The 477,474-nt window shown below is 42.5% G+C and overlaps 5 protein-coding genes across 12 annotated transcripts; 2 read left to right on the top strand and 3 right to left on the bottom strand.

The window, feature by feature from the left end:
* Nucleotides 1-8,968: 8,968 nt before the first annotated feature.
* On the bottom strand, nt 8,969-315,962 carry LOC129819426 (roundabout homolog 3-like). 3 transcript variants are annotated; one of them, XM_055875763.1, is made up of 27 exons: nt 315,332-315,962; nt 125,661-125,987; nt 86,365-86,522; nt 78,347-78,467; nt 77,932-78,070; nt 77,658-77,785; nt 55,944-56,068; nt 51,896-52,067; nt 38,668-38,870; nt 33,133-33,214; nt 32,295-32,463; nt 27,780-27,946; nt 27,395-27,516; nt 26,958-27,174; nt 22,990-23,114; nt 22,390-22,567; nt 21,552-21,776; nt 20,813-20,852; nt 20,538-20,677; nt 19,670-19,957; nt 18,172-18,322; nt 16,233-16,457; nt 15,704-15,900; nt 15,011-15,127; nt 12,729-12,914; nt 12,178-12,332; nt 8,969-9,728 (listed from the first exon to the last, which is right to left on the bottom strand). In XM_055875763.1, the coding sequence occupies exons 1-27, from the start codon at nt 315,492-315,494 to the stop codon at nt 9,720-9,722; spliced, it is 4,329 nt and encodes a 1,442-aa protein (XP_055731738.1). In that variant the 5' UTR covers nt 315,495-315,962; the 3' UTR covers nt 8,969-9,719. The 3 variants fall into 3 exon arrangements, with proteins under 3 accessions (XP_055731738.1, XP_055731739.1, XP_055731743.1); XM_055875764.1 differs by having other exon boundaries at nt 19,670-19,954; XM_055875768.1 differs by lacking the exon at nt 315,332-315,962 and adding an exon at nt 151,997-152,659.
* A 33,816-nt stretch (nt 315,963-349,778) lies between these two features.
* LOC129819400 (myb/SANT-like DNA-binding domain-containing protein 2) lies at nt 349,779-356,582 on the top strand. Of its 2 annotated transcripts, none has more exons than XM_055875761.1 (4): nt 349,779-350,445; nt 354,004-354,259; nt 354,549-354,615; nt 354,857-356,582. In XM_055875761.1, exons 1-4 carry the CDS (start codon nt 349,990-349,992, stop codon nt 355,803-355,805), a joined length of 1,728 nt encoding a protein of 575 aa, XP_055731736.1. In that variant the 5' UTR covers nt 349,779-349,989; the 3' UTR covers nt 355,806-356,582. The 2 variants fall into 2 exon arrangements, with proteins under 2 accessions (XP_055731736.1, XP_055731737.1); XM_055875762.1 differs by having other exon boundaries at nt 349,786-350,430.
* Nucleotides 356,583-363,644: 7,062 nt separating this feature from the next.
* Nucleotides 363,645-424,624, top strand: LOC129819364 (endothelial cell-selective adhesion molecule-like). Of its 3 annotated transcripts, XM_055875757.1 has the most exons (9): nt 363,645-364,489; nt 398,739-399,796; nt 401,300-401,484; nt 414,154-414,299; nt 415,776-415,977; nt 419,460-419,615; nt 420,561-420,683; nt 421,464-421,593; nt 421,727-424,624. In XM_055875757.1, exons 3-9 carry the CDS (start codon nt 401,379-401,381, stop codon nt 422,253-422,255), a joined length of 1,392 nt encoding a protein of 463 aa, XP_055731732.1. In that variant the 5' UTR covers nt 363,645-364,489; nt 398,739-399,796; nt 401,300-401,378; the 3' UTR covers nt 422,256-424,624. The 3 variants fall into 3 exon arrangements, with proteins under 3 accessions (XP_055731732.1, XP_055731735.1, XP_055731734.1); XM_055875760.1 differs by lacking the exon at nt 401,300-401,484 and having other exon boundaries at nt 363,650-364,489; XM_055875759.1 differs by lacking the exons at nt 398,739-399,796; nt 401,300-401,484 and having other exon boundaries at nt 363,650-364,489.
* Nucleotides 424,625-427,807: 3,183 nt separating this feature from the next.
* LOC129819338 (fasciculation and elongation protein zeta-1-like) lies at nt 427,808-452,947 on the bottom strand. Of its 2 annotated transcripts, none has more exons than XM_055875756.1 (10): nt 452,594-452,947; nt 443,988-444,364; nt 440,548-440,599; nt 439,328-439,414; nt 436,046-436,214; nt 431,213-431,538; nt 430,290-430,370; nt 430,094-430,169; nt 429,712-429,777; nt 427,808-428,807 (listed from the first exon to the last, which is right to left on the bottom strand). In XM_055875756.1, the coding sequence occupies exons 2-10, from the start codon at nt 444,323-444,325 to the stop codon at nt 428,791-428,793; spliced, it is 1,212 nt and encodes a 403-aa protein (XP_055731731.1). In that variant the 5' UTR covers nt 444,326-444,364; nt 452,594-452,947; the 3' UTR covers nt 427,808-428,790. The 2 variants fall into 2 exon arrangements, with proteins under 2 accessions (XP_055731731.1, XP_055731730.1); XM_055875755.1 differs by having other exon boundaries at nt 440,548-440,647; nt 452,594-452,946.
* A 10,085-nt stretch (nt 452,948-463,032) lies between these two features.
* Nucleotides 463,033-476,417, bottom strand: LOC129819311 (vacuolar protein sorting-associated protein 26B-like). 2 transcript variants are annotated; one of them, XM_055875754.1, is made up of 7 exons: nt 475,612-476,417; nt 470,464-470,620; nt 468,019-468,183; nt 467,401-467,576; nt 466,975-467,117; nt 466,317-466,491; nt 463,033-465,828 (listed from the first exon to the last, which is right to left on the bottom strand). In XM_055875754.1, exons 1-6 carry the CDS (start codon nt 475,832-475,834, stop codon nt 466,357-466,359), a joined length of 999 nt encoding a protein of 332 aa, XP_055731729.1. In that variant the 5' UTR covers nt 475,835-476,417; the 3' UTR covers nt 463,033-465,828; nt 466,317-466,356. The 2 variants fall into 2 exon arrangements, with proteins under 2 accessions (XP_055731729.1, XP_055731728.1); XM_055875753.1 differs by having other exon boundaries at nt 463,033-466,491.
* Nucleotides 476,418-477,474: the final 1,057 nt, after the last annotated feature.

Below are 477,474 nucleotides of genomic sequence, written 5' to 3'. Positions count from 1 at the left end.
TTCTTTAGTTTACACACTCCCAGGAATGTCATACATGGATCATTAGCTTCCCTACAGAAAATACACAAACCTTCACACATCTGGATGGCCAGGCGGGGTGGGTGTGGAGCCAGAGACAGCGGTGGGATCAAACTGTAGAACCCAGTTCTGTCACGCCCTGACCTTAGATATCTTTTATGTCTCTATTTTGGTTTGGTCAGGGCGTGAGTTAGGGTGGGCATTCTATGTCGCATCAGGACGATCGTTACAAGTTCCTACATTTGAGTTGAAAAAAGGATTTTATCAAACAAAACTATACTACATTTTATCTCTGGGATCCTCAGGATGACAAATCAGAGAAAGATTACTGAATGTACGTACATTATTTACCTTCAGAGGTGAATGTATCAAACCAGTTGTAACGATGTACGCTGAGCATCGGGAAGCAAGTTCAGGGAGTGAATACATTAAATAAATGAACAAAACAAAAAACACAAACAACGCACCAAAATGAAACAGCAACAATGGCAACTGGGGAAGAAACCAAAAGGAGTGACATATATACAGTATATAGGGCAGGTAATCAAGGAGGTGATGGAGTCCAGGTGAGTGTCATTATGCGCGTAACAGGTGTGCACCCTAACGAGCAGCCTGGTGACCTAGAGGCCGGAGAGGGAGCACACGTGACACCAGTTGTCATGATGAAAGTGTTTTGTTGTTGTGCACTATCCTCAAACAATAGCATGGTATATTTTTTCTGTAATAGCTACTGTAAATTGGACAGTGCAGTTAGATTAACAAGAATTTAAGCTTTTTGCCCATATAAGACATGTCTATGTCCCGGAAAGTTGGCTGTTGTTTACAATGTCATTCTAGTCAAATTATCGCATATTGAGCAACAATTGTCCCGTTTAGGTACACCGATCCCATAGAGGTTACATGATTTGGAAAGGCACACACCTGTCTATATAAGCTCCCACAGTTGATAGTGCATGTCAGAGCAAAAACCAAGCTATGAGGTCGAAGGAATTGTCTGTTGAGCTCCAAGACAGGATTGTGTCGAGGCACAGATCTGGGGAAGGGTACCAAAAATGTTCTGCAGCATTGAAGGTCCCCAAGAACACAGTGGCCTCCATCATTCTTAAAAGGAAGAAGTTTGGAACCAACACAATACTTTTCCTAGAGCTGGCTGCCCAGCCAAACTGAACAATCAGAAGGGCCTTGGTCAGGGAGGGGACCAAGAACCCGATGGTCATTCTGACAGTGCTCCAGAGTTCATCTGTGGAGATGGGAGAACCTTCCAGAAAGACAACCATGTTTGCAGCACTCCACCAATCAGGCCTTTATGGTAGAGTGGCCAGACTGAAGCCATGACATAAAAAGCACATGACAGCCTGCTTGGAGTTTGTCAAAAGTCACCTAAAGGACCCTAAGACCATGAGAAACAAGATTCTCTGGTCTGATCAAACCAAGATTGAAATCTTTGGCCTGAATGCCAAGCGTCATGTCTGGATGAAACCTGGCACCATCCCTACGAGGAAGCATGGTGACAGCTAGGGCTGTGGTGGTCATGAAATTTCATCAGCCAGTGATTATCAAGCAAATAACTTTCGGACTCACGGTAATTGGGCTCACGAGTGGCTCAGCGGTCTAAGGCACTGCATTTCAGTGCAAGAGGTGTCACTGCAGTCCCTGGTTTGAATCTAGGATGCATCACATCCTGCTGTGATTGGGAGTCCCATAGTCAATAAATAAATCCATGAACAATTGGCCCAGCATCGCCGGGGTAGGCTGTCATTGTAAATAAGGATTTGTTCTTAACTGACTTGCCTTGTTAAATAAAGGTAACATTAAAAAACAAAAACATTTAGCATCTCTTGGCTTCCACACAGGTCACTGATGCTGACCTTTGGAACATCTACATTTTAAAAAGTCTAATAAATCCATGTAAAATAGCCTCCACCACAATAAATCCATGATTTATTTCAGACAGGCCTAAAGAAGCATGATATGAAGAAAGAACAGAATAGCATACTCTGAGTTGTCCTTGGCTGTGGACTACACAAGTTCAATTAGCAGAGAAGATTTGCTTACAATTCTGTGGCATTGTTTAATATTATTTTACAGTTTGAAGAATACATTTGAACAAAGCTGAAAAAAATAGAAAGGATATTTTCTCCAAATGACTTGAGGGAGTGCGCACATGCAGCTATTCTGTGTTGAGTGGTTAACAAAGAAATAGGATATTCTATATGCTTAATTTAGAGTTATTCATGTAAATTTAGTTGTTCTACAAACGTTAGGCTATATGTTTAGATTTTTAATACATTGTAAGGCTGCATGATGCAACTCTAATGATGATTTGAGAAAAGCCACTTGAAAGGCATGAGCTCTGCTTAGTTTTTTTGTGTGCTGGCTGTACACACTTCGTCAGTCTCTCATTCACAATTTGAGAAGCACTTGATAATAAATCTATGCTTTTTGCAGCCTTTCTCCCTAAATGCTGCCTGCACCTCTCACCTCTCTCACACAGCTCTCCATCACCTGATCGGGTCTTTCTCACAGGCTACAAGTGAAGACAGACACATCAGGGACGCAACTGTACGTGTCCTTATCTAATTCTGATGTGCATATTGAACATTTTGGAAGAACTGTCCACATTTACTTTTCGTCAGCCAACAAGATTAGTAGGCCTAACAAACAGCAAAATCACTAGCTTATGTGAATCTACTATCCCCCATAGTACAAAAGTTTACCTATTCTATTCTGTGCGAGAAATAAATATTCCAAACATAGTCTGGGACAGTTGTGGGATGCGATAGATCCCAAATTAATACAACCATTAGGATCAAAAACATTTTTTACGCAATGAGGCTGAGGCAACAGATCAGACTGTTTAGCTTAAAATGTTGATAAACTATTAGACTATTTCTTCACATTATAAGCGCAGCAATGCCCACACGGCAGTAGGCTATAAGCGCAAATGTTCCATTAGCGAGAAAACACCATTATCCAAAGTGACCACAAAAGCGATTATGCATGTAATGCTTTTATTATAAAGGTACATTTTTATGGTGAAAATGATCTTCCCCAAACTTGAAACTCACATGCTGCTTATGTGTGCCAGTTAGGCTCTACACCCCTTGTAAAGCGGATTCATGTGCATTTGGCCACTTTAGTTGTGATACAAACCTTATTAAAACATATAGGCCTATGGGCTAGGCTACATGAGGTGTGTGAATATGATTTGAAAAAGTTGGGAGAAAAAGAGGCATTGTTTCTTATGCTGGGCATCATTCACAAGTGATAATATATAATTCACAAGTAATAGGCTAATATTGTCACCCATCAAACTATACTTGATTTCATCTTGTCTTTACATATACTAAGTAATATATGTGTGAAATTTGTTTTGATTTAGAATGAACCATTATCATGCACCTGTATCGGAACAGGGGCAGCCGGAAAAAATACATGTCATCTATGCACTTAAATAGCAAATGGAGGACGCTTTTCCCCATGTTTTTTTCTCATGCCAGCCAGGTAAGCTATACTCCTGTTGTAAATATAAGCAATGTGCTTAATATTAGGAAAGTTTAAAAATAAATATAGTAGGCCTAGCTGATCCTCCTCTTTTCAGTAGAGGCCATAACTCTGTTTTCTCGCACAATTGCATAGCCTATTGAAATGTTGAGCAACATGAGCTCATGAGCTCTCATGAAGTGTTTGATTAGGATTAGAGGGACAATAGAGTGTTGAGTACCAGACAGTTAGCAAGTTTGGTAGGCTACTAATGACCATCAGCAGCATCAGAGCTTGGAGAAGCCTAATTACCACGACTAAATGGTGACGTGGAATTTGACTGTCTTCATGACTCATGACCGCCAGTGTGGCGATAATACAGTCACCGTAACAGCCCTAGTGGTAGCAGCATCATGCTGTGGGGATGTTTTTTAGCGGCAGGGACTGGGAGACTAGTCAGGATCGAGGGAAAAATGAACGAAGCAAGGTACAGAGAGATCCTTGATGAAAACCTGCTCCAGAGCACTCAGGACCTCAGACTGGGTCGACCGTTCACCTTCCAACAGGAAAACAACCCTAAGCACACAGCCAAGACAACACAGGAGTGGCTTCGGGACAAGTCTCTGAATGTCCTTGAGTGACTCAGCCAGAACCAGGCCTTGAACCCGATTTAACATTTCTGGAAAGACCTGAAAATAGCTGTGCACCCCATCCAACCTGACAGAGCTTGAGAGGATCTGCAGAGAAAATGGGAGACACTACCCAAATACAGGTGTGCCAAGCGTGTAGCATAATACCCAAGAAGATTCAAGGCTGTAATTGCTGCCAATGGTGCTGCAACAGAGTAATGGGTCTGAATACTTATGTAAATGTGATATTTCAGTTTCTAACAATCTGTTTTTGCTTCGTCATTATTGGGCATTGTGTATAGATTGATGAGGGATTAAAAAAAAAATCTATTTTAGAATAAGGCTGTAAGGTAACAAAATGTGGGAAAAGTCAAGGGGTCTGAATACTTTCCGAATGCACTGTACACACATATGATTTCAGTTTGGGCGTGTGATATAACGGTTGGAGCAGTTTATTTCAACAATATAAAGACAAACGTGTATTAACAATGGCAACTGCCATGTTGAGTTGAGCCTTGCTGTTGGGAAACCACCTTAGTGTCTGACTTTCGGCTGTCAAAGATGCACCTCCCCCGACTTCACTCTTTGACTTTCCTCTACAGTCGGTTGCTTTCCCCTTACTATTCAAACACCCTCAGTCTCGCTCTCACTCTCTCTCATTCACTCACACATTTTCTCTGTCACTCACATACACTCTCTCTCTATCTAGACACATGCACATTTGTGGCCTGCTGGAGGTTATTTTGCAGGGCTCTGGCAGTGCTCCTCCTTGCACAAAGGCGGCTGTAGCGATCCTGCTGCTGAGTTGTTGCCCTCCTACGGCCTCCTCCACGTCTCCTGATGTACTGGCCTGTCTCCTGGTAGCGCCTCCATGCTCTGAACATTACGCTGACAGACACAGCAAACCTTCTTGCCACAGCTCGCATTGATGTGCCATCCTGGATGAGCTGCACTACCTGAGCCACTTGTGTGGGTTGTAGACTCCGTCTCATGCTACCACTAGAGTGAAAGCACCGCCAGCATTCAAAAGTGACCAAAACATCTGCCAGGAAGCATAGGAACTGAGAAGTGGTCTGTGGTCACCACCTGCAGAACCACTCCTTTATTGGGGGAGTCTTGCTAATTGCCTATAATTTCCACATTTTGTCTATTCCATTTTGCATAACAGCATGTGACATTTATTGTCAATCAGTGTTGCTTCCTAAGTGGACAGATTGATTTCACAGAAGTGTGATTGACTTGGAGTTACATTGTGTTGTTTAAGTGTTCCCTTTATTTTTTTGAGCAGTGTATATATATATATATCACTCACATACTCACTCAATTCAATTCAAGGGGCTTTATTGGCATGGGAAACATATGTTAACATTGCCAAAGCAAGTGAGATAGATAATATACAACTCTCTCTCTTACTCACACACATACTCTCAGTGCTGTGTACTGGTGTCATATTGGATGTGTTTGGCCTTGGTTGGTAGTGTTTCCTATGCATTGTGTGGTCAGAGCCTATAGTGGATTGGTCAGACCCCCCATCAGAGCCTGCCTTCTGTTGGCCCTCTGTGACCCAGATCTGGTCTGGACCAGATTAGACAGAAGGGTCCCTCCACCCTCCACCTTCCTAATTTTCTCTTCTCTTCTCATTTTCTCTTCTCATCTCTTCTTGTTTACATTCATACATACGTACAGTTTTCATATGCTATGTTTTGACTTAACACCTTGCCACATTCTCAGTTTTCAAAGACAGTCAAACCTACCCATCTCTATTAAAGGTCGAGTTTGGGCAAAAACACAAAAATCACGTTATAACTGATCAGTGCACCATCATATCAGGCCATTTAATGTTTAAAAGAAAATGGATGATTACGATATTTGGCTACAAAAGTGCAATTTCTTACCGATCGCTACAGCTTCCGTCCAAAAACAAATCCTGTGAAATTATGTCAACACATACTGGAGGAGTTACTGGCTATCTATTGTGACAAACTTAGGAAATGAACTAGCTTCGTTGGTTGCGGCGCGCATTACCAGAATGGTAAAAATTGAGAAAGAGGCACATTTGGACCGTTTTTCATTCACAAAGTTGACCTTTAACTCTGCTCAAATATCCTCTTGACTGCATACGGCTTTGTTTGCGACCCCTTTTGCATATAAAACGTCTTCCCAAAAGACAAAAGCGTAAATCTCTTCTCGGCTGTGCCATTAACATGGAAATTGGAATGTGACATTTTGGACAGGACAGGGATTTCAATGACCCACTCCACCCCATCCCCAACTCCCCATCCTCCTCCTCATCCCTCCATCTCCCTCTCTTTCTCAGACTATTCCCCCTCTCATTCTTTAGTGGGCGTTTCTAGCCTGACACTGGCCTAATGAATGAGCAGGATGATTTATGGCAAGAGGGGAGAAAGGGAGCGATGGAGGGGGGAGGACTTGGAAGTTTAAGGGAGTAAAGGGTCTTCCAGGATGCCCATGAGGGTGGGAGGTAAGTGGGGTGAGGTTTGAGGGTGTCGAGAGGGTCTGTGAGCTAGTATGTCAGCATATTTGTCCTCGGGGTGGATGCAGTGTTTAGGTGTACATGAACCTCAGTACACTAGTAAGGTAGAAGTACTTTTATATCAGTTGTACATCACAGTTTTGTGTTGTCTCTGTCGAGCGCAGATATAATATGTATATGATTTGGTCTGAATGTGTTCATTCGGGGCATGTGTATAATGTAGTATTTGTGACGTGACTTAGTAGTGCATCCTGATTAACTACAAAGGAATGCATTGGAGCTCCTCATGGAGTAGTCCCATCCCCACTTCCTTATGAATTTTCCTTGATCCAGCTAGACCCAAAACACTGTCAACTCTGCAACATGCCTCGTTGTTCGAGGGCACAACAGTAGGCTACAGTACAGTGCAAAGACAACCCATCGTGTCCTTTTTCAGTTCACTGCTGGGGCACAATTACAGTAGCACTAGCAGGACACTCTTTGGCGTGTGTGTGTGTTTGTGTGTGTGTGCGCACATAAGGCACCTCAGGGTTGTGGGTGATGTCTCAGGTGGACAGAGGAGACTTTATTTTTTTTCACTCTGAACTCTAGGCAAAGGCCTCTCACATTGGCAATGTCATGCTTCTCCGTGCAGAGCCAACCATGTGGAATGTACTGTGAATAGTCAGAGGCTTCAGGATGAAAATAATGAAAACATGACTTCAGCTTTTACACTTTCACTCCACCTGACAGTTCTCCCCCAAACCAAAAGTTTGTCAGATGTTTCCATAGTTGCCTAAAGCTGAGTGTAAATTCTACATAATCTGTTGTGTAGAGCAGAAAGCTATTCTGCAGTTGGAGAAATTGTTCGGTCTTGGTGCCAAATCTAACTAACTATAAATTTGGATCTGTCTCATTTTGTTTTATTATAGTTGTACACTGTAAACATGTATTAGAAGACATTCTTATGAAACACTTTAAAGTTCAACTGCCCCTTAGAACGAACATTTCTGGTTTTATACGGCCTATGTGGCATCAATATAAGTCATAAACATAAATTGTACTGTCAAAATAGACAACAAAGTGTAAATAGGATAATAAGTCAGTCTCATCCAAAACAGTTTTGTGAGTTCGTCACAATTTACTGGAGGGTTGGGATTACGATCATGCCCACTTGCGCAGTGCCCATTAACACAAGAGAAGCAGCTGTGCTGATCAACTGTGCGTGCTCTATTCAATCATAGCAGCAGACAGTGAGACAGACATCCCATTAAGCAGTGCCTCAGACCTCAGATTCCATATGAAACACTGCCAGACAGACACACTCTGGTAATAGATAGTGAGAAAGTTGTAAACAAATAAATGGCACTGAAGCACACACGTCGCCACTCGCCAATGACTTAATAAGTTTATTGTGGACCAGCTGCTCAATGTGCCTGCTAACTACCACTTGCTAGCTTCATTGACAAACACAGAGTTAGCTAACTAGAAAGTGATTTCGGGCACTGATGAACAGCATGTAGCTTGTGCTTTACAGTATTTACGATAGTTTGACAGCTTGCAGATGTAGACATGTTATTGTTCCAAGAAATCAGTCCTAAGCGTGCAGCCAGACTTTCCTGACTGGATAGACTGTATGAAGTTCACTGACACGTTTTTCAGGCAAATATCTTTACTCGGGAATTACTGCACTAAAGACCTTAGCTAGATGTAAAATTGCACGACTTAAACCTCAGCAGAAACGTCTAAATTAATGACAGATTTCCTGATTCATCTTAGATTCATTCTGACTATTTTAATAAAGTGGCTATTTTGTTGTTACAGTGAATCAGAATGGTCAAAGAAAAGTACCTGCCAGGGTACGATATGCAAACATAACCACAGATGATCCATTATACTGACCAAATACTCAAGTGGCTGCTCTAACAATGAAAACAAATGTCTTAAAAAAAATGGAAGGCAGTCGGGAGAAGGCAAGATCAGGTGGGACCAATGAGAGGGCAGATATGGGTGTGAACAACAGGTACAGCTCCGATATGAAGTGTATTTTCTCAAAGTTACGTGTCCTACATATATCAGTACTCGTAACAACCTAAGCACTACGAAACTTCCATTCAGTCAAATAAGCCAGACAAAGCAAATAAGCCATGAATATTTTTGTTAACCAATCTGTTAGAGAAGACAGATTTTGGGAGCAGGTATCCCACTCGCTTCGCCTCGTCCTCTCTGACATAGCACATCCACGTCAAACCACACCCCCAAAGACAAGACTCAAATTGCCTTCAGTCATGGCTGCTAGCAATTCTTAATGTGCAATCTTCAAAACGAGGCCAAATCAGGAAGTGCAGTAAAGTAAAAAAGTGTATTTATTGTTCAACAAATGTATTTTATTGTATTTTTACAAAACAACAAGACTACCAAAAAGTTAGTCGACAGAACAGGTCTTTTTTTAACAGAATACGCAAGTCATCACACAATTGCAGCAACACTCCTTCAAAAGTGACGGTTACAATCTTTTCACAACAAGCTCTCTCTGTAAAAAAAAAAATCTAACGTAGAAAAGAACAACATTCTCATCGGACGACAGGCGATAGGGATCCAAAGACGACAGAGAAGACAGGCAGAGGCGTCCTGAGAGGACGACGAACCCCTGCAGTTTTATCTGTCCGGCCGGCTGCCTGACAACACACATTGTGCTCCATATTTTTTGTTGTTTCTCCGCCACAACAAGTGCAATAGCCTTTATGCTTCTCGAAACGGTATGCATTTCTACAAAAAGAGGTTGGCACATTCAAGACATTAACTGTTTATAATAATGGACCTTTTTTTCATTATAAATACAATATACTTTTTCTATCCCTGTATCCAGAACCCACGTAAAAACAGTACAGAGATGGCTATTTACAAATGAATGCGGGATGAGCCCAAGAGTCATAAATAATCATAATAATAGCAAAAAAAAGGGATGAAAGTCCGTTCTTCTTGCATTGTTCCTTAGAATGTGATCATATTCTTTATTTTGTAGCTGTTTGTGTCGATGGGAAAAAAGGGAAAATGGGAGGCATCAAAGGAACGTGTTTTGTTTCTACGTGAGAATGTTCCTGTCTCCACTTATCTCATTTCCTGAAAAAGACAGACAAACGTGTCAGAAAACATGTGAAAAAAGGAACAAAAAGCAGAAAGCCAAGGCTTGTTTATTATCTGGACATAACAGGTAGGAGCTCTAACAAAGCATGTATTGAGGATGATTCTCATAAATCACAAAGTTCGTCTACATCGCTTGATTTAAATACAACAAAATATATTTGATTTGTCAATTCATTTTCAAAACGGAAACCAGCTATACAACTAAATCAGAGGAGCTTAACAACCCAGGTGGCTAAATAATAAACGATAAAATGTTGGAATAAAACACAAATTTGGACTAATAACCATAGAATGTTTCTAAAAACCCTCTTCAGCTCTATCTCACTGTAACCCCAAACGCTGGTCAACCGCCCTATGGGAACAGCTCTTGTTCGTCCTTCATAGACTACTTGACTCAGTAATCATTTGAGGGATTGGCTATTAAACAAGGAAGTCAAGATCTGAGGGAGTCACACAAAACACATCCCCCACTGGGGGGGGTAAAGACCCTCGCCCCTACCCCCCATTCAAACCAAGCCCCCCATTCACCCGCTCTGTCCAAGTGGAAAGATAACGCTCAGCAGCGTGACAGGAGAGGGGTAACACGGAACTGTCTCCCCAGTGAAACACACAGCCCATCTATTGTAAGGCCCTGGCTTTAATGTTCCTGGTGGAGCACGAAGGGAAGTGGAGATGAGGGAGGCATCAGAGTGAGTTCCTGGGTAGTCCACATGTGGGGGAGGGGGGGGATACTGTGAGGCTTTTGTTAGATCTCTAATGCAGGTCAAAGGGGAACGACCTATCATTGGGTCACCGATCGCCTGAGAACCAGCAGATCTGTAGGACAGTGTCTGGAACGACAGAGCCAATTCTGCACCTAATAAACGAGGTCATCTAGTACAAATTGCCTGAAGCTCTACTGAGCATAGCCTAGCTGAATGAATGACAAAGCTAGACGTGGTGATAGGTTGGTAGATGCTGTATATTTTATATTTGGCAAACATTAAGATTCTTAATACTCCAATATTACCAATTTTCTGTTTAGATCGAGGTACAATGGTCGCAACAGTGGCAGTTGAAAGCAAGTTACCACTGGGAATCACCATGGGCACACAGAGCAAATGCAATGTACCAGTAAGTGGTTATACAGTAGTTTGACTACTAAAGTCATTTTTGAAAAGATGTCAAAATGTTGTTGTGGTTGTTTCTTTTCTAGTCTTTTTTAGCCCGGGGGACATACTACACAGCTTGTACCCACTTAAAAGGCCTTCTACCCCCTCACTAGGGTGCCTGCTCAGAGTGCACTTAAAGCAGCGATCCCACAAAGAAGTGTACCGTCAGTGCACTACAGAGGGAGAGTGGGGTGGGGGGGGGGGGCTGAGTTTGACATTATCCCACACTGTGCAGGGGATTTTGTGTTTTGTGTGTGTGCGTGCATGCATATTTTTTTATGGCGAGAGAAATCATTTGTGAGCGTGTGTGTTTTATAGAGAGAAATATAGTATTTGTGAGCAATAGTAGATATCTATACGCTTGACAGTGCTTGTCATTTTGCTCAGTTATCCCTCATGTCAGCATTTCCATGCTAGTGAATGATTATTTACACACGTATGACACTAGCACTGAACCATAGACAATTTAACTGTTATATTATCTATGCCCTGAACTGTGTACAGAAACGGAATACATTTGCTGGATACTGATCTGTACTTTTATTGACAAAGACCAATGCGTGGTAAAGGGGCACGCTTGAATGAATTGATGTATGTATTTTCATAGCACATGGTCTATGAAAGCTGCAACATTTTTGGCCTTGTGAGATACAGTGGCTGCAGGGAAAGATCTTGAGCTGACACTCGTTAACTAGTGAACTTTTTAAAAGAGACCAGTGGACAAAGAGTTGCCTATGGTATGTATAAGCTGGAAGTAGAAGCCTAAGTGTTGTCGTCCATTAATTTACTCCAATTAGGTGAGGGATGATAGATAGGGTTAGGGTAAAATAATAAAGGAAATATATTTTAAAATATATATATGGGGGATTGTAAATGATGCAGACAATTACAATGACAGAAACCACAATCTATTTACAATATTAAAGCTAAAAAAATAAATAAAAAAAAGAGTCCCTGTCTTAGCTAAAACACAAAACATGACATTACCCTAGGTCACCTCATCTGTATTATATCTCTTCTCAGCCCCCAAATAACCCCTGAACACCAGTAGACATTGTAACTCCCAAGAACTAGAACCCACCATGATCCCCTTCTATTACCACTATTACCACAACCATAGTGTCTCTTCTTGCCCCCCTTCCTGATATGAACAGCTCAACAGCTTCCTGATATGAATAGCTCAACAGCTTCCTGATATGAATAGCTCAACTAAATGCCAGAGAGAAGAGAAAACCAGCAGATATTGTGGCTGCCAAGAACCAGAAACCTTGTATCACCTCTCCTCGTTGCGTTTCCTGCCTGGGCAGTGACCCCCTCGTGACCCTGTGGAGCCCCGCGATGAGGAGCTTCCTGTGATGGAGCAGTTGCTGGACATATGACCCCCCCGCCCCGCCAGGTAGCTGGGTTTGCCATATGAGATCAGGTCCTCATCTGTGGAGGAGATGGGATTGGTTGAGAGGGGAGAGTTAGGGTCAGGGATCAGAGATGTACATGTTGGGAATGGAGAGTAAGAGAAGTGGCTATATTCTACTGATAAGAGGATCTTGTAGGATGGAGGGAGTACTACGTCGTGAGTTTTTAATGGATGGATTTGTGAATTGAAATGTATTCATATGTTAGTGTGTGTGAGAGAACGTGTTCATTAGCATGATCGATCTATGTATTATTTATTGTGTGAATTACTATTTTCCCTGTGAATGAGTGACTGTGTTTTGGTGCGAGTGCTAATAGGCTACTGCAAAGGCTCTGGCTGTGCTTGTGTGTGTGTTGTGAATATGAGACTGAGCATGTGTGTGAACACCACACTTCAGTATCTGCACCACTCACCGTCTTGGCGTCGCTGTCCCGATCCCTTCCTGTTGGGAGTGCTCCGCTCTCCTTCTTTCCTCTCCATGGAGGACAAGGTCTCGGGGCCCCCCTCTCTGTCCAGGGACGTGTTGCCACATTCTACAGTCCCTGCTGGGCCCCGAACTGCTCCGTTCTCTGGTGGAGGCTCTGGTGGAGGGGGGAGGTCTGGAGGAGAAGACAGACAAGGACAACAGGGTTAGGGTTACACTGCAATGGAAGAACAGTAAATATAAGCATATAGGCAAACATACATAATGTAGGCTTTACACACACAGAGACATGCTCATGCCCAACACACATTCATTGATTTGTTTGTTAATTCGTCCAAACACGTATGCACGCAGACCCCAACCACGAGATGTTCACTCCCTTACCGTGGGGTAGACGGTATCGGAGCATGAGGTCTGATACCAGACAGTTTTTATCTACAAACCATCAGACTGCTGAACACTAAACTGGACTGACCACTGCACCTTAGCAAACATGCACTCACTCACGCACCCACACACCCACACAGACATACAAACAAACATATATACAGTACCAGTCAAAAGTTTGGACACACCTACTCATTCAAGGGTTTTTCTTTATTTTTACTATTTTCTAATAATAGTGATAATAGTGAAGACATCAAAACTATGAAATAACACATATGGAATCATGTAGCAACCAAAAAAGGGTTAAACAAATCAAAATATATTTTAGATTCTTCAAAGTAGCCACCTTTTGCCTTGATGACAGCTTTGCACACTCTTGGCATTCACTCAACCAGCTTCATGAAGAATGCTTTTCTAACAGTCTTGAAGGAGTTCCCACATATGCTGAGCACTTGTTGGCTGCTTTTCCTTTACTCTGCGGTTCAACTCATCACAAACCATCTTAATTGGGTTGAGGTCGGTGATTGTGGAGGCAAGGTCATCTGATGCAGCCCTCCATCACTCTCCTTGGTCAAATAGCCTTTACACAGCCTGGAGGTGTGTTTTGGGCCATTATGCTGTTGAAAAACAAATGATAGTCCCACTAAGCGCAAACGAGATGGGATGGCGTATCGCTGCAGAATGCTGTGTTAGCCAAGCTGGTTAAGTGCGCCTTGAATTCTAAATAAATCACAGACAGTGTCACCAGCAAAGCACCCCCACACCTCCTCCATGCTTCACGGTGGGAACCACACACGTGGAGATAATCCGTTCACCTATTCTGTGTCTCACAAAGACACAATGGTTGGAACCAAAAATCTCAAATTTGGACTCATCAGACCAAAAGTCAGATTTCCACCGGTCTAATGTCCATTGCTTGTGTTTCTTGGCCCAAACAAGTCTCTTCTTCTTATTGATGTCCTTTAGCAGTGGTTTCTTTGCAGCAATTGAACCATAAAGGCCTGATTCACGCAGGCTCCTCTGAACAGTTGTTGTTGAGATGTGTCTGTTATGTGGCTGCAATCTGAGGTGCAGATAATTCTAATGAACTTATCCTCTGCAGCGGTCTTCATGAGAGCCAGTTTCATCATTGCGCTTGATGATTTTTGCAACTGCACTTGAAACGCTCAAACTGTTTGAAATTTTCCGCATTGACTGACCTTCATGTCTGAAAGTAATGATGGACTGTTTTTTCTTTTTGCTTATTTGTGTTGTTCTTGTCATAATATGGACTTGGTCTTTAACAAATATGGCTCTCTTCTGTATACCACCCCTACCTTGTCACAACACAACTGATTGGCTCAAACACATTAAGAAGGAAATAAATTGACTTTTTGCAAGGCACAGTTGTGAATTTAAATGCATTCCAGGTGACTACCTCATATTGCTGGTTGAGAGAATGCCAAGAGTGTGCAAAGCTGTCATCAAGGCAAAGGTTGGATAATTTGAAGAATCTAAAATCTAAAATCTATTTTGATTTGTTTAACACTTTTTTGGTTACTACATGATTCCATATGTGTTATTTCATAGTTTTGATGTATTCACTATTATTCTATAAAGTAGAAAATAGTAAAAATTAAGAAAAACCCTTGAATGAGTAGGTGTCCAAACTTTTGACCGGTAGTGTACATTCATGCTACACACACATCACAACTGCTGCTACCAGACTCTTATTTTGATTGTTAAACACTCTACAATTTAAACACTTGCCTGCCAATCACCCCTTCCCCAATACATGTGTAAATATTGGACTATAAATTGTGTCTTCCTGTGTTATACTTCTATTCTACTGAGCCATTTATCTTTTATTATTTCTGCATTGTTAATTACACTTGAAACACTAACCTCCTTGATTCAGCACCTCTCTTCTGTAAGCTCCGCCCTTGGAGGTCTTCTTTTTCACTCGCGATTTCTGGCCAGGGGGAGTCTGTGTGTTGTCTGCTGGGGATGGCAGAGCTCTTACTGTAGGTCAGCCAGAGAAGAAAAAAAATTACTATAAGGTAATGGGGTTATGGGTCCTTTGAAGCACTGTACATGGACAACATTGCAAATAACAACATTGCAATGTCTTATGTAATTCCAGCTCTTTGTTTAGGTATTACGAATTACATACCGGACATAAATTAAAATACATTTCTGTTAATGTTGTGTGTGCGTGCAAGTAAGTACAGATACTGTATCTTAATATGACCCAGTGTCTCACGCAGGTAAATAATCCTGCAGCAACAGGAAATGTGAATTATTATGTGGATTATTTAAAAAAATTGTACGGGTTGATACATTTTTCGTTGTGACAAATCAAGTCTGACATTTTAAAGTGGAAATTGCTCAGTTTAGAAGCCTTTTTAAACCTCAAATACACTACAAGTTTGCATTTCCTGCTGTGAAGGAACATTTCTGCAACAACAGATGATTAAATTAGGATGCAGCATCTGTATGGGTTTGTTTGCCCACTGTTCCCTTTCCATGTGTATAAGCACATCTGTGTGTGGAGCATTCACTCGTGTGAGTTTGTGCAGAGTGGTAAGCATCACTGACCAGGTGTGGTGGAGCTGACGTTGTCGGCACTCAGCGTTTCCCCCTCGCTGAAGTCACGGCGATGATTCGAGCCATTGCGGAGCGGTGTGCCCCCCTCGGAGTCCTCACTGTGCTGCTGGGCTGAGAGGTTAGGGTTGGACTGGGTGAGGGGAGGGCTGGGCGCCCGGGGCACTGAGACGGGACCACAAGGTAACCTACTGTATAATGGCAAAGAAAGAGAGGGTGCTTAGCAATAGCAATTACTTACTTTTATTATGTTACACAATTGAACTATTGTTTTGTTCATTTGAGGGAGAGATTTTACTGCAAATATGAGTATTGTGCTATCTGTTGTTAATGACATTGGGCAATTACCATAACAAAGCGTTCATTACTTTATTAATCTGTGTTATTACCCTCTCATTCATCTGAACAAGAGAGTATTCAATGCTATCACCATTAGTATGGCTACAGTGTCTACCTGTACATACATGATGTGACTTTTAGAATTTGACTATGTTTGGTTTTGTTAGGCTGTGTCATGTCATACCGTGCTAGCTGCTGCCCGTCATGGTGGTGAAGGTGTGCTGTGTCGTGGGGTGGATGGTGGCTCTCCTCTCGGGGCGATGGCGTGAGAGTAGCAGTGGACTGGTGACTGTAGGAAGTGGTGGGGGACGAGGCGCCACCCCTGAGGGGAGGGGCGGGACCATCCTCACAACCCTCGGTCAGATAGGTCCTGTCTGGAAGGGGCGGGCACCACTCTTCCTCATCAGACCTGGGAAGGAGGAGAGAGTCACTTTTTCCATGAGTTCACTTTAGACAGAGTAGGATGCCGTGGCCCCTAGGAACACTGATCTATTGTCCGTTTTTGCATTATCCCTTTTAATGGATTGGGGAAGATAAACTGTTCCTAGATCTGTGCCTAAGGGCAACTTCTACCTGGAGCATTATAAAACAGTCACCGCTTGTGCAGTTGGTGCTATGGAGCAGTAGGTAGCTCGATCACAACACATTCACAATTCCCTCTTTAGCTCATAATGCTTACAGCATTGGTCTGTAGCGTATCGATTTCCACTGCTCTACAGCGCCGTTAGACAGCCTTCCCTGTGGGTCTGCTGAGCGCCATGTCTTGCAAGGAGACCAGGGTGTGCATAGAATCACTTAAAGGGTGTTTTCATACATTTGTGTTTGGTAGAGAGGTATGTGTGGAGAGAGGGCTGTGTGCCTGTGCCTGTGTGCCATGTGTGTGTGTCATGTGTGTGTAATGTGTGTGTATGTGTGCATACATGCGTTTGTGTACACCATGGAGGAAATGGGCAAGGCCAGGGAGTTAGCTAGCTGTTATAAGGCCAACGTTCCTCTCAGCTAGCCACAGGGACTAACTCAAAGGTTAACGACATTTTAACTGAGGTTCATCACCAATCTCTGCTAACGGCTAACAGCTGCAGGGGGCTAGGTGGAGGGGTGCATGAGAAAGCTGCTGAATGATTATTTTGTTCTGTTGACCCGGAGAGTAGAACATGAGAATGGGAACGGGCTAAAGTAGACTAATGTTATTAGCTAGTGTTATTAGTTGAGACTTGGGAATAGTGGCTAAATTGCTAAATGCCGGCTAGCGTCTTGGCTAGAGCCAATACAACCTACAGTAGCTGTCAGAAATGGTTAGAGGTAGAAGTTCGTAAGCCTCATGCCTGCTTCAGTTGAGCTGCTAGCCTAGCCTATTCGGGGGGAGTGAATGGCAGGAGCGATAAACTGAATGGTCCCCTTGCCAAACCTCCATGAATACTGACAATATTATCGTTTACAAAGTGTGTGTGTATTCATTTTGCAGTGCGACAGTAATGTGGTTCAGCAGGGAACTGGAAGAAAAGGTGCATTGAGGTCCAGAGCTAGCAGGGTTAACAGAGCGAGAGACCAAAGGGAAGTCTGTCCTGTCCGGTCAGAGAGGCAACGTTAGGCTAACATAAGTGCAGAGACAAGGGCCAGGAGAAAAAGAGGAAGTCAGAGGCTCATACGTCTGTAGGACAGTATAGTAAGTAGCCTTGCACGAGCCTTAATGGCTCATAGGAGCACGAGCTCAAGCTTCTGTAGCATGAGGCAGCTTGATGTACAAGTACACCCTCTGGACAGGAAACTAGTCTTTCGCAGGGCCTTACCCCTAATCTATCTCCTTAATACTGAGTGCCAAGCAGAGACGCATCAGATCCTATAAAGAGTGTCCAGAGGTTATTTAAGAGATCTACTATACCTTAATAAATGAATATTACCTTCATGTTCGCAAGAAGATGGTGTAATCATCGGTGTGTGTTGTGCCAGGCAGCAGCATAGTGTGTGTGTGTGTGTGCATGTGTACACGGTTATGTATATTCGTGTGTGTGTGTGTGTGTGTGTGTGTGTGTGTGTGTGTGTGTGTGTGTGTGTGTGTGTGTGTGTGTGTGTGTGTGTGTGTGTGTGTGTGTGCGTGCGTGCGTGCGTGCGTGCGTGCTCACCCTAGCTCCATGTCCTCATGGTCATCTAGGGGCAAATCCTCCACCACACACTGCTCCAGCTCCCCAAAGGAGGGGGGCGCGGGCAGGACTTCAGTCCAGCTCATAGAGGGGGTCTTCACCGCTTTGCCCATGGACTTCTGCTTGGGTTTACCTGCACATAGACACACAACGAGTTGTTTTCGTTCTGTACAGTGGGAAGATTGGTCCTAAGGTCTCCAAATACACGTTAATACACTTGGAAAGGGTATACATGTATGTCACAAACATAACTCGAGGTCCCTCGTAATTTTCGGAGGCATGAATCAGTGTTCTTGAAAAAGAAAAGGAGAGTCATACACTCAAGGAGTTCAGATGCAATAATTGAATAACAACGTTTCGACAGCCAAGCAGTCTTCATCAGGGTATAATGACAAACACTGCGGGTCACTAGTTTATATAGGGTTTGAAAGCACACACACAGGTGTCTGTAATCATGGCCAGCTGTGGCTTTATTTCATTGGTTGATTTACGGATATAAATAGAACATATAAAAAAGCATGAATGGATTACATGCAATCATAGATACAATTTGGCTACATAGGCATTCTAACATTATATACAATGGATAGCAAAAACATGTGCTCCACTAAGGCAGTTATTTCTATTATAACTTGTCCTTGTGGTAAAATAACTATGTGGGCAAAACGAAGCGCCAACTAAAAGTAAGAATCTCTGCGCATCGTAGCACCATTAGGTGCAAAAACTTTATGTACCCAGTTGCGGCCCACTTTTTGGAAGCAAACCCCTATTTCGTCCCTTCGCTATATCGGCATGGAACACGTCACCCTCCTTAGAAGATGGGGTGACCTTGAAAATGTATTGTGAAAACGAGAGGCTGTCTGGATCTTTAATTTAAAGACCCTTGCTCCCTTTGGTCTCAATGTAAAGTCTGATATGAAGCCATTCTTGTGATTATTGGTTTTGATATCCATTGTACATCATTTGTAAATCAACCAAAGAAATAAAGCCACAGCCGGCCATGATTACAGACACCTGTGTGTGTCCTTTCAAACTCTATATAAACTAGTGACCCGCAGTGTTTGTCATTATACCCTCGCCTTGTTGGTTAAGGGCTTGTAAGTAAGCATTTCCCTGTAAGGTCTACACCTATTGTATTCGGCGCATGTGATAAATACAATTTGATTTGAAGACAGCTTGGCTGTCGAAACATTGTATCTGAGATCCTATAGTGTGCTTTTCTTTTTCAAGTGTTCTACTCCGCTTACCAGGTGTGCGTTTCTTCCGCCTCCAGATGAATCAGTGTTACACCAATTTCCAGTAGGTTAGCTACCGCTACGTCTCTTGTTGCTATCTAGTAGGTACCATAATGCTGTTCTATGGCTCCAAAAATGTCAAAGTGACTCCAGTTATTATATTTAACTTAGTCTTTTTTTGTGAATGTTGCTTGGGGTTCTTGGTGCCCCATCTTGAATCATACCAATCTTAAACGTAGTCTTACCGCTGTCCGTCCTGCAGCGGTCGGGCTGGGCGTACTGGGAGGAGGGTCCGGCGGGCTGGGTGATCCAGTGGCCGCCATCTTGCTCTGTGGGGCTGTGAGACCCCTGGAGTCCCTGGTTGGTGAAGGGCATGATGGGAGTGCTGGCATAGGGTGTGGTGGAGGAGTAGGGGCTGTTAAAGCTGCGGAGGTCCTCGGCAGTGGGGTCGATGGTGCTGTAGATAGGGCCTTCGGTGGAATCGCCCGTGCTGTACTTCTCTGTCTGGTTCAGGTAGTTGGATATGCCCGCTTCTGGTGCCGAGGGGGGTCAGAGGTGAGAGGTCAGATTCTAGTGAGAGGTCATCTTTTATCATTTGATTTATGGTTATAAGAGGATTTCTAGATACTTAACTGCAGAGTTAGTGTCAAAGTTGTTATGTGAGCTACAGTTACCATGACATATGCAGGTTACACTATTTGGTAAGGCAAAATATATTTTATTTAACAATAATTCAACCTGTTGGATTTTCCAGAAGTGCTTGAATTCAGCCCCAAGTCTGCCGTACAAGTTGATTTCACATGAGATGATGAAAACTATACTTTGAGACTTCTTCAAAGACTGAAGGAAGATCTCAATTGCATACTCCTCATGTCCTCTCTCCTCTCGCATTGTTTTCTCAAAACCCATTGGATGAGAAAGCCAGAGGTCCCTCCCCTCTGACCTTCTTCTCCAATGGGTTTTCACAAGGAGGCAAGGAGAGAGAAGAGAGGACGCGAGGAGTATGCAATTGAAATTCTCCCTGAGACTACAAAAAAGGCATTGAAGAGATAATCCCTGGTTGTGTACAAAACAAACTGACCGCTGTGAGCAGGATCATGCTGTGTCTCATACCATTGTAGTATCTCTCTGCAGTGTCATGTTTGGAGGTGCAGCAGTTGACGACCTCTTTGCCACTATGGACCAGGTTGGTGGTGGGCCATGAGTCTGCCAGCCACGGGTAATTGCCCATGTTGCCACCCAGCATGCCAGGCCTAAAACATCATAAAACACACACTATGATCATATCTGATGCCAATCCACAGCTTTGTTCTCATCAATTTACTAAAAGAAGACTAGTAATAAGAATGGGAAAGTCTCCTTGAAATAACAGAAACAGGGATCCTTACCTTCCATTGAGTCCAGATGCCTCTCCATGTGGAAAGCCAACTGCAGAAAAAAGGAAATATGCATTCAGGTCTGAATGGAAAGGTAAAATACAGTAAAGCATGAGTGGTGGCCATAATGTCACAGTTGCACTCTAATATATTGGCACCCTTGCACGTTACTATTTTTTCATTAACAGAGCTTTTGGTGTTCACACGTGTATTGATTTATAACTGCACAGGACCAAGAAACTTCACTTCAAAGTAAAAAATAAATAAAAATGTCCTGTACTAAATTATTCAGAATTCAGAAGAATTCTAATGAATTTGGTTGGAGGCAGGTGATTCTCGTTCACTGTGTGTAATTTATCTCACCTGTAGTAGGTAGCAGGTGCCTACAGGGTAAACATAGCCATTCAACCAGTTTTGAAAAGAGAAAAGAGAACATTCTGCTCCATTGCACTGATACCCATAGAATTCCAGTCATTGGCATTGGCTCGGGAAACTACCTCTAACTTCCTTCATACTGGACACAGAGACATAGAACTGGTATCCAAAAGTTCATCTGACTCTGGGGAAGTAGATAAAGAGCCTCATTGCCAAAATCCTGAAGTATTTTAAGTGAAAATAGCAGCCTATTGTAAAGTGCAGTAGAATACTTGATATGGTAAGGTTGGTTATATTACAACATGCTTCTTTGACAAGTGGTAAAGTAACATTAAGTCTTGTATAAAGAGTGCATAAAATAAGGCGTGTTAAGTACCTGCAGGCGTGTAGTTGAACGATGCGGTATAGTGACTCAGCTCCTTCCTCTTCTTGCGGCGGCAGTAGATCCAGACGCTGAAACTCATGAGGATGACCCAGCAGGCCCCGCCGATCCCAGCGATGAACGCCGGCTGCTTCACCACGTCAGTGATCTGCTCGGCCAGGCTCACGCTGCCTTCATCACTGTCCTCGCTGGGCACCGAAGGTGCCTCCGCTGGCAGCTCTGAGGGAGAGCGCAAGGAAGTAAGGAGATTGGTTGATATTTCGATTTTCAGACAACTTTTGCCATGTAAGTACTGTATTATAACCATCATTTCCCAAGTAATACTGCATGGTTTGAGTACTGTGTATGACAAAATGGTATATGTTATAAACCAAATGACGAATGGCAAAACATTTAATCTTCCACACCTCAGAACTGTATGTAAAGTTAGAATCATGCTTGTTGGCCTCATGGCAACAATACAACATTTGATTCTAAGTTGTACACAGACTCTAAGCATGTTGTACACAGACTCTAAGCATGTTGTACACAGACTCTAAGCATGTTGTACACAGACTCTAAGCATGTTGTACACAGACTCTAAGCATGTTGTACACAGACTCTAAGCATGTTGTACACAGACTCTAAGCATGTTGTACACAGACTCTAAGCATGTTGTACACAGACTCTAAGCATGCTTAACACATGAATATGACGCTGCTGTAACACTTAACGATCATTTCAGTCATTTTTGCTTCCCTTATTACAGTTCCGCTCAGTCTTATACTATATCCTTGATATGCCGGAACTGAAATGTCTAATTCTGTTAGCTTGTGGTTCTGCGGGGACTCACTAATGAGGATGGACACAGGCTGGCTGTGGGTGCCCACTCCGGCGCTGGTCACTGCTGCCACCTCCACCTGGTACAGAATGCCTGGCAGCAGCCCCTTGAGCACAGTGGAGAGGAAGGTGCCATCTACGGTGGTGTTGATGTGGTAGCGGGTCTGGGTGTCGTTGCCTACACACCACACCTGTTATTGTTGGTTGGAGGATGGTGAGTTGGTTTAAGAGATGGAAGATGTCAAATTTACAGTGTCCATATTAGCACTGCCTGTTGTGACTTTGAGGCAGTCCTAATATGGACACGATTTATTTTCCAGTCCTGTTTGAGCTGGTGTTTACATGGTATTTAGTTATTTAGTAAATAAAAACGTATTTGGTAACTATGGGTGCGTTCTGGTACTTGCTTTCAAAAATGTAAAACAATTCATAGCTACTCCTTATTTCCAATGACTTGTTTTAATGAATCCCAAAGAAATCATTGTAATTATGTAACTATTATTATTTCATTTTTTATTTTACCATGTTATATCTAAGTAAATACCACCCATATGGATGGTTGTCATTGGAGTGTTCCAATCATGATATGTCGTCTCTGGTTCAGTCAGCCTACCTTGTACTCCTGGATGATTCCATTCTGCATATCGGCGGGGGGAGGCTCCCAGGAGACACTGATGCTGGAGCTGTTGCTCAGCTTCACTGTAACCACGGTGACTGCTTTGGGAGGGGCACTCGGGACTGCAGGGAAAGAGGGAAGATCAAGTTGTGAAAAAACCCAACTCCATGTTGACATAGAAAATATTAAATAGGGGCATTTGGTAAGATAGCGAAAATATGATTAGATTTTGATGAAAATGGCAGACTCCATGAAATGCCATCAAATGCCATGAAGTGGTTATTGGACTAAACAGTTCTTTGCCTTCATAACAGGATGTGAAGGTCACACAGGTGTTGGGAATTGCAATCCAATTGAGACTGAATTGGTTTTGACTTCTCAGAGATGTGACTGCTAGAGGCTCCTTAACAGCTAGCTATTTTTAAAAAGTCAGACCTCAAACTGTTTCTGCTTTGTGCCCTCCAAGATAAATACTAAAAAGGTTAAATTGACCACTTTTCATTTCACCCTTACTTTGCTGGGTAAATTGACTGAGGGCACATTCTCTTTAAAAGCAACGACTGTGTATGACCAATCAATCGCCACTTTCAAAACCTTTATTTAAACCTGGAACTCCCATCGTAAAAAAAACTATTTTAAAACCTTGTTACTCACCATTCCCTCCATTATGGACATAGGCTATCTTAAGTATACGCTGTCCATATTAGGACAGCCTCTGTCTCAGCAAGGCTTGTGTCAGTCTCATCTGAAGTGGTCTGTCACGTTCCTGACCTATTTATGTTAGTTTTTGTGTGTTAGTTGGTCAGGACGTGAGGTTGGGTGGGCATTCTATGTTATCTGTTTCTATGTTGGTTTAGGGTTGCCTGGTATGGCTCTCAATTGGAGGCAGGTGTTTGGCGTTCCTCTAATTGAGAGTCATATTTAGGTAGGCGGTTCACAGTGTTTGTTTGTGGGTGGTTGTCTCCTGTGTCTGTGTCTATGTTTGCACCATACGGGACTGTATACGGTTTGTTCATTTCGTTCTTCACGTTGTATGTAAGTTCGTCGTTCAGGTCTGTCTACTTTCGTTTTGTTATTTTGTTAGTTTATAGTGAAGTTCGTGTTTTCGTCTTATCTTTAATAAATCATTATGTCTTCACAATCCGCTGCGCCTTGGTTCAATCCCTGCTCCTCCTCTTCTGATGAAGAGGAGGAGGATTATCGTTACAGAACCACCCACCAATCCAGAACCAAGCAGCGGTTTAAACGGAGTAAGGGACAGCACAAGAGGGAGGAATGGACTTGGGACGATGTATTGGACGGTAAAGGTTGCTACACATGGGAGGAGATCCTGGCTGGAAGGGATCGCCTCCCATGGGAACAGGTGGAGGCACTGAGGAGAGCAGAGGCTACTGGAGTGAAGAACCGGAGTTATGAGGGGACGCGTCTTGCACGGAAGCCCGAAAAGCCCGTGAGTAATTCCCAAAAATTTCTTGGGGGGGGGCTAAGGGGTTGTGGGCCAAGGGCAGGTAGGAGACCTGCGCCCACTTCCCAGGCTAACCGTGGAGAGCGGGAGTACGGGCAGACACCGTGTTACGCAGTAGAGCGCACGGTGTCTCCTGTACGTGTGCATAGCCCAGTGCGGGTTATTCCACCTCCCCGCACTGGTAGGGCTAGATTGGGCATTGAGCCAGGTGTCATGAGGCCGGCTCAACGCGTCTGGTCTCCAGTGCGTCTCCTCGGGCCGGCATACATGGCACCTGCCTTACGCATGGTTTCCCCGGTTCGCCTGCATAGCCCAGTGCGGGCTATTCCACCTCGCCGCACTGGCAGGGCGACCGGGAGCATTCAACCAGGTAAGGTTGGGCAGGCTCAATGCTCAAGAGAGCCAGTACGCCTGCACGGTCCGGTATTTCCGGCGCCACCTCCCCGCCCCAGCCTAGTACCTACAGTGCCTACATTACGCACTAGGCTACCAGTACATTTCCAGAGCCCTGTTCCTCCTCCACGCACTCTCCCTGTAGTGCGTGCATCTAGCCCGGTGCCTCCAGTTCCGGTCCCACGCACTAAGCTACCAGTGCGTATCCAGAGCCCTGAACCCACTGTATCTTCTCCCCCTACTAATCCTGATGTGCTTGTCCTCAGCCCGGTGTCACCAGTGCCGGTACCACGCATCAGGAATAGAGTAGGCTTTGAGAATACAGTGTGCCCTGTCCCTGCTCCCCGCACTAGTAGGAAGGTGCTTATCATTAGCACGGTGCCTCCAGTTCCGGCACCACGCACCAGGTCTACAGTGCGCCATATCCGGCCAGAGCCATCCGTCTCCCCAGCGCCATCTGAGCCATCCGTCTCCCCAGCGCCATCTGAGCCATCCGTCTTCCCAGCGCCATCTGAGCCATCTGTCTCCTCAGCGCCATCTGAGCCATCCGTCTCCCCAGCGCCATCTGAGCCATCCGTCTGCCAGGAGCCTGCAAAGCCGCCCGTCTGCCATGAGCCTGCAAAGCCGCCCGTCTGCCATGAGCCTACAGAGCCGTCAGCCAGACAGGAGCCGCTAGAGCCATCAGCCAGACAGGAGCCGCTAGAGCCGTCAGCCAGACAGGATCTGCCAGAGCCGCCAACCAGACAGGATCTGCCAGAGCCGCCAACCAGACAGGATCTGCCAGAGCCGCCAACCAGACAGGATCTGCCAGAGCCGCCAACCAGACAGGATCTGCCAGAGCCGCCAACCAGACAGGATCTGCCAGAGCCGCCAGCGAGCCATGAGCAGCCAGAGCCGTCAGAGCGCCATGAGCAGCCAGAGCCGTCAGTGAGCCATGAGCAGCCAGAGCCGTCAGAGAGCCATGAGCAGCCAGAGCCGTCAGAGCGCCATGAGCGTCGTGAGCCGTCAGCCTGCCATGAGCGTCGAGAGCCGTCAGCCTGCCATGAGCGTCGAGAGCCGTCAGCCTGCCATGAGCGTCGAGAGCCGTCAGCCTGCCATGAGCGTCGAGAGCCGTCAGCCTGCCATGAGCGTCGAGAGCCGTCAGCCTGCCATGAGCGTCGAGAGCTGTCAGCCTGCCATGAGCGTCGAGAGCCGTCAGCCAGCCATGAGCATCGAGAGTCGTCAGTCAGCCATGAGCTGCCCTTCAGCCTGAAAAGGCTGGATACCCAGAACTGCCCATCAGTCCAGAGCTGTCTCTCTGTCCGGAGCTGCCTTTCAGTCCGGAGTTGCCCCTCTATCCTAATCTCCCTCTCTATCTTCATCTATCTCTATAGTCTTATCTATCCCTCTATCTTGATTTATCTCTCTGTCCTGGTGTTATCCTTATTTAATATATTATTAAGAGAATTGTGTGGGGGAAGAAAGAGGGTGGACATTCTATGTTGGAGGAAGTTAGGATGGATTATGGTGGGGTGGGAACCGCGCCCGGAGCCTGAGCCACCACCGTGGTTAGATGCCCACCCAGACCCTCCCCTAGACTTTGTGCTGGTGCGTCCGGAGTTCGCACCTTGTGGGGGGGGTACTGTCACGTTCCTGACCTATTTATGTTAGTTTTTGTGTGTTAGTTGGTCAGGACGTGAGGTTGGGTGGGCATTCTATGTTATCTGTTTCTATGTTGGTTTAGGGTTGCCTGGTATGGCTCTCAATTGGAGGCAGGTGTTTGGCGTTCCTCTAATTGAGAGTCATATTTAGGTAGGCGGTTCACAGTGTTTGTTTGTGGGTGGTTGTCTCCTGTGTCTGTGTCTATGTTTGCACCATACGGGACTGTATACGGTTTGTTCATTTCGTTCTTCACGTTGTATGTAAGTTCGTCGTTCAGGTCTGTCTACTTTCGTTTTGTTATTTTGTTAGTTTATAGTGAAGTTCGTGTTTTCGTCTTATCTTTAATAAATCATTATGTCTTCACAATCCGCTGCGCCTTGGTTCAATCCCTGCTCCTCCTCTTCTGATGAAGAGGAGGAGGATTATCGTTACATGGTCAGTATCAGTAGCTTCTAGCCAGTCTTACCTTCCTCTGGTGTTCTGACCAGAAGCAGCCGGCTGTCCATGCCCTGGAACTCGTCGAAATAGGGCCGGATCTTGATCTCATACTCAGTGCCTTTGAGCAGATCAGCGACCACGGCCAGGCGCTCCGACGGGGCCTTGACATCCTGCAGCTGCCAGGTGCCACCCCTGGGCCGGTAAAGAATCCGGTAGCCCTGGATGTACTGGGACTGACGGTCCACCTGGGCAGGGGAGGGAAAACGTGGGAACGTGGGGAAATAGAGAGAAAGAATGAGGCACAATTAGAGAAAAGGGAGAGATACAAATAGAAAGAAAAGAGATACAGTTCTACTACCCTTGAATATGGGTATACAGTAAAACATCCAATAAAACATTCATAGAGTGTGAGTCCAACCTTTCTCCTGTGAAAGATGATGTAAACACTCAGGTCAGGGTACTCACCATCCATGATACTTGAACACTGGAGGCAGTGAGTGTGACAGGATCCTGAAGCTGAACGGCCACCTCTCCCAGCTCTTTCTGGACCTGCCTGTGGTCCACTCCCTGACCGGTGGGACTCACATCTGCAAATACATCATGAACAAACTTCAAGACACAAAATACACAGTAAAACGATAGTGGATGCTTAACTCACGTACACACTTGATTGACATACCCTAAATTGTTTTATATGAAGCGTGAAGCCTTCAGACCTTCATGCTTTCATGAAGCAAGTTTTCAAAATTAGAGAAATTTAATTTTGACTACCTACACTTGTTTTACACTAACTACCACTCTGTACTTATTGAATTTTTTAAATTATGTTGTGTCCCTCCTAGGTACTGACCTTGTGTGCGGACGGGCTCAGAGATGGGGCTGGGGTCACTCAGGCCATAAGCGTTGACCGCTCGGACGATGAATAGGTAGATGGTGTTGGGGAAGAGACCACTGACCGTGTGTTTCTCCAACTTGACCAGGTCAGCCACCGTTTGCCACGTACTGCCTGCTGATTGGCTAAAGTAAGAGACCACAGACAATGATGTCATGTTATTTGTCATTTCCAATTACCTTAGTAAAGTTACTGTGCATGGCTATTGTTTAATGTTATACTTTACAGCGTATGTTATATTGACAGCTGTTCCTATATTACTCAATAGTGACTATCACTATCTTTTCACAGAGAATCAAACTCAGCGGCAAGTAGCCTAGCGGTTAAGAGCGTTGGTCCAGTAACCGAAAGGTCAGAGGCGTGTGTGAAACAATTGTGGAGGCATGCAGCAGCATTGACATGATATCTCTGCATTTGCATGATTGGTTGACAATAGGTGGCGGCGGTACGTCCGGTAATAAACACAAACTTGACAACTTCCTTTACAATAGCTCTGCTCCGCCAAGGGCAAGAAATATGAAAGCCCTGATGTCTGCGGAGGCTGCTTCACAGTAAATGTTGTACGCCACTTCAGACACAGATTGACCTTTAGGCAGCCCGCAGCAACTCTCTGATTCGGAGGGGTTGGGTTAAATGCGGAAGACACATTTTGGTTGTGCAACTGACTAGGTATACCACTTCGTCAGGTTATTGGCAAAGCATTCCACTAAACATTGTCATGACTCAATAGTGACTACAAACGGTTCCTCAGTCTTTTTACAGAGAATCAGATAGGAGCCACTAGAATAGCAGAGCCCAGGCTGAAGCTGTTTGCTTCGTCATTAAGTGCTGTGTTCAGCGATGCTTCGCTATCCCCCATGCTCATTTGACGCACTGCGTTCCCGAGCCCAGTGACAGATCCAGGAAATGATGACGGAGCTATTTTTAGCCCACTCAGGTTTTTAGCCACGACGCACCATCAGACCATGCCAGAGCATCTGGTAAATAACAACGCCAGCTGTGTGTTTATGACAAGTTTCTTTGTTCGTTTTTTAAAAAAGTTTGTCATCTTAAATATTCGTGTTTTGCCCTCTAATAAATAATGTGATAAATCTTGTGAACAATGCATCTAATAAAGGCAGTTCCGTTTGCATTTTACTCTCCTGCCTGGTCTTCTTTAGATTTGCTGTCACACCTTGTTTATTGTTTACTGGCATAGTTACATGACACCCTCCTCCACCCCTCATCACCCGCTTTTTCTTATCTTTTCCTCAACCCGTTCCTTTTTCATTTCCCCCTCGGGACCAGTGACTGCTGTAGCAGACGAGTGACTTTATAGCCGACCTGCGCAATTAGGCGACAGCGATAAAAGCTGTGTGAACCGTAAATATTCCTCCAGCGGACCGCCCAATAGTGATAAATCCAAGGTCACTTTGTCCGAGGAGAGGCTGAAACTTGGGACACACACAGGAAACACACAAATACACGTAAATATACACTCTCGCCCCACAAACATGGCAATGGGAGAAAAAAACGAGTGTTCCTCACCTCCGTGTCCTATAGAATGGAGAGAGGACAATGATAAATCAGGCCCATCTTCATACAGTAACAACATGTCAGGGTTCTATCTCCACCTTGTCCTGCACGCACGCACACACACACACACTCATCCCCTCTCCCCCTGGCCACACCTACCCTTCAACCCCCAAATGACCCCCAGCACCTCAGACAAGGAAATGTGATTCTAAACTAACCTATTCAGCCCCCACAGCAACTCTATAAACAATCAATTTGGGCCACTCGGCACGGTGCTAACTACTGCCCAGGGGGCAAGGTGAGAGAAGAGTGATGAGGGGGCTAGTGAGTCAGGATGAGATAGTCCCCACCTCAATGAACAAGGAAGGGGAGGGGGGCATTTCCTCGTAACACAGTCTGTCCACGTCTGGACCTGCTTTCTCATCCCTTCCTCCCTCCATCCCTCTGCGTCCTATCAGCCCATTAGACCCTACGGAGCCTTTGTCGTTTACTCGTAACACTGTCTATCTGTGTCTGACCTGCTTTCCCCATCCATTTATTCCTCCATCCCTCTATATTCATCTTTCCATCCCTCCATCCCTCTGCGTCCTATCAGCCCACTGTGAGACCCATAGGAACCTCTCTCTCAGTAAATAGAGCTAGCCCGGCTCCGCTCAGTGTACAATAGCCCAAGGACTCTGTCTATCTGTCTGTGCCGGCCCCATTTGAACACATTACCATTTTAGCGCCACAGAGGTGCACTAAGCTGTGTGTGTGTGTTCGTGTGACGTTTGATGGGGGCTAAAGTCAAAGTGGGGGGCAGCTGGGAGGTTTGGGGAGTGGGTTAGCATGGGCCAGCCTTCAACCTAGCTGAGGTTGATTAGAATGTGAAATGTGTCAGGGTCAGGGTGTCCACAGGGCGTGTGTGTGTGTGTGTGTGTGTGTGTGTGTGTGTGTGTGTGTGTGTGTGTGTGTGTGTGTGTGTGTGTACTGACACCATTAATAAAGGGTGAGGGATGGCTGCCCACAGCAACCTCTGACTAGAAATGGTCCACCCAAACAGACAGTGTGGTGAAGAAGGCGCAATAGTGCCTCTTCAACCTCAGGAGGCTAAAGAAATTTGTTTTGGCCCCTAAGACCCTCACAAACTTTTACAGACACACAATTAAGAGCAGTATCATCGCCTGGTATGGCAACTGCACCGTCCGCAACCGCAGGGCTCTCCAAAGGGTGGTGCGGTCTGCCCAACGCATCACCGGGGGCACACTGGCTGCCCTCCAGGACACGTACAGCACCCAATGTCACAGGAAGGCCAAAAAGATCATCAAGGACATCAACCACCCGAGCCACGGCCTGTTCACCCCGCTATCATCCAGAAGGTGAGGTCAGAACAGCTGTATCAACGCTGGGACCGAGAGCCTGAAAAACAGCTTCTATCTCAAGGCCATCAGACTGTTAAATAGCCATCACTAGCCGGCTACCACCCGGTTACTCAACCCTACACCTCAGAGGCTGCTGCCCCATATACATTGACATGGAACACTAGTCACTTTAATTATGTTTACATACTGCTTTACTCCTTTCATATGTATATACTGTATTCTATTCTACTGTATTTTAGTCAATGGCACTCTGACATTACTTGTCCTAATATTTCTATATTTCTTAATTCCATTATTTTACTTTTAGAGTTGTGTGTATTGTTGTGAATTGTTAGATACTACTGCACTGTTGGAGCTAGGAACACAAGCATTTCGCTACACTGCTAAATATGTGTATGTGACCAATACAATTTGATTTAATTTGATTTGAGAGAGAGAGCTGGGGGCTGGAGGGTAGAACACTGTTCTGCCAGTGGAGGCTCCTCAGAGGAGGAAGGGGAGGACCATCCTACTCAGTGAATTTCATACAAATAAAAAAGAGTTAAGATAAACCTATACTAAATATATTCACATCGCCAAATACCTGATTAAAACACACAGTTTTGCAATGAAGGTATACAGTAGTCTCAACAGCACCCTCTAGGGTAGCACCATGGTGTAGCCAGAGGACAGTCATTTTCCGTCCTTCTCTGGCTACATTGACTTCAATACAAAACCTAGAAGGCTTATGCGCCTCACTCCCTTTCATAGACCTACATGGTAATTAAGACAACTTCCGGGGGACGTACTTCAACCAGTGAAAGCTTTGGCAGTATGAACATGTTGTCAGACAATGATCCTAGTACTTGTGTGATTTTGCATGTGTGATTTTGAAGCTTGGTGAGTTGGGGACATTTTCGGATAGATTGAGATAGTGAATAGTTGAGCATTTCTAGGATATTATTCAATTCAAATTAGTTTCTTCAAACCACAGGAGATGGAGGAGGTAGATTATATATTTCTTTCTTGGTTTTAAAACTTTATTTTTGTGTCAAGTTAGTGACATTTATTAGAAATGTTCCCGCTAACTTCAGTTGCAAGTAGCTAGCTAGCTACCAGAGTGCAGTCGTCTCCGCCAGAATGACTAGCTAACACTAATGACAATGTAGTGGATTTTTTGTTGAAGAACCCCTTTCATTGCCCACATCAGATTGAAGCCTCTGAACGCCTCTGAACACCTCAACTCATGCCTCATACCCTCGTTCAATCACAGCTGTGATTCCTTCCCAACCCTAGACTTCTCATTCCCCATAATATTTTACTGTAAATATATTCCTTAAATGTTTTAGGTTGAAATAATTTGTCTTTGACAACTTTTGAAACACGCTTTGTTGTCTCTGTGCGGCCCGCGCCTATACCGTGGGTCTCCTATCCTTCTAAAATGTTCAAGTCACCAGTATGTGCAAGTGTATCTTTAGATGTTACGTGTTACTTTAACCCCCCCAAAATGTAGCATGAATAGAGCTGACATATCTGTCTTTCTCTCTGTTCCACAGAATGCTCCACGAGGTTGAGCCCTATTGAACGTGGTCTAAGTCCTACTGTCCACTCCACTCACCTGAAGGCCTCGATGATGTATGAGGTGACGGCGGCGCCTCCCTCGTGGGCGTTGGGCTGCCAGGTGAGGGTGACACTGTTGCGGGTCACGTCGGTCACCACAGGCTTCTGGGGCGGTCCTGGCAGCTGGAAAGGTTCTGATGCCTGGGGGACAGACGAACCTCCACTCTCTGAAAATCACAATCAAATCAAACTTTGTATGAAGTGCATTTAAAAAGAAACAGACAGAGGATGAGAGGTTAGCTGGATGGTAGTGGATCTCCTATGTATAGTGGTAGTGCAACCATTCTCGATTTCTAACTGTTGTTGGAAGACTAGCACTAGTCCTTTTGTGAGTTACCAACAAATAATTAATGTTATACGATCAATCACGAATTGAAAAGTGACATTTGTCTTCAATAAGGAATGAATTGGAACCGAGCCCAGCCCTGATCACAGTAACTGACTTTGACAATTCACATCTAAAAATAAGAGTTTAGTTGTGAATTTCTGCTTGGTTGTTTTTAAGATGCATTTGTAGGCACTAAATACCATCGTATCAAGCTTCATCAAACAGCAGCATTTCATAACAGGCATTACTTCTTCCAACTCATCATCCTTCCGCTTCGCCTTGGGCCAAACGACGCCCCTCGGTACGATTACATCCACAATTTCACAAGACCTCTGCCTTATTTCTCCTTTCACTGCCACACCTACGGCTGATAATGATCTTATATGGACATGTAATGTCATAGAGGCAATCTAATAGCCTGTAGGGAGGTGTTTACTACAGTACATTTACCTTTCACCGTGTGTGTGTGCGTGTGTGTACACGTGTGTGTGCATGCGTGTGCATTTACCTTTCACTGTGAGTACTCCGCTCCATGTCGTCTCTCCGCTCGAGCTGGAAGCCACACAGGTGTAGGACCCTGAGTCTGTTTCCTGGCAACAAGAGAGAGGGCTCAGTTAACATGGTGTACATGCACCAAAGCACAATGCCTTTGCCTCTTCATATTCGGTGTTCCAAAGCAAATCTTTCCAGGTAAGTCAACATGAACATCTGCCTAGAACATCTGCCATGTTGACTCCAATGCTTCCCACAGTTCTGTCAAGTTGGCTTGATGTCCTTTGGGTGTTGGACCTTTCTTGTTACACACAGGAAAGTGTTAAGAATGAAAAACCCAGCAGTGTTGCCTGTTCTTGACACAAATCGGTGCGCCTGGCACCAAATACCATAATGATTGAAGTGGATTTAGCAAGTGACATCAATAAGGGATCATAGCGTTCACCTGGATTCACCTGGTCAGTCTAAGTCATGGAAAAAGCAGGTGTTCTTAATGTTTTGTATACTTAGTGTATATATGGCTTTAGATTATATGTTCTCAGAGCATGCACAGAACAGCTGGCAGGCGTATTCACTGTAATTTTTAACCTCTCCTGGTCCCAGTCTGTAATCTCCACATGTTTTAAGATGACCACAATCATTGTTGTTCCTAAAATCTCTAAAGCTTCATGCCACAATGACTACCGCCCTGTAGCTCTCTGTTCTGTAATCATGAAGTGCTTTGAGAGACTGGTTATGGAACACATTAACTCCTCCATCCCAGCCACCCTAGACCCACTCCAATTTGCATACCGCCCCAACAGATCCATAGATGACGCAATCTCAATTGCTCTCACCCACCTAGATAAGAGGAATACCTATGTGAGAATGCTGTAAATTGAATACAGCTCAGCGTTCAAAAGCATTGTTCTCTCCAAGCTCGTCACCAAGCCTAGGACTCTGGGTCTGAACACCTCCCTCTGCAACTGGATCCTGGACTTCCTGACGGGCCGACCCAAGGTGGTGAGGGTAGGCAACATCATCTCCGCCACGCTGACGCTTAACACAGGGGCCCCACAAGGGTGTGTGCTTAGTCCCCTCCTGTACTCCTTGTACACCCACGACTGTGTGGCCACGCACGACTCCAACACAATTATCAAGTTCGCTGACAACGCGATGGTGGTAGGCCTGATCACCGGCAACGATGAGACAGGCTACAGAGAGGAGGTCAGTGACCTGGCACTGTGGTGCCGGAGCAACAACCTCTCCATCAACGTCAGCAAGAACAAGAAGCTGATCGTGGACACGCCCCTATCCACATCGACAGGGCAGCAGTAGAGCAGGTAGACAGCTTCAAGTTCAGGGTAGGAGTCCTCACTATCCATTTAATCGTATTCATGATCTAAAAGGCAAAACTGATCATAGATCAGCACTCCTATCTGAAACCCTTTAAAAATATGGGCCCTGATCCTTTTGAACCAGTGTGGGAGTTTAGAGGAGGAAAAAGGAGAGACCTTTAGTAACCAGAGTGGGTCTGCAAACTTCTGTGGCTCTTACTTTGGTTTATACTGAGCACTCAACAGTAACCAGCAATCTGGGCTGACACTAGCAAGTGTGTGTGTGTGTGTGTGTGTGTGTGTGTATGCGAGCGTGTGTGCATGCGTGTGTATACTCGCACGTGCATATGTGTGTGTGTGTGATTGCGTACGTGCCTACTGGTAATTGTGTGTGAGTGTGTAGGTAGTGCACACGTGTGTGTGTTTAAGACGATAAGTGTGGGTCAGGGAGAACATTGCCTATTAAAATTTCATTGGGAGGCTGAGAGCGAGACAAGGGCTAGAAATTGCTTACAACAGTGGAAGATGTACAAATGTAGGATTTCAATTTGATCACCCTGTTGTTGCAGGAAATGCAATAAGGTTAAAATGCTTCTAAATTCAGATTTGCCCCTAAACATTTTTTAATCAATAATTCACATTTCCTGTTGCTGCAGGATTATCTTCCTGCTGTGAGAAACTGGTCAAATTAAGATCCTACACCTGTAGGGACTTTAACTCGCAGACAATGATCTAATAGTGTTGACAGCTCACCCCCAACCGCCTGCAGGTTAGTGTGCCACACACACACACACACACACACACACACACACACACACACACACACACACACACACACACACACACACACACACACACACACACACACACACACACACACACACACACACACACACACACATTTCAAACTAACGACTAGGCATTCAGCCCTCATGGTTAATGTAAGACTAATCTTATTCAAAACTAAAGCTAATGAATTATACAAAGCACACTACAAAAACACACAGCGAGCCAACACAATGCAATCAAGATAATAGCACTGTTGTTTGTGCTTGGTTGCCATCCACTTCTCTATACCCTTGTGTGTGTGCGTGCGTGCGTGCGTGTGTGGCCAGTTGCAGTGGCGTTGGTATAACTCAAGTCTAAGTTCCCTGTCTAAAAGCCCCAAGAGGGACAGGAGAGGTGACTCCAAGTCCAACAGCACATCACTCTACCTTCTCTCTTCCTATAGGCCAGCTGACCTTGAAAGGACCTGTATGGCAGCCAAGAAAGCCAATGATGTGGATGTTTGGGGCGACAGGTCCCGGGTGGTGACTGGTGATTGGAGGAGAGGATAGGGAAGGGTTAAACGGATGGGCACATGACCATTAATCATGGTTGGCAGCTTTAGGCGCTGCGCTAAACAGATAGTTCAAAATGGTTGAAGGATGAAGGTGGGGAGAGTCAACCGGGAGCCAAATGTCTCAGCTCGTTCCTGGTTGTGGAATGCATTCCTTATTTTCTCCCCTTCCTCAATGTTCTGATATTATCTCAAGTGCACTCTCTCTGTGTTGTAGCATCTTCCTTGACTTCTATTTCTCTCCATCTCATATTTTCATCTCAATATCCTGTCCCTTTCTCTATCGCTTTCTTTCTCCCCACCCCCCGCCATTTCTCTCTGTCCTGTTAGAGGGAGGCTTGGCACTGTGCTGTAGTTGTAGTGTGTGTCTGGCTCTGGTCCCGAGGTAATGGGCATTGCTTCAGTCCCAGAGAGGAACAAACGGACCATCTGTCGGGTGGCCGGCCCTCTCTCCTCCACCCCATCCTCCCCTTCTTCCTGTGCCCCTCTCTGACTTAGTTAAAAGAGGAGCAACCTGATAAAAGTGGGAGAGAGCGATAAAAACAAGGAGGAAGAGTGCCCAAGATTCAAAATTATAGAAATTGACATACAGTGGGGCAAAAAAGTATTTAGTCAGCCACCAATTGTGCAAGTTCTCCTACTTAAAAAGATGAGAGAGGCCTGTAATTTTCATCATAGGTACAGTTCAACTATGACAGACAAAATGAGAAAAAAAATCCAGAAAATCACATTGTAGGATCTTTAATGAATTTATTTGCAAATTATGGTGGAAAATAAGTATTTGGTCACCTACAAACAAGCAAGATTTCTGGCTCTCACAGACCTGTAACTTCTTCTTTAAGAGGCTCCTCTGTCCTCCACTCGTTACCTGTATTAATGGCACCTGTTTGAACTTGTTATCAGTATAAAAGACACCTGTCCACAACCTCAAACAGTCACACTCCAAACTCCACTATGGCCAAGACCAAAGAGCTGTCAAAGGACACCAGAAACAAAATTGTAGACCTGCACCAGGCTGGGAAGACTGAATCTGCAATAGGTAAGCAGCTTGGTTTGAAGAAATCAACTGTGGGAGCAATTATTAGGAAATGTTTTTCTCCAAAGGGACCAGGACGATTGATCCGTGTAAAGGAAAGAATGAATCGGGCCATGTATCGTGAGATTTTGAGTGAAAACCTCCTTCCATCAGCAAGGGCATTGAAGATGAAACGTGGCTGGGTCTTTCAGCATGACAATGATCCCAAACACACTGCCCGGGCAACGAAGGAGTGGCTTCGTAAGAAGCATTTCAAGGTCCTGGAGTGGCCTAGCCCGTCTCCAGATCTCAACCCCATAGAAAATCTTTGGAGGGAGTTGAAAGTCCGTGTTGCCCAGCAACAGCCCCAAAACATCACTGCTCTAGAGGAGATCTGCATGGAGGAATGGGCCAAAATACCAGCAACAGTGTGTGAAAACCTTGTGAAGACTTACAGAAAACGTTTGACCTCTGTTATTGCCAACAAAGGGTATATAACAAAGTATTGAGAAACTTTTGTTATTGACCAAATACTTATTTTCCACCATAATTTGCAAATAAATTCATAAAAACTCCTACAATGTGATTTTCTGGATTTTTTTTCTCATTTTGTCTGTCATAGTTGAAGTGTACCTATGAGGAAAATTACAGGCCTCTCATCTTTTTAAGTGGGAGAACTTGCACAATTGGTGGCTGACTAAATACTTTTTTGCCCCACAGTAAGTACAGTCCATCTAGTCGAGATATGAGAAATTCACAAATGCATTGGGCAGAGGAAGTACTAAAGATTGTTTGCTATATTTTGAGTGTATGCAGTTGAAGTTTTAGCTGAACATTTTTGATGTTGGTGCATTGAGATTCTTAACTTAATCTCTCTCCCTCCCTCTCTCTTTACCTACCCCCTCTCTCCCCCTCTCTCAATTCCCCAACAAGGATTTAATTAAAGTCACAGCAATCGTTAATCACTGTGGGCCCGACAATCAATTAATTAACACGTCAGCCGGCCTGAAGCTCGCCACACACTACGGTGACCCGCAGGTGCAGCCCGCAACCCCAGAGGGCTCTGGGTAGAATGGATTTCATTAGCCGTGCGTACGCCACCACTAACGACTGCTAACGATTGCACCCGCTCATTGCCTTGGCGATTATGCACCACAGACACTCGACAGCCAATTACTAAGTCAATGAGTCACCCATAAACCATAAAAAAGTCACTCCTGCGGTCCAATATTCCAATATTAATATCTTGCTCTTAATTTGATTGAATTACATTGCCGAGATGTGTGTCAGAGAGGACAGCTTGTATGGCCTGTATGCCGCTCACTGTGGCCATATCAATATATCAAGAGGACAGGTTGCCGTAGCATCTGAAAACTGCTATGGCTTTCTATTGCTCTAAATGGCAGTCACTCACAGTAATACAGTGAATTAAACTAAGCTAATTACCATTAAGGATGAGTAGTTACTCATTGTGTATTTATTCCTTGTGTTATTATTTTTCAATTATTTCTCTTTTTGTCTCTCTGCATTGTTGGGAAGGGCCCATAAGTAAACATTTCACTGTTAGTCTCCACTTGGATTTGATTTAGTTGATTGCATTGCTTTGGAAATAACACTCGGGTGTTATTGCATGCGGTTGCTTAGTGTCACTTAGGAGAGTTACCTCAGACGATTGATATGATGAGACTTGGAGTGCGTTGAGATGCAATGTGAGGTGTTTCATTTCATATGCTATTATGCAGGGCGTGAAGGCATTTACAGAGGAGGAGGGAAAGAGAATTGTTTGGAGCATTCTTTCTACATTTATGAGACTCATTGAGAACATTATTTTACGTTCTTAAGAATTATTGGGAACGTTCTTTGTACGTTCCTTCCAGGTACCTGCAGGTTTGTGATCTGGAACGTTCCCTTCTCCATCAGGCTGACACGCTCGTCGCCCAGTATCCTTTGGCCGCCCTTCTCCCATTGGATGCTGGGCAGAGGGTTACCCATCACGTGGCACTGCAATTGAGCGGTGGAGCCTGGTGCCAACGTTTGATTGGCTGGCCCTTGGCGGATGATGGGCGGGACTCGGTCGGAGGGTGCTGTGTGGGGGAGGGAAGGAGGGAGAGACAGAGAGAGGGAAAGAGTGTGCATTAAGAGAGTGTGTACCACTTGGCAAACACTGGTTCAATCAACGTTGTTTCCATGTCATTTCAATTAAATTATGTTGAACCAACGTGGAATAGAATTGACATCTGTGCCCAGTGGGTAGTTGAGTGTATTCCATAAAAACACTATCCTAACCATTTTCAGCATGGAGTTCACCTCGAATTCTGTTGGGACATAACTCTTCATATTAACCAGTGTGAATCACTAACGGCAGGCAAGGCGGTGTAAAAATATGCAGACGTAAAATAACGCAGCTCTCAGCAAACCCCCTGCTCCTGCCCTATTTCACATCCAATCAATGACAGAGATCTCTTTTGCTCGAGCGTGTAGCAATCTAGTTTTTCTCTGTTGCTCTGGAGACGATTTATATGTGAAATAAAACAGCGGTTCAATGAAGTTGTCATTTACTGGTTAGATGTTAAAGGGTTAGTTAAATAAAAACACTACATTTTCAGGGTCTAGTTTAACAAAACTGTGTGGATTGCAGTCACTCCTTGTCCGTCGACTGCTTTCAAGGTATGGAAAGAAATATCTAAATATTCATTTAGCAAAATCTGTCCCTGTCACGTCAACTTTCAGTCAAAAAAGGTCTACCCATGGCAGTTACTCGACTGAACTGTAGTGTTTTGCCAGTCCAGGCCTTTATTTACCATCTTCACTCATATTGCTTTCTCCCACGGTACAGCATTGTTATGGCTTAACACGTCAAAGTAGCGCTGAATAATTTAACATTTGTTTGACTAAACCTGGAAAATTCTTCTTGAATAAGTCATTGACGAGTTAATTACTTTGGCGTTTACCATTCCCTCTCCAGTATGAAACAGTTCTGATGGTAAAACCAAGGACATTAGACTGCTGGGATTGGGTACATGCTGAGATTAGGTTTGCAATATTGGGCTTTGTTCCAAGAGGCCAAGAGGATGCTTATATGAATAAACATCATGGAAAGGAAACATAATCTTTCACAACATACCACCGAGGTTGTGGACTCAATTCCTGCATTAGTCCACATTCTAAGTGGGTTTGGTTACATGTGTGCTAAATAGCCATATGGCGTAAGTGGCTTCACTTAAGATACAGTACATATCGAAATGACCTGCCTTCATAGAAGCTAAAAATGGAATGGAGGAGCAGAGTATGTGTGTGCATTATTGTGTTTGAGTATTTTTGAGTGTGCGCGCGTTTGTGTGAAAAGGGAACAGTGTCCACTGCAGTCAGATATGAAGCATAATTACCTTTTGAAGTGTGTTGACATTTTCTGCATTGACTAGTATCGAGCAATATAGAACATACAGATGTAGGATCTTCATTTTATCACCCTGTTGGTGCAGGACATTTCCTGCACAGCAGGAGATGCAAACTTGTAATGTATTCACATTTTTAAAAGGCTTCTAAAGTTTGTCATTTCCACTTAAAAATGGCAGACTTGATATGTCCTAACACATATTGGACCAACCCCTAGAAAAATGTCATTGAATTATAATCCACACAACAATTCCCATTTCCTGTTCAAATGAAGATCCTACATACAGTATGTAACTAGTACACAGTACATCAATAGTGTACTCCTTGTTTAACCCCTTGGCACTAAATCCCATCCCTCCATAGACTGTTTACCCTGTAGTGAAACACAGGCCCTGGCTATATACTCACTAGACCACCATGCCCTGCAAACAGAGGCCAGCCAATGTACATATATGGATCTGTCTATGCCACCTCTGTATGTCTGTGTGTACACCATCATGTAAACACCACTGTGTGTGTGCTGACATCTTACAGAGTAACATTCATGAACTATGACTATGACAAAGGGAAAATGAAAAACAAATATTAACTGTATATCTGTTAGCATAACGTACAAGTGCATTGTTGTCTGTATGCTAGGCAGGGAAAGGCTAGCTAAGCTACAGTGCTTTGAGGCAGATGCGGAGAACAGATGCATCTAAACAACAGTTTATCCCCTTCCTTACTGGGCGCGGCGCGATGAGGGGAGCATATGTTCCCGGCGAGGTTAATTTGCATAGCGCCATTGCGACTTGTCCTGTTTGATTACGTCTCGCTTTACCTCCTGCTGTTCGCTCATTTGGGGGACTGGGGGGGCGATGATTTTTAATTTGGGGCGGCTTTGAAGAGTTTTTAATTTATTTAGGTTTAAGCAGTTGTGAAGGGAGTGATGGAGGGTGGAGGGACTGGCAGCGGGGGTAGTCCATGGGCCAAACCAGCAGTCCATGAAATATGTCCAAATAAAACATGGTGATAAGGTAGTCGGAAAAAGGATGCTTCCCAATGGCACCCTATTCCCGTTAAAGTGCACTAATTTTGACCTAGGGCTATGGTCAAAAGTAGTGCACTATAAAGTGAAGAGGATGCCATTTGGGATATACACAAAGTGTTAGAAGGTAATGGGATTTGAATGTGGGGTTTGTACGAGGAAGGTGCTGGGTTGGGTTTGGGAGGTAGGTTAATTGAAGCCAGCTGTGTGTGATAGTGAGCCCTAGGGGGTAATCAACTTACTCTAGAGCAGGTATTCCCAAACTGGGGTATGCATACCCCCCTGCCGGCGGGGGCATGGCAAAAAAAAAAATCTTCACATTTTCAAACAGTCCATTTATATTTTCCAACGGGGCTATACATTTGGGAGAGTTTTTTTTTCCTCGCCTGAGTAGCCTCATTTCACTGCCAAAAATAAAATGAAACCATCTAGTGTTCAGCGAAATAACAACACAATGTCAAATACAGGTAGCCTAGTCAAATAACTAACATCCAATCACATTAACCGTTATTCCCTGGCGGGAATTCCACTAACGGCCCATATGTAGCCAAACATAGCTGCTGCTCATTCCGTTTGCTCGAAAATGGATATATGGTTAAAAAAAGTAAGGCCCACGTCCAGCTCTACTGGTAGTACTGCTACTACCAGCAGTACTACACCTGCACCTCTCGACGACACATGTTGTTCTGCTTCCACGAGCACATCCAATGCTTGCATCAGGAATTCTACATTTGTTGTTAGCCCAGCTAGCATGGACACTGACAGTCTGATGGAGCCGAAAAGCTACTGCCCCTTTACCCGGGAAAGCAACGAACAACAGACAGGGACGTTGGACCATCGAAGAGGCGCAAATATGATAAGAACTACATTGATTTGGGGTTCACTTATATTTGGAGTAGTGCCTTCCCTCAGCCACAGTGTGTTATATGTGCAAAAGTACTATCTCACAACTCGATGAAACCTTCACTCTTGCGCAGAGATTCAGAAACAAAACATGCCAAAAATAAGCCACTGAGGTTTTTTTGCGAGAATTAAAACGACTTTCGAGTAGTAAGACATGTATAAGAGCAACAGATACCATTATAAAAAGGGTCGAGAAGGGTTTTATATGGTGAGCTACCGAGTGGCTAGGACAGGCAAGCAACATACTATTGTGGAGGACTTAATTGGGACGGCAGGTAGCCTAGTGGTTAGAGCATTGGACTAATAACTGAAAGGTTGCAAGTTCAAATCCTTGAGCTGACAAGGTAAAAATCTGTCGTTCTGCCCCTGAACAAGGCCCCTGAACCCACTGTTCCTAGGCCTATCATTGAAAATAAGAATTTGTTCTTAACTGACTTGCCTAGTTAAAATACAATTATTCCTGCTGCTGGGAGGAAAGGCCCAAAAAACTATACAGGAAATGCCTTCATCAAACAACACTGTTCCACAATGCATCAGTGACATGGCAGGAGATATTTTGAAACAATTACTGCTTTGTGGCGTGCCTGACATAGCTCCTGGTATATGTCCGTTACGTTTATGGGGGGTCAATTAAGGAAGCTGTCAGACATTCCTCTTCTGCAAACCACTGGAAACCAGGACAACAGGAGAGGATATTTTGAAAGTACTGGACAGCTTTGTGACATCAATTGGACAATGGTGGTCAAGGTGTGTTGGTATCTGTACTGATGGTGCAAAAGCCATGACAGGAAGACATAGTGGAGTGGTAACACGCGTGCAAGCAGTTGTTCCCAAGGCCACTTGCATACATTCACTGCAGCATCCACTGAGAGGCTCTTGCTGCCAATGGAATGTCTGACAGCTTGAAATACGTTTTGGACAATACAGTGAAAACTTAAAGTGTTAAAGCAAGGCCCCTGCACTGAGACTAGGAAACACTGTCACCACTGATAAATCCACAATAATTGAGAATTCCAATAAGCATTTCTCTACGGCTGGCCTGCTTTCCACCATGCTATCCCAACCCTGGCCAACAGCTCTGCACCCCCCGCAGCAACTGGCCCAAGCCCCCACCCCCACTTCTCCTTCACCCAAATTCAGACAGCTTATTTTCTGAACGTGCTGCAAAATCTGGACCCCTACAAATCAGCTGGGCTAGACAATCTGGACCCTCTCTTCTTAAAATTATGTGTTGCTATTGTTTCAACCCCTATCTGTTCAACCTCTATTTTGTATAGTCTGAGATTCCTAAAGATTGGAAAGCGGCCGCTGTCATCCCCCTCTTCAAAGGAGGAGACACTCTGGACCCAAACTGTTACAGACCTATATCAATCCTGCCCTGCCTTTCTAAAGTCTTCGAAAGCCAAGTGGACAAACAGACCACCGACCATCTCCGTTATGCTGTACCTTCTCCGTTATGCAATCTGGTTTCTGAGCTGGTGACGGGTGCACCTCAGCCACACTCAAGGTCCTAAATGATATCATAACCACCATCGATAATTGACAGTACTGTGCAGCTGTCTTAATCGACCTGGCCAAAGCTTTCGACTCTCACCGTATTCTTATCGGCAGACTCAACAGCCTTGGTTTCTCAAATGACTGCCTCGCCTGGTTCACTAACTACTTCTCAGATAGAGATCAGTGTGTCAAATCGGAGGGCCTGTTGTCCGGACCTCTGGCAGTCTCTATGGGGGTGCCACAGGGTTCAATTCTCGGGCCGACACTTTTCTCCGTATATATCAATGATGTCGCTCTTGCTGCGGGTGATTCTTTGATCCACCTCTACGCAGATGACAACATTCTGTATATATCTGGCCCTTCTTTGGACACTGTGTTAACAAACATCAAAACGAGCTTCAACGTCATACAACACTCCTTTCGTGGCCTCCAACTGCTCTTAAATGCTAGTAAAACGAAATGCATGCTCTTCGACTGATCGCTGCCCGCACCTGCACGCCCGACTAGCATCACTACTCTGGATGGTTCTGACTTAAAACATGTGGACAACTATAAATACCTAGGTGTCTGGTTAGACTGTAAACTTTCTTTCCAGACTCTCATTAAGCATCTCCAATCCAAAGTTAAATCTAGAATCAGCCTCCTATTTCGCAACAAAGCCTCCTTCACTCATGCTGCCACACATACCCTCGTAAAACTGACTATCCTACAGATCCTTGACTCCGGCAATGTCATTTACAAAATAATCTCCAACACTCTACTCAGCAAATTGAATGCAGTCTATCACAGTGCTATCAGTTTTGTCACCAAAGCCCCATATACTACCCACCACTCTGACCTGTATGCTCTCGTTGGCTGGTCCTCACTACATATTCAACGCCAAACCCACTGGCTCCAGGTCATCTACAAGACCTTGCTAGGTAAAGCTCCGCCTTATCTCAGCTCACTGGTCACCATAGCAACACCCACCCATAGCTTGCGCTCCAACAGGTATATTTCACTGGTCATCCCCAAACCCAACACCTCTTTGGCTGCCTTTCCTTCCAGTTCTCTGCTGCCAATGACTGGAACGAATTGCAAAAAATAAGTCACTGAAGTTGGAGACTTACAGTTGAAGTCGGAAGTTTACATACACCTTAGCCAAATATATTTAAACTCAGTATTTCACAATTCCTGACATGTAATGCTAGTAAAAATTATTCCCTGTCTTAGGTCAGTTAGGATCACCACATTATTTTGAGAATGTGAAATGTCAGAATAATAGTAGAGAGAATGATTTATTTCAGCTTGTATTTCTTTCATCACATTACCAGTGGGTCAGAAGTTTAATTACACTCAATTAGTATTTGGTAGCTTTGACTTTAAATGGTTTAACTTGGGTCAAACGTTTCAGGTAGCCTTCCACAAGCTTCCCACAATAAGTTGGATTCATTTTGGCCCATTCCTCCTGACAGAGCTGGTGTAAGGGAGGCAGGCATGTAGGCCTCTGTCACGTTCCTGACCTATTTATGTTAGTTTTTGTGTGTTAGTTGGTCAGGACGTGAGGTTGGGTGGGCATTCTATGTTATCTGTTTCTATGTTGGTTTTGGTTTGCCTGGTAGGGCTCTTGATTAGAGGCAGGTGGTTTGCGTTTGTCTCTAATTAAGAGTCATATTTAGGTAGGGCATTCACACTGTTTGTTTGTGGGTGGTTGTCTCCTGTGTCCGTGTCAATGTTTGCACCATACGGGACTGTATACGGTTTGTTCATTTCATGTAGTCTGTTCCTGTTAATTTCGTTCTTCACGTTGTATGTAAGTTCGTCGTTCAGGACTGTCTACTTTCGTTTTGTTATTTTGTATCATTTTCAAGTATAGTTCGTTTTGTCTTATTAAATAAATTCATCATGTCATTTCAACGCGCTGCACCTTGGTTCAATCCCTGCTCCTCCTCTTCTGATGAAGAGGAGGAGGATTATCGTTACAGAACCACCCACCAATCCAGAGCCAAGCAGCGGTTTAAACGGAGTAAGGGACAGCGCAAGAAGGAGGAATGGACTTGGGACGATGTATTGGACGGTAAAGGTTGCTACACATGGGAGGAGATCCTGGCTGGAAGGGATCGCCTCCCATGGGAACAGGTGGAGGCACTGAGGAGAGCAGAGGCTACTGGAGTGAAGAACCGGAGTTATGAGGGGACGCGTCTTGCACGGAAGCCCGAAAAGCCCGTGAGTAATTCCCAAAAATTTCTTGGGGGGGGGGCTAAGGGGTTGTGGGCCAAGGGCAGGTAGGAGACCTGCGCCCATTTCCCAGGCTAACCGTGGAGAGCGGGAGTACGGGCAGACACCGTGTTACGCAGTAGAGCGCACGGTGTCTCCTGTACGTGTGCATAGCCCAGTGCGGGTTATTCCACCTCCCCGCACTGGTAGGGCTAGATTGGGCTTTGAGCCAGGTGTCATGAGGCCGGCTCAACGCGTCTGGTCTCCAGTGCGTCTCCTCGGGCCGGCATACATGGCACCTGCCTTACGCATGGTTTCCCCGGTTCGCCTGCATAGCCCAGTGCGGGCTATTCCACCTCGCCGCACTGGCAGGGCGACCGGGAGCATTCAACCAGGTAAGGTTGGGCAGGCTCAATGCTCAAGAGAGCCAGTACGCCTGCACGGTCCGGTATTTCCGGCGTCACGCACCAGGTCTACAGTGCGCCATATCCGGCCAGAGCCATCCGTCTCCCCAGCGCCATCTGAGCCATCCGTCTCCCCAGCGCCATCTGAGCCATCCGTCTCCCCAGCGCCATCTGAGCCATCCGTCTCCCCAGCGCCATCTGAGCCATCCGTCTCCCCAGCGCCATCTGAGCCATCCGTCTCCCCAGCGCCATCTGAGCCATCCGTCTGCCAGGAGCCTGCAAAGCCGCCCGTCTGCCATGAGCCTGCAAAGCCGCCCGTCTGCCATGAGCCTACAGAGCCGTCAGCCAGACAGGAGCCGCTAGAGCCATCAGCCAGACAGGAGCCGCTAGAGCCGTCAGCCAGACAGGATCTGCCAGAGCCGCCAACCAGACAGGATCTGCCAGAGCCGCCAACCAGACAGGATCTGCCAGAGCCGCTAACCAGACAGGATCTGCCAGAGCCGCCAACCAGACAGGATCTGCCAGAGCCGCCAACCAGACAGGATCTGCCAGAGCCGCCAGCGAGCCATGAGCAGCCAGAGCCGTCAGAGCGCCATGAGCAGCCAGAGCCGTCAGAGAGCCATGAGCAGCCAGAGCCGTCAGAGAGCCATGAGCGTCGTGAGCCGTCAGCCTGCCATGAGCGTCGAGAGCCGTCAGCCTGCCATGAGCGTCGAGAGCCGTCAGCCTGCCATGAGCGTCGAGAGCCGTCAGCCTGCCATGAGCGTCGAGAGCCGTCAGCCTGCCATGAGCGTCGAGAGCCGTCAGCCTGCCATGAGCGTCGAGAGCTGTCAGCCTGCCATGAGCGTCGAGAGCCGTCAGCCAGCCATGAGCATCGAGAGTCGTCAGTCAGCCATGAGCTGCCCTTCAGCCTGAAAAGGCTGGATACCCAGAACTGCCCATCAGTCCAGAGCTGTCTCTCTGTCCGGAGCTGCCTTTCAGTCCGGAGTTGCCCCTCTATCCTAATCTCCCTCTCTATCTTCATCTATCTCTATAGTCTTATCTATCCCTCTATCTTGATTTATCTCTCTGTCCTGGTGTTATCCTTATTTAATATATTATTAAGAGAATTGTGTGGGGGAAGAAAGAGGGTGGACATTCTTTGTGGGAGGAAGTTAGGATGGATTATGGTGGGGTGGGAACCGCGCCCGGAGCCTAAGCCACCACCGTGGTTAGATGCCCACCCAGACCCTCCCCTAGACTTTGTGCTGGTGCGTCCGGAGTTCGCACCTTGTGGGGGGGGTACTGTCACGTTCCTGACCTATTTATGTTAGTTTTTGTGTGTTAGTTGGTCAGGACGTGAGGTTGGGTGGGCATTCTATGTTATCTGTTTCTATGTTGGTTTTGGTTTGCCTGGTAGGGCTCTTGATTAGAGGCAGGTGGTTTGCGTTTGTCTCTAATTAAGAGTCATATTTAGGTAGGGCATTCACACTGTTTGTTTGTGGGTGGTTGTCTCCTGTGTCCGTGTCAATGTTTGCACCATACGGGACTGTATACGGTTTGTTCATTTCATGTAGTCTGTTCCTGTTAATTTCGTTCTTCACGTTGTATGTAAGTTCGTCGTTCAGGACTGTCTACTTTCGTTTTGTTATTTTGTATCATTTTCAAGTATAGTTCGTTTTGTCTTATTAAATAAATTCATCATGTCATTTCAACGCGCTGCACCTTGGTTCAATCCCTGCTCCTCCTCTTCTGATGAAGAGGAGGAGGATTATCGTTACAGCCTCCTTGCTCGCACACGCTTTCTCAGTTCTCCCACAAATTTTCTATAGGATTGAGGTCAGGGCTTTGTGATGGCCACTCCAATACATTTACTTTGTTGTACTTAAGCCATTTTGCCACAACTTTGAAAGTATGCTGGGGTCATTATCCATTTGGAAGACCCATTTGCGACCAAGCTTTAACTTCCTGACTGATGTCTTGAGATGTTGCTTCAATATATCCACATGATGTTCCTCCCTCATGATGCCATCTATTTTGTGAAGTGCACCAGTCCCTCCTGCAGCAAAGCACACCCACAACATGATGCTGCCACCCCCGTACTTCACGGTTGGGATGGTGTTCTTCGGCTTGCAAGCCACCCCCTTTTTCCTCCAAACATAACGATAGTCATTATGGCCAAACAGTTCTATTTTTGTTTCATCAGACCACAGGATATTTCTCAAAAAAGTATGATCTTTGTCCCCATGTGCAGTTGCAAACCGTAGTCTTGCTTTTTTATGGCGGTTTTGGAGCAGTGGCTTCTTCCTTGCATAGTGGCCTTTCAGGTTATGTCTATATAGGACTCGTTTTACTGTGGATATAGATACTTTTGTATCGGTTTCCTCCAGCATCTTCACAAGGTCCTTTGCTGTTGTTCTGGGATTGATTTGCACTTTTCACACCAAAGTACATTTATCTCTAGGACACAGAATGCGTCTCCATCCTGAGCAGTATGAAGGCTGCGTGGTCCCATGGTGTTTATACTTGCATACTATTGTTTGTACAGATGAACATGGTACCTTCAGGCGTTTGGAAATTCCTCCGAAGGATGAACCAAACTTGTGGAGGTCTACAATTATTTTTCTGAGGTCTTGGCTGATTTCTTTTGATTTCCCTATGATGTTAAGCAAAGAGGCACTGAGTTCGAAGGTAGGCCTTGAAATACATCCACAGGTACACCTCCAACTGACTCAAATGATGTCAATTAGCCAATCAGAAGCTTCTAAAGCCATGACATCCTTTAATTTTCTGGAATTTTCCAAGCTGTTTAAGGGCACAGTCAACTTAGTGTATGTAAACTTCTGACCCACTGGAATTGTGATACAGTGAATTATAAGTGAAATAATCTGTCTGTAAACAATTGTTGGGAAAATTACTTGTATCATGCACAAAGTAGATGTCCTAACCGACTTGCCAAAAATATAGTTTGTTAACAAGAAATTTGTGGAGTGGTTGAAAAACGAGTTTTAATGACTCCAACCAAAGTGTATGTAAACTTCCGACTTCAACTGTATTTCTCCCTCACTAACTTTAAGCGTCAGCTGTCAGAGCAGCTTACACAGCACATCTGTAAATAGCCCATCCAACCAACTACCTAACTCATTACCATATTTGTTTTAGTTTTTTTGCTCTTTTGCACACCAGTGTTTCTACCTGCACATCTATCACTCCAGTGTAAATTTCTCAATTGTAATTACTTCGCCACTAATGGTCTATTTATTGCCTTACCTCCTTACTTAATTTGCACACACGGTATACAGATTTTTCTATTGTGTTATTGACGTTGTCATTGTTTATCCCATGTGTAACTCTGTATAGTTTTTGTCACACTACTTTGCTTTATCTTGACCAGGTCGCAGTTGTAAATGAGAACTTGTTCTCAACTGGCCTACCTGGTTAAATAAAGGTGAAATAAAAATACATTTGAAAAAACTCTTGTGTATTTTCTGCACTATGCAATGATTTGGGGAGCGACCATTTAAGGCTTTTACAACATACAGAAGTGCACTGGTTATCAAGGGGCAAAGTATTGACACATTGTTTTTAATTGAGAGACGAACTTAAAGTTTTCTTTACTGACCATAATTTTCACTTGTCTGACCGCTTGCAAGATGACGAGCTTCTCACACGACTGGCCTATCTGGGTGATACTTTTTGACGCCTGAATGATCTGAATCTAGGATTACAGTGTCTCTCCGCAACTATATTCAATGTGCAGGACAAAATTGAGGCTATGATTATGAAGTTGGAGTTCTTCTCTGTCTGCATTAACAAGGACAACACACAGGTCTTTCCATCATTGTATGATTTTTTGTGTGCAAATGAACTCAAGCTTATGGACAATGTCAAATGTGATATAGCGAAGCACCTGAGTGAGTTGGGTGAGCAATTATGCAGGTACTTTCCCGAAACGGATGACACAAACAACTGGATTCGTTACCCCTTTCATGCCCTGCCTCCAGTCCACTTACTGATATCTGAACAAGAGAGCCTCATCGAAATTGCAACAAGTGGTTCTGTGAAAAATGAATTTAATCAGGAGCCACTGCCAGATTTCTGGATTGGGCTGCGCTCAGAGTATCCTGTCTTGGCAAATCGCGCTGTTAAGACACTGATGCCCTTTGTAACCACGTACCTACAGTATGTGAGAGTGGATTCTCAGCCCTCACTAGCATGAAAACTAAATACGGGCACAGACTGTGTATGGAAAATAATTTAAGACTGAGACTCTCTTCAATACAAGGTTTACTGTGTAAGACGGTTAAATAACCGGTTAAATAAGTAAAATGATTGATTATTATTATATTATTTGTGCCCTGGTCCTATAAGGGCACTTTGTCGCTTCCCACGAGCCTGTTTTTTTACAAAAACTCACACTCATTCTTATGTTTAATAAATGTATTGTATAGTGTGTGTGTGGCAGGCTTACAATGATGGCAAAAAATAACATTTGAGAGTGCGCTGACCCTGGTGCTAGGGGGTATGCAGCTGGAGGTTGAATGTTTGAAGGGGTACGTGACTATAAAAAGTTTGGGAACCACTGCTCTTGAGAAACTCATGCTAGGTTTCTGTCGTTAGAGGTTAGTGTGCAATCACACACACGCAAAGGCACACACACGAAAAGGCACACACACGCAAAGGCACACACACGCAAAGACACACAAACTGAAACACACACACAGACACACACACTCATTGAGGCTGTTTTGGATGCTTTGGCATGACTTGTGTTTACGGCACTGTGGGAATCCAATCTTTAACGAGACAGTCAGTACTGTATAGCCTCACATGCACCGAAGCACAATGCCTTTGCCTCTACACATTCTGTGTTCCAAAGCAAATCGTTTGAGGTAAGTCAACATAAACATCTGCCTAGAATCTATGGGCTATCTGTAGATACACTGAGTATACCAAACATTAGGAACACTTTCCTAATATTGAGTTGCACCTTTTCAGATCGCTGCAGCTGGCGACTGGAACGAGCTGCAAAAAAACCCTCATACTGGATAGTTTTATCTCAATCTCTTCATTCAAAGACTCAATCATGGACACTCTTACTGACAGTTGTGGCTGATTTGCGTGATGTACTGTTGTCTACCTTCTTGCCCTTTGTGCTGTTGTCTGTGCCAAATAATATTTGTACCATGTTTTGTGCTGCTACCATGTTGTTGTCATGTTGTGTTGCTACCATGCTGTGTTGTCATGTGTTGCTGCCTTGCTATGTTGTTGTCTTAGGTCTCTTTTCATGTAGTGTTGTGTTGTCTCTCTTGTCGTGATGTGTGTTTTGTCCTATATGTATTTTTTATTTTTATTTATTTAATCCCAGCCCCCGTCCCCGCAGGAGGCCTTTTGGTAGGCCGTCATTGTAAATAAGATTTTGTTCTTAACGGACTTGCCTAGTTAAATAAAGGTTAAATTAATAAAATAAAAATGTATGCTTTGTACACTCAGTGTATGTGCTGTGACTGAGTGTGTGTGTGTCTGTCCCTGACTTGTGTGTATGAGCACCTTGATATACAACAGATATATTTGTGTATCTGCACTTGCATGTTTATGTGCTATCCTTTGTGTGTACATTCATGTGTCCCTGAACACTTTTTCAATATATTTACGACAGATCTGGGAGTGTGTGTGTGTGTGTGTTTGTGTTCCTCCCACAGACACTCACCACTCTCGACCTCCAGCAGGGCCTTGGTGAGGATGCTCCCGGCCACAGAGATGGCCTGACAGATGTAGTATCCCGAGTCCTCACTGAGGACGTCTGTGATGGTCAGCTCCCCGCTCAGAGACACAGAGTATCGGCCGGACTGGGCAGCTTCCTGGATGGGGAACAGCAGGATCTGGGGAGGCAGGAAATTACACAACACCACATAACAGGTAGGCTGAAACCAGTCAGCACAGGGGGGATAAAACATCACAACACCATGTCACACAACTGGTAGGCTGAAACTGGTCCGCAAAGGTAAAGCATATCATTTTTTACTGTAATTTGCTCAGGTCATTGTAAGAATGAGATATTTGTCTTATGTACAAGCTAACTTCTTTTCACTCTGTCATTTAGGTTAGTATTGTGGAGTAACTAAAAAGTTGTTTATCCATCCTCAGTTTTTTTCCTATCACAGCCATTAAACTCTAACTGTTTTAAAGTCACCGTTGGCCTCATGGTGAAATCCCTGAGCGGTTTCCTTCCTCTCCGGCAACTGAGTTAGGAAGAACGCATGTATCTTTGTAGTGACTGGGTGTATTGATACACCATCTAAAGTGTAATTAATAACTTCACCTTGCTCAAAGGGTTATTCAATGTCTGCTTTTTTATTTTTACTGATCCACAAATAAGTGCCCTTCTTTGCGAGGTATTGGAAAACCTCCCTGGTCTTTGTGGTTGAATCTTTGTTTGAAATTCACTGCTTGACTGAGGGACCTTACAGATAATTGTATGTGTGGGGTACAGAGATGACGTAGTCATTCAAAAATCATGTTAAACATTATTATGGCACACAGAGAGAGTCCATGCAAAGTATTATGTGACAAGCAAATGTTTTATACTGAACTCATTTAGTCTTGCCATAACAAAGAGGTTGAATACTTGTTGACTCAAGACATTTCAGCTTTTCATTTTTTATGATTTTGTAAACATTTCTAAAAACATAATTCCATTTTGACATTATGGGTGTGAAGGCCAGTGACACAAAAACTCTAATTAATCAATTTTAAATGCAGACTGTAACACAACAAAATGTGGAAAAAGTCAAGGGGTGTGAATACTTTCTGAAGGCACTGTATGTGTGTGTGTGTGTGTGTGTGTGTGTTTGTTACATGCATGCAGTGTAAATACACTACAGGTCAAAAGTTTGGACACACGTACTCATTCAAGGGTTTTTCTTTATTTTTACTATTTTCTACATTGTAGAATAGTGGGGGGAAAAGTGTTAAACAACTGAAAATATATTTTATATTCTTCAAAGTAGCCACCTTTTGCACGCGCTTGGCATTCTCTCAACCAGATTCACCCGGAATGCTTTTCCAACAGTCTTGAAGGAGTTCCCACATATGCTGAGCACTTTTTGGCTGCTTTTTCTTCACTCTGCGGACCAACTCATCCCAAACCATCTCCATTGGGTTGAGGTCGGGTGATTGTGGAGGCCAGGTCATCTGATGCAGCACTCCATCACTCTCCTTCTTTGTCAAATAGCCCTTGCACAGCTTGGAGGTGTGTTGGGCAATTGTCCTGTAGAAAAACACATGATAGTCCCACTAAGCACAAACCAGATGGGATGGTGTATCGTTGCAGAATGCTGTGGTAGCCATGCTGGTTAAGTGTGCCTTGAATTCTAAATCACCATCACACCTCCTCCTCCATGCTTCACGGTGGGAACTACACATGCGGAGATCATTCATTTACCTACTCTGTCTCGCACAAAGACACAGAAGTAGGAACCAAAAATCTGAAATTAGGACTCAAAAGACCAAACGACAGATTTCCACCGGTTTAATGTCCATTGCTCATGTTTCTTAACCCAAGTAAGTCTCTTCTTGTTATTGGTGTCCTTTAGTAGTGGTTTATTTGCAGGAATTCGACCACAAAGTCCTGACTCAAGCAGTCTCCTCTGAACAGTTGATGTTGAGATGTGTCTGTTACTTGAACTCTGTGTATTTATTTGGGCTGCAATCTCTGAAGCTGGTAACTCTAATGAACGTATCCTCTGCAGCAGAGGTAACTCTGGGTCTTCCTTTCTTGTGCCGGTCTTCATGAGAGCCAGTTTCAGCATCACTCTTGATGGTTTTTGCGACTGCACGTTAAAATTTCCGGATTGACTGACCTTGACTGACCTGAAATTACACAAATTTACTTTTAAACATGCACACCTATTAATTGAAATGCATTCCAGGTGACTACCTCATGAAGCTAGTTGATAGAATGCCAAGAGTGTGCAAAGCTGTCATTAAGGCAAAGGGTGGCTACTTTGAAGAATCTCAGTGTTTAACACTTTTTTGGTTACTGCATGATTCCATATGTGTTATTTCATAGTTATGATGTCTTCACTTATTCTACAATGTAGAACATTTTAAAAATCAAGAAAACCCTTGAATGCGTAGGTGTGTCCAAACTTTTGACTGGTACTATATGTGTGTTTGGTTTTCGTTGCCTCCGATGTGTATTTCGCGGGGTTCCAGGAGTGCGATGCTCTTTGACTCTGTCCTCGAAGAGGCTTAGAGCTGATCGGTGGAGAGCCCATGGTAAGAGGTCAAGGGTGAAGGTATAATTGTGTGTGATGGAGAGAGGCAGAGAAGGAGTGAGAAAGGGAGGGGTCCACAGTGATGCTTAGAGGGAGGGATAGAGGGAGAAGAGGGTCACAGAGGAATAGAGGGAGGGATATAAAGAGGGAGGAGAGGGGCACAGAGGGATAGAGGGAATAATTTCGCTGCCCAGAGACAGTTAGACCAAAGAGAAGCCCTCAGTTCTGCTCTCCATGGGTCTTGTGCTATTTAGAGCCAGGCAGTTTGGTGTTATCTAACACAGCCCTGGCAGGGCTACAAAGGGGGGCGCTCTATCTCTCCCTCCCTCTTTCCCTCTCTCTCTCTGCACCTCCTATACAGTACTCCCACATACAATCCTTCGCTCTTTCCTTCTGCTTTCATCTACTTTTCCCATTCCCTACCCTCTTTCTCATTGACAACTCTCTGTTTCTACATCTCCCACTCTCTAGCTATACCAACCAACCCCTCACTCCCTCTTTCCACCTTCGCCCTCTTCATCTCTCCATCTCTCCCCCTCATCTGTCCCTAAGAGCGGTGCTACAGGCTCCCATGCACACACTCCCACCAGGCCTTTCAGCATGTTGAGGCTTCGCAGAACCCTCTGGATTCTAACAGTGACACACACACACACATACTCTCTCCGATGCCTAAGGAGCCTATATACTCCTGGTGAGAAAGTGTAATATATCAAGGGGATTGCACATTACACCACAGACACTAGAGTTCACCAGTGTGTGTGTGTGTGTGTGTGTGTGTGTGTGTGTGTGTGTGTGTGTGTGTGTGTGTGTGTGTGTGTGTGTGTGTGTGTGTGTGTGCATACGTTTTTAATCAGACATGACGCCATATATGCCATCTTTTGTGGACCCCAGGAAGAGTATAGCTGCTGAGTTAAAATACTATCCAACAATTCATTCAATGTGTGTGTTTCTCAGTGTGACTTGCCCAGGGACTGCGCTCAACCGAGAGAAAGCAGAGCCTGATAGCAACATTCAACGCTAGCAGAGCCAAGAACATGACAGATAGACTAGATAAGGTTCTCCTTAGGATGACCTTTATTTAACTAGGCAAGTCAGTTAAGAACACATTCTTATTTAGAATGACGGCCTACCCCAGCCAAACCCTAACGACGTTGTGAGCCGCCCTATGGGACTCCCAATTACGGACGGTTGTGATACAACCTGGAATCGAACCAGGTTCGTGTTCGCATGGCAATTTTTAAACCATGTTTTAATGATACCAATGAATTGTGTTTATATTGTACCAGTTTTCATAAGGAGGTTTATATTATGTGGTAACTTTATCCACCATGAACTTTTTACTTATCTGTATCCATGGCAGCCATTTTGTGCCAAAACCATGCTGACTGAACACCAGTTTCCACAGTGGAGTGGTCATATTGGTGTATACAGAACAACTGTGACCTGACCTGATACAATATTCCATGGTGTGTGTCTTACCTGGCTGCCTTCTTTCTGCCAGAACACAGCGGGTGGAGGGTTGCCCTTGGTGCCACAGAGGAAGGTTACGGTGCGACCCTGGGCTGTGATCTGGTCCCGGGGTCGAACAACGATCTGAGGGGGCACTGTAGAGAGAGGGAAGAGTATGTTAGAATATCTAAAAAGATGTGCATGTTTTTATTTCTGCTGGACTGTGTGTTAACTCATTTCTCCATGTCAGGATGTGTGTGCACGTATGTGAGTGACCCTTTCTTAATGTGAGTGTGTGTCAGGTCTGCATGCACTGTGTATGTCCACCAAGCTGTCACCACTGACACTGTGCACGTGTGTAATTCTTAGGGGCCCACCAAAACACTGTGTGAGGATAACACACACACACACACACACACACACACACACACACACACACACACACACACACACACACACACACACACACACACACACACACACACACACACACACACACACACACACACACACAATGAGAACGAAGCATTGACGGAAAACAGAGATGCAATGCGGGTGCTTTGTGTGTGTGGATTTCTAGTACACACATTTTCCAGTACACACTTGACAATTTCTTGAACACACTTGTCTTCATTGAGAAACTCCATGTAGGCAGATGCACCACCACATTTAACATTGATAAAGAGCTTTAAAAAAATGAGTACTGTTCGGTGCAGTGATAGAACTGAGCATCACTTTCATGTCGCTACAGCGACGACATTCGACTTGTGCACGGTTTCTTCAATTACAATTTCTTCACATAATTACATCTGTTTTCATGGGCTCGTGTTTTGCAGCTTCCTCATATTATCGTTGCGATGCTGACCCGAGCACGAGCCACTACAGCTAATAAGACTAGGATCGTTTTTTAAAGCTCTACTTACAAGAATGTGACCCAGTGTCATTTGCAGCTAGTTAGCACTGGCTAGTTGAATTCTCATTGGCCTCTGTGTCCTTGCCAAAAGTATAGGATCATTGGAGCCAACTCTTCTATATGCTAATTGGCTACCATATATAGGCTGCTGGAGGAGCATATAGAGGATCCCACTCTGCCTCTCTATCCAACCCAGTCACGTACATCTTAAACTAGGACACAAATCTGGAAGTTGGGGGGGTCACTTCTTGATCAAGGACCTTGTAAAAATTATGTATTTGAAAGACAATAATAATAAAATGGGAAATAGGGGAGAAAACCCCCCATGATATCCTCACAATCTCTCCTCCATGACACCTATCACACCCACGCACGTACCCAAACACACACACATACAGCAACCTCTTGATTGCTATTGATCACACCACGAGCTATTGGCTCATTTTGCACAGAGGGACTGAATGTGTAATGATGTCATCTTTGCCCTTGAGGTGCCTAATTGATTTCTCATCTCCCTGCCTGATCCCCTCTCTTATTTCCCTTTCACTCTCAATTGGAGATTGAGAGACGAGGGGAGGGATAGGGGGGGATAGAAAGAAAGGTATTGAAGGCCAGGGGGTAGAGAGAAAGGAGAGAGGGGGGGTGAGTGAGTGAGAGCTGGTCCTGGGGCTCTGTTCACAAACAGAAACAGACCCCACAGAGCCCCAGGACAGCAACACAATTAGACCCAACCAAAAGATAATTACTTGGCACATTGGAAAGAATTTACAAAAAAACAGCAAACTAGAATGCAATTTGGCCCTAAACAGAGAGTACACAGTGGCAGAATACCTGACCACTGTGACTGACCCACAATTAAGGAAATCTTTGACTATGTACAGAATCAGTGAGCATAGCCTTGCTATTGAGAAAGGCTGCCGAAGGCAGACCTGGCTCTCAAGAGAAGACAGGCTATGTGCACACTGCCCACAAAATGAGGTGGAAACTGAGCTGCACTTCCTAACCTCCTGTCAAAAGTATGACCATATTAGAGACACATATTTCGCTCAGATTACACAGACCCACAAAGAATTTGAAAAGAAATCCAATTTTGATAAACTCCCATATCTGTTGGGTGAAATACCACAGTGTGCAATCACACCAGCAAGATTTGTGACCTGTTGCCACAAGAAAAGGGCAACCAGTGAAGCACAAACACCACTATATTTATGTTTATTTACTTCCCTTTTCATACTTTAACTATTTGCACATCATTACAACACTGTATATAGACATAATATGTGTATTTTCACTTTGTGAGGTGTGTTTAATTCAGGATGGTTGCTCTATTTCCGAAGTGTGTAAACTCTTAGAAAAAAAGATGCTATCTAGAACCTAAAATGGTTCTTCGGCTGTCTCCATGGAGAACCCTTTGAAGAACACTTTTTGATTCCAGGTAGAACCCTTTTGCTTGTTCTAATATAGTTCTACCTGGACCCAAAAGGGTTCTGCTATGGGGACAGCCGAAGAACCCTTTAATAACCTTTTTTTCTAAGTGTACTACAAGCTTTCATCCTCCTCGATCGACCCCTTCTCCCTGCCACCCTCGCTCTTCGCACAGTGGGACATAAATCACTCGCAAAATAGACCCAGGGCAGAGGTCGCGGAGGGTCGTGTCCAGGGGTCAAACGAGACTCCACATGCCAACGCTAAAGGTCAACAAGGTCAAACCTGACATCCCCTGCTGTCTGTCATTTGGGCGTTGGGCTGTGGGGCAGAAGAACGGCTAGCTAGCGAACAAAAGTAAACACCAGCAAAAGGCATAATCTATGTTTCACCATATTCTGTCTCAGTAGCTATATCCGAGGCATGCACTATTATTGATTCAATCCCATTCTCACGGCTGACGCAAGCGCTGAAATAGTGCAGAAACGCAGCGTAATACCCACATCTTATGTAACCTCACCGTAGGCTTGTGCACACACAGACAGAGACACGTACAACAAAAATGCACTATCAATACACGCAAAGCCAACGTACAGTGCCTTCAGAAAGCATTCACAACCCTTGACTTTTTCCATAATTTGTTGTGTTATACAGTCTGAATTTAAAATTGATTAAATAGAGATAGTTTGTTACTGGTCTACACTCTAAAAACAAATGTGCTATCTAGAACCTAAAAGGGTTCTTCGGCTGTCCCCATAGGAGAACCCTTTGAAGAACCCTTTTTGGTTCCAGGTAGAACCCTTTCCACAGAGGGTTCTACATGGAACCCAAAATAATTTCACCTGGAACCAAAAATGGTTCTCCTATGGGGACAGCCAAAGAACCCTTTAGAAACCCTTTTACGAAGTGTACACACAATACCCCATAATGTCAAAGTGGAATTATGCTTTCGAAATTGAAACAAATTAATAAAAAATGTAACGCGGAAATGTTGAGTCAATAGGTATTTAACCCCTTTGTTGTGGCAAACCTAAATGAGTTCAGGAGTAAAAATGTGCTTCAAGTCACATAATAAGGTGCATATATGTACCCAACACATACAATTATCTGTAAGGGCCCTCAATCGAGCAGTACATTTGAAACACAGATTCAACCACAAAGACAAGGGAGGTTTTCCTATGCCTTGCAAAGGCCCCCTATTGATAAAAGCATACATTGAAATAAAAGCAGACATTGAATATCCCTTTGAGCATGTTGACGTCATTAAATACATCCAGTCACAACAAAGATAAAGGCGTCCTTCCTAAATTAGTTACCGGAGACAAAGGATCCGGGAACTCAAGGATTCGCTCACTATGAGGCCAACAGTGATTTTAAAACAGTTAGAGTTGAATGGCTGTGATTGAAAACTGACAATGGATCAACAACATTGTAGTTACTCCACAACACTAACCTAATTGACAGAGTAAAAAGAAGGAAGCCTGTACAGAAGGATGCCAAAACATGCATCCAAGGTACTAAAGTAATACTGTAAAAAATGTGGCAAAGAAATTAACATTTTGTCCTGAATACAAAGTGTTATATTTGTGGTAAATCCAATACAACACATTACTGAATACCACTCTCTTTCAAACATAGTGGTGGCTGCATCATGTTATGTGTATGCTTGTTATCGTTAAGGACTAGGGAGTTTTTCAGGGTAAAAAATAACGTGAATGGAGGTAGGCACAGGCAAAATCCTAGAACAAAACATGGTTCCACCAGACACTGGGAGATGTATTCACCTTTCAGCAGGACAATAACCAAAAAACACAAGGCCAAATCTTCTCTGGAGTTGTTTACCAAGAAGACAGTGAATGTTTCTGAGTGGCCGAGATGCAAATTTTCTCTTAGATCGTCTTGAACATCTATGGCACGACCTGAAAATGGTTGTGCACTGTAGCAACCAATATGACAGAGCTTGAACATTTTGAAAAGAATAATGGGCAAATGTTCAGGAAACCAGGTGTGGAAAGCTCTTAGAGACTTACCCAGAAAGACTCACAGATATAATCCCTGCCAAAGCTGCTCCTACAAAGCATTGACTCAGGGTTGTGAATACTTAGGTTATTTAGATATTACTGTATTTCATTTTCAATAAATGTGAATTTTTTTCAAAAACATGTTTTCACTTTGTCATTATAGGGTATTATGTGTAGATGGGTGAGCGAAAACATATTTTTTTTTATCCATTTTGAATTCAGGCTGTGACTATCATTAAATGTGAAGACTTATTTTATCAAATCAATTCTCTAGGTTTAATTATTACGTGATTAAACTAACCATGTAAACATGAATTAACTAGGAAGTCAGGGCACCACGGAAAGTGTTGCGATTACAAAGTAAAACATTTCCAAATATAACTCTTCAGATATTTGAATATCTGGTCAATTAGTCTTCTATTAATGAATTATTAATTTTTACCTCATTAGTCTCATTCCAAACGTCATAAAATTATTGGTTATCTGCACAAACCCTAGTTTACATAATGAATCAGCAATTTGGCTTAATTATTGGCTTTATTGGCTACAAATTGGCTTATTGGCTACAAATTGGCTTAATTATTTATTTACTAAATAAGCACAGAAATACATAACAAACAAACAGTAGATATTGGTTACTAAAAACAATAGAAAAGTCCCTAGTGGGCTAAGCCGATATGACGGCTTGGTAGACAAAGGAAAGGGGTGGGGACCGAGAAAGAGCGGGAAAGACAAAATGGATTCACTACACACAGTGGATAATTCTAATCATAGAAATGCTAATCCTTTGCACACGGCCGCTCATTCTGAAAGAAACTGAAATGTACATATTTACGCCTGTATGTCGTTGTTGTCTCTCCATTGAAAACACTCAATCATCCTGTATGGTTCATCAGTGTCTCTGGTTAACTTTCCCAGAAGTCATGTCTTTCGTGGTTGTAGGTGGTTAGAATGGATACTTCAGAGTACCATTTGGAAATGTTCTCAGAATAGATGCTTCGGCGGCTGTCGGTATTCTAATTCTAGGTTTACGTAGTTTCTAGCTGCAAACTAGTCATTTGTGTCGTCTAGAATTTGCTCCTTCTTCTGTAGTGAACGATAGTCTCAGAGTTTAACCATTTCCAGCCATGTAGCCAAAACAACAGCTGTATGGTTTCTGTGGCCTATAGAATTGTAGCCATTCCAACGTGGGGACTCTGTCCCAGCGTCCTCTGACTTCTTAATTATTCGAGACGTCCGGCTTACCGTGGGTCTCTTTGGCGTTAAATGTACATTTCGTCACGGGTGGTTTTATACTCTGGAGTAGAAAAGGGCGGTTCCATGACGCCAACGTAATGTCTATGCTCACGTGTGCGTGGCCATTGATTTGGTTAACTTGATATGAAAACCCATACTCTCATTTAGAAGGTTAACATCACATTACATCTTTTCACAAATAGTTTAATGTTTAATCACATACGTTTCACAATATTTAGATGTAAACATGACAGCTGGGAAACGTACACTTTAAGAGATACAGTTATGTGTGTTTCCTGTCCTTCATGAGATCACCAAATGAAACACACTCAACATGACTGTCCCTTAAGTGTCCATGGACCATTCCCATATTCTAAAAAAGAGGCCAAACAATACGACCAACAACATTGGACACTTTATGGAACACAAAGCCTTCACCATCTCATCCTGGAATATCCAAGGCCTGAGGTCATTTGCCTTTGGCCTAAAGAGCAGGAACCTGGACTTCAGCAAAGAAATCGGAAATACAGACATTGTCATCCTACAAGAAACATGGTATAGAGGAGAAGGACCCACTGGTTGCCCTCTAGGTTACAGTGACCTGGTAGTCCCATCCACCAAACTACCAGGTGTGAAACAGGGAAGGGACTCAGGGGGTATGCTAATTTGGTATAGAGCAAACCTAACTCACTCCATTCAATTAATCAAAACAGGAACATTTTACATTTGGCTAGAAATTCAAAAGGAAATTATCTTAACTTCTTGACGCTAGGAGGCAGAATTTTTATGTTTGGAAAAATAACGTTCCCAATATAAACGGCCTATTTCTCAGGCCCAGATGCTAGAATATGCATATAATTGACAGATTAGAATAGAAAACACTCTAAAGTTTCCAAAACTGTCAAAATATTGTCTGTGAGTGTAATAGAACTGATTTTGCAGGCGAAAACCTGAGGAAATCCAACCCGGAAGTGCCTCTTATTTTGAAAAATCCCTGTTCCATTGCCTGCCTATCCTCCATTTAAAGGAATATTAACCAGATTCCTTTTCCAATGGGTTCCACAGGTTGTGAACAGGCTTTAGACATAGTTTCAAGCTTTTATTCTGAAAAATTTGCGAGATTTATCAAATCGCGTCAGTGGATAGTCAGATGTCCTTTGATTAGTTCTTGCGCGCGAAAGTGGTAGCTCAACATTTTCTTTTTCTATTGTATTGAATAGTTTAAATATTTGAAATATTATCGATTATTTATGTTAAAAACAACCTGAGGATTGATTATAAAAACGTTTGACATGTTTCTACAAACTTTACGGATACTATTTGGAATTTTCGTCTGCCCTTCATGACCTGCCTGAGCCTGTGGATTTTTTAACATAACGAGCCAAACAAATGGATTTATCAAATCGCGTCAGTGGATAGTCAGATGTCCTTTGATTAGTTCTTGCGCGCGAAAGTGGTAGCTCAACATTTTCTTTTTCTATTGTATTGAATAGTTTAAATATTTGAAATATTATCGATTATTTATGTTAAAAACAACCTGAGGATTGATTATAAAAACGTTTGACATGTTTCTACAAACTTTACGGATACTATTTGGAACACAGAGCCTGTGGATTTTTGAACATAACGCGCCAAACAAATGGAGGTTTTTTGATATAAAAATAATCTTTATCGAACAAAAGGAACATTTATTGTGTAACTGGGAGTCTCGTGAGTGCAAACATCCGAAGATCATCAAAGGTAAGCAATTCATTTGATTGCTTTTCTGACTTTCGTGACCAATCGACATTGCTGCTAGGTGTTTGTAATGTTTTGTCTAGTGATCGATAAACTCACACAAACGCATGGATTGCTTTCGCTGTAAAGCATATTTTCAAAATCTGACACGACAGGTGGATTAACAACAAGCTAAGCTGTGTTTTGCTATTATGCACTTGTGATTTCATGAAATTAAATATTTTATGTAATTTGTTTTGAATTTGGCGCTCTGCAATTCAGCGGTTGTTGATGAAAATGATCCCGCTAAAGGGATCCGTGCGTCAAGAGGTTTTAACAGAGAAAAATGTCCTCCTGTGTGCTACAGGAGACAACTTCTCTATCCTGAAGACAGCTTCTCTATCCTGGAGGGGGAAATCAATCATTTCCAGGCCCAGAGACATGTACTAGTCTGTGGCAACCTAAACCGGACTAGAACCTGACACCCTCAGCACACAGGGGGACAAACACCTGCCTGGAGGTGACAGCATTCCCTCCCCCATATGCCCCCCTAGGCCCAACTATGACAACATAACCAACAAAAATGGGCCACAACTCCTGCAGCTCTGTTGCACGCTGGGTATGTTTATAGTCAATGGTATGCTTTGAGGGGACTCCTATGGTAGGTACACCTATAGCTCATCTCTTGGCAGTAGTACTGTAGACTACTTTATCACTGACCTCAACCCAGAGCCTCTCAGAGCGTTCACAGTCAGCCCACTGACACCCCTATCAGATCACAGCAAAATCACAGTCTACTTGAACAGAGCAATACGCAATCATTAGGCATCAAAGCCAAAGGAACTGAGTAATATTAAGAAATGCTATAGTTGTAAGGAATGTAGTGTGGAAACCTACCAAAAAACAATTAGGCAACAGCAAATTCAATCCCTTTTAGACAACTTCCTGGACAAAACGTTCCACTGTAATAGTGAAGGTGTAAACTTGGCAGTATAAAATCTTAACATTATATTTGACCTATCAGCTTCCCTATCAAATCAAAAAATGTCAAACAGAAAACCGAAGAAAATGAACAACAATGACAAATGGTTTGATGAAGAATGCAAAAACCTAAGAAAGAAATTGAGAAACCTGTCCAACCAAAAACATAGAGACCCAGAAAACCTGAGTCTACTCGTCACTAAAACAATACAGAAATACACTACGGAAAAAGAAAGAACAGCACATCAGAAATCATCTCAATGTAACTAAAGAATCCATAGACTCTAACCACTTCTGGGAAAATTGGAAAACACTAAACAACACAAAGAATTATCTTTACAAAATGGAGATGTATGGGTAAACCACTTCTCCAATCTTTTTGGCTCTATAACAAAGAAAAAACAGCAAAAACATATACATGATCAAATACAAATCTTAGAATCAAATATTAAAGACTACCAGAACCCACTGGATTCTCCAATTACCTTGAATGAACTACAGGACAAAATAAAAACCCTCCAACCCAAAAAGGCCTGTGGTGTTGATGGTATCCTCAATGAAATGATAAAATATACAGACAAACAAATTCCAATTGGTTATACTAACACTCTAACATCCTCCTTAGCTCTGGCATCTTCCCCAATATTTGGAACCACGGACTGATCACCCAAATCCACAAAAGTGGAAACAAATTTGACCCCAATAATTACCGTGGGATATGCATCAACAGCAACCTTGGGAAAATCCTCAGCATTTTCATTAACAGCAGACTCGTACATTTCCTCAGTGAAAACAATGTACTGAGCAAATGTCAAATTTGTTTTTTACCAAATTATCGTACATCAGACCACGTATTCACCCAGCACACCCTAATTGACAAACAAACAAACCAAAACAAAGGCAAAGTCTTATCATGCTTTGTTGATTTAAAAAAAAGCCTGAGACTCAATTTGGCATGAGGGTCTGCAATACCAATTGATGGAAAGTGGTGTTGTGGCAAAAACATACGACATTATAAAATCCATGTACACAAACAACAAGTGCGTGGTTTAAAATTGGCAAAAAAACACATTTCTTCCGACAGGGCAGTGGGGTGAGAAGGGATGCAGATTAAAATCCACCCTCTTCAACATATATATCAAAGAATTGGTGAGGGCACTAGAACAGTCTGCAGCACCCGGCCTCACCCTAGTAGAATCTGAAGTCAAATGTCTACTGTTGCTGATGATCTGGTGCTTCTGTCACCAACCAAGGAGGGCCTAGATCTTCTGCACAGATTCTGCCAGACCTGGGCCCTGACAGTAAATCTCAGTAAGACCAAAATAATTGTGTTCCAAAAAAGGTCCAGTTGCCAGGACTACAAATACAAATTCCATCTAGACACCGTTGCCCTAGAGCACATAAAAAACTATACATACCTTGGCCTTATCATCAGCGCCACAGGTAACTTCCACAAAGCTGTGAACAATCTGAGAGACAAGGCAAGAAGGGCATTCTATGCCATCAAAAGGAACATAAAAATTGACATACCAATTAGGATCTGGCAAAAAAAATACTTGGATCAGTTATAGAATCCATTGCCCTTTATGGTTGTGAGGTCTGGGGTCCGCCAACCAACCAAGAATTCACTAACTGGAACAAACACCAAATTGAGATCCGCATGCAGAATTCTGCAAAAATATCCTCTGTGTACATAACGTAAAACACCAAAGAATGCATGCAGAGAAGAATTAGGCCGATACCCGCTAATTATCCAAATTTAGAAAAGAGCCTTTAAATTCTACAACCACCTAAAAGGAAGCGATTCCCAAACCTTCCATAACAATGCCATCCCCTACAGAGCGATGAACCTGGAGAAGAGTCCCTTAAGCAAGCTGGTCCTGTGGCTCTGTTCACAAACACAAACAGACCCCACAGAGCCCCAGGACAGCAATACAATTAGACCCAACCAAATCATGAGAAAACAAAAAGATTATTATTACACATTGGAAAGAATTAACAAAAAAAACAGAGCAAACTACAATGCTATTTGGCCCTAAACAGAGAGTACACAGTTGCAGAATACCTGACCACGGTGACTGACCCAAACGTAAGGAAAGCTTTGACTATGTACAGACTCAGTGTCACGCCCTGGCCTTAGTATTCTTTGTTTTCTTTATTATTTTAGTTAGGTCAGGGTGTGACATGGGGAATGTTTGTGTTTTATCGGTTTTGGGTGGTTATATGGTAAAGGGGGTGTTGGGTGTAGTGTATGGGTTTGTGTTGAGTGTATGTGTCTAGCTGTGTCTATGTTGGTGTAGTTGTCTAGGAGAGTCTATGGTTGCCTGAATGGGTTCCCAATTAGAGACAGCTGATTTCTGTTGTCTCTGATTGGGAGCCATATTTAAGGTAACCATAGGCTTTCGTTTGATGTGGGTAATTGTCTATGTTATACGTTTGTAGCCTGTATGTGCACTACGTTCATAGCTTCACGGTCGTTTGTTTGTTTTGTTAGTTTTGTAATAGTGTTTTGTTTTCGGTTCTCCTTCTTCATAATAAAAAGGAAGATGGCTTATTTTCCTAATGCTGCGTTTTGGTCCGTCAATCCTCCACACGATCGTGACACTCAGTGAGCATAGCCTTGCTATTGACAAAGGCCGCCATAGGCAGACCTGGCTCTCAAGAGAAGACAGGCTATGTGCACACTGCCCACAAAAAGAGGTGGAAACTGAGCTGCACTTCCTAACCTCCTACCAAATGTATGACCATATTAGAGACACATATTTCCCTCAGACCCACAAAGAATTTGAAAACAAATCCAATTTTGATAAACTCCCATATCTACTGGGTGAAATACCACAGTGTGTCATCACAGCAGCAAGATTTGTGACCTGTTGCCACAAGAAAAGGGAAACCAGTGAAGAACAAACACCATTGTAAATATAACCCACATTTCTGTTTAGTTATTTTACCTTTTGTACTTCAACCATTTTTTAAATGTAGCCTTTATTTAACTAGACAAGCCAGTTAAGAACAAATTCTTATTTACGATGGCAGTCTAGGAACAGTGGGTTCACTGCCTTGTTCAGGGGCAGGACGACAGATTTTTACCTTGTCAGCTCAGGGATTCGATCTAGCAACCTTTTGGTTACTGGCCCAACGCTGTAACCACTAGGCTACCTACCGCCCCATTTGCACAATGTTACAACACTGTATATATACACATAATATGACATTTGTAATGTCTTTATTACCTTGGAACTTCTGTGAGTGTAATGTTTACTGTTCATTTTATTGTTTATTTCACTTTGTATTTTATCTACTTCACTAGCTTTGGCAATGTTAGCATATGTTTCCCCATGCCAATAAAGCCCCTTGAATTGAATTGGGGGCTATGATCCTCCCCCAAGGGCACGTCATGACAGGCTGTAACACAACCAATGTGGAAATAGTCAAGGGGTATGAATACTTTCTGACGGCACTGTACTTTGATGATATACCGACAATAACAACAAAACAAGCCCTGTTTCCACCACTCCACACTAGACAAGGGGCTTGATTACGACAACGTGACCAGGCGCAAATCCATCTACTTCTATCTTAGAATGATTGGTGGGATTTTCAACTAGGACTTTTCCCCCTCCGAAGCTCCATCTCGAGAATAACAATGGCGATGCTTGATTTGAGGAGGCACACTCTCTTGCACATCGCCTATGGCTACAATAAATAATTAGCCATAATGGGCACAGCACTACACTGCTGAGCTTCAGAGGCAGGGAAAACAGAGAAGCATGAAAGTTCTCACTTGGGATAGCACATTGTGGGAACACACTGTAATGGATATAAAATATACATAACACCAAAATTGAGCGAACGTATCAGACGTGTCACAGGGAAGAACTGAGAAATGGCATCTGCCTACTACACGTTTTGGAAACTTAGTTCTATATTTAAAGCCACAATCCTGAATTTGTTTATCAGTCAAAGGTCATTTGGTTTGGTTTTAAGCTGAGGGATGGGGCTGGAGAAATGTTGGATGGCTCAAAATGGAGTCTTGCATTTATCCACCATGAAATAAAGACAATTGCTTTGAATTTCAAAAAGGGGAGTCCATTGACTTATGTTAAGTGCCTATTGCAACCAAGTACACACATAACTGAGAAAACATGAATAAGAGAGAGTCTATTTTAACCTGTGGGAGTTCAGGACTCTTTCTTTATGATAAGATAAATGAGGGAGGTATGTTAGGAAGGAGAGTGGTGGTCAGAGAGGTAAAGCAGCTGTGAGATGGTGTGTGTGTGTGTGCGTGCATGTGTGTGCGTGCATGTGTGTGCGTGCGTGCGTGCGTGCGTGTGTGTGTGTGTGCGTGTGCGTGTGTGTGCATGAGTTAGTGATTGTGTACATTTGCCTGTGTGTGTGTGTGTGTGTGTTTGTGTGTATAGCACTTTTCAACTGATTCCTCAGCCCCCCACATACTGTGCTTATGCTAGGCCAGATCAGAGTGCAGTTAGTTTCAGTGCTGAAGTTGAATGGAACACAGTAACTCACAGCAGGCCTCTATATCAAACAGCGGCAGACAAAGTGGTTACAACAGACGATCTAAAACAATGCACTAAGAGAAACGGGGCTCACAGTACGTGTGCGCGGGTGTGTGTGCGTGGATAGGCCCTCAAATCCTCTAAAAGTTATACAGCTGTACCATTGAGAGCTTCTTGACTGGCTGTATCATTGCTTGGAATGGCAATAGCACCTCCCTTGATTGCGTTGCGCTACAGCTAACAATAGCTAACAAAATGGCTACACAGACAGAGTTGATCTTATCTTATTTGTATTTTTGCACGCAATGTATTGAGATAAGCATCAATAGGTTGACACTTGTCTTTTACTATTGACTGCAAATGTATTGACATAATCATCAACCCCGTGACACCTATATGTTTCCATAGGATGCAATGTATTGACATAAGTGTCAATTGGTTGACACTTATCTTTCCCCATTGACTGTGATGTATTGACTTAAGTGTCAACCTTGTGACACTCATCTTTTACCATTGAATGCAATGTATTAACAACAGCTTCTATCCCCAAGCCATAAGACTGCTTAAGAGCTAACTAAATAGCTAACAAAATGGCTACACAGACTGAGTTGACCCTTCTGTGTGTATATATAGTATCTGTCAAAAGTTTGGACACCTACTCATTCAAGGCTTTTTCTTTATGTTGACTATTTTCTACATTGTAGAATAATAGTGAAGACATCAAAAATATGAAATAACACATATGGAATCATGTAGTAACCAAAAAAGTGTTAAACAAATCAAAATATATTTCTATTTGAGATTCTTCAAAGTAGCCACCCTTTGCCTTGATGACAACTTTGCACACTCTTGGCATTCTCTCAACCAGTTTCATGAGGTAGTCACCTGGAATGCATTTCAATTAACAGGTGTGCCTTCTTAAAAGTTAATTTGTGGAATTTCTTTCCTTCTTAATACGTTTGAGCCAATCAGTTGTGTTGTGACAAGGAAGGGGTTCAATTCTTGGGATGACTCTTTTCTCTGTATATATCAATGATGTCGCTCTTGCTGCTGGTGATTCTCTGATCCACCGCTATGCAGACAACACCATTCTGTATACATCTGGCCCATCTTTGGACACTGTGCTAACAAACTTCCAAACGAGCTTCAATGCCATACAACACTCCTTCCGTGGCCTCCAACTGCTTTTAAATGCTAGTAAAACTAAGTGCATGCTCTTCAACCGATTGCTGCCCGCACCCTCCCGCCCGACTAGCATCACTACTATGGACGGTTCTGACTTAGAATATGTGGACAACTACAAATACCTAGGTGTCTGGTTAGACTGTAAACGCTCCTTCCAGACTCACATTAAGTATCTCCAATCCAAAATTAAATCTAGAATCGGATCTCCATTTTGCAACAAAGCCTCCTTCACTCATGCTGCCAAACATACCCTCCTAAAACTGACTATCCTACCGATCCTTGACTCCGGCGATGTCATTTACAAAATAGCCTCCAACACTCTACTCAGCAACCTGGATGTAGTCTATCACAGTGCCACCCGTTTTGTCACCAAAGCCCCATATACTACCCAGCACTGCGACCCGTATGTGTCACACCCCGATCTATTTCACTTGTCCTTGTGATTGTCTCCACCCCCTCCAGGTGTCGCTTGTTTTCCCCAGTGTATTTATCCCTGTGTCTCTCTGTGCCAGTTTGTCTTGTATGTCCAAGTCAACCAGCGTGTTTTTCCCCGTGCTCATGCCTTTTCTATTCTCTTTTTGGTAGTCCTCCCGGTTTTGACCCTTGCCTGTTTCTGGACTCTGTACCCGCCTGCCTGACCATTCTGCCTGCCTTGACCTCGAGCCTGCCTTCCACTCTGTACCTCCTGGACTCTGAACTGGTTTTGACCTTTTGCCTGTCCACAACCATTCTCTTGCCTACGCCTTTTTGGATCAATAAACATCTAAGACTCCAACCATCTGCCTCCTGTGTCTGCATCTGGGTCTCGCCTTGTGCCCTGATAGTATGCTCTCGTTGGCTGGCCCTCGCTTCATATTTGTCGCAAAACCCACTGGCTCCAAGTCATCTAATAGTCTTTGCTAGGTAAAGCCCCGCCTTATCTCAGCTCACTGGTCACCATAGCAACACCCACCCGTAGCACGCGCTCCAGCAGGTATATTTCACTGGTCATCCCCAAAGCCAACACTTGCTTTGGCCGGCTTTCCTTCCAGTTCTCTGCTGCCAATGACTGGAACAAACTGCAAAAATCACTGAAGTTGGAGTCTTATATCTCCCTCTCTAACTTTAAGCATCAGCTGTCAGAGCAGCTTACTGTACCTGTACACAGCCAATCTGTAAATAGCACCCCCAACTACCTCATCAACATATTGTTACTTATCCTCTTGCTTTTTTGCACCCCAGAATCTCTACTTGCACATCATCATCTGCACATCTATCACTCCAGTGTTAATGCTAAATTGTAAATATTCTCGCATCTATGGCCTATTTATTGCCTTACCTCCCTACTCTTCTACATTTGCACACACTGTACATAGATTGTTATATTGTGTTATTGACTGTACGTTTGTTTGTGTAACTCTGTGTTGTTTTTGTCGCACTGCTTTGCTTTATCTTGGCCAGGTCGCAGTTGTAAATGAGAACTTGTTCTCAACTGACCTACCTGGTTAAATCAAGATGAAATAAAAAAGGTCTAGGGCAAAAAAGATAGCCCTATTTGGTAAAAGACCATTCCATATTATGGCAAGAACAGCTCAAATAAGCAAAGAGAAACAACAGCCCATCATTACTTTAAGACATGAAGGTCTGTCAATCCGGAAAATGTCAAGAACTTTGAAAGTTTCTTCAATTGCAGTCGCAAAAACCATCAATGAGCTATGATGAAACTGACTCTCATGAGGACTGCCACAGGAAAGGAAGACCCAGAGTTACCTCTGCTGCAGAGGATAAGTTCATTAGAGTTAACTGCACCTCAGATTGTAGCCCAAATAAATGCTTCAGAGTTCAAGTAACAGACACATCTCAACATCAACTGTTCAGAGGAGACAGCGTTTATTTATAAAAATGTATTTAACTAGGCAAGTCAGTTAAGAACTAATTCTTATTTTATAATGACAGCCTACCCCGGCCAAACCCTCCCCTAACCCAGACGACGCTGGCCCAATTGTGCACCGCCCAATGGGACTCCGAATCACAACCAGTTGTGATACAGCCCAGGATTGACACCTCTAGTACTAAGATCCAGTGCCTTAGATCAGTGCTCCACTCAGGAGCCCAAGTTGCTTTTTTAAATTTAACTAGGCAAGTCCGTTAAGAACAAATTCTTATTTACAATGACGGCCTAGGAACAGTGGGTTAACTGCCTTGTTCAGGGGCAGAGCGACAGATTTTTTACTTCTCAGCTCAGGGACCACGATCTAGCAACCTTTCGGTTACTGGCTCAACGCTCTAACCACTAAACTACCCGCCTCCCCTTGCTACCTTGGTGGTCAATCCGGTGGAAATCTGTCCTTTGGTCTGATGAGTCCAAATTTCAGATTATTGATTCCAACTGCCGTGTCTTTGTGAGATCCAGAGTAGGTGAACGGATGATCTCCGCATGTGTGGCTGAGTGAAGGAAAAGCAGCCAACAAGTGCTCAGCATATGTGGAAATCCTTCAAGACTGTTGGAAAAGCCTTCCTTATGAAGCTGGTTGAGAGAATTCCAAGAGTGTGCAAAGCTGTCATCAAGGCAAAATGTGGCTAGAATCTTAAATATAAAATGTATTTTGATTTGTTTGACACTTTTTGGTTACTACATGATTCCATATGTGTTATTTCATAGTTTTGATGTCTTCACTATTATTCTACAATGTAGAAAATAGTGAAAATAAAAGCCCTTGAATGAGTAGGTGTGTCCAAACTTTTCACTGGTACTGTATATACATGTATATACACTTTTCTTTGCAGTCTCTATGCACACTCACAGGGCCCTACACAGTCACACACACACACATTGACTCTCCAACATACAAACAAACACTCACTTCATAATTTGCTCACACACTCACACATACAGTACATTTATACTGATTTCACACACACACACACACACACACACCGACACACACACACAGACACACAACCACACACACACACACACACACACACACACACACACACACACACACACACACACACACACACACACACACTGCTACTCTGTTTATCATAATATTCTGATGCCTATTCACCTTACCCCTATACATATCTCCCTCTATTACTCCAGTGTCCCTGTACATTGTAAATATGGTATTGGAACTGACTGACCCTGTATATATTATGCTTACTTAGTTTCTCGTGTTCTTCTTAGTTTTATTTCTCATGTATTTTTGTTCTACCTTATGTTATTTTAGTATTATTTTGTTATGGATTACTGCATTGTTGGGTTTAGAGCGTGCAAGAAAGACATTTCCCACACACACACACACACACACACACACACACACACACACACACACACACACACACACACACACACACACACACACACACACACACACACACACACACACACACGGTAAGCAACAAAGCACAGCCGTGTCCTCGGAGAGAGCTCCTCAGGGGCTAAGAGTGACAGGCAGCTGTCACAGTCACACAATGATGTCGACAGACAACAGCCACCTACATACGCTCGAGTAGACCCGCTCGCAATTAAAAATGCACCCAAACGCTATTAATACTGCATCAAAAAGACAATGTTTTAAGCTTGAGAGGACTTGCAAAAGACCTGCTAAAGTTAAAGTTACCCCCTGTAGAACAGAATGAACGAGTACAATGTTCTGGGCCTTCAAGTTCTTTCCCTGAAGAAAACAATTGAAAGAGCTTTTTGGTGCTAAAATCCGTGTCTTCATGTAGATCTAATCCATAGTAAATTAGGAAGATTAAAGTGAATTTGTGTGTACTGATATTGCATGCTGATATGTTGCTGATAAACTGGATATCTTAATGTAGTTTTTTTTTTTTCTTCTCTCTCTCTTTCTCTCTCTTTCTCTCTATTTTTCACTTTGTTTCGTTATTTCTCTCACTCTCTCTCTCACGCACGCACACACACACATACATACACCCGCCCTGTCCTCTCTCTATCTCTCACCCACTCTCTCCTCTCTGACCCACTTGCTCAATAATTGGGTTGTTTTCCGCCCCACACAAGACAAACTATTGAACAGGCTTTCAAACATCGCCCCAGTGCCTTTCCAGTCTTTAATCTGTTGTATCTAAATTAGTCTTACACCTTCTTACTTCCTCCTCTATTGTCCCTGTCCTTTATACATGCTAATATGCAGGGCAGTTTAGGAAATTACACGCTGAGATTATGTTATGATTTTATTGCCGCTGCGGGCATGATAAAAAAGATCCTTTGAGATTGCTATCCCGGACGAGCCCCCATTAAGGGACCCACCCGTTTCTTCTCTTATCCCCTCCACTTCTCATTTTGTGCTACATTTCTATTGTCTGATGGGAAGTTTTCTTTTTATACTGTTCTTCAACAAGCCATTGTACAAATTATAAGTGGAGTCTTTCCTCCCTCGGTGGCCTGTGCCCAAAAACTAAATAATTATATATATAAATATATATATATATATATTTACTTACATTTCGTACATTCATAGCTAATTATCTAATGCTCCTGTAGCTACATTTAAATAGATTTTTAAGCATATAGCTTTATTTTCTGCAAAATCCCACTCATCCCACTGTACACAATTGTATAGCCTACTGCTCAAAGAGAGTTGCTTGGCTACCCAGATGCCTTGCCCCGGCCAAATGCTACGCCATGCACATGGACTTTAGTTTCTTCTCCACAATGAGTCTGGATATGAGTACCTCCCTGACCCTACACCAAATGCGAACACATTCGTGGGCATTTGATTGGTCCCGAAACCGATGGGTTGGGCCTGAGTCAGAACACACTTGGGTAAAGCAGCGGTTTGAAAATATGTCATTAGCTTTGATACTCTGATTGGTTCGAGACGATTCAATCGCTGATTTCTTTGTTTTGTACAAAGCCCCTCGTGCCGCTCCTCACCACAAAATACTTCAATGATGGCAGTCTAAAGTATGTAACGAACGACAGAGCAGTGAAAGAATTTAGTGTGAGTCGTCAGGCTACAAAGAGAGGCCGAAGAGGGGTGGGCTGTCAGCTGATCATAGCGAATGTAGATTATGTAAACCAGCTAGTTAGCTAGTTAGCTTGTTAGCTATGCTGTTGAAACAATCTAACTAGTCTTTACCTGTGATTGGAGTTTGTTCTGCTGCTGACATTTTCCTCTTAGGCCTACTAACAAACAGTCTAATTAAAGCCTTCTCTGTTCCTGACTGTGATATGACACATGTAACTGAAAAGGGAGCCACTACTACACTTTCGTTGCGTGCAGGTATCTTACACCTGCAGTGCACACTCGCGTGGGGGCAGAGGAGCGGGTGAGAGGGAATTTTTCACGCAAAAAAAGGTGAAATTATCTAGTTTGATGGGAAATTAATTTAAATAACGAGAGAAAATCGACTAAAAGTGAAATAAATTGTTAATAATTAACCAATCTGAAAGGGCACTTTACTCATAGGAGGACAAAAGGGCAGGGGCTCAGGCACCCTTAGACCTCTACCTGTGCATGTGCCCTGTGGCCTGTATACTGTTCCTTCTTAATCTACCAGTTCCACTTCATTTTCTTTCATTTTGACATGTACACTCTCTGAAGAAATATAGTGCAATATCTTCAGTTTCATGGCAGAACAACGTTTAATTTCATAGCTATGGCTTGCTTTTTTGGTTTTATGAGACAGAAAAGCTTCTGGGTTACTCCAAAAATAACTTTTTGTTAACCTACACTTGACTGCTATCACAAAAAAAATGGCTCTTATTTTCTTTCACAATAATATGCGAGTAGCTGATGGCTTGGCGCTTAATTGATGTTAGCATCTTCGGACTGTGTCCAAAATTAGTCGCACATGGTGCTGTGGGCTAAGTGGTATGTCTAGTGTGGGAGGGATACTAAAATGGAAACAGGTCGCAAAATATTTACATTCTCCTATTAAACCTTTTAAAAAATGGGCCTTTTAAATATGAAACATCTGCAACCAAGTTGGGTTACGCTATAGCATAGGTGTTAGTTAGCCAAACCTTAGACAGGAGGAAACCCCATTTGATCTACCAAGTAGCAAAGAAGGCAGTAAATTGTCCGTAACCATTGACACAGGGTCAGATTTTTTTTCTAACAATAATGGTTAATGCTAGGACTGGGGTTAGCGTAATCTGATCCCAGATCTGTGATTATGGGCAACTTCTACCTCGAGTGCATAGAAGGGTTTGGTAGACCTCCAAATCGCAGTAGCTACCTCAGCCTGCCTGTCACCTTTACTTCTGGGCTAGTATTGATCGCCTTCTCCCCTTCTCCCTCCCTCATATAGCTTCCTTAGGTCATTTGCCAATGTAGGTATAAATCTTAGAGTTCAACCCTGTCCCATTGATCTCTGCTGTAATCGCCATTGACAAGTCAAGGACATGACTGTGGTCCTATCACTAGCCTATTTGAAGCATTGAGCCTTAGTGCGTGCACGCACACACTCACACACACACATCCACCCCCCACACGTACACACACGTGCATGGTATCAGTCGCTGTAGGTGTACAGAAAAGACTAGCTCTCCATGTGTCAATATCACAAGCCAATTTGATCCATAACCTTTTTTGGCATTCCAATGTTAAGGGTTGTTGCTGTAAATATATACATCTATAGTACAGACCATTTTATAGATGAACTCAAAACGGATTGGATTGCTGCTGTTGAGCCATGTCCATATATGGTATTGCAGAGTATGATTTTACAGGGTGGCCAGGGGCATTTAATGCATATTGACTTTTCCCCCCTTCCTCAAGACGCCAATCAGATAAAAGCAAATGGGGGGTTTCTACTATGCCAAATATGGCAACCGCATGGACGAGACCCAATCGCAAGCAATCAGATCAATCCTTGTCCTTCACTCGACACACGCTACATGCAGAGAGATGAGATGAAATGGTGTACTTACTAAATGGACCCACTGGGACGGAGAGATGGAAAAAAATGGACCGGAGAGAAAAAAAGAGAGATGAATGAAAATGAGATGGGTCGAGTTGAGTTGAGACTTGAGGATGATTGAATGAGCAGTGCAGTCCAATGAACCAAGAATTAGTGTATCATGGTTAAATGATGTTTTACTAGTCAAGTCAGGAAGTGAAATTGAAACTTCCTTATAGAAAATCAATGCCACGTTTCAAGTACATTTTCCAACTCTTTCTATTCATCGTCTGAATTGATTGAACTGAAATGGTATTGACCCCAATCCCTGGTATGAATAGGTATTATGACATGTCGGCTATAGGTCAAAACTTAAGGGATGAATGTGTAAAGGGAGAGGTGGAGATTGGAAATGAGAGGGCTCAGACTGAAAGAGATGTGCTCAAACAGAAACCCCTCTGGCTGTCTCCTCTACTCTGAGTGTGTTGTAGACGAAACACGCAGGCACGCACACGCACGCACGCACACACACACACACACACACACACACACCATTAATAATGCAGCTGCACTCTCCAAACTAAATCATCTCCCAACAGCCAATAATCCCCACACAACTCCATGCCATAAGCTCCTATTGGTGTATGTGCCTGTGTCTCCATTTATGTGTGTGTGTGTGTGTGTGTGTGTGTGTGTGTGTGTGTGTGTGTGTGTGTGTGTGTGTGTGTGTGTGTGTGTGTGTGTGTGTGTGTGTGTGTGTGTGTGTGTGTGTGTGTGTGTGTGTGTGTGTGTGCGCGCGCGTGCGTGTGTGTGTGTGTGTGTGTGTCAGTGAGTACCAGTGAGTGTGTTTTGCATGTCATGTGTGTGCATCCCCATGTGTTGTGCCCGGTCTTACCGTGGACCTGCAGGCTGCCCGATGCTTCTGCCTTTCCCACGCTGTTCTCAGACACACAGGTGTAGGTGCCCTCGTCCTCGGCCCGGACCTGAGTCAGACGCAAGCTGTGGTCACTGCGGATCTCTGACCTGCAACAACAACAGCAGCAGCAGAGCAGAGCTGATAGGATGGTACTGTATGCTAACTGGGATCCATTCACCCTCATTGATTTCTGGTGACCCAATGCTAATGTGATGCTGTGTATGTGTGTATCTATCTTTGTGTGTGTCCTCACCTGCCACGGGGCAGCTCTCCCTCCTCTCTCCTCCAGCGGATGGTGGGGGCGGGGTCTCCATGGGCCTCACACAGGAAGTCCACCATGTCATCTGCCAGCACCACCTGGTTCACTGGACGCTTAACAAACATGGGCCGCTCTGACAGACGGACAGAGACAGAGATATGGTCAGAGAGAGAACAAGCTAAGTTAAGAAAGAAAGAGGGAGAAAAAGCAAAACAAGGAGAGAAAGTTGGGGAGAGAAAAGAGGAGGGCAAGATAGGAGAGCGGAAAAAGTAGGGAAAAGATGATGAATTCCCAGCAGAAGATAAAATGTGAGAAACAGAGGAAGAAGAGGAAACACTGAGCATTTGAATGTGTTGAGGAGGAGAGCGAAAACTTAATACGTTAAAAGACATGTTGAAACTCCACTCACCAAACACCACTAGTTCTGCTGGGTCGCTGTCCCTTTCTCCCACCATATTGGTGCCCACACACACAAACATGCCCGCATCGCTCTTCCTCGTGTTTGAAATCATCAGCTTTCCTCCTCGGATCTATAATTAAGGGGAAAGGGATTGGAAAGGAGGGAGAGAGGGGATAAACAAACATGTTAGTCAAAAACACAGGAGGTTGGTGGCACCTTAATGGGGAGGACGGGCTCGTGGTAAAGGCTGGAGCGGAATAGGTATAATGGTATCAAATACATCAAACACATGGTTTAATGCCGTTGCAGCCATTATTTTGAGCCGTCCTCCCCTCAGCAGCAACCAGGTCAAGAACCTGGTCAAGAAGTAAGCCACAGTGTTCCCTTAAAAGCCACCACAGAGGGAAGAGTGAGGATGTTCTTGTCATGTCCCCAAGCCCATTCACCCTGTCATGTTATATATTGAGTAAACAACATTTTAGGCATTTGGTTATTTTAGGCATTTGGTTATTTTAGGCATTTGGTTATTTTAGGCATTTGGTTATTTTAGGCATTTGGTTATCTGTGTCTGATTATGGTTGTCTCCTTCTCTTTCTCTCTCTCTTTCTCCCTCCATCTCTCTTCTATTCTCTCGCTCAATCTCTCTCCACAGCCCTAGCATCACATTGCCTCTCTCAATTTCTATCTCACCCCCCCCCCCCCCCTATATACCAGCCTACTCTCTTTCTGTTTCTGTCTGTCTCTCTCTTTCTCCAACCTCACCTCACCCCACCCCACTCTCTCTATTTCTCTCTCCCAACAAATGTAGAATACATTAAACAAGAGCCTTCCCAGTTAGCACATTTGGTTCCTTGGAAGTTGAGGGAACGTATGTTTTTTGTTTCAGATTGGTTGTGGGAACGAAGCCATACGTTCCCTGACCAGTAAAACAGTACGTTTTTTAAACGTTCTGAGAACAGAAGTGAACATTTTGCCTGTTCTGGGAACGTTTATTTTTAGGTTGCATGGGGGTTCTGAGAATGTTTTACTCTAGTTTCTTGTACGTTTTTATGTGAGGTCTTATTAACACTCTGAGAAAATAAACTATGTTTCAATAAAACTTTTTAGAAAATGACTAGCTTATTTTGGGTTAACTTTTTTGAACTGCAAGCACAAATAGAACATGTGGATATTAATTTCATTAGGCATTAATCATGGAAATACATTTCTTTTTTATTGTGACAAGGCATCAGAAAGATTCAAACCTATAATCTCCTATTCTATATCCATGGAATTAGTCCACTTCACCACCAGTATGGAGCTAGCATGCTATGTTTAATTTTTTACGCATACAAAGCTGTTCATTTTAGTCTATTCAAACAGACCCCATTTCAAAGGAAACAAGCACTCTCTAAGATCAGTTGTAGCCAATTAGTGGGTGCGGCCAATACACCTGAACACACTTAACAAGAGGATAGAGAGTTTTGTTGATGCTGAGAACAGAATGTATATGTTTGTAAATAACATTCTTAGAACGGTCTCTGAACGTTACCAAAGTTTTCTTGTGGTTTTTATGGGAAGTTTTCTTAACGTTCTCGGAACAATTTGAGAACATAACTTAAAATAGAACTATGAGGAAACCTGTAGGAAATGTGCTTGAGTACAGAAATACCCACAGAAGAACATTGTTTCTTAACGTTCTCTGAACTATTTATTAAATTAAATGTAAACGTGGGGTGGCAGGTAGCCTAGTGGTTAGAGTGTTGGGTCAGTAACCAAAAGGTTGCAAGATCAAATCCCCAAGGTAAAAATCTTTCATTCTGCCCCTGTACAAGGACGTTAACCCACTGTTCCTAGGCCATCATTGTAAATAAGAATGTGTTCTTTTAACTGACTTGCCTAGTTAAATAAAACAATGTTTAGGAAAGTTCCTAATGAAATACCAATAATATAATTGTTTTTATTTTGGGAAGTTCCTTAAATGTGCAGAGAATTTTCCAAAGCCAAGCAACTATTGTGCACCACTCCAGGAAAAGTTGTAGGAAGATTGTATGCAAATTAACCATAGGACAACCATGCTCACACCAAGCTCTACGAAACATGTGGCTCTTAGAACGTTATGTGCTAGCTGGGTTCTCTTTAGATAAGTGACTGTGTGTAGTGTATTATATAGTGTATCTGAGTGCTTAAGACCTCAGGGAGAGCAGAGGTGGTGGTGGGTCTGCTTTTGTCATTACACCTTCAAATAGATTCAACTAAATGTGCTGTATAATCTATTCATTTCCGTCATTGCCAATAATCAAAAATCAATGCAATTCCATACACATGCTTGTCCATTATAGCATTGAGCATATAAATGTCATACAGTATTGACCAGTGTTCAGCTGACAAACAAAGGGATACAACCTTAAGGTCTATGGATAAAACACTTAAATGATAGAAAGACGAAACTGAGGCATAGATATAGGTATTCTAGGTTCTACTTGTATATACAGTTGAAGTTGGAGGTTTTATATACACTTAGGTTGGAGTCATTAAAACTTGTTTTTCAACCACTCCACAAATGTCTTGATAACAAACTATAGTTTTGTCAAGTTGGTTAGGACATCTACTTTGTGCATGACACAAGTCATGTTTCCAACAATTGTTTACGGACAGATTCTTTCACTTATAATTCACTGTATCACAATTCCAGTGGGTCAGAAGTTTACAAACACTAAGTTGACTGTGCCTTTAAACAGCTTGGAAAATTACATAAAATGATGTCATGGCTTCAGAAGCTTCTGATAGGCTAATTGACATAATTTGAGTACATTGGAGGTATACCCGTGGATGTATTTCAAGGCCTACATTCAAACTCAGTGCCTCTTTCCTTGACATCATGGTAAAATTAAAACATCTGAAAATAAAATTGTAGACCTCTACAAGTCTGGTTCATCCTTGGGAGCAATTTCCAAACACCGGAAGGTACCACGTTCATCTGTACAAACAATAGTACGCAAGTATAAAAACCATGGGACCACGCAGCCGTCATACCGCTCAGGAAGGAGATAAGTTCTGTCTCCTAGAGATGAATATACTTTGGTGTGAAAAGTGCAAATCAATCCCAGAACAACATCAAAGGACCTTGTGAAGATGCTGGAGGAAACAGGTACAAAAGTATCTATATCCACAGTAAAATGAGTCCTATATCGACATAACCTGAAAGGCCGCTAAGCAAGGAAGAAGCCACTGCTCCAAAACCGCCATAAAAAAGCCAGACTATGGTTTGCAACTGCACATAGGGACAAAGATCGTACTTTTTTGAGAAATATCCTCTGGTCTGATGAAACAAAAATAGAACTGCTTGGCCATAATGACCATCGTTATGTTTAGAAGAAAAAGGGGGAGGCTTGCAAGCCGAAGAACACCTTCCCAAACATGATGCACGGGGGTGGCAGCATCATGTTGTGGGGGTGCTTTGCTGCAGGAGGGACTGGTGCACTTCACAAAATAGATGGCATCATGAGGGAGGAAAATCATTTGGATATATTGAAGCAACATCTTAAGACATCAGTCAGGAAGTTAAATCTTAGTCGCAAATGGGTCTTCCTAACGGACAATGACCACAAGCATACTTCCAAAGTTGTGGCAAAATGGCCCAAGGCCACCAAGACAAACAATTTAAAGGCAATGCTACCAAATACTAATTGAGTATATGTAAACCTCCAACCCACTAGGAAAGTGATGAAAGAAATAAAAGCTGAAATAAATCATTCTCTCTGCTATTATTCTGACATTTCACATTCTTAAAATAAAGTGGTGATCCTAACTGACCTAAGACAGGGAATTTTTACTAGGATTAAATGTCAGGAATTGTGAATGTTTAAATGTATTTGGCTAAGGTGTATGTAAACTTCAGACTTCAACTGTAGTTATACAGTGCCTTCAGAAAGTATTCATACCCTTTGAATTATTCCATACATTGTTGTGTTTCAGCCTGAATTCAAAACTGATAAAAAATAATAATATTTAGTTTGACGGTTCTGTATTTAAGAAGTATATGAATACACAAAAATGCAAGTTGTTTAATTAAAGGAAGCTCTATCCAACGAAAAGACTTTCAACATGTGAGAAGAAAGGAAATTATAAAGTACAGTGTTAAAAGTTCACAACATATAAAGAGATGGGAAAAATTTTCGAAATCAAAAATGGTGTGCTGTGTCCTGATTGACCATATAAAAAAAGTAAGACACAAGGCCACAGCTATCCCATGGTGGTGCATAGGGTTACTTATCTGGCTGCAGTTCTGAAGATTGCACATTCAATCCAATATTTTCTGTAACCGTGTTTCTTTAGAACAAAAATTAAATTGAAGATCAGATATACTCTACAAAGAGAAGATATCTTTAATTTGTCCAGATTTATAAATCCAGTCAGAAATGCAGAATTTAGACTTAATGTAATTGACTGTTCAACTTTAAAAAACACCTCAGATATAAAGCAAAAGTGATCCTAGATCAGCCCTTATAGTCTTGGATACCTTGTAAATATGGGCCCAGAAGTACACAGCATATAAAGAGGATGGGTGAAGTGACGGTGAATAGCTCAGTTACCAGTATTTCCCTGGGTTAGTTACGTCTAAGAAGGCTTAAAAGGAAGCATGGAATTCCTGATTGGCCATACTGCCATGGCTATATACTGAAAAATGATGATGATGAAAGAGGGCTTCCCTGGTGGCACAGAGGATGAAAGTCCTGGTTTGGCAACCAAATATTGTAGGTTCAAACGTTAAATGTCAAACATATGAATTGTTAAACAATATGGTTGTGCTTAAATGATTCAATGTTTTTCAAATGTCCTATGAATGAAATTAAAATGACATGTCTATATCACATACAGTGCTTTCAGAAGCATTCATACCCCTTGACTTATTTCACATTTTGTTGTGTTACAGACTGAATTCAAACTGGATTAATATTTATTTTTCTCATCCATCTACACAAAATACCCCATAATGACAAAGTGAAAACATGTTTTTAGAAATGTTTGGTACTTTATTGAAAAAAAAACACCCCTGGGTCAATACTTTGTAGAAGCACCTTTGGCAGCAATTAAAGCTGTGAGTCTTTCTGGATAAGTCTCTAAGAGCTTTCCACACCTGGATTGTGCAACATTTGCCCAATTGTGTTTTCTTGTGTAGTTATTGCTTGTGATTTATGTATTTATGCACCTATTGGTGATGCTGTGCTGGTGTTTGTTGAGCTGTAAGACATATTTCCTGAAAGGGACACACAATAAATAATGAAATGACTATTATTTTCAAATATTCTTCAAGCTCTGTCAAATTGGATGTTGATCATTGCTAGACAACCATTTTCAGTTCTTCCCATCAATTTTCAAGTAAATTTAAGTCAAAATTGTAACTCGGTCACTGAGGAACATCACTGTCATCTTGGTAAGCAATTACAGAGTAGATTTGGCCTTGTGTTTTAGGCTATTGTTCTGCTGAAAGGTGAATTAATCTCCCAGTGTCTGGTGGAAAGCAAACAAACAGGTTTTCCTCTAGGAGTTTGCCTGTGCTTACCTTCATTTCAATTATTTTTTATCCTGAAAAACTCCCCAGTCCTTAATGATTACAAGCATATCCATAACATGATGCAGCCGCCACTATGCTTGAAAACATGGAGAGTGATACTCAGTAATGTGTTGTATTGGATTTGCCCCAAACATAACACTTTGTATTCAGGACAAAAAGAGAATTGCTTTGCCGCATTTTTTTGCAGTATTACTTTTGTGCCTTGTTGCAAACAGGGTGCATGTTTTGGAATATTTTTATTCTGTACAGGCTTCGTTCTTTTCATTTTGTCAATTAGGTTAGTATTGTGGAGTAACTACAATGTTGTTGATCCATCCTCAGATTTCTCCTATCACAGCCATTAAACTCTGTACGTGTTTTAAAGTCACCATTGGCCTCCCAGAGCAGTTTCTTGCCTCTCCAGCAACTGAGTTAGGAAAGATGACTGTATATTTGTCGTGACTGGGTGTGTTGATACACCATCCAAAGTGTAATTATTAACTTCACCATGCTCAAACGGCTATTCAATGTCTGCTTTTTATTTTATTTTCACCCATCTACCAACAGGTGTACTTCTTTGCAAGGCATTGGAAAACCTCCCTGTTCTTAGTGGTTTTAAATTCACTGCTCGACTGAGGGACCTGACAGATAACTGTATGTGTGGAGAACAGAGATGAGGTAGTCATTCAAAAATTGTGTTAAACACCATTATTGCACACCATGTAACTTATTATTTTATCATTTTTAAATTGAATTTAAACACAACAAAATTAAGAAAAAGTCAAAGGTTGTGAATTCTTTCTGAAGGCACTATATTATAGATATAATAGATAGACAGACATACAGTGCATTGAGAAAGTATTCAGACCCCTTGACTTTTTCCAAATGTTGTTACAGCCTTATTCTAAAATGGATTAAATAAAAAAAAATCCTCATCTATCTACACACAATACCTCATAATGACAAAGCGAAAACAGGTCCCAAGATTTTTTGCAAATTTATTAAAAATACAAACAGAAATACCTTATTTACATAAGTATTCAGACCCTTTGCTATGAGACTCAAAATTGAGCTCAGGTGCATCCTGTTTTCATTGATCATCCTTGAGATGTTTCTACAACTTGATTGGAGTCCACCTGTAGAAAATGAAATTGATTGGACATGATTTGGAAAGGCACACAGCTGTCTATATAAGGTCCCACAGTTGACAGTGCATGTCAGAGCAAAAACTAAGCCATGAGGTCGAAGGAATTGTCCATAGAGCTGCAAGACAGGATTGTGTTGAAGTACAGATCTGGGGAAGGGTATCAAAACATGTCTGCAGCATAGAAGGTCCCCAAGAACACAGTGACCTCCATCATTCTTATACGGAAGAAGTTTGGAACCCCCAAGACTCTTCCTAGAGCTGGCTGGCCGCCCGGCCAAACAGAGCAACTGGGGGGGAAGGGCCATGGTCAGAGAGGTGACCAAGAACCCGATGGTCACTCTGAAAGAGCTCCAGAGTTCCTCTGTGGAGATGGGAGAATCTTCCAGAAGGACAACCATCTCTGCAGCACTTCACCAATTGGGCTTTTATGGTAGAGTGGCCAGACAGAAGCCACTCCTCAGTAAAAAGCACATGACAGCCCGCTTGGAGTTTGCCAAAAGGCAGCTCAAGACTCTCAGACAATGAGAAACAAGATTATCTGGTCTGATGATTGAACTCTCTGGCCTGAATGCCAAGCGTCACGTCTGGAGGAAACCTGGCACCATCCCTACAGTGAAGCATGGTGGTGGCAGCATCATGTTGTGGGGATGTTTTTCAGTGGTACGGACTGAGAGACTAGTTAGGATCATGAGAAATTTGAACGAAGCAAAGTACAGAAAGATCCCTGATGAAAACCTGCTCCAGAGCACTCAGGACCTCACACTGGGGCAAAGGTTCACCTTCCAACAGGACAACAACCCTAAGCACACAGCCAAGACAACACAGGAGTGGCTTCAGGGACAAGTCTCTGAATGTCCTTGAGTGGCCCAGCCAGAGCCTGGACTTGAACCCGATCAAACATCTCTGGAAAGAGCTGAAAATAGCTGTGCAGCGACGTTCCCCATCCAACCTGACAGAGCTTGAGAAGATCTGTAGAGAAGAATGGGAGAAACTCACCAAATACAGGTTTGCCAAACTTGAGTGTCAAACCCAAAAAGACTTGAGGCTGTAATCACTGCCAAAGGTGCTTCAACAAAGTACTGACTAAAGGGTCCGAATACTTATGTTTAAATTTGCTAAAATCTCTAAAAACCAGTTTTTGCTTTGTCATTGTGGGGTATTGTGTGTAGATTGATGAGGGGGGGAAAAATAATTTAATCCATTTTAGAATACGGCTGTAACGTAACAAAATGTGGAAAAAGTCACGGGGTCTGAATTCTTTCCGAATGCACTGTACAATCCTCTTTTTTGGATAGCCACAACAATGATGAAACAGAGGTCTATATACAGATGGATAGGACTCACGGTGATCCTCTCGTCGTGGTCGTTGACCTTCATGTTGTTCCTCTTCCAGGAGATGGTGGGCTCCGGGTGGCCCCGCGGGGGGATGCACTCCATGACCGCCGGCTCCCCTGCCGCCACGACTACGTCACTGGGTGTCTGCCTGAAGTCATCCCTCAAGACTGGTAAGAGAGGGGAGGGAGAGGGGGGTCGATTGTTATACAGCAAACATTCATTATTAGCTTTGGCAATTTTCGTACATATTTATTGCCAATAAAGCACAATTGCAGATTGAATTGAATAGAGAGAGGATGATACAGAGTACTACGCCTACTTCCCAATTCCAAATCAACCCCTAACCCCCTAAGCACTTTGTGTTGATGTAATACAATTGGAGAGGTAATAGCAAGATCATAATAGCTCTGCTTTTCCCTCTGTAAGGGAGAGTCACAAAGATACCTCGAAAGTCCACATCAGAAATCGTAAGTTAGGGTAGTCTACCACATCTTTCACTGTGCAGGGTGGCTGCATGAATGCATTATAATGTAGTCTAAGTTTCATGTGTAAGTACGAACTGTATGCCATAAAGCTTTTTGCTGTCTCCGCTATCAAGTCTTGTTAAAAAAAGGGTGAATGCAAAACAGATGAAATTCAACACGCAAGAGCGGCTCTCAGTGTATGATTTAATTGAATGACCCAAAGCCCCTCAATACTGGGATAATAATGATATGACTTGTGATTCAAAAATTGGTGTGTGTGTTGCCTTCCTATGGTCTTCATTGACTCAGTGTCCTGAGTGTGTGTGTGTGTGTGTGCATGCGCATGTGTGTGTGTGCGTGCGTGTTGCCTCCCTATGGTCTTCATTTACTCAGTGTCCTGTGTGTGTGTGTGTGCGTACGCGTGTGCGTGTGCGTGTGCCTATGGCATAGCGGCTCATCAATAATGGACAGGCTCCTTTCTGACACAAGGTGGATGAATTATTCAATCGGCCTAACACACTCCCCAGACACACACACATCCATATGCATGAGACAGAAATACAAACACTTACAGAACATACAAAAGAGACAAACATGTACACACACTTGCACACAGAGCATAAGACAAAAGCTTATAGAAATATGAACACTCACAAACACACCTACACACATGCAACCACGCACACCAACAACATCAACTCTACCAATAATAACCAACCACCCTCTATCAAACCACACCTACACACATGCAACCACGCACACCAACAACATCAACTCTACCAATAATAACCAACCACCCTCTATCAAATCACACCTACACACATGCAACCACGCACACCAACAACATCAACTCTACCAATAATAACCAACCGCCCTCTATCAAACCACACCTACACACATGCAACCACGCACACCAACGACATCAACTCTACCAATAATAACCAACCACCCTCTATCAAACCACACCTACACACATGCAACCACGCACACCAACAACATCAACTCTACCAATAATAACCAACCGCCCTCTATCAAACCACACCTACACACATGCAACCAAGCACACCAACGACATCAACTCTACCAATAATAACCAACCACCCTCTATCAAACCACACCTACACACATGCAACCACGCACACCAACAACATCAACTCTACCAATAATAACCAACCGCCCTCTATCAAACCACACCTACACACATGCAACCACGCACACCAACGACATCAACTCTACCAATAATAACCAACCGCCCTCTATCAAACCACACCTACACACATGCAACCACGCACACCAACGACATCAACTCTACCAATAATAACCAACCGCCCTCTATCAAACCACACCTACACACATGCAACCACGCACACCAACAACATCAACTCTACCAATAATAACCAACCACCCTCTATCAAACCACACCTACAGGCCAGATGCAATCAACCCTTCTTCCTTCCTCAATCTGTATTCCCATTGAATGACTCTTTATCAGATTCTTCTGCACCTCTTCGCCACTTCTATTAGTGTAGTCTGCTGCTCTCCTTCCGTATCTCTCTGAATTGACCCGCATTCAATCGTTATTTCACTCTGCCACTATCCAATTGGTGCCTGGCTATGCCCTTAAGCTAGCACCAGAGGATAAAGTTTCCGTGAGGATAAAGTTTATGAGGAGAAGGGATATTGCTTTGGACTCGATCCAATATACTGTAATGCCAGGATGCTGATGATATGGATTAAACTGAATGGAGTCTGTTGGAAAATGGCAGTAGCCTGTATCAGTGTGTTAAAAATAACTATGAGGATAGTGGAGTTGGTATTTGTTCGTATTTCACTTAGGCCACAAGTGGCTAGTGATTGGAGACGATTGGACAGAGTTCTAGGTAGTTTCAGTGCTTTGGGTAGAAGTTGCCCTTAATGACAGATCTAGAGTCATCTTATCATCTGTTAGTCACAACTTTAACCATTGGGAGTAAAAACGGGAGTATATGACCTTGGATCAGTGCTTAGGGGTAACTTCAACCCTTAGTGTCAACAATGTGTGAGTGTGTCAGCCAATCACATGAAGAGCTGAATAACCATCTCACTGAGAGGCCTGCGGAGGACAATCATAATTTGGTCTCATGCGAACAACAAAACAAGACACTGTCTTTCATTCAGTGGCAGTGCTTACCCTGTGATAATCTAATAAGAAAAGCTGTTATGAAAAGCTGTTTCATCCTTTTTTATCTGTATTCTTTAAAGTTTTTTTTATGCTCAAAATCTCAAAATGTGCTAAAACTGCATCAAAACGTGTTAGGGTATTCATGCCTTCCTTCCCATCAATTCAAATCCATTCAGAACTTGCGGCATTCGCGGCCGTTCCTGATTCCAGTCACTGTCGATGAACAGCATAGGCCTCGCTGCTTTGCCTAGCCTCATTTGTTGCATTGAGCCAATTTCATATGTTGTGCATGTGTGTTGCGTGTGTGGGTAAGCTCTGTTCATTTGGCCGTGTCTACATAATTTGGCGCCCGCATCCCTTGAAATTATTGAAGCTAGCTAGAAAAAGGCAAATGTACACTGTACTGCACCCCAAACGTTTTCAAGTTGGATTTTCAACAATAACTTGGTATAATTCAAAGAGTGAGACCAACACCTGCACTTCCTGACCATCAGAGGAAGGGACAGAAAATAATCCGATCTAATGTACCATACTCACCCTGACAAAGCAGCCTGGCACACAGCCAATCAGAGATGAGAGGAGAGGAATGTTTTACAGTATTTTGGACATTATCACTGTTCAAATGGAAGTCAGATTTGATCCTTTTAGGGCTCCTGAGTGGCGCAGCGGTCTAATGCACTGCATCGCAGTGCTAGAGGTGTCACTACAGACCCCGGTTTGATCCCGGGCTGTATCACAACTGGCTATGATCGGGAGTACCATAGGGCGGCGCACAATTGGCCCAACGTCATCCAGGTTAGGGTAGAGTTTGGCTGGGGTAGGCCGCATTGTAAAATAATAATTTGTTGTTATCTGACTTAGCCTAGTTATATAAAGGTTAAAAAAAAGTGTCATCCTTGGCCATGAAACGCTGTCACACTGAGAGGTTCAGCCTGAAGGACAGACGAATGGACTTAATTTAAAAGTAAAGGTAGGCCTAATTAATTTCCTTTTCCTTTGCAATTTGCGGGTTAGGCTATTGTTTAAATGAACATGAAAATACACAACATCCCTTTGATGCATTTGATTTATAAAGCTAGAATTTCATTTTGATGAGACACTATTTTGACGTTTTAAACTGAGTTCTCAGTCATTTCGATTGTTGATATGGAAATTATGTTAGAACCTTAATTAGAATATATAGTTGAAATCGGAAGCTTACAAACACTGAGGTTCGAGTCATCAAAACTCGTTTTTCAATCACTTCACAAATTTCTTGTTAACAAACTATAGTTTTGGCAAGTCGGTTAGGACATCTACTTTGTGCACGATACAAGTAATTTTTCTAACAATTGTTTACAGATAGATTATTTCACTTATATCACAATTCCAGTGGGTCAGAAGTTAGATTCACTAAGTTGACTGTGCCTTTTAAACAGCTTGGAAAATTCCAGAAAATGTAGTCATGGCTTTAGAAGCTTCTGATAGGCTAATTGACAAAATTTGAGTGAATTTGAGGTGTACCTGTGGATGTATTTCAAGGCCTACCTTCAAACTCAGTGGTTCTTTGCTTGACATCATGTGAAAATCAAAAGAAATCAGCCAAGACCTCAGGGAAAAAAATGGTAGACCTCCACAAGTCTGGTTCATCCTTGGGAGCAATTTCCAAATGCCTGAAGGTACCACGTTCATCTGTACAAACAATAGTATGCAAGTATAAACACCATGGGACCACGCAGCCGTCATACCGCTCAGGAAGGAGATGCGTTCTGTCTCCGAGAGATGAACGTACTTTGGCGCGAAAAGTGCAAATCAATCCCAGAAAAACATCAAAGGACCTTGTGAAGATGCTGGAGGAAACAGGTACAAAAGTATCTATATCCACAGTAAAATTAGTCCTATATCAACGTAACCTGCACATTGGGGGACAAAGATCGTACTTTTTGAAGAAATGTCCTCTGGTCTGATGAAACAAAAATAGAACTGTTTGGCAATAATGACCATCGTTATGTTTGGAGGAAAAAGGGGGATGCTTGCAAGCCAAAGAACACCTTCCCAACCGTGAAGCACGGGGGTGGCAGCATCATGTTGTGGGGGTGCTTTGCTGCAGGACTGGTGCTCTTCACAAAGTAGTTGGCATTATGAGGAAGGAAAATTAGGTGGATATATAGAAGCAACATCTCAAGACATCAGTCAGGAAGTTAAAGCTTGGTCGCAAATGGGTCTTCCAAATGGATAATGACACCAAGCATACTTCCAAAATTGTGGCAATTTTGGCTTAAGTACAACAAAATCAAGGTATTGGAGCGGCCATCACAAAGCCCTGACATCAATCCTATTGTGGGCAGAACTGTGGGCAACACATTTGTGGGCAGAACTGAAAAAGCATGTGCGTGCAAAGATGCCTACAAACCTGACTCAGTTACCCCAGCTCTGTCAGGAGGAAGGGGCCAAAATTCACCCAGCTTATTGTGGGAAGCTTGTGGAAGGCTACCTGAAACGTTTGACCCAAGTTAAACAATTTAAAGGCAATGCTACCAAATACTATTTGAGTGTATGTAAACTTCTGACCCACTGGGAATGTGATGAACGAAATAAAAGCTGAAATAAATCATTCTCTCTACTATTATTCTGACATTTCACACTCTTAAATTAAAGTGGTGATCCTAAGACAGGGAATTTTTACTAGGATTAAATGTCAGGAATTGTGAAAAACTGAATTGAAATGTATTTGGCTAAGGTGTATGTAAACTTCCGACTTCAACTATATATATTTGTGTGTAATAATATTTCACATAATAATAATATTATTATGTGTGTGTGTGTGTGTGTGTGTGTGTTTGTGCGCGGTGCTTTGGAAGAATTGTAAATGCATTGTGAAAGGCTAAGGTGTTTGCTCTCCAAACTTTTCAAATTAAATGTGTTTATATATTGAACTTTTAGTGCCACCTATTGATTGTATCTTTGGATGCTACATCGGTCTTTGGCTGAGCTGAGTTGAGCTGAGTTGAGTAGTGTGTCATTTTGTCGGTTGATATGAAATATGCCGCTATCGGAGGCTATAGCTTGTGTACCCTGGTTACATTGGTATTTACATTTGGTGATTTTATTATATGTAATTTAGGTTTCTAGCCTATGTCACTCTGGTTGTTGGAGCTATCTATTGTACGGTGAACTTGGGCTTCATCAAGGTTTATTTGAGAGTACATCTGGCATTGATAATCGCCAGTGCCTACTCAGACACCAACCCCACGTCACTGCTCTCTCCCCCTTCCCTCTCTCTCTCTCATGTTCTCTATCCACCTATTAATAATGCATGAATGATCTGCCTGTAAGGTGTCTTCGGTCAGTCACCCCCCCCCCCCCCCCCCCCCCATCCTTCGTTCCCCTCATCCCTCTTTCTCCCCTCATCTCTCTTAAGCCTCCTGCTTGAAGTCGCTACCTGGAGGCATTTTCTTTCTTTCTTTCTTTCTCTCTCTCTCTCTCTCTCTCTCCTTGTTCTTTCTCTACTTCTCTTTTTGAGTCCCTATCAGGTTTCAGGTGCGATCCAGGCTTTTGATGCTCCCAGATGAGATCTTGACATACAGTGGCCTACCTAAAGAGGCCAAAGCCACACTTGCCTTCGAGCTAGCAGCCTGGCCTAAGCCACTCTCGAGATTTGGAGGGGTGGGTGGGTGAGGGGTACCTGAAACTATGAGAGGGATCACTGTCTAACCCCAGGCTCATTTCCTTCTCAAATATCACCCCTTAACCCCCTTTTTGTAAAATGGACCTTGCCAAAAATTTGCTTTCACATCAGCTTCTGTCCCACAGTTAGCTGATGGGAAACTTGTGAAAATAGGGGGTGTCTTCGCCTTCTAAAGTTACTCAGCTTTCAACACAAAATCGCACACTCATCTTTGAAAATATGAGTGAATTTGAGATTGGGACATCAAGGCTGGTAAGATGATTTATTGATGTGTGAGAGAGTCATGGGGGTGAATGTGTTGCATACGTTATGATGACCTGATTAATAATATTCAGAAATGATATCAATGCATAGACGTTCTCACTACGTCCACACTGAACCTTCTCCCATGAGCATGGAAAGTGTGGAGCAGTCAAATCTGCCAGTAAAATGATCAGAGGAAAGATTTCCATCCAAAAAGTGTTCCTCCAAAAAATGGAAGGCAAGTTGGAAGGCATTAATTGCAACAGCGCTCAATTATTATATTGTCTACTATTCAGATTTAAAATCTTAAAGAAACACTCCAAAAAGCATCACTATGAACCGAGAATACGTGTTTTTCCTCCAAACTCACATAGTGTGAGTGAGACTAATTAACACTAGACTAATTGCTGAACACTCCATCAGGGACAGAGGTGGTGACTGTTATTTCTCACTATTAGACGGAGGAAAACACTAATGTTGACTCAGTGTTGAAAACAGCTCACAAGTGTGTCCCATATCAGTACCCGGTGTCATGACGTTGGCCTGTGGGTAAGGTTTATGGGCCCCCCCCCATAAATACCTTTCTCCCTTCCTTCCCTCTCTCTTGACTCTACTGAGGGACTCTTGAATAGCCTTTGTTAAACATAGAGAGTCTGGGAACATTAAACAAGTGGAGGGAAAGGAACCATATTTCGGTAATAGAACCAGTTGAAAATATGTGTTGGTACTTAATGAATATGATGTCAGTTCGGTTGTCATCTGCGACATTATGACTGATGACAGGACGATCTAAACTGTATCTGGGAAAGTCTACACTTTATAGTTATCAGATTCACATGGAATTGTTGTGCAATTCAAATGTTTAAGTATAAAATTATTTGTGAAAAGATTAAATGTAATTTTAGCTTCCAAATGACAGATTTGGGTTTTCATAAGGTTAGGGCTCTGCTCAATCAGTGGCCTGCCCCTGTGAAGAGACATGGGTTATAAACTATGAAACACACCCTTCTCCCTCCACTATATAAGCCCTTGACGAAAATGTAACCTTCTGTTCCGGGTACATTAGGATCACGGTCCGATGTCAGAAGGATTCAGATAATAACTACAGAACGAAGCCAACCTCAGCGAGAGCTTTGGTTGCGAATGGTATGAACTTTGAACTCTTATTCGCTACAGAAGTGATACCTCCTAGCCGTTGAGTTAGCAGCAGCCACTGTAAACGTGGGCTAGGAGAGGACAGACAGAGTATCCCGTCTACCCCACAACGACGACACTACAACGTTTCCAGTTCACCACCAGAGACATTCTTCAAAGGACAAAGGACTCTGTTGGGCAACACGGCCTTCCATCTACCACCAACCTATTGAAGTGCAGCTCAGAGTAAATATTTATTGCATTTTCCTTTTCCAAATGGGAGGTAATTTAGAATGCATAAGATTCTGTATTTACAATAGAGTAGCTGCCTACGGCCCGATAGAGACATAGCTTCTCCCTTTGTTCTTCAGTCTTCCCGCTCTTTCACTCAAACCCAACCCCCTTTTCTTTGTGTAACCAGCTGTCATATCTGTTCCGTCCGCTAGGGACGTTTTCCTTTATGACATAATTTGTAATCAAGGTATGATTCATTCTGTGTATATGTAATTCTGTAATTCTGATTAGTTTGGTATTTAGTAAATAAATAATTAAACCCAATTTTGCATTGCTGATTCAACTTGATAGCCAGTGTTCGTGAAGATAACCAAGAATTTACAACTTTCAGATGAGACTGAAATAAGGTGACAATTAATATTGACTGCTGTTGATGTAAAATATTACTAGGTCTTTAAGAGTTTATTCGGAAGATAACAGCTCTATAAACACTCTTTCGTGGTGCCCCGACTTTCTAGTTAATTACATTTACATGATTAGCTCAATCAGGTAATATTAATTACAGAGAAATAATTTTATAGAATAGCATGTCATATCACTTAATCCGGCATAGCCAGAGACGCGACACCGGCAACTGATTGAATAGAGAGTGATGGTAGATCCCAATTCAGTACCCTACAACTGATTGAATAGAGAGAGATGGTAGGTCCCATTTCAGTACCCTGCAACTGCCTTGTTTTACAGTAATGAATTCCTCTAAAAACTCAATCTACAGATCTTTAAGGGACCAATCTGTGTGTGTGTACTTATACATGCGTGTGAGTGTATGTGCTTACCCTGGGGGGTTGTGCTGGTCATTAACACTGTAATTTAGCCACTAATGTCCCCGCAATGTCACCCCAGCAGGGTGGATCTGAACTTAATCTGATTAATGACAACTCGCTCCTATAATGAAGGATGAGAAAAGCCAACAAAACCTGAGGACATTACCATAACCATCCTTATGGGGACTTATGGGGACACTCCCTATCTATGTCATGGCTAACCCCCCTTATGAGGACACTCTTTATCTATACTGATGATGGGTTACCTCCCTTATGAGGACTCCCTATCTCTGTCAATGGGGCCCTCTCATCGCTTACATTTGTGATCATTTCTCCAAATGTCAAGATAGCGTGGCGTCCCTTCTCGAGTGTGTGTGTGTGCGTGGGTGCGTGCGTGTGTGTCTACATACATCAGCGTATTTTGTTTATAAGCAAGGTAATACCAGATTGGAGTGTCAGATTGAGAGAGAATTGTGGATGTGTTTTATTTCCACCCAACAGTGTCACAGAGATATATGCTAGAAGAGAGGTTTTCTGGGGTCATTAAACGGTGAATTAACTGTTGAGGCTGGTGTTTAACCGCTCACACCACACACACAGCCCCCGACCTTATCCCAACATCATATCAACCTTTACCCAACCATCATTAACCCAGACCAAAACAGTGCGCCACCAAAACTACTTAGGGACCCCTCCATTCACAGCATGTGGTTTGGGGGAACCTATTTAGCTAGCTACTTCCCGGGTCCGGATTGGAGTGCCACAAGGTTAGGGAACGCTTGAGTTGACCTGTCACACCCTATACAAGGGGCTCTTGCTCCTAGGTCCTTGGGTCCCTCTCTTCGCTCTCCTTCCTCGTCTTGGCTTCACTGGATGCATCCCAAATGGCAGACTATTGCCTATTTAGTGCACTACTTTTGACCAGGGCCCATAAACCAGCAGCTTTGTGAGAAGAGTGCTCCACAGAAACTTGATTAAGCACTGACAATTACCCATAAAGCCCCAGTGGGGCAAGATTAAGCAGATGACCCTTGACCCGCCAGTACTGACGCCCCCTTGGGGGAAGCCTCTCAACAAAGCCAGGTATAATCCCTACCGCAGGGCCTGCACGGTCCACTTCAATTAGGAGGGGGAAACACACACACAGGGACACACAGAGCGGGACACACCACACAAGCCGAGACATGCACACACACATAGACACAGATATGCAAAAAAAACACACACAGATACACACAAGCATTGCTTATAAACAAAACACACTAATGGACTGTATGAGAAAGGTAGACCCTAATGAAGGAAACCCCATTCCATCTATCACCATCTATCGCCTTTTCTGTGTTTAAGTGAGCTAGCTCTTTTACAGTCAACAATATACAAGGCACATCTGTTTGAGTTAGCTGTCAACGTGCATCTCTCAGCCAATGTAGCTGTTTGTGTACGCTAATGACAAATACAGTAGTCATACAAAATGACAAATAACAAGTCTAAGTTTACCACTCTGCCATCAACATGCAAACATATCCATTACATTGAATCGAACAAAGAAAATAAGCTGTGCATATAAACAAAATCAACAATATCAACATTGTGTATTTATAATATCAATCTCTTCACCAGTGACCGGCGAATGACTCTCTGCGATGTGTCACACTTAAAATATGCCCCCACTACAACGACTCTATTCAATGTCAGGTCCTTGCTAATATATCAGTGCATTGTTTGTGCTCATGATTTGACGTAAATGCTCGGGGCAGGCAGGCGGCTCACTTTTAATTAAAAATCCACTTTATCGTTATCATCAAATGTTCATCACATTCATCAGATGTTCAGGAAGATGCTTGTGTGTGTTTTTTCCTCCTGACAAGTCATTTTCAGCAGCCCTAGGGCTGGGCGATATGACGATATATATCGTGTGACGATAGAAAAACCTCTAGCGTTTCATATTGTGCTCTATCGTTTATTTAGTTGTGTCGCAAATCACAATCTTTAAGGCAATATTTTTCGTCAATTGGACGACGCTTTGCGTGCCGTGTGGAAGGAAATTTGGAACGCAAACAAACATGGAAGAGAGAGAACGTGACACAGAGCACGGAGACATGGAGCTCGTACCTAAAAGAGGGGCTACTTCGGTTTCATGGACGTGGTTTGGGTATGAAAAGTCTGATACGGACCAGAAAACCGTCCACTGCAAAAGATGCCGCAGGCCGGTCCCAGCAACAGGCTCAAACACCACTAACCTCTTTTACCACCTACGCAAGAATCATGTGAAACAGTACGGAGAGAGTCTATGGATGAGACCCAAACAAGTACAGTCGAGTGCTCAAAACAAACCCCCGACTCAGACGTTGCAAGAGGCTTTTGCCCGCAGCACACCATATGGCAAAGAATCAGGAAGATGGAAGGCCATAACAGCTGCCGTTACAACTTACATCTGCAAAGACATGGCCCCAATTTACACAGTCGAGATACAGGGGTTTCGTGAGTTGGTGCTAACACTCGACCCAAGGTACCAAATGCAAATTGATATGTGGCACGTATTAATGCCAAATTAACATGCCAAAACAGGCAAGCCACCAAAATATATATATATATATATGTTAGGCCTATATTTATTTTGTTTGCAACTATAGGTGAAGTGTTTTCTATTTACCTTTTAAGATTTTGTACATTCATATTTTATATTTTGTTATATGCTTAATTGAAAATTTGCACAGGTTCTCAATAAAATAAATAATCAAATGTGAGTAAGTTCCTTTTTCTTTTATTGAGTATTATTCAAACTGTAATAAGAAATAGGCCTTTACATGTGGTCATTCTATATAAACTATTTTTAAATGGAATTCACAGAAAATGTGCTATATCGTGATATGTATCGTTTATCGGGATATGAAATGACCTATATCGGGATATGAGATTTTGGCCATATCGCCCAGCCCTAGCCCTACTCATGAATAAATATTCAAATAGATGATGGAGAGAGACAGAGATTGAGGGACGGTCTTAGGCTGGTGGGGACCGGGGGGGGGGGGGGGGGGGGGGGGGGGGGTCTGTGAGTGTTCAGGCTCTGTTGTGTGGGGGTTTGAGGCGGTCATCTGACAATCTGTCCTCTTGCATCTCAAGCTGATATGAGGCAATCTGTCACACACACACACACACACACACACACACACACACACACACACACACACACACACACACACACACACACACACACACACACACACACACACACACACACACACACACACACACACACACACACACACGGGAGATGGGTTATTGAGGGCTCCACACACACCAATCACTGCGTTTTATCATCCTCAAGCATTGATCTGATTTGGAACCAGCGAAACATAATATCCTCACACACACTTTAACAAGCCCCCCAGACCCCTGATACGATTCCAAATGGGAGATTCAAATCCTAATACGTTATACAACTCTGGATATACCTAAAGTCATAGTTTATTCATAGCCGTCTAAGCCTCCGTCTCCTGTGCTGTATTGATGGGGTGTGTTTGACATTCAATGAAACAGGCCAGTGCCTATAATGAAAAGGTCAATGTACGCAATCTTTGCCTCATCTCTTATGTGTTGAATTAAATAGGCCTAGGCTCTCCACCCCACCCCACCCCTCAAGAATGTCAGAATGTCATCTTTGACATATTTTTGACATATGAAACTCAGTCTATATGGCCTTATGGTTTGCATGTCTGCTTTCTCTACGAGGGAGATATATGTTTATTTTGTCTCGGAAACCAGATGCATAGGCAGATGTATAGGGGGTGGGGGGATTGAGTGTCTTGGAGGGGTCCCCGAATTGGTGATCAATAAAAGTGATTGTTGGTGGGTGGGTGAGACTGGGGGTGGTGTGCAGATGGTAGGCCTTAGGGGCCTCTCCTTGGGGGCCCCATTGGTTCCTGGCCCCTACACTTTCACTAGGATTAGCCTGTAAATTCACAAGTAAACACAAATACACATGCAGCCACACATACACATATTGAGTGACATTAGATGGCCTCCCGGGTGGCGGGAGGCCATCCCGGGTGGCGCAGTGGTCTAGGGCACTGCATCGCAGTGCTAGCTGCGCCACCAGAGTCTCTGGGTTCGCGCCCAGGCTCTGTCGCAGCCGGCCGCAACCGGGAGGTCCGTGGGGCGACGCACAATTGGCATAGCGTCGTCCGGGTTAGGGAGGGTTTGGCCGGTAGGGATATCCTTGTCTCAGTATGTAAAATGTAATAAAATGTATGCACTCTACTGTAAGTTACTCTGGATAAGAGCGTCTGCTAAATGACTAAAATGTAAATGTAATTAGAGCTCTGCTACCCAATGCGAGCCTGACGGGCCCCGACGTTATACATCGGGTTAGGGTGGGTAGTGCCTGTTTTATCATCAATAACTAGGGTATGGGTAGGGCTCAGGTATCACTAAATTGATCACTAACATTTTGAAGCTGAGCCATTTGTTCATGCTCTGCTGCACAGCACAGCCATATCTGACTAAGATCATAACATGGTTTCAGAAGTGCTTAAACCTCGTAAAATACCATGTTCCTCGAGTTTTGTCGGGTTTTAGAGTGACCTTTAAAGTAACAGCTAACTCCTTTCTCATGTCTCTTCGCTCTTTGAGCAACACCCGGTGCATTCTGGGCAATTCTGTGACAAGGAGAGCTCTCCTTCAAGGAGTGAATGGGAGTCAGTTGGGCACTAGCTCAAAAACCAAACATTAGCATGACTTTTGTCAACAAGAAGTACAACATTACAAATCTTTTTGGAGATGTGAGATAATTAGCTTGCTATCTGTAATATTGTACAGCTTTGTAATTATGACATTACGTACCCTGAATTTGAGAAGGGATTGTGTGATGATAAGCTTAGTTAGCCGCGATACGCAGCGTGACATTGTGAACACGATTGGTCAACAGTCTGTTGAGTGGGGTGTTATACAGTTGTCACGGCCGTCGAAAGAACTGGAACAAAGCGCAGCGTGGTTAGCGTACATATTCCTTTTATTAAGATGACGCCGACAAAAACAATAAACAATACAAAAACGACCGTGACAGAACTCCCCACCACCAAAGAACCAAGCAGGGTGGCGAAAGGGACTCCTGGACATGGGAGGAGATTCTGGACGACAAGGGACCCTGGAGGCAGGCTCCGGAGTATCGCAGTCCAAGAGTGGAACTGGAGGCAGCGAAAGCAGAGTGGCGGCGATATGAGGAGGCAAGTCAGCGAAGCAGGCACAAGAGGCAGCCCCCCCAAACAAATGGGGGGGGGGGGGGGGGGCACACGGGAAGATTGGCGGAGTCAAGTTATAGACCTGAGCCAACTCCCCGTGCTTACTGTGGGGAGAGAGTGACTAGTCAGGCACCAGGTTATGCGGCTCTGCGCCGTGTGTCTCCAGTGCACTCTCATATCCCGGTGCGCTCTCTGCAAGCTCCCCGCAGTTGCAGTGCTAGAGTTGGCATTCAGCCAGGTGGGATTGTGCCGGCTCAGCGCTCCTGGTCTTCGGTGCGTCTCGTCGGCCCGGGTTATCCTGCGCCAGCTCTACGCACGGTATCCCCAGTTCGCCAGGAGAACCCAGTGCGGCCTGTTCCAGCTTCCCGCACGTGCCGGGCTAAAGTGGGCATGCAGCCAAAAGGAGAGGTGCACGTGGTAAGCACCAGATCTCCAGTGCTCCCCCACAGCCCGGTTCGACCTGTGCCTGCGCTCGGGAGGTGCCGGGCTAAAGTGGGCATTCAGCCTGGAAGAGTGGTGCCAAGGCTACGCACCAGATCTCCAGTGCTCCCCTACAGCCCGGTTCATTCTGTGCGTCCTCTAAGGACCAGGCCTCCTGTATGTCTCCCCAGTGATGGGAGGAGACGTATAGACAGCGTGGTGCGTGGGGCTGCCACAGGGCCCACCAGGCTGTCTATACATCTCCTCCCATCAGTGAGGGTCCCCAGTCGGAGTCTCCAGCGACGGTCTCCAGTCCGGAGCCTCCAGCGACGGTGCCCAGTCCGGGGCCCGCAACGAGGGTGCCCAGTCCGGGGCCAGCAACGAGGGTGCCCAGTCCGGGGCCAGCAACGAGGGTGCCCAGTCCGGGGCCCGCAACGAGGGTCCCCAGTCCGGGATCAGGGCGCCACCAGAGTGGGGTGAGCCAGAGGTGGAGCGGGGTCTATGTCCCGCACTAGAGCCGCCACCGCGGATAGATGCCCACCCAGACCCTCCCCTAAAGGTTCGGGTTTTGCAGCCGGAGTCCGCACCTTTGGGGGGGGGGGGGGGGGGGGGGTACTGTCACGCCCTGACCTTAGAGAGCTTTTTATGTCTCTATTTTGGGTTTGGTCAGAGTGTGATTTGGGTGGGCATTCTACTTTCTATTGTTTATGTTTTTGTATTTCTTTGTTTTGGCGGGGTTTGTTCTCAATCAGGGACAGCTGTCTATCGTTGTCTCTGATTGGGAACCATACTTAGGTAGCCATTTTCCCCTCCTTTCAAAGTGGGTAGTTGTCTTTGTTTGTGGCACTAAAGCTTCACGGTTGTGTTTTGTTGGCGACATTTTAAAATAAAAAGTAATGTACGCTTACCACGCTGCACCTTGTTCTTCTTCCAGCATCGGCCGTGACAACAGTGAGCTCCAAAAGTATTGGGACAGTAACACATTTTTATTGTTTTGGCTCTGTATTTCAGCACTTTGGATTTTAAATTATACAATAAAGTGCAGACTGTCAGCTTTAATTTGAGGGTATTTTCATCCATATCAGGTGAAACGTTAAGAAATTACAGCACTTTTTGTACGTAGTCTCCACCTATTTTGGGGGACCAAAAGTATCGGGACAAATTGACTTCTTAGTTAATTATTTGGTCGCATATTCATAGCACACAATAACTACATCAAGCTCGTGGCCCTAAACATTTCTTGGATGCATTTGCAGTTTCCTGAATGAATCGTGAATAAGGTGAGGAAGTTACAGACGCACAAATATCATTCTCTCTCTCTCTCTCTCTCTCTCTCTCTCTCTCTCTCTCTCTCTCTCTCTCTCTCTCTCTCTCTCTCTCTCTCTCTCTCTCTCTCTCTCTCTCTCTCTCTCTCTCTGTCCTCTCTCTCTCTCTCTCTCTCTCCTCCTCTCTCTCTCCTCTCTCTCTCCTCTCTCTCTCTCTCTCTCTCTCTCTCCTCTCTCTCTCTCCTCTCTCTCTCTCTCTCTCTCTCTCTCTCTCTCTCTCTCTCTCTCTCTCTCCTCTCTCTCTCTCTCTCTCTCTCTCTCTCTCTCTCTCTCTCTCTCTCTCTCTCTCTCTCAAGGAAAATCAATGCTGATTTGCACAGTTGAGGGTAATGAGCTGAAAACAGTAAGCAATTGGGGATGTTTTGGGGCGGCAGGTAGCCTAGTGGTTAGAGTGTTGGGCCATTACCTGAAAGGTTGCTAGATCGAATCCCTGAGCTGACAAGGTAAAAATCTGTCGTTCTGCCCCTGAACAAGGCAGTTAACCCATCTGTTCCTAGGCCGTCATTGTAAATAAGAATTTGTTCTTAACTGACTTGCCTAGTAAAATAAAAAGGATTTGGTTCTTGTAAAATTGCCTTATTGGTTCTACAAATCTACACAACATGGCAGATAGTCTAGGTCAACATGGGTTCATAAGGTAGACCAGGTAAAAAATTTGGTAGGCTATACACTGAAATGTCATGCATTGTGCAGAAATAAATTACATTTTTGGAAACTAAATAATCAATGGCATTTGGTATGAAACCTGATAGCTATATGCTGCTCCTGCTTGTAAATTGCAGAAGTGTCTGTCAGACTGTGTGTGTGAGGATATTATGTTTCGCTGGTTCCAAATCAGATCAATGCTTGAGGATGATAAAACGCAGTGATTGGTGTGTGTGGAGCCCTCAATAACCTATCTCCCGTGTGTGTGTGTGTGTGTGTGTGTGTGTGTGTGTGTGTGTGTGTGTGTGTGTGTGTGTGTGTGTGTGTGTGTGTGTGTGTGTGTGTGTGTGTGTGTGTGTGTGTGTGTGTGTGTGTGTGTGTGTGTGTGTGTGTGTGTGTGTGTGTGCGCATGTTTGTGTGTGTGTACCTCCGGGACAGACAATCTCTAGTTACCCCTCATAATGGAGGGGCTATTAGTGTTGGGACGTAGACAGATATCCCTGTCTACTGCTAGGACCACAGCTGTCATGGAGGTTGTGTGTGCATGTGTGTGAGTGTGTGTGTCGGGGGGGATTGGTGGCATGAGCTGTACGGGTGCTTTGATGGGGAGGTGTGCGTGTGTGTGCAGGAGGGGGGGGGGGGGGCTTGTTTGGAGCTTAAAGGCACGTGTGGCTTGGACATCTGTCCCACCCAGAGACCCCTCACACACACACACACACACACACACACACACACACACACACACACACACACACACACACACACACACACACACACACACACACACACACCTCCCTCGACGCTCTCCCCTGGACATTTCATCATCTCCAAACTCCCGACAGGGATAAAAGAAGGACCCACTCTGGATAATGAGACTGGTTGATGGAGGCAGGGAAGGCTGGGGCTGCTATGGTGAGGCAAGCACTGAAGGACCCAGACAGATATTGCCTTGGGGACGATAGGGAAATGAGAAGGGGGAGGAGGGGAAGCTGGGGGGGATCAGTCCAGTCCAGGATGGTCCATCCCCCCAGCCACAGGCCCCTGGTGGTGCATTTACTTCTCTCCTTCCCTCATTTCTCCTCATTTTATCCCCCTCTTTTGTTTGTGGTGCGTGTTTTTCCTTGTCGTGCCACTCATTTAGACGCTGTCTCCCCTGGTTAGGCCCGTCAGCTGAGTCCAGTTAACACACAACAGCTGGGGATTCCTCCCCTTACCCTCACAGACCCCCAAACACCGACCTTTTGGCGGCTGATGGATGAAAGGCAGCTGGCCCCACCGCGGCGGTGACGGGGCATGAAAAATGATTTCCTTTATGACAGAGAAAACGCACAGGACGCACCAGGTTGAGGGGAGTTCTGACACACCGCCATGCATATGATACCTGTTTTTTTTCTGTGTTTTATTTTATTGGACAGAAGATGATCAGACAATGCGTGAAACGTGCTTAATTCATAGACAAACTAACAGTGTTTGCGTGTTTGATAAATACGTGTTTCCATTTGGGTAGCTATACGAGGTAATACTGTTTACAAATCAGGTTTCCCGTCATGTAGCTTTCTATTGTCCAGCCACTACCCATTTTCCAACCACTACTTTTCTCCTTCCCCCTTATGACACCCAGGTGGTGACAGCTAGGACAGCAGAGTCCCTACCCATCTTCCGAAAGCACCTAAAATCCTACCTTTTCAAAGAGTACCTTAAAAAATCCCCCCCACACACAAAAAAAAAACATTCCTGAACCAACACTTGACTCCCCCCTCCCCCCTAGCTCTGACTTTGCTGATAACTACTTTGTTGAGGAAAAGTGTACTGACTATGCCAAGATGAATGCACTAACTGTAAATTGCTCTGGATAAATAACTAAAATGTAAATGTAGAATGGATGCATGACAGAAAGCATACAGTTCTTTACAGCTTCTCAAAACTCATCAGCTTTGGCAGGGGCATCTCATGAGAACACGTCCCATTACCACGAAAAAATAACGTCTCTAACTCAACCTTACATGACATAAAACACGGTGGCTCAGACTGCCACAAACATAGTCGGTGGAGGCCGGCAGAGGCTGGGGAGGGAGAGATGGACGAGGTGAGCTGTCAAGGTGCAACATTTTAGGGCTTTCTAAGTGCTAATAAACGCCCATGCCTCGGCCTCCCAGCAGCCTTTCACACCCGGACCTGTCAGGGCGACAAATTGGAGTTATAAATGAGTGTGTGTCGACTGCTCGGGTCAATGTGGAGGGTGACTGTGACCTGCAGGCCCTCATTATCAGGGGGAGTAAGGCGTTATGGGGGTGGAGAGAGAGAGAGCGAGAGAGAGACAACCTTTCCTTTCTTGCACTAACACTCACACTTGTCTTGTTGTTGCTTATTATAACCGTGATATGTGGTTGGCTGACCTAGCTACCTTAAGATGAAGGAACTGTAATTCGCTCTGGATAAATTACTAAAATGGCTATAATGTAAATGTAGAGAGAGACACAGAGAGAGACACAGAGAGGGAGAGGGAGAGAGAGAAACATTGCCTGTGCATGTGTGTGGACATGTAAAGGTGTGTGCAGGGTTGGGGAGTAACGGATTACAAAAAAACTGTAACTGTAATCCGTTACGTTACCAGCAAAAATATTGTAATCAGATTACCGACACTTTTGAAAAAGTAGATAATTACTTCTAGGATTACTTTCAAATTTAGAAGGGATGTTTACTGAAAATAAATGTCCATGAAACAATTCCCTGTTTTCTTAATTACTTTTCATATTAGCGTCAGTCAACTGAAAAGGTGCTACTTTGATCTTCCCGCCTGAGCAACATACACGGTCACAAAAGAAAAAGGAAGAATGGCGCGCCAACGCAGTGCATTTTTTGGATGGCGTTTCAAAGAACAATTTGTGTTCAAAAAAGAAAAGGGCAGGAATGCTACAGTTCAATGCAAACTATGTTTGCCCACGGTAAAGCTGCTGTCGACATCCAGACACTCCACTTCCAAAATGAAGAAACACTTGGAGGAAAGGATGATGATTGGCAGGTGTGGTGTGTTAGCTTGCTTAGCTAGTCTCTAGAGACATAGGTTGTCTTCACAATGTTACCAATGTTCCAGCATAGGTCAGAGATTTCAGAGAGTACTAGCTAGCTAGTGAGTCAGATTTCTAGCTAGCTAGCCTGTTTAGTTTGCTAATTTGCTTGACAACTCTCCTACACTATGTGGTATGCTGCTCATTTAAGGTTGCTCTGTCGGTTGCTTGCTACCGTAGTTAGAAAGATATCATAACAAGTATGTTATTGGGATAATTTGTTAACAATTTCACGAATTAAATCTATTTTAACTAAGATAAATCAGTTGTAGATAGTTGGGTGAGATTTACTGGGCTACATAGCCTAGCTAGCTAACGTAAGCTAAATCAAAAGTAAAAAATTAAAAATGTTTTGAAAGCTAGTTGCACTCTATAACCCAACATAACAAGATGCTCACTCTCAGGGTTGTTGCTAACTTAGTTAGCTAGCTATGGATTCAGAGTAACATGCTACCCAAATCAATAAAGCCACACTGCAGTTTTCCTGCTGATCAATTGTTTTTTCAACAAATATAAATGCCTGTATTATTCAATCATAACTCAAAGTATAATACTGTATTAGTCCACTGCTTCATTTTTATATTTGAGTATTTCTAGACAAACAATATAAACCACCATAGACATCCTTGCATCCACAGCTTTCTCCAGCACCCACTCGTAGCACGCGCTCCAGCAGGTATATCTCACTGGTCCCCCCCAAAGCCAGTTCCTCCTTTGGTCGTCTTTCCTTCCAGTTCGCTGCTGCCAATGACTGGAACGAATTGCAAAAATCTCTGAAGCTGGAAACACTTATCTCCCTCACTAGCTTTAAGCTCCAGCTGTCAGAGCAGCTCACAGATTACTGCACCTGTACATAGCCTATCTATAATTTTGCCCAAACAACTACCTCTTCCCCTACTGTATTTATTTATTTTGCTCCTTTGCACCCCATTATTTCTATTTCTACTTTGCACATTCTTCCACTGCAAATCTACCATTCCAGTGTTTTACTTGCTATATTGTATTTACCTCGCCACCATGGTCTTTTTTTTGCCTTTACCTCCCTTATCTCACCTCATTTGCTCACATTGTATATATACTTATTTTTCTACTGTATTATTGACTGTATCTTTTGTTTATTCCATTTGTAACTCTGTGTTGTTGTATGTGTCGAATTGCTATGCTTTATCTTGGCCAGGTCGCAGTTGCAAATTAGAACTTGCTCTCAACTAGCCTACCCGGTTAAATAAAGGTGAAATAAAAAAATAAAAAGCATTTTTTTTTTTATGTGTGAGTGGTTACATGTCAAATCAAATTGTATTTGTCACATGCGCCGAATACAACAGGTGTAGACCTTACAGTGAAGGCTTACTTTCAAGCCCTTAACCAACAATGCTTTAAGAAGTTAAGAAAATAAATAAATGTACATGTTCCAACCTCAGCCCTGTGTTTATCAGACAGGGGCAGACTATAGAAAGTGAAACGTGTTTCAAAAGGGTGGACAAAAGTTTTGAAAAGCTACAATCCTTAATGGGAACAATAACAAGGTGTTCACTCCACTGTTATTTTACTTATACTGTAGTGTCATAGTTAAGTAGTTACATTATGCTTTTTCAGAGGATGCATAACAATCAATGGACGACCCTGAGCAGGAAAGTCAGCCAGATGACATGGAGGAGTGCAGAGATGCACAGCCATCTACAGATGGCCAAAAAGGGACATTTTGTACACCATTGAAACAAGCAAAACTACAACCAGGAGGACCACACACCTCACAAAGCCGGGTTAATCACCTGGTATTTGGTTTCATCATAGAGGATGTGCAACCATTTTCACTAGTAGAGGTGCCTTAATTCTGCAAGCTAGTAGAAGTAATCAGTGGTGGGAGAAGGGTCATGTGTAGAAATAATTTAATGCAACGAATTGAAAGGGAATTTGAGTTCTTGAAAGAAGCTCTATCCACCAAACTCCAGACTGTAAAGTCAGTCTGCACCACAGCAGACATCTGGTCTGCCCATAACATAAGCTTCTTCGGCATGACATGCCACTGGATCGAGGAGGACACCTTGGAGAGGAAGTCAGCGGCTTTGGCTTGTGCGAGACTGAGAGGACGTCATACCTACAATGGGATTGCTGCCAAGTTAAAATGCAGTCTTTGAAATTCAGCACAAAGTGAAGGCCACTTGACAGACAATGGAAGCAACTTTGTAAAGACATTCCGGGAGTTCAATGGAAATGAAGAGGAGCAAGATGAGACGGATGATGGAGACTTTGAGGTTTGATGATGTTGTAACGGATCTCCTGTTCGTCCTCTCGTGCAGTGTGGTAAGTGTTCGTCATTTTATTAAACTGAACTGAACACTACAATACAAAGTAAACAAAAAAGAACAACTGAAAACAGTTCCGTCTGGAAAGTAATACTAAGACAGAAAACAATCACCCACAACACACAATGAAAAACAGGACACCAAAATATGGCTCCCAATCAGAGACAACGACTGACACCTGCGTCTGATTGAGAACCATACTAGGCCAAACACATAGAAATATAACATACAGAACAAAACATAGAAAAACAACATAGAATGCCCACCCCAACTCACGCCCTGACCGAACTAAAATAAAGACATAAAAAAGGAACTAAGGTCAGGACGTGACAGTTGTGGGTGCGATTCTTGAAGAGGAGGTTGAGCAATACCTTTTTTCTCCCTTTACATCAACATTGTGTGGCACACACCCTCAACCTCATCGCCACCAATGAGGTGGACAACGCTGCATCCCAAGGTCCATCACAAAAATTGTACAGAAGTGCAATGTCAAAATGTTCCAGCATTTGGAACAAAGCACACAATTCCACATTAGCTTCAGAAGCAATAGAGGACATTGAAAGCAGGAAAGTAACTGTGCCATGTGTGACAAGATGGAGCTCAGAGTACCGTGCCATCTCCAAACTCATAGCCCTCACAGAAGACCAGCTGGGGCAAATCGGTGAAGAACTGGGTGTGAGCAGAAAACTACATCCTTGTGAGATTGCTTTTCTCAAGGAGCCACTCACATTCTCTATTGATCTTCTTCAGGGAGAGAAGAACTGTTTTCTTGGCTTACTTATCCCAACAATCCTAAGCTTGAAGTCTAAGCTCTCAGAGAAAATGCCTCTTGCGACATTCTCATCACTGCGGTCATTGAGGCAACAGACCGTCGGTTTTGACCTATGCTAAGCACCCATGAGGCAAAAATGGCAACTGCTTCCGTGACAAAGTTTTGACTGTGTTGGCTCAACCCTGGAAAGTGAGAGGAGATGCGGAGCACATTAGTTCAAGAAGCAGCTTCTGTGGGGAACACGCAGGTTGATGAGGGAGCTCAGAATGAGTCTGATGAGTCGGACAACAACAACGGCCAGTAGCACTGCAGAGGACGAGGTGAGGAAGTACCTCGAAGACAAAGACAAGTCTTTGGAATCCTTGAAATCGTTCCCCATAGTCCGGGAACTAGTTTCTGAAGTTAAACACTACACTGCCCTCCAGTGCCCCAGTTGAGCGCCTTTTCAGCTATGGTGGAAACCTGTTTACCTGTCAGCGAAACAGGATGTCTGATGCTCATCTAGCGAATGTCCTCTTGCTGCGATAAAACAGCAATTTCTGCCTTCAATCATCTGAGTAGGCTAGCTTCAGAATAGGCCTACTGCAATGCCATGTCTGATATGTGGGTTTATTGCAACTAGCTGCAGATTTTTTGATTAAACTTAAAAAAATACTTTGTGGCCTAGATGTGTGATTACACTGTGCACGTTGTAAAATAAAATCTCATATTTCTATTTCTCATTTTAGTCATTTAGCAGGCGCACTTATCCAGAGCGACTTACAGTAAGTAGTGAGTGCATACATTTTCATACTTTTTTGTACTGGTGTCCGGTGGGATAAGTGTTTCGCAACATCCATGTTGCTGTGTTACTTAAAAACCTTTTCTCAATAGGGGGTGCTGTGCACTTTGTAAAAATTTAGTTCCCAAATTAAACTGCCTCGTACTCAATTCTTTCTTGCTCGTACAATATGCATATTATTATTACTGTTGGATAGAAAACACTCTCTAGTTTCTAAAACCGTTTGAATTATATCTGTGAGTAAAACAGAACTCGAGTTGGAGCAATCTTCCTGTCAGCAAGTGAGAAATCTGAAATCAGCCAGGCTGTTCTGAGGTCAGTTTATTAATTTGCATGTCTTCTATTGGTTGAGATGCACTGCATACGCCTTCCCCTGGATCTCAGCAAATAGTGAGAATTGGAATGGAGTTGCTACGCAGATCTGAGGCCATGGCGTTCTAGAAAGCTCCCGTTATAGCCCTTAGATATATCCGGCTCTGATTTTATTCGATATAGGTGTTAAAGACATCATAATGTTGTTATTTTAAACCGAGTTATATCAGTTTATATCAGTATATTGCGATTTTCGGATATTTATTTGTGCTGCGTTCTAGTGAGTTGGGCACGTCTGGGCCACATGGCTAATGTTTACTGCTAATTCCAAAGTTGAAGGCGACAATCTACAACCGAGCAACGATTCTTTTGGACAAAGGACAACTTGCCCAAGATTCTGATGGGAGCTCAAAAAGCTAAAAAGTAAGAACTATTTATGATGTTAATTCGTTGTTCTGTTGAAAAATGTAAAACTCATATTCAGCCATTAATTTCGGTGCGGTCTCGCTTTAACGCACGCTGTATGTCGTAGTAACGTTAATTTTAAAAATCTAACACAGCGGTTGCATTAAGAACTAATGTATCTTTCATTTGCTGTCCAACCTGTATTTTTTTGTCAAGTTTATGATTAGTTACTGATTAGATTAGGTGCCTCTCCCAAGATTTCTCCCGGCATATTGTTGGCAGCTTGGCTACTATTCTCATTGTATAACCACGATTTGTGCCGCTAAATATGCACATTTTCGAACAAACTCTATATGTATTGTGTAATATGATGTTATAGGACTGTCATCTGAAGAAGTTTGAGAAGGTTAGTGAAGAAATTAATATATTTTGCTGGTTTATTCGTTATCGCTATTGTTGGATTGAATCAATGCTGTTGTGTGGTTGGCTATTGTAGTAAGCTAATATAATGCTATATTGTGTTTTCGCTGTAAAACACTTAAAAAATCTGAAATATTGGCTGGATTCACAAGATCGTTGTCTTTCATTTGCTGTACGCTGTGTATTTTTCATAAATGTTTTATGATGAGTATTTAGGTAATTCACGTTGGTCTCTGTAGTTATTCTAGTTGCTTTGGTGAGAGTTGTGATGGTGGCTGCAATGGTAAACTATGATTTATACCTGAAATATGCACATTTTTCTAACAAAACATATGCTATACAATAAATATGTTATCAGACTGTCATCTGATGAAGTTATTTCTTGGTTAGTGACTATTTACATCTTTATTTGGTCGAAATTGTGATAGCTACCTATGCAGGAAAAAAATGGTGTAAAGAAAAAGTTGTGTCTTTTGCTAACGTGGTTAGCTAATAGATTTACATATTGTGTCTTCCCTGTAAAACATTTTAAAAATCAGAAATGATGGCTGGATTCACAAGATGTGTATCTTTTATCTGGTGTCTTGGACTTGTGATTTAATGATATTTAGATGCTAGTATTTACTTGTGACGCTATGCTAGGCTATGCTAGTCAGCTTTTTTACTGATGGGGGTGCTCCCGGTTTCGGGATTGTGTGCAAGTAGAAGTTAAGGCCTTACTTATACCTGGTTTTAACATGTATCCTTTGTCCTGAACATTGTGTTTGTGCCCACATTTTTAGACAGGTGTACCTGATTAAAAGACGCATTGCGGTCTGACTGTGATCAGATCTTATAGGTGTAAATGGACAAGATCAGGATGAAGGACGCATGTTAGAGGCAGGTATACAGGGATTAAATACATTTTTGTCACAATGTTTTGTGATGTGTTCTAATGTGGCTCTGATTAGTGGCTCAAACATCAATAAATGTTGTTAAATTGATAATAATATTTTATTTCTTGTGTGTTTTACGGGTGAAGTAATCCAAAAGTAACGGAAAGTAATCAGACTACGTTACTGAGTTTAGGTAATCCATAAGTTACATTACTGATTACCCTGGGTGTGTGTATATGTGTAGCCTACAGTTTACAGTTTGTGTGTGCGGAGGACCAATAAGCTCCTTGGTAACAGTGAGTTAGAGGGAGGGAGGAGAGGGTAGTTTATGGGGGTTGGCTTGGCCTCCACCCTCTCCTGCATGCATCTCCTCCCCCCAACAGTCAGCCCCATGCCTCAGGCCTACTAGGCTAGTTTGATTGAAAGAGACATATTTCAAGTCAAGATGGGCTGTATTAAAATACAACTTGGCAACCGAAATGTTCTGACACCCACCCCCTTCTACTCCCCTTCACGCTATCACACATCCCCTCTCCCTTTCTATCTTTCTTCACCCTCTCTCCCCTTCTCCCTAGCCCTCTTCCCCCAAAAGCAGCACTGGTCTGTTTTAGCCTTGGAAAGCAGCCTGTGGACACACACACTTCTTTGGGGTGTTCACATAGTGCCTCGCTTCATGGTCCATTCCCATCTCCTATATTGGTGTTCCTGCTCTGGCTGTGCTCACCCGACCAGGGGTAAGAGGTTAATCCCCAATACACCTTCCATGTTTGTGGTTGGGGGAGGCTGCTATGTGTGTGTGTATATGTGTGTGTAGATATATATTTGGGCTACAGTCCCCCAGGACTGAGCGCCATAATTCAAGAGAGTACGATAGGGCACCATGTCTGCTGCCAGGCAAGAAGCCCTCTCCAACCTCTCTGCCGTCACACTGGGGCATTCTTACTGAAGCCAGTTCCGAAGCAACGTTCCAAATGGGCCTTGGTCAGAAGTACTGCACTATAAGGAAATAGGGTGCCACTTGGGATGCATGCTATGTCTCGTGAACAGCACCAACAAAGGGCTAGCTGTTACCTAAATAACTAGGGGCGGGTGGGTAAGTTGTGCCATGCTTGTTTCTAGGAAACCATACACAAAATGAATAATTTGACCAAATATTTAGGAAGAGGTAATCATTTCATGTAGTCTAAAGGAAAAAAACACATGGAAAAAGTGGTAAGCAATAAAGGGTGCAGCTGTTTGTTCACCCGCCAGCAATTGCTAATAACCCATCGGCAACCGCCCGACTATACAGTGCATTTGGAAAGTATTCAGACCCCTTGACTTTTTCCAAATTTTGTTACGTTACAGCCTTATTCTAAAATTCATGAAATTGTTTTTTTCTCTAATCAATCTACACACAATATCTCATAATGACAAAGCAAAAACAGGTTTTAGAATTATTAATTTTTAAAGCTGAAATTCAGACCCTTTACTCACTACTTTGTTGAAGCAGCCTTGGCAGCGATTAGAGCCTCGAGTCTTCTTGGGTATGACGATACAAGCTTGGCACACCTGTATTTGGGGAGTTTCTCCCATTTTTCTATGCAGATCCTCTCAAGCTCTCAAGATCCTGTCAGGTAAGATGGGGAGTGTTGCTGCACAGCTATTTTCAGGTCTTTCCAGAGATGTTAGATCGTGTTTAAGTTCGGGCTCTGACTGGGCAACTCAAGGACAAGGACTTAGTCGAAGCCACTCCTGAATTGTCTTGGCTGCATGCTTAGGGTTGTTCTCCTGTTGGAAGTTGAACCTTTGCCCCTGTCTAAGGTTCTGAGCACTCTGGAGCAGGTTTGCATCAAGGATCTTTCTGTACTTTGCTCCGTTCATATTTCCATCGATCCTGACGAGTCTCCCAGTCCCTGTAGCTGAAAAACATCCCCATAGCATGATGCTGCTGCCACCACCATGCTTCACCGTAGGGATGGTGCCATGTTTCCTCCAGACGCTTGGCATTCAGGTCAAATAGTTCAATCTTGGTTTCATCAGACCAGAGAATCTTGTTTCTCATGGTCTGAGAGTCTTTAGGTGCCTTTTGGCAAACTCATGTGCCTTTTACAGAGGAGTGGCTTCTGTCTGGCCACTACCACAAAGCCTGATTGGTGGAGTGCTGCAGAGATGGTTGTCCTTCTGGAAGATTCTCCCATCTCTACAGAGGAACTCTGGAGCTCTGTCAGAGTGACCATCGGGATCTTGGTCACCTCCCTGACCAAGGCCCTTTCCCCCGATTGCTCAGTTAGGCCAAGCGGCCAGCTCTAGGAAGAGTCTTGGTGGTTCCAAACTTCTTCCATTTAAGAATGATGGAGGCCACTATGTTCTTGGGGACCTTCAATGCTGCAGACATTTTGGTGTCCTCCTCCAGATCTGTGCCTCGACACAATACTGTGTCGGAGCTCTACGGACAATTCCTTCAACCTCATGGCTTGGTTTTTGTTCTGACATGCACTGTCAACTGTGGGACCTTGTATAGACACGTGTGTGCCTTTCCAAATCATGTCCAATCAATTGAATTTACCACAGGTGGACTCCAAGTTGTAGAAACATCTCAAGGATGATCAATGGAAACAGGATGTACATGAGCTCAATTTCGAGTCTCATAGCAAAGGGTCTGAATACTTATGTAAATAAGGTATTTCTGTTTTGTATTTTAATACATTTGCAAACATTTGTAAAAACCTGTCTTTGCCTCGCCATTTTGGGGTATTGTGTGTTGATTGAGGAAGAAAAATATGTATTTGATACATTTTAGAATAAGGCTGTAAAGTAACAAAATGTGGAAAAAGTAAAAGGGTCTGAATAGTTTCCGAATGCACTGTATGTTATAAAAGGAAAATCTGTGGCACGCACCCGACTCTTACCTGCTAATATAGAAAACACGCTGTAGGCTACAGTCAGACACAGTGGACATTTCTTAGGACAGAGAGTGCAGGATTGTTTTTGTCTGATTAAGATGTTTCTGCTTATAATTTCCGACGTTTGGTAGGCTACTTGTTAGTCAACTTGTCTATAATTACATTCATCAAGTGAAACTTTATTTGTCACTGTGAAATGCTTACTTACAAGCCCTTAACCAACAGTGCAATTCAAGAAGAGTTAAGAAAATACGAAAGTAATAAAATAAAATAACAATAATGAGGCTATATACAGGGGGTACCGGTACCGAGTCAATGTGTGGGGGTACAGGTTGGTTGAGGTAATTTGTACATGTAGGTAGGGTGGCAGTGACTCTGCATAGATAAGATAATAAACAGTGAATTACAAATGGAGGGGGGGGGTTGTCAATGTAAATAGTTTGGTGGCCATTTGGTTAACCCTCCTGTTGTGTTCCGGTCGAATTGGACCGATTTGCAAGTGTTCTCTCTGAAAAATGTAGTTCATTTAATCTGATTGTCATAAGGTTCCTTGACTTTGTCCACACAGGGCATCTGAACACACAAAATACATTTGGATGATTTTCATTACATTTGGGGTGTTTTATTTTGTACACCTGCGGTGTTGCCGGTCAAAAATGACCGATCATTGGAAATTAATGGGTGAGACTACACTTAGTGTATAAAATTGAGTTCAGGCACATGCCCATTCATCAGATGGACACACTTCTTCTCCCAGACCCCCACATGCATGTGTCTGAGCACACACACACACACACACCTCACTCCCCTTCTTGGCTTCCATGGCAACCCCCACGGGAACCTTTCCCCAATCAAATCTTTCCTCCACGGGAACCACACCTGTTGGCATTCTCACAAACAATCACAACATTGTTTCAATAATAATAACTTTCATCGCAGCTATGGTATATAAAGCTTTTTTGAGGCCTTGCTCACAATTCATTCTGTGGCAGCACAATGACCAAACGATATACTGTATGTGAGGCTCTTGATCATATCTTTGAGGTCCCGTGTGGCTCAGTTGGTAGAGCATGGCGCTTGCAACGCCAGGGTTGTGGGTTCATTCCCCACGGGGGGACCAGGATGAATATGTATGAACTTTCCAATTTGTAAGTCGCTCTGGATAAGAGCGTCTGCTAAATGACTTAAATGTAAAAAAATGTAAATCATGACACTGGTGAGGAGGACAGAGGCCAGGAAACTGACAGTGAAGATGCATTAGAGGAGGAAGTGTCAGAAGTTGAAGACAATACAGAATATGATCCAGAACAAAAGACAACCGAGACAATCCAGTGATGAGGAAGAGGGCCCTGCTGAGGTTGTTGTTACATTCCAGTCAAATAATGGGAATTTGTTCTGGTCTTCATCCCCACCTGAGAGGTTGGCTGTCGGCTGAAAATATTATCAGGATGACCCCAGGGTCAAATGAGATACGCCATATCCCGGGTTGATGACATAAAACTATTCCTGACAGAATCAATCGCAACTATAATATATGTAGAATATGTGGACATCTATAAGTACCTAGGTGTCTGGCTAGACTGCAAACTCTCCTTCCAGACTCATATCAAACATCTCCAATCCAAAATCAAATCAAGAATCGGCTTTCTATTCCGCAACAAAGCCTCCTTCACTCACGCCGCCAAACTTACCCTAGTAAAACTGACTATCCTACCGATCCTCGACTTCGGCGATGTCATCTACAAAATAGCTTCCAACACTCTACTCAGCAAACTGGACGCAGTTTATCACAGTGCCATTCGTTTTGTTACTAAAGCACCTTATACGACCCACCACTGCGACCTGTATGCCCTAGTCGGCTGGCCCTCGCTACATGTTCGTCGTCAGACCCACTGGCTCCAGGTCATCTACAAGGCTATGCTAGGTAAAGTGCCGCCTTATCTCAGTTCACTGGTCACGATGGCTACACCCACCCGCAGCACGCGCTCCAGCAGGTGTATCTCACTGATCATCCCTAAAGCTAAAACCTCATTTGGACGCCTTTCCTTCCAGTTCTCTGCTGCCTGCGACTGGAACGAATTGCAAAAATCTCTGAAGTTGGAGACTTTTATCTCCCTCAACAACTTTAAAAATCTGCTATCCGAGCAGCTAACCGATCGCTGCAGCTGTACATAGTCCATCTGTAAACTACCCACCCAATTTACCTACCTCACCCCCCATACTGCTTTTATTTATTTACTTTTCTCGTCTTTTGCACACCAGTATCTCTTCTTGCACATGTTCATCTGATGATTTATCACTCCAGTGTTAATCTGCTAAATTGTAATTATTCGATTTATTGCCTACCTCATGCCTTTTGCACACATTGTATATAGATTCTCTTTTTTCTACCATGTTATTGACTTGTTTATTGTTTACTCCATGTGTAACTCTGTGTTGTCTGTTCACACTGCTATGCTTTATCTTGGCCAGGTCGCAGTTGCAAATGAGAACTTGTTCTCAACTAGCCTACCTGGTTAAATAAAGGTGAAATAAAAAAAATAAATAAAAAATAGTGATAAACATGACCAACTTGGAGGGGAGACGCGTTTACAAAGACAACTGGAAGGAGGTGGACCGGACAGACGTCCAAGCATACGTGGGTCTCTTGATTTTGGCTGGTGTGTACAGAAACTAATCTACCACCAGTTTATGGGATGCGGAGTCTGGTCGGGCAATTTTTCGTACCACTATGTCACTCCAGATATTTCACGTGTTGTCACAGGTGATTCGCTTCAACAACCGTGATACAAGACCAGGCCGCCGTCAACAAGACAAGCTGGCAGCTATCAGAGAGGTTTGGCACAAGTGGGTGGAGCGCCTGCCACTCATCTATAAACCAAGTCCAGGCACATGCAACAACCACCACGTATTGTCCAACGTGCATGAGAACACACAAAATGGAACCACCATTGATTGACAGATTGTGAACATTTAAATGTTTTTGTCATTGATAAAAATACTGTTATTGTTACTGTTGTTCTTTAATATGTTCAGACATTAATTTTGTAATATTATTCATGTGATGATTATTCAATATTTTCATGTGTAGTTCTGGGCTTATGTCCTTTCTTTACTAATAAAATCCTACCGGTCAGTATTGACCGGGAACACAACAGATGTTATTTTGTATCACTATTAAACAATTTGAAATGGTTTCAAAACAAATGTCCTGGTTAAACTTTGACACAAAGTAGTCTGTGATAAATAGAACAATATGTTTCATCTGAGTATTTGTTATAGTAAAAAAAAAAATACATTATGCATTTTTCACTCAAAAATGAGTTGTATGAGCTCAGGTCAATAAGGCCTACAGGCCATAAATAGCAAATGGAAGTGACAAACTTGTAATGTTCACAAGAACTTAAGTTCATATAAAGATCTAACACAACATTAGGTGATAATATAAGTATTATTATGGATTTATAATCAGCTGTAATTGGGTGGTCATTTTGGACCGGGAACACAGAATGAATAAATATGAAACAAACACAACAGGGGTAATTGTTCAGTAATCTTATGGCTTTGGTGTAGAAGCTTTTAAGGAGTCTTTTTGTCCTAGACTTGGCGCTCCGGTACCGCTTGCCGTGCGGTAGTAGAGAAAGCAGTCTATGACTTGGGTGACTGGAGTCTCTGACAATTTTAATGGGCTTTCCTCTGACACCTCCTATTATATAGGTCCTGGATGGCAAGAAGCTTGGCCCCAGTGATGTACTGGGCCGTACGCACTACCCTCTGTAGCGCCTTACGGTCAGATGCCGAGCAGTTGCCATACCAGACGGTGATGCAACTGGTCAGGATGCACTTGATGGTGCAGCTGTAGAACTTTCTGAGGATCTGGGGACCATGCAGCTTCTCTTCTGTTACCATATGTTGTCCTAGAAGACGAAATAAACCCTTGCTCACCAGAATAATGTCATAAATCGATAGAATGTATGCTTCAATCTAGTTGACATCGGTAAAGATGTCTCTGTCATCTCTGCTTCTTTCACGGAGCAAAGACGCTTAGGGACCGGGGAGAAAATGCAATAACTCAACCCCCCAAAAAACTGGGACCTTTTCAAAATGTCTAAACGACATCAGTTTGACCGGTTGTAAGGAAATAGAAAGCTGTGAAAATGACTCATTCAAGACTTTAAATTAATAACAATGATTCATTCTTTTTTTCATTCAATAACTGTAATGTAAATGGCGTACAGTGCAACACAATGGGGCAGTTGTCTAAATGATCAGCAGCCGATTTAAAAAATCAAACTGTCGCATAATAGTGACTAACTTCTGCTAAACTTGAGAGGTGCATCCCAGCCTCCTCTACAGTTGAATACATTAGTCTCACGCTAAGTGACTTTGAAAAGTAAACTTTCTTCCAAAATGCAGTCATTTTAGCTTTGAAGGACACTTCAAACAGACAGACAGAAGTATGTTGCGTCAAAAAACTTGGATGAAAGGCTCCTTGGATAACGTTATTTACCAAAAACAAGCACTTCAGACTGGCAGAGGTTAGAGGAAGAAGGAGCTTCACAGCAGGAGGCCTGTTATTACAAACACTATGTCCACTTGTTATTCAGTGCCTCTGTCATGTCTGTGAAGTGTGTGTGTGTGTATGTAAGAGTCAGCAGTGTGTGTGCGTGTGCGTGCGTGTGCGTGTGTGCGTGTGCGTGTGCGTGTGTGTGTGTGTGTGTGTGTGTGTGTGTGTGTGTGTGTGTGTGTGTGTGTGTGTGTGTGTGTGTGTGTGTGTGTGTGTGTGTGTGTGTGCGTGTGTGAGCAGAGTATACACCCCTTCACCACTGGATAGAAGGACTGACCCAAAACAATTGAATGGCAAAAACAAAGAGAGGGGGCATGGTGAGAGCGCGGAGGGAGGAGGGCGGTGGACCTGCCCCTTTTGCCCCCCAAGCGTAATCCTTTTGAATGCAGATACACCCAACAATAAATCCATTACTGAGGTGGTCTAATCTGTGTGGCCAGCTAATAGAGACATTGTCTGCCCTGGAAGAGGATTACTTTAATCTAGTAATGGTCTGCCTTGGCCTATGTTAGGGGAGCATGGGGCCATGAGGACCCCCTTTGTCCAGTGGGGCAGTTGCCCCCATTCTCCCTAATTCCCCCCACTGCCCTCTCTGCTTTGTCTACTGTACTCAAGCCATCTGGAGAAAACTGAAAACAAAAAAAGTTGCTCCACCACAACAGTAGTCTTCTCACAATCATCAAGGATATGAGAATTGAAGATGAGAATCTCCCCCACCCCCTCCACTGTAGTTCAGTCCGATAATGAAGATCTCTGAATACTAATCAAAGTCTGATAAGTCATTTAAAATGACGATTCAAAAGGTGCTTAAGAGAGGAGGAATCCCAAGTAATATATTTAAGAGTGTTTCATGGCTTAAAAAAATAAAACAACGACAAAAATACATCACCGCCCGGGGAAATGGCGTAAAATAAGTGTAGGGGCACAATGGTTTAGTCGGTGTGATGTTTAGTGTGAGAATGCAGCCCGGAGGCACTGTCGTTGAACAAGGAGTTGATGAGATGCCAAACATATAAAGGTCTCAGCCATTTGCTAAAAGCTGTATGACAATAACATTGCCATAAAATGCACATAAACAAATCATAAAAAGCTTCATTGAACTAAATTATTTAATTTATTTATTAAGTCACTCTTAAATCTTTTCAGAAAATGTGACATCCCACCATGTTTCCCAAAGCCAAAATGGTTGATCTAGTATTTTTGTAGTACCGTATCCAGAAGAGAAACTTGATATTGTTGTGCCTTTACTGTAAAATCTATTCAATTAAATTGGTTATCTCAAGTTGGAAAGCGTGCAAAAAGATCAACTGTGTCATGCAGATTTACTCAAAGAATGTGTGTGGGCTCGGAAGCTTTCTTGGTGCCCACCATTCAATGAGGGACAGCTTGCCAAATACCAAATACCTCCATATCCGCCTTCCCTCAGTAGCCAACGCAGGGTTAAGAAAACGAGTACTGAACATAGTCTGTAGACTGACTCACGCACACACAACAGCAGAGAAACATGACAGAAATGCAGAATCTGGACTGGGACTGGGCAGTGAGAAAGAATGCAAGCTACAGATGTAGGATCTTAATTCGAGCCAGTTTGCTATAGCAGAAAAATAATCCTGGAGCACAGGAAATGTGAATTATTATGTGGATTATAATTAATATAATGTTTTTGTAGGGATTGATCCATTTTCATTGGAGCAAATAAAGTATTTTAAAGTGTAAATTATAAACTTTAGAAGCCTTTTTAAACCTCGACTACACTAGGGAAGATTCCTGCAACAACAGGATGATGAAATTAAGATACGACATCTGTATATTGGGTGCCCACGTTGGTGGTAAGAAACAGGTCGGTTTTCCATAATTGTATGTGTGCTTATTCGCTCCATTGTTGTTAATAGCAGTTTATTTCTCCCAGACAGACCAACCGCCACATCGGGGGATTTGGAATAGACTCTTACGCAAACACAGCCAGGCCAGTGACAATGCCAGACACCGCACTGTTCTAGCATCGAGAAGAATATGCCAACCAATTACACTGTTGGGTCATTGAGACCTTTGTACACTACTGAAATGTTTTATTATTTACAATGGTGGCCTACCCCGGCAAAAACCCGGACGATGCTGGGCCAATTGTGCGCCCGCCCTATGGGACTCCCAATCACAGCCGGATGTGATACAGCCTGGATTCAAACCAGAGACTGTAATGATGCCTCTTGCACTAAGATGCAGTGCCTTAGACCACTGCGCCACTCGCGAGCCCTAATTTGAGGTACATGTCATCACATTTGTGTATTGGATAGAGATAGGATAGGAGGCAGATTAAATAGGAGGCTGTTTGTGTGTGTTCCTACAGATGTGGGATCTTCATTTGATCACTCTCTGCAGGAGAACGTTCCTGTAATGCAGGAAATTAAAAACTAGTAGTGTATTTAAAAAAGCTTCTGAAGTTTGTAATTTCCACTTTGAAATTTCAGACTTGATATTTCCTTTTGAAAAATTGGATCAACCACTACAGGATTATTTTCCTGCTTTAGCAAACTGGATCAAATTAAGATTCTACATCTGTATGCTATTCAATTCCCCTGGGTGATGCCAACTTTCTTAGTTCGCTGTATAAGTTATGCTAGGTGTCAGCAAGCTCTCCTGACTTTGTGCATCATCTAGTTGTTGTTGGTTGCAGCTGAGACAGATGGGCAGGCTAGTCATCTCTGACACTTCAGTCTCATCTCGGAGACGGTCAAGACCACTGCGTCAGTGGATGAGCATCCTGCTGTCTCAGTCCAGTCATGACGTATGGGCACCTTCTGGGCAGCGTGATGGCTTCCAATGAACACTTGGCCCAGGAACAGATGGCAAAGGTGTACTTTCTACTGACCCTCTGCCCACCGCAGTGCCCAGTTCTCATCAAATGTGCTGAGCGGTGTTTACCCTGTGCCCATTAATGTGCCTTGCACATGAAGACTCCCAAACAACTCCCTCTAGCATGGCACAGAAGGGGGGGTGGGGAGTTCAACTACACCCATTTCCCCCACGTCAACAAACTCCAAACCAGATGGATCTGTGACAAATCCATTTAGATCCAGTCGAATGACTTAAGCTCTTCTCTGACCTTTCCAACTCTGGAGCGGTGGTCATCTTAAGGTGAATTTCAGCTCAGAGAATTCATTAAAAAAACATATTGTAGAAATCAATAGAGAGTTTAAACGTCTGTTGGCTCGGTTATTTGCGGAGGGTCAAACGCAGCTAAATCCCCTTGAAATGTGCTTTTAACACAACAGCATACGGTATTGTCCTATCATTAGGCAAAGGCCACATTGAACGCCCAAAGTGTAATGCGTCTGTCAATAAAAAGTTCCCAGAGTCAATTAAGCGGAAACTTGACTTTGAAACGGCCTCTCGGCTGGCAGGCAGCAGGCTCCTGGGGAAGAGGACAACACAACAAAATAAATGGAATAATAAAGCAGCCGTAAGTAGAACTATAAACAGCACCATATTCACCGAGCCTGAACCCACAGGAGTTGCCTTGGGGACAAGAATGGGAGTTGATCTATTTTCGAAACTGCAACTCATTTCCAAACAACATGCTTCTGAGATAACCGAACAAATCGAAGGAATTCTGTAATCACAGTATAACCCGGTTACAGGACTCTGATTCAACACGTAAAAATCGACCTCGCACATCTAGGAAATATATCTTGCCTAATAATCCTACACTTGCATAACAGTTTGGGAACTAACATAATCTGACAGACGGTTGAGGTCAGTAGGAGGGTCTGGTGTATTTAACAGTGTGGTGGAATAGCCCGCGTAGATAGTGATCTGTATCAATGAGAGATAATGGAGCTTGATTAGTCACAACGGTCGGAGTGGGATTTTATTGTTTTATTGTAAACCTGGATGCTTCTGCTGTAACCCAGGACACACAATGGCCCTGCAGATGCCCCAGCATTCATTAGCATGGGGGCAGGGGTAGTGTGTGTGTGGGGTGGGGGGACTGTTCCTCACACCACCTGTTGTCATGTCCTCTTGACCCCCATCCTCTCCAGACACACACACACACACACACCACTGGCCACAGGCCACCAGCACGACCTCAGTCTCATTAGCCCCAGTCTGGTCTTATTAATTCATGATCCTCTGAGGAGGACAGGTTTGGCCGGTGGGCCCAGCTCAATGACCACCAGACGGAAGGGGGACCAGAGGGACCAGCCAGAGGGTCCTGGCCTCACCTTGGCCATCTGACCCCTCCCTTTGTGTTTAGCCCCCCTGGTCATAGTCCTGTCCTCTGCCCTTTCCTCAGCCCCCACGAGCCTGGCAGCAGGCACATTGATTCCATTAGTTAAGCCTGGACACACAGGAGGGCTCAAACAGTCTAAACTCAAAAACAGACCAATTCAGAGAGATCAACTCCTAGACTATCCATCTCAGAGACTAATTAAGAGACATAGCAACTCAGAAACAGACTAGCTCAGAGAGATCTATTCCTGAAGGGCTTCAAAGAGAGAGAAGACCATATCTTCTAGCACAGTACCAGTGGGCACTTTAAGTGGAAACACATTGGCACACAAAGGCATTTGACATAGCTGATCACTGGAGACCAGATACTTGGAGAACTTCCTCAGGTAGTTGACTTTCAGACTGGCAAAGCCAGTTGTAACCGAAAAGCTTTATCGAAACGGATGCTTTCACGATCAAAGTGAAAGAAAACAGGCTATTGCCACTCGTCCAATTACGAGTAAAAAAAAAAAGAAAAGAGATTTCTCAACGATCTCTTGAAGAGGAGTTCAGACAACAGAGAAAATGCATCAATGGTGACAAATTGCTTTGGAACCACTGACTGGTACAACTGGCAAGAAAATATGTCCTAATCTCTGCTGAACTCTACAGGCCCGGGCCTGTATTTCTGTTCTTGGACGTGGGGTTGGAAATTGCTCAGTGTGGAGCGTGAAGCAGTTATGGAGCACCATGGCCCATATTGGCCCTAACCCATCGGATTAATAACAGAGGGCAGCCAGCCTGGAGCTGCCTGAGGAGAGCGTGCCCTGTAGCAGCTTGGCCATTTGAAGAGGGGAGGAGGGCAACTCAGACACCCTTATCTGCCAAGTAACCCCCTTCCTCCCCATTCCTAATCCCTTAAAACCTCAAAATACATTTTCTGGAGGAGTGGTGTGTGTGTGTGTGTGTGTGTGTGTGTGTGTGTGTGTGTGTGTGTGTGTGTGTGTGTGTGTGTGTGTGTGTGTGTGTGTGTGTGTGTGTGTGTGTGTGTGTGTGTGTGTGTGTGTGTGTGTGTGTGTGTGTGTGTGTGTGTGTGCGCACATCTTACTTCCGGAGCATTGGCCCCAGGGCTGTCTCGTGGTTGGGGTCCTCTGAGATGGTTGGGAGTTTAAGGGTGAGCGATATTGGCCAGGGCTGTCTCGTGGTTGGGGTCCTCTGAGATGGTTGGTTTTAGGGTGAGCGATATTGGCCAGGGCTAAGCTCCATAAAAGGAGGGTTGAAAGCATTTGACTTTCACTGCTCCCTCAGTAAAAACGCAGTCTGTCATGGGGCAAAGACAGCCTTCATAATAATTGAACTCTAACAAATATGTGTATATTGCTGTCAATACTGTTTACTGGGGCTCTCCAACCCTGTTCCTGGAGAGCTAGCCTTCTGTAAGTTTTCGCTCCAACCCCAGTTGTAACTAACCTGATTCAGTTTATTAACCAGCTAATTATTAGAATCAGATTGCTAGATTAGGGTTGGAGTGAAAAAAATCCTGGTCAGTAGCTCTCCAGAACAAGGTTGAAGAGCCCTGCTGTATACAAACAGTTTGTTGGATATGCTACTTGCATCATCCTATAACAGAAAGAAAGAGGAGCAAATGGCAGCTCTTGAAAAAGGAATGGGGTAACTGTAGCCACCAGGCTTCGTTCTAAAGCACTGAAAACCCGGCAACCAATACAAACCAAGAAACTATCCTCAACTCATATCAGGGAGAACTATTCATAAAACAGCAAAAAACATACTGAAATATGCAAATTACCCGTTGTGTTATCAAAAGGAATTACATAATGAAATCCTAATGCAATAGCACATCGGCTAATCTAATAGTGAAATCAAATTGGCCGTCCACGTTTTATTTGAGCAGAGCAGATTGCAGCAGTGTCCTGTTGTGAAAAGCTGCCATTCTCACAGGGTTTTCTATAGTGTGTGTGTGTGTGTGTGTGTGTGTGTGTGTGTGTGTGTGTGTGTGTGTGTGTGTGTGTGTGTGTGTGTGTGTGTGTGTGTGTGTGTGTGTGTGTGTGTGTGTGTGCGCGTGCATGCATGCATGCTTGTGTCTGGGTGGCGTGAATGTGTGTGTGTGTGATGATTTCAGGGGCTAACATCTGCTACCTGGAAACAGCCACAGTTGGCTGTTCTATCTTCACTTTCCCTTTCCAGTGACAGTTGTTACATTTTGCTTGAGCTAAGGATTGCCTCTCCTCTCTGCCAATGCTATGCAGTGCTATACTTGATCAGTTTCTGACAACTTGGCTCAAACACACCTCTCTATCCCCAAGAGCCAAAATGGCCAAGGCACTTACTTGCCACTTCCAGTGATGCGTTGCGACTGACGGCCTCGCCTAGATAGTTGCGTGCCACGCACACATAGACCCCCTCGTCGGGTTTGCTCCGTCGACCGTGGACGATACGCAGGAAGAACAGGGAGCCGCTGGGCAGCAGCATACGGTGGGAGCGTGGATCTTCCCTGTCCGTCTCCACTCGTTCGCCATCTTTGTACCACTCCACCATGGGGCTGGGACGCCCCTCTGCCTTGCAGTTGAGGGTGGCCGGCTCGCCCTTGGACACGATCAGGTCAGAGGGGTGCTCCACGATTCGCGGGGGGGCATCCTCCAACCTGGGTCGGGATCCTGGAATAGAGAGAGGGGGTAAATAATTAAGTGTACTCTGTTGTAGAGGTCTTGACAGTTTCAACAGACCCAAAATTCCGAGATCTGACCCGGGTCCTAAATTCAGACTTTTGTCAAGGATCTGTGTCGGGTCTGATATAATTGCCACGGGTCTCGGATATGTGCAATTAAAATGTATTCACCGACTGAACCCAATTGAACCTGTCCTCTGTTAATTTAGTCTTTGTGTAATGAGAACTGCGCAAGTTTGTTATCTGTCAACCAATTACAATTCAATAAAACGTATAGCTTATGTCCAGCTGAAACTGGTTCTGGCTGCTCACCTCACATGCACCTGCTGCTGAGGAGAGAGAGAAGAGAGAGAGTAAAAGGAGCCCTGGCCTAGGCTACTGTTGATTGCGATCATTGAGTAGTTTTTCATTGAAGTAAAACAAAAGTTAGAGGAGAAAGAGTACAGTGAAAAGTAGCTGACAAGGGTAATGCCTTTGGGGACAAATGTTTATATTGTAGTGAACAAAGAGGAGAAAAACATTGCCGCGGCCAAATGGACTATGTGCAACTCGCTATTCAGGTTTGATGCAATTTTCTACCTTTAATTTATTTATTTTCGTATTCATTATCAATTGTTTAGTAATTACTATTATTATTGTAAATTATTATTATAATTATTATTATTGTAGGCCTATGTAATAATATAAACCAGTTATTTAAATATCCTATGCAAAAAGTGTTTTGTTTCATTTTGTTGAGACATTTCATTGACTAAATTAAGTTTAGTCTTTTGCATTTTGTGCTCCATTTAGTTTAAGGTTAAAAGTAGGCCTGATGTAATATAAATAGCATTAGCCTATTGCTGTCATTGGTTGGGTAGGCCTACAGTAGACAATCACCTTTGTTGGTAATAGCTGCAATATAGGCATAGCCTATTCAAAACTTTTTTTAGGTTTCATTGAGCCATTTTTATTGGCCAAATGAAGTTCCAGCTGGAATGTTGTGTTGCCGCAATATAATGCAGTTACCCGAAGGCCTACTATGCTACTCGCACTCAAACCATGAAAAGGAAAAACCAAAGAGGGCAAGATGCAAAACTTAATTTAATGCTGCAATATAACCTGTTGTTATTTTCCCTATAACAATGACTTGACTTGATTTTGATATTTCCCTAAAAGTTAAGCAACTTTAATGAAGGTTTGGTGTGGTATGGCTATTATTAGGCTTAGCTACTGCAGGACTATGAAGGCAATGCAAACTGGCTGAGGAGTATTTTCCTCTGCTCTGCTGAAGGGTATTTTTCTGCACTCATAGTGGAGTAATAAAGGTCTAGTGAAATGTACATATATTTGGGGGATTTATCAGGGGGTGCACCCTAAGCTCCCCTGAGAATTCAGACCCCTTGACTTTTTCCACATCTTGTTACGTTACAGCCTTATTTTACAATTTTATTAAATATTTTTTCCCCTCATCAATCTACACACAATGCCCCATAATGACAAAGCAAAAACTGGTTTTTAGACATTTTTGTAGATTTATTAGGAAAAAAACTGAAATATTACATTTACATAAGTATTCAGACCCTGTACTCAGTACTTTGTTGAAGCACCTTCAGCAGCGATTATAGCCTCAAGTCTTCTTGGGTATGATGCTACAAGCTTGGCCCACCTGTATTTGGGGAGTTGTATTTCGATCAGGTTCAAGTTCAGCTCTGGCTGCGCCACTCAAGGACATTCAGAGACTTGTCCCGATGCCACTCCTGCATTGTCTTGACTGTGTGCTTAGTGTAGTTGTCCTGTTGGAAGGTGAACCTTTGCCCCAGTCTGAGGTCCTGAGCGCTCTGGTGCAGGTTTTCAAGAAAGATCTCTCTGTACTTTGCTTTGTTCATCTTTCCCTCATTCCTAACTAGTCTCCCAGTCCCTGCCACTGAAAATCATCCCCACAGCATGATGGTGCCTCCACCATGCTTCACCGTAGAGATGGTGCCAGGTTTCCTCCAGACGTGACGCTTGGCATTCAGGCCAAAGAGTTCAATCTTGGTTTCATCAGACCAGAGAATCTTGGTTCTCATTGTCTGAGAGTCCTTTAGGTGCCTTTTGGCAAACTCCAAGCGGGCTGTCATGTGCCTTTTACTGTGGAGTGGCTTACATCTGGCCACTCTACCGTAAAGGCCTGATTGGTGGAGTGTTACAGAGATGGTTGTCCTTCTGGAAGGTTCTCCCATCTCCACAGAGGAATACTGGAGCTCTGTCAGAGTGACCATCTGGTTCTTGGTCACCTCCCTGACCATGGCCCTTCCCCCCCAATTGCTCAGTTGGCTGTGCGGCCAGCTCTAGGAAGAGTATTGGTGGTTCCAAACCTCTTCCATTTAAGAAAGATGGAGGCCACTGTGTTCTTGGGGACCTTCAATGCTGCCGAAATGTTTTGGTACCCTTCCTCAGATCTGTGCTTCCACACAATCCTGTTGCCTGTTTATTGGTGGCGCTGGCAAAGCCCAGATGGAGGTTTCTTTCTCTCTCTATTTCTACTCTCGGATTTGGGTCTGTTTTCCACTGGACTTTTCGAAACGGGTCTCACTGTCCTCGGATCCATTTGGAATGGGTCTCGTTTAAAAAAATATACATATTTATGCAGGTAGGAAAGCCACGGATCCATTTCGGAACGGATCCAACTTTTTGGACCAGTAAAGACCTCATCTGACCTAATCTGTTGTATGACTTGACTTGATTCATTTTAGCCCCTAGGGGAGGGATAGGGGGTTAAGTATTACTGTAATAGAGAATGTTGTCAGTAACTAGGCGAAAGCAGGAGAGGGGAAACGGCTTCTTGAGCGTGCACTCGCCTACAGGGGAGGTTGGGAGAGGGTTGGTGCAAATCACTATGTGGTAAAAGGAGAGGGTTGATTTCCCTGTGAGCTCCACCGAGCCCTCGAACATAGCCTCTTTTTACAGTAGAGACACTCCGCACAAGGGCTGGGTGGGCGGCACACAACAGAATAAACAAGTCAACAACACACACATTCAATTTTTGCTCCCCTAACAGTCGACACTCAACCACGTCAACAACATGTGAAAAACACATTTTCATCATTCAAACTGTCAGTTCTGAGAAAACGAAGACAAGTTGAGTAATATTCTCCACATGTGTCACTATTCTGCATTCATATCAACTTGATGGCTGAGAAATTACATGCTCTAAATTCAACTATCAAACAAAATGCATCTCCGGCTCAGAGGGGAGACGCACGAAACGTATCAATAAATTAAATTGTCCTGGGTTTTTAGAAATTCACAGAAAGGAATGAGGAGGGACTGCCAATGGTTTTGTTTTGCATAAGAGAGAGAGAGAGAGGAGAGCGAGAGACAGAGAGGCAGAGAGAGAGCGAGAGAGAGAGAGAGAAAGAGACAGACAGACAGACAGACAGACAGACAGACAGACAGAGAAAAGGTAATTCCATGCAGCAGGTTTTGTTGCTGGAGTGCTTTGCAATTGCTTCCCTCTCTTTCCCCCAATTTGATTGACAGTGTGTTGGCGAGACAATTATGGATGAATAACAACAGCGGCGCAAAGACTAACACTGTGGGGCGAGAAGGAATTTTCCACAGAGAGTCCTTTTAGGGATGACACAGAGAGGTGACTATCTCTCCCTATATTTGTCTGAATAATTACTGAGATGCAGCGATGCCAATTATTACGGTTTTGATGACTTTGTTGTTGTTTTTTATTCCACCACAGTTAAGGACGCCAAAGGTTTTTTGAGTCGTTGAGCTGAGTTTTCTTGTCGGCAATCCAAGATGGAGGATGAGGCTCTCAAGAGATCTCCACAGGGCCAGGTGTGAAAATGTGGGTTCCAACTGTGTCTGATAACAACTGATAAGAGGGCGGCTTAATATCCACTGGGCAAATGCCTTTCCCTCCACGGTCGAATACTCCAGGGTTATAGGATTAACAAGTCAAAGGTAGAAGGCTTTTAGTTGATGGAGGAGATACAGACTATTGTATTGAGTGATGGACCCTCACTCAAACCAATTATCTTGTTATAGAAGGAACGTGTGGACTCTTGATGTAAAGGTAATGGTGGTAGATGGACTTCTGAAGGAATTTCGAGTCAGATGTAAAACATCCATTTTCATGCGATAGCTTGACCTGCAGTGTGTGACTAACATCTCAGGGGATTATGGGCCTTTACTATACAGAATGATAGGCCTTTCAAAGCAAACTCTCGAACTGGCTGCTAAATCTTAACTTGCATACTGCCTCCGTCATTTATTTTGTATTGAACCTTTATTAAACTAGGCAAGTCAGTTAAGAACAAATTCTTATTTACAATGACGGCCTACCAGAAGGCAAAAGGCCTCCTGCGAGGATGGGGGCCTGGCATTAAAAATAAAAAATATGACAAAACACGCAAGAGAACAAGAGAGACACCACAACACTACATAAAGAGAGACCTAAGATGACAAAATAGCATGGCAGCAACACATGACAACACAGCACAACATGGTAGCAGCGCAAAACATGATACAATCATTATAGGGCACAGACAACAGCACAAAGGGCAAGATGTTAGAGATGACAATACATCACGCAAAGCAGCCACAACTGTCAGTAAGAGTGTCCATGATTGACTCTTTGAATGAAGAGACGGAGATAAAACTGTCCAGTTTGAGTGTTTGTTGCAGCTTGTTCCAGTCGCCAGCTGCAGTGATCTGAAAAGACGAGCGACACAGGGATGTGTGCGCTATGAGGACCTTTAACAGAATGTGACTGGCAGAACGGGTGTTGTATGTGGAGGATGAGGGCTGCAGTAGGTATCACAGATAGGGGGGAGTGAGGCCTAAGAGGCTTTTAAAAATAAGCTTCATCCAATGGGTCTTGTTTTATTTATTTATTTTATTTCACCTTTATTTAACCGGGTAGGCTAGTTGAGAACAAGTTCTAATTTGCAACTGCGACCTGGCCAAGATAAAGCATAGCAATTCGACACATACAACAACAAAGAGTTACACATGGAATAAACAAAAGATACAGTCAATAATACAGTAGAAAAATAAGTCTATATACAATGTGAGCAAATGAGGTGAGGTAAGGGAGGTAAAGGCAAAAAAAAGGCCATGGTGGCGAGGTAAATACAATATAGCAAGTAAAACACTGGAATGGTAGATTTGCAGTGGAAGAATGTGCAAAGTAGAAATAGAAATAATGGGGTGCAAAGGAGCAAAATAAATAAATACAGTAGGGGAAGAGGTAGTTGTTTGGGCTAAATTATAGATGGGCTATGTACAGGTGCAGTAATCTGTCATTGTGACGGGTATACAGAGATGACCAGTTTAAAGAGGAGTACAGAGTGCAGTGATGTGTCCTATAAGGAGCATTGGTGGCAAATCGGATGGCTGAATGGTAAAGAACATCTAGCCGCTCGAGAGCACCCTTACCTGCAGATCTATAAATGATGTTTCCTTAATCTAGGATGGGTATGATTGTCATCTAAATCAGGATTAGTTTGGCAGCTGGGGTGAAAGAGGAGTGATTACAATAGAGGAAACCTAGTCTAGATTTAACCTTAGCCTGCAACTTTGATATGTGCTGAGAGAAGGACAGTGTACTGTCTAGCCATACTCACAAGTACTTGCATGAGGTAACTACCTCAAGCTCTAAACCCTCAAAAGGTAGTAATCACACCTGTGGGTAGAGGGACATTCTTCTTACCAAACCACATTACCTTTGTTTTGGAGGTGTTCAGAACTAGGTTAAGGGCAGAGAAAGCTTGTTGGACACTAAGAATGCTGTGTTGTAGAGCGTTTAACACAAAATCTGGGAAGGGGCCAGCTGAGTATAAGACTGTATCATCTGCATATAAATGGATGAGAGAGCTTCCTACTGCATAAGCTATGTTGTTGATGTAAATTGAGAAGAGCGTGGAGCCTAGGATCGAGCCTTTGGGTACTCCCATGGTGACATGCAATGAGGCTGAGACAGCAGATGTTCTGACTTTATACACTGCACTCTTTGAGGGAGGGAGTTAGCAAACCAGGCCAAAGACCTCTCAGAGACAGCAATACTCCCACAAGAATGGAATGGTCTACCGTATCAAAAGCTTTGGCCAAGTCAATAAAAATAGCAGCACAACATTGCTTAGAATCAAGGGCAATGGTGACATCATTGAGGACCTTTAAGGTTGCAGTGACACATCCATAACCTGACCGGAAACCAGATTCCATACCAGATAGAATACTATGGACATCAAGAAAGCCAGTCAGTTGATTATTGATACGTTTTTCAAACACTTTTGATAAACAGGGCAAAATAAAAATGTGCCTATAATCACCTTGATCTCTCCCTTTAAATAAAGGATGCACTGTGGCTGCCTTCCAAAAAACTTGTCAGTGACAACCACATAATCCACATTAAGGGACATGAGCAGCTGTAAGGAGGGGGGTTTATTCTCCAGGTCTTTAACTGTTTTCCAGAACTAGTTGGGGTTAGACCCACAGAGAGACAGAGAGAACCTGCATTCCAACAGAGCTTGGTCTACTCATGCCTATAACCAGGTATAACACAGAATCCGACATAGGCTGCAACAAAAAAAACTCTCCATCTGTGTATGTTCCTTGCTCTCGGAGTGAAAACAGTCGTCACTTCGGAGTGGTTGTCTTCCCTTTAAGCCAGGCTCTGCAGAAGAACAGTATAGGACCACCTGACGCTCAGCTAATATCTTTTAGGATCTAGAAGAGCTGAATAGACCTACGTTGGTGGGGGTTGGTGGGAGGTTGTGGAGGAACCCAGCAGTACAGGGGCTTCAGGAGCTGACACATAAATATTACAGGCCGGGCCAGTCTGAGCAGGGAAAAGGACCGCGGTATGAGACTGACCTAATGTTATGTGGATGTTCTCAAAGCAACTGAGCGACTTAATAGAAATGAAGCTGCAGTTGAAGTCGAAAGTTTACATACACCTTAGCCAAATACATTTAAACTCAGTTTTCTCAATTCCTGACATTTAATCAGAGTAAAAATACCCTGTCTTAGGTCAGTTAGGATCACCACTTTATTTTAAGAATGTGAAATGTCAGAATAATAGTAGAGAGAATTATTTATTTCATTTTTTATTTCTTTCATCACATTTACAGTGGGTCAGAAGTTTACATACACTCAATTAGTATTTGGTAGTATTGCATTTAAATTGTTTAACTTGGGTCAAACTTTTCGGGTAGCCTTCCACAAGCTTCCCACAATAAATTGGGTTAATTTTGGCCCATTCCTCCTGACAGAGCTGGTGTAACCGAGTCAGGTTTGTAGGCCTCCTTGCTCAAACACGCTTTCTCAGTTATGCCCACAAATGTCCTAGTGGGTTGTGTCAGGGCTTTGTGATGGCCACTCCAATACCTTGACTTTGTTGTCCTTAAGCCATTTTGCCACAACTTAATAAGTATGCGTGGGGTCATTGTCCTTTTGGAAGACCCATTTGAGACCAAGCTTTAACTTCCTGACTGATGTCTTGAGATGTCGCTTCAATATATCCACATCATTTTCCATTCTCATGATGCTATCTATTTTGTGAAGTGCACCAGTCCCTCCTGCAGAAAAGCACCCCCACAACATGATGCTGACACCCCCGTGCTTCATGGTTGGGATGGTGTTCTTTGGCTTTCAAGCCTCCCCTTTTTTCCTCCAAACATAACGATGGTCCTTATGGCCAAACAGTTCTATTTTTGTTTCATCAGACCAGACGACATTTCTCCAAAAAGTACGATCTTTGTCCCCACGTGCAGTTGCAAACTGTAGTCTGGCTTTTTTATGGTGGGTTTGGAGCAGTAGCTTCTCCCTTGCTGAGTGGCCTTTCAGGTTATGTCGATATAGGACTCGTTTTACTGTGGATGAAGATAATTTTGTACCTGTTTCCTCCAGCATCTTCACAAGGTCCTTTGCTGTTGTTCTGGGATTGATTTGCACTTCTCGCACCAAAGTACATTCATCTCTATGAGACAGAACTCGTCTACTTCTTGAGCGGTATGACGGCTGCGTGGTCCCATGGTGTTTATACTTCCGTACTATTATTTGTACAGATGAACGTGGTACCTTCATGCGTTTGGAAATTGCTCCCAAGGATGACCCAGACTTGTGGAGGTCAATAATTTTTTTCTGAGGTCTTGGCTGATTTCTTTTGATTTTCCCATGATGTCAAGCAAAGAGACACTGAGTTTGAAGGTATGCCTTGAAATACATCCACAGGTACACCTCCAATTGACTCAAATTATGTCAATTAGCCTATCAGAAGCTTCTAAAGTCATGACATTATTTTCTGGAATTTTCCAAGCTGTTTAAAGGCACAGTCAACTTAGTGTATGTAAACTTCTGACCCACTGGAATTGTGATACAGTGAATTATAAGTTAAATAATCTGTCTGTAAACAATTGTTGGAAGAATTACTTGTGTCATGCACAAAGTAGATGTCCTAACCGACTTGCCAAAACTCTAGTTTCTTAAAAATATATTTGTGGAGTGGTTGAAAAACAAGTTTTAATGACTCCAACCTAAGTGTATGTAAACTTCCGACTTCAACTGTAGATGTTATGCAAAGGTTTTTAAAAGAGAAGATACCATTGCCTGAGATTGAGGTAAATGTCATGCTTGGGTTTGCATAACTAGAAATAGGAAAAATATTAGGCAAATGTTTCGAAATGCAAACTTCTAAAGGCCAAGAGATGAAGTTCAATGTTATTAAAGAGAGGTGTTCAAATGGCAAGGTGACCTCAACATTGTACGACTTCTCCAATTTTAACTTGAAAAATTGGGAGAGGACAGTAGACAATCAGAAAGTAGGCCTATACTTGACTGTCCGGAGAGAGAGTAACTGACATACCTAGGCTTTCTATGGACTTATTACCACCTGGCTGTGGTTTACAGGGACAAGAGAGCATCGGCTTCAAAGCTTAATGTGAGCTCATGAAACCATGGAGCTGAGCTTCTCAGCCTTTAATAGATAGGAATGACAGTGTCTGTAAAAAAGCTGTGAATGCTAGTCTAAATTCCACAAACCTGAACATGTAAATAGGGGGCAACTCAAGACACAAGAGTGTGGTTGTTTTGTGTTGACATGTCTATAGTTACTGGGCATCCTAAATTAACCTGAGCAGAAGCATTTGGGAATTGAATGTACTGTGAGACAGTGATGAGCAGTTTTGTCTTTAACGGATATTATTTTATTTACATTTGAGTCATTTAGCAGACGCTCTTATCCAGAGCGTGCATTCATCTTAAGATAGCTAGGTGGGACAACCACATATCACAGGCATAGAAAGAACATCTTTCCTCAATAACCTAGCTGTCAGTAGAGTCAGAGCTAGAAGGGGTGGGGTGGGGATGGTAAAGTGCAAGTGCTGGTTAAGTGTTTATTTTTTTTTAAAGGTGAGGAGGAGGATTATTTAAGATACTGTTTGAAGAGGTAGGGTTTCAGATGTTTTTGGAAGACGGTCAGGGACTGCTGTCCTAGCTTGAGGGGGAAGCTGTTTCCACCATTGGGGTGCCAGGACAGAGAAGAGCTTTGACTGGGCTGAGCGGGATCTGCCCTCCCGTAGGAGTGGGAGGGCCAAGAGACCTGAGGTGGCAGAACGGAGTGCTCGGGTTGGGGTGTAGGGTTTGAGCATAGCCTGAAGGTAGGGAGGGGAAGTTCCTCTTGCTGTTCCGTAGGTAAGCACCATGGTCTTGTAGTGGATGCGAGCTTCGACTGGAAGCCAGTGGAGTGTGTTGAGGAGCGGGGTGACATGAGAGAACTTGGTTGAAAACCAGGCGGGCTGCTGCGTTCTGGATAAGTTGCATGGGCTTGATGGCACAAGCGGGGAGCGCAGCCAACAGCGAGTTGCAGTAGTGCAGATAGGAGAGGACATGTGCCTGGATTAGGACCCTGCGCCACTTCCTGTGTGAAGTAGGGTCGTACTCTACGGATGTTGTAGAGCATGAACCTGCAGGAGTGGGTCACTGCTCTGATGTTTGCAGTGATGGACAGGGTGTTGTCCAGGGTCACACCAAGGTTCTTTGCACTCTGCGAGTGTGACACTGTGGAGATGTCAACCGTGATGGAGTGGTCTTTGAGTGTATAAAGGAACAGATGTTTATCAAATCATTCCAAAGTCTGCTCTGATATCACACTATGGTTGCTGCAAACACTCAAAAAATATATACAAATAGCCTCATGAGTAGATGCTATACAACATGGTCATGCCCACTAAGAATCCACAGCAAGCTATAGTGACTGATTAGAAGCAAAGGATGAGAGTCAATTTGAGTCTTACATGCTCGTCGAGTCAGCCTTAAAATGACAGGGACAAATGCTAAGCTAAGCGCAAAATGACCCTGATGGGGCACGATCAGCATCAGGATGAGCCCGAAACATCAGGACTGTGTCAATGTTATTAGAGTGAGAGTGTGCTAATGCACACCCAGCAAACCAAAATCCGTTATGTAAAGGTTCCCAGAACATTTGTTAGGCCGCGGCAAATGTGCTCATAACACAAAAAACTGTCCAGTCGCGGTGATGATTACAGAATGCTTGTATAACACATTCGCCTGATGTTGCAAGAACGTCCCTAGAACACATTTCATCTGTTCTTTAAAGGTTCCCAGAATGTTTCATTAGGTTGTGGGAACAGTCTGGTGGGAATATTGTGGGGACAACTGAAAAGATATGTTGTCAAAACACAAAAACTGTCCAGTTGTGCGGATGATGCTACAGTGTTTCTTTTAAGGTGCAAAAAAAACATTGGCCTGATGTTGCAAGAACATTCCCAGAACAGCCTTTCCGAGTTCGTTAAAGGTTCACAGAACATGTAATTAGGTTGTGGGAACAGTGTGGGTGCATTAAAAGAGCTAGTTTCCCAAAACACAAAATATGCTCAGTTGCGATGACATTCATTCAATGAATGGAGGTGCTCAGAAAAATTCAAGAACATATTCTTGATTGGTCATACTGCCATGGCTACTGAAAAAAGGCAATGAAAGAGAGCTTCCCTGGTGGCACAGAGGATGAAAGACCTGGCTTGGTAACCAAGTATTGCAGGTTCAAACCCCAGATGTGCAAACTTTTGAAGTGTAAAAAGAAGATGGTTGTGTTTGTATGATTAAAATGTCATATGAATGAAAATATGCTGTGTGTCTCTATATCCCTTACAACACAGTCCTCAAATGCAATTTTCCATTAAATCTGGTGAGAAACATAATGGGAATGTATTCTAATTGGCATTCTGAGAATGTTTTGGAAAAACTAAAATAGAACATGTTTTTGAAATGTTCTGTGCACCTCCATTCGTTGTATGAATGTCATCACAACTGAGCGTGTTTTGGGAACCTAGCTCTTGTAATGTACCCACTCTGTTCCCACAACCTAATGAAACATTCTTGGAACCATTAAAGAACAGCCAAAATGTGTTACAGGAACAGTCTTGCAACGTCAGGCAAACGTTTTTATATAAAAACACAAACTTTTGGGGGAATGTTCTGTGCCGGTTGTTACAGATGTTGTGCACAACATTGTTGTGAATATTAGAACATTCCCAGGATATTTCATCTAAAAAAAACAGAAAAATATTCTCTGAATGTTTTTGAGATGTTATCATCCTAATGTTAGATTAAAAACCCTAACTAGAACTTCATGGAAATCTTAGCTAATGTTCCGGGAATATTCCGGGTTGCTGGGCAGAGTCTGAAACAGCGTGACTTAATCCCAAATCTCTTAGACTTAGACCTCTTTTAGCTGGGGAGTTGATCTCAGCCTAAGAGAATACTGCTGTGTTGTCTTGCATGGGAGAGTGGGAGAGAGGGAGGGAACATAGTCTTGATCAGATTTCAAATGTCATTCTATAATGGAGAACGAAAAACTGCTGAGGCGTCGCGCTTTCCTCGTCTTCAGGTTAACAAGTGGGTTGGTCTGACCTTGTCGTCTGAAACAAGAGAGTGTGCGCCAGCATCCAGAGTGGATTCTATCTCCCTGCCAACTCCCTCCACTATGTATTTCATCATGTCTATCCGATTGGGCTTTTAGCAGCTAAACAGATTGATCTACTTCTCTGGGGAAGAAAACTTAATCTGCACATCACCCAACTCCCCAAATCACTTAAGTACTCACTTGACCGACATTCTGATGAAAGATGGGCCTAGAGGGAAAAGTAATTTGCATGTAAGGTCACAGGGCTAACGTTGTTCGAGATATAAAAGAGAGGCTAGCAATTTAGCGCAACTTCCCACAAATGGCACAAAGATCATATTCAACCTTGCCTTGATGTGTTCTAAGGAGTTAACTCAAAGAAGTCATGTCATTCAAATATGGCCAAACACTATAGGCCTATAACACCATAAGAAATATTTCTTACTGTAATCTATGTTTTTACTCAGCCCGATTTGTATGTATATAATCCTTATAACCATTATGTACCTCTATGATTTATGACTATTTACTGTGCGCAAAGTTGCCTTTTGTATAACACGGTTTTGAATTGTTTCCACAGCCACCATGCGTCATGTGCGTAATGGTCATGTGAGGTGTATTCTGTGTATATATTTTGGGATGTGACTCTCAGGTCGTTTGACTTGAGGAAGATCCATGTTGGATTGAAACATTGTCCTATAAAGGTGTTCAATTGGGAGCATATACAGTGTGCAGGCCTCTATTCTTTTTCATGTGTCCTTTATTAGCCCAGCACCTACTGTACGTTCTTTTAAGGATGTGCGTCTGACAAATAACTTTTCTAAAGACAATTATTTCCCCACACATTCACTTCAGCAGCAAAGAAATTCTATCATGGTTTGACTTTTTTCCTTTTTAAATCTCCATGACAACAGGTTTGGTCATTTATTAATTGCCTTCTTCATTCAAGCACGTGTGAAAGCCTTGAGATCAACACCCTTCGATCACCAACGTACAGAAGACTAATTGATACAGCTAACTTCCTGACCCTCCCCCACACAACTAGTTTGTTTGCTAACCACCCCTCACACCTCCAAAGTAATCTCATATGGCAGTTATGACATGAGGTACTGTAAAGTATGTGAGAAGACTCTGTTTTCGTCTCCCTGCCAGGCAAACCTGAGCACAAAACACTGATGACATCTTAGCTCAGTCGGAGTCAGCCGTGAAAAAATGCCTTAAAATTCCACCGGAGGAACTTGAGAATAAATCAGGCTTGGGATACCTATCGGAACACAGCACCTCAAATCCTTAACACCCTGTGGGGCTAAAAAGAGAAGATTAATTCATGCATTGGCTTACCATTTGAAAACTCGGCTAAGCTAACCTCCTGCTTTCCACGCAACTTGAATAGAAATTCTGACTTCAAGTGTCCACAGCTGGAAGGAGTCTTTCACATAGGAATTCCAGTACAGCAGCTACTTTAGATGTGAGCGCTTTCTGAGAGCGTAGCCCTTTATACTTGTACATGTATATGGGTTAAAATTGCAGATTTGGGCACTAATAAGCACCTAAATTGGAACATAGTGGCTGTACAGTAACATGCTATATATGACGTCAGAGCTCTGGCTCTGCGCTTCACAGAGCTCTGTGGGTTTTGACTGAGAGCCTTTATGAACTTGAGCACGGTGTGTGACAAGAAGTTGACCCCATCCCTCGCGGAAATTGTTGTCTGAGTGAGGGAAATGCTGTAAATTAAGATGACTGGATGTATTTTGAAAGATGAGATGTTGATAATTATAATAAATACCGCTTTGATGCCATACAAGAAAGCCAAACATCAGTGAGTCCAAATGTGCAGTTTATATCTCCAAATCATAAAACGAATTTCATATACAGTGTCAACGTTTATGATCACTACGTTTGATGTAGTTTCAAGATGACATGTCATCATACCATGGGTTGTTCTGAACAGAATGAGCCTATGTTTGTTTAATGTGAAGAAAGTTTGCCGCGGCACACCCATCTGAATGCACTCGGGCCTTCTATGCACACCAAAATTACAATCTGTTTCTCTGAATTCCCATGTGAAAGCCTAACACTGTAAGTTAATATTTTATAACTTAAGCAAGTCATGTTGGCAATAGAACAAGCCTTCAAATCATGCCAACCTGACCCAGATTGTGATTAATAATGGACTGTTTTTGGATTGCGTAAACAACACCAGTAAATGTGATGGTAGGGATGCAGTGTTTGCATTCCAAACGAAACAACCACAAGTGTGCTTGCTGTAGTTCCTCAACCGCACAGCTAGGAGAGCTCAACGAAGTACCTTATAGTTGAATACTCTTCTTTGTGTCATACAAGTGCATTGAAATTGCTTAGGGACTGTGCACACTTTAGAGAGGTTCGTGGCCTCTTGGAGACACCATTTAGTCCTCTCACTCAAACCCTTTTATTTGTTTTGTCTTATGTTGCAACTACCCTGCATTTTCCAGAAATAGCCTTATCGTGTTACTGAATGTATTCAGAGTATTTTCAGATTTCATTATCAAGAAATGCAGCAAAGAGGCCAGTAAATGTCAATTTCACATAAAATGAACATTGTAATGTTTGGATTCAGTCTTGTGTCAGGTGAACTGTTGTGTACTTACCTTTGGTCTAACAATGTTCAGATCATCTCCAAGCTGTTCCCTTTCAATTGCTACCATGGATATGCATTTCATATTTCTTCTGTAAGAAACATTTCAATTTAGCCCTATCCATATAGGGTTAAAAAAGGTTATCGACCAGAGGAAGTAGGACAAGAGGAGAGGCATGAGGGGAAAGAGAAAGGGAAAACGTTCTTATTTCTTCCTCATCTGCAATTATTTTTACCAGACTGCCCTCCTCTCCCTCTAAACTGAATGTTGATGTTTTACAGCAGCCCCCCCCTCTCCCTCCTCCTCCTCCTCCTCCTCTTCTCTTTTGTCTAAAACTGGGAATTGATTTGTAAATGGTATTCATTTCCTGAAGTTAAATTGGGAGTGGGAGTTGGGCGGGGAGTGAGTGTTTTCTCCCCAACCACCTACTCTTTGAGGTTAAGGATAACAAAAAGAGGCACTTGCATGAGAATAGAAACGGTGGGCCGTAAAGCCATAGCCTTCATAATTGAGCTTCTGTTGGATGCAAAGGACTAAATAGAGCAGGGTTAACTGCTCTGGTGTTTTCGGGTTAACTGCTCTGGTGTCTCCCTCTCTCTGTCTTTGAGAGGGGACTAAGGATGGCTTAGGAAAAGTGAAAAAGCTTCCACATCACGTCAACTCCGAAAGATGGTGCTGACTTACAGTTACACCTTCCAGGGGAGGGAGGTTCAGTGGCTAAAGCAGCTTACATGTTTTCTGGGCTAAATGTTTGGGCTGAAAAATGAGACACCTTGCCATGGAGAGAGGGGCTTTCCCTCCGCCAACTGGAAAAGAAAGTTTAGGGTCATTTTCGTACTCTGAAAGTGTAGTTTCTCCACCAACATGGTTGAGAGGCTTGAAGTCCATTAAACTTTGATTTACTTCAAAGTAAAGAACTCGCTCTGGGGGTCAACATAGTCTTTATACATGGATTTTTTAATGTTTACCTTCAAATGTTCTACATTTCAAATTTCTCACCCATAATGTATACCTCCAGTGGCGGATCTAGCTTGAATGGCTGCCGGGCCGAACCTCCCCTTCACCCCCCCCCCCCCCCCCAAAAAAGCACCATTCTGCACAAACTATAATTTTTATTCAGACATTTGGAAAAACACAAATAAATAATCATAACATTTAAAACTTTATAAATAAAAAAATACATACAAAAATAAGACTGATAAATATCAAAAAGAAGTAACAAAGACAAATAGAAACACATTAGTGTTGATTTGGCACTCGAGCATCAGTACATTACTCATCCCCCAACACTGTCAACCAAGAGTCAGGACTAAACCAATTCACCTTGCTGGTGTGCAGACTGGTTTTATATTATCCTTAAAGATTTCACACAAACCAGAAAAAAATGCAAAAATATGTCTGTGAAACTATATATTCACAGTATTATGAATGAATTGTGGTTTATTTGGTAGCATTTCATAGTGTGACAGATTTTACTAATTGCATTAGAACTGTACAAAGTTAGAAGTGTACTCTTTGATAGATTGCCCTGCCCCAACCTACCCCCGCCCCCCTCCCCATCTCGTACTTCTGAGTGGGTTACCTTCCCAGGCAGTAGCCTGCCAAGCTCACAAACTAGAATCAGGGCGCCCACTCTGACAAGGTTAAATAACCCACAGTCCCACACGGTGACATGATATCATTGACGTGACATGCAAATGAGCGATAGAAAACCGACCGCGCAAATTCACCATTATGTCGCCTATTCCTAAAACCGCTGCTGTATACTCCATTTGTCTTGCCATTTCAGTTAGAAATGTCAATATCACGGTGAACGTATTGCCTACTTGACACTGATGTACAAACAACATTTTATCTAAAGAGTGTGCATCACAGAAGCAATTAGCATCGCAACTCTTATTTCTTTCAAGTGATCCTTACTCTAGACTAAGACAACAGCAAACAAGTGTAACTGGGTTGGTTATGTTTCCACGTGCTACTGCAGAATTTGGTTTTCAATGTTTATATATTACAATTGGTTGGTTCAAGTCAGATGTCAATAAGGTGTTATGTCATTGGCTATGCTTGCAATGTGCAAGTGGAATTCAGCAGGGGAGAACGTTACAGGGTTGGTTATGTTCCCACTTGGAACTGCAGATCTCCCCGTATCTGCAAGCGTAGCCAATGACATAACACCTTATTGACATCTGACTTGAACCAACCAATAGAAATAAATATACAATGAATACATATTACTGCAGCAGCCGGTGGAAACATAACCAACCCTGTTACACAAGCAAACACTCAAAAGTGTTTAAAAGCTTGAACTCAAAATACAGCAGCCCTGCACTCTCAAGCCAATCAAAAATCCTCTAACTGCTGTCTGCTTGGTTTTGGTAGCTTCCAGCAATAACTATTGATTTTCCAAACAAGACTTTGGGGAGAGGCTTGAGAGAACATGAGCAAGTCAGCACTTTCACCTACCAGCCAGACAATTGCTAGACTACTACTACTGTCAGTGTTGTAAGTACTAACACTGTCAAGTGCATGTGAGAGAAAGGGAGAGGAGGGGGGAAATGAGAGCGGAATCAGAAGCGAGATACTGACATTGCATGTGCTGAGCTTTCCAGGGCTTGTCACTTTGCATGTAGGCTATTTTTACTGAGCGTGGGGGCAGGGGAGTAAAAGGGATAATGCTAATAAACTGCAACAGTGGAGTCCCCGCTTGGCAGTATCAAGAGACTGTATCCCAGAGTGTAATCCTGGTTTGGTGGTTCCGCCGAGAACAGCCCACCACCACCACCACCACGGCTAGGGGAGCTGGCATCAGCTTCCTGTCCCACACAGTTTCAACCAGCAGTCTCTGCATTCTTCTGCATTAAAGACCACACTGGACATGAAGACACACACATACAGCTGTGCACACACCAACTGGCCCTAACTCATATCCTGTCTGACCCACAGACCCCACATATCACCACAGAAGACAAAATGGGCCCAATGTGAAAAACTTCCTGGGTATTATCAGGGCAGATATTGAATGGTGTAGTAGGGGGTTGGTGGGAGGGATAACAAATGTCTGGCTACAAAGCTAGTTCCTACACCACTCTGGCATTCTCTAAGTATTTTCTGCTATCCACAGCAGTTCAAGGCGGGCTAACATCCCTATGCTCAGTCAGAGGCCTAGCCTTGATCTCTTTGTACCTTGGATGCTTAGCGCCTGTCTAAAAAATATAAGAGCAAAGGGAACAACAAGGCAAACTATACAACATAGTTTTACACTCACTCAAAATTCACCTTAAGAGATTTCTTCCTTAGAGTTTCTTCTAAACTGGCAATACTGTTTTATAAGGAATGTGTCCTAGTTTGACTGATACAGTGCCTACAAAAGTATTCATCCTCATTGGCGTTTTTCCTATTTTGTTGCATTATAACCTGTAATTGAAATAGATTTTTATTTGGATTTCATGTAATGGACATACACAAAATAGTCCAAATTGGTGAAGTGAAATGAAAAAAATAACACGTTTCAAAAAATTATTTAAAAAAACCCCGGAAAAGTGATGCGTGTAACCCCTCTTTTTACGCTGCTGCTACTTTCTGTTTATCATATATGCATAGTCACTTTAACTATACATTCATGTACATACTACCTCAATTGGGCCGAACACCCAGTGCTCCCGCACATTGGCTAACCGGGCTATCTGCATTGTGTCCCACCCACCAGCCGCCAACCCCTCTTTTACACTACTGCTACTCTCTGTTCATCATATATGCATAGTCACTTTAACCATATCTACATGTACATACTACCTCAATCAGCCTGACTAACCGGTGTCTGTATGTAGCCTCGCTACTGTATATAGCCTGTCTTTTTACTGTTGTTTTATTTCTTTACCTACCTATTGTTCACCTAATACCTTTTTTGCACTATTGGTTAAAGCCTGTAAGTAAGCATTCAACAGCATTGCACCTGTTGTATTCAGCGGACGTGACAAATAAACTTTGATTTGATTTGCATATGTATTCACCCCCTTTGCTATGAAGCCCCTAAATAAGATCTGGTGCAACAAATTATCTCCAGAAGTGACATAATTAGTTAGATTGCACACAGGTGGACTTTATTTAAGTGTCACATGATCTGTCAGATGATATCAGTATATATACACCTGTTCTGAAAGGCCCCAGAGTCCGCAATACCACTAAGCAAGGGGCACCACCATGTAAGCGGCACCATGAAGACCAAGAAGCTCTCCAAACAGATCAGGGACAAAGTTGTAAAGAAGTACAGATCAGGGACAAAGTTGTGAAGAAGTACTGATTAGGGTGGTGTTATAAAAAAAGATCAGAAACTTTGAACACCCCACGGAGCACCATTACATCCATTATTAAAAAATGGAAAGAATATGGCAACACAACAAACCTGCCAAGAGAGGGCCACCCACCAAAACCCAAAGACCAGGCAAGGAGGGCATTAATCAGAGAGGCAACAAGAGAACAAAGATAACCCTGAAGGAGCTGCAAAGCTCCACAGCGGAGATTGGAGTACCTGTCCATAGGACCACTTTAAGCCGTACACTCCACAGAGCTGGGCTTTACAGAAGAGTGGCCAGAAAAAAAGCCATTGCGAAAGAAAAAAATAAGCAAACACATTTGGTGTTCGCCAAAAGGCATGTGGGAGACTCTCCAAACATATGGAAGAAGGTACTCTGGTCATATGAGACTAAAATGTAGCTTTTTGGCCATCAAGGAAAATGCTATATCTGGCGCAAACCTAACACCTCTAATCACCCCGAGAACACCATCCCCACAGTGAAGCATGGTGGTGGCAGCATCATGCTGGGGGGGATGTTTTTCATCGGCAGCGACTGGGAAACTGGTCAGAATTTAAGGAATGATGGAAGGCGCAAAATAGAGGGAAATTCTTGAGCGAAACCTGTTTTGGAGATTTGAGACTGGGACGGACATTCACCTTCCAGCAGTACAATGACAATGACTGTTAAAGCAACACTCGAGTGGTATAAGGGGAAACATTTAAACGTCTTGGAATGGTCTAGTCAAAGCCCAGACCTCAATCCAATTGAGAATCTGTGGTATAACTTAAAGATTGCTGTACACCAGCGGAACCATCCAACTTGAAGGAGCTGGAGCAGTTTTTCCTTGAAGAATGGGCAAAAATCCAAGTGGCTAGATGGGCCAAGCTTATAGAGTCATACCCCAAGAGACTTGCAACTGCAATTGCTGCAAAAGGTGGCTCTACAAAGTATTGACTTTGGGGGGTGAATAGTTATGCACGCTCAAGTTTTCAGTTTTTTTGTCTTATCACTTGTTTGTTTCACAATAAATAAATAAAATTTTGCATCTTCAAAGTGGTAGGCATGTGGTGTAAATCAAATGATACAAACCCCCAAAAAGTCCATTTTAATTCCAGGTTGTAAGGCAACAAAATAGGAAAAATGCCAAGGGGATGAATATTTTCGCAAGCCACTGTAAAGGATAGACACAAAAGGAAATGGCACAAACAGCAAGCTGAGGAATTCTTTGTGGAGAAAGATCTTCTTCCCTTCTCGTCTGTAACTACTTCTCACTACTTATCACATATTGCCTATTTGAGACTAATCTGACAGGAACATTTCCTAATGATGGATGCCAAAGTCAAGGAATCGATGACAGCAGCTGCGAAATTTTCTCCTACTCTGACAGGAAACCAGTCACCTTGAGAAACGATGGAAAAGGACAGTAAATTATGAATGATCAAACAATAGCCTTGCTGAACTTTCGAAGTGCTCAAGTCTGCAAAGTCTAAATGATCCCCCTGCCAATTTGTGGAACCCCTGCCAGATGCTTCAGGTGACAGCTAGACTTACATTTTTTATTACGCATCTCATTTTGGATGTTGACAGACAATTTGAAAAGTGACTGCAATTTTGTGGATCCCCTACCTGCGCTGCTTCAAAGCCGCATGACAGACAGACACATCCTTCGCCGAAGAGACACTTTCTTAGCAGATAAGATCGTCTGTTTGACCTACTGCTGCATCTTACGAAAACCAAGTCTGTTGTCAGGCAGACACTTGAAACACTCCAGTGGAGGGAAATACAGGCTACTGGTGGAGAGAGAACAGATTGATAACTCCATTCTATCCCCAATTCCTCTTTACCATATGCCAGATTGTACGGCGTGGGGGGATACACGTTGTTTGTATAAACAAGGCAACTGAACATTTAGATAATTAAACTTAGTTATTTTTCCATTTGTGCCATACTCATCTGACCTTGACCAGAAACTGCTGAGCAATTATAAATGTCCACTGAATAATATGCTGTGGATGCTATATAATGGGTACTACCACTACTACAGGCGATTGGTTTTGGCAAGTAAGACTGGCTGGGAGTCTATTTCCAAATAGCAGTAGTAGTAGTAGTAGTAGTAGTGAAGGACGGGAGAGTGGCAGTATGAGAAGTGGAGGTGAGGAAGTATGTGTGTGTGTGTGTGTGTGTGTGTGTGTGTGTGTGTGTGTGTGTGTGTGTGTGTGTGTGTGTGTGTGTGTGTGTGTGTGTGTGTGTGTATTCTCAGAGTCATTAGACTGAGAGCTCCTGATGGGAGTGTTCACATGGCAGCGGGCCACTGCTGTTTAATGTGCCCTTCAGAGGAGACCAAGTTGCCCACTAGTTTAATCAGCAGGGAACCATCCAAATATAGCTGCAGACAATGATACTGGGCTGAAGTGGTGCACTACACACACACACACACACAAACACACAAACACACACAAACACACTCGCGCACGCACCAAGTATTGATTTAATACGAAAGCACAATGCCACACGAATGGTACACACACACACTCATGGACAAACACATACAGCGTATACACAGTGCATTCAGACGCATCTACACCAAACAAACAAAAACACAGAGACACTGTCTGCCATTTGACTGCCCTAGACATGCTGCCTCTCTGTGTGACTCCCAGACAAACAGACAGACAGACAGACAGACAGAGACAGACAGACAGAGACAGACAGACAGACAGACAGACAGACAGACAGACAGACAGACAGACAGACAGACAGACAGACAGACAGACACAGGGTCTTGTGAGGCCTGGGCAGGGCAGTGGGGTGGCTGTGTGAATATGATGTCTGAGTGGAGTAGGACAGCTCTTCTGCTGTGCTCCAGTGCCCACGCTGTCTTTATCACCACAGCGCTGCTCGGACTCACAGGTCACTCCCCCTGCGTCTCACATATGCCCTCTCTCTCTCTCTCTCTCTCACACACACGCACGCACGCACGCACGCACACGCACACACACACACACACACACACAACACATAAACCTCACACACTCCATTTATTACAAAAGGGAATTTTCAAAACACTTGGTGGTACATGCTGTAGCAGACAGTGCATTATGGATGTGCCCCATGCTAGGGGGCAACAAGGGAACAGGGAAGTCCTGTGGGGAAGAGTTGTGTTGGTTGTGTGAGCATGTTGTATAAGTTATAGATATGTTACAGACAGACAGGTCCTTTTTTTGTGAGTAAACAAAGGAAAAGTGATCGTCTGTTTTACCAACAGCTCTCTGTTGTTAAACAGACACTTGAAACATGTACACGCTTAGAAAAAAAGGTTCCAAAATGTTTTTCCGGCTGTGCCCATATAAGAACCAATTTTGGTTCCAGGTAGAACCCTTTTGGGTTCCATGTAGAACCCTCTGCGGAAAGGGTTCTAACTTGAACCGAAAATGGTTCTTCAAAGGGTTATCCTATGGGAACAGCCAAAGAAACCTTTTAAGTTCTAAATAGCACCTATTTCTCTAAGAGTGTAGGTAGGTAAGCAGACAGATGGGTAGGTGAATGGACAGTTATGGGTTACAGGAGGACTGCAAATTAACTGTTCTTTTCTGTGCTTGTATGCATGTCTGGGTGGATATGCACAGTGACAGGGCATATTGCGTTCTCATTTTCCGATGTACATTCTTTGCTCCTTTCTTATTCCACAACTGGAATTAGATGCCTTTATACCCTAAAGATCCAACAGATCCTTGTGTGACTAACATTTCAGAGGGAAAATGGCTGCACCCAGTGTGTTTTCACCTTGTTAAATTTGGCTGAACTGGAGGAGGCTTTAAATAAATGAATGTGTACTAATAAACACAGAACAGGGGGGGTCACAGCAATTGCTTTAATTCATTTGTAATTCTATCGTTTCAACCATTTCAAACCGTAATTCTATCGTTTCAACATCTCTGAAATGCAAAACATTTTGAAAGCCTCTGCAGACAAAATGTGGGGGGTGGGACATGCAGTGTTCGAAATGTCTTCTTTCTCAGCCCACATCACGTGTTCTGCATATAATAGTCCTCAAGTAGTAAAAGTAAAAACAAAACAGCTTCAAGTCTCTCTCTCTCTCTCTCTCTCTCTCTCTCTCTCTCTCTCTCTCTCTCTCTCTCTCTCTCTCTCTCTCTCTCTCTCTCTCTCTCTCTCTCTCTCTCTCTCTCTCTCTCTCTCTCTCTCTCTCTCTCTCTCTCTCTCTCTCTCTCTCTCTCTCTCTCTCTCTCTCTCTCTCTCTCTCTCTCTCTCTCTCTCTGTGTGTGTGTGTGTGTGTGACCAGCGCTAGGGGCTCAGCGTCCCCACAACCTTTCATCTTCATCATCCCCACAATGTCCCCATAACCACTGGACTACTGGAACTAATGTCCTCGGCTATTAAGCTGTCTGAAACGTGGGGCCCTGGCCCAGGGGCCCGTCAGATTGATGCCACACTGGTATTGTTGAGGTCCCTGTGGCTCGTTTTCACCTCGGACAGCTGCGGTGGAGCTCTTTGAGGTCTGGAGAGAGGTGCTGTCAGCAGCCACTGCTAAATAGAGTCCCCCTGTGGTTTGGTTGGTTTCTTTTGATGCCTTGGTGAACTGGAAATACCTCAGCCCTGTCTGGTAGTGGCAAAGAGGTTAGGGTGACTCCTTTTAGCCCTTGGAATAACAATGTTTTGTTCAAACAGACTTAACTGAACTCCAATTGACTATTTCTTTCTGTTGATGGGTATTTTAGTGTGAGCTTATGATAACTGACCTTGGCTGATGACAATCAGCAGACATTGAGCAAACTGAGGAATATCGTTATTCTTTTAATAGTTAGAGTGAATGAGGGTTTGACCATGTATTTATGCCTGGTTAGCTGAGTCACACTATGGAAGATGGATCAACTCAACAGCTCATGTCAGCACCTCCCAAGTTATTGACAGCTTGATTGATCTGCTTGATAACAGATGAAAAGAGGAGCGATGAGGGGGACTGGTTGTTTGTGTGTGTGAGGGTTCTGACTGTGACTTGCCTAACTGTCTCCCTCTGTCTTTATCTGTCTGTCTGACTTGGGTGTCTCGCTGACTGTAGATCTTGCTAGATCCTGTCAAAGTGATCATTTTAGACCAGAACCAAGATGATTAAGATGTCTGGTTCCCTCACTTGGGGATGTGGCTGTCTGTCTACTATATGTTTACTGTGCTGGTTGCAGTCACATGTCTCAGACAGTGTTTACAACAGACAAACAGGAAGAGCCTTCATCCCTGTTACCCATCAACATTCTTCGACATTCATGTCACCGTTTAGGTAATGGCTCACTGAGTAATGGCGATGACACAGAGATGCATAGATACCACGGGTGAATTAAGGGACATGTCAGAGGCTGGTGTAACCCAGACACAAATGTAGCAATTAGATGTACACGTATGTCTCTTTACATTTCGCAATAACAGCACTGTAGTTATGCAGTTACCATAATGCTTTCTTTGCTTTCCGCTATCGTTGGTCAACAACGGCTCCATACGTTTCAAATGAGCAGTAAAATGTAAACACAAATCATCCTCAAACACCTATTAATGGCTTTAAAACTATAAAAGCTTAGCTATTGGTTATAGGCTATTCTCCACCGAGATCTCGTCCGAGACGCGTGTGTACTGTAATCAAGATCAAAGTCAAACGGTTATATCCCGTCTTTTTGGCCTCGTTAAAGGCCTGTTTGGGGATGGTCATGAGAAAACTGACAGCTGTTCTGCTGCAATTTCCCAGCGATTTCAAAAGGAGCTGAGCATGGCCCTCTCCCATTCAGTCATTCAAGACGGGCAATAGGGTTGACAGACTAGCGACTGGGTTGACTGAGGGTCACCTTACTGACAAACTGAAGCCAGCGATTGAAACTTGACCCTGGCCCCCTGTTGAAGGCTTTTATCAGGTGTGGAAAGGTGATGGGAGATAGCTGGAGGGACCTTCAGCGCATAGTGAGAATGGTTGGGTGGTGACTTTTTCCTCTCTCGAATGGTGACATGTACAGTGGAAAACAGCTTGCATCGGCACATGGACATGTAGGATATTTGGACTTAGAGAAGAAAAACTGGTATTTTGTTATGGCTAAAATGACATTGATTCAATTTGAGGTTATGGGGACATTGAATTAGGAAGATTTGGCAAAGCTGCAAATGAGTGTGCGTTCAATTTAGCCTTGTGGACCCATAGGAGCATCTGGAATCATTGAAGGAGTGCTGTTCCAGATGTTGTCATGCTCTGGGTTCATAGTCAATGTTTACAGCCTTGTAAAAGCCAGCTCCAGCAGTATCCAGCAGCAGGGCCCGATACACCACGCTGTCAGAGACGGCATCTGCGTACGCCCGGGAATACTGCCAAGTGGCCATACGACATGCAATGGGGATAGCGAGTAATGGTATTATTCGTATTAATCAACAGGGTGAGTTTCTCTTGAGAAGAATCCATTGTCTGTGACAAAACTCAGTGAAACTTCTAAATGATGTTATTAATACATACTGTATTATTATATATTTAGTTAGGCACAACTGCAACATTCTACTGTCGAATTCTGTCCCTCTCTCCTGTCCTTAGATATTCAGGAATACAGATCTTGAAGACACAATCACAAAAGAGGTCAACATGTTGCCAAGGTCCCCTAGCCAGCCATGTTTCCTCTCTCAAACTGAGTTGACATAATTGAAGTGGTGTCCCTCCCAATGGCATCACTGAATAGTTATTCATGTGACTGCTCAGATATTGTCAATGTGGCTTCATAAACATTTCTCCCCTCACTGACGTATTTTCCTCATTTAAAGGTATAACCAATAATCTGCGACGAGCTGAGAAATTGATGGATTAAGGATGAGCATCTACAGACATTCTTTATAATGTGGTAGTAAGCATATCAACCTTTTTGATTTAAAAGTTTTGAGCAAAATACACAAAATTTACATATTTTTATACAAGATCACGCATAAATATGTTTTTTTACTAGGCCTATACCAAGACGAATTAAGGTGAATGAGCGTCTGTCACTGAAGCCTTGTGTGTAAAATAAACCACACATTAATTTCCTTGGCTATTGGACCAAGAGTGCCACAAAAAAACAAAGCATCACACATAATAACTTATTTATAGGAAAAATCATTAAGCATGGCGTATAAGACATATGATAAATGTATCATGAATTGAACTTACCAAAAACGAAACCAATAAGCGCAAAAATAACCGGTAGGGTATCCAACGTGAGGCGAAACTCCATTACCCTCTGGTGTATGATAAAATTGTCTTCAAACAAGAAAAGTTTCTCAGGTATCCCCCCCAAAAAACTCAAAATTATCCAAATGTGGGTAAGGTCTGTCAAGTCTACCACTAGCCGACTCCGACAACTTTGGAAAGTCAGCCCCACACGTTGAGACAATTTCTACGACTTAACCACTTGCAGCATCACAACTGCTTCAGAAAGACTACATACAACATTCGTAAGAAGAAATTCCTTATGGTGTTTTCTTATATCTGAAGGATGGCAAATTTACGCGCCTGGATACGGTCGGGGGTAGAGAGAAGATGCTCTATTTTCTTAGATTTCTCTGCCGCTGTCACCGTATTGTTTGTTGATGGGAATTTTTCATAACGCTGTCCAGATTTACATTCAGTCCACGATGTTAGGCTGTCTACCCCCGAGTCCAGGTTGCTTGGTATTGACTTCCTCGTCAAAAAGCTAACTTCTGTGACAGTATGTGCAGTTTAATTCTTGATAGAGACTTTCATTATTTATCTTCTCCCATTCCATCCTCTCTCTTGAATGAACTGAATTTACAAGTCTCTTTATCGCCAACACGCTCTCGTGGCTAAAGCCCACCCCCTAGCCCCAGTCTATAGTAGTCAAAACAGTGAACACTCTTAAAGAGACAGTGAAGAAATATTTCGCATAACTTTCTTAAGAATTGACAAAATCGTGCAGAAATTACACACACCCTGTTGCGCATTTGTTTACCCGTTACTGCAAACAGATCAATAGAATGTACTGCTCTCAACTCATTCCATAAAAAGAGGTCAGTTTGTGTCAGGATAATATTTTCACATCAAATTGTAGGAATGTCATATGGTCAGTTGAACAATTGTTTTAATTAATAAGGTTGTGGGAGATTTTGTATTGCCACTTACAGAGTTCATGTAAATTTCATTCCGAATGCTAGGCCAATCTATAGTCATCTTTTTCAATCTCCATGGGGCATGTTGATTCACAATATTCACATGAAAATGTATTCACCACTATGTGCATTTAATTTACCTTGGGATAATGGCATCAAAAATGTGATGGTGGAATGAATTCAAATGTAAACATATCATATGTCTTACATATGAAAAGACACACACCAGGAATACCAATCACATTGACTAGGCCTTAGACCTATATGATGTTATTTACCCAAAGCAGGCAATAAAACAGACGTTCTAAAATCTTTCAGGTCCAATGCAGCAGTTTTTATCTAAACATCAAATAATTTCTGGGAAAGAATTAAGTACCTTACTGTGATTGTTTTCAATTGAAATCCTCAGAAAGAAAGAAAAATAGCTTCTGAGCAAATAGCAATGTGTCAAGCAAGAATTGTGCTAGGACTGTGGTTTGAGTGGGGAGGGGAAAACTGAAAAGTAGCTGTTATTGGCAGAGAGGTTTAGAAATCTCTTTCTTATTGGTCTATTAACTAATTTACCATCTGGTGATGTCACCAGGCAGGCCAAAACTCCATACCACCAAAACAGGCCAAAATTTCAGCTGGTCTTTTCAAACAGCTCTTACACTAAAAGGGCATTATCATAATTTTCATAATTTCACAATTTTATTACAATGTCATAGCGTGGAAATATAAATGAAACTCAGAAGAATCTTGTTTTTGACAGCACTGGGCCTTTAACAAACCCCACAGTGCTGAGAAAATTTCACTATCTATCTGAAGGAGAGCCTTGTCTTGAAATGATGGAAGGAAAAAAGGCAATATTACATGTGCTTGGAGATAGGGGCAAACTGCAGAGTATGAGATGTGACAGAGCAGGACATAGCGGGATCCATCAAATCCCACAGTGGGAAATAATACGGAGTGATTGGATAGAGTGCCGCTCGGCCAAATAAATACGACGTATTGCAAAATACCCAAGTAAACACACGGTGCTTGACATTCATAGAAATGCATTGGGAGATGACATTTACTGAGCTGCCTGTGCATATTAATGTGTAAAGACTTCACTACTGTGCATAGGGACTGTGATATTATCATGTTTCATTGATATTCTGGTGCAGGCCACTATTGTAGATTTAACTAATAATGTTTTAGAAATGCATGCATTCTAACACAATCTACAAAAATCTAATCTAATAACACTAACTTGAATACATCCTCCTTCTAAAGCACTACAACACAAAAGTACCCCTGACTGTGAATACCCTTGATATCACCGTCATGGTTCATGCATGTGCATGTTTAACCTAATTACGAAAACTGATTCATTGAGCTCCAGTGCGTAATTGAATAAACATGATGATGCAGTCCCTAAATACATTTCAGCTTGTCTATGACGGATGACGGTAGTTTGGGACCCGCATCAAACATTTGGTCAAGCTGTCAGCGAAATGGTGCAGTCAATGAATTTAGACATTATCCAGCAGTAGATGTCATATTATGGCCAACAGCCTATCAACATGGTTGGATGCTGTGTCTCAACCCCAGAGGTACTTCAGTTTTAGGGGGGTGATCTTTCTATTGCTGTGCCTCTGCTTCATTTGTCACACCTTGCTGTTTGAAGCAAATTATCATCAGGTATTACAAATACTAAATCGGTTGAGCATGGCAATTTTTTAAATATTTGACAAGACGCAGTTGGGGGTTCTCTCTCCCCTCCTTTCTTTTCGTCATTAGCATGATTTTTTTTTTTTTTCACATTTATCTGTGAGTTGTTGTGGGCAGAAGTCCGATAAAACAGTACAAGTAGTAAACAGTAAACAGATGAACAGTTAAAGATGTCTTATCCGGTGTCCTGTGTGAATTTAAGTATGCTCTCTCTAATTCTCTCTTTCTTTCTTTCTTTCTTTCTTTCTTTCTTTCTTTCTTTCTCTCTCTCTCTCGGAGGACCTGAGCCCTAGGACCATGCCTCAGGACTACCTGGCCTGATGACTCCTTGCTCTCCCCAGTCCACTTGGCCGTGCTACTGCTCCAGTTTCAACTGTTCTGCCTGCGGCTATGGAACTCTGACCTGTTCACCAGACGTGCTACCTGTCCCAGACCTGCTGTTTTCAACTCTCTAGAGACAGCAGGAGTGGTAGAGATACTCTGAATGATCGGCTATGAAAAGCCAACTGACATTTACTCCTGAAGTGCTGACCTGTTGCACCCTCGACAACCACTGTGATTATTATTATTTGACCCTGCTGGTCATCTATGAACATTTGAACATCTTGGCCATGTTCTGTTATAATCTCCACCCGGCACAGCCAGAAGAGGACTGGCCACCCCTCATAGCCTGGTTCCTCTCTAGGTTTCTTCCTAGGTTCTGGCCTTTCTCGGGAGTTTTTCCTAGCCACCGTGCTTCTACACCTGCATTGCTTGCTCTTCGGGGGTTTAGGCTGGGTTTCTGTACAGCACTTTGTGACATCAGCTGATGTAAGAAGGGTTTTATAAATACATTTGATTGATTGATTGATTGATTGATTAAAGGACCTAAAGGACCTCTACCTTTTATGTAAATTATCCTAACATTTGTCATTTTAGTACTCCTAACCACCAAGTAAATTCTTCCCATAATTCTCCTTTGTTGTTAGGACAAATCAAATCAAATTTTCTTGTGGGTGTAGCGAAATGCAAATATTCCCAGCTCCAACAGTGAAGTAGTATCTAACAGTGCAGTAGTATCTAAAACAATTCACAACAATACACACAAATATAAAAGTAAAATAATGGAATTAAGAAATATATAAATATCATATAGAGCAATGTCGGAGTGACATTGACTAAAATACAGTAGAATAGATTACAATATATACATATGGGATGAGTAAAGCAGTATGTAAACATTATTTAAGCATTATTAAGGTGACTAGTGTTTTATTATTAAAGTGGCCAGTGATTCCAAGTATGTATATAGGGCAGAAGCCTCTAAGGTGCAGGGTAGCGTAACCTGGTGGATGATGGCTAGTGATGACAATTTAACAGTCTGATGGCCTTGAGATAGAAGCTGTTTTTCAGGTTCTCGGTCACAGCTTTGATACACCTGTACTGACCTCACCTTCTGGATGATAGAAGGGTGAACAGGGCGTGGCTCGGGTGTTTGATGTCCTTAATTATCTTTTTGGCCTTCCTGTGACATTGGGTGCTGTAGGTGTCCTGGAGAGCAGGTAGTTTGCCCCGTTGATGCGTTGGGCTGACCACACTACCCTCTGGAGAGCCCTGTGGTTGTGGGAGGTGCAGTTGCTGTACCAGGCGGTGATACAGCCCGACAGGATGCTCTCAATTGTGCATCTGTAAAAGTTTTAGGGTTTAGGGGCCAAGACAAATTTCTTTAGCCTCCTGAGGTTGAAGAGGTGCTGTTGCGGCTTCTTCCCCACACTGTCTGTGTGGCTGGACCCTTTCAGATCGTCAGTGACGTGTACACCGAGGAACTTGAAGCTTTCCATCTTCTCCACTGCAGTCCTGTCTATGTGAATAGGGGAGTGCTCCCTCTGTTGTTTCTTGAAGTCCACGATCAGCTCCTTTGTTTTGTTGACGATGAGCGAAAGGTTATTTTCCTGGCACCACTTTCCCAGGACCCTCACCTCCTCCCTGTAGGCTGTCTCGTCATTATTGGTTATCAGGCCTACAACTGTTGTGTCGTCTGAAAACGTGATGATTTAGTTGGAGGTGTGCATGGTCACGCAGTTATGGGTGAACAGGGATGACAGGAGGGGGCTGAGCACGCACCCTTGTGGGGCCCCTGTGTTGAGGATCAGCGAGGTGGAGGTGTTGTTTCCTACCTTCAACACCTGGGGGCGGCCCGTCAGGAAGTCCAGGACCCAGTTGCCCAGGGTGGGGTTCAGAGTAGAGATCGATCGATTATGATTTTTCAACGCCAGTACCGATACCAATTATTGGAGGACCCAAAAAAGCCGATACCGATTAATCGGCCGATGTTTTGCAGCGAATTTTTTTTGGTATGACATTTTTTTAATGACATTTACAACAATACTGAATGAACACTTTTATTTTAAGTTAATATAATATATCAATAAAATCTATTTAGCCTCAAATAAATAATGAAACATGTTCAATTTGGTTTAAATATTGCAAAAACAAAGTGTTGGAGAAGAAAGTAAAAGTGCAATATGTGCCATGTAAAAAAGCTAACGTTTAAGTTCCTTGCTCAGAACATGAGAACATATGAAAACTGGTGGTTCCTTTTAACATGAGTCTTCAATATTCCCAGGTAAGAAGTTTTAGGTTGTAGTTATTATAGGAATTATAGGGCTATTTCTCTCTATACCATTTGTATTTCATATACCTTTGACTATTGGATGTTCTTATAGGCACTTTACTATTGCCAGTGTAACAGTATAGATTCCGTCCCTCTCCTCGCCCCTACCTGGGCTCGAACCAGGAACATATCGACAACAGCCACACTCGAAGCATCGTTACCCATCGCTCCACAAAAGCCGCGGCCCTTGCAGTGCAAGGGGTACTACTACTTCAAGGTCTCAGAGCGAGTGGCGTCACCGATTGAAACGCTATTGGCGTGCACCCCGCTAACTAGCTAGCCATTTCACATCGGTTACACCAGCCTAATCTCGGGAGTTGATAGGCTTGAAGTCATAAACAGCTCAATGCTTGAAGCACAGCGAAGAGCTGCTGGCAAACGCACGAAAGTGCTGTTTGAATGAATGCTTACGAGCCTGCTGCTGCCTACCACCGCTCAGTCAGACTGCTGTATCAAATATCAAATCATAGACTTAATTATAACATAATAACACACAGAAATACGAGCCTTGGGTCATTAATATGGTCAAATACGGAAACTATCATTTAGAAAACAAAAAGTTTATTCTTTCAGTGAAATACAGAACTGTTCCGTATTTTATCTAACGGGGGACATCCATAAGTCGAAATATTCCTGTTACATTGCACAACCTTCAATGTTATGTCATAATTACGTAAAATTCTGGCAAATTAGTTCGCAACGAGCCAGGCGGCCCAAACTGTTGCATATACCCTGACTCTGCGTGCAATGAACGCGAGAGAAGTGACACAATTTCCTTAGTTTAATATTGCCTGCTAACCTGGATTTCTTTTAACCTCTACTCAATAGGGGGAGCTGTTAGCACTTTCTTTTCTGGACATTGCCAAATTAAACTGCCCAGTACTCAATTCTTGCTCGTACAATATGCATATTATTATTATTATTGGATAGAAAACACTCTCTAGTTTCTATAGCCGTTGGAATTATGTCTCTGAGTGAAACAGAACTCCTTCTACAGCACTTTTCATGACAGGGAGTGAGATTTCAGAAATCTTGGCCCCTGTTCCCAGGTCAGTTGTAATGTCCCTGTGAATGCTATGGGGATACAAACACTGCCTACGTCTTCCTCTAGATGTCAGTAAGTGGTGACACTTTGAATGGAGTCGATTGCGCAATCAGGGCCTGTATAAAAGACCAATGACCGGAAGTACATTTCTTTTCGTCTCTGCGCCTGACGCACGATGGACGTCGGACTGACCTCCTTCCAAGCTGTTGTTTAGCCAGTAATATATCTCCGGTCATGTTTTTACTCGTTATAGGTGTTAACCTGTTGGGGATGGGGGCGCTGTTTAGACTACTTATGCTAATTTGGCTAATTTTTTAAACGGCTTCCCACAAAATCCTTGATCGTACAATATGCATATTATTATTATTATTGGATAGAAAACAGTCTATAGTTTCTATAGGAGTTGAAATTTTGTCTCTAAGTGGAACAGAGCCCATTCTACAGCAATTTCCCTGACATGGAGTCAGATTTGAGAAATGTTGGCCACTCTTCTGAAGTCATTTAAAAGGGCACTGTCGTTGCTATGACTATACGGACACTTCTTACGTCTTCCCCTGGATGCCTTTACGTGATGACGATTCCAACGGGGTCGATTGCTCGTTCACAGGCCCTACAAATGAAAAAACCCTGAAGCTAGTCATTCTTTGGGAGCTGCGTAACGCGCGTGCTGGACACCGACCCTCTCCTGTTCCAAGCGTTAGTTTAGCCTGTTATATTTCTCCGGTCATCTTTTCACTCGTTATAGGAGTTACAAACATCATAAAGTAGTTAATTTAAAGCGTTTTATAGCAATTTATATCCGTTTAGTGCGATTTTGGGACATTTATTTTTGCAACGATGTGAAAAGCACGCTTTTCAGTTCATCCCGAACGCAGTTGACATTTCCACATGGCAAGAGGACAGCTTTCCACCAAAAGACGATTTCTCCCAAGAAAGGATCCTTTGCCCAAGATACTGATGGAAGAACAGCTCAAGGTAGGACATTTTTATTATGATAAATCGTGTTTCTGTCGAAACATTTTAGTGGCTTAGGACGCCATGTTTTTTGACGTAGCTTCGCTTGGCGCAAACTGTATTGAAAAGTAAGGATAAATTAAAAAATGTAATAACGCAATTGTATTAAGAATTAAATTGTCTATCAATCCCTGTCCACCCTATATTTTTTAGTCACGTTTATGAGTATTTATGTATAAGAGTAGATCACTGTCTAAGTGGCGCAAGGACATTTTCTGACCAGCTGAGTTACATTTCACATTGTCTAACCATGATTTTGGTGGCTAAATATAAACATTTTCGATCAAACTGTATATGCATGTTGTAATGTGATGTTACAGGAGTGTCATCGGAAGAATTCTGAGAAGGTTAGTGAAAAAATTAATATCTTTTGGCGATGTTGACTTTTATCGCTCACTTTGGCTAGAATCAATGCTGGGCTGCTAATTGCTATGTGCTAAGCTAATATAACGATTTATTGTGTTTTCGCTGTAAGACACTTAGAAAATCTGAAATATTGTCTGTATTCACAGGATCTGTGTCTTTCGATTCGTGTATGCTGTGTATTTTTACGAAATGTTTGATGATTAGTAGTTAGGTAAACACGTTGCTCATTGTAATTATTCTAGTCCATTTGTGATGGTGGGTGCAATTGTAAACTATGCCATCTACCTGAAATATGCACTTTTTTCTAACAAAACCTATCCCATACCATAAATATGTTATCAGACTGTCATCTAATGAGTTTTTTTGTTGGTTAGGGGCTATAAATATCTTAGTTTAGCCGAATTGGTGATGGCTACTGGTGTTGGTGGACAAATAAAAGATGGTGGATTATGCTAATGTGTTTTTAGGTAATAGATGTACATCTTTACATATTGTGTCTTCCCTGTAAAACATTTTAAAAATCGGAAATGTTGACTGGATTCACAAGATCTGTGTCTTTCATTAGCTGTATTGGACTTTAATGTGTGAAAGTTAAATATTTTAAAAATATATTTTTTTTGAATTTCGCGGCACTGGTTTTTCAGTGGGGGGGGGGGGGGGTGTGCCGCTAGCGCCACGCTGATCCTAGACAGGTTAAAAACATCATAAGGTAGTTAATTTAAACCGTTTTATAGCAATTTATATCCGTTTAGGGCGATTTTATGGCATTTCTGTGTGACGCACTTCGAGGAGCTGGGCACTTTCTAGTACATGGTGAACGTTAGTGGCCATTTCGACGGGACAAGAGGACATCTTTCGACCAAAAGACGATTAGACCGGAGAAAGGAATTTATTGCCCAAGATTCTGATTGCAGTTCAGGTAATAGTAAGAACTATTTATTATGATAAATCGTTGTTCTGTCGAAAAATGTTAAACGCATATGCCGCCATTTTCTTTGGGGTAGCTTCGCTTTGGCGCAACCTGTATTGAACAGTAAGGATAATTTTAAAAATGTAATTCAGCGATTGCATTAAGAACTAAATTGTCTTTCAATCGCTGTCCACCCTGTATTTTTTAGTCAAGTTTATGAGTATTTATGCATTAGACTAGATCACTGTCCAATATGGCGCCCGACATTTTCTGACCAGCTTGGCTACTTTTCTCATTGTATAACCACGATTTTGGTGGCTAAATATGCACATTTTCGAACAAACTCTATATGTATGTTGTAATATGATGTTGTAGGAGTGTCATCTGAAGAATTCTGATAAGGTTAGTGAAAAAATTAATACATTTTGGTGGTGATAATGCTATCGCTCTTTTTGCCGTGAATCAATGCTGGGGTAATGTTTGCACATGTGGTATGCTAATATAACGATTTATTGTGTTTTCTCTGTAAGACACTTAGAAGATCTGAAATATTGTCTGGATTCACAGGATCTGTGTCTTTCAATTAGTGTACGCTGTGTATTTTTAAGAAATGTTTTATGATTAGTAATTAGGTAATACACGTTGCTCTCTGTATTTATTCTAGTCGAGTTGTGATGGTGGGTGCAATTGTAAACTATGATTTCTACCTGAAATATGCACATTTTTCTAACAAAACCTATCCTATACAATAAATATGTTATCAAACTGTCATCTGATGAGGTTTTTTCTTGGTTAGTGGCTATCAATATCTTTATTTGGCCGAATTGGTGATAGCTACTGGTGGAGAGAAAAAATGGTGGACTAAGAAAAATGGTGTCTTTTGCTAACGTGGTTAGCTAATAGATTTACATATTGTGTCTTCCCTGTAAAACATTTTACAAATCAGAAATGATTGCTGGATTCACAAGAAGTGGATCTTTCATCTGGTATCTTGGACTTGTGATTGAATGATATTTAGATGCTACTATTTACTTGTGACGCTATGCTAGCTATGCTATTCAGCTTTTTTACTGGTGGGGGAGGTGGGGGGTGCTCCCGGATCCGGGTTTCTGAGGCGGTAGAAGTTCTTTTAACTAAATATGCAGGTTTAAAAATATATACTTCTGTGTATTGATTTTAAGACAGGCATTGATGTTTATGTTTAGGTACATTCTTGCACCGATTGTGCTTTTTTGTGCTTTTATGTCATGCTGAATGGAGGCTTAAATGTACATACCAAATCATACAAATTGCCCTGAGACTAGGTTGAAACTTAATACAAGCATTTGAAAGAGTAAGTAGAAAAAGATATTCTCTGAATATAATATTGTGAATTGTGAACTGTGGCAAACTGTGATGCAAATGGATTATCTAACCTTAATTGCTTTGCGCAACACAGTCAGCCATGCATAAGGATTGTTGGAAACACCGACAGCATCAACAACAACTTGGAATCATATACATGAACCATACATGCAACCCCGAGAACATCACACACCATCACATGGCCCGGATGAGAAGTGACAGCCCCTCTGCCTAATATGGCTAATTAATCGATGGACTGTGGACTGGGTTTTTAGCATGTGCCAGTGTAACATGATTTATTGCCCCGGATCAACCACTCACCATTAAAGCTGACAGCTCCAATTGGACTTTGGTCAAGTCTGTCAAGCATATAGCCCTTGGTTGTGGCACTCCAAAGCAAGATCACATGTTATGTGGATTGTGAAACACAGTTTTTGTTGTATCCTCAGTTGTAATGATTGCATGACACAGCATTTTCTGTCAACAAACCATTGCACAATCCATTTTAGCTTAATTTGAGCTGGGGTTTTTTAGCTTGTAAATGTTCACCCTTTCGCAAAGGGCCTCTGCCAAGCCTTGCCATTTCATTACTTCTGCTGCTATCCGACAACACAAATGTCCACACATATTACAAAGAAATCCAACTGTGATTGCCATATGCCATAAATTATGTTAAAGCAATTGAGTTAGCTATATTGTATGTGTGTTATTAAGATAAGATGAGCCGCTCTTCAGTGTTTTCGTTTTACAAATGACCTGCCATTTTATTTTTGTTATTTGGGTTGTCCCATGAAATGAGTGCCTTTTGCATCCCTTTGATACTTAAATTAGAACTTGTGCACCAATATAGCATTTTAAAAGCCTGTTATATTTAATTAAGTGCCCTTTAATATAGACCACATGGAGAATTCAATCAATCAGATTTTATATATTAATGAACACTTGGTAAAGTGCCAAAATGCAGCATTTTGGCATGTCCCTCCATGCACCCTCTGTGACTTCGAGGAAGATTTTACCCCACTTAAACCCAACATTTCTCCAAGTTTTCACCATCATTGTAAAGCCGTGATATTGTATTGCTTTGACAAAGTCATTTCTGAATAGAAAACAGTATATGCATATGAGATGAGTAATGCAAGAACATTATTAAAAAACATGATTAAAAAGCATTATTAAAGTGGCATTATTAAAGTGTAAAAGCAGATGAGATGGTTCTACTCTTTGTGATCATTTGCTGGTGTTTTCTGATGACAAACTGAGCGGGTCGAGCATAACGTCAACCAGATGGACAGGCTAAAAAAATGAACAATTTCAATTATTTTGTGAAGTTTTCATTCAATTGCAACTCCCTGTTGCACACAACAAGCTTCCAGTCCCCTTGTCACAAGAGGATGTATGGGTGATTTTAGATGAAATTGTCTACCCTGCTACGGTCAACACTGTTATTTTATTTGGCACTTAAAGGTGCAATATGCAGAAATCGTTCCTCAATTTCCTGGTTGCTAAAATTATAATAGTTCGCCTAATTTCACTTTATGCAACAAAACAAGCAAGTAAATTGGCGAGAATCATTGCACCATCTGAACCGCAGTGAAATATATTTTCCAAAACCAAAATATTTTATTTTCAGCTGTTTGAAGCTGGTGACCAAAACGAAAAGTAAAAGATGCAAAAATTCAACTTAAGACCGGGAAGCATAGAAATAGCGCACATAGAACAGCTCTACCGCTTCTTAGACTTGCTTTCAATGATAAAAGGAGAAATGCTCACAACACGACAGCAAGTTACGTTTTTAAATATATTTGCAATGTATTGAAAAAAAAAATACAGAAATATCTCATTCACAAAAGCATTAACACGCCCGAGTCAATACTTTGTAGAAGCACCTTTGGCATTACAGCTGTGAGTCTTTCTGTATGTCTCAAAGAGCTTTCCACACCAGGATTGTGCAACATTTCACCATTATTCTTTTCAAAATTCTTCAAGCTCTGTCAAATTGGTTGTTGATCATTGCTAGACCACCATTTTCAGGTCTTGCTATAGATATTCAAGTAGAGTTAAGTCAAACTGTAACTCGGCCACTCAGAAACATTCACTGTTTTCTTGGTAAGCAACTCCAGTGCAGATTTGGCCTTGTGTTTTAGGTTATTGTCTTGTTAAAAGATAAATTAATCTCCCATTGTCTGGCTGAAGGCAGACTGAACCAGGTTTTCCTCTAGGATTTTGCCTGTGCTTAGCTCCATTCCATTTATTTTTTAACCTGAAAAACTTCTGAGGCTTTAATCATTACAAGCATACCCATAACATGATGCAGCCACCACTATGCTTGAAAATATGGAGAGTGGTAGTCAGTAATGTGCTGTATTGTATTTGCCCCGAACATAACACTTTGTAATCAGGACAGAAAGTGAATTGCTTTAGTGAATTGCTTTCAGTATTACTTTAGTGCCTTGTCGCAAACAGGATGGATGTTTTGAAATATTTTTATTCGGTACAGGCTTCCTTCTTTTCATTCTGTCAATTATGTTAGTATCCTATCACAGCCATTAAACTCTGTAACTGTTTTTAAAATCACCATTGACCTCATGGTGAAATCCCTGAGCGGTTTCCTTCCTCTCCAGCCACTGAGTTAGGAAGGATGCCTGTATCTGTGTAGTGACTGTGCATATTGATACACCATCCAAAGTGTAATTAATAACTTCACCATGCTCAAAGGGATATTCAATGTCTTTTACCTCTTGATGCAGAAAACACTTTTGATAGACTAGTACAGTCATATTTCTGGTCTGTCTTGGAACATATGGAAATTGGCACATGTCTGATGAAACATTTTATGACAGGTCTGATGGAAACAGAAAATGTTTTGGTAACTTTCTAAATGTCGACAAAACAAAATACGCTAGACAAGGTGGGATATTTTTGTGCCGGTAAAGTGAATTATGCAAGGAATGTCAGTGGAAGCGGTTTTATGCACAAATATTGATGTAATAAGCATCATAACGAAGTAAACTCGGAGTCACGCGATGACATGTTGTGTGGTCCTCCAACTACGACTTGTCGGGAATGCATGCAGTTTATTACTCTACAGATGAAATACGTTATGATGAACTTCACAGGCTGGTGAGCTTGATGCTCCTTTCCAATAAATACCGAGGGTCTAATTCTGGTGACATGATAATCAATGCTTAGCTGCCATTTGAAAAATAAAATATTTATATAAAAAATATATTTATATAAAAAATATATTAACTCGCTCTTTTGTCCATGATAATCTCATCATGCTATACAGTGACTTTAAAAACACCTGCTCTTTCCATGACATAGACTGACCAGGTAAATCCAGTTGAAAGCTATGATCCATTATTGAAGTCACTTGTTAAATCCACTTCAATCAGTGTAGATGAAGAGGAAGAGACAGGTAAAATAAGGATTTTTAAGCCTTGAGACAACTGAGACATGGATTGTGTATGTATGCAGTCTGTCTTTCAAAGGGTGAATGGGCAAGACAAAACATTTAAGTGCCTTTGGACATTGTATGATAGTAGGTGCCAGGTGCACCAGTTTGTGTCAAGAACTGCAACACTGCTGGGTTTTTCATGCTCTACAGTTTCCTGTGTGTATCAAGAATGGTCCACCACACAAAGGACATCCAGCTAACTTGACACAACTGTGGGAAGCTTTGGAGTCAACATGGGCCAGCATCCCTGTGGAATAATTTTGACACCTTGTAGAAACTTGATTTGGGGAACCCTGGATTGGTTGGTTTTTAGGGGCAGTCACTCTTTAAGGCTCTTATTATAAAGTACCTTTAAACTACTGGCATTTTGGACTGTGATGGAAAGCCTATTATGTGGCTCTTTTAGCCACCGCACCACTCTAACTGACCTACAAGTGCATTGAGGTAACATCAACAACATATAGTACAGTAAGCCTTGACAGTATGTGGCCATTGACTGATCCCAGTCATTTTTCATAAGTGCATTATCTTAGTGACCGGATATGAAAGTCATTAACAAAGAGCACAGTTTTTAGTCAGTATGGGGACTTAACAGGCTGGCTGACCTTGTCAGGGTAAAAAAATATGTAATCTATTTCCGTGTAATAGAGTATATGGAAATTACTTGCAATGAATCCCCTGCAAATCTGTTACTCTCTGTTTCTCTCTCTCTCGCTAATAATAAAGCTCATATCTGCACCTGTTATTGGAGCTGCTGGTCTTCTAAGGGGCTCATTGGATTCTATTATAGATTAATTGATTAAGTGGGTGGCGCTGGAAAATGACAATATCTCAGTGATCTGTCTTTCAATGAGATTGGCTGTTACCCAACCACCCCAAGGGAGGGAGCGAATGAGAGAAAGTGAAGAAAGCTGACCTGGGGACACCCAATTTCCTGTTTCTCCTTGATTTGGTCTCTCTCTTTTTCTCTCTCTCTTTCTCTTTCTTTCTATTTATTTGTATAAATTTTTTTTCTTCTCTCTTTCTCTGTCTCTCGCTCTCTCTCTCTCAATTAAATTTTAAATTTCAATTTAAAGGGGCTTTATTGGCATGGAAAACATATGTTTACATTGCCAAAGCAAGTGAAATAGATAATAAACAAAAGTGAAATAAACAATCAAAAAAATTAACAGTAAACATTACACTCACAAAAGTTCCAAAATAATAAAAATATTTCAAATGTCATATTATGTGCAAATAGTTAAAATAGAAAGTAGAAAATAAATAAACATAAATATGGGTTGCATTTACAATTTATCTCTCTCTCTCTTTCTCTCTCACACTTATGTCTGGGCATTTTGTCTTTGAGCCTTTTTTGTGAGGCCCCCAACGTTAATTGTTGGGCTGTGAAGCGAGAAGGTCCCTCTGTTGTCCTGTGGTTCCAGTGAATGGGATGGGAATTGGTGTGTAGACAGGGGCTGAGACCCCAGCACTCTGTTTGCCACTCAAATTATGATATGGCAGATGACCTGAGAGCCAAAGATGCCATTAACCCTTGATCCAATGGGATTTAACCATTAAAAGGGCAGAATTTAAACTGGATTCATCTGCTAATTGTATAATGAGGAAGGATTAGATCTGGCATGCAAACACAGTGCTGGAAATTAGTTTTAACAGATGTTTGTCAAGGCTTACACTGGAATTAGTGAGTATCTACAGTGGAAATGTGTTTAAGGTGTTATGGTGTAATCATGTTTAGAGCTGCAGTGTGGTTTTGAGTTACTATGTCTTTGAGATAAACCATCTGAGATATTCAGAATCATACAGTTTGTTGACATGTTGTTGGTTAGTTTGTGGTTGTACATGACTGAGGTTAGAGGATGTACATGTGTTGTTGATTATATTGTAGTTGACTATCAATGATGGTTGAGCCTGAATGTCCAGTCCAGTCAATCTCTCTCAAGATGGCTGCCTCGCCTGGCTCCACAGTCACAGAGGGTAGGAGGCCCAAAGAAGGCGACTGCATGCTCTGTAATTTGGCCCCATACTGTGTGCAAGTCCCTGGTTCTAATGACATGCTCCACACCCCCTTTCTCCCTTCCTCAACTTCTGCTGACCAAATTGGAGCTCCCATCATTTTGTTTCCCTGGAGATGAAATGACTCTTCCAATACCCACAGTCTGCGACTGGGCTCCAAAGGGAGAGAGGGCAGCAATTACAGTCTCACACTCCCCTAACAGAGCTGGGTGAAAGCTGCTACCAAGAAGCTGCCCACGTTTTGTCTGACTGCTACACTGATGGCCTGACTTAATTTCGGTTCTCTCCCTGTGTCAACAGGCTGCCCGGGTTTCTCAGGCTTCTGATTATGGGATGTCGGCCATTCAAGATGGTCGGCCCTTTCAACATCTTTAACAGGGCTATAGGAAAGCATGCTGTAGCTGGTGGTATGATTTTTTTAATAACAGTGATATGGGCTTTTCTAACCCACTCTGTCGCTACAAAACATACCGTATGTAATGTGTACATGTGGCACTAATGTCAATGTTCCATAAACATATGTATGAGTATCACCACAGAATGACATTCAACACCTATCTATCTAAAGTCTTATCTAAACGAAAAGGTGCTGTTACGACTAACAGCACCTGAAAGTAAGTCTATTTCAGTTAACCATTTTTTTTTTTTTTTTTTCGTTTTTTGTGGGGGGGGGGGGGGGTTTCCAGGTACAATATTTAAATGTATAAAATGTCATATTCCATATATTTTCAATTTATTATTTCATACATTGTATCTGTGGGTTTCCACTCAGAAGAAGAAAAGAAGAGGAGAAAAGGAGGATAAAAAAACATTACAAAAGGTAAAAAAGAATATAATTGCACTTTTCGCACCAAAGTAACATTCATCTCTAAGAGACAGAATGAGTCTCCTTCCTGAGTGGTCTGACGGCTGCGTGGTCCCATGGTGTTTATACTTGCGTACTATTGTTTGTACAGATGAACTTAGTACCTTCAGGTGTTTGGAAATTTCTTCCAAGGATGAACCAGGCTTGTGGAGGTCTACAATTTTTTTTCTGAGGTCTTGGCTGATTTCTTTTGATTTCCTATGATGTCAAGCAAAGAGGCACTGAGTTTGAAGGTAGGCCTTGAAATACATCCACAGGTACACCTCCAATTGACTCAAATGATGTCAATTAGCCTATCAGAAGCTTCTAAAGCCATGACATCATTTTCTGGAATTTCCCAAGCTGTTTAAATGCACAGTCAACTTAGTGTATGTTAACTTTAGACCCACTGGAATTGTGATACAGTGAGTTATAAGTGAAATAATCTGTCTGTAAACAATTGTTGGAAAAATTACTTGTGTCATGCACAAAGTACATGTCCTTACCGACTTGTGGAGTGGTTGAAAAATGAGTTTTAATGACTCCAACCTAAGTGTATGTAAACTTCAGACACACACACACACACACACACACACACACACACACACACACACACACACACACACACACACACACACACACACACACACACACACACACACACACACACACACACACACACACAGTTGACGTCTAATATATGTGTATATACATATATATTATTCATTCATCCATGTATTCACAGCTTACAAGTCATTCATTCCTTTAAATACGAACAGCATTTAAATACAATCAGTAATTTTTATTATAAAAAAAACTATCAAAGGTGTCCTTGAAAAATTCAACAATAAATAAACCACAACATGTCGGCAAAAGCAATTGAATTCACAAATGCATGCGACTGTTTTTAAATCATGGCTTTATTGAATACTTAAACAGTTTTCCGTTAGAACAGACTGCCTGGGATGGATTGTAATTAGTTTGTAAGTCATTATTGTATTTGTTGTGGTGATTACACTGTTCCAAACGCTCAGAAAAAAGATTGTAATCTAACACCACCTGTTGGACACTCTTAATGTATTAAACACACAGCGCTCGCTCCTCCTACCCTGCTTATTGTTATTATTACAATTATTCGTATTATCATTATAATAATAAGTAATGTCATTATCATTAGTAGGCTTTTTAGACTAGTAGCCTTGTATAACCACCAATGAGCCGTAGGCCTAAAAGTGTGCATTTTAAACATGGCCTACCTAAAACAACCGTTATTCATTTCAAATCCCTAAAAAATGAACTTTTTTTGTCCTACTGAAAGCCCATCAAGAATGGATGGCTTTTTTGTATTCCAATTGATTGAAGGAGTTGGTAAGGCCGCATTACCATTTACACCTGGCCTACAGCTTTGTAGCGTATTTACAGTCACCTTTCACTCTGTTGTTAATGTTGAAAAAAAGAGGGCCCCAAGCTTCCTGTAGGTCGAAATATTATTTATTAACTCTAACATTGAGTGAAGGGCACTCACATCGGCCAGTCACGGTGAGTGCATACATGTCGACCTGTACTCCGCCCAACCCTGATTGTGACCATCTCATCCCTCGCCCTCTTTAACGAGTCATTCTCCGCCTGACTCTCCACCATTACCACCAGATGCTTATTTTTATTGTTGTTACGTATTCAGTAACATTTCAGTCTCACAACAACTTAAATAAATAATTAGGTTACATATAATCATACATATAATCATGAGGCACCTTCTTTTTTCACCTTCTTTCTCGCAGGGTCTTTCTTTGGTTACAGGGTTAAAACAGAAACATCCAAAAGGTTAACAGTTTAGGCATTAATTCCAAGTTGTTAGGGCTAAAGTTTGGGGACGGCTTAAAACAAAAGAATTAAAAACGACACGCTATTACCGTCAGGTATCGTCCGTATTCACGTTATTGTCATGGCTTGCAAGTGCATTGTGAAGTGCATTGTGAAATGGAAGTCTATTTCCAGTGATCAGTCTGCACCCCTACACTCGCTCAGATGACTGACTGCAGCATTCACACCTAGCCAAGCTATTAGGCTATCCTTTTGTAAGTTAAAAGAGGTGTGAATGTTTCTGTGCCTTCTGTGAATGAGTCTTGTGCCTTACCGCCCATTACATAAGACATCTGAGTGATGAATTAACTATTTTTGAATTATTGTTTTAACTTTATTTGTTGGCTAATTCAGGCTTTCACTCAAGTGAGGAATTTTTAGTATCACATCCATGGGCTTATTAACACTAAAGATAACAATTGTATTATTAATAATATATATATATATTTTAAACAATGGCAACTCTCTCTTGGAATTTGAAAGGTCTTAATATAGAGTTGGTCCCTCCTTTGCTGCTATAACAGCCTCCACTCATCTGGGAAGGATTTCTACTAAATGTTGAAACATTTCTGCGGGAACTTGCTTCCATTCAGCCACAAGAGCATTAGTGAGGTCGGGCGCCGATGTTGGCCGATTAGGCCTGGCTCAGTGAGCGTTCCAATTCATCCCAAAGGTATTCGATGGGGTTGAGGTCAGGGCTCTGTGCAGGCCAGTCAAGTTCTTCCAGACTGATCTCGACAAACCATTTCTGTAAGGTCCTCACTTAGTGCACGGGGGCATCTTCCACCAAACTTTACAGTTGGCACTATGCATTGAGGAATGTAGCGTTGTCCTGGCATCCGCCAAACTCAGATTCTTCCGTCGGACTGCCAGGTAGTAGAGTGCTTTATCAATCCAGAGAAAGCGTTTCCACTGCTCCAGAGTCCAATGGCGGCAAGCTTTACACAACTCCAGCAAATTCTTAGCACTGTGCATGGTGATCTTAGGCTTCTGTGCAGCTGCTTGGCCATGGAAACCAATTTCATGAAGCTCCTGACGAGCAGTTATTGTGCTGACGTTGCTTCCAGAGGCAGTTTGGAACTTGGTAGTGAGTGTTGCAACCGAGCACAGATGATTTTTACATGCTATGCACTTCAGCACTCGGTGGTCCCATACTGTGAGCTTGTGTGGCCTACCACTTCACAGCTGAGCCATAATTGCTCCTACACGTTTCCACTTCACAATAACAGCACTCACAGTTGACCGGGGCAGCTTTAGCACTGCAGAAATTTGACGAACTGACTTGTTGGAAAGGTGGCATCCTATAACGGTGCCATGTTGAAAGTCACTAAGCTCTTAAGGGGCATCCCGCACTCTGAACCGCAGTATGACGCAACTACTAAATGAGGACCCACTGTATGTACAAGAAATGCAGTCTCATCTAGATCTTCAAAATAATTCATCATGGGCCAAGTCCTCCTTTAGGCCAAGTCCTCACTGGAAGATAAATTCAATAGTGTAAATGGAAGGGGACAGCCATCAACAGGAAGAATATATATATATATAAGGAATTGTGTGGCAGCCAAAATGGGACTGACCATCTATCCTAAACAGTAGTACAATAGAAATAGTAGGGGAATAGCTTTCAATTTATATTGCCGTATTTAGCCCATATACTCTAGGTATACAATGCCCTGTAGCCCCACAAGGAAGAAGCTTCAGTCTGTATGACACTTCAATATACTGTCCATTGTTCATTAATTGGAGTAGTGTCATAATTGTCTAAATGTCCTGGACTTTTGGCAATATAATAATAACAAAGTCAAATTTTTGGCAATAATAATAATAGTGCTCTTTTTACCCAATTGCGGGGGTGTCCTCATAATGCTGAGGGCAGCATCACAGCCATAGGCTAGACTGCGTGGATAGCATACCTGTACCTGAATATTGATCCAGTCAAATTGGGAGTAGCCTAGATCTGTTGGCTTGTCCACTTGTGTCTTGCTGTGCTTCTCGAAGAAGTCTTGAGCCTCCTTGCCAGTGTATTCTGGAAGGTCAAGATGAGTTTTGCCGGGTGGATGAAGCCGCATGTCAGGTTTAAAGTAAATCTCTGACCATTTTCTCATTGATTCCTCGGAAGGCCAAGCCGTATGAAATATGCAAACAGAGGTTGCCTCCCAGTTAGCACCCTATTCCCTACATACTGTAGTGCAGTACTTTTGAGCAGAGTGCTATGGGGAAAAAGTAGTGCACTAAATAAGTTATAGGGTGTCATTTGGGATGCAGGTAGAGTCAGTGAGAGACTGAAATCCGAGTGGAAATAACAAATAGTCATGACTCATCCCCACACACTGGTATTTACCCCAATCACTTGGCGAGTAATTATCTGCTTGCGGATCTAGCAATTGAACGTTTCAGGCTTTGATTGTTGGAAGCTAACAGAGGCTGCATTTTCCCATAATTAATTTAACCCCTTTTATTTCTTATTGTGCAGCGAAAGAGAACTAATGTTAGTTATTATGGTTATTACTTCTGCCACGTAGCATAACGCAAATATCCACTGATATTTCTTATGAGAAGCTGTATAATAAACAAAAACAAGTTACGCTTGGAAATCGGTGTGAAAGAATAATGAGTGCTTTTCTGAATTCGTTTGTCGAGCTTGCCAGGGGAATTTGAAAGATTCTTGAACAGTATACCATCTAACAGCAGTGGTGGAAAAAGTACCCAATTGTCATACTTGAGTAAAAGTAAACATAACTTAATAGAAAATGACTCAAGTAAAAGTGAAAGTCACCCAGTAAAATACTACTTGAGTAAAAGTCTAAAAGTATTTGGTTTTAACTATACTTAAGTATCAAAAGTAAATGTAATTTCTAAAATATACTTAAGTATCAAAAGTAAAAGTAGAAATAATTTCAAATTCCTTATGTTAAGGAAACCAGGCACCATTTTCTTATTATTTCAATGTAGGGATAGCCAGCGGCACATTTCAACACTCAGGCGTCATTTACAAACAAAGCATTTGCGTTTAGTGAGTCCGCTAGGTCAGAGACAGTAGGGATGACCAGGGAAGTTATCTTGTGTGTGAATTGGATAATTTTCCTGTCCCGCTAAGCATTCAAAACGTAACGAGTACTTTTGGGTGTCACAAATGTATGGAGTAAAAAGTACATTATTTTCTTTAGAAATGTAGTGAAGTAAAAATAAAAGTTGTCAAAAATATAAATAGTAAAGTAAAGTACAAATACCCCTAAAATCTACTTAAGTAGTACTTTCAAGTATTTTTACTCAAGTACTTTACACCACTGTGTAACAGTGTATATATACTGAACAAAAATATAAACGCAACATGTAAAGTGTTGGTCTCATGTTTCATGATCTGAAATAAAAGATCCCAGAAAGTTTCCGGAAGCACAAAAAGCTTATGCCTCTCAAATTTTGTGCACAAATTTGTTTGCGTCCCTGTTAGTGAGCATTTTTCCTTTGCCAAGATTACCCATCCACGATTTACTCCAGACACGATTTACTCCATCCACGATTTACTCCAGACATCCGACAAGGCCCTCATCCCCGTCATTCACAGGAGAAAGAGACAGAGATATCGGGGACGTAGGTCTGGGTGCCTTGTAAGAATTTGACGGGAGTGGGTAATCTGCCTTTACCATCGGTCCTATTAGCCTAGGTACAATCATTGGTTAATAAAATAAACAAGCTACGTGCTCGTATATACTACCAATGGGACATTAAAAACAATAATATCTTATGTTTTACCTCGTCGTGGCTGAACGACAACATGAATAACATACAGCTGGCATGTTTTACGCTTTTTCGGCAGGATAGAACAGGCGCCTCTGGTAAGACAAGGGGTGGCGATCTATGTATATTTGTAAACAACAGCTGGTGCACGAAATCTAAGATAGTCTCAAGTTTTGCTCACCTGAGGTGGAGTATCTCATGATGAGCTGTAGACCACACTATTTACCAAGAGTTTTCATCTATATTCTTCGTTGCTGTCTATTTACCACCACAAACCGATGCTGACACTAAGACCACACTCAATGAGCTGTATACGGCCATTAGCAAACAGGAAAATACTCATCCAGAGGCGGAACCCCTAGTGACCGGGGATTTTAATGCAGGGAAACTTAAATTAGTTTTAGCTAATTTCTACTAGCATGTTAAAAACTGAAGCAGGAAACACTAGTGACTCGGTCAATAAGAAAGTGGTCAGATGAAGCAGATGCTAACCTACAGGACTGTTTTGCTAGCACAGACTGGAGTATGTTCCGGGATTCTTCCGATGGCATTGAGGACTACACCACATCAGTCACTGGCTTCATCAATAAGTGCATTGATGACGTCGTCCCCACAGTGACTGTATGTACATACCCCAACCAGAAGCCATGAATTACAGGCAATATCCTCACTGAGCTAAAGGGTAGAGCTCCCGCTTTTGTGGAGCGAATTTTTGAATTTTGAATTTTTACTTATCTATTTTTTACTTAACACTTATTTTTCTTAAAACTGCATTGTTGGTTAAGGGCTTGTAAGTAAGTATTTCACTGTAAGGTCTACACCTGTTGTATTCGGCTCATGTGACAAATATGATTTGATGACACAGGTGCAGCTTGTGCTGGGGACAATAAAAGGCCACTAAATGTGCAGTTTTGTCACACAACACAATGCCAGAGATGTCTCTAGTTTTGAGGAAGCGTGCAATTGGCGTACTGACTGCAGGAATGTCGACCAGTGCTTTGGCCAGAGAATTTAATGTTCATTTCTCTACCATAAACCTCCTCCAACGTTGTTTTATAGAATTTGGCAGTACGTCCAACTGGCCTCACACCCACAGACGGTGTGTAACCATTCCAACCCAGGACCTCCACATCCGGCTTCTTCACCTGCGGGATTGTCTGACCAACCAGCCGGACAGCTGATGAAACTGAGGAGTATTTCTGTCTGTAATAAAGCTCTTTTGTGGGAAAAACTCATTCTGATTGGCTGGGCCTGGCTCCCAAGTAGGTGGGCCTATGCCCTCCCAGGCCAACCCATGATAGTGCCCCTGCCGAGTCATGTGAAATCCATAGATTAGAGCCTAATGAATTTATTTCAATTGACAGATTTCCTTATATGAACTGTAACTCAGTAAAAACATTGAAAATGTTGCATGTTGCGTTTATATTTTTGATCAGTATAGAAACCAAACAATTTCACTCTCAGTAGTATGGCACTGCAAGGTTGTTCTCTGAATGAGAGATAGAAAATGTATCTTACTGAATAATGAATACCCATACAATTTGTATGAAAGGGTTTCTTAAATTAATTAGGCACAGCACAGAGCCCTGGCCTTCACATTATGTGTGATTCAACATTAAATGAAAACTTAACCCATTTATTTTTTCTAATAGTTTAAGAAAAATTGTATAACTTCAAAACAGGTTTAAAACTATAATTTTTATCGCATGGATTTTCTAGCATCCATAGATAGCTAAACTCAGCAAAAAAAGAAACGTCCTCTCAAGTGGCTACTGAGTTTATTTTCAGCAAACTTAACATATGTAAATATTTGTATGAACATTACAAGATTCAACAACTGAGACATAAACTGAACAAGTTCCACAGACATGTGACAAACAGAAATGGAATAATGTGTCCCTGAACCAAGGGGGGGTCAAAATCAAAAGTAACAGTCAGTGTCTGGTGTGGCCAACAGCTGCATTAAGTACTGCAGTGCATCTCCTCCTCATGGACTGCACCAGATTTGCCAAAACTTGCTGTGAGATGTTACCTCACTCTTCCACCAAGGCACCTGCAAGTTCCCGGACATTTCTGGGAGGAATGGCCCTAGCCTTCACCCTCCTATCCAACAGGTCCCAGTTGTGTTCAATGGGATTGAGATCTGGGCTTTTCGCTGGCCATGGCAGAACACTGACATTCCTGTCCTGCAGGAAATCACACACAGAACGAGCAGTATGGCTGGTGGACCTGCCTTACAACAGGCCTACAAGCCCTCAGTCCAGCCTCTCTCAGCCAATTGCGGACAGTCAGAGCACTGATGGAGAGATTGTGCGTGCCTGGTGTAATTCGGGCAGTTGTTGTTGCCATCCTGTACCTGTCCTGCAGGTGTGATGTTCCGATGTACCGATCCTGTGCAGGTGTTGTTACACATGGCCTGCCACTGCGAGGATGATCAGCTGTCCGTCCTGTCTCCCTGTAGTGCTGTCTTAGTACGGACATGGCAATTTATTGCCCTGGCCACATTTGCAGTGCTCATGCCTCCTTGCAGCATGCCTAAGGCAGGTTCACGCAGATGAGCAGGGACCCTGGGCATCTTTCTTTTTGTGTTTTTCAGAGTCAGTAGAAAGGCCTCTTTAGTGTCCTACGTTTTCATAACTGTGACCTTAATTGCCTACCGTCTGTAAGCTGTTAGTGTCTTAATGACTGTTCCACAGGTGCATGTTGATTAATTGTTTATGGTTCATTGAACAAAAATGGAAACCGTGTTTAAACCCTTTACAATGAAGATCTGTGAAGTTATTTGGATTTTTACGAATTATCTTTGAAAGACAGGGTCCTGTAAAGGGACATTTCTTTTTTTGCTGAGTTTATATCTATTAATGCATTTGAGAGTGGTGACATTTCTCTAGCCCCATCTCTCAGCTGTTTACCAAAACAATGATTTCTTGCTTTTCGAACCCCAGATTGCCCCTTTAATGTGCAATTTTATGTAATTGGCTTGGAATTTCAAACCATATGTGTCAGACAACGTGAAAAGAAATTGAAAATAGAGAAAATTAATGTTACCCTGTTCAAGTTTGTTGTGCAGTTAATTGCTTTCATACATTACCCTGGTGGAGACCATGGTCAACATAGCGATCAGACTGGTTCCATCAGTTTATTCATATAGTTGAAGTCGGAAGTTTACACTCACCTTTGCCAAATACATTTAATACATACACAGATTTTCCTGACATTTAATCCTAGTAAAAATTCCCTGTCTTAGGTCAGTTAGGATCACCACTTTATTTTAAGAATGTGAAATGTCAGAATAATTGTAGAGAGAACGATTTATATCGGCTTTTATTTCTTTCATCACATTCCCAGTGGGTCAGACGTTTACATACACTCAATTAGTATTTGGTAGCATTCTCTTTAAATTGTTTAACTTGGGTCAAACGTTTCGGGTAGCCTTCCACAAGCTTCCCACAATAAGTTGGGTGAATTTTGGCCCATTCCTCCTGACAGAGCTGGTGTAACTGAGTCAGGTTTCTAGGCCTCCTTGCTCGCACATGCTTTTTCAGTTCTGCCCACAAATGGTCTATAGGATTGAGGTCAGGGCTTTGTGATGGCCACTCCAATACCTTGACTAAGCCATTTTGCCACAACTTTGGAAGTATGCTTGGGGTCATTGTCCATTAGGAAGACCCATTTGCAACCAAGCTTTAACTTCCTGACTGAGGTCTTGAGATGTTGCTTCAATATATCCACATCATTTTCCTACCTCATGATTCCATCTATTTTGTGAAGTGCACCAGTCCCTCCTGCAGCAAAGCATCCCCACTACATGATGCTGCCACCCCCGTGCTTCACGGTTGGGATGGTGTTCTTCGACTTGCAAGCCTCCCCCTTTTTCCTCCAAACATAACGATGGTCATTATGGCCAAACAGTTCTATTCTTGTTTCATCAGACCAGAGGACATTTCTCAAAAAAGTACGATCGTTGTCCCTATGTACAGTTGCAAACCGTAGTCTGGCTTTTTTATGGCGGTTTTGGAGCAGTGGCTTCTTCCTTGCTGAGCGGCCTTTCACGTTATGTCGAAATAGGACTTGTTTTACTGTGGGTATAGATACTTTTGTACCTGTTCCTCCAGCATCTTCACAAGGTCTGTTGTTGTTGTTCTGGGATTGATTTGCACTTTTCGCATCAAAGTATGTTCATCTCTAGGAGACAGAACGCGTCTCCTTCCTGAGCGGTATGACGGCTGCGTGGTCCCATGGTGTTTATACTTCCGTACTATTATTTGTACAGATAAACGTGGTACCTTCAGGCGTTTGGAAATTGCTCCTAAGGATGATCCAGACATGTCTTGGCTGGTTCCAGACAGGTCTTGGCTGATTTCTTTTGATTTTCCCATGATGTCAAGCAAAGAGACACCGAGTTTGAAGGTAGGCCTTGAAAAACATCCACAGGTACACCTCCAATTGACTCAAATGATTTCAATTAGCCTATCAGAAGCTTCTAAAGCCATGACATAATTTTCTGGAATTTTCCAAGCTCTTTAAAGGCACAGTCAACTGAGTGTATGCAAACTTCTGACCCACTGGAATAGTGATACAGTGAATTATAAGTGAAATAATCTGTCTGTAAACAATTGTTAGAAAAAATACTTGTGTCATGCACAAAGTAGATGTCCTAACCAACATGCCAAAACTATAGTTTGTTAACAAGAAATTTGTGGAGTGGTTGAAAAACGAGTTTTAATGACTCCAATATAAGCGAATGTAAACGTCTGACTTCAACTGTAAATGCTGTGATTATTCAATCTTTAACAGGACACTGAAAAAGGTTTGACACAAACATGGAGAACCTTAAACACTTCAATTAAATGTGTATTGAAATGAATCTCATTTCTCGCCAACTATGCTACTGTATATACTTCAAAGGTCTCTCAGTGTTCCCTCTACTACTTGAATGTCAGATGTACGAATGTGGCAGGTTGTCTGAAAGCAACACTACAGTTTCTCCTCCTCACCTTCTTTTGAGGCTGTCAACAGTCCCCTTCAACCGCTCAGGGGTAAAATGTGAAATGATAGGCGAGCGTGTAGGAATAGTTCCAGGGGTGGAGGGCAAAACATTGCAAAAGCTTGTTTAGTGGTCTGTGAGACCGCCGTAGGGATGGTGAACAATGTCACAGAGAAAGAGAGAGAGAGAGAATGGACTGCAATGGAAAGCAGACGTTTTACCGGTTCCTGACCAACTCTGCTATTTGATGTTTTATTTGCGCTGATATTAACTTCTTTTGTAGATTATGTTTCTGTCATTGTTTCCTATGACCAAAAAGAGCTTCTAGACATAAGAACAGCGATCACTAACCTCAATTTGGATAAAGATTTCTACTTCAATGAGTCGGAGGCGCAGGATATACTGCTCACCCCGGACCAGGCCCTAAGACCCCCCAAAAAAAAATGCTGCATAAGAGAGGCCGATGTGTTGGCAAGTACATCAATTATCTCTAACCTCCATTCTATTGGCAAACATACAATTACTGAAGAACAAACTGGACGAGCTCCGTTCGAGACTATCCTATCAACGAGACTGGAAAAACGCTAATATACTATGTTTCTCAGAGTCGTGGCTGTACAAGGACATGGATAATATATATCTAACTGATTTTTCTATGCATCGTCACGACAGAACGGCAGCGTCGGGTAAGCTCAAGGGGGGAGGTGTGTGTCTCTTTGTTAACAACATCTGTTGCTCAAGCACTAATATTTAGGTCTTGAGGTTCTGCTTGCCTGAGTTAGAATACCTCCTGATACGGCCCAGTACATCACTGGGGCTGAGCTCCCTGCAATCCAGGATCTCTATACCAGGCGGTGTCAGAGGAAGGCCCTAAAAATGTTCAACGACTCCAGCCACCCATGTCGTACAGTAGACTGTTCTCTCTGTTACAGCACAGCAACAGGTACCAATGCACCAAGTCTGAAAACAACAGGACCCTGAACAGCTTCTACCCCCAAGCCATAAGACTGCTAAATAGTTAACCAAATAGATACCCAGACTATCTACATTGACCCTTTTAGCGCAAACTTTTTTGACTCGTCAAATCAAATCAAACATGTGTAGACTTTACCGTGAAATGCTTACTTACAAGCCCTTAACCAACAATGCAGTTTTAAGAAAAATAAGTGTTAAGTAAAAAATAGATAAGTAAAAAATTCAATACCGGTACGGAGTCAATGCGCGGGGGCACCGGTTAGTCCAGGTAATTGAGGTAATATGTACAGGTATGGGTAAAGTGACTATGCATAGATAATAAACAGCGAGTAACAGCAGAGTAAAAATAGAAAATAATAATAAATAAAATACTGCTACTGTTTATCTGTCACTTTATTCCTAATATATATGTACAAATTTACCTCAATTACCTCATACCCCTGCACATTGACTCTGTACTGGTACCCTGTGTATAAAAGCCAAGTTATCGTTAATCATTGTGCATTTACTATAAATTGTATTATTACGTGTTTTACTTTTCTATTATTTCTCTATGGTCTTTCTCCCTACATTGTTAGGAAGTAAGCATTTCCCTGTTAGTCACCACCTGTTGTTTACGAAGCATGTGACAAATAACATTTGATTTGGCTTGATTTGATAGAGAGAGAGAGAGAGAGAGAGAGAGAGAGAGAGAGAGAGAGAGAGAGAGAGAGCAAGGTAAGCAGCTATTGAGTAAAACTGCCACGGCAGAATGGATAAACAACAGTTAGGCTATACAGTATACACCAGTCCAACAAGGTTTTAGGATAACAGTGAACCAGGGGATGCCTTGGTGCGGATGGGCCAATTATCTTGTATGTTGGTGTTTTTTTACACACACACACACACACACACACACACACACACACACACACACACACACACACACACACACACACACACACACACACACACACACACACACACACACACACCAAAAAATAAAATAATAGCCCATCTGTCCACTGTTTCACCTCACATCCCACCTCCTGTATACACATATTTTTTGTCATTGTACTACAGGAGACGGAGGGGCCTTTATTCCTGTGAATACAAGGACATTGTTTGGTTGGGGTAGGTAAGTGGTTGCTATGGAATGGCGCATTGACAGAACGCCCCTGTAAATTACTTTGTTTCCCTCTGCAACAGGGGGAAATTAAAAAAATATAAAAAACGTATCCTGTTTGCTCACAATTATTTGTGGATTACCCTTCCTCCATATATTTTTGTGGTAGTTGTGTCATAGTTAAACCCACTCCCAGCTGAGTCAGTGTTCTTTCTTTTTCTGTGTGTGTGCGTCCCTCTCTCTCCCTCTCCATCCCTGTCCCTTCCTGCCTTTGTCTCCCACACTCCCCCTGTCCTTCCAATCATGACATAAAGCCCGGCTTCTGGGGCATAGTTCCCACTTTAATGTCGCCTTTCTCTTCCCCCTCAGCTCGGGCTTGTCCCTGATTTACAATGGCCCCGGCAGCCTATGGGGAGGAATGGAGATGAGGGAATGGGGAGATGGGAGATGTAGAGCCCATTTTACTGTTCTGCTGCTCCCCTGTTCCTTTTTTTATGATTCATTCAGCCCAGCCATGGATGTGTGGTGCCTGAGGGAACAGCCTTGGCCTGGGAGACAGAGGGAAAGTCTCTCCCTGGAGGGAACCCAATGCAAAGTTAGTGGATAGTTGCTCAGGAGACAATGGCCCCTGCCTATCACCCTGAGAGAGTCAGCTGGTTTGAACCTAGGGTGAATGGGTCTATCACGAGAAAGCACGCAAGGCCTATCAAGACGTCTAACTGAATAATGGTTACTTTCTGGGCAGGGGGCGTGAGGGTTGACCAATTGAGCATGACAATGAGTAATATAAGCTCGTCTGACACAGTTCCTTGGGGACGCATCACATGTTGGGTACTGTTGTTCGAGGATGTTGTTGGGATATAAGACCACTAATGTTTCCTCAAAGCAGGATGTAAGTCCTTATTGAATTAGAGGATTGAGGGACTAAATCCCGATCAAACATGATAAATAATTGCTTGTTAAAAATGTAGCGCCATCTGGTGAATAAATAGTCAACAGGATGGATAATGGGATTTATATACAGTATATAAAAAACAAACACCAGACATATTTACAATATTCTTTTAGAGCAACTTTGAGGGAAAATGTTATATGTTATTCAGTTTGGACATGTACAGTGCTGTGAAAAAGTATTTGCCTCCCCTCAGGTTCCCCTTTTCTAATATTAGGTTTTGGTTGAAGATCTAAAAACATTAAAATCAAATCAAATCACATTTTATTTGTCACATACATGTGGTTAGCAGATGTTAATGCGAGTGTAGCGAAATGCTTGTGCTTCTAGTTCTGACAGTGCAGTAATATCTAACAAGTAATCTAACAATCCGCCAACAACTACCTAATACACACAAATCTAAAGGGGTGAATGAGAATATGTACATGTAAGTATATGGATGAGCGATGACCGAGCGGCATTGGCAAGGTGCAATAGATGGTATAAAATACAGTATATACTGTACATGTGATATTTAATTAACATTTATTTAACTAGGCAAGTCAGTTATTAAGAACAAATTCTTATTTACAATGACGGCCTAGGGACAGTGGGTTTACTGCCTTGTTCAGGAGCAGAACTAAATATTTTTACCTTGCCAGCTCAGGGATTTGATCCAGCAACCTTTCGGTTACTGGCCCAACATTCTAACCACTAGATTACCTGCCACCCCAATATGAGTCATGTAAGATATGTAAACATTAATAAAGTGCCATTATTTAGAGTAGCATTGAATAAAGTGACTAGTGATCCATTTATTAAAGTGGCCAGTGATTGGGTCTCAATGTAGGCAGCAGCCTGAGTTAGTGATTGATGTTTAGCAGTCTGATGGCCTTGAGATAGAAGCTGTTTTTCAGTCTCTTGGTCCCAGCTTTGATGCACCTGTACTGGCATCGCCTTCTGGATGGTAGCGGTGTGAAAAGGCAGTGGCTCGGGTGGTTGATGTCCTTGATGATCTTTTTGGCCTTCCTGTGACATCGGGCGCTGTAGGTGTCATGGAGGGCAGGTAGTTTGTCCCCGGTGATGCGTTGTGCAGACCGCACCACCCTCTGGAGAGCCTTGCGCTTGAGGGCGGTGCAGTTGCCGTACCAGGCGGTGATACAACCCGACAGGATGCTCTCGATTGTGCATCTGTAAATATTTGTCAGGGTTTTGGCTAACAAGCCAAATTTCTTCAGCCTCCTGAGGTTGAAGAGGCTCTGCTGCGCCTTCTTCACCACACTGTCTGTGTGGGTAGACCATTTCAGTTTGTCCGTGATGTGTATGCCCAGGAACTTTCCATCTTCTCCACTGCTGACCCTTCGATGTGGATAGGGGGCTGCTCCCTCTGCTGTTTCCTGAAGTCCACGATCATCTCCTTTGTTTTTTTGACATTGAGTGAGAGGTTGTTTTCCTGACACCACACTCCGAGTGGCCTCACCTCCTTCCTGTAGGCTGTCTCATCGTTGTTGGTAATCGTTGGTAAATCGTCTGCAAACCCAATTGCACAGGGCAGGGTTGAAACCCAGGGCCTCCAGCTTGATGATGAGCTTGGAGGGTACACATGGTGTACACACCCTCCACATGGTGTTGAATGCTGAGCTGTAGTCAATGAACAACAGCATTCTTACATAGGTATTAATTTTGTCCAGAAGGGATAGGGCAGTGTGCAGTGTGATGGCGATTGCGTCGTCTGTGGACCTGTTTGTGCGATATGCAAACTGAAGTGGGTATAGCGTGACCGGTAAAGTGGAGGTGATATGATCCTTGACTAGTCTCTCAAAGCACTTCATGATGACAGAAGTGAGTGCTACGGGGCGGTAGTCATTCAGTTCAGTTATCTTTGCCTTCTTGGGTACAGGAACAATGGTAGCCATCTTGAAGCATGTGGGGACAACAGACTGGGATATTGAGCGATTGAATATGTCCGTAAACACACCAGCCAGCTGGTCTGCGCATGCTCTGAGGACGTGGCTAGGGATGCCGTCTGGGCCAGCAGCCTTGTGAGGGTTAACACGTTGAAATATTTTACTCACGTCGGCCACGGAGAAGGAGAGGTTGGTTTTTGTTTTGTAGTCCGTGATTTCCTGTAGACCCTGCCACATACGTCTCGTGTCTGAACCGTTGAATTGCGACTCCACCTTGTCCCTGTACTGGCATTTCACGTGTTTGATTGCCTTGCGGAGGGAATAACTACATGGTTTATATTCAGTCATAATCCCAGAACTCTTTCCATGATTAAATGCGATGGATCGCACTTTCAGTTTTGCGCGAATGCCGCCATCCATCCACCGTTTCTGGATAGGGTAGGTTTTAATAGTCACAGTGGGTACAACATCTCCAATTAACTTCTTTATAAATGCACTCACCGAGTCAGCGTATAGGTCGATGTTGTTCTCTGAGGCTGACCGGAACAAATTCCACTCCGCGTGATCAAAACAATCTTGAAGTGTGACTTCCAATTGGTCAGACCAGTGTTGAATGGTTCTCGTCACTGGTACATCCTGTTTGAGTTTTGCCTATAAGACGGTGGGAGCAAGATGGTGTTGTGGTCGGATTTGCCGAAGGGATGGCAGGGGAGGGCTTTGTATGCATCACGGAAGTTAGGTTAGCAGTGGTCGAGGGTATTGCCCATGCGCATAGCGCAATCAATATGCTGGTAGAATGAAGGTAGCCTTGTTCTCAAATTTGATTTGTTAAAATCCCCAGCTACAATAAATGCAGGATATATGGTTTCCAGTTTGCATATAGTCCAGTGAAGTTTCTTGATGGCCGTCTTGTTGTCTGCTTGAGGGGGAATGTACACAGCTGTGACTATAACTGACGAGAATTCTCTTGGTAGGTAAAATGGCCGGCATTTGATTGTAAGGAATTCTACGTCGGGTGAGCAGAAGGACTTGAGTTCCTGTATGTTGTTATGATTACACCATAAGTCGTTAGTCATGAAGCATATACCCCCGCCCTTCCTCTTCCCAGAGAGGTGTTTATCTCTGTGGCTAAACCGATTCCGACAACATATCCTGAGAGACATGTTTCCGTGAAACAGAGAATGTTACAATATCTGATGTCTCTCTGGAAGGCAACCATTGCTCGAATTTCCTCTACCTACCTGTTGTCAAGAGACTGGACATTGGCTAGAAGTATACTCGGGAGTGGTGGGTGATGTGCCGTCCACGGAATCTGACCAGGTGGCTGCTTCGACTGCCCCTTCTGCGGCACTGTTGTTTTGGGTCGGCTTCTGGGATTAGGTCCATTGTCCTGAGTGGTGGTCCGAACAGAGGATCCGCTTCGGGAAAGTCGTATTCCTGGTCGTAATGTTGGTAAGTTAAAATTGCTCTTTTACCCAATAATTCTTCCCGGCTGTATGTAATAAGACTTAAGATTTCCTGGGGTTAACAGTGTAAAAACATAAAAAAACGAAATACTAAATAAAAACTAAATCGTCACCACAGAACGGCAGCGTCGGGTAAGCTCAAGGGGGAGGTGTGTGTCTCTTTGTTAACAACAGCTGTTGCTCAATCTCTAATATTTAGGTCTTGAGGTTTTGCTTGCCTGAGTTAGAATAGTTTCCTAAGAACTCGAAGCGAGGGGACCATCTCTGTCGGCGCCATCTTTTAGTATCATCTTTTAGTATCAAAAATATGCAAAAATAAAGAAAATCTGAAAGGGGGCAAATACTTTTTCACTGTACTGTAGCTAGCAAAGTTTAGACAGGTAATGGGCTATTTGGAGTGCTAAACCAGAAAAACTATTAGGTGGCTGCAACACGAAGTGGCCCCCACACCTGTTTTGCTATGTTTTAGAGCAGGTGTACAACCTCGAGGTCAAAGGTCGGCATCTGTCAGGCCAGAGTCCCTAAACCGTAAAATCTGAAGAGCTGCTGCTTGGCAAAGCAGCTAGCCTAGCTGCTGGCTATCAAGCTAGCCTAGTTGCTAGCTATCAAGCTAGCCAGGTTTCCTTAACAGTTTGAACACAGCCCTCGACGCGGTTAGCCCTTGTGGCTGGGATCGCAGATAGTCCTGGGCTTGTGGCTGATTAAAGCCTCATAGATGTTAAGTCCCCTATGTAGGGTACTTTGAGCGTTTCTGGACTGGTCCTGACAGATATTTCTGTGTACAGCGAGCTCTGTGAACGGCGCAACATCAATTGTTTTACATTCCCTAAAAGCATTGGTTGTCCCGATTCTAATGTGCTATTGCAAGTGCAGCTGTGAGGTCCACAGACACACAACATATTATATTATCATAGAAAGCAGAACGTCACATTGTTTGGCCTATCCAGACAAAGGAACCTTACAGCTGTGCTTGCATGAGCGCATATGAAACGGGAGAATCTAATGGATGCAACAAAAGCAGTCATCTCGTTGTGATGTTCTCAGATGGATTTATAGCTCTCGACAGGAAAAAATTCAAAATATTTTTTTTGAATTTTAAAAAGGCCACTTTCTCTTTGTCACAGGCGGACAAAACCACTTTGTGTATTGTCATTAAGTATGATCATATTTATTTCACAGTTAAGAGAAAGGTGAAATCTTATTGTAAGTTGTTTATAATTTGATTGTTAATATATTTAGCAAGCATCTCAGTCATTGCAAGCCCTATTGATCCATCTTTTGTTGAATAGGAAATAAATAATATTTGCACTATGTACTTGAGCTTGTGTCCTCAAAAGTAAGTCCACCTGCGCAATTTATAACTATTTTTACCAGAAATGTGAGAACTTAATCTTCTTGGAGTATGCAGCATTACCAGTTAATATTTATGGCCCTCTCATAATAAATAATCCCTATTTTGGCTAAAATAACATTTGTGCCCAAAAGTTTGTTGCTGCCCTGCGAGTTGTGCTGGCTGGAATTGCATGGAGTATCAGTACCAGCTTACGTTGCTACCGTCATGCCCCCTAAAGTTAAAAAAGGCTGGAATAATGGAGAGGACAGTGTGCTATCAAATGCTATCATAGGTGCGCAATCAGTTAAATCAACAAAAATGTGTATACAAGTAATTGTTAAAGCAACAGGAAAATAGCTTCAAGAGCTTTGTCCAAATACTAGTGGAGTCAACCAACAAAACAATGGACAATCTGACCAGAGATTTACAAGACCTTAAGAATAGTTTGCAGTTTTCCCAGGGAGAGGTGGATGTCCTGAAAGAGATTTGCAGCAAGATGACAACAAATTGTAAGTCCACACGAGATAACATCAGCACTGTCTGTGAACTATTACAGATGACTGGGAAAACAGACTATCTAGAAAGGCAATCCAGGAGAAATGATCACCGAAAAGCTGCAGATGGATCATAGGAAGATTGAAAGCCTGTAACCACAGGTCTGGAAAAACTGTAACCAGCCCAGGTGACAGAAACCAGGCCGATAGTAGCCAAGTTCCTAAGGTTCAAGGACAAGATGGCTGTTCTGGAGAGAGCCAATAACTTGAGAGGAACCTACAACTTCCTCAACGAGGACTTCTCTGAAGCTGTGTGCCAGAGGCGGAAAAACTTATCCCAGCTAACGAAAGCTGGCAGAGAGCGTGGGGACATTGCTTACATCCACTATGACAAGCTAATTGTCAACCATCCCTTCCAAAAGCCTGGGTGGAGTGAAAGAGCCAAGCTTCCGGGTCAGTAGCTTCAGCCCAACATCACACACATGCAGTAACCCAACTGACACTCACAAGTGCCTGATGGACTGACTATTAGCCAAAACAAGTTTTTATTTTACTTTTTATATACAGTACCGGTCAAATGTTTGGACAGACCTACTCTTTCAAGGGTTTTTCTTTATTTTCACTATTTTCTACATTGTAGAATAGTAGTGAAGACATCAACACTATGAAATAACACACATTGAATCATGTAGTATTGAGTCCCGTGTAGCTCAGTTGGTAGAGCATGGCGCTTGCAACGCCAGGATTGTGGGTTCGATTCCCACGGGGGGCCAGTACAAAAAAAAAAGTATGAATGTATGTACTTGTAAGTCGCTCTGGATAAGAGCGTCTGCTAAATGACTTAAATGTAAATGTAAATGTAGTAACCAAAAAAGTGATTCTTCAAAGGTTTTATTTCTTCAAAGGTTCAAATTCTTCAAACCCTTTGCCTTGATGACAGCTTTGCACACCCTTGGCATTCTCTCAACCAGCTTCACCTGGAATGCTTTTCCAACAGTCTTGGAGTTCCCACATACGCTGAGCACTTACGCTGGCTCCTTTTCCTTCACTCTGCGGTACAAATCATCCCAAACCATCTCAATTGGGTTGAGGTCGGGTGATTGTGGAGGACAGGTCATCTGATGCAGCACTCCATCACTCTCTTTCTTGTTCAAATAGCCTTCACACAGCATGGAGGTGTGTTGGGTCATTGTCCTGTTGAAAAACAAATGATTGTCCCACTAAGCGTAAACCAGATGTGATGGCGTATCGCTGCAGAATGCTGTGGTAGCCATACTGGTTAAGTGTGCCTTGAAATCTAAATAAATCACAGATAGCATCACCACACAATTACACCTCCTCTTCCATGCTTCACGGTGGGAACCACACACGCGGAGATCATCCGTTCACCAACTCTGTGTCTCACAAAGACACAGCGGTTGGAACCAAAAATCTTACATTTGGACTCATCAGACCAAAGGACAGATTTCACGAGTCTAATGTCCATTGCTCATGTTTCTTGGCCCAAGCAAGTCTTTTCTTGTTATTGGTGTCCTTTAGTAGTGGTTTCTTTGCAGCAATTCTACCATGAAGGCCTGATCCACGCAGTCTCCTCTGAACAGTTGATGTTTAGATGTGTCTTTTACTTGATCTCAGTGAAGCATTTATTTGGGCTTCAATCTGAGGTGCACAATCACCCAACCTCAACCCAATTGAGATGGTTTGGGATGAGTTGGACCGCAGAGTGAAGGAAAAGCAAGTGCTCAGCATATGTGGGAACTCCTTCAAGACTGTTGGAAAAGCATTCCTTATGAAGCTGGTTGAGAGAATGCCAAGAGTGTGCAAAGCTGTCATCAAGGCAAAGGGTGGCTACGTTGAAGAATCTCAAATATAAAAGGCTGCATTACCGATGACACAACGGTGGTGGGCTTGATCAATAACAACGATGAGACAACCTATAGGGAGGAGGTCAGAGACCTGGCAGTGTGGTGCCAGGACAACAACTTCTCCCTCAACGTGGACAACAACCTCTCCTTCAACATCAACAAGACACACACACACACACACACACACACACACACACACACACACACACACACACACACACACACACACACACACACACACACACACACACACACACACACACACACACACACACACACACACACATAACACGAACACACAGGCACACATTCACCACACACACGCTTTCTCATCTCCACACTCATCACGTACGCTGCTGACTACTGTCTGTTATCTATCCTGTTGCCTAGTCACTTTACCCCTACCTATATGTACATATCTACCTCCATTTCCTTGTACCCCTGCACATTGACTTGGTACTGGTACACCATGTATATAGCCAAGCTATCATTGCTCATTGTGTATTTATTTATTTTTCTGTTAGTATTATTATTATTATATATATATATATATATATGTTTTTTAAAATTGTATTCTGCATTGTTGGGAAGGGCCCATAAGTAAGAATTTCCCTGATAGTCTACACCTGTTGTTTACAAATTTGATTTGGCTCCACAATACATTATTTACCATACATTTATTTTGGGCACAAAATAGTCTGAAACACAACCAAAACAAACAGAAAATGCACCCAACAAGTTTGTAGAGTCACAAGCTTGATGTAATCATTGCATGCTCGGAATATGGGACCAAATACTAAACTTCTGACTACTTTAATACGAATACAAAGGAATGTTTTCCAATACTTTTTGTCCCCTAAAATGGGGGGACTATGTACATAAAGTGTTGTAATTTCTTAACGGTTCAACCGATATGGATAAAAATACCTTCAAATTAAAGCTGACATTCTGAACTTCAAACGCATAGTCATTTTATAATTTCACATCCAAAGTATTGGAATATAGAGCCAAAACAACATCAAAATGATCACTGTCCCAATTCTGTAGTATGCATCTGAATGTGCATCTCATCTGACAGTATATTTATTTCAATTATTTATGTTCAAAGCTTCCCAGTTAACTGGGTTCCTGTTAAACAACCAAATATAAAAAGTGTCCCATTAATGCTATACCGTAGCTAAATCCAGCATACACAATGGATCCGCAGGACCAGAGTTAATAGACACTGCTGTTCGGTCTAATTTCCATTTCTACAGCCCTGCCATGACTGTAATGTAATGTTGATTAATATGTAGGGCATTTGGAAAGCCTCCACACAAATCCCATGTTCCCTCCTCAACTCCTGGGCCAAAAGTCTGCCAGCCCTCCACTGAGCTAGAGAGCTACTTCGGTCCTGAATCTTTAGGTAATGGTAATAAATTGTCATGTTCAATATCTTGCACTTGCAGTTCAGTCCACAAGGCAATTAAAAGTGCATTGATGAAATAACATTAGGGATCAAGAAGCAGGATTCCAATAATCATCTCAGCCTATACTTAGACATGTTTTCCCTGTGAAGTCTGCTGGTTTAATGCTGATTCATTCCATCTTCATTTTAAAAACAAAAAATTAAGGAATGAATCAAGATAGCAATTTCATTTTCGAACAATTTGGTGTTTTTAATACAAAGTAATACAATCAAAACAGAATGAACCAGACCCAGTCCACACATACAATTGAAAGTAATGTTTCAAATGGTCACTATATTAGGTTAACAATCCAATCACAGACTTGACAACAATGGCTGGCATTACTAACCTCAGCTGATTATAAATATTTCGCAAATATCTAATAGTATCTACTTCACCCTCTAGTAGGGCCTTAGTGGGTCCAGTAATGGTAGATTTGAAACGCTAATGCACTTCAACAGAAGTTCTCAACACTGCAACAGAAATGTTGAGTGTCTTTTGTATGCAATAACAGACCCTCCACGGTTGTCTCTAATGGAACTAAAGGGGGCACTCAACACAATACTGGGTGTATCAGTCAATCCCGCACTCCCTTGTGAAGAGACAGCAGAGTGCGGTCAAAATGGTGAGAAACCGATATAGCGTACAGCACAAAACCAAACAAAAGGACGCAGTTGTGGGACGCAGTTCGTTGTGGAAGAAAGGTGCAGAAATCACTCTGCCATTTTCTAGTTGCTAAAATTATAATAGTTTGCCTAATTTTATGTTACAAAATAAGCCCTCAGAGTGTAAAGAATCAATGTACCATCTAAACTGCTGTGAAGTATCTTTTCAATAAACCAGAATATTGTATTTGCATCTTTTTGAAGGTGGTGTACAGAAACAAAAGTAAAAAACACAAAAACTAAACTTAGACATACTTTAGCACACATAGAACAGATCTACCGCTTGATTTCATTGAGAATGACAGATCTATAACTGACATTTCTATGTGAATTTGGTCGGGTCTCCCAAAAAGTTACATATTGCAGTTTTAAATCCGATTCGTTTTGTCTTTCTTTGTCGCGATTCTAACGAGTATCGCGATACTGGTATCGTCCCGGCCCTATATTATATTATATATTATATTGTTATAAAGATTCCATTTGGTGGCAATAGCCCAGCTCATGACTGATTAAGATTCCTGAACAGATAGGCTAGAAATTTCCTACAAGGCCACAAAAAGGAATACATATATACTGTATGTTCTCAATGATTGTGTATAGTAGTTACTGCACAAATACAAAGTAATGTTATGTTCTCAGAATACTTGAAAGCCAGCTATGGTCTATTCTGCTTCTGGGTGATACTAGAAGTGTTGAGGAAAGCGTCTTGGGGGATTTGCTGTGTGTATCAGTGCCAGTCAGTGTGTGATTGAAATGCTCAGCTTTCTGACCTGTCCACTTACACAGACAGAGCCCAGGGCGCCAGCTGCCCACTGCCCATCAATGACTGGCCATATTACGTGCTCACACGAACATCGTTCATTCATAAAAACAGAAGCAGAGAAATATGCAAACAATACCAAACGTACATGGTACACAGACTTGACCCACATGTTCACACTTGGAAACACATCAGTCAAACAGGTACAGTAAATCCACGTAGATAAACACATTGCTTAGATGTAATCTCTGCTTGTTTTGGGGCTTTGGTCTGGGCACTGCTTCAGTGTAGACAACAAATGATTTACGCCCGGACAACCAAGTCATGTGACACGAGCTGCATCGGTCCCTGGTCTCGCCAGTCATCACTGCTTCCTTATTGAAACATCGCCAAAAGACAAACAGATGCTAGGTCTTTTACCCCGCAGCTAAAGTGACCATGTTATGTACTGACGGATCTTCCTTTGAGTGCTATGGTCCATGTTGAACAGACAAATGGGTTAGAAAGCCTGAAATACACTCAAGCATATATTAACCAGTTATATTTCCATTATGTGAAAAAAGAGCCAAAATCCCCACAGATCATTAGAATTACACTACGTGAAAACATTGGGTTGGGTGTCAATGGCTGCACAGCTTTTCTTTTTAATCACAATTTTCTTGATACATTTTTATACAGAGTAGACTTCAGAATTTGAGTGTCTTTTAAACAGCCCCAGACCTTGTCTGCTCTTTCATGCCAGTTGAACACTGACATAGACAAGCCAATTGAACACAGTAGGGCAGCTAGTCTTAAAATGACCACAGAGTATGTTGGAGGTCAACTGAACACTAAGTTGGGATGAAGTGACTCGATTGTGTCACCTTAAGGGACATCTGCCCTGAGAAGTTGGACCAATATTGAGTTCAGTTCCGACCTCATCACTCAAGAGAAGGACCGCACTGTCATATCGGATCAAATTGATCTGTTCATTGCTAACGGCTAGCTCTGCTAACTCCATTGAGCCTCACTAGTTTCTGGCTTCTACTCAGAATACAACATGACAACGACATGCTGGCAGCCAGCTCATTTGTTCAACACACTTCACAGAGTTTCTTCTTCACTGGAGAGAAAACATCCAAGCTATGAAATTAGCCAATTATCTTCCAGTGTTTCCGTTCTGGACTGTGAAAAGCAAGGGGCTGGCGAGTTGACAAGTCATAAAAAAGGGCTGTCAGTTTTCTCCAGAGGAAGTTCTATTGGAGGGGTGAGAAAGAGGAAACGGAGGAGAGGTGCTGATTGGAGGGCTGGACCTGTCTGTCAGGCTGCCAGGTGGCAAATTTCTTGTCCAGCTGCACGGGCTTAACACTTAGCGTAGCCACCGATTGACCTGTGAACCGCGGGAGGTTGTGTCTCAGTGATCATGGCGAGTTGGCACTAATGCTAAACCACCCAACAGTGGGGGATTGGATGACAGTGAAAGGGTCAGTGTGTGCCAACCGCAGAGAGAAGTGACAGCGATGACAAGGGTCGACATCTGTCGGGGCGTTAGCCTCCGCAACTATGTTAATGCTAACGATAGCTGTTATCTCTGTGCGCCAGCCTGGCTTTAGCACTATGCTAGCTACAACACTCTGAGCTCCTATTAGGGGATTGGAGCCAGAGGTGAGAATGAATAGAGATACCTAAAATGAATTTCTATAGCACTCATCCAGGGGAAAGTCATTAAAATAAATTATGCAAACAGAAAGAATATTTCTTCCTACAAGGAAGAGTTGTATGCCTCACTATTGGGTAGCTGGCTCTGAGAGTCAATTGTCAATATTGATCTCAGAAAGATATGATGAGGTGAGTGACTGAGCTTAGTTCCTCTCATGTTTATATATAAGGTGCACACCTTAATCTAGTTTTCTGCCCACAGTGAGACCCTAACATTTCAATTTGTAAATAGGTAGGTTGGTATTGGCAATGTAACTGCTACTGAGTTATTTGAATTCTGAGGTAATTCAGATCACCGAAGACACTTAATCTTTAAAGCTCAGGGGATTGTCCTTAATTTTGTAGAAAAATATATAGTGCCTTCAGAAAGTATTCAAACCCCTTGACTTTTTCCACATTTGTGTTATAAAGTGGGATTAAATTGTATTTTTTTTGTCAACGATCTCTCAAAATGGAAGAAATATTAGAAAAATGTTAATTAATGAATGGAAAATCAAACACTAATATATCTTGATTAGATAGTTGAATACCTTTCAGTTGAATACCTATCAGTTGAATACCTGAGTCAATACATGTTAGAATCACCTTTGGCAGTGATTACAGCTTTGAGTCTTTCTGGGTAAGTCTCTAAGAGTTTTCCACTCCTAGTTTGTACAATATTTGCCCATCTTTTATTTATTTATTATATATATATATTTTTTAAAGCTCTGTCAAGTTTGCTGTTGATCATTGCTAGACAGCCTTGCCTTAGATTTTCAAGCCGATTTAAGTCAAAACTGTAACTAGGCCAATCAGGAACATTCAATGTTGTCTCGGTAAGCAACTCCAGTGTATACTTGGCCTTGTGTTTTAGGTCATTGTACTGCTGTTGGGTGATTTGTGTCCCAGTGTCTGTTGGAAAACGGACTGAACCAAGTTTTACGCTAGGATTTTGTCTGTTGCTTTTCATATCTTAAAAAAACTCCTCAGTCCTTGCCGATGACAAGCATACACATAATATGATGCAGCCACCCCCATGCTTGAAAATATGAAGAGTGGTACTCAGTGATGTGTTGTGCTGGATTTGCCCCAAAAATGTACGTATTTGCCAAATTTGTTGTAGTTTTACTTTAGTGCCTTATTGCAAACAGAATGCATGTTTTGGAAAATTTGTATTCCGTGTAGGCTTTCCTTCTTTTCACTCTGCCATTTATGCTAGTATTGTGGAGTAACTACAATGGGGTGCTTTGACATTATGGGGTACTGTGTGTAGATCAATGACACAAAATCTCAATTGTAACCATTTTAAATTCAGGCTGTAAAACAACAAAATTTGGAAAAAGTCACGGGACGTGAATACTTTCTGAAGGCACCGTATATACCAAACCACAATATCGACCAAGAAGATTTGTCCCTCCATATCCAAATACAATGATAAACAGTTACAAATAATTTTTATGAGGGGCCAATGGGATCTTTTGAACTTCCACCACCTATTGTGAGGCATTTAGGTGACAAATTTAAGTTAATTCCATTAATTGCTGCCTCACCTTTGGCCATATCCTCTGGGGCCTCCAACTACAGTAGCGAAGAGGAGGAGCCCACCCTGGCCATGCACCATGCTCTCAGTCCGATTCAACAAAGCTCATTAATAACCCGAACGATAGCGCTCTACCTCCAGCCGGTGGGGTAATCAGTCTAAAGAGGCTGCACCATGCCAACAACACACTACCCTCACACACTTATGTGCACATGTAAAAAACGGATTAAATATTGATGGTGAAACAAATGAATTTGCACATAATAATCCACTGAGACACACTTATTCACAGATATGCTGTCTTTCTCACACACACACACACACACACACACACACACACACACACACACACACACACACACACACACACACACACACACACACACACACACACACACGAACTAGGAATGTGATAAATCCATCATTAACAAACCTGTAGTCAGCATACAGTATGGTGCAAAACACACTATCATCTTTCTCCCACACCCTTCACTAATTGTGTGAGAGTTACAAATGCATATTCCCTGAATGCCTGATAAGGCAGTTGGGACTTGAAGATAATCTTATTTCTGTTTGACTCTCACTTTAAAATGTTTACTGTGTGAGTTTTGATTGTATATACTTTGCATATTTGACATCCTTTGAAGCCTTGAACATAGTTCTGTATTCTATCAGTGGAATAAGGCACACATGGACATAGATAGCCATTAGGCTATTCTAACTGGCTGCTGTGTTTTGGCAGGAAGTTATGTAAGATAGATATGGAAATGTCAATTAAATAATCACATACATGCACGCGTGTGCATACACACACACAAATACACACACATTCTCTCTCTCAAAATTCACTTTCTGTCTCACACACATACAAGCACGCACGCTCTCAACACACACACACACACACACACACACACACACACGCTCTCAACACACACACACACACACACACACACACACACACACACACACACACACACACACACACACACACACACACACACACACACACACACACCACACACTCACAGTAGACATAAGGCAATCTGATTCTTTCTTGCTTTAGAGTACATGCAGGAAAAAGAGGAGTAGCAGGCCTTGTGGCTGTCAGTGTGTAACTGTTACCCTCAGCCAGAGGCCCTAGATGGTCCCACATGGCCCCTGGCCCCTCTCTCATAGGTAGTACACAACCATACACAAACACTCCTTACTACTGCATTATTCTGATTAGGTTAGTTGTTTAGATACATCCTCCCTTTATTGAACTGACTTACTGTAATTCACTTTGCTCTTAGTCAAATCTGTTGTCCAAATGTTATGAAAATGAAATGTACTGCTTCTGTTATGACCTTGAGGCTGTGGCATTCCCCAGTCAACTTTAAAAGGGACATTGGTGAGAATTTAGCGTCAATTATGTATATTGAGAGCTATGCAACATTTGCATGCAATGGGGTCTGCTAGTCATCCTAGGGTCTTCCGCTATGAAACCAATTCATTTGCTGACGATGATGTCAAGGGTTGTATTATTTATTTTGAAATACAGAAACACTTTCAAAAGCCAGAAGAGTAAAATAAAAAGAAATTCCAGCACAGTTTCATATGTAATGTAGCTAGCAATGTAAACTTAGCAAAAAAATAAATGTCCCTTCATCAGTCTTTCAAAGATAGTTTGTAAATAATCCAAATAACTTCACAACTCTTCATTGTAAAGGGTTTAAACACTGTTTCCCATGCTTATTCAATTAACCAAACAATGAATGAACATGCACCTGTGGAATGGTCGTTAAGACACTAACAGCTTACAGACGGTAGGTAATTAAGGTCACAGTTATGAACATTTAGGACACTAAAGAGGTCTTTCTACTGACTCTAAAAAAACACCAAAAGAAAGATGCCCAGCGGGACAGTGCAACTGTGTGAACGTGCCTTAGGCATGCTGCAAGGAGGCATGAGGACTGCAGATGTGTCCAGGGCAATAAATTGCAATGTTCGTACTGTGAGACGCCTAAGACAGGACAGACAGCTGATCGTCCGTCCTGTCTTAGTGGCAGACCACGTGTAACAACACCTGCACAGGATCGGTACATCCGAACATCACACCTGTGGGACAGGTACGGGACGGCAACAGGAACTGCCCGAGTTACAGTAGCACAATTCCTCCATCAGTGCTCAGACTGTCCGCAATAGGTTGAGAGAGGCTGGACTGAGGGCTTGTAGGCCTGTTATATGGCAGGTCCTCACCAGACATCACCGGCAACAACGTTGCCTATGGGCACAAACCCACTGTCGGTGGACCAGAAAGGACTGGAAAAAAGTGCTCTTCACTGACAAGTTACGGTTTTGTCTCACCAGGGGTAATGGTTGGATTTGCGTTTATTGTCGAAGGAACGAGCGTTACATCGAGGCCTGTACTCTGGAGCGGGATCGATTTGGAGGTGGAGGGTCCGTCATGGTCTGGTCATGGTATGGTCATGATCTGGTCTGTGTCACAACATCATCGGACTGAGCTTGTTGTCATTTGACCATGCTTGTCATTTATGAACATTTTGAAAATCTTGGCTCTCTCTAATTTTCTCCTTCTCTCTTTCTCTCGGAGGACCTGAGCCCTAGGACCATACGTCGGGACTACCGGCCGTGGTGACTCCTTGCTGCCCCCAGTCCGCCTGGCCTTGCTGCTATTCCAGTTTCAACTCTTCTGCCTGCGGTTATGGAACCCCTACCTGTCCCAGACCTGCTGTTTTCAACTCTTAATGATCGGCTATGAAAAGCCAACTGAGATTTATTCCTGATTATTATTTGACCATGCTTGTCATTTATGAACATTTTGAAAATCTTGGCTCTCTCTAATTTTCTCCTTCTCTCTTTCTTTCTCTCGGAGGACCTGGGCCCTAGGACCATGCGTCGGGACTGCCGCCCGTGGTGACTCCTTGCTGTCCCCAGTCCGCCTGGCCTTGCTGCTATTCCAGTTTCAGCTGTTCTGCCTGCGGTTATGGAACCGCCACCTGTCCCAGACCTGTTGTTTTTCAACTCTTAATGATCAGCTATGAAAAGCCAACTGAAAATTATTCATGATTATTATTTGACCATGCTTGTCACTTGTCACATTTTTGAACATCTTGGCATAGTTCTGTTATAATCTCCACCCGGCACAGCCAGAAGAGGACTGGCCACCCCTCATAGCCTGGTTCCTCTCTAGGTTTCTTCCTAGGTTTTGGCCTTTCTAGGGAGTTTTTCCTAGCCACCGTGCTTCTACACCTGCATTCTAGCTGTTTGGGGTTTTAGGCTGGGTTTCTGTACAGCACTTCGAGATATTATCTGATGTACGAAGGGCTATATAAAATAAAATTGATTGATTGATTGATTACAGGCAATCTCGACACTATGCGTTACAGGGAAGACATCCTCCTCCCTCATGTGGTACCCTTCCTGCAGGTTCATCCTGACATAACCCTCCAGCATGACAATGCCACCAGCCATACTGCTCGTTCTGTGCGTGATTTCCTGCAAGACAGGAAAGTCAATGTTCTGCCATGGCCAGCGAAAAGGCCGGATCTCAATCCCATTGAGCACATCTGGGACCTGTTGGATCGGAGGATGAGGGCTAGGGCCATTCCTCCAGAAATGTCCGGGAACTTGCAGGTGCCTTGGTGGAAGAGTGGGGTAACATCTCACAGCAAGAACTGTCAAATATTTTGCAGTCCATGAGGTGGAGATGCAATGCAGTCCTTAATGCAGCTGGTCGCCACACCAGATACTGACTGTTACTTTTGATTTTGACCCCCACTTTGTTCAGGGACATATTATTCAATTTTTGTTAGTCACATGTCTGTGTAACTTGTTCAGTTTATGTCTCAGTTGTTGAATCTTGTTATGTTCATACAAATATTTACACACGTTAAGTTTGCTGAAAATAACCGCAGTTGACAGTGAGAGGTTTATCTTTTGGCTGAGTTTAGCAGTGTAGCTCTACCAGCCTTCTAGGGCAATTACAGGCAAATTACCTTGTTCTAGGACACCAAAACAACTGAACCACCCAGGACTTCAAACAACAAAGCCACAAAGTCATCAGCTTGAAAGCCCCTGAACTCAATTTTGGAATAACATATTAGGAATGTGACCAAAATAGCTTTTTACCACCTCAGAAACTGCTGCACCTTTGCAATGTTCCTATCTCAGGCTGATACAGAGACTTATCCACAATTCTATTACAAGCAGGCTTAACTAACTACTGTAATGCTCCCCTGTCTGGAGATTGCATCGTTTTTAAAGTCTCTGTACTGGCTGTCTGTGAGTTTTAGAATTCATTTGAAGATTATTCTATTGGTTTTTAAATCAATTCACGATTGTGCACCCCAATACATGTCAGACATGCTTTTGAGTTATGTACCCATTAGGTCTCTCAGCGCTTCTGGCACTGCCCTTTTTTAACTATCCCAAAGTCTAGGACTAAGAGGCATGGAGAGGCAACCTTTAGTTACTATGCCCCCTGCCTCTGGAGTAGCCTCCCAGAGAACCTGAGGGGGGCCGAAACTGTGGATATACAGTGGCTTGCGAAAGAATTCACCCCACTTTTTCCTATTTTGTTGCCTTACAACCTGGAATTAAAATGGATTTTTGAGGGGTTTGTATAACTTCATTTACACAACATGCCTACCACTTTGAAGATACAAAATATTTTTTTTATTGTGAAACAAACAAGAAATAAGACAAAAAAATGGAATACTTGAGCGTGCATAACTATTCACCCCCCAAAGTCAATACTTTGTAGAGCCCCCTTTTGCATAAATTACAGCTGCAAGTCTCTTGGGGTTTGTCTCTATAAGCTTTACACATCTAGCCACTGGGATTTTTGCCCATTCTTCAAAGCAAAACTGCTCTAGCTTCTTCAAGTTGGATTGGTTCCGCTGGTGTACAGCAATCTTTAAGTCATACCACAGATTCTCAATTGGATTGAGGTCTGGGTTTTGACTAGGCCATTTCAAGGCATGTAAATGTTTCCCCTTAAACCAGTCTAGTGTTGCTTTAGCAGTTGCTCATTGTCATTGTCCTGCTGGAAGGTGAACCTCCATCCCAGTCTCAAATCTCTGGAAAACTGAAACAGGTTTCCATCAAGAATTTCCCTGTATTTTGCGCCATACATCATTCCTTAAATTCTGACCAGTTTACCAGTCCCTGCCGATGAAAAACATCCCCACAGCATGATGCTGTCACCACCATGCTTCACTGTGGGGATTGTGTTCTCGGGGTGATGAGAGGTGTTGGGTTTGCGTCAGACATAGCGTTTTCCTTGATGACCAAAAAGCTAAATTTTAGTATCATCTGACCAGAGTACCTTCTTCCATATGTTTGGGGAGTCTCCCATATGCCTTTTGGCAAACACCAAACGTGTTTGCTTATTTCTTTCTTTAAGCAATGGCTTTTTTTCTGGCCATTTCCCAGCTCTGTGGAGTGTACGGCTTAAAGTGGTCCTATGGACAGATACTCCAATCTCCGCTGTGGAGCTTTGCAGCTCCTTCAGGGTTATCTTTGGTCTCTTTATTGCCCTCCTTAACTGGTCCGTGAGTTTTAGTGGGTGGCCCTCTTTTGGTGGGTGGCCCTCCCTCTCTTGTTGTGGTGACATATTCTTTCAATTTTTTAATAATATATTTTATGGTGCTCCGTGGGATGTTCAAAGTTTCTGATATTTTTTAGAACCCAACCCTGATCTGTACTTCTCCACAGCTTTGTCCCTGACCTGTTTGGAGAGCTCCTTGGTCTTAATGGTGCCGCTTACATGGTGGTGCACCTAACTTAGTGATGTTGCAGACTCTGAACAGGTGTATATAAATATATACTGATATCATGTAACAGATCATGTGACACTTAGATTGCACACAGGTGGACTTTATTTAACTTATTATGTGACTTCTGAAGGTAATTGGTTGCACCAGATCTTATTTAGAGGCTTCATAGCAAAGGGGGTGAATACATATGCACAAACTACTTTTCAGTTTGTTTGCTTTTTAGAGTTTTTTGAAACAAATAATTTTTTTCATTTTACTTCACTAATTTGGACTATTTTGTGTATGTCCATTACATGAAATCCAAATAAAAATCCAATTAAATTACAGATTCCAATGCAACAAAATAGGAAAAATGCCAAGGGGGATGAATACTTTTTCAAGGCACAGTATTTAAAAGAGATCTTAAAACACACCTTTTTAGCTTTGCTTTTCCCTAGGGTGCTGTTTTAGTCTTTCGGTTTTTATTGTTATTCTTTAGTTTTTTATCCTCTTATGTTTGTTATGTAGTAAATATTTCTGTTTTTATTTTCATTGTTTTTCCATGTGAAATGCATTGCGTTGCATTCATGTCTGAAATGCAATATATAAATAAAGCTTGATGTTATTTTATTTGACCCCTCGTTTGACAGCGGTTATAAAACCGGTGTGGTGGTGTGGTGTCACAACGAGTAATACGATAGCATTGTGTCACTTTAGCCGCTCAACTCTAGCTCTTTGTCTTACACCTGGTACCAAACGAGAGACCAAGAGCTAGGGAGATAAGAAACGAATATGCCATTGTGTGCGTGCGTCTGTGTGTATGTCAGTCCCCACTGTGAAGTGGGGTGTGTTTCTCGAGTACAAAGGAGAGCGAGCGTGTGTGTTTGTGTGTGTGTGTTTGTGTGTGTTTTTTGTGTGTGCGTACATAGCCTTGTTGTCCCCTAGGTGGACTGTCTACGCACCCCCCCCCCCCCCCCCCCCCCCTTGGCTCCCTACTACTCGACATACACACACACACACACATGCCACACTGGCTGGGCTGGACTGCTCACTCTCCCGAGAGGAATGCCTATTGATCAGGAAGGCATCTCCCTAATTAGGCCTGAATCGAGAGAGAGAAAGGGAGTGTGGGATGAGAGGAAGGGGGAGGGGGGACACAAAGACATACACAGAGAGAAAAACACAGGGAGAGGGGAAACAGAGGAGGTAGGGCACAGAGGGCTGGTCAACTTGTTGTTCCAAGAGAAATGAAGGCGGGAGAGAGGAATTAAGCTTTGCTACACAAGAGGAAAGATGAAGGGAGAGGGTGGGAGGAAGGTAGGCATTACTAGGCTGTGAATGAATGGTGAAAGCAAGTATAATGAAGATAAATAAATCATGACCGAAACAGATAACTTGGAGGATAGTAAGGGAAGGAGAGGGAAAGATAGATAGTGGTAGATAGTGTAGAGAGGGCTGGAGTGAAAAAGAAGTAGAGTTGGATGGTGGTGGGGGGTGCCGTGACTTTGTTACACAACCTCATAACTTATAACTGATTGGCCCCGAGCACATCCCAGAATCCTTCGCTCCAGCCGTTTGTTTTTTGAAGAATTTAGGAGAATGGAAAAACAAATGGAACTCTGCTATTTGATTCCAATCACCATCGGGCCTCAAAATGCTCCTGGGATTCAATTAAAAGCTGCAATTAACTAGTTCACAGTTTTCCCTCCTCTTTTCTTTCCTCCCTCCAGCTAGATAGGAGAAATGATTTAGAAGGAGAGAAAGATAGAGACGGAGAGAGAGACAGGGAGAGAGAGAAGGGGGAGAAAGAGGGGGAAATAGAGAAAGAAGGGGGAGAGAAAGGAGCATCCTTCTGCTACACTGCTAAACTAATTTAAATCCCACCAAGGGGAATGGATCTTTCCCAGTCACTTTCAATAGTTGTTTTTAAATAGACACCAGGGAGAACTTATAGCAGCATACCATTCCCACTGATCACCATGCATAGTCTTACATCTATAGGGAAATATGCTGTACACTGGGAAATACAGTATATATATGAGCATATGCCAGCAGCATACCACCCTGCATACCACTACTGGCTTGCTTCTGAAGCTAAGCAGGGTTGGTCCTGGTCAGTCCCTGGATGGGAGACCAGATGCTGCTGGAAGTGGTGTTGGAGGGCCAGTAGGAGGCACTCTTTCCTCTGGTCTATAAAATATCCCAATGCCCCAGGGCAGTGATTGGGGACACTGCCCTGTGTAGGGTGCCGTCTTTCGGATGGGACGTTAAACGGGTGTCCTGACTCTCTGAGGTCATTAAAGATCCCACGGCACTTATCGTAAGAGTAGGGGTGTTAACCCCGGTGTCCTGGCTAAATTCCCAATCTGGCCCTCTTACCATCATGGTCACCTAATAATCCCCAGTTTACAATTGGCTCATTCATCCCCCTCCTCTCCCCTGTAACTATTCCCCAGGTCGTTGCTGCAAATGAGAACGTGTTCTCAGTCAACTTACCTGGTAAAATAACGGTAAAATAAATAAAATAAATAAATAAAATATGCTTAAACTTCACATTTGCACTGTAGCAAGTGTAGGACATAGGGATGTGTGAAACTTACTCCTCAGCCTGAAGTGTCCCCACTTGCACCATTGAAGAGCCAGCTTTTCTAGGGCGGCGATTAGTAAGATTCTTCAGGAGGGCAGTGTGCTAGCAAAGCAGAGTTCCTGGGTTCGGACCTCGGTGTGAAATGAATCAGGAGGAAGCGGTATTCAGTCAGGAAAGCAAAGGCCAGCTTTTTCAAGCAGAAATTTGCATCCTGTAGCTCTAACTCCAAAAAGTTCTGGGATACTGTAAAGTCCATGGAAAACAAGAGCACCTCCTCCCAGCTGCCCACTGCACTGAGGCTAGATAACACGGTCACCACTGATAAGTCCGTGATAATCGAAAACTTCAACAAACATTTCTCAATGGCTGGCCATGCCTTCCACCTGGCAACTCCAACCTTGGCCAACAGCCCCGCCCCCCCCGCTGCTACTCGCCCAAGCCTCCCCAGCTTCTCCTTTACCCATATCCAGATAGCAGATGTTCTGAAAGAGCTGGAAAACCTGGACCCATACAAATCAGCTGGGCTTGACAATCTGGACCCCCTATTTCTGAAACTGTCCGCCGCCATTGTCGCACCCCCTATTACCAGCCTGTTCAACCTCTCCTTCGTATCATCTGAGATCCCCAAGGATTGGAAAGCTCCCGCTGTCATCCCCCTCTTCAAAGGGGGAGACACCCTGGACCCAAACTGTTACAGACCTATATCCATCCTGCCCTGCCTAGCTAAGGTCTTCGAAAGCCAAGTCAACAAAAAGATCACTGACCATCTCGAATCCCACCGTACCTTCTCCGCTGTGCAATCCGGTTTCCGAGCCGGTCACGGGTGCACCTCAGCCACGCTCAAGGTACTAAACGATATCATAACCGCCATCGATAAAAGACATTACTGTGCAGCCGTCTTCATCGACCTGGCCAAGGCTTTCGACTCTGTCAATCACCATATTCTTATCGGCAGACTCAATAGCCTCGGTTTTTCTAATGACTGCCTTGCCTGGTTCACCAACTACTTTGCAGACAGAGTTCAGTGTGTCAAATCGGAGGGCATGTTGTCCGGTACTCTGGCAGTCTCTATGGGGGTACCACAGGGTTCAATTCTCGGGCCGACTCTTTTCTCTGTATACATCAATGATGTTGCTCTTGCTGCGGGCGATTCCCTGATCCACCTCTACGCAGACGACACCATTCTGTATACTTCCGGCCCTTCCCTGGACACTGTGCTATCTAACCTCCAAACGAGCTTCAATGCCATACAACACTCCTTCCGTGGCCTCCAACTGCTCTTAAACGCTAGTAAAACCAAATGCATGCTTTTCAACCGTTCGCTGCCTGCACCCGCACGCCCGACTAGCATCACCACCCTGGACGGTTCCGACCTAGAATATGTGGACATCTATAAGTACCTAGGTGTCTGGCTAGACTGCAAACTCTCCTTCCAGACTCATATCAAACATCTCCAATCCAAAATCAAATCTAGAGTCGGCTTTCTATTCCGGAACAAAGCCTCCTTCACTCACGCCGCCAAACTTACCCTAGTAAAACTGACTATCCTACCGATCCTCAACTTCGGCGATGTCATCTACAAAATAGCTTCCAATACTCTACTCAGCAAACTGGATGCAGTTTATCACAGTGCCATCCGTTTTGTTACTAAAGCACCTTATACGACCCACCACTGCGACCTGTATGCCCTAGTCGGCTGGCCCTCGCTACATGTTCGTCGTCAGACCCACTGGCTCCAGGTCATCTACAAGGCTATGCTAGGTAAAGTGCCGCCTTATCTCAGTTCACTGGTCACGATGGCTACAACCACCCGTAGCACGCGCTCCAGCAGGTGTATCTCACTGATCATCCCTAAAGCCAAAACCTCATTTGGACGCCTTTCCTTCCAGTTCTCTGCTGCCTGCGACTGGAACGAATTGCAAAAATCTCTGAAGTTGGAGACTTTTATCTCCCTCAACAACTTTAAAAATCTGCTATCCGAGCAGCTAACCGATCGCTGCAGCTGTACATAGTCCATCTGTAAACTACCCACCCAATTTACCTACCTCACCCCCATACTGCTTTTATTTATTTACTGTTCTGCTCTTTTGCACACCAGTATCTCTTCTTGCACATGATCATCTGATGATTTACCACTCCAGTGTTAATCTGCTAAATTGTAATTATTCGATTTATTGCCTACCTCATGCCTTTTGCACACATTGTATATAGATTCTCTTTTTTCTACCATGTTATTGACTTGTTTATTGTTTACTCCATGTGTAACTCTGTGTTGTTGTCTGTTCACACTGCTATGCTTTATCTTGGCCAGGTCGCAGTTGCAAATGAGAACTTGTTCTCAACTAGCCTACCTGGTTAAATAAAGGTGAAATAAAAAAATAAAAAATAAATTCGCTAAGCAAGCAGCATGACATCCTTCACACATGCTTTGGTTCTACAAAGATTTACAAAGTGTGTGTTTGTTATACAAATTCTGTCTCCAGAATATTTCTCCCTCAAAAACGTGTGTGTGCGTGCGTGCGTGTACCTGTCTGACTCTATTTGCATGTAGCCTAGTAATGTATGTTTCTGAGATGTCTGTCTGTCTGACATGATGAGTCTGATTGAGCTGGTTTTCTTGTGTGCTGTGTTTGAAGTGTGTGTTTGCTCACTTGTGTAGGCATCATGTAGGCTTTTATGTGTGTCCGTGGGTGTTTTCAGTGTGAGTTTCCCCTTTGGGGTAAATCCCCAAATTCCACCTGAGACACACACTCTCCCTCTTTCTCTCTCTTGCCCTCTCTCTTTCATGTAAGTGCCACTCTTCAATCATGCCAATTGCTTGTGAGTCTAATGTGAGATGTTCAGCTCATCATGCATGCTGCCCCACTTTCAAGCAGCCAGCAAGCAACAAACCTCTTAATAAATCAAATAAGCGTTAGCTTTACAACACAGAGCTCACAGTCTCCCAGTAGCCTTCCCCCAGTGTGCCTCCAACAAGGACCCCATAGCGTCTCCCTCCACCCTGCCTGCCTGAAATGGCATGGAATAGAAATAGCCATCCGTTTAAATTGTCTGAAGTTGAACAGAATCCAAAGGCTTGCTGTGAAACGTGTTAATTAGGAAAAGAAAATGCTTTTCTACAGGGCAATGTTGGTTGGTGGAACAGGAAAATATGGAGTGTAGCGTGATGTGTGACGGACAGATCAAAGGCCATCAAACACATTCGTAAACATATTTCGTAAAGCCATCGTCTTCGAAACAGGGCCCCAGATTGAGATGGTCTTAAGAGGTGTCAAGGGGAGGGTGTGTCCCAAATGGCACCCTATTCTCTATGCACTACTTTTGCACAACAAAAGTAGTGCAATATATAGGGAATATTTTTACAGATGGCTTTTGTTCCAAATGCATGCCATTTCTCCTCTCCAGCTCAATTCACGCTCTTAGGAACATGCCACATAAGTATGAAATCAAATAAAATGTATTGGTCACATACACGTGTTTAGTAGATGTCATTGCAGGTGTAGCGAAATGCTTGTGCTTCTAGCTCCGACAGTGCAGTAATATCTAACAAGTAATATCTAACAGTTTCACAACATATACGCAAAATACACGTACATCAAAGTAAGGAATGGATTAAGAATATATACATATACTGTATGTCTGAGCGGCATTGGACTAAGATACAATGCCATAGTATAGAACACAGTATATACATATGAGACGGGTGATGCCATATTTACACACAATTAAAGTGACTAAGATACCGTAGAATAGTATAGAGTACAGTTTATACATATGAGATGAGTAATGCAAGATATGGAGACATTATTAAAGTGATTAGTATTTCATCCTTAAAGTAGCCTAATCTATGTCTATAGACAGCAGCCTCTGCTGTGCTGGAGATGGCTGTTTAACAGTCGGTGGTGTAGTATAGAATACAATACAGTATGTACATATGAGATGGGTGACGCAATATGTAAACACAATTTAAAAGTGACTAAGATACCGTAGAATAGTGTGGATTGCAGTTTATACATATGAGATGAGTAATGCAAGATAAGAAAGTGGCAAGTGATCCATTTTTAAGGTGGCCTGAGATTCCTAATTTATGTCTATAGGCCGCAGACTCTGATGTGCTAGTGATGGCTGTTAAGCAGTCTGATGGCCTTGAGATAGAAATTGTTTTTCAGTCTCTCGGTCCCAGCTTTGATGCACCTGTACTGACCTCACCTTCAGGATGATAACGGGGTGAACAGGCAGTGGCAGTGGTTGATGTCCTTGATGATCTTTTGCCCTTCCTATGGTGCTGTAGGTGTCCAAGAGGGCGGGAAGTTTGACCCCGGTAATGCGTTGGGCTCTGTAGGTGTCCTTGATGTCCTTGATGATCTTTTTGCCCTTCCTATGGTGCTGTAGGTGTCCAAGAGGGCGGGAAGTTTGCCCCCGGTAATGCGTTGGGCTCTGTAGGTGTCCAGAGGGCACCACCCTCTGGAGAGCTTTATGGTTGTGGGTGGTGCAGTTGCCGTACCAGGCGGTGATACAGTCCGACATGATGCTCTCAATTGTGCATCTGTAAAATTTTGTGAGGGTTTTAGGTGCTAAGCAAAATTTCTTTAGCCTCCTGAGGTTGAAGAGGTGCTGTTGCGCCTTCTTCACCACATTGTCTGTGTGGGTGGAGCATTTTAGTTTGTCAGTGATGTGTACGCCGAGGAATCTGAAGCTTTCCACTTCGGTTCCATCGATGTGGATAGGGGGGTGCTCCCTCTGCTGTTTCCTGAAGTCCACGATCATCTCCTTAGTTTTGTTGACGTTGAGTGAGAGGTTATCTTCCTGGCACCACACTCCCAGAGCCCTCACCTCCTGCTTGTAGGTTGTCTCATCGTTGTTGATAATCAAGCATACTACTGTTGTGTCGTCTGCAAACTTGATGATTGAGTTGGAGACGTGCTTGGCCACGCTGTCATGGATGAACAGGGATGTCAGGAAGAGGCTGAGCACACACCCTTGTGGGGCCCCTGTGTTGAGGATCAGCGAAGAGGAGGTGTTGTTTTCTACCTTCACCATCTGGGGGCGACCCGTCAGGAACTTCTAGGACCCTGTTGCACAGGGTGGGGTTCAGACCCAGAGCCTTGAGCTTGATGATGAGCTTGGAGGGTACTATGGTGTTGAAGGCTGAGCTATAGTCAATAAACAGCATTCTTACATAGCCTCTTGTCCAGATGGGACAGGGCAGTGTGGTGGCGATTTCACCGTCTGTGGATCTATTGGGGCGGTAAGCAAATTGAAGTGGGTCTAGGGGGGAGGTGATATGATTCTTGACTTGTCTCTCAAAGCACTTCAAGATGACAGAAGTTTGTGCTATGGGACGATAGTCATTTAGTTCAATTACCTTTGCTTTCTTAGGTACAGGGACAATGGTGCCCATATTGAAGCATGTGTGGACAACTGACTGGGATAGGGAGAGATTGAAAGTATCTGTAAACACACCAGCCAGCTGGTCTGTGCATGCTCTGAGGACGCGGCTAGGGATACCACTGGGCCGGCAGCCTTGCGAGGGTTAACACGCTTAAAAGGCGTGAAGGATAGCCCACAGTCATTGATAGCGGCCCGCGACAATGGCACTGTTTTATTCTCAAAGCGAGGGAAGAAGGTGTTCAACCTGTCCAGATGCCGTCGGTATCCGTGACGTGGCTGGTTTTCCTTTTATAATCCATGATTGTCTGTAGACCCTGCCACATTCGTCTCATGTCTGAGCTGTTGAACTGGGACTGTACTTTGTCCCTATACCAATGTTTAGCCTGATTGATTGCATTGTGGAGGTAATAACTACACTGTTTGTATTCTTCCATATTCCCAGTCTTCTTGCCCTGGTTAAATGCAGTGGTTCGCGCTTTCAGTTTGGCGCGAATGCTCCCATCTATCCACGGTTTCTGGTTGGCCTAGGTGGGTACAACTCCTGTGCACTTCCTGATAAACTCATTCGCCGTATCTGTATATATGTCAATATTATTTTCTGAAGCTACACTGAACATATCCCAGTCCGCGTGATCAAAACAATCTTGAAGTGTGGATTCCGATTGGTCAGACCAACATTGAATAGTCCTTACCACGGGTGCTTCCTGTTTGAGTTTGTGCCTAATGGGGGATGAGGAGCAAGATGGAATCGTTGTCTGATTTGCAGAATGAAATGGCGGGGGAAGGCCTTATATGCATTCTGGAAGGTAGTATAACAATGGTCAAGAGTTTTAGCAGTGCGAATACAACAATCAGTATGTTGATAGAATTTCGGGAGCCTTTTCCTCAAATTTGCTTTGTCAAAATCCCCAACTACAATAAATGCAGCCTCCGGATATGTGGTTTCCAGTTTGCAGAAAGTCCAGTGAAGTTATTTGAGGGCTGTCGTGGTATCGGTTTGAGGGGTGATATAGACTGCTGTGGCTATTATTGACGAAAATTCTCTCGGGAGATAATACGGTCAGCATTTGATTGGGAGATGTTCTACGTTGGGTGAACAGAGGACTTGAGTTCCTGTATGTCCTGTAGCTAACCTCCAGACGAGCTTCAATGCCATACAACTCTCCTTCCGTGGCCTCCAACTGCTCTTAAATGCAAGTAAAACTAAATGCATGCTCTTCAACCGATCACTGCCCCCACCTGACCTCCCGTCCAGCATCACTACTCTGGATGGTTCTGACCTAGAATATGTGGACAACTACAAATACCTAGGTGTCTGGCTAGACTGTAAACTCTCCTTCCAGACTTAGATTAAGCATCTCCAATCCAAAATTAAATCTAGAATCGGCTTCCTATTTCGCAACAAAGCATCCTTCACTCATGCTGCCAAACATACCCTCATAAAACTGACCATCCTACCGATCCTCTACTTCGGCGATGTCATTTATAAAATAGCCTCCAACACTCTACTCAACAAATTGATTGCAGTCTATCACAGTGCCATCCGTTTTGTCACCAAAGCCCCATATACTACCCACCACTGCGACCTGTACGCTCTCGTTGGCTGGCCCTCGCTTCATACTCGTCGCCAAACCCACTGGCTCCAGGTCATCTACAAGTCTCTGCTAAGTAAAGCCCCGCCTTATCTCAGCTCACTGGTCACCATAGCAGCACCCATCCGTAGCATGCGCTCCAGCATGTATATCTCACTGGTCACCCCCAAAGACAATTCCTCCTTTGGCCCCTTTCCTTCCAGTTCTCTGCTGCCAATGACTGGAACGAACTGCAAAAATCACTGAAGCTGGAGACTCATATCTCTCTCACTAGCTTTAAGCACCAGCTGTCAGAGCAGCTCACAGATCACTGCACCTGTACATAGCCCATCTGTAAACAGCCCATCCAACTACCTCATCCCCATACTGTATTTATTTATTTATCTTTCTCCTTTGCACCCCAGGATCTCTACCTGCACATTCATCTTCTGCACATCTACCATTCCAGTGTTTAATTGCTATATTGTAATTACTTCGCCACCATGGCCTATTTATTGCCTTACTTCCCTTAACTTACCTCATTTGCACTCACTGTATTTAGACTTTACATTTTTCTACTGTATTATTGACTGTATGTTTGTTTATTCCACTTGTAATTTAATGTTGTTGTATGTGTCGAACTGCTGTGCTTTATCTTGGCCGGGTCGCAGTTGTAAATGAGAACTTGTTCTCGACTAGCCTACCTGGTTAAATAAAGGTTAAAAAAAATCCTGGACCTGTGACCAAAAACGAGCTACATATGGACAGTACCAAAATAAATGATCTAATGACTTTACCTCCTTGCAGCAAAATCTGCAGAGCTGTGAAGATTGTATCCCCCATAGATTGTCTTAGGCCTTGACATATCGAGCTGGAGAAAAAAAAGACTACTGGGTCTAGACTAGTTTTTGTGCAAGACTACATCTAGCAGAGGAAATAAGATGAGATAGCAGATTCCCATGGGGAGAAAAGCAATGGTATAATGGTTTCTCTTTCCAAGGCTCCTTGAAATTTCAAATTGATGTTTTGTGCGTTGATGGTTGTCAATGCACTCTACTGTACAGTACCAGTCAAAACTTTGGACACACCTACTCATTCAAGGGGTTTTCTTTATTTGTACTATTTACTACATTTCTATAATAATAGTGAAGACAACAAAATGATGAAATAACACATCATGTAGTAACCAAGAAAGTGTTAAACAAATCAAAATATATTTTAGATTTTAGATTCTGCAAAGTAGGCACCCTTTGCCTTAATGACAGCTTTGCACAATCTTGGCATTCTCTCAACCAGCTTCATGAGTTAGTCACCTGGAATGCATTTCAATTGTGCCTTGTTAAAAGATCAGTTGTGGAATTTCTTTCCTTCTTAATGCGTTGTGTTGTGACAAGGTAGGGGTGGTATATAGAAGATAGCCCTATTTGGTGAAAGACTAAGTCCATATTATGGCAAGAACAGCTCAAATAAGCAAAAAGAAATGACAGTCCATCATTACTGAAGGCATGAAGGTCAGTCAATGCGGAACATTTCAAAAACTTTGAAAGTATTACTCATACTGTGTCAATGATGGCGCCGACGGAGATGACAGCATCGCGTCTAGCTCTTAGGAAATTGCAGTATTTTGTTTGTTTATGTACTATTTTTTATGTTATTAGCTCAGGATCTGTTTTGTGTCATTACATACAGCCGGAAAGAACTATTGGATTTTAGAGCAGCGGTAACTCACTAGAACTTCCAGCCTTACGACCAAGATATCGACTTCCCTGTAGCAAATCCTTTGTTGGCTCTCCCCAGAGCAATTGAACTTAATCTAGAGGCTGACCCAAAACAATGCCTGTGGAGGAGAGGTTCTCGGGGCGGTCTTCTGGTCCGACTTTGGAGGCGTGCACACCACCCACCACTCCCGAGTATTTTACTCGCTAATGTCCAATCTCTGGATAATAAAGTTGATGCGCTCAAGGCGAGAGTTGCTTTTCATAGAGGCAACAGAAACATGGCTGTCGACTCTGAAAAGCCAGTTGGGTTTTCAGTACATCGCGCCGACAGGAACAAACATATCTCCGGGAAGCAGAAGGGTGGAGGTATATGTTTTATGATTAACGACTTATGGTGTAACTGTGATAACATTTTTATTTATTTTTATTTAATTTCACCTTTATTTAACTAGGCAAGTCAGTTAAAAACAATGTCTTATTTTAAATGACGGCCTAGGAACAGTGGGTTAACTGCCTTGATCAGGGGCAGAATGACAGATTTTTTCCTTGTCAGCTCGGGGATATCGATCTTGCAAACGTTCAGTTACTAGTCCAACGCTCTAACCACTAGGCTACCTGCTGCACCGAATGCAGGAATGGCTGAAGAATTGCAACATTTACCTAGAACTAACACTGCAGATAGCAATACTGGGTGATTTGAAAAGACATAGTCAATCGATAAGTAATATTATAATTATTTTAGGAAAAATGAGAATAGAAAGGTTCAGTACTTTTGTGAAGCATCACAGCACAGTTGAAAAATATATGGCAATTGGAAATCTAAAATAGATGGTGTTAAGATATAGATGGGAGGGGTTGAATGGATGGGACTAAGAACAATAAGATAGCAAATGCAAAACATACAGGGTCTGTAAAATGTATATAGTTTCAGAACTTTTGTGAAATAGCACAGTTACAAATAAAAATCAAACTGGATGGACATCAGAAATAGAGGAACGCCAGGACTAAAAACAAAGAAAATATAACTATTGTAAAATAGATTGTGTCTGTAAAATGTGTATAATATGTATAAACTGCAGGTAGAAGCCTAAGTGTTATTTTTTATTTGTTTACTCCAATGGGGAGGGGTGGTAGGGTTTGCAGGGAATAATAAAGGTATATTCTAAAAAAAGCTGTCTATTTGTATGTACAGTGGAGAGAACAAGTATTTGATACAAGTAGGTTTTCCTACTTACAAAGCATGTAGAGGTCTGTAATTCTTATCACAGGTACACTTCAAAAATCCAGAAAATCACACTGTATGGTTTTTAAGTAATTAATTTGCATTTTATTGCATGACATAAGTATTTGATCACCTACCAACCAGTAAGAATTCCGGCTCTCACAGACCTGTTAGTTTTTCTTTAAGAAGCCCTCCTGTTCTCCACTCATTACCTGTATTAACTGCACCTGTTTGAACTTGTTACCTGTATAGAAGACACCTGTACACACACTCAATCAAACAGACTCCAACCGCTCCACAATGGCCAAGACCAGAGAGCTGTGCAAGGACATCAGGGATAAAATTGTAGACCTGCACAAGGCTGGGATGGGCTACAGGACAATAGGCAAGCAGCTTGGTGAGAAGGCAACAACTGTTGGAGCAATTATTAGAAAATGGAAGAAGTTCAAGACGACGGTCAATCACCCTCGGTCTGGGGCTCCATGCAAGATCTCACCTCGTGGGACATCAATGATAATGACGAAGGTGAGGGATCAGCCCAGACCTACACGGCAGGACCTGGTCAATGACCTGAAGAGAGCTGGGACCACAGTCTCAAAGAAAACCATTAGTAACACACTACGCCGTCATGGATTAAAATCCTGCAGCGCACGCAAGGTCCCCCTGCTCAAGCCAGCGCATGTCCAGGCCCGTCTGAAGTTTGCCAATGACCATCTGGATGATCCAGAGGAGGAATGGAAGAAGGTCATGTGGTCTGATGAGACAAAAATAGAGCTTTTTGGTCTAAACTCCACTCGCCGTGTTTGGAGGAAGAAGAAGGATGAGTACAACTCCAAGAACACCATCCCAACCGTGAAGCATGGAGGTGGAAACATCATTCTTGGGGATTCTTTTCTGCAAAGGGGACAGGACGACTGCACCGTATGAGTGGAGGATGGATGGGGCCATGTATTGCGAGATCTTGGCCAACAACGTCCTTCCCTCAGTAAGAGCATTAAAAATAGGTCGTGGCTGGGTCTTCCAGCATGACAACGACCCGAAACACACAGCCAGGGCAACTAAGGAGTGGCTCCGTAAGAAGCATCTCAAGGTCCTGGAGTGGCCTAGCCAGTCTCCAGACCTGAACCCAATAGAAAAACTTTGGAGGGAGCTGAAAGTCTGTATTGCCCAGCGACAGCCCCGAAACCTGTGTGAAAACCTGGTCAAGAACTACAGGAAACGTATGATCTCTGTAATTGCAAACAAAGGTTTCTGTACCATATATTAAGTTCTGCTTTTCTGATGTATCAAATACTTATGTCATGCAATAAAATGCAAATTAATTACTTAAAAATCATACAATGTGATTTTCAGGATTTTTGTTTTTAGATTCCGTCTCTCACAGTTGAAGTGTACCTATGATAAAAAATTACAGACCTCTACATGCTTTGTAAGTAGGAAAACCTGCAAAATCGTCAGTGTGTCAAATACTTGTTCTCCCCACTGTATGTATATACACTACCATGCAAAAGTTTGGGGTCACTTAGAAATGTCCTTGTTCTTGAAAGAAAAGCAAATTTTTTGTCCATTAAAATGACATCGAATTGATCAGAAATACAATGTAGACATTGTTAATGTTGTAAATGACTATTGTAGCTGGAAACAGCTGATTTTGAATGGAATATCTACATAGGCGTACAGAGGCCCATTATCAGCAACCATCCCTCCTGTGTTCCAAAGGCACATTGTGCTAGTTAATCCAAGCTTATCATTTTAAAAGGCTAATTGATCATTAGAGAAGCCTTTCGCAATGATGTTAGCACAGCTGAAAACTGTTGTCCTGAATAAAGAAGCAATAAAACTGGCCTTCTTTAGAATAGTTGAGTATCAGGAGAATCAGCGTTTGTGGGTTCGATTACAGGCTCAAAATGGCCAGAAACAAAGACCTTTCTTCTGAAACTCGTCAGTCTATTCTTGTTCTGAGAAATGAAGGCTATTCCATGCGAGAAATTGCCAAGAAACTGAAGGTCTCATACAACGCTGTGTACTACTCTCTTCACAGAACAGCGCAAACTGGTTCTAACCAGAATAGAAAGAGGAGTGGGAGGCCCCGGTGCACAACTGAGCAAGAGGACAAGTACATTAGAGTGTCTAGTTTGAGAAACAGACGCCTCACAGGTCCTCAACTGGCAGCTTCATTAAATATTACCCGCAAAACACTAATATCAACGTCAACAGTGAAGAGGCGACTCCAGGATGCTGGCCTTCTAGGCAGAGCTGCAAAGAAAAAGCCATATGTCAGACTGGCCAATAAAAATAAAAGATTAAGATGGGCAAAAGAACACAGACACTGGACAGATGAACTCTGCCTAGAAGGCCAGCATCCCGGAGTCGCCTCTTCTCAGTCAATTATCAGAAGCTTCTGAAGCCATGACATCGTTTTTGGGAATTTTCCAAGCTGTTGAAAGGCACAGTCAACTTAGTGTATGTAAACTTCTGACCCACTGGAATTGTGATACAGTGAATTATAAATGGAATAATCTGTCTGTAAACAATTGTTGGAAAAATTACTTGTTTCATGCGCAAAGTAGATGTCCTAACCAACTTGCCAAAACTATAGTTTGTTAACAAGAAATTTGTGGAGTGGTTGAAAAACGAGTTTTAAAGACTCCAACCTAAGTGTATGTAAACTTCTGACTTCAACTGTAAGTGTAGGGAAAAAGGAAAATGAGAATAGGGAGTTCAAAATGACTGCTGCTCGGTTTGTCTCCTGTCAGCCACTGGGATGGAAGTCTGCTTTTGAAGTCGCTGGTGACCTTGTGCTATTGGCCAATGACTAGGGAGTCCTCTTTCTGTATGTACACACAGGTACCGCAGATGAAAGCCACTGTGGGAGAGGGGGACAGGAGGAAAGGAAGGAGGGAGGAAGGGGTTGTTCGCTCAGATGAGCCCACTGAGAGGAATAGCGTGTCACACACACACTGGGGGAATATAAAAGAGAATCATTTGTGTGTGTGTGTGTGTGTGTGTGTGTGTGTGTGTGTGTGTGTGTGTGTGTGTGTGTGTGTGTGTGTGTGTGTGTGTGTGTGTGTGTGTGTGTGTGTGTGTGTGGTGGGGGAAGAGGAGAGACCTCAGTGACTGCCCCTCTTCCAGCTCTCATGCAACATTAATGGCCTTTATCGATTGTGTCTGTCCTTCACTGGGGAGATGGGACACAGACACATGTATGCAGTTGCTCACACCTCGACTCACGCATGCACACACACCTCAATTTACTGTACACACATGTGGACAGTCCCCCCACCCCAGGCCCAAATAAATGACAGTAAAAACCTCTTCTGTCATTCAAAAAAACAATCTCCTTTTCCTCCCTCCATCTCCCATCCAATATAGTGTAACTAAATGTCATGGCATCCCTAGTTTAATTTGTAGGAGGACAAGAGACAAGCACTGAGTTATTTTTCTTTCTATTTCTTTTTCCTCCAGATACAGACTTATACATATGAACAACAACTTACAGACACAAACAAACAATAACTACATGTTATCTTCCCAGACCTGAATGCTCACACCCCCATCCCTAGTGCCTGCATTATTGTTTGCCACTTCACCTTAAATTGTACTAATTTGTTTTTCTTGGTCGCCCATATTTCTATATTTCTATAATAAATCATTCGATTTTTCCATTGTGGTAATGATGACGGATTGATTGATTCCCAAGATTTTCTTCAAATATGCAGACAGACGGATTAAAAGTAAGTTTATGTTGTCACAATATTTCATTCTTAGAGGCCTCTTTCTCTTCTTTCCTGTCCTCTTTTCTCATTCTCGTCTCTCCAAGTGGGAATACATTCCAAGGCCAGGGATTGATCAATAAACTAGCTGCCTTCATCGCAGGGTAGTTACTAGTAAACAATAAAAAAGACTTACCTTGAGGAGACAGAATACCAAGCAAACAGCATCCATCAAGACACCAGAGGATGTGGAGAAGAGAGAAAGAGAGAGAACAACAAACACTGAATTAGCCATTGGATTATGATTTTCATGGTAACAAGTTGTGTACCACACCTGCAAAACTTATGGATGAGATATGGATGAGATAGAAAGAGATGAGAGACAGGCTTTGTCCCTCTGCTACAGTCCTTAGTACTAATATGCTCACAACTCGCAGTATGGCGAGAGTAGCGTATTATGAAGGAGTGAAGAGAGTAGTCTTCAGTTTATGTCATGTGTTATGACATTTTCTGACATTATTATAGGTGTTCTGACAGAGAAAGGATTCGCCAACACTCCCATTAGTTCTGGTGCTCTTTTTAATAATGTCCAACCAATGACGCCCACTGAATAGTAATGATATGTTAGCAGGAATGCTCTTGCTTCGAGTTGGCAAAGTAGGTTGGCATGATGGGACTCTTTTGATGATAGGAAATGAAAATGACCACTGCGAACACAATAACTACCTGTGTGGGGCTAAACATGCCTAGTATTTATCTGAAAACATGGTTCCCAGGCCAAACTCCCCATTAATAAATAAGTGATCCAGTGGGTTATTTCCATACCATTACATTTAAATGGAAAGAAAACATATAATTCAATATACTATTACTATTGTCGTTTCATTGTCACCGCAGTTGCACGTACTTGGCAAAGAAAATCATAAGCTGACATATGTGTCAGCCCATTAAACTAAACCAGGTTGTGAGGGAATTTAATTGAAACGCAGACAATAAAATAGATCGACATGCTAAATTAGCTTCCACATAAAGCCCTGGGGGCCACTGTTGCTGTGTATGGAAACATGCTAGTCATGTAAAGAATTACCTTTGGGGGGGAAGAATTAGCCTCCTGAAATGCAATTACCAATTTCCATACCCAGATGTAGCACTAAAGCCACTTTGATTTGATTTGATTGGGTTAATAGGATTTAATCTGCCATGCACCTCCACCAATATTCATAAAAACGGGCCCCCGGAATGTAAGCTCGAGCATGTGCACGTTATTGGCTGGCGTACCCCTCTGGAGCGTTCCGACAACGTTGTGAGTGTTAATGAAGAGAATGGTTGTCAAGCTGTCACGTGCGGCGGCTGGCAGATTTGTAGTGGCAATTATGGGGTTGTAATGGTGGTGGTGGCAGCGATCTACAGAATTATAATGCCCCTATTCATGGGACTTGGGAGGTTACTGTGTGGCAGATTTGGTGTGTGTGTGTGTGTGTGTGTGTGTGTGTGTGTGTGTGTGTGTGTGTGTGTGTGTGTGTGTGTGTGTGTGTGTGTGTGTGTGTGTGTGTGTGTGTGTGTGTGTGTGTGTGTGTGACCTTTTCAACATGTATGGTAGATACGGCTTCCGGGGTATTGATCATCTGCTAAACATAGATTGCATGCAAGGTGTTACATGCTACATGGGCACACAACGAAAGATTACACGTCTCTAAAATGTGTAGGGCTTCATACTGTAGATGGGATTGTGTTAGATAGACGGATAGATAGATGGATGGTAATTGGATGACTTCTAGCCCTCTGATTCACAGATCTATTGGAGGGAGTGCTTGAAACGCATCTACACCCACACAAACATCACACAATCACAATCTCCACACGGTAATGTATTCACACACGCTATTTCCACTTATATTTTCATATACAGACAGATAAACGCAACCACGTGCACACACACACATGCACACACGCACACACATCCACACAATGTCAATCTGGTAATGGAAAAGTAGCTACACAGCTTTTCACTTCAAGGCTCAGCAGGTAGCTTTTCATTTGCCTTCCCTGACCGCGGCTAAAAAACAGTGGTCCCAGCATCGATCCCTGCCTCCCTCCCTTCATTACCATGTTAATATCTGCAAAACGCTCCTCTTCCAGAATAGCAGGGGAGTACACCACAGCAGGAGATGGAGAGATGGAGGGGAGGAAGACTACTTTCCTTCCATTCCAGCCATGAAAACACGAGAAGAGTAAGGGAAAAACAGAAACACAGAGCTGTGGGGTGTCCAAGAGATTGCCTGTTTTACTTTCAGGTGATTTCCTCACTCCCCACGGGTCTTACTGGGGCCTCTAGGAAGGGAGTGAAGCGAGGAAACGCAACCAGGAGAAGAGGCCTCTGCCCTGGGTAAGTATGGGGGATGGAGCCCTGTGTTGGAGCTATACTGTAGCTAGCCTAGCGTCATTAGCCATCTCCAGCTGCCTGGGAAATGTGCGCACTTAATTTTGCCCCTGCGGGCCCCCAAACCACTGCATCTCCCGGTGCCTACAAACTACCAGCAATTTAGGCCAATCTTGGATCCTGAGCCTCTGAAGTTTAATGGTAGCCCATTGAACAAAAACATCAGTGGGGTTTGTTTTTTAGAAACCTTCCTTAGTGTGTGTTTGGACAGTTTTGTTTATTTTCCAAAACTTTTCTTGACAACCCCACCACCTCACTACACAGTATCGCTGCCATGAAAAAGGAGGAAGAGTTCCATTAGCCAGATTGGTTGTAATTTGGGGCGTTGGTGCAATTTACCATCTTAATGTGAGGTGACCATTAATGTACAGTGCATTCGGAAAGTATTCATACCCCTTGACTTTTTTCATTTTTTTTCCATTACTGCCTTAGTCTAAATTTGCTTTTTTTAATGGTTTCCTCATCCATCTACACACAATACCCCACAATGACAAAGCGAAAACAGGTTTTTAGAAAAACGTATTTACATAAGTATTCAGAACCTTTGCTATGAGACTCGAAATTGAGCTCAGGTGCAACCTGTTTCCATTGATCATCCTTGAGATGTGTCCACCTGTGGTAAATTCAATTAATTGGAAATTATTTGGAAAGCCACTCACCAGCCTATTTAAGGTACCACAGTTGACAGTGCATGTCAGAGCAAAAACCAAGCCATGAGGTCGAAGGAACTGTCTGTAGAGCTTCGAGACAGGATTGTGGCGAGTAACAGATTAGGGGAAGGGTACAAAAAAAATTCTGCACCATTTAAGGTCCCCAAGAACACAGTGGCCTCCATCATTCCTAAAACGGAAGAAGTATGGAACCACTAAGACTCTTCCTAGAGCTGGACGCCCGGCCAAACTGAGCAATCAGGGGAGAAGGGCCTTGATCAGGGAGGTGATCAAGAACCCAAAGATCACTCTGACAGAGCTCAAGAGTTCCTCAGTGGAGATGGGAGATACTTCCAGAAGGACAACCATCTCTGCAGCACTCCACCAATCAGGCCTTTACATAAGTCAGTAAAAGGCATATGACAGCCCACTTGGAGTTTGCCAAAAGACTTAGACCATGATAACACGATTCTCTGGTCTGATGACACCAAGATTGAACTCTTTGGCCTGAATGTCAAGCGTTACGTCTGGAGGAAACCTGGCACCATCCCTACGGTGAAGCATGGTGGTGGCAGCATCATTCTGTGGGGATGTTTTCAGCGGCAGGGACTGGGAGACTAGTCGGGACCGAGGGAAAGATGAACGGAGCAAATTACAGAGAGATCCTTGATGAAAACCTGCTCCACAGCACTCAGGATCTCAGACTGGGGCGAAGGTTCACCTTCCAACAGGACAAGACTCTATTATTTTTTATTTTTTAATGTTTTAATTTCACCTTTATTTAACCAGGTAAACTAGTTGAGGACAAATTCTCATTTACAACTGCGACCTGGCCAAAATAAAGCAAAGCACTGCGACAGAAACAACAACACAGAGTTACATAGAATAAACAAGCGTACAGTCAATAACACAATAGAAAAAAAGAAAGTCTATATACAGTGTGTAAATGGAATGAGGAGGTATGGCAATAAATAGGCCATAGTAGCAAAGTAATTACAATTTAACAGATTAACACTGGAGTGATAGATGCGCAGATGATGATGAGCAGATGATGGTGTGTAAGTAGTGATATTGGTGTGCAAAAGAGCAGCAAAGTAAATAAAAAAAATATGGGAATGTGGTAGGTAGATTGGGTGGGCTATTTACAGATGGACTATGTACAGCTGCAGCGATCGGATAGCTGCTCAGATAGCTTATGTTTAAAGTTAGTGAGGGAAATGTAAGTCTACAGCTTCAGCGATTTTTGCAATTCGTTCCAGTCACTGGCAGCAGAGAACTGGAAGGAAAGGCGGTCAAAGAGGTGTTTGCTATGGGGATGACCAGTGAGATATACCTGCTGGAGCGCGTGCTACGGGTGGATGTTGTTATCGTGACCAGTGAGCTGAGATAAGGCGGAGCTTTACCTAGCATAGAACCTTAGATGACCTGGAGCCAGTGGGTCTGGCGACGTAGAGCATACAGGTCGCAGTGGTGGGTGGGATGCATATGGTGGGTGGAATGCATACAGCCAAGACAACTCTGAATGTCCTTGAGTGGCCCAGACAGAGCCCGGACTTGAACCCAATCAAACATCTCTGGAGAGACGTGAAAATAGCTGTGCAGCGACGCTCACCATCCAACCTCACATAGCTTGAGAGGATCTGCAGAGAAGAATTTTGAGAAACTCCCCAAATACAGGTGTGCCAAGCTTGTAGCGTCATACCCAAGAAGACACGAGGCTGTAATCGCTGCCAAAGGTGCTTCAACAAAGTACTGAGTAAAGGGTCTGAATACTTACGTAAATGTGATATTTTAGTTTATTTATTTTTTACAATTGCAAAAAAAATCGAAAAACCTGTTTTTGTTTTGTCATTATGCGGTATTGCATGTAGATTGATGAGTAAAAAATACAATTTAATACAGTTGAAGTCGGCAGTTAACATACACATACACACACTTACAGGTTGGAGTCATTAAAACTTGTTTTTCAACCACTCCACAAATTTCTTGTTAATTAACAGACTATAGTTTTGGCAAGTCGGTTAGGACATCTACTTTATGCACGACACAAGTAATTTTTCCAACAATTGTTTACAGATAGATTATTTCACTTACAATTCACTGTATCACAATTCCAGTGGGTCAGAAGTTTACATACACTCAGTTGACTGTGCCTTTAAACAGCTTGGAAAATTCCAGAAAATGATGTCATGGCTTTAGAAGCTTCTGATAGGCTAATTGACATAATTTGAGTCAATTGGAGGTGTACCTGTGGATGTATTCCAAGGCCTACCTTCAAACTCAGTGCCTCTTTGCTTGACATCATGGGAAAATATAAAGAAATCAGCCAAGACCCAAATAAATTGTAGACCTCCACAAGTCTGGTTCATCCTTGGGAGCAATTTCCAAATGCCTGAAGGTACCAAATTTATCTGTACAAACAATAGTACGCAAGTATAAACACCATGGGAACATGCAGCCGTCATATCGCTCAGGAAGGAGACTCGTTCTGTCTCCTAGAGATGAAAAAAGTGCAAATCAATTCCAGAACAACAGCAAAGGACCTTGTGAAGGTGCTGGAGGAAACAGGTACAAAAGTATCTATATCCACAGTAAAACGAGTCCTATATCGAAATAACCTGAGAGGCCGCTCAGGAAGGAAGAAGTCACTGCTCCAAAACTGCCATAAAAAAACAGACTATGGTTTGCAACTGCACATGGGGACAAAGATCATACTTTTTGGAGAAATGTCCTCTGGTCTGATGAAACAAAAATAGAACTGTTTGGCCATAATGACCATCGTTATGTTTGGAGGAAAAGGGGGAGGCTTGCAAGCCGAAGAACACCTTCCCAACCGTGAAGCACGGGACTGGCAGCATCATGTTTTGTGGGTGCTTTGGTGCACTTCACAAAATAGGTAGCATCATAAGGATGGAAAATGATGTGGATATATTGAAGCAACATCTCAAGACATCAGTCAGGAAGTTAAAGCTTGGTCGCAAATGGGTCTTCCAAATGGACAATGACCCCAAGCATACCTCAAAAGTTGTGGCATAATAGCTTAGGGTCAACAAAGTCAAGGAATTGCAGTGGCCATCACAAAGCCCTGACCTCAAGCCTATAGAAAATTTGTGGGCAGAACTGAAAAAGCGTGTGAGAGCAAGGAGGCCTAAAAAAACGGACTCAGTTACACCAGCTCTGTCAGGAGGAATGGGCCAAAATGAACCCAACTTTTTGTGGGAAGCTTGTGGAAGGCTTCCCGAAACGTTTGACCCAAGTTAAACAATTTAAAGGCAATGCTACCAAATACTAATTGAGTGTATGTAAACTTCTGACCCACTGGGAATGTGATGAAAGAACTAAAAGCTGAAATAAATAATTCTCTCAAGTATTATTCTGACATTTCACATTCTCAAAATAAAGTGGTGATCCTAACTGACCTATAACAGGACATTTTTGATAGAATTAAATGTCAGGAATTGTGAAAACTGAGTTTAAATGTATTTAGCTGAGGTGTATGTGTCACGTTCCTGACCTGTTTTCTGTTGTTTGGTTGTGTTTATTGGTCAGGGCGTGAGTTTTGGGTGGGCAGTCTATGTTTTCTGTTTCTATGTTGGTTTTGGGTTGCCTGGTATGGCTCTTAATTAGAGGCAGGTGTTTTGCGTTTTCCTCTAATTGAGAGTCATATTAAGGTAGGTTGTTCTCACTGTTTGTTTGTGGGTGATTGTCTTCCGTGTCAGTGTATGTGCGCACCACACGGGACTGTTTCGTTGTCGTTAGTTTATGTAGTCTGTTCCTGTTCGTGCGTTCTTCATGTTTTATGTAAGTTCTCTCGTTCAGGTCTGTCTACTTCGTTTTGTAAAATTATCAAGTGTTCTTCGTGTGTTTAGTTTCGTCTTGTTAAATAAAGTTCATTATGTATTCACAACCCGCTGCATTTTGGTCAAATCCTTGCTACTCCTCTTCGGATGAGGAGAAGGAGGAAGCATGTTACAGTATGTAAACTTCCGACTTCAACTGTACATTTCAGAATAAGGCTGTAACATAAACATTTTTGTTTCCAACAAGTCTGAATACATTCCGAATGCACTGTAAATGTTCATGGAAATCAAATTAAACCTGCATCTTCTAGTGTGAACTGGTTATCCTTTCAGGCTTGTCCTTGCATGATCAAATTTATAATCAAAAATCTATTTTTTTGGAATCAGTAATAGGGTCTAATGTTGATGTTGTTGTTTGTATTTACATTGCGTTTAGCCACTGTAATTCTTTAGACATTGTTGCATAATGAAATGTAAAATGCAAAAATTGTTCAACTTAATGTAAACATATACAGCATCAGCCTAATAATACTTTTTGTTGCTTTAGCTTTATTCACCCTATTCACCCTACCCTCCCATTCGCTATGTGATGCATGCTGGGTAATCCACAGAGCTCCAACCACTCACGGTCTCCTCTGCTCAACCCAAGGACACAGGTCTGTTTAGGAGCTATGGACGCAGCTGGACGCATTTGGAGTGTGGTGGGAGGCAGAGGAGACATCCTTACTTGTGCCCGCTGATTAAGTGTCACCAGAGAGCAATGACCTCTCCCCACCTCTCTCTCCTGCTGGAAAGGCACAGGTACATAAGGCTTTAACCTTTTCATTACCATTATCCTGCCATGCAGAGCAATAGGTAGAGGAAGCTATAGCTTTAGTGTTTATGGCTGCTGTGGTGGGTAGGGAGGGAGGGATGGACAGGAAAGAACGGAGAGAGAGAAAGGGAGGCAGAGAGATAGCTAGCTCAGTGGTTATTCTGGTAGGGAGAAAGGGAGGGAGGGAAGGACTAAAGAAGGGAGAGAGAGAGAGAGAGAGGGAGGGAATGTAGCTCAGTGTTTATGGCTGTTGTGGTGAGGAAGATGGGAAGGGAGTGAGAGAGAGAGAGAGACTGATGCTCATTTAAATTCAATGCAGGGCTGAGGTGGGAGATAAGCAACAGATGACACTAGTGATGGGCCATTCTTTCTCTCTCTTTTCTATCAGGGAGCCAGATCACAAAATACCCTCCTAAATACTTCATTTCAGAGAAATAAATGATGGGGATGGTGGGGGTGTAGTGTGGGGAGAGGGTGAAATGACATGTCGCAGGGTGAAATGACATGGCGATGGCTCTTGAAATTCTCCTAATGGTTTGTCTACTAATATAGTTCATGGTTTGTCTTCCTCTCTTTTTTTGATGATCCGCTCACCTATATCCAGAGCCATATACATTGAATGTACAAAACATTAGGAACACCTGCTCTTTCCATGACATAGACTGACCAGGTGATTCCAGGTGAAAGCTTTGACCCCTTATTGATGTCACCTGTTAAATTCACCATTCAGTGTAGATGAAGGTGAATAGACAGGTTAAAGAAGGATTTTTAAGTCTTGAGACATATATTTTATAGCTATGCCATTCAGAGGGTGAATGGGCAAGACAAATGATTTAAGAGCCTTTGAACAGGGTATGTTAGTAGGTGTCAGACGCACCAGTTTGAGTGTGTCAAGAACTGCAACATTGCTGGGTTCTTCTCGCTCAACAGTTTCCCGTGTGTACCAAGAATGGTCCACCATCCAAAGGACATCTAGCCAACTTGACCCAACTTTGGGAAGCATTGAAGTCAGCATGGATCAGCATCCCTGTGGAATGCTTTCAACACCTTGTAGAGTCCATGCCTCAACGAATTGAGGCTGTTCTGAGGGCAAAAGGGGGTGCAACTCAATATTAGGAAGGTGGTCCTAATGTTTTGGAAACTTAGTGTATACTATACCTATTCCTTTTAGATCAATAATCAAGAAGGAACGGAGAAGAAAATGATTATATTCAAAACTATTGACTATTACTAGCTAATAGTAATGGAGTATGGTGGGAGTTGCACTAAGGAGTGTCTAAGAAACATAAGGTCACCTTGCCAACGCCTAATGCTTCCTTCCCTCCGCCATCGCCTACACACCGTTTACTATGTCTTAATTAACACACACCACAAAACCCCAACTGGATTGAACGAGAGAGCAAAGAGGAGGAAGGGGGAGGGGAAAATGAGAGGCCTTGATTGATTTGGCACGAACGGGGAAAATAAAGCGGATTTGAGGAACCCAAATGAAGACTTGCCAGGGTAACTTCCCAAATCAATCTCCATCATCGCTCCTCACGTAATCAATTAGTCTTCATATAGTATGGGAGTGTTACAGATGGAACACCAAGAACTGACTCTACTATAAACGTTTTTCTAATTTGAACCATTAACGGTTATTATAACACTGCTTGGATTTAAATCATATTGTCTAGTCAAATAAGGGATTTACCCAAAATGAGTTTAAGTGTTAAAAAGCGATATTTTTGGTTCCCTTTCTATACTATATATATATATATATATATATATATATATATATATATATATATATATATATATATATATATATAGTGTCTGAACGACTTCCTAATTAAATTCCCTCAGCCTGTAAAAAGATCTGGACCTGAGCCGACTACGCCACAAACATATTGAGCAGAACATCAGACGCATCCCTGCAGCACTCCTAATGTAGCATTTGTCATGATCTTATTTCTGGTAAGCCATTTCACTAAGCCCTATGGGTGAGAAGCAATACAGTCAACTTTGGTTCTCCTATCCTCTTATCTAATCCACCGTATCTCGCCTGGCCTGTCCACTTCCAGACGTCGACTAATAGACCCAGACAGTAATGTCGAAAAGAGAGGATGGCAAATAGAGTGACCTAAGGGGTGTAGTAGCCTTTGTGTGACCAGGATTATGGGTGGCGTGACCTCTAGTTGCACAGACCCATATTAGTGACTTGTGTCAATATGAGGCCTGTGATTTCCTTTAAAAGAACCCCCTGGTGTTGTGCAGTAAATTAATCACCCATCCAGCACACATGTCCATGGATCGTGGTATTGTCATTCAGATGATGTGTATGTCACGGTCGTTCTTAATTTTAAAAAAGGAGGAGCATATATTTAATACGATTTTATGGGCCAATATGGATCGGTGTGTAACATGCTCTTTGAGTCTTTCTGTTCTTTGTTTTCACTCGGATGCATGTTTCAGAAATAGGTCTAGGGATTTTTTGATCTGTGCGTAATATCTCTGCCATATCAAAACTAAACTACAACACCTTTTCAATAGATTAGGATGGATTGTGTTGCAGTCATTTGTGTTTGTTCACCACATATCACTTATTCTGCATTGGAGAAATTGAGAGGTTAAGGATACCTCGATCAGTTTTATCCAATAATGTTTCCATTTGTCCAATTTACACTGAACAAAAATATAAACACAACATGTAAGTGTTGGTATCACATTTCATGAGCTGAAATAAAAGATCCCAGTAATTTTCCATCTGCACAAAAAGCTTAATTCTCTCAAATTTTGTGCACAAAAGTATTTACATTCCTGTTAGTGAATGTTTCTCCTTTGCCAAGATAGTCCATCCACCTGACAGGTGTGGCATATCAAGAAGCTGATTAAACAGCATGATCATTACACAGGTGCATCTTGAGCTAGGAACAATAAAAGGACATTCAAAAATGTGCAAGTTTTGAGGGAGTGTGCAATTGGAATGCTGACTGCAGGAATGTCAACCAGGGCTGTTGCCAGACAATTTAATGTTTGTTTCTCTATCATAAGCCACCTTCAACGTTATTTTAGAAAATGTTGCAGTAAGTCCAACCGGCCTCACAACCTCAGACCACGTGTAACCACACCAGCCCAGGACCTCCACATCCGGCTTCATCACCTGCAGGATCGTCTGAGACCAGCCACCCGGCCAGCTGATGAAACCCGTGGGTTTGCACAACCAAAGAATTTCTGCACAAACTCTCCTAAACCATCTCAGTGAAGCTCATCTGTGTACTCATCATTCTCACCAGGGTCTTGACCTGACTGCATTCTGCGTTGTAACCAATTTCAGTGGGCAAATGCTCACTTTCAGTGGCCACTGACACACTGGAGAAGTGTGCTCTTCATGGATGAATCCTGGTTTTAACTGTACCGGGCAGATGGCGTTGTGTGGGCAAGCGGATTGCTGATGTCAACGTTGTGAACAGACTGCCCCATGGTGGCATTGGGGTTATGGAATGAGCAGGCATAAGCTATGGAAAATTAACACAATTGCATTTTATCGATGGCAATTTGAATACACTGAGATACTGTGACGATATCCTGAGGCGTATTGCCATTCCGTTCATCCATTCCATTCATCACTTCATGTTTCAGCATGATAATGCACAGCCCAATGTCAGAAGGATCTGTAAAAAACAAAGCTGAAAATGTCCCAGTTTTTCATTGTCTGCATTCTCACCAAACATGTCACCTATTGAGCATGTTTGGGATGCTCTGGATCAATGTGTCCGACAGCGTGTTCCAGTTCCCACCAATATCCAGCGACTTCGCACAGCCATTGAATAGGAGTCGGACAACATTTCACAGGTCACAATCAACAGCCTCATCAACTCTATACGAAGGACATTTGTCAAATGGTGGTCACACCAGATACTGACTGGTTCTCTGATCCCCGCCCCTTTTTTAAGGTATCTGTGACCAACAGATGCATATCTGTATTTCCAGTCATGTGAAATCCATAGATTAGGGCCTAAAGAATTTATTTAAATTGACTCAGTAAAACAATTTCACTGTTGCATGGTGCATTTATATTTTTATTCAGTGTAAATATTTAAGCTGCCCTGTAAACAAACTACACATTTCTGTAATTTTGTTTCAGCACCCATCAGCCCTCTCTATCTCAATCTCAATACCACAGACAGTTTGCTGAGCACACAATCCGATTTCTGATGGCTAGCCACAACAGGCAAGGCAGTGGAGCAGCAGTGTTGTAGTAGCTAAGCCTCTGGACCTAGGGCGACACACACACACACACACACACACACACACACACACACACACACACACACACACACACACACACACACACACACACACACACACACACACACACACACACACACACACACACACACACACCTGACTTCCTCTACTAAAGGGAATATGCTGGAGAGGCATCCTTTTCTCCTCTTCACGAAGACTACACTGTACATTGTAGTGTATGCGTAGGAGTAGTGACCATATCGTTGATGTATTTATGTTGCATTTTCTATTACAATGGCGCCTTTTTTCAGGCTCCTAACCAATTGTGCTATTTGTGTGTTTCTTCTTATTGTTTGTAACTTATTGTGTACATAATGTCGCTGCTACTGTCTGTTATGAACAAAATGAGCTTCTGGATTACAGAACAGCGATTATTACACTCGAACTGGACAAAAGATTATTTCTTTAATTAGTCCGACGGAAGGATTTATTGCTTCTCTGAGACCAGGCCCAAATCCCTGTCATTCGCATGCAGAAAAGACGGAAATACATGGGGTGGAGATCGCGGTGCCTTGTTAGAATTCGTAGTCAAGTGGGCAACCAACCGTTCTATTGGCCAACGTGCAATCACTGAAAAATAAACTGGTTGATCTCCATTTGAGACTATCCTACCAAGAGGATATTAAAAACTGAAATGTCTTACGTTTCACCGAGTCATGACTGAACGACGACACTGATAATATACACTGCTCAAAAAAATAAAGGGAACACTTAAACAACACAATGTAACTCCAAGTCAATCACACTTCTGTGAAGTCAAACTGTCCACTTAGGAAGCAACACTGATTGACAATAAATTTCACATGTTGTTGTGCAAATGGAATAGACAAAAGGTGGAAATTATAGGCAATTAGCAAGACACCCCCAATAAAGGAGTGGTTCTGCAGGTGGTGACCACAGACCACTTCTCAGTTCCTATGCTTCCTGGCTGATGTTTTGGTCACTTTTGAATGCTGGCGGTGCTTTCACTCTAGTAGTAGCATGAGATGGAGTCTACAACCCACACAAGTGGCTCAGGTAGTGCAGCTCATCCAGGATGGCACATCAATGCGAGCTGTGGCGAAAAGGTTTGCTGTGTCTGTCAGCGTAGTGTCCAGAGCATGGAGGCGCTACCAGGAGACAGGCCAGTACATCATGAGACGTGGAGGAGGCCGTAGGAGGGCAACAACCCAGCAGCAGGACCGCTACCTCCGCCTTTGTGCAAGGAGGAGCACTGCCAGAGCCCTGCAAAATGACCTCCAGCAGGCCACAAATGTGCATGTGTCAGCATATGGTCTCACAAGGGGTCTGAGGATCTCATCTCGGTACCTAATGGCAGTCAGGCTACCTCAAACCTTCTTGCCACAGCTCGCATTGATGTGCCATCCTGGATGAGCTGCACTACCTGAACCACTTGTGTGGGTTGTAGACTCCGTCTCATGCTACCACTAGAGTGAAAGCACCGCCAGCATTCAAAAGTGACCAAAACATCAGCCAGGAAGCATAGGAACTGAGAAGTGGTCTGTGGTCACCACCTGCAGAACCACTCCTTTATTGGGGGTGTCTTGCTAATTGCCTATAATTTCCACCTTTTGTCTATTCCATTTGCACAACAGCATGTGAAATTTATTGTCAATCAGTGTTGCTTCCTAAGTGGACAGTTTGATTTCACAGAAGTGTGATTTACTTGGAGTTACATTGTGTTGTTTAAGTGTTCCCTTTATTTTTTTGAGCAGTGTACATTTGGCTGGGTTGTCCGTGCATCGGCAGGACAGAACAGCTACGTCTGGTATGACGATGGGTGGGGTGTGTGTCTGTTTGTCAATAACAGCTGATGTACGATGTCTGATATTAAGGAAGTCTTGAGGTATTGCTTGCCTGAGGTAGAGTATCTCATGATAAACTGTAGACCACACTATCTACAAAGAGAGTTTTCATCTATATTTTTCGTAGCCATCTATTTACCACCACAAACCGATGCTGGCACTAAGACCACACTCAACGAACTGTATAAGGCCATAAGCAAACAAGAAAATGCTCATCCAGAAGCGGCACTCCTAGTGCAGGCAAACTTAAATCCGTTTGACCTCATTTCTACCAGCATATCACATGTGCAAGCAGAAGGAAAAAATACTCCAAACCACTTTTACTCCACACACAGAGATGCATACAAAGCTCTCCCTCGCCCTCCATATGGCAAATGTGACCATAATTATATCCTCCTGATTCCTGCTTACAAGCAAAACCTAAAGTAGGAAGTACCCGTGACTCCCTCAAAACAGAACTGGTCAGATGAGGCGGATGCTACGCTACAGGACTGTTTTGCTAGCACAGACTGGAATATGTTCCAGAATTCATCCAATGGCATTGAAGAGTATACCACCTCGGTCACCGGCTTCATCAAGTGCATCGATGACGTTGTCTCCATACTGACTGTACGTACATATCCCAACCAGAAGCCATGGACAACAGGCAACATCCGCACCGAGCTATAGGCTAGAGGTGCCACTTTCAAGGAGCAAGACACTAACCCGTACGCTTATAAGAAATCCCGCTATGCCCTCAGACGAACCATCAAATAAGTAAAGCGTCAATACAGGACTAAGATTGAATCCTACTTTACCGGCTGTGATGCTTGTCGGATGTGGCAGGGCTTGCAAACTATTAAGACTAAAAAAGGAAACCCAGCCGCAAGCTGTCCAGTGACACGAGCCTGCCAGATGAGCTAAATTACTTCTATGCTCGCTTTGAGGCAAGTAACACTGAAACATGCATGAGAGCATCAGCTGTTCCAGACGACTCTGTGATCACACTCTCCATAGCTGATGTGACCAAGACCTTTAAATAGGTCAATATTCACAAGGCCGGATTACCAGGACGTGTACTCTGGCAAATGAATTCACGGACATTTTCAACCTCTCCCTGACCAACTCCATAATACCAACATGTTTCAAGCAGACCACCATACTCGCTGTGCCCAAGAAAGCGAAGATAACCTGCCTAAATGACTACTGCCCCATAGCATTCACATCATAGCCATGAAGTGCTTAGAAAGGCTGGTCATGACTTACATCAACACCATCGTTTTTTTTAATACAGGTTTTTTTTCACCTTTATTTAACCAGGTAGGCTAGTCGAGAACAAGTTCTCATTTACAACTGCGACCTGGCCAAGATAAAGCAAAGCAGTTCGACACATACAACAACACAGAGTTACACATGAAATAAACAAACATACAGTCAATAATACAGTAGAAAAATTATATATACAGTGTGTACAAATGAGGTAAGATAAGGGAGGTAATGCAATAAATAGGCCAGGGTGGCTAAGTAATTACAAAATACCAAATTAACACTGGAGTGATTGATGTGCAGAAGACGAATGTGCAAGAAGAGATACTGGGGTGCAAAGGAGAAAGATAAATAAATAAATACAGTAAGGGGATGAGGGAGTTGGATGGGCTATTTACAGATGGGCTATGTACAGGTGCAGTGATCTGTGAGCTGCTCTGACAGCTGGTGCTTCAATCTAGTGTGGGAGATATGAGTCTCCAGGTTCAGTGATTTTTGCAGTTCGTTCCAGTCATTGGCAGCAGAGAACTGGAAGGAAAGGCGACCGAAGAAGGAATTGGCTTTGGGGGTGACCAGTGAGATATACCTGCTGGAGCGCGTGCTACGGGTGGGTGCTGCTATGGTGAACAGTGAGCTGATATAAGGTGGGGCTTACCTAGCAGAGACTTGTAGATGACCTGAAGACAGTGAGCCTTCAGGTTGCAGTGGTGGGTGTATATGGGGCTTTGGTGACAAAACGGATGGCACTGTGATAGACTGCGTCCAATTTGTTGAGTAGAGTGTTGGAAGCTATTTTGTAAATGACATCGCCGAAGTAGAGGATCGGTAGGATGGTCAGTTTTACGAGGGTGTGTTTTGCAGCATGAGTGAAGGATGCTTTGTTGCGAAATAGGAAGCCGATTCTAGATTTCATTTTGGATTGGAGATGCTTAATGTGAGTCTGGAAGGAGAGTTTACAGTCTAATCAGACACCTAGGTATTTGTAGTTGTCCACATATTCTAAGTCAGGCGGGCAGGTTCGGGCGGCGATCGGTTGAAGAGCATGTATTTAGTTTTACTAGCATTTAAGAGCAGTTGGAGGTCACAGAAGGAGGGTTGTATGGCATTGAAGCTCGTCATGAGGTTAGTTAACACAGTGTCCAAAGAAGGGCAAGAAGTATACAGAATGGTGTCGTCTGCGTAGAGGTGGATCAGAGAATCACCAGCAGCAAGAGTGACATCAATTATGTATACAGAGAAGAGAGTCGGCCCGAGAATTGAACCCTGTGGCACCCCCATAGAGATTGCCAGAGGTACGGACAACAGGCCCTCCGATTTGACACACTGTCTCTATCAGAGAAGTAGTTGGTGAACCAGGCGAGGCAATCATTTGAGAAACCAACGCTGTTGTGTCTGCCGATAAGAATGTGATGATTGACAGAGTCGAAAGCCTTGGCCAGGTCGATTAAGACAGCTGCACAGAACTGTAATTTATCGATGGTGGTTATGATATCATTTAGGACCTTGAGCGTGGCTGAGGTGCACCCATGACCAGCTCTGAAACCAGATTGCATAGCGGAGAAAGTATGGTGGGATTCGAAATGGTCGGTGATCTGTTTGTTAACTTGGCTTGACTTTACAGTGTCCCAGAACTTTTTGAGTTTGTGCTACAGGATGCAAAGTTTTGTTTGAAAAAGCTAGCCTTAGCTCCTATCTGCCTGTGTATATTGGTTCCTAACTTCCCTGAAAAGTTGCATATCACGGGGGCTATTCAATGCTAATGCAGTACGCAACAGGATGTTTTTGTGCTGGTCAAGGGCAGTCAGGTCAGGAGTGAACCAAGGGCTATATCTGTTCCTGCTTCATTTTTTTTTGGATGGGCATGCTTATTTAAGATGGTGAGGAAGGCACTTTTAAAGAATAACCAGGCATCATCTACTGACGGGAGAGGTCAATATCCTTCCAGGATTCCCGGGCCAGGTCGATTAGAAAAGCCTGCTCGCTGAAGTGTTTTTGGGAGTGTTTCACAGTGATGAGGGGTGGTCGTTTGACCGCAGACCCATTACGGATGTAGGCAATGAGGCAGTGATCGCTGAGATCTTGGTTGAAAACAGCAAAGGTCTATTTGGAGGGCAAGTTGGTTTGGATGATATCTATGAGGGTGCCCGTGTTTACGGATTTGGGGTTGTACCTGGTAGGTTCATTGATAATTTGTGTGAGATTGAGGGCATCAAGCATAGATTATAGGACTGCCGGGGTGTTAAGCATGTCCCATTAGGTCACCTCGCAGCAACAGCTCTGAAGATAGATGGGGGTCAATCAATTCACATATGGAGTCCAGGGCACAGCTGGGGGCAGAAGGTGGTCTATAGCAAGCGGCAACGGTGAGAGACTTGTTTCTGGAAAGGTGGATTTTTTAAAGTAGAAGCTCCAATTGTTTGGGTACAGACTGGACAGTAAGACAGAACTCTGCAGGCTATCTATGCAGTAGACTGCAAATTCGCCCCCTTTGGCAGTTCTATCTTATCGGAAAATGTTATAGTTAGGGATGGAAATTTCAGGGGTTTTTGTGGTCTTCCTAAGCCAGGATTCAGACACAGCTAAGACATCCAGGTTGACAGTGCGCTAAAGCAGTGAATAAAACAAACTTAGGGAGGAGGCTTCTAATGTTAACATGCATGAAACCAAGGATTTTACGGTTACAGAAGTCAACAAATGAGAGCACCTGGGGAATAGGAGGGGAGCTAGGCACTGCAGGTCCTGGATTAACATATACATCACCAGAGGAACAGAGGAGGAGTAGGATGAGGGTATGGCTAAGCCTATAAGAACTGGTCATCTAGCACGTTCGGAACAGAGAGTAAAGGGAGCAGGTTTCTTGGCGTGATAAAATAGATTCAAGGCATAATGTACAGACAAAGGTATGGTAGGATGTAAATACATTGGAGGTAAACCTAGGCATTGAGTGATGATGAGAGAGATATTGTCTCTAGACACATTTACACCAGGTGATGTCACCGCATGTGTGTGAGGTGGAACTAAAGGGTTGGCTAAGGCATATTGAGCAGGGCTAGAGGCTCTACAGTGAAATTAGACAATAATCACTAACCAGAACAGCAATGGACAAGGCATATTGACATTAGGGAGAGGCATGCATAGCCGAGTGATCAAAGGGGTCCAGTGAGTAGATTCGGCTGGTTGGAGACACGGTGATTCAGACAGCTAGCAGGCCGGGGCTAGCAAGCTAGCAGAAGGGCCTTAGAGGGACATCGCGACGGAGGAAGTCTGTTATAGCCTCCTCGTGCGGTTACTTCGGTAGACCAGTCATGATGTATTAGTAGGGTTCCGTGTAGCCTTGGGGTCCAGTCCAATTGGCAAAATAGGTATAGTGGCCCAAGAAATTGGCCAATGGATCTATTCAGCTAACAGTCCAATATGCTCTTGACGGCTAGCAGGGTAGCAGATTTGCTTTCAGGGGACGTCGCGACATAGGAGCCAGTTGAGTAACCCCCCTCGAGCAGATTACGTCGGTAGTCCTGTCGTGAAGGATCGGCGGGGCTTGCTTCGGGACAGAGACGTTAGCCAGGAGTAGCCACTCGGACTGCAGCAAGCTAGCTGCGATGATCCAGGTGAAAAGGTTCAGAGCTTGCGGTAGGAATCCGGGGATATGGAGAGAAAATAGGTCCGGTATGCTCTGGTTTGAATCGCATTTTGCAAACTGGCGAGAGTTTTCCGAGCTAAAGGTTAGCTGATAACCGCTAGCAGTGGTTAGCGGACCACTAGCTAGTAGCTAGTTAACTGGCTAGCTTCTGTTGGGGGGGGAAGTAAAGAAAGAGCAGATCCACACCACATTGGGTGAGGTGGGTTGCAGGAGAGTATTTTGAAGTAGAGGTTTAGAAAAATATAAAAAAGGCATGCGAAGACAAAATATATAAAAAGATATATACATGGGACACGACAAGACGAAGGACAAAGACGTCTGGCTGCTACGCCATCTTGGTTTGTGATGGAGTGCAATCATCCCGGAAACCCTAGACCCACTCCAATTCACGTACCGCCCCAACAAATCCACCGATGACGCAATCTCAATTGCACTCCACACTGCCCTTTCCCACCTGGACAAAAGGAATACCTATGTGAGAATCCTATTCATTGACTACAGCTCAGTTTTCAACACCATAGTGCCCACAAAAGCTCATCACTAATCTAAGGACCCTGGGACTAAACACCTCCCTCTGCAACTGGATCCTGGATTCCCTGACGACTCCCCCCAGGTTGTGCGTGCTCTGTCCCCTCCTGTACTCCCTGTTCACCCACGACTGTGTGGCCAAGCATGCCTCCAACACCATCATTAAGGTTCCTGAACACACAACAGTGGTAGGCCTGATCACCGACAACAATGAGACAGCCTATAGGGAGGAGGTCAGACACCTGGAGGTGTGGTGCCAGGACAATAGCCTTTCCCTCAACGTGAGCGAGATAAAGGAGCTGATCGTGGACTACAGGAAAAGGAGTGCTGAACACGCCCCCATTCACATCGACAGGGATGTAGTGGAGCAGGTCGAGAACTTCAAGTTCCTTGGCGTCCACATCACCAACAAACTATCATGGTCCAAACACACCAAGACAGTTATAAAGAGGGCATCACAGCACCGTTTCCTGCCTCAGAAGATTGAAAAGATTTGACATGGGTCCCCAGATCCTCAAAAAGTTCTACAGCTGCACCATCAGGTGCATCCTGACCTCGTACATCACCGCCTGCTATGGCAACTGCTCGGCATCCGACCGTAAGGCACTACAGAGGTTAGTGTGTACAGCCCAGTACATCACTGGGGTCAAGCTTCCTGACATCCAGAACCTATATAGTAGGTGGTGTCATAGGAAGGCCCAAAAATTTGTTAAAGACTCCAGTCACCCAAGTCATAAACTGTTCTCTCTGCTACCGCATGGAAAGCGGTATCAGAGCGCCAAGTCTAGGTCAATATAGGCTCCTTAACAGCTTCTATCCCCAAGCCAAAATACTTCTACCCAAACCCCATTTGTTTTTACACTGCTGCTACTCAATGTTTATTATCTATGCATAGTCACATTTCCCCTACCTTAATGTACAAATTACCTCAACTAACCTGTACCCCTGCACATTGACTCGTTATCGGTACCCCCAGTATATAGCCTCGTTGTTGTTATTTTATTGTGTTACTTTTAATTTTATTTTGTACTAGTTTATTTAGTCACTCTTTTCTTAATTTCTTCGGAATCGGTGTCCCTTCCACGGGACGGTTGAGCTAAAGTAGGCTAATGCAATTAGCATGAGGTTGTAAGTAACAAGAAAATTTCACAGGACATAGACATATCTGATATTGACAGAAAGCTTAAATTCTTGGTAATCTAACTGCACTGTCCAATTTACAGTAGTTAGTACAGTGGTTCATTGGATCAGTCTAAAACGTTGTACATACACTTCTGCCATCTAGTGGCTAAAATCTTAATTGCACCTGTGCTGGAATAATACATTATGGCCTTTCTCTTGCATTTCAAAGATAATGGTATAAAAATATATATATAAAAAAAAAAGATCTTTTACCAGATTACCAGAACCACATTCCTTTCACATTTCCATAATCTTCTAAGTGTTTCCTTTCAAATGGTACCAAGAATATGCATATCCTTGCTTCAGGGCCTGCGCTACAGACAGTTAGGTTTGGGCATGTCATTTTAGGGGAAAATTGAAAAAAGGGGCTAATCCTTGAGAATAAATCAAATTCATGGCCTCGTTGAATAAAATAAATACTACTGTATACTGATAGTTGACAGCATATAGAATGCAACCAATATTCTATATTAGGAAAGAATACATTTCTCAACAGTGAACTGCATTGTTGGTTAAGGGCTTGTAAGTAAGCATTTCACTGTAAGGTCTACACCTGTTGTATTTGGCGCAATTGACAAATGACATTTTATTTTATTTGACACAGGAGGTTGGTGGCACCTTAATTGGGGACGACGGGATCGAGGTTATAGCTGGAGCAGAATAAGTGGGATGTTATCAAATACTGTACATCAGACACATGGTTTCCATGTGTTTGATGCCATTCCATTTTCTCCGTTCCAGAGATTATTATGGGCTGTCCTCCTCTGAGCAGCCTCCCGTGATTTATGCTGTATCTATGACCTAGTGCAACGACAATTCTTCATATGCCAATTATCATGAGTACTCCCAAACTGAAGGACGTAGCTGATTCTACTTGTTTCATAGCTGAAGAGGCGGGGAAAACCTTCAGGCGTGTCATACTCTACATACAGTACCTGTACACTCTTATAACGAAAGTGCTATCTAGCACCTAAAAGAGTTATTTGGCTGTTCCCATAGGAGAACCCTTTGAATAACCATTTTTTTGTTCCAGGTAGAACCCTTTTGGGTTCAATGTAGAACCATTTCCACATGGAACCCGAAACAGTACCTGGAACCAAACAGTGTTCTCCTCCTCGATAACTACTGTGATTATTATTATTTACCATGCTGGTCATTTATGAACATTTGAACATCTTGGCCATGTTCTGTTATAATCTCCACCCGGCACAGCCAGAAGAGGACTAGCCACCCCTCATAGCCTGGTTCCTCTAGGTTTCTTCCTAGGTTTTGGCCTTTCTAGGGAGTTTTTCCTAGCCACCGTGCTTCTACACCTGCATTGCTTGCTGTTTGGGGTTTTAGGCTGGGTTTCTGTACAGCACTTTGAGATATCAGCTGATGTACGAAGGGCTAAATAAATACATTTGATTTGATTTGATTATGGGGACAGCCAAAGAACCCTTTTGAAATATTTTTTCTAGTGTGTGACACATACTTACGGGTGTTTTTCTCTGCACCCCAGTTTGACGTAATGACACAGTCTTTTGACTTCAACCACGCACACAACATTCAGAGGGAGTACTTTGGGTCCTAATAACAACCTTGCCAGATGAGCATCCACACATGTTTGTGTTCACTTGTGCGTACCTGTTTATGTGTGTGTGTGTGTGTGTGTGTGTGTGTGTGTGTGTGTGTGTGTGTGTGTGTGTATGTGTGTGTGTGTGTGTGTGTGTGTGTGTGTGTGTGTGTGTGTGTGTGTGTGTGTGTGTGTGTTAGAGCTGAAGCCCCATCAGGGAGACAGAGAAAGAGGTGTTTATGTGGGAGTGTTTGATGGTCTGGTGGTCTCTACATCAGAGTGAAGGAGAAAGCCTTGATTGTGTTGATGATAAACACAGGGGGCCACTAAGTGTCTGCAGCCAAGATTGGCTTGTCCTCTTTTACAGTGGTGGAAAAAGTATCCAATTGTCATACTTGAGTAAAAGTAAAGATACCCTAATAGAAGATGACTCAAGTAAAATTGAAAGTCACCCAGTAAAATACTATTTGAGTAAAAGTCTAAAAGTATTTGGTTTTAAATATACACTACTGGTCAAAAGTTTTAGAACAACTAATTCAAGGGTTTTTCTTTATTTTTGCTATTTTCTACATTGTAGATGTAACGTATACTCCCTCTCTGGCCTCTAGGTCATCAGGCTGCTGATTATCCCGCACACCTGTCACCATTGTCTTGTGCACCAGCGCCTCATGACACTCACCTGGACTCCATCACCTCCTTGATTATCTTCCCTATATCTGTCACTCCCCTTGGTTCTTTTCTCAGGTGGCATTGACTCTGTTCTCATGTCAGTGCATTTGTGTTTTGTGCATATTTTATTTGTTAAAACACTCACTCGCTGAACTTGCTTCCCGACTTTCAGCTCAATCATTACAGTAGAATAATAATGAAGACATCAAAACTATGAAATAACGCATAAGGAATCATGTAGTATCCAAAAGTGTTAAACAAATGACAATATATTTGAGATTCTTCAAATAGCCACCCTTTGCCTTGATGACAGCTTTGCACACTCTTGGCATTCTCTCAACCAGCTTCACCTGGAATGCTTTTTCAATATTCTTGAAGGAGTTCTCACATATGCTGAGCACTTGTTGGCTGTTTTTCCTTCACTCTGCGGTCCGACTCATCCCGAACCATCTCAATTGGGTTTAGGTCGGGGGATTGTGGAGGCCAGGTCATCTGATGCAGCACTCCATCACTCTCTTTCTTGGTAATATTAGCCCTTGCACAGCCTTTTTTGGTTACTACATGATCCCATATGTATTATTTCATAGTCTTGATGTCTTCACTATTATTCTACAATGTAGAAATAGTCAAAATAAAGAAACCCTTGAATGAGTAGGTGTTCTACATCTTTTGACCGGTAGTCGACTTAAGTATCAAAAGTAAATGTAAAAGTATAAATCATTTCTAATTCCTTATACAGTATTTATCAAACCAGACGGCACAATTTGTGTTATTTTTTAATTTACAGATAGCCAGGGGCACACTCCAACACTCGACAATCATTTACAAACTAAGCATTTGTGTTTAGTGAGTCCGCCAGATCAGCGGCAGAAGAGATGACCAGAGATGGTCTCTTGATAACCCATTTAATCCCAAATTTTTCCCAGACATGAAAACATCCAAATCTTGTGTCATTAGTAAGCCTTTGAAATAATCAATCATATTTTGTGTTTTTTATGTGTTTTGTGTGTTTTATGGTCTCTATGGGGGTGCCACAGGGTTCAATTCTTGGACCGACTCTCTTCTCTGTATACATCAATGATGTCGCTCTTGCTGCTGGTGAGTCTCTGATCCACCTCTACGCAGACAACACTATTCTGTATACTTCTGGCCCTTCTTTTGACACTGTGTTAACAACCCTCCAGGCAAGCTTCAATGCCATACAACTCTCCTTCCAAGGCCTCCAATTGCACTTAAATACAAGTAAAACTAAATGCATGCTCTTCAACCGATCGCTACCTGCCCGCCTGTCCAACATCACTACTCTGGATGGCTCTGACTTAGAATATGTGGACAACTACAAATACCTAGGTGTCTGGTTAGACTGTAAACTCTCCTTCCAGACTCACATCAAACATATCCAATCCAAAGTTAAATCTAGAATTGGCTTCCTATTCCGCAACAAAGCATCCTTCACTCATGCTGCCAAACATACCCTTGTAAAACTGACCATCCTACCAATCCTCGACTTCGGTGATGTCATTTACAAAATAGCCTCCAAAACCCTACTCAATAAATTGGATGCAGTCTATCACAGTGCCATCCGTTTTGTCACCAAAGCCCCATATACTACCCACCACTGCGACCTGTACACTCTCGTTGGCTGGCCCTCGCTTCATACTCGTCGCCAAACCCACTGGCTCCAGGTCATCTACAAAACCCTGCTAGGTAAAGTCCCCCCTTATCTCAGCTCTCTGGTCACCATAGCAGCACCTACCTGTAGCACGTGCTCCAGCAGGTATATCTCTCTGGTCACCCCCAAAACCAATTCTTCCTTTGGCCGCCTCTCCTTCCAGTTCTCTGCTGCCAATGATTGGAACGAACTACAAAAATCTCTGAAACTGGAAACACTTATCTCCCTCACTAGCTTTAAGCACCAGCTGTCAGAGCAGCTCATAGATTACTGCACCTGTACATAGCCCATCTATAATTTAGCCCAAACAACTACCTCTTTACCTACTGTATTTATTTATTTATTTTGCTCCTTTGCACCCCATTATTTCTATCTCTACTTTGCACTTTCTTCCACTGCAAACCAACCATTCCAGTGTTTTTTACTTGCTATATTGTATTTACTTCGCCACCATGGCCTTTTTTTATATTTTTATTTATATATATATTTTGTTTGCCTTCACCTCCCTTATCTCACCTCACTTGCTCACATTGTATATACTTATTTTTTCTACTGTATTATTGACTGTATGTTTGTTTTACTCCATGTGTAACTATGTGTTGTTGTATGTGTCGAACTGCTTTGCTTTATCTTGGCCAGGTCACAATTGTAAATGAGAACGTGTTCTCAATTTGCCTACCTGGTTAAATAAAGGTGAAATAAAATAAATAAATAAAAATGGTCGGTCACAATGGTGACCGGTGGGATAATGTGATGTATACTGAATTAAAATATTTCTCCTATGGAGTCATGAAAATTCTTATATATCCCAGCCCAGTTATTAACATATTTAAATCTCTGTTACTGGCAGTCCCCAGCATTGCTACTGGAATGCCCCATCACATTCTAGTGTGACTATTTTACACATCAAAAACACTTATACAACGGCGATATGAATACTGAGAGCAAAAACAAAAAAACAACCATCAACGTATTTCAACATTGTTACTTTATTGCAACATACATTGTAACATTGTTACTTTATTGTAACATACATTGTAACATTGTTACTTTAGTGCAACATATATTGAAACATTAATATTGTAACGTTATTGTAACATTTGAACTTTAGTGCAATATTCATTGTAACATTGTCATTGTGACATTTACTAACAACTGTATAGCAGTCGTGTCATTCATTCACATTGAACATAAAGGTAACATTTAGGGTAGAGGTAGCCTGAAGAACATGTATTCAAGTAGAGGCCTACACTGAACAAAATAAAAATATATATACATATATATTATACACATACATATATACACACACACACATACATATATACACACACACACATACATATATACACACACACATACATACATACATACATACATACATACACACACACACACACACACACACACACATACATACATACATACATACACACACACACATACATACATACATACATACATACTGTCACGTTCCTGACCGGTTTTCTGTTATTTTGTATGTGTTTGACGGTCAGGGCGTGAGTTTGGGTGGGTAGTCTATGTTGTGTGTTTCTGTGTTTGTTAAGGGTGACCTGATATGGCTCTCAATTAGAGGCAGGTGGTTTTCATTTCCTCTGATTGAGAGCCATATTAAGGTAGGTGTTTTCACACTGTTTGTTGGTGGGTGGTTGTCTCCTGTGTCTGTGTTATGTTACGCCACATGGGACTGTTTCGGTTTTGTTTGTTCGGTTTATGTAGTCTGTTCCTGTTTTCATGCGTTCTTCGTTATAGGTAAGTTCTTATGTTCAGGTCCGTCTACGTCGTTTGTTGTTTTGTAGTTAATCAAGTATAGTTCGTTTTGTGTCTTGTTTAAATAAATAGTATGTCATCACACAACGCTGCATTTTGGTTCAATCCCTGCTCCTCCTCTTCGGATGAAGAGGAGGAGGAAAGCCGTTACACATACATACATACATACATACATACATACATACATACATACATACATATTATAGAGGCAGGCTTCAGAACCAAGTGCACGATTCGTTTGTGCATCACTATTTTGAACTACAATCAGTCAGACCTACTGTCATTCAGTATGTCTTGAATCAATTGATCCTCTTTTCCAAAAAAAATTCTGTCATTTTTGATTGTCTTTTTCCCTTTTTCGTCAACTTTTATTTTCTTCCTAGAGTCCGTTGTAATTGCTTTTCCTCACCTTTAGTGACTTTTACATTTTTATTTTGTCTTTTTCACCCCTTTTTCATTTCCTCCTATCTCCTTTCCTACTGTCCATGGTATATCTGGAAGCACTCAATGTGCAGTGGCACTTTGCATTTCTCACATGCATAGGTAGTGTGTTTGTCACAATGACGACATCTATGGAACCGGTGCATCGTGTTGATTGGCCAGTAAGAAGCTTTGTCATATCTTGACTGATCTTCAACAGTAGCAGCCAGTAGAGATCTCCTTCTGTGGCTCAGTGGTTTCGTGCCAAACTTTTGTATGAGACTGTGCCACTATCCATGAGAAGGTGAGCAGGTTGATGGTTCCTCCCATAACATCTCTGTAAAATAAATGGCTGTGTACGAGTGCATTGTTGAGAGACCATGCAAAGATGGGCCACCACCACTTCCTAGACCTGGTGGAGATATGGTATCTTGAAACCTGTAGGATGTGAAGGTCAACACCACCCATGTGCTCATTGTATCGGTTGATGCATTTTGGTTGTGGGATTTTGTCAAAGGCACGGTGCTCCTTGTTCCATCTCTTGACAGAGGTCTCACTGTATTTCTCCTCCATGTTTGTTGCCACTGTGACAATGTTATTGTCTTTCTAACGGACCAACAACTTGTCTCCTTGGTTCAGAACCTCAGAGGTTCCCTGGGGTAACTTCATGAAATCCTTCTGTGGCTTGAATGAGAAATCAAACAGACAATTTTCCTCATCGTTCCAGAGCTCCCATATCCTCTTTTTGTAATTTCATCGAGGAGTGCAAGCGAAGTGAAGGGGTTGTTATGAAGGAACTTGCAACCTTGAGGCACCTGAGATTGCTCTGCAACATCAAGAATGACACTGGGCCCATGACCCAACCCAGTCTCAGGGAGGAGAGTGTGGGGTGGTGAGGAGTAGGTCATCATCACTGATAACATTGTTCCTGTCATGATCAGTTTGCATAGGTTCAGCATATACATTCAACAGCCTGGCTGGCAAATGGCCTGTCTCTTATCACCATCCCCCAACAGGTGGCACTTTGAATAAGTATGCGTGTGGGAGGGAGGGGGTGGGGGGTACTCTGTGTATGTGTGTGTAAATATGTCTGCAAGAAGACAGTATGTAAAGTATGAGAGTATGTTAGTGTATGCGTGTGTCTCTATGTATCTGCACAAGAGTGTGTGTTTTTGTCAGAGTTTCTAGACTTAACTGTATGCAACTGGATACATCTAGTAGGAGACAACCCCCCCTCCTGACCTCAGCTCTGCACCATGTGATTGCACTCCTCTGAATAAGCCTGCGTTAACGTTTTATTTCACCTTCTCTCTCCCTTGCCTGAGCTGCAATCTAGCGCTAAAGACAAGCTCCACAACTCACAAGCCCTGCAGATAAGCTGTGTCTGCACTACCTGTAGCTGGGGATTTCCAAAGTCATTACACAAGAGAAACAGAGGAACAGGCAAAGGGGTAGAGGGATGGAGTGGTGGAATGGGTGAATAGGGAAAGGGAAAGGATGGAGATAAAGCAGGTGAAGAGAGAACAAGAGAATGGGAGAAAGAGTGACAGTGCTTGAGAGAGAGAGGGAGAGAGAGAGAAAGAAAGAAAGGTGCAGAAGAAAACAAGAGTGTGGCAATCTGCCTGGATTTTTAACCCTATCAGTCCCGAGACCCTAACAAAATCGTATTTTCATTTATCTGCATGTCCAGCCCTTATATTTAACCTTACAATGATGTGTCTTACCATTTTATTTTCAGGAGAACCTGGGCTAGTGGTAGAACACAAAACAATTTGACATAATGTCAATAAAAACAAATAAGGTCAGCCAAATAAAAAACCTGATAAAAGTAAGCGAAAATCTGATTAAAGTGAAGTTATATGAATGTCAGTGACAACTGTGGGGAGTTTAGAGTTTGTGACAGCAACTATGTGTGCTTATTACAGTATAATAGACACTATGACCTGGGATTTTCCATGATCTTCTATGTAAGAGAACCTCTTACCTTCTAATTACTATTTTGTAGCTTGTGAGCATCATAGAGCATTGTGAAGTCTTAGCTTTTCATAGATAGCTTTTAATAGTATTTAGCGCAAACTATTCTGACTCTACAGATGTTTTTGTAAGAATACCCAGCCCCGGGCCCCTTTGGGATCCACCTTTGTCTCACAAACACCAATCTAGCTCAGCCTCTGTTAATCACACATCCTAATGGTACATACCAATGGATTCAGGAGAAATTGACCAATCCAATGATACAACCAAGAAGTCTGCTCAGAGATGCAATGTTTAAAAAGGATAGAAGTCCTAAATCACACCGGTGTGATGGTGGGACTCATTGGGCTAATGACAGGAAAAAAAGCTTATACTCCAACACATTTCACATTGGCATTTTCCCTACTGAATGTTCTATTGATTAACGTGCTTCTCAATTTCGCAGCCATGAGTTCTCAATACACCGCCTCAAATGAGTAACCTCCCCATTCGCATTACTGAGTTCAATTCCATAGACGACTGCAACAGAGGCTGTTCACCAGATAATGGATTTCCTCCCTCATAGGCTTTGACATGTGCTCCTATAGAGCTTGGTTAATATTTCAGCCAGCCTGTCTTCTACTACCCAACCCCAGTTTACTGTATTGATTTATCTGCAGATTCCCCCTATACCATACCATCTCTGTGGTGGGAAGACATAGATATAGATATATTCCCTCAGGTGGTGAGGGCAGGCAACAACGCATCTGCCACACTCACCCTCAACACAAGGGTCAACGCTGACCCTATACCCCTCCTGTACTCCCTGTTCATCCAAGTCTGCGTGACCGCGCACGACTCCAACACCATCATTAAGTTTGCTGACGACACGACGGTGATGAGTCAGCCTATAGGGAGGAGGTTAGAGACCTGGCAGTGTGGTGCCAGGGCAACAACCTCTCCCTCAACTTCAGCAAGAAAAAGGAGCTGATTGTGGACTACAGGAAACGGAGGGCCATGCACGCCCCCATTCACATCGACAGGGCTGTAGTGGAGCGGGTCGAGAGCTTCAAGTTCACCGGTGTCCACATCACTAAGGAATGAATGAACATGGTACACACACACCAACACAGACGTGAAGAAGGCACAACAGTGCCTCTTCCCCCTCAGGAGGCTAAAAAGATTTGGCATGGGGCCTCAGATCCTCAAAAAGGTCTACAGCTGCACCATTGAGAGCATCTTGACTGGCTGAACCAACGTTGGTATGGCAACTGCTTGGAATCTGACCGCAAGGCGCTACAGAGCGTAATGCATACGGCCCATTACATCACTGGGGCCAAGCTCCCTGCCATCCACAACCTCTATGCCAGGCAGTGTCAGAGGAAGGCCCTAAAAAACACTCCAGTCACCCAAGTCATAGACTGTTCTCTCTGCTACCGAATGGCAAATGGTAGCGATGCACCAAGTCTGGAACCAACAGTACCATGAATAGCTTCTACTCCCAAGCCACAAGACTAATAAATAGTTATCCAAATAGCTACCCAGATCCTCTAAATTGATCCAACTTTTGTGACTCATCACATACGCTGCTGCTACTGTTAATTATCTATCCTAGTTATATGTACATTGCCTTCGGAAAGTATTCAGACCCCTTGACTTTCCCACATTTTATTACGTTACAGCCTTATTCTAAAATGGACTAAATAGTTTCCCCCCCCTCATCAATCTACACACAATACCCCATAATGACAAAGGAAAAATAGTTTTTTATACATTTTTGCAAATTTGATTAAAAAACAAACAGAAATACCTTATTTACATGTATTCAGACTCTTTGATATGAGACTCAAAATTAAGCTCAGCTGCATTCTGTTTCCATTGATCATCCTTGAGATGTTTACATAAGTATTCAGACCCTTTACTCAGTACTCTGTTGAAGCATCTTTGGTAGCGATTACAGCCCCGAGTCTTCTTGGGTATGAAGCTACAAGCTTGGCATACCTGTATTTGGGGAGTTTCTCACATTCTTCTCTGTAGATCCGGTCAAGCTCTGTCATGTTGAATGGGGAGTGTCGCTGCACAGCTATTTTCAGGTCTCACCAGAGATGGTTCGAATGGCTTCAAGTCCGGGCTCTGGCTGGGCCACTCAAGGACATTCAGAGACTTGTCCTGAAGCCACTCCTGCATTGTCTTGGCTGTGTGTTTAGGGTCGTTGTCCCGTTTGAAGGTGAACCTTCGACCCAGTCTAAATGTCTTGAGCGCTCTGGAGCAGGTTTTAATCATGGATATCTCTGTACTTTGCTCCATTCATCTTTCCTGACTAATCTCCCAGTCCCTGCCCCTGAAAAACATCCCCACAGCATGATGCTGCCACCACCATGCTTCACCGTAGGGATGTTGCCAGGTGTCCTCCAGATGTGACGCTTGGCATTCAGGTCAAAGAGTTCAATCTTGGTTTTATCAGACCAGAAAATCGAGTTTCTCATGGTCTGAGAGTCCTGTAGGCAAACTCCAAGTGGCCTGTCATGTACCTTCTACTGATGAGAGGCTTCGGTCTGGCCACTCTACCAAAAAGGCCTGATTGGTGGAATGCTGCAGAGATGGTCATCCTTCTGGAAGATTCTCCCATCTCCACAGAGGAACTCTGGAGCTCTGTCAGAGTGACCATCGGGTTATTGGTCACCTCCCTGACCAAAGCCTTTCTCCTCCGATTGTTCAGTTTGGCTGGGCGGCCAGCTCGAGGAAGAGTCTTGGTTGTTCCAAACTTTGATGTAGATTGATCTAGGCCACTGTGTCCTAGGGGATCTTCAATGCTGCAGATGTTTTTTGGTACCCTTACCCAGCTCTGTGCCTTGGAGCTCTACTGACAATTCCTACAATGTCATGGCTTGGTTTTTGCTCTGACATGCACCGTCAACTGTGGGACCTTTATATAGACAGGCGTGTGCCTTTACAAATCTTGTCCAATGTATTAAATTTACCACAGATGGACTCTAATCAAGTTGTAGAAACATCTCAAGGATGATCAATGGGAACATGATGCACCTGAGCTCAATTTCGAGTCTCATTGAAAAGGGTCTGAATACTTAAGGTATTTCTGTTTTTATGTTTAATCCATTTGACAAAAAATTATGAAACCTGTTTTTTGATTTTTAATTATCCTCTCTTGGGCAGGGGGCAGTATTTTCACGTCCGCCAAAAGTAAACTGCCTATTTCTCAGGCCCAGAAGCTAGGATATGCATATAATTGGTAGATGTGGATAGAAAACACTCTGAAGTTTCTAAAACTGTTAAAATAATGTCTGTGAGTACAACAGAACTGATATGGCAGGCGAAACCCCGAGGACAAACCATCCCAAAAAAAGAAATGTCATCCTACCACTATTTTCAATGGCTGTCACTTTTATTATAAGGTGAAGTCCTCCCAGATTGCAGTTCCTAGGGCTTCCACTAGATGTCAACAGTCTTTAGAAGGAGTTTCAGGCTGGTTTTAGGATAAATGAGCCAGAAATTGTAGTTTTTCTTGGTGGCTCCCATTTTGGCTGTAGTTCTCCGGTAAAGACAATAACGATTCTCCGTCTTAAAGTTGATCAGTTATTTATTTGATCAGTTATTTACCTAAGGTTTGATTATAAATGTTGTTTGACTTGTTTAGAAAAGTTTTTTGTAACGTTTGGGATTCATTTTGTATGCATTTTGATGGAGGGAAACTGGGTGGATTATTGACTGAAGCGCGCCAGCTAAACTGAGTTTTTATGGATATAAAAAAGGACATTATTGAACAAAATGACCATTTGTGATGTAACTGGGACCTTTTGGAGTGCCAACAGAAGAAGAGGTAAGGCATTTTTTATATCGCTATTTCTGACTTTCGTGTCGCACCTGCCTGGTTGAAATATGTTGTTCAATGGTTTTGTATGCAGGATGCTGTTCTCAGATATTCGCATGGTGTGCTTTCGCCGTAAAGCCTTTTTGAAATCTGAAACAGCGGCTGGATTAACAAGAAGTTAAGTTTTATTTTAATGTATTACCCTTGTGATTTTATGAAAGTTAAATATTTATAATCTTGTAGTTTGAATTTCGCGCTCTGCAATTTCACCGGATGTTGGCCAGGTGGGACACTACCGTCCCGCCTGCCCATAAGAAGTTATGGGGTATTGTGTGTAGATTGATAAAGGGGAAAAACAATTGAATCCATTTTAACAAAATGTGGGAAAAGTCAAGAGGTTTGAATACTTTCCGAATACACTGTAACCTCCTCAATTACCTTGTACCCCTGTACATCGACTCTGTACTGGTACCCCGTGTATATAACCAAGTTATCGTTACTCATTGTGTATTTATTTTTACTTTTATTATTACATGTTCTTACTTTTCTATTATCTCTGTTGTCTCTCTCTATACATTGTCGTGATGTTGGCCTGTTGGGGGAGGTTTATGACCCCCATAAATACCTTTCCCCCTATTTGTGAAAAGATTAAATGTAATTTTCGCTTCTTAAATGAGAGAACGGTTTGTCATAGAGAAACTCTGAGGCCCCGCCCAAGTGAACAGACTTTGGTTGTAAACTATGAAACAAGCCCTTCTTTCACCACTATATAAACTCGTTGACGAAAAATTCAACTTTCTGTTCCGAGGACGTGAGGACAACGGTCCTACGTTAAAAGGGCTCAGATAATAACCTAACAAAATTAGCATCGTGTTCAATGTGAAGGTGATGATCGACACGCCGAAAGGATGAATTTCGACTATACCAGCCAGAATATAGCACGAGCTTAAAAGTATGGCAACTTGGCATGAACTTTGAACTCTTATTCACTCCAGAAGTGATACCTCCTAGCCGTTGAGTTAGCAGCAGCCGCTGTAAACGTGGGCTAGGAACGGACGGACGACGTGTCCAGTCTAACACACACACAACGATACTACAACGTATCCAGTTTACCACCAGAGACATTCTTCAGAGGACAAGAGATCCCTGCTGGGCAAACCGGCCTTCCATCTACGACCAACCTATGGAAGCGCAGCTCAGAGTAAATATTTCTCGTATTTAGATTCTGTATTTACGATAGCATAGCTTCTCCCTTTGTTACTCAGTCTTCCCGCTCTTTCATTCAAAACCCAACCCCCCCTTCTTTGTGTAACCAGCCGTCATATCTGTTCCGTCCGAGAGGGACGTTTTCTTTATGACATCATTTGTAATCAATGTATGATCCATTCTATGTAGATGTAATTATGTGTGATTATTTAGTTATTTAGTAAATAAATAATTAAACCAAATGTTGTATTGCTGATTCAACTTGTTAGCCAGGGTTCGTGAAGATAACCATAATAATTTACAACTTACAGATGAGACTGAATAAAGTGAGGATTAAATATTGACTGCTACTGATGTAAAAGATTACTAGGTCTTTTAGAGTTTATTCGGAAGATAACAGCTCTATAAACATTATTTCGTGGTGCCCCGACTTTCTAGTTAATTACATTTACCTGATTAGCTTAATCAGGTCATTTTAATTACAGAGAAATTATTTAATAGAATTGCATGTCATATCACTTAATCCGGCATAGCCAAAGACACAACAACATTTTTGGGAAAGGCCCGTAAAGTAAGCATTTCACTGTAAGTCTACACCTGTTGTTTACGAAGCATGTGATGAATAACATTTTATTTTATTTTATTTATTATGGACTTTAATACCTTTCAAGGATCTCATTAAAAAAAATCTGTACGACCAAACAAACACTTAGATTCCGCAGATGCAGGGAAATCAATCATAGAATCTGGGGTTATTCCAGCGTTCCTCTCGGGAGACAACTCGGAGATAGGGAGCGTGTGTAGAGGGAGGAAGCAGCTTGACTTGAGAAAAGAGAAAAAGAGAAAAGCTTGGGCCGACTGGAGACAGTGATGTCATTTATTTCCCTTTACAGGAGGTTACGCATTCCCAACAAACAAACAGGAACAGGACGCCACAGAATTTCCTGGTGGTGTGCTGTCAAAACAAGTCCCCCCTGCTATATATGGAGACGTACCAGTTTGGGGGCTGGTGTAATGGCGGTTGTTTTGGAAGGTGATTAGGAAAGAGGGCTGCCATTTCCTGACTCGCGGCCTTATAGGATTCACTGAGGATGGTGGGTGATGGGGCTCCCGGGACAGGAAGAGTGCAGTTCCAGGATGCCTAGAGTGCAGGTGCAATGAATTGAATGGAGCCCAAAATATCTCCCATCACCCAGAATGCAACTGTCCTTCCTGCATCCTGCCCCACACCAGCACTGATAAACACATCTCTCTCTCTCTGCTAAACACATCTCTCTCTTTGTCTCTCTCTATCTTTGGGGTGGCAGGTAACCTAGTGGTTAGAGAATTGGACTAGTAACTGAAAGGTTGCAAGATCAAATCCCCCAGCTGACAAGTTAAAAATCTGTCATTCTGTCCCTGAACAAGGCAGTTAACCCACTGTTCCTAGGCTGTCATTGAAAATAAGAATTTTTGTTCTCTCTGATACATGTAGAAGCATCACTATCTTTACCCGACATGTACTGTACATTCTATTCCCAACATTTAATATAGGTCTCTGTCACAACTTCTGCCGAAGTCGGTCCCTTTCCTTGTTCGGGTGGCGTGCGGCGTGCGGCGGTTAACGTCACCGGCTTTCTAGCTACTGCCGATCCACTTTTCATGTTCCATTTGTTTTGTCTTTGTTTCACACACCTGTTGTCAATCCCACAATCACTTGTTCATTATTTAACCCTCTGTTCCCCACATGGTTTTTGTGAGTGATTGTTTATTGTAATTTCGGTCTTAAAAAAAAAAGGTTTATTTCACCTTTATTTAACCAGGTAAGCTAGTTGAGAACAAGTTCTCATTTACAACTGCGACCTGGCCAAGATAAAGCAAAGCAGTGTGACACAGACAACAAGACAGAGTTACACATGGAGTAAACAATAAACAAGCCAATAACACAGTAGAAAAAATATACAGTGTATGCAAAAGGCATGAGGGGGTAGGCAAGAAATAGGCCATAGGAGCGAATAATTACAATTTATCAGATTAACACTGGAGTGATAAATGAGCATATGATGATGCGCAAGAAGAGATATGTGCAAGAAGAGATACTGGTGTGCAAAAGAGCAGAAAAGTAAATAAAATAAAAACAGTATGGGGATGAGGTAGGTAGATTGGGTGGGCAATTTACAGATGGACTATGAACAGCTGAGGCAATCGGTTAGCTGCTCAGATAGCTGATGTTTAAAGTTTTGTGAGGGAAATAAAAGTCTCCAACTTCAGCGATTTTTTGCAATTCGTTCCAGTCACTGGCAGCAGAGAACTGGAAGGAAAGGCGACCAAATGAGGTGTTGGCTTTGGGGATGATCAGTGAGATATACCTGCGTGTGCTACGGGTGGGTGTTGTTATCGTGAACTGAGATAAGGCGGAGCTTTACCTAGCATAGACTTATACATAACCTGGAGCCAGTGGGTCTGGCGACGAATATGTAGCGGGGGCCAGCCGACTAGAGCATACAGGTCGCAGTGGTGGGTGGTATAAGGTGATTTGGTAACAAAACAGATGGCACTGTGATAGACTGCATCCAGTTTGCTGAGTAGAGTATTGGAAGCTATTTTGTAGATGACCTCGACGAAGTCGAGGATCGGTAGGATAGTCAGTTTTACTAGGGTAAGTTTTGCGGCGTGAGTGAAGGAGGCTTTGTTGCGAAATAGAAAGCCGATTCTAGATTTGATTTTGTATTGGAAATGTTTAATATAGTCTGGAAGGAGAGTTTACAGTCTAACCAGACACCTAGGTATTTATAGTTGTCCACATATTCTAGGTCGGAACCGTCCAGGGTGGTGATGTTAGTTGGGCAGCGAACGGTTGAAAAGCATGCATTTGGTTTTACTAGCGTTTAAGAGCAGTTGGAGGACACGGAAGGAGTTTTGTAAGGGATTGAAGCTCGTTTGGAGGTTAGTTAGCACAGTGTCCCAGGAAGGGCCAGAAGTATACAGAATGGTGTCGTCTGCGTAGAGGTGGATCAGAGAGTCGCCCGCAGCAAGAGCGACATCGTTGATATATACAGAGAAAAGAGTTGGCCCGAGAATTGAACCCTGTGGTACCCCCATAGAGACTGCCAGAGGTCCGGACAACATGCCCTCCGATTTGACACACTGAACTCTGTCTGCAAAGTAGTTGGTGAACCAGGCGAGGCAGTCATTAGAAAAACCAAGGCTATTGAGTCTGCCGATAAGAATACAGTGTTTGACAGAGTCGAAAGCCTTGGCCAGGTCGATGAAGACGGCTGCACAGTACTGTCTTTTATCGATGGCGGTTATGATATCGTTTAGTTCCTTGAGCGTGGCTGAGGTGCACCCGTGACCGGCTCGGAAAGCGGATTGCACAGCGGAGAAGGTACAGTGGGATTTGAGATGGTCAGTGATCTGTTTATTAACTTGGCTTTCGAAGACTTTAGATAGGCAGGGCAGGATGGAAATAGGTCTGTAATAGTTTGTGTCTAGGGAGTCACCCCATTTGAAGAGGGGGATGACCGCGGCAGCTTCCCAATCTTTAGGGATCTCGGACGATACGAAAGAGAGGTTGAACAGGCTGGTAATAGGGGTTGCAACAATGGCGGCGGATAGTTTTAGAAAGAGAAGGTACAGATTGTCTAGCCCAACTGATTTGTACGGGTCCAGATTTTGCAGCACTTTCAGAACATCTGCTATCTGGATTTGGGTGAAGGAGAAGCTGGGGAGGCTTGGGTGAGTAGCTGCAGGGGGGGGAGCTGTTAGCCGGGGTTGGAGTAGCCAGGAGGAAGGCATGGCCAGCCGTTGAGAAATGCTTATTGAAATTTTAGATTATCATGGATTTATCGGTAGTGACCGTGTTACCTAGCCTCAGTGCAGTAGGCAGCTGGGAGGAGGTGCTCTTGTTCTCCATGGACTTTACAGTGTCCCGAAACTTTTTGGAGTTAGAGCTACAGGATGCAAATTTCTGCTTGAAAAAGCTAGCCTTTGCTTTCCTGACTGACTGCGTGTATTGGTTCCTGACTTCCCTGAACAGTTGCATATCGCGGGGATATTCGATGCTATTGCAATCCGCCACAGGATGTTTTTGTGCTGGTCAATGGCAGTCAGGTCTGGAGTGAAACAAGGGCTATATCTGTTCTTAGTTCTGCATTTTTTGAACGGGGCCTGCTTATCTAAGATGGTGAAGAAAATACTTTTAAAGAATGACCAGGCATCCCCGACTGACGGGATGAGGTCAATATCCTTCCAGGATACCCGGGCCAGGTCGATTATAAAGGCCTGCTCAGAAGTGTTTTAGGGAGCGTTAGTTAGTGATGAGGGGTGGTCGTTTGACCGCGGACCCATAGTGGATAAAGCAATGAGGCAGTGATCGCTGAGATCCTGATTGAAAACAGCGGAGGTGTATTTGGACGGCAAGTTTGTCAGAATAATGTCTATGAGGGTGCCCATGTTTACGGATTTAGGGTTGTACCTGGTGGGTTCCTTGATGATTTGTGTGAGATTGAGGGCATCTAGCTTAGATTGTAGGACTGCTGTCCTGCGCCTGACTCTCTCACCAGCTACACACAGGACTCGTTACAGTCTGACTGAAGTTCTTTGCTAGACGTGTGGTGTCACTCCCTGCATATGTACGTGGTTCTATGGACATGATTAACACCGTCAAGACAATGCAAAATATCACTGGGGAGATGCTTATGTTTTGCTTTGATGTTTAATCCCTCTATACTAATATCCCCCATCAGGGAGGCCTAGAAGCCATGGCACGCTTTCTTAGTCAACGACCCACTGGCACACTCCCTAGCACTAACTGTATTGTTGAATTTGCTGAGATTGTACTGACTAAGAACGTTTTCATGTTTGAAAATGACATGTTCATTCAACAGAAGGGAACTGCTATGGGTAGTAAAATGGCACCGATTTATGCCAATCTGAATGTGCCGTTATTTGAGAAGGATGTGATTATGACCACAAACTTTTCCACTTGGCTAGACATTACTCAGTAAATGTTGGTTAAATATAATGTTTTTTTTATTACCCAACATTTAAAGTACATTTTTATCCCAACATACTACACTCTTAAAAAAGGGTTTCAAAAGGGTTCTACATGTAACCATGAAGGGTTTGACATGGAACCAATAGGATTCTTCAAAGGGTTCTCCTATGTGAACATTTGAAGAACTCTCTTAGGTTCTAGATAGCAGAGCGTATAGCTCTGATTTGCATGAAGTTGCCCATACATCATGGAGTGACTCTATAACTACTTTTGACTGTTAAATAATGACTGTTATTATTTAATGTACGTACAGTCACTGTAAGAGCACTTGAGGTTGGATCCCCACCTGAAAACAGTTGATACGGCGACAGCGTCATTCAAAATCAAATGCAAAGTATCGGAGAGCAACTTCTCAAAATGTGATTAATCTCTCATTACATTTGTGCAAATAACAAATTGAATCAATTAATGCAAATAACTTATTCCACTGTAGTCATCATTTAAACCGCCTGCTGTGCTAAAGAATAGGCACAATCCATGACTCAAATCTGGTCGCCCACAAAGGTCATTAGTAATTAAATTAATGTTTGGACTTGCACAGCCAGCAGGTCAGTGGAATAGCTTCACATGGGCAAATAACACATTAACACAATGGTAGTTAATTACACTTTGGGCTTGGCTGGGGACTTGTTATTGAGAAATATGGAGTGAAGCTGACCTTTTGGGAAAAGTTTTTAGTTCGGTCTTGTGATAAATCTCTCATATTTGGGGTACAAGTGAAGTTTGGCCTTTCGAAAAGTATTATACTCTATGTTAGAGTTTATATGCAAGTGCATATGCTAAGGAATTACAGTATAGAAAATAAAATATGCTGTAGTGTCACATACTGTACACCAGATAGGTTTAGTGAAATGTGTTGTTTGATTGGGTCAGCAGGGTTGGGTAGGTTACTTCCTAAATGTATTCCGTTACAGTCCCTAGTTACATGTCCGAAATTGTAATGAGTAACAAAACTTTTATATTACCCCAAACTCAGTAACCTAATCTGATTACAATCAGTTACTTTTAGATTACTTTCCCCATAAGAGGCATAAGAAGAAGACAAACATGTATGTTACCAATTGAACAACATCTATTGCAGGATAAATCAATGATAATGTTTACATAGCTGGCCATATATGGATGTTACATTTTACTTTATGGGTTGGTTATGTAGGCTTCTTCTAACCCATCTCTTTGGAAATATATGGAAGTATAGACTAGCCAAATTGTTTTACCTGAGCATAACCCCAAAACTAAGGACTTATTAGCCAGCCTTACTCTGTTGTTTATGATTTTGTTGCCATGGAGGACTGATTGGGCTCATTGATTGGAGTTGAAAAATAAATGCTGCGCTCATGGAATGGCATGCTTTTGAGCACTATTGAAAAGTGCTTTTTACATGTGAAAAACGAACGCCATATGCTGCATTTGCTATAGGCCTGTGACAAAAACGAGCTACATATGGACAGTACCAAAATAAATCATATAATGACTCTGCCTCCTCACAGCAAAATCTGTAGAGCTGTGAAAGTTGTATCCCCCATATACAGTGGGGAGAACAAGTATTTGATACACTGCTGATTTTGCAGGTTTTCCTACTTACAAAGCATGTAGAGGTCTGTAATTTGTATCATAGGTACACTTTAACTGTGAGAGACGGAATCTAAAACAAAACTCCAGAAAATCACATTGTATGATTTTTAAGTTATTAATTTGCATTTCATTGCATGACATAAGTATTTGATCACCTACCAACCAGTAAGAATTCCGGCTCTCACAGACCTGTTAGTTTTTCTTTAAGAAGCCCTCCTGTTCTCCACTCATTACCTCTATTAACTGCACCTGTTTGAACTCGTTACCTGTATGCCCAATCAGTCCTCCAAGATTTTGCGACCAAGCTTTAACTTCCTGACTGATGCCTTGAGATGTTGCTTTAATATATCCACATCATTTTCCTACCTCATGATTCCATCTATTTTGTGAAGTGCACCAGTACCTCCTGCAGCAAAGCACCCCCACAACATGATGCTGCCACCCCCGTGCTTCACGGTTAGGATGGTGTTCTACGGCTTGCAAGCCTCCCCCTTTTTCCTCCAAATATAATGATGGTCATTATGGCCAAACAGCTCTATTTTTGTTTAATCAGATCAGAGGGCATTTTTCCAAAAAGTATGATCTTTGTCCCCATGTGCAGTTGCAAACCGTAGTCTGGCTTTTTTATGGCGGTTTTGGAGCAGTGGCTTCTTCCTTACTGAGCGGCCTTTCAGGTTATGTCGATATAGGACTCGTTTAACTGTGTATATAGATACTTTTGTACCTGTTTCCTCCAGCATCTTCACAAGGTCCTTTGCTGTTGTTCTGGCATTGATTTGCACTTTTTCGCACCAAAGTACGTTCATCTTTAGGAGACAGAACCAGTCTCCTTCCTGAGCGGTCTGACGGCTGCGTAGTCCCATGGTGTTTATACTTGCATACTATTGTTTGTACAGATGAACGTGGTACCTTCAGGCATTTGGAAATTGCTCCCAAGAATGAACCAGACTAGTGGAGGACCGCAATATTTTTTTCTGAGGTCTTGACTGATTTCTTTTGATTTTCCCATGATGTCAAGCAAAGAGGCACTGAGTTTGAAGGTAGCCCTTGAAATACATCCACAGGTACACCTCCAATTCATTCCAATGATGTCAATTAGCCAATCAGAAGCTTCTAAAGCCATGACATAATTTTCTGGAATTTTCCAAGCTGTTTAAAGGCACCGTCAACTGAGTGTATCTAAACTTCTGACCCACTGGAAATGTGATACAGTGAATTATATATGAAATGTTTGTAAACAATTGTTGGAAAAATGTCCTAACCGACTTGCAAAAAGTATAGTTTGTTAACAAGAAATTTGTGGAGTGGTCGAAAAATGAGTTTTAATGACTCCAACCTAAGTGTATGTAAACTTCCGACTTCAACTGTACCCCCTTGCTGTGAAACACCCACACACGGTCCTCTGTTGTGACCATATTCCCAAGCATCTCTGTGCAGTCAGACCTTTGATGATTTTGTGCCACCAGGGCCACAATAATATGCCCCCTCTCTGAATGTCCGAGTGTGACCCCCTCCCCATGGGTTACTGCAGCTAGTGTTGCCAGCACTGCCACTGCCTGGGTGGGGGCATCCCACCGGAATCCCCACCGGGCTAGGTACAAGGTCATCAAGGTTGTCATTAGCAGGTTTGAGAATTTCCTTGTATTTTCCTTCTGCTCTCCCATCAGGGGGCTTTGGCTTTGTTGGACCAACCCTGCCAGGCAGGCTCAGAATCTTGAGGGGCGGTGCTGCTTTAGTAGGTCTCTGACCTTATTCATCTTTCTGATTTGTCTGCGTATAGGCTACTTACAGTAGGGCCATAAAACAGATAAGGACTTCTCCTTGTTCTATGGGTCTCTCAGGTGGGTGTCTAGGGTGTAGAGTTGGGGACCATTCCATCGTGATAGGACAGTAATTTAATCAATATGAATATTTTATTTTAAAATGTATATCCCATATCTGCACAAAAGCTCTCTCTCATAACCCCTGCTCACAAACACACATGGGCTCTGGGATTTGCAACCCGTATCCTTTTTCACTCACTTTACTCCACACTTTTCCAGACACAAAAACACACACCACACCTTCCATCACAATACATGCACACATACCCACATACTGTGCCTTCTATGTCCTCTGTGTTTTATCTCTACCATGTTGATTGAGTACTTTTGTGTTCCAGTTCCTTATCTTTGAAGATGTATTATTTCGCTAATTAACCTTTTTTCTAATGCTGTCTTAATTGATGAAAAACTATAAATGGAAAGTCTAAAAATAATTGTTTTCCAACATTCCCTGTCTAGAATGGTATAGTGTAGTTGTAGTTTATTTCTTTAACAATTGTTGTATTTTATTGCTTTTCTATATATTTTTGTGTTACAATCCCTACCATGGCTAGTATTGTGTTCCATTATTCGACTCCTCTATGGGAACTTTGTAGTATTTAGAATAGCCATGGAGTAGTCTTTGTGTCTCTGAACATTTGGTTATCAATATACAGTTTATCGACTACGAGAGCAACGCGTTTCCCTTTCAATCTATTTTCCTTGAAGAATGGATACAGAACTTTACGCCTTTCTGCAATTTCCTTTGGGAACTGACCATTCATGCCTATTTTCGTGCCAGGAAGTCTTTTAACTATTATTTTATCTTTACAGAAAGCAAATCTGCCCTCTCTGTCCGAAATGGTGTACACATTCGAGTTGGATTTTGTCTACAGCTTCACGTGGGATCTGAAGCGCTGTAAGGAGGAACTACACCCTCAGGAACCTCCTTCTTTCTCTTGGATACCAGTAAGTACCAGATTTTCTCTCATGGATCTAGTCTGTATGTCAAGTAAGTCTTCTCACAGAAAGATGTTCTCCATTTTAAGTTCATTAACATCGGTTTCAATCTTATTGACTGTCCATTTTAGCTTGTTTGTATCTTTCTCCAATGTCGCAGCTTTTTCGTCACTCATCTCGAGGCTTGCCTTCAACTCCTTTATATCCTCACTGACTAATTCAAGTTTGCCCAGTTTGTCATTTATTGATTTTAACAGATCGGTTTCCACCCTTACCATTCCCGGTAGTGAAAAGATTAAATCATCTGTGTCTTTCGAAGAGTCATGTTTTACCCTCCGTCATGTTAGGGTGTTGCTTGTTTTCGTAATATTTGTCGATACATTTCTCTAGCCTTATGATTTGTTTTGTGTTGTTATCCAGATTGAAGGTTATAACCCACTAGTTTGTGTAGTGCTAATATTTTGTCTAACTGACCGATTTTGAATATTACGTTTTTATCTTGAGGTGATCTACACTGCTGTGTTCATCTTTCTGTCATCAAGTCAAAGGGTGGCTACTTTGAAGAATCTCAAATATAAAATATATATTTTGATTTGTTTTGCACTTTTTTGGTTACTACATGTTTCCGTATGTGTTATTTCATAGTTTTTTCATTATTCTACGTCGTAGAAAATAGTAAAAATAAAGAAAAACCCTTGAATGAGTAGGTGTTCAAAAACATTTGACCGGTAGAGTATTTAAAAAGACAAACAAGTACTTATTGGACAAATGCATTCATGTTTTCAATAAACATTTGCAGACGAAATATAGCTTCATCCTTTAGTTATAAGCCATCCCCGTCTGTTATTTGCCTCATGGTTGCGCCTGAATTTGTTTTGTTGGTAATACCCCACCTGTCTATATGACTGGTCTTGACTGTACGTTATATGACTGGCCTTGACTTTACACAGCGTGTTGGTGTTCCAAGGACCCCAAGACTGAGTAATTTCAGCTCTCTGCAGGAGTCTGTGTGAGACACACACACACACACACACACACACTGACACCCACACCCACACACAAAGGAACACTGACACTGACACCCACACCCACACCAACACACACACACACATTTCAGTACAGTACACATAAATCACAAAATCCATCAGCCTTAACATATATCAGGCTGTAACGGCCGAGCATCGAGCATCGATCGCTCTCGGTCAAGAGTGTGATATTTGCCAAGCCGAGTGGAAAACGATTCCCAATCCTCTGACTCCTCCTGTTCCCACTCCGTCCCAATATTCCAAACTAGCCAAGCAGTGAATGGGAAAAATACCTCCCTTTTTTCCTTCCATGTCCTGGTTGTTCCCTGACTGGTTGACTGCCTAATGTACAACCATGGGTCCTTTGAATTGAATTGAGATGGTGAATAGCACAGTTGAGTTGTATGCAGTTGACACAGTCTGAGTTAATGTTAGCCTGCTAGGATATTAAGGTAGCTTTAACTACTGGTTTTGCTCTGTTACTTGACCTGTTTTCATTGTGATTCTGTCAGTGTCAATGAGTGTTGTCCTTCTGTATGTTTGACCGAAGCACAAACATGTTTTCGTCGTTCAGTCAGAAAAATGCCCATATTCAGCAAAAATGTTGTATCCTCTCTTGAATCTTTCTGCATTATATTTTTGGGCCACATTAAACTCAATGTGTGCAAATCTTTCCGCACTGAACGCGCGAATGTGTAGTAGGGGATGGAGAGAGTGTGTGTGTGTGGTGTGTGTGTGTGTGTGTGTGTGTGTGTGTGTGTGTGTGTGTGTGTGTGTGTGTGTGTGTGTGTGTGTGTGAGCGTCCGTTAATGCATGAGGGGGTGTGCGCTTCGAATTACAGTTATTTGCCACAAAGAACCCCACCCCACTGCCAAAAATCAGCAATGATGCAGGAAGAGCAACAGGAAAGAGATAAGCCATCTGAGTGGAATGCAAATGGCTTGTTGGATATAACAGCTCTTTTCCTGTACCAGAACTAGACCCTCTGTGTTTTATGTTTTTGGGTCTCTGTTAAATATGCTCCGACTGACTCAACCAGAAAATCTGATGCTATGTCAGTGTGCTGTTGTGTTAATGGGATTTGGGGTGTCTTTATTGAAATGTGTGATTTAGTAACAGAGATTTCGAGAAGGTGCTTCTACACCTGCATTGCTTGCTGTTTGGGGTTTTTGGCTGGGTTTCTGTACAGCACTTTGAGATATCAGCTGATGTAAGAAGGGCTTTATAAATACATTTTATTTGATAGGTAGATCTGATGGGAAATGTAGCTGAGAGTGGGTGTACACACATATGAACACTCACATATAAAAATACACTCACACACAAACACATACACACAATCCAATACTCACACAGACATGTTAACAAAATGTGTGCTCTGACACACGCTCACACACATGCAAGCAGGCAGTCAAGCACACAACGACACACACAGGGGACCCTAAGCTTTAGATCAATGCTGCAACAGAATCAATACATAGCGAAGAGGAGAGGAGAGGAGAGGAGAGGAGAGGAGAGGAGAGGAGAGGAGAGGAGAGGAGAGGAGAGGAGAGGAGAGGAGAGGAGAGGAGAGGAGAGGAGAGGAGAGGAGAGGAGAGGAGAGGAGGTAGAGCATTCAAGGAACAGAGATATATTTAGAAGGCCAGCCGCTCATTAGTTGAAAGAGACGTGGGAGAGAGAGAAAAATATGATATAGAGATATTAATAGGTTCAAAACACCATTTACATGTGGATTGAACAAATGGAGCATACAAATCATGCTGTGTTCAATGCATATGATGAGAAATGGGAGGTAACATATAGCCAATTGGTGTATAATTCAACACAGAGGAACGAAAAATAGACCAAATGAGAGAGAAGGAGAAATAGTCAAATCCCGATGAATGGTAGTTGGCACTAGCAACACAAGTGGCACCAGTGTATGTGCACTTCTCTGAGCTGCCCTTGTGAGTCTGGATCAAAATACTCTGCTTAGCCCAGTCTAAACACTCTACCTGGTAGCCTACTCATTGTTCTCTTGGTGCTAATGCCATACGTGTCTGTGTTTGTCCATGCCATGTTAGGTGATCATTGGATATGTTAATGTCATATGGCTACCCCTGACTCAAACACGCATATCAGGCAGAGGTAGTGTTCCTTCTGCAGTTGTTCACCCAAGGATAGGTACAGGAAAACACAGAGAGAGAGACGGAGACATAGAGACGAGAGAAACAGAGAGAGAGAGACGATAGGTACAAAAAGAGAAGCAGAGACAGGCAGAGACAGAGGAAGATAGTTTGTCAATGCCTACTAACAGGGATAGTCCATTGACTTGATTAGGTTTAGAACAGGGGTGGGGTCAGATTTGCATAAAGGGGTGTGAGGGGACGCTGTCCCAGAGACCCCCAGAGACATGGGACAGAGTGGGGTGACAGAGTGACACACACACATTACTCCCCCCAGACAGCGTGGTGACAGAGTGACAGAGTGGGGTATGGCTGAAGAGAGGGACAGAGGGGACGGATGAGGACCACTGGGGTTTAAGCTGTAGACACCCCCTCACCTGCCACAATGGAGCACCCCAACAAAACCTTCTAGTCACTCCATATGAGTGATGGGCACCATACCAGACATGGGGGTACTGTGTGTGCTCCTGACAGACACACACACACACACCACAGGCACACTCGTGAACACACACACTCACCCATCTAGTCACTCCGTATGAGTGATGGGCTCCATGCCAGACATAGGGATACATGTGCTGGCAGACCCACACAGAGACACACACACTTGCACGCATGCATGCACATACAGTACCAGTCAAAAGTTTGGACACACCTACTAATTCAAGAGATTTTCTTTATTTTGACAATTTTCTACATTGTAGAATAATAGTGAAGACATCAAAACTATGAAATAACACATGGAATCATGTAGTAACCAAAAAAGTGATAAACAAACAAACATATAATTTATATTTGAGATTCTTCAAAGTAGCCACCCTTTGCCTTGATGACAGCTTTGCACACTCCTGGCATTCTCTTCAACCAGCTTCACTTGGAATGCTTTTCCAACAGTCTTGAAGGAGTTCCCACATACGCTGAGCACTTGTTGACTGCTTTTCCTTCACTCTGTAGTCCAACTCATCCCAAGCCAACCCAATTGGGTTGGGTCATTGTCCTGTTGAAAAACAAATGATAGTCCCACTAAGCGTAAACCAGATGTGATGGCGTATCGCTGCAGAATGCTGTGTTAGCCATACTTGTTAAGTGTGCCTTGAATTCTAAATAAATCACAGACAGTGTCACCAGCAAAGCACCCCCACACCATCACACCTCCTCCTCCATGCTTCACGGTGGGAACCACACATGCGTAGATCATGGAACCAAAAATCTCAAATTTGAACTCATCAGACCAAAGGACAGATTTCCACCAGTCTAATGTCCATTGCTCGTGTTTCTTGGCACAAGTAAGTATCTTCTTCTTATTGGTGTCCTTTAGTTGTGGTTTCTTTGAAGCATTTTGACCATGAAGGCCTGATTCACACATCCCCCTCTGAACAGTTGATGTTGAGATGTGTCTGTTACTTGAACTCTGTGAAGCATTTATTTGGGCTGCAATTTCTGAGGCTGGTAACTCTAATGAACTTATGCTCTGCAGCAGAGGTAACTCTGGGTCTTCCTTTCCTGTGGCGGTCCTCATGAGAGCCAGTTTCATCATAGCGCTTGATGGTTTTTGCGACTGCACTTGAAGAAACTTTAAAAGTTCTTGACATGTTCCAGATTGACTGACCTTCTTGTCTTAAAGTAATGATGCTGTTGTTTCTCTTCGCTTATTTTAGCTGTTCTTGCCATAATATGGATCTAGTCTTTTACCAAATAGGGCTATCTTCTGGTCCCGTGTGGCTCAAATGGTAGAGCATGGCGCTTGCAACGCCAGGGTTGTGGGTTCAATTCCCACGGGGGGACCAGGATGAATATGTATGAACATTCCAATTTGTAAGTCGCTCTGGATAAGAGCGTCTGCTAAATTACTTAAATGTAAATGTAAATGTATATCAACCCTACCTTGTCACAACACACTCATTGGCTCAAATGCATTAAGAATGAAAGAAATTACACAAATTAACTTTTAACAAGGCACACGTTAATTGATATGCATTCCAGGTGACTAACTCATGAAGCTGGTTGAGAGAATGCCATGAGTGTGCAAAGCTGTCATCGTGGAAAGGGTGGCTGCTTTGAAGAATCTCAAATATAAAATATATTTTGATTTTGTTGAGCACTTTTCTTTTTTTTTCACTACATGATTCCATATGTGTTATTTCATAGTTTTGATGTCTTCACTACTTTTTTACAATTTAGAAAATAGTAAAAATAAAGAAAACCCCTTGAATGAGTAGGTGTGTTCAAACTTTTGACTGGTTCTGTACATATGCACACACTGACACAGCACAGACACACACACACTCTACACATAAAGTAACACACTTTAACAGGATGAATATGACAATTCATGGCAATTTACTATGTGCATGTCAAGTCAATGGCTATACTAACATCTGCTTTGTGAATTTCTATATAGTGCTGACACAGTTGCATAGATTTATACGGCTTGCTCCTGGATATACATAAATATACTTTTATCTCCCTCTAGTGGCTGGTGTAAGCTAGTGTTGACATCAACTTGAATGGAACGGTTGGGCATAGGCGGTATGCTGTTATATTATGTATTTGGGTTCCATCTAGTGGTCATTCTAATGTGTTGCATGAGGAAAAAAGGCTCATGAGAACAGTAGTATTCTCAAGGGAATTTATTTTCCTCTGCTTTGCAGTGTAGCTTCAAGGTAATATCCATATTACAAGACATTAAAACAATATATAATTTACAAGTTTTTTATATAATTTACAAAATGTTTGAAAATATTTAGCATAATGTTACAATTCCAACATAAATGTATATGAATTGTGATTATTTTAGTCTGATTTCGTTCCCTCTTTTGACAGAAGAACTTGGGAACAGAGGTTTCTAGCACCATAGTGTGTTCATTTGGGGATATTGCAGGGACATTCATTAGTTTGTATCAATTGGCAGTTTATCAAAACTCAAATCAGATTACTGTACTAGTCAATTGCTGTAGGCTACATGTACATGTACCGTAATAATACACTCTCCAATGAATTAATCAATAGAGGGTGGGTTCCAATTCATGGAATTAATTTCCTGAACTGTAAAAGTTGTATTTTTAAATGTGAGAAGTACAGTACTTTATTCTCATAATTAGTTCTTATCACCAGCAGGTGTGCTGATTTGGTGCTCATTAGACTAACGAGCTAAGCAGTGACAGCTGTGCCTCATGAGCTGCTGCTAGAATGGATTGTTAGCATTTTTGGTTCAGCGTGTTGTGTGTAGCATAGGCCTAAATTGATAATTATAAACTGGGTAGTTTAGATCCTCGGTGCTGATCGGCTGGAACAGCATTTCAGCCTTGTGCATATTCGACAAAACACCATGGGTATGATGCAAAAATAGTTGTTTACTGATCTTTTTATGCTGGTCACCAATTTAAGATAGCCAAACATAAACTGAAAGTACTGCTATCATGCTCTTGAACAAATGAGTGTTTAAAAATCCTATAAATACATTATTTTTTATAAATAATGTTTTGTTGTTGCATTTAACTGATGAAAATGCTGTTATCGAGGTCATGTCCTAGGTATGTGATGTCAGAGTTCAGCATGTGGAAGAAGTCTGACCTCAGAGATGATAGATGAGTTTCATAGCAGTAATTATCAGTTGAAGGGCCGTTCAAGTGGATTTCTCCCAGTCATATGCCGGTATTTATTAATTCATGAAATGTTATGAATGTAGCACTTCATGTTGTGCTTAAGAACAGCCCTTAGTCGTGGTATATTTAAGCAATAAGGCCCGAGGGGGTGTGGTATACGGTCAGTATACCACGGCCAAGGGCTGTTCTTACCCACGATGCAACGCAGAGTGCTAGGACACAGCCCTTAGCCGTGGTATATGGGCCGTATATCACAAACCCCCCAAGGTGCCTTATTGCTATTATACACTAGTTACCAATGTAATTAGAGCAGTACAAATAAATGTTTTGTCAAACCCATGGTATACGGTCTGATATACCTCGGCTTTCAGCCAATCAGCATTCAGGGCTCGAACCACCCAGTTTATAATGGCCATTATAAACGGGGTAGTTCGGGTCCTGGATGCTGATTGGCTGAAGTAGCCATGTCAGACAATATACTATGGGTATGTGTGGTGGTTCATTTCTTTACTATCAAATGAAGAGAAACAAACTTGTCACACAAGTCAGAGTTATACTTAAACTAAATCTTTAATAGTGAGAGCTTTGCAATAGCGATGGCTTGTCGATGAATCACCCTTTCTAATGATCCTTTGAGAGCGGCGAGACAATAGTACAAAGGTCTTTTATAGCCGAGATACACCCCTTTCCACCTACATGACGAACAACAGATATATAGAATGGGTCACAAGGTTAAGATGTGTATGAAAGATACCTATAATACATAGCAGACAGCATCTGCTGTGTCAACAGTTTCATTGTATAGACCAGTGTCTGGCCCCCTGACTCCAAACTGGAACCATCTCTCTCTGGTACCATATAGAACAGAAACATTAACTCATGCCCTGGACTGCTCTTTATGTTTTATCACCCAAAGACATCGTAAATCTCTTGTCAGTGTTATCTCCCAGAGGCTCATCCTCAGTAGAACACACACACAATAGCTATAAGAATACTCTATTCTTTCGAATAAAACAACCATTTGATGCAGTAAAAGCATTATAACATAATCTTGCAATTTTTCAATGACATATGACACAAAAATACTTGTTTACTGTTCTATTTATGTTGGTAACCAGTTTATAATAGCAAGAAAGCTCGTCAGGGGTTTGTGGTATATGGCCAATATACCATGGCTAAGGGCTGTATCCAGGCACTCCGCGATGCGTTGTGCATAAGAACAGCCCTTAGCCGTGATATATTGGCCATATACCACACCCCCTCGGACCTTATTGCTTAATTCAAACTCTAGCTAGTAGCCAAATTAACTAAACAGTCCTTTCCAACAATATCTGTATTAATGAAAACCTTTCCCTGTTTCAAGAGAGTAGCACTACTAAGTTGTTGCTATTGTTGACTCCAGCAGCTAACACAAATAGTAGCTAGCTAACACAATCAGCATTATGGCTCTAACCTTCTGTTGCCCATGCAATTTGATCAAAAGTTTTATAAACAACAGTCAAGTTTATCAGAAATCAAATAGTTATGTTACAAAATGTGCTTGCAAATATGGTTTATTAGCAAAGCTAATACAGCACCTGATGTCACAGGGAGGCCAAAAAGATCAAAGGACAACAATCACCTGATCCACTGCTTGTTCACCCCGCTACTATCCAGAAGGCTAGGATTAAACGTCAGGAATTGTGAAAAACTGAGTTTAAATGTATTTGGCTAAGGTGTATGTAAACATCCGACTTCAACTGTGTATGTTTGCCCTTCATAAAACCAGACTGGGTATCATCAATGCTTTGGTCAAGACCGTTTGTAAGTCTTTCTGCAAAGATGGATGCAAGTAGCTTTCCATCATTGGTCAGTAATGTGATTGGTCTCCAATTTTTTAACATCATAGAATCTTTGTTTGGTTTGGGTATTACAGAAATGAGGCCTTGTGTCAAGAGAGAAAAGAAAAAAGCTGATTGTGAACTTCAGGAAACAGCAGAGGGAACACCCACCTATCCACATTGACGGGACCGCAATGGAGAAGTTGGAAAGCTTCAAGTTCCTCGGCGTACACATAATTGACAAACTGAAATGTTCCACCCACACAGACAGTCAAATCAAACTGTTTTTTGTCACATGCGCTGAATACAACCTTACAGTGAAATGCTTACTTACAAGCCCTTAACCAACAATGCAGTTTTAAAAAGTAAGAGATAAAAATAACAAATAATTAAAGAGCAGCAGTAAAATAACAATTGAAGAGCTATATACAGGGGGTACCGGTACAGAGTCAACGTGCGGGGGCGCCGGTGTCGAGGTAATTGAGGTAATATGTACATGTAGGTAGAGTTATTAAAGTGACTATGTGTAGATAATAACAGAGAGTAGCAGCAGCATAGAGGGGAGGGGAGGGGGGGGGGGGGGGGGGGGGGGGGCAATGAAAATAGTCTGGATAGCCATTTGATTAGCTGTTCAGGAGTCTTATGGCTCCTTATGGTAGAAGCTGTTTAGAAGCCTCTTGGACCTAGACTTCGGCTCTGGTACTGCTTGCCTTGTGGTAGCAGGGAAATAGTCTATGAGTAGGGTGGCTGGAGTCTTTGACAATTTTGAGGGCCTTCCTCTGAAACCGCCTGGTGATGTACTGGGCTGTATGCACTACCCTTAGTAGTGCCTTGCCGTCGGAGGCCGAGCAGTTGCCATACCAGGCAGTGATGCAACCCGTCAGGATGCTCTTGATGGTGCAGCTGTAAAATCTTTTGAGGATCTGAGGACCCATGCCAAATCTTTTGAGTCTCCTGAGGGGGAATAGGTTTTGTCGTGCCCTCTTCACGACTGTATTTGTGTGCTTGGACCATGTTTGTTTGTTGGTGATGTGGACGCCAAGGAACTTGAAGTTCTCAACCTGCTCCACCACAGCCCTGTAGATGAGAATGGGGGTGTGCTTGATCCTCCTTTTCCTGTAGTCCACAATCATCTCCTTTGTCTTGATCACGTTGAGAGAGAGGTTATTGTCCTTGCACCACATGGTCAGGTCTCTGACCTCCTCCCTATAGGCTGTCTCATCATTGTCGGGGATCAGGCCTACCACTGTTGTGTCATCGGCAAACTTAATGATCGTGTTGGCCTGTTCACCCCGCTATCATCCAGAAGACGAGGTCAGTACAGGTGCATCAAAGCTGGGACCGAGAGACTGAAAAACAGCTTCTATCTCAAGGCCATCAGACTGTTAAATAGCCATCACTAGCACCTTAGAGGCTACTGCCCTATATACTATACATAGACTTGAAATCACTGGAACACTAGTCACTTTAATAATGTTTACATATTTTGCATTACTCCCCAGCTAGCAATGAGAAATCGACACAGAAGCAGCCCTCTTCTGGGGGGCTGAACTGATTGAATCTGCCTGGAATTGGGTATCATTCACAAGTGATATGACTTTGGCCGGAATCAAAATGAATGACTGTCCAGAATCGGCCCAAGTACATCGGGCTGTTTCCGTCTACAGGAATTCAGCCGACTTTCCCGGCATCTTACCAGAATACCCCCAGAAGTGGCACGATGCAATTTTAAATAAATGTATGCAAAATTACCCGATTTAGTCATCTTAAATATTACTATTATACATTTTATACATACAAATTATACCCGTCCACAAAGTGTTTAATGCTGATCAATTGCCTTGCACAAAGTAATGTTGATTATATAAAGCATCGGTCCGACCCCCAAGTAATACATCCCCGCATACTAATCATAAGTAATAGTGCCGAAGGCGGGCCAGACTCGAGCCACATGACGCCGGCCGAGTATGACTCTAAGCCGAGTCCCACGGAATCAAGGTATAAAAACAAATTGTACCACAGACTTTGTTCAATTGGTAAGTAAGTATGCTGAATACTTTGAAGAGCAGGCACAATGGCAGGTTGTTACATTGACAAATATCTATTTTTCAGTGTGTTGGTAGCAGTACATCACCTCATAGCAACTAACTTCTTTGCATTTATTATTTATTTAACTAGGTAAGTCTGTTAAGAACAAATCCTTATTTACAATGACAGCCTACCAGGGAACAGTGGGTTAACTGCCTTGTTCAGGGGCAGAGCGACAGACTTTTACCTTGTCAGCTCTGGGATGCGATCCAACATCCTTTCAGTTACTGGCCCAACACTCTAACCACTAGGCTACCTGCTGCCTTAATTTCCATGTTACTATTCTTTGTTCCAGAAGCAGAGCTAGCTCGAGGGTCACGGGTGTGACTAGGGCTGTTGCAGTGACCGTATTAAAACCACACCAGTGGTCACTGGTCATGAAGGCAGTCAAATTCCACGAGACCGTTTAGTCATGGTAATTAGGCTTCTCCAAGCTCTGATGCTGCTGATGGTCATTAGTAGCCTACCAAACTTGCTAACTGTCTGGTACTCAACACTCTATAGTCCCTCTAATCACTCTGACATAAATGCAAATGTGATTGAAAATTTAATCGAACACTTCATGAGAGCCCACGAGCTCATGTTGAGCAACATTTCTATAGCCTATGCAATTGCGTGAGAAAACAGCGATGGCCTCTATTAAAAAGAGGAAGATCCCATCAGCTTTCTATAGGCTAGGCCTACCATATTTATTTCTCAACTTTCCTAATATAAAGCACATTGCTTATCTTTACAAAAGGAGTAAAGCCTACCTGGCTGGCATGAAAATGAACCACAGGAAAAGCGTCCTCCATTCGCTATTTAAGTGCATAGATGACATGTATTCTTTCCTCTGCCCCTGTTTCAAGACAGGTGCATGGCAATGGTCCATTCTAAATCAAAACAATTTTCACACATATATTCTTTAGTATATGTAAAACAAGGTTAAATCAAGAACAGTCTGATGGGTAACAATATTAGCCTATCACTTGTGAATGATATATTATCACTTGTGAATGATGCCCAGCATAAGGCAAGAAACAATGGCTTTTTTAAAAACGTTTTCTAATCATAGTCGCACATCTCATTTAGCCTAGCCCATAATGTTTGTACCACAAATAAAGTGGCCAAATAACTTCTTAAAATTAAGCACATTAATGCGCTTTACAAGGAGTATAGAGCCTAGCTGGTATACATAATCAGCGCGTGAGTTTCAAGTTTGATAATAATTTTCACCATAAAAATGCACCTTTATAATAAAAGCATTACATGCATTATAGCATTTTTTGATAAAGGTGTTGTCCCGCTAATGGTACATTCGCGCTTATAGCCTACTGCCGTGTTCGCATTGCTGCGCTTTTAATATAAAAAAATAGCCTAATAGTTTATCACATTTTAAGCTAAACATTCTGATCTGTTGCATCAGCCTCATTGCGTAAACACGTTTTTTTTATGCTAGTGGCTGTATTATTTTGGGATCTATCGCATTCCCACAACTGTCTCAGACAATGTTTGGAATATTTATTTCTCGCACAGAATAGGTCAACTTTTGTACTATGGGGGATAGTAGATTGACATAGGCTAGTGCTTTTGCTGTTCGTAAGGCCTACTCATTTTGTTGGCTGACGAAAAGTACAGTTCTTCCATCATCATCAATATGCACCTCGGGAATTGGACAAGGACACACGCACTTGCGTCTCAGAAGTGCCTGTCTTCACTTGTAGCCTGTGAAAAAGACCCAATCACTTGATGGAGAGCCATGTGAGTGAGAGGTGCTTCGGAACACGTAGCACTCAGGGAGAAGGGAACAATAGCCACTGGCCACAAAAGGCATGGATTGTTTTAGGGTGTATTACGGCCACATAAATGGGATGCCGCTGGGAAATTCGAGGCATTATCAAGCGCTTGTCAAATTGTGAATAAGAGTCTGATGAAGTGTGTACAGCCTGCACAAAAAAAGCAAAGCAGAGCTCCTTCCTTTCAAACTTTTTTCATATCATTATTAGAGTCGCATCATGCAGCCTTACAATGTATTAAAATCAAAACATATACCATAACGCTGTAGAACAACTAAAGTTACATTATTACCTCTAAATTAAGCATATAGGAGAACCTATTTATTTGTTAACCGCTCAACACAGAATAGCCGCATGTGTGCACTCCCTCAAATCACTTGGAGAAAATGTCCTTTCTATTTTATTCAGCTTTGTTCAATTGTAATCTTCATGCTATAAAATAGTGACATGGAATTTTAACCAAATCTTGTCTGCTAAATGAACCAGTGTAGCTCACAGCCATATGACAAAGCCAGATCAGGACCTAACATAATGTCACACTCGTTGAAAGATGGATTGGACCAAGGTGCAGCGTGCTAGGTGTACATTTTACTTTTATTTTAAATTACACCAAAAAACAACAAAAGTAAAGCTACATGCAGTGCAGAAAGCAACTACACACAAACAAGATCCCACAATCTAAGGTGGGGAAAAGGGCTGCCTACGTATGATCCCCAATCAGAGACAACGATAAACAGCTGCCTCTGATTGGGAACCATACTAGGCCAACAAAGAAATAGAAACATAGATTTGCCCACCCAAGTCACATCCTGACCTAACCAAATAGAGAATACAAAAGGCTCTCTAAGGTCAGGGCGTGACACATAAGGACAACTCAGAGCATTCTATTCTGTTAATCTGAAATAGACTACATTTTCTTCATATCATGTTTCTTTAGACCTGTCTAAAATAAATAATGGATTTATTGTGAAGGTGTAGGTTATATTACATGGATTTATTAGACTTTTTAAAATGTAGATGTTCCAAAGGTCTTCATCAGTGGCTTGTAGGCTATGTGTGGAAGCCAGGAGATGCTAAATGTGTTTATGTTAATTAACTGTCAATTACCGTCAGACCGACAGTTATTTGCTTGACAATCACCGACTGACAAAATTTTGTGACCGCCACAGCCCTTGGTGTGACCGGCCCAGGGCCCAAGCAACTTAAGGGGCCCCAAATAAAAAATAAATAATAATAACAATAATTCAACAATGATGCAGGCCAACCAAAAACCAAAGAAAAACATTCTAGTAGCACTATAAAGCATGGCAAAATGGATATATAATTTTATAAAGTCCTGGAATTGTGCTGCTGGTGTTGCTTATTTAATAAAGCAATGTACAGCTGTGTCTCGCTATACCCCTTTGAGGGGCCCCATGCATGGCCTTGGACCAAAATGCAATTATGGGAAAACACCATTCAAAACCGCAACTGATGCAAGTGGTTTCATGGTTTCCTTTTCTGCCCTTTTCTCCTTTATGTATCTGTCTCTCAGGATTCTACATTTTTTACAGTCATCTTCTACAAAGTGACAAAAAAAATGTTTTGATCTTATGCACTTTTAATAGTTTGATTAGTCACTCTCTCTCTCTTTGTCACTCTTTCATGTTTTGTGTGGACCCCAGGAAAAGTAGCTTATGATTTTGCAACAGGAAATGGGGATCCTAATAAAATACCAATACCCCCCAAAAATACCAGACACAGACAAAATATTCTCCACATTTGCATGATTTTGATTGTGAAGATGAGGAGCATGAAATGCGATGTTTGCAGTAAAATTTACCGTAAGGCAATTTGATAACGCACCAGGATTGCACAGGGTTTTTACTAGATAGCACAGCCACAAAGTCAAATTGTCTATATTGCAAAAATTCATGAAAAGCTAAATTAGTTTTTTTGTTTTCATTTAAGGTTAGGCATAAGGATAGCAGTGTGGTTAAGGTTAGGGTTAAGGTTAGATTTTGGCTAGGCTACTTTTGAAGCAAGGTAGTACATGCCTCGTAATAGGCTATAAAGTTACATTTCCAGTTTTTAAAAAATTAAGTATATTTTCTCAACATGCAGATTGCCTTCAACTCAGATTGCAAGGTGGTGGGTGACGTGCTGAGGATAGCTTACCGTATGCTTGCACTCGAATGATGGTTGCTTAATATTAAGGAGTTGAGAAATAAATATAAGCCTAGTAGCAATGGAAAACTGGGATCCTCCTCTTTCTAAGTGGACATCAAAACTCTGTTTTCACACACATATAGAAATGAATGGGCTTATAAGAACACATACACTGCGCAACAGGTGATATTCCAATAGGCTTTGTATGCGGTGCATGTGTGAAAAATAAGATAGGCTAGATGACGAACTAACTAAAATACACACGTGCCAATTTCATTCCACTAAATTATGCAAAATAACCCATAGACCGATAAGCATGACCGGTCAAATACATTTTTGGCAACCAACTAACGGTTAAAGGCCAAGTGCAGTCAAAAACGTGATTTCTCTGTGTTTTATATTTCCAAATTGTGATGTTGGAATAATACTGTGAATTTGTGAAAATTATGACAATGCCCTTTTAGCGCTGTTTGAAAAGACCGCCTGAAATTTCTGCCTGTTTTAGTGGGACAGAGTTTTGGCCTTCCACGGGGATATTGCCAGGCGATAAATTAGTTAATTTACCAATAAGAAAGAGAGTTCCAAACCTCTCTGCCAATGACAGCTAATTTTTCGTTTTCCCCTCCCCATTCTTAGACAGTCCTAGCAAAATTTTAGCTTGACAAATTGCTCTTTGCTAAGAAGCTATTTTTGACCATTTTCATTGAAAACATTCACGGTAATGTACTTAATTGTTACCCAGAAATTATTTGAAACACATAAAATTGGCTGCATTGGACCTACATCCCTAGTGATGATGCCTCATTTGTGTTTATGATAGGCGATAATGAGCTTAATTTTTTTTTTTATGATTTGATCAGAAGGGCCCCTCGAGAGCACCCCACACTCTGTGCTAAAACTAGCTCTGCGTCAGGTTTTTCAGGATTTCATTGGAAAGGAGTGGAACATCTCACCTGTCTCACCTGATAAAACAAAGGTGAGAAAAGATGGAATTACAAAAACATGTAGTGTAGCCTGGGCCAGTAGCCTGTTTCATGTCAACAATGAAGGATATGAATTATTTTACCTCCTTTAGTAAGACCCCCAAGAGTCCATACATCAGGAGGAACAAACCTGTTTGGAGGGGTTAACTCCTGCACTCCACCTTGCCTCTTACACACCAATCTCCCACCCCAAACCCACCGACCCACTTTCTGTCACACACTGGAGGGAAAAATGGGGGAGGGTATGTAGGGGATCTCCGAAATGTCATCCAGAGATGAGCCAGCTTTGATGAGCAGCTATCAGAGCTGCCCTTTGCCCCTGACATTTCCTTTCATGTGTGGGGCTTTCTGGCTGGCAGCAGGGTCTTTTAAATGCAAAGCACCAGGTGCAAGGGAGAGGAGAGCTGGGGAAGAGAGAGAGGGGGGGGGATGCTTCCTCTCCCCTGCCACCTCTCTCCTCCCCTCTGCCTCTCTGTGGGCACCACCACAGTTCTTAACTGGCGGGGTAAATGGTTTGGCACACATGCTAATTGAGGACCCCTTAAGGAGAAGCGCCAAAGAAAAGTTTGCCTAAGTGGACCCCCCCCCCCCCACACACACACGCACACACACACACATCCTCCTGCCTCCCCACCAGCCCCACTACTTCCTGTTACCGGATTCCACACGTCACTTCAAAAGAAGAGAGGAGAGGTTTAGGTCTCATTCTTTTTAAGTGAACTCATTAAATTAGGAGAGAGGCTTGAGATTACAGGGAAAGGGGGAAACCTAGTCAGTTGTCCAACGGAGTCCATTCAACTGAAATGTGTCTTACGCATTTAACCCAACCCCTCTGAATGCCTTAATCAACATCCACGTCTTCGGCGCCTGGGGAACAGTGGGTTAACTGCCTTGCTCAGGGGAAGAACGACAGATTCTTACCTTGTCAGCTCGGCGATTCGATCCAGCAACCACCCGGTTACAAAAGTAAGTGGACACCCCTTCAAATTAGTGGATTTGGCTATTTCAGCCACACCCATTGCTGACAGGTGTATAACATCGAGCAGCCATGCAATCTCCATAGACAAAGGTTGGCAGTAGAATGGTCTTACTGAAGAGCTCATTGACTTTCAACGTGGTACCATCATAGGATGCCACCTTTCCAACAAGTCAATTAATCAAATATCTGCCCTGATAGAGCTGCCCCGCTCAACCGTAAGTGCTGTTATTGTGAAGTGGAAAAGTCTAGGAGAAACAACAGCTCAGCGGTGAAGTGGTAGACCACACAAGCTCACAGAACGGGATCGGTGAGTGCCGAAGCGCGTGGCGTGTAAAAATTGTCTGTCATCGGTTGCAACACTCACTGCCGAGTTCCAAAATGCCTCTGGAAACCCCATCAGCACAAGAACTGTTCGTCGGGAGCTTCATGAAATGGGTTTCCATGGCAGAGCCGTCCACACAAGGCTAAGATCACCATGCATAATGACACGCGTCGGCTGGAGTGGTGTAAAGTTTGCAGCCATTGGATTCTGGAGCAGTGGAAACACATTCTCTGGAGTGATGAATCATGCTTCAACATCTGGCAGTCCAACAGACAAATCTGGGTTTGGTGGATGCCAGAAGAACACTACCTGGCCCAATGCATAGTGCCAACTGTAAAGTTTGTTGGAGGAGGAATAAGATCTGTTTTTCATGGTTCAGGCTAGGCCCCTGATTCCAGTGATGGGAAATCTGAACTTTGTGGCAACAGTTTGGGGAAGGCCATTTCCTGTTTCAGCATGGCAATGCCCCCGTACACAAAGCGAGGTCCATACAGAAATGGTTTGTTGAGATCGGTGTGAAAGAACTTGACTGGCCTGCACAAAGCCATGACCTCAACCCCATCGAACACCTTTGGGATGAATTGAAACGCCAACTACGAGCCAGGCCTAACTGCCCAACATCAGTGGTCGACCTCACTAATGCTCTTGTTGCTGAATGGAAGCAAGTTCCCGCAGCAATGTTGCCGCAGCAACGCCTTCCCAGAGGCTGTTATAGCAGCAAAGGGGGACCAACTCCATATTTAATGCCCATGATTTTGGAATGAGATGTTCGATGAGCAGGTGTCCTCATACTTTTGGCCATGCAGTGTATTTCCACAGTAAAGGAAATCTCAAGGGTTATTTTAAGTCAAATGTTTGAAATGAGACTCATCAGTTTGGGAATGGGCATTTCAACTGTCAATGCATGAGTATCACCTTGGTTATGACAACACACTCCGAACACACTTTTCATTCTACAGCTGAAGACCTATTTAATGATTGGCTTCACAAGTACACACACACATACCAGTGGATTTGTGGGATGACTGTCACATTTAATTACAATTTGTTTAGAATATTAATGTTATTCTCCCAATTAACCTTCTCCCATGGCATGTACCACCTGCCCTCCTAGCAGTCATTATGTTGACTCCATTACAGGCTATATGAAACCTTATAGAAATTAATTTAACGTAATATGGCTACATCAAGGTGGAAGTAAATTAAAATGGACAAAAGGAGCAGGATAAGATTTGTTCCTGTCATAGCAAAAGCGCTTGTATGTCACTTGAACATGTTTTTAAAACATGAAATCATACCAACGATTGATCCACCAAGAATAAGTCTCTCTCTTGTGGCGAAGAAACATAATTGCAGGGAGGCCCCTCAGTGCCATAATTCCAGTCAAACATCAGATACAGAATAGGAAAGAGGCATGAATTTCTTCATCAGACAAAGTAAAAGAATATCATTATATCATCATTTGTTTTACCTCACACGCGCACTCAGATACCTACTGCTGTGGGTGTCTCAGTAACAGGTCAGAAGCTATTGATAAGTTGAAATAACGTATTAAGCTGAGAGGGGCACAGGGTCAATGGTGTATAGAGGACGGCAGCTGTGTGCCAAGCACCTCATTAGGTGTGTGTGGGACTTTTCCATAGCAACGCCACAGGGTTGAGGGTTTATGTCCCAAATCCCAAGTCAACCCCTGACCCCTGGTCTTAGACACTTTGTGATATGACAGGGGTGGGACGGGAGGACGGCTTATAATAATGGCCGGAACGGAGCAAATGGAATGGCATCAACCACCTGGAAACCATATTGATGTATTTGATACCATTCCACTAATTCTGCTCCAGCCATTATCACAAGCCAATCCTCCCCAATTAAGGTGCCACCAACCTCCTGTGGCTGACAGCCATCCAGTATTTTCAGGCCGTCTCCCTTGGAGAGTTGGTCACCCCTGATCTAATGGTAGTGATTACAATCAAGCTGACTCTATTTTCATAGAATGGTGCGCCCAACTGGCCCATCTACCCTTCTGCAGAGGTAACTTTATAGACAGTGAGCCACTGAGTGAGGATAACCAAGACCCTTGTACCCCTCTATCCACCCGTCTGCCACCCTCTGACGACTTCTTTCCCTGTGCCAAGCTCATTGGTCCAGCCTGCTCCTGCTGGGCCTTTTACTCTCTGGTAGCATGCCAGGTATTGGCATAACATGAGGAGTGGGTTATTGCTCTCTCTCTCACACACAGCTGGCATCTATGGACCTCCTCTCCTCGACCTGCCAACTGTGCTGGGCTACTAGGATAGGATGAATGCCTACAGGAGGCTAAGTGTGTGTGTGTGTGTGTGTGTGTGTGTGTGTGTGTGTGTGTGTGTGTGTGTGTGTGTGTGTGTGTGTGTGTGTGTGTGTGTGTGTGTGTGTGTGTGTGTGTGTGTGTGTGTGTGTGTGTGTGTGTGTGTGTGTGTGTGTGTGTGTGTGTGTGTGTGTGTGTGTGTGTGTGTGTGTGTGTGTGTGTGTGTGTGTGTGTGTGTGTGTGTGTGTGTGTGCGCGTGCGCGCGTGCGTGTCTGTCGGGCGTGTGTGCAGATGACCTGCTTCTCATATACTATATGCCAGGTTATGTGGTATTTGGGTTAGTTGATAAGGTTAGGTGCACACCCGTGTGAATTGGCAGAGTCTAGTTACTCGGTGTGCTTGTCTCTACTGCCGACCCAGACCAAATGTAAGCCTGTGTGTAGGTGTGTTAAGTTTAGGCAACGTGGGCACCTAAATGAAGCTGACCAGAGACCTGAGACCTATTTTATTTATTTTTATTCACACACCATGTAGACTTTTGTTACATGACTATTAACAAGTCATTTGCCAGTAGGACAGATTCAAATCCTCAGCCCCTAATCCACATGAGATGCAAATATGAATACTGGTGTAAGAAACTGAAAATCTGAAATGCAAATGCTACAGAGTGTGTCTCATTACAAAATGTCCCACGTTGTCTTCACTATGGCTGGGAGCTTGGTGGAGGAAAACGGGAGTACGGACGGGGGAGACAAAACCCCTGTCCTCCTCTCTCCCTTCCCTCTCTCTTTCCCTCTCTCCCTTTTAAGTTCAATCCCCTGGTCTCATCACGCAACTCCACCTGCAAATGGCCAGCGAGCATTCTCCCTCACGCCTCTGCCCCTAGCGCCCCACCACCCACCCTTCCTCTTGTGCAACCATGGCAACATGCACCTGACCCCAGCGCTTCTACGGTTTCCGTTGGCGAGGCGAAGGTGCACTCAGCCTGGGAAATCAGCCTAATAAATAGCTTTATGCTAATGTAGCTGGCGAGCGGCGGGCGGAGCTGCCAATCCTAACACTTATTACATTTCTATCAGGCTCCAGAGACAGAGAGGGCTCTCGCCATCTCTCTCTCTCTCTCTCTCTCTCTCTCTCTCTCTCTCTCTCTCTCTCTCTCTCTCTCTCTCTCTCTCTCTCTCTCTCTCTCTCTCTCTCTCTCTCTCTCTCTCTCTCTCTCTCTCTCTCTCTCTCTCTCTCTCTCTCTCTCTCTCTCTCTCTCTCTCTCCTCTCTCTCTCTCTCTCTCTCTCTCTCTCTCTCTCTCTCTCTCTCTCTCTCTCTCTCTCTCTCTCTCTCTCTCTCTCTCTCCTCTCTCTCTCTCTCTCTCTCTCTCTCTCCTCTCTCTCTCTCTCCTCTCTCTCTCTCTCTCCTCTCTCTCTCTCTCTCTCTCTCCCCCTCTCTCTCTCTCTCTCCCCCTCATGCCAACAAGCATGGATGATCTCGGTAAATTGGGGTTTATTCTCTTGTGCTCTAGAAATAATAGATACAGGGTCTATCCAGGATGACTGTGCTGGCCTCTTGCCACTTCCATCTATGCTCTCGCTTTGGCTCATGTCCCCTACAACAATCTCTCTCTCTCTCTTTCGCCTATCTATTTTCTGTCTCTTGAATTCCTTTCTCTCTACTCCCTTCCCTTTTGCCCTCTCTCTTCCTTTGTGCCCTCTTTCTTTCTTTCTTTCTTTCTTTATTGCCTGTCCCCATTCCACTCTCTACTCAGCAATAATAAGTGTAACATCCTCTTACTGTGAATCAGTGTTTCACAAATACTTTTCCCCTACTCCCTCCTCTTTCCCTTTAGTCCCCCCATCCATGTATGTAGTGTGGCTCACAGTGTAACTCTCCTGACTCTTTCTCCATCTGCTCTCCCCCTCCTCTTCCTCCAGCCCATATGCCACAGGTTCTCTCTGCTAAGCCACAACCAGAAAGCAGGCATGTGGAAGTAGCAGCAGTGGTGAAAGCCTAGCACTGAATACCTAATCCGTCGTAACACCCTGAGAGTCAGTACACTGAAGCCCAATCGTATCAGAGCAGCCAGGGGTTAAGACAAGGTATGAATACAGGTATTACACTGCCCCATTTCCTATCTTATCCCCAGGCTGGGAATAGAGCCATTTTCTTATTGTCTTATTGAGTTGAATGTAATGAAGTAGAGCTTGAAACTAATCTCTTGTACATGCTGATAGTATTCGTATATATTTTTCTCCATATCTTTATTCACAGCTAACTGTAACTGTAACAATGCACCAGAGGCAAAGATGAGGGACATATCCCTAAACTGAATTTGATTAATGTTTCACACCACTCTTATTTACTAGCTACATCACAAATCATTACACCCGGGGTGGTCACTCTTCACCTGTGCCCATTTTAGGATAGATTCAGTCTCACCTGGATTTGTGTCAGTCTGAGACCCAGACTGTCCTAATATTGACAGCATTCTTACTGGGTGTTACATACACTACATGACCATGAGAATGAGATGCTCGTCAAACATCTCATTCCAAAATCATGGGCATTAATATGGAGTTGGTCAACCCTTTGCTGCTATAACAGCCTCCACTCTTCTGGGAAGGCTTTCCACTAGATATTGCTGCGGGGACTTGTTTCCATTCAGCCACAAGAGCATTAGCAAGGCCGGGCGATTAGGCCTGGATCGAAGTCGGCGTTCCAATTCATCCCGAAGGTGTTTGATGGGGTAAAGGTCAGGGCTCTGTGCAGGACAGTCAAGTTATTCCACACCGACCTCAACAAACCATTTTTGTGCGGACCTCGCTTTGTGCACAGAGGCATTGTCATGCTGAAACAAGAAAGGACCTTTCCCAAACTGTTGCCACAAAGTTGGATGCACAGAATCATCTAGAATGTCATTGTATGCTGTAGCGTTTAGATTTGCCTTCACTGGAGCGAAGGGGCCTAGCTCGAACCATGAAAAACAGCCCCAGACCATTATTCCTCCTCCACCAAACTTTACAGTTGGTACTATTCATTCGGGCAGGTAGCGTTCCCCTGGCATCTGCCGAACACAGATTCGTCCGTCGGACTGTCAGATGGTGTAGCGTGATTCCTCACTCCATATAACACGTTTCTGCGGCTCCAGAGTCCAATGACGGTGAGCTTTACACTCCAGCCGATGCTTGGCATTGCACATGGTGATCTTAGGTTTGTTTGCGGCTGTTCGGCCATGAAAACATATTTCATGAAGCTCCCGACGAACAGTTCTTGTGCTGATGTTGCTTCCAGAGGCAGTTTGGAACTCAGTAGTGAGTGTTGCAAACAACAAAAGTACTCAGTATTCATACCCCTTGACTTTTTCCAAATTTTCATCAATGTTCAAACAATACCCCATAATGACAAAACAAAGCAGGTTTTATACATTTGAGCTAATTGATAAAATAAAAAAAATAAAAAAATCACATTTACATAAGTACTCAGACCTTTAATTCAGTACTTAGTTGAAGCCCCTTTGGTAGCGATTACAGCCTCAAGTCTTCTTGTGTATGACGCTACAAGCTTGGCACACCTGTATTTGGGGATTTTCTTCCATTCTTTTCTGCAAATCCTCTCAAGCTCTGCTAGGTTGAATGGGGAGCGTTACTGCAAATCTATTTTCAGGTCTCTCCAGAGGTGTTTGATCGGGTTCAAATCCGGGCTCTGGCTGGACCACTCAAGGATATTCAGAGACTTGTCCTGAAGCCACTCCTGCGTTGTCTTGGCTGTGTGCTTAGAGTTGTTTTTCTGTTGGACGTTAAACCTTCAACCCAATCTGAGGTCCCGAGCGCTCTGGAGCAGGTATTCATCAAGGACCTCTCTGTACTTTGCTCCATTCATCTTTCCCTCGATCCTGACTAGTCTCTCAGTCCTTGCCACCCCGACAGCATGATGCTGCCACCACCATGCTTCACCGTAGAGATGGTGCCAGGTTTCCTCCAGACGTGATGCTTGGTATATAGGCCAAAGAGTTCAATCTTGGTTTCATCAGACCAGAGAATCTTGTGGTGCCTTTCGGCAAACTCCAAGCAGGCTGTCATGTGCCTTTCACTGATGAGTGGCTTCCGTCTGGCCACTCTACCATAAAGGCCTGATTGGTGGGGTGCTGCAGAGATGGTTGTCCTTCTGGAAGTTTATCCCATCTCCACAGAGGAACCCTAGAGCTCGGGTTCTTGATCACCTCCCTGACCAAGGCCCTTCTCCCCCGATCACTCAGTTTGGGCGGGCGGCCAGCTCTAGGAAGAGTCTTGGTGGTTCCAAACTTCGTCCATTTAAGAATTATGGAGGCCACTGTGTTATTGGGGACCTTCAATGCTGCAGAAATGTTTTGTTACCCTTCCTCACATCTGTGCGTCAACACAATCCTGTCTCGGAGCTCTACGGAAATTCCTTCAACCTCGTGGCTTGGTTTTTGCTCTGACATGCACTGTCAACTGTGGGACCTTATATAGACAGGTGTGTGCCTTTCCAAATCATGTCCAATGAATTGAATTTATCACACGTGGACTCCAATCAAGTTGTAGAAACAGTTTAAGGATGATCAATGGAAACAGGATGCACCTGAGCTCAATTTCGAATCTCATAGCAAAGGGTCTGAATACAAACATAAATGAGATATTATTGTTTTTAATATTTTATAAATTTGCTAACATTTCTAAAAACCTATTTTCGCTTTGTCATTATGGGGTATTGTTTGTAGATTGAGGAGGAATTTTTTTATTTAATACATTTTGGAATAAGGTTGTAACGTAATAAAATGTGGAAAAAGTTAAGGGGTCTGAATACTTCCGAAGGCACTGTGTATACAAAAGTAGTACTGTACATATGACACCTCTTGTCATGCTGCCATATTGCAAACCAACCACCATACATCATCCACTCATTACTGTTCATTAGTTATTTGATAATGTGCATAATTTTATTCCGTAAGAACAATGCCAATTAATGTTGAACCTTAATCAAAATGAAATGTTTCCCTCACAAATCTATTGCTGTGTTAATCATATTAGCATTTAAATAACTAATGCAGACATTTCCAAAAAGTTACAGAATGTCTTTAATGTAGTGAGTTAATGAGTTGCCCTGCAGTGTGTGTGTGTGTGTGTGTCTGTGTGTCTGAGTGTGAGTGAGTGAATAAGTGAATAAGTGAGTGAGTGAATACGTGAATGAGTGAATGAGTGAATGAGTGAGTGAGTGAGTGAGTGAGTGAGTGAGTGAGTGAGTGAGTGAGTGAGTGAGTGAGTGAGTGAGTGAGTAAGTGTGTATGTGTGTGAGTGTTGGTTGTCGTGTAGCGCCGCAGGTGATTATTACTGCGGTGTCTGCTTCTCTGCATGCCGGAGCACACTAGGTCCTCTTCTCATTAGTTATGGCGATAGATGGAGGGATAAAGAGGGAGAGCGAGAGAGGAGGAGTATGAAAGCGGAAGAAATTTGGGGAGAGTGCATCTCTCCCTTATTGTTGTGTGTGTGTGTGTGTGTGTGTGTGTGTGTGTGTGTGTGTGTGTGTGTGTGTGTGTGTGTGTGTGTGTGTGTGTGAGAGAGAGAGATAGGTGTAGAGGGTTGTGGGCATGATACTGACAGTACTGCTCTGTAATGACTTAATTAGTGGCGCACTGGAGTGTGGCGCACTGGAGTGATTTATCATGTCCACACATCCCCTTCACACACACACACACACACACACACACACACACACACACACACACACACACACACACACACACACACACACACACACACACACACACACACCAACCAACCAGCCATTAACAGTGCTGGCTGATGAATCAATAGCCGCATGCACCCACAGCAGCATGACGGACACACAAGAGTGGAGACAGTGATCATATGCAGTCCATAATAACGCTGAACAAATCATGTCACAGATGGGCCTTTACACGAAATAGCAAACACAGGCTGATATCTTTACTGGAATTGTCTCTGAAAGAGGAAGCCTTCCCATTTCAATTCTACATCAACATAATTTAAGCACTGTACAGAACGTTATATGCTGATTTGTTACGGATTTCAACACATGGTGTGGTTTTGCGTATGAGTTAGTTTGAACAAGCCTGCATGACCAATTCTGTTGACATTGTGGGTGCTTTTTCTCAAGCGTGGAATTCCAAAGATAATCGGTGGCGATATTGTGGTGCGAAATACAAATAGGTAACTTGGCGTGCCTGAATATGTAAGTGTTGACTTGTATTTGAATGTAAATGTCCGAATGTGTGATGGTCTTTGAGTATGGCTGTATGCATTGGTGTGTGAAAGTATTGGCCTGTGTGAACCCATGCACATAATGTCAGGCAATACACATGTGTTGAAGCTGCACTGTGTACACTGTTCTGATGCTGCGGACACAAGCCCACATCCACTGGGGGATTGCATTCATTAGAATAACAATAGTGTGGGCAGATGTCACAGACAAAAGACTGGGCTCATTTTCAAAGCCCTGCGGTGTACTTTATGACCTAACTGCCACGGGTGGTGAGGTTTGGAGGAGGCTTGGTGGAGATGGGGGGGGGATGGAGGGTGAGTCATTGACTTGTCACAGAATGGGAAATAAATGAACCTCGTGTTCTGTGTTTTAGGTGCTGGGGGGGGGGGGGGGGGGCACCACCACCACCACCACCACCACCACCACCACCACCACCACCACCACCACCACCACCACCTCTGGTGACCTCTGCGTCATCAGCACACTTAACCACCTCACTTTCATTGACTTCCTGCTTGTTGGGGAGCTCCCACGTGGATACTGGGACAAGAATGTCCCAATAGGCCAGACCAGAGCCACATAAAAGTAACTTTGGTTACTTTTTACATATCGTTGAATTTAAGACCAAAGGCTAGTGTTAAACCAAACTGCAGGTTTTACGACAGCAGAGGATATTTGTCGGGGATAGTGATAGATTGTGATCATGTATGAGAGAAAGGAGAGAGAAGATGGAGGGAGGGAAAGAGAGAAGGTGTTCATCTCAATCTATAGTATTGATGAAATTATTGACAGGAGCTCAAAAACTTCAGCAAGACAAAGAGCATGATACATTCACCGTCTGCTTCTTTGGGTCTGGCTCGGACACGCACACGCACACACGCACACGCACACGCACACACACACACACACACACAGGCATTTAGCTACCAGTCCCTTCATTCCTTTTCAACCCAACACATTCTGTCAAATCCCAATGATTCACATCCCAATAGCAAACAATATCACACCACACAAACCATTTCCTTCCCCCTGTGTGTGTAACATCACCTGTGTGTGTAACATCACACACAGTACTCTTAAATAGCCACCTAACACGACGATAGGCACGTGTGTTTTTCTGTTGCTCATCCTGACCGATTCTGCGTTTGGTTAATGATGTTTGTCCTTTCACTTCCTCAAAATCCCCAGAATGAATCTAAGATAACGCAATCAATTTTAACGTTTTTGCAGAGGATGTTTTAGTTGCGCAATTTAACATCTAACTAAGGTGTTTGGTGCAGTATTTCTCAAGTTAAAGAATCTGCTACGTGTTGTCTTATGTAAACAAAGTCGGGCCGCTGGGCAGGTCTGTCTCACCGTCTATGTTATTGGTCAGAGAGCAATCACTGCAGCTGTTCATCCCATGTTAGTGGGCAAATGGACATTGTCAAATCAAAACCCAACCTTAATTTACCTGTTGTGACACAAAGTGATGTTCCAAACTCCGTTTTGGACGAGACTGACATTAGGACCAAAATTATCCTATTTGCACATTGTAGTCAATTTTGACACTAGAATAACTGTTTCTGACTGATGCCACATAGGCCGTTTTCAAAGGGATTTGTTGCTTTTTAAATGCAGTTGCTCGAGGATGGAGTAGCGCTTCCTTCCTGACAATTACTATGGCAGCACCGATAAACCTCCCTGATACGCAGTCTCCACTACATCACTTTTCAATCTAGACTGCGTCCCTATGGGCCCTGTCAAAAGTAGTGCACAACATAGGGAATCAGGTAACATTTAGGACTCCCCCCAACCCCCCCAAAAATCCTCTGCGTAATTGGGGAAGTTGGCAAAACGTGCGTTGCATATGCATAGTAATCCCGCTCCTGTCGCCCAAGTCCCATCTCATTTCGCACGGCGCTAGCTCGCTACCCCTTAGCTCCCATCACCTTCACACACGCAGATGCAGATCGCGTCGGCGGAGATGCCTCATTTCCATTCCTGTTAGGTTATGTACATAATTCTGCATATCATCACAGGTGGGGCGTGGGTGGGGATTAAGACCCCGGGATTAGCTTGTCACGGTTAGTGGCACGGCGGCGGCGAGCATGTGTTCATGGAGGCAGATGAGAAGGCTCACCCACCCTCAGATAGAGAAATAGATAGAGAAAGGGGCTGCATCTCAAATTACACCCTATTTCTTATATAGTGCACTACTTTTGTGGTAAAAAGTAGTACACTACAAAGGGAATAGGGTGCCATTTGGAATGTAGGGAGGGGTGATATGACATTCATTTTCCAGCTTCTCGGACAAATGGCTCTATGGCCACAATGTTATTCATAGCCTGCCCAGTTTGAGGAGATTGACGCTGTGGAGGAGATCTTGAGATAATGCGAAGACAGGCTGAAGGTAATGGAGAAAGACAGAGAGGGAGGGAAGGAGGAGAGGAGGAGCTGGATAGAGGGAGATAACAAGGGAGGGAAGAGATGGAGATAGTGAGAGATGAAGGGGAGTGATAGTGATGGCAGTAGGAAGCGCGAGGAGGAAGATAAAGTGTGTCCTCAAACACCTGCTTTCTGCACAACCTCAGGGTCCCATGATATTACACAGAGTAGACATTAGAAAACCTTGCTGACTGTGGTGATAGCAGCACATATCACATAAATGGTAATACCCTTCTCTGTCAGGCATGGAGACAAGAGGATGAATGAAAATAAGCAACAGGTTAGCTCCAACAGAACCACTGTAACAGCCTCTGTGTTAAGATCCTATGTCGCCATGCTGTCTGAATGGATTGATAAGACAGTAGTTGTGTCGCCTACTGTATGACAGCACTTGGTTAGATCTGGATGCCACAAATATTGATTTGAAATAATTGGAGGAAATTCTGTGGCTATTGAATGTGTCTGGCTCTGGAGATGACAATGCTGTGATATGCACTTGCTGAAACTGACTATGGAACATCAGATGATATTTCCTCAGTTTAACCATAATAATAGGTCTCCATTGAAAAGGCACAGGGGGAAATCAAGAGCTGTTGGTGTCGGGGTCTTGCCAGTCTAGATGGCCAGCAGCCATTTCCTCTTTCTACTAATCAGTCATTCTCTTTATATCACACTACAAAGTCCCATAGTCTAACCTCAGGACTGGCAACAGTAGACTGGAAAAGGTCAGATTTAATGATGGTGGCCACGGTTTATCTGGCGCACGCTGTCTATGAAAAGTGCATGTGTGTGTGCCACTGTGGCGCGCATTCCCTAATGGCAGGCTTTGGGAGAGTGGGGAGATGAGGCAAGGAGAAGGGGAGGACACCTGGCGCTCCCAGTCCGTGGCTGTAGTATGAATAAACATGCCTAGCTTCGGAAAAGCTCTCCAGCATTCCATTAATAATGCATTCCTGACCACCCATTCCCAGTGAATTTATGTGGAATACTGGAGAGGGGACGTGCCAGTGGGGTGCCACTACTGCACTAACAGCCTTTCACTGTGTGCCTCTCTTCTTCAGACTCCCTGTCATTCTCTCTGTCTCTTACTAGTGGTGCATCAGTTCATGTATTCACAAGTTTAAGGACCAGACATGAAATTGGTTTAGAATATTTATTAAGGAAATGGAATGGATGTGAGGTTAGGATTCAGTGGGGAAATGAGAATAGACCGAATGAAGCCAAGGGATGCAGATGAAGGATCCGGAGCAGTTGATTCTGAAGGGTTTGGCTTGGAGTCTCAGGTAGACATCAACACCAGGCCTTGGTAGTTAGGCTGCTGTGGTGAAGGCAATTCCCCCCCAGCAGAAGTTTGAAGAAACCTAAATAAAAGGAGACCGAAGGTGGCACCGGGGAGGAGGAGTGATATGACACAAAACCAAGGTGAAATGACTGTTTAGCCAGGTTTAAGTAGGGTGGTAGTGTTGATTGAGGGGAGTGAGAACAGGTGTTGAGGCTGATTAGCAGTTATCAGCAGCTGGAGCTTGTTTAAGGAGTTTCGTTCAAGGCAACTAGTTAAGTGTTGCAAACAGTAGTTGAGGCTGATTGGCAATGGTTAGCAACTGGTGCTTGTTGAGTTGCAAGGGAGCTGCGTTCAAGGCAGCTTGATTTGATTTAAATGACGACAGCTAGTCTAAGTGTTACATTTAAGTATGGTCCTTTCTCCTGAATTTTCGTCAATTCTTAACACCATTATGGACCTAAACATTAAGACAGTTGCTGCTGCTCACCTCTCTCTTCTCCTCCCTTTCTCCCTCTCAGACCTGGGCTAAAGCCAGGTAGAGGTGGGGGTTAAACTGTGACAGTCAGTGTAGCACAATGTATACACCCTGCCAGATTGACAGTGAGATTTCACGCCTCATACCCAGCAGACACCACCGGGAGCTATGGGAAAGGAAGTGTGTGTACCCACTCAGTGCTCCTTCTGCAGGACACAAATCACAACCGTGCCACGCAGATTGCTCTCCTCGGTAGTGTCAGGGCACAGCAGTTTCGGTTCCAACTATCACGTTTTAAACTCAGTGTTCCCTTTCATTCATCACTCAGTATAATATAATATGGGGAGTCAACGATCAATCCTATTCACCAGAAGCAGACTGAAATCACATCAAACAGGCCATAATACCGGGGCTCGCATCCATTTCCTCAATTCTTTTCTCTTCAGCCCACCTGAAGGAAGAACGTGTCACACAATTTGCAAAAGTTTCAAGCACATGAAGGCTATGAAAACCGGCTCTGACTTAGGTGTCTGTTAGTGGGGAGAGAGCACTCGTCCCCCTAGATGTTGCAGCTTTGGGTCTTGGTATCGCTCTATTGCTCTGCTTGTGCAGTTAATGCTTCCTTGCTCGGGTAGGATTTGTGTTAGCTAAAGAAAAGCCACTATTTTCTGCTTTGCTTGTGTAGCCAGTGCTTCTCTGCTTGAGTAAGATGGTCAGTGGTAAGAGTAAGTTCAAAAAGGCTAACCAGCCAAGTTTTAACCTCCGACCATTCCCTAGGGCATGTGGTTTCACAATGAAAATTAAAGACTGACGAGTGCTGTCCTGTTGCATGGGGTGGAAACACTCAGGAGACCTTGGCTTGGACCAGTTCGTGTGACCATTGTCTCCGGCTGGGTTCAACTTCCATTGGGAGTCGGGCTGACTTTGTGAGGAAGATTGGTGGTCGGCTTGAGGCTCATTCCGGTTTCTCTGGCAGTGTTCAGTCTGGATTCCGGGGATGATATACTAACCCTGATTGACTCTGGAGGTCTTTCAGAGTGTGAATTGGATGACATCAGTCCGGAGAAGCCTGAAACCCCGGCTTTGGATTCGACGGGGAGAGTGAACTATTTGTGTTGAATGTGCCTTTTATGGCGGTTTTTGATGGCTCCCCCACAGCGGAGTTCCTCCAGGTTTGGAGGAAGGTATTTACCTCCTGTTCCTGCAGAGGTGCTTCCAAATAAACAAGGTCGGTTCTCGGGATTCCTGAGAGGGTCCGGCGGATGTATTTGGATGAGCCAGTTTTGCCAACAAGGTTGTTTGGCCCAGGGCCCTCCTCCCCAACAATTTACTGTGGCAACAGTGCTCCCAAGTGGCTCGGTCAATTGGGGCAAGTTACTGGTTGTCGAGGTCCCTGAAAACGGTGTGGGCCGGGTATCAGAGCGCACAGTTTCTTCCCCACGTTCAGACACACGGTTGTCAAGAGTGGTGGATATGAAAACAATTGACCTAGATAGTTTGTGTGTATGTATTGTTATGTAGGCTACGTGTACCTTTTCTAAAAAAAAAAATATTGATGTAGTTCTGTCCGTGAGCTGTTCTTGTCTATAAAATGCTATGTTTTGTGAGGACCCCAGGAAGAGTAGCTGCTGCTTTTGCAACAGCTATTGCGGATCCTAATAAAATACAACAACAAAAAATGTAAAAGCGTGACAAATAAATATATCCAGTCTTCAGGGTGGCGCTCTGCCCCTTCAGGAAATAATGTATGGGAGTCTGGTAGCATGCTCAGTCCAGTGGCAGGCATGCACAGTTTCACCATGGGTGATGAGGACGGTGATGAGGTGGTCCAAGTGGTCCCCGTGTCAGAAGTACAGAGTGTTTGGCACAGCATCCCATCCTGGACACCTCAAGTATGCAAGTAAAAAATGCTCACAGTTCGCCGGCTATTGCAGTCGCTGCGTCCCTGCGATTGGTTCACGTCGATACAATATACACTGCTCAAAAAAATAAAGGGAACACTTAAACAACACAATGTAACTCCAAGTCAATCACACTTCTGTGAAATCAAACTGTCCACTTAGGAAGCAACACTGATTGACAATAAATTTCACATGCTGTTGTGCAAATGGAATAGACAAAAGGTGGAAATTATAGTTAATTAGCAAGACACCCCCAAAAAAGGAGTGATTCTGCAGGTGGTGACCACAGACCACTTCTCAGTTCCTATGCTTCCTGGCTGATGTTTTGGTCACTTTTGAATGCTGGCGGTGCTCTCACTCTAGTGGTAGCATGAGACGGAGTCTACAACCCACACAAGTGGCTCAGTTAGTGCAGTTCATCCAGGATGGCACATCAATGCGAGCTGTGGCAAAAAGGTTTGCTGTGTCTGTCAGCGTAGTGTCCAGAGCATGGAGGCGCTACCAGGAGACAGGCCAGTACATCAGGAGACGTGGAGGAGGCCGTAGGAGGGCAACAACCCAGTAGCAGGACCGCTACCTCCGCCTTTGTGCAAGGAGGTGCACTGCCAGAGCCCTGCAAAATGACCTCCAGCAGGCCACAAATGTGCTAGCGGCACCCCCCCCCCCCCCCCCCCCCCCCACATTCCACTGAAAAGGCAGAGCCGCGAAATTCAAAAAACATTTTTTTTTTAAATATTTAACTTTCACACATTAAAGTCCAAATACAGGTAATGAAAGACACAGAATGTGTGAATCCAGCCAACATGTCCGATTTTTAAAATGTTTTACAGGGAAGACACAATATGTAAAGATATAAATCTATTAGCTAAACTCATTAGCATAAGACACCATCTTTTATTTGTCCACCAACACCAGTAGCCATCACCAATTCAGCTAAACTAAGATATTGATAGCCACTAACCAAGAAAAAAACTCATCAGATGACAGTCTGATAACATATTTATGGTATAGGATAGGTTTTGTTAGAAAAAAGTGCATATTTCAGGTAGATGTCATAGTTTACAATTGCACCCACCGTCACAAATGGACTAGAATAAATATATAGAGCAACGTGTTTACCTAATTACTAATCATCAAACATTTCGTAAAAATACACAGCATACACTAATCGAAAGACACAGATCCTGTGAATACAGACAATATTTCAGATTTTCTAAGTGTCTTACAGCGAAAACACAATAAATCGTTATATTAGCATACCACATATGCAAACGTTACCAGAGCATTGATTCTAGCCAAAGAGACGTAAAGAGACGTAACGTAAACATCGCCAAAATATATACATTTTTTCACTAACCTTCTCAGAATTCTTCAGATGACACTCCTGTAACATCACATTACAACATACATATACAGTTTGTTCGAAAATGTGCATATTTAGCCACCAAAATCATGGTTAGACAATGACAAAAGTTGCCCAGCTGGTCAGACAATGTCGTGCGCCATATTAGACAGTGATCTAGTCGTATACATAAATACTCATAAACGTGACTAAAAAATATAGGGTGGACAGCGATTGATAGACAATTTAATTCTTAATACAATCGCTGATTTACATTTTTTTAATTATCCTTACTTTTCAATACAGTTTGCGCCAAGCGAAGCTACGTCTAGCAAGATGGCGTCATAAGCGATTAACATTTCTCGACAGAAACACGATTTATCATAATAAATTGTTCCTACTTTGAGCTGTTCTTCCATCAGAATCTTGGGCAAAGAATCCTTTCTTGGGTATAATCGTCTTTTGGTGGAAAGCTGTCCTCTTGCCATGTAGAAATGCCCATTGCGTTCGGCATGAACTGGAACCGTGCCCAGAGATTCACAGTGTCTCAGAAATAAATGTCCCAAAATCGCACTAAACGGATATAAATTGCTACAAAACGGTTTAAATTAACTACCTTATGATGTTTTTAACTCCTATAACGAGTAGAAACATGACAGGAGAAATATAACTGGCTACACTAATGCTTGGAAAAAGAACGGGTCGGTGTACACCGTGCGTCCGACGCAGCAGGAAAGGAGTGCCTACCTACACGTGTTTTTGTTTTATAGGGGCTGTGATTGCGCAATCGATACCATTCAAATCGTCATCACGTAAAGGCATCCAGGGGAAGACGTAAGCAGTGTCTGTATACTCATAGCAATAACAGTGGCCTTTTAACTGACTCCAGATCAGGGGCCAAAATGTGTGAAATCTGACTCAATGTCAGGGAAATTGCTGTAGAATGAGTTCTGTTCCACTCAGAGACAAAATTTCAACGGCTATAGAAACTAGAGACTGTTTTCTATCCAATAATAATAATAATATGCATATTGTACGATTTAGTAGGAAGCCGTTTCAAAAATTACACGATTACCATAAATAGTGACAACAGCACCCCCTAGCCTCAACAGGTTTAAGCTCTGCAGTAATCCAAGGCTTGTTATTTGGATAGCATTTCACCCTCTTTGTGGGGACTAACATGCCTTCACGGACATAGATATTATGCAGTCACCCATGATACTGACTTCTGAAGGGTATGGTCCATGATAAAAAAATTCCCAGTTTGTACAGGAAAAACAGCCTCATAAGCTTTCTATAGCTTCCTCTGACCATATCTGGACTGCCCTTTCCTTAATATTTTCCTGTTTGTATGTTGGCAGTAATTGAATTATATAGTGGTCAGATGTGCTCACTTGGGGCTTCTGCAGTGACTTATATGCCCCTTTAATATTACCATAACACAAATCCAATGTATTATCTCCTCTTGTGCTACAAGTAACCTATTGTTCATAGTTTGGCAGGACAATATGAAGTGAGCAGGAGTTAAAATCACTGAGTATGATTTTGGGTGCATCAGGGGACATGTCTTCCAGCGTTGACACATTGGCAGATGGTTTGAACAGCAGTTGTAGTATCTGCTGTGGTTGGTACATAAACAGCTGTCATAAACACTTGTCCAAATTCCCTTGGGAGATAGAAAGGGTGCAGTGAGAAGCAGAAATAGTTCAACATCTTATGTGTAGACAGTGCTCTTGATGTTAATGGAAGAGCTAATCAATTTTGGCCCTTATTGATCTCACGTTGGCCAAAATGATGATGGGGGATTGTTCTTACGATTTTTAAGTTTCCTTCACAATCCTCCTCTCTTGTCTCCTTTCCTTAGTCCTTCTTGTTGCCATTTCCATTGTATATTCCATGTTGTATTAATCTCCTGCGGCAATGCGCTGATGTCATCAGCGCATTGGGAACAGGTGGAACAGGTGGAGCTCCACACTGCCACGCTGGTTTCCCATATTCAGTCTCTGGCATAGTGAATCACAAAAAAGTTGTTTCACTCTTGCTCAGCGCATTCCGTTTCTGGGTCTCATTCTGGATTGTTCTGAATCATGCGTTTTTGTCCCAACAGAGGACGGATTGAGGAAATGGATGCATTGGCCCGTTGGGCATGATTTCAGTTCGCTTCAGGTGAATAGGATTGGTCGTTGACTTTCCATATTATGTTATACCTCATTCCCTCCTTTAGGGAACAGTAGTTATATTCATAACTGTATATTTTCTAAAGCTACAAATGAAACCCGTCGAGTTAAAACAAAACAAGAAAGTTGATGTGCAACAATAATTCACAAACAGGTACAATACACCTAAAAAATAAGATTTTAGTTTCTGTCATGACTATTTAAGGATAAAAATACATTGGACAGTCAGAGCTTTCACACTCTCTGGATTTGCATATTGAGACATAATTGGCACACACAGCACACAGCACACAGCACGCATGTACACACACACACACACACACACACACACACACACACACACACACACACACACACACACACACACACACACACACACACACACACACACACACACACACACACACACACACACACACACACACACACACACACACACACACACACACACACTGAATGAATGACCTGGCTAGATATGGCTAGGTGAAAATACTGAAGGGGAGCCCACTTGACCTGAATGAGCAGACAAATGGCCACATTAGCACAGAGACTTGTACATACACACAAACACATCCCTAATCAGAGCACAGGGATTGAAACTCCCACAGAGCCAGGGTTTTAACACTGAAAACCATTTCCTCCACACTATAGGGTTCTATAGGATCCATTCACTATCAACCTGAGGATATCTCTGAACAGGAAGTATTAACATTCATTAAATCACATAAGCATAGGAGGCCCAAACAGACAAGTTTAGCTGTTGTAATTATTTTGTGTACATTCAATGCAGTCAGTGAGCAACTGAGCAATGAGTGATTATATGAACTATACAGACTGACATGTGCGCACACACACCAGGTGAATAGAAAAAAATTAAATAAGAATAATTCAGGACACATTTAGATGTGACAAGGCAATGAGACATTAACAGACATTCAGAGACATGACTTATAAGACATTCAGAGACTTTTTAAGTTGAAAAAAATACAAAACAAGGAATTTTCCCACCCCGTTTACATTTGTGAATATAATATTTGGCCGGGAGAATAATAATGTTAGTAAAATAGTTCTGATTGGATAAGGATAAGCAAAATGCCATTTAACCTCATCAAAGATAAAGATATGTCATTTTTGAGATTTTATACACAACCATTTATGAATTTCAAGACATAGTTTACTAGAATGCCGGCATGAAAAAAATAAATGCTTTATAGACTCTAAATCAGAGAAGCAAAAGACCCAAGACATTTTGTCAAAATTGAACCTTTTATGCAAAAAATCATTAACAGAGTAGATGGAAGAAAATATTTTTTAATTTGTTTCTTTAACTTTTGGGATAACTACACATTTAAGGTAAAATTTAGTAGCTTTTGACCAAAGCATGAGTTGGTCACTTCCAATGCAAAATATTGAATTATAATCACCATTTTTTTTCACTAACTGCAAATAGTATCCACTTATTGTTGCATATTTTATCCAAAACGTTCAAGTCATTAATTTGCAAACTTGGAAAAGTGGGAACAACCTCATAATATAACAAAGTGTTCTTAATAAGTCCAAGTAATGGAAGTGGAATTGCTTTGCAAACCTTAATATATTCTCTCTAAGATAGATATCTTCAACCATTTAATCTCAAAAGTACCCACTAACAACTCAAAATCAATAGCCTGTAAACCTCTATGATCATAGTCTTTCAATAATTGAGATTTTCAAATATAATGAGATTTATTCCTCCAAATAAATCTAAATATAACAGAATTGACTTTGTTGATGTTATTAGAAGGAAATTCTTGATAAACCATCAGTCTTGGTCAAAATAATATGACCCGAAATCGACATATCACATTGCAGCAAATTAATTAAAGAGACTCTTATGGAATTAATTATACTATCAATGTGTAAATATTCTCTATCAGAAACATTTTTAATTTGAAAAATTCCTAAATATTTAACTTCACAGGTATGGAGACCATGTTCACGAAGTAACAGCAATGAATTGGCATAAGATCACATCTGTTAAGGTTGAGAGTCAATCCAGAGGCCATAGAATGTTTCTTGATACTGTCAATAGCCAAGGAAATAGCCAAACTATCCTTTAGGAAATGGTCATTATCATCTGCAAATTGACTGATATTTATGTATTTACCAAAAGTACATATCCCTTTTATTTGTTAAGAAATAAGGCTAATAAATCTGTGATTAAAATAAATAAAAGAGGCGAGATTGAACAACCTTGTCTAATTCCTCTAGTAATAGAGAAACGAGGGGATGTTCCATTGCTCATAGCCACCATCATTATACATCATCCTTATCACTTTACATAAATTCTCCCTAAACCCAAAAGTAGAGATAGTTCTAATAAAACTGTTGTGCTCTAAGATGTCAAATGCCTTAAAAAAATCTAAAAACAATGTAAAGTCATTTTCTTCTATGTAATCACTGTAATCTAAAATATCTATTACCAATTGTATATGGTTATGAATATTCCTTCCTTTAATGAAGACTGATTGCGTTTCATTGATATCATCAAGGCCTTTTTTCAGCCTATTAGCATAGAAATGGGCTAATAACTTATAGTCAGTTGCCAACAACGTGACTGGTCTCCAATTGACCAAATAAAGAGAGTCCTTCTTTGGTTTGGGTATAAGAACTATTAGTCCCTGTTTCAAAGAATGAGGTAAGATAGCGTTAGCAATACCCTCTTTGGAGACCAAAAGCAATAATTCTATAATATCAGGCCAAAAATGTTGATAGAACTCAGGTCATCCAGTCAAGGAGATTTGTTTAATGGCTTGGTCCAACTCAGTAATATCTATATCAGAATCAGAAAGTTTCTTAAACCTGTCTTCTATAGACTTTACACGGTTACAAACTGAATCAAAAAAGTACTATAGGAAGAGTATATTTCCTTATTAATCACTTCAAGATCATCAGACATAGTATCATTAACATAAATTGATGAAATACTATTCCTAGTCTGCCTTCTTTTCTCCAAATTAAAGAAATAAGATGTATTTTTTTCACCTTTCTCAATCCATTTGGTCTTTGAGAGGATGAAGGCACCCTGAGCCTTATTGTTGTATATGTAGTCCAGTTCACATTGGCATTTTGCAAGATCAGCTTTTTCATCATCATTTAAATCAAGTGTATTGCTCAGCCTGTTAAAATCAACAATAATATCCATCTGCTTGGAGAATATTTTTTGAGATAGCATTTTACCAGTACTGATGGCAAGACAGCGAATTATGAATTGAATCATTTCCCATTTGCTAGTAGAAGAAAGAGCAAATTCGTGACACGTCACTCTGAAAATATTTTTAACTGTAAACTGTAAACAAAAACACAATTTTTTTTAAAGAAAAGAGTAACATTTCTAGTATGATTTTAAAAACATCTTGTCGTTACCTAGACAAAAAGAAAGAAGAATGGAACAATGGTCTGTCAGACGAGCTGAGGAAATACTACATTCACTGACACGATTCAGAAGATTGGAAGACACCAACCAATAATCAATTCTAGATTTGAATTGTCTGTCACTAGTTGTAGGTTTAAACCAAGATAAATGTTTTTAAGTTGGATTCTGAGAACGCCAGATATCGGAAAGTTTCAAGTTAGAGCAGAAATTAAGAATTAAGTTATTAAAACAATGGCCTGAATGCCTGGTGGGATACCTATCGATCCAGTCACCAGGAGCAACATTATAATCACCTCCAACAATAATGTTATCTGTTGAATATTTGGTTTTAAACTCAGTTAAGACTTTGCTAATAGATGTTAGAAGATTGTTTCTTGACTGTATGTTATTATGACAATAAATATTTCCCAATATGTAATGTGACTCTTTATACTCATAAACAATAGTTATCCAGTGACCCTCATCATCATATCCTGGTGTTCAAGGATAAAAAGGAAAGCAAAACGTTGAACGAGAAGAATATCAGAGAAAAAAATTGTCTACAATAAACAAATGAATAGGTTGTGGAATAACAACACATCTTATATTAATAGTTTATATATTAAATTGAACTCTAAATCTTAAAATAAATAAATACAGCTCTGAAGGCTAATCAAGTCATATGAAAAAAGACGTGGAGATTTACTTACATAATATCGATCTTGAAACAAAATTAAATGAATAAAACCTGAATGATAGCAGGCCAACTCGTAGAAGAGCACCAATCAGTCAGTGACTTAGCACCACTCTGCGACCATCAATGACAGCAAGCCCCTCGCGAAAGAAGGCTTTTATTTCCCTGCGTCTTGCCTCATCAACCTATGGCCATAGCTTCGCACGGGCATCCCTGTTGTGCTTGCTCAAATCTTCTGCAAAGCAAATGCTTTTCTCCCTCCAGATCGGTGCCAGCTTCGCAGCTCTCCACACCTCATCTCTCACATTCCTCAACACAAACAGCATGATGACCTGTCTGTGTCTGTTCATCTCCTTTCTCTTGTCCCCAAGACAGTGTACAACATCTATTGTGATGTTCAGGGTGAGCAGGAGGATATGGAACAATCTTCCCAACAATGTCGATCACAATCCTTCTGATAATCTCACCATCATTTTCAGGCAGCCTGTTCAATCTCAGCCCCCGTGGGCACTCATTATCTTTTGTCAGGGCATCAACTTTCTTTTTCAATAGTTTCACACCAGTGGTGATGCATTAAACTGTCGTTTTGGAAACGTTTGCAATCGAGAGGGTATTTTTATGAATCCTCTCATCAAAGCCATTCAGAAGGCTTGCTCTGCAAATTTCTTGTTTAAACCCTGGATTGCTGTGAAGATGGCGTCATTGGTGATAGGCTGAGGTGGTTGAGTCTGACCGGCATCACTTTCTTGTAGTCTCTTCAGGTTGGGGGTTTCAAAGGGGTTATTTGGACACCTGTACCGAAGACGAATTCCTCCGACCTTGGTACAGTTTCTTCTGGGGGAGTGTCAAAATCCTCCATATAGTTGACAGTATCAACCTTGGTTACAACAGCTCCCGCTACATTTTTGCTATCTTCCATCTCAGCTAACGTTACTAGCTAACTCTGATTTCTTGCTAGCTAGTCTTGGCTGAAATTGCTCCACAAAGTGGAAAAGTGATGTTCAATAAACCACTTAACTAATTGAATGAAAAATAAACACAGAGTTGAAATGTAACTTTAACTGTGTTTGTCAAATTAGGTCTTGAATTCAATTAAAGCTTTCAGGAGCTCAGTTTAATGTGACCACTCACTCTGCCATGTTGCCAATCCCCCCCCCCCCCCCCCCCCCCGTGCACACACACTCACATGGCAAAGCTCAAATTATTTCAAATACCTAATCCTACTTCCTGAAGGTCATGAGAACAACCTCAAAATAATAAATAATGTTCTTGAAAAATAATAGAAAAAAGCAGTCAAAAGCCAAAGCCTAACAAACATAAATATTCATTGTGTGCCTCCTCAAACACAGCTATCTCTGCCCACAAAAGTCATTCCATGCCTCCAACTATGATTGTCCCAGCATCCATATAAGAACATCAGTCAACAATGTGTAAACCCAACAAACCCAACAAAGCCATTGAATCGTGGGAGCAATAGTCTATGTGCGATAAAGGGACTGGAACTACAAAGGCAGAGAGAGGGAAAATTGAGGAGAAAAATACTGGTTAGACTATAGCCTATCCCCAGTGGTCCACTATAGACCGTTAGAGTGAATTCACCATTATTTCCTGGATTTGTTATTGAGCAGCATTGATTTTCTCCCCTACTGTCGATGAGGCTCCAGGGGTGCCCTAGCAGCCAATCTGCTCTTTGCCCCGCTATCGAGTTTCTCGCCTTGGCACCCTTAGCTTGACCACCCCCTAGTACTCCAGTCCTGGCTTGAATAACCAGTGGGAAGGAAAACAGAAAAAGAGATAGCGGGAGAGAGGGGCATCTTAAAGAGGAAGACCCATGATAATTCCTTTCTTTACATTCCAAGGATGAAGCCCACTAGACCAGACAACAGTACTGCTGCTTAGGACCATAAAGATTTGTTGACTTCAGCCCTTCTATACCCGTCTTTTAATTTAAAATATATATATTTATATTTTTTAGTGGGTAGATCAACTTTAATATTGTAGATAGATTGTAGCTTCCATCAATTGGGGCGGCAGGTAGCCTAGTAGTTAGAGCGTTGGGCCAGTAACCAAATGGTTGCTAGAACAACTCCGTGAGCTGACAAGGTAAAAATCTGTCGTTCTGCCCCTGAACAAGGCAGTTAACCCACTATTCCTATGCCGTCATTGTAAATGGGGATTTATTCTTAACTGACTTACCTAGTAAACTGTGTGACGACCCTCCCACTCTGTCTGCCGTATTCTCTCTTTGTTCTTGTTTCCTTATTAGGATGTCGGTGGGCGGAGTTGGGAGGGTCGTCAGATACATGGGAAACACCTGGGCCCGGTGTCTTCCAGGATAAATGCACCACTTCCCCGTTCATGGAGGAGACTCTCTCCATGCAGACACCTTTATAGATTTTGTTGTGGTTTTTTGTGACTTTTTGGTTGTTTGCTTTAGCACCTTTCAACACACCGCATTATCACATTCATGCCTGCCAAAACACTCACTTACACTACTGATTACTGATTACACACACCATTGTTAATTGCATTTAGGTTACTTTATTTAATAAATATATTTTGTTACTCCTTATCTCCACGTTGTCTCCCTTTTGTTACGGGCTTTGAGCCGGTTCCTGACAACTGGGATGTGACTAAAGAGTTAGAGTTAACAAAGGTAAAAAAAAAATGTAATTGTCTGCATCACTTTCAATCCCCCATTAATTTTTTTGCAAATATATATGTGTATATATATATATATCCACCACCGGTGAAAAGTTGAGGGTCACTTAGAAATGTCCTTGTTTTTTAAAGAAAGCACATTTTTTGTCCATTAAAATAAAATCTAATTGATCAGAAATACAGTGTAGACATTGTTAATGTTGTAAATGACTATTGTAGCTGGAAATGGCTGATTTTGAATGGAATATCTACATAGGCGTACAGAGGCCCATTATCAGCAACCATCACTCCTGTATTTCAATGGCACGTTGTGTTAGCTAATCCAAGTTTATCATTTTAAAAGTCTAATTGATCATTAAAAAACTATTTTGCAATTATGTTAGCACAGCTGAAAACTGTTGTGCTGGTTAAATAAGCAATAAAACTGGCCTTCTTTAGACTAGTTGAGTATCTGGAGCATCAGCATTTGTGGGTTCGATTACAGGCTCAAAATGGCCAGAAACAAAGCATTTTCTTTGGAAACTTGTCAGTCTATTCTTGTTCTGAGAAATGAAGGCGAGAAATTGCCAAGAAACCAAAGATCTCATACAACGCTGTGCACTACTCCCTTCACAGATAAGAGCAAACTGGTTCCAACCAGAATAGAAAGAGGAGTGGGAGGCCCCGGTGCACAACTGAGCAAGAAGACAAGTACATTAGAGTGTCTAGTTTGAGAAACAGACGCCTCACAAGTCCTCAACTGGCAGCTTCATTAAAAAGTACCCGCAAAACCCAAGTCTCAACATCAACAGTGAAGAGGCGACTTCGGGACGCTGCCCTCCTAGGCAGAGTTCCTCTGTCCAGTGTATGTGTTCTTTTAACCATTTTAACCTTTTATTTTTATTGGCCAGTCTGAGATATGGCTTTTTCTTTGCAACTCTGCCTAGAAGGCCAGCATCCCTGAGTCGCCTCTTCACTGTTGACGTTGAGACTGGTGTTTTGCGGGTACTATTTAATGAAGCTGCCAGTTGAGGACTTGTAACCGCATTAGCCTAAGTTATGTCAATCGTCCCGCAGGGGACCCACCAATCCTGAAGAAGTTTTAACATAAATAAGTTTTATGGGCACAGTATGTTTTGCATTAGTTATCTTGTTGTTATTAGTCTCAACCTTCAGCTACATTCAACCCCTCCTCTCTAGGTGTAACGAGTGACGCTCTCCTCATCCTCGGATGAGGTGAGGAGAGAGGGATCTGAAGACCAAAACGCAGGCTTTGGGAAATAAGCCATCTTTATTATACAATATGATGGCAACACGAAACGAAACAAAACACTTTCAAACTACAAAACAAGAAAACGACGTTGAACGAAACCTGAACATAAACTTGCATAACTAAACATAAACTTACGTACAGGAAACGGACGACATCGAAACGAAACAAACAAACGCTACAGTCCCATGTGGTACGAACGTACATACAGACATAGGAGACAATCACCCACAAACAAACAGTGAGAATGCCCTACCTAAATATGACTCTTAATTAGAGGCAAACGCAAACCACCTGCCTCTAATCAAGAGCCATACCAGGCAAACCAAAACCAACATAGAAACAGATAACATAGAATGCCCACCCAACCTCACGTCCTGACCAACTAACACACAAAAACTAACATAAATAGGTCAGGAACGTGACAGTACCCCCCCCACAAGGTGCGAACTCCGGACGCACCAGCACAAAGTCTAGGGGAGGGTCTGGGTGGGCATCTAACCACGGTGGTGGTTCAGGCTCGGGGCGCGGTTCCCACCCCACCATAATCCATCCTAACTTCCTCCCTCCAAGAATGTCCACCCTCTTTTGACCCCCACAAAATTCCCTTAACAACATATCTAATAGGGACAACACCGGGACAGAGAGATAAATCAAGAAAGAGGGATAGATAAGAATATAGAGATAGATGAAGATAGAGAGGGAGATTAGGATAGAGGGGCAACTCCGGACTGAAAGGCAGCTCCGGACAGAGAGACAGCTCTGGACTGATGGGCAGTTCTGGGTATCCAGCCTTTTCAGGCTGAAGGACAGCTCATGGCTGACTGACGAATCTCGATGCTCATGGCTGGCTGACGGCTCTCGACGCTCATGGCAGGCTGACGGCTCTCGACGCTCATGGCAGGCTGACGGCTCTCGACGCTCATGGCAGGCTGACGGCTCTCGACGCTCATGGCAGGCTGACGGCTCTCGACGCTCATGGCAGGCTGACGGCTCTCGACGCTCATGGCGCTCTGACGGCTCTCGACGCTCATGGCGCTCTGACGGCTCTGGCTGCTCATGGCGCTCTGACGGCTCTGGCTGCTCATGGCGCTCTGACGGCTCTGGCTGCTCATGGCGCTCTGACGGCTCTGGCTGCTCATGGCTCGCTGGCGGCTCTGGCAGATCCTGTCTGGTTGGCGGCTCTGGCAGATCCTGTCTGGTTGGCGGCTCTGGCAGATCCTGTCTGGTTGGCGGCTCTGGCAGATCCTGTCTGGTTGGCGGCTCTGGCAGATCCTGTCTGGCTGACGGCTCTAGCGGCTCCTGTCTGGCTGATGGCTCTAGCGGCTCCTGTCTGGCTGACGGCTCTGTAGGCTCATGGCAGACGGGCGGCTTTGCAGGCTCATGGCAGACGGGCGGCTTTGCAGGCTCCTGGCAGACGGATGGCTCAGACGGCGCTGGGGAGACGGATGGCTCAGATGGCGCTGGGGAGACGGATGGCTCAGATGGCGCTGGGGAGACGGATGGCTCAGATGGCGCTGGGGAGACGGATGGCTCAGATGGCGCTGGGGAGACGGATGGCTCTGGCCGGATATGGCGCACTGTAGACCTGGTGCGTGGTGCCAGAACTGGAGGCACCGTGCTAATGACAAGCACCTTCCTACTAGTGCGGGGAGCAGGGACAGGGCACACTGTATTCTCAAAGCCTACTCTATCCCTGATGCGTGGTACCGGCACTGTTGACACCGGGCTGAGGACAAGCACATCAGGATTAGTAGGGGGAGAAGATACAGTGGGTTCAGGGCTCTGGAGACGCACAGGTAGCTTAGTGCGTGGACCCGGAACTGGAGGCACCGGGCTAGATACACGCACTACAGGGAGAGTGCGTGGAGGAGGAACAGGGCTCAGGATACGCACTGGTAGCCTAGTGCGTAGTGTATACACTGTAGGTACTAGGCTGGGGCGGGGAGGTGGTGCCGGAAATACCGGACCGTGGAGGCGTACTGGCACTCTTGAGCATTGAGCTTGCCCAACCTTACCTGGTTGAATACTCCCGGTTGCCCGACCAGTGCGGGGAGGTGGAATAACCCGCACCGGGCTATGTAGGCGAACCGGGGAAACCATGCGTAAGGCAGGTGCCATGTATGCCGGCCCGAGGAGACGCACTGGAGACCAGACGCGTTGAGCCGGCCTCATGACACCTGGCTCAATACTCAATCTAGCCCTACCAGTGCGGGGAGGTGGAATAACCCGCACTGGGCTATGCACTCGTACAGGAGACACCGTGCGCTCTACTGCGTAACACGGCGCCTGCCCGTACTCCCGCTCTCCACGGTAAGCCTGGAAAGTGGGCGCAGGTCTCCTACCTGCCCTTGGCCCACTATCTCCTAGCCCCCCCCCAAGAAATTTTTGGGAATTACTTACGGGCTTTTTTGGCTTCCGTGCCAGACGCGTTCCCTCATAGCTCCGGTTCCTCTCTCCGGTAGCCTCCGCTCTCCTCAGTGCCTCCAGCTGTTCCCATGGGAGGCGATCTCTACCAGCTAGGATCTCCTCCCATGTGTAGACACCCTTTCCATCCAAAACATCGTCCCATGTCCATTGCTCCTTTCTCTCCTGTCCCTTACTCCGTTTCGTTTTCCCTTGCCGCTTGGTCTTAGCGTGTTGGTGGGTGATTCTGTAACGAGTGACGCTCTCCTCATCCTCGGATGAGGTGAGGAGAGAGGGATCTGAAGACCAAAACGCAGGCTTTGGGAAATAAGCCATCTTTATTATACAATATGATGGCAACACGAAACGAAACAAAACACTTTCAAACTACAAAACAAGAAAACGACGTTGAACGAAACCTGAACATAAACTTGCATAACTAAACATAAACTTACGTACAGGAAACGGACGACATCGAAACGAAACAAACAAACGCTACAGTCCCATGTGGTACGAACGTACATACAGACATAGGAGACAATCACCCACAAACAAACAGTGAGAATGCCCTACCTAAATATGACTCTTAATTAGAGGCAAACGCAAACCACCTGCCTCTAATCAAGAGCCATACCAGGCAAACCAAAACCAACATAGAAACAGATAACATAGAATGCCCACCCAACCTCACGTCCTGACCAACTAACACACAAAAACTAACATAAATAGGTCAGGAACGTGACACTAGGCTAGGTGGGACGCTACCGTCTCACCTGACCAACATCCAGTGAAAGTGCAGGGTGCCAAATTCAAACTACAGAATTGTAAATATTTCACATTCTTGAAAATACACATGCAATATGTCAAAATAAAGTTGAACTTCTTGTTAATCCAGCCAAGGTGTCAGATTTCAAAAAGGCAAAAGCAAACCATGCGATTATGTGAGGACAGCGCCCCATCATACAAATGCATGACAAACATATTTCAACCAGGGAGGTGCGACACGAAAGTCAGAAATAGCGATATAAAAAATGCCTTACCTTTGATGATCCTCTTCTGTTGGCATTCCAATAGATCCTAGTTACATCACAAATGGTCCTTTTGTTCGATAATGTTCTTCTTTATATTCATAAAAACTCAGTTTAGCTGCCACGCATCAGTCAATAATCCACTCAGTTTCCCTCTGTCAAAATGTATACAAAATGAATCCCCAACATTACTACTAATAAACTTTTCCAAACAAGTTAAACAACATTTATAATCAATCCTTAGGTATCCTAATACGCAAATATACTATACAATTTTAAGACGGAGAATCGTTATTGTCTTTATCGGAGATACACAACAAAGCACACGCTTTCCTCCACGTGCTTGGAAACACTAAAGCCAAAATGGGAGCCATCTTGAAAATCTACAATTTCCGGGTAATTTTTCTAAAAACCAGCCTGAAACTCTTTCTAAAGACTGTTGACATCTAGTGGAAGCCCTATGAACTGCAATTTTGGAGGACTTGGGCTTATAATTAAAGTTCTAGCCATTGAAAACAGCGGTAAGCTGAAATTTTCTTTTGGGGGGGGGTGGGGGTGGTTGGTCCTTGGGGTTTAGCCTGCCATATCCGTTCTGTTATACTCACAGACATAATTTTAACAGTTTTAGAAACTTTAGAGTGTTTTCTATGCATATCCTAGCTTCTGGGCCTGAGAAACAGGCAGTTTACTTTGGGCACGCTTTTCATCAGAACGTGAAAATACTGCCCCCTATCTCAATGAAGTTAACACCATCCATATTTGATTTCTATTGCCATGTATTTTCGAACTGTGCTGTGATGTTTCACCGAAGTTCTGAACCTTTCTATACTCATTGTTTCTACAGATTGAAAATAAACATTTTTTGCTGAAAGTATTATTATATTATTGATCGATTTACTATGACTTTTCAGATCTCACAGTAGTGCTATCTGCGGGGTTAGCTCCAGGTAAATATTGCAATTCTTCAGCCATTCCTGGACCTGTGACCAAAAACAAGCTATTGTACATATGGACAGTGCCAAAACAAATAATCTAATGATTCTGCCTCTTCACAGAAGAATCTGCAGAGCTGGGAAGGTTGCATCCCCAGTATAAATAACATTCTATTAGTTGCAAGAATTTGGTAAATTAATTTAATAATTTAAAGATTATGTATTTTGAATCCGGTTTCATTTTGCGTATCAGTTCATAAACCATGTACCATGGAATCGGTACGTCAAAAATTACTTCCCAACTATTTTGCAATCTATTTGACTCGGCTGTCAATTTGTTGGTCTATAAATAAAACTGATATACATTTTTATTTAGCACAATTTTCTTTAAGCAATTATGGTCTTTAATGCAGGGCCCACAGACAAGTTCCTTACTTTTTTCCACTTCCACCTTCGTCTTCCATTTTTGCGGTAATGCTGCAATTAGTTGGTTGTAATTTAGGGTGGATCAGACATTTCCGTATGTTTTTATTAGCTGCTTGTATGACATAACTCCACCAGTCGTATTTATGATATCGTTTACAAAGATAAAACCTTTTTTATAAAAAACGTTTTTTTTAATCAATTATTATATTTGAATTTAACCACAATATTTTTTCTCTCTTTTCTGGTGGATTAAATTGAAATTGCAACCAACTTTTTATGGCTTGTTTTAAAATTTCAAATAACTAAAAGTGAGAGGTTGTAATCTGAATAAAGGGAAAATGCATTCATTGAAAATAGGGTGCGACATTATTTTTAATTTGCTAGAAAACCAGTTCAGATTTAAGTATACATTTTGTATGACTGAAGCCTTTAGCGAGAGGTCTTATGCATTAATATTTAATAATTTCTGCCCTCCGAATTCATATTCATTATATAAATAGGCCCGTTTAATTTTGTCTGGCTTGCAGTTCCAAATAAAACATTTTCTCAAATAATTAAAAAAACTGTTCATTAGGTGTAGGCAAGACCTTATGTAAATAGGTAAACTGGGATATGAATAAAGAGCTAATCAAGATGAGTTTTCCACAAATAGAAAGGTATTTACCTTTTCATGGTAGCAAGATCTTATCTATTTTTGCTAACTTTCTATTAAAATCTATTGGAGTGAGATTATTTATTTATTTCGGTATATGTATACCGAATATGTCCACTACACTGTAATGTAAAAGTTTTTTTTGTGATCTAATATGTAATATTATCATAATTTGGTTGTAATCCAGAGAAGTTAGAACAATTATCTAGATACTTTATGAGGCTGTGGAGGGATCCAAGTTGTGGATTTAAGAAAACATGAATGACACCTTTGTTTTTAAGCCCTGTATTACTAATCCCTGGATTTCGAGGGTCAAAATAAATAGATATGCCGATAGTGGACAACCTTGTTTTCCTCCTTTTGACAGTTTAAAACTTTCTGAGAAGTAGCCATCATTTACTATTTTACACCTAGGGTTACTATACCCGATTTTATATAAGAAATTCTCCAAAATTGAAATATTCCAGACATTTATATATAAACTCAGTCGTAATTTACCAAAAGCCTTTTCAAAGTCAGCTATGGCCTGGTTTCCCAATATTTTCCTTATATAATCACCAATGTATCGTCCATGTAAAAAACCTGTCTGATTAGAATGAATAATTGCTGACAATACCTTATTAATTCTATGCGCTATACATTTTCCGAGAATTTTTGCATCACAACCCTGAAGTGTATTTCATTTTAATGGACTGGATCTTTGTATTTCCCACTTGTATCCTGTTTCAGTAACAATGAAAGCAGACCTTCTTGTTGAGTGTCTGATAAACTACCATTTACAAAGGAGTGGTGAAAACATGCTAATAACGGCCTTCGGAGTATACCTCAACTGGTATTCCATCCCTGGAGTTTTCACGGACTTCAATTGCATCAAGAAGCTCCTCCTCTGTAATTTCACCTTCACACGAGTCTTTCTGTATGGCTGTTAATTGTACATTATTAACAAGAGGATAGAGAGTTTTGTTGCTGCTGAGAACAGAATGTATATGTTTTTAAATAACATTCTTAGAACGGTCTCTGAACGTTACCAAAGTTTTCTTGTGGTTTTATTGGGAATTTGTCCTCTGATCTGATGAAACAAAAATAGAGCTGTTTGGCGATAATGACCGTCGTTATATTTGGAGGAAAAAGGGGGAAGCTTGCAAGCCGAAGAACACCATCCCAACCGTGAAGCATCATCATGTTGTGGGGGTGCTTTGCTGCAGGAGGGACTGGTGCACTTTATAAAATAGATTGCATCATGAGGATGGAACATTATGTGGATATATTGAAGCAACATCTCAAGACATTAGTCAGGAAGTTAAAGCTTGGTTGCAAATGGGTCTTCCAAATGGACAATGACCCCAAGCATACTTCTAAAGTTGTGGCAAAATGGCTTAAGGACAACAAAGTCAAGGTATTGGAGTGGCCATCACAAAGCCCTGACCTCAATCCCATAGATAATGTGTGGCCGGAACTGAAAAGGCGTGTGCGAACAAGGAGGCTAACTAGCCTGACTCAGTTACACCAGCTCTGTCAGGAGGAATGGGCCAAAATTCATCCAAATTATTGTGGGAAGCTTGTGGAAGGCTACCTGAAACGTTTGACTCAAGTTAAACAATTTAAAGGCAATGCTACCAAATACTAATTGAGTGTTATTCAAACTTCTGACCCACTGGGAATGTGATGAAAGAAATAAAAGCTGATATAAATCATTCTCTCCACTATTATTCTGACATTTCACATTCTTAAAATAAAAGTGGTGATCCTAACTGACCTAAGACAGGGAATTTTTACTAGGATTGAATGACAGGAATTGTGAAAAACTGAGTTTAAATGTATTCGGCTAAGGTGTATGTAAACTTCCGACAACAACTATATTTGTTCTGTTAGACCTTCTATTTCCTTTGTTGGCATGGACTCCTTTGACATAAATTGCTTATGTTTAAGACATGAGTACTGAATTGCATGACCTCTAAAGGCACATCTAAAAGTATCCCATACAATAAGGAGATTTGCGGTACCAACAGTGCCTTGCAAAAGTATTAATCTCTGTTGGCGTTTTTCCTATTTTGTTGCATTACAACCTGTAATTTAAATAGATTTTTATTTGGATTTCATGTAATGGACATACACAAAGTAGTCCAAATTGGTGAAGTGAAATGAAAAAAACTACTTGTTTCAAAAAATTATTAAAAAAATAATAATAATGAAAAGTGGTTCATGCATATGTATTCACCCCTTTCGCTATGAAGCCCCTAAATAAGATCTGGTGCAACCAATTACCTTCAGAAGTCACATAATTAGTTAAATAAAGTCCACCTGCGTGCAATCTAAGTGTCACATGATCTGTCACATGATCAGTATGCACCTGTTCTGGTAGGCCCCAGTGTCTGCAACACCACTAAGCAAGGGGCACCACCAAGTAAGCGGCACCATGAAGACCAAGGAGCTCTCCAAACAGGTCAGGCAAAAAGTTGTGGAGAAGTACAGATCAGGGTTGGGTTACAAAAAAATGTACGAAACTTTGAACATCCCACGGAGCACCATTAAATACATTATTTAAAAATGGAAAGAATATGGCACCACAACAAACCTGCCAAGAGAGGGCTGCCCACCAAAACCCACAGACCAGGCAAGGAGGGCATTAATCAGAGAGGCAACAAAGAGACCAAAGATAACCCTGAAGGAGCTGCAAAGCTCCACAGCGGAGATTGGAGTATCTGTCCATAGGACCACTTTAAGCCGTACACTCCACAGAGCTGGGCTTTACAGAAGAGTAGCCAGAAAAAAAGCCATTGCTTAAAGAAAAAAATAAGCAAACACATTTGGTGTTCGCCAAAAGGCATGTGGGAGACTCCCCAAACATATGGAAGAAAGTACTCTGGTCAGATTAAACAAAAATGTAGCTTTTTGGCCATCAAGGAAAAGCTATGTCTGGCGCAGACTCAACACTTCTCATCACCCCGAGAACACCATCCCCACAGTGAAGCATGGTGGTGGCAGCATCATACGTGTGGGGATGTTTTTCATCAGCAGGGACTGGGAAACTGGTCAGAATTGAAGGAGTGGCGCCAAATACAGGGAAACTCTTGAGGAAAACCTGTTTCAGTCTTCCAGAGATTTGAGACTGGGACGGAGGTTCACCTTCCAGCAGGACAATGACCATAAGCATACTGCAAAAGCAAAATCCCAGTGGCTAGATGTGCCAACCTTATAGAGACATACCCCAAGAGACGTGCAGCTGTAATTGCTGCAAAAGGTGGCTCTTCAAAGTATTGACTTTGGGAGGGTGAAAAGTTATGCACACTCAAGTTTTCAGTTTTTTTGTCTTATTTCTTGTTTGTTTCACAATGAAAAGTGTTTTGCATCTTCAAAGTGGTAGACATGTTGTGTAAATCAAATGATACAAGCCCCCCCAAAAATACATTTTCATTCCAGGTTGTAAGGCAACAAAATAGGAAAAATGCCAAGGGGGTGAATAATTTCGCAAGCCACTGTATGATATGTCGGAAAAATTCAATTATAAATTCCTCTGTTCTAGTAAAAAACAAGTTATCATCCAGTAGACTTTGATTCAATTTCCAATATCCTCTCCCACGTGGAAATTCAGTAAGAGTAATGTATATGCCAATTATCTGATGGTCCGACCATTCTATCTCCTATCAACACTTTTATAACCTTAACTTCCTGTCTTTGTCTTTCACTGGCTCTATTACTCTCTAACTTGTCTAGTTTCCGTTGTCTTACACTTTAATCATTTAGCAGACGCACTTATCCAGACTTACATGAGCAATTGGAGTCAAGTGCCCTGCTCAAGGGCACATCGACAAATTCTTCAGCTAGTCGGCTCGGTAATTCAATCCAGCACCCTTTCGGATATTGACCCAACGCTTTTAACCGGTAGGCTACCTGCTGCTCAGGTCTTGGCAGGTTTAGTAGAACAAGGACTATAACATTGTTACTCTGTGATGCTTCTCTCAGTTATGTAGGCACATATGGCAATATTGGCCATTGATCTGTAAAGCTATAGTTTTCTTAGAGACAGTCTCGGTCATTTACACTCTCAACGTATCAATGCAGCCTGTTGAATGATTGCTAGAACCGGATTGGCTTTCAGCTCTCATACTCAAGCTCAAACGAATCGCCACATTGAATATGAGCACATTTGAACAAGAGGCACATCTAATAAAGTCTTCAGATAGCATCTGCAACGCTGACATCAGTCAATCCCTCTGCAATAGATTATTTGGCCTCTGCTGTCGGCACAATACTCCCTCATTGTGCTGCTATAGATCTGAGGAGTGGACAGTCTCTCCATATCTATCTGCACTCCATTAGGGTTTTGTGATGAGAGCGATGGACAGAGGGAAGAAAGGGGAGAGAGAGAAAGAAAGGGATAGAGAGAGGATATAGACTCAGCTTTATCAATACACGCCCACCGCTGAGATAAGCAGATTATCGGGAGACTGTATTTCAAAAGCAAATTTACATCCCACACATTTGCCTCTGAAATACACCCCAACCCCCACCCCCCCGCACACTCAAAACAATACACACACGCGCACACACACACGCACGCTAACCCTCCCCACACCACTCTCTGACTCATAACCAACACGCTGCAGTGCCACGCTGGGAAGCAGCTGGATATTTTACAAACTGTCCAGGAATTCAAAAATATTATTAGTCAAGCTGTCAGAAGTGTTCAGAGAAGGGGCAAAGAATGGATAAAAAAAGATTGTGTAACAAAAAAATGTATAAAAAAAGGATGCAAAAAAAATGAAAAAGCAAGCAAGAAAGAAAGTCATATCGTTCATTACATTAACTGCAATGATAAAAACTGCTTCAGTCAACATCGGTCAACAGCAATTTCTCAACTCCCCTGTGTAGTACTCAGAATACAGGAGACTGCAACTAAAACCAACCATAACATATGATATAGCCTATACTGTATACCTGACCATGGGAAGCCCATAACCTTGAGTGCCAAGGCATGAGTGGAGGTGTGTGTTTGTGTGTGTTGGCCAGTATTACAGTATTGATTGGAGCGCTGCAACATGTGGCCAGAGCAGGGGAGCTCATTAGAAAAGTAGCAAGGTAAACACACCCCTCCCTCCACTTAACTCCTCCCCAACTCCCCCTGCCCATTCCTCCCCATCTCCTATCTATACCGAGTCATTACAGGAGCCAGATGAGCAGGACACAGCAAGAGCTTCCCATTACACCTTCTTCCTAGCTGCCTGCTGCACATACACACACACACACACACACACACACACACACACACACACACACACACACACACACACACACACACACACACACACACACACACACACACACACACACACACACACACACAAACACTCATACAGACACCCACATATATACCACCAGCATATACAAGCACAAACACACCAGCACTGTAGATATAAACACACAGACAAGATCTCATCTTAATTAACAGATATGCAGAGACTTATTAGACTTTCTCAAATACAGACACACTCTTCTATTCTTACACTGATATACAGTATGTATATACCTTCTTTAATCCAGAATCCTTTTCAGATACTTCCATTCACACACATATCCAGACCAATACACAAACTCTCAGAAACAAGCAGATATGCACATGTGGACAGTAAAACTGGTTTAGACAAACACACCAAATGTCAACAGTGAAAGTCACCAGAGAAACATTTGATCTAGAGAACGATGCTCAAAGGAATAAGTTGCTCATAAAAGCAGACATTAAAAGCTTGAGACGCTTTCACAGCAGACACCAGACAACGGACTCTACTGGAGAGAATAAACGTGTTCTGGAGCTAAATGTGTTCCCTTAAAAAAAAACAGATGTCATGGTAATTGTCACCAAAACTGTCCCCTCGCAGCACCTCAACAAAAGCATTTTGACATCCTCCTTATAAACATCCATTGCACATTTATGCACTTCATATAACAAAGTGTTCAGTTCATCAAAAATGACTTGTCAGCTCTCCTCACGAAGTCCCGTCATGGCAGATTTTGGAAAATATGCCCTCAAAAGATGTTTATGAAGATATAGGAATAGGAATATAGGAATATCACAGTGCAACTGATGTTGAATTGTGAATAAGTCTACTAAAGGCAATGCATCCTCTTTCTTTGCTGTAGGCAGGGAACCTCTCTCATTTGAACTTGTCTCACTGCACTTGAAATAATTTACAAGTCAATCTATTCATCATGACTAACAAATAACAGCTAAGTTCACATGAGACCGCAAAATGAAATACCATTTTATTTTCAAATATCAAATACATTTTCAAATTCCCATGCGTCAGTCAGCAGACCTAGGGATGTTCTCTCATGCCAACTCTTCTTAATTCGTTCTCCTTTCACCTCCCTCTCTACACTCAAATGAACACTTAAGAGAGCCATACCTATAGAGGTTAGTCAATGAGTCAGCCAGTCAGAGAGTCATTCTTTGAAATAAATGAACTTCAAGTGTCATTTTATAGCTTTACACCTGCTTTCATGAGAACTATTCTTACTTCACCCTTCTTCTCCTCGTTCTACACTAAACTATTACTACATTACAAAGCCCCACACATACAGCACCTTACGTACAATGATCAACCTTTATGGCGTCAGTCAGTCATTCTTAGCAATTAGACAACAGAGAGAAACATCAGATAGGTGAAGTGTCAGTGGTCCACTTATTACTTGTTTTTTTAGCACTCAAAAAAGCCCCACACATACAGCACTTAATACAATCATAAAACTTAGAGCATCCAATCATTGAAATAAGCAGAGAGAAGCACCATTGAGAAGCGTCAGACAGTGGTCCACTCACCATTGAAGCTGGCTTTACATATGCTTTCACGATAACACCTATAACTTCTTCTTACTACCACTCAACAAAGCACTCCACATGTAGCACCATACATACGATGTAAGACAGCCGGAGAGAAGTACAATTGAGAAGTGTCAATGCAGTGGTCCACTTACCATTGAAGCTGGAGGTGAAGTTGCCCCAGTCCAGCTGCAGAGTGGTGTTGAATGAGGGGATGGAGGAGAGATTGAAGAGCAGCTCGCTGCTGTTGGACGGGTCTCTCAGGGTGTCTGTGAATAGGTTCATCTGGAGCAGGGTCTTGATCAGGTAGCGCAGCATCTTGCCGCTATAGCTGTCAAAGGGGGGGGGTCCTCTTCTATCTGTCCGTTTAGCTCTATGAAAGACTCTATAAGCAACTCTCTGGCTCCCACTCTCTAATTGAAAGAAGTGTTAAATGAGGGTCCTAAATGTATTATGAATGTCAACTTATTCCCAGTGCTGGATTCAATGGTAATTCAGCAAAGTCTTCCACTTTTGAAAAACAGTCATTTATAGGTAAAAGTCTAGGGGTTGGAAGGCAGAAAGCAGATAAAAAGGGCAAAAGAAATGTCTCATTAACTGTCAGGCTCCGAGGGTTGTCACGTTGTGGGGTACCACTCTTTCTATTCTTCCCTTTCTTTTCTTCTCCTCCTCCGAGCACATCGGATTGTTTCCTCCTGCTCTCCTTTTGTTCTGGAATCACATAACTTCACACGGCGTCCGCCACCACACAAAATACACCTCGCCTGTGTGAAAGAATCTAGCTTCTATCTGATGACCCGTCGGATTCGCTGCTCTTTTTTTCACCCCTCCCTCTTGCAGCCTGTGTCCCTCCTTCCCTCTCTCTCTAGCCCTCCCTCTCCCTCTCTCTCTCTCCCTCTCTTCCTATCCCCAAGCTTCTTGGAATGGTGTGATGGGGTCCCGGGGGGTCCGGGGTAGAAAAAGAAAGCAGGTGCCGTCGGCAATAAATGTTTAATTATTGGATTAATAATCATCCCTGGAGCAAGGAGGGGAGAGGGAGAATACACTGTCACTGTCTTAACACAGCACGGGATGTGCGCTCACACACACACATACACACATACACACACACACACACTCACTCCAGGCACAGATACACACACACACACACACACAGGCACATATGGTCACTCATAGATGAACACACACCCACATGCAGTAAAAGAAACAAACATGAACCGACACTAACACATGCTGTCTGCTACTGTTTATAATGTCGACCTTTCAATGAGCTGGAACACACCCACTACTCCTATCTGGGACTATTATTTAGTATTTGTATATATTATATTCCAAACAATGTGTTCAAAACATGATTTCCTTAAGAGTGAGAGCAGTTGCAGGTCAGACTAAAACACAGTTAGTTCAATTGATACATGTATGATTTATGACTACGCTGCGTTGCGTCTACGAAATATGAGAAATCATTGCCAAACACAATTTCATTAATCCAGAACTGATTTGTATCTCTTCATTTGGGTATCCGGTGAGGTTATTGCAATGGTGCTACAAATCTAATTTCATAAGTGTACCATTTATATACAGTATTCAGCAATTTTTCAGATCAAATCATGTTTCATGTCACTTTTGTCATTATGTCATCACTTTTTTTGCGATTAAAACGTCTAGGGAAGGTACAACAAAAGGTGGACACATGCTGGTGGTTGGTCAACAACACAAGAGGGTGTGGCATCCACTGTCATTTCATCTCGCTATGTGAGACAAAATGTCTTCTCATTTCGTAAAACTAAACTTCAAATAAGAGAGTGTGATTGATATAGCCATCTCAGCTTTGATGCAAACCTGAGTTGCTACAGAACAAATCACTGTCAATCTGTTTTATAAGACAGAAAGATATGATTTAATATGCCATTACAGATCAGGTAAAATTGAATAAGACTGCTGGTGAAAAGGAAGGGGTTTGTTTCTGAAGAAATATAGGACTCCTATTTAGAACTGTAGGTAAAATAGTGTCTAAGATTACTAGTGAAATCGTAGACACGATGGAGGATCCCTGAGTATACAGTCTATTGTAAGCGTTACATGCATCATGGACCTGCATGCATGAATGTGGGCTTGTGGATGTAGGAATGTGGATATCTACACATGCATGCTGTGTGTGTCTGCGTATTTGGATGCCTGTAAGAGATACTGAATATGTGTGTGGGCCAAAACGTTTATGATGTACTGTATCTGTCAATGTGTGCATGTGTGTTATAGTGCATTTTATATCCTTACATTAGTGTGTGCATGTTTCTTAATATGTGTATCTATGTATTTACGATATGATATTCTTTCTTGTATATTTACATGGAAATTCATTTTGTGAAGTCAACATACAAAAGTTACACATGCACAACACACTATAATACATGCAGTACATAAAACTGAAAGGTTAGTGCACAAGTCAAACATATTCAAAATGTGCATGTGGGTAGTGTGGATATCACAATTTGTGTCACGTGTATGGACAGTGTGTATGTGAATGTGTATATGTGCATATGTGCTGGGTGGTCACGGGTGGTGCAGCCCCCCACCCCGCTGACAGCCTCAGTGTGACTCCTATTAGCAGAGCCTGTCTCCCATCGGGCCCCTGTCCTCCCGCTCTGTCTTGGGGACAATGGGACCCATCCCCGCTACAAAGTTGGCATGACGACCCCCATCCTGCACCCTTTCCCGGGGAACTTTCCGGAACCCTCATTTTAAGGGGTCTTCCAATCATGGGGCAGCTGTGACAGAGGATTCCACATAGGGCTCTAATCAGCGTACAATATGGGGATGGTATGGACCCCACACGGTCAATCGATAGCCTCTCAGGCTATGTGAGTATGAGCATTGCGTCATCTCCGCTCTCAACCCCTCTCAGCCCTCACACAAATTGGCCAGTGTAGGTATTGGTGTGCCTCATTGTGAAGGTTCACTGCTTCCCCAATCAAAAGCCCTGGATTAAAACTGAGGTAACGCACTAAGATAAAAGAACAGAGATACCGTACACAGGGCTATCGCAGCCAACCCCGAGGCTACGGCCGAGGACACGAATGCATGCAAGAAGTCCCACTACGACCTCTGCAAAGTCATCAAAAGGCAAAATGACAATATAGGAACAAGGTGGAATCCTTTAACACCGGCTCCAAGGCTCAACGCATGTGTCAGGGGCTGCAGTACGTTACGGATTACAAAGGTAGACCTAGCCATGAGTTTTCCAATGATGCCTCTCTAACAGTCGAACATAATGTATTTTATGCACACTTCGACAAAACTAACACAGAGGAGTACGCGAGGGCGCCGCCGTCCCGGAGGACTGGGTGATCTCGCTCTCGGAGGCTGACGTGAATAAGGTTTTTAATCTGGTCAACACTCGCAAGGCCACAGGGCCAGACAGTATTACAGGGTGCGTTCTCAGAGCATGCGCAGACCAGCTGGCAGGCATCTTCACGGTCATTTTAAACCTCTGCTTGTCCCAGTCTGTAATCCCCACATATCTCATTCCTGTACCCCAGAGAACTCTAAGGCTGCCTGCCACATTGAGTACCACCCTGTAGCACTAACAACTGTAATCATGAAGGGCTTTGAAAGGCTGCTCATGGCACATATCACTTCCATCATCCCAGACACCCTAGACCCACTCCAATTTGCATACCGCCCCAACAGATCTGCAGACGATGCAACCTCAATTGCACTCCACACTGCGCTCTCCCACCTGGACAAGAGGAATACCTATTTGAGAATGCTGTTCATTGACAACAGCTCAGTATTCAACACCAAGCTTGGGACCCTAGAACTGAACACCCCACTCTGCAACTGGATCCTGGACTTCCTGACGGGCCGACCCCAGGTGGTGAGAGGAGGCAACAACACCCCCGCCACGCAGACTCTCCTGTACTCCCTGTTTACCCACGACGGTATGGCCACGTACGACTCCAACTCCATCAAGTTTGCTGACGACACGACTGTGGTAGGCCTGATCACCAACGGCTATGAGACAGCCTACAGAGAGGAGGTCAGAGAACTGGCACTATGGTGCTAGAACAACAACCTCTCCCTCAACGTCAGCAAGACCAAGGTGGGTACACAAGCCCATCCACATCAACGGGAGAGGGCCAAGAGCTTCAGGTTCCTCGATGTCCACATCAATGACAACTTAACATGGTCCTCTCACACCAGAACAGTTGTGAAGAAGGTATGGCAACTCCTCTTTTCCCTCAGGAGGCTGAAACGATTCGCCATACTCCCATCCGGAAGGCAGTACCGATGCATCAAGGCTCAGACAGACTCCTAAATAGATTCCATCCCCTGACCATAAGAATGTTAAAAGGCTAACAACTACCCCCTCTCCCAGAGACTATCCACACTGATTCTTTGCCCATCCACAGGTCTCTACACACTCAGAAGCAGCCTACGCTGATGTGAAAATGATTATTGATTAGATGTATTACTCCATTACACTGCTGTCCATTGATTGCCATTACCATTAGTATTTATCTATTTATACTGCTACTGGTCATGTATGTATTACCATTACCATAAGTATTTATATATTCCTACTACCACTTTTCAGCCCTGTTTGCATGTTTATCCTACTACAGGTAACTTTTTATGTATAAACACACCTCAACCACTCCATTACCACTGCACATTGAATAAGGTACTGGCACTGACCTGTATGCATTCTTGAGTTCTATTAACTCTCATTGTAGTTTATGTGTGGTTTTTATTCTTATTTTTTTACTTTATTTTCTAATCATTATCTATATTATTATTATCACTGCATTGTTGGGAAAGAGCTCTCAAGGTAAGAATTTTACTGTACTGTTTTACAGCTGTTGTATCCTATGCAAGTTGTGAATAAACTTTTAAGCTTGAAACTAGTGGCTGGTGAGGTGAAAGCAATGCATAGATTATCTCTTATCTCTTATCTCTGCTAAATGGCAGTGTCAACATGTGGATGTGGCCTACCAGTAAAGACATGTAAAAGCAGTGCAAAGATAGAATGAGTTTCTTCGGTGTGCGCTCACGATCTCTCTCTCACGTGGAAATACCACACCAGAAAAATGAACATAGTGAAACATTAAAAAAAGTTATCCTTTTTAGATAAAACAATACTAAATATATTAACATGTCACCAAATAATTTATGAAAACATTGTTTTGCAACGATGGTCTACAGTAGAATTTCATTTAAAAAAAGTTATCATTTTTAGATAAAACTATACTAAATACATTCACTTAAAATAATTTATTTATACACTGTTTTGCAATTAAGGTCTAAAAGTGGCCTCGACAGCACTCTCTGGGGGTAGCACCACGGTGTAGAAGAAGCTGGCTTCCATCCTCTGGGTACATTTATTTCAATACAAAACCTAGGAGGCTCATGGTTCTTACCTCCCTCCATAGACTTACACAGTAATTATGACAACTCCCGGAGAACGTCCTCCAACCTATCAGAGCTAGCTTTATTTCCTTGTGTTCTTTTCACTTGCTTAGCTAGCGAATGCAGCTAGCTAGTTTAGTCTACTCAAACACCCGGCTCAAACAGAGAGGGGTGCTATGTTAGCTAGCTAGCTATGGCTATGGCAATTCAACACTGGAACTCTTGCAAGTCAATGTAAGCTTTTGGTTGCATTAATTTATTGCCACCGGGGCCTGCCGGTGTAACTGCTAAACTGTTTGCTGTACACTGTACTGCATGACTGTAGCAGGTTTACTAGCACGTTGGTTCTAGTAACTGTGGTGACTGTGACAACCATATTAGCGGTTAGCTGTTATTTTATGAAGGTTGTATCACAGCAGGCTGTATCACAACCAGCTGTGATTGGGAGTCCCATAGGGTGGCGCACAATTGGCCCAGCATTGTCAGGGTTTGGCCGGGGTAGGCCATCATTGTAAATAAGAATTTGTTCTTAACTGACTTGCCTAGTTAAATAAAGGTTACATTTAAAAATTTAAAATTAATTGTATGTGGCTGTCACACCCTGACCATAGAGAGCCTTTGTTTTTCTATGGTATAGTAGGTCAGGGCGTGACTGGGGGTTGTTCTAGTTAGTTATTTCTATGTGGGGTTCTGGGTTATTATTTATATGTTGGTGATTGGTTCGATTCCCAATTAGAGGCAGCTGATAATTGTTGTCTCTAATTGGGGATCATATTTAGGTAGCCTTTTTCCACCTGTGTTTTACGGGATATTGTTTTGAGTTAGTGCACGTAGCATCTCTGTAGTCACGGTTCGTTGTTAGTTGATTGTTTATTTGTTTTTGTCTTTGCTAAGTTTCACTTTATTCATTAAATTATGTGGAACTCAACATCCGCTGCGCCTTGGTCCGATATTTATTCCAGCGAACGTGACAGTGGCTGCTATGAAAGTGAAATGTGTTTGAGGGTGATCAGGGGTGTATTCATTCCGCCGATGCTGTTGAAAAATGTTTTTTAAACGGAACAAAACGGGGATAAACATAGCTGAATTTTTCCAATAAAAACTCCTGTTTGCAACTGCTGGACTAATGGTTTAACCCTAGATCGGCAATATGCAGGCAAAAGTGTGCAATGGTCTTTTTACCTGTGCACCTATGTTGGAAACTTTAATTCATAGGCTAGGTTGTAGCAATATGTTAGTATTTAGTATCATGTAGTAGCCTAAACCTATCGATGTTACATTGAGCTGGGTGAATGGAATATGAATGACAGTCATCCAATATGCTGTAGTAGAAATAAGGCCGTGCTCATAAAAAATTAATTATTCTCCCTCATCTTAAACGACACACACACACACACACACACACACACACACACACACACACACACACACACACACACACACACACACACACACACACACACACACACACACACACACACACGCACACACATTCGATAACTACTTATTTTTTAGCAGGCACAGTGAACACCACTGGGAGACACACATCCACTCCATAATCTTCCCTTTTGGAATCATAATGCATTGTCTGAGGAGGATTATTGCCTTCAATATATCACCTCACAAAGACTGACATTTGTCTGTCAAGCCATCAAATAATTGTCCTGGAAATGCACCAGTAAATAGTAATCCAACAAAATGAAATCACTTAAATCAAGCAGAGATGAAGTCGGAAAATGATGCCACTGCTGCATCTCTTGTCTCCGAAGAGGGGCTGAAATAACAAATGTCGATCACATTGATGTAACCTGACAAGATATTGCAAAGGCATAAAGTTTGATATAAAATCGAAAAAGAATTTGACAGATGTCTGTTACATGGTAGCAATTATCTTTGACACCAAACCAACATTTTCATCGCAACCATAAACCAACCATAATAAGCCGATAATACATTGTACTTTTTACTGGACTCATAATTTTATCGCTACACCGCTACTGTGTTTTGCCTACTAAACACTTTGACTCTGTACTCTCCTGCTGTCAAGGGAGATCCGTTTTGGTAATATTGTTTGGAACATGTTTGCCCCCAGTAAAAGACAGGCCATCGGCATTCTGGCTGGAAGTGGCGAGCCGGTGAATGGTGGGCCTGTGGTGTCAAATGACTGTTTAAGATGCAGCTCGTACTCTCTATGATCTGGCTGGTAAGTGCAGGGTGAAGTGTGATGAGAAATAATAGCACAGCAAGGCCAGAACACACAGGAACATAATGGTATATTAGGACATGGTCCAAACGAACAGCCACTGCATTCCAATTGCTTTTTGTTCTTCCAAAGGCATACATTTGAAGATGTTGATACAGTCTAGAGGACGGTGAGCTGGCCAATCAGCGGTCTACTCGCATTCATAGTTTTATGACCGGTATACACCCACACCATTCTGTTGTTGGGGTACGACGATACACCATTCTGTTGTTGGGGTACGCCGACACCATTCTGTTGTTGAGGTACGCCGACACCATTCTGTTGTTGAGGTACGCCGACACCATTCTGTTGTTGAGGTATGCCGATACACCATTCTGTTGTTGAGGTACGCCGATACACCATTCTGTTGTTGCGGTACGCCGATACAACATTCTGTTGTTGAGGTACGCCGACACCATTCTGTTGTTGCGGTACGCCGATACACCATTCTGTTGTTGAGGTACGCCGACACCATTCTGTTGTTGAGGTACGCCGATACACCATTCTGTTGTTGAGGTACGCCGATACACCATTCTGTTGTTGAGGTACGCCGATACACCATTCTGTTGTTGAGGTACGCCGACACCATTCTGTTGTTGAGGTACGCCGATACACCATTCTGTTGTTGACGTACGCCGACACCATTCCAACACAGAAAAGCAGATTTTTAACATAATTAAACATTTTCTGGAAAGAAACTATTTCACTCATGTTGTAAGTAAGTATAGGTCATATTTCATAGAAATGTGTGAACACTAGACAGTTACTTTAAAAAGCCATTATGGAGGTACAGCCTAGTGCTGCCAGGTCATCTTGATCACACTGTCATTTCTACTGTCTGGGTCTTCTATGTACAGTTACCATTGATGGTCTCTCTTGGAAGTGATAAAAAGTGACAGTTCAAATTTGTTCATTTTTTTCTTTCCCAGACTCTCCTCCTGAGTGGCAGTGTTAAAAAATGGCCTCTAACTGAAGTGTTCCATTCGGAGCTCAGATTGGAGATCGATAGCAGAGCCTGCGTTACGGCATCCACTGTTTTTTCTTCCCCTGCTTGAGAAGATCATCAAAATCGAACTCTCATTACCACCCACTCCTCCATCCTCTCCCCAGGCGCCTCCAACAATTAGTCTGACTCAATTAAGTGAGAAGCAACACAGCACAATTGTCTATATTGACTAAACATTGCACTCTAGAAACCTCTCAGACAAGGGGTGAGAAACTTCGTTTTTGTCATTAGCTGTTCTTCTCTGAGACGATTTTCACCTATTTTGTGTACTGTATTGAAGCCACCTAGGCCAATTTAAATCGGTTTTGTCAAAAGAATCAATGGCATTGAACTTTTACTTATTGACCTCTGTATAGACTTCAGTCTCATTGCTCTTTTGCTGAAGGCACTGGGGCTGTGAATATATGTGACTCTGCTCTCAGCCATGTCTGCAGTGTCTAGACTAGAAAGCTAATTTGAATGGCGCAAACAGTACTGGGGTCAATAAAGAAAAGAGGCGCATGTCTATGTACACACAAAATGTATACTCTTGTCTGTCAGCATATCAAGTGGGAACCCGTGAGCCAACACATCAACTTATTCCTGTCGGCTTTGTAACAGCAATGGAAACCTGTTCTCCCAGAGATGTTCCTGTTTGCTGAGATGTTCCTGTTTGGTTCATCGTTGAGATCTTTCGAACAGCGAAAAGAGATTTCTGCTATTCACACCTGCAGTTGACCTCGTAAAATCGGTGCTGATGTGGCCCCAGACTGTTACATGGGGCCAGGGGTGGGCAGAACATCTGTGCCCAGGTCTTGCTGTGCCCTGCTGCTCTAATTTTCTCCAGGAAACTCCAGGGTAGGGGTAAAGGACAGCCGACTGAAGCCCCCTCCTCCTTGTCCCAGCTGGATGGAGGTGCCGACAGACAGCCAGTCCCGTGGTGCGATCAGTATGCAGGTGTGCCATGCCCGCGAGTACTTGGCCCTCTCACAGCTGGATCCACAACCGCCATTGGGGAAGGAGGTTCCTTGTAATTGGGAGCCTTTTTGGCAGCAACTCAGAGCGCTGCTGACCCTCGACTGGCGAGCAGTTGACACGCTCCAACATTAGAGTGACGCTCCTGCACTGCCCATATGCCAGGGTGGTATAATTGGTGCCTCTGTCCCATATACGCTCAGCTGTGAGGCCAGAGGGAGAAAGCCCTCAGAGCAAGATGGCCACTGTCTCTTGAGGTAGTCGTGCCCATTCAAGCCTCACAAACTAGCTCTCTAGGAAACGCCACGATTGATTTCACAATATTTTCCACAAATCACATCATGAGTCGACCAACTTAACTGTTCACTTCAAAGCATTCTAATGCAAACCTTATAGCTGAAACCTTCAGGACTGATGCAGTTTAAAAGCAGAGGTATGCTCTGGTAACACCCTTGTCCTTTTATAATATGCCATTCTAGGGAGGCCAGGGGAAGACAGTTTGACAGGGCCAATGTGCCTGTTAGTCTGGGGATTAGCCATTCTCCAGGGGCCTAAGGTACACTTAGGGCCACGAGGGGAGAAAGTTAAACAAAGAGCTGGCTCCTGCCCACAACGGTGACTCTAAACCCTGAGCAAACTCGGCATAATCACACAACAAAGACACAATTAGCCACGATCCCATGAATACTAACTTGGAAAACACACCCCTGTCATTTGTACCGTTTGGACATTCACTTTTCATGAATTTTACCCACTTACGTTCCTTATCCATTTCTCATTTTGTCATAAAAAGCTCATATGCAAAATAAAATGCAAAGTACTCAATTAAATATGCATTAGAACACCACCCCCCTTACAAACCAAAAGTGCAAATTTTCCAAAACCACAGACCATGTCTGTCTCACTTGGGTTAGCGTCCTCGAATCTGAATGTCTCTTAGAGATTCACTCCTATTCTCAAGTACTTCTCCAAACTGACCCTTTGCAGCTAAATATGACCAGTCTGAAACGACCTCATCCACTCACCGGGAAGGGTTGCTTTCTTGCAATCAATGCACCGATTGCTTCAGAAAATTGGTCTTCATTCCAATCAGTACTATAAAGAGAAAACAGTGGCATGTAAGAGTGAAGGGGTCTGTGGTGTATTGATTGTTACAAAAGATGAATTATTTGTCAGCCCTGATATTTTAAGGGGGAGAGAACTTTGGTTTGATTGCTTTCCCACTGTGCTGTCTGCTGTTTGGCAGACTTCAAAGAGGCCAAGCATTCCAGGTGAGCGAACTTTGTGAAAATCCATTGTGTGCCCAATCATGGCTTAATCACTGATTTAACCAGGATTCACCTAGAGGGCTTTTTATGTTTTCATGTTTTGAGTACATAACTGGCAACTCCACTGCAAATGCAATGCTTGACAAACTGGCAAAGGTGCAGTTTGCATGTAATATATTAGGCAATTAATATTCCTTGCTCTGCCCATTACCTTAGTTGAGTCTGGAGCCTGGTAGTGGCAATTCAATACTTATCACTGTGGAAGATATATTTAACGTTTGAATTATGAATAAATGTCATCTCAAAATGACTAAAAACTCATCTGAAACAAAACAAAACAAAACGAAAATGTTAAGTCTTATACCCAAGGAAGAGTGGCCAGCTAACCAAAAGCCAGGTGACAAGGCAGGTACAGGTTAACTACTAAGAGAAAATCTGTGTATGCAGCCAAGTGAGTGTTTGTGTTTCTATGCATGTGTATGTCTGCCCGTTGAGGTGTGACTTCCTTAAGACAACATTTATCAGCCCACAGACCGCCATAAAACAACAGCATACACAGCCACCAAGCCTCACCAGCCACGGACCCGCCCCATCCCTAACTCAGGTTAGCCTGGCTGGTTGGCTGGCTGGCCAGCTGGGGGCCTCTCCACAGGGCTGATTACCCGGGCTGCGTAACAGGTAGCATCCCCAGGTGCGGGGGCCTCTTCCCAGATCGGTAAGCCATCGCGCACAGGGCTGACAAAGCTGTGCTTAATTAGGCAAGAGGGGAGCATCAGCCTGTAATGGGCCCTTATGAGAGCAATGTTGGAGCATGGGCTAACTAGGGGGGTCCCACCCCACTTTTTCCCTGCATTATGGATTAACCCATCTGGCCATTCAAGGGGATGGGGGGGGGGGGGGGGGGCGAGGTGATGTGCTGTCGGTCGACTTAAACAAAGACACTGCAAGAGAGGGGCGTGTTCGTAATCACACGCTGAATTACTGTGGTCGCTACAGGGCTATTGTGTGCGTGATTGTTTGGCTTTTCACAGCTGGGGCAGCCCAAATTGTTCTTTTATACTATTTTATTCTCCCTTATTGGAGCCAGAGGGGCTCTGGGAATGATTAACAGACACCACAATGAGGTGGACTCATTGTCAACATTTCCTTCTCAATTTACTTTTCCCATTTATTTCTCCCCAATTGCAAATGACTGGACCTCGCTTGGTTAACTATGCTGTCGATCAGATGGCGGAAAGTTTGTTTCAAAAGCACAGAAGTGGTGACCTTGAGTTATTTTGTTGAGGTTGCCTGGATGTCTGTATTTGTTTGTTCGCCCAAATACAAAATAAAAAAACATCTAATCTATAAAAATGTACATCATTTTGGGGGGTAAATTTGTCTTACTGTAACAAAAAGAGAATATTGAATATCTGAGGACTACTGATTCAAAGTCTTAGCCGTTTCAAAAGTTTGGTCGTGCCTTCTGGCAAATTACCACAGACTATTCTGTCTTGTCCTCTTCACACTCCTGACAGAGTTACCCAAACAGTGCAGGAACATGAAGATGAACGCCGAGTGGAGAGAGTAAAATCTCTGTGCGCCCAATGCCCCCCTTCCTCCTCTCCCTTCTGTGTTGTGCTCCATGTGTCTGATCTGATGTCCATTTCACAGCCCACCACAGGTCCTCAAGGGAAGGCAAGTGGAATAGGGGCCAGCCAGCTTAACAAAGCTCTTCAAATGAAGCCAGCCCCCCGCCTCTCTCTCCCAATAAGCCCAGCGTGATAGAGTTCACGTCGCAATTAGAAGAGAGACGAGAGGCCCTTTTATGAGTTGGATAAATGAAAGGCCTGGCTGGTCGGGCTCCAACCCCCGCTGGTCCTCTCTTGGTACGAGCTGAGCTCTGCCACCGGTTCCCCCTCTCAGATCTCTCTGTCATACTGAAGCCTTTAGTCCAGTGGCCCGGTTGTTGCTGAGACTAATAATCGTGCCATTCCAGGAAATGGAGATTCTCTCGTTTTGGGTCTGAGATCTAAGGCAGTTTTTGGTTTATGGTAAATTGAGGTGTTTAGGTTTGCATTGCTCTCCCCAAAGCAAAACTCTTTTTTTTGCGGCGATGTCACTGGAATCTCTTGTGTTCATTGAGGGGATTTTGTCTTTGCAATCCACAGTTGATGCTGTAAGAGCATGGAGCACTGTCACTGAGTGTGACACAACTAATCATAGATTCTTCTGACCCTGTTCAGTCGAAAACTGGAACACTATTTTATTGAGAAAATATATTGTTGGTAACAGAACATCCTTCTTCAGTACAGAGATGATCCAAATTGCTCCACCAAATCCATGGGTCTCCAGGTTGACTGCCATTGTATCATTCTTCTGGCCTCATGTTTCTTGTTTTGCTGTTATGAATCTGTGTCAAGTGTTACCAAGTTGACTTGTCTAAGGTGTATCAAAACGAATGGACACTGGATTGATTATCGAAGTGTACCGCCACGAGGGCCAACTCTATCCAATATACACTGCTCAAAAAAATAAAGGGAACACTTAAACAACACAATGTAACTCCAAGTCAATCACACTTCTGTGAAATCAAACTGTCCACTTAGGAAGCAACACTGATTGACAATACATTTCACATGCTGTTGTGCAAATGGAATAGACAAAAGGTGGAAATTATAGGCAATTAGCAAGACACCCCTCAAAACAGGAGTGATTCTGCAGGTGGTGACCACAGACCACTTCTCAGTTTCTATGCTTCCTGGCTGATGTTTTGGTCACTTTTGAATGCTGGCGGTGCTCTCACTCTAGTGGTAGCATGAGACGGAGTCTACAACCCACACAAGTGGCTCAGGTAGTGCAGTTCATCCAGGATGGCACATCAATGCGAACTGTGGCAAAAAGGTTTGCTGTGTCTGTCAGTGTAGTGTCCAGAGCATGGAGGCCCTACCAGGAGACAGGCCAGTACATCAGGAGACGTGGAGGAGGCCGTAGGAGGGCAACAACCCAGCAGCAGGACCGGTACCTCCGCCTTAGTGCAAGGAGGTGCACTGCCAGAGCCCTGCAAAATGACCTCCAGCAGGCCACAAATGTGCATGCGTCAGCATATGGTCTCACAGGGGGTCTGAGGATCTCATCTCGGTACCTAATGGCAGTCAGGCGACCTCTGGCGAGCACATGGAGGGCTGTGCGGCCCCACAAAGAAATGCCACCCTACACCATGACTGACCCATCGCCAAACCGGTCATGCTGGAGGATGTTGCAGGCAGCAGAACGTTCTCCACGGCATCTCCAGACTCTGTCACGTCTGTCACATGTGCTCATGTGCTCAGTGTGAACCTGCTTTCATCTGTGAAGAGCACAGGGCGCCAGTGGCGAATTTGCCAATCTTGGTGTTTTTTTGGCAAATGCCAAACGTCCTGCACGGTGTTGGGCTGTAAGCACAACCCCCAACTGTGGACGTCAGGCCCTCATACCACGCTCATGGAGTCTGTTTCTGACCGTTTGAGCAGACACATGCACATTTGTGGCCTGCTGGAGGTCATTTTGCAAGGCGCTGGCAGTGCACCTCCTTGCACAAAGGCGGAGGTACCGGTCCTGCTGCTGGGTTGTTGCCATCCTACGGCCTCCTCCACGTCTCCTGATGTACTGGCCTGTCTCCTGGTAGCGCCTGCATGCTCTGGACACTACGCTGACAGACACAGCAAACCTTTTTGCCACAGTTCGCATTGATGTGCCATCCTGGATGAACTGCACTACCTGAGCCACTTGTGTGGGTTGTAGACTCCGTCTCATGCTACCACTAGAGTGAGAGCACCGCCAGCATTCAAAAGTGACCAAAACATCAGCCAGGAAGCATAGGAACTGAGAATTGGTCTGTGGTCACCACCTGCAGAATCACTCCTGTTTTGGGGGATGTCTTGCTAATTGCCTATAATTTCCACCTTTTGTCTATTCCATTTGCACAACAGCATGTGAAATTTATTGTCAATCAGTGTTGCTTCCTAAGTGGACAGTTTGATTTCACAGAAGTGTGATTGACTTGGAGTTACATTGTGTTATTTAAGTGTTCCCTTTATTTTTTTGAGCAGTGTATATTTTGAGAAGGAAATATAGACAAGGCAGAGCCATGCCATAATGTTATATTGAACCATGATTTTGGCAGTATTAATTTAGTAGGCATTATGGGGATGATGGCAAACACAGTATGTAGTTTGGCTCGCTCATGCTTGTACTGACATTCTGGGTCAGTGACAGTGTTTATGAGACAGCAGGGGTTTTGTCTGGAGACATAGCTGAGGATGGGATAGGCATCTACTGCACACACACACACACACACACACACACACACACACACACACACGTGCCTAGTGATTAAACCATTTTTAAAATGTTTTATTAAACAACTAATTGACCGAAGTCGGTTCAACTACTTGAATTCCATTTAGCTTGTTTTTTTGGTGTGCCCAATGCGCGTTTCTTTAGAGAGAGATCAAAGTTGAAGTTTTCAAATATTCAACCTAGTTCAGCACAGAAACATGGTAATTACTACAATGACCATAATCCATTGTGCCAGTTAGAGATGGATCAGAGAGGAATAGGAGAAGCAAGAGGTTAACTTGCCAAAATCTGTGCAAAATAAGCTCAAAATAAGTTTCTAGGGGCTTATTTTGGACCTAAACTCGTCGCATGCCTTCCCGACTTTGGGACGACTCCCATTGTTAGGTCAGAGACATGAGCATCTCGTCATTATATCCAGATCTCTGGACGGATACACTTTTACGCCTTCTACGTTAGGTTAGATACACATGGACCGCATGAGAGAAGAATGTACACAACACAATGAGAGGGACGGAGACAGTTCGTGAAAGTATCCCTTATCCACTATGAAGAACTAGTAAAATGACTTCATCAGACAGCTCTACAGCAAGCTTCCGCATTTGCTTCGGTTCGGCTGGCGCCTAGCAAAACTTGGCTGAGCACTAGGCGGACCGAACGAGTGTGCTCGAATACTCCCTTAAAGGATCTTAATTTGAAAAACAAGAAAAAAACTGCAATAGTACATCTGTCCATCGAAGACACTGTAGCCAGTATACACTTCCTCAAAATGAGTCAAGAAATCTGTAATTCATTTGTATGTTTTTGCCAAAGAGATCTTAACGCACAGTCCCAGTATTTCTGAAGTGGAAAAATGTGCATGAAAACGAGTCGTCTCTCGTCGAATGATAGATAACAAACACTTCATTGAAGAATCCCTACTGTTGACCAATCATCGACAAAGGGCCATAGACTTCGACTACCAAACTTTGGTTTGCCTCGAGAAAAATATTTGTGTGCATGAATGGCTGAAATAAATCCTTGCCGAAGACCAAAACGAACAAAAATGTCACAAGATGTCAGCATAATATATGCACAAACTGTTTCGGATGGGAAAATGCTTAGGCAGGCTAGCTAAATAGGATGACTAAAGACAGTACATTGTGGGGAGCAATTAACATTAGATGGTCTGGCTGGCTGGCTGCTACTGCCTGAGCAGACATGAGATGATGACTTTAAGAAATGAAAATAATCAAGTCCTCAAATAAAACATAAGTAATATACACAACTGAAATATTGTATTATTTCATAGATATGTTCTATTGACGTCTACTCAATGTGTACCCGACAGAGACAATGGGATATTTTAAATGTTTTGGCAATTTAATGTTTTGACTTTGGAATATCTATTAAAAAGATCTGAAATCATTGAAAGGTCATTATTTCACGATGCATTTAACATCAAATCGCTCAACACTAACACACACACACACACACACACACACACACACACACACACACACACACACACACACACAGTCATTTGACAGGCTGATTACAGTACAAAGAGATGGACAGGGTGGGTTCCGTTCCTTCAGTAGGTCCCCCCAAGGACTCACACACACTATGAACACAAAGCTAACTCACTTACACACTTCAGCACAATGGGAGAACCTTGTAATTAGGCCATAGAGCATTTCATTGAGATCATTATGACACCCTTGTAAAGATGTGATGCTCCATCAACCCTCAGAGTACCGTGTAGTGGAGTCATATCTATAGTGATTTGACTTCCCAGATAAGTACAGAATATGCAGCTAGTAGTAATATACACTGAGTGTATGTACAAAACATTAAGAACACCTGCTTTTTCCATGACAGACTGACCAGGTGAATCCAGGTGAAAGCTATGATCCCTATTGATGTCACTTGTTAAATCCACTTCATCCACAATCATTGTAGATGAAGGGGATGAGACAGGTTAAAGAATGATGTTTAAGCCTCGAGACAATTGAAACATGGATTGTGTGTGTGCCATTCAGAAGGTGAATGGGCATAAAAAAAAATATACGTGCCTTTGAAAGGGGTATGGTAGTAGGTGCAAGGTGCACCGGTTTGTGTCAAGAACTGCAATGCTGCTGGGTTTTTCATGCTCAACAGTTTCCCATGTGTATCAAGAATGGTCCATCACCCAAAGGACATCCAAATGTGGAAAGCATTGGAGTCAACATGGGCCAGCAACCCTTTGGAACTCTTTCGACACCTTATAGAGTCCATGCACCGACGAATTGAGGCTGTTCTGAGAGAATAAGAGCAACTCAATATTAGGAAGCTCAATATTCAGAGCGCAGGCCCAAATATGAGCGAGAAGGAATTACGTTTGAGTCTGGGAATTTGTTTCATTTTTAATTGCCCCGTGTTTTCATCACTATCAATATGTTTCCGAAATACAGGAATTGGGCAATACGCCAGAGCACAGACACATACAAGTAAAATTCATTTTCTTCTGTTGATTACATCAGCTCGTCCCAAACAGACAGAGATCACTTCATAACTTATTGAGGTCATGCCACTCATTTAGAAAAGACGAGAGACAAATCCCAGTCTGTGCCTCCGAGAGCATGAATACAAATATATAGTTTTCCCCCCGACATTGGTTTGTGTTGTGGAAAACTATAGTCTAATCAAATCTTACCCAGGAGCCCTACGAGTTTGTGATAGTATGTATTGAATGTGATTGCTATCTCAGGTATAGCAAGAGGAGGGTTGAGAATCCATACTGTGTGCAACAAGAACAGATGTACAGTATACTGTAGATATCAGATACTAATACAAAGGCTGAATTGTAATTTGACTTTGCATCTCAAACTTTTGCGTACTGAAAATGATAGGCTATATTGATGTTGATGGGAGATTTGCAAAAAAAAAAAATGATAACATGCATTGTATCTCAAATCAAGACACTTGACTACATTAGACAATGGGATCGGGAGACACTTCTTTAGAAAACTATTTCGGCTGGCATTGGTCCTCCAATACAAGCATGCTTCCAAGTTCCTTCCCCCATGTTTTCTTTCAACACAACATGAGTGATTACTGTTCATATAAAGAGGCAGCCCTTTAATTACCCAGGCTGCCTCTGGGGAGCCATTACAGCGGGGAATCTTTTCACTCTTTATTAGCACATTTTAATATGGGCTACGAAAAGTACAATGGGCGAGGCAGCCGTTTCCCTCACCCTGGGCATATTTATCTTGCTTTAGGGTGCTACTACTGGGCCTTCCGCTTGAATATGCATGGTGGGCTGTGGACCGGTGGGCTGTGGACCGGTGGGCTGGTCCCCGGGCACAGGGCCATGTGACAGGGGTGATGAACGACCCAGTCGGACCTCATCTGGGGGTTCCCCCTAACAAAGGGAAGACACAGGGAGAGTTTTTCATAGGAGTTAATGAAGAGGCCATGTAAAAGAAGGAGATGCCAGCACTGAAAGGTAGAGTTTTGAGGGATGGCATCGCATCATGCTCTTTTAGAGGAGGAGTCAAATGAAGCGGGAGCTCCCAAATAAAGTTTGGGTGGATAGAGTGAGAGGGACCTATGACTTAAGAAAATCAAGGCAGGAGACCGTAGCAGGACAAAGTCTGGACTGAAGTTATGTATTGATCCCATTATCCCAATTTTTTTTAAACATTTTTGTAGGACCCCCATGGATGACGGGTCACTACAAAGATCAGCAACTGACAATGTGAGCTACGCATTTTTTTAAATACGATATCAGTTTGCTTTCTTCCTGAAATTACGGAAATTGTTTTATAGCAGTAGGCTAAAACCACATGGCCCAATGTCTGCAAAATTGTACATTACATAAAGCGCTTTGAGATTTCATAGGGTTTACATTTATTTATTAATCAGGGAGATCAGCCTCCAACTCCAACAACAGTAAATAAATAACAAAGTCAAGGACAAACTCAATCTCCAACAATCTTTCCCTGATACCCACTTATTAAACCCCAGTATAATTCAAAGTCCCTCAAATTGAAAAAGGGCATTGCTCACTTCAGTGCCTGAGTCAACCTCTCACAATGTGGAAACAAATGTACTAGCAGAAGTCATCTGCTACTTTGTATCCAAGCCCAACGTAGATGCAAAGGAGAGCTATAATAAACAATGAACATAGGCTCTTATTAATAATAATGAACATACATGTTGTTTCTCTAGTAGAGAATAGAGGGATTAGATGGGAAATCCTAAACTATTGACTGACAAGTACTCCCTGACCTCTGAGAGAGAATGGAGGTACATCCTTTGATGCTAAAGTGGCTACATGGGTATATCAAGCCACTTACAGACACACTAATGCCCCGCAATTAAATTATTGCAGGAATTACACCCTCACTTGAAAACAGGGGTAAACTAACATTGAGTTGTGTGTGTGTGTGTGTGTGTGTGTGTGTGTGTGTGTGTGTGTGTGTGTATGTGTGTGTGTGTGTGTGTGTGTGTGTGTGTGTGTGTGTGTGTGTATGTGTCGGGGGAGTAAGGTGCTCAGACTACTCACTCCTCTCCCCGTGTGAGGAGCGCACGTGCGTCTGCATTCTGTAGGCATTAACACACCACGTTAATCAAAGCCAGAGGGGAGACAGCGAGAGGAGATGAGGGAAGAGATGTAGGACCCTGCTGGGCACAAAAGCAACCCCTCTGCTCCCAGCTCCTTTTAATTAGACCCACAGAAGCGGCACATCACAGGGGCACATCGGTGACACACTCATTTTATCTCTAGTGTGTGTGGGGGTCATCCTATCTTCTCCAATTCTGCTCGTGAGCTGCTGTCCAGTGGCTATCAGGGTCACGACACTGGCCAGAGAAAATAAGACCCTCCTCACTCCCCAACGTCCAGTCCGTCAAAGCAGTGTGAAACAAAAGGATACATAGCATCATATCACCTCATTAGGGAGCCATGGAGAATTTGTGTTTCATATGGTAAGGTCGAAAATTGTACATACGTTTTCAGACAAACACGTGAGAGGAATCCAGAAGTCTCACTGACCAGAGAAACCACTAAATAATGTTGATCTTGACTTGGAATTTATCAGTTGGATATACTTTTCCAAGTGGTCATTTTTCAACAGTGGACACAGAGAGGCTGCTAGCCATCTGCCTGCCAAAGGCCCCCCGAAAGCATTGACATTTGGTCAGGGACCTTTCACCTCTTTGTAAAATGTCATGACACCGAAAGTCACCCCAACACAAAGAGCCCTAAACCCCAATGGAGGGAAACAGAGCTAACCTGACAGAATGCGGTCCTGCCCGCAATCAAGAATGATTCATTAGTCCAAACTGTCACTATCGCTCACTATCTACTCCTTGCAGAATGACTGGCACAAGCGACGCAAGTCTACCTTTAGGCGTCATAGAGTGTGATTAAAGCAATGTTGGATCGAACCGCGCTGTCATAGCACAATAGACACCCTCAACCCCAGAGCAGAACCCTGCAGGAAGTTAGATTCATTGGGGACACTCAGTGAGCAACGATAAGACCAAGCTGGAATACACTCGTTCTGGAGACGCTCCAGTCTTTATTGCAGTTATCAATCACTAGCACACAAAGTGAGGAGACAGTGAGTGGGCCAATTTTTGCACGACGGTCGCACTCATTACGACACAGTTGAAGGGTGTTGACAGTGGATTTCGACGCAAAGATTCAGTGAGATGGTGTTGAAAATGACCCGCTCTCATTTGTTTCATGGATTTCAATCCCATTAGAGACTCAGTATGAATTCTCCTAGGAACTAAACTGGTACTTTGGCTATCAAATAGAGCACTTGTACACTTTTAAAGCCTTGGTGGTACAAGCAGAAAGAAACGTGTATGTCGTAGATCCATTTGAGTTTTCAAAGATTTTCTGAAGTGTGTTTTTTAATATTTTCCTGGCTGTGCAATGGATATGTTATCTTTAATGGTCATATAAATGACATTCAGGTTCATTTTTAGTCTATAAACCAACTCAATACCATGTGACATTTGAGTCACATGTTGAATGAAAACATTCATAACTAGTATATCATTTCCCCATACAAACCATTTTCACTCAATGCAATCATTTTTTGATCATTTTCAACTGTAGAAAAGATCTGCAGTTCATTGAAGTGAAGAGTTTTATTCTTTCACTTTGAGTGAAAGTTATAAAGGCTCTGCACCCACTTACCCCATCATTCTCTCCCAGAGTTAGCTCATGCGGCCAGTACGAGTGGTAAGCTCTGGTCAGGACAGCTGCCGGGGGTAATGGTGTATTGAGCTGTGGACAGGCCTGAGGTAAGGGGGCTAGGGTCCAGCTAACCCACACCTGTGTCCACTGGGGGGGCTAAGGGCCTGCCGACTCAGGGCCACTGCTCCCCTCCTCCCAGCACCCACGCCGTGGAGTGGACCCTTCATTACTCAGGCCCCGCTCTCACACACATCAATCAGGGGCCCGTCGTGGGCCCTCAAGTGGGACCATGCATCAAAGACGATGACCATTAGTGATCCTTCATTCATTTTTCTCTCATTTTTCCCATTTCTTCTTGCTGACTGTGACATCGCTGGATTAATTGCATTTGAATGAAGCGCACGCTGAGAGTGAAAGCCGAAATGGGATTTGATTGAAAAATGTTAAACTAAGAAAACTGCATGTATATTTGGGAAGTAAGGTATGTACAGTATGGGTTAGACCTACTTGATTTTTCACAGAAACAGGGACACCTAACCCCCAATCCAATGAATTCAATAGACATATAAGATTTTATACAAAATACAAGCACCATTTATTGTTTTCAAAGGCCTTGCTTTGTCGTGATCGATTGATCATACTTCCCACCTCATATTGCTGCATGATAGAGGTTGCCTTTTTTGGCCGTTATTGTAAATAAGAATTAGTTCTTAATTGACTTGCCTAGTTAAATAAAAATATATAACAATTCCAGTGTAAGCTACAAGAGTTGCTAGCAGTTGTATTTCCTAACAAAGTTGTAGTCTTGACATCTGATGTGAGTATGTCATCACCCACTTGACCTGAATTCTCTACATATGATTTGTTGAATCACACCTGAGACAATGGTTGAAACAAGCCCTGCTGACACTGAGGCTGTTCTAATATGGATACCTTACAGTGGCTTACTGCAGCAACATGGCTTACGCCTAATCGGTCACCTTATCGATACCATTACAATGTCACAGACAGCAAAGTTATTCCATTTCAGCTATCTGAAATATCAAAGGCATGAGATGAAGAAATATGCTTGGTTATGAGATAATACGGTCTTTGGTTCATGCTGATACAATATCATTACCAAGCATTTGCCCACCCCTTGATTGTCATTCATGAGGTGTTAATGAACTGTAGAAAAAGCTTCATTTGAAACTCTGTCTATTAAAGTTAGATGTAATGGTGCCCGCTGATGTTTCAATACAAACCCTCTTGGGTCACACAGAAATTTTCAGCTGCTGATGAATAATTGTATATCATTGTCCTAATGAATTAGACAAAAATGTATGGAGAATAATATCTATAGAATAAAACACACATGTCCTCAAATGTAGACTTCAGAAACGACATAAAAAAGTTTAATGAGTGCCTTTTAATTTATAAAAAAACATTGGGAAAAAGGCATAAAAATAAGATGTTTGATGAGCATATTCAGTATAAGTTCATCAAATTAGCAACACACCGCTGCATGCCCGACACAGCCTCAATCCCCACTCTGCTTCACCAAGACTTGAACTTGAATTCTCTCACTGCTCAGCCTGCCTCCATCCCTATGTCCTTCGCTCCCTCCCTCCCTCGAAAATACAGAAGCATGACATGACTTTGGCCCTGACCCTGGGCTACCTGACTGTTTTGTTATGAGCGGGTGGAGATCAGATGTTTTTGGTCATTACGCCGCCTCTCATTAGGTTCTGGCCTCATCCACATCAAGATAATGAGACAGTGTTTAATGTGGAGCCCGAGCGCCCTGATGAGGGAGTAGCCTGTGTTTTGGCCCACCGGGATGAATTACCCCCACGTCTGACTAGGGGATGGCACCTGGGCCTCTGTCACTCTGGGGGAGGTTAGCCTAGAGCCTGGAGCTCCCTGGGGGGAGAGAGGGCTGGACTCAGCTGGAGGAAGCCGCCAAGGCAGATTCTCTTTGGGACGATGTGGATGAAGGGATGTGAGGGCCTTTGGTGTTTAGGGGGGGATTCAGCACAACTATCTGACTTAATTGGGAAGTGGGAGGCGAATGAATTCATTTGGCGTGTGCTTTCATTTTCAGCTGTTTAAGTATTCTTACAATACCCATACAATATCACAAACTATCTTAAACTTAAAGACTTTTCAAGAAGCTTATTTAAAACTTTTTCCAGAAGCTTTACCAGAAAGTATTCCATTGTTCCCCTTTGTATCACTGTACTTCTAAAAAACGGTTTATGGTACCAAGAACAAACATTGGCTACTAAGAGGCAACGCATGTACCAGTTACAACAGTGCATAATAGTTTAAAGTTCAATTAAGACTAATACATTATGATCATTACTTGATTTTATTTACATAAGTCAAATTTGTTGTGTAAGGCTTCTTTTTCAGACCTCATTTATTGTGTTCTGGTAAAACAAATTTAAGGTACATTTGGGTAAGAGGTACAAAGGTTTGGGGTCACATAGAAATGTCCTTGTTTTGAAAGAAAAGCACATTTCTTGTCCATTAAAAATCACATAAAATTGATCAGAAATACAGTGTAGACATTGTTAATGTTGTAAATGACTATTGTAGCTGGAAACGGCTTATTTTTTATGGAATATCTACATAGGCGTACAGAGGCCCATTATCAGCAACCAATGGCACGTTGTGTTAGCTAATCCAAGTGTATTATTTTAAAAGGCTAATTAATCATTAGAAAACCCTTTTGCAACTATGTTAGCACAACTGAAAACTGCTGTGTTGATTTAAAGAAGCATTAAAACTGGCCTTCTTTAGACTAGTTGAGTATCTGGAGCATCAGCATTTCTGGGTTTGATTGCAGGCTCAAAATGGCCAGAAACAAAGACTTTCTTCTGAAACTCGTCAGTCTATTCTTGTTCTGAGAAATGAAGGCTATTCCATGCGAGAAATTCCCAAGAAACTGAAGATCTCGTACAACGCTGTGTACTACTCCCTTCACAGAACAGCGCAAACTGTCTCTAACCAGAATAGAAAGAGGAGTGGGAGGCGCCGGTGCACAACTGAGCAAGAGGACAAGTACATTAGAGTATCTAGTTTGAGAAACAGACACCTCACTAGTCCTCATCTGGCAAAACACTAGTCTCAAAGTCAACAGTGAAGAGGCGACTTCTAGGCAGAGTTCCTCTCTCCAGTGTCTGTGTTCTTTTGCCCATCTTAGTCTTTGATTTTTATTGGCCAGTCTGAGATATGGCTTTTTCTTTGCAACTCTGCCTAGAAGGCCAGCATCCCGGAGTCGCCTCTTCACTGTTGACATTGAGACTGGTGTTTTGCGGCAACTATTGAATGAAGCTGCCAGTTGAGAACTTGAAAGCAGGTTGAGAGATTCAAGTTCCTAAGTGTCCACATCACCAACAAACTATCATGGTCCAAGCACACCAAGACAGTCTTGAAGAGGGCACGACAAAGCCTATTCCCCCTCAGGAGACTGAAAAGATTTGACATGGGTCCTCAGATCCTAAAAAAGCTATAATACTGCACCATCGAGAGCATCCTGACTGCTTGCATCACTGCCTGGTATGGCAACTGCTCGGCCTCCGACCACAAGGCACTACAGAGTAGAGGTCGGCCGATTATGATTTTTCAACGCCGATACCGATACCGATTATTGGAGGACAGAAAAGGCCGATATCGATTTATCGGCCGATTAAAAAAATAATGTGTATTTATATATATATCATACACACACACACATTTTTGTAATAATGACAATTGCAACAATACTGAATGAACAATGAACACTTTTATTTTAACTTAATATAATACATAAATAAAATCAATTTAGTCTCAAATAACATGAGAACAAATATTAAAATGAACCACCAGCTTTCATGGGTCTTCAATATTCCCAGTTAAGAAGTTTTAGGTTGTGCAGAAAGCAGAGCTTGTCTGCATGGTCCCCTGTCAGTCTGCTCCTCCGCGAAACACAGACCTTATTTGAAGTAGATCATGACATTCTCTATGGAAGACATGAATGGTAAAATAACGAAGGAACCCCTTTCAAGTTCAGCCACAAGTTATTACAGGAATTATAACGCGTCGACTATTTCTCTCTAATCCATATACCTTTGACTAATCCGGAAACTATCACCTCGAAAACAAAACGTTTATTCCGTTCCGTATTTTATCTAACGGGTGGCATCCATGAGTCTAAATATTCCTGTTACATTGCACAACCTTCAATGTTATGTCATAATTACGTAAAATTCTGGCAAATTAGTTCGCAAAGAGCCAGGCGGCCCAAACTGGTGCATATACCCTGGCTCTGCGTGCAATGAACGCAAGAGAAATGACACAATTTCACCTGGTTAATATTGCCTGCTAACCTGGATTTCTTTTAGCTAAATATGCAGGTTTAAAAATATATACTTGTGTATTGTTTTTAAGAAAGGCATTGATGTTTATGGTTAAGTACACATTGGAGCAATGACAGTCATTGATTGATTGTTTTTTTATAAGATAAGTTTAATGCTAGCTAGCAACTTACCTTAGCTTACTGCATTCACGTAACAGGCAGGCTCCTCGTGGAGTGCAATGTAATCAGCTGTTAGAGCATTGGACTAGTTAACTGTAAGATTGCAAGATTGGATCCCCCGAGCTGACAAGGTTAAAAATCTGTCGTTCTGGCGTTCTGGCAGAACGTTCCTAGGCCGTCATTGAAAATAAGAATGTGTTCTTAACTGACTTGCCTAGTTAAATAAAGACTAAATAAAGGTGTAAAAAATATATAAAATCGGCAAATCGGCGCCCAAGAATACTAATTAATCGGCCATTATGATTAATCGGTCTGTCACGTTCCTGACCTGTTTTCTTTTGTCTTGTATTTATTTAGTTGGTCAGGGCGTGAGTTGGGTGGGTTTGTCTATGTGTGATTTTCTATGTTGGGATGTTTGTGTTCGGCCGGGTATGATTCTCAAATCAGAGGCAGCTGTCAATCGTTGTCCCTGATTGAGAATCATACTTAGGCAGCCTGGGTTTCACGTGTGTGTTGTGGGTGTTTGTTTCCGTGTTAGTATTCGTGCCACACGGGACTGTTGTCGGTTGTATTCATTTTGTTATTTTGTTTCATGTTAGTGTTCAGTTTCGATTTAATAAAGTATCATGAGCACTACCCACTCTGCGTATTGGTACGATTTGTCTCGCCTCTCCTCGTCCGAGGAGGAGGACGAATATGACTACCGTTACACGATCGACCTCTACTACAGAGGATAGTGCGTACGGCCCAGTACATCACTGGGGCCAAGCTTCCTGCCATCCAGGACCTCTATACCAGGAGGTGTAAGCCACCCTAGTCATAGACTGTTCTCTCTGCTACCGCACGGCAAGCGGTACCAGAGCGCCAAGTCTAGGTCCAAGCCATAAGACTCCTGAACAGATAAAAAATGGCTAGCCAGACTATTTACATTTTCGTCATCGCCCCCACCCCTATTTTATGCTGCTGCTACAGTGCATTGCAAAAGTATTCATCCCCCTTTGTGATTTTCCTATTTTGTTGCATTACAACCTATAATTTAAATTGATATTTATTTGGATTTCATGTAATGGACATACACAAAATAGTCCAAATTGGTGAAGTGAAATGAAAAAAAATTGTTTAAAAAAAATGTGAACAAATAACATACGGAAAAGTGGTGCGTGCATACTCTCACGCTCGTTGATGGAATGATCGGACCAAGGTGCAACGTGGTAGGCGAACATCGTACTTTATTTAAAATGAACACCGAAAAACTACAAAATACAAAACGAACGTAAAGTTCTGCAGGCTACACAGCAACTATACAGAATCAAGATCCCACAAACTAAGGTGGGGAAAAAAAGGCTGCCTAAGTATGATCCCAAATCAGAGACAACGATAGACAGCTGCCTCTGATTGGAAACCATACCTGGCCAACAAAGAAATAGAACACATAGATTGCCCACCCAAATCACACCCCGACCTAACCAAAAGAGAAATAAAAAGGCTCTCTAAGGTCAAGGCGTGACAGTACCCCCCCCCCCCCCCCCCTCCAAAGGGGCGGACTCCGGCCGCAAAACCTAACTCCATGGGGGAGGGTCCGGGTGGGCGTCTAGCCTCGGTGGTGGCTCCGGTTCGGGACGTAGACCCCGCTCTGCTTGCTGATCCCTCCGCTTCCGTGGAACTGGACCGTGGATCATTGCCGGAGGCTCCGGACTGTGGATCATTGCCGGAGGAACCGGAACGTAGATCGTCGCCGGGGACTCCGGACCGTAGATCGTCGCCGGAGGAACCAGACCGTGGATCGTCGCCGGAGGAACCGGACCGTGGATCATCGCCGGAGGAACCAGACCGTGGATCATCACGGTCTCCGGACCGCAGATTGTTGTCGCGGACTCCGGACTGGGAACCGTCTCTGGAAGCTCCGGATTGGGGACCGTCGCTGGAGGCTCCGGACTGGGGACCGTCGCTGGAGGCTCCGGACTGGCTCCATGCCCTGGATTATCACTGGAGGCTCCGGGCCATGGATTATCACTGGAGGTTTCGTACCATGGATCATCCATGGCTTCGTGTCATGGATCATCACTACAGGCTCCGGGCCATGGATCATCACTGGAGGCTTCGTGCCTTGGATCATCACTACAGGCTCCGGGTCATGGATCATCACTGGAGGCTTCGTGCCATGGATTATCACTGGAGGCTCCGGGCCATGGATTATCACTGGAGGCTTCGTGCCATGGATCATCACTACAGGCTCCGGGCCATGGATCATCACTGGAGGCTTCGTGCCATGGATCATCACTGGAGGCTTCATACGTGGAGCCGGAACAGGTCTCACCGGACTGACGAGACGTACAGGAAGCCTGGTGCGGGAAGCTGCCACAAGGCTTACCAGGCTGGGGAGACATTCTGGAGGCCTGGTACGTGGAACCGGAACAGGTCTCACCAGACTGGGGAGATGCACTGGAAGCCTGGTGTGTGGAGCAGGCACCGGATACACTGGGCCATGGAGGCGCACTGGAGGTCTCGAGCGTAGAGCTGGCACAACCCGTCCTGGCTGGATGCCCATTACCGCCCGGCAAATGCGGGGCGCTGGAACAGAGCGCACCGGCCTGTGTATGCTCACTGGAGACACAGTGCGCATCACCGCATAACACGGTGCCTGACCGGTCACATGCTCCCCACGGTAAGCACGGGGAGTTGGCTAAGGTCTGAACCCTGACTCAGCCAATCTTCCCGTGTTCCCCCCCAAACATTTTTTGGGGCTGCCTCTTGTACTTGCTTCGTTGAGCTATCTCCTCGTATGGTCGCCGTTCCGCTTTCGCTGCCTCTATCTCCTCCTTCGGACGACGATACTCCCCGGCCCTTGTCCAGGGTCCTGCTCCCTCCAGGAATTCCTGCCAGGTCCAGTCCTCTTGACCACGCTGCTTGGTCCGTAGGTGTTGGGATCTTCTGTTACATCCATCGTTAAATGAAGACCAAGGTGCAGCGTGGTAGGCGTACATTTCCTTTAATATTAAATGTTCTACCAAAAAACAATAAACAACTCAACGAATGTCAAGCTGAGAGTGAAAACACATGCAACACAAAAAGACAAGATCCCACAACAGAAGGTGGGAAAAAGGACTGCCTAAGTATGGTTCCCAATCAGAGACAACGATTGACAGCTGCCTCTGATTGGGAACCACACTCGGCCTAAAACAAAGAAACAGAAATCATAGAATGCCCACCCAAATCACATCCTGACCTAACCAAATAGAGAAATAAAACGGCTCTCTAAGGTCAGGGTGTGACAGATATAGAGTAGATACTTTTGTACCTGTGTCCTCGAGCATCTTCACAAGGTCCTTTGCTGTTGTTCTGGGATTGATTTGCACTTTTCGCACCAAAGTACGTTCATCTCTAGGAGACAGAGCGCGTCTCCTTCCTGAGCGGTATGACGGCTGCGTGTTCCCATGGTGTTTATACTTGCGTACTATTGTTTGTACAGATGAACGTGGTACCTTCAGGTGTTTGGAAATTGCTCCCAAGGATAAACCAGACTTGTGGAGGTCTACAATTTTTTTCTGAGGTCTTGTCTGATTTCTTTTGATTTTCCCATGATGTCAAGCAAAGAGGCACTGAGTTTGAAGGTAGGCCTTGAAATACATCCAGAGGTACATCTCCAGTTGACTCAAATTATGTAAATCAGAAGCTTCTCAAGCCATTACATCATTTTCTGGAATTTTCCAAGCTGTTTAAAAGGCACAGTCAACTGAGTGTATGTAAACTTCTTACCCACTGGAATTGTGATAAGGTGAATTATAAGTGAAATAATCTGTCTGTGAACAATTGTTGGAAAAATGACTTGTGTCATGCACAAAGTAGATGTTCTCACGACTTGCCAAAACTATAGTTTGTTAACAAGAAATTTGTGGAGTGGTTGAAAAACGAGTTTTAATGACTCCAATCTAAGTGTAAGCAAACTTCCAACTTCAACTGTATGTATTCACCCCCTTTGCTATGGCGCCCCTAAATAAGATCTGGTGCAACCAATTACCTTCAGAAGTCACATAATTAGTTAAATAAAGTCCACCTGTGTGCAATCTAAGCGTCACATGATTTTTCACATAGATCTTTCACTGTTCTGAAAGGCCCCAGAATCTGCAACACCACTAAGCAAGGGGCACCGCCAAGCAAGCGGCACCATGAAGACAAAGGATCTCTCTAAACAGATCAGGGACAAAGTTGTGGAGAAGTACAGATCAGGGTTGGGTTATAAAAAAATATACAAAACTTTGAACATCCCACGGAGCACCATTACATCCATTATTCAAAAATGGAAAGAATATGGCACCACCAAAAGCCTGCCAAAACTCACAGACCAGGCAAGGAGGGCATTAATCAGAGAGGCAACAAAGAGACCAAAAATAACCCTGAAGGAGCTGCAAGGCTCAACAATGGAGATTGGAGTATCTGTCCATAGGACCACCTTAAGCCTTACACTCCACAGAGCTGGGCTTTACGGAAGAGTCAACAGAAAAAAAGCCATTGCTTAAAGAAAAAAATTAGCAAACATGGTGTTCGCCAAAAGGCATGTGGGAGACTCCCCAAACATATGGAAGAAGGTACTCTGGTCAGATGAGACTAAAATGTAGCTTTTTGGCCATCAAGGAAAACGCTATATCTGGCGCAAACCCAACACCTCTCAACACCCCGAGAATACCATCCCCACAGTGAAGCATGGTGGTGGCAGCATAATGCTGTGGGGAAGTTTTTCATCAGCAGGGACTGGGAAACTGGTCCGAATTGAAGGAGTGATGGATGGCGCTAAATACAGGGAAACTCTTGAGGGAAACCTGTTTCAGTCTTCCAGAGATTTGAGACTGAGACGGAGGTTCACCTTCCAGCAGAACAATGACCCTAAGCATACTGCAAAAGCAACACTCAAGTGGTTTAAGGGGAAACATTTAAATGTATTGGAATGGCCTAGTCAAAGCCCAGACCTCAATCCAATTGAGAATATGACTTAAAGATTGATGTACATCAGTGGAACTATCCAACTTGAAGGAGCTGGAGCAGTTTTCTTGTGAATAATGGGCAAAAATCCCAGTGGCTAGATGTGCCAAGCTTATACAGACATACCCCAAGAGACTTGCAGCTGTAATTGCTGCAAAAGGTGCCTCTACAAAGTATTGACTTTGGGGGGGTGAATAGTTATGCACGCTCAAGTTTTCAGTTTTCTTTTGTCTTATTTCTTGTTTATTTGACAAGAAAACATATATAGCATCTTCAAAGTGAATGTTGTGTTAATCAAATGATACAAACCCCCCAAAAATCTATTTTAATTCCAGGTTGTAAGGCAACAAAATAGGAAAAATGCCAATGGGGTGAATACTTTCGCAAGCCACTGTACTCTCTATTTATTATCTATGCAGTCACTTTAACTCCACCTACATGTAAATATTACCTCAATTACCTCAACTAACCTGTGCCCCCGCACATTGACTCTGTACCGGTATCCCATGTATATAGCCTCGCTACTGTTATTTTACTGATGCTCTTTAACTATTTTATTTTTTACTTATCTATTTTTTACTTAACACTTATTTTTCTTAAAACTGCATTGTTAGTCAAGAGCTTGTAAGTAAGCATTTCACTAAGGTTGTATTCAGCACAAATAACATTTGATTTGATTTCTTCAACCGTGGCTGTGTGCTTGAGCTGGCATGCATACTGCAGGTGCTGCAATCAGCGCTGGAGATGAATGCATGTAATGATCAATCACACCCACTCGCTAATGATCTGATCCTGAGCACTCAGCGAAGGGGAATGAGATGAAACAGAATTTTATGGTGGGTGTGAAAAGACCCCTACTATGGATGATTTACCCAGATAGGCCGAAGCTTAATAAAAAGCTGTGTGAAAACACCTGAAATTGTCATCTTTTAAAGAGATATGGTCAACCATTTTCTCTTACGTGCCTCATTCCTTTTATTTTAGCACCTTTCCCTGTTGTTCATTTTCAATCCATTAATTTTTTTATCTCTTCATGATTTTTGAGCAAATTGCAGAGCAGAGCTTTCAAGTAAAAACACAGCCCTAGCATACCACATTGCCAAGGCTTTGGGACCCAACACATCTGTGACCCAATCAGAGGTTAGCATGGACGTTACACAAATCCATTGCCGAACCGGAGAGAAGATTAATTGCTGGCTTTTAACAGCACACACTAAGGTTGTATTCAAACACTTTTTAATTGAGCCCACATCCCAATAATTTACTACGAATTTATGGATATGTATTTTTCCATGTTTGTTTTTGCTGAATCCTTGTCCATTTGGGCATTATGCTAATAATAGCTGCACATATTATGTGTTACCCATGAAAATGTAGCCCTGCTCTGGTCAGAGGGAAATGGATTGAGTAGGCTAGGTAAATGGATCATCCAAAATATCAACATAAGGCAAACAGAAAATGGTGGCTGATTGAAAATTACCATTATAATATTCACAAGTATGATATTGTCCCTCCCTCTCAATCAAATCCCATCTCCCACTATTACATTACCATTTAAATAAAAACACACTCATGAATAGAATGACCATAGAACATGCAAAACTTAGAATTCTAATGACACCACAAGGCATATAATACCAGCCAGCCATTATTAGGAAGAGATCAGTCCATCTTTAAACTTCAGTTAGTAAGACGCTAGGTAAATGGCTGCAGTATAAACCTCATAGCCAAGCATTTTGTCCTGATTGAGTACAAATACAGCAATCACCTCATTAATCTTAAATTATGTCTGCGCATATATATGGTATATAATGGAGATCCTATAATGGTACAGACACAGAACCTAGTCTATTGGACAAATTTGCATTCACAAATATCCAATCACCTATGGAGCTTTTAGGGCTTCTTAAATATGTGCATTTGAGCTGCTAAACACATGACCATGCTTGTGTCCCAAAAGGCACCCTATTCCCTTTATAGTGCATTATTTTATGTAATGCATTATAACAAGAATAGAGTGCCATTTGGGATGCAGCCCAAATGTAATAAGTCATAATGAAAATATGAAGAATTATTCTGTTGACATGAAGCACTCTCTCTGAATTCATAGCCACTCCTCACAGCCGGAAGTGCAACCTGTCTTTAAAAGTTAGTCTGTCCACATTCTTTCCTGTGTCTGACCTTTACCAAATACCAATCACATGGAGATTGTCACAAACTATGCCACATAGCCACACAGAGGGCATACGCCCACTGCTGGAAGACAGCTGGCAAAGCAGTTTCTGAATTCACAGTATATCCACAGTAAAATGAGTCCTATATCGACATAACCTGAAAGGCCGCTCAGCAAGAAAGAAGCCACTGCTCCAAAAATGCCATAAAAAAGCAAGACTACGGTTTGCAACTGCAAATGGGGACAAAGATCGTACTTTTTTGAGAAATGTCCTCTGGTCTGATGAAACAAAAATAGAACTGTTTGGCCATAATGACCATCGTTATGTTTGGAGGAAAAAGGGAGATGCTTGCAAGCCGAAGAACACCCTCCCAACCGTGAAGCACGGGGGTGGCAGCATCATGTTGTGGGGGTGCTTTGCTGCAGGAGGGTCTGGTGCACTTCACAAAATAGATGGCATCATGAGGTAGGAAAATTATGTGGATATATTGAAGCAACATCTCAAGGCATCAGTCAGGAAGTTAAAGCTTGGTCGCAAATTGGTCTTCCAAATGGACAATGACCCCAAACATACTTCGAAAGTTGTGGCAAAATGGCTTAAGGACAACAAAGTCAAGTGACCCCAAACTTTTGAATGGTAGTGCACATTTGGGCCAGATAACTCACACCGGAATAGGCCCGAGCTCAATCCCTGCATCCTTGCCATAAGTAATACTGCGGAAGCCGATTTCACAATAAGAAGTGCTTGTTTCACATATAGCCTTCTGGAATAGGATACTGAGGATGTGGTCATAATTTCAATCACTGAATTAAATATTAATAATATGTATATGAACTGAATTTGCTTGTTAACCACAGCCAGTGTTTATTTTTTAGAATGTGTTTTACCTGTAGCCTAATCTGACTACTGTTACCGTCAATCTAATGCACTCATAATAACACAAGACTTCAACAACAACAAATTGAAGTTATAGGCTATTTATTACATTGGTTTGCCAGCTCCAGGTAGACTACACAGGTGGCACAAATTGATTTGCAATGACCTCAGTGATATCGTAATTTCAACATATGTATTGTATCAAATGGTAGCCTACAATGGCATATACATTAATAGACTACTTGATGGCCAACAGAGGCAAATATAATTCTCGACATTTAGCCTAATGTCAGTTTCATTATGAACTTTTCCCCATAAAAAGAACAACGCGAGGGAGTTCCATAATTTACATTTCAAATGTCCACACGGGCAGCCCCCGAGACACGAGAACTGAGCATGCGTAAAGCACTTGGTTTGAGAGCGTTTTCTTTAAGCAGTCAACATTAGAATGCAGTTTAAACCACCTCCGAGCGGATTTATGTAATGCGCACTAGTGCGCCCAAAGTCGTTTTCCAGTGCTTTATCTCCATTATTTATTCATGTGCATCGGTTCTAGAGTATTAATATGTGTTCTGGAAAAAGGTTTGGAAATAGGTGTCTCCATAATGACAATCTAAATAGTCTACCTACAACTGGTAAAAAGTTGTCACAACGTGGACGCGTGCTGCCCGCTCCTCTCGCTCACGTGACTTAGCCAATAACTGCAGTGCTCTCTCAAAACAAACACACCCCTCCGGCCCTCCCCAACAAATACACGAGAACATGGCAACACCGAGTGCATGCGCACACACAAATTATACAGTGCAGATGGCTTGACCCATATTTTTCGTTTGCAATATTAATTGACCGCCCACCCAATCCACTGAGGAGACGTCAACTCCCACCCCCCGCCCCTTAGCAACAGAAGCAAGATGGCGGCGCCCAGTAACGCTGATCATTCTCCAGAGATATCGACGCCGTTAAAGATACCGAAAACAGAAGTGCCATCACCCGAATCAGAAGATTTGAGCGACAGCAACCAATATCATTCCAATCCCTCCACACCTACTCGATTCTCGCCTCTCAACGTAGGTTTGTCGATTTCTGGGAGCGCAGGCCGAAGTGGATCGGCCTGTGCATCAAATACCTTCACAGCTTGCCGAGGGATGTCGTGGACCCCATCAGAAACAAACGCCCTTATTGCGGTGTGGGGCAATGAAAGACTGACAGAGGCACGAATGCAGCAGCTGGAGGTTGCAGGCACCGTTTTCTCTGGAAAGGCTCCTGGCCCCGCAATGTACGAGCGGGTCTCACGAGCCCTGGCAGAGCTCGGCTACGAAAGGACCCCATCCCAATGCAGGGAAAGGATGAAGGTAATGGGGGACAGAGTAAGCATGTTCATCTATCACATAGCTAGGTAGCTAACGTTAGCCATCTGTCAGACTCTTGCTAGGCAACTTCGTGCTATGTTCATTAATTTTATGTTAACCAGGATGTTGTCATTGCAACCTTCCTAGCTGTGCCCCATGACTAAGTAACGTTACCTATCTAGATAGCTATACAGAACAAAAATATACACGCACCATGTAACGTCTTGGTCCCACGTTTCATAAGCTGAAATGTAAGATCCCAGACATTTTCCATATGCAAAACAAGTGTAAGATACCAGACATTTTCCATATGCAAAAAAAAGTGTATTCCCCCAATTTTGTGCACATTTGTTTACATCCCTGTTAGTGAGTATTTCTCATTTGCTAAGATAAACCATCCACCTGACAGGTGTGGCATATCAATAACCTAATTAAACAGCATGATCATTACACAGGTGCACCTTGTGCTGGGGATAATAAAAGCCCACTCTAAAATGTGCAGTTTTGTCACACAACGCCACAGATGTATCAAGTTTTGAGGGAGCGTACAATTGTCATGCTCTCTGCAGGAATGTCCACCAGAGCTCTTGTCAGAGAATTAAATGTTAAGTTATCTACCATAAGCCGCCTCAACATCGTTTTAGAGAATTTGGCAGTACTGTATGTCCAACCGGCCTCACAACCGCAGACCACATGTAACCATGCCAGCCCAGGACCTCCACATACGGCTTCTTCAGCTGCGGGATGGTCTGAGATGAGCCACCCAGACAGCTGATGAAACTGGGTTTCAGTTTTTCAGAATTTCAGAGTTTCAGAATTTCTTAACAAACTGTTAGAAACCGTCTCAGGGAAGCTCATCTGTGTGCTCGTCGACCTCACCAGGGTCTTGACCTGACTGCAGTTTGGGGTCGTAACAGACTTCAGTGGGCAAATGCTCACCTTCAATTGACACTGGCACGCTGGAGAAGTGTTCTCTTCACAGATTAATCCCGGTTTCAACTGTACCGGGCAGATGGCAGACAGCGTGTATGGCTTTGTGTGGGAGAGTGGTTTGCCGATGTCAACGTTGTGAACCGAGTGCCCCATGGTGGGGTTATGGTATGGGTAGGCATAAGCTATGGACTACTAACACAATTGTATTTTATCAATGGCCATCACCTCATGTTTCAGTATGATAGCGCACGGCCCCATGTCGCAAGGATCGGTACACAATATCTGGAAGCTGAAAATGTCCCAGTTCTTCTCAGGCCTGGATGCTCACCAGACATGTCACCTTTTGTGCATGTTTTGGATGCTCTGGATCGACGTGTATGACAGTGTGTTCCAGTATCCACCAGTATCCAGCAACTTCGCACAGCCATTAAAGAGGGGATGGACAACATTCCACAGGCCACAATAAACAGCCTGATCAACTCTATGCGAAGGAGATGTGTCACGCTGCATGAGGCTAATGGTGGTCACACCAGATACTGACTGGTTTTCTGATGCACGACCCTACCTTTTTTTTGTATCTGTGACCAACAGATGCATATCTGTATTCCCAGTCATGTGAAATCCATAGATTAGGGCCTAATGAATGTATTTCAGTTGACAGATGTCCTTATATGAACTGTAACTCAGTAAAATCTTTATTATTGTTGCATGTTGCGTTTTATATGTTTGTTCAGTGTAGTAATGTAGCGAGATAATATAACCAGTTGCCCTTCCCTGAGCTAGATACAGTTGAAGTTGGAAGTTTACATACACCTTAGCCAAATGCATTTAAACTCAGTTTTTCACAATTCCTGACAGGGAATTTTTACTAGGATTACATGTCTTAGGTCAGTTAGGATCACCACTTTTATTTTAAGAATGTGAAATGTCAGGATAATAGTAGAGATAATGATTTATTTCAGCTTTTATTTATTTCATCACATTCCCAGTGGTTCAGAAGTTTACATACACTCAATTAGTATTTGGTAGCATTGTCTTTAAATTGTTTAACTTGGGTCAAACATTTCAGGTAGCCTTCCACAAGCTTCCCACAATAGGTTGGGTGAATTTTGTCCCATTCCTCCTGACAGAGCTGGTGTAACTGAGTCAGTTTTTTTAGGCCTCCTTGCTCTCACACGCTTTTTCAGTTATGCCCACACATTTTTTCTATAGGCTTGAGGTCAGGGCTTTGTGATGGCCACTCCAATACCTTGACTTTGTTGTCCTTAAGCCATTTTGCCACAACTTTGGAAGTATGCTTGGGGTCATTGTCCATTTGGAAGACTCATTTGCAACCAAGCTTTAACTTCCTGACTGATGTCTTGAGATGTTGCTTCAATATATCCACATAATTGTCCTACCTCATGATGCCATCTATTTTGTGAAGTGCACCAGACCCTCCTGCAGCAAAGCACCCCCACAACATGATGTTGCCACCCCCTTGCTTGCTTCAAGGTTGGGATGGTGTTCTTTGGCTTGCAAGCCTCCCCCTTTTTCCTCCAAACATAACGATGGTCATTATGGCCAAACAGTTCTGTTTTTGTTTCATCAGACCAGAGGATATTTCTCCAAAAAGTATGATCTTTGTCCCCATGTGCAGTTGCAAACCGTAGTCTGGCTTTTTTATGGCGGTTTTGGAGCAGTGGTTTCTTCCTTGCTGAGCGGCCTTTCAGGTTATGTCGATTATAGGACTCATTTTACTGTGGATATAGATACTTTTGCACCTGTTTCCCCCAGCATCTTCACAAGGTCCTATGCTGTTGTTCTGGGATTGATTTGCACTTCTCGCACCAAAGTACGTTAATCTCTAGGAACGCATCTCCTTCCTGAACGGTATGATGGCTGCGTGGTCCCATGGTGTTTATACTTGCGTACTATTGTTTGTACAGATGAACGTGGTACCTTCAGGCGTTTGGAAATTGCTCCCAAGTATGAACCAGACTTGTGGAGGTCTACAAATTTTTTTCTGAGGTCTTCGCTGATTTCTTTTGATTTCCCCATGATGTCAAGCAAAGAGGCACTGAGTTTGAAGGTAGGCCTTGAAATGCATCCACAGGTACATCTCCAATTGACTCAAATGAAGTCAATTAGCCTATCAGAAGCTTCTAAAGCCATGACATAATTTTCTGGAATTTTCCGAGCTGTTTAAAGGCACCGTCAACTGAGTGTATCTAAACTTCTTACCCACTGGAATTGTGATTGAGTGAAATAATCTGTCTGTAAACAATTGTTGTAAAAATGATTGTGTCATGCACAAAGTAGATGTCCTAACAGAGTTGCCAAACTATAGTTTGTTAACAAGAAATGTGTGGAGTGGTTGAAAAATGAGTTTTAATGACTCCAACCTAAGTGTATGTAAACTTCCGACTTCAAATGTAGATAGCTATCCGGTAAGCTGACCGGAAGTTTGCAGAATATTGTTTAATTTTGCGTCTAGTGCAATTGTAAACAATTAAATATCCTCAGTTTCATTTCGAAGCAAAGGATTTCAGTAAATCATTTCTCAAATCTGGTGTATTTGTGGCATTGGATAGGCATATAGCTAGCCTAGTAGCTAACACTAACCTCTTCCTCTAACATTCACACATCCATTATGACTCGCAGACGCTGCGACGGTGCTACAGCCGAGTGAAGGAGCACGGTGTCGGCAAGAGGAAGAGCAGCTACTCCATCGAGCAGCTGGAAAAGGTGTTTGGCCAGGGGGGCTGGGACTCCCAGATGTGTGCCCCCGTCCTCATCAACAGCAGTGGCCTGTACCAGGAGATGGAGTCTGACGGCAGCACCATGGAGGACTTCTCCCAGGAAGACTGGTGCAACCAGGTGCTGGCCTCCGCCTTCCAGGAGGGAGAGATGGAAACTGGTGAGTGGTGGTGATTGATTGTGGGGTTGACAAAAGTGGGCTATAGTGAAGTGGTCAGCTTATTTTTGTTAAAGGGGTAGGTAGACTATCCAGGGTGCTGGTAGTTCTTTATTAGGGGTAGTTACGGGACTATGAAATGTTTGGAAGCCCTGTCGTTAGTATGCAGGCTATTCCTTCACTCTATGTCAAAAGGAATAATGTAGGAGTTGGCTAATGAGGCCATATGCCTGTCGGGTAGCATTTATTGTGTTATTTTGATGTTGATGGAAAATACTGTTCATTTCTTCAGAGGAAACACAGCCACCAAAGAATGCCAGAGTCCTGCAGCTGCGACCTGAGCCTTCGGAGCAAGTCCAGTATGTATTTTTTCCATAGAATGAAGGATCCCTAATAACACTGTGTAATATGAATATAATTCCAAACTAAATGCTTTTTTTTTTACTGCCAAGATGTGATATATTTGAAAAACAAATCGCTTACAGAAACTTGGTCTCTGCCTCATTCAATGTCCAGTCTTCATCAAAATTAAGCAGCTGTTCTCATTACCAATTGGTTCCAACCAAATCTTGACCGTTCATGTATTTCTGTCCCTGTCAGGAAACAGGAAGTGATGCAGAACGTGGTGCGTATCCTGGAGTCGGTGCAGTTGAAGTGGGAGCACTTTCAGACGTGGACTGACTTCTCCCGGCTGCATCTTTCTAACAAGCTGGCCATTTTTGGCGTGGGCTACAACACGCGCTGGCGAGAGGACATCCGCTACCACTACGCAGAGATCAGCTCCCAGGTGCCCCTTGGCAAGCGGCTGCGTGAGTACTTCAACCCAGAGAAGGCAGAGGGCCGTGTCATCATGACCAAAGTGCAGAAGATGAACTGGAAGAACGTGTATTATAAGTTCCTGGACATCACCATTAGCGAAGCACGCTGCCTGGAACTGCACATGGAGGTGGACTGGATCCCCATAGCCCAGGCCAGGGTGACGGGCTGTAGCAACGGGACCTCCAAGTATCTCCTACCGGGGGGTATCCCCAAGACTTACGGCCTGTACGCCATAGGCTATGAGGACATGGTGGCGGAGTCGCACTACGCAGGGGAGAATGAGGCTCCAGCCTCTCCACTGCAACACCAAGACACTGACCAGAGCTTGCCTCTCTCTGGGTCATCGGGCTCTGGCGGCTCCGAGAGTGTGGTGAGGCTGGGGGGACGAGCGAGGGAGAGGGAGAGGACTGGGGCCAAAGTGACCTACTGCTACCTGGGCATCGCAGAGGAGAGGACCTTACAGCAGTGTCTGTTCCAGCACTTTCAGAGCTCAGGCAAGCACTACAGCCGCAGGGAGATCTCGGCCGTAACATGCTTCCTCCAGGGGAATTGCAGCGGCACCAGCCAGCAGACCAGGGAAGAGGGCCTCTCCTTGGGCCCTGAACATTCGGCCATATACATTAAATTTATCGAGGTGGAGCTAGATTTCCTCTCTGCTGGCTCACTGTTGGAATGTCTAGAAATTGCAGTTGGTTACTCTTTAAAGTACAACAACAAAGAGGCGTTGTAACGCTCGTTGTTTTGACTCCCATTAACTGGAGGATTGAACGGGGGCCAGAGGGACATGCAATATCTCTTTCCCCCAATTTAACTGCAGACCTGAGTTCAAATGCTATTTGAAATCATTTAAAATACTTCAGCTGGGCTTGATTGAGCTTGCCTTGGTCAATGGAACCAAAAGAATTGTCACAAAACTGTAAACCCCAGCTATCTGACACACTCGGCAGGCAATAGCAAACACAGAAAAACATTTGAAATAGTGTTTGAACCCCGGTCTGTGTACATGCTGTCTTATCAGGGGATGTGAGAGGGGAATGGCTACTGCTGGATGCATTTCCCTACCTTGAGGATATAGCAGTGGACATACAGTATATTTGTCACAAGAAGATGGTGTGCACTTGTTTTAAAACTGCCTTTCCATTTCTTTGAATTTGGATGTCTATCGTCAGGTCTAAGTGGCCAGAGAAAGATCCAGGGGTAAAGATCACATAAGGAACTTGAACCAATTCTATAGAGGACCTAGAGGGGCAATATGAATGAGATATTGAATCTATCTCTATATAGAAATATATATTTAAGAATATATATTGATGTTGTCAAGCATTCCAGCATTTATTAACATTATGAATTTCAAAGAAGTATGTTAAGTGTTTTGATATATATATATATATTATTGGTTAACCAGTGTCTTTGTGTATTTTTGTTTCCCCAGGTCACAGTCTTGTGTTTACATGTTTTGAAAAAATATTAAACAGGGCACTGACCATCATTTGCCACTCATTGAATAGTTCTAGATTCCAGTGTGCTCATTTGTAGGTGTTGGGTCCTTGTCTCTGCATACTGCTATCTAGTGATGACCCGTAGGTCCTATCCTTACCAACCTTCCTTGCAGGAGAGCCAATGCTTCATGCACCACTTCTGTCACTAGATGGCAGCAGATAGCCATTATTTAGAAGTTACAGGCATTGCGTTTCTTAAACACAATCCAATGGTGAATATACAGGTAAATGCCAAAGTAATGGAAACACCTGAGTAAATGGACACAAAAGTATATTTTAAGCAGGTGCTTCCATACAGGTGTGGTTTCTGAGATAAGTAAGCAATTAACATCCCATCATGCTTAGGGCCATGTATACAAATGCTAGGCAGGCCATTATTTTGTCTACCATGGCCATGCCTCCATAGAATGACAATGCTCCCCCCCCCCCCCCCCCCAACACACTGGGCATGAGTGGTCACTGAATGGTTTTATGAGCATGAAAACGATGTAAACCATATGCCATGGACATCTCAGTAACCAGATCTCAATCCAATTGAACACTTATGGGAGATTCTGGAGTGATGCCCGAGACAGCGCTTTCCACCACCATCAACAAAACACCACATGATCAAATTTCTCTGGTCAAAAGTTTTAGAACACCTACTCATTCAAGGGTTTCTTTATTTCTACTATTTTCTATATTGTAGAATAACAGTGAAGACATCAAAACTATGAAATAACACAAATGGAATCATGTAGTAACCAAAAAAGTGTTAAACAAATCAAAATATATTTTATATTTGAGATAATTCAAAGTAGCCACCCTTTGCCTTTGACAGCTTTGCACACTCTTGGCATTCTCTCAACCAGCTTCACCTGGAATGCTTTTCCAGCAGTCTTGAAGGAGTTCCCACATATGCTGAGCACTTGTTGGCTGCTTTTCCTTCACTCTGCGGTCCGACTCATCCCAAACCATCTCAATTTGGTTGAGGACGGGGGATTGTGGAGGCCAAGTCAGCTGATGTAGCACTCCATCACTCTCCTTCTTGGTAAAATATCCCTTACACAGCCTGGAGGTGTGTTGGGTCATTGTTCTGTTGAAAAACAAATGATAGTCCCACTAAGCCCAAACCAGATGGGATGGCGTGTCGCTGCAGAATGCTGTGGTAGCCATGCTGGTTAATAAAATTACAGACAGTGTCACCAGCAAAGCACCCCCACACCATAACACCTCCTCCTCCATGCTTTACGGTTGACCAAAAAGACCCAAAGTCACATTTCCACTGGTCTAATGTCCATTGCTTGTGTTTCTTGGCCTAAGCAAGTCTCTTCTTATTTTTGGTGTCCTTTAGTAGTGGTTTCTTTGCAGTAATTCGACCATGAAGGCCTGATTCACACAATCCCCTCTGAACAGTTGATGTTGAGATGTGTCTGTTACTTGAACTCTGTGATGCATTTATTTGGGCTGCAATTTCTGAGGCTGGTAACTCTAATGAACTGGGTCTTCCATACCTGTGGCGGTCCTCATGAGAGCTAGTTTCATCATAGTGCTTGATAGTTTTTGCGACTGCACGTGAAGAAACTTTCAAAGTTCTTGAAATTTTCCATATTGACTGACATTCATGTCTTAAAATAATGATGGACTGTCGTTTTTCTCTTTGCTTATTTGAGCTGTTCTTGCCATAACATGGACTTGATATTTTACCAAATAGGGCTATCTTCTGTATAACCCCCTACCTTGTCACAACACAACTGATTGGCTCAAAAGTATTAAAGAAAGAAATTCCACAAATTAACTTTTAAGAAGGCACACCTGTTAATTGAAATGCATTCCAGGTGACTACCTCATGAAGCTGGTTGAGAGAATGCCAAGAGTGTGCAAAGCTGTCATCAAAACAAAGGGTGGCTACTTTGAAGAATCTCAAATATAAAATATATTTCGATTTGTTTCACACTTTTTTGATTACTACATGATTCTATATATGTTATTTCATAGTGTTGATGTCTTTACTATTATTCTACAATGTAGAAAATAGGAAAAATAAAGAAAAACCCTTGAATGAGTAGGTGTTCTAAAACTTTTGACCGGTAGTGTAGGTGTTTGCCTCTTCTTTACCTTTAGCCTTTTAGTGAAGATGCTTAGTTTGCTTTTGCCTCTTCAAGCTGGTAGCGGCTGTTTCAACCTCCCTAGTATTTAACTTCAATGCACATTGTCTTCTTGACAGGCTGCGGGCCCTGCCTATGGCAGCAAGCCCTGTCTGTATGCGTTTTGAGGTTAAGGAGAGCGGACATTTGCTCAGGGATAGCCGAACAATGCCACAATGTCCCATAGTCATCCATAACAGACCACAACATTTGAATGTCCCAATTCTGAACAATGATATCTAGAACAATTATATATTGTTTAGGAACTGTCGGGGTCTCAACTTATTGTTGAGAGTTAGAATAGTATAATACACAAGGTGCAATTCCAGAATGTGGTTGTGAATTTCTCTTGTTATGTCAGTCACACCCTTAGCGGCGTTGGGAGAAAGTGGATATTTCTAGTTTTTAGGGATACAGTATTTACAACCTAACTTCCCTTTCCCCTAGAAAAAAAACGGAAGTAGGAACCACAGATGGTTGGTGGTATAACTTAATTGGGGTGAACAGGCTTGTGGTAATGGCTGGAGGGCCATAGGTGGAATGATATCAAACACATGGTTTGATGCCATTCCATTTTCTCCATTCCAGCCATTATTATGAGCTGTTCTCCCTTCAGCAGCCTCCACTGGTGGGGACTCCGCTCACTCGTCTTTCTCCCCCTGCTACGTTAGGTCATGTCAGTCACCAGGCAGGTTTCCATTGACCCAGGTTTATTCAGCAAAAGCAATGTTGCAAAATAAATCATTGCAACATGTGTAATGGAAAGGGCAGAGATAGGATACATTTTCTAAAGAGCGACAACATTTTAATATATTTGACAGGGGTGGGTTTTTCTTTTGTCTGACTTTCTTTATTGCGACAAATAAAGATAAACTGTTTTTCGAAAAAATTAATGCTGAATAATTTTGAAGGTACGCAAGGTACTTGATATCATGAAATAACTATAAAGCTGCACTCTACATTTAATTCTAAACAGAGGTGGGAACATGTCATTGATTTACAAGTCACAAGTAAGTCTCAAATCTTAGCACTCAAGTCCCAGGTCAAGACAGGCAAGTCCGAGTCAAGTCTCAAGTCAATACCGACAAGTCTCAAGTCAAGTCTCAAGTCCTAAACTTAGAGTTTTGAGTCCTAAACAAGTCATAATATGCTCTTCACCAAATGTAATACCATTTCATATTTTTAACAAGAGTAAGAGTTAGTATATTACATTTACGAAAATCGTGAATGCTTAAAACATTTTTTTTTATTACTTTCCAAATAAACTTTATATTTCCATGGAAATACATCATGGCTACATCATGAGAAAGACTATCGAGGATTGCTATGGGGCGCAATCGGGCGATGTAGGCTTGTACGCAATCGCCCAACCTTAACACACACACACCCTCTCTGTGTGTGGTTACAGTAGGCTAACGTATGTCAGTGGTTTCAGCAACAGCAGTAACATCAGGCAGGATTTAGGCTTCCAAATGCCTAGGCCGACTGCTTGCAATAAAAATAAAAAAAACTATAAAAAATGATGGTTTTTTGCAGGTCAAGGATTGTCCTGACTTTCAAGAATGTCTAAATTACTTCACCTTGCTTTTCTGGTTGACTGGCAAGTTTCACGATCCAATTATTTCAGATCTGCAGGAGTACAAGTTTCACCATGGCACGGACCGTGGCAATATGTTGGCAGATGAGAATTATTACAATATAGCAAATGTTAGTCAATTATTGCATTCTACCCATGCTGGCTTTCACGGGCTACCTGAGACATGAAACAGATAGGTGGGAGGGCATACAGGCTGTCGCAAATGTATTCATGCGCAATTTGCCTAAATGTGTAATGGAAACACTTCAACCAGTTAATTTTTATTTGACACTGTAGGTTTTTGCTTATTTATTTGTTTTTTTAAATGTGACATCATAACATAACTCATAACTCTTTTATCGACATAAGATAGATAAATGGAATCGCAGTGTAAAAGGCAATTGTCGCATGTATTTTCTATGAAAACTTTCTAAATGTCTACAAAAAAATCACTGGACAAGTTAATGGAAACATAGCTACAGACAGTCACTCAGTGATTTATTTTTTTAGATTGGTTAGTTATTCTAGCCAGAAATCTAAACTTGCAGTAATGATGGCCGAATAATGACCAGACACACAGGGCACGTGCCCCCGGGCCCCTTACCTCCATGGGGCCCCCATTGATTTTGTTAGTCACTCTCACTCAGATATCATATTAAGATGTCATAAGTCATGGCGAATGTGTAGAATTGCAGGAAATTAGCTTTAAAAAGGCAAAAATATCTCTCCCTTTGGTAAAATGGGGTCAAGTTACAGGAAATTAGCGGTAAAATTGCAAATTTGTCTCTCTGCCCTATGGCTAAATTAGTAGAATTGCAGAACACTTGCTTTAAAACGGTACCTTGTTTTTCTATGCCCCATGGCAAAATTTGTACAATTGCAGGAATTAAAACTATATGGGGTCACCAAATCTCGGTTAGGGCCCCCAAAAGGCTAGAGCCAGCCCTGCTTTATTGCCTGCATGGGATTCACATCTACTAACTACAAGATATTCTAGTAAGCCTATATGTAGAGAAATCGGCTTTGAGGCAATTGCATTGTTGCATAGGAGATTCATCAAAAATAGTCTGAACTTGAATATAAAATGAATCAAAATATAGACCTTTTCTGTCTAGGGGCCAACATATACGGTTTTCTTTCAGACAGTGCTCATGTTCCTTGACACAACCACCCAGGGGAGGTCCCGATGTAATCCATTGGCAACATTGGCAACTCTTTATACGTATAGATGCGACCCAGTAGCCTTTGGACTCTAATAATTTAGTAATCTTGCTGCATTAGCCTCACCAGTATTTCCATGGCAACCAACCAGCCTCAGAGAAAGCAGAGTGAGTCAGGTATTCACCTCTAAGGGCTGGGCTTGTCTACATTCTCCACTTCCACGTTGCCTGCTAAGTGCTGGGGGTGCCAAAGCTCTCTTGACAAGCCACCGAGGCTTGTTTCTTTGCGTTAGCCACCCGAGAGATCTAAAGGAGTAATAGAACATGAACTGCAGTTTCAAGAGAAGGAAAGAAAAGAGATAGACTAGATCATTTTGGAATTGGCTAGATTGCACACTTATGCATTAGCCTCAATGTGTGTATCAACATATGAGCTAACCATGGTCATTGTCTGAAAAATCCTTATCAGCTGATTTGCTATATTGTAATAATTTGAAAAAGTTACTATTTTTTTAAGGAGTTGACTGTCATCATACTGTATCATAGCCAGCCCCCATTGAGTTCTTAATTTGGAACTTAGCACAAACAGCAGGTGTGTAGGCTGTCTAGATAGTAATGTCCAGAAATAGCTCTCTAGCTAAATAAATAACGCATGTGTCTATGAACTGAATAAGGCATTTTGCACTAGCCTCCAACAGTAGCCTAGTTATACCCTTAATCAGCTAATAACATATTTAATGTATCCTATATGTGCAATATACAATAAATAATGTGTAATCAATGTACCAAGGTTCTATTTAAGCAATAACGCATGAGGTGGTGTGGTATATGGCCAATATACCAGGGCTGGGCCAAGGACTGTTCTTAACTATGACGCAGCGCGGGGTGCCTGGATACAGCCCTTAGCCGTGGTATATTGGCCATATACCACAAACCCCCGAGGTGCCTTGTTACTATTATAAATTGGTTACCAACGTAATTAGAGCAGTAAAAATAAATGTTTTGTCATACCCGTGGTATACGGTCTGATATACCACGGCTGTCAGCCGATCAGCATTCAGGGCTCGAACCACCCAGTTTATAATTGGGAATAGTTATTTTACACATGGTTTCTTTATTTTGGAATAGAACCACTAATGTAAACTCATCCCATTCTGTACAAATGTGCGCAACCGCAACATTCAAAGGAGGCTACAAAGAAAACTAATCAAATCAAATGTATTTATATAGCCCTTCGTACATCAGCTGATATCTCAAAGTGCTGTACAGAAACACAGCCTAAAACCCCAAACAGCAAGCAATGCAGGTGTAGAAGCACGGTGGCTAGGAAAAACTCCCTAGAAAGGCCAAAACCTAGGAAGAAACCTAGAGAGGAACCAGGCTATGAGGGGTGGCCAGTCCTCTTCTGGCTGTGCCGGGTGGAGATTATAACAGAACATGGCCAAGATGTTCAAATGTTCATAAATGACCAGCATGGTCAAATAATAATAATCACAGTAGTTGTCAAGGGTGCAGCACCTCAGGAGTAAATGTCAGTTGGCTTTTCATAGCCGATCATTAAGAGTATCTCTACCGCTTCTGCGGTCTCTAGAGAGTTGAAAACAGCAGGTCTGGGACAGGTAGCACGTCCCAGGGGACTGTAGCGACTGTGTTGACTTCAAAATCGGGGGTGTGAACTAGGTTTCTATACAAGCGTTGATCGACATGGTAATGGCTTTATAGTATTGGAGAAAAGTTGAAAAAACGGACCCTCCGTTACATCGTGACGTGTCATGTCGTAACGTACAGCACGCATAAAGCAACTATTTCTGTCTTACAATCTCTTTCCACCAGGTGTAGCACTTCTCTCATCCTTTAAAAACAAGAAATGGACAGTGACGGGGTAAGGGGTGGATACCTAGTCATTTTTGCATGCGATCATCATTCTCAAAGGCGCTGTTTACTTCTAAGATCACCCTAAAAACCCGATTCAAATTCAAAACAAACCTTCAAATAGGTATGTAATGACACATTATATAAACTCTTTATAGTGTTTTATTTACATTTTACAGGCGGTAAGGTGATAAGTTGGACAGATGGAGTGAAAAAAAGCAATTTTCCCACACAACATCTCTCCTTCTCACTACCACACATCAGTATCACTTACCCACCCGCCATTTTTTAAAAGACCCGATGGGGCTCATTGCCTACTTGAATTATTCAGAAACGGGCAGCGTTTAGGTCATGTAATTGATTCTGTTGGAAAGGGGAGAAATTGTGCTTTGACATTACAGTTGATCTGGAAGTATTACGTTTTTGGGGCGCTAAAATAAGGGCAATTGTACGGACCAAGGCGATGTACGAGTTTACGTTACACCTGTAAGTGCCCAGAATTTCAAGAGTGACGTTGCTAATGTGCACAGGTGTCGGTTGTTGAGGTGGCGGAGCATTTTCACGATGACAACTTTCCGTTTTTGACGACGACCGAAGCATGAACGAGAAATCCGACGAAGACATTTTTGTAAGAAAAGAGCTGGACACTTGCCAATTGTACGGACCAAGGCGATGTACGAGTTTACGTTACACCTGTAAGTGCCCAGCATTTCAAGAGTGACGTTGCTAATGTGCACAGGTGTAGGTTGTTGAGGTGGCAGAGCATTCTCACGATGACAACTTTCCGTTTTTGACGACGACCGAAGCATGAACGAGAAAGTCGACGAAGACATTTTTGTAAAAAAGATCTGGACACTTGCCAAAGTAGGCTGCTGCAATAATTATTTGCGCGCAACGTTAAATGCCAACGCTTGGCTGTATCACTCTCACGTCAACTGCTGCTGAGAACGAGATGATTTAACTCTGGAGAATGTCACATTGTCCACTGTAAACTCGCTACCCCTAGTCTTTGCTCTGGCGGTTCAAGGAAGTGCGAAATTGCGCACAGATAACGGGGAGACAATACATTAAGACGGGAAACAGCAGCTGTGGTCAGACAGAAGGCGCATGTTGAACTATGGAGATGTATACTTCGAGGAAACTTTGCATCTTGCTGTCGTTCACATTTTTGTTTTTTACAGGTAAGACAATAGTCATTTTGAGTTTGAAATAACGCTATTTATCATTTCAAAAGTAGTGGTTTTATTGTTTAGTAGGCTATATGTGGATGCAAGGTGTTTTGTAACCAGCCAACATTTTCTTCGAGCTGACAACACCGACAACATAAAACAATGTTCTAGCTGCCTCTGACAGTACAAAACTTGACCTAATAGACAGTGGAATGTATAATTTTGTTGTGGAGTAGTAGAAGATTAAGTTCCCGTACTTGACATGGGGATTTAACCTGAAACACCTGTTCGTTTTCCATTTGATTTGAAACAAGTGTGTTACACATAATTCTGCTGGCCAGGGAGGATTAATCCCTTTATTATAAAATGGACAGACACTGCCTGAACAGTGGGCTAGCACTGTTTAGCAAAGTCTTGTTTCATATCACACTATCAAGCATTCTAACATCAAGTATTTTGGTCGTAATGACATTTTTTACAATTTAACCACGTTTTATGTAAAGTTTATGGACAATGTCATATGTAGAAATAGTCTTAACACTGCCATTTGTTTTTAGATTTTGACAAAGAATTTTCAGACATTGTGCATTTAACTAGTGGCATTCTTTCCTAGTAAAACCCCCCAAAAAGGAACCAAAGTATTCACTGGACATGGGATGTAGTGGAAACTTCCTATCTCTCTTTCCCACATCTGTCCTAGGATTCTCTGCCCTTATTAAGTGTTTTGTTTCCAAAACAATCATGTGCTGATGCTGGCAATCTCACACTAGCTCATTTCACCTTATCAGGGTGTGGCATTGCCAAATAGTAATGTGTATTCCAAGGATTCATTTCTTGACACAAGTGTAGTGCAATCTATTCTCAAACTCTTACCTTAAGTATGAAGTGCAGAAATTACTGCTCGGTAGCTGAACAATAACCCACCTGATTTATAAATTAGTTATCTGACTCACCAACAGTCTACAGCAGGTGTGTCCCCTAAGATGTAGGTGCCAAGACATGGGAGGAAATGGTTGTGAATAGCGTCTTGCTAACAGGAAGATGGCTAGTTCTACTTGTATGCTTTAATTCCCATGGCTGTGCTGTTTCATAATTATTTATGATAAGAAATGGTTTGTCTTCTCTTGAAAACAGGATAACCCGTGGTTGTTTTGTTGCCTTTTCAATCACATTTTTTGAGTTATGGGGGGCGGATTAGTTTTGTGTGTGAAGTTGTTAAAACTAGTGTCTTGGAACTGAAGTCTGGAGTTAAAGTAGGCTACATTAGACTAATGTATTGTTAACACACTGCTTCACAGCAAGTGTGTGGCACCCAATGCCATTAATATGACATTAAGCCAGTAGCCAGCATTGTTTTTCTTTTCATCGCAGCTTCTTGCTCAGTTGGACCTTTTAGAATCTAGGTTTGGGCAATTCCACTGTAACAGAGTAATGCTGAGACTCACTTTTCACATTTTAAAATGTATGACAAGCAATGTTTAGCAAACCATACACCTATATGCAGAAGTCTACTTTGAACAATTGCCACTGAAAATGTTACTGAAATACTTTTACTTTAGGAACATTGAAGATGCAAAGTTTGGTAGCAGAATGACAGTAAAATCTCTCACAGTTTATGTGAGCAAATTTTCCAAAAACTGTTAAATATTTACTCCAAATTTAAGATTCAAAGATGTCTGCAGAAAGAATGGGGTGTTAGCTATGATATGACGCCTTGAGTTTGAGCACATCTCTTGTTTATTGAACTACAGTAAGTGAAGTGGATCAACAACCGGTAACAGAATGACATCATGGGTCCTTCATCTGTACTACACAGAAATGCATAATTATGGATATGAATGTCATTCTCTTCATGAGGATGTACCCTGAACAAGTACACAAAGGTAGAAAATTGTAATATCCTGCTTTGAATGTTTGGGTATTATTCTACACACTGGCTATTATTCTAATGCGGTCCGCCACCAACAAGACCAAATTTGATATGATCCTATAAACTGCTCATGGGTGCTTTTACATGGAAATGACAGTAAAAAAAATAAAACGTTTTTACTTGGCCATGCTCTCTGTCCTCTCAACACAGCAGCCAACAGTATATGTTGTCATGTCAGGTGCTATAAAACATACAGTAATCATATTTAATAGGACCATCTATTGCATGGTGTTATTTACATTGTCCTGAAATACCTAAATCAATTGGGATTGTCAAGTCTGAGCCTAGTCATTTTGGTTTCGCCCATTTGAATGCCATTAGTCTCGTATGTGTTGTAATTGTTTGAAGTGACCTTGTATTGTATCCAGTACTTTACTGAATCTCATTACTGAAGAAATTTGTTTTTATTAAAAGTCTCGCTTCTTGATGTGCCTGGACTTGTTTTTCCTAATTACTGGAGTGGGTAGGGGTGGGTCAAAGGAAAGCTGTAGCAGTATTGTTACAATTGAAGGCTTTTTGCTCTTTCAGTCAGATCACAAGAGGTGGTTCAGGGTTATCTGGATCATTTGGACCTGTAAATTAATGGAAAAAATCCTTACTGAATAATTAGACCCAATTTTAATATGACCTTATACTTCCTCAAATTGTTAACTGTTTTAATGGACAATAAAGGATTTAAAATGCTATACTTAGACCAAGTTTAAAATGAGATGGAAGGAACAACAGGCTAGTTGATAACACTTCCATTCCAGACACACCATCCCTGGGAAGATAATATCTTCATTTGTTTTCCAGGTGTGCTCTACAAAGGACTGACTTATTTAACAAGGTCATCACATATGGGCTTCCTAGATCCTTCTGGGCTCGAGGAGAGGAAAGGTGTGCCTGGGGAAGAGTGCCATGTGTACCACTTCACCTACTCTCTAGAATTCAGTGTCTTTTTAATAATGAGGAAGGTTCTGGACTTTATTTTAGCAACATGTCTGTCCCTCATCAAGATACAACATGCCTTCAAGTCTAGGTAGTGATCATTAGGACATGCAATGTTTCTTATTGGACAAGTCCAGGTAGTCCCTCCCTGTTTGTCTGTTTTCATCGCTTTGGTGCCTAATGAACACTACTCTGCCTGGCGTGTCCTCATCGTATGGCGCAGTTTGTTTCCTCCCTCCATTGTATTTGCTGCAGTGTGTTGAGTTCACCCCCCCCCATCCTCTGGAATGCAATCTATCAAAGTTATAACAACTGTGCCTTATCTCTAATTGTTTATTTCTTAAAATAATATGGACTGGAGGCTTGCCTAACAGCGTTTTAGAGCCTGGATTACAGGCCAAATTTGAAGTCGCTGGTCCCTTGTGTGGGACTCGAGTAACTGGTATGCTTTTGATTTGTTACAGGGGATTGTGGATTTTTCTGGAGTATTGTGACAGATGTAATGACAGAAAGAACACCAACCCATGTCACTAGTTCTAACAAGGTAAAATGAGGGTTGTCCAATCTGGAGCCCAAGAGAACTGTGGACAGTTGTGTATCCTGTGTATTGCGTCTGGCCATGCATCTCAAATTGTGATGCATCCTTGGACCTCTGGGGAGATTGACATTAGTTCACCTGAGTTGTGTGCTTTGCCTCTCACACAGTAATGGCCAGGTATGTGAGGGCAGCTAGCATTAGTGCTAAGATAACGTTAGCAAGCGTCCTCAGCAGTTCCGCCCCTTGTTAAAGTTGCCCTCGGCTGCCTTTAATCCCAGAAAATAGCTCTATCAGTTTCTGATAAAACTGAATAGGAAAAGCAATTAGACAATAAGCAGAGCTGCTTTGTTTAGACCTACCTATAGTGATCTCTGATCCACAGAGGGGAGAGAACGTGGGCAGAGAGGGAGAGGGCAACCTTTTGGAATGAAACGCAGCTCAACTAGTGGCTTCTGCCACACAGGACATCCCCCAGGCGAATGCCTTAGCACTTTCCTGCTGCTCTGCTCCATGACTCCCCGCATGCACTGTCCCACGAGCTACAGCAGACTCCAAGCTGGCCAGGGGTCATGAGAAAAGCAGTGGGTGACTTTCCCAAGTCCCAACACGCTGTGTCTGGCCTATGGACTCCCTTAAAGACACATTCTCTCTCTCTCGCTCTCTGTTTCTGTTTCTCCCTATCTTCCTTTCTGGAAGAGGAAATGGCCTGAGCCTGCTCGACAAATGGGCAGAGGGCTGTGTACTAGAGTCCTCATATTATTTCCCCCATAAGTGAGTGATTCATGACTGCTGCATGTTATAAGAACCTCTCCTGAGATAATCTGTATTGTATATTGTTTGCAAATGGAGGGCTGAGTTATTTTGAACGTCCTGCTGTGTTTATTTCTCTCAATGTATTTGTCCCTCAGTATGGCGTTGTATGTCCCTCTGGAAACACCAAACCAATGCCAGAAGATATTTATAGACCGGTTATACTGGTTTTGAAAGGGATGTCCCAAATCATAACAATGAAATGTCTTGTAAAATTACATGTCAAGCCTATAACAATGACATGCATGTCAAACCCACAGAATAATTTCAAACAATGTAGTTGGTCAGTGACAATCTGCTTACTAATTACTACTTACAAACCTTCAAGCTTGTCGGGTGACATGACAGGCTGTCAAGCTGCTTTGCTAGTGACTCTCTCCTCTCTGCTCACGCACCCTGACAGGCTGCTGATGTCAAACCTCTCCTGCATCTCTCTGCCTTTTGGGAGGCATTACAGTAAGCAATTACAATGCGGCCTAAGAACTAACAGGTTAACAACTGATATGACACACACTGACAAATGTTGTTGCTTTCCGTCAGATTCCAGATACGGGGGGGGGGGGGGGGTCTATTGTTGCGTCTAACATTTCTCCTCCTCAAACTATGTGAAGCGCTTTGAGCTACTGGAAAGCATTATATACTGTAGTGTACATCCAATCAATTATAATAATTGTAATTGATTAACCATTCTGTTAAGATAGACCTTTTTCTTTTTTGGAGCAATTGCTGTAACATTTTGATAATCATATCTTTTCATGTACAAACTAGGTTCCCTGCAGGTATTGTGGTTTGTTTACTATGATGAAAGCCATTAAATTGGTGTCATAATACAGTCATATTGTCCTCTGTGTAGGTTTGCCCCCAATCTGAATCCCCAACTCCCCTTACACACATTTTTGATGATTGAAAGAAAGATCGCAGTATTCATCTCAAATCCCTGCTCACCTATTTGTCATTCTGGTTTGGGCAGGTGATATCGCTAGGTGTCTGAGTCGATTTAATTGCAATTGGACAAGTGTGCCTTCTTATGCTTGGATTTCCCTTATGGGCAAAACCCCACTTATTCTGTCTCTGCTATAAAATGACTGTGTAATGTCCTCTGAAATCCACTGTAATCCCATACGTCAAGGCCCAGGCTCCATCAGCCAATTCCCCCTACTGCAGCATGCAGTCGACGTCTTAGAAGGCACCTGCTAGCTACACCAGAGCCCTACAGGCAGGAAGGAATAGCATTGCAATAGTCCTGGTGAATGTCCATACGCACACACATTCCAGCCTTTGCACCACCTGTTTGTTATATACATCAGAGGTATTTCCAGAGAACCAAACTACTCAACTCTTTAACAAATTGATAATTACACTTTGCCGATTCCACCCAGAGTAATTGTGTATGCAGTAGCAGCAACGCAGCAGCCAGCCTTGTGGAAAAAGTCATTATATCCACACTATTAAGTGAAGCCCTTCGGGGCAGAGTGGATGTTGCACTTTCCTAGTGAGGGGAGGAGCAAGTGATCAAGAGGCACTGGGTAACGTGGGCTAGGAGTCGTCCTAAAGGTCACGGCGCTGTGCTCTTCTCCCATCATTCACCCCCACACACACACACACAGTCATTCCTCAGTCCAGCACCTCCATAGCCAGTAGTTTCTCGCAGGTCCGTGCCCCTCAAGCCTCAAGCTTTCCCCCAGGGGAGACGGGTCAACTTGTCAGCCTAGCCTCCCCCCGCTGCCCCCCTCCTTCCTCTCTTCAGAGAGCTGGGGCTCAAGCTTCTCAGCACATCTCAGGTCAACCAGGAGGTTAGATCTAGGGGGACTCATTACACTGAAAGCAAGCCTGGAAAGGAGGCGAAAGCACGTATTGTGTGTGTCTGTTGGTTTGTATGTCTACAGTACTTGTTTTATATATAGATCTGTAGGCGAGCCTTCACTTGTTGGCCTTATCCTTTTATTTGCTCTTACCTTCCCTCCAATCATCCTCTCTCAGCTTCCCATGGTGCTGTGTAATTATAGGATCTCATCCAAAGGGGTGTTTTTGGTCACATAACCGTGCACTGGGGCCATATGATGTCATTATTTTGATATCATGGAGGTGCAGCTTTCCCACTTCAGACTGTAATTGTTGTTTATGAAAGGCATCCCCCAGTGTCAGTGTGCTGTACACATTTATAATGTACTCAACATCTTTCATACATTTCTGCATGATATCTTAGGGCAGGGGTACTCGAGTACTATTTGAGAAAATCCGGTCACATATTTCCTAGGTGGCAAAGGTCCGGATGGATAATGTAATTTATCAGCATAGTAACAAATTCCTACCTCGCAACCCATGTGACCCCCCCCCCCCCCCCCAAACTGTTCACACCCTTGTTGAAGAGAATTTGCAGTTTTAAAGCTAATTTCCTGCAATTCTACGCATTTTGCATGTGGCAGAGATTTTCTTTGCTGATTTTAAAGCTAATTTCCTGCAATTCTATGCATTCTTCCATGTCTTATTTGTGATTATGATACCATGGGTGGAAGCCCTATTTTATTTTTTGTTGGAGGGAGGGGGGAGACCTGCGGTCCATATTGACCCCGGTCCGGATCTGATCCGCCAGTTGAGTATGAGAGGTCTTAGGGTGTCCAATCAAAAATATATCTTTCGACCAATAGGTAAAATAATGTTAATTGTGTAGATAATCTTCTAAAAGAACCAGTTCCATGACTCTATCACAATCTGTTCAAAACTGATTGGTGTTTTTTTTACCCTTGTAGGATGGTCAAAATTAGGGTGACTAAATCAGTGGAGGCCAGATAAAAAAATATATCTATATAAAAAAAAGTGGTCAAATCTGGAAAATAGCATCCTGTCAGCTAGGCTGGATGCTGTGAGAATTAAGGCTACCTGGCAGGCTTTTCGTTGAACTCGTCATCTTTCTTCTCAAATCCAGAGGCCATAAACCAATAATAGAGGTAAGATGGATATTGATTTTGAGACATTTTAATATTTTAGTATACACTGTTAATATTAATGCAATGTTTTTTTTCCTCACAAACAAGCGTATCTCTGTGAAATACCAACAACAGTTTTTTTTTATTTTCCCAAAGCGTTTAACATTTTATTCAGCTCGTGTCATGCAAATGTAGCTATTTGCGACCTGTGGAAACAACTTGGAAGACGACCAAAATGTAAAACCCTCAAAGGTTTTGGAGAGAAAGCTGCAGAGCTCGGTGCTTATTATCGGATGCATTAGGTTACGAAATTCCTTTTTTTGAAGAAGAAGAAGAATCATCTTTGTCCTGGTAAAATGTATTATAAAATAAGTGAAATGTCATCACAAGTGCGTTTTCACCAACTCTGGGCAGAGTGGGTGGACACCCTTGATATCTCCATTTCACAATTTCTGTCAGTCTCCCTTGTCGTCTGAGAATTGTCATAATTAAATAATCCTTTTTCGCAGAAATAAAGATGGAACGCTAATCAAATTCAGAACCTCGAGTGGGTTGGTTGTTCCCAAAAACAGTTAATCATTTGTCAAAAATACGTTTTGTACAATTTCTGTGACCCTTGCCAAAGGAAGTGCTTGATAGACTTTTGAGCCAAAAAAGCTTTTCTGCCGTCACTCATAATTTACAATACCCTACCAGCATTAAATGGCCACTAAAAGGCATTGATTTGAAGGAATATGCCTCTAGGGTTGACTTTCCCATCGCTGTCCCCAGTTGTTCATAATCAACATTGCTATGGCCCTTTCAGCGTTGATTGGCCATATTGGCTTCAGTAGCTTCCCTTGCTGTATATGTTTGAAGTGAAGTAAGCACACTATTCGGTGTGTGAGAGAGAACAATGGGATATAAAAAGCATCAGTTAGAGAAATGTGTTTTAAACTAATTGCAAACCTATGCTATACAGTGGTTCCCAAACCTCTCCTCGAATATCCCTAGATGTTCCACTTATAATAGTTGAACCATTCCAGTACTAGCACAGCTGATTTCAACTAATCAAGGGCTTAGTGATTAGTTGATCGGTTGAATCAGGTGTGCTAGTTATGGAATAGTACAAATAAGTGAAACAGCGAGGGGTGCTCAAGTATAGGTTTGGAAAACACTGCTTTACGCTAATACCACATGTTATTTCTATCTCTTTGAACGTTTCCGCCTCCCCAATGTCCTTCTCTGCCTCTGGATTGTCCCTTTCTGCTGGCGATTGAGAAATTTCCCCTCGTTTGGTGGTTTCTCGCTTTTTCTGTATGCATCTACAGTATAAAGAAACAGCACCGTACCGCAGGCAGAGAGCTTCCATAATCTCTCTGGATGTCTTTGAAGAGGTAGATGTTTTTAAACTGAATGCTAAACAGGATCTATCAGGATTAAATCTGGATTTGAGGCAGTCTAGCTTAGCGTGACTTTTAAAAAGAAAGTTGAGGGGTGGAATGAATATGTAAATACTACTATGTCAACCAATCTCTACATATAATACATTTTCTTGAGGGAAACTCCACCTTGAGATTGGTGATTCGAATATATGCGTAAGATCTGTAGGTAAATGGGTACTGTAGGTTTAGACAGCCACAAATGATGCTTAACTGGTCATCATTGCCATTTTGTTAGTCTCTCAATTGAAAGCTTTCCCTCAGTGGTCATTGACGTTTTGAAACTTCATTAGTGACTGTTCATTACAGCCATTGATTTCCCAGGGAGTTACAATCCATGGGAGTCATGTCCATTAACCTGGCATTAAGCACAGTTTGCTACGTGGGTGGGGCACTCAGTTTTGGTCTTGTTTGGCTTTTCCACACACAGAAATATACCAATGACAACATGATGTAGCATATGAATTTAGGGTTGTCTCGGCCTCTACCCAGAAGACTCGGCGGTAGGTTCTGACCCTCCATTTGGGAAATGCTGCTGAATTGCCCTCACTTTGAGGTGAGAAAGGCTTCACTGCGATGCTTGGCAGCAAGTGGTGAGTTAGACCACACCAGAAGATGACTTGGTTTTGACTGTTATACTTAACTGGGCACACACACACTATACAGAGTCTCACAAACCCATATGATGAAAAGGCCCTAATGCAATACACTATGACAGCAAACCCCCAGCAATCTTCAAACTGATATTCAGAGACCAACTCCCAATCAGTCCATTTCCCTAACGCTCTTTGCATATCCTCCTGCAAATATTTTCTATTCCTGTGTAAACCCTTCACCACCAGCGACTCAGTTTCCATTTATTTTGTCCCTCTATTCATTTTGCCCAGGTCCTCTCGGGTGACACAACTGGCTTTCTCATACCGATCCTTTTAATCTCCTCCCTAATCACTTGCCTGTCTCCCCAACTCCACACCTCAGCAGTTGAATTTGTTACAGAAAATAATCACCTCCCATCGCAGTTAATAACACATATTTTCAAATTCCTCACAGAGGACTCGAGTTCTATGGCGTTACCACTGTTTTACCTGAAGACTTCAAAGTTGGGTACACGGTTATGTAAATAGTTGTTGGCGTACATGTTATGTTGTCAGACTGTTCTTGTCAGTCTACTAGTGTGTCATGTTTAGTTAGCTCAGACCCTGGAGATGTATAGACTTTAACTTTTACATGGCTTCGGAAGGGCCCGCTGAGTGTCCACGTATTCATTATACTGCCTGTGTGTGTGTGCGCACGCAGAAGATACAGGGAGATACTGAGCTGGAGATTTGCCTGTTTGATTGAGCTTGTGAGGATTAGACTGGGATTATGCAGGAATTGTGGAGTATCAGCAAATTAGCTCGCTGGGCTTTAATCTAAGAACCGGGCGAAGCCTCAGCCACTCGAGTGGACAGGGTGTGTGTTGTGGGGGCTGCTGTGTGAATTTAAATAATATTAGGGGCATGAGTATTGTCTGCTATTTAATTTTATGATGGTGGAGGGTGGATGAGACAGATGGACACAGACTCACCTTTGACTCGCCGGCCCTGTTTATAGCCTGTTATTTTGAGAATGCAGGATTTTAAAAACAAATTGTTTGTCACGTACACAAGTCTGTTTGCTTATGGGTGGTTGCGTGTGTGTGTGCTTGCAGCTAAGAATTGGATGTGTGGAGTCAGTGCTAATAGTGATGTCTGAAGATTTTTGCTGACTGTATTTAAATGGCTAAAGGACAAAGGCATAGAATATGAAACCATGTAGTATTTTACAGCTGTTGCATTTCATTAAACCTAATGTGAAATATCACATTCTAAAAAACAGATACGGGAAGGCTCTTTAGTCCAGAATGACATAGAACCCGGTGAAAGATGTGTAGGACATTGCCAGTAGAAAAAACAAAAAAACACCATGGATATCACAGCTGAAAATTAAACAAAATGAGACAGGTAAGCCTTCTTACCACCTGAGCAATACCTCATGAATACCATTTAGAGAAACGAACGGCTGCATAAATTACTTCAAATATCTATTTCTCCTCTTTGCTATGTGAAGTGAAGGATAGGCTCTTTCTTCTCAGTACTGGCTTAGATAGTTCCCGTAGTGTGAGCAGGAGCCAGCGCAGCCCCTCTGAAACCTGCTTGGAGCAGATAAGTCACATCCGTGGAGGGGGCCCCGTCGGCCCCTTGTACCCTAGCACACTTCTTTTCTATGTCTGGTGGCATAATGTAAGGTAAATCTCATGCCATTCACATGACTGACTGTGCACCTTGCGATGAAAAAAAGAAGACAAACATCTGACACATTCATTTCTCAAAGATGTGCAGAGGGGAAGGCAAGTTGCTTACACCACTCATTTTCAACATACTTTTTAGCGTAGCTAGCACGTCCAGTTTTTTTGTTGTTGTCCCTGTGTGTCCATTGGAATCACGGTCCAATCTGAGGAATAGGTGTGTGCATTTCTGCTTGTTCCATGCCATGCTTCACTCTGCTCCAGAGGCCTCTGGGTAGTTGGCCACTCCAACGTATTACAACTCTTAACTAGCACTCCAAAGGACAGTATTTAAAAAGTAAAAAAATTATGTAACCGAAACACAAAGAATATAATTTAATCTATTTGCTGTATATTAAGGCTTTTTGAGGTGATGCGTTGGTTTTTCAATGGACTTCCTAATGGATCGTGGTGAACATTTATTCACATACAGTTGAAGTCGGAAGTTTACATACACTTAGGTTGGAGTCATTAAAACTTTTTTTTTCAACAACTCCACATTTCTTGTTAACAAACTATAGTTTTGGCAAATTGGTTAAGACATCTACTTTGTGCATGACACAAGTGATTCTTCCAACTATTATTACAGACAGATTATTTCACCTAAAATTCACTATCACAATTTCAGTGGGTCAGAAGTTTACATTCACTACGTTGACTGGCCCTTTAAACAGCATAGACAATTCCAGAAAATGATGTCATGGCTTTAGAAGCTTCCGATGGGCTAATTGACATCATTTGAGTCAGATGGATGTGTAACTGTGGATGTATTTCAAGGCCTACCTTCAAACTCAGTGTCTCTTTGCTTGGCATCATGAGAAAATCAAAAGAAATCAGCCAAGACCTCAGGAAAAAAAATTGTAGACCTCCACAAGTCTGGTTCATCCTTGGGAGAAATTCCCAAACGCCTGAAGGTACCGCGTTCATCTGTACAAGCAATGTACAAACAGACTACAGTTTGCAACTGCACATTGGGACAAGGATCATACTTTTTTGGAGAAATGTCCTCTGGTCTGATGAAACAAAAATAGAACTGTTTGGCCATAACGACCATTGTTATGTTTGGAGGATAAAGGGGGGGAGGCTTGCAAGCCGTAGAACACCATCCCAACCGTGAAGCACGGGGGTGGCAGCATCATGTTGTGGGGGTGCTTTGCTGCAGGAGGGACTGGTGCACTTCACAAAATAGATGGCATCATGAGGCAGGAAAATGATGTGGATATATTGAAGCAACATCTCAAGACATCAGTCAGGAAGTTAAAGCTTGGTCGCAAATGGGTCTTCCAAATGGACAATGACCCCAAGCATACTTCCAAAGTTGTGGCAAAATGGCTTAAGGACAACAAAGTCAAGGTATTGGAGTGGCCATCACAAATCCCTGACCTCAATCCTATAGAAAATGTGTGGGCAGAACTGAAAAAGTGTGTGCGAGCAAGGAGGCCGACAAACTGGACTCAGTTACACCAGCTCTGTCAGGTTGAATGGGACAAAATTCACCCAACTTATTGTGGGAAGCTTGTGGAAGGCTACCTGAAATGTTTGACCCAAGTTAAACAATATTAAAGGCAATGCTACCAAATACTAATTGAGTGTATGTAAACTTCTGACCCACTGGGAATGTGATGAAAGAAATAAAAGCTGAAATAAATCATTCTCTCCTATTATTCTGACATTTCACACTCTTAAAATAAAGTGGTGATCCTAACTGACCTAAGACAGGGAATTTTGACCAGATTTAAATGTCAGGAATTGTGAAAAACTGTTTAAATGTATTTGGCTAAGGTGTATGTAAACTTCCGACTTCAACTGTAGCCTGCTGAATGGATAGAATCACTTTGAAGGTGTTTTTCAAAAGGGTTGGCGTGGTGTGTCTTTAGGCTGTGTAAATTTCATTTTTGACCCCCTACTTTCAACTAATCCCCTCTCCATTTAGTGATTTGTTTGTTCAGGGTGTAGGCGTGCAAGGCATCCCCAGGGGACGACTAGGGCCGATCCATGCTACTCCCACTGCCCACATCTGAGATGGGCGGATATGGCTATCGCCCATCAAGTAATTATAGGCTCAATTCCGATGGAGGCTCCTGCCTGCTGTAGGCTACATGAGAGTTTAGTGCGCTCTCTCGCTCAGAGAAGATGGCCATAGTTTATAACATGCCAAACGATCAAGACCCTTTGAATTGAGAGAAAGAAATTAGGTTTTTAGAGGACACAATAGTGACGTCCAAAATGGACGGTTTATGCATGTAGTCGAGTAACTAACTGCCATCTTATTTATTGTATTTGTTATTTTCATGACATCCACTGTCTGGCGTAGTTGTCATCTGTTCAGTAGATAGGTTTATTGGTGACAATTTCAAACCCCTCCTTTTTATAGACCTGTCTCACTTTTTCTCGCTCTCTCTGTGGTCATGTTATTGTTGTGCTTTTTCTTGGGCTATTTAATAATGAATACTCAATGTGCAATTTATAAATCATCAATTTTAATCAAAATACAGCTGTAGACAGAAGTCAAGGATCAAACATACAAATGATGTCTCTCGTGAGTTCTGCAAAATAGGAAAAGTCCAAGTTCCTTTTAATATGCTTGCAGTCAACCCCTAGTGATGTAACTGCCTACGTCAACACCTTCTACTCATGAGACCAAGCCCATGCATATACAGTTATACAAACTTGCAGGAGAGAACAATAGTTCCAGTTTTTTCTAAGGGAGCATCAGTAATTTTCCACTCCCCAAGTTGCTATATAGTGGTATGTTGACTTGTCTCTTTCACTGCCCTGCAAGGTTCTGTATCTAATTTATTTTAGCCTTGAGGCGCTTTCTTAGACACCCTGTCTCAGACTGTTTCTTATAAGAGGCAGAGACTAGAAAAGAACTGTGGAACAATATTAAACCTTATAATGCATATATATATTGCTAATCTGTAGTCCAGGACCCTATAAATGTAGTGGCAGAGGGGTCTTATAGCCCTTCCCCTTCTATTAATACAACATAAGCATAATCAATTATTATAATACATCAATCATTTGGTGCAGCCCCTATCGTGACCCCATCATTATGTTAATGAGGGAGAGGAGATTGTGGTCCATTATGGTGACCTATTCTAACAGAAGTGGATCCTGTGGCCGGGCCTTATAGTTATGCTGTGTTTTGCACTACACAGGAATGTCAGACCACTGAAGAGTACAAGAGGGCCATTTCAGGAGCCCATGCATTATTTCACAGGCATTGTGACAGCAGCACACATGGGCAGGACTCCCCACAGACGCCAGCGTGTCAGGGAGAGGTGTTATAAAACAATAAGTGGTTTCGATTTCTTTCTTTTTTTACATTAAATACACTATGCATTATGTGGGTTGAATGGTATAACAGAATCAAACAATTAATACAAGTGTTTTATTTATTTATTTATTTTACCGTTATTTTACCAGGTAAGTTGACTGAGAACACAATCTCATTTGCAGCAACGACCTGGGGAATAGTTACAGGGGAGAGGAGGGGGATGAATGAGCCAATTGTAAACTGGGGACTTTTAGGTGACCATGATGGTTTGAGGGCCAGATTGGGAATTTAGCCAGGACACCGGGGTTAACACCCCTACTCTTACGATAAGTGCCATGGGATCTTTAATGACCTCAGAGAGTCAGGACACCCGTTTAACGTCCCATCCGAAAGACGGCACCCTACACAGGGCAGTGTCCCCAATCACTGCCCTGGGGCATTGGGATATTTTTTAGACCAGAGGAAAGAGTGCCTCCTACTGGCCTTCCAACACCACATCCAGCAGCATCTGGACTGAAGTCCCTGGATGGGAGAAGTCCCATGATGGTAGTGACTGCCCATTACTGCTTATCACATGTTAACCATTAATTCACATTACTTTAAAATATTTCAGTGTATATTACGTTTTGTTTTATTTGACGTTTTTAATTCTAACTCTCAGCTTAGGCAACAGCTCTAGAGATATCTGACAAAATCAGTATTTTAAGTAAATAAGTCATGCTTGTATGACTGCTGAATACCACCTACCAATCACAAGAATAATTTATTTTCAGGTAGAGATACCTCGCGAAGCAACTGCTCTCTATCACTCAATCGCGTGTTTTTCTGTTTTTTTTTTTCTAACCTAACGTAGCTGGTGTAAAATAAACCATGACCGAACAAAGTAAGAACACAATAGATTATAGTCATTGTAGTTTAGCACAGTAACCGTGGTAATTAACTATGTAGGATATGGGCCTGTTGGCAACTACAACTCCCTACTACATTGCACAGTTCGGGCTTGATCTAAAGTGCGTTCAGTTCGTTTGAATGTTTGCTATGTTGGGGAAGACTAAGCAAACACTAGTAAAATTAAAATAATAAATCCAGCAGAAAAGACAGGACAAATATTATGGTTAAACTCATACTAATTGATTAAAACAATAAAACATGGGCCTCCCGGGTGGCGCAGTGGTCTATATATATATATTATTTTTTTTAATTTTTTTTGGTCACAAGTTCAGGAATGGCAAGATTTACTTGGAGCTAACTCTGCAAATAGCACTGCTGGGTGATTTTGAAAAGTCATTCAATCAATAATATACAACTTTTTGCAAAAATGTTGATCTTTAATTTACAATCTGTAGAAACTATGAGAATAGAAAGGGTCAGAACTTTTGTGTAACAGCACAGTTAAAAATATGCCAAATAGAAATCAAAACTGGATGGTCTTCAGAGATAGATGGGAGGGGTTGAGGGGAGCTGAAGGATGGGATTAAAAACAAACAAAAGATAACAACTAAAATGTAGAAGCCTAAGTGTTTTCCATTAGTTTACACAAATTAAGGTAGGGGTGGTAGGGTTAGGGTAAAATATTAAAGGGGAAAAAATATATTTTTAAAATATATGTACTGCTTTCAGAAAGTATTCAGGCTCCTTGACTTTTTCCACCTTTTGTTACATTACAGCCTTATTTTAAAATTGATTACTTTTTTTCTTCCTAGATCACACTACCACGTAATGACAAAGCAAAAACAGTTTTAGACACTTTGACATTTTATTAAAAATAAACTGATATATAAATAAACTGAGAACCTTTACTCAGTACTTTCTTGAAGCGCCTTTGGCACTAGTCTCCCAGTCCATGCCGCTGAAAAACATCCCCACAGCATGATGCTGCCACCACGCTTCACCATAGGGGATGGTGCCAGGTTTCCTCCAGACGTTACGCTTGCATTCAGGCCAAAGAGTTCAATCTTGGTTTCATCAGACCAGAGATTCATGTTTCTCTGGGAGTCCTTTAGGTGCCTTTTGGCAAACTCCAAGCGGGCTGTCATGTGCCTTTTTACTGAGGAGTGGCTTGCGTCTGGCCACTCTACCATGAAGGCCTGATTGGTGGAGTGCTGCAGAGATGGTTGTCCTTCTGGAAGGTTCTCCCATCTCCACAGAGGAACTCTGAAGCTCTGTCAATATGACCATCGAGTTCTTGGTCACCTCCCTGACCAAGTCCTTCTCCCCAGATTGCTCAGTTTGGCCAGGCGGCCAGCTATAGGAAGAGTCTTGGCGGTTCCTAACTTCTTCCATTTAAGAAGGATGGAGGTCACTGTGTTCTTGGGCACCATTGTTTCAGAAATGTTTTGGTACCCTTCCCTAGATCTGTGCCTCAACACAATCCTTTCTCGGAGCTCTACAGACAATTCCTTCGAACTCATAGCTTGGTTTTTGCTCTCACATTCACTGTCAACTGTGGGACCTTTATATAGACAGGTGTGTGTGTGTGCCTTTCCAAATAATTTCCAATCAATTGAATTTACCACAGGTGGACTCCAAGTTGTAGAAACATCTCAAGGATGGTTAATGGAAACAGGATGCACCTGAGCTCAATTTTGAGTCTCATAGCAAAGTTTCTGAATACTTACTTAAGTAAGGTATTTCTGTTTATTTTTGTAAACATTTCTAAACCTGTTTTCACTTTGTCATTATGAGTGTAGCTTGATGAGGAAATCTTTTTATTTAATCTATTTTTGAATAAGGTTAATGTAAACAAATTGTGGAAAAGTCAAGGGGTCTGAGTCATTTCTGAATATGCTGTATTATTATACCTTTATTTCAACAAGGAACACAGACTGAGACCAAGGTCTCTTTTACAGCTGGGCCCTGCATATACATGTTTAGGTACAATGATTTAAAAAACTAAACAAGACAAACAAAACGATCACAGATAATACAAAAAAAAAAAATAATAATAATTTTAACATTTAAAATACAACAGATTTCATTTACACATAGGTTATTCTACTAGCAGCACGAACTTGCATTACCCGAAACAGTTACAAGCAATACAAAAATAAAAATTCTCTAATAAATATTTAAAATGAGCAAGGGGGACAAGAGTCTCAAGTTTAAGTTTAGTCTGCAGGCTATTCTATAGGCAAGGAGCGTAACAGGAAAAGGCAGCCATACCCAACTCTGTGTAAATCGCATGGGCCTCAAGTGTAATCGATGCTTGAGACCTGGTTTTAGGAATTCTAATTCTAATATTGATGAGTGATGATAAATAATGAAGGTAGCTTATTCAGAAGTGCTTTATAGACATACACAAGAGCATGTTGTTCTCGTCTGACGGACAGCGAAGTCCAACCCATATTATGATATAAAACACAGTGGTGAGTTTTGTAGCTAGCACCCGTAATAAACCTAAGTGCGCAATGATAAGTAGCATCCAGCAAGTGTTGATGCCGTAGCATGCATGTAAATAATATCCCCATAATCTATAATAGACTTAAGTAGCTGTTTTCCAAGATTAGTATGTGTGCAGTGCCATCAAGGTATTCAGACCCCTTGACTTTTTTTCACATTTTGTTTTGTTACAGCAAATTTATTAAAATGGATTAAATGTAAAAAAATAAATAAAATAAAAATGCTCAGCTTTATCTTTTTTGCAATGGAATTAAATATTCACTTACAGCTCTGAATTACATTTCCTACAGCTCACCAGTCTTTTCTGGTAAAGAATACCACAATACATTTGTTGGTAGATTAGGTATTCCTGTGAAGTGATGACATTCTGCCAAGATGTTTATCAAAGGATGATGAAACCAAACGGCAGTCTGTTCATTTGGTCAGTTATAGAACTTTGACCGTCAAACTCCAGTCACACAGACCTGAAAAGGAAATGTGAACACCACACCCATCCTTCCTGCAACCGGATACCCCACTGTGGAGAGGGGTAGAAAAGAGAGAAGCCTTTGGAGAGAATTGGTCAGGGGGGGGGGGGGGTTGGAGTGGGGTGAGGGACAGGGGTGGCTCAAGTCCTACTTCCATTGTCTATTGGCCTGTGGGATTGTGGGAAGGGAGCTAGGTGTTACCAGAGAAAGACTGCCCGTGCTCGCCATTCAGCACAAGTCCCACTGACACAACCTGCATCCCAAATGTCACCCTATTCCCTATATAGTGCACCACTTTTGACCCAAAAGTAGTACACTAAGGTAATAGGGTGCCTTTTGGCAAGCAGCCACAGGCTCTTAGAAGCTGGGTCTGGACACAATGGCCTCATTTAGAAACAGAGGGGCCGTACCTGTATAGGAGCCGAGCACAACACTACTCCCTGGCTATCTGGCTCCCCAATCAGACCAAACTAGCCTTTAGGAATCTTTTAAATGGAGCGGCCCATAGGGATATGTGCAGCCAGAGAGAGGAGTGATCTGTACGATCTGCTTCTGGGCCTTAGTTTTATAAGAACATGTCATGTTTGACATGACTTTAATGTAGTTATGGGTTACCTGTAGGCCTACCTGGTTATACTGAAATGACGCAAATCTCACCATTTAGCTACCTCTTGTAATTCCTTGTATCTACATGGTTCAGTGTTTTCCCTGTATTCATTTAGCAGCAGCGCACCGCCGCTGCTAAATCGTTGCCGTCACTGCAAACCCCTTTAAAAATATATATATATATATATTTCTGCCGAGAAACGCTTTTAATGTCAGTGACAAGCCACAACCTCAAATCGTCTGAGAAACCGCCAAGGTAACTAGCTGGCTAGCTTGCTGTAAAAAATCCTAGGGGATACACTGTGGTTATATGGAAATGACGCATAGTGAACATTAACCATTTAGCTACCTCTCGTAAAACCTTTAATCTGTTTCAAAAATAATTTTGACATTCCAGCGACGCAATCACTCGCTGTACATGCTATGCCAACCTCTAACACTGTCTTAACTGGCAGATGTTAATATTGCTGGCTGCTTGTGAGTTCATTCTATGGGCGTGTTGTCTGTCATTTGGTTTATTTTTCTCTGTGTGTGTGTGTTTGTCAGTGTTTGGATGCATGTGTGTGTTTTTTTCCAGTGAAAGTCATCATTCTAAGTCATATTCTCCCTCTGGCACCAGATCCGCCTGTCTTTGGGGGCCGTACCTTCAGAGATGGAGGGCTTTGAAAGCTGATGGGATTAGAGCGTGACGAGCAGGCTTAGCAGGGTCCCAGCGCTCCTCATATCGCCCAGTCTCCAAGAGTGCAACAGGACTGGGTGCAGGGAGAGTGTTGGAGGGGGAAGCTGAGTCACCAATCCCTGTGTCCACACACACCCCTTATCTTGCTTGGTGAATATAGTCATCTTTCACCAAAGCAATATCGTCCTCTGTGCTCCCCCGATTTCTCTGGGTGTTATACACTGTCACTGGAAGTATGCCTGAGGGATCTTGGTTTACGTGTGTGTATGAGGAGTAAAGTAGGGCCTATGTTCGTCTTTACGTGATCCCAAGTCTCCAGTTTTCTGAGTGCCTGTCTCGTTCCACTCCTCCTTCGCAAACCCTCCTTTCCAGTTGTCTGCCGAAAGCTCCTCCTGTTCTTCCTTACCCTGAAACAGAGACGGATTGCAGTGAGCCCAACAGCAGCTGGGCGCCTCTGACGATTCAACCATGATAACCTTTTCACCTGGGTACCTGATGCAGCCTTGGCCCCCTTCGACCTCTCCACTGTCTGATGCTTACATATTCATATTATTACACAAGCTTGACAACCAAGTGCTTTTTATTTTATGTAACCTTTATTTAACTAGGCAAGTCGGTTAAGAACAAATTCTTATTTACAATGACGGCCTACCCCAGCCAAACCCTAACCTGGAAGAAGCTGGGCCAATTGTGCGCTGCCCTATGGCACTCCCAATCACGGCCGGTTGTGATACAGCCTAGAAATGAACCAGGGTCTGTAGTGACGCCTCAAGCACTGAGATGCAGACCGCTGAGCCCCATCCACTGATGCTTCATCCACTGATGCATGGAATTGCATGTTTCGGCAGACTAGTCAGGTTTTGATGTAATGGAAATTGTTCTTCGGCTGATATATCACGCATTCTTTGGAGGATTTTGTCATTGTCGATATTGACGTCTGCGTTTCCTTTTTTTGGTATTTGGTCCAAGGTATCACATTGAGCCAATGCTTCCCTTCTTTCCCACTGATTGTCAGCTATGATAACACTTCTTCTCTGCTGTAACACTGACCCCTTAGTGGAAGGGTTCAGTGGAACGTGTCGTCTTACAGCAGCTCAAGGCCGGGATCGTATTGCGTCAACACTTACTCACTCTCCTGCTGGTGCAGATGACGACTCACACTGTGTGTGTTTGTGTGTGTAATAATCAACACTGCTGGATCCAGCTTATTTCACAAGCATCAGACTGCCATTGTATACTTAGTTAAATCGATGTGCATGTGTTTGAAGGGTCCTATTAGTCAGTGTTTTGAAGGTGGAATATACCTTTGGAAAAGTACAATAGAATGTAGCCTGACACCTCATTTTACCCTCTGGCGGCTGACATGATAACCGACCGACTAGGCATATGAACATGGCAGTGACCAGTCATACCTCCCATAGCCATACCGAGGTCTAGCAACTCAGTACAGGCTTAGTTCCCCTGTGGTATATCTGTAATGAGCTGTGTGTACTGAGCAGATTTCAACCCCCCCCCCCCCCCCCCCGTGTAAACTCATCTAAATAATGCTAACTTTGAACAATCCCCATAACAATGAGCCAATATAGCTGTGTTGTTCGATGAGATGGGATTAGTGTCATGTCATCTATCCCATTGGGTATCTCTAAAACGCTTAATGTGCAAACCCCCCCCCCCCCCCCCCCCCCCCCCCCCCGTCATCGAAAGGCCATTACACTTCTGATTGCAGCTATGCTGACCAATATCCCAGTCATTCGACAGATTTGCTTGTCTTTTTCTGAATGTTCAGCAGAGTTGTGTATGAAAAGCTAAGCCCTTTTAACACAGTCCTCAGTAGGGTTAAGGACTCTGTGTGCTTACCGGTAAATGGACGACTACGCGTTTTAGCCCAATACACCCGCTTTCTCAAGATTAGAGCTATATTACTGTGCAAATGACTTTTGTCAGAGGGAAAGCGCTTGCTATACCGAAAACCTTGCAGGTAGACTTGACTCCCAAGTGGAAATGTGTTGTCCAGAGCATGTGAAGCATATTTATTTGTTTTATAGGCTCTTTAATAATCGGCCCACGTTCTTGTCGACAGTGGATAAAAAAAAACTGGTCAGGTTTGCAGTCTTTGTTTTACTACTCGTTGTGGAAGATGTTCAAAGTATTTGCTATTACAGGGCTGACATGAGGTCATGACAAAGGAAAGGGCTACTTGCTTAGACTGAACTCACTGGACAGACGTTGACTATTTTAGGTAAATTTGTGCACCTCCATCAAGTATGATATGTTACAAATGCAACAAATAAACCCTTTTTCTAACCTTAACTTAATTCACATAGCCTGCTCCGTAAATTCTCCTAACCTTTGTCGTTAGTTCTCCTAACCAGCAATGTAAATTCTCCTTGTCATTCTCCTTTATGACACAACAAGCAGTATACTTTGTCCTCCAAGCGGCAGATAGCCTAGCAGTTAAGAGTGTTGGGTCAGTAACCGAACGGTTGCTGGTTCGAATCCTTGGGCTGACTAGGTAAAGAAATCTGTCGATGTACCTGTGAGCAAGGCACTTAACTGTAATAGCTCCTGTAAGTTGCTCTGGATAAGAGTGTTTGCTAAATGACTAAAATGTATGATAAGTTACATCATCCAATTTGTATGACCGAGTAAAACGTATGATACTACACGTCCTCTAATTTGTATGATATTGTACGACCGAGTAAGCCATATGATACTACACATCCTCTAATTCATATGATATTGTGCGACCTGGGCCAATTGTGAGCCATCCTATGGGACTCCCAATCACGGCCGGTTGTGATTCAACTTTCAGAAAGTATTCACACCCCTTGACTTTTTCCACATTTTGTTGTTAGCCTGAATTTAAGAGGGATTTAAATAGCTATTTTGTGTCACTGGCCTACATAATACCCCATAATGTCAAAGTGGAGTTATGTTTTTAGAAATTTACAAATTCATTTATAATGAAAAGCTGAACTGTCTTGAGTCGATGAGTATTCAACCCCTTATGGCAAACCTAAAATAAGTGCTGGAGTAAAAATGTGCTTAACAAATCACATAATAAGTTGCATGGACTCACTCTGTGTGCAATACTAGTGTTCAACATGATTTTTGAATGACAGCCTCATCTCTGTACCCCACACAGAGTTATTGGTAAGGTTGAGCAGTGAATTAGAACAATAAAAACAAGGGAGGTTTTCCAATGCCTCACAAAGATGGGTAAAAAAACTAAACAGACATTGAATATCCCTTGGAGCATGTTGAAGTTACTCATTACACTTTGGATGGTGTCTCATTACACACAGTCACTACAAAGATACAGACGTCCTTCTTAACTCAGTTCCTGGAGAGGAAGGAAACCTCTCACAGATTTCACCATGAGGCCTATGGTGACTTTGAAGTAGAGTTGAATGTCTCTGATTGGAGAGAACTGAGGATGGATCAACAACATTGCAGTTACGCCACAATACTAATCTAAATGACAGAGTGAAAAGGAAGCCTGTACAGAATATAAATATTCCGAAACATGCATCCTGTTTTGCAATAAGGCAGTAAAGTAAAACTGCAAAAAAATTGGCAATGAACTTTGTTCTGAATACAAAGCGTTATGTTTGGGACAAATCCAATGCAACTCATTACGGAATACAACTCTTCATATTTCCAAGCACAGTGGTGCCTGCATCATGTTTTGGGTATGCTTGTCATCAGCAAGGACGAGTTGTATTTTTATTTTTTAAATGTTGATAAAAAGTAACAGAATGAAGCTAGCACAGGCAAAAGGGAAAACCTGGTTGTCTGCTTTCCAACAGACACTGGGAGACATTCACCTTTCGCCACTGGCGCCCTGTGCTCTTCACAGATGAAAGCAGGTTCACACTGAGCACATGAGCACATGTGACAGAGTCTGGAGACACCGTGGAGAACGTTCTGCTGCCTGCAACATCCTCCAGCATGACCGGTTTGGCGATGGGTCAGTCATGGTGTGGGGTGGCATTTCGTTGTGGGGCCGCACAGCCCTCCATGTGCTCGCCAGAGGTAGCCTGACTGCCATTAGGTACCGAGATGAGATCCTCAGACCCCTTGTGAGACCATATGCTGACACATGCACATTTGTGGCCTGCTGGAGGTCATTTTCCAGGGCTCTGGCAGTGCACCTCCTTGCACAAAGTCGGAGGTAGCGGTCCTGCTGCTGGGTTGTTGCCCTCCTACGGCCTCCTCCACGTCTCCTCCTGTACTGGCCTGTCTCCTGGTACTACGCTGACACACAGCAAACCTTTTTGCCACAGTTCGCATTGATGTGCCATCCTGGATGAACTGCACTACCTGAGCCACTTGTGTGGGTTGTAGACTCCGTCTCATGCTACCACTAGAGTGAGAGCACCGCCAGCATTCAAAAGTGACCAAAACATCAGCCAGGAAGCATAGGGACTGAGAAGTGGTCTGTGGTCACCACCTGCAGAATCACTCCTGTTTTGGGGGGTGTCTTGCTAATTGCCTATAATTTCCACCTTTTGTCTATTCCATTTGCACAACAGCATGTGAAATTTATTGTCAATCAGTGTTGCTTCCTAAGTGGACAGTTTGATTTCACAGAAGTGTGATTGACTTGGAGTTACATTGTGTTGTTTAAGTGTTCCCTTTATTTTTTTGAGCAGTGTATTTTATAAGTTTAGTCAAACAACCATCACTAAGAATAGTCAGAGTTGAAGGCACCATGAACAGAGTTGTCTCTCTCTTATAGAAAAAGTACAACTTATTTTGCCTACCTAGCTGTTTATCAGATGGGTGCAATTAGGGACAGAACATGGTGTGTAAAAGCTGATTTAGCTTGTCTGTGCCTGCCATAACAAAGGGGTTAAATACTTAACTTTAGTTTTATATATTTTTATTAAATTGTAAAAATGTCTTAACATAATTTCACTTTGACATTATGGGCTATTTTGTGTTGGCCAGTGACTAAAAAAACTAAATTTAATCAATTTTAAATTCCGGCTTGTAACACAACAAAATGGGGAAAAAGTCAATGGGTGTGAATACTTTCTGAAGGTACTATGTACAAATGTTACTATTTGATTAATGTACGTTTGGGGAAAAAATATATATTTTGTGACAACTCACTTTTGTTTACAGGTAATGTAGTAGGCCTTATTTCAGTATAATGTAAAGTAACATGTTTAATATGTGTGTATTTTCCAGGAGCTTTCTCAATTGTCTTGGTAACAGTTTTCCAGTTTACTCCATATTGGCTTGGCTTTCTGGTTTTCACTTCCCTTTGTAAAGTCAGCAGTTAATATTACATGAATACTAATAGCTACATTATTTATGTTGCCATTGTCATTATTCTGTATTTGACTTGTATTGCAGTGTTATCCTCTATTATAATGTTGGTTAATCACCTTCAGGTGTAAACTGTGGCGGTGTGTTTGGAGAAGGTTTGAATCCTAAGCAACCTGCCTACATATTGTTTGAAGTACAATAAACCAACATAGTTACTGTAGTAGGTCAAAGCTGTGTGCTGGAAAACCTTGGTAGAGCATGGGTGGAGTAGGCATTCTGGTGCTCATGTGAATTTCCTTTTTCGGCTTCAGACCAATGCTTACTTTTCACTTAAAACTTAGTTTTTTTTGTTTTTAATTTCCTACTCAGCCAGCTTCGGGGGCAGCAGTCATAGAGGGTGACAAGGAGAGTTCCCAGTTCGTGGGACATGACCTTTTGGGAGAGGAAACATGACCAGAGTTTCCAGGAAGTGAGTTGTCTCTCTAAAGACGTGCGACAGGACAAGCAGCCTCCAGGCATCTGTTTGTTTCTGATGACCTCTTCAAGGACACTCACAATCTCTCCAATTAGGCCCCAAGATACGCCTTCATGGCAGGAAGAGACCAGACCTTATCAAGGATGATCGTTTAGTTCCAAATATGGTATTATTACACAAGTGGTCCCTCAGATGTTCATAGCCTTGGTAAACACATTACAACTGTAACTTACATTTTCAATTCCCCTGACAATTACTGTGTGTTCGTTTTTATTAGACCAATCTTTGTGTGTGTGTGTGGTATATGTTGTAGTGGGCTGGAGTAAGCCAGGGTTAAGAGTTTGGATCCCTCTGTGAATTCCGGGCCGGTATGTTTACAGAAAGTGTCACTAAACCGATCTGACAGGGTGTGGGAAAACGGCTAAGTCCTCAGAGAGAGTGTAATGTAATCCAGCCCGATGATGATTCGCTGCCTGTCTCCGTTGCACTGTAGATTGTGGCGTTTCATATTTTGGTTGATCGTAACAACCATAGCCCGTCTATATTTAGCCTCATAATTGTGAGTCACTTTCCCCCTCTTTTTCCCTAAGCTTCATATGAAAACATATCCAGTGGCATTGCAACTTTTAATCTGGGTTTCTTCACTGACACAGATGGCATCTATGGGCGTTATTAGCATTTTGAACAGCCTCAATTAGTATTGGTACACCAGGCCCGCGTCCTTGCTGCCATTCAAGTGAGCCGTTATCAGTATTCATGTCAAAACAAGATTAATGCCTCACTCCCCCTTATCTTTGATATTTAATCTCCCCTCTCCCGCCTTCTCAAGGGTGTGTAAGTCAAGCCTCTTAAATATTAAACACCTCATCAGAATTCTTAATGTTTCTTTAAGATTTAATCAAGGTAAGATGCTGTCAAGAGTATAGCAGTGGTCATTTCCATATAAAATGACCCATGAGCACCAATGTGAATTAATAGAATTGGGTGTCAAATGAAAGCTAAGAGTCTATATTTTTGGCATAAATAAAATGTTCAACCATTTCCATCTTAAAAATGAGGCTTAGGTAATGGCTTTGATTTGCTTCTAGTCAAACGGGTGGAAAAGGGGTCTTGGAAAACATCTACTAGAATCAGTATTTAAAAGGTCATGTTCTGAATACTGTTTTCTATTTTACAATGTGTACAAGTTTGCTGTACTGATTTTATACATGTGTGGGTATATGGTACCTGTTAGGGATTGAGGGGCTTTCTGGGATGTGCTTTGGCATATGATTGCTGTAAATAAGTGTGTTAGCTAGCATACACCGATGTAATGGTTACATCAGCGCCGCTGCTAACACAGTTGTCCTCATGCTACAGATTTTGCCATCGACAGCCATCAATATTGTTAAGCCCTGCACAACTAACGTGCTGTTTCCCATTTAACAACAGGTATTTACACGTTATATTTTGTAGCGTATTTTTGTATTTTTTTCGCCCAGTATGAAAATGTAATGCAAGGGATTTTGCCATCAATATCGTTAAGCCCTGCACAACTAAAATGCTGTTGTTAAATGGGAAACAGCACGTTAGTTGTGCAGGGCTTAACGATATTGATGTCTGTCGATGGCAAAATCCCTTGCATCACATTTTCATACTGGGCGAACAAAATACAAAAATAAAATATAACATGTGTAAATACCTGTTGTTAAATGGGAAACAGCATGTTAGTTGTGCAGGGCTTAACGATATTGATGGCTGTCGATGGCAAAATCTGTAACATGAAGACAACTGTGTTAGCAGTGGGCTTATGTAACCATTACATCGGTGTATGCTAGCTAACACACTTTCATCAGTTACACAAACATAGACAGCCATGATTGGTTCAGATTTGGTCCAATCATAAACGTCTGTTTCACAAGTTTGAACAGCACAGTACAGTGAAACAAAGTACAGTAAAGAAAAGCACACACTAGAGTACAGTATACTGTACTATACTGTACTTTACTGTGATGTCTAATCTTGTGGAACATGGACGTCTTTGATTGGTTCAGATTTTAGTCTGGTCCGGACCAATCAAATTTGGTCTTATTTGGGGGCAGAGGTTATTAGAATAATAGCCAGTGTGTAGAATAATACCCATATATGGAAAGGATGATATTCCATATTTCTAAATTTTTTGTGTACCTATTCAGTAAACATCACCATGAAGAGAATGACATTCATATCCATAATAATGCATTTCTGTGTAGTACAGATCAGGGACCCATACTGTAATTATGTTGCCGGGTGTAAATCCACTACACTTACTATAGTTAAATAACCAAAATAGATTTTTTTCAAATTCAAGGTGTCATGTCATAGCTGACACCCCATTTTTCTGCAGACATCTTTGAATCTTAATTCAGAGCAGATAATTACATTTTGGAAAAAGTTGTCGCATACATTTTACCGTAATTATGTTTCCAAGCTTTATATCAGCACAGTTCATCCAGTAAATGTTTTTGTGAAATTGTGTTTAAATTGTTCAAATTAGTCCTTGTGCAGTTGTAGGGTTTGTTCAACTTTGAAATGTTTGCCAAATTTAGTTTGGCATACATTTTAAAGAGAAAAATCTGAGTCTCAGCATAAATCCTTATTGTGGAATTGTCCCAGTGTAAATTGTTGAAGGTCAGCCTGTGATTATGCTGATGTCAGGCCAGTGGGACAATCCTCACACATTCCTGCCTGCTTTGAGCTCTTCTGGCAGTCACAGGACTCACCTGAGCCCCCTCTCTAAGGTCTGTTTCAGTGGTCCTCCCTGCCAACCCCTAGCACACGCCAACCTCTCTCACGCCTATCGAAGACTCTGCCTTCTGCTGCTGGCCATTTTTATCACGATAGTCCCCGCTCTCTAAAGACTTCTCTCCGCTGTCCCCCTCTACCCACTACTGAACTCTCACTGGACACTTCTAACCAGAGGTTGGATTGAGATTTTGGGCTGACTTTGGAACTCCATTTAAATGGTAGGCTTTCAGTAACCACATCTACATTGACACAAATGTGGAAGACACATTTAGTTGAATATATTCCGTCATATATTCCATTGAACAGCCCCTTTCCCTCGAACATAATACAAATAAAACATTCTACTGCATCCCTACCAAATGTAACCCTTTCCATCTCCACCTTAACCCTACTCCTCTCCCCCATAAATCCTCTATCACCATCACACACCTCAAGACACAATCCACTTTCCTAGTTACTGCTTTGATCCTGACACCAAACTACAACAAAGAACCATAACAGCCTTGACTACACCTGCCAGATGATGCCAGCCAGAGTTTGGTCAAAATTGAAAAATGATCAGACACACATGCGCACACATGGAAAGGTACAGACACACACGTCTCTCGCACGCAGACACCTCGCTCTCTCTCACTAGAATCAGATATTGAAGGCAGGCGGGTTAATATGTCACGGCTCAGAGACATGTTCATGCGGTGCCTCCTTCCCATCAGACAAGGGCAGGGGGGAGAGAAATAATCTGAGGGGGAGGGGAGAATTCGTCATGGCTGTAATCCAACGTGTCCTAGGAGGATTGTGTCAACTGCCACCTTTCAGTATTATGCAGATTGATTTCCCCAGCTGTCTGTCAGATGGGATCCCTGGGCAGATCAGATGGCGCTGTGGTGGCGCTCCAATCCATCACCTTACGACACCAGGTCACTTTTCATCACCATAGACTGGCGGCTTGTCTCAAGATAAAGCACATGGGCTTCATGGGGTGTAGTTTAGGTTGTCTGCCTACCTTGTGTGTTGTTATGAATGGATGGATTATACACTACAGTGTTCGACATGAGTGTGTATTGTGTTCTGTTATTTACATTTTGAGTAAGCCACAGGTTTTTAGTCATAGATGTTGTCGGTTCTTTACAACAAATCCAATCAAAAGGTAGTTACAGGTCAAATATGAATTAGTTCTATAAGTAGTGTGCCGAGCCGGCATTTCATTAATGTACCATAATATTTATTATACCTTTTACAGTGCTACCATCTCCCCCAGTTCCTACATGAATCAGTGCAAGATACATTTGACCCTGTCATGGTACAGTATGACAACACAGCCTGTGATTGTAGAGTAAATTTGAAGTAAGTTACCGGAGGTCTCGAGTTTAAGTCTTCTTCCAGAATGCCTGTTTTTGAAGCCCAGGTGTCCACGGCGGTGTGTGACTCTAGCTGACTTCCTGTCTGTCACTTCCTGTTTGACCCGCGCTTCTGTGCCAGACCCCGCTAATTCTGGAGCACCGCCCGATCCTGAGCTCTCTATCAGCAGGCCCAGGTTTTTCCTGTCTGCACAATGTAAAGGAAGTGTGTGGGGTGGAGGGGGTGGTTCTTTGATTTTGACCCTGTGTAGAGGATGCTGAATCTGTGCTTTGCAATAGATCTGTAGCACTCAAAACACTTCTCTCTGAACTTAATACTCTTCTATCGGGTCTTAGCAAAAGCAATGTTTCTTGTAAATGTTCCTAATTAGTGACACGATCATGTGAAAAGGTTTACTGTGTGGTCTTCTATTGGAATGGAAAGGTGTTGCTTCCACACCATCATACTTGTTACTGTCATCGGATGAATATAGCCTATTAGATAACAAAAAGCCTTCATAGCCATCTCTATAAGAAGACCCGTATGCTTCGGTAGTCTATTCTTGATTTCCCTCCGCCAATACACATCATTACAAGCGCTTAGTAATACCCTGTGTCTCACTGTCAGTCCCCCTAAAGACCACCCCAATCAGATCCAACTCAAAGCTGTCATTACCGCTTCAATTAATCTCAACGTCTCTGTGCTCCGAGCTCCTCCAGGCTCAGCCTCTCTCGGTCTTTATCAGTCCCGCACATCACCACCAAGGCCCAGGCCCGCTACACATACACACTACGAACACACGCCGGCATGAACACGCGCACGTAATCACACAGAAGTGTACACCCACACACCCGCACTTAAATGTAGACACACTCTCACTACGCACAAACACACATACATTTGTACACACACTAGCAGACACATGCAAGAAGCACACACACAATGTCCTCACCCCTGCAATTAAACTGAAATGTTTTTCTTCTGTCTCGAGGCTATATAGATGAGCCAAGGAGGGAGCAGGAGGAGAAACTGTTTCGGCGAGATAGGGCCGGCACGTTTTTCTCAAGTCCGCTGTTTCTTTTCATTATACTGGAAGACGGGGCTGGGAACGACAGAGGCTTATCAGATGATGAGCAAGTCTTCAATGTCTGTTGCCGAGAGCTGTGTCTGTGCGGCTCCAAAATTCCAGTCGTCTCACACTTGGTTGATGAGGTGGTGTGCGTGAGTCAGGGTAAAGTGTTTGGACGGGCTACTGTAGATTGATTGCTGCTCTCACTTCTGCATGGTTTAGCATCACCCCAAAACTCCATCAATCCACCAGTCTGTCAGTCCTTGTGCCATTCATCTTCTCTTGGATTCCCTGATTCTGATAAATGTAGACCGTACCACAAAGTTGCTCAGACTGTATGTACAGATAATATTTTGGTGCCAGTGAGTTTTATGTTTCAGCCCTTAGAGGATCATGGTGTGGAAATCTTAGCACTATCTGGGGCATAGTCATTAGGGCATGCAATGGAAAACATTTGCAATGAAAAAAGAACATTTATATTTCTTATTGGATAAGTCCAGGTAGCCCCTCGCTTTTTCTGTCAATTTCCTTCTGTTTGGTGCCTGATAAATATGACCCCGGTGTGACTGGGTGACTTTTCCCTGGAGCCTGTTTCGTGATTTTTCTCCGTGATAATTGGGAATTGCGATACTACGCCCATCGTCATGAGTCGATGTGCCTCTCTCTCTTTATAGCGCATTGAATCATCTTCAGAAGATTTCTTCAAAAGTATCCCACTTTTTTTCCTCTCTGATGTGCGTGTGCATTCATCTTTCGCTTTGATTTCTATCGATATTCCCCTGCAGTTGGGGACAATTGTAATCGCGATGACCGGCGTAAGATAAGATCTTTTGAAAGTACATTTCTTCTCATCAAACACTAGCGCTTAGGGCTTTCATATTTCATACAGGCTCTAAAATAACTTCCTCCAGTTATCTTCATCATCATCTTACAGAGACATGGATGGGACATTCCTACAATGTGACTCCATCTCTTAACTTTGAGCTGTTGATGAGGCGGGTGAGGAAGTGAAATGGGTGCCTCCCTTCACTGAGCTTTAGCTTTTAGCTTGAAGGGACGCTATATAAACCAGCACCTCCATCAAAGAGCCAGCTACAGCTTTATCTACTGGTAGGATTTGGGAGGGAGTAAACCAGGCCTAGCTACAGCCCTTCCTGTAAATTAGGCATGCTTACATGAGCTAGACACAGACGCACTCTGCTGTCCCAAAGGGAGCAGACAGGCTCAGTATGCCACCGGGATCGGAGTGTCCTCCTGCACACTCACAATCGCCCACACACACACACGTCACGCATGCTCACAAACCTCTCTCTCATTGTCACACAATAGGACAGGTTTGCCCACACTTAAAACCACTCAAGACCCTCTAGCTCTGACACTCGACAAATGCAGGTTCTCTCACATTACCAATTCATGTCATCACTGGACACATACGTACTACACAGACACGCACACATGCACCCTCATCCCATGTACCTGTAGCAAGTATACAGTCCCCTTGAAAATGTTTCCCATTGTGTGTAACCTAACCCATACACGTCTCAGTACCTGAAGTCCTAAGTTTACATACACTCATTTTTCAACCACTACAAATGTCTTTTTAACAAACTATAGTTTTGGCAAGTCAGTTAGGACATCTACCTTGTGCATGACACAAGTCATTTTTCCAACAATTGTTTACATATTATTTCACTTCTAATTCACTATCACAATTCCAGTGGGTCAGAAGTTTACATTCACTAAGTTGACTGTGCCTTTTAAACAGATTAGGAAATTCCAGAAAATTATGTCATGGCTTTAGAAGCTTCTGTTAGGCTACTTGACATCATTTGAGTCAATTGGAGGTGTACCTGTGGATGTATTTCCAGGCCTACCTTCAAACTCAGTGCCTCTTTGCTTGACATCATGGGAAAATCAAAAGAAATCAATTGAGGCCACAAGTCTGGTTCATCCTTGGGAGCAATTTCCACATACCTGAAGGTACCACGTTCATCTGTACAAACAATAGTACACAAGTATAAACACCATGGGACCACGCTGCCGTCATACCGCTCAGGAAGGAGACGCGTTCTGTCTCTTAGAGATGAACGTACTTTGGTGCGAAAAGTGCAAATCAATCCCAGAACAACAGTAAAGGACCTTGTGAAGATGCTGGAGGAAACAGGAACAAAACTATATCCACAGTAAAATGAGTCCTATATCGACATAACCTGAAAGGCCGCTCAGCAAGGAAGAAGCCACTGCTCCAAAACCGCCATAAAAAAGCCAGACTACGGTTTGCAACTGCACATGGAGAAATGTCCTCAGTTCTGTTTTTGTTTCATCAGACCAGTTTGGCCATAACGACCATCATTATGTTTGGAGGAAAAAGGGGGAGGCTTGCAAGCCGTAGAACACCATTCCAACCGTGAAGCACGGGGTGGCAGTATCATGTTGTGGGGGTGCTTTGCTGCAAGAGGGACTGGTGGACTTCACAAAATAGATGGCATCATGAGGTAGGAACATTATGTGGATATATTGAAACAACATCTCAAGATATCAGTCAGGAAGTTAAAGAATGGGTTAAAGAATGGGTCTTCCAAATGGACAATGAAAAAATGAAAAATGGCATAAGGGCAACAAAGTCAATGTATTGGAGTGGCCATCACAAAGCCCTGACCTCAATCCTATAGAAAATGTGTGGGCAGAACTGAAAAGGTGTGTGCGAGCAAGGAGGCATACAAACCTGACTCAGTTACACCAGCTCTGTCAGGTTGAATGGGCCAAAATTCACCCAACTTATTGTGGAAGGCTACCTGAAACGTTTGACCCAAGTTAAACAATTTAAAGGCAATGCTACCAAATACTAATTGAGTGTGTGTGTAAACGTCTGGCCCACTGGGAATGTGATGAAAGAAATAAAAGCTGAAATAAATAATTCTCTCTACTATTATTCTGACATTTCACCTTCTCAAAATAGTGGTGATCCTAACTGACTTAAGAGGGAATCTTTACTTGGATTAAATGTCAGGAATTGTGAAACTGAGTTTAAATGTATTTGGCTAAGGTGTATGTAAACTTCCGACTTCAACTGTATCTATGTAACGGTACTCCTCTTCCTCTTCATCCGAAGAGGAGGAGCATGGATTGAACCAAGGCGCAGCGTTTTGAAATGACATAATTTTAATTAAACAAGACGGGAAAAACACGAAACGAAACCACTTGAAATTAACAAAATAACAAAACAAATGTAGACAAACCTGAACATACGAACTTACATAAAACACGAAGAACGCACAACAGGAAAAATGACTACATAAAACGAAGAACGCACGAAACAGTCCCGTATGGTGCAACAAACACTAACACAGGAGACAACCACCCACAACGAACACTGTGAAACAACCTACCTAAATATGACTCAATTAGAGGAAACGCCAAACACCTGCCTCTAATTGAGAGCCATACCAGGCAACCCTAAACCAACATAGAAACAGAAAACATAGAATACCCACGCAAACTCACGTCCTGACCAACTAACACATACAACAAACTAACAGAAATAGGTCAGGAACGTGACAATCTACTACTGTAAGCCTCTGTGTAACTGCAAGTGCTCGATTCATACTAATTACCCAGACTGTCTGTGTGGAGATGGATGATGATGATGATAACCCCTCGCAGCCACAAGGAGCTGAAATTAATGATTTGTTAAGTCAGACTCTAATGTTACTTCCCTCCCCACACACACGTCATATCACATTTCACGTAAAAAATGTTTATTCATTTTTTTCATCCATACTGACTGATATTCAATCTTGCTGCCATCAGTTATGACGCAATATTATAAGCTGATCCATCTAGGAATGTGAGCGGATTAAAGAACTTCGAGCACAGATGCGTAACCCATATGAATTCAATGACTTTTTGACAGCATCCTTTTTGATTTAAACAAAACTTTCTATACATGCAGTACTTGCCCATGGAGGAAATGGTCAGAAAGCGACAACATTCAGGAGATGGAGGTGCTCAAAGTTGACCCATGTTTTTTGTATACCATTTCAGACATCCATTTCTTCATCACTGAAAAAGATAAGTAATCGAGTTTATCATTTCAAAACTGACAAACTTTTTATTTTTTTATTTTTTACATTTCTTAAAATAAATGTTTATGTATAAAAAATATTACATTTTAACTTCAATTATCTAAACACATCTCAACAAAAAAAAGATAGTCACAAATGTTGTAGCTTAGACCCTATTTTACATCTGAGTTATTGTTGTGCCCACCATTGGTTGAGACGGCATGCTCTTGAACACAGGGTGGGTGTCATTTCAATCATAGAAATAGAATTGACCTATCCCTTCAGACCACTGCAATTTAGCTGGTACACCTTTGACATTTAAATTGAATTGACATTTTAACTTCTAATTACTGCCACGAAGAAGGCTTTTGGTCCACCCGCTGTCGAATGTCAACTTTAAATGGTAATGTCTGTTCTATATATTGATGTTTCCTATGGAGGATTGATAGTATAATTTAAAACAACATTTCCATTCAAGTCAACGTTCTCTGATGTGTGGACATCCAACCATCTTTGTGGTACCATTTGAATGTCGACGTTTTCATTTTAGTACATTTATCAGCCAAAACATGACACCCACCCTGTATTCAAGAGCATGTTCTGTCTCAACTGATGGCAGTCACAACACAAAAACCTCTGATGTAAAATAAGGTCTAAGCTACAACATATGTGAATATGAAAAAACATTGGCGTTTTTATATAATTGACGATTAAGGATAAAAACATACTTTTTATTAGAAAACAGTTTGACAACCCTGTTTGTAAGCTTTTAAATGATTTCAATCTCACCGTACATTTTTTTCAGTGTTGATGTAATATGTGGTTGTAATATGGTGGGGAAAGCAAAATAGGTACTTTTATTTACCTTTTTATATCTTGAATGTTTTGGCATTCAGGTCCAAAAAGTCATCCTTGGTCAAGAAGGCTATAGTTTCTCAACGAGAACGTTGTTGGAGAAAAATTGACTGAAATCTCAAGAGGATGTGCAGGCAGTCGAGTATCCATTGACGAGCAAGATTTTTCTTGATCTTTCGTCTGGTGAGCTTCTCAACTTCGCCTTATCTTCACCTGTCTTAATTTCACTCAGATTTACTATCCTCTGTCTCTCTTTCACTGTCTCTCGCTTTATTCCGGTTTCTCTCGTTTTCATTTTCTTTCTGATTTTACTATCCTCCAATTTTACTATCCTCCATTTATTACATCCAGTTGGGTCATTTTAAAATACATCCAATGCTTACTGTTTTAAAAGCCAACAAGGTCGTATTCCATATACACCACATGGTAGAACATTGACAAACAAAGATACAACTCAAACTTAAGACACACTTGTTTTCATTTATGTTTTGCTACATCTTGAATATGACCAAGGTAGCAGTAATGTGAAGAGTGAAAGTTTGTAGTAAATTAGAGGGATGGTGTGTTAGATACAGTAGTTTTGTCGGAGAATGCACCCCGCTGGGTGTCTGACACCGGACTCCAGTCTGTCTAAGCAGCAGCAAGTAGCAGGACCTCTCACCTTTCATCATTATCACTGCCAAGCAGCTCGCCTTACCCATGGAGCTGTGTCATAGACCAGCACATGCAGACACACACACACACTGGCTTCTGAACCTGTAGTTTCTAAGGCCAGGAGCCCTACCCCCAACAACACCTGTGTGAAGGTACAGCAGCAGCGATGGGGTGGGGTAGATTTGTCTCAAAGAAGAAAGGCATTAGGCCAGCAAAGACCCTTCTTGGGGTAGGGAGCGAGAGAGGCTACATGAGGAGAGAGAGGCGACTTAAAAATGGGACGGAGGAGAGCTTCTCTGCTTAATGACAGCGGGCCGCTGTAGACTCCAATCTACCCCCCCCCCCCGCCCTTTGCACATCCCTCTGCTGCTGTATTCCCCCCTTACTGAGGCGTCTTAGCAAGGATGGAGGGATGAGAGTGGAGAGAGGGAGCTTGTTGCCTAATGACTCAGAGAGAGGAGACACACACACTGTCTCACAAGAGGGGGCAAATGGCATTCATTAGACTGTCAGCTTTGCTAATTATAGTAAACATGCATTAAACACACATACACCCTGTAATCATGAATGTAAACACTGACTCCACTCGGCGCATTTGCTCCTCACAGTTCAACCCTTGATGTGTTTTTTTTCGTCTGTGAAAGCAATGAAAGTTTAGCATTATCGTTAGTGAATGGGTTGTTTTTAAAGGGTGCTCTGTATTAATCCTATACATTCCCTTTATATTTATATTGTTTCTGGAGGGAACTCAGTTATTATGCTATTATTATTACCTATTATGCTACTGTACATTCTTGTTCTTTTGCATTACCTACACACTTTTATACCCATGGTGCTCAGGGTTTATTCACCTATGTTTTTACCACTACATCCCTGGTTGTATTGTGTTTGTATATGAACCCAGGAAGATTACCGGTGATGGGTATGTTAAGAAACTGTACTACTGTACTACTACTAAACTGTACTACTGTGGAATAGAGATTCAAATTATATTTGCATGAAGGTACTGATCTTCTATCACTGTTGTTTCAGCTCATTGGTGCTCAGTGGCAGGTGCTGGTTATCTGCTTCCCCCACCTGGTTATTTGGAGACATTGCAGTCTCTCTGGCCATGTGGTTTTTATTGAGTAAATCTCCACTCAATCAGAACAGGCAGTGGACTGGGGTGATGACATCCTTAGCGGCTTTGCCAACAACCGCATGCATCCGGTTTTTAGGTATACAGCTATCTTCAACCTAGCTTCCTTTTCCGGTGAAAACTAGATTTGGGAACTTCGCTCAGGTGTTTCTTTTACACCTGCTACATTAGGTTAGGATGACTGTGATGGTGATCGGGTCCTGCTTGGGTGATTGGGCATCTTACAACAACTAACCCTTCAAGGTGTTTTCAAGGTATTTTGATCATGTCAGATCATGAAAGATGGCTTCTTTTAAAAAGGTGTGTGTGCAGTTGTGAATGTATGCTTGTAAGCGTGTGTGCATGCATGTTTGTGAGATTAAGGTTAGGGGTTTATTCTAATGAATAATCAAAATAACACCAGAAATGACCTACTGGTATCCTCATGTGTTCTGATAACACTACTTTAGAGTAGGGCTAAAATAACAAATTATTTAAATAATTTCGGAGTGGGAACATGGAACATCAGACAAGACCTATACACACGTCACATTTCGTATGACATGGACACTTCACAGACGCACCCTGACAAGCTTACACACTCCCATGTGATAGTTACACACACTAGCAGACACAAAATGCACGCAAACACACGGCATGCAGTGATGGACCCGATTGAGAGATGAAGGAAGATTACACATAGCTCTTTAAAATTGGAAATGTAATTTTATTGAAAGACAAGGATATTACATTATTACCCAAAAGAAACAACAAATGAATTTGAAGGGCATCTCTTCCATCTGATATAAATGTGATTATTTCAGCACATTATTATTATTATTTTTATTATTATTATTACTGACCCATACAGGAAATCAGAGCAACACTTCATACCATGGCATTGTTTAATACTTGTCTCTGATTGGCTTGAAGGGCATTTTATAGCGTGCATTATTTAAGTGATAATGCCCGAGAAGCTGGTGTTTGGAGGATATACAATTGGAAGTCTGAATTAATTTGGCTAATGTGTAAGTAAACTCAGTTTTTCACAATTCCTGACATTTAATCCTAGTAAAAATTCCCTGTTTTAGGTCAGTTAGGATCACCACTATATTTTAAGAATGTGAAATATCAGAATAATAGTAGAGAATGATTTATTTCAGCTTTTATTTCTTTCATCACATTCCCAGTGGGTCAGAAGTTTACATATTCTCAATTAGTATTTGGTAGCATTGCCTTTTTAAATTGTTTAACTTGGGTCATATGTTTCGGGTAGCCTTCCACACGCTTCCCACAATAAGTAGGGGGGATTTTGGCCCATTCCTACTGACAGAGCTGGTGTAACTGAGTCCAGTTTGTCGGCCTCCTTGCTCGCACACACTTTTTCAGTTCTGCCCACACATTTTCTATAGGATTGAGGTCAGGGCTATGTGATGACCACTCCAATACCTTGACTTTGTTGTCCTTAAGCCATTTTGCCACAGCTTTGGAAGTATGCTTGGGGTCTTTGTCCATTTGGAAGACCCATTTGCGAACAAGCTTTAACTTCCCGACTGATGTCTTGAGATGTTGTTTCAATATATCCACATAATTTTCCAACCTCATGATGTCATCTATTTTGTGAAATGCACCAGTCCCTCCTGCAGCAAAGCACTCCCACAACATGATGCTGCCACAACCCATGCTTCACGGTTGGGATGGTGTTCTATGGCTTGCAAGCCTCCCCCTTTTTCCTCCAAGCAATACAATGGTCATTATGGACAAACAGTTCTATTTTTGTTTCATAAGACCAGAGGACATTTCTCCAAAAAGTACGATCTTTGTCCCCATGTGCAGTTGCAAACCGTAGTCTGGCTTTTTAATGGACGTTTTGGAGCAGTGGCTTCTTCCTTACTGAGCCGCCTTTCAGGTTATGTCGATATAGGACTCGCTTTACTGTGGATATAGATACTTTTGTACCCGTTTCCTCCAGCATCTTCACATGGTCCTTTGCTGTTGTTCTGGGATTGATTTTCACTTTTCACACCAAAGTACGTTCATCTCTTGGAGACCGAAATTGCTCCCAAGGATGAACCAGACTTGTGGAAGGCTTGGCTGATTTTCTTTTGATTTTCCCATGATGTCAAGCAAAGAGGCACTGAGTTTGAAGGTAGGCCTTGAAATACACCCACAGCTACACCTCCAATTATGTCTATTGGCCTATCAGAAGCTTCTAAAGCCATTACATCATTTTCTGTAATTTTCCATGCTGTTTAAAGGCACAGTCAACTTAGTGTATGTAAACTTCTGACTCACTGGAATTGTGACACAGTGAGTTATACGTGAAATAATCTGTCTGTTAACAATTGTTGGAAAAATTACTTGTGTCATGCAAAGTAGAGGTCCTAACTGACTTGCCAAAACTATAGTTTGTTAACAAGACATTTGTGGAGTGGTTGAAAAACGAGTTCTAATGACTCCAACCTAAGTGTATGTAAACTTCCGACTTCAACTGTATTGGCACGGGTGTTGTTAGGCCCGAGACTAAGTCGACACCGGCTTCGAAGCCATTATCACTGGTATACAATGGGTTACCAACCTATTCAAATAATGATTGACATATTTTCATTCAAAGTTATTTTGATTAATTTATTCATACTATTTCATCCTTCTACAAGATCTAGTCCTGACACAGATCTATGGTTGCTACCCAAGCCAGCTGGTCGTTTGTTCTATCGGTTCAGCTGCCAGAGATGCGGCCCTGGCGTTCGTTCTATTGGCATACTGGCTGGCAAAGTTCTTATCCCTTGCTTGCTAGCTAGCCCAACTACAGCTAACTTATAGTCACGTCAAACAGTGCAGCCAGAAAAACAACAAAGTACCTGCATTTGCTTAAGCTGTTTTCTAGTGCACATTTATATGGATACATCCATAACAATGAGCTAATGATGTGTGATGTCACCTGTCATAGAAAATGAGCTCTCTCTCATCAGGACACTGTTGTTCAGAAGAGCTAACCAACAACACAATCGCTTCAAGCTGAAGCTGGAAAGACTGCAAACTAGCTTCACTTAGTTTTGTTTTACCTGTTTTTTTTCTATTGATAGTTTCTTGTATATGTATCCATAAATATGATGCTGATTCATGATTTCGACTGGCTGAGAAAAGCCTCATGCCTGTCTCTCATCCCGACACGTTCATCACAATTGTTTTATTTAACTAGGCAAGTCAGTTAAGAACAAATGCTTATTTTCAATGACGGCCTAGGAACAGTGGGTTAACTGCCTTGTTCAGGGGCAGAATGACAGATTTGTACCTTGTCAGCTTGGGGATTCGAACTTGCAACCTTTCGGTTACTAGTCCAATGCTTTAACCACTAGGCTACGCTGCCGCCTATGGGACAGCCGGAGATCGAATTTCAAAATTGAAATATTGAAACAATGTTGCAAATGTCGGAGAGACAGACAGTAAGGTTTATACAAATCTCTGCTGTTGAAAACTAAATGTTAGTCTCAAAGAAATGTGAGAATGTCTAGATGCTTTTTATAGTGAAGATCAAGTTTACAAATTGCCTGGCTGGGCTGATGAGACAGTGGATTGCACAGTCTGATGGAACAGATTAAATAGACATTTTAACGTCATAGATTTAGCAGGTGGTAACTTGTGGAATAGACACTGGCTGGAATGCGGTATAACCATCAGCATTCCGGATTAGACACACCTGTTGTATAATTCCCTGTAACGCACAGCATTTTAGAATTCAATGGCTTTAATTAATTCTTACATGTTCGATGTTTGAGCCGCTTTTGAAAGCAAAAGTTGAATTGAAATTGGCATTGAAATTGGCATTGTTGAATTCGACTTTTGTAATAGCAAGCTGAAAGTTTGGTTAGCTAAACTAGCAAGTCTGTTTGTTTACCAATGCAACTACTGTAGCTATCTAGAAACTTGCTAGCTACTTCTGTAGATGGATGTTGAACACATTTCTACCTGCAATAAACACATTTCTAGTGGCAAATGTGAAACATTATAGCCATGGTATGAAAGGGACAATCAACTCAAGGCTGTATGCATTCTCTGGGAAATAATAATCTCTTTAATAATAAAGTAATTCATTATTTTCCATAGAACGCATAGCCCCTCGTTGATTATCCCTTACATAAAGCAACATAACCTATATAACCTAAACCAGCTGGAGACTGAGTAGGGCTGAAAAATTCCTGGAACTTTCGATACATTCCCTGGTTTTCCAGAAAACCTGCTTGGAGGATTCCAGACTTTTTCTTATTCCCTCCTGATTCCACTAATCCTCCAACCCAACCGGGATTTGGGGATTTGGACCCCCAGTTCGTTGCTGTAAATGAGAACGTGTTCTCAGTCAACTTACCTTGTAAAATAACGGATAAATAAAAAAAATAAAACATTTAGGGAAAACCAGGTAATTTATTGAACATTCCAGGAATTGAGACAGCTAGCCACCCATCCTCTTTAGCGATTAAACATTGTGACTTAACTCTCTGAATTCAGAGATTTGCCAGGAGAGCATAATACAGTATATCAACCACTGCATATAGCTACCGCTATTCTCAATGTTTAGTAAACTGCTCTGTAAGAAATCCCTCCGCTCGGCTACCTCCAAAGCTGGAATGTAAGGGGTTAAGATCCTATGCTAGCTATATTGCTTTATGCCATGATGAGGTTTGTGTAATTCCCAAAGCTCAATGGAACATAGAATAATAATGGTAAAGACGATTAGCTGTGGATAAAGGAGGGAATAGAAGTGCCTGAGTGGATAGTGTGGGTGGGTGGGGAGTGCCCTAAGTGACCAAGCTGGCAAACCAGACGGGTAGAGATTCATCCACTTTCTTTATTTCATTTTCATTCACAAGTTTATTTTATTTTACAGTTGATCCACTTTCAACTGGAGTGCTGTCTGGAGTCCATTTCTACCCCTCTGCTTCAATGACATCATAAGATGTATTTTTGGGGGGGCTCTGTGTGTCAGTCGCTGTGACTTATTGGGACCAAGTAACCGTCTAGGACTGTGTTTGTGGTAATGAAGAGCATGTGGTCATGAAGAGTTATGAAGAAAAGTGCTTGCCTGTTTGGATATCTTCCCGTCTTTGGTTGGTAGGAACAATTGTTTTATGGTGTTATGTATTGTGCGCAAAGTGGTTGTGGCAATGATCTGTTGTTGGCAAGACCTGTGATTATTTATCATTGGTTCCAATAGCTCTGGGAGTGAAAGAGTAAGTATTTCGTTTGCAAATGAATTCCCTGTGTTGGCTTACTAAGCATGGTCTTTTTTACATTTTTACAGCATGTGAGATATCATGAAGTAGGAGGATCATTTCTTGAAGGGTGACGAGTGTTACACTGACGACAAAGTGCATTTTCCCTTTCTACCGGAAACACTCAACTGGTTTTGATTAAGGCTCCATGCATTTTGCAATCTATTCAGCCAGATAGTCACAACCACACTCAGACAGTTTCCATAAACACCTGCACCAGTAGAAATCCACTAGCCTTCGAGCTGAACGATGATGACCAGAGGTTACTCATGATGTTGCACGACGATTTAAGTCAATAAGTCATCGTTTTTGTCAAAGTATGATATATTTGGGCTTGACGTGACTAATCTGAACTGCCCACTTTGTGCAAATCTGTATGAATGTGGTGTCTTTTCCCATGATATGACATACAAATTATTTTCAGCTTATGTTTTGTTTCAGGGCTGTTTTATTTGAATGTTAGCACCCACCAGCAGGGTTTTGTTTATTAATCAAAAACAGCTACAAAAACAGCTACAAAATGACCTCCAGCAGGCCACAAATGTGCATGTGTCAGCATATGGTCTCACAAGGGGTCTGAGGATCTCATCTCGGTACCTAATGGCAGTCAGGCTACCTCTGGCGAGCACATGGAGGGCTGTGCGGCCCCACAAAGAAATGCCACCCCACACCATGACTGACCCATCGCCAAACCGGTCATGCTGGAGGATGTTGCAGGCAGCAGAACGTTCTCCACGGCGTCTCCAGACTCTGTCACGTCTGTCACATGTGCTCAGTGTGAACCTGCTTTCATCTGTGAAGAGCACAGGGCGCCAGTGGCGAATTTGCCAATCTTGGTGTTCTCTGGCAAATGCCAAACGTCCTGCACGGTGGTAAGCACAACCCCCACCTGTGGACGTCGGGCCCTCATACCACCCTCATGGAGTCTGTTTCTGACCGTTTGAGCAGACACATGCACATTTGTGGCCTGCTGGAGGTCATTTTGCAGGGCGCTGGCAGTGCACCTCCTTGCACAAAGGCGGAGGTAGCGGTCCTGCTGCTGGGTTGTTGCCCTCCTACGGCCTCCTCCACGTCTCCTGATGTACTGGCCTGTCTCCTGGTAGCGCCTGCATGCTCTGGACACTACGCTGACAGACACAGCAAACCTTTTTGCCACAGTTCGCATTGATGTGCCATCCTGAATGAACTGCACTACCTGAGCCACTTGTGTGGGTTGTAGACTCCGTATCATGCTACCACTAGAGTGAGAGCACCGCCAGCGTTCAAAAGTGACTAAAACATCAGCCAGGAAGCATAGGAACTGAGAAGTGGTCTGTGGTCACCACCTGCAGAATCACTCCTGTTTTGGGGGGTGTCTTGCTAATTGCCTATAATTTCTACCTTTTGTCTATTCCATTTGCACAACAGCATGTGAAATGTATTGTCAATCAGTGTTGCTTCCTAAGTGGACAGTTTGATTTCACAGAAGTTTGATTGACTTTGAGTTACATTGTGTTGTTTAAGTGTTCCCTTTATTTTTTTGAGCAGTGTATGTTGATGTAAATTGAGAAGAGCGTGGTGCCTAGGATTTGAGCCTTGGGGTACTCCCTTGGTGACAGGCAGTGGCTGAGACAGCAGATGTAAGGACTTCATACACTGCACTCTTTGAGAGAGTTAGCAAACCAGGCCAAAGACCTTTCAGACACCAATACTCCTTAGCCGGCCCACAAGAATAGAGTGGTCTACCAAATCAAAAGCTTTGACCAAGTCAATAAAAATGGCAGCACCACATTGCTTAGAATCAAGGGCAATGGTGACATCATTTAGGACCATGCAGTGACACATCCATAACCTGAGTGGAAAACAGATTGCATACCAGAGAGAATACTATTGACATCAAGAAAACCAGTCAGTTGATTATTGACTAGTTTTCCAACACTTTTCATATACAGGGCAAAATAGAAATTGGTCTCTAACAGTTAGGATCAGCTTGATCAGATAATCCATTGGATAAGTTGACAATTTTCACATTTTTTAGCTTGTCTGTTTTAAGAGTATAATTGTGACATGATAGCATTTTGCAAACCCGCTTCCCCCGTCGCCCCAAGATGAATGGTTTTGACCACAAACCCGCTGCTTTGATTTGTGTAATGTTAGCTAGAAGTGTCTTCAGATAATGAAACGCACCTGTGAAGGAAATTCAAGGAACTTATAGTTGTATGTCATTTGCAGTGTTAATGATCATGAGCAAAGTCATTGTAGCCTATCTTTTCACTTCCCCTGTGAAAACCATGAGCATAGGCTGACTTGGCTTTGCTGTACCTCAGCCTCAGCCTGCCAGCAGCCTACCTACCAAAGGATGCATGTGTCCATTTAAGTTTTGAGAATGACACAAATATTAATTTCCAACAAAGTTTGCTGCTTCAATGTCTTTAGATATTTTTGTCAGATGTTACTACGGAATACTGAATAATAATTACAAGCAGTTCATAAGTGTCAAAGGCTTTTATTGACAATTACATGAAGTTCATGCAAAGAGTCAGTATACCCTTCTTTTTCAAGACCTCTGCAATCCGTCCTGGCATGCTGTCAATTAACTTCTGGGTCACATCCTGACTGATGGCAGCCCATCATCAGCCCACCCGCCTCTTGAGGATTGACCACAAGTTCTCAATGGGATAAGGTCTGGGGAGTTTCCTGGCCATGGACACAAAATATTGATGTTTTGTTTCCCGAGCCACTTAGTTATCACTTTTGCCGTATGGCAAGGTGCTCCATCATGCTGGAAAAGGCATTGTTCATCACCAAACTGTTCCTGGATGGTTGGGAGAAGTTGCTCTCGGAGGATGTGTTGGTACCATTATTTATTCATGGCTGTGTTCTTAGGCAAAATTGTGAGTGAGCCCACTCCCTTGGCTGAGAAGCAACCCCACACATGAATGGTCTCAGGATGCTTTACTGTTGGCATGACACAGGACTGATGGTAGCACTCACCTTGTCTTCTCCAGACAAACTTTTTTTCCGGATGCCCAAACAATCAGAAAGGGGATTCATAAAAGAAAATGACTTTACCCCAGTCCTCAGCAGTCCAATCCCTGTACCTTTTGCAGAATATCAGTCTGTCCCTGATTGTTTTTCCTGGAGAGAAGTGGCTTCTTTGCTGCTCTTCTTGACACCAGGCCATCCTCCAAAAGTCATCTCCTCACTGTGTGTGCAGATGCACTCACACCTGCCTACTGCCATTCCTGAGCAAGCTCTGTACTGGTGGTTCCCCAATCTTGCAGCTGAATCAACTTTAGGAGACGGTTCTGGCGCTTGCTGGACTTTCTTGGGCGCCCTGAAGCCTTCGTCACAACAATTGAACCGCTCTCCTTGAAGTTTTTGATGATCCGATAAATGGTTGATTTAGGTGCAATCTTACTGGCAGCAATATCCTTACCTGTGAAGCCCTTTATGTGCAAAGCAATGATGACGGCACGTGTTTCCTTGCAGGTAACCATGTTTAACAGAGGAAGAACAATGATTCCAAGCACCACCCTGCTTGATTCCAAGCACCACCCTGCTTTTGAAGCTTCCAGTCTGTTATTCAAACTCAATCAGCATGACAGAGTGATCTCTAGCCTTGTCCTCGTCAACACTTACACCTGTATTAACGAGAGAATCACTGACATGTCAGCTGGTCCTTTTGTGGCAGGGCTGAAATGCAGAGGAAATGTTTTTTTGCATGGCAAAGAGGGACTTTGCAATTAATTGCAATTCATCTGATCACTCTTCATAACATTCTGGAGTATATGAAAATTGCCATCATACAAACTGAGGCAGCAGACTGTGAAAATTTGTCATTCTCAAAACTTTTGGCCACGACTGTACTGGAGATATGCGTTTTTCTACATTGTATCTTTCAATAGTTACCCATATTACTGGAGCATCAGCTTATTCTTTTTAACTATTTCTATGGCTGATTCCTGTCTGCAATTTATGGAAGATGGCAAAACGTTGGAGTTGACAAAAGAGGGCGAAGTCAAAGAGAGGCTGGTGGTTTCCATTTATGGCAAAGTTTTCCATAAATCAATGCTTATGACAAATCCATCTCCGGAACCAGTCATAGAGCAATCTGGCTAATGTTTTGAATACGGTGTAAAAAAACAACAGCAACAACAAATAACATTAGCTAGCTAGATAAGGTTAGCAAGATCTAGGTAGGTCGGTAAGGTTAGCAAGATCTAGGTAGGTCGGTAAGGTTAGCATGCTAGCTACACTGACAGCTGTCAGTGCCCGATTTGTTGTTTATCAACTCCACATGGAAATTCACACACCCAATTCATGAATATGTATAAGTAGTCATCGATATTCTTTGGAGGTGGAACCTACAAGTGCATTGCCTTTCTAGGACAGGAAATTACATCAAAATTGTGGCGGCAACTTCCTCTGGGGGTGGGTCCTTTAAAGATGTTGTCCAGCTTATTTATTTATATATATATATATATATATATATATATATATATATATATATATATATATATATATATATATATATATATATATATATATATATATATATATATATATATATACTGCTCAAAAAAAATAAAGGGAACACTAAAATAACACTTCCTAGATCTGAATGAATAAACTATTCTTATTAAATACTTTTTTCTTTACATAGTTGAATGTGCTGACAACAATCACACAAATTATCAATAGAAATCAAATTTATCAACCCATGGAGGTCTGGATTTGGAGTCACACTCAAAATTAAAGTGGACAACCACACTACAGGCTGATCCAACTTTGATGTAATGTCCTTAAAACAAGTCAAAATGAGGCTCAGTAGTGTGTGTGGCCTCCACGTGCCTGTATGACCTCCCTACAACGCCTGGGCATGCTCCTGATGAGGTGGCGGATGGTCTCCTGGTGGATCTCCTCCCAGACCTGGACTAAAGCATCCACCAACTCCTAGACAGTCTGTGGTGCAACGTGGCGTTGATGGATGGAGCGAGACATGATGTCCCAGATGTGCTCAATTGGATTCAGGTCTGGGGAGTGGGCAGGCCAGTCCATAGCATCAATGCCTTCCTCTCGCAGGAACTGCTGACACACTCCAGCCACATGAGGTCCAGCATTGTCTTGCATTAGGAGGAACCCAGTGCCAACCGCACCAGCATATGGTCTCACAAGGGGTCTGAGGATCTCATCTCGGTACCTAATGGCAGCCAGGCTACCTCTGGCGAGCACATGGAGGGCTGTGCGGCCCCCCAAAGAAATGCCACCCCACACCATGACTGACCCACCGCCAAACCGGTCATGCTGGAGGATGTTGCAGGCAGCAGAACGTTCTCCACGGCGTCTCCAGACTCTGTCACGTCTGTCACGTGCTCAGTGTGAACCTGCTTTCATCTGTGAAGAGCACAGGGTGCCAGTGGCGAATTTGCCAATCTTGGTGTTCTCTGGCAAATGCCAAACGTCCTGCACGGTGTTGGGCTGTAAGCACAACCCCCACCTGTGGACGTCGGGCCCTCATACCACCCTCATGGAGTCTGTTTCTGACCGTTTGAGCAGACACATGCACATTTGTGGCCTGCTGGAGGTCATTTTGCAGGGCTCTGTCAGTGCTCCTCCTGCACCTCCTTGCACAAAGGCGGAGGTAGCGGTCCTGCTGCTGGGTTGTTGCCCTCTTACGGCCTCCTCCACGTCTCCTGATGTACTGGCCTGTCTCCTGTTAGCGTCTCAATGCTCTGGACACTACGCTGACAGACACAGCAAACCTTCTTGCCACAGCTCGCATTGATGTGCCATCCTGGATGAGCTGCACTACCTGAGCCACTTGTGTGGGTTGTAGACTCCGTCTCATGCTACCACTAGAGTGAAAGCACCGCCAGCATTCAAAAGTGACCAAAACATCAGCCAGGAAGCATAGGAACTGAGAAGTGGTCTGTGGTCACCACCTGCAGAACCTCTCCTTTATTGGGGGTGTCTTGCTAATTGCTTATAATTTCCACCTTTTGTCTATTCCATTTGCACAACAGCACGTGAAATTTATTGTCAATCAGTGTTGCTTCCTAAGTGGACAGTTTGATTTCACAGAAGTGTGATTGACTTGAAGTTACATTGTGTTGTTTAAGTGTTCCCTTTACTTTTTTGAGCAGTGTATATATACACACACACAGTTGAAGTCTGAAGTTTACATACACTTAGGTTGGAGTCAATAAAACTCATTTTTCAACCACTGCACCAATTTGTTGTTGACAAACCACAGTTTTGGCAAGTCGATTAGGACATCTACTTTGCATGACACAAGTAATTTTTCCAACAATTGTTTACAGATAGATTATTTTACTTATAATTCACTATCACAATTCCAGTGGGTCAGAAATGTACATACACTAAGTTGACTGTGCCTTTAAACAACTAGGAAAATTACAGAAAATTGTCATAGCTTTAGAAGCTTTTGATAGGCTAATTGGCATCATTTGAGTCAATTGGAGGTGTACCTGTGGATGTATTTCAAGGCCTACCTTCAAACTCAGTGCCTCTTTGCTTGACATCATGGGAAAGTAAAAAGAAATCAGCCAAGACCTCAGAAAACAATGGTAGACCACAAGTCTGGCTCATCCTTGGGAGCAATTTCCAAACGCCTGAAGGTACCATGTTCATCTGTACAAACAATAGTACGCAAGTGTAAACACCATGGGATCACGCAGCCGTCATACCGCTCGGGAAGGAGACGCGTTCTGTCTCCTAGAGATGAACGTACTTTGGTGCGAAAAGTGCAAATCAATCCCAGAACAACAGCAAAGGACCTTGTGAAGATGCTGCAGGAGGGACTGGTGCACTTCACAAAATAGATGACATCATGAGGATGGAACATTATGTGGATATATTGAAGCAACATCTCAAGACATCAGTCAGGAAGTTAAAGCTTGGTTGCAAATGGGTCTTCCAAATGGACAATGACCCCAAGCATACTTCCAAAGTTGTGGCAAAATGGCTTAAGGACAACAAAGTCAAGGTATTAGATTGGCCATCACAGCCCTGACCTCAAACCCAATTTGTGGGCAGATTTGAAAAGTGTGTGCGAGCAAGGAGGCCTACAAACCTGACTCAGATACACCAGCTCTGTCAGGAGGAATGGGCTACCCCAAACGTTTGACCGAAGTTGAACAATTTGAAGGCAATGTTACCAAATTGCTACCAAATACTAATTGAGTGTATGTAAACGTCTGATCCACTGGGAATGTGATGAAAGAAATAAAAGCTGAAATAAATCTTTCTCTACTATTATTCTGACATTTCACCTTAAAATAGTGGTGATCCTAACTGACCTAAGACAGGGAATTTTTACTAGGATTAAATGTCAGGAATTGTGAAACTGAGTTTAAATGTATTTGGCTAAGTTGTATGTACACTTCTGACTTCAACTGTATGCATGTATGTTTATGTATAATATAAGTATTTTCTATAAATCTTTGTTGAAAAGTGATATCCAAAGTATAAGTAAAGTACCCCTCTCCCAACTCCAGGTGTGCTGGCCCAGATCCAGATGCCGCAGAGGACCATGGAAGTGATCGAGGGTCAGAAAGTGGTGCTGCAGGCCTGGTATAGCCCCAGCTCCATCACTGGCAAGAACACCGTTCTCTGGAACTTTGTGGCCAATAACACCCAACTGGTGAGTGTGTTTCAGCATCTGTTTTGTTGTGTGGTGCCTCTAGCATCTGTGCTGATCGTCTGACGATTTAAGGGCTGTCCTCACTTGATACGTACAGTAACTTGAACTTTTGCACCAAACATTAAGGCAAAGGCATATTTGCTGTGACATCATAAGTCTACAATAAAAGGTACCTGCGTTAGCTCTGTATACCAGTTACATACTTCCTTGTCAGAAGTACTTTGTACATGGAAAGGTTTTTTGGTGTAAAAATTTAACTCATCTGTAATATTGCCTTTTTTTAAGTCAACTTGAAATGATGAATGTATTCTATTTTGTTAGGTTTTGTTTTAATGTTAAACTCTGACTTCTGTGATACTTCACATCATTTGTCTGATTATTCAGAAAAATATGTTTATGGTCTGTGCAGTTTTTGCTCAAAATCTTCCAATGAAAACTGAAAATCTGACTTGCTTGGCCATCTGTGGCTGTAACGTGGAGGATTATTATCATGAAGGATGTTTGACTGCTGTTATACTGTTAATCTGGTAAAGCTCTTCCTTTGGAAAATCTCCTAAATGAATCAAATAAAAGGCTTAACACTCCATCTATTCACTGTGTTTTACCCTTGCTTGAAAATGCATAAATGTAACATTTCTGAAAATTAGGCCATCAAGTGAAACAATGCTAATCAAATCAAATGTATTTATATAGCCCTTCTTACATCAGCTGATATCTCAAAGTGCTGTACAGAAACCCAGCCTAAAACCCCAAACAGCAAGCAATGCAGGTGTAGAAGCACGGTGGCTAGGAAAAACTCCCTAGAAAGGCCACTGAACAGAGTTGTGATTTTGGGGTTAGGTTGGGTTTAACCCTTTACAAAACATATTAAGCTGGCGAAAGTGAGCAGTGGGCCATAACTGTCATCTGAATTCTTCCCCAAAACTTACATCCACAGACAATGTTATCTAATGACCTATGTGGGTTTATTCTGTATGTTTGCTTATTCCAGATTATCCTACCATAGTATACAGACGGACCAAGTCCCAAAGGGGATCAAACAAACACAAAAAGTCCACTACAGTAGCATTCACCAGCAGTTGATTGGGAGAGGGCAGTTGTTGGCCTTGAGATGGCAAGCTGCTTTGGCTAAAGGCCCAGTCATGGGGTGGTAGTCTGACATAACTAGAGAACCCTTATCTCAACTCTGAATTGGCCCGTTAGTCTTTAGCTCCAAAGGCCTTGTTTGCATAAAGGTCTATATGATTTGAAAGAATGTGGTTTTGTTATTATCTTCTAATCTTTTTGTCATATTTTAAAGTACTCTAATTATATTCCTACTCAATGTACTTTTCATGGCTCTATTAAGAACATAACATCAGCTAAGAGAACATCTTGTTAATGGCAGATGGTGTAAAATTAAGAAAAGGACAGGATTTTCGAGGGAGCTTTGCAACAATCTTCATGGCTCTTGTCCCCACCATCCACCCCACACAGATCATCTCGTACACCCCAGACTCGATCAGTTTTGGCAGCCCCCAGTTCGGGGAGCGCGTGGGCTTCACGGCCACCATGCCCTCGGCCAACCTGTCCCTGTACATCAACAACACGCAGGAGTCGGACTCAGGACGCTACCTCTGCCAGGTCATCATCCCCGGGGCCCAGGGCCTGACTGGAGAACTTAGCCTCAACGTCAATGGTAAGGACAAGGAGACCCCTTACGTAGTTCATGTAGTCATACAGCATGCCATCTGTGTATTCTTTATAAGAGCTGTATATGTAGAATGAGGCAATCATGTACATACAATGCATTCTGAAAGTATTCAGACCGTTGTACTTTTTCTGCATTTTGTTACGTTACAGCCTTATTCTAAAATTGATTAAATAAAAACATCATCAATCTACACACAATACCCCATAATGACATAGTAAAAACTGTTTTTTTTTTAAAACTTTTTTGCGAAATATGTAAATGTGATATTTCATTAAGTATTCAGACCCTTTACTCAGTACTTTGTTGAAGCACCTTACAGCAGCGATTACAGCCTTGAGTATGACGCTACAAGCTTGGCACACCTGTATTTGGGGAGTATCTCCCATTCTTCTCTGCACATCCTCTCAAGCTCTGTCAGGTTGAATGGGAAGTGTCGCTGCACAGATTTTTTCAGGTCTCCAGAGATGTTCGATAAGGTTCTGTGAGCGAAGAATGGGATAAACTCCCCAAATAGAGGTGTACCAAGCTTGTAGCATCATACCCAAGAAGACTTGTGGCTGTAATCGCTGCCAAAGGGCCGGGCCACTCCAAGACATTCAGAGACTTGTCCCAAAGCCACTCCTGCATTGTCTTGGCTGTGTGCTTAGGGTTGTTGTGACGGTTCACCTTCCAACAGGACGTCAGTCTGAGAACCTGCTCCAGAGTGCTCAGGACTTCATCAACGATCCCTCTGTACTTTGCTCCGTTCATCTTTCTCTCTATCCTGACTAGTCTCCCAGTCCCTGCCACTGAAAAACATCCACTTAGGACGATGCATCCACCACCATGCTTCACCGTAGGGATGGTGCCAGGTTTCCTCCAGATGTGACGCTTGGAATTCAGGCCAAAGATTTACATTTTGGTTTCATCAGACCAGAGAATCTTGTTTCTCATGGTCAGAGTATTTTAAGTGCTTTCTGGCAAACTCAAAGCAGGCTGTTGTACCTTTTACTGAGGAGTGGGTTCCGTCTGGCCACTATACCATAATGGCCTGATTGGTGGAGTGCTGCAGGGATGGTTGTAATTCTGGAAAGTTCTCCCATCTCCACAGACGAACTCTGGAGCTCTGTCAGTCACCACCGGGTTCTTGGTCACCTCCCTGACCAAGGCCCTTCTCTCCCGATTGCTCAGTTTGGCCGGGCGGCCAGCTGTAGGAATAGTCTTGGTGGTTACAAGCTTCTTCCATTTAAGAATGATGGAGGGCACTTTGTTCTTGGGGACATTCAATGCTGCAGACATTTTCTTGGTACCCTTCCCCAGATCGGTGCCTCTACACAATCCTGTCTCAGAGCTCTACAGACAATTCTTTCGACCTCATGGTGTGGTTTTTACTTTGACATGCACAGTCAACTGTGGGACCTTATATAGACAGGTGTGTGCCTTTCCAAATCATGCCCAATCAATTTAATTAACCAAAGGTGGACTCCAAGTTTTAGAAACATCTCAAGAATGATCAATGGAAACAGGATGCACCTGAGCTCAATTTTGAGTTTCATAGCGGTGTCTGAATACTTACAGTACCAGTCAAAAGTTTGGACACACCTACTCATTCAACATTTCTTTCTTTATTTTGACTAATTGTAGATTGTAGAATAATAGTGAAGACATCAAAACTATGAAATAACACATTTGGAATCATGTAGTAACCAAAATATATTTCCAGACACTTTGCATTCTCTCAACCAGTTCATGCTTTTCCAACAGTAATGGAGTTCTCACAAATGTTAAGCACTTGTTGGCTGCTTTTCCTTCACTCTGCGATCCATCTTATCCCAAACCATCTCAATTGGTTTGAGGTTGGGTGATTGTGGAGGCCAGGTCATCTGATGCAGCACTCTGTAACTCTCCTCCTTGGTCAAATAGCCCTTACTCAGCCTGGGGGTGTGTTTTGGGTCATTGTCCTGTTGAAAAACAAATGATAGTCCCACTAAGCGCAAACCAGATGGGATGGCGTGTTGCTGCTGAATGCTATGGTAGCCAAGTGGGCCTTGAATTCTAAATAAATCAGACAGTGTCACCAGCAAAGCACCATCACACCTCCTTCCCTATGTTTCACGGTGGGAACCACACATGAGGAGAATATCTGTTAACATACTTTGCGTCTCACAAAGAAACGGCGGTTGGAAACAAAAATCTCAAATTTAGACTCATCAGACCAAAGGAGAGATTTCCACCGGTCTAATGTCCATTGCTCATGTTTCATGGCCCAAGCAATTCTCTTCTTATTATTGGTGTCCTTTAGTAGTGTTTTTTTTGCAACAATTCAACCACGTAGGCCTGATTCACACAGTCTCCTCTGAACAGTTGATGTTGAGATGTATCTGTTAATTGTACTCTGGTAAGCATTTATTTGGGCTGCAATTTCTGAGGCGGGTAACTCTAATGAACTTGTCCTCTGCAGCAGAGGTAACTCTTGGTCTTCCTTTCCTGTGGTGGTCCTCATGAGAGACAGTTTCATCATAGCGCTTGATGGTTTTTGCATCTGCACTTGAAGAAACTTTCAAAATTCTTGATTTTCCTGATTGACTGACCTAGATGTCTTAAAGTAATGATGGACTGTCATTTCTCTTTGCTTTTTTGAGCTGTTATTGCCATAATATGGACTTGGTCTTTTACCAAGTAGGGCTATCTTCTGTATACCACCCCTACCTTGTCACAACACAACTGATTGGCTCAAATACATTAAGAAGGAAAGAAATTCCGCAAATCAACTTTTAACAAGGCACACCTGCTAATTGAAATGCATTCCAGGTGACTACCTAATGAAGCTGGTTGAAAGAATGCCAAGAATGTGCAAAGATGTCATCAAGGGAAAGGGTGGCTACTTAAGTATCTCAAATATGAAATATATTTTGATATATTTTTATATTTTACTACATGATTGGTTACTACATGATTCCATATGTGTAATTTCATTGTTTGATGTCTTCACTATTATTCTACAATGTAGACAAAAATAAAGCATAAAGAAAAACCCTGGAATGAGTAGGTGTGTCCAAATTTTGACCGGTACTGTATGTAAATAAGGAATTTCTGGGTGGGTCCTCTCGAAAAACCTGTTTTTTTGCTTTGCGATTTTGGGGTTGTGTCTGTAGATTGGTGAGAAGAAAAAAATTACTTTAATTTTTTTTTTTAATCCATTTTAGAATAAGGCTGTAACGTAACAAATGTGGAGAAAGGGAAGGGGTGCACACTTACAGATGTGCTGTACTTGCAGTTATACCCACATATAGTACATATAGTACATGCACACCACATACCTGTACACACATGTTCCTGCATGTATCTTAATAAAAAAAGTTTGTCCGTTTGCCACTACCCTAAATTCTAAACATTATTTTATCTGTTATTCAAATACTGTCTCTAACTCAGCATCTCATCACAAATGGTCAACTAACTATCTCTTAAACCTCTCTCCTCTGTCTCAGTCCCTCCTGCGGTCCCAGAGTGCTCTCTGTCAGGGAAGCCAGTTCTGAAGGGCAACGTCACACTGAGCTGCAAGTCTAAGTCAGGAAAGCCCATCCCAATGTACAAGTGGAAGAAGACCAGCCCCCCGTCCGAGGTCTTCTTCTCTCCCATGCTCAGTGAGTAACTACCTGCTGCCTGACATCTGGAACATGGTGGTCTAGCTTTATTAACCAACATTCTAAGAATTTTTCGGGGGTTACTATGAAATAGTGTATTTATTGTAATTGTCCTGTATTTCAGCTAGAGCGTGCTCTATTTCTACAATTTGATGAGAATAAGAACTTTGAGAGTACTGTAATAGTATGTAGTTCAGCCAAGTTGTTGTAAGCACCTAATGTGAGTTGCTCTGGATTAGAAAGGTACTGTATCTACAATAAGCAAATGGAATGACAAAGCAGAGGGTATAACTTTGCCAGAGGTTTTGGAAAGTGAAATGTGAATTGAGACAATCAGGTCTCACTTTACATGATGCGTCCTAAAGTTACAGGTGCTAGGTAATGTGTAACCGCATCCAGGTATAACAATTGTGTGAGTTATTTCAATCTGTATTTAGTAATACACTACATATGTATTATGTGGCTACCATGTATCTAAGGACACTTAATGTAAAATGGCGCAGGCAATCAAAAGGATGGTGAATAAACACATCTGAGTTTCTTTTGGTATGCCTGTGTCATTGTTCTGTTCTGACTTGGAGATTTAGCGGCTAATCTGTTTGGAACAAGATTAAAGCACAGATGAGGTTGAATCCTCATTTGACTCTCCTCAAATGCACTCGTTTGAACCTCTCTTCCAAACGCATAGTCAGTGTTCCCATAGTTAGATCAATTATTTCCTCTCCTTTATGGTATGCAATAATTAGATGGATATCCCACATTGTTTGGTACATTTTATTTTCTGGTTAGTAGGGATTAAATTTGAGGAATTTCATATGACCAATGCACGGTGTCCATATAAGGACAGCCACAGTCTTTCAGTAGGACTGACAATGCTGTCCTAATATGGACACTGTATAAGTTTATATCTCTCTCTCTCTGTGTGTGTGTGTGCGTGCATTACAGATGAAAAAACGGGCACGCTGAAGCTGAGCAACTTGAGCAGCAGCATGTCGGGGAAGTACGTTTGTACGGCCAGCAACACAGCTGGCAATGACAGCTGCTACATCAACCTGGAGGTCATTACCTGTACGTACTGAAGTACCCACATGACTCACTATACACTATATGGACCAGTCAGAGTGTAGAGAAATGTGCATACTAATATTGTTGACTCCTGGTACGTGAAATGGCTTAGAAAACCAGAGCATGCAGATATCCAGAGCAAGTAATTAAGAATGAATTTTAATCGGGACTGATGCACTGCCCTTCACTTAATTGTGCATTCCTCTAAAAAGGGTGTAATGCACGTTTCACGTTTATAAAAAAATAATATTTTTTTTATTTTTTATATATCTATAGTTTTGTTAATTCCTGCACTAGGTAGCTAAGTCATCTCTCTCTCTCATCTAGGACCCACTAAAGTTTATTTCCTCAAAGTGGTCTGGTAGACTCTAAATTAGATGCAATAAAGCTTCTTTTTTTTTAAAGGAAACATCAATTTGGTGGAAAAGGCAATGCAGGGATGCTGTTCTGTTAAATAAATTCATCGAAATTTAATGAGGTTTAATAGCCTTTTTTGTATGTACGTTCTTTGTGTCTTTAGACTTCCACAAAGAAGTCAACTCTGCCTAGTCCTTTAAAAACACTGAACAGTCACAGGCTGCTGTTCTTGCACTGTTGGGGGAAGAGAGCTGAGTAGAGTTCATGTAAAAACAGAACTAATGTACAAAAACATGACACTACAGTAGTTTTATTATCGTTTCAACCACAAAGGCTCTTGATCCGGCTAAAGTTGTTGTTTACCCTGGAGAGTGAAGGTACTATTCCACAGATCTGTAGTGCAAATGTGTATGTGTGTTTCCCTAGCGACTAATGCAGGGATGATTGCTGGAGCCACGGTGGGCTCTGTGTTGGTCTTCATATTCATCATCCTCTTCCTCGTCTACCTTCTGAGGCGAAAGAGAGACTATGAAGAGGAACGGGCCAACGACATCAAGTTAGACTCCCTTTCACAATATTTCTGTGTTGCATGTGTTCATGTGCCCAAATGCATATCAGCCAGTCTCTCACCCCTTCTCCCTTGCTCCCTCTCTCTTTCCCTCCTCTCTTTTTCCCCTCTTCATCCCCAGGGAGGACGCTCAGGCGCCCAAGCGCATCTCGTGGGCCAAGAGCGCCGGCTCAGGATCGGACGTGGTCTCCAAGAACGGCACACTCTCCTCCATCACCACCACTACCAACAGGCCCCACCAGAGGGAGCCCTCGTCCCAGCACCACCACCACAACCACCACCTCCAGCATTATCCCCAACGCCCTCCCTCTGACACAGCCTCCATCATCACAGCCACAGGCAGCGTCTCTGGCTACCGCGCTGGACCACGCCACGGAGCATCCACCCACGGCCATGCCGTGCCGGACTACGGCTACAACGTGGCTACACCCCTGCCCCGTGTTCAACTGGCTAATTCTGCAGCATCCAGTGCCAACGGTAGCCCCATGCCCAGAACCAAGCACCCACAGTCCTACACGCAGCCCCAGGCAGCACCTGCTTCCCCGCGCCCACCACCTCTGCCCACTATTGTGACTGCGTCCAACATCTCCCGCATGGGAGGGGTGCCCATCATGGTGCCAGCTCAGAACCAGGCTGGCTCGCTGGTGTAACGCCAGTCTGCCATGGTGCATTGTCCCTTTACCCTTCAACGCTGTACTTACACACGTAGATTTTCAAAAGGAAAAGATTCAAATGCCACTAAGATATGTCTAACTCGAGCATTAAAGCTTGAATTGGCCTTCGAGAAGCTGGGGCATTTGATCCGGTCAAAATGCAGTGAGATCATTAGTAAGACCTTAAAAGAGATGGACTGTGTTGCTACATAAGGCAGTTTTATTTAATTAAGTATATGGAAATACTTTTTTTTTTACACTTTTTATACTCAGTTTGTATGCTAAGGATGCATAGATCTGGATTTCATACATTTGTGCAGTATCTTTTTTTAAATTATTATTGTACTATCAATCAATGTATTTTTTACAAAGTTTTCCAATGCAACTTTTTTCGTGGTTGTATTTACTCTATCTACCACGTCCTATGAAGGCCATTCGATGACATCACTTTAAAAATGGGGACAAGATGTCATGACACCCACTGGTCAATGCGTGTGTGTTGCCTGTGTATTACAGCAAGAACAGTCAATGCGTGGATCCCACTGATGTTTTACTTTATGCATTACGCGGAGATTGTATCGATATGACAACTGTAGATTAGGACCAAATATAAATATATATGTTTAATTGTCACATACACGGATAGGTGCAGTGAAATGTGTTTTACAGGGTCAGCAATAGTAGTGCTGCACCCCTGGAGCAAATTAGGGTTATGTGCCTTGCTCAAGGGCACATTGACAGATTTTCACCTTGTTGGCTGGGGTATTCGAACGCTTTAAGCGCTAGGCTACCTGCCGCCCTGTGCTTCAAACCAAATTTGCATATATTATTAATTTTATTCTCAAATATGGTGGACTACTGCTGAATACCTGTCTAGCCACATGCAGTTAAGAAAGTTTAAAAAAAAGACTGGGCATACTAGAATGATATTTTCTGCAACATTTTCTAAATCCTAGGTAATCGTTGCCTTTTCATGTACCTTGTATAAAACTTCATGCCAATGCTCTTTAGACACAGCGCTTAAAACATTACTATTTTACTGCATAGGAATAGCTTATAGTATAAAATACAATTTGACACATTACATTTGAATTTATCGGCTAAGATAGTGGTTATATATGGTTCCACCATTGAGTTGTAATGATTTTTGGTTGCTCTAAACAAGGAAATTGTAAATAAGATATTTACTATTTTTCTTTCGATTGTATTTGAGGCTATTCGTTGAATCGTATGTGACAGACTGGATACAAAACCAAAGAGGTTTCAACTTGTCAACATCCCAAGCTGATGACAAATATATTAATGGATAATAGACCCAAAATGTGTCACATAAAATGAGTCTAATATGAGGCATAAAAGATACAAGGCATAAAACAATTAAAGTGATTTTGGCTATGTCACTGATCAAACTACCCTTGAGTCAATCTGGACTTCTTTTGATAGCATTTACTTTGGCAAAACTCTACTGTCCAATTTTTACCCCTAGTCTTGATGGCTCTATTCAGACATGTCTGTGTGTAGCAAGGTAATATTGTTCCGCTAGGTTATGAACAAGATACTTGTAGTAGATCCAAGAAACAAAGCGTGGCACACAAGACTACCCATTTTAAATATGAAGTGGAGGTTTGTGTCACTTTAAATCCGGGGACTGGTTAATATTAATGGCTGGAGTTAAATGAATAGAACAGCTTAAATGAAGCATGTAGGTTTTCCTTCTAAGCCTATCCTCAACCTCTGTATCACTGGAGAATAGCTATTGCCAGTACACTGGAGCAGAGAGACACTGTTGGAGCTAGGAACACAAGCATTTCGCTACACCTGCAATAACATCTGCTAAACATGTGTATGCGACCAATAAAATTTGATTTGATGTAAGACACCGTCTTATGTCTGTTTTATGCGCACAGAAGGTCAGACAGGAAGAAAAGCCAAATGCTAAAAAGGATTAGCCACAACATCGCAGAGGATGTGTGACAATTTTTGTTGTATGTGACATACTTGTATGTGTAGTGGTATTCAATGGCAAATGCTTTTGCTGTTTTAAAGATGGGAAAAATATGAAACAATGTTCAAGACTGGCCTTTTGTGATACTGTAATGTATATGCATGATGTAATACAGGGATAGAATTACAAAACAAACACAAAATGATAACATTGAATATCACAGAACATCTTATAAATACTAGTAATCGATTAGTTATAACTGATAATGGAACGTAAGAAGACACACTGATGGCTGTTGTGCTAATGTATGTATATATGCTCAACCATAGACAACTATGTACAGTGTTTAAGTTTCTTCAACTTATATATCTATTGAAAATACTCTATCAATATTTTTAATTAAAAGATGAATGGTTGTAAAGGTGTATAATTGATTTATTTTACCACCTGGAGAAAGCATTACACCTGTATGATCCAATAACCAATATCTCAGACCGGATGAGTAACAATGAATGTGTGAAGGTCTACGACATTATGGGCCGTATCTTAAATGAACTTGTCATCAGTGCATTATTATGTTAAGAAAAAAGGTTGTTTAGATTCCTCGTTTTGATGATGTCGCCACCCTGTGGCCTAAATATAACATTGCAGTTTGCATTCACTCCTGCCGTCTATGGGTTGTGAAGATTATTGCATACAAAAATGGGGGAAAGACACGCAGTATATGGATGTAACACTCAGGACCAGTTTCCTCAGTGGAAAGAGTTTTCTAGTCCAGGACTAATCTGTCTGGGAGGCTGATCCTTCTCACTGGGCACACCAAGTCATTTCAATGTGGATATTTAGGTAATATTTGATTGAGACGTTGAGCAATAACATTACAACCTATATTCACCCACTCAAAAAGAAAGCCAAAAGTTTGTTGAATTTTCAATGTGTTATAGCAATGCTTTCAACCATCTAAACGCAGAACTAAATTCCAATTGAAAAACAATGTCATAGTTTTGGTTTGGTTGTCACCCAAATGTCTATCACTGTGCCTTCAACCATTTTAAAGCGCAGCAAAATTCAAATGAGAATACGAAGTCAGATGTTTATTTATGCAACAGATAAATGTGTTATCACTGTGCTTCATCAAATTACCTGCATTGCAGTTGAGATTACATGAAAGTACATGGTGCAAGTGCTCAATGACATTCTGCGCAGATTATTACCGCAATTGTGAAGTTCTCCACAAACCTGCGACCAAGGCCTGTGTTACGGTTGGGATTTAGCCCTACCAAAACCTTGCCCGTCCAAATAAGGTATTGAAATGTTGATCATTTATTTGAGCGAGATACGTGCCGACACTCATAAATCTCATATAAAGCATCGGAGCGACAGAAACCGCTCCACTCTGTCTCAGCATGGGTAGACCATGTATCTGATGATGTCTGGACAAAAAAAATATGGCATCTCATACTATTTCTGTCCAGACATGAGCATCTCGTGATTATATACAGATCTCTGGTTTCAGTCATTTGCAAATTGGAAAGGAAAGTGGGCGAGTCCACGGTTCAGATGCTGGCTTTCCCTAAAGTAAATTGATGTTTTACCAAATTTATATAATTACTCTTGTCTTTGATCATATTTAATCATATTACTCCCGTGCTAGCCTCTCTAAACTGGCTTCCTGTTAAGGCAAGGGCTGATTTCAAGGTTTTACTGCTAACCTGCGAAGCATTACATGGGCTTTCTCCTACCTATCTTTCCGATTTTGTCCTGCCGTACATACCTACACTTATGCTACGGTCACAAGACGCAGGCCTCCTTATTGACCCTAGAATTTCTAAGCAAACAGCTGGAGGCAGGGCTTTCACCTATAGAGCTCCATTTTTATGGAATGGTCTGCCTACCCATGTGAGAGACACAGCCTCGGTCTCAACCTTTAAGTCTTTATTGACGACTCATCCCTTCAGTAGGTCCTATGATTGAGTGTAGTCTGGCCCAGGAGTGTGAAGGTGAACGGAAAGGCACTGGAGCAACTAGCGGTTGCTAGAGATCACAGGAGGCTGGTTGCACCTTAATTTGGAACGGAATAAATGAAATGGTATTGAACACGTTTCCACGTCTTGTTTTTATAAGAAACATTGTTGGAAATTCAAAACTGTCTGCATAGCCAAGTTAAGCCAATTTACATACAGCACTGACACACACACACACACGCCACCAGACCTGCCACCAGGGGTCTTTTCACCGTCCCCATGTCCAGAACAAATTCAAGGAAACGTACAGTATTATACCTTCATAAGTGCATGGAACTCCCATCTTATGTAGCGCAAGTAAACAGCAAACCTTGTTTCAAAAAACAAATAAAGTTACACCTCACGTAACTACGCCTCTACCCCATGTGACCTATTTGTTGTAGGTACTAAAATGTATGTGTAACTGATAGGTGCACACACACACACTACATGTTCATGTTTTAAATGTACTGTGTGTAAATTGTAAAGTATTTTGTCTGTAATGTCTTTTTTGTTATGTCGGACCCCTGTAAGACTAGCTGTCACCATTGGCGTCGGCTAATGGGGATCCTAAGAAATCAAATCACATCAAATATATGGTTTCCATGTGTTTGATACCATTCCATTTACTCCATTCCAGCCCTTATGAGCCGTCCTCCCCTAAACAGCCTCCTGTACTAGACACAGCTCAAGTCAAGACAGAAAGGCAGTGGTGCATTCATGGATGCCAAGAGAAGCCAGGCTTCCCCCAAAGCTAAGTCATTTTTGGTTGAGATGGAGATGTGAATCCAACACATAAATGATTAATTTGTAGACAAACTGAAATTAAAGCCATAGGCTAACTAAGTCAGTGGCACAGATGGAACTATCCAAACAGAAGATACAGTATATCTCCTTCAAATGTTGATATTTGGTTGCGTTGACATCCAAACACAATTCAATGTCACTACATATCATTACATTTGAAATCAACGAGCTTGAAACCCTAGGCCTATTGTATTGTCTATTTTTAGTTGAATTCTGGGTTCAATTTAAACAACTGTTGATGACTGCAAATGCTATATAGGCCTAAAAGCATAATTGATGATAAATAAGTGTCACATTTCATTTGCTCTTTGGAATGAATTAGCAATTAATTTTTAGGTAGAGGTCTTTCAGCAATCATTCTCACAATAGCACATTGGTAATAGTCAGTGACAAATATCATAGCTAAACAGTGATGGACTTGGTTAAAACCCTGGATGGTAGACCAAAGGGGAACTGTAAATAGTTCAATTCTCCAGTAGGAAGTGCTGCCCACACTTTCTGATCGTGGATATAACGTTGAAGATCTGATGTTGTTTTAAAGATACAAGTTCAACATATTTTTTACAAGGTTCCTTGATGTTCAAATTTCGTTACCATGACGACCTAGTCCTGTGGTTGAAATTTCACCCTTAAAACAACCGTTTATGTTGATGACTTTTTTCAAATCCAATGTCTTTTCCACGTAGATTCCATGAATAATGTTAAAACAACGTTGAGGTTGTTCCCAGTGGGTTGTGTTGCCTTGATTCAGTCAGCAGAGGAGAAGGGACAAAAAAAACACGTCTGGCACACAGTTTTAGGGTAGCATGTTTATTTGAACTTGCGATTAGCAATGTAGTATTCATCCTACGTGGCTCACAGGAATTCATAAATAAGTAGGCCTATACCGTATTCAAATGAGCCCAAGTCATCAGTGACAATGAAAACTCAATGATAAAACTCCATGTGACAGAATGGGGTGACACACTGATTATTCATTAAATAAAAGTATAAAATAAACAAAACAGTACATGATGGCCTACATGAAATATTAGATCACAGTAAAAAGAAATTATCAAAAGTCTGAAGAGCACTGAATATTCAAACATTATTGGTTGAAATAACAAAAACATTCAAATATACTGCACCCGTAATATTAAGCTACAGTACTAGCATGGCAGAAAAGGTAAATGGCTTTTTTATTCAAATTTGTTAAGTTTACAGGTTATTGTCCTCGAATAATGAGAGAAATGTTCAGTCCAGATTTCCTACATTTAAATTGAACCCATCAATCCTGAATAATCTGTACAAGGTGACATATGGGTAGACAGACAAAATGGCATAAGAACCAAACCCCTTTTAGGCCTGAGGTACAGTGAAGTAAAACATAGCCATGTGAATATCTGATATCAAATCATCTCTGTAAAAAATAGAAAATAAAACTAAAAACGAATCCCTGTATAACTGTGTGGTCAGTATTAGCTTATCATGCTCTGAAAAGAGATCAGTAAGTCAGTTCTTCAACGGGGGTACAGTGGCCCCATACACTAGTATTCAGGCGGCTGCCATTTTGGCTCTGGACAGATCTTAGTGTGCAGGAAGGACAAGGTGAGCTCAGCAAAAGGCAGTAGTTTTATTACATGAGTAAGGTACAATGATTTAGATGGTAATGACCCATGGCTGATTATGAAACAGGGGGGAGCTCATGCAGCTTGGACTGGAGGAGGGGTGGAGGGTTACCAGATTGGAGAGCCCTCTCCGAAGTCTCCGTCAGAGAGCAGCCCATGGCTTTAATTCTTTAAGTGGGACACAGCACTGGAGAAGAAAAATAGATTGATAATTAGGAATACTTCAATCATCGTTATAATAATTATCATCATAATGTCATCACCTAGTCTTTGTCAACTGTGCTAATCAAATTAGCTGAAAAACATTATAATGAGCCTTTTTTTTCTTACAGGCACATTTCAAATTAAATAAGTTCAGACAGGAAATTCACATTAATCTAACCATTTATTAGAAAATAGAAGACAACCCATTACCATTATAATAAACTACAGGCAGTGAGAGAGATATTCCAATCCCCCTGATGGTAACAAAACCAAACGGGTGGAGGCTGGGGTGGTGGTAGGCTAGCAGAAAACAGACAACGCATAGCAGGTGGCAGCAATAGTTGCAGCAGCAACATTAAGCAGCAAAGACATGCCAAGCATACAGCTTAGCTTGGTCCTTTGGTATAGCATGGCGCATGAAATCCCAGGGTAGTGGGTTTGATTCATGGGACCACTCATACGTAAAATGTATGCATGCTTGACTAAGTCACTTTGGATAAAAGCGGCTGCTAAATGGCATATATTTATATCATTATAGTGGAGTCGCAATGCAGCAGCAGATGATGTGTGTGCAGATCTGGTCAATTTAAATAGCCATATTAGGGTAGGAAGTGTTGTTTGAATCCGATTGGTGCAATCTCAGCTGATTCTATTAAACATTCGATATGCAAACGAGTTTCCCATCGGAATCGGCTTCACTTAACTATTATACCAGTGGAATAGGCCCTTTAGGTACCATGTATCAGGCTAGTAAGTAGATGCTGTACTTTCCACTTTTGTTATCTTTACTTGGATAATATAATTGTATTCAATTAGTTATTCCCTTACACTTGGAGTAATACCTATGTAATGTTAAGTGTTTCTAAACCTAATCCAGCATTAGTTACCTTTTAATATGTAGTCAGTTAGCAGTGTAGGCACCTTCTCACTGTCCTCCTTCATGGCGTAAAGAACTGTGGGGAGAAAATGAAAACAAGGTGGTTCTTAGCACTGAGTGTAGTACTGGGCATTGGCACATTTCTGAGCTATGCTACTTGTACAGCTGTGGGACAGAGACTAATCAAATTGAAAATGAATTGAATAATTGAAAATTATGTTTGTGCCCGGGCTAACTGAGCAAAACACATTTTGAGGGTCAATTTGTGTTTCCATCCAATGAACATTTAAACGGAGTTGAACATTTGGGGATGTGGTTGTATGATCAGCTAACCCAAACTAGGAAAACAACCCATTAGCTTAGCATTCAATTACATTATCCCGCCCACTTACTATTGGTGATCATCTGAAGGTCGTCCACAGTTGGAGGAGTTGCTTTCTTCTCATATGGAATTACCGTGTTTAGATACTGAACAACAAAGACAAAAGCGAGACAGTTAGGGAAGCGACGTAGCAGTATTGAAACATTGTAGATTTAACACGTTGCCATACTTGGTGGCTAGGAGCTGTAAATGCTTAAGTGTCTCACCTGTTTGTCTGTCCCTGTGCTGCCAAACGTCTGTCTGATGCCTGTCTGCAGGATGTTGGAGAGGCCCTCCATACTAAAACGCTGGAACACAGACAATCACCAGCTGTGAGTGACAACGACCCTCTGTCACCACAACACAGTAACACTTTCTATGAGACAGCTGTCTTGTGATGCATTCTAAATGCAGTTAACAGTAATCTATGCACTTATAAAGCTTATGAGGAGCTTTTATGAATATAGTATGCATAATAGTGTGTTTTATAATGCATGCAACCTAACAGCATTTGTAAAGGCTGTTAATTTAAAAGGAGCCGTTATGAATGCTTGTGACATTAAAATCAGACATTACCACGTCAATTGTATATAGACTGGCTGTACATCATGATCAGGACTACAGTAATTTACTCCATTCCTACATTGTCATTACTAAACAGATAGAAATACCATGGTATTGGACAGGTAAACACAAGCGTGTCCTTTGCTATGAGTGAAGAGGGGCTGTTAAGTGTTGTTAATTTGTTCCTGGATATGGACAGGCTGGTCTATGCTTTTACTGTATAAGAACCTATGGTCAATTCCTCTGTGAGTACTCTGTTGGTTTTTCTTCCCGTAAGTGCAGTTTATAATAACAACAACAAAAAATGGTGCAGTTAGTTAGGGCCTAATGGCCTCTATGTCCATTATCCATGACGATGTGTGAGGCAGAGAGAGAGAGAAATAGAGAGAAAGAGCGCTGTCTGGCTTGGAAATGCATCCGTATGGACATTAACACAGAGACACTCATGCTTGTGTGTGTGGTGTGTGTGTGTGTGCGTGCGTGCATGCGTGTGACAGACACACACACCACCATCAGCCTATACACTAATACCATTTCCCATACAAACATACCCCCCGCTCATTTATCTCCCTCCCTCAGTGCTTACCTTCATAGGCATAGAGGCGGGCTTGGAGTCTGTGTGGGCATTGGTTGTAGCAGTAGTACCACCAACCACGGTCGTGGTTACCGCGTTACCCTGCAGACTCAGGCCTTTATCGCTCCGGCGCCGGCGCTTGCCCGTGTCCCGTTGCTCCTTCTGGCGGTTCTGCACATCCATGAGGGCCGTGATGAACGTGTTCTTCACCTCCTTCTCAAACTCCAGCTCGTCACGGCGCGCCAGCTGGGTGACCAGCTCCTCGGAGTACTCCATGATGGCCGACTCCACCCGGCACAGCAGCTCCACCAGGGCTGAGCTGGGCATCAGACTTAGGCCTGGAGAAAGAGAGAGGCATGGTCTGGTATGGAGCTACTATACCTTAGCCTGGAGCCCAGATCTGTTTGTTCTGTATAGCCAACTCCTACAGTCGTTGTCACTAACAGATCTGGGACCAGGCTAACTGTACATAGAGGTGAACCGAGATTCAATATTCATAATATTATATACTGTACAAGGGATATCAAATTGCCTCCCTCGAGGGCCAAAGCATTGCTGGTTATCATTATTATCAGGGATTGACTCAGACCTGGCGCATCAGGACGAAGTGAACTCTGGCCAAACAATGACAAACTTCTAGGTAAAAAATAAAACCTGGTCCCGTATTCATAAAGCGTCTCAGAGTAGGAGTGCTGATTTAAGATCAGATATCACAGGTTTTTTTTCAATCGCTTTGGTGCTATTTTCACAAGTACTGTATGTGGTGAATTTTCTAAACTCTTAGTACAAATCTCCGAACTGGTAACACTTGTAAGTCTTATATTGAAAACCTTTTATTGTGCATTCATTTGGTTTAGAGACATCTTTCACCACACAACCATTGATCCAAAATATATGTTTACTGTGAAATAGCAAGCGAAAATCGATTTAAATCACCAAAACATAATGAGAGTATTTTCTGCATGAACAGTAGTTATAAAAAAATAAAAAAACTGTTAATCCAATAGCAAACAAATTGCAAGATACAGGTTTCAAAACGTTTAATTGTTGTATGATACAGTACTGTAAATTACAGTACATAACATTGTTTTCACATTAGTCAATACACCTGCATTACCCATCAAAATTGACTGAAACTCACATTTCCATCATTTCTATCCCACGTGTGATTAAAGTTGGAATTATTGAAGAAATGTTCCACAATCATTGATGCAAAAAATACATGTATTGTTCAGATATAATTACACTGTAGGTGTACTGTAATCAAATTAAATGAATGAAAAAAACAATGTTTAGTAGGAACTAGTTTGCATCAAGCCTGTCTTGAACATTTGGTAGGTTCTCAATGAACATCACAGCAAATGTCTTCATTGTTCATGCACCTGGGGAAAAAGGTTTGGCATGACAAATCCAAGGCTGACATAGGTCTGGATTGATGTCATTGCATGCCTCATCTATAGCCTGAAGGAGGATGGCACACTCATGGCGATGCAATCATAAACCTCCGACTTGTATTTTCATAATGTATTGTATTTTACAGTATTGTATTGTACTTATGTATTGTAGTGGTCCTTTGTGGCTCAGTTAGTAAGCGCATGGCACTAGCAACACCCGAGTTGTGGGTTCTATTCCCATGTACATTAAATGGCATATATTACGATATTACAGTACTGTATTGGCCAATGCATTTTTTGTAAAGCAGTGTGAAAATCCCCCATTAAAAAGACCCCAGCAGCTTCATCTTTTTAGCTATTTAGGGGATGCATTTGTTACATACAGTACATCTCTAAAACTTACTGTAAAGTAAAATCAAAATTATAGTACATTACAGTATATCAAGCTTTATAAGCGTTAATTTTTTATACTTTACAAACATACATGTTCAGTATGTAGTTCTCTGTAGTAGATCTGTAGTAGACAAACCAGTTTAAAACCTATAGGTTTACTAAACGGTTAAGTTGTTATCAATTAAGTAAGAGTAAAATGTATTTTAACAGATGAGAGGACAATTATTTCTAAAGTAATGTGAGTGCTGTATTGTGAAAAGCAATAACTTCATATGAACATGAGCAATGTGAAACATGTATTTCTAGATGAAACAATGATTAAGTTTGGTGAAAAAGTGACTTTATGATTGTGTATGTTGTACTTAGTCAATTAAACATATGCTTAGAGTTTTGAAACAACTGCCTTTTTGATTATCGGTTGTGAAAATATACCATAGTGCATTCGGAAAGTATTCAGACATCTTCACTTTTTCCACATTTTGTTACGTTACAGCCTTATTCTAAAATTGATTAAATAAAAAAAAATCAATCTACACACAATACCATATAACGACCATAGAATTTTTTTTCACATTTATTAAAAATAAAAAGCATAAATACCTTATTTACAAAAGTATTCAGACCCTTTGCTATGAGACTCGAAATTGAGCTCAGGTGCATCCTGTTTCCATACGATCATCCCGGAGATGTTTCTACAACTTAGAGTCCACCTGTGGTAAATTCAAATGATTGGACATGATTTGGAAAGGTGCACACCTATCTATATAAGGTCCCACAGTTGACAGTGCATTTCAGAACAAAAACCAAGCTATGAGGTTGAAGGAATTGTCCGTAGACCTCCGAGGCAGAATTGTGTCGAGGCACAGATCTTGGGAAGGGTACCAAAACATTTCTGCAGCATTGAATGTCCCCAAGAACACAGTGGCCTTCATCATTCTTAAATGGAAGAAGTTTGGAACCACCAAGACTCTTCCTAGAGCTGGCCGCCTGGCCAAACTGAGCAATCAGGGGAGAAGGGCCTTGATCAGGAAGGTGACCAAGAACCCAATGGTCACTCTGACAGATCTCCAGAGCTCCTCTGCGGAGATGGGAGAACTTTCCAGAAAGCCAACCATCTCTGCAGCACTCCACCAATCAGGCCTTTATGGTAGTGGCCAGACGGAAGCAACTCCTCAGTAAAAGGCACATGACAGGCCGCTTGGAGTTTGCCAAAACAAGATTTTCCGGTCTGATGAAACCAAGATTGAACTCTTTGGCCTGAATGCCAAGCGTCACGTCTGGAGGAAACCAGACGCTGCTCATCACCTGGCCAATACCATCCCTACGGTGAAGCATGTTGGTGGCAGCATCATGCTGTTGGGATGTTTATCCGTGGCAGGGACTGGGAGACTAGTCAGGATCGAGGGAAAGATGAACGAAGCAAAGTGCAGAGAGATCCTTGATGAAAACCTGCTGCAGAGCGCTCAGGACCTCAGACTGGGGCGAACAGGACAACGACCCTAAGCACACAGCCAAGACAACGTAGGAGTGGATTCGGGACAAGTCTCTGAATGTCCTTGAGTGGCCCAGTCACAACCTGGACTTGAACCCGATCGAACATCTCTGGAGAGACCTGAAAGTAGGTGTGCAGCAACGATCCCCATCCAACCTGACAGAGCTTGAGTGGATCTGCAGAGAAGAATGGGAGAAACTCCCCAAATACAGGTGTGCCAAGCTTGTAGCGTTCTACCCAAGAAGACTAAAGGCTGTAATCGCTGCCAAAGGTGCTTCAACAAAGTACTGAGTATAGGGTCTGAATACGTATGTACCGGTAAATGTAATATTTATGTTTTTTTTTAAATAAAAATGTCCACAAATTTATAAAAACCTGTTTTTGCTTTGTCATTATGGGGTATTGTGTGTAGATTAAAAAAAATTAAAAAAAATAAAATAAGAATAACGTTGTAACGTAGCACAATGTGGAAAAAGTGAAGGGGTCTGAATACTTTCCGAATGCACAGTACTTTGATTAATTATTATTATTTTATTTTTTTAAGCAATATGGATCCTAGATCATCACTCCTACTTTGAGATACTTTATGAATATGGGCCAAGTACCACTTCAGGTCTCAAGGGGCAGGAATGAAATAGTCCTGCTGTATACAGTACATATAATATAGGGATAGATGACATAAGTGGGATGATATCACTTGTACATCATCCATTAAAATGTTTCATTACCTTGATATTAAATTCTGAGTAGAGTAATTAGCCTTTAACTAGTTTCTGTGACTGTGGATGCTGTCTAATATTACTTATATTTTTGGAAGTAAACCGACTTTGCGTAAAACATATTTAAGATGACACACCCAATTCCAAATACAAAGAAATACTCAAACACATGCAGTGCATCTACACACAGACATATGGATTCACAGACATATACCCAAATGTGCTTCCATAAACACACACACACTAAGCAGGAAACATGTCTCTCATGCAGGGGAGCCACATGGTCACACAATATGTCTTTCCACAGGGAACCATATTGAGTGCGTGCCTTGGCCCTCTGAAACGAGAGACTCATAAAAAAATGCCTGCTGCAGCTTTATCCAGTTATTGACCCTTTTTGCACTACATTCACCATAGAGGCTGAAGACTGATGAAATATCCAGATGTTTACTCAGGTAAACTGACAACACTTCCATATTGTCTGATCTATGACCCCTCACACAATCAAAGTCCTACAAGCAGTGCAATAGCCTGCTGAGCTATAGCCTAGGCATGAAATCAAACAAGTTTACATTTGTCTCTTACAAGGTTATTTATTTCACAATCAATGCTCATAGAGCCAGCACTGCTGTATGAGCACATACGTAACCACTATGAGGTCAAAGGTCACTTTATTTTTACACAGTATTGTCTGAACAGAAAATTAATTTTGGGAAAAGGTGTCTCCAATGACAATGTTAATTGGATGTTGAATTGCTTAAATTGGCACTCTTCTGTTTATTCAACTCCTTGGTTTGTGTGACTTGGTGTTTAACCCTTCAGGCAACATTCGTTTTTGTACACTTACCTTCATAGGAGGGCATGTTGTTATTGGAGGCCTGGGACAGCTGTCTAATCTCCTCCAGAAGGGATGGGCTGGTCTTGGATGAGGAGTGTCCACTCTCTTCCTCGTCCTCCTCCTCGGTCTCACCAGGGTCCGGAGAGTTCTCCATCATCTCAACTATCTCCTCAATGACCTTGGAGAGAGAGGGATCGAGGAAGGGATTGAGGGAAGGTAGATGAATACATACACTTTCACAAATAGCACTTAGAGAATCTATGCATCACCAATAGGTAAACATTCATGGTCGTCAGGCATTCATTATTCATGTGCAGTAGTCCATGAGGTAATGCAGAATGGAGCTACTTGACATACACTACATGACCAAAAGTATGTGGACACCTGCTAGTCAAACATCTCATTCCAAAATCATTCGCATTAATATGGATTTGGTCCCCCTTTTGCTGCTATAACAGCCTCCACTCTTCTGGGAAGCCTTTCCACTAGATGTTGGAACATTCCTAAGGTTACTTGCTTCCATTCAGACACAAGAGCATTCGTGAGGTCGGGCACTGATGTTTGTCGATTAAACCTGGCTCGCAGTCCGTGTTCCAATTTATCCCAAAGGTGTTTGATGGGGATGAGGTCAGGGCTCTGCACAGGCCAGTCAAGTTATTCCATATTGATCTCGACAAACCATTTCTGTATCAACCTCGAATTGTGAACAGGGGCATTGTCATGCTGAAACAGGAAAGGGCCTTCCCCAAACTGTTGCCACAAAATTGGAAGCACAGAATCGTCTAGAATGTCATTGAATGCTGTAGCATTAAGACTTCCCTTCACTGGAACTAAGGGGCCTAGCCCGAACCATGAAAAACAGCCACAGACCATTATTCCTTCTCCACCAAACTTTACAGTTGGCACTATGCATTGGGGCAGGTAGCGTTCTCCTGGTATCCGCCAAACCCAGATTTGTCCGTCGGACTGCCAGATGTTGAAGCATGACTCATCAATCCAGAGAACGTGTTTCCACTGCACCAGAGTCCAATGGCAGTGAGATTTACACCACTCCAGCCAACGCTTGGCATTGCACGTGTTAATTTTAGGTTTGTGTGCGGCTGCTCGGCCATGGAAACCCATTTCTTGAAGCTCCCGGCGAACAGTTATTGTGCTGACGTTGCTTCCAGAGGCAGGTTGGAACTCAGTAATGAGTGTTGCAATCGAGGATAGACGTTTTTTAACGCGCTACACGCTTCAGCACTCCCGTGGTCCCGTTCTGTGAGCTTGTGTGGCCTACCACTTTGCGGCTGAACCATTGTTGCTCTTAGATGTTTCCACTTCACAATAACAGCACTTACAGTTGACCGGGGCAGTTCTAGCAGAGCAGAAATTTGACCAACTGACTTGTTGGAAAGGTGGCATCCTATGACGGTGCCACGTTGAAAGTCACTCAGCTCTTCAGTAAAGCCATTCTACTGCCAATGTTTGTCTATGGAGATTGCATGGCTGTGTGCTCGATTTGTCAGCAACGGGTGTGGCTGAACTAGCCGAATCCACTAACTTAGTATAGTCTTGCAATACTTTTCGCCACTGGCTTTTTTAACCACTGTTATTATATGGGGCTTTAATGTATTCTACTTTCGTATATATTTTTTAAACTGTCTAAATAAGCTAGGAATATACATACAGTCCCTTCAGAAAGTATTCATATCCCTGGACTTATTCCACATTTTGTTGTGTTACAGCCTGAATTCAAAATGTATTAAATATATGTTTTCTCTCACCCATCTACAAACAATAGACCATAATGAAAACATGTTTTTAGAAATGTAAGCTAATTTATTGAAAATGAAATATGGAAATATCTCATTTACATAAGTATTCACACACCTGAGTCAATACATATTAGAAGTACCTTTAGCAGTGATTACATCTGTGAGTCTTTCTGGGGAAGTCTCTAAGAGATTTGCACACCTGGATTGTACCATAGTTGCATATTTATTATTTAAATAATTCTTTAAGCTCTGTCAAGTTGATTGTTGATCATTGCTAGACAGCCATTTTCAAATCTTGCCATAGATTTTCAAGCCGATTTATGTCAAAACTGTAACTAGGCCACTCAGGAACATTCAATGTTGTCTTGGTAAGCATATCCAGTGTAGATTTGGCATTGTGTTTTAGGTTATTGTCTTGCTGAAAGGTGAATTTTCTGCCAGTGTCTGTTGGAAAGCAGACTGAACCTGGTTTTCCTCTAGGATTTTGCCTATGCTTAGCTCTATTCTGTTTCCTTTTAGCAACCCCCCCCCCCCCCAAAAAAAATGAAGATGACAAGCGTACCCCTACCATAAAGCAGCCACCACCATGCTTGAAAATATGAAGAGTGGTACTCAGTGATGTGTTGTGTTAGATTTGCCCCAAACATAACGCTTTGTACTCAGGACATAAATGTAATTGCTTTGCAATATTTTTTGCAGTTTTACTTTAGTGCCTTGTTGCAAACAGGATGCATGTTTTGGAATATTTGTATTCTGTACAGGCTTCCTTCTTTTCACTCTGTCGTTTAGGTTAGTATTTTGGAGTAACTACAATGTTGTTGATCCATCCTCAGTTTTCTCCTATCACAGCCATTAAACTCTCTAACTGTTTTAAAGTCACCATTGGCCTCATGGTGAAATCCTTGAGTGGTTTCCTTCCTCTCTGGCAACTGAGTTAGGAAGGCCGCCTGCATCTTTGCAGTGACTGGGTGTATTGAAACACCATCCAAAGTGTAATTAATAACTTCACCATGCTCAAAGGGATATTCAATGTCTGCTTTTAGTTTTTTTTACCCATCTACCAATAGGTGCCCTTCTTTGCGAGGCATTGGAAAACCTCCCTGGTCTTTGTGGCTAAATCTGTGTTTGAAATTCACTGCTCAGCTGAGAGACCTTACAGATATTTGTATGCGTGGGGTACAGAGATGAGGCAGTCATTCAAAAATCATGTTAAACACTATTATTGCACACAGAGCGAGTCCATGAAACGTATGTGACTTGTTAAGCAGATTTTTACTCCTGAACTTAATTAGGCTTGCCATAACAAAGGGATTGAATACTTATTGACATTTAAGTGTTTACTTTTTTTGAAATGTATAAGAATTTGTTAAAAACATTATTCCACTTGAACATTATGGGATATTGTGTGAAGGCCAGGGTGTAACACAACAAAATGTGGAAAAAGTCAAGGGGTGGCAATACTTTCTGAAGGCACTGTAACTGGAAGTACAACCAAGTTGTTTGTATAACAGAAAGTACATGTGTCTTTAGTCACCTGATCAGCAGTGATAAGAGGCTCCTCACTCAGGCAATTGGCATTGTCGTTCTTCTCGTTCATCTCCTCCTCCTCTTTTTCATGAATCTGGAGAATGCGAGAGAGAACGAATGAAACCATGGAAACCCCTTCAGCCACATTAGTGGAATCTTAACTTCTTAGTATTAGAAATAGAAACCATGGAAACAAGGTTTACCCCCACTGGTGTTAGCGTTAGCATCTTAGCATGCGTAAAATAAGATTACAGAAAAGCCATTCACCCATACTGAATTTAGCTTTAGCATATTAGCATTTGCGTTTGGGGAGCTAATGAACATTCCCCAAATTTGAACCCATCATTCCCTTCTCTGCTCTTCATCTGAAAATAACATTTCTGCCCCTCGAGTTGGGAAGCCATCTTGAAAGTGTTTGGGTTGTCCTTAGTCACATTCAAATTGCCATAATTCTATCTATTGACTGTTTGTTTTCTACTTCCCTCTAAAAAAAATATTGCTTTTGATGCTCATTGTTCTTATGCCGTTGGCCTCAACCAAGTTAATCCCTGCAAGGATATCAATCAGCAATAAACTAAACCGGGGACATAGAAGACTATGTGGACTGCTTTTTCACTGTCTGTAGAGTCTCTTATAGCTTCTGCTGGAGACTGTGTGTCTGCGTATTGGCCCTGACCCAGCCCTGAGCCTTGGCCCTGACTCTTTGAGTGCCTGCAGTTGCATGTGAGAGCAGATTAGGGGAGGAGAGGGCGAGAGGGTGTAGGAGGAGGAGGGTGGTTGACTGATACTGAGTAGCAGGCAGTCAAGGCAGCTCAGCCTTGATTTTTGGTGTCAGGTCAGGTGACGTCAGCGCCACAACCTCAAGGCATGAATGACATCCAGTCAGCCAGCCAGCCAGCCAGCCAGCCAGCCAGCCATCCAGCACACTCTAGCTAGCATTCTTTCTAAGACGTTGCTCAGTTACAGCACGTCCTCACACATTGCCTCCCTACAGAACACACTAGTCAGTCACACATGAAAGAGGTGAGGTTTTGAGCAGAAAAGCCTATTCCTTGCTCTAGAATCCAATTGTTCTGAAATCCATTCAAATAAAGAAAAATGCAATTCCAAGATAGCCTTTCAAACTCTTGTCTCAAAATGTTTCAGGTCTTTCCAGGTGAGAAGGGAGAGAAAGACGATTTTTCAAAACGACCTTAAATTATAATAAAGTATATTAGAAAGTGTTACCTCCTGGTCGGAGAGGTTGCCGTTGAATCCCTCTGAGTTGGGGTCGTCCCAGCTGGAGACAGAGGAAGGGACGTAGTTATCCGTCAGCGCATCCCACACACTGAAACATGGACAACACAAACACACATTCAGTCACTGCAACACAACAGAAGTACACAGTACAAATGCAACCAAAAAAAAAAAAACTGATGCAAACACACAACCACCAACATTGTAACAGGTCATCTCATACACTGCAACACAAGACAAACACACAACCACCAACATTGTAACAGGTCATCTCATACACTGCAACACAAGACAAACACACAACCACCAACATTGTAACAGGTCATCTCATACACTGCAACACAAGACAGACACACAGCCACCAACATTGTAACAGGTCATCTCATACACTGCAACACAAGACAAACACACAGCCACCGACGCTGGAAAGATCAGGACATTCACAACAAAGCACAATACACTATCAGTCCTCGAAGCTGCAACTATTTGGAAATGGGCTTTTTGTTTGGCACAGAAGCCTAATCCCAAATCCAGTGCCGGTTTGTGATTTAAAGAATTGAGGAGGATGATGGATTACATAAGAGGACCATCTTTCTCTTCCTCTCTAGATGACCTTCCTCTACCCAAATCATATTTGATAGAAATTATCAATTGTATGTCTGCAGCCATTTCCTTCTATTAGTGTTCCGTTGACCATTTGCAGATAGTGAATTCAGAGGAGATGTTCACATGACATATTTGTGCTTTGTTCCCAATTCTGTCCCTCAACTTGCCAACATAATACATAACATCAAAATGCACATCATAATCCTCCGTATTGCACTCCAGGCTGCAATGCACACTGTCAACTAACAATTAAAGAAAAGCCCACAGTTTACACATTTTTTAAAGGTGTCCAATGTGAAGAAGTATAGATAAAAACAGCCCCTTACAGCATTGTGCAGGTCCTCCTCGAACTATAAGCACCTCAGTCCAATCAAGGCTGCAGCCTTGTGAAAATGACCAGAGTAGAACTCTCCCTTTGTTTCCGCTTTCTTTGTTTTACACCCAGCTTGGCATGGCACCCACACCCTACCCTCCTCTTAGTGGCACAGCCCAGCCATGCACCAAACAGGAAACAAGCAGCCATTCATAGGGACTCGTGACCTCACAGGTCATGCCTGTTGTGTTGTCCACAACACACACACATACACACCTCTCCATCTGCAAAACAGGAACTAACTGGTACAGCACCGTCCCATATTATTGCAAACCTTTAGTTAATCTGGAACTTAGATTTAACCAACCGTTCCACCAACTGTGTCGCATAACATAAAGGATCTATCAAGCATACAACAGATAAATGTGTCTATGTTCCTTGCGTCACTACATGGATAGTGATGGGGTAACCAATTTCATGACATTCAAATCAGAAAGATCATATGATGCGGTTTCTAACTCTGTGGTGTACTGTAGAATGGATAAGCAAAACGTAATTTAGGCACGCCCACATGCTAACAATAGCATCCCCAACATACATCTTTGTATGCCATTGTAATATTATATCATAATGAATTCTGAATATGAATCAATAGGCATACCCAAGGTCACACACAACAAAGTTATTCTTAGCAAGAGGGTTTATTTCCACCCAATGTGAGAATGTCTGCGTTTTCTCCTCAGAGGCTGTTGGCGAATGGGAGTTCTGGTTGCCTGCTGGTAGAGGCAGGAGACAGACCAACAGAGGAACAAGAGAGTACAAAAATACATTGAATAATTCAAGGCCTATCCCGACTGTGGACTGCTGGGGTGTGTTGTTGTGGTTTTTGCTGGTGGGCGATTTGGTCGCTGTGAGGTAGGCTGAGTAACAGCTTCCCCGTTGGTCATCATAGGATCTGAGAGTTGGGTCATGAGATATGCAGTGGTATCGTTTGAACAAGGTTAAATAATGACATACAGTGAGCCCTGAAGGTATTGGTGACACACTTTTGGATTTTCATCCATATTGGATGAACCATTTAGAAATTACAGCACTGTTTGTACATAGTCTTCCCATTTTAGGAGACCAAAAGTATTGGGACAAATTCACTTATATGTGTATTAAAGTAGTCAAAAGTATTTGGTTCCATATTCTTAGCACGCAATGTCTGCATCACGTATGTGACTCTATAAAACTTGATAATAAATAATTCTGTGTCCCATACAAATGAATGGTGAATAATGTATTGTGTCATTTGGAGTCAGTTTTATTGTAAATAAGAATAACATATGTTCCTAAACACTTCTACATTAATGTGAATGCTACCATGATTATGGATAGTCCTGAATGAATTGTGAGTAATGATGAGTGAGAAAGTTAGACACTCAAATATCATACCCCCACAAAAAATGCTAACCTCCTCTATTACTGTAATGGTGAGAGATTTGTGCGTCTAACTTTCTCACTCATCATTATTCACGATTCATTCAGGACTATCCATAATCATGGTAGCATTCACATTATTGTAGAAGTGTTTAGAAACATATTTGATTCTTATTTACAATCAAAATTATTCCAAATGACACAATATATTATTTACCACTAATTTCTAGTGGCTCAAAATTCTGAAATCTGAAACACAATCACAACAAACAGCAAATGCATCCAACAAGTTTGTAGAGTGACAAGCTTGATGTAATAATTGTCTGCTAGGAATATGGGAACAAATATTAATCTTTTGACTACTTTAATCTTTTGACTACTTTAATACACATAAGTGAATTTGTACCATTACTTTTGGTCCTGTAAAATGGGGGACTATGTACAAAATGTGCTGTAATTTCTAAATGGTTCACCCGATATGTATGAAAATACCATCAAATTAAGTCTGCACTCTAACCGCATAGTCATTGTGTCATTTCAAATCCAAAAGTGTACCAGAACCAAAACAACAAAAAATGTGTCACTGTCCCAATACTTTCTGAGCTCACTGTAGTACTGGTATATCAGCCAATGCTCTGTTTAACTGATAGCTGTGATGCCTTGTGGGATTATTTCTGAACTGCTATGAATGCATCGGTGTAGTGTTCATAGCTGCTCGTTTCACACCAAACCAAGATTTTACATGCTCTGATTGCAGTAAATGGTGTGCCTTACGAATGGGACCGTATAGCCACAAAAGTATGCAATTTGAAGACAGAAGAGGAAGACATCATCAGACATGATGTACTACCTAAACAAGCAAGCATTGACCAATGCTTTTCTCAGAAGATTGCTACAATGGATGAGCCATGTTATCAAAAATAATACAGGGGTGCATTGTACAACCCAAAAGGCAAGCAGCTGAAGCAAAACAAATCGCTCCCCCGTGATACACCATTTGTATCTTTAGCTCATATCTCAAAACAACATATTATATTTGCTGAAGTCAGACTTAAGCTTCAAAAACACAACGGTGGTGGCCGACACTCACTCCTCATCCTGCAGCCGCTCCTCGTCCTCCTCAGTGTGGGACTGGTTGCGCACAGGGGCCAGGCCCTCCGTCTTGGTGTTGTAGTTGTGGAAACAGACATTCAGCTTCTCGTCAAACTCATTGACCAGGTCCTCCATGGACTTGAAGCTCATCATCTCTGAGAAGTTCTCCAGTTCGGAGAAGTCCTCGCGGGTGATGGGAGCCAGGGGGGCCATTGGGGCCAGGGGGATGGTGCTGTAGGGGGGGCGGCTGAGGGGCACAGCCCGATCCATGTCCTCTACCCGGCAGGGCCGGAGGTCTTCGAACTCCTCATCCAGGCACACAAGGGGAGCCTCCATGGTGGGTGTCTCCAGTCACAAGTCAACGAGAAAGGAGCCCTAGGAGAGTGAAGGAAGGGAAATTAGAAAACATGGACTTTACAGGGGGCTGCTTTTTTCAATTCACGTCATTAGATCAGGGTTTTGTCATCCATCCCAAAGAGGTGCACATTAAACACTGTCAGTACCAGTGACCCAGAAAAGACAACGCATGTCTGGGTCCCAGCCCAGGCACCAGTATTTCAGGTCTCAGGAAGGCAGCAGTGATGCTAATTCGGGTATCTGCTACATCAGCACTCGCACATATGATTATAAAAAACAAAGGCTTGGTGATTAGTTGAATCAGGTGCTGGGCTAGAGTAAAAATACTTGATTACATGCTAAATTCACACATAATATATTTTTATGGCATCTCAGGTATCTTGAGTAATTTCAATTGGACATTTATGTGGCAGCAACTCTATAATGGCAAAGTCCCTCCCCCAAAAAAGAGGAAAGAACCAGTCCCATAGGAAGAGAAAATGGTAGTTGAGATTCCTGGTTAACTGTAGTTAACTAAGTAATACTGGTGGAATTTAATTGATGAGGAAAGGAATTCAGGGACAGCCAGTCATTATAGAGACAATACCGTGGCTACCCATAATGTTTTCTAACTTGTCTTAAGAGTGACACTCAACAAAATAAATAGCTAAGCAAGCCCTACATTTTGATAATGTGCTAATTATAGATTTATCACTGTGGCAAATTCTGTGTCACAACAAAATGGTACTAAGCACCATCAAACTTGGAGAATATTGTTCAAGTCGGACACTTACCAAATTTTGCACAAATCCTAAACACTTAAATCTATATGAGGTCATATACTGTAGCCAGTGGTGGGAAAAGTACTCAATTGTCATACTTGAGTAAAAGTAAAGATACCATAATAGAAAATTACTCAAGTAAATTGAAAGTCACCCAGTAAAATACTACTAAAGTAAAAGTCTAAAAGTATTAGGTTAAAAATGTACTTAACTATCAAAAGTAAATTTAATCGCTAAAATATACTTAAGTACCAAAAGTAAAAGTACAAGTTTAAATAATAAAAAAATCCTTATGTTAAGCAAACCAGATGGCATGATTTTCTTGTTTTTTAAACGTACGGAGAGCCAGGGGCACACTCCAACACTTAGACATAATTTACAAATGAAGCATTTGTGTTTAGTGAGTCCGCCAGATCAGAGGCAGTAGGGATGACCAGGGATGTCCTCTTGATAAGTGTGTGAATTAGACCATTTTCCTGTCCTGCTAAGCAAACATCCTGAGACTGCATTTATTGTAGCTAAGGGATTATAACAAAGCTAACCTGAGAACAAGACTTCCTAAATTCTATCAGCATATCGAATGCGCGACACGAGCTAGTTGCATTCTGGATCATTGCTACTCTAACTTCCGTGATGCATAGTAAGCCCTCCCCCGCCCTGCCAGCGGCAAATCTGACCATGACTCCATTTTGTTGCTCCCAGCCTATAGACAGAAACTAAAACAGGAAACACCCGTGCTCAGGTCTATCCAACGCTGGTCTGACCAATGGGATTCCACGCTTCAAGATTGCCTCGATCACATGGAGTGGGATATGTTCCGGATAGACTCAGGCAATAATATTGATGTATACGCTGACTCGGTGAGCGAGTCTATTAGCAAGTGCATCGGAGATGTCGTACGCACTGTGACTATTAAAACATTTCAACCAGAAACCGTGGATTGACGGCAGCATTCGCACAAAACTGAAAGCGCGGACCACTGCTTTTAATCAGGGCAAGGCCACTGGAAACATAACCGAAAACAAACAGTGCAGCTATTCCTTCCACAAGGCAATCAAACAAGCAAAGCGTCAGTATAGAGACAAAGTAGAGTCACAATTCAACGGCTCAAACACGAGACCTATGTCTACAGTAAATAACGGATTACAAAAAGAAAACCAGCCCCGTCGCGGACATCAACGTCTTTCTCCCAGACATTTTAAACAACTTCTTTGCTCGCTTTGAGGACAATACAGTGCCACTGACACGGCCCGCTACCAAAGCCTGTGGGCTCTCCTTCTCCGTAGCCAACGTGAGTAAAACATTTAAACGTGTGAACCCTCGCAAGGCTGCCGGCCCAGACGGCATCCCTAGCCGCATCTTCAGAGCATGCACAGACCAGATATATTCAAGCAATCCCTATGCTTTGAGAGACTAGTCAAGGATCATATCACCTCCACCCTACCTGATACCCTAGACCCACTTCAATTTGCTTACCGCCCCAATAGCCATCACACTGCCCTATCCCATCTGGACAAGAGGAATACCTATGTAAGAATGCTGTTCATTGACTACAGCTCAGCATTTAACACCATAGTATCCTCCAAACCCTGGGTCTCGACCCCGCCCTGTGCAACTGGGTCCTGGACTTTCTGACGGGCCGCCCCCAGGTGGTGAAGGTAGGAAACAACATATCCACCCCGCTGATCCTCAACACTGGGGCCCCACAAGGGTGCGTTCTGAGCCCTCTCCTGTAGTCCCTGTTCACCCATTACTGCGTGGCCATGCACACTTCTAACTCAATCATCAAGTTTGCAGACGACACTACAGTGATAGGCTTGATTACCAACAACGACAAGACGGCCTACAGGGAGGAGGTGAGGGCCCTTGGAGTGTGGTGTCAGGAAAATAACCTCTCACTCAACGCCAACAAAACAAAGGAGATGATCGTGGACTTCAGGAAACAGCAGAGGGAGCACCCCCCTATCCACATCGACGGGACAGTAGTGGAGAAGGTGGTAAGTTTTAAGTTCCTCAGCATACACATCACGGACAAACTGAAATGGTCCACCCACACAGACAGCGTGGTGAAGAAGGCGCAACAGCGCCTCTTCAACCTCAGGAGGTTAAAGAAATTTGGCTTGTCACCTAAAACACTCACAAACTTTTACAGATGCACAATCGAGAGCATCCTGTCAGGCTGTATCACCGCCTGGTATAGCAACTGCACCGTCCTCAACCGCAAGACTCTCCAGAGGGTAGTGCGGTCCGCACAACGCATCCCCGGGGGCAAACTACCTGCCCTCCAGGACACCTACAGCACCCGATGTCACAGGAAGGCCAAAAAGATAATCAAGGACAACAACCAACCAAGCGACTGCCTGTTCACCCCGCTATCATCCAGAAGGCGAGGTCAGTACAGGTGCATCAAAGCTGGGACCGAGAGACTGAAACAGCTTCTATCTCAAGACCATCAGACTGTTAAACAGCCATCACTAACATAGAGAGGCTGCTGCCAACATACAGACTCACATCTCTGGCCACTTTAATAAATTGACTTAATAAAGGTATCACTAGTCACTTTAAATAACGGCACGTTAATAATGTTTACATATCCTACATTACTCATCTCATATGTATATACTGTATTCTATACCATCTACTGCATCTTGCCTATCCCGCACGGTCATCGCTCATCCATATATTTATATGTACATATTGTTATTCATCTCTTTACATTTGTGTGTATAAGGTAGTTGTTGTAAATTTGTTAGATTGCTTGTTAGATATTACTACATTTTCGGAACTAGAAGCACAAGCATTTCGCTACACTCGCATTAACATCTGCTAACCATGTGTATGTGACCAATACAATGCGATTTGATTCAAAATGTAACCAGTACTTTTGGGAGTCAGGGGAAATTATTTTCATTAGGAATGTGGTGACTAAAAGTAAAAGTTGTCAAAAATATAAGTAGTAAAGTAAACTACAGACACCCCAAAAAACTACTTAAGTAGTAGTTTAAAGTATTTTTACTTAAGAAGTTTACACCACTGACTGTTGCTATAATAAATCAGTCATCCCCAATGGTGAATTACTCTGTATGTAATTATTGTTCTTAATAACTATCCTGGAAAGTACAGAGTGATCTGTATGAAATTACTAAGAACTATTGATTGTTGTAGATCATGGATTCTTGTAGATAATAGATAATGAAGCAAGAACTGTTGGATAAAAGCTGTGTTTGAGTCCAAGTTCTGACGCAGTGCAATTACAAGAGTGAGGGCTAAATGTACTCAAGCTTTTCCTGGATCTTCGCCTGTATCCAGGGAGTGGAGTGGAGAGGAACCAATTTAAAACAAGCTTGTGTAAGCGTCTTCCTCTCTCTCCATCACATTACTCAGCAAAGTGCCGCTTCATCAAAAGCCAGATATTATTCCTCTCCTCTCTCTCCGTTTGTCTCTTATTTCCGTCATACCCACCCTTATTTTCTGCAGAGAAGACTCTGGGTTTGTATTGATATAGCATCCCAGAGTATGAGTGCTGATATAGGATCAGTTTGGCCTTTTAAATCATAATGAATGAGATTATATGGACAGAGGGGATCTGATCCTCAGCACTCCTCCTCTGAGATGCTTTGTAAAAATGGGCGCTGATCATGTCTAATTGACATGAAATGCACAGTCCAGGAAATGACTACAAGTCCCACAATCCCTTCCAACAGAGACGACGATGAATCATCCCGTCTCCATTATTTGACTGACAACTGGCATTTGAAAACACACAATGCATGTATGGAAATGTGACATGCGCTCTGGCACATTGCATGTGTATTATTGGTAAAACATTGTCCATTGTTCCTTCAAATTAATTATTAGGCAACTAAAGTTAAGTGTCAATGTCATCTTAGTCATGTTGTTAGAGATATTTGCAGCTTTTTATGGCTACAAAAGAAGCTTTTAGCTTTTGTTTGTTCCTAGACCATATGCTAATGGCCATCTTGCAGGTGGATACAAAGAAAATACTGAAAACAGGAGAACATCCTTTTGTTCTGGTAGACGAGTGAAATCATGACAGCAGCCTGAGAGTGACAATATGGATGTGTGTGTGTGTTTGTGTATGTGAATGTACTGTATGTGCATGAGTGTATGCACTCGTGTGTGACGTTTGACCTTCACCTTAACCAATGGACCCAGGTGTATGGCTGTGTTACCCTCCCACTGTTTCGCTCCCTGCCAGAGGCCAAAAACACCCACAAACCACCAGTACCAAAAACAACCAATCATAGAACCTCATCAGAGGTCATTTAAAGATACACTATGCAGAAATTTTTCCACGGCTGGCCATGCTTTCCACCTGGCTACCCCTACCCCGGACAACAGCACTGCCCTCCCCTCTGCTACTCGCCCAAGCCTTCCCCATTTCTCTTTCTCCCAAATTCAGTCAGCTGATGTTCTTAATGAGCTGCAAAATCTGGACCCTTACAAATCAGCCGGGCTAGATAATCTGGACCCTTTCTTTCTAAAACTATCTGCTGAAATTGTTGCCACCCCTATTACTAGCCTCTTCAACCTCTCTTTCGTGTCGTCTGAGATCCCCAAAGATTGGAAAGCAGCTGCGGTTATCCCCCTCTTCAAAGGGGGGGACACCCTTGACCCTAACTGCTACAGACCTATATCTATCCTACCCTGCCTTTCTAAGGTCTTCGAAAGCCAAGTCAACAAACAGATTACCGACCATTTCGAATCACACCACACCTTCTCCGCTATGCAATCTGGTTTCAGAGCTGGTCATGGGTGCACCTCAGCCACGCTCAAGGTCATAAACGATATCGTAACCGCCATCGATAGGAAACAATACTGTGCAGCCGTATTCATTGACCTGGCCAAGGCTTTTGACTCTGTCAATCACCACATCCTCATTGGCAGACTCGACAGCCTTGGTTTCTCTAATGATTGCCTCGCCTGGTTCACCAACTACTTCTCTGATAGAGTTCAGTGTGTCAAATCGGAGGGTCTGTTGTCCGGGCCTCTGGCAGTCTCTATGGGGGTGCCACAGGGTTCAATTCTTGGACCGACTCTCTTCTCTGTTTACATCAATGATGTCGCTCTTGCTGCTGGTGATTCTCTGATCCACCTCTACGCAGACGACACTATTCTGTATACTTCTGGCCCTTCTTTTGACACTGTGTTAACAACCCTCCAGGCGAGCTTCAATGCCATACAACTCTCCTTCCGTGGCCTCCAACTGCTCTTAAATACAAGTAAAACCAAATGCATGCTCTTCAACCGATCGCTGCCTGCTCCTGCCCGCCTGTCCAACATCACTACTTTGGACGGCTCTGACTTAGAATATGTGGACAACTACAAATACCTAGGTGTCTGGTTAGACTGTAAACTCTCCTTCCAGACCCACATCAAACATCTCCAATCCAAAGTCAAATCTAGAATTGGCTTCCTATTCCGCAACAAAGCATCCTTTACTCATGCTGCCAAACATACCCTTGTAAAACTGACCATCCTACCAATCCTCGACTTCGGTGATGTCATTTACAAAATAGCCTCCAAAACCCTACTCAATAAATTGGATGCAGTCTATCACAGTGCCATCCGTTTTGTCACCAAAGCCCCATATACTACCCACCACTGCGACCTGTACACTCTCGTTGGCTGGCCCTCGCTTCATACTCGTCGCCAAACCCATTGGTTCCAGGTCATCTACAAGACCCTGCTAGGTAAAGTCCCCCCTTATCTCAGCTCGCTGGTCACCATAGCAGCACCTACCCGTAGCACGCGCTCCAGCAGGTATATCTCTCTAGTCGCCCCCAAAACCAATTCTTCCTTTGGACGCCTCTCCTTCCAGTTCTCTGCTGCCAATGACTGGAACGAACTACAAAAATCTCTGAAACTGGAAACACCTATCTCCCTCACTAGCTTTAAGCACCAGCTGTCAGAGCAGCTCATAGATTACTGCACCTGTACATAACCCATCTACAATTTAGCCCAAACAACTACCTCTTTACCTACTGTATTTATTTATTAATTTATTTTGCTCCTTTGCACCCCATTATTTCTGTCTCTACTTTGCACTTTCTTCCAATGCAAACCAACCATTCCAGTGTTTTTTTTTTTAGTTTTTATTTTACCTGCTGTGTTGTACTCACTTCGCCTCCATGGCCTTTTTATATTTTTATTTATTTATACATATATCTGTTTGCCTTCACCTCCCTTATCTCACCTCACTTGCTCACATTGTATATAGACTTATTTTTTTATCTTTTTCACTGTATTATATGTTTGTTTTTACTCCATGTGTAACTATGTGTTGTTGTATGTGTCGAACTGCTTTGCTTTATCTTGGCCAGGTCGCAATTGTAAATGAGAACGTGTTCTCAATTTGCCTACCTGGTTAAATAAAGGTTAAATAAATAAAAAATAAATAAAAAAAATTGCTCCGCCATTTCCTGGTTGCAAAAAATAATAATAGTTTGCCTAATTTCAGTTTATGTAACAAAACAAGCAAGCATAGTGTAGAGAATCATTGTACAATCCAGACCGCTGTGAAATATTTTTTCCAGAACCAAAAATATTGTATTTTTAGCTATTTGAAGCTTGTGTACAAAACCGAAAGTAAAAGACGCAAAAATGAAACTTAAGAACAGGAAGCATAGAAATAGCGCACATAGAATGGATCTACCACTTCTTAGACTTGCTTTCAAAGATAATGACAGATTTACAACTCACATTTCTATATGAATTGGGAATGGTCGCTCAAAAGTTACAAAGAGAAAAAAATGGCTGTCCCCATATTAAACTGGCAAAAAATAACTGCTAACACACTGACTGGACAACAAATCAATATTTGTTGCTATGCCAAATCTATTGCCATAATTTAAAATAAATAAAATAAATCAAGCCCATTTTTTATATTGTAGATTTTTCAAAACATATTTGGGTGATTTCAATTCAATTGAAACAGTGATGGGTGGATCATATGGTTGCATTTATCTCAGAACAATACAAACACATGTCCTTTGCTATTCATTTTCATTTGGCTGTGTGGCTGCCTACCGAAGCCTCTCCTGGGGTGAACATGAATATGTTTACATATTTTACTTCCATTGGCTTCATGAGAACATGTTTGTCAGTCCCATTATGGAAGAAGATGGTTTCGGCTAAGATGCAGTATAACAAAATTGAAAGCTACTTTATTCCAACATTCATACCGGCATATAATTTACACAGCATCTTTTGCATTGATATAACAAAAATGAATGCTCGTTCGGTAGGCATGCTGCTATAATAAAAATGGACACCAAGCACTGACTGTATATGTCATCAGTGCTTCTTAGGGTGAAAAACAGGGGGGGAGGGAGAGAAGGAGAGGATGAGAGGACGAAGAGATGAGAGGATGAAGAGATGGAAGACAAGACCATGGTTACATATGAGGGAAGGAGATGGAGGGGGGAGGTGGAGGTAGAGAAGGATAGATAGAACGATAGATTACCTGCAGTAACTGTGCCTCCTGTAATATGGCTTAGAAACAGAGAGACAGTCCCTCCTAGGCGAGGCAGATCTGCAATACGCCACCTTCCTCTGCAAATCCCAACACTGGCCAACCAACAGCAATCACAGTCATTCCAGAGACTGGAGAGAAAAGAAACAGAGAGAAAGAAAAAAAGACAATGGCCGGTGCTGTTCTGTCTGTCCGTTTTCTTCCAGTAGCCCACAGCCCCCTTGCTTATCTCACTCCGCTGGCAGCAGCACGTTGTTTTCCAAACAATACGCAACCTCAGCCTCAACCTTACTTGAGAGAGAGAGCCTGTGCATCGCTCGCTCGCTCTCTACAGCCTGCCTGCGGAATCATCATCCCCCTCTCTCCTCCTCCTTCTTCTCCCCCTCTCCCTTTGTCCACGCCTCCCTCCTCCCCCTCCCTTCCTCCAAGGCTCAAAACCCTCATTATTAATGAGGAGAAGGGAGAGGCAGCTGCACCCTGGGTGTACTGGAGAGACCATGCAGACTGTCTGCCATGGCTACATTATTATATTTTCCCGGAACCTGCTACTTATCATTCTATGGGTAGAATTGCAGGGAAGCTAGCTTAATTCAACTGAGCCAGCTAGCACCATGCCTGTGAATATGCTAGGCTGATTAGCATTTTGACAGGGACAGAGTGCTGCTGGTGCGGAAACAAAGCTGAAAGGAGGGACCCAGAGACTAGGGGTAGTGGTTAGTTTAGTTTGCTTGCTAGCTTGGGAAGGAAGAAGGTTGTAATTGTTGGTCCCACCTCAATGAGAGCGGTAAGTAGAGGGAGTGTGGTGAGAATCTGTGATGACGTCAAAGAAACCTGCCCTTTTATTTTTTACTGTACCTGTATTTATTGGTGGTCCTGTGAGTGTGTGAGTGTGAGAGTGAGAGAGACCGAAAGGCAGTGAAAGATTGAGAGAATGCCAAACAGGCAGCAATCCACCATGCCAGAAGACAACGATGGTTGTTGTAGAGGCACTTCTGTCAACTTGGTTTTTGTCACCATGTGAGTTACAGATGGCTTTACACACACTACGTCACACACACACCAACAGATCCCCACAACCCTGCACACACACTTGCACAATATAAACCCACTCAGCTCCTTGTCAATCCCTGGCCTGTTCCCTGTCCCTAATCCCTGACTGGATTTAATCTGATTCTGTGGTGGAGATGAAATCCCTTTGAAAGCCTCATAGCCGGCATAGTAATTGAAACCCATTTGCTCATGTTACGGTTTTACACACTATTTTAACACTGTGGTGCACAGAGTGATGCAGACACATATGGCCATGCCATGATCTCTCCCTGGTACATTAGGGCTATACTCTTCTGCTAGCCGCACTAACTGGTTTAGCATATCAGATTAGCGGCAGTCTGTTATGGGGATAATGCAGTGTGTCTTGTAGATGACTGTTGATGTAATGTTATGGAGCTGAGTGTCTAAGCCGTAACATCATCACCGGAATTTACCGATCAGAACATGGTTATGGTCACCCAGTGCTTAGATTAAACAGTTCCAATGTTCCCCTACCCACTGTGGCAAAGTCATACAAGTGAAAATGAGCTTATATTGTGTGACTGACTCAGTGTGCTTATGTAACACTAGACAAATATGAGAAAAATATATATAATTAAACCAACATTTAATGCGCTTTGTTTTTTTTCACTGATCTAAACTGAGGGTGTATTTACTAGGAACCAAACTGAAATTAACAAGGCCGAAACGAAAGGAGACCTAAAATAAACTCTCATTTTCATAGCAAAACATTTTGCTATGGTGTGCAACAATGAATACACCCCAGAACATGATAAATATACTTCTTGTTTCAAAAAGAAGGAAAGTTCAAATAGATTTCCAAACTGACACCCAAGCATCAATACAAAATTAAACTGAAGACTATGGCCTTTTCTCAATTGGGCAAAGGTCCGTCCTCCCTTGATTCCTCCGTCCTCCTCTTCTCCGTGACCCAGAAACCGGTAAGTGGTCACCATATTTATTTTATTTTACCTTTATTTAACTAGGCTGGCCAGTTGAGAACAAGTTCTCATTCATTTACAAGCATTTCAGAGCAGTTGAAGGCCACAGAAGGAGTGTTGTATGGCATTAAAGCTCGTCTGGAGGTTAGTTAACACAGTGTCCAAAGGGCCAGAAGTATACAGAATGGTGTCGTCTGCGTAGAGGTGGATCAGAGAATCACCAGCAGCAAGAGCGACATCATTGATATATACAGAGAAAAGAGTCGGCCCGAAAATTGTACCCTGTGGCACCCCCATAGAGACTGCCAGAGGTCCGGACAACAGGCCCTCCGATTTGACACACTGAACTCTATCTGAGAAGTAGATGGTGAACCAGGCGAGGCAGTTAATTGAGAAACCAAGGCTGTTGAGTCCACCGATAAGAATGCGGTGATTGACAGAGTCGAAAGCCTTGGCCAGGTCGATGAAGACGGCAGCACAGTACTGTCTTTTATCGATGGCGGTTATGATATCGTTTAGGAACTTGAGTGTGGCTGAGGTGCACCCATGACCAGCTCTGAAACCAGATTGCATAGTGGAGAAGGTACGGTGGGATTCTAAATGGTCGGTGATCTGTTTGTTAACTTGGCTTTTGAAGACTAGAAAGGCAGGGCAGGATGGATATAGGTCTATAAAAGTTTGGGTCTAGAGTGTCTGCCCCTTTGAAGAGGGGGATGACTGCGGCAGCTTTCTAATCTTTAGGGATCTTAGACAATACAAAAGAGAGGTTGAACAGGCTAGTAATAGGGGTTGCAACAATTGCTGCGTATAATTTTAGAAAGAGATGGTCCAGATTGTCTAGCCCAGCTGATTTGTAGGGGTCCAGATTTTGCCGCTCTTTCAGAACATCAGCTATCTGGATTTGGGTGAAGGAGAAGCGGGGGGGCTTGGGCAAGTTGCTGCGGGGGTGCAGAGCTGTTTGCCGGGGTAGGGGTAGCCAGGTGGAAAGCATGGCCAGCTGTAGAAAAATGCTTATTGAAATTCTCAATTATCGTGGATTTATCGGTGGTGACAGTTTTTCCTAGCCTCAGTGCAGTGGGCAGCTGGGAGGAGGTGCTCTTATACTCCATGGACTTTACAGTGTCCCTAAACTTTTTGGAATTTGTGCTACAGGATGCACATTTCTGTTTGAAAAAGATAGCCTTTGCTTTCCTAAGTGACTGTGTATATTGTTTCCTACCTTCCCTGAAAAGTTGCATATCGCTGGGGCTATTCGATGCTGATGCAGAATGCCACAGGATGTTTTTGTGCTGGTCAAGGGCAGTCAAGTCTGGAGTGAACCAAGGGCTATATCTGTTCTTAGACCTAAATTGTTTGAATGGGGCATGCTTATTTAAGATGGTGAGGAAATCACTTTTAAAGAATAACCAGGCATCCTCTACTGACGGGATAAGGTCAATATCCTTCCAGGATACCCGGGCCAGATCGATTAGAAAGGCCTGCTCGCTGAAGTGTTTTAGGGAGCGTTTGACAGGGATGAGGGGTGGTCGTTTGACCGCGGACCCATTATGGATGCAGGCAATGAGGCAGTGATCGCTGAGATCCTGGTAGAAGACAGCAGAGGTGTATTTAGAGGGCAGGTTGGTCAGGATGATATCTATGAAGGTGCCTGTGTTTACGGATTTAGGGTTGTACCTGGTAGGTTCCTTGATCATTTGTGTGAGATTGAGGGCATCTAGCTTAGATTGTAGGATGGCCGGGGTGTTAAGCATATCCCAGTTTAAGTCACCTAACAGTACGAACTCTGAAGATAACTGGGGGGCAATCAATTCACATATGGAGTCCAGGGCACAGCTGGGGGCTGAGGGGGGTCTATAACAATATGAAGGAGTCTCAATTCATTAATACTGTAGGTGAACGGAGTTTGTCCTCTCCTTAATTGCCTTCTCCAGCGGAAGATACACAGGTGTATCCTAATGCAAGAGTTTTGAAATCTGCCACATCCCCTTTGAATCAGATGTGGTTTTCACAGAGGAGAAAAATATGCACACATTAAAAAACGATACGCTACTAATCCTTTGATCTATAAAATGTCTAGCATAACTATCTGCATTTCTTTTAAACACTTTACACATGTACAGTATTTTGGGATTCCTGCTCTGTAAACATAAATTGCCTGATAAAAAGCTAGTGGACAAGGAGAGTAATTTGTTTTCTCTCCTCGCCTCCTCTCCTCATTTACCTTAGACCTTTTTCAAAAGGAGGCAACGAGAGGACACAAGGAATCAAGCAAGATTTCTCCTAAACTAGTACCTTGACTCAACACTGTCTTTGATCAAATTCCAGGGTCAAGTGTTCTTCTGCAGTCCTTAGATTGGATATGGTTTTTGGAGGATTTGATGCTGACATAGCCAAAGAATACCCTCAATTTCACCTCTACAAGATCGAGGCTTGGTAAGTTGTTTTTTATGTGTGGTCTTTAAATAATTGTTTTTATTCTTTTGGGATTCTTTCATTATGCACTTTCTGTGTACATTTTTATTTCGATTTTTGACTTGGCAATGAAAATATGGAATAAGGGTACACCGACATTTGATAGTTAAGTTCCCTTACAATATTGCCTGCCACAAATGTTTGAACTTTCAATAAGTGCAAGCCAGATTCTGGACATGGCTAAATAATCAGATAATTTTTTGTACGAATCTAACTATTCCTTTAAACTAGAATAAAATAATATAATCCTTCCACCTGAACAAGAAGTTGGAGAAACATAGGAACGTCTGTGGAGTTAAAGATTATCACCTTAATTATCAATAAACTATGATTAGTTTGGGTTTGTGACTGCTTTGACCTTGTCGTGTTGCACAATGAATGACAATAAGTTCATCTTTGCATCTATTTTTGACAATGAGTGAATCTACAGTGGGTATCACAAGTATCCCACACCCATCCCCCTTGGATTTCTTCACATTTATTGTATTACAAAGTGGGATTAAAACTGATTTCATTGTAATTGTTTGTCAATGATCTACACAAAAATACTCACCAAAAAAGATTTAGGAAAAATAAAACAATGTCAAACACATTTGGCAGTTATTACAGATGTGAGTATTTTTGGGTAAATCTCTAAGAGTTTTGCACACATGGATTGTGCAATATTTCTCCATTATTCTTTTCAAAATTCTTCAGTCTGTCAAGGTGTTGGGGATTTATGGCTGGACAGCTATTTTCAAGTCTTGCCATACATTTTCAAGCAGATTTAAGTCAAAACTGTAACTTGGCCACTCAGGAACATTCACTGTCTTCTTGGTATGCATGTCCAATGTAAACTTCAACATGTGTTGTAGCTTATTGTCCTGCTCAAAAGGTGAATTCCTCACCCAGTGTCTGGTGTAAAGCAGACTGAAGTAGGTTTTCCTCTAGGATTTAGCTTGTGCTTACCGCCTTCCCATTTCTTGATATCCTGAAAAACACCCCAGTCTTTGCCAATGTCAAGCATACTGTACACATACCATGATGCAGCCACCACCATGCTTGAAAATAAGGGGGCAGTTATTCAGAGATGTGGTGTATTTGCCCCAAACATAAGGCTTTGCATTTAGACAAAAAAAGTATATTCCTTTGCCTTGTTTTTTTGCAGGATTACTTCAGTGCTTTATTGCATACAGGATGCATGTTTTGGAATCTTTTTATTCTGTACATCTGTATTCTTCCTTTCACTCTGTCATTTAGGTCATTATTTTGGAATGACCACAATGTTGTTGATCCATCCTCAGTTTTCTCCCATCATAGCTAGTTAACTCACCAATGGCTTCATGAAGACATCCCTGAGCAGTTTCCTTCCTGTCCTGCAGCTCAGTTCAGATGGATGACTATCTTTGGTGTGTATGGGTGGTTTAATACTTCACACACAGCATAATTATTAACTTGACCAAGCTTAAAGAGATATTCAATGTCTGATTTGTTATTGTTACCAATCACTGCCCTTATTTATGAGGCTTTCGAAAAGCTCCCTGGTGTTTGTAGTTGAATCTGGGCTTGAAATGTTATACTTGACTGAGGAACCTTACAGATGCATGTAGGGGGGACAGAGGAAAGGGTAGTCATAAAAAAATGATGTCAACCCCTATTATTTCACAGACTGATTCCATGTAACTTACTGTTAAGTGATTTGTAAAGCCACATTTTACTCCAGAACTACTTTAGGCTTACCCAAACAAAGGGGATGAATACTTATACAACTATATTTTAGTTATAAAAAAAATATTAATTTGTAAAAAATAAAATAAAATAAAAAATCACTGAAATTATGGAGTATTTAGTGCAGATCACTGACAAAAAAATATCACAATTACATTCATTTCAATCCCACTTTGCAACGCAACAAAATGTGAAAAAAATCCAAGGGGGTGAATACTTGATGATACGCACTGTATTTAGCATTTCAAAATGATGGCCATTTCAATAGATGGAAATGTGCCTGAGAGGTACTAATTTAACCTTCGACAACCGTTGTGTGAAGAGAGCGGATTTGCGAGTGTAAATGAGTGCGATAAAGGAACCATGAGAGAGAGCAAAGAAGAAGGCGCAAAAGGGTGTGAGTGGTTGGAACCATGTAGAACTGAGAGTGTAAGAGAGAGTGGGAGCTCTGCCAAGCTCAATGGCAGAAATGACATCACCCAAGAGGAGCTGTGCCCACCTGCTGCGGTAGAAAGGGGTGAGGCACGATATCAGACAGCCTCATTACACGTTTAAATTGTGTTATTTTTCCATGAATCAGTTTGAGGGGCAAGATAAAGTCTATTTTGTGTGAGAAAATGTCTATTACTGTCAATATATTACCAATCTTTGGTCAAATTAGGACTTTACAGGACTAACTGTGGAGTGGATAGTGTCTTATGTCATTATGAAATATCCAGCTGTTGCATTATTGATGTGATAGGATGGTTCTATATTCATTGTCCAGGATTCAGCTCTCACACCTCATGTTCTTCGATGATATTTGATTCATGTTGTAAGAATGTATTTCAGGAATCAACACTGACCAACAATCTAATAACTCTCCATTATAAGCCACAACCCCCCCCCCCCCCCCCCCCCAGCTGCAACAGTAAAAAAATAGTAACCGCACTTCCGACAGAGGCCCCCGTTACCATGGAAACCTGGCTCGCACAGCTGAGCTTTGCACTAGAGGTGGTTGCCGTGGTTGCGAGACGAGGGAGCCACAGTTCCTCTAAAATGTGTCAGCTGCATGACGTAAAAATCAAACAAACCATAAAACTCAAGGAGCTTTACCATCTAGGAATGCATTACCCTTAATGTGACCCCAATAGGTGATGCAAGGTCACATCTGTAAAGGACATCATGATTAAACAAATAGAAATAGTTTGCCTATGGGCCTTTTTTTGGGGCCTTTCTAGTAGAGCAAATCCTTTCTGTGTACATTTCCAGCAACACCTGGATAGCAGTTTTGATTGAATAGGGAGAACCCTAATGTGAAATCAAATACAGGGAAGACCATACACTTCCACCGTTTGGTTTCCAACGTTGAGAATGTGTCAACGTGGCTGCCGTTTAAGTTTCTTGGGTGCAACGTAGTCTAATAGTGTGTAGCTCAACAGGCCCAGTGGATAAGTGGGCTTTACCTGAAAGTAATCAATACTGAAGAACACAGCACATTTTTTCCCCATGACTTCATTCCTCAACTGATAAAAATACATCAGTCAGCAGCATTTGCTGCTCAATCATTACCAATAGCCTTAGCGTGGAGGAGTTAGAATGCTGCCACTGACTGACTAGTGTTCTATCAGCAACCTTTTAGAATAAACTATCCATCTCCTCTAGCAACCAGCCTCTGTCAGTACTAAGGACGCTCACTTACAGTGTAATGCATGTACGGTACTTCAGGGTGCATCTTAATAGGCTACAGTGGCATCCTTTCCTTATCTCCTTTACACTCATTTGGAGTCACAGGATAGGTGGAAATATTGTGGATGCCTATCAGGAATTAGCTTTCACCAAAATTTGCTTTCACCATCTTTCATCATTACAGATGAAGGAGATGAGAGGGAGCAACCGAGACTACTTGCATCCTCTGTGTTTGAATGGGTTGAAAGATATTACAGAAAGATGGGAGTAAGGTATATCTAACCAGGAGTACATGCAAGCTTGCCCCCTAGTGATCATGTTTGTGCGTCACATCATGAGAGGAGCAAGCAAGGCATTTAATTAAAACATGACCATTTTAGGCTCTCTTTTAAATCAGAGAAATAAGATTAAAAACTATTTTCAAATACAGAAACACAAAATACAACTATTAAAAGGGAAAAGTTACCTTTGTGTACTTGTATCCTGTATGCCATTTAGCCTACAGCTTTTGTTTGTATACTAACATTCCCTTTCACAAATGGGCTAGTACCTTACAGCTTGCTATGAAAGATACATTACATTTATTTTAGGTTAAAATATACCTACATTTCTGTAAATACACTTATTTATTTTATTTATTTAACCAGGTAAGTTGACTGAGAACACATTCTCATTTGCAGCAACGACATGGGGAATAGTTACAGGGGATAGGAGGGGGATGAATGAGCCAATTGTAAACTGGGGATTATTAGGTGACCATGATGGTTTGAGGGCCAGATTGGGAATTTAGCCAGGACACAGCGGTTAACACCCCTACTCTTATGATAAGTGCCATGGGATCTTTAATGACCTCAGAGTCAGGACACCCGTTTAACGTCCCATCCGAAAGACGGCACCCTACACAGGGCAGTGTCCAATCACTGCCCTGGGGCATTGGGATATTTTTTTTAGACCAGAGGAAAGAGTGCCTCCTACTGGCCCTCCAACACCACTTCCAGCAGCATCTGGTCTCCCATCCAGGGACTGACCAGGACCAACCCTGCTTAGCTTCAGAAGCAAGCCAGTAGTGGTATGCAGGGTGGTATGCTGCTGGCTAAACGCTAACGCTACAGTCTGGGATTGGTACATCCAATTTTTGTCTTGTAAAGAATTATACAGCCTTCAGAAAGTATTCACAATTGTTTTGTGTTACAAAGTGGAATTAAAATGGATTTAATTGTAATTTTTTAAATATACACTAAATACTCTAATGTCAAAGTGGAAGAAAAATTCTAACACTTGTAAAAAATACTAATATAGCTTGATGAGATACAGTAAGATCCACCTTTGGCAGTGATTACAGCTGTGAGTCTTTCTCTGAGAGCTTTCCACACCTGGGTTGTGCAACAATTGGCCATAATTATTTTTTTTTATTCTTCAAGCTCTGTCATATTGGGTGTGGATAATATTGAAATATAGTCTTGCAATACTTTTTGCCTTGGCTTTTTTAACCACTTACTATATAGGGTGTTAATGTATTCTTTTGTATAGATTTTTTAAACTGTTGTCTAAACAAGCTAGGAACATACATACAGTCCCTTCAGAAAGTATTCATAGCCCTCGACTTATTCTACATTTTGTTGTTACAGAAGGAATTCAAAATGGGTTAAACCAATTTTTTTTTCACCCATCTACACACAATATCCCATAATGGCAAAGTGAAAACATGTTTTTTGCACCTTTATTGAAAATGAAATACATAAATATTTAATTTACTCAAGAATTCACACACATGAGTCAATACATATTAGAATCCCCTTTGGCAGCGATTACAGCTGTGAGTCTTTCTGGGTAAGTCTCTAAGAGATTTGCACATCTGGATTGTACAATATTTGCACATTTATCATTTTTTTCATTCCTCAAGCTCTGTCAAGTTCGTTGTTGATCATTGCTAGACAGCCATTTTGAAATTTTGACATAGGTGAATTAATGTCCCAGTATCTGGTGGAAAGCAGACTGAACCAAGTTATCCTTTTGCTGGGCTTAACTCCATTCTGTTTATTTTTTATCCTGAAAAACTCCCCAGTCCTTAACGATTACAAGCATACCCCGAACATGATGCATCCACCACCATGCTTGAAAATATTGAGTGGTACTCAGTAATGTGTTGTATTGGATTTGCCCCAAACATAAAACACTTTGTATTCAGTACAAAAAGTAAATTGCTTTGCCCCATTTTTTGCAGTATTACTTTAGTTTTGTTGCCTTGTTTTGGAATATTCTTATTCTGTACAGGTAAATTAAGTTCATTTTGTGGAGTAACTACAATAGTTGACCCATCCTCAGAGTTTAATGGCTGTGATAGGAGAAAACTAACTGTTTTAAAGTCACCATTGGCCTCATGGTGAACTTCCTGAGCAGTTTCATTCCTCTCCGTCAACTGAGTTAGGAAGGACACCTGTATCTTTATAGTGACTGGGTCTATTGATACACCGTCCAAAGTGTTATTAATAACTTCACCATACTCAAAGGGATATGCAATGTCTGTTTTAACTCACTTGACAGAGGTTTTACAGATAATTGTATGTGTGGGGTATAGAGATGAGATAGTCATTCAAAAATTTTAATGTTTATTATTGCACACAGAGTCCATGCAACATATTGTGACTTGTTAAGCAAAGGTTTCCTCCAGGAACTTATACAAAGGGGTTGAATACTCAGACATTTCAGCTTTTCATTTAATTAGTACATTTTTCCAAAAACATAATTCCACTTTGACATTAAGGGGTATTGTGTGTAGGCCAGTGACCAAAACATCTCAATTGAATCAATTTAAAAATCAGGCTGTAACAACAAAATGTGGAGAAAGTCAAGGGGTGTGAACACTTTCTGAAGGCATTGATTCTTGAAGAATACAACCCATGCGCTTGTTGTATTCAATTGTTTGTAAACAATGACATTGTAAGCAAACAATTTATAGCTTCAAAACTGTCGGTCCTTGCATCTGGAGCGCTGTCTATGCATTCGAGTGAGGTTATATTTTCCCATCCCTTGGCTGTATACCAAAATAAGTGGCAGGATGGACATTTTGTAGTTTTTCCAATTGCAGATTGTAGCTTTAAAAAAGGTTGGTATGATGACTTTGTTAATATATTTATGTTTGATCTATGTACATTTCTTGAGTCATTTTGAATTAAATCCACCATTCTCTAATATGTTTAAGAACCTTTGTTAGCATTGATAAAGCATATTTGGAAATTGAACCTATTGCAAAGTGTTAATCTCTCAAATGATACACAGTGATAATTTGTAATATCTTCTGATGGACGTTTTACACCAAAAGCAACAAGCCAGGTCATGGAAGGTTAAAAGGACACTTCACCACTTTTTAACCCGAATACAGTATGCTGATAAAAAGTAGAGAAGTGCCCCTTTAAAACGTGTTTACAGAGTCATATGGATGTGTCCCAAATGGCACTCTACATAGGTAATAGTGCACTGCCCTATGGGCCCTGGTCAAAAGTAGTGCAATACATAGGGAATAGCGTGCCATTTGGGACTCACACACAGTGTTACCCGTCAGACTCAGGGACACTATCAAGTAAGTCTAGCTACAACTAACGCCCGCATTGAGAAACAGCAGTAATAATTATAATAATTGGGACTTTTAAAGATACTGTGGCCCAGCCCATAGGATTTAATGAACCCACATGTCTATGGACAATACAGTTTCAGTTCATTTATCAGGTGCCCAAAAAGGGCTGTAAAATTCATGAAAGTTTAGATTAATTCACTTCAGCGTTAACCAGTACCCACAAGGCGGATCTTTGTTTTTATTTAAGCAATATGTCAGTTGGTGACCAACTGTCACGAAACCACACCCACCCTACTCACGCTAGAAGTTCAGAATGAGAATGTACGGCTGCATGGGATTTATACTAATGCGACAATGTGCAGCCAATGGCAATGTCCACGATAGGTATAATCCTGGGAGACCCTTGTGGATTTGACAGCTCTAACCCAGTTCCACCTCCGACACCTTAAAAACAACAGCTATGAGGGAGTCGGCTAGCGTGAATCTGATTGAATCTAGCCTGAAGTCTAGTTAGAGCATAATACAAAACACCATTCCAAAAGACTAACACATTCTTTGTTTCTTCATATTATTTCCAGGCAATATTACAGTGGCGGCACACGTTATGAGGACTTCAGCGCATTCACACCGGAAGTCATGTACATGGTGTAAAATGGTTGGAGATGACAGGAAAAATAAGCTGTGATGTTTCTAGAATTGAACTAGAACCATTTGGCAATTAACCATAAAGAAAAAAGTTAACCAGTGCTGGTAATGTTTTCTAGGTACTTTTCAAACCAATTACAGACAGAAAACTGTGGATCTTGTGCAAATAAAAAAAGAAAGGTATTACATTGAAATATTCAGTTCATAAGTTAGAAAGGTTACACCAAAATCTGCCACACTTGTATTAACAGCAGTAGCAGGAGTTTGTTTTGAGTGGGTAGTGATTTCATCAAGACCAATGGAATGGTCTAAAATGAGAAAACTCTGCCTACCAGGGGAACCGGTGTGGTGATACTGATGGTTTCTATGGTTAGATGGAGTAGTGCATTTTTGCTCAGCCTAACCCTTTTTTCTTACCTTAACCTAATTGTCCTAACATTTCACATTTTAGTAATTTAGCAGAGGCTCTTATCCAGAGCGACTAACAGGAGCAATTCGAGTTAAGTGCCTTGCTCAAGGGCACGTCGGCAGATGTTTCACCTAATCGCTCGGGGATTCAAACCACCGACCTTTCAGTTACAGTGCCAACATTCTTAGCCTCTAGGCTACCTGCCGCTAACCTGTTACATGAATTATCCTAACCTGTGATGTTAATTATCCTAACCTACTACTTTAACTATCCTAACGCAACCGTAGAAGCCATCAGTTCCGAGAAACCCTTAGTGTACCACACTGGGCCATGCAAAACTAACTCGCCCAATGTTAATGGACATAACTCACCTAGACAAACCCAGAACATGTATAATGCTGATAAAATATCAAATACATTAAAAAATGTACATGTTTGCATCTACTGATAATGACACAGTTTGGAATGTAATGTTATTTTTGATGAATGGAATTCAAATGGAATGCAATGTTTTATACAAAGAATTTGTTTGACAATTCAAATGTCATTTTCCCTAAGCTGGTGTGCATCTAAAGTTGCATGACATTTCGCATTCTGATTTTAAAGCCACGTTTATACCTTGCGCTAACATGCGGACACTGGACGCATACAGTGGACGGATAGGAGACCAATTTTAATACCATGTGTGTACATCACAAACCTTGATCAGGTAGTGATCTGATCATCTTGATTGGATGACGCCCATGTCCATTGAGTCCAACTGCCAAAGACAAGTACTCATTACGAGATGCCTAAAAGGTTTCTCAACAGCAGCTGTTTATACCCTCGGTTTGACTTAAGAAACATCACTAATTCAAAGGACAGAAAAAAGACATTACGATAATCAGTACAGCAGAAAAACCTGGCTAAAAGTTCATAAAATATACCATGAGAACGCCTTATTTCTTCAAACATTGAATTATTAAGTGACATCTTTCATCCCTTTTCAGCTGCAGTTGTTGGAGAAAGTGACATCATCAGTGTTGTTGATGAAATGGCAACGTTGAAAGGGGCGAGGTTATAAATATATGCCTAAAATGGCTGCCGTTCACATAATTCTGTACATCACACATGCTCTGTCATAGATATGACCTGACGAGGTCCTGACGTGACGACGCACACATTCATAGATGAGGTGAACACACATGCATTCTTTCTCAGTCGTAGATTCACAGACATGTTCCCCACATAGTGCTCACACACACACACCTTTTCAAAGCGATGGATTGTAGGCTATGCTGGGGCTTAGCTACTGTTCCTTAGCCTGGGCATGAGCTAGGGCTTTCTCGTCACTGGACGAGGACTCGAAGCGCTGTGAGGCGATGGCCGCTTGGTGGGACATGCTCTTCCTCACTACGTCCCCCCTCCTCCACAGAGTGATCTCCTAGAACAAGGCAACAAAACAGGGTAGCGTTAATGAGGCACCAAATGGACAAAAACAGAAGGAAACAGGGAGAGACTACCTGAACTTGTCCAGTAAGAATGTTCAATATTACTTTTCTGTTGCGCTAATCAACACATCCCAGGTAACACACAGCCAACTAGTATATAGTGGTGTACACCTCATGTTACGATGCAGCATGGTGTGATACAGGTATGATTGGACCTCTATTTGGTTTCCTTTCGTTACATCCATTATACAAAATCAATGTATTGTTACAGCCTTACTGTTACACAGCACCCATGCACAGAGTTGAAATGAGCAATGTGCTGACCTTGACTATTGAGATATACCACAAATTAGACACCAATCAGACCAAATAGAACAGCAGCGTAGCGCATTATGAACCAACACCTACCCATCTTCCATTCTGTCTCTACCACGGGTCTGGTGTTTGTACGGTCTCTACCGTGTGTCTGCATGTACCTGCTGTTTGAAGTAACGCCTCTCCTCCTCGTCTATGAGCACCAGATTGAGGTAGTACCGCACAGAGTACTTCTTGTTGATGCCCCTCATCGTAGGAGTGATCTCATAGCCAGCCAGAAAAAGTCGAATAGGGATAGACTCCCCTGAAAGAGACAAAACCCATATTATTAAAGTGATAGTTCACTGTTAAATCCCAAAACATTGTTTAGACGCTTTCTGTCCACGTCCCATGCCCAGCGTGTAAATCCAGCCTTGTCAACTGTGCAGGTTGCTAGAAGGGGAAATCGGAGGACGGGGTCATTGTAATGGCTGGAATGAAGTGAATGGAAAATTATCAAAACATTCAGTTCCATTCCAGCCATTACAATGAGCCCGTCCTCCGATTTCCCCTTCTACCAGCCTCCACTGGTTGTCAATGCCACTCACCTCTCACTGGTGCTCCATCCATAATCTCGTACTTGGCTATGGTGTCGTTCTCATGGTACACGTTTGTGCCCGTGCCAGTCATCTCTCGCTTGATGATATTAATCTCCATGTGTCTGATCTTGATCCGTACCAACAGGAAGTAAATCTTCCCCACGATGACATCTTTTAGGTGGTACCTGCGTTAAAATGACAGTTCACAGCAAGAATGACATATTTAGGTATTGGTTTCCTTACCTTGAGAGCGGTCTATGGACAAGGAGAGACTGAAAACCAAACTGGTTTTGTTTAACTAGTCACTTCCATCAAATGCTTATAAACAGTACTGACAGAAGTTGTCATAATAACAAGAACTACGACAATGTTTCACTCCCCTCAAACCGGTCAGTGTGTATATAGAATTGCGACAAAAGCTACTTCAAATGTTCTATTATGTTCAGGTGGTTTTTCCCTCACAAATCATGTGATATAAAAACGCTATTATCATGGGAGTTTAGGGAAGTTCAACCAGGGAGACGGAAGTTTCACTAAAGCTCTGCTATCTCGCCCGCCATTCAAAAACAGGAATATCGCAAGCCTTCCAATCAATGTATATGATAAACCATGGTAATAGAGTCATACTTAGACTTGTTGTACTCAAACTCGATGTGCAGGCAGTCTTCGATTCCCACTTCCATCTTGATAGACGAGTTGAGTTCTGGGTACATACTGAGCGTGTGCACAACAATGTCCATTTCTTTACTGATGTCGTTCAGTCTCCGGCTTACAGTTACCCGCAGAAAGTAACTGCAATATAAAAAAAAAGAGTCAGAATATCAACTAATCTATTGGGTAATAATACAGGATGCACAAAAAAACAGAGGGTCTGCAATAACGCTGATAGGAGTCACATTCTCTCTATAAAGACTGTATGAAGGAAGTTAAGAGATAGCTTCACGAGCCAATGCTAATTAGCATAAGCGCAGTGACTGGAAGTCATTGAATCCTGAAGGATCCCTTTAAAACAGCTTTCATCCCATGGCCATAAGACTGTTAAATAGTTAACAACTACTGCTCCCCCTCACGACTACACTGCTGCTAAAATGATTCTTGATTTAATTTATTACTACCACTATGCTGCTGTTCATTCATCGCAATTACCATTAGTATCCATGTATTTATCCTGCTACGGTCACTATTACTCCTGTTTACACTAGTATATTACCATAGGTATGTATATATTCCTGCTACCAGTCACTTTTCAGCCCTGTTCACACGTATTTATCCTGCTACCAGTCACTTTTTCCTAATCCCCACCTACATGTACATATCTACCTCAAATACTCAAGTATCCCTGCACATTGTACATTTGAGAATAACTCAGTGCCACAGACGCGGCCCGCTGCCAAGGACTGGCTCCGTGGCCGAGTAAGACATTTAAGCGTGTTAACCCTCATAAGGCTGCCAGCCCCGACGGCATCCCTAGCCACGTCCTCAGAGCATGCACAGACCAACTGGCTGGAGTGTTTACGGAAATATTCAATCTCTCCCTATCCCAGTCTGCTGTCCCCACTCCTTCAATATGTCCACAATTGTTCCTGTACCCAAAGGTAACTGAACTAAATGACTACCACCCTGTTGCACTCATTTCTGTCACCATGAAGTGCTTTGAGAGGCTAGTTAAGGATCATATGCCCTCTACCTTACCGGACACCTTAGACCCACTTCAATTTGCATACTGCCCCAATAGATCTACAGACGATGCAATCGCACTGCACACTGCCCTATCCCATCTGGACAAGAGGAATTCCTATGTAAGCATTCATAATCATGAATCAAGTCAACAATCTACTGGCAAATCCTTTTCAATCCTTGTCATATGAAGAGAAATTATAGATAAAACGTATCGGTGCTCATCAGCCATTGGACATAAATATTACACAACAAGTTGGAAATCGCAAATTCAACAATGAGTGGTTTGGAAGGAATCAGTGACAGTGGCTGTGTGGTCACAAATCTGGGATTAAGGGGCTCTTTTCCAAATTTAAAATGATAAACATTCAAGATAGGCCATGCTATCAATGAAACATGATTTGTGCCACGCTCAAAACAACTTAACTCGGAACTGCGAAAACTTGACTTCAGTGAGTTCAAGACAACTGGGAAGTCGGGAATAAACGAGCTCCAACTGGGAAAATACATTTTGAGTGATCATCCAACTCAGAATTGTAAAACAAAATTTGCACAGGAAGGACTGCCACGCCACCTTCCTGTGAGCACAGCACAACAGGTAAGTCCAAAAATGTATTGCATGCTGCTGCATAAATTATATAATATGCTAGGGAGATATATATACTGTAGCTAAGAAAGTAGTACTAAGTGTATGTTGTGTAGTAAGACTAATAATTTGGTCTATTTACCCCTCTTAATTTCACCTACATGTGGTGCACATGTAGCGTATAACCTGTTTTAGAGAAATATAATCATTGAATATTGTAAGAGCTTATACGCCCACTTTATTTATCCTACGGTTCTGACTTGGTGTACAGGGAGAACACTGTAAGAACGAACCATGTTCTGAATTCTGTCGCTGTACATTTCAAAAGTGATAAACAAATAGCTATATTGACTACGTCCATCCGTCCTAGCTCGCTCATTAATATCTTAATCGAAATTACGGATTGCCTCTTATCCGCTTGTCGTCCCCTTATGCCATAGTTTGTACATCTCAATTGTCAGTAGAAACCACATTTGTTTAGGCAAGTCAGCCATATCACCTATGTTTTTTTTTAAAGCAGTAAATGAGGCTGGATGAACTGTTTCGCTGCCAGACAAGGCTCCAATGAAAACCAGGTGTAGCAGTGGTAAGATGTTGGGACTGCTGTATGTAGGCCCTAACAGTTTGTAGGCACCGTTTGTCACCATTATAGTGCAATTAATGTATTGTGACTTTACTGGCATGCATCCCACTTTTATTATTTTTTGCCCCACCAAATTCGGCAATGTATGTAACACAGTCCTATTGCGCTGTGAAAATGTTTCATGCATGGTTTGTTTAGTCTTGCCATATACTTAAATGTTGCTTACCGTAATTTGACATTCTGGCCCGTGTAGGCCTCGTATGGTTTCTCCACATTTGTGAACTCAAAGTCGAAGGTCCGGGACTGCGTTAGCTCTCCCGGTTGGGCCAAGTCTTTAACCAGAGACACAAACTCATAGTTGTTTCCCCTGTCGTAGTACAGCTCTGAAAAGAGAGAAATGGTTGTTGGTATCACCAGTTTACAGATTGCTTTCTAATCTATCCCTTTAAAAGGTATTACATGTACTATAGAGAGAGATTCAAGGTAATGCAACAAAATTACAACATCTTACAAGGGTGTACATTTTTATTATGTTATTAGTCACAAACACATATTTAGCAGATGTTATTGGGGGTGTAGAAAAATACTACTAGATAGCTTGTTAGATAAGTATCTAACAATTCAAAACAATACAGACAAATCTAAAAGTAAAAGCTCAGTCCGATGATGCTGACACACCGCCCCAGACCAAATCGATCTCGCTCTAGAGTACAGGCCTCGGTGTAATGCTCATTCCTTCGACGATAAACGCGAATCCGACCATCACCCCATTTGAGACAAAACCGTGACTCGTCAGTGAAGAGCACTTTTTCCAGTCCTGTCTGGTCCAGCGACTGTGGGTTTGTGCCCATAGGCGATGTTGTTGCCGGTGATGTCTGGTGAGGACTTGCCTTACAGGCCTACAAGCCCTCAGTCCAGCCTCTCTCAGCCTATTGTGGACAGTCTGAGCACTGATGGAAGGATTGTGCGTTCCTGGTGTAACTCGGGCAGTTGTTGTTGCAATCCTGTACCTGTTCCGCAGGTATGATGTTCGGATGTACCGATCCTGTGCAGGTGTTGATACACGTGGTCTGCCACTGCGAGGACGATCAGCTGTCCGCCCTCTCTCCCTGTAGCACTGTCTTGGGCGTCTCACACTTCAGACATTGCAATTTATTGCCCTGGCCACATCTGCAGTCCTCATGCCTCCTTACAGCATGCCTAAGGCACGTTCACGCAGATGAGCAGGGACCCTGGTTATCTTTCTTTTGGTGTTTTTCAGAGTCAGTAGAAAGGCCTCTTTAGTGTCCTACGTTTTCATAACTGTGACCTTAATTGCCTACCGTCTGTAAGCTGTTAGTGTCTTAACAACCGTTCCACAGGTGCATGTTCATTAAGTGTTTATGGGTCATTGAACAAGCATGGGAAACAGTGTTTAAACCCTTTACAATGAAGATCTGTGAAGTTATTTGGATTTTTACGAATGATCTTTGAAAGACAGGGTCCTGAAAAAAAAACATTTCTTTTTTTGCTGAGTTTAGTTGGTTTAGCCATGGAAAAAGTCAGGAACCTTCCCACTAGCCATGATTGGCTGAGATAATGGATGGGCTGGACATGCCGGGAGATGAGTTTTTGGATTGGTCTGCCGCACTGTTTTTGAAAGATATAACATTAGCCATCGAGAACTACAAAAGTTGCAACTTCTCAACAACATTGATGCCCTGAATTTAACAGGCGTTATCGACAGATCAGTTGGAAAAAATTATGGGCTATTTTCTGCACACGTCAGTGTGAACCAGTGACTTGAAACAACACTGGCCAAACAAGATGTAGCTACAAACAAAATGAAGTTAAATAGTTCCAGTCTGTCGTGAAGCATTCATCCATGCATACGGGTAAGAGTCTAGCTATAGTTTCAGATATAAATTACTATTTTTTTCAGAAAGTCATTTTCATTGCAAGTTAACCTGTCTAGGACTGGCGGCCCCCCCCCCCCCCCCCCCCCACACCCCCACCCCACCCCCACTGAAAAGGCAGAGCCGCGAAATTCAAAAAAAATATATTTTTTTAATATTTAACTTTCACACATTAAAGTCCAATACAGCTAATGAAAGACACAGATCTTGTGAATCCAGCCAACATGTCCGATTTTTAAAATGTTTTACAGGGAAGACACAATATGTAAAGATGTAAATCTATTAGCTAAAGACATTAGCATAATCCACCATCTTTTCTTTGTCCACCAACACCAGTAGCTATCACCAATTCGGCTAAACTAAGATATTGATAGCCACTAACCAAGAAAAAAGCTCATCAGATGACAGTCTGATAACATATTTATGGTATAGGATAGGTTTTGTTAGAAAAATGTGCATATTTCAGGTAGATGTCATAGTTTACAATTGCACCCACCGTCACAAATGGACTAGAATAAATACAATGAGCAACGTGTTTACCTAACTACTAATCATCAAACATTTCGTAAAAATACACAGCATACACTAATCGAAAGACACAGATCCTGTGAATACAGACAATATTTCAGATTTTCTAAGTGTCTTACAGCGAAAACACAATAAATCGTTATATTAGCATAGCACATGTGCAAACATTACACCAGCATTGATTCTAGCCAAAGAGAGCGATAATGTAAACATCGCCAAAATATATTAATTTTTTCACTAACCTTCTCAGAATTCTTCAGATGACACTCCTGTAACATCACATTACAACATACATATACAGTTTGTTCGAAAATGTGCATATTTAGCCACCAAAATCATGGTTAGACAATGAGAAAAGTAGCCCAGCTGGTCAGAAAATATCCTGCGCCATATTAGACAGTGATCTAGTCGTATACATAAATACTCATAAACGTGACTAAAAAAATATAGGGTGGACAGCGATTGATAGACAATTTAATTCTTAATACAATCGCGGAATTACATTTTTTAAATTATCCTTACTTTTCAATACAGTTTGCGCCAAGCGAAGCTACGTCAAACAAGATGGCGTCCTAAGCCATTAACATTTTTCGACAGAAACACGATTTATCATAATAAATTGTTCCTACTTTGACCTGTTCTTCCATCAGAATCTTGGTCAAAGAATCCTTTCTTGGGTCTAATCGTCTTTTGGTCGAAAGCTGTCCTCTTGCCATGTAGAAATGTCCATTGCGTTCGGCATGAACTGGAAGCGTGCCCAGAGATTCACAGTGTCTCAGAAATAAATGTCCCAAAATCGCACTAAACGGGTATAAATTGCTATAAAACAGTTTAAATTAACTACCTTATGATGTTTTTAACTCCTATAACGAGTAGAAACATGACCTGAGAAATATTACTGGCTCCACTAATGCTTGGAAAAAGAACGGGTCGGTGCCCACCGTGCGTCCGACGCAGCAGGAAAGGAGTGCCTACCTACACGTGTTTTTCATTTATAGTGGCTGTGATTGCGCAATCCACACCATTCAAATCGTCATCACGTAAAGGCATCCAGGGGAAGACGTAAGCAGTGTCCGTATACTCATAGCAATAACAGTGGCCTTTAAACTGACTCCAGAACAGGGGCCAACATGTGTGAAATCTGACTCCATGTCAGGGAATTTGCTGTAGAATGAGTTCTGTTCCACTCAGAGACACAATTTCAACGGCTAAAGAAACTATAGACTGTTTTCTATCCAATAACAATAATAATATGCATATTGTACGATCAAGAATTTTGTAGGAAGCCGTTTCAAAAATTACACGATTTCCATAAATAGTGACAACAGCACCCCCTAGCCTCAACAGGTTAAAGCATACTGTTAGCTAGCTGGCTCACTAGCTAATGTCACATGTATGATCTGTGTAGTAATATTATTTGAATCCGAAACCCATTTGTATTGCTAGTTATAGCCTAATGTTAGCTAGCTAACATTGAACCTAATTTGTTAGCTTTAGCTACCTGCAGATTCATACTACAGCTATGATAATGTTTGCATTGGTGGTAGGAGTTGGGATTATTCCAGTCCATTGTTTAGCTAGCTACATGTCTAAACAAAAGAGTCAACTTTAGCCGGATTAGTACATGACCCATCAAATTAGCCAGGTTGTGTTTGGAGGTGATTACGGCCATCTAATGTATTTCATGAACATGTGTACATGTCTAGAGAATAGTGCCCCATCCACTAAGCTAGATGTGGCTTGGTGGGTGGTTACAGCATTTCCTTCACATGACCCATCAATTTAGACAAGTGTCAGGTAAGCGTCTAATAATAATGACAAAAATATTGTATCTTGACACTTTCTGTTTTTGATATTGCTACCATGCAAGTAACTACTTCACTGTACCGTTTACACCTTCTGTATCCTGTGCATGTGACAAATAAACTTACATTACATTTGATATAGGGTGTGTTTTCCACATGGCCTCACATGTGAATCCTTAAAGAGATGGGTGGGGATAATGCCTAAGAAGGTTGTGAACGATGCTGAATGGGCGTAGACAAAGACGAGCTCTCCAGTAAGTGTACCAAAACATCCAAGGGCCATTTTCTCAAAAGTGGAATTTATCAACTTTCAAAGCAGAATTACTTTCTCATTGTTCCACAACTGCAGTGTATGATATACGATTTTCTAGCTCCGAGTCTTTACTTTTAGCCAATGTAAAAAAAAATAATAATAATTTCAAATTTTGCTACATAAGACTGAATCGAGGCGTTGGTCACATGTGGTTTCCAGTTTGCATAAAGTCCAGTGTAGTTCCTTGAGGGCCGTCGTGATATTGGCTTGAGGGGGAATATACACGGCTGTGACTATAACCGAAGATGATTATCTTGGTAGGTAATGGGGTCAGCATTTGATTGAGGTATTCTAGGTCGGGTGAACGAAAGGACTTGAGTTTCTGTATGTTATCATAATCACACCATGAGTAGTTAATGAAACATTACACCACCGGAGTCATTTTTTTCCTGTCTGCGGAATACTGATAACGTGTATTACAATGTAGGCCTAAATGACATGATACAGACCAAGTGTAAGTGACAGGTTAAGTTAGTCTCATGATTTTCACATCTGAACTTCTGACTGGTTAAGTTAGCCTCATACATTTTTGAACTTCTGACCAGGTAGAATCTACTGTAGGAGAGTTTCTGTGGCACAATGGTTCTTCTGATGATCACTTCCAGTATCACGACGCTTTAACCCGTGCCCAAGTTGCATGCAGTGAATGAACATGGAATGGCTACGTGTTGCGTCACTGTTCAATCATAGGACACAGATAGCTAATTTGATCAGCCTGGCAATTAATTAGGATGACAATATCATGAATAGAGACTTGTTAATGTTTTGCACCATGGATAATTGTGTAGCTTATTTTGGTAGTGACAACACAAAGATGGGTCTGTCACACTTACCAATTTTACCAATAAACTCGATTCTGATGCCTTGATGCTCGAGTCTTTTCGCTGGATTCTTCAGTGTTATGTTGACTTTTCCAGATACTGTATCGCCATCATAAAACAGAAAATATTGGTCCATTTTCCCATCTTCGGTCTTATGTTCGGCTTTCTTTCTTGTCTCAGCGTCATTCAAAACTATATCGATTTGTGCACTTTGACCAAAACTAAAAAAGCTCATCACTGCACCTTGTTTCAGAGCCTTTGTAGATTCTGCATGTACAACAAATCCTACGTTACTGTATTTCAAATCCTTACAGTAACGAGTGATTTCTTCCGAAATTTAGATTGCGCTGTACTATACAACTACCTAAACTAAATAGGGCAACTGTTGAAGCAATGTCCAATGCTGAGCTTCCTCTTTAAATGCGCATGCGTGTAAGTACAGTGTGCGTTAGAAAAACAGATATTTAACAGATAGAAAAGAGAGAAACTACCTATGCCAGAAAATTATGATATTCTAAATAAATGAAACAAGATAGATGTCAGCTTCAGCCAAAGCTATCAGCAGAGACCGAAGAAGTGACACATCCCACTTCCTCATTTTTTTCTGGTTCAAATAGTCATATACTGGTTTATATACAGTCAACGCACTTAGTAGACAAGTCCCCGCTGCCTTCGAGAGAGCCACCCCTTTAAGTAGAACGGAATCAATGGTAAACGGCCTGAGTGGGACATTTTAATTTATCCAATATCTTTGCTGTCAGCGTCAGATTCTGCGCGATTTCAACCCAACATTTCTGGTGCGAAAACAACCGCTGATGACGTAAAACAAGCACGCAGCGCCGCGCCTGCAGAGTTGGGTCACAGATGTTTTATAACTAATTCAAGATAGACCACAGCCTGTCGTTTCCAATGGGAACAAATGAGTCACAGTGGGCAGAACAAGCAAGGAGGTGGGCAGAGCCAAATACGAGCTAGCGAGATCCTAGCATACTTACGTTCTAGCATAGGTTTGCATATTTCCGTTAGGGAACGCATACTGTGAAATGCACGTGTGCAATAACTCAATCAACTTTGCACTCCTAAACAACGCGATTTTTAAAAAACTTTGACGAAGGCTAAAGTCTACAAAACGTAGTCCACTCAGTTCATAACAGATTCTAGTTTTGGGAACATAAAACTGTATTGAGATCAAATGTTTCATAAGTGTGTTGACTGTATATGAACCAGTATATGACTATTTGAACGAGAAAAAAATTAGGAAGTGGGATGTGTCTCTGCTGACAGCTTCGGCTGAAGCTGACATATCTATCTTGTTTCAATTTGCAGAATGAAGGCCAAAATCTTCTTCCACATTCTCCCAAAATCAAATTTTATGTGTCACATGCGCCGAATACAACCTTACAGTGAAATGCTTACTTACACACCCTTAACTAACAATGCAGTTTCGGGCCTCCCGGGTGGGGCAGTGGTCTAGGGCACTGCATCGCAGTGCTAACTGCGCCACCAGAGTCTCTGGGTTCACGCCCAGGCTCTGTCACAGCCGGCCGCGACCGGGAGGTCCGTGGGGCGACGCACAATTGGCATAGCATAGCGTCGTCCGGGGTAGGGAGGGTTTGGCCGGTAGGGATATCCTTGTCTCATCGCACTCCAGCGACTCCTGTGGCGGGCCGGGCGCAGTGCGCGCCAACCAAGGGGGCCAGGTACACGGTGTTTCCTCCGACACATTGGTGCGGCTGGCTTCCGGGTTGGAGGCTCGCTGTGTTAAGAAGCAGTACGGCTGGTTGGGTTGTGCTTCGGAGGACGCATGGCTTTCGACCTTCGTCTCTCCCGAGCCCGTACGGGAGTTGTAGCGATGAGACAAGGTAGTAATTACTA

This window comes from Salvelinus fontinalis, chromosome 2, assembly GCF_029448725.1.
Source record: "Salvelinus fontinalis isolate EN_2023a chromosome 2, ASM2944872v1, whole genome shotgun sequence".
NCBI classification, from domain to species: Eukaryota; Metazoa; Chordata; class Actinopteri; order Salmoniformes; family Salmonidae; genus Salvelinus; species Salvelinus fontinalis.
Note: the sequence above shows the minus strand (reverse complement) of the source record. Positions and strands in the feature narration are given on the sequence as shown.

Coding starts and splice junctions, on each gene's coding strand:
- LOC129819426 (XM_055875763.1), bottom strand. CDS start 315,494: ATGCTGCGCTACCTGATCAAGACCCTGCTCCAGATGAACCTATTCACA. Junction 22,568..22,989: donor GAATCATCCAGGAGTACAAG/GTAGGCTGACTG, acceptor CAACAATAACAG/GTGTGGTGTGTAGGCAACGA. Junction 15,128..15,703: donor CGTCAGCTCCACCACACCTG/GTCAGTGATGCT, acceptor GCTGACCTACAG/TAAGAGCTCTGCCATCCCCA.
- LOC129819400 (XM_055875761.1), top strand. CDS start 349,990: ATGGCGGCGCCCAGTAACGCTGATCATTCTCCAGAGATATCGACGCCG. Junction 350,446..354,003: donor TGAAGGTAATGGGGGACAGA/GTAAGCATGTTC, acceptor TATGACTCGCAG/ACGCTGCGACGGTGCTACAG. Junction 354,260..354,548: donor GGAGGGAGAGATGGAAACTG/GTGAGTGGTGGT, acceptor TCATTTCTTCAG/AGGAAACACAGCCACCAAAG.
- LOC129819364 (XM_055875757.1), top strand. CDS start 401,379: ATGTGGTTTTTATTGAGTAAATCTCCACTCAATCAGAACAGGCAGTGG. Junction 415,978..419,459: donor ACTTAGCCTCAACGTCAATG/GTAAGGACAAGG, acceptor CCTCTGTCTCAG/TCCCTCCTGCGGTCCCAGAG. Junction 419,616..420,560: donor CTTCTTCTCTCCCATGCTCA/GTGAGTAACTAC, acceptor CGTGCATTACAG/ATGAAAAAACGGGCACGCTG.
- LOC129819338 (XM_055875755.1), bottom strand. CDS start 444,325: ATGGAGGCTCCCCTTGTGTGCCTGGATGAGGAGTTCGAAGACCTCCGG. Junction 430,371..431,212: donor CCGCCTCTATGCCTATGAAG/GTAAGCACTGAG, acceptor TCTGTGTTCCAG/CGTTTTAGTATGGAGGGCCT. Junction 430,170..430,289: donor GCACAGGGACAGACAAACAG/GTGAGACACTTA, acceptor TTTGTTGTTCAG/TATCTAAACACGGTAATTCC.
- LOC129819311 (XM_055875753.1), bottom strand. CDS start 475,834: ATGAGCTTTTTTAGTTTTGGTCAAAGTGCACAAATCGATATAGTTTTG. Junction 467,577..468,018: donor TTTGAGTACAACAAGTCTAA/GTATGACTCTAT, acceptor ATTTTAACGCAG/GTACCACCTAAAAGATGTCA. Junction 467,118..467,400: donor GGATGGAGCACCAGTGAGAG/GTGAGTGGCATT, acceptor TGTCTCTTTCAG/GGGAGTCTATCCCTATTCGA.